This window comes from Ahaetulla prasina, chromosome 5 (assembly GCF_028640845.1).
Source record: "Ahaetulla prasina isolate Xishuangbanna chromosome 5, ASM2864084v1, whole genome shotgun sequence".
Classification (NCBI taxonomy): domain Eukaryota; kingdom Metazoa; phylum Chordata; class Lepidosauria; order Squamata; family Colubridae; genus Ahaetulla; species Ahaetulla prasina.
In genome coordinates, this window is record NC_080543.1 from 82,316,059 (window position 1) to 82,748,011 (window position 431,953).

General features: G+C 41.7%; 5 protein-coding genes across 42 annotated transcripts in view; 2 read left to right on the forward strand and 3 right to left on the reverse strand.

Annotated features, from left to right (window-relative positions):
• CDKL5 (cyclin dependent kinase like 5) overlaps window positions 1-39,910 on the reverse strand; it is a 94,245-nt gene extending 54,335 nt beyond the window's left edge. For 10 of the 16 annotated variants that reach the window (XR_009155510.1, XR_009155509.1, XM_058186565.1 and 7 more), the window contains exons 1-14: window positions 39,778-39,910; window positions 38,117-38,151; window positions 33,218-33,263; window positions 25,967-26,103; window positions 24,129-24,249; window positions 22,958-23,017; window positions 20,285-20,375; window positions 19,079-19,268; window positions 17,456-17,536; window positions 16,627-16,778; window positions 15,059-16,079; window positions 12,505-12,610; window positions 7,974-8,097; window positions 2,186-2,275 (exon numbers count right to left, since the gene is read on the reverse strand). Coding sequence is in view for 14 of the 16 variants with exons in the window: in XM_058186565.1 (XP_058042548.1) it covers window positions 2,186-2,275; window positions 7,974-8,097; window positions 12,505-12,610; window positions 15,059-16,079; window positions 16,627-16,778; window positions 17,456-17,536; window positions 19,079-19,268; window positions 20,285-20,375; window positions 22,958-23,017; window positions 24,129-24,249; window positions 25,967-26,103; window positions 33,218-33,263; window positions 38,117-38,151; window positions 39,778-39,841 (2,318 nt within the window). In the remaining 2 variants the exon portion in view is untranslated. The other 6 variants (XM_058186563.1, XM_058186560.1, XM_058186571.1 and 3 more) reach the window with 4 other exon arrangements.
• A 64,335-nt stretch (window positions 39,911-104,245) lies between these two features.
• LOC131200144 (uncharacterized) lies at window positions 104,246-106,583 on the reverse strand. The gene has a single exon (XM_058186582.1). It carries the CDS (start codon window positions 106,020-106,022, stop codon window positions 104,841-104,843), a length of 1,182 nt encoding a protein of 393 aa, XP_058042565.1. The 5' UTR covers window positions 106,023-106,583; the 3' UTR covers window positions 104,246-104,840.
• A 22,711-nt stretch (window positions 106,584-129,294) lies between these two features.
• LOC131200143 (uncharacterized) lies at window positions 129,295-139,729 on the forward strand. Of its 2 annotated transcripts, none has more exons than XM_058186579.1 (3): window positions 129,295-129,649; window positions 137,217-137,241; window positions 137,718-139,729. In XM_058186579.1, the coding sequence occupies exons 1-3, from the start codon at window positions 129,373-129,375 to the stop codon at window positions 138,643-138,645; spliced, it is 1,230 nt and encodes a 409-aa protein (XP_058042562.1). In that variant the 5' UTR covers window positions 129,295-129,372; the 3' UTR covers window positions 138,646-139,729. The 2 variants fall into 2 exon arrangements, with proteins under 2 accessions (XP_058042562.1, XP_058042563.1); XM_058186580.1 differs by having other exon boundaries at window positions 129,305-129,843.
• Window positions 132,670-366,808, reverse strand: RAI2 (retinoic acid induced 2). Of its 19 annotated transcripts, none has more exons than XR_009155516.1 (6): window positions 366,477-366,808; window positions 303,321-305,395; window positions 301,258-301,389; window positions 223,464-223,806; window positions 206,291-206,329; window positions 203,321-203,492 (listed from the first exon to the last, which is right to left on the reverse strand). XR_009155516.1 is itself a non-coding variant. In XM_058186576.1 (3 exons), exon 2 carries the CDS (start codon window positions 305,289-305,291, stop codon window positions 303,675-303,677), a length of 1,617 nt encoding a protein of 538 aa, XP_058042559.1. In that variant the 5' UTR covers window positions 305,292-305,395; window positions 366,477-366,808; the 3' UTR covers window positions 301,266-301,389; window positions 303,649-303,674. The 19 variants fall into 19 exon arrangements, 2 of the variants coding, with proteins under 2 accessions (XP_058042561.1, XP_058042559.1); XR_009155519.1 differs by lacking the exon at window positions 223,464-223,806 and adding an exon at window positions 242,104-242,176; XR_009155524.1 differs by lacking the exons at window positions 203,321-203,492; window positions 206,291-206,329; window positions 223,464-223,806 and adding exons at window positions 132,670-132,686; window positions 133,592-133,695.
• Window positions 200,070-297,859, forward strand: SCML2 (Scm polycomb group protein like 2). 4 transcript variants are annotated; one of them, XM_058186572.1, is made up of 15 exons: window positions 200,250-201,064; window positions 201,714-201,839; window positions 207,965-208,062; window positions 236,699-236,769; window positions 237,254-237,488; window positions 237,711-237,799; window positions 260,487-260,730; window positions 270,256-270,509; window positions 271,395-271,518; window positions 272,738-272,941; window positions 274,547-274,729; window positions 281,250-281,363; window positions 292,570-292,842; window positions 293,703-293,866; window positions 295,268-297,859. In XM_058186572.1, the coding sequence occupies exons 3-15, from the start codon at window positions 208,050-208,052 to the stop codon at window positions 295,391-295,393; spliced, it is 2,094 nt and encodes a 697-aa protein (XP_058042555.1). In that variant the 5' UTR covers window positions 200,250-201,064; window positions 201,714-201,839; window positions 207,965-208,049; the 3' UTR covers window positions 295,394-297,859. The 4 variants fall into 4 exon arrangements, with proteins under 4 accessions (XP_058042556.1, XP_058042558.1, XP_058042555.1 ...); XM_058186573.1 differs by lacking the exons at window positions 200,250-201,064; window positions 201,714-201,839 and adding an exon at window positions 200,070-200,207; XM_058186574.1 differs by lacking the exons at window positions 200,250-201,064; window positions 201,714-201,839 and having other exon boundaries at window positions 206,339-208,062.
• Window positions 366,809-431,953: the final 65,145 nt, after the last annotated feature.

A 431,953-nucleotide genomic window follows, 5' to 3' on the forward strand; every position in this document is an offset into this window, starting at 1 on the left:
TGCACTGGCTACCTGTGGTCTTCCGGGTGCGCTTCAAGGTTTTGGTTACCACCTTCAAAGCGCTCCATGGCTTAGGGCCCGGGTACTTACGGGACCGCCTGCTGTTTCCACATGCCTCCCACCGACCCGTGCGCTCTCACAGAGGTCTTCTCAGTGCCGTCCGCCAAGCAGTGTCGGCTGGCGGCCCCAGGAAGGTCCTTCTCTGTGGGAGCACCTACTCTCTGGAACGAACTTCCCCGGTTTCGCCAATTGCCTGACCTTGGACCTTCCGCGGGAACTGAAAACTTATTTATTTATACAAGCGGGACTGGCCTGATTTTTAAATTTAAATTTAAATTTTAAACTTTTAATGGTAATTTTATTGGGTATTTTTATGGTCAATCGTGGTTTTAATTTGGCCTTTTATTGAATAAGTTTTTTAATTGTTATTTTAATATGTATATTAATGGTTTTAAATGGAGGCTGTACACCGCCCTGAGTCCTTCGGGAGAAGGGCGGTATAGAAGTTTGATAAATAAATAAATAAAAAATAAAAAAATAAATAAGTATGTAGGTCTTGACGTATTCGGGTCTTTTACCGTGTAAGGTTGAGAGTATCTTGGCGATGTTTCGACGAGGTCTCACTCATCATCTTCAGGCTGGTGCTTTCGGGTTTGTGCTTGTGTGAGCACGAAGCCGAAAGCACCAGCCTGAAGATGACAAGTGAGATCTCTTCGAAACGTCACCAAGATACTCTCAACCTTACATGGGAAAAGACCCGAATATGCCAAGACCTACATACCTATACCTGTGAAAATCTACGAAAACATATGTGTGTGTGTGTGTGTGTGTGTATGTATATTATATGTATCCTGCTGCGCCGGTTGGAGGGGTTGGGAGTGGGAGGCACCGTTTATCGGTGGTTCTCCTCCTACCTCTCCGACCGGTCGCAGATGGTGTTGACAGGGGGGCAGAGATCGGCCGCAAGGCGCCTCACTTGTGGGGTGCCGCAGGGGTCGATTCTCTCGCCTCTCCTGTTCAACATCTACATGAAGCCGTTGGGCGAGGTCATCAGTGGCTTTGGGGTGAGTTATCATCTGTACGCTGATGATACCCAGCTGTACTTTTCCACCCCAGGCCACCCCAGCGAAGCTGTCGAAGTGCTGTCCCATTGTTTGGAGGCCGTACGGGTCTGGATGGGGAGAAACAGACTCAGACTCAATCCATCCAAGACGGAGTGGCTGCGGATGCCGGCATCCCGGTACAGTCAGCTGCAACCGCGGCTGACTGTTGGGGGCGAGTCACTGGCCCCAACGGAAGGGGTGCGCAACTTGGGCATTCTCCTGGATGAACGGCTGTCGTTTGAAGATCACTTGACGGCCATCTCCAGGAGAGCTTTTTACCAGGTCTGCCTGGTCCGCCAGTTGCGCCCCTTTCTTGACCGGGATGCCTTATGCACGGTCACTCACGCTCTTGTCACTTCTCGACTGGATTATTGCAATGCTCTCTACATGGGGCTACCCCTGAAGTGTACCCGGAGACTGCAGTTAGTCCAGAATGCAGCTGCTGGTGATTGAGGAGCACCGCGTTGCTCCCGGTAACACCACTCCTGCGCAGTCTGCACTGGCTACCTGTGGTCTTCGGGTGCGCTTCAAGGTTTTGGTTACCACCTTCAAAGCGCCCATGGCTTAGGGCCCGGTACTTACGGGACCGCCTGCTGTTCCACATGCCTCCCACCGACCCGTACGCTCTCACAGAGAGGGTCTTCTCAGGGTGCCGTCCGCCAAGCAGTGTCGGCTGGCGGCCCCCAGGGGAAGGTCCTTCTCTGTGGGAGCACCTACTCTCTGGAACGAACTTCCCCCCGGTTTACGCCAATTGCCTGACCTTCGGACCTTCCGCCGGGAACTGAAACTTATTTATTTATACAAGCGGGACTGGCCTGATTTTTAAATTTTAAATTTAAATTTTAAACTTTTAATGGTAATTTTATTGGGTATTTTTATGGTCAATCGACGGTTTTAATTTGGCCTTTTATTGAATAAGTTTTTTAATTGTTATTTTAATATGTATATTAATTGTTTTAAATGGAGGCTGTACACCGCCCTGAGTCCTTCGGGAGAAGGGCGGTATAGAAGTTTGATAAATAAATAAATAAAAATAAATAAATAAATAAATATGTAGGTCTTGACGTATTCGGGTCTTTTACCGTGTAAGGTTGAGAGCATCTTGGTGACGTTTCAATGAGATCTCACTCATCATCTTCTGGCTGGTACTTACGGCTTCATGCTTGTGCGAGCTTGTGCAAGCAAAGCAAAATATGAGATAGAGAGAGATAGATAGATAGAGAGAGAGAGAGAGAGAGAGAGATGTTGTTATTGTTAGTTGCGAAGTCATGTCTGACCCATTGCAACTCCATGGACAACATTCCTCCAGGCTTTCTTGTCCTCTACCATCCTCTGGAGTCCATTTAAGCTCACACCTACTGTTTCAGTGACTCCATCCAGCCATGTTGTGGCCCTGGGGAAAGGGCCCTGTGGTGAGGGATAGTGTTGTAGTCCGCCAGCAGCCTGCAGAGCTGGCAACTGAGTCGGACAGTGATGAGGCTGAGGTGGGGCCAGGGCCATCTGGGAGTGAGGTGCGGACTCCAGAGACTGATAGTAGTGAGGCAGAGGAACAGGAGGAGCCTGTTCCTAATGCACACATGAGAAGAGCTGCCAGAAGGCAAGAGCAGTTCAAGCAAAGAGGACAACTCGGGAGTAGGGCCAAGAGATGACTGGCCCCTCCCATAAGGCTTAAAACAGACCAGCAACGGCGTTTGGGCTTTGCCGGAAAACAACGTTGGTACTTCGTATTCTTGCATTTATTTTTGTATCGATGACTTTTGAATGTTTGCCTAATTGGACCAAGGTTTGTGATAGGACTGAGGAATTTGTGTTGGGAGGAATTTGCTTTAATTTAGTTGAACTATGCTGGGAATGAAGTAATTTTCAGCTGTTCGAATAAAGTTTGTTTTTTCACTGACTGAGTTTCCTACTACTTATTTGGGCCTGGGTTACAACAGTTTGTTTTCTGGCCCACGAGGATAATTCTCAACAAACCTCTATAACAATGGAGGAGCTCTGTGCCATGAATGCGCACCTTCAGCAGCAAGTAGCTTTGTTATCTGCACAGATGGCTCAGCTCCAGCTTCTCCCCCTCCCTGTAGATGTCATATTGCCATGCCAGACAAGTTTGATGGTACTCAAGCCATGTTTCCTGCTTTTACGGGACAATGCCAGCTTTTTATCAGTCTGAGAATGGAGGACTTCCCCACTGACCAGGATATCATCCTCGGTTCTTTCCCCTAACACAACTCGACTCCCGGGTACCGGTGGCTAATGACTTTCTGTCCGAGTTGCAGGCCGTCCATCAGTTGGTGCAATGGTATCTAGAGAAAGCCAAGGAGGACTATAAAAAAGTTGCGGACTGATCTTGGCGGGTGACGCCCCCATTGGCTGTGGGGGATTGGGTCTGGTTGTCCACCAGGCACCTTCCATTCGACTGGCCAGTCAGAAAGCTAGACCACTGGTACCTTGGTCCGTTTCCTGTTGAGGCGGTTATTAAGCTGGTTGCCTATCGCCTGACCTTGCCACGCTCAATATGTGTCCACCCAGTCTTCTTTTTTTTTTTGCCAATTTTTTTTATTTTTTATAAACATAATAATAAAAAAATCCTTTTGAACAAATTATTGGTCAGGTACATTTTTAAACATATTAAATTTCACATATTATAATCTAATACAATAAATCTTCCTTCTTCTTCCTAAATTCAATTATTCATTTGCACAAAATCTGATAGAAAAAAAGGTCAAATTCAACGCATTTAGAAGAGTATTTGAGTGAAGTCAAGTCCCCCGTGGTTAATTCCTCCTAAATTTCTTAATAAATCTTCAATTTACGTTTTTTGAAGTTTCACCAATCAACTTTATATTTACATTACTAATCAGAGATCAGACCATCTAAAATCATTTTCTTAAAACTCCCCAGAGATCACATAGACAATTTCTTTCTTCCCTTATCCTCTTCCTCTGCCTCTAAATCAATAACATATATTTAAAGTTTCTCATCTAATCTATTTTTAATATCTAAATCTTCTATTTACATTTTTTGAAGTTTCATCAATCAACTTTATGTCTACATTAGAGGTCAGACCATCTAAAATCATTTTCTTAAAACTGCCCAGAGATCACATAGACAATTTCTTTCTTCCCTCATAATCTTCCTCTGCCTCTAAATCAATAACATATATTTACCACTCTCAGCTTTATATCTACATTACTAATCAGAGGTCATCCTATCTAAAATCTCTTTCTTAAAACTGCCAAGAGATCACATAGACAATTTCATTCTTCCCTTCGTCTTCCTCTACCTCTAAATCAATAACATATATCTAAAGTTTTCCATCTAATCCATTTTGATATCAGACATAAAATTTAACATTTACAAGGATAGTCACTAATTATTTCCCCCAGTTATTCCCCCCAAATATTAACTGTTTCCTTAGAAGTTTTATCAACTCCTTTCATTACCATACTTATTTATAAAAGCAAAAAAAGAGAATTTTTTCCTCAGTATAATAACACTCATTTCCCTCTTATCCCAATTTATTCTAGTATTTTTCCCTCCATTTCACAAAATCTCAATTATTTTTATCATAATTGTCACTCAAATTTTAATGTAGATATTAACATTTTCTAAAATAAATTTCTTAACATAACTCTAAAAGCAGCCATTAGTTCCTTTCAAAAAAAATGTTGTGTGTCTACATCAGCAGCGCCTTCTCCGTGGGAATAGTCCACTATTCCATTCTTGCTTTCTTTCTTTGCCTCTGAGTTCTTCTTAAGTAAGGAATTCTCCGCTTAAATCAATAATCCAAAGACATACCATCTAGAAGTCTCTTCTAAAACGGTTGTGTGGTCCCAGCGACATCTATCCTCATGGGAATAGTCACAAGAAAGCTATTCGACTCTTGCTATTTTCCTCTTCCTCTAATTATAAAGGCAGCCATAAGTTTCTTCCAAAAGAATGGCGTGTGCCCACACCCACAGAACTTTCTCCATGGGGAATAGTCTGCTATTCCATTCTTGCATACTTTCTTTGCCTGGGTTCTTGTGTAAATAGGGAATTTAATTTCTATAGTTCAAAGACACGCCATCTGAAACTCTCTTCTAAAGCTGTTGTGTAGTCCCAGCAACACCATTCCTCTAGCTATCTTCCTCTGCCTCTAGATGTCTCCTTTTGAAACAGTTACAGCTCACAAGTAATAAGTAGCCATTCTGGTGACAAAGTTCCTTTGTTCTCAAATGCTTTGGTACTTGGAGGTCAATTTTCCAGGATTTCCCCTTTATTGTATTTATTTATCTTCCAGGTTCTTATGTCCTATTAATATCTTTAATATTCCATAAATTTAAAACAGAGGGATTTGAGATATTCGCATAAAAAACAGTTCAATAGCTTCTTTTACTTTTTTCTCCTAATTCTTTAATTTCCAATATAATCTGTTAAGGCTTCCAGGAATCTCCAAACCATTGTTTAGTTGAAAAAGATTTATTTTCCTTTTCTTTATTTAAATGGGGCTCTGCTTCCATCCCAAGCCCTATCTTCTCTCTTTCACTTCCCGAATGTGTATTCTCCAAATTGACTTTCACTTTCACTTGTTATTCAATTAGCTGCCAATCTACAAGTTCTCCCCAAGGATTGTGCCTATTTTAAATTCTTATTTTTTCTTTGTGAGATCATCATTTACCCGACTTCAACAATTTGTTTCTTGCTGCTTCTTCCTCCTGCCCGCTCTTGTGGCCACTGCGGCTTTGGTGCAGCTGCCATGATGGACTATGGCGCTGCATTCCACCCTCTGGGTCGGGGAAAAGATCCGGAGCAATGGGGAGTTTGCCATTTCCCCGTTCGCTCCGGCAGCTCCCCCACTCTTTGCTGCCCCTTCGAGACACTATGGTCCGATCCAAAGTTTGGACGGACCCCCTGGGCGGGGGGGATATTGGCGCAAACCCCAGAGACATCAGGGTTTGCGACTGTCTCACCTGCGACGCTGGCCACGCCTCCTCCACCCAGTCTTCTATAGATCCCGCCTTGTCCCAGAATGGCCAGCCTGTCCACTCTGCCAACCTGACTGTCCCCAACCAGAACCACATGATGGAGATGAACCATCTGAGTACGAGATCGCCAGCATTCAGGACTCCCGGTGGCTCAAAGGACAGTTCCAGTATCTCATTGAATGGAAGGGATATGGGCCAGAGGACTTCACCTGGGAGGATGTGACCTCCGTGCATGCACCTGCCTTGGTGAAAGCCTTCCATGACCAATTCCCATCCCAGCAGCATCCGAATTGTCAGCCTTGGGGAAAGGGCCCTGTGGTGAGGGATAGTGTTGTGGTCTGCCAGCAGCCTGCGGAGCTGCAACAGAGTTGGACAGCGATGAGGCTGAGGTGGGGCCAGGGCCATCTGGGAGTGAGGTGCGGACTCCAGAGACTGATAGTAGTGAGGCAGAGAAACAGGAGAAGCCTGTTCCTAATGCACGCATGAGAAGAGCTGCCAGAAGGCAAGAGCAATTCAAGCAAAGAGGACAACTCGGGAGTAGGGCCAAGAGATGACTGGCCCCTCCCATAAGGCTTAAAACAGACCAGCAACGGCTTTTGGGCTTTGCCGGAAAACAATGTTAGTACTTTGTGCATTTATTTTTGTATCAGTGACTTCTGAACGTTTGCCTAATTGGACCAAGGTTTGTGATAGGACTGAGGAATTTGTGTTGGGAGGAATTTGCTTTAATTTAGTTGAACTACGCTGGGAATGAAGTAATTCTCAGCTGTTTGAATAAAGTTTGTTTGTTTTTTCACTGACTGAGTTTCCTACTACCTACTTGGGCCTGGGTCACAACAAGCCACCTCAAACTCTGTCGTCCCCTTCTTCTTTTGCCCTCAATCTTTCCCAACATTAGGCTCTTCTCCAGTGAGTCCTTCCTTCTCATTAGGTGGCCAAATATATATATTCAAATCAGAGTAAGGGTATGGCTAGCTGATGAAAGCTAAAAAGCTTGAAATAGATCTATACTAGTTTCCCTTTATTTCTTTATCAGCAAATATATATTTGGTATGTGTGTGTGTGTGTTTGTGTGTGTGTGTGTGTGTGTGTGTGTGTGTGTGTGTGTGTGTGTGTGTGTACACACACATACACATACATATATACACACAACTGCCCATCTTGTGATACACAAATTCTGGAAGTCTAACAGCAATAATAAAAAGATAACAACAAAAACCATTCAACAAGAAAAAATGATTTATGGAAGATTTAAGAAGGAAAAAGAGAATAAATGTTGATCTCATCATGGTCCCAATGAATATGTAGAGCAGTGGTTCCCAACCTTTTCTTGTTTGAGGCACAACCTTTTCTTGTTTGAGGCACCCTTGGAAAGCCTTTCAAAAGTTCCCGGCACCCTTATAAGGAAATAGATATTTAAAATCTCCGTAGCTCAAAAGTTCCCGGCACCCTCAAAAGATCTCACGGCACCCCTTAGTGCCGCGGCACACTGGTTGGGAACCACTGATGTAGAGTGTACACCTCAAGTCAATCCAGTGGAATCATTAAAAAATGCAAGGTGGAGGGCTGATACATTTGGATTTGTTGATGTATAGATTCAGTGTTTACATGTGTTCTGAACTGGCCATCAATTAATTTCAATTAAGTTTGAAAGGTAGACATGTTTAAAGATACAACTGATCTGCATGAAATAGGAAACTTAATAAAATTACGAGAATCTATTAAACCTTGTTGGTAATTTCTGATTCCAGTTCAAATTTTCAGTGTGACTACTGGATGAATTAATCATCTTAAATGAAGTAATCATTTAAGAAATTAGGAAATGTTAATTTGTTTCTATATTAACTTTTCTACTTCTATATAAACTAACTGTGGTTTATCTTTTATAAAGAAACTTACTTACCAGGAATCAAAAGCAGTTTGTCTCTTTGAATGGCTTGTTACATTACTGCTTTCTGCAGGCAATGCAGGTATTCTGTTTGAGGCACTATTGTCTAGAAATGTTCCTTCTGGGCGTGGAGATGGGACTACAAGAAGAAATGTAAGGTTACACTGTATACATTCTCAATTATCTATTTTTAAAAACACAATAAGATGGCACCTATTCATGCTTCGCAGAAGATTATATAGTTTACTCAACATGTGATGCTGAAATTTGTTTCTGTTTATTTCAATGATGGATTATGAATCATAATATTCTACCAGTGTTGAGAAAAGAACAAAGGTTTAAAAGAAATTTGATTTCTGTAGTGTAGTATGTGTAGTGTAGTGTGGCGCAAAAACAAAATTGGCTATGTAGGTAACTTTAAAAGTCACTACAAAACTGTATGCCAAAAGATAAAGGCAGAATGCATCAGCTATCACAGCAAACAAGAGGAAAACCTAATACACATTAAATCCATCCAGGCCTTCTACAATTTCGTAAACAGCAAACTTAAAGACTCAAGATCCATCCCACCACTAAAAGGACCAAACGGGAAAGACTGTAATTATGAAACCATTAAGGCCAACCTCTTCAACACATTCTTCAGTTCAGCCTTTGTAAACAGCAATGGCTCATGCCCCTCATTTCCCAATTGTACCACAACTACTCACAATGATCTATGACGTCAGTTTCACAGAAGGTGCCGTTGAAAAGGCACTACGCAAGCTAAAACCATCTCTGTCGATTGGCCCTGATGGATTATGTGCCTACTTCGTAAAGAAGCTCTCAACCACCATAGTAGAACCACTTAGCGTAATCTATGAAATATCTTTCAGAACCAGCTCCTTATCTAACTTATGGTCACTAGCCATGGTCATCCCTATCTTCAAAAAGGGTGACCCCAACCTAGTTGATAATTACAGACCAATCTCATTACGTTGTGTCACCTGCAAAGTCATGGAATCAATCATAAACCAATCCATTACCCTCTACTTAGACTAACAACCTATTCTCTAACAAGCAATTTGGCTTTAGAAAAAAATTGTCCTGCAATCTGCAACTATTACACTGCAAAAATATATGGACTTCAAAATTTGACCAGGGTAAATCAATAGATGCAATTTATATAGACTTCTGTAAAGCCTTCAATTCAGTGGTACACGACAAGCTACTTCTAAAAGTACAATCTTATGGCATTTCCGGATTTCTGCATAAGTGGATAGTGTGTTCCTATCAAATAGGCAGCAAGTAGTCAAAATAGGGAACGCCTTATCTAACCCTGCACCTGTTAACAGCGGTGTCCCCCAAGGCAGCGTTTTAGGATCCACACTCTTTATACTTTATATAAATAATCTTTGTGATAATATTATACGAACTGTGTTCTCTTTGCGGATGATGTAAAACTATTCAACACCATTGACAATGCTGCTACTCTACAAAAAGACCTTGACAATATGTCAGAATGGTCAAACAATTGGCAATTCCAAATCTCGACCAACGAATATTCTTAGACATTGGCAAAAAAAATCAGAACACAAAATACAAGCTGAATGATACGACCTAACAGATGATCCCCACTCTGTCAAAGACCTTGGAGTACTCATCTCAAATGATCTAAGTACCAGAGTTCATTGTAACAGCATTGCTAAAAAAAGCATTAAGAGTTTCTTCTCTGATAATATTGAACTGCAAACTAGGGCAATACAAAACTTTTGCCAGACCAATTCTTGAATACAGCTCATCTGTCTGGAACCCACACTGCATATCAGACATTAATACAATTGAACGAGTCCAGAGATATTTCACAAGAAGAGTCCTCCACTCCTCTGCTCGCAACAAAATACCTTATGCCACCTGACTCAACTTGGGCTTAGACAACTTAGAACTTTGCCGTCTTCGGTCTGACCTAAGCATAGTACATAAAATCATCTGCTACAATGTCCTACCAGCCAATTAATACTTCAGCTTCAACCAAAACAATACAAGAGCACACAATAGATACAAACTCATGGTAAACCAATCCAAACTAGATTGCAGAAAATACGATTTCAGTAACAGAGTTGTCAACGCCTGGAATGCACTACCTGACTTTGTGGTTTCTTCCCCAAATCCCCAAAACTTTAACTTTAGCCTGTCTACTGTAGACCTCACCCCAATCCTAAGAGGTCTGTAAGGGGCATGTATAAGCGCACCAGCGTGCCTATTATCCCTGTCCTAATGTTTTCTTTTATTCTTATCCTTTACATGTATTTATAATTATGTTTACACTCGTATCTGTCATAAAATACATGCTTAATGAAATAAATAAAGTAAAATAAAAATAAATAAATAGTAGAGGAGCTCTAAATACATTAAGTTATCAGTGGCTGAAGTTGGAAGGTGATTATAGCAATTCATGTTTTGATAACTTTTGGTTTCAATCCATATATAATGTATTGTATGCATAGATATCAATGAAGATGATCTGGTTGCTGAATAGACTTTAAGTAGAGTGAAGAATTGTTTATTTTAATCTTATTCATCTTAGATTTGAACTCTTGTGATTTAACACTGCCTCCCTTTAAAACCCAAGGAAGTTTTCTAGAAAATTAATAATCATTGCTTTGCCCTGTGAAATTATTTCCAGAGAAAGGAAATGACTGTAACCATTATTTTTTAAAAATGCCTAAAAAACCTGAATTTATCCAAATACAAAAGAATCACAAATGAGAAGGTAAGAAGGTCAGTGCAAATGTACCAGATTTTTCTGCAGAAAAAAAATAAAACCAGATGCTGATTATATTTATAGAAATAGCACTTAGACTTATATACCGTTTCATAGTGCTTTCAGCTCTTCATAGTGCTTTACAGCACTCTCTAAATGCTGTAAATATTGCATCCAACAATCTGGGTTCTAAGTTTACCAACTTCAGAATGATGGAAGGCTGAGTCAACTTTGAGCCTGTCAGGACTGAATTGCTGGCTATGGGCAGTCTGCCTGCAATACTGCATTCTAACCACTGCATTCTTTGTATTTATTTTCTAGTGACCACAGTTTTTAGACCAAGATCAATAAGGCCCAATCATTATTTATATAAAGAATTTGGAATATATTATCCACAGGAAATTCTTAGATGGCATCAAAATTACATTAAACATTTGTCAATATGCAAAACTAGAAAACAAATCATTTTAACAATTCAGTCCTTCTACAATATCATGCCATAATTCAATAATAGATGCATATGTGGCTGAAAGTGAAGGTTTAGCAAAAAATAATATATACCAGTGTCCTGCAGTCTTTATGTTGTAGATCAGGGGAGTCAAACTCAAGGCCTGTGGGCCGGAACTGGCCCATGGGGTGCTTAGATCTGGCCCGTGGGGCCATCCTGGAAACAGCAAAGGATCAGCCCGTGGTGCGTCAGCCAACAAAAATGGAGCTTGCGAGGGCTGCACGCAGCCCTCTCAATCTCTGTTTTCACTGGCAGAGGATTGTAGGAAGCCGTTGCAGCAGAAAATGGATCTTGGGAGCCCGTTTTTGCTTGCAGAGTGCTTGGGCCACCATAGGTGCCCCCAACACAAGTGATGTCGAGTTGGCCTTGCCCACCCTGGGCCGAGGTCAAACGCAATCCTGATGCAGCCCTCAGAGAAATAGAGTTTGACACCTGTTGTAGATTATATCATTTATCACTTTAATCATTACAGTTTTATATTCAGAATTTCATACCCTTAAGTATAAGAATGCAGTTAGTGGAATTAAGAAATTTTAGATAGTGACCTAAATCACATAATTAAATTGAGCCTTAACTATTCTCAGTCATAGGCTGGCCAGTCCTTCTAACATAGTAGACTTTTTAATATTTATAAAGTTCAGGCAATCCTTCGAGCCATTATGATTAAGACACAATTAGCCTAATGGTCTTGTCCTTCCACATGTTAAGCCAAAATTTCTACTAATTTGCTGAAAAAGACTGCTATTTTGCTGAACCTCAATCTTTTAGTATACAGCCAAATTTATCAATTGCTGTGGGCCTGCATATTGAGAATTATTTTTGATGAAAACTAGATTACCTAGGAAGTTTGAGTTAACATTTTGCTGTAATTTGTTCTTGAAAGTCTGTTTAATTTGTTAAGTGGTACATTCTGCTAATATTTCCTTTTTCTCAATTTTCCCAAAAGATAAATGATATAAACCAAACAAAATCTGTAGTCAAAAGCATACTTATGCATAAGCCATACTAAACATAATTTTACAAACATCTGAATAATATATTTAAAATCTGCTTATAAGAATGCCTAAATTGAATCCTCCTTTATATCAGTCTAGCTGGCAAAGTAAGTTTTGGTAAAGGAAAATGAACCACCTTCTAAAAAAGGAGCCAATCATCTTTATTTTACTCAGTGTTCTAGGGATTGAAGATTCTTCCAACTTGTTAGGAATATGACTGTCTGAACATTGGCTACCTAAACTGTTCTTGCCTTTATTACAACTCTGTTTTAAAGTAGTATTAAACTGTATAAGTTAAATTACCTCTGTAAAAACTACCAACTCTTCTAGGTACAGAATCATTATACAGAAGTCTATTTTCTTTTGTGGAGGCTCCATCCTCTGGGTGTTGATCACGATATGTTCCACCCTTAATAAAACAATAGATAAATTTATTAGACCAAAGAAACTTGATTGAATCTGATCATAGCTTGTTAAAATAAAAAATAAATTTCACATTAAAAATAAAAGCTGCATGTTATAATTATAGAAGTAGCCTGCCTGATATATTCAGATTAATGACTAATTCTCATTTATCCCTCTAATAAATGGTTTTTGAATGAGGAAACAATGTAAACCTTTTAAAAAATGATGAAGTCATGTAATCTACCACAGTGGATGTTAAATATACTAAATCCACTAGATTGCCAATGGAAAATCTTATTATTTGGTAATATACTGATCCTTCAATTGACCCTTGAATTTTGTTGAAAAAATATACAATCCCAAACATTATACATAATTCAAGAGGCCATGGGTACCTGGAAAGGTTTACAAAGATGGGTGATCCTCATTCATTTAATAACTATTTATTTGTTAGTTTATTTGATTTATATAAGCTGCACATCTCACGTAAGTGATTCTGGGTAGCTTCCAATAAAATTGCTGCAAATTAGACCAATGTGCATGTATTTTAAAAATTGAAATCTAATTAAGAAAATAAGGTATTTTAGAATAAAAGCACCTGATTGGAACTAATGATCTTTTTCTGTAAAAAATGTCTTTTGACACATAAAATATAAATGATTTTAGCAAATCTTACTTAAAATATTTCAAGTGATAATTATTCAAAAAGGGTCTAGGACCCTGAGCTTGTCGATCGAAAGGTCGGCAGCTCAGCAGTTCGAATTCCTAGTGCTGCTGTGTAACGGGGTGAGCTCCCGTTACTTGTCCCAGCTTCTGCCAACCTAGCAGTTTCGAAAGCATGTAAAAATGCAAGTAGAAAAAGTAGGACCATCTTTGGTGGGAAGGTAACAGCGTTCCGTGCGCCTTTGGCATTGAGTCATGCGGCCACATGACCATGGAGACATCTTCGGACAGCACTGGCTCTTTGGCTTTGAAACGGAGATGAGCACCGCCCTCTAGAGTCGGCAACGACTAGCATGTATGTGCGAGGGGAACCTTTACCTTAATTATTCAAACATCATCTTGTACTTAAAGTACATTTTATGTGGAAACATTTTTGTAATATATCAAATAGGCTTTATATTGTGCAAGAGTTTATTCTGATCAGTACAATTTTTTAGATCTATTATTCTACACTTCTAAGGCCAACAGTATTTATACTGATTTCTAGTTTTTTTATACTTCCTATCTCCAACTAACCACATTATAATGGTATTAACAATATCCCATTCCTAGTTTATTACAGATGTTAATGTATGTATTACCATGCATTTATAGCAATAGTCTCTTTTGGAAAAGAGAATATTCAGCTTCAATGGTAGAAAACCATAAAACAAATGGTTTCCAACATATAAATAAAGGCAACTCAGAAATTCCTACTAAAGCATTCAATTCCCAGTAAAAAGAACATATATTTCTCAAATGTATTTCTCCTCTGTTATATTTATTCTAATTTAAAACTCAAAGCTCCATAAATATTACAGTATGATGAAAATGATAACATCCATGGTGACATTATAATGGAAGCCCTATTTGTGTCCTCATAGCAGGGTTTATGTTGTGATGTCAGCGTATATCCCAAAGGTGCTTTTTCAGGACGCAACTGGACTTTCTTTTTTTTTCTTTGAAGACGTTTCACTTCTCATCCAAGAAGCTTCTTCAGCTCTGGCAGGATAGTGAGGAATGGAAGGATAAAAATCCTTCCATTCCCCACTATCCTGTCAGAGCTGAAGAAGTTTCTTGGTTGGATGAGAAACGAAACATCTTCCAAGAAAACATAAGAAAGTCCAGTTGCCTCCTGAAAAAGCACCTTCGGGACAAACATGACCTGGATGACTGAGAATCTCTACAGACTGTCAGAGTCCATGTTTTATCATTTGACCCCTTTTCCTCTTCCCCTGCATACACTGTAACTGACACACTCTTTTGCCACAGGTTTAGCCAATTCACCTTCAGACAAGAGAAAAACAGCAGGCAAGACACATCAGGTAATTATATTTTCTGGCCAGAAGTTGTCTACAATGTGTATATAAATATTTTATTAAGCTTGCAAGCGAGCAAGTGCCTCCTTAATTTTAATTAATAAAATTTGAAGGGTACTTATAAACCTCCCCCAGAAAATACCCTTAAGGGAAACTACTATTCAGTTTCTGGGTAGCCTTTGTGACACTTAATATTCAACATTACAGATTCTAATTTCAACAGTAATATATCAATAGGCGTAATTTATTTTATATAATAAGGTAGAGGTTAATAGTATATTACTCTGGGGTGGAGTAATTGACGAGAAAGAAATCAGCTGAAAAAGATATGGATTCCTTAGGCAAAAATAAAAGTTATTTTAACAACAGGCAAACATACAGTACAAAACCATGAATGGTCCAGATCCCTCACAATCAAGAATTCAACTAACCCTATTGGAATCTTCTGTGCAATCTTCACGTGAAGAGCCAACAGATCTTGTAAGAGATTTATGTTGCACCTGTGGAGATAACAGTTGCAGGCTGTTTGCTCTGGCTGCCATCCCTTGCCCTACGCTTAAGCCACCCTCTGAGCCCTTTGTCCTCACTCTGTCCCGGCTCACATACATAGAATGTCTATGAGGGCGCTGCTGTGAAGAAAAAGGACTTGTGTAGCCTAAACCATAAGAAAAAGATTCATGAGGAGCAGATGCAGAATGTAACTGGCTTCCATCCATGTGATCCGGCAATTTTAACTCATCCATTGTTTTGGAATGTCTTGTAGATGGTCTTCGTGATTCCAGTGTACCATCACTTCTGTTATTTCTCCCAGAAGGACTGAGCAAAGTTCTACTGTCAGCATGACGAGCAGGTGTTGGTGTAGTAGGAGAGTTTAAATCCAAACAGCTGGATGGAAAATACCTACTGCTATTTGATTCTGAAACTTGAATTCTAGCTTCAGACAAATTACCCACAGATTTGGAATCAGTCAGAGCTCCATGACTTTTTGATTTGGTGCGATATGAGGGGCTCTTTGAAGCTTGTGGAATAGTATCAATATAACTGTGACGGCTATGCCTTTCACCCAGTTGTAGTGTGCCAGTTTTGTTCTGTGAACCTTCCATAAATGAATGACGATTATGCTGTGATCTGGAATTTGACTTCAGGTATTTAGTACCAGGAGCATCTGAAGTTTTGGCTTCTGAATTAAAATCAAATTCAGTTTTTGTCTTTACTTCCTTTGGACTGAGAAGATGTGGTATGTTGTTATTAGCTAGATCTTTACTTCCAGATGAAGGAGTATTGTTTGTCTTTTTTGACAGCATTGGACTGTGAGAGTTTACAGGGAGATTTCCATTTAAAAAGCTTTCATTTGTTGAAAGGGCATCTTCTCTTTGCAGTCCCACATTCTGTAATTCTTTGCTGTTTGATCTGTGATGAGACTGCACAGCAGTACCTTTGCCAGATTGATTTCTATATTATGAACAGACAAGAAAAGCATTTTTTAAAAAAAAAAATTAAAATACCAAATTAGTTAAAAACACCTTTACAGTCTTGATATAGAAAATAAAGATTATGTGATCATATTTCTTCACAGTATTATCTAATAACCCAGATGACTAAACTATGGCAACTGTTCTAAATTGGCTATCCCAATTTTTTGGATCTCCCAAAATTCAAGGATTTGACACACTTATGTCACACCACTGCTAAGGCAGAATTCTTTAATTAGGTGATTGTATTGATAAACAATATATTTCACTAAGTACTCAGTCCAGAAAATATATGGGCTTCGGGACCATCTCTGTTCAGTGTAGAAGTGAATCTGATACTCTGAAGTATCAAGAGAAAATCTTATCATCCAGAAAGCAAACCAAATCTAGGTTGTTCTACTTTTTTTACTGTATGGAATACACAAAAAAAGTGCTATGTTTGATAGTGGCCTAATTGTATTACTTAATTTTAGCAAGTTATATCTGAAATAATTAGAATGCTGACATTATTATTTCCAATCATTTACCTGTTAGTTAAAGTGTTGCTATCTCCATGGTAAGGCTTTCTTTTAGTTGACCGTGAAGGTGAACGATCTAACATCCTCTGAGTTTGAAATGATGGATGGTTCAGACACTGTTCTGTTAAGTATCGGTCAGCTGGATCCAGTTTCAGCAAGTTCTTTAGGTCAAATATTAAGAATTAAGAAACATAACATAGTAATAGATGTGGTTGCTGCTAGTTACAGCATAACTTTAAAAAATATGCAATTTTTTAAAGTTACAGCATAACTTTAAAAAATATGCAATATGCAATTGAAAATTATTGATCATTTCCACTCTTACATAAAAATGTTGACTCTAAAATCTGTTCTTAAAAAAAAACACAACAGCCAATGGCAATCTTCTATAGTATAAGGTATACGTTTATATGCAGATTTATATAATTCATAAAAATTGCACAGCAAGTTTCTTTTGCTATAAGGTTGTAATAAAATCTTATAAGACCTTGTTTTATCTGATTTTTCACATTTATTACATCATTAATATATTAAAATTATTTAATGGGTGCTATTAAGGAAACAAATTCCATACAAAATCTGAAAATAGTTCTACCTTGTTAAAAACATGCAGTTGTGTTGATTTCAGGGGAAATGGGGAGGGGGGGAGGAATGAAAAAAAATCCTATCTCTGTGCCTTCCCCATACCATCTCAAATGTTTGAAGTAATTATATTTTCAAATTATTCATAAATAAGATTATGCAGGACTATTAACATACATATAGCTAAATTACAGTCCCCTCCCTCTCTTTCTCTCTCTCTCTCTATTCTGTAGATTTAAACAATCAACATTCCTACCTTCATAAGATCAAGTAAAAAACCACTTAAAATTCCCAAATATCTCCTTTCCAATGATTGTGGATGGTTGACTGCAGGAAACTGTAATACAGGTTACATATAACTCACATAGAGAACTGGCATTTACCAATCATTAAAATTTTGTTAGCATTATATCCTAACAAAACAGGAAAAACTAAAATGTTAAAGGTAAATTAAATAATAGCTCAAAGATAATTTCCTTGTCAGACCAACCCCAAACTGTGCTATTGATGATGTAGGATTAGACGCCCTATGTTTCTTAAAAAGCTAACAGCAGCTTTATTGGTAAGGAAATACAAGTAGTCCTTAATTTTCAACCTCAGCTGGAACTTGAATTTCTGTCACTAAGTGATGTGGTTGTAAAGCATGACATCACAAGACTGTATCACTCATTTAGTGACTGAACTTCCAGGACTTCCCCTTGCCATTGATAAGCAAATTTGACCAGGTTTGGACTCTCCCAGCCCTGAGCCTCAATAAGGTAAGGAACTACTTCCAACCCCCGCACCTGCACATTTCCCTTCATCTCTGTTCATTTGCAGCCCCAGAACTGCAGCACACCAAGAAATCTCCAATTTGGCAAGTAGCCCCAGAGCTGCGGAGCCCAATAGTGTGCTGCAAAGTCATCATGCCTAGGAAGCTCAAACAGCTCAGCACAAAGCCACAATGTCCCAGGAAGCATTCCAAGATGCACTTGCCACCCTGTATTCCAAGGCCCATCTGACCTTTACCACATGATGTCCTTGGCCTTCACAAGGTTGCTGCTGGCCCTGTGAGGCCACTTTTCCCATTCTCACAACAACAAATGTGCTATTTGGAGGACACAGAGTGCAATTTGGAGAGCAGAATGAACAGCTTTAGGATATGGCCAGGTTGGGCACGCCAATGGTAAGAAGATGGTGAAGATCAGTTGGGCAATACAGGGCCTGTGGAATGCAGGTATGGCTTGGGGTTTTGTGCTGTGATGGCTGATCATTGTTTGAACTTGAGGAAGCATTCCTCAATGGCAGCTGTGGCACTGGAGCTGAATTAGTAACTTTGAAATGTTGTTGAGTGAATGGTTGTAAATCGAGGACTACCTATATTGAATACAAGCAATATTTATCCATTTATTTATTCTAGTGACTGTTCAGTCTATTAATTAATTGTAATGTGCAAAATTTCTCCAAACATGAATTATTAAATGCTCCAATCTGAATTTTTCAAAAATCTTGTATAAATGGAGACAAGACAAAAAACATTTCCAATCATCACAACACTATTAACATGTGTCATAAATATATTCTTTGCCATACCCGTAAAAATGAAAGTACACATTAATTGTATAGAAGCACTCCCTCTACTTTTTATCTTATCTTTTATCCTTACTTTTGTCTCTCTGTTTGTCATTCAGTTCTAATTCCATTTTAACTCTATTTTTATGTGATTTAATGATTTTTTTTTAATTTGTAAACTGCCTAGTCATTTAGATAGTGAGATGGGTAGTGTCTAAATTTGATAAATAAATAAAATAAAGAACAGTATTGGGAGAATTTTGGTAGAAAGACTTCATGCAGATTCACTACCAGAAAACATGCATGGTACATTTAAGCTAAACATTACCCGTAGGCCATGGAAACGGGGATTGCTGTAGAAAAGCTTCATTTGTTCTGCAGGAAGTGGTCCTAATACCTTCTGAATTGTAAAAAGTTGATCAATTTCACTTTCACCAGGAAACAGTGGCTGCCCATCACTAAGTTCCCCCAGAATACAGCCTACTGACCACATATCTACAGACTTGCCATAAGGGGCCCTGGAAAAAAAAAGCATATTGTACTATTGTTCCTTGATCTCATATTTCTATAACATATTTAAGTATTTTACCCTGCATTGGTTTTTTAAAAACAGAATCAGTATCAAATATCTTCAGACATAAAACACAAATTTCCTTTTAGTAGTTTGCTCTTTATTATAGCTGCAATAGTCCCAAGCTCACATTTAGCACATGAGAAAAAATATAGAAACTACATTTTTTTAAACAGATTGGACTAACTGCCCTTGACTTTTTACAATATTCACACCAAGAAATAATGGCTCTGAAGGACAAAATTAATGTTCCTATTGATTTTTCTTTCCAAGGAATTTAGAGTTAAACTGAAGAAGTAAAAATTAACATGCAGATTAAAATATATTCTTTAGATCAATCTTGTTTCCTAGTGACTTCATGGACATATCTGCATAATTTTCTTGATAATACATTAAAAGATTTGTCTTGTGTTCTTCCATTATTTTTTATTCTCCCAATCCATCCTCTGTTCTGATCTACTAATATAACAGAATGAAATTATTCAATGATTATTCCTGATTAGCTTTAGTTTATAGTTTGTATCATAAACTTCCCTAGTTACTGTGAAGACAACATTTTAGATCATTACACACAACTTGTAATTTAAAGAAAGGTTTTCAATATGCATTTGCCTTATTAAATCATAGAATACATAAATGAATCGTTGCTAATAAGAGATATTGCATCATATTTTCAATTTCCACAGGCCATCTTTGCTCTATTTGAAAATATATATTAACAATATGATATTTAAATACTATACTTCAAAAGAAAACAAATCCTCAATTCAACTCTTGCTATAAAAACTAGGCAATTGACAAGAACAGCTAAAGTAATAATGAACTGGGCTTATTAAATAGACCAATACTGAAGAGTGTAAATGTGTATTATATACGTATATTTTATATATAACACATGATACACACACAAACACACAAAATTATAATTATATCACATTATTTATAAATTCTAAGTTTACTTACCCTAGCAAGAGTTCAGGAGAACGATACCATCTTGTGGCAACATATTCTGTATAGTTCGCATTGCTACCTTCTGACAAATTCCGTGCAAAACCTTCATTAAAATAATATTAAAGTGATCTTAACATATTGGTAATTCAGTAATGTATTGTCTTTTTAATCCTGAAATTCCATGTATGGATAAGGTTTTTAAAAGATTAGAAAGAATAAAACATTATAACATATTTATTAACCAGAAAAAAACCGTGACCATTTGAAATTAAATATTAAAAGGAAATGCAAAATTCATTTGTACTTGAAGGTTACTTTATATATCACCATATACATTCAGGTACATTAATGAAATGAAATATTAAAGTTTCCAAATCCAATAATTTCAATTTAAGCAACAAAAAACATAGAAACTTTTTTGCACATTATACAAAACTATATGTGTATCAATGTCTAGTTCCATGATGGCGAACCTATGGCACACGTGCCAGAAGTGGTACGCAGCGGCCTCTCTGTGGGCATGTGAGCCATCGCTCCAGTTCAGCTTTGCCGCACGCCTCCTGCCAGACAGCTGGTCTTAGGGTCTCTGCTGCACATGGGGGGAGGGCAGGGCACATTCAGGGGGCTGCATGTGCATGCGCAGGGGGTGCATGTACACTGCATTTTGGGGTTCGGGCGTGCACGTGCACTTTGGGCACTCAATCGGAAAAGGTTAGCCGTCACTCATCTAGTTCTTTGGACAGAATAATAACTTCATTGGATATGCAACTTAAATGGCTTGTGTTTTTGGGCTCCATGCATCGTGTTTTCAGCCTCCAATCCCTCAAGGCTGCAGGGATTGCCAAAGCACATTGCCGCTGATCACTGCCCAAAAACGCAATATGTTTGGAGGCTGAAAACGTGATGCGCAGTGCCCAAAATGGCTACCCGGAACAGCTGCTGCCTTCTCTTACCCCTTCCGTACTTTGCCTGCTTTATTCACTGGAGCTCCCTCTGACAATCAGCTGTGCTTTTGAAGCTGTTTTTCAGCCCCAACGCGAGTGAAGTGATCTTCCATGTTCTACCTACTTTTCTAATTGCTGCTCCCTTTATCGATCAGCTGTGCTTTGGGAGATGTTTTTTAGCCCCAACCATCCTCAACCTCAAAACCAGCAAGCGAACTAATACTGAAGCTGACCAAGCTAAGGACGCTAGCCTGGTAGGCAGAATTTTTTTCCCCTATTTTCCTCCCCAAAAATTAAGGTGCATCTTATATTCCGGTACGTCTTATACTCTGAAAAATATGCTAAGTTTCTCTGCCATTAATTATCTCTTTTACTGAAGCATTTCACAATTTTTTGAATTTTTGACTGACCTACCCCCAATGGGATCAGCACTCTAAGACTCTAGGAAAAATACTAAGAATATAAATAGATTTCTTGTGTTCTAGTTATACAGGTAGTCCTTGACGTATTACCATTTAATAATGGCTTAAAGTTATAACAGAAAAGTGATTTGACCTGTGATCACATTTATGACCCATGGTCATGTAGTCACAATTTGGGTACTTGGCAACTGGCTTGCATTTACAATCTGTTGCAGTATCCTGCAGTAATGTGATTGCAATTTGCAAATTTCCACTGGGAAAACTGGATTTACTTAATAATTGCATGATTTGATTAATGATCATGGCGATTTGCTTAACAACCGCTGTAAATTTTTTTGTAAAATTGGATCTGACTTGCCTTATGATTGCAATGACTTACAATGGAAATTCCAGTCCCAATTGTGGTTATAAGTCAAGGAGTACCTATACAAATATTAATTTTAATATCAGTAAAATTGCATTTCCCAGTAATAACAAAAATATTGCTAACCAATAGAACACTACTGTTTAGAACACTGAATTATGATATCCAGATAGCAGTCTGAGATGACATGATGGAATGTGTTTTGGATTCCCAAGAAAGAGGGTCTGCATTCCAAAGGAACAATAGAGAACAAAGTTTAGATAATTTGGTTGGGAGATAAAGGGTCAAGACAGTTCCTCCATCAGGGGTGAAATGCTATTGGTTCGCACAGGTTCAGGCGAACCAGTAGTGATAAAAGCTACTGGTTCAGGTGAACCAGTAGTTAAAAAAAGCTACTTGTTCATCTGAACCGGTATTTCCAACGATCAGCTGTGCCGCACGATTTATATTCGCTAGAAAGCAGGAAATCCTGCTTTCTAGTGAATCTAAATCACATGGCACAGCTGTTCCCCCCCTCGCTGTTCTACTTACCTTGTTAAGCCTCCTTTTTCTGCACGAAGTGCACATTTGGTGTGCACTGCGCATGTGCATGCAGTGTACATTTGGTGCGCATTGTTCATGCATGCACATGCAGCGTGCTTTTGATGTGCAACATGCATGTGTTGGCAGTGAACCAGTGGCAATATGCAGAGGATTTCACCACTGTCCTCCATGGAAGTTCTCAGAGTATATTTTTAATGATGCAAGTAGTTTGTTTTTAGCTTTGAAGATTCTGTCTATGGGTGCAGAACAATGAAGGAAACTGCTTAGAAGAAAAACAGTGTAGTTTTCTCAGTTTTTTAGTATTTCAGTATTGTATTAAACTATAATTTAAAAGGTTATTTACTGTCATAAAATAATTCAAATTATAAAGAATTGTAATGAAAGATATCTATTTTTTTAAAAAAAGCCTTACCAAAGTCACACAATTTCAAAATATCATTGTGGCTTATTAGAAGATTTTCTGGCTTAATATCTGAAATATTCAAACGCATAGCAAAAAGTTAACAAATCACAACATATACACTGTTCTGCATTAACAGGTAACTGAAACAGTACAGCATATTAATTATGTACTGCATTTATACTCACCTTTTTTCCAAACACTCAAAATTTCGTTTTTCATTTATGACACATTTTGGACACATTTTGAAAGGGAAGGTTCCCCTCATTTTAAATTTAATTCCACAACAATAGCCTTATGAGATAATTGGGTTGACAGAGAGTGAATGCCCCGAAGTTACCCAGCTGGTTTTTATGCCTAAGAGACACTTAGAACTCATAGTCGCCTGTTTCTACGCTAGCACCTTAATCACCACAGCAAACTAGTTCTTTCAAATTCAGGAAATTTTTGTAAGGAACTTTCAGCAATAGAGACATAAGGGCCAAACTTCAAACTGAAGTTGTGGGTGCTCCAACACCAAGGGGTTTTAAGAAGAGATTGAACAACCATTTGTCTGAAATGGTATAGGGTTTCCTGCTTGAGAAGGGATTTGGACTAGAAGACCTCCAAGATCCCTTCCAACTGTTACTCTGATGAATTTTAATAGATGATGACTTCTCACTTTCCAGAAGTTACTGAAGCATGATCATAGAACAACCAATAGAAAGTATATTGGAATAATAGTTACCAAGTTTAACAAAATGTCTATACTAAAAGAAAGCTTAATATTAATCTGGGGAATATATTTAGTTTTTAAACCTGAAGTTCAGTAACATTTTAACTTCAATTATGAATACATTTTAGTGAAGTTACAATTACAAAATTTATAAAGAATTATCAGAATAAAGAAATGTATTAATAATAAAAAGACACCAGCAAAATGAAAATCACAAATTATTCATAAAAAATATCTTATTTAGATTTATTAAAATCAGTGGGATTTCTTAGCTAACTCCCATCAATTTTACTTTAGAAGTGCGTATGTTTGTGTGTTTTACTTATTATCGTAAAGAAAATTTTGCCTCATGTATTATTTAAAATTAACAAATAGATAAATTTATATTAATTGGTGAAATCAACTTCCTTACTAAAAACATATTTATGCTTTCAGGAAAAGATACTGTCTAAAGTTTAATTTACTTACCTCTATGAACAATATCATTTTTATGACACCAATGAATTGCTTTAATCAGCTGGTAGATATAACTTTTTACTTTTTCAGGAGGGACTCCATTTGGCATTTCTTCTAGCAACTCAAGCATATTCTGTGTTCAACATCATTAAAGACAGAAAGAACTAAATTACAAACTCTGCAATTTAAGATTTATCAACTACCTAGAAACAACCATTAATGGCTTGTAATAGGGTCCTCTTATACAAGAGGAACCAAAGAAGCATTCAACATGATAATGCAATTTATACAATATAAAAGGCAAATAAAAATAATTTCTAAGAGCAGCAAAGTTTTAACAATGCATAAAACAAAGCACAATAAAACCTAAAGCAGAAAATAATCTCTATTAAAATAACAATCAGCAATGGTATTATGATATAAATCTGTACACCAACTATAGAGCAATTCAACTGGTTTTAAGAAAATGCATATTCACCAATTTCCCCCTAAAAATAATGTGTTTGTTTGAACTTGGTTTAACTATTGTGATAACTTAGCCACTGTAGTTTATAAACCATACCTATAACTTATACCCATGATATGGCATGCGGAGCACTCTCCGCGGGCACATGAGCCGTCGCCCAGCTCAGCTCCATTGCCCATGCCCGTGCTTCCTGCCGGCCAGCTGATTTTCGGGTCTACCCTGCAAGCAGGAGACACACACACAAGCATGGGGGGACCTACCTTTCTCCTCAGTTTCTGCTGCCTGTGCCTTTCCAGATCTCCGGAGATTCCCCTTCCAGCGCTGTTTTGGGAGGCGAGACTTCCCCACCGCCATTTTGGGAGGTAAAGGTCCTCCCCCCAGCCATTTTGGAGGCTTTTCCCCCTCTTCCAGCCATTTTGAGAGACAAAAGCTTTTTTTTCTCCCTCCCAGCCATTCTGGAGGCTTCCCCCTCCCAGCCATTTTGAGAGGCAAAAGCTTCCCCCCCAGCTGTTTTGGAGGCTTTCTCCCCCCTCCCAGCCATTTTGGAAGGCAAAGGCTTTTCCCCGGCCTCCCAGCCGTTGTGGAGACTTTCCCCCACATTCCTGTCATTTGGGGAGACAAAGGCTCCCCCCCCACCCTAGCCGTTCTGGGATGCAAAGGCTTCCCCCCCCCCACAGTGCTGTTTTGGGATGTGAGGCCAAAATGGGCGATCACGTGTGCATGTGCAGGGGGACAGGGCACGCAAGAGGCACACTGCATTATGGGAGTGGGCACGTGTGCGTGCATGCTAGCACGCACACACACGCTTTTGGCACCTGGGGAAAAACATGATTAGCCATCACTGACTTATACATTAGCTTATTACATAAATCTAGGACTATTGCTTCATCAATTAACTATATTTACGTAAAAATCCTATCCCTTATTTAATATATAAAATAAATTATATTTATTTTCCAGTGAAAAAGATAAAATATAGTTGAAGGTTGTTTTCAGGCATAAAAAAACTATTGCCCCCAATGTCAAATTTTAAGTTGATCATAAAGAAAAATTAGTCTTAACTGATATAGAATAATATATCAGACTGATACAGTATTCATATATACTTACTATCAGATATAGTAAGACTGATATAGAATACTAATGACATTGTATAACAGGGCTGTCAAATTTGCAGCCCATGGGCCAGATGCATCACACACTGGCCATGGCCCCGCCCAGTTTAGTGAAAGGGAAAAAAGTCCCAATACGTCACGTGATGCAACCGTGACAAAGTGAGTTTGACACCCCTGTTGTATAACATTTTTATGCATAAAACAGGTTTCAAGTTTAACAATTTGTATTCAGGAACACATTAGCATTTTTTTCTAAATAAATAACTTACTTTCTCTACATATTCAAACACCAAATACAATTTTCCTCTTCTTCTAAAAGCTTCTTTTAGTTCTACAATATTTTCCTGCTTCAAAGTACGAAGCATTTTAAGTTCTCGTAAAGTTGTCTCTTTGACCTCTTCATTTTCTATAAGTTAAAAAGTGAAATGTTGTAAAATATATGCAACTCTTTTCCCAAAACCTGTAGAAAACTCTGTGATCACTAAGAGCTGACACTGACTTGATAGCACATAATAATTAATCAATCTTTAAATCGTCTCTGAGGAAACAAACTGACAGCCTAAATAGTCTTGTTCAAAATTTCACAAAAAGCAAGTTTCATACTACATTTCATACTAAGCTATAAAACAGTTTCTTTTATTTTGGCTTAGCATAATGGAGGTTATTTGGCTAAATCATTTTAACTCAGCCACCATGGATTATTCAAACAAATCACTTAAGTTTACATAAGAGCCTAGCAATAAATATTTATAATTCTTATAAACTGATTATTAAAGATATTCATCAAAATTATGAAAAACAAATTTAATTTGAAATTCTATTCTTAATAAAAATGCAAAAACATTGTGCACTATTTAATACATTTCATTAGTGAGATATGATTATACATTGATGAAAAAAAATTACATATTACATTTTATCTATAGTAAAATAGTATTTCAAGAATATTATATTTTACCTATTAACAAATGCTATTAGTAATGAAAGATATGTGAATACTACATAAGAATTTATCTATTTAGTATATTATTGTAAAATTAGCTATTATAACAAAAATGTTTTATAGCAGAGTAACAGTAAATAATAAATCCCACAATTTATCTTCCTCTTCTAAACTATTCTTCTTCAGCTGCCTTATTTTTCAATGTTTTTATATTTTTATATTTATTTTTCATATTTCTTAATTACCCATTGCCCTCAAAGAACTCTGTTGAGCTGTGTTAGATAAGTATTACTCTAAAATTCTGCCTGAGATAAAGCACCTGAAAAGAATTTTTTGCCATTTTTTAAGGAAAATACATTATCCAGAAAAAATGGTAAGTGCATGTGTATTTATAGTCCCAGGTCAATAGAGAAATGCTTATTTGTTGTGCAAAATATGATTCCAAATGGGGTACTGCACTGAAGCATAAATATTAAAACAACGGCTGTTACAGCTCTATTTACTGAGAATTAATCCTGAGTAAATATGCTAAAAGAATATTTTTACACTGAAGACAAACTCCTTTTACAAGCATTAATATACTAAAGTTTCCAAAACCAAGCCAAAGTAAAATCAAGAGAATAAAGACCAAATAGAAAGATAGAAGATATTGCATAAATGTTAATCTCATGCTTTTATAGTGAAAATAGCAATCCAGAAGAGAGATACCAACAGCTCTGGAATTAGGCCTTTGGTGCCAGTCCATACTACTTATAAGACAGAGGGAAAAATATTTTTGCTGAAATTCATTTCATTTTTTTCTTCTGTTCAATTGTGTCCGATTCTCAGAGACTGCCTAGACAAGTCCCTACAGTTCTTTTGACAAGGTTTTTCAGAAGAGGTTTGTCATTGCCTCCTTCCTAGGGCTGATTGTGGTTAAGTGATCACACACAGGTCTTTAAATGGACCAAGTCCAATCCAAATTTTACTACCAGTTCTGTGGGTGTGGCTTGGTGGGCATGGTGTGGCTTGGTGGGTGTGGCTTGGTGGGCATGGCGGGGAAGGATATTGCAAAATCTCCATTCCCACCCCTCTCCAGGGGAAGGATACTGCAAAATCTCGATTCCCTCCCCACTCTGGGGCCAGCCAGAGGTGGTATTTGCCAGGTCTCCGAACTACTCAAAATTTCCGCTACCAGTTCTCTGAACTGCTCGAAATTTCCACTACCGGTTCCCCAGAACCTGTCAGAACCTGCTGGATTTCACCCGATTGAGTCCCAGATCAGGAGCATGGGGTGCCCCTCGGGAAGGGAATGAGTATGCAGGGGTGTAGAAATGGAACACGAATCTTCACGATCTGAGCTCCATTTCTGCACCCTACCAAAGAAGCTCACTCAGCCCCCAGTAACCAGAGGAAGCCCTCTTGGAAGGCAACAGCAGCTTGCCATTGCCCTGCTGGCTTTCCCACTGACTTTCTGGGGAAGCCAGCAGAAAAGATTGCAAATGGCATTTACAAGATAATAGGGCATTTGGCCACTGGCCCTATGTGTGAACAGGCTGTCAAATACCAGATCCCAGTCACATGACTGGGGGGGGTTACATTTTATGATGGCCAGAGTGCTTTCCAGGCTGCAAAGCAGCAGTCACCAACTAATGGTCCATGGACCACTGGTGGTCCGCGAGAAAATGTTGGTGGTCCCCAGAAAAATTATTTTTTATATTGCACTAAATCAGGGGTCCTCAAACTATGGCCCCTGGACTGGATACATGCAATGAACACCTGTTGCTGAAGAGAGTCTCCCCCTTCAGGGTCTTTCTGTGTAGGTTGGGGTCTGCTTCAGCCTCCTGGTGTGGGGCTTTGGGCGAAGGCTGGAGGGAAGTGCTGCTGGTGGCGAAGAGCCGGAGGGCCTTATTCTAGTGGGACTGCATCATGGCCTGGAACTGGCTGACCATCTCAGCCCACTGAGTCTCCAGGCGCCAGTACCTGGCCTTGCATTCCTGCAGTTCTTCGCTCTGCTTGGAAAGCCTATGCTCCTAGTCCTCAGTGAAGTGCTTCTGCTGAGCCTCCTTCTCTTTCAGATCCAATATGAACTGAGCCAGTTGTTTTGCCAACTCTTTCTCATGGTGGCTGTTGTATTTGCAAAACAACGGCAAGAAGTGAGGCAACGCAGGAGAACCATTAACAGCTCTTTTATTAACTACAAACAATTAACTGAGGTGAGCAAGCAAGCAAGCTCTAAACTGACAGCCCTTTTATATTGGAGCTGTCAACAGCTCAGCCAATAGCAGCTCCTTAATTCTCCCGCCGGCTATAGCATCGGCGGTTAACCAATCGACTGCTGTACTGGTCACGTGTTCTCCAGCCGAACACAACACCCCTCCCTTCCTGGATTGCACAAGCATAATCGGCCAAGTAGGCTGGGCATGTTCTGGCTCGCTCCGACCTGCGCAGTACAACCGTACCAGGTGCTGTTGATGGGACCCGCACAGGAACTTCACAAACTTCTGGGGCTTGTTCAGCCGCGCTGGATGGAAACTCGTCGGCTTGTTCGGCCGCGCTGGATGGAAACTCGTTGGACCGGTCCTGATGTGGCCTTTGAGGCAAATCAACAGCTGGTGAAGTTGTGGGTGAACTATCAGGGTTGGGCATGTTTTCTGGACAGGACTCGTTGCTTTGTACAGGTGGTGGCTGATTCGATGCAGCCAGATCTGTGTTGCTCGGTACATTGGATGGGGGCATGTGGCGGCGGCGCAGTTGATCCACATGGCGCCGCCACATGCGACCATCTTCCAACTGAACCCGGTATGAACGGGGGCTGGTCACTTCTTCTATTTGACCTGGTAGCCACTGCGGGTCCCCCCCAAAATGCTGGGCATACACCCAATCCCCCACTTGGAATGCGCGGGCTCCACTGGTAGAATCAGGGGGTTTCTCTGGTGAGTACTCAGGGTGCAAACGATCTAACACAGTCCTCAATCGCCGGCCCATCAGCAGTTCTGCCGGGCAGCGGTTAGTCGTGGGGCATGGAGTGGTGTGTTGTGCCAATAGGTAGGTCGCTATTTTGTCTCGCCAATCTCCGGAAACTAATTTAGCTAGGATTTCTTTAGCTGAGCAGACTGTCCTTTCAGCCAGGCCATTCGAGGCAGGATGAAATGGAGCAATAGTGGCGTGGCGAATGCCCTGCTTTGCCAGGTATGCTTGGAAGACCGCTGAGGTTAGCTGCGGCCCATTATCTGACACTAAAACATCAGGCAAACCATGAGTGGCGAAAACTCTCTTAAGTACACGGATCAGTGCCTCTGAGGTGGTAGAGGTCATTGAGACAACCTCGACCCACTTAGAGTAAGTGTCAACGATAATCAACAACATATGACCTTGGATGGGGCCGGCAAAATCCATGTGGACGCGGGCCCAGGGGCTTTTTGGCATCTCCCATTCAGTGGCCACTGCCGCTGGAGGAGCTGCTCTATGGATCTGGCACCTTGGGCACCCGGCCACCCACTCAGCGATTTCCCCATCTAGTCTTGGCCACCACAGGTAACTGCGGGCTAACGCCTTCATGCGGGCGATGCCTGGGTGGCCTTCATGCAAGACATTGAGGATCCGGCCACAGAGCTCATCTGGAATTATCACTCGGGAGCCCCAGAGTAGGCAGCCTCTAATGATAGAAATTTCATTCTGCCTGACCTTGTAAGGTTGAAACTCGGAAGCCAACTGCCCAAGGGGCCACCCCCTCCTCACCCACTCGGCCACCTGGCGGAGGGTACGGTCCTTGGAAGAGAACTTCGCCACATCTGATGCTGACACTGGAATAGCCTGGTCGTCGATAAACAGGACTGATTAGGCAGGGGCAGGGTCCTCTGCAGGAATTGGAAGGGGGCAACGGCTCAATGCGTCCGCGTGCCCAATAGCCTTGCCTGGCCTGTAGACCAAGGTGTATTGGTATGCCGCTAAGAACCCAACCCCTTGTGTCATCCTTGGCGACAGGATGAGGGGGGTTTGACGATCCCCAGCCAGGATGCCCAAGAGTGGCTTGTGGTCAGTAACAAGCGTGAATGCACGGCCGTACATGTAATCATGAAAACGCTTGATCCCGGCCACGGCTGCCAAAGCCTCCTTATCTACCTGTCCATAGTTACGTTCTGCTGGAGACAAAGTCCTAGAAAAATAAGCAACAGGAGCTTCTGATCCATTTGGTAGAACGTGGCTCAAGACAGCTCCTATCTCGGGACTCCTTTCCTAAGTCCCGACCTGGCCTGACTTACTCTGGTTTCCCCCTGTTCTGTGCCCCGGTGAATAGAGAAACAATCTTCCTCAATCCATTCAGCCCTATCTCGCTGCCGTGCATCACGATTGGGTCTCACAGGGTTGAAATTAGTATGCTGTTTTGCAGGGTTGGAAATTGAGGTCAGCGTGGCCCTACAGACTCTAGCGAGGTGGCCCTTCTTGCCACATCGCTGACATTCCACGTTCTTAAATTTACACAAAGAACGGTGGTGGTTTCCTCCACAACCTAAGCATGGATTCTGTGGCTTTTTTTCCTCTGTCACCCAACCCTTTCTAGAACTCGAATTAAGACGGCTTATCTCTTCCTCCTCCTCTGAGAACTGATCAGAAACCATCTCCTGCTGATGCACTGTGGCTGGTTTAGCAGCTGCAGCAGTGCTGAAAGGCTTCCTTATTTCAAAAGCCGACTTAGCAGACAGTTCTGAGGCTTGAGCCTCATCTATTGCGGTTTGAAAAGTGATATCTGTTCTGGCCAGTAGGCGGCGCTGCAATTCGATATCTCTGATACCACAAATAAATTGATCCAGAAGGATATCCTCCAGGTCACTAAACTCACAATAAAGGGCAGCCTTCCTTAACACTGCTGTGTATTGACTTATAGACTCTCCCTCATTCTGGTACCTGTGCCTGAAGGCATGGCGCCTGGCTACTCTTGAGGGCAAGGGAGCATAATGTCCCTTCAGCTTATCTAATAACACCCCCCATGGTACATCCTGAACATTTTGAGGCGCCAACAGCGCTCGGGCTGTTTCAAACATGCCATGCCCACATATACTAAGGAATACTGCTAATTTCCTGTCATTGGGAAGTCTCTTGTAGTCATTTGCGGCCAGGAAACAATTGACTCTGTCTACAAAGCAGTCCCAGGATTCCTTCGCCTGATCGAATGGAGCGAATGTGGAAAGAGTGGCCATTGATCAAGGAGACTTGCCTGAGGCAATTTAGTCCTTCAATGTCTTGTTGCCTTGGCACTACTCTCTGGCTAGCTCTCGTGAATGGCTTTGTTCCCCTGCGATCTCAGCTAACAAAATCCTCGTCGCCAGTGTTGTATTTGCAAAACAACGGCAAGAAGTGAGGCAACGCAGGAGAACCATTAACAGCTCTTTTATTAACTACAAACAATTAACTGAGGTGAGCAAGCAAGCAAGCTCTAAACTGACAGCCCTTTTATATTGGAGCTGTCAACAGCTCAGCCAATAGCAGCTCCTTAATTCTCCCGCCGGCTATAGCATTGGCGGTTAACCAATCGACTGCTGGTTACTGGTCATGTGTTCTCCAGCCAAACACAACAGTGGCTGCTTAGCTCCAACAACTGCTTCCTGTTGGGGCCCTAAGGAGCCCAGGCAGGCAGGGGAGGAGTGGGTAGGAGGGGAGGGGTGAGTAGAGGCTATGAGGTGCCCCTCAATGTGAGTGACATCAAGTTGGTCATGGCCACCCAGTCACATGACTACCTAGCCACACCCACCCAGCCGGTCATTAAGCAGATCATATTAGTGGCCCACGGGATTTAAAATTATGAATTTAGTGGTCCCTGAGGTCTGAAAGGTTGGGGACCCCTGCTGTAAAGCACCCTTTCCAAGGCTGTCAGAACTTTGAGCGTTCATTAAATGACCAGTCATAAGTCAAGGACTACTTGTATATCAAATTGGCTCTCAATTCATTTCAGGTTCAATGCAAAATGAAAGAACATTTGTTATTAGTGCCAAAAGATCCTCTTCTAGAACCCTTAAAAGTGAAACCAGAATCAGGAGATATTATTTGCTAATTATTATTTCTTCAAGGCTCTAGAATCGTAAGACAGTTCAACTACATATTTTTCTGAATTAAATTTCTGCTGATATGTACACATAACAGACTCTGACTCAGCTATTTGGATAAGTAATAAATTGCTTATCAGGAAACATTTCAGATTATTCAGATTAATTCTGAATATACAGTAATCAAATCATAGTGAAATCTGTCTGAAACATGTTAATACCACAGTAAGAATAATTTAAAAATGCTGGCTATATTTTCTAATGAAACAGAAGCTTATTAATAAATTCAGTGTTTATTATTGCAATCTCTCTTATCTGGAGGTGCCAAGTTGAGAAAGGCATGTCTGAACCAATAAAGACATGTAGAAAGCTTGCATATTAAGGAGCATCTCCACCATCTCCAAGAAGTTTTGAAATAAAACTCTGATCTCTTCATAGTTGATATATTGACACAGAACAATACATTCTTAAACTCCTACTCCTACTTAATCTTGGATAAGAACCTATTAATTAAAAAAGTAAATGCACTATATATTCAAATAGACAAAAAGTACCTTCACTATCTTTGAATTTTTTAATGGCCACAATTTCATGTGTCTCCTAAAAAAGAAAGAAAAATACCTTCACCAAAAAGGATAGTCATATTTTTAGTTAGTAAATACCTGATACCATATCGTGCTACAGATTTCTAGTCATGCAAAGAGTTGCAAATTGAAGCAGAATTTTTTAATATAAATTTTTAAAGTTGGAGAATAGCTTTCTACCAAATTATTTTAACATTATTTAGGTTACACTTGGTGAGGTAGGCTTTTATTCTTGCTGGTAGTTTTCAAAGCAACTGAATAAAGTTATTTCTGCTATTGTTTTGTATTCATGCAAGGAAGAGAACTGTACAAAGTACAGTTAATCATTAAATGATTAATTATTAATCATTTTAATTTTAATTTTTATTGTTGAAAATCTTCTCAGTACATATTATACATTTAAAAAAATTAATAATCCAAAAAATATTTAAATCAGATTTTAAAAATACTAATTAAGCCTTTAAAAATGAGTTTAAATTTGAACACTATTCTTAAAGTAATTTGTAGTAGGCTGGCTACAAGAATCTCATAATATAAGTCTCAGAATGGGAAAGGAGGCAAAATGTGAGCAAAAATATAACTACAAATTTTAAAAAGCAGTGCTGGGGAAAAAACTATCTTGACTCAACTATCTATATTTTATCTATCAGCTTTACCTTACTGGCATCTAGTTCTCTTAACTTTTGAGGAGAGAATGTAATTTAGTCAGGAAATCTGCTCCTATTTTCTACAGGGATGACAGAAGCTTGATATTAAATTTTCTTTAAGAGCCTAGTCCTCACCCCCATCCATCTTTGCAACCGAATTACATAAATTATTTTAATACTGGTTCTTATAACAGAATGCTTAGTTAAGGTGATAATTGATCATCTAGATTGCTCTTCAGTAGTTTAACACAGACCAATAAAATTAATACTTGGCTGGAAGGAGATCAATGTTGTGAAGAGCCAAACTTGATTCAGAAGGGATTTTGTATTTATTTCTAACAGGAAATCATCTTCATTTTTTCCCCATATAATGACTTACACATTTGGAAAAATCACTATACAAAAAAAATTAAATTCACAATATCATGTTAATACTTGATGCCCATAAACATTTATAGAAATTTTCTCTTTTGTTTTTATTTACCTATTGTTCAAAGCAAATATTGCTTTCTTGGGTCTGAAACCAGATTTATACTTGTACACTTGTGAATGTTTTGCTTCTAAAATAGATACAGTAATACAATACTGTCTTGCATTTATCCCCTCAAGATGGCATGCTGAGTGGCAGGGCGAACTTTTTCTCCTGTGATGATCAGCTGATTCTTCTGCCAAAGCTAGCTCTTAGGCGGCGTTGCTCCCCAGATGTGAACGGGCACCCAGGATTGATCCAAGATGATTTTTAGACAACTGAGAAGACAAATCTTGAAGATTGCAGTTTTTGGTAGGAGAGGCCAGAAAATCAGGTTTCCATCTTTTCCTATCATCTGATCACTTTGGTTTTAACTGCACTTTTTGAAGTTTCTTTTGTACTTTCTTTTTTATTCTTAAAAGTTGATGGACTGGTTGAATGCTAATTTATTCTAAACCCTTGCCTGATTTTAACATGGATTTTTCTCTGTTCTTTCTTTGTTTCACTTTGCTGCTCTCAGTAATTTTTGCTTTCTATATGGAAATCACAGCAATTTTCTGGGTAGTGAAAGTGACTGGATTTACATTTATAGTGGATTTTCACTACGAGGACTGTCACTCTCAAAAAGTTTTGGTCTTATTTTTAGACTATTTTAACTGTGAGAAATATCATTTTAAGGTTCTCTGCAACTATCCTGTTAATTACATTTAGCTCTCCTAATGTCAGCTAGCCTGCTGTTAGCTGCCATGGGGATGGGGTCAGAGGAGAATTTTTCATTGCAGCTTTGTAACTACAGTCTGGGCTTTGCTTATCTCTCCAAGGTCATTTTTTCTAGCTTTGGTATGCAGCATCCAGAGTTGCCCAGCTACAAGTATGTTGGGCTCTATAGTTTGTTTCAATTTGCTCTTTTGCCTCAGATCTTGCCTGAAACTTGTTTCACTCAGTTCTCTCCTAGTAAAAGCACCTTTCCTTTGAATCTATGGAGCCAAGAGTTTTTCTTTCCTAGGAAATGGACAGAGGTAGCCCCAGTGGTGGGATTCAGCCAATTCGCACCATTTCGGGAGAACCGGTTGTTAACTTTCTGAGCAGTTTGGCAAACTGGTTGTTGAAAGAAATCACTAGGGCAGAGAACCGGTTGTTAAATTGCTTGAATCCCACCACTGGGTAGTCCTGACACCTGTCGTTGAAGAACTGGTTATTTTTGGTTGCTAAGCCACAGAAGGGTAAACAACGCGCCAACCTAAAGATAAAGTGATTTGAGAAGACTTGGGGGAAAATGTTTTTTAGCCTACAAGTTCAAATTGAAGACTTTAGTAAAAAGTTTGATAACGTAACAATGATTTTAAATTAACCCAAAGAGGATACCTAAATACAAGCAACTGCAGCCAAACCAGACTTATAACAGGAGCTTGGTTTGAAAGTGGTGGATGTATTTGAGAAGGCTAAAAGAGATAAAAACTTTACAGAATCGGAGTTGACAGACTCGATGAGTGATAAATTGGGTTTTCCTAAGAAAATTGATGTTAATTGGGGAACGGACATATTATATCCAATTGAAAAACAATTTCAACTGGATTTTTTGGGGGGAGGATGGATGTTATGTTTTTGTTTACAGAGAGATGTTTTGAATTACAGAAGCTGTGGAGATACTCATAGCAAAGCTTTATGACTTTGGGAAATAAGATGCAATTGTTGCGAAACTCCCTAATAAACATTTTAAGGAAAAGCTTTAGTATTAAGACAGATCAGAGATAACAGTTGTGGTTTATTTATTTACTGTATGGCAACAGTTGTGGTACTTTGTAATAGATAAGCGGTAGTAGACTTTCTACAAGTTAAATTCAATAATAGAGTGTTAATAGAGGATCCTGGACAGATCAGAGATAACAGTTGCGAATTTATTTATTTATTTATTTATTTAGTGTATGGCAACAGTTGAGGATTTTGCTTTACTGTAAACTGCTTTGTTTTTATAAACACTAGATAAAAATAATAGGTTAAATAAGTTGCAAATAGATATATAAGTTTATAAATTTGGGCCTGCTTCACAATGGGGGAAACTAACATTGTTGCATTAGATTTATAAATATTCAACTGGGGGATAGTTCATTTATATGTGCTTTTGTCTTTTGTCCTTTTTAGCGCACTTTTTTCAATGTTTTATTTATTTATTTTTCAAAAAATGTTTTACTATTATTGAGAAAGAATACTATTTTGCATTTATCCAAAGGAAGGAGGAGCTTGTATTCAGGCTTATTTCCTACCAAAATAGGAGATAAAAGAATGAATGACCACTAACAAAAATCCTATAGAATCCTCCCCATCAATCTAGAATGGCCAAATCCAATTTACAACTGTAGAGGTTCTTATGCCTGATTAATGTATCCATATGTATTCTTTAATATATGTCTGCAAGAAGCAACACCCCAAGGAAAAGAGATGAGAAGAAGAAAAAAGAAGTACTGAAGAGGACTAGGATAAAAAAGACATTAATCTAATTAATAACTGCTAACTAAAATTACGTTCTTTGACCTAGGAGCCACTTATTTACTTGCTTCATCCTGACCCAGGTCTTTGGTGAGGGAGGAGTTTCTTCACTTCTTTGTGCTTGTTGTCTTTTATCTATTTATTATGTTTTGTTAATTTTATTGTCATTTTTTAGATTGTTGTGAGCTGCCCAGAAACGGACGGCATACAAGTTTAATAAATACTATTATCTGCATGTATCAAATGATGTTTTTCTTACACATAACACACTTTTAGTCACATACATGCAGAAACTCCTTTACAGAGATACAAAAAAATATGGAAAGTAAGAGGATAAGATAAGAGTAGGAGATAAGTGCACTGGGTATATAAAAAAGAAAGGGGAAATAAGATGAAGTGATGGGAAGAATAACATGATAGGGAAAGATAGGCATTATAGAAAGAGTAAATTTGCCAGGCAAACAGCCCCCCCCCTCCCCCCAAGCAGCAGCTAATCTTCAGGTTGATCTTTAATACATTCTGTGTAATTCAGACAATATATTTTATCTAAGCAATAAAACTTGTAATACTTTTCTATAGTTTGAGAATATATATTATCTTTATTTTAAAAAAATAAAATAAAGAACACTACACATTATTCACAAAGCCTAGAATCTAGAATACCAATTTAGCCAAAGTTTTAAAGTAGAAATTCAGGTTTTTGAATCAAAAGTCTCAAAAGCATCTTTTTGGATTGGGTTTAAAAATAATTATTAGGGAAAAAAACATTTAAATACAACACTTTTGGTGTAATTATCTACAGCAGAGTTGTATCATTGAGATTAAGGGAAAATAATAATTTTCATAATGAAAATTAGCTTCTTTTTCTTTACAATTGAGCAAATTTGTCTTTTTATTTTATTTATTTTATTATTATTTTTTATTTTTCAGATTTATATACCGCCCTATCTCCCTAGGGACTCAGGGCGGTTCACAGGCAATTAAAAACAAACATATAAACATATTTTTCTGCAGAAAACAATAATTCGGCAATCTGAATTAAACTGTAACCCATGACAATAAGAAACTATGTAAAAACCATGGATAAGCATTTTAAATGAAGGACCAAACTATAGGTAGATTTAAACAAGGAAAGGGAAGAAACAGATTCTTATTCACAATGAACAGTACACAAGCCAGGGCAACTTGCAGGCATATGGAACCAAACCATGGTCTGGGAAAAACAAAACAGAGATAATAAAGCACAATGTAGATTGTTTTACTTACCTTGTGTCTGCACTTAAGCACAACACCATAGGCTCCTATAGCCCAAAATTTAAAAAAAAATCAAATTTCAACATTCATATGTACATCATAGAAAGTATTATACATATATTTAAAAAGATAATAATAATAATAATAATAATAATAATAATAATAATAATAATAATAATAATAATAATAATAATAATAATAGCAAAAAATACTGGAAACACCAACTGACAATGTTCTTGAGAATGAACAGGTCAAGACCTTGTGGGACTTTCGAATCCAAGACACTTTTATGGAAAAGTGTGGTTCACTTTTCATCAGTCTGGTTCACTGATATCACAATACTAGGTGATGCACAACTTGAAGAGAAACAACTAGAAAAAAATAACGAAATACTGCAATCTGCAAACTGAAGTTGAGTGATTGTGGAGGAAGAAATCAATGTTTGTACCAATAGTAATAGGAGCCCTTGGAGCAATACCCAAAGGGTTGCCTAGATACATGGAGTTAACTTAACAGGTCTTAGGTCCTTGGTTAGGACCTGAACTGTTAAGTTTTTACCAGTCCCAGACTGTGAGTTGAATTGAAGACTAAATCTTAACTACTACTACTACTACTACTACAATATTGAAATAATGTAATAAAACCATAAACAGAATGCTGGCAAGGAAAAACATTACATGGTCAATTTCCTCAAAAGATAGGGGGGAAAGTGATATAGATAAGACCTGGCAATGGTCTACAAATAGAATATTAAAAAAAGAAAATGAAAAGCTTGATTTCAGCTGCTCAAGAGCAAGCTATTCGAACTAATGCAAACAAAGCCAGAACTAAACAATCATCAAATGATTAAAATACAGATTCTGAACAATGCAGGTGTCTAAGCATTATCTTCCTTAATTTGGAAAAAAAATACCAATTTTGAATGATTGTAGCAAAAAGCAGGTGAAGCAACAGACTAAATTCTAGAAGTTCCATTTTAAGGGGTATTGGTGAGCAAGAACGCTTTAATTATTAGAAAATTAACTAGTTTTTACACTAAAACACTTCTAAAGGTACTCAGGAATAAACAGCAATATATCCTAAGTGGTAAGATAAACACAATAGAATTAAACATTTTCAACAGTATATCTACCACTTAGTTATCCACACGTATACAATCATGACTTACCAAAAACAGTATTTGTATTAAGAATCAACATTACTTTTTAAAAATGTGTGCTTGCAGAGGCATGAAAACGACAAAATCTTCTGTGAGAGTTTTGAAACTCAGCATTATAATACAGCTCGAAGCTCAGTTGGACAAACAATCAAGATCTCTTCTTGATTTTGAATATCTCACATATGAAGAAAGAAAGCTCTCATAAGATTAGAAAACTATAACATAAGGCCTTATGATAGAAAAATTGCTGTTCCATTCATTTTATTTTGTCCTACTATAATATCAGTCATTTAGATTTTCCATTTGGTTATGTATCAGGAATTAACAGCAGAACAGCAGAAAACATGTGTCAGAAGTTCTACCATGCCATATCAGTGATTAGAAAAACTGTATATTTCTAGCCATGGCAAAACAAAAACTGCATTCTGTAATCAATGTCTCCCCTACTTCTTTCTAGTTATGCTCACATCTCTTCTCAAACCCCAAATAAATTTATTCATGAATATATGCTTACCTTCACCTACAACCCCAAGGATCTCAAATTTATTCATCACATTACCAATATTAGGAATCTTCATGAAGACAAATTCCTCATGGATCACCAATTGTACAACATGGCCAGAAAAGACCAAAATATTTGCAGAAGTCAAGTCTGTAATGGTTGGTAGGCTTTAGCACATTTATGTTCTAAGTTTGTAAAGAGATTCCTGCAAAGAAAATAAACATATAATTGGCATGAGCTAAAGTAATTTCACAAGATTCGTACTGAATGTACAGCACTACTTACATTCAATACATTTGACTAATAGTTATATTATAATGCACAAGCCATCGAAGTCTATAATAACCACCAAGATCTGATACAGTTTACACCAGGGTTTTAAATATGTAATGCATAAACGAGAAGGACAACATTCTTTCATGTATTCCATCTTCAAAAAAAAGAAAAAACCAGACTCAGGAAACTACAAACCAATCTATTAATGCCTGGGAAGATACTGGAAAAAATAACAAAAAACAGATCAGTGAACATCTAGAAACAAATAAAGTTATAACTAGTAGCCAGCACAGGTTTGTTAAAAGCTGATCATGCCAAACCAATCTTATTTCATTCTTTGACAAAGTGACGAAATGCTGTGGACATAATATACTTAGAATTCAGTAAGGCATTCAACAAAGTAGACCACAACCTACTTCCTGGTAAACTAGGAAAATGTGGGATAAACAGCATCACCACCAGATGGATGTGTAACTGGCTGACAAACCATACTCAATGAGTAGTTCTTAATGGTACTGTATCTACAAGGAGGGAAGTAAGCAGTAGGGTACCACAAGATTCCGTCTTAGGCCCTGTACTCTTCAATATCTTCATAAATGACTTAGATGAGGGAATAGAAGTGAAACATCAAATTTATAGATGTCACTAAGCTGGCAGGAATAGTCAACACTTCAAAAGACAAAATCTGGATCCAAAATGATCTTGACAGACTTGAACAATGGGCCCTATCCAACAACATGAAATTTGATGCAGAGAAAAGCAAGGTTTTATACCTAGGCAGGAAAAACCAAAGGTACAAGTACAGGTTAGGTGAAACCTGGCTCAATAGAAGTAACTGTGAGAGGGAATGTTAAGGTCTTGCCTCTCCAAATCTTCACAAGAAAGCAGGACTCTTGAAAGTGAAGTTGTTCCAAAAGGAGTTTTTATTGAAAGGCTTGTGATAGCAAGAGGTCTAGGCAGAAACTAAATCTTCCCATTTAAAAAACAGCAATTTAAAGCAAAAATCCCTCCCAAAGCATAGCAATACAGGAAACAAAAACTTCACGTAGAGATCTCTCCAAGCAGGAAATAGAAATAGAAACAGAAACTTAATATAGATAGCTCTGCAAACCTCCCCCCTCCCACCAGAATGCTGGTGTCCCAATAGAAATATATGGGACCTGACATGCCACCCCTATAGAAAAGTGGGAAGTTCACCTGAAAGAAAACCAAAAGAGAAAGGGGAGAGAAAGAAAATATAAAATCAGTGAAGTTCGTCAAGGTACAATTGATGAAATATACATATTAATTTAGGGGCATACACATGCTTTTTTGTGAACACATTCATTGTGTGAGAAGGGGAGTATTTCCAAGCCACCAGGTACTGAGTGGCTCTGTGGAATTTCCTAGAGTCTAGAATTTCTTGAACTTCGAAATGTTGTTCACCCTCTACCATAATAGGGGGTGGAATGGGGTAGTAGCTGGACAAACGTCAAAGGTGACTTCAGGCTTCAGCAAGCTACAATGGAAAACAGGGGGGACTTGCTGTAATGACTTAGAGAGTTGCAATTTGACTGTGATAGGGTTAATAATATGAACGATGGGGAAAGGTCCAACTTTTTATCCTGCTACAAAATTTTAGAAACTTGCTGGAAAGGTAAACTTTATCCCCCACTTTGTAAGGTCTAGGTTCTATTTGTTTCTTGTCTACTTGTGCTTTATAGGCAGTCTTGGCTTCATCCAAGGCTTTGCGGACCACCGCCCAAATGGTCTGCAAATGACTGATTCACTGTTTCAATGTCAGGATATCTGGTTCATGTGAGGGTAACTCAGGCATAGCATTAAATTCTTTCCTTGTGGCCACTCTGAATGGGGTAAAACCTGTCCTAGTGTGAACTGCATTATTATAGGCCACTTCTGGAAAAGACAATAGTTCAGTCCTGCTGATAGTTAATAAAACAATGCAGGTACTGTTCCAGAACTGAGTTTGTTCATTCTGTGGCCCTATTTGTTTGTGGTTGATGACTAGAACTAAGTCCCTGTTCGGTTCCGAGTAGGTCCAAAAAGGCTTTCCAGAACTTGGATGTGAATTGGACCACTCTGTCCAAAATAATATGTTTTGGGGCCCCATGCAAGCGGTATATGTGGACCAAAAACAGCTTAGCCAAGGCTTTGGCTGTAGGCATCTTTTGGCACGGGACAAAGTGAACCTGCTTTGAGAAAAGGTCTGTGATAACCCAGATCACTGTGTTTCCAGAACTCTCAGACAATTCTATAATGAAATCCACAGACATCTCTCTCCATAGTGCTGAAGGGTCAGCCACCGGCTACAGTAGACTAGGGGTTTTCCCCTGCCTGCTTTTAGTGGCAGTGCAAATGGGGTAGCTTGCTACATAGCTTTCTATGTCTTTTTTTTAATAAGGGCCACCAGAATTACTGTTTTAGTAAATGTAACATTTTTACAAAACCAAAGTGACCAGCTAATTTGGAGTCATGACAAGTTTGCATAGTTTTCAGTCTTTCTCTAGCTGGGACATACAGCTTATTTCCCACCCAAGCTAATCCATCTTTTATTATACAAGTATGTCTATGAGCATTAAACCACTCATCTGTTTCCAAGGCATTTTTGAATTCCATTTTTGAATGGTGGTGGCATTGTCTCAGGTGGAGGGGTCGTTCTTTGTCTGAGATTGTGTGACAACTTTAGCTGCTAATTGGGAGGCTGCGAGCATGGGCTTAATTACTTCCACCTTAAAACTGTTGTATTGTGATAGTCTGGACAAGACATCTGACAAAGCTTTTTCCTCCCGATAAATACTTCAAAGTGGAATTAAAGTGTTGGAAGTAATGTGCCCATCAGATCTGCTTTGGGGACCTTTCCCGATGGGTTTTAAGTGCTTACAAGTTCTTGTGGTCGGTCCATACTTGGAAAGGTATTTTGCTTCCTTCTAAGAAATGTCTCCTAGTTAGGAGTACCCATCTGACTGCAAAAGCCTCTTTTCCCCATATTGCCCATCTCTATTCAGTTTCAGTTAATTTCCTAGAGGTGTATGCACATGGTTGCAATTTGCCTTCTTCATTCTCTTGGAGTAAAACTGCATCAAATGCCACATCACTGGCATCAGCCTGAATTACAAATGGTTTCTCTGGATCTGGGTGTTTTAACACAGGTTTGGCCAAAAACAGTCTTTTCAGTTTCTCAAATGCCGCTTGGCAGTCCATAGTCCACTTCAGTGGTTGGCTAGGTTTCGGTTTATCTCCCATTTGGTTTTTAACAGATTTGTAATCGGCAACACTATTTGGGCAAAAGAGGGGATAAAGTGCCAATAAAAGTTAGTGAAGCCCAGGAAGCTCTGCAATTAATTAGCTGCGTGAAAATGGGAGGAACCCCTTGGAGCCCAAATGACAAAACTTTGAAGTGAAAACATCCCAATGGACAATTAAATTCTGTTTTCCATTTATCCGCTTCCTGGATCCGGATCTGGTAATAAGCCTCCCTTAAGTCTAGTTTGGAAAAAATTGTCCCCTTCACCAGATGGGCCAGTATGTCCTTCATTAGGGGTAGGGGATAGAGATTTTCCTTACAAATAGCATTTAAATTTCTATAATCCACACATGAGCATAGGGCTGTCCTTCTTCTCCCGGAACAGGACTGGGGCAGCCACCTTGGGTATCGCCAGTTCAATTAATCCACACTCGAGGTTTTTGTCTATAAATTGCTGCAGTTCATCCAGTTCCCGGGGAGTCATAGTGTAGTTTCGGTTTAGGTAGTTTGGCCCTTGGTAAAATCTCGATGGCACAGCCTAAAGACTTATGGGGGGAAGTTCATCTGAGTTGCTTCGCTGAAAACATCCATCAAATCTCTGTATTCTCTGGGGACATCCAGTAGGGGTCCATTCGCCGCAGTTGCAGCTACCTCCTCACTCTGCGGTATTCCAGTCTGGTAGGGTTCCTCATTCCAGATTAATTCATTATTAGGGAATTGGAGGGTCCCCTCCATCCAGTCCACCGTTGAGTTCCATTTCTTTAACCAGGTCAGTCCTGGAACTAGGGGCCAGTCCATCCTTGGTATCACAATGAAAGCAATCGGCATTTTCAGGGAGAAGGCAGCTGATGTTGCGGCGAAGCGGTGCAAACGAGCAGTAGCTCCACCAAGTTGCGCCGAATTCTTCCAGCCTGGAGGCTCTGCAGGGCTGATAGTCACCCTGTAGGGATGACGAAGACAGAGGGGATGCTTCGGTGGTCACGAGGAGAGCACAGTCTCCTCATTTGACCTGAAGAAAGCCCCTTTAATTGACGGAAGAGAAGACGGCCATTTGGCTGAACCGAAGCCATGACAGCTGAAACGGAAGAGAAGAAAGGAAAGATCCTGTAACAGTGTGCTCAATCTGGGTAAGAACTTTCTAACTTTTGCTGTGGAATTTCCCCTAAAAAACACCCCCTTTGTAAAGTGGGACTCAATTGAGATGAATAGCGGTGACTAAGACCTGGAGCTACTGTCAGATTTGGAAAAGAAAGAAAATAAATTACAGACAGAAGCAACCTTAAAGATAAAGGATAGACTGCATTGGCTAGTTTTTAGCAATTTAAATCATTTTAAAATATTGGATTATACTTTTATTGCCACCTTGATTTGAAGGACTTTGGAAAATTATTGGAAAACATTTTTGGAAATAATTTATTCACAGCAAAAGTGGAGAAAAAGAGTAATAGTGACACCTACTATTACTATCAGCTGAAAAAAGTGGAAGTTGTTTAGTTGGAATACACTAAACAACACCTGCAAATTGATTGTACTTGGTGTTTGGAGAACCTTGAGGATTACAAATATGCTGGACAGTGTGAGAGTAGGAAACAGCTTGGATTTGTTTTGAAACTAAGGGAAGATTGCTAATGGACTATTTAAGGGAGTGATTTTGGGAACTGGTCTAATATTGGCTTTCTTGGTGTGACGAATAATTGGGACATTGGGATCTGGATAAATTACTAACTTTTTAACTCATTAAAATAAGGCAAAATGGTACAATGGGGAAAATAAATGTATTATTAAAAGAAATATTATTGTTGCTCTAAGGTACACAAGAAATGATGACAAGGAATCATAAGGAGATAAAGGAATTAATATAAGACATAGTTGTGAGACCAAAAAATTATGAGCAAATGATAATGAATAATGAATATGAAATCGAGGAAGTAGAGGAAAAAATACAAAGAACAGAGCAAAGGACAGGGGAGGAAAAACAACAAAGGATACAAAAAGAAAATATAGTAAAAGCTGATGAAATAGAAAAGGTAAATTATACTTTAAGAGATCAAAAAACAGAAGAGGATACATGTAAAGACACCAGTGAAGTGAGGAAAGGATCATTGAAAGGTCTACTGAAGGCTCAACAGAGTGAAGAAGTGATAGAGACAGATGAAATACTTAGATTAAACATGAATGATATAAGAAGATATAAGATTCCAAGGGAGGCGTATGGGAGATGTACCAAGAAGTTAATAAGAGATGAGATATGAAAACAGGCAAGACATGAGGGATAGATGTAGAATACAGTCTAATATAAGAATTGTTCTATTAAAAATTAGTATAGAGATAGAAACTAGAAATAGGGAAAATATTATTCGCTAACTTGGGAACTATTTTATTAATGGTTAGAAAATAGAAGCAGAAGTTAGAAATTTAGAATCAAGGAGGATATGTAAACAAAGATGAAGTAATTGTAATTAAATAATGAATATTGAATAATTAGGATAAGTAAACATTACGACTTGGAGGATAATGGTTATAAATGTGATGTTACATGATGTTTATAATGTCTGATAGTATAAATTGATAATAGAAAAAAATGAACAGAGTGTTTAATAAGGATAAGTGAAGACCATGGCAAATAGATTTTGAGAATAACAGTCATAATTATTGTGTGTACAAGATTTATTAGGTGTATGTAAAAGATTGTACCCAGACAGTACACTGCTATCATGAATATGGAAATTTTATATATAACAAAGAAAATTGCAATAATAATAACAACAACAACAACAACAACAACAATAATAAAAAAGTTAAAAAGAAAGCAATGATTTCGGAGGGATTTGCCATTGTTAGTTCGAGTGGTTCAGTAGCAAACACTACCAGGGCGCCCCTCACAATGGACCCATCAAGTTGACAGAATGAGACTGGAGTTTTTAGTGGCCTTCATTGAATGCCCAGTTCCCCGACCAGAGTCGGGCTTATTAGGCTTCCCATGCACCCTGAATGCAGCAATGCTTTAAGTCTCACTTTTCTCCCCGTTAATGGAATTAACAGTTCTATAGGAGTTGTAAAGGGTTCAACAACCCCACTTACCAAAGGGTCTTCGTAGTTGCTCTCTGACTGATCGGATTCTTCCACTGGAGCGGTCAGAGTTCCTCATACCATAATTAATACTGGTGGGAACTCAACAATCACATGGGTCTTTAGGGTGGTGTCTCTGGAAAGTGGTGGTGGCTTTGAGGGTTTCCCTCCAACTTGCTTCTCTCCTTTCTGGGTGGGCATCCTTGTACGGCACTCGGCTGGGCAGTGGCTTTCCTTCCCACAATTGAAGCAGGTGGCTGAGCGTAGCGGGACAGAGCAAGGTTTGGTTCCCTCCTTTTTCCCTTCCAATGGGGATCTCTTCCAGGAGTGGCTTGCATGGTACTGGTTTTGAGTTTGGTCGATTTCAGCTTCCTCATCCAAGACACACCAGCCGTGCAGGCAGACTGGGGCTCCATGGGCAATGCAGGCATTGTACAGATAATCATTTAAGCTATCTTTGAACCAACTCATGAGTATTTCCTCTGGCGAATCTACTTGGCAAATCAGGTCACGAAACTCTTTGATGTACTCGGTGACTGGACAGCACCCCTGTCTGATGTGCCTTATGCAGTCTCTAGCCTTGCAGTCGGCTAGGGAGTCCTCAAATCTCTCTCTCAGGACTGTCATGAAGTGATTAAAGTTGCAGAGCTCTGGTGCATCTGCATTATGGAGGCTTATCATCCAACATGCAGCTGATTCTCTGGAGCCAGTGTGAGAACTCTGACTTTGGATCCTTCTGTAGGGAGGTCCCTCTCATACTCCTGCATGTAGGTGCGAGGAAAAATCCCAGTTGCTGGGCATTCCTGTCGAATCTGATGCTAAGATTCTAAGAGATGGAAGCCTCCTCCCATCGAGTCACAGGCCTTGCTTTGCATCTGGGTGGATCTTCCATGGTGGCAATGGGTTCGCCAGTAGCCTCTGCGATTTCAGTAGATGCTTCTGGGGCTGGGGATTCCCTTTGTTCATCGGTAGCCTCCTTTTCTGCTCCTACCTCACCTGTAGCATTAGCCAGGGAGTCCTGGATCCTGGACCGGTCTGGGGCTTTTTCCAGTTCGTCGTCATCATAAAAGTCTCCCATCTCCTGCTTCCAGCCGGGTCAGCAGCTCCCACGGGTGAGAGTGACATCCTTGGTACTGCTGCCCCAGCCTTCCTTCTTCCCAACACCAGTGGACCACCTCGGCTTGGCAACGGTGCTTGAGGCGATGTTCTTCTTGATCCAGGCATTGAGGGCCTCCTTTGCTTGGGTCTTGGGGGGGGGGGTTCTCCCCCAGCATTTAGCCTCTTCGTGGTAACTACTTTGGGCAGACATGGTGTGCACAGCCCCACAGTAGAGCTGTTACCTCTCCAGGTTGACCAGTTTGCAAGTTCCTGCCTAATGTAAGGTCTTGCCTCTCCAAATCTTCACAAGAAAGCAGGACTCTTGAAACTGAAGTTGTTCCAAAAAGAGCTTTTATTGAAAGGCTTGAGATAGCAAGAGGTCTAGGCAGGAACTAAATCTTCCCACTTAAAAAACAGCAATTTAAAGCAGTGCAAACAAAACCTCTCCCACAGTACAGCAATGCAGGAAACAGAAACTCACAGCACAGCAATGCAGGAAACAGAAACTTCATATAGAGACCTCTCCAAGCAGGAAATAGAAACAGAAACTTCATATAGCTATCCCTCCAATCCTCCCCAGCCCCCAGAATGCCAGTGTCCCAATAGAAATATATGGGACCTAACAGGAACCTTGCAGTCCTACTGGATGATCACTTAAACGTGAGCCAGCAGTGCGTGGCAGTAGCCAAAAAAGCTAATAAAATCCTTGGTTGTATAAACAGAGGCATAGAATCAAAATTCCGTGAAGTATTAGTACCACTTTATGATTCCTTAGTAAGACCATATCTGGAATATGGCATCCAGTTTTGGTCACCATATTACAAAAAAGATGTTGAGACTTTGGAAAAAGTACAAAGAAGAGCAACTAGGATAATTATGGGTCTGGAGACAAAAACATGAAAAACGATTGTAGGAATTGGGTATAGACAGTCTAGAGAAAAGAAGGACTAGGGTGACATGATAGCAGCATTCCAGTATTTGAGGGGCTGCCACAAAGAAGAGGGGGTCAACTTATTTTCCAAAGCAGCAGAAGGCAAGACAAGAAACAATGGATGGAAAGTAATCAAGGAGAGAACGAACGTTGGACTTACCTGAACGTTCATTCTCGTTGCGCTTTGAGAGTCCATTGAATGGGTTATTCTGATCCGATTGGCCAGAGATTGAGTTGAAATTTGCTTAAACATACCTCCTCTTCCAGTGTAGCTCCAGTTTGTTAATGAAGGTCTGGATCTGAAGAATACAGAAACTTGAACGGAAAAAAAACAGTTAATAGTTATCCAGGACCCCCGCAGATATAGGGAAGGTATGGACTCTCATGCAGCACAATAAGAACAAACGTTCAGGTAAGTCCAATGTTCCTTCTCCATTGCGCTGCTTAAAGAATCCATTGAATGGGATATACCCAAGCTAAATATCCCTAGGGCGGGAAAAAAATGAGTCAGGTGCCGCTTCAGCGGGGAGAATCTGTTGGGAGAACCCTGTGAGCAAAGGCTGCTTCCGCCAATGCAAATTTGTCCAATTTGTAGTTACGTATGAAAGGTGTGGGTGAAGCCCAAGTGGCTGCCCTGCAGATCTCAATAAGAGGAGCCTGGGTGGCCCAGGCCACAGTGGTAGCTGCGCTTCGCATCGAATGGGCCATAATGCGGCTAGGTCAAGGTTTGTTCTTTTGTTCCTAGACCATGGCAATGCAAGCCTTGAGCCATCAAGCTATAGTGGCAGACGATACTCTTGTGCCCAGAAAGCTGGGCTGAAAGGAAATGAATAATGATTCCAACTTCCGGAATGAAGCCGTCCTGTCGATGTACTTGCGCAGAGCTCTGCGGACATCTAGGGAGTGCCAGCGCTGTTCGCTGGGATGCTTGGGTTTGGAGCAAAAATCAGGTAGAATAACTTCCTGTGCCCTATGGAACCAGGTGTTGATTTTAGGGCAGAAGGTGATATCCAGCCATAGAATGACCCGGTCGGAATGAAAGATGCACAAGTCATTACGAACTGAGAGTGTTGCCAGCTCTGAAATCCGACGAGCGGAAGTTATAGCGACAAGAAAGGTTACCTTGAAGGTTAGAAGCTTGAGGCTGGTGAAGACAAGTAGTTTGAAGGGAGATGCCATCAAGGTCTGAAGAACTAGACTGAGTCCCAGGAGGGATACCTATAGACTGTAGGCAGACGAAGGTTGGACGCACCTTTCAGAAAGCAATGAACTCGAGAGTGCCGAGACAATGTGGTGGCCCGTTTGCAGTTGACCACAGTCGCTAGAGCAGTGACCTGCTGGCATAGAATGTTGATGGCAAGACTCACATCTAACCCATCCTGAAGAAAGTCTAAAACCTGGGGAATGGATGCCGAAGAAGGAACAATCCCCATCTTAGCACGCCAACGGCAGAACATAGACCAAGTTGCTTCATATATGCGTGTCATAGACAAGAAGCCAGGAGTATGCCTATCACCTTGGGTGAGAATTGGTCCCTCTTTAGGATCTCCCTTTCAGGTGCCAGGTGGCCAGTTGGAACCACTGAGGGTCTGGGTGGTAGCCAGCCCCCTGGCGAAGCGAGATCTGGTCTGGAGGAATTCTCCAGGAATGCGTGAGTGACAGACTCATGAGGTGTGCAAACCAGGTCCGTCGGGGCCAGTACAGAGTGATGAGGATGACTTCCGTTCCCTCCTCCAAGATCTTCCTGATTACCCTGGGTAGCAGCAGAGTCGGCGGGAAGGCGTAAAGTAGGACCTGAGGCCACCGTCAATGGAGGGCATTGAGCATCGGTCCCCTCATCCCCTGATGTCCAAAATCTGGTGAAGAAGCGTGGAATCTGTGCATTCTTAGGGCTGGCGAAGACGTTTATCTGAGGTTGGCTGAAGATGTGCAGATGTGATGTGCAGAAAGAGATCGGGGTGTAGTTGCCACTCCACCTGATTGATAGTAATTTTCCTCAGCCAGTCTGCTTGGATGTTTGAGGCGCCGGAAATATGTTCTGCTTGAAGAGAAAGCAGATGCCTCTCCACCCATAGACCTAGTTCTGTAGCCTCGCACATCAGGGCCCTGGAACGAGTGCCCCCTTGCCTGTTCAAGTGAGCCTTTGCCATCACGTTGTCCGTCTGCAGAAGTACGTGGTGGCCCGACAATTGGTGTTTGAAATGTCGGAGTGCCAGGTGTGTGGTGCGCAACTCCAACCAGTTGATGTCTTTCCGGTCCCTGGGGGACCATAGACCCTGGGTTACATGGGTCTGAAAGTGGGCACCCCACCCGAAGAGACTGGTGGGAACAAGACACTATGGGTTCCTGAAAGGAGTAGCCTTTCTCCAGAGCCGGAGATGTCCACCAAGTTAGTGATGTGAGCACTCTCTGGGGCATCCTGATCTGGGCATTGGTATTGCTGGTACCTGCTTTCTGGCTGGGCAACAGAAACCACTGAATGCAACCTTGCCCAAGGGACGATTACCAAACAAAAAATCATTTGACCCAATAATTGGGAAAGTAACACCAGAGGAAGCTTCCTGAGGGACCTTACTTGACTGACCATGGCCCGGATGTTGGTTAGTCAGTCCTGAGAAAGGAAGACCTGGCCAGATAATGTGTTGATGTGTGCCCCCAGGTGGACGAGCTCGGTAGAGGGAGTGAGGTGACTTTTTTCCCAATTCATGGTGAATCTGTGTTCCTAGAGTATTCTGATTGTTACCTGGAGGTCAAGCTCCGCCTGTTGGAGTGAGGAAGACTGAATTAAAATATCATCCAGGTAACATTGCAATCTGATCAGTGTTGCTCGTAAGTGAGCTGCCACCATGTCCAGGAGTTTGGTGAAAGTGTGGGGGGCGGAAGAGAGTCCGAATGGCAAGGCTCTATATTGGAAATGGGACCCGTCATAGCAGAATCTAAGGAATCTCCTGTGAGCCGGTCTGATAGGAAACTGGAGATAAGCCTCTCAGAGATCTATGGATGCTAAGAAATCTCTGTGCCTGATGCCGCTCAGAATGGTATGCAGTGATTGCATCTTGAAGCATCTATACCGTATATGTACATTCAGACACTTCAGATCTAATATGGCTCTGCTGCCCCCTGATTTCTTTTCTACCAAGAAGAGAATCAAAGAAAACCCGGAACCCTGATGCTCCGGTGGTACTGGCTCAATGGCCTGAATGGCCGGAAGGTGCTGAATTTCGGTTTCGGTCTCTTGGAGGGGTCTGTGGACTCAGAACATTGAATGAACCTCCATGGAGAGTCAGAAATAAATTCAAGGGTGACCCCGAGGGAAACCGTCTGAAAAGCCCAGGCATCGGTGGTCATACAGTACCAGGCGATGGCAAAGTTGGCAAGGTGAATGTCAATGGGCTCAAGATTGGAGCAGTTACTTGTTTCTGCAATAGGGATGGAAATTGGATCCCCAAAAGGGTTGTCTCAACTGAGGGTGTCGGGTTCGCTCCCTGAAGGACTGTCTGTCCTGAGCCCTGTCTGTGGGGTGGTTGGAGGGCCTCTGGTAAGCCAGGGATTGAAACCCGGGATCCGAAGAATGAAAGGACTGCCTACGGTACGGAAAGGCTGATTGTCTGTTGGATCTTCTGGAAACATCTGCTTGTCCCTACGTTCGACTAGGACCAAATCCAAGGCTTCCCCAAAGAGAGAGGCACCCTTAAATGGTGCTGTGGCTAACCGCCATTTGGTCCTCATGTCCGCCTGCCAATGGCGCAGCCAGAGTAGGCATCGGGAAGTGATGTTGGATGCCAGGGCTTGTGAAGCAAACTTCGCTGAGTTGAGTGTTGCATCAGCGGAAAATTTGGTAGCGGCAATCAATTTATTAATGTCTTGATGCAGGCGAGAATTCTCAGGGGACACTCTGGACTGCATCTGAACAAGCCAGATCAGGGACATTCTGGTGAAGAAGGAGACCGCCGTGGCAAATCTGATAGCCCATGTGGCAGCTTGGTGTGTTCTACGGGCCAAAACTTTGGCTCTCCTGCCCTCAGTTCGGAGGCCCCCAGCAGCATCAGAGGGAAGAATGCTAGGAGAGGTCAGACTAGCCAGAGGGACATCAACCACGGGAAGTTTGAGAAGATCTTCGAGTTCCTGTTCCACTGTGTACCTATCTAGTCCGCTTGGATTTGATATGGAAGCTGGCTGGGACCATTGCCTCTGGATTATATCAACAAAGAGTTTGGGCAATGGAATGGCCTCTTTCTCTGTAACCGCTTCAGTGAAAAGAAACTTAGTGGAATCTTGAGGGTCCAAAGAGCCTTCCAGATGTCTGGTCATAGCTCCCATATTGGCAGTGGCCTTTGCTTTATGCAGTAAGGTTTTAAAAAGATCATGGCGGAAGAGACCCATGGTATGGGGTCTTTCAGGTGAAACATCTTCCTCCCCAGAAAGTTTGTAGTCAAAACTCTAATCCTTGCCCATCAGCAAAAGGTCGCTATGGTGAGACGGAGAAGGAGAATGGGCAGCTTGCAAAGAATCACTGTCCATGTGGGCTGAAGTGTGGGAAGGCCTTTGGTCTGAACAGTCACTGCCAATGGTGCCAAAGTGCCCCTTTGCGTGAGCACCGCATCTATGCCTCTGGCCACAGTTTTTGTAATAAAATCACACATTTCCTGTGGCATGGTCGAACTGTGGCTCTCCTCCAGACAGAGGCCTGCCGCAGTAGGAGTAAAGGTGGCAGATGGTTTTGTGGATCAAGGGCATCTGGGCAGTTCCGAGATGGAAACTGGCCCTGCAGAAAAAACCTCTCTGATGACAGCCTGGTTGGTCTGCCCTGAAGTAGAATCATTAGGAGACCAGGTCAATGGATCCTGGTGGATATGATGTCATATCCATGAGTAAAGATGGGACGCACCCGAGTTTCAGAAGGGGTAGGGACCTTGGCAGTCTCTGCTCTTTTCTGAGCTTTGTTAAATTGTTTGTTTAAGGCAAGATGTCTCCTTCTGGCATCTTTCTCTGCAGCAGAAGAGGAGGATGCAGTGGCAGATGAGTTGACCCTGGTGGAATGGGCGTTGGTTTTAGATCTGCCTCTCTGTCTGGGATTGGGAGGAGGAGGAGATTTAGACCCTTGTGAGGGAGAGCAACTGCAATCTGCCATCTTAGGGAAATTTCCCTTCAATTAAGTAATGAGGACTGATTGGGTGTATAAACCTATATCAGCCTCAAACTGGCGAAACAGCTTGATAAGGCAAGGCACAGCAGCGAGGGCTCTTTAAAGATGACAGGGAGCTGACGAAACAGCTCCTGAAAACATTGAAATTGGACCCAAAATGACGAAGAGTAGGCAACACAACTCCTAAGTGCCCTGAGTCGGCCAAGAGAAAATTGTGCAGAACTGACAAAACAGTTCCTGAGACACCTCAACACGCTGCTTTTAAGTGGCACGGAGCCGACAACACACCTCCTCTAATGCCTTAACTATCTGACTCAAAATGGTGTGGAGCAGACAAAACCCTCCCAAGCGCCAGCACACAGGCCCAAACAGATCCGGAGCCCACAAAACAACTCCGAAATTGATGGTAGCCAGGGAGGGGAGATTTAAGCACCAACAACATGGAACTATTATCTATCCACCAGTGCGAAGCCGACACCACGGCTTCCTCCATGCTCAATAAAAACTCACGCTTCATGAGGCGGCAGCTGTCAAAACCACATGGCAAAGAGCCGATCCTGCCGAAATGCAATCCACAAAGCCACCAACAAAGCTGCGACTCAGCTGAGAGGTTCTCATTCGAGTGTGAAGCCACGAACCTCCGCAAACTCAGCAAACTTTCCAGCAAGGCTCCAATCAACAAAAAGAATTTTAAAGTTCTTCAAAAGCTGCAGTTAGAGAATCCATGGAATGGAGCTACAGAGAAAAAGTCTCTTAAGGCTGGGACTGAGTTAATAAACTGGAACTCCATCAGAAGAGGAGGTGTATTTAAGCAAATTTCAACTTAGTCTCTGACCAATCGAATGAGGATAACCCATTCAATGGACTCTCTAAGCAGCACAATGGAGAAGTAACTTGGACTTAAGGAGAAACAGTGAGGACAATTAACCAGTGGAACCAGCTTGCCTTCAGAAGTTGTAGATGCTTCTTCACTTGAGGTTTTTAAGAAAATACTGGACAACCACCTATCTGAAATGGTATAGGGTCTCCTGCTTGAGCAGGGATTTGGACTAGAAGACCTCAAGGTCCCTTCCAGCACTATTCCAGTAATGAATGAAGTCCCCTGCCTCATTATTTCCAGGCAAGAAAATCACATTCAAGAAAATAATTACCATAAATTTATTATTTAAATCAAGGGGTCTTCAAATCACAATTCAGCATTTTTGAAATGTCAAGTAAGATTCTTAATGTCTATGTCCTTAGATAATATACTATATACATGCACCAATGTAATGTTTGCCATAGAAGGCAGTAGCATATATGTAAACAATAAATTAGACCAAAAATATTATGCTTGTATTTGAATCCTATTTATGTAACCTTTTAAAATGTTATCCAACTTGTGGGGTAGATCTTATAGTATAACAGTTAACTATTTTTTTCATTATTAGTTAGCCTCCTTTATTCATTACCATGGAATAATTATTCCATAATAAACATTTAGTACATCATTTGAGTGAGAAATAATGTTGTGAGTAGAATGGGGCGTTGGACTTACCTGACATGCCCTTTCTCACAACGGTGAAAACGGCAGTCAGAATGATGGGTTGATCTGTCCGTCAAGCTTGAAGGACCAAGTCTGCAACTATTTAAGCCCCGACTCTTCCTGTTGGGCTCCTCTTTTTGGCAAAGGGACTATCGCAGACTGGCATGTCTTTCTGAAAATATAAACAGTTAGTGATTGCCCTCCCACCCCTCCTCGGCTGGTGGCCGGCCCATTTAGTGAGGGGCTGACTGCCATTTTCACCATTGTGAGAAAGGGCGTGTCAGGTAAGTCCAAGGCCCCATTCTCCACTCCGGTGAGAAACGGCAATCAGAATGATGGGACATACCAAAGCTCATTGTCCGTTCGGGTGGGTAGATGCCGGCCGCCATTCCATCATGTATCAAGGATCCATTGTAACACCCTCCTGTCAAATGCTGCGTCTGATGAAGCGTAGGCATCCAGCTTGTAATGACGAATGAAGGGTGTAGGAGTAGTCCAAGTTGCAGCCCTGCATACCTCTTGTAGCGGAGCTTGGGTAGCCCAGGCTGCCGATGTTGCAGCGCTTCTAATTGAATGGGCGGTAACATTGGAGGGTCTAGGTAGTAGTAGAGCATCATAAGCAGCCGCAATGGTAGACTTGATCCACCTGCCTATGGTAGGACCAGAGACCTTAAGCCCCAATGATGCTGGAAGGAAGGAGACAAAGAGTGCTTCTGTCCTTCTGAAGGCTGACGTTCATTGTAGAGAAATCTTTATAGCTTGACGAACATCCAAGGTGTGCCACAGAACTTCTAAATGGTGAGATGGATTCGGACAAAAGTTTGGGAGAACCAGTTCTTGTGAACGGTGAAAAAGGGAGTTGATTTTTGGCGTGAAGGTGGGATCAAGACATAAGACAACCCTGTCAGGGTGAAATATGCAAAGGTCTTTGCGAATAGAGAGTGCCGCTAATTCTGAGATATGACGAGCCGACGTGATAGCTATCAGGAAACATACCTTTACAGTTAGGAATTTTAGGGAAACGTTCCTAAGAGGTTCAAATGGTTGTTTAGTCAGGGCAGAGAGGACCTTATTGAGGTCCCAAGATGGATATCTGTGGACCATGGGAAGACGAAGGTTAGAGGCTCCACGAAGAAATCTGCGAATGACTGGATGAATGGCCAAGGAATCAGATGTGGTACAGGTGAGAATTGATGATATTGCTGCCACCTGTCGTCGGAGGGTGTTGGATGATAACCCAGAATCTAACCCTCCTTGTAAAAACCCGATGATATGGGGAACCTCTGCCTGGGTTGGTGAAACCTTGTGTCTTCGATTCTCAGGACGATTCTCAGAGTGTCGTGACAGCGAGGGGAGGATCTTTCTCTTGTCACGGGTTTCAATCAGAGTAGGGTTTAATGAAGCACCAAATAACTTGTCTCCCGAAAAAGGAGAAGAGGCTAGCCTCCACTTATTTCTGTTATCAGCTTGCCAATTTCTGAGCCATAATAATCTACGTGAGGTGGTAAAGGACCCTACTGTCTTAGAGGCAAATCTGGCAGCATTAAGAGTGGCATCTGAAGAATATTTCAGTGCCGCTCCAATCTTATTGAGATCTTGATGAGATCGAATATCAGCCGAAGTAATTCTCGATTGCAGCTGTTTGAACCAGATGAGAGTGGCTCTGTTGAAAAAAGAAGCAGAAGCAGCTGCCTTGACTGACCAAGCTGCTGCCTGATGACCCTTGACTAATACCTTTTCAGCCCTTTTGTCCTCAGGACTGAGGGATTCCTCAGGGGGACCCCTAAGATGAGTGGAGGATGCTAGAGCTACTATAGGAGCGTCAACTGTGGGAACCTGTAAAAGGTTAGACATCTCTGGTGCCATATGATATAGACGTTTATCAATGGTATTGGGAAAAGGGCCGGATCCTGGAGCTAGCCATTGGCATTGCACCACTTCAGTGAAGAGTTTAGGTGCTGGAACCATATCATTAGAAGTGGATTGTTCTGAAAAAAGTGAACCTGAGGGGCCTTCCCCCACTTGACTACGGTTCTTGGAAGAAGAAACATCCCCTAAACCAGTGGAAACCTGTGCCTTGTAAAGGAGAGATTTGAATAGTTGAGGCTTAAACAGGCCCACAAAAGGAGGCTGGTCACTATCCAGGCCTTCATCCTCTGAAAGAGCATCATCTGGAGGGATTCCCTCCTCGAATATGGAATCATGGTCTGACTGTTCTGGGGAACGCTGACCACCTATTTCAGAGATAGACAAATCTTGCCTATGAAAGGTGTGGTGTGGTTGAATGCCAGCAGAGGGCGTAGCAGACCTTTGAGGAAGGCATTGGACTAGAGTAGATTTGATGGCTTCTGCAATAAGGACCCCAAACGTAGGTGGTAATTGCAAATTAGAAAAATCTCCTGGAATGGAAGGAATAGGCTGAGAATCTGGGTTAAGGTTAGTGCCCACACCTGGAACAGGAGAAGAAACTACTGGTTGCAGAGGCAAATCTTGAAAAAGAAGTGCTGGATCTATTGGAGGAGCTGGCACTGACTGATTTGGAGACCAACTGGAAGGACTGTCCGAAATAGAAGAATGTGATCCAGAGGGAAAAACCTCCTGAAGTAAATGGGTGAAAGGAGCAGGACTGCCAGGCAGTGTCTGGGCTAGCTGCTGAGCTTTAGAGGCCACCTTCTCCAGAGCTTTATGTCTCCTGGATTCCTCCCTGGTAGGGGCCTGAGAAGGGGGTTTGGATGCTTTGCCCTTTTTCGTGCAATGTCTGATGACCCTTCTAATGGGTCCTCCAGGTGGCACCGTTTGGAAGTAGCCTTCCTGGGTTGGGGCTGAGCCTGATCTGCCATAAGGGATAATTATTCCACCAATGTAAAGGGAGAATTCTTCCTTTGGATAGTAGAAGAATAATATTCAGAACTCACAAAATAGGCTTGTCCTCCGTGGAGTATATCAGCCGGCTAGGATTGAGAAGGAAAGCACCACTTCCGAGGGGGAGGTTCCAAAATGGCGACCGCTGTTTTCGCGCCAAAATAAACTGCTCCAAAAGCCCCAATTACTTGCAAAATGCAAAGCCTGCAGCCAGCAAGAGCCCCACACCTCCACAGCATCTTACGGGCTTCCAGCAGAGCAAATGGTCTGAAAACAAGCCGCGGAAGTCAAAGCGGCGCCGGCAATGAGATCGGGCAGATAAGAGCCCCTCAGCTGAGAAGGGAGGAGCGCACGCTTGCCCGATCTCTGTAAACTCTAATGAGGCTTCTGCTGAGTGTCTGCCTGAGAGGATAGAAACATTGCAGCACCATAACAGCCCTCCCAAGGAGAATGTGGCTGTAAGAGATCTGCAAGCCTGCAGATCTGTGCCTGTCCACGGCCTTCAGTGGATTAGGCTAAAAGCCAGCTCACGCTGGAATGAAAAAAGGGAAAATAGAAATTTGAAAAATACCTGAACGAAGCAGGGAGTGAAAAACGCTGAGAGTCAGAAAGACACGTTCATCCAGCTTGGGACCGAGTCAAAAACTGGAGCCCAACAGGAAGAGGCGGGGCTTAAACAGTTGCAGACTCGGTCCTTCAAGCTTGACGGACAGATCAACCCATCATTCTGACTGCCGTTTCTCACCGGAGTGGAGAATGGGCCAATGTTTTATACATGCTGCTAAATGCAAATTTGGGAGATGAAAACTCTATTAATGGTTTCACCCAAAAGGAAAATATTCCAGAAATCAAAGACTGAATTAATACTGTAATCTTAGTAGACATAAAAGGTCAATGAAACAGCTAGTTATATGTTAATAATTAGTTGTGAGCAATTTTAAGGGAAGTATCAGCAGTGGAAGAGAGAATCACTAGGAGACTTAATACGGATTACTGGAAGAGCAGACATAAAAGAAAGAGAAGTCTTAGGAAATAAAAGATTAAATCATTGGCAATATTAGGAGGCCATTATAAAACTGAATAGTTTAGAAAAAGATGAAGCTACTTCAGAGACCTGAAAAAACATCACATATCAATTTTTAGTAAGGCAGTTGTCCATAGGATTGTACTTGTGTCAAAAATTATTCAAAATTGTGTTTTAGAATGTTCACAAGAACAACATTTCTTTCAAACAGCTATTTTTTTTAAAGACTTCCATGAATATCTGAAAATTTCAGCAAGATTTAGTGAGCAAACCCTGGCCTGTGCTTCCAATTCTTTCTCTCTGAGGATCATAAGTATTGTTTTTAGCATTAAATAAGCACGATGCAAAACCATTATTTGATGTTATTTTTTCCCCTGTGATTTATTTTGTTCCAAATAAACAAGTAAAGTTAGTTTTTACTGACCCTTTTGAATTCTGTATCTATCTTTATGCCTACATATTAGTTTAATTACAGACTTAGAATGGGAAGATGTGAATAACTTTTGTAAAGGCAGAAGTGAATTTGAAAACATCATGCATGACCATGAAATGGCAACAAAGAATTAAACAGATCATTCTGCTGCTATCTACCATGATCCAGATTCCTGAAGTCCAGATATGGTCATCATTATCATTTTCCTAGTGTTACTCTCGCAGGTACAGAATCTGCTTTTCAGATTGATGAACGTCATATTGCTATTAAGATATATATGTCATGTTAATTGTAAGAAAAATTATAGATATATGTTTCTAAAGGAATATCTTTTCAGTTAAAAAATATAATCGCATGATTTTAATCTTTTGAAACAGAATTAACAGAAACTTAACACTTTCAACTACAGAACAAAATTTAGAAAATGTCAATGTCTACGTAAATAGTAAATTAAATAGTAAATTAAAGCAAAATCTGTAAAACATATAAAGTAATCAATTCTGGATACTATTGACATTTTTTCATAACTTGGGAACAGATTATTTCTGGGAATCCACACATAGTTCAGATACAATATAATATAATTTTAAAAGCACCTAGCTAGAAACAATGCTCTGCAGAACAGCTAGGCATTTTTGCAATGGCAATATTTTTAATACATATTTATTATGTTTTATCAGTAAGAATAAAATATAAAACAGAAAAAACCACACATCAATAGTAACAACAACAAAAAAGAAAAAACTGTGTACAAAAAAAGAAAAAATAAATAACCCAAACATCCAACATTAAACATAAAAAAGTACAACCTGATTGGATGCTGAAAAAAAACCCTGATAAATTCTCCTTCCCTTACATAATGGGTCTGCAAATAGTTATAAACTTTCTCATCCTTATTTGACAAAAACAAATATACTATATAAACAAATATTTCAGATGAGGAGGTCTCTATCTAATAATTGAATCGACCCAACATCTAATATATATATATAAAATGAAAGAAAAATAAATAAATAAAAACAACGATCAACAGATTATCCCAAATATTATCAATGATATTATAGAAAATAGTTTTTCACTAATCAGCAGGTTAAACTTCTGAAAATGCCAGGCTAGTCTATAGCAAATTGTTCTTTTGGCCAATGAAGGATGGATGTGATTGTTAACAATGATTTCTGCTTCCAAGAGAAGGAAGAGCTAATGAAATATCTTTTACTGTACCTGGGATGGAGAATTCCTATTACAACACCTGCTTCTTAAAAAAAAACAAAATAAAACCACCAAAACATTACAACATATGCAACATTTTCAAAATAGGGAACAGAAGATTGTCCTTAATACCTGGGACCTATATGCAGGTAAATTGTTTCCTTCTAAACAACAGATAGTGAAGGCCTGTATATTCCATGTCATACTAATCATAAGAATAATCTGTTTTCTGTTCTGCTACCTAATAAGCAACTACTATAAGCAGAACCTCATTACATCTTCTGGAAGACTATTTGCTCAAAACCAGGCCTGACAATGCATTAATTTTATAATGCTGCACAAATAAAGACAGTACAAAAAAATAATTGCACTATAAATATACAAATAGGACTTTTGCAGACTGAGTTTCCAAACTCACTGCTCATGGACTAACCATGCAGTAATCCCTGCAGGCATTAGACTGTTTTAAGAAACATAAAACAGAGAGATATATTCTATGACACATCAACAGGGAACATTAAAAGCTTTTTGCTCTGATCTATGTACAGTAATGGAACCTGCCCATTCCATTTGTAACCCGATGATTTGTGGGAGTGAATCTTGAACGGGATCACTACCTTCTTTCACCCATGCATTCACTAATCGAATGCAAAGCTCGTTAAGTGGACACAGGTTATCTCAGGGTGGGAAAGGCCATGGGGGGGGCTAGTGATGGAACTGACCACCTACCTAAGACCACCCAAGGCCTCCCTGACCATTGAAATATCTCATGCTCCCCATAATTGCTTCCCCATCTGCCCTCACGCAACATTAGCTCGTGAAGATCTAGCAAGCAGTCTCCTCTCCAGACTCTCGGCTACCTGCGGCCCCTCCGACACTCCACTGCTGGCTAAAATGGAGTTTCTGAGGGGTGGATCCATGCCTCAGAAGCTCCGTTCAGGCATCCAGAGGCCTTGCTCGGCATGTTGCCGGCCGAAATGAACTTTCTGGATGCCCGGACAGAGCATTGGAGGGGCGAGTTTGCCCCTCAGAAGCTCCATTTTGGCCGGCAATGTGCAGAACAAATGTTGCAGAGCCTCTGTGGTTGTTCATAAGGGCGAACAACTGTTATGGTGCTCAAGATTCATATTTTCGGGACTTATTTGTAAATGCTAGGGAGCGCTTATCACATAACTTCAAACATTCGTTAAGGGAATGCTCATAGTCCGGGGATTATCTGCATTATATAAAATATTATTTAACCTATAAGCATCTGCGATACACTTCAATAGATTCCAAGGGTGTAACTGGTTAAATATGTAAATAGAGAGTGACACCTGGAGCATAGGCTTCACTCAGGTCCGGGTTTAGCTGGACATTAGCATACCCGCCGCTCATTGGTCCATTCGAGCGGCAGGAAATTAAAAGCAATGTCAGTGGCTAGGCTGCCGGACAGCTCCTTTTAAAAGAGAGCGCTATCGGCTAGCCTAGCAGACATTTTTCCAAGCTGCAAATAAAGAGCTTGCTGGAGTCCTGTCTTTTCATTCAACTCCATACTCAACCCCACACTGGCGACGAAGGTGGGATACTGAAGAGAACAAAGGACAACGGAGCTGATCTGAACTGGGCATCCACGTGGCATCCGCCATCATCGCAGCATCTGGACATCTGCATCGGCATCCAAGATAATCATGTATGCCCAACCCGCTCCATTCAATACAGATAAGGAATCGTGAAAGAAATACTTGCTCCGATTCAACTGTTTCCTGGAAGCCAACGATCTACTGGGTCTATCAGATAATAGGAAAAGGGCACTTTTCCTAAGTTATTGTGGACCTGAAGTCTGAAGCTGAAGCAGTATCGGAACCAGCTGATCTACAGATAGTACAATGGCCGACGCTTCAAGAACTGCTCAGAGCTCATTATGCATTCATACCCTCACCGATGGTATATAAACGTGATTTGCCAGAGATGTGAAAAGAAGGGTCACATCGCAAAAGCTTGCTGGGCCACTTAGCTGGCTATGTACCGGCCACGCCAGACCACATGGCAGGTAGAAAGCCAGGCAAGACCCTGAAAAACACAAGTCCCAAAGAGCAACCTCTGGTAAAACCGAGCCGCAGACACCAAAGAAGCTCATCAAATAACCACTGGACACTCCAGTGTGCACAAGTCAAAAAAAAATCCATATCACGGTACTCGTCGAGGGATCCCCATGTGATATGGAGGTGGACAAGGTGTCATACCTGACCATTGTGTCCTGGAAGACCATCAAAAAAGCAATTCCGGAACTGAAAAAGAACAGCTGAAACCGCAGAAAATGATTTTAAGACTATCAAGGAAACCGCATCCCCGTTCTAGGGAGTGGAACCTTCCAGATAAAGTTCAAAGAATTCATCAGACAACTGCAGTTGACCGTCATGGACAATGACCTGCCAAGCCTGCTGGGACTGGAGTGGTTCAAATCCCTAGGACTAGGAGTAATCGGCATCCACATAGTCCAGGACGACAGCATCAAGGACCTAATGAAGGAGTTTGCGGACATTTTTGACAAAACTTTGGCCAAATACATGGGGAAACCCATCTCTTTTAACCTAGATCCTAATGCAGACCCCATCAGAATGAAGCGAAGGAGGGTCCCCTTTGCACTCCAGCCCAAAATAGACAATCAATTAGACAAACTAATTTGCTCAAGGGATTCTGGAGCCGGTAGATCACACTAAATGGGAGACCCTAATAGTCACCCAATTAAGCCAGATGGGTCATTCTACATCTGTGTGGACTATAAATGTATCCTGAATAAGGCTTTGCAACAAAGCACTTACTCAGTTCCGGTTGTTCTGCATCTACTTCACTCATTGGGGCAAGGCAAAATATTTGCAAAACTTGACTTAGCACAAGCTTACCAGCAATTGCTGGTGGACACCACCACGGAAGCACAGACTGTTGTGACACACTGGAGAGCATTTAAATGCCGTCAGTTACAATTTGGGGTGAGCATGGCACCAGATTTTTTCCAAAGCATAATGGAATGCCTCCTACAGGGTATCCCGGGAGTAGTGCCTTACTTTGATGATGTCCTTGGGTCCAGGGACAGTAAAGAAGAACTAATCCATTGATTAAAAGAGACACTGAGGAGGTTCCAGGAGACCGGACTTAAGGTTAAAAAAGAAAAATGCAAAATAGCCATGCCACAAGTTGAATTTTTGGGATATTTAAGTGATGGCTCAGGGATACACCCGACCGAAACCAAAGTTAAAGTCATTAAAAAAGCACCCACACCAAAAAAATCAAACAGAACTCCAGATGTTTCTTGGCCTGTTAAACTTTTACAGTATTTTTCTGCCACAGAAGGCGACAGCAATGAACTCTTAGACCAGCTGCTAGACAAGAAGGCCAGCTGGACCTGGGGACAGAAGGAAACCTCTGCCTTCTCTATAGTCACAAATTTGACTATATCCAAAAGCCTCCCTATCCAATATAATGAGACACTACCCCTTATATTAACTTGTGATGCCCTTTTGGAGTTGGTGTGGTCCTCAGCCATTGGTTCCCCAATGGGACTGGGGCTCCAATTGCCTTTTATTCTAAAACGCTGTCTTCCACAGAAAGAAAGTACAGCCAACTGGACAAGGAAGTGCTGGCCGCTGTAGCGGGGGGTCAAGCGCTTCCACAAATACCTATATGGAATGGACTTCGAACTTATCACCGATCATAAAGTGCTACTGAGCATCACTGCACAGGACCGCCCTACCCCAAACATGTTATCACCAAAAATGACTAGATGGACAATTTTCCTAGCAGCATACAACTACAAACTAATACACCGGCTGGGCAAAGACATAGGTCATGCAGATGCCCTCAGCTGGTGCCCCCACCCAGACCTGGTAGAAGATCCTGCCTCCATCGCATCCGTCCTGCTCATCGAGGACTCTGCAGTCAGCCCAGTCACAGCAACTGAGATAGCGGGACAAGCAGCAAATGACAATACTTTGTCAAAAGTTCTGAACTGGTGTGGAGGGGGTGGCCGGAGGGGCAATGGGGGAGGAATTCAAGCCATTCATAACCAAACAATGTGAATGGTCAGCCCAAAAGGGATGCCTGTTGTGGGGGGATAGGGTGGTTGTACCACACAATCTAAGGAAGCAGGTATTAGAGGTGTTACATGTGGGGCATCCTGGTATTGTCCGAATGAAGGCATTGGCCAGGAGCTATGTTTGGTGGCCAAACATGGATGGAGATATAACAGAATGGTTTGCAACTTGTATTTCATCCCAAAAATTCAGACCAGCACCACCCAGGGCACCCATAAGGGAATGGAGAAACCAAAAGGGTCATGGTCCAGAATAGACATTGATTTCATGGGACCAGTCTAGGGTCAAACATTTTTAAACATTGTAGATGCCTACTCAAAATGGCTCGAGGTAATGACCACAACGACTGAAGCCATTATCAGGGTACTGTGGAGAGTTTTTGCCACCCACAGGCTGCCCAATATTCTGGTCTCCAACAATGGGGCACAATTCACCGCAAGGCAATTTGAACTATTTTTAGCGGAGCAGGGAATCCGGCATGCCCTGGTTGCACCTTTTCATCCAGCCAGCAATGGTCAAGAGGAACAAATGGTGCGATCAACCAAAGAAACCTTAGCCAGGATGGGTCTAGGGAACTGGCAAGCCAGAATAGACTAATTCCTGCTAGTACAGCACGTAACCCCTACTGCCACCACAAACCAGAGCCCAGCAGAATTATTAATGGGTCGCAAACTAAGGTCTCAACTAGACAGGCTACATCCACATTACAGCACCAAGGCACCCATATATTCAACCAGTAAGTCCCAGTCCTTTAGCATAGGAGACCTAGTTTATGCCCACAATTATGCAGGAGACCCATCCTGGGTCCAGGCCAAAGTAATCTCCCTTACCGGTTCCTGGTCATACCAAGTGGAGCTAGAAGATGGGAAAACTTGGAGAAGGCATATAGATCAACTCCGGGGCCAAATAGGAAACTCTAGCCTAAGACGATCCGAAGATACTGGGCCCCAAACTGCTTCCAAAACACCCTTAGAATTAGACAGTACTCCATCCCAAACGGAGTCCAAAACAATCACAGAAGTTAACCTAGACTTTCATGAACCAAATATCCTACTCTCAAACCCGGACAGGGTATGCATACACACACCTGAGGAGCCACGCATCCAGCAAAGAGTTCACAAAGAGGTGGTCCGGGTGGAGTTGGCCATGCCCAGGGAGAACTTCCAGGTGGTTCCATTCACCAACTCAGGAGCGGCAGCAGGCTTGAGTGCCCAGGCCGCCGCCGCTGGTACAAATGAGCTGCACAGGTCAGGTTGCACCCCCTATCTGTGTGATTATGTGATGTGAATTTCGTGGATTGGCTAAGTGCCATTCCAGAGGGGAGGGGTGTTAAATATGTAAATAGAGAGTGAAGCCTGGAGCATAGGCTGGAGCATCGGGTTTAGCCTGACATTAGCATACCCGCTGCTCATTGGTCCAATCGCACAGCGGGAAATTAAAAGCAATGTCAGTGGCTAGGCTCCTGGACAGCTTCCTTTAAAAGACAGCACTGCCGGCTAGCCTAGCAGAAGTTTTTCCAAGCTGCAAATAAAGAGCTGAAGTCACTTGCTAGAGTCCTGCCTCTTCATCCAATCCCACACTTAACGCAATTTATGTTTGGTTTATGCCAATGCTGTTCTCATCAATGACTTGGGCAAAAATGGTGAAATTATATCTAAGTGTTCATAAGGATTAGAATGAGACAAAATATAATCCACTCAAAATGAAAGACAGATATCAAATACTAACGAAGGAAAGACTTCTCTCATTCTAGCAGAGTGAGAGCCACCAAAAATAATTTTCCACATTAATATCTGCTAAGAATCTAGTTCCAAGGTTGCATTTAATATGTAGATCAGTGGTTTTCAACCAGGAGCCTGGGATCCCTATGATATTTCAAGGGGCCACAAGGGAAACAATGTACTGAAACAGGAGGGCCAAGGAATGCAGCAAAGAAACAACAACAATCCCCGCAAGTGTGTTATATTTATTGACAGCAGAAAATATACCAGTTACTGTCCCATGTCCATACTAGTAATGGGACTTGGGCAAAGGAACCACAGGGAAAAAAGATCAGAAATGGGCCACAGGCAAAAAAGTGTAAGAAACATTGATGCAGGTAGAGGAAAGAGATATATCTCCTCTATCTCATAACCCAGAGATTTTCTTTCACTGTGTAATATGCAGCAGTCTGATATCTAGTCCTTGCTTGTCTAAAAAAGTTCTAGCTCCAGTCACATTCAACTCCAACTGACTCCATGGACACCTCCAGCTTAGATTTTTGGCAATAGTGTTGGTTGCTGCTGCCTTTAAAAAAACAAAACAAAGTATAAATCTGTAGCCCTGACATTCCTGCTGTGCTAAGTACTATCAAATCCAAATTTGCTAAGCTTTTTTTAAAGACAAGATTATAAAACCAGCATAGACAACGAATAATAATTCATCTACATCATCTTTACAAAAATGATCATGCAAGCTAATATATCTTGTTCATGGAAGAATATATAGACATCAGCACAATATTTTATTTCTTTATTAAATTTAGATGGTACCAATTTCACTATCAAGTGAGTCTGGGTGGCTGACTAGACTAACCACAATGATAGGAAATGAATAAGAAAGAAAAAAATAAAGACAATGTTCCACTTGAGCAATTGATCTCTTCCAACCCTCCATATTGACCTGAAATCCATTATTGAGATTTCAATGATGTGCTGCTTCTACAGAGTATGTCTGCCATGGTACGAAGCATTGGAACTGCACAAGTCTGAAACTAGCAACTCATCTCTTGCTATAAAATTGGGTAGGTTACTATTATTATTATGGTTCTTTGCATAGTCAGTCAAATGTCAGTCAAACTGGATCTGGCATTTCATCTACCTCATGAGCCCTTTCCAAAGACTGGGATGGGGAGATGCTGTTGCTTGATGATGTTAAAGGAATGATTGCAGAATATAAGCTATTCAAGTAAAATTGCCTCTTGCAATTGACTGGTGATTTTGTCAATGCTGATGTTGTTCAGGTGGTATGCCAGATATTTTAGGATTGCAGTCAAGCTGCCTATCACTACTGGTATTATCTTAGCTTTCTTTTGCCACAGCTATTCTTCTTCTATTTGCAGATCTTTGTATTTTGTGATTTTTCTTCAATTCTTTTTCTTCTACTCTGCTGCCTCCGGGTACAGCCATCTGCACTATCCAGAATTTTCTGTCTTTTTTATCACAATTGTTAAGTTTGGGATCTTGTGTGGCAGGTGCTTGTCTGTTTGAAATTTAAGTCCCAGAGCAGAGTAGATTACATTAGATTAACAGAGTTGGAAAGGAACCTTGTAGGTCATCTAGTCCAATCCCCCGCACAAACAGGAGACCCTACACTATTTCCGACAAAATGGCAATCCAATCTCTTCCTGAAAGCCTCCAGTGATGAAGCTCCCACAACTTCCGAAGACAAGCTGCTCTACTGAGTGATTGTTCTCACTGTCAGAAAATTACTCCTTATTTCTAGGTTGAATCTCTCCTTGATCAGTTTCCATCCATTATTCCTTTTTTTTTTTTTATTGAAAAAGTTTTTTAAAAAACAAAGACATTTTCACCCCTTTTTTCCCCCTCCCTCCCAAAAACCCCTTCCCCTCCCTCCCCCGGCTTCCCGGTCAATCACAAGGTATTGTTATACATAAACCAAACATAGAATAAAATTTTCCTTCAATCCAAATAACCTCATCCAAAGCTTTTCATCTCCCAACCCCCTCCCCATTACATAAAATAACTTTCTAATTATTCAAAGGCAATCTGATATTTCTTAATCTGATATCTGTTTTGTAGATAATCAATCCATTTTTTCCATTCAATTAAATATCTTTCCTGCGTATTGTCTTTTAAAAAAGCTGAGATTTTAGCCATCTCAGCCAAATTAATAACTTTCAGTATCCATTCTTCTATTGTAGGTACCTCTTCTTTCTTCCAATATTGTCCAATCAACAGTCTTGCTGCTGTTATTAAATTCAGAATCAGTTTAGTCTCAATCCCTGTACAATCCGTTATAATTCCCAAAAGGAAAAATTGTGGCAGGAACTTTATCTTCTTCTTCAGTACATTTTGAATAATCCACCAAATTCTTATCCAAAAGGCCTTAATTTTCTTGCAAGTCCACCAAATATGAAAATATGTAGCGTCATCACAATCACACCTCCAACATTTCGCTTGGATATTAGGATACATATGTGATAATTTTTTGGGATCTAAGTGCCATCTATAAAACATCTTATAAAAATTTTCCCTTAAATTCTGTGCTTGTGTAAATTTAACATTTCTAACCCAGATTTTCTCCCATGTTTCCAACATTATTGGTTCCTGAATATTCTGTGCCCATTTTATCATACAGTCCTTTACCAAATCCTTTTCCGAATCTATTTCAAGCAACACATTATACAATCTCTTTATATGCTCCTGGGTCTGATTTCTAATTTGCTTTATTAAATTTTCCTCCCTTTGCATTATACCAATTTTTTGATCTTCTTTCCATCTAGCACTTATTTGCCCATATTGAAACCAAGTATAATTCCTCCCTTCTTCATTTAATACCTGTAATGATTTTAATTGCAATCTACCTCCTTCAGCATACAAAAGTTCTTTATAAGTAATCATTTCCTGTTTCTGTTCTATATTTATATTCTCTATTGCATGTCTAGGGCTCGCCCATATAGGAATCTTGTAATCTAATTTATAAGAATATTTTTCCAGACCATAAAGAGCACTTCTCAACACATGATTCTTAAAAGCCCTATCCACTTTTTTTTCATAAAATAAGTATGCATGCCATCCATATAACAAGTCATAACCTTCTATATTCAAAATTCTTTCCTCCGTTAAATTAAACCAGTCACTTATTACTGAAAGGGCTACTGCTTCATAATATAGTTTAAAGTTAGGCATTTTTAAGCCACCTCTTTCCCGTGAGTCCTGTATTATTTTCATTTTATAAGTTCTTGTGTAAAAAAAAACAAATTCCTTCCTATCTCTTAACATCTTGGAAGGAATCTCTTTCAACACCTTCAGCTCCTGTTCTCCAATTTTTAAAGTTGTCTGATATGAAACTTGCAAAATCTGATTTCTCATAGTCCTTTTCACAAAATAAACCACAATGTCCCGAGGAAGCTTTCTCTGTCTTGCGATCCAGGAATTAACTCTATATATTTTATCAATTTGGTAAGCTACCTCTTGGGGTTCCACTTCAATAAATTCAGCCAATGCTTCTGATATAATTTTTCTTAAGTCTTCTCCTCGCTGTTCTTGCATACCACGAATTCTAAGAGCTCCTTCCATAAGTTTATATTGTAATATCACAATCTGATCTTCATTATGATCCACTTTTTTCTGAACACCTTGCATTTTATCTTCTAAATGCTTATTTGACTGAGAGATCTGTTGCATTTCCTCTTCCAATCCCTCAATTTTTTTACTCAGTCCTTAAACTGCCATGAGAATATCTTCTCTTATTTTTGCATTAAAATTCTCCATCATCTCTTTTTGCCTATCTTCAGAAAGTTTTAATTGTTCTTTCAATATATCCTCAAGACTTGGTTCAGATCCCCTTCTTCCAGAAGGCTTTAAAGGTTTAGCTGCCATTCTGTCTTCAAAAAGATCAGGAATTTAAACTTAACAACTTTCCTTTACTCCATTCAGTATAAGAGAACTCCGTTTGTAACAATCCACAAATAACGCTACTTTGTTGTACTAAAAAATTTTACTTTCACTTTCAGACACCATTTTAAAAGTCAATTAATCAGAGACAAAGAAAGGTTTCAGGTTTCAAAAAGGGAGTTGGTACTTGCCGTGTTGATTCTACATCAAAGATCGAACGCTTGTGAAATTCCCGTCTGCTTAGAAAATCAATCAATTTAATAAGTCCTTTTGAGCAGAAGCGACTCTCCTACTCCTTTTTCCTGAAAAAAAAACAGGAGCATGTTTGAAGTTGGAGGTAGTGGAATTCGGTGGGATCATAAATCCAGGAAAATTCGCTCTTAAGAGCAAACCCCCTGTCTATATCTACCACTTTTCCACAGCTCTGCATAACCCTCTTTTGCCCAAAGGGTATGCTAAGGTCAGTGAACAGTGATTTATACTGTTTCACTGACTTTTACAATCTTCTAACGTGGAGTGCCCTGTTAGAGCACCCAGCAGGAGCGGTGACGTCACTGGAGCCCCATTATTCCTTGTATGGCCTTCATGTGCCTTGAAAAATAGCTTGGCACCTTCCTCTCTGTGGCAGCCACTCAAATATTGGAACACTGCTATCATGTCTCCCCTGGTCCTCCTCTTCACTAGGCTAGGCATGCCCAGTTCCTGTAACTGTTCTTCATGTTTTAGTTTCCAGTTCCCTAATCATCCTGGTTGCTCTTCTCTGCACTTTTTCTAGAGTCTCAACATCTTTTTTATAGTGTGGGGCAGGGGTGAAATCTTGTAATTGGGGGCTGTTAAAAAGTGAGTTTAAAAGTCTGAGAGGGGGACTTCCGGTGGTTTCATTTTCCCCGGGAGGACGCCTGGAATGGCGTCCCGAACTGAGATTCTGTAAAAGCTGGTGAAACAGCTGTTAGCCAGCTTCAAAGCTTTTCTCTGGGTGAAAGAGATTAGCAAGAGTGGCTGGATAGCAGAAGATTGCCCCAGGGGCTCTGCTTTCTTATGCAGAGTCCCGGAGGGGTGCCTGCATAACCCAGCCCCACTCCAGACTCAGCTCGATCCTGTTAATTAAGCAGGACAAGAGGAAAACGCCCACCTCTGCTCAATTGATTCCGGTTTGAATAACTTAAAGCAGACGGGACAAATACAAGTGATCGATTACTGGGGAAGCAAGAAGAGAGCTGACTTCTACTCCTTTTTAAAAGGGGAAAACTTTTTCTCACTTGAACTTAGTGAAGGAAGAAATGGCGTCTGAGAGGAAGTGGATTGGAGGCTGCTTGTGAGAGAAAGCGAAGTTCGTCTTTGTGGATTTTAGTTGAATAGAAGCTTTCCAGAGGAGGCAAGGTGAAAGTTTTTATTTTACAACTTTAATTGGAGACTTTTGAGACTTTTGAGATTTTATAATTCTAATTAGAGACTTTACTTAAATTAAAATGGCTTCTAAGCCACCAAAAGCTCCATGATGAGAAGGGGTCTGAAACTAATTTAGAAGATATATTAAAGGAACAGAATAGAGTTTCTGAAGAGCGATTTAAAGAAATTATGAATAATATTCATGGTGTGAAGGATCAACTTAGGGAAGAAATTAAAGAGACTAATAAAAAAATTAGAGAAGATTTATTGATGGTTTTTCAAGGTTTGGCAAAAAATTTGGAAGTAATGGAGGATAAAGTGGAAGTAATTAGTCAAGCAAATCAGTATTTGGATAATAAAGTTGGAGAGCTTCAAAATAAAGTGGATAAAAATGAGGATCATGTGGTGGTATTGCAATATAGAGCGTTGGAGAAGGCTTTGAGAATTAGGGGTCTTCAAGACCGGAAGGAAGAAGATCTTTAAAAAGTTATATCAGAAGCCTTAGCTGAAATGTTAGGCATGGACCCTCGAGAAGTGGATTTTCAAATTGATAAGGCATATAGGGTTAATTCTTGGGTAGCGAGGCAGAAAAAGCTCCCAAGAGATATTGTAATTTATTTTTTAACTTCTACAATAAGAAATCAGATTTTGCAAGCTACATACCAAAAGAAATTGCAAATAGCAGAACAGGAGGTGTTGGTTTTGAAAGAGATCCCTGCTAAAATGTTAAAGGATAGAAGGATTGTAGGTTTTTTACACAAGAGCTTAAGAAGCATCAGATTCAATATAGATGGGAGGTTCCAATTGGTTTAACAGTATTTTTTCAAGGCAGGAGATATCGAATTGATACTGAATTGAAAGCAAAAGATTTTCTTTTTAATGTATTGAAAGTGGATGTAGAAACAGTGGATAAAAGTCTTCAAGAGAAACAGAGTGGGGAAGCTGAAACTGCACCTGTGATATCAGTACCTCAAGAACAATCTCAAGAACAAAGAGTGACAAGGGAGCTATTAGGCGAAGGAGATGGAGGAACGACTTCAAAGACAGGAACGGATTCTACTACTGAAGCTGTGGGAGGAGCCAAGTCAAGAGTGAGGGTCATCTGCTAATTGCTCAGAAGCTTCAAGAGGCCAGAGATGGCAAATAAATTTTTGACATGGAATGTTAATGGTTTAAATTCAGCACAGAAAAGAAGAAAAATATTCCATTATTTGAAACAATTTAAAAATGATGTGATATGTTTGCAAGAGACACATATAAAATTATCAGATCAGAAATATTTGATTAATTCAAATTAGGTAAACATTTTGTTTCTTCTGCTCGAATAAGAAAAATGGTATAGTTATATATTTGAAGAAAAATATATCAAGTAAATTAATTGAAACGGACATTCAAGGAAGATATATTGCTATTGAATTGATTTTAGAAGGAAAAAAGACACTTGTGATTGGCATATATGCACCTAATCAACAACAAGAAAAATTTTATAAACTGTTACATGAAAAATTGACTTTTGGGACTATAAAACATTTATTATATTAGGGATTGGAATGGTGTAATGGACATTAGAAGAGATAAAATAAGTCTTTCTAAGAAAATTCCTATGCATGCAAAATTGCCTAAATCTTTTTTTGATTTGATGGAAGATTTTGAGTTGAAAGATATATGGAGAAGGCAGAATTTTGATGATAGAGATTATACTTATTTTTGGATAGGCATCAATCTTTTCACGTATTGATTTTATATTAATTACCAATGACTTGCTTTCTAGGGTTAGGAAAACAAAGATATTTCCAAGGTGTTTAACTGATCATAGTCCGGTATGGATGGAGTTGCAATATGAAGGTGGAAGAAGATCATGGAGAATAAATGAAAATTTGTTTAGATATGAGGATAATGTAAATCAATGTAAAAAACAAATGAAAGAATTTTTTGATTATAATTTGGGAAAGGGAACTTGATAGAAATGGTGTGGGACGCGAGCAAGGCCTTTATGAGAGGAAATTTGATATATATTAATAGTAGACAGAGAAGAAAACTACAAAAACAGCGTAGGGATTTAGAAGATGAAATTCAGAGGAAACAACAATTATTGGTATATAATCCACATGATTTAAAAACTACTGAAGCGATAAAGATATTACAGAGTCAATTTAATATGTTAATGGCAGATCAGGTGGCAACCAATATACAATATGCTAAGCATAATACTTTTTGTAATGCCAATAAATCAGGGAGGTGGTTGGCTTATATGTTAAGGAAAAGACAGAAAGCACGTACTATTGAAGGAATTGAATACAAGGGTAAAGTGCGATTTCAACAGGATAAAATTAAAAAAGCTTTCTTGGAATATTATACAAATTTATATGCCAGAGATACAATATTGAATATGGATATTGATAAATATTTGAAAGAATATAAGGTTAAAGGTTTAACTAATGAACAAAGGGAAGAGTTGAATCGGCCTATAACTTGAGGAAATTATTTTGGTAATAAAGCAATTAAAAATAGGAAATCCCAGGCACAGATGGACTTACAGCAATATATTATAAAAGTTACAGGATGAGATAGTTGGCCCACTTTTGGAGTTATTTATTCAGATATGGATGGGAGGAGGAGTACCACCATCATGGAGGACTACTTTTATTTCATTGATACCAAAAGAGGATCAGGATTGTACTAAGCCTGGGAATTATAGACCGATTTCACTCTTGAATAATGATTATAAGATTTTTGCAAAAGTAATGGCAAATAGGTTAATGGAAATTGTACAACAAAGGATTCACACTGACCAGTCTGGTTTTATAAAAGGGAGACAAATGAGGAATAACGTTAGGCAGATAGTGAATTTATTGGAATATTTGGAAAAGAAAAATCAGATTCCGCAGCGTTTATATTCTTGGATGCAGAGAAAGCTTTTGATCGTTTGCATTGGGAATTTTATTTAAATTAACAGACAAAATGCAATTTGGAAATGGTTTTACACGAATACTTAGGGCAATTTATGGAGAGCAAACAGCTCAGATAATAATTAATGGTAGTTTGACAGATAGTTTTAAAATTGCGAAAGGAACAAGGCAGGGGTGTCCTTTATCACCTTTATTGTTTATTTTATCTTTGGAACCTTTATTGGATAAGATAAGAGAGTTAAGGGAGATAGAGGTATTAGAATTAGAAGATATCATTATAAAGTCAGAGCATTTGCAGATGATTTGGTTGTTATGTTGACTCAGCCTATAAATTCAGTGTATATTTGTTGGAAGTAATTAATCAATATGGAAGGGACTCAGGGTTTAAAGTGAATCAAAATAAAACAAAAGTGTTAACCAAAAATATGATTAAGAACCAGAAAGAAAAACTAGAGGAAATAACAGGATTTGAAATTGTAAAAAAGGTTAAATATTTAGGAGTCTTTCTTACTTCATCAAATGGAAAATTGTATAAGAATAATTATGATGTGTTATGGAAAAAAATTCAGAAGGAAATGAATACTTGGAAAAATTACAATTATCTTTGTTAGGAGAATAGCAGCTATAAAATGAATGTTTTGCCTAAATTCTTGTTCTTGTTTCAGATGATACCAATAATTAAGAAAGATAAAATTTGGATGAATGGCAGATTGGAATTAATAAATTTATATGGGAAGGGAAAAAGCGAGAGTCAAAATGAAAATAATGCAAGATACACGGAAAGAGGAGGATTAAAATGCCTAATTTAAAACTGTATTATGAAGCAGTTGTTCTTTCGGTAATAAGTGATTGGTTTAATTTGACGGAGGAAAGGATTTTGAATATAGAAGGTTATGATTTATTATATGGTTGGCATGCATATTTATTGTATGATAAGAAAGTAGATAAAGCTTTTAAGAATCATGTGTTGAGAATTTCTCTTCATGTGTCTGGAAAAATATTATTATAAGTTAAATTACAAAATTCCTATATGGGTATGTCCTCGCACGCAGTAGAGAATATAAATATAGAACAGGAACAAGAAATGATTACTTATAAAGATCTTTTATACAATGAGAGGAAATTTACAACTAAAATCTTTGGATACATTAAAAGAAGAAGGAGGAATTATACTTGGTTTCAATATGGACAGTTAAAGGCTAGATGGAAAGAAGATCAGAAAATTGGTATCATTCAAAATGAAGAAAATGTGGTTAAACAAATTAGAAATCAAACTCAGGGGCATATAAAGAGATTGTATACTGTGTTGATAGAAATAGATTCTGAAAGAGATTTAATAAAGGATTGTATGATAAAATGGGCACAGAATATTCAAGAACCAATAATGTTGGAAACATGGGAAAAATTTGGTTAGAAATGTTAAATTTACGCAAGCGCAGAATTTAAGGGAAAATTTTTATAAGATGTTTTATAGATGGCATTTAGATCCTAAGAAAATTATCATGTATGTATCCAGATATGCAAGCGAAATGTTGGAGATGTAATTGTGATGATGCTACATATTTTCATGTATGGTGGACTTGTAAGAAAATTAAGTCTTTCTGGATAAGAATCTGGTGGATTATGCAGAATGTTCTGAAGAAGAAGATAAAGTTCCTACCGCAATTTTTCCTTTTGGGAATAACAACGGACTGTACAGTGATTGAGACTAAGTTGATTTTGAACTTAATAACAGCAGCACGACTGTTGATTGGACAATATTGGAAGAAAAAAGAATTACCCACAATAGAAGAATGGATATTGAAAGTTTCCAATTTGGCTGAGATGGCTAAAATCTCAGCCTTCTTGAAAGACAGTACTCAAGAAAAATATTTAAATGAATGGAAGAACTGGATTGATTATATTCAAAATAGATATCAGATTAAGAAATTTCGGATTGCTTTTGAATGAAGGATGTTATTTTTGATTTTAATGGAAGAAGTCAGGTTATGTGAGAGAGAAAGATTATAATTGTGTTAGATTTTAAAAATTTAATGTATGACTGTTTTGTTTAAGGAACTATACCTTGTGTTTGCTCCGGGAAGTCCGGGGGGGGGGGAGGGGGGTTTAGGAGGGAGGGGGGAGGGGGAAAAATTTAATTGTTGTAAAACTTTTTCAATTTAAAAAAAAAAAAAGTCTGAGAGGCTCAGGAAACTCCTCTGGGATCGCCAGAGGAGGCTTTTAAAACCTCTTTTTCCCCCCCTTTTTTCCCCCCTTCGGCTGAAGTGGGTTTTTTTAAAAAAACTTTTAAAGGGTTTTGATGATCTCTGCTCAGCCCCGCGATCATCAGAGGATTTTTTTTTACTTTTCAAGGATGTTTCGGCTGAAGAAAAACTGCTTTAAAAAGGAAAAAAAAACTCTGCTGATGGTGTGGCTCAGCAGAGGCAGGGGGCGGGGCCAGGGATTTTTTCTACCGGTCCTCCAAACCAGCAGCCGCCATCACTACTGGATTGCACGAGCCGGTCCGAACCAGGAGCATTTCACCCCTGGTGTGGGGACCAAAACTGGATGTAGTGTTCTAGGTGTGGTCTTACTAAGGCTTTATAGAGTGGTATTAGTACTTCACTTGATCTTGATTGTATCCCTCTGTTAATGCATTTTAGGATTGCATTGGCTTTTGGGGTGCCGCTGCACACTGCTGGCTCATATTTAGCTGCCTGTCCACTAAGACTCCAAGATCCCTCTCTCTGTTACTGCTATTAAGCCTGGTTTCACCCAGTCTATATGTATACTTCTGGTTTTTCTTGCCTAAGTGTAAGACTTTACATTTCTCTACATTGAATTTCATTTTGTTAGATAGGGTTCAGTATTAAAGTCTGTCAAGATCCATCTGGATCTTGAAACTATCTTCTAGAGTGTTAGCTGTTCCTGCCAGCCTAGTATCATCTGCAAATTCAGTAAATTCCCCTTCTATTCCCTCATCTAAGTCATTTATGAAGATTGGGCTTAAGTACTGGGCCTGCGATGGAACCTTGTGGTACCCCACTGCTTACTTCCCTCCATGTAGACCTATTAAGATCTACTTGTTGGGTATGGTTTGTCAGCCAGTTACAAATCCATCTGGTGGTGATGCTATCTATCCCACTATTTTTTAGCTTACCAAGAAGTCGGTTGTGGTCTACTTTGCCGAATGCCTTGCTGAAGTCTAAGTATATTATGTCCACAGTATTTCGCTGGTCTACTAATTTAGTCACTATGTTGAAGAATGAAATAAGATTGGTTTGGCATGATCTGTTTTTAACAAACCCGTTCTGACAGCTAGTTATTACTTTACATGTTTCTAGATGTTGGAGATCTGCTTTTTAAAAATGTTTTCCAGTATCTCCTGGGTATTGATGTTAGACTGATTGGTCTGTAGTTTCCTGGGTCTATTTCCCCCCCCCCTTTTTGAAGATGGGAACCACATGAGCTCTTTTGTAGTCCTCTGGTAGTTCCCTGGTGCTCCAGGTGCTCCAATAGCAATTCAGTCAGAATGCAATTCCTTATTTGCTTATACACAATAGACAGAATCTTACCAGACTAATCCCACTCTAATGGGTATACCCTGGGAGAGTTTAGGAAGCGAGTATCCTTTCTTCTTCTGTCTCCTAACTGGGCTGGGCTGCCTCTTATCTCACCTACTTGTTTGGAATGTATTTCCTTCTTCCTGGGAAACTGCCACTTCACTGTAATCCATCACACTAGTTCCCCTTCCAAGGGCACCATCTCTCACATTATCAGGTAGGTTTTGCCAGATATTAACCAATCTTCAATTTCATTTTTTTGCAGTATGTTGTTTAACTGCTTAGCAATGAGAGGGTATAGAATGTGGTAGATGTTTCTGATACAGTTCGCCTTCACTTTGTTTTTGTTTTTTATATTAGACTTTTAACTTTTAAAAACAAAATAAAGAAAAATACAACAAAAAAACAAAAACACATTAAAAACACGTAACAGACATAACATTACATCATACGCTGATGATACTCAGCTCTATATTTCCACCCCTAACCACCCCAACGAGGCTGTTGAAATGATGTCCCAGTGCCTGGAGGCCGTACGGGTTTGGATGGGGAGGAACAAACTCAGACTAAATCCCACCAAGACCGAGTGGCTGTGGATGCCGGCGGCCCGGTACAGTCAACTAATTCCATCACTGACCATTGGGGGCGAACTATTGGCCCCCATGGAAAAGGCTCGTAATCTGGGCGTCCTCCTGGATGCACGGCTGTCTTTGGAAGATCATATGATAGCCGTCACCAGGGGAGCTTTTCATCAGGTTCGCCTGATACGCCAGTTACGTTCCTTTCTGGATCGGGCTGCCTTATGCACAGTTGCTCATGCCCTGGTTACATCCCGCCTGGACTACTGTAATGCTCTCTACATGGGGCTCCCCTTGAGGGGTACCCGGAGACTCCAACTGGTCCAGAATGCGGCTGCGCGGGTGATAGAGGGAGCACCTTTTGGCTCCCATGTGACACCCCTCCTGCATAATCTGCACTGGCTCCCAGTGGTCTTCCGGGTTCACTTCAAGGTACTTGTTATCACCTTTAAAACGCTCCATGGCCTAGGACCGGGATATTTACGGGACCGCCTACTGCCACCATTAGCCTCTCACCGACCAGTGCGCTCTCACAGAGAGGGCCTCCTCCGGATACCGTCAGCTAAACAATGTCGGCTGGCGACCTCTAGGGGGAGGGCCTTCTCTGTGGGGGCCCCTACCCTCTGGAACGAGCTTCCTCTGGGGCTTCGTCAACTCCCCGATCTCAAGTCCTTCCGCGAGCTGAAGACGCTGCTGTTTCGAAGAGCAGGACTAGCTTGAACGTAGTTTTAAATTTGGGATTATAAAACAAAACACATTAAAACACGTAACAGACATAACATTACATCATACGCTGATGATACTCAGCTCTATATTTCCACCTAACCACCCCAACGAGGCTGTTGAAATGATGTCCCAGTGCCTGGAGGCCGTGCGGGTTTGGATGGGGAGGAACAAACTCAGACTAAATCCCACCAAGACCGAGTGGCTGTGGATGCCGCGGCGGTACAGTCAACTAATTCCATCACTGACCATTGGGGCGAACTATTGGCCCCACGGAAAAGGCTCGTAATCTGGGCGTCCTCCTGGATGCACGGCTGTCTTTTGAAGATCATATGATAGCCGTCACCAGGGGAGCTTTTCATCAGGTTCGCCTGATACGCCAGTTACGTTCCTTTCTGGATCGGGCTGCCTTAAGCACAGTTGCTCATGCCTGGTTACATCCCGCCTGGACTACTGTAATGCTCTCTACATGGGGCTCCCCTTGAGGGGTACCCGGAGACTCCAACTGGTCCAGAATGCGGCTGCTGGGTGATAGAGGGAGCACCTTTGGCTCCCATGTGACACCTCCTGCATAATCTGCACTGGCCCCCAGTGGTCTTCCGGGTTCACTTCAAGGTACTTGTTATCACCTTTAAAACGCTCCATGGCCTAGGACCGGGATATTTACGGGACCGCCTACTGCCACCATTAGCCTCTCACCGACCAGTGCGCTCTCACAGAGAGGGCCTCCTCCGGATACCGTCAGCTAAACAATGTCGGCTGGCGACCTCTAGGGGGAGGGCCTTCTCTGTGGGGCCCCTACCTCTGGAACGAGCTTCCTCTGGGGCTTCGTCAACTCCCGATCTCAAGTCCTTCCGCATGAGCTGAAGACGCTGCTGTTTCAAGAGCAGGACTAGCTTGAACGTAGTTTTAAATTTGGGATTATAAAACAAAACACATTAAAACACGTAACAGACATACATTACATCATACGCTGATGATACTCAGCTCTATATTTCCACCTAACCACCCCAACGAGGCTGTTGAAATGATGTCCCAGTGCCTGGAGGCCGTGCGGGTTTGGATGGGGAGGAACAAACTCAGACTAAATCCCACCAAGACCGAGTGGCTGTGGATGCCGCGGCGGTACAGTCAACTAATTCCATCACTGACCATTGGGGCGAACTATTGGCCCCATGGAAAAGGCTCGTAATCTGGGCGTCCTCCTGGATGCACGGCTGTCTTTGGAAGATCATATGATAGCCGTCACCAGGGAGCTTTTCATCAGGTTCGCCTGATACGCCAGTTACGTTCCTTTCTGGATCGGGCTGCCTTATGCACAGTTGCTCATGCCTGGTTACATCCCGCCTGGACTACTGTAATGCTCTCTACATGGGGCTCCCCTTGAGGGGTACCCGGAGACTCCAACTGGTCCAGAATGCGGCTGCTGGGTGATAGAGGGAGCACCTTTGGCTCCCATGTGACACCCCTCCTGCATAATCTGCACTGGCTCCCAGTGGTCTTCCGGGTTCACTTCAAGGTACTTGTTATCACCTTTAAAACGCTCCATGGCCTAGGACCGGGATATTTACGGGACCGCCTACTGCCACCATTAGCCTCTCACCGACCAGTGCGCTCTCACAGAGAGGGCCTCCTCCGGATACCGTCAGCTAAACAATGTCGGCTGGCGACCTCTAGGGGGAGGGCCTTCTCTGTGGGGGCCCCTACCCTCTGGAACGAGCTTCCTCTGGGGCTTCGTCAACTCCCCGATCTCAAGTCCTTCCGCCGCGAGCTGAAGACGCTGCTGTTTCGAAGAGCAGGACTAGCTTGAACGTAGTTTTAAATTTGGGATTATAAAAACAAAACAAAAAAAAGGGTTTAAATGAGGTTTTAAATTTGTATTTAAAAGTTAGAGCATCAATTGAATTTAACTGTCTATTCTTTTAGCTTTTTATGTATTATATGTTTTTCTGTTGTTTTTGACTGTGAACCGCCCTGAGTCCTTCGGGAGATGGGCGGTATACAAATATAATAAATAATAAATAATAATAATAATATATTATTTTACAACTTGCTGTATCGCCATAGATACATGTTCTCTGTTCTTATTCAATCGTTCCTTTATGTGCTTATATTTACATTGGTATCTATTTACCGAACTGTCATTATCCAGTTAACACTATTCAGTAACTTATACTTCCTAGTTTTAACTTATTTAGATTAACACTCCGATTTATTATTTTGATTTCTTTTTTCTAACCAATCATATAATTTGTTCCACACTTTATAGTATTCTGACTCTTCCCTTTCCTTAATTTCCAGTGTCATTTTATCCATTTCTGCGCATTGTAGCATTTTTCGGATTATTATTTCCTCTCCTGGTACATTGTTTTGTTTCCATCCATATGCGACAGCAATCCTTGCTGCCGTTAATATATGAAGTATTAGGTATTGCAAAGATTTGTCTATTTTGGGGTTAATTATTCCTAATAAATAAAGTTCCGGTTTAAATTCCATTTTTAATTGGGTAATTCCCTCTAACCAATTTTTAGTTTTTTGCCAAAAATTTTTTATCTTGGGGCACATCCACCACATATGGTAGTATGTGCCTAGCTTGTAACCACATCTCCAACAATTCGGTGGTAAATTTAGGAACATTTTGGCCAATCTCGCTGGTGCTAAGGCCATCTATGGAACATTTTATAAAAATTTTCTTTATAGGCCACTGCCATTGTTAATTTATAGTTTCTATCCCACAATTTGTCCCACTTTTCCAATTCTATATTGTGCCTGAGATTTTTTGCTCAATAGATCATCGTTTCTTTTACTGTTTCATCTTCCATTTTGTATTTTAAGAAGAAATTGTAAGTTTTTGTGATCATTCCACCCCCCCCCCCCGCCCAATCCTAATAGAATTTTGTCTATATCCAATTGTTCTCTATCTATGCCATATTGCTCCTGGTCTGTTTTAAATCTGGTTTTTATTTGTAGCTACGGCCACCATTCCATGTTTAGTCCTTGTTGTTTCAAATCTTGAATTGATTTTAATTTCCCTTTTTCATCGAGTAGCTCTGCATATCTTATCATTTTACTCAAGTCTGTGGTATGTGGGTATAATATTGCTTCCATAGTTGATAGCCAAATTGGGACTTTTGTATAGTGATCCTTCTTATTTTTCTCCCAAACTTGTTAAAGGGCATTAATAAATGTCTTTGAAAATATGAATGATATTTATTTTTCCCGTCCCAGAGAAAACTCTGCCAACCAATCTGGAGATCATTGGCCTTCTATCGTTAGTACTCGTTTATTTTGTAACTGGATCCATTCTCTAAGCTATGTTACCATTGCGGTCTGATAATAGAGCTCCCAATTTGGGAGACTAAAGCCGCCACTACTTCTACTATCTTGCAATATTTTAAATTTAATGCGAGGTTTCTTCCCTGACCAAACAAATTTTGATGTGATTTAATTTAATTTAATTAGGGCCATGGCTTGACCCTGCGATGGTTCGCGGTATAGATGTTATAAGTTCGGAGGCGACGGAGGAGGCGGGAGCTCGATCTAAAGAGGGCTATTCCATCTGCTCGGTAAATGGGAGGGGCAGATATGGTGGAAGTGGGGGCCCGTGTTATGTTCAGGGAGTACGTGCTCGCTGTTTGCGAGCGATCGCGCACTCTGGTCCCCCTGACTTTTCTCATTCCCCGGGTGGCTTGAATCCTCAGAGGCTGGGCCTTTGGCTGATGTTATGTAATGCCAGGTCCATGGTGAATAAAGCCCCCCTCATTTTATATCTTATACAAGAGAGGGATGAGGACCTGATGAGCATTTCGGAGACCTGGTTGGGCACGGAAGGGGGGGTGCCCCTTGTTGAAATGTGCCCACCAGGCTTCCGAGCATTCCATCAGCTGAGGGCCCAGGGTAAGGGTGGGGGGTGGAGGTTATTATTAAAGAAGGTCTTGAGCTGAGGGAGGTCACTATTCCTCAGATAGCCGGATGTGAGTCCCTCTTTGTGAAGTGGGGCCAAGGAGTACAGATGGGCTTGCTGATTACGTACCTGGTTCCTTGCTACGTGACAGCAGCCCTGCCCGAGCTACTGGACGTGATAGCCAGGTTGGCGGTTGATACCCCCAGACTTATGGTTATGGGGGATTTCAACCTTCCATCGGTCGGTGAAACATCAGTGGTGGCTCGGGAGTTCATGGCTTCCATGACAGCCTTGGACCTGACCCAGTTAGTTAATGGTCCCACTCACATCGGGGGAAACACTCTGGATCTGATTTTTGTCTCTGGACAGTGGTTGAATGATCTAGAATTAGGGGATCTAGTCACCAAACCCGTCATGGTCAGATCATTCACTCCTTCAACTCAACTTTCGAACCGTCAACCCCCACCGCAGGGAGATGGAGCCGACTAGCTTGTTCCGTCCCAGGCACCAGATGGACCCAGAGAGGTTTCTGATGGAGCTTGGGCCATTTCCCGAGGATTTAGCTCACGGCTCAACTGAAGAACTAGTGGCTGCCTGGGAAAGTGTTGAAAAGGGAAAGGCATTGGACCGCGTCGTGCCTTTGTGACCTCTGACCCAGCACCGGTCTCAACTGGCTCCTTGGTATTCTGAGGAGCTGAGAGAGATGAAGCGCCGGAAAAGACACCTAGAGAGTGGTTGGAGGGCCAGTCGTTCCGAATCCGACTGGACACTAGAAAGGTCTCATATTCAGACCTACTTAGTGGCGATAAGAGCGGCAAAACGTGAGTATTTTTCTGCTCTTATTGCATCAGCAGAGAATCGCCCATCCGCCCTGTTTAGGGTGACCCGCTCCCTCCTCCATCTGGGAGCATGGGAGGACCCCTTGCAAGGGTGTGCTGAGGATTTTGGACAATATCTACACGATAAAATCGCTCAGATTCAGGATGGTCTGGACTCTGACTGGGTGGATTTGGATGGGATGACGGAGATAGGTCTTGACGATGTTATCTGGGAAGAGTTCGATACTGTTGTTTCTGAAGACATGGACAGGATACTGGGGAGGCTGAACGCGACTACATGTTTATTGGACCCGTGTCCCTCCTGGCTGGTATTGACCACCCGGGAGGTTACACGAGGCTGGCTTCAGGGAATTGTCAACGCTTCCTTGACAGAGGGTGTCTTCCCCGCCACCTTGAAAGAGGTGTTCTAGCAAACAGCTGTTCTAGCAAACTATCATCCTGTCTCCAACCTTCACTTTGTGGCGAAGGTTGTAGAGAGTGTGGTAGCGCGACAACTCCCACAGTACCTGGATGAAACTGCCTATCTCGACCCGTCTCAGTCTGGCTTCTGGCCTGGGTACAGTACGGAAACGGCATTGGTCGCGTTGGTGGATGATCTCTGGAGGGCTCGGGACAGGGGTTGTTCCTCTGTCCTGGTCCTATTAGATCTTTCAGCGGCTTTCAATACCATCGGCCATGGTATTTTACTTCGCCGGTTGGAGGGGTTAGGAGTGGGGGGCACCGTTCTGTGGTGGTTCTCCTCCTATCTTTCTAACCGGTCGCAGACGGTGTTGGCAGGAGGGCAGAGATCAACCGCAAGGCGCCTCATATGTGGGGTGCCACAGAGGTCGGTTCTCTCGCCTCTTCTGTTCAACATCTATGTGAAGCCACTAGGGGAGATCATCCATGGTTTTGGGGTGCGATGCCATCTGTACGCTGACGATACTCAACTGTACATTTCCACCCCAAACCATCCCAATGATGCCGTTGAAGTGATGTCCCGGTGTCTGGAGGCCGTGCAGGTCTGGATGGGGAGAAACAGGCTTCGACTCAACCCTTCCAAGACTGAGTGGCTATGGATGCCGGCGTCCCGGTATAGCCAGCTGACGCCATCGCTGGCTTTTGGGGGCGAGTCATTGGCACCCACGGAGAGGGCTCGCAATCTAGGCGGTCCTCCTGGATGCATGGCTGTCTTTAGAAGAGCATATGATGGCCGTTGCCAGGGGGGCTTTTTATCAGGTTCGCCTGATGCGCCAGTTGCATCCCTTTCTGGACCGGGATTCTTTATGCATGATCACTCACGCTCTCGTCACTTTCCGCTTGGACTACTGTAATGCTCTCTACATGGGGCTCCCCTTGAAGAGCACCCGGAGGCTCCAACTGGTTCAGAATGCAGCCGCGCGGGTAATAGTGGGAGCAACTCGAGGCTTCCATATAACACCTATCCTGCGCGAGCTGCACTGGCTTCTGGTGGTCTTCCGGGTGCAATTCAAGGTGTTGGTTATCACCTTTAAAGCGCTCCATGGCATAGGACCGGGTTATTTACGAGACCGCCTGCTGCTACCAATAGCCTCCCATCGACCAGTACGTTCCCATAGAGGGGTCTCCTCAGGGTGCCGTCGGTCAAACAATGTAGACTGGCGACCCCCAGGGGGAGAGCCTTCTCCGTGGGGGCTCCTGCCCTCTGGAATGAACTGCCTCCGAGGATACGTCAACTTCCTGATCTCCGGACCTTTCGCCACGAGCTAAAGACCTTTCTGTTCCATTGTGCAGGGCTGGCTTAATGAAGTTTTTTATTGGGGTTTTAATATAGTTTTATTATAATTCTTTCAGCCTTTAATTTAATTAGCTTTTAAATGCTTTTTTAACTTTCTGATTTGTGCTTTTTACCATGGCTGTAAACTGCCCCGAGTCCTTCGGGAGAAGGGCGGTGTATAAATTAATTAAATAAATAAATAAAATTGTTCGAAGAATTTTTTCTCTAATTTAATGGGTATAGTTTGAAACAGATATAGCAATCTGGGTAGTATGTTCATCTTTATCGTTGAAATTCTACCAATCAACTATATTTGCAATTTGGACCAAGTTTCTAAATCCTTTTGAATTTTTTGTAGCAGTGTGTCATAGTTATCATTTTTTATTGTGGTGCATTTTGCCGATATCTGTATTCCTAAATATTTAATTTTTTTGACTCTTGAAATCCCCACTTTCTCCTCTAATTTCTCAATTTTTTTATTTGTTAGGTTTTTGGTCAACATTTTAGTTTTGTCCTTGTTTATTTTGAGCCCTGCCACTTTACCAAATTGGTTTATGTCTTTGAATAATAATTGTCCAGATTTTAGGGGCTCCTCAATAATGAATACCAGATCATTGGCAAATGCCTGGGCTTTATATTCCTGTGATTTAATTTTTAATCCTTTTAATTCCGAATTCTAATTTGTGATATTAATATTTCTATGGATAGAATAAATAATAAGAGGGACAGGGGGCATCCTTGTCATACTTTTTCTATATTGAAGCTTTCCGTATAATCACCGTTTATAATTATTTTTGCTCACTGGGTAGAATAAATTGCTCTGATCATTTCTATAAAGTTTTTCCCCCAATTCATTTTTATTAATTGGTTGATCATAAAGTCCCAGTTCAAGTTATCGAAAGCTTTCTGCACGTCTGAGAATATCAGAGCTTCTTGCTTATCTGGATGGGCTTCATAATATTCAAGTACATTTATGATGGTACTCATGTTATTTTTGAGGTATCTGTTGGGCAAAAAACCATTTTGATCTGATTTAATAATTTCATTTAATATACCTTTAATCCTCTCTGCTATTATGGCCATAAATATCTTATAATCAGCATTTAACAGTGAGATTGGCCTATAGTTCTGAATCTTCTGTTTTTCGGTATTGCTTTTGGGGATAAGTGTTATTAAAGCTTCCGTCCCGGATTTTGGTATCTTTGCATTCTCTAATACTTCATTATATATGTTTGTAATAATAAATTATCTAATAATTCTTGAAATTCCTTATAAAATTCAGCCGGGATTCCGTCTGGCCCTGGAGTTTTTTTTGTTTTTTTTGTTTTTGTATTGCCCTTTTCAACTCAGCTGTCATTATTTTCCCGTTTAGTATTTCTTTAGTTAGATCTGATATAATTGGATGACTCTTCTCTTTTAAATATCTCTTAATATCATTTTCATCTATTTTTTTCTTGTCTGTACAGGGCTTCAAAGTTGTTTGTCGCTATGGTTTTTATTTTGTCTTTCTGAAAATGTATTGTCCCTTCTTCATCTTCTAGGTTTCGTATTGATTTCTTTTCCTTTTCTTTTTTCAATTTGTGAGCAAGCCATCTACCTGGTTTGTTGGCGTTTTCAAAATAGTTTTGTCTGACTGCTCTAATCTTTTGCGCCACTTCTTCCTGTGTAATTACATTTAATTTGTGTTTGGTAATTTCTTTCTGTTCTTTAATTTCCTGATTTAAGGGTTGTTCTTGTAATTTAAGTTCCAATTTTCCCAGTTTTTCCTGAAGTTTGTTGTAATTTCTATTTCTGATATTTCTTTTGCTGTTTCCGGATCCATCCACGCTATATCTATTCTGGACCACGATTGACACAGATACAGAGCAATTTTTGATGTTTCTTACCCTTTCTCTATCATTTCTGCTGTTATTAGAAGTTCTTTCATTTCAGTTTCTATTTATTCTTATCCACCTTCTTGATCCAAGTTACTTGTTGTATTTCATAACTATGCCTAGAACTACACTGTTTTTAATTTGTCAGGTGTTGATTGAGTCACGGCATATCTCCACTTACAGGTTGGTAGAAATGTTTCTAATTCGACTGAAACTGGAGGTGCTGCCTATAGTGTGCAATTCAAATGTTAGGTTCCAAGGAACACCCCCAACAAAAATAAGGCTCTGAGGCTTGAGGTTCCTCAAAGTTCCAATTTATTAGAGACGTCATGTTGGCGCAGCTGGGAAAACCTGAAACTGAAAGCTTCCAAGTTTTCCACACCCAGTTGACAGTTCACAGCCCTGCCCCACACCCACAAGTTCATCACATTGTCCAATCAACTCTTCACACTCAACTGGATACAATCTTCAGGCAGTCTCCGTCAGACACAGGATGTCCTTGAATATGGAAATTTGTTATGACTAACTTTCTACTGCTCCAACAACAATCCCCTCCCAACTTCCCCAGCTAAAATATGTGACAGTCAAGAAGCAAAAAGAAAATTTCCTTCCAAAACTGATATCAAGCTTCATATATGTGGCTCTTCTTGGCTATAGCTGTTAACTTGTTGCTTGTTGTTATTATTATTGAAAAATACTCAAGCAAATTTGCATCAACTGAACCAATAACATTTATGGGTACTTATTTTTATATAGGAACTCAAGGAAGAATACATAATGCTTCTTTCATTTTCTCCCTTATAAAAGCAGGGCTGTAAAATAGACTGGGATGAGAGACTGGCTAGCCTAAAATCACCAATTAGCTTCTCTGGCTGCAAGATAAAGCACAACTTGGCTCTCCCACTTGGAGTCAAACACCTTAGTAACTATATCAAAATAAATCTCCCCATAAAACATTCCATAATGATCTGTGTCATAGGAGATCCTGAATATGAAGCAAATATTCTCTATTTTATTAATTTTATTACTGAGCATGAGCTATTATCAGTGATACGATTAATGGGATGGGGACAGGTATATCAAGTTTGGATCAGTGGTTACCATAACTGGTAACTGATTGGCTGTGGATCTTGTCTTATTACATTTCTTCTCCTCTCTTTCACATGCACATATACAAAAACCTTTGGCCAAGTTTCCTAAAAATTGAATTGTATGGAATTTTTGAATGAAATGAAAATGAATGAAATTTTTGAATGAAGCTTGGTGCCACATTAGTACCATATGAACACAAAAAAACACCGGCAGACATATATGCACACCCACACATATATCACAGTGTGGACTAATCTAACATGGTAGTCAGCAAAATGCAATATTTGTATTAATAAAAAGTACGATTTTCTAGTATAATAGTGAGTGACTGGTAGTAAAATAATTGTATAATAAAGGTAGGAGCAAGAAGAACAAAGTCTGGCAGCTGAAAAGCAGTACCATGACAATGATCTCTGAATATGGCAGAGCTGGTATCATAGCACATAGGTGCTAAGACTTCGATCCTAAGAATGTTTACATTCAATTATGCTCTGCTTCAAAGCAAAGGGGAAAGTTACAAATGTTCTCAATCATAAACAAATTATCAAAACTGTATCAAAAAGGAATTGTCAAGAAAAAAATAGGCAGAACTTGAATAAGTTCAGCATCCAAGATGCAAAGCTTAAACAAGTTAAATGTAACTGAGAAAATATTATATAATTACAAAGAGTCTGCAAGTGGAATCAACTTAGAAAGCTAGTATCTTTTAACAGATATATGTTTACACTATGTCACAAAAATGTAACAGTCAAGCTAATCTATATTTAAACATATTAACATGTGTTTGTGTTCTGGACAAGGTTTAGACTCCAATAACTCATTAGACCAATTGCTATTATTGTAAATGTACAAGAGAACCAAAACTACTTACTGAAAAGAGTTCACCTCTGTAACTGGAATTTCTAATGAAACAATGGGAAAAATTATAAGTAAAATGTGATAAGAATTTTTCCAGGAACAAAATAAAAATAATAAAAAATTGTTGTCACATAATTCTATGATATATGAATTATTTCTTTTGGGTTGAGCATATTATATAAACTCAGCCATCAGGGTATATACATTATAATTTATGATTTAATATACAAGAAGACAATCTTCTGATGTTAACACTTTTTTAAGGACAGAAGAAATTATGCTAACTGGATGGAGCCAAATCACTTATATGAGTAATAGCAAGATTTACTACTACTATTAGTATGCTGCCTGCTTTAAAATGACAAGAAACAATTACAATGATTTAGTTGTAAGGCATCATACAAGGGTTTAGGAGAACTGTAAATCATCCTGGATCATGGTTTTTTAAATCTCACGTTAGAATATAGTATGTATCTTAGAATAGTATCTTCATTGATAATGATATTATAGGAATGCTTATTTTTATTGGACTTTATATGCTATTCAGAAATTACAAACTAAGTAGAATAGTTTGCTATAAAATTAATAAAAGAATGTTTGCTATAAAATTAAGTTTTTAAGAAAATCAGACAAAACAGCCACCATGTTATTGCACAAAGTGGTATGAAGGTTGTTCCAACCTAAAATACTTCTCTTGATCCTTTCAAGAATAAATTAATTTAGGGGTGCTTGTTGCATGAGTAACAATGGCAGCTGTGCTTTGGGAGAACTTTGCACAGATCCATCTTGGGCACTAATTGTGCCTCACAGGAAACCTTACTCATATTTATCCCTACCTTGGTTACTTCCCCTTTGAATTACTGCAATGCACTCTACATAGGGCTACCCTTGAAGCTGTTAACCTAGCAAGGTAAGCCAGACAAGGTAAGCCAGACAAACTACATTGTGGCTCTAACTTTATTATGAGGTTACATTATGAGGTTACGTTAACAGAATCATGCAAGTCTTTCACACACATCCTCACATTTACAGTCCAAGAAACTAGGGAGGGTCCTTCCTAAGATGTTTGCCATGCCCCCTCCCACAGTCCTGTGGATTCAGCTGCCTCTTATCTGATCATTATGTAGTTTGTGTCTATTCCTCCCATCTCTCAAGGTCATTCTCACATATCATTACAGCACCAGTGCGCACAGTGTTTGTGCCCCTAGTTTTTGCTCATATAATACCCTTTGTGCAAACTGCACTGGCTCCCAGTCCTCCTCTGGGTGCTAATGCAACTCCAAATCTCAACCAGCAAATGCTCTGTCTTACACATTGGAAAAAAGAATCCAAACACTAAATACAAACTCGACGAACATTACCTTACAGATGAACCCCACCCAGTCAAAGACCTTGGAGTCTTCATATCCAATGACCTAAGTGCCAAAGCCCACTGCAACTACATCGCAAAAAAGGCATTAAGAGTTGTTAACCTAATCTTACGTAGCTTCTTCTCCAGAAACATTACACTACTAACCAGAGCTTATAAAACATTTGCTAGACCAATTCTTTTATTTATTTATTTTTTTAATTAAAAAGTTTTATTTTTACAATCATATCAAACAGCTCATCCAATGTACAGTTATATTTTACTGGAAAGTAAAAGAAGGTAGAAGAGGGAAGAATGTTAAAAAGGGGGGTGGTGACTGGGCAAGCCCGACTAATTGTATATATAACTGCTAGACCAATTCTTGAATACAGCTCGTCTGTCTGGAACCCATACCACATTTCAGACATCAATACAATGGTCGTTGAGGATGGTCTTTTTAGACCGCCAGCCCTGGATCACATAAAGCCGCTAAAACAGCAAAAATCAGCTGTCTAGTGGGGCTTGGAAAACTTTCCCTTGGGTGAAGAGGGAAAGGTGAGCGATCGGGTGGAAGTAGTGCCCCCCCAACAGCACCAGGAATGATCCTGGAGGCTTGAAGGGGAGAGCTCCCTTGGGAACCCGAAGAGCTCCGGATCCAGGACGCCTCTGTCTTTTTTGGCAGAACAAAACGCCGCGACCACATCTGTGATCAATATTTAAATGGGTTTAAATGGGTTTAAATGAGTTTAAATGGATTTTTGACTTAACCAGACAGAGCAATGTCAGGAGGCAAGGTAGATGTAAGTACCAAACCTCAACCCCGTTTGTGGATTCCGTTTGAGAAGGAAATGGCGTCTGAGTATAATGGGCGTCTGAGTATAATGGGCGTGAAAGTGAAAGTCAAAGTCAAAGAGGTGTTTATTAACACTGTTACAGTTTATAACTTTGCTTAAACTTGCTGGATTTTACGTTTATATGAAGAAACTATAATGAAAGCTGGAAGAATTTTACAGCTGACTTATTTAACTTAAATACTGTGTTTACGAAAAGACTTTGATTTGTTTCAAATTATAAAATTAAAGTAAGATGGCTTCTGTACAAATACAGCCTGCTGTTTTCAAGGAAGTTGGAGCACCGTTAGTTCAACTACATAAATTACAAGAGGAGCTGAAGAAAATTTTGAAGGCTCAAATTTCTGTTCGGGATAAAAAAAATAAGGAAATTGAGGAGAAAATATTGAAAATTAAAGATTTTGTTGCAGCTGAGGATGAAGAGATAAGAGAAGAAGTGGTGGCAGCATTTAAGACTTTAGTTGAATGCACAAAACGATTGGATGAAAAAGTGGAAGAAATGGATCAAGTTAATTCAAACTTAAAAAGCAAAATAGAGGAGCTTCAGACCAAGGCAGAGAATATAAAGCGGTTGGATGATAGAGTTGAAGAAATTAATCAAGTTAATTTGGATTTAAAAAATAAAATAGAGGTGCTCCAGATCAAGGCGGAGAGAGCAGAAGAAGAGCGGGTGTTATTGCAATACAGAGTTATAGAATTTGCATTGAGAGTAAGAGGTTTGAAAGAAAATAAATGAGAGGACTTAAAAATATTTTTGCAGAGGCTTTTGCACAGCTGATTGGACAGGAACCAGTGGACTTTGAAATCCAAATTGAAAAAAAATACCATGTTAATTCATGGGTTGCAAAGCAGAGACATTTGCCAAGAGATGTAGTAATTTATTTTACATCTAGGAAGATTAGGAATGAAATTTCACAAGTTTCTTATAGAAGTAAAATTCAAATTTGAGACAAGAGGTATTTGTATTGAAAGAAATTCCTTCTAAAATGTTAGGAAATAGAAAAGAATATGCTTTTTTGGTGGATCAGCTTAGAAATCTCCAGATACAGTATAGATGGAATGTACCAGCTGGATTAACAGTAAACTATAAGGGAGGGAAATATTGTCTTAATACAGTTTTTAAAGCAAGAGATTTTTATACTAAAGTATTGAAGGTTGGAAGTTTGCCATTATTAGAAGTTAAGATGAAAGGAGAGGTGGAATGCTTAAAAAAGGGGAAAAGGAAGCAAAGCAAATACAACCTAAAATTGGGCTGTAAATTTGGGAGAAGAAACACAGAAAGCCGTAGGGAAGGATCAAAGTATGATTGTAACTATTAAACGTAAAGAGCAAGGAGTAAAGAAGTAATATTTTTAAATGAAAAGACTTTCCTTTCATGGGATAGGGTAAATTACAAGAGATATTTCTGAATATAAAAAGTAGAAAGAAGTTATGGATTGTATGATAAATGGGGTGTAAATTGTTTAGAAATTTATGGTATGGGGAATACGGGGAAGAATATTAGGTAAATGTTAAATTTATATAAGGAAAGATGATGTTTATTATTATGTATGATGGATATATAAATATGATGGATTATAAGGTATACTGAGGAATAAATTTTGGTATTACAACATTGGAAGATGGGATACTGTTTATTACAGAAGATTGGACTTTAAACTTAATGGACTTAGATGAGAAGGTAGAATATCAGCATTTTTGAAAGATATATATAATGGAGATTGAAATAACAAAATACTAAATAGCTTTTAAATGAATAGCCTTCGGCTTATGTTATGCAACGCACGGTCCGTGGTCAATAAGGCCCCCCTAATACACGATCTTATTCAGGGGGGCGCCGCAGATCTTATAGGCGTTACGGAAACCTGTTTGGGCACTGAAGGGGGCGTGCCCCTTGTTGAAATGTGCCCACCGGGTTTCCGTGCATTCCATCAGCCGAGGGCTCAGGGTAGGGGTGGGGGGGTGGCGGTTGTGATTAGAGAGAGCCTGGAGCCGAGGGAGACCACTGTACCTCAGATTGCCGGGTGTGAATCCCTCTTTGTGAGATGGGGTCATAGGTGTCAGATGGGCTTGCTGATCGCGTACCTGGCTCCTTGCTGTGTGACAGCTGCCCTGCCCGAGCTCCTGGAGGTGCTTGCTGGGGTGGCAGTAGAGACCCCCAGACTTTTAGTCATGGGGGACTTTAACTTGCCATCTTCTGGCTCGTCATCGACAGCAGCTCGGGAGTTCACAGCTTCCATGACGGCCTTGGACCTGACTCAAGTAGTTGATGGCCCTACTCACATTGGGGGTGGCACACGGGACTTGATTTTTATCTCTGGTCAGTGGTTGAAGGATCTGGACTTAAAGGAAATAGTCACTGAACCTTTGTCATGGTCAGATCACTCTCTCCTTCGCCTGGACTTTCTGACCGCCATTCAACACCGCAGGGAGACGGAGCCAATACGTTGGTTCCGTCCCAGGCGCCTGATGGACCCGGAGAGGTTCCGGACGGAGCTTGGGCCATTTCCTGAGGGTCTGGCTCACGGCACGGCTGAGGAACTTGTCGCGGCTTGAAAACGGGCCACGGCGGGGGCCTTAGACCGTGTCATGCCTTTGCGGCCTCTGACCCGGCGCAGGTCCCAACCGGCTCCTTGGTTCTCCGAGGAGCTGAGGGAGATGAAACGCCGGAGAAGACGCCTAGAGAGTTCCTGGAGGTCTAGCCGTTCAGAGGCTGATCGGACACTAGTGAGGTCCTATAATAGGACCTACCTAGTGGCACTGAGGGAAGCGAGGCGTTGCTACGCCTCCTCCCTCATTGCGTCGGCAGATAACCGCCCAGCCGCCCTGTTTCGGGTGACTCGTTCCCTCCTTCACCAGGGGGAGCGGGATGACCCGTTACAGGGACGTGCTGAGGAGTTTAACGGTTATCTATACGATAAAATCGTTCAGCTTCGGGACGGTCTGGACCAAAATTGCAGTGATTCAGGTGGGACGTCTGAGGGTGGTCTTGGTGACATTGTTTGGGATGAGTTTGACCCTGTGGCTCCCGAGGACATGGACAGGTTGTTGGGTAGGTTGAATGCCACCACGTGTTTACTGGACCCGTGCCCTCCTGGTTGGTGCTGGCCACTCAGGAGGTGACATGAGGCTGGCTCCAGGCGATTACGAGCGCTTCTTTGTTGGAGGGAGTCTTTCCGGCCGCCTTGAAAGAGGCGGTGGTGAGGCCCCTCCTCAAGAAGCCTTCCTGACCCGGCTGTTTTAGGTAATTATCGTCGGTCTCCAACCCGCCGCGGCAAGGTTGTAGAGAGTATGGTGGCATATCAGTTTCCCCTACACCTGGATGAAACTGTCTATCTAGACCCGTTCCAGTCCGGTTTCCGGCCCGGTTACAGCACTGAGACGGCTTTGGTCGCGTTGGTGGATGATCTCTGGAGGGCCAGGGATAGGGGTTGTTCCTCTGCCCTGGTCCTATTAGACCTCTCAGCGGCTTTTGATACCATCGACCATGGTATCCTGCTGCGCCGGTTGGAGGGATTGGGAGTGGGAGGCACCGTTTATCGGTGGTTCTCCTCCTATCTCTCCGATCGGTCGCAGACGGTGTTGACAGGGGGGCAGAGGTCGGCCCCAAGGCGCCTCACTTGTGGGGTGCCGCAGGGGTCGATTCTCTCGCCCCTTCTGTTCAACATCTATATGAAGCCGCTGGGTGAGATCATCAGTGGCTTCGGTGTGAGGTACCAGCTGTACGCTGATGACACCCAGCTGTACTTTTCCACACCGGGCCACCCCAACGAAGCTATCGAAGTGCTGTCCCGGTGTTTGGAAGCCGTACGGGTCTGGATGGGGAGAAACAGGCTCAAGCTCAATCCCTCCAAGACAGAGTGGCTGTGGATGCCGGCATCCAGGTACAGTCAGCTGAGTCCACGGCTGACTGTTGGGGGCGAGTCATTGGCCCCGATGGAGAGGGTGCGCAACTTGGGCGTCCTCCTGGATGAACGGCTGTCTTTTGAAGATCATTTGACGGCCGTCTCCAGGAGAGCTTTCACCAGGTTCGCCTGGTGCGCCAGTTGCGCCTTTCTAGACCGGGATGCCTTATCCACGGTCACTCACGCCTGGTGACGCCTCGCCTGGATTACTGCAATGCTCTCTACATGGGGCTCCCCTTGAGGGGCATCCGGAGGCTTCAGTTAGTTCAGAATGCGGCTGCGCGGGTGATAGAGGGAGCCCCTCGTGGCTCCCGTGTGACACCTATCCTGCGCAGACTGCACTGGCTACCTGTGGCCTTCCGGGTGCGCTTCAAGGTTTTGGTAACCATCTTTAAAGCGCTCCATGGCATAGGGCCGGGTTACTTACGGGACCGCCTACTGCTACCGAATACCTCTCACCGACCCGTGCGCTCTCACAGAGAGGGACTCCTCAGGGTGCCGTCGGCTAGGCAGTGCCGTCTGGCGACACCCAGGGGAAGGGCCTTCTCTTTGGGGGCTCCCACCCTCTGGAACGAACTCCCCCCAGGACTTCGTCAACTTCCGGACCTCCGAACCTTCCGTCGCGAGCTTAAAACACATTTATTCATCTGCGCAGGACTGGATTAGATTTTAAATTTATACTGGTTTTAAATGGGTTTTATTATTTATATTGCTTTTAATAATTCGGCCATGTAGAATAAGTTTTTTAACTGTTATTTTAGTCTGTATTTATATGTGCTTTTTATTTATTTATTTTATTTATTTATTTATTTATTTATTTATTTATTTATTTTGTCATAACAATATATACAAGCGTTACATAAAAGGTTATAAATATATGAACGTATATATGAGGAGAAATGAGGTACTAAAAACGTGTATATACATAGGGAAAGAAACAGTAGGACAGGAACGGTAGGCACGTTTGTGCTCTTATGCACGCCCCTTTAGAGTCCTCTTAGGAAAGTGGTGAGGTCAACCGTGGACAGTTTTTGAGTGAAACCTTTGGGGTTATGAGAAGAAACCACAGAGTCAGGTAATGCATTCCAAGTATATACAATTCTGTTACAGAAATCGTGTTTTCTGCAATCTAAACTGGAACGGTTGACATTGAGTTTGAATCTGTTTGTAGCTCTTGTGATATTGTTATTGAAACTAAAAAAGTCATTGACAGGAAGGACATTACAACGGATGATTTTATATGCTAAACCCAGATCCAGTCAAGGCGACGAAGTTCCAAGTTTTCTAGACCCAAGATATCAAGTCTGGTGGAATAAGGTATTTTATTAGTTTCAGAGGAATGGAGAATTCTTCTCGTAAAATACCTTTGGACACGCTCAACTGTGTTGATGTCAGATATATGGTAAGGGTTCCAGACAGGAGAGCAGTAATCAAGAATTGGCCTAACAAATGTTTTATATGCTCTGGTCAGTAGCGTGGTGTTTTTTGAAAAGAAGCTACGTAAAATTAAGTTGACAACTCTTAGAGCCTTCTTAGCTATGTAGTTGCAGTGGGCTTTGGAACTTAAATCGTTAGATGTAAAAACTCCAAGGTCTTTGACACGGTTGGGGTCATCTGCAGGCAATGTCCATCAAGCATGTACTTTGTGATTGGGTTCTTTCTTCCAATGTGCAAGACTGAGCATTTACTGGTTGAAATTTGTAGTTGCCAAATTTTAGACCAGGCAGATAGATGATCAAGGTCCTTTTGAATTGTGGATGCATTGTCAGTGGTGTTGAAAAGTTTGACATCATCAGCAAAGAGAACACAGTTACTTGAAATATCAATACAAAGATCATTTATGTATATTATAAAGAGAGTAGGTCCAAGAACGCTGCCTTGAGGAACACCACTCTTGACAGGAACAGGATTTGAAAGAGCATTACCAATTTTAACTATTTGTTGTCTGTTTGACAAAAAAGCAGATATCCAGTGGTGTAAGGGTCCTGAAATGCCATAGGATTTTAATTTTAGGAGAAGTTTATCATGTACTACTGAGTCAAAAGCTTTGCAGAAGTCTATGTATATTGCATCTATTGATTTACCTAGATCAAGATTAGTAGTCCATAGGTTTTACAGTAGAGAAGTTGTAGATTGCATGATAATTTTTCCTGAAGCCAAATTGTTTATTTGAGAGAAGGTTGTGCATTTCTAAGTGTAAGGTAATGGATTGGTTGATGATGGATTCCATAACCTTGCAGGCGACGCAACATAGGAGATAGGTCTATAATTATCAACTAAGCTGGGGTCGCCTTTTTTGAAAACTGGAATGACTGTGGCTAGCGACCAGAGACTGGGAAGGGAACTGGTTCTAAAGGCTATATTAAAGATTATACTTAGGGGTTCTGCTAGATTACTAGAGAGTTTTTTAAAAAAGTAAGCACAAAGACCATCAGGTCCAATGGATAGAGATGGCTTCAATTTACTTAGAGCTTTACCAACATTTTCTTCTGTAAAATCAACAATTGTTAAGTTGTCATGCTCATTGATTGTACAAATTTGGAATGTTGGATGAGTGCCATCACTGTTGACAAAAACTGATGCAAAGAATTTATTAAAGAGGTTTGCTCTAGATTCTTCATCATTGTATTCATTGCCATCAGGATCTTTTAGAGGTGGCATGCGTCTAGAGTTTTTAAGCTTGTTGTTGACAAAATTATAGAAGGCACGACTGGAATTTGTGCGCAGAAGATCCTCTTCTTGTTTGGTGTGGTAATTTGTGCATTCAGTTTTTATTTGGTTGCATATAGTTCTGTAGCGTTTTTTAAAATTAGCTACATAGCCCTTTTTGTTTCTTTTCCAGAGGGATCTTTTTTTAGATTGAAGCTTTTTTATTGATATGGGTAGTTTGCTTTTCCTAATCTTGATGGTAGTTAGTGGTACATATAGTTCGATGACTCTGTTGATTTCGAGTAGAAAAACTCTATAGTGGTCTTCAGCAGTTATACAGGTTGAGAACAGATTTTGCCAGTCTAGAAATGAAAGATCATTGTTTATAGAGTCATAATTGAGTCATAACTGAGTCCTTCGGGAGATAGGGCGGTATATAAATTTGAATAAATAAATGAATAAATAAATAAATAATTGGCTTTTTTGAAGTTGTAAATGGGAATGCTATTGATATGATGGTTTAAGTCACAACGTATATTAAGATGGAAGTCAATCATGCAATGATCACTGTTGGAAAAGGGTTCTCTTATTTGTAGTCCATAAATGGTATTGTTATTGTTGCAGAAGATGAGGTCAAGGCAGTTGTTTAGTCTTGTATTATTGGTTACAAGTTGTTCAAGACCTAGGTTAGTAACAGCGTTGTATATTGTTGTGTGGATTGGATCAGTTGTACTTTCGTTAGTTATCCAGTTGATGAGAGGTAAATTTAGGTCACCCAGGAAGATGAGTGGATATGGGCAAGAGGCAGCCCAAGTTAGTAATGAGGTTAAAATATTAGCATGAGTAATATCGTAGTCGGGGGCTCTGTAGCATAGAATGAATCAAGTGCGGTATTAGATGATAGATCACATACAATAGTTTCAGGAAGAGAAAGTTTGTGGGCAACTTGTATGTTTTTAGATTAAGTGACTTTTATAGAAAATAGCCACTCCACCACCTCTTTGGTTTTCACGATCTGAACGGTGAACTTGATATTCTTTGTTTAAAATGATGGAATCAGGGATGGAAGAGATTAGCCATGTTTCGCAAATAAATATAATGTCAAATGTACCACTGTTTAGCAGGAGGATAAATTCAGGTAATTTGTTAAGAATACTTCTTGCATTCATCAATTTACATTTAAAATCTGTAGAAAGAGGTGTTAAAGAGGTAAGAGGCGTGCATACCTAGTTTTGAATGTTAGTTGGTTGAGGATATGTATAACTGGTGGTTGTATTGGAGGTTGGATGGGTGGATGGAAGTTTTGGGTAGTGAGTGCTTGGATGTTGGGTACTAGACTGTTTGTTGATAAGGTTTGTTGGATGGATGGTTGAAAGGCTGGTTGGAAGGTTGGTTGGATGGATGAACGGATGGCTGGTTGAATAGTTTGTTGGATAGCTGTACGGATGGCTGGTTGAATGGTTTGTTCGATGGCTGGTTGGATGACAGTTTCGATGGATGGTTGGCTGATGGGTACTTGGTTGGGTGTTGGGATGGCTGGTTGGATGTTATGGGTGATGGGGGGTTTGGTGGTGAATTTTGATTGAAGGATTTAATTTTAATGCAATTGGCACGGTAATCAATATATAGGTTTGATTCACCATTATCTTGTCTTCGTTTAAGCTCAGTGCGGAGTTCACGAGCGTATCCGCTGCAGGAAAGATAGATCAGGCGTGATCTAAGTTTACTGTAGGCAGGATTAGATTTAGCAATAGAGTTGATGGTATATATGAACTTCGTTTGCTGTTCTCGTTTATGCAGATGACTCTGCAGAATCTTGGTGCTATTGATCCGTCACTGTTTTTATATTCAGGACCATCTCTGGAGACTGAAATAATTTCATTTGGGGAGATGGATGATGAATTATAATTTCCAATTAAGTTTTGAATTTTGGTGATATCGGATTCATTTGTGTTATCTAGACCAAATAATATTGCATTATTTATTTTTTGGCCTCTCTCTAAGGCATCTCTAATTAGTTGGTCAGTAGTAAATTGTTGTTTAGGTAGGGTTGAAGGATCAGTATTATGTAAAGGTAGATGAGTTGGGAAGAGATTTAGATCAGTCGAGAAATCATTTTTTTGTGTTGTAATTTGTTTTATCAGATTGGTGAAGCTTTGTTCTATAACTGATAGGATTTTTTTCTAAGTTTTGTTCAATGGCTAGTATTCTTTTTTCTAGGTTTTGTTCAATAGCAAGTATTCTTTTTTCCAAGTTTAGTTCAATTGTAGCTATTATTCTTGCTTCTAAGTTTTTATCAGAGTTGGATTTTTTGGCTGGCATAGTGATAGATAGATAGATATATTTAATATTATTATTTTAAATAAATTATGTGATAAGTAATGAAGAAGTATCTTTCTTATTATTTCTATTTTAATTATTGAATAATTTTATAATTATTTTAATTATTGAATAATTTTATAATTATTCGATAATTGAGGAAGTATCTTTTCTAAAACAATCTTTCTCAATTACTATTTCACTCTCTTTCACTTACACTGGAATAAATTTGGAGTAGGGATACTGGAGGTGCAGAGAAGGAAGTGATGTGAAAATGGAGTAAGCAGGGATAGCAATTGTGGATGCTGTGATCCACTATGTTTATGGTGGAGATTGGTGGAGATTTAAAAGACCTTTGGGTATGGAGGAGGAAGTAGAGTGGGCGGTGGCGGCGGCTGTTAGAATCGCTGCTTGAATAGCTGTTTGCCGGTCGTGTGTACACCGGCAGCTGAGGGGGCGGCGGCAGCAGCAGCCTCTCTAATCAGGATCTCCTGAGTCCACTGGGCCACCAGAGAAGAATCAGCGGGGCCAGGGGGTGGTCTGACGGCTGGCAGGATGCGGATGCGGGGTGGGTCAGTGGCGGCGGCAGCGGCTGTTTGAATCAGCTGTTTGGCGGTCGTGTGCCCACCGGCAGCGGAGGGGGCGGCTGCAGCAGCAGCCCCTCAAATCCAGATCTTCTGAGTTCACTGGGCCACCAGAGAAGAATCAGCGGGGCCAGGCGGTGGTCCGACGGCTGTCAGAATGCGGATGCGGCGTGGGTCAGCGGTGGGCGGCGGTTGTTTGAATCAGCTGTTTGGCGGTCGAGTGCCCACCGGCAGCGGAGGCGGCTGCAGCAGCAGCCCTCAAATCCGGATCTTCTGAGTTCACCGGGCCACCAGAGGTGAAACAGCGGGGCCGGCGGTTGACCAACGGTCGTCCGTATCCCCGCAGCAGAGAGGGATGGGGCGGCAGACGCCAAATCAGGATCTACTGAATCCACTAGGTCGTCTGAGTCCTGGTAGCGGTGAGGGGGGCGGCGGCAGTGGCAGGCCGACAGATCAGGTCTCCTGAATCCACTCGGTCAATTATTTAAGCGGTTATTTGATCACTCAGATTTAGGTTAGATTTCTGAGAGCAGCCGTTACAAGATGGAAGTGGTAACGGCAGTTGAGTGGTAGATGCCGGTGGTTTTGGAGGAGCGGTAAGCTAAAATTATCACTCTTGAAATATATCGTAGGGATCCTCAGGACCTCGTTTAATTGGGGATACCTGTTTATCCTGGTAGCGAGGGATATTTAAGCAAAAGATGTCATTTGACAATAGGTCTCAGAGGAGCTTCCCTCTTTATCAGCTGCTCTCGTGCTCACCGGAACCGGAAAAGCCCATTTACTTGCCTGTGAACCGCCCTGAGTCCCCTGGGAGATAGGGCGGTATATAAATGTGATAAAATAAATAAATAAATAAATAAATTGCATCAGTATTAATATTTTCCTTTTTCTTCTTTTTTATGGAAAAGAGGTTCAAGAAGAGGGATGGGATTTTATGTTAATTAGCCTATTTTAGTTTATGATTGTTAGATACGATACCCTGTATTTGCTCTGGGAAGTCGGGGGGGGGAGGGAGTGGGGGAAGGAGGGAGGAGGGAGGGGAAGGGTTAGGGTTGGAGGGAGGAGGGATGTATGGGGGGGAAATTTTGTAAAACTTTTTCAATAAAAAAAAAATACAATTGAACGTATCCAGAAATATTTTACAAGAAGAGTTCTCCACTCCTCTGAATATAACAAAATACCTTATGCCACCAGACTTGAAATCTTGGGTTTAAAAAACTTAGAACATTGCCGCCTTTGACAGGACCTATGTTTAACTCATAGAATCATCTATTGCAATGTCCTTCCTGTTGAGGATTACTTCAGCTTCAATCACAACAATACAAGAGCAAACAATAGATTTAAACTTAATGTTAACTGCTCCAATCTTGATTGCAGAAAATATGACTTCAGTAACAGAGTTATTAATGCTTGGAACACACTACCAGACTCTGTGGTATCTACTCAAAATCCCCAAAGCTTTAACCAAAAACTGTCCACTGTTGACCTCACCCCATTCCTAAAAGGTCTTTAAGGGGCGTGCGTAAGAGCACAAATGTGCCTACCATTCCTGTCCTACTGTTTCCTTTCATTATATCCAATTTATATAGTTATTACATACTTATACTCATATACGCTCATGTATTATATAGTTACTTCATGCTTATGCTTATATATACTGTTATGACAAAATAAATAAAATAAATAAAAATAAATATTACCCCTGATGTATGAAACAGTCTTCCCCACACCTGGGGTCCTACTTGCTCCTACCTCTTTATCTTCTGGACAGCACTCAGGACTTGGTTCTTGTCCTAAGCAATGAGACATGGTGAATTCAGAGTGAGATGAAAATGTGGGTTACATCAGGGAAATATAGTTGTGGCATCAGTATTTTTACTTTTATTATTGCTGAAAATATAGTTGTGGCATCAGTTTTTAAAGGATTTTTTTTGTTTTATTATTGCTGGTTTTATGATTGTATATATCATTTTACTGGCTATAAACCATTCAGAGAATGTTTTAAGATGGGTAGCTATATAATATTTTAAATAAATATGTACATTTGAACCAGAACTGATGCACTTCTTTAAATGAAAGGAAATAACATGAACACATTTTTATTGGGTTTAGTAACTATTCTGTGATAAGAGTAAAAAGAGATGACAAGATTAGGAGATCTCAAGGAAAAGCACATTAATTATTATTTGGTGTTGCATATGCAATTATGCACAAAAATATTTAAAACTAAAGGACAGACTTTTAATTATCTAAGTATCTGAATATATTACCTGAATTTCAAGAATGGTTGATAGTTTAAATATGACTAAATTTCATTGTCTCCATCTGTCTGCTATGCGAAATAGCCAGCTTTTGGTGCAGCCCATCAAGAAAGGTGCGCCTGCTTCTTCATGAATAATAGAATTGCCTTCGCTTTGCTCTATGTGTTCTCGGCTCAAGTGCAGAAGGCAGTTACAGTTCCTCATCGCTGACTGGCTGCAGCTGTGTGCCTTCCCTACTCGAAGTCTCAGGGTTGTCCTGCTGCAGCTATGCTTCAGCCAAATTCCTGTCAGATGGCTGTTTGAAGCCATTGGTCAATTCCCCTCCAGACATGCCTGGAACGTTGTCCATGGGGTCGTGATGGGTCGGACATGACTTCAAAACTAACAACAAGAAGTATGATAAAGAAATTGGATTTGTTGTTGTTAGTTGCAAAGTCTTGTCCGACCCATCGCGACCCCATGGACAACGTTCCTCCAGGCCTTCCTTTCCTCTACCATCCTCTGGAGTCCATCTAAACTCACGCCTACTGCTTCAGTGACTCCATCCAGCCACCTTGTTCTCTGTCGTCCCCTTCTTCTTTTGCCCTCAATCTTTCCCAGCATTAGGCTCTTCTCCAGTGAGTCCTTCCTTCTCATTAGGTGGCCAAAGTATTTCAGTTTCATCTTCAGGATCTGGCCTTCTAAAGACCAGTCAAGGTTGATCTCCTCTAGGACTGACTTGTTTGTCAGAAACTGGATATAGTACAATAATTAAAATGAGCTAAACATGAAAAAAGGAAAGGCTAAGGAAAAGAAACTATGGAAAAAATTATTTCTTACTGAGTTATTATAGTAGCAATGCATCATGCATAGTGCTATTCTTGAAGGTAGTCCAGAAACTTTAGTTTAGTAACCCAAAATACTGATTAAAACTGGGCACTGCAAATATATAAAATATCAATTTTATATAGTCTGACTTCATTTCAACTTCCAATTCAAGCTGTTGGCCTTAATCTAAAAAGACGTTTAGGGCTTGAGATCATAGAATCAGAAAGATGATTTCATCCCATACGTTCTAATCACAACCAGCGATGAAACCCTGATTGTGGACAGCTTCTTGTTTTGCAAGAATTCAGGAACAGGCATTGGTCCTGATATGCTCCTTTTCATGGCACTGGGAGACAGAATCCAGGAATGGATGTTGTTCTTCTCTTCTGCCTGGAGACTAAGTCTGGCATCTTTTTGGTGACGCCTCCCTTGTCTGGTTGCCTCCCAGTTCGGCAAAGGCGTAGCGATGATAAGGCTTGTGACCTGTGAAAACATGAGCCCCTCCCAGACTGTGAACCAGCTGTTTGTCAGGGTGGGGCTGGATTCTCTCTCCCAGCTCCATGAGAAGAAGCATATCAGGTAGGACCAATGCCTCTTCTCCACTGTGCTCGGGAGAGAGAATCCAGGAATGGGACTTACCAAAGCTGGCCTGCTCTATGAAAAGCAGTCTGGTCCCCAGTCCCGCCCCCGCCATCAATGTGAACCCTCTGGAGGACTGGCCTGCCAAAGGCCACTTCAGCCGATGCAAAGGCATCCAACTGGTAATTCTGATGAAGGGGGATTGAGAGGACCATGTCACTGCTCTATAGAGACCTGTGTCACCCACGCCGCTGTCGTGGCTGCACTTCTGGTGGAATGGGCCGTCACATTCTGAGGCACTGGAAGTCTGAATCTCATAGGACTTGGCAATGCATGCCCAAATCCACCGTCCCATGGTCGATGGAGCGACCTTGTTGCCCAGTGTAGAGTGCTGGAAGGAAACAAATAGGGACTCTGTCCACCTTAGGGGGGAAGTCCTCTTAATATAAATGCGGAAATCCCTCCTAATGTGCAAGGTGTGCCATCTCTTCTCCAGGGCACGTTTTGGCCCTGGGCAGAAGTCAGGCAGGATCAGTTCCTGAGCCCTATGGAACCAGGAATTCACCTTGGGAACATAAGAGGGGTCCAACAGCAGGACCATCCAATCAGAGTGGAATATACATAGGTCTTTCCTCACAGAAAAAGCCGCTAGTTCTGAGATCTGTCTGGCTGACATGGTGGCCACAAGGAAGGCCACAAGGAAGTGCAGGCTAGGCGATCTTAACGGCTCGAAGGGTCCCTCAGTGAGGGCATGCAAAACCTTCGTCAGGTCCCAGGTGGGGTACCTGTGAACTACAGGAGGCCTCAAGTTTGTAGCGACCCTGAGGAACCTGCACACGGTAGGATGTTTAGTGAAAGATTCCAGATTCCCACATGACCAGATCGAAGACAGTGCTGCGACCTGTCTGGGGATGGTATTAGGTGACAACCCTCTGTCTAATCCTTCCTGGAGGAACCCCAGGACTTGAGCCAGTGACACCGAAGAAGGATCAGTGTTCATCCTGGAGCACCAGGTGCAAAAGGCCTTCCAGGTAGCATCATATATCCTGTAGGTGGATGGCCTCCTAGAGGCCCATATGGTTTGGATGATCCTGGAGGAAAGATTGTCCTGATTCAGGACCCTCTGCTCAAGCGCCAGATGGTTCGTTGGAGACACTGTGGATCTGGATGGATCAGGGCCACCTGGTTGAGGGAGATTCTGTCCTGAGGTATCCTCCAGAGTCGGGCCATTGACAGGTTGAGCAGGTCGGCAAACAATGGTCTTCTGGGCCAATGGGGGAGCCAATAGTAATATCTCTGCCCTTTCCGTCAACACCCTCCTGATTATTGCTGGAATTAGCGGGAGGGGAGGAAAGGTGTATAGGAGCCCCCAGGGCCATGGACTGCAGCGAACATCAACCCCTTTCACCCCCGGTGATGCAAATCTGCTGAAGAACCTTGGCAGTTATGTGTTGCATGGTGAAGCAAATAGGTCTAGGACTGGAATGCCAATGTGATCTGTCAGCTCCTGAAATAGGGTGGGGTGCAGGCACCATTCTGAATGGTCCACTATCGCTCTGCTGAGGCAGTCCACCTGGACATTCCACACCCCTGAAATGTGTTCAGCCCTTATGGATAGGTGTCTCTCTGCCCAGAGGCCCAGATTTTTGGCCTCTTCCATGAGCGGCCTGGAATGGCTATCCCCTTGGCCATTGATATGGGCTTGGGGGGCACATTGTCAATCAAGACCAGAACGTGTTGCCACATGTACTGTGGAATTGCCTGAGGGCCAGGTGTGTCGCCCTGAGTTCCAGCCAGTTGGTATTGTGGCTCAGGTCCGTCTGAGTCCAATGGCCTTGGGCTATCAATGACTGGATATGCCCCCCCCCCCAGCCGAAGAGGCTGGCATCTGTCATGATGGTCAGACAGTCAGGCTCTCTGAACAAGCATCCCTTGTTGATGGCCTGGGACATCCACCATTGGAAGGATTGAAGTACCTTCTGTGGAACTCGGACCCTGGATGTTGAGTTGCTCCTGCCGGACCTTTGGAAAGGCAGGAGAAACCATTGTAGGATCCTGGCATGTAGACGTGCCCACGGTATGATGGAAATGCAGGACACCATTTTGACCAGGAGTTGTGACAGGAGAGCCAGAGATACTGTACCTTCATTCTGGATGCGCCTTGCTAAGGCCTGTAAACTGTCTGTCTCTCTGGTGAAAGGGAGACCATGCATAAAGAAGTGTCTATGCTCACTCCCAGGTGGAGCAATTGGGTGGTTGGAGAAAAGTGGCTTTTCTTGGTGTTGATCGAAAAACCATGGTTCTGGAGACCGAAAGTGTTGCAGTGAGACCGGCTAGAAAATATCGGGCTCCGACGAGTTCTGTGAAAATCCAGCCGGACAAACCGCTGTCGGGTGGTCTTCGGACCAGAACAGTCCTGTAGGGATGGGGAAGAAGAAGAGGTGTCTCGGCCTGTCAACCAAGAGGAACAGGCAAGTTTCTCGGTAGGTTAGACACTGCTCTTTGGACCAGCGGCGGGAGTGGTGGCCATTTCAAAATGACCACTCTGAAGCTGGGGAAACCAGACTAAGCTTTTGTGCAGGAGTGGTGTTTGAATGGAGTGCTGGAACCGGGTGAGAGATTGGCCAACTCACAGGTAAAAGAAAACTCTGAACTTGGATATTAAAAGGTGTCCCGGAGCTGAAATTAGTGGCTAATTGGCATTTGGGAAATTCCATGGAAGGAGAAGGACAAAGCGGAGGCTAAAGCATCAAAGCCCAAGAAGATTTTTGCTTTTATAACTGGATTTAGAGAAACTAAAAACAATAAAAGAACCTGAGGAAAAATATTTTTATGTGGATTTAAAGTATTTTTGACAGTTTTCACAATTAGTTGGTTTGAGTGTATTGTGGATTTGAGAGAGCCATCTGCTGGTAGAAAAAGAGTACTTTGAATTTGAAAATAAAAAGAGACTTTAAGATTTTAAGTTCTAATTAAATGTGACATAATTTAAAAGTCTTAACAATTTGTTAAATTGGCAATATGGAGTTTTGAATGTATCAGGAATTAATTGAGATGTTAAAAAATATATGTGAATCTCTAAAAGGTAATAAGAAATTCTGCTGGAATACAGAGAGCAGGAAATAGGAGAGCAGGTGGTAAAAGACAGCATAAATGAGGAACAAGAAAATGATATTGAAGGAAAAGGAATTGAAAGTAAAAAGCAGTTAGATGATCTCACTGGGATTTGCAGAGGCACAAAAAGAGTAGACAGGGAGGAACGTCCCCCAAAAAGAATCAATCAAAGGGTAAAGAGAGAAATAGTGGGAAGAGACTAGGAGAAAGCTTGGGGAGAACTACTCCAATAATATATTCAAAAGTGAGAAAAAGGATTCAGAAGAAAAGACACAATACATACAAAAAGAAAAAGAAGAAAAAGGAGACGTTAAGAGAATGGGATAAAAGGAGAAAATCAACAAGAAGTGAAATTTTTGGGAGACCAAGAGAAAATGGTTAAAGAGGGGAAGATTAGTGGAAAGGAGGAAGGATAATAAGGTACATATTAGTAGATTTAAGGGAATTGTATTAATATTATTAACCATGGATAGTCAACCAAGTTAAAGGGTTTTTAATGTAAGATTTGAATATGATGTATATTGCTCATAATAAAACAGATCAGCAGATGGAATGTGAAATGGCAATTTGGTTTAATTTTGAAGACAATTTAAATTGAGAGATGAAATTGAAATGTTAAAAAGTGGGATGGGGAATTTGAGAAATAAATCTAGCAATGGAGAAATAAGGTAATTAATTGATGTTATTGTAAGAGATTAGGAATTAAGGGCAATTAGTAATATTGTTTATGTATTAAGAAGAAAATAAGATAAGATAAAGAAAATATGGAAAGAGAATATTATGGGTGCAGTTGGAAACAGAGATATGATGTAAAATGGATTTGAAAAGAGAACAAAATGGCAGAAGCTGAAATAATAAAATATGGTGAAAAATGATTAATTTGTGATAAAGGATTATATATAAAAGAGATGAATATAGAAAAAATGGGAAGATTAGAATAGATTACAAAGATTATTATGTATAAGATGTGACCTGGTCAACACTGTTCATAAAATATGTATGATGAAAGAAAAACTCTAATAAAACTTGTTTACAAAGACAAGACAAGACAAGGCAAGACAAGACAAGACAAGACAAGAAAAGCCATGGTCCTGGAGTACTTGGATTGTTTTTTGCAGATCCTCCTCTGCCTGGGGCTCAGAGGAGGACTGGATCAGACTATTGTCCAGGTAACACTGGACTCGGATTGGCAGTGCCCATAGGTGGGCCGCCAGTGCTGCCAACAGCTTTGTGAATGCCCTTGGTGCTGATGATAGGCCGAAAGGCAAGGCCTTGTATTGGTAGTGTTTGTTTGCATAAAAGAATCGAAGGTACTGCCTGTGAGAAGGCAGGATAGGTACATGTAGGTATGCCTCCATCAAGTCTATGGAGGTGAGGAAGTCGCCCCCTTGGATGCTCTCCAGAATTGACTGGAGAGACTGCATTTTGAAACATTTGTAGGTGAGATATTTGTTCAATCTCTTCAGATCTAGAATTGCTCTCCACCCTCCCCCGAGCTCTTTGGGACCACAAACAAGATGGAATAAAATCCCTGTTGGTCCTAAGGGACCGGTTGAATGGCCTGTATATCCAGCAAATGCTGAATAGCAGTTTTCATAAGGCCTCTCTTTATTGTGTCCCTTGACATGGGGCAACATATAAGGAACTTCGGGGGTTTTGTGGAGAGAAATTTGAGTGCCAAACTGAACCTCATCATGTTGAGGATCCAATTGTCCGATGTTGTAGCCTCCCATTGATGGGCATAGAGGCTGAGTCAGCCACTGATTGGAGGGTTCGCCTTGCAGTCACTGAGAGCGGCGATAGGGATGACTTCCTCCCCCACGAAAAGGCCACTTGTTTGGAAATGGTTGATGGTCCCAAAATTCAGACTTGTCTGGATGTCTGTCTTCTCTGCCAAGGTATAGCCTCTGGGACTGATTGTAATCAAAATCCGTGTCTGGAGCCCGAAAGGGCTGCCTCTGAAAATAGGGCGAGCGACGTCGGTCACCCCACCTGCACAGGTATGGCATGGCCTTGGCCCTGTTCTTGTTGTCGACAAGGATGGGGTCCAGGGCCTCCCCGAACAACTTGCTGCCCATGAAGGGAGCAGACGCCAGCTTCCACTTATTCCTGTTGTTGGCTTGTCAATAGCAAAGCCATAGCAGGTGACGAGCTATTACAGAGGAAGCACCGCCTGGTGAGCTCTGCGGAGAGCCAATTCCGCCTTCTTGTCATCTGTCTTGAAGCTGTCAATGGCATCAGTGGGCAGGAGCACAACTGATGTCAAGGCTGCCACCAGGCTATCTACAGTTGGCATCTTCAGGGTCTCAGAAAGGTTTGCGGCTACATTATAGTTTCCTTTCAGTTCCAGTCAAGGGAGGTCCCACCCCTGAATTGGCCCTTTGCCTCTGGACTATGTCCAGGAAGAGCTTGGGTGGTGGAATTACCTCATTCTCAACAGTTGGCTCTGAAAGGAGCATATGACCAGAATCCATTGTACTTAGAGCTGTCTCAAAGACAGAGTCAGATCCCAGATTGGTTATATTTTTGGCCTTGTAAACAAGGACTTGAATAAGTCAGGTTGAAAGAGACTTGTGAAGGGTGATGGTTCAGAGGCCATCCCCTCATCCTCTGAAAGAGCCATAAGGTCATCCTCCTCTCCAGAGGAGTCTCCGCTCTGAATGGAAGGGGCTTGAGATGGAAGGCTCTGAGGTTTCATCCAAGTGCCCTGTGCCTTGGGTGGTAATTGCTGGGCCTGGTGATGAGAAATGCTTTGGGGAGGTTGACTCTTTTGCTGCAACCCTGCAGCTATTCCCTACGTTATTGCCTGGGAAATAATCATTTTTAAATGGTCAGACAATTCTGACTCATTGTCTTCCCTTTGGGGGAGTCCCGCGGCAATTGGGGTAAAGGTAGCCTCAGGTGCTGGCCTTGACCTCGAAAGAGGAATTTGGCCCTCTGTCCAGCTGCAAACAGGGTGGAAGCTGCATTAGAGAAAGCCTCAGTTCTGTCAAGTATCTCCATTTGAATTGGAGAAAGCTCTCCAGATAGCTCTCTTGCACCATCTGGTGACCAGGCGTGATAGTATATTGGCTGCAAGAGACTTGGTTCTTTGCAAGGCTCTAATGGCCTTTCCTCTGGAGGGCAGGAAATGACAGCTCCTCCCTTGGGAGGGCTTCCCAGGCCCTGGCTTTTTCCAGCCTTTTTGGCTTTGGCCATTTTTTGTTCAGTGGCCTTTTCGGCCGCCTTGGAGCCTCTGCTGCTTGCAGTGGCTTTCTTATGGCTCCAATCTGTTGCTCCTTTGACAGCAGTTCTTTGGCTGGAGGAGCCCTGTCTGCAGCTGGGGGAGGCTATAGGGAAAGCCCTATTGTCCCCTTCCTGAGGTTTTCTGCTGGTGGAAGGTTTTGGAGTTGCCATTTTCCATCATGTCATGAGGCAGAATGGGTCTGCATGGACTGCTGCTGTCGTGGCTTGGATTTGCACCGATCGTGCTAGCCGCTATCATCATGCCCAGACAAAGCTGGGCAGGGACTGTTCCCTCCGCTGTCTGTGCAGGTAATGCCAGGGACCTCGGCTCGTTGGATTGGAACCAACTCTGCATTAAGCCCCTCTTCGCTGTGTCGCATGAATGTCAGGGACCTTGACTCTTAAATAGCCAGAAAGGAAGCTAACCAGGGGACCAGTTAGCTGACCTGATCGCTGCTCAGCAATTTCAAAAAAATCTATTCCCCTTGCCTCATGGTTTGAAGAGAATCCGGGAATCGATGTCACTGTTAAGCCGTTTCGTTTTGAACATCTCTTCTGGCTGAAGACTGAGACGAACTGGGAGGCAAGTAGACAAGGGAGGCGTCAAAAAGATGACAGGCTCAGTCTCCAGGCAGAAGAGAAGAGCAACACCCATTCCTGGATTCTCTCTCCCCAGCGGAATGAATTTTATCATGGTAATTTTATATCTACAGAATTCTCTCCAGACATAACTGTTACCAAATTGTTTTATTGCATATTTTAATTATTCAATCATTTAATCATGTGATTAAGTAGTATTCTAAATTGTTCAGGAAAAATGTAGTTTTGAAGGATGGAATACAAATTTTAAAATTATACATATATAATCTTAGGCAAATACACAAGCAGAAATTTTGCCTCAATATTTCTTTTTCTTATAGATAATACCACTTTTTAATAGATCAACAAAGATTTGAAGTAAAGGTTAACACATTTTTACATTGTTTGTATAATTACAAAATAAGTAAAAAAATCTAGTGTAAGTGTAGTATAAGAACTACAAACTATCAAATGCAACTATCTTGTAAAAGTATAAACTCATGAGGAAAAGCACGTTGTAAGAACTTATTAAATGTCATAAAAATAAATATCAAAGAGCCCAATTTCAAAAGAGAAATGGAACAGGAAGAAGAATTTATGTTTAATCCTGTGAAAACAGCCATACATATATAAGTACAGAAGCATGAGACAATATATATTCAGTTATGAGAAACTATAAAACTTATATCAGTATATAGCCTTAAACAGAAACTTAATTAAATCTCGTTTCTATTTGCCATGGCTTTAATTAATACTTTTTAAAGGTACAAGAACGTATTTTTATAATCTCAGAAGCAATTATAGGAAGAACTTACTTGATACATAAACATGCATTCATTTCAATTCCTAATAATTCAAGAAATTGACCTGCAGTCTTCTGGTATAGATCCCCAAAAGTCATAACCAAATCATGATACAAAATTTTGGACCATATGAATCTGATAAAACAACTTTGTGATAAATATTCTTAGGAGGTGGTACTGTATGTATAGTGAAGAACAACAGTATTCAGAATCTGTAACAAAAGTTCTTTGTACTAACATCTCTGATTATAATGTGAAAAAGAACAGAAAACAAAGAACAAAACAGCATTATTTACCGTGTTTCTCCAAAAATAAGACCCTGTCTGATATTTTTTGAACCCTGAAATAAGCACTTGGCCTTGCCATGTGCTCAAAAGCCCGATTGGGCTTATTATCAGGGGATGTCTTATTTTGGAGGAAACAAGATAAGTTTAATCAGAATAGAGCTGGAAGGGATCTTGGAGGGCTTCTAGTTCAACCCACTGCTCAAGCAGGAGAACTTATACCACTTCAGACAGGTGGCTGTCCAGTTTTTTCTTAAAAACCTCCAGTGATGAAGCACCTATAATTTCTGAAGGCAAGTTGTTCCACTTGTTCTTGCTGTTAGGAAATTTTCCTCAATTCCAGGTTGCTTCTCTCCTTGATTAGTTTCCATCCATTGTTTCTTGTCCTGCCCTCTGATGCTTTGGAAAATAAGTTGACCTCCTCTTCTTTGTGGCAGCCCTTCAAATACTGGAATACGGCTATCATGTCACCCTAGTACTTCTTTTCTCTAGACTGGCTATAACCAATTCTGCAACCATTCTTCAAGGTAGTATTTTGTCTCCTAGCCCTTAATCATCCTAGTTGCTCTTCTTTGCACTTTTTCCAAAGTCTCAACATCTTTTTTGTAATGTGGTGACCAAAATTGAATGCAGTATTCCAGGTGTGGTCTTACCAAGAATTTATAAAGTGGTACTAATGCTTCATGTGATTTTGAGTCTATGATTCTCTTTACACAACCAAGGATTGTATTAACGTTTTGGGCTGCTGCCGCACAGTACCAGCTCATGTTTAAGTGATCATCTACTTGGACTCCCTCTCAGTTACTGTTTTTTGATCCAGGTTTCGTACTTGTATCTTTGGTTTTTGCTGCCTAAGTATAAAACCTTGCTTTTCTCCACATCTGCGCATCCATGAGCAAACCAGTAGCGACAGGTTTTGAAACCCGCCCCTGTTGTTGAGTACAGTTTGTCAGCCAATTACAAATCCATATGTTGATGATGCTATCTATCCCACATTTTTCTAGTTTACCAAGAAGTAGGTTGTGGTCTACTTTGTTGAATACCTTGCTGAAGTCTTAAGTATGTCCACAGCATTTCGCTGGTCTACTAATTTAGTTACTCTGTCAAAGAATGAAATAAGGTTGGTTTGGCATGAACTCTTAACTAACCTGTGCTGTCTACTAGTTATAACCTTGTTTCTAAATATCTATATATCTAAAGATCTATTTTTTGATTATTTTTTCCACTATCTTCCCAGGTATTGATGATAGGCTAATTGGTCTGTAATTTCCTGAGTCTGGGTTTTTTTAAATTTTATTTTGCATGTCTCTACATGGCAAAAATTCTATAGTGAGATAACATCACTAAATAAATAAGACTGAAGTAGTATGGCAAGTTTATTTTCATATTAACTTATGTGAAGCAATTTTAATAAATTGTTCTGATAGATTAAAATTAAAAGCCATTTTACAAGTCACAGGACTTCATGAATTTCTAAGAATGTGTGAAGGCTGAATGGGTAGAATGATGGGGTCATATACATTGGGTTTCATCTACACAACCTAACATTTTCCCTAGCCTACATCTCCTTATCCTTTTTGAATTAGTGCAACACTTTGTGTTATCTTGGATAAAGCAGAGTAACAAACTTCCTCAGAATCAATTCAGCCTATGTGTATCTAAATTAGTTTTAGGTAATCAATTGTTTTTTATATACTGTATATATTGATATATGTACAAAATGTGTGGAAAGGAAATGCAGTATAGCTTTTTATTTATTTCCTCAATTCTTTTTTTTATGAGCTGATAAAATCAAATAGCTGCTTGAGCAACTAGAATGGGCATTGGCTTACCTGAGACGCCCATTTTTGGTGAGGTGGGAACGGTGATAACTCGCGCCTGCTTGTTAGGACCGAGTCTGATGAAACTTTATTTAAGCCCCGCCTCTTCCTGTATCCTCCAGCTTTTCAGCAAGGGCACCGTAGCAGACTGACGTGTCTATCTGAAATGAAAAACAATTAGTAACCTCCCCTCCCCACAATCGACCAAAGCCGGAGAGGGACACCAGGGTGGAGCTGACAGGCGTTCCCACCTCACCAAGAAGGGGCATCTCAGGTAAGCCAAGACCCATTCTCCCAGTCAGTGAGAATGCCTGTCAGGATGGGACATACCAAAGCTGTTGTCCTGTTAAGGAGGGAAAGTCCTGGTTCCACGACGGCTGGTCGGGAATGATCTGCTGCAAGACTCTCCTGTCGAATGCAGCGTCAGCCGACGCATAGGCATCGAGACGATAGTGTCGTATAAATGGTGTAGGTGAAGACCAGGTTGCTGCCCTACATATTTCGTGGAGAGACGCCTGTGAACTCCAGGCAGCAGATGTAGCTGCGCTCCTTGTGGAGTGTGCTGATATGTGTCTTGGAACCGGGATGCCCTGGAGTTGGTAGGCTGTGGCTACAATAGCCCGGATCCATCGACTAAGAGACCTGGATGTCGCTTTGGTGCCTAATGAGCTAGTAAGGAAAGAAAGAAACATTGCCTCCAACTTCCTGAATGGAGCTATGCATTGCAGATAAATTTTGAGGGCCCGGCGCACATCCAAGGTGTGCCACAGATGTTCTAGCCGATGTCCTGGTGAAGGACAAAAATCCGGGAGAACTATTTCTTGCGTCCTGTGGAAAACTGAATTAACTTTGGGAATGAATGTGGGGTCCAACCTGAGTACCACCCGACTGGTATGGAAAATGCAAAGTTCTTTCCTGATGAACAGTGCTGCAAGCTCGGAAACGCGTCTTGCTGATGTAATGGCTATGAGGAAAGAAACTTTCAGTGAGAGGAACTGTAATGAGACCTCCCTGAGGGGCTCAAAGGGAGACTTTGTTAAGGCAGTGAGCACAACATTTAGTCGCCATGTTGGAAAACGATGGCTAGTTGGTAGACGGAGATTAGAAGCCCCACGGAGGAAGTGCCGAATAAGAGGGTCCTTAGTTGTGGACGATAACAATCCTCCGCCCATGATGGAAGAGAGTGCCGACACTTGTCGTTGCAGTGTGTTAGGGAAGAGACCCTTCTCTAATCCCATCTGGAGAAATTGGAGGATGTGAAAGACTGAAGTTTCTGTTGGCCTGACGGAACGAGAGACACACCATGAGGAAAGATCTGCCATGTGGCCTCATAGATTCTGGTCATAGATTCGCAGCGAGATGCCTGTACCGTGGTAATGACCCCTTCTGGCAGGTTTAAAGACCTTAGGAGGTTCCGCTCAACCTCTACGTGGTTAGATGGAACCATTGTGGATTGGGGTGTTTGAGAGGCCCCTGAGTTAGACACATTCTGTGTTGTGACTCGTCCTCCCTCCTCTCCTCAGCCGGGCCCCTCCCATCTCCAACCGGGCCTTTTATCAGACTCCGAGTCTGATAATGAAGATGAACAGCCTGTCATGACTCCAGCCCCCGGCCTTGGCCCCATGCCCAGAGAGGATTCAAGGAGTGAAAGGAGAAGCCCAATAAACTTCACTCATACAGCGTGTGTTCCTTTGGCTCAGCCTTCAGAGCAGGAAGCCAGCCAGGTGCTGGAATTACCCGGGCCTACTCCCTCTGACCCCTCCCTTTCCCAGACGCTGACAGCAGATCCAGCTGAAGACATTCAAAGTGGGTGGACCCTCGCTTCCGGAGATCTGAGAGGCGACACCAGCAGAAGGAAGGGTGGGGCAGGCCTGGATAAATGCTGAGTCATGGAGCCACACCCCACAGCCTATATAAAGGACCTGCTTTTGGCATTACAACCTTGAGTCAAGCAAAGTCTTATCTAGTTTGCTGATACCGGACCCTATCGCTGAAGTCACAACTTGGACTCCTGTCACCCTGATAAACCTTGAAGGCACTTGGCAAGCTGCAGAGGCTTCGTTGCCAAGTTTGTTACGGACTTCCTTGACTCGTTCGTCGGAGTAGGGGTGGGACACGACACCCTGTTGTCCGGAATTCGCCAGGATGGAGCGACTGAGAGTCTGAGGAGGTCCACATACCAAGGTCTCCTGGGCCACGCTGGAGCTATTAGGATGAGTTCCGCTTTGTGGAGAAGCTTGGTTATCACTCTCGGGATCAGTGATAAAGGAGGGAAGGTGTAGAGGAGGACTGGAGGCCATGGACAACAGAAAGCATCCACTGCCTCGGCCCCCAGGGTTGGATATCTGGAGTAAAACCTGGGAACCTGATGGTTGATTCTGGAGGTGAATAAGTCCACAGCTGGAATTCCGAATCTGTCTGTTATCTCCTGGAACAAGTTGGGATGAAATGACCATTCCGCTGGGTCAATGGAGTTGCGGCTGAGAGAGTCCGCCTGGACATTCAAACTCCCTGTGATGTAGTCCGCTGTGATTGAATTTAGGTGAGATTCTGCCCAAAGACCGAGGCGCAAGGACTCTTGCATTAGAGCTATTGAATGGGTCCCCCCTAGTTTGTTTATGTGCGCTTTCGTGGTGGTATTGTCCATCAGGACAAGGACATCATGCCCTGTTATCAGGTGACTGAAGCTGCGGAGGGCTAGGTAAATGGCCCTGAGTTCCAAGATGTTGATGGGTAGGTTGCTCTCCTGCTGGGACCAGCAGCCCTGCGCCAGATGATGCCGAGTGGGCCCCCCAGCCGGAAAGGCTCGTGTCTGTGGTGATGGTGGTTCTGGGCAGGTCCCAGAAGCAGCTTCCCTTGGTTATGGCATTGGAAGACCACCAGGCCAGAGAGTCCCGAACATCTGGAGGGAGTGTGACCTTCGACCAGGATGTGCTGTGCTGGCTTTTTTGATAAGGCAGGAGGTACCACTGCAGAAGGCGGCTGTGTAGGCGAGACCATGGAACAATTTCAAAAGAGGAAACCATTTTCCCTAGCAGTTGGGACAGTTGGAGTAAGGAGGACTGCGCGTGAACGCAGCAGTGATTGGCCAGGTGGGAAAGGCTTGACCTGCATTCTTCTGAAAGGAATACCATGGAGGAAGAAGAATCTATGACTGTCCCTAGGTGGAGTATTCTGGTGGATGGAGAAAGGTGGCTGTTGGCCCAATTGATGGAGAACCCATGTGTTTGAAGTATATGGATGGTTACTTCCAGATCATGTTTAGCGGACTGGGGGGAATCAGATTGGATGAGGATATCATCCAGGTACACTTGCACCCTTATGGGGAAGGAGCGTACATGTGCCATAAGGGCTGCCATGATTTTGGCGAAGACTTTTGGGGCTGATGAGAGACCAAATGGAAGAGCCCTGTATTGGAAGTGGTGGTTCGCATAAGCAAACCGGAGAAATTTGCGATGCCCTGGATGGATCGGAATGTGGAGGTAGGCTTCCGTTAAGTCGATAGACGAAAGGAAGTCTCCCGGGCGAATGCCCTCCAAAATGGAGGAAAGGGAATGCATTTTAAACCGGCGGTAGATGATATACCGGTTTAGAGATTTCAAATCAAGAATTGCCCTCCAACCCCCCCGAGGACTTTTCCACAATAAAGAGGCGGGAGTAGAATCCCAGCCCTTTTTGATCTGCTGAGACAAGCTCAATGGCATAGATGCTAAGCAGATGTTTAATAGCAGATTCAACTAATGCCCTGTTGGAAAGGTTACGGGAGACCGGGCATTGTAGAAAAAACCCCGGGGGTTTGGAGGAGAATTCAAGGGATAGACCCTCTCAGATGGTGGATTTGACCCATGAGTCAGAGGTTATTTGGTCCCAGTTGTCCGCAAATTGGGCCAGACGTGCGTCAACTGGAAGAAAGGTGTAATTATTTGTTGCGCCTAAAGGGACGCCCCCTTCCTCCCCTGCATGCCTTACAGGAAGGGAATCTAGGACCCTGTGTGACCTGGAAGTCGGAAGATTGCGGCCTCTGGATGGTGGGAACCTTTGGGAGCGATGTCCGTAGAATGACTCCGTGGCTCAAAAGGACTGGATTTGGCCGTACGGTTGAAGATGCGTTTCACTTCTTCTGGGAACCAATGGTAGAATTTTTCTTTTGTCCCTCGTTTCCACTAGAAGTGGTTCTAATGGAGCTCCAAAAAGCTTGTCCCCTGAGTAGGGAGCTGCTGCCAGACGCCATTTATTTCGGGCATTGGCCTGCCAGTTGCGGAGCCAGAGTAGGCATCTTGAAGCCACCGATGTACCTATGGCTCTGGCCGCAAAGTGGGCGGTGTTCAGGGTGGCATCGGCCGAATATTCTAATGAGGCACTGATTTTGTTAAGATCCTGATGGGACCTTACATCAGCCGCTGGGATCCGATCCTGCAGTTGTTTTAGCCACAACAAGGAGGAGCAATCAAAGAGGGAGGCTGCTGAGGCGGCTTTGACCACCCATGCTGCCGCTTGGTGACCTTTGATGAGCAGCTTTTCCGCCCGTTTATCTTCAGGACGCAACGTTTCATCAGGAGGGCCCGTAATGGGAGCCGAGGAAGCTAATGCCACTATGGGAGGGTCAACTGAAGGAACCTGTAGTAATGTTTCCAAATTGTGGGCTATGTTGTAAAGCCTCTTGTCCATACCATTTGGATTAGGGCCAAAGCCCGGAAACGCCCACTGACATTGGACTACGTCTTCAAATAACTTTGGAGCCGGGACGGTTTCGGTTTCCACCGAGGGTTCCACAAAAAGAACATTGGTTGGATCTGTCTCTGCTTGAGCTCCTGTGAGAGGGCGAACAACTCCCAATCTGGTGGTGTTCTGAGCTTTTAAAAGGAGCGAGCAAAATAACTGCGGCTTGAATAAGCCTATGAACGAAGGCTGATCAGGTTCCAAACCCTCATCATCAGATAAGGAAATCACCCTATTCAATTCCTCATCAGATAAAGAGCCATGAGCTTCCAGCTCTTATTCTTGATAATGACTGGTTTCCCCCAGCTCAGCCAAAGCTTGGCTCTGAACCATTCTGGAGGAATGGTCACCCACTACTGGAGAGGAGCTGGGATGCATACATTGGGCAAAGCCTTGCTTAATGGCTTCTGTTGTCATATGACCCACAGTAGCAGGCAATTGAAAGCCTGGTGTGGCAGGAGGTGCTAATCCTTGGGATAGGGAGGCCGCTTGAACTGTGGGAATGTCAGGAAGAGGTTGGAATAAGGGCCCCAAGCTGGCTGGAGATTGTTGACCTAAGGTAGGTAAATGGTCAGGTGACCAAGCTGTAGAACCCCCATGCATAGAAGCCCTGGCTGGGCTATGGCCTCTGGAAGGAGGAGCTGGAGGCTCAGATAGGGGTGGGGAGCTAAGGTCATGGTTTGCTGACTGGAGCTGGGCCTTGTTAATGACCCGTTCCAGAGCTTTGTGCCTGCGCTCTTCTCCCCTGGTTGCCCTGGAAGACTTCACTTTATGGGCCTTGGAATGAGAGCTAGAGTCCCTGTGGGAGGAAGAAGAACCCTGTCCTGGGTCAGAGGAATGGCTGTTGTGGTCCTTAGAGGTGGATAGAGTTGCATCCGCCATTTTGAATTCCCCGACTACAAGATGGGCGAAAAGCCCACCAAAAGTAAAGGAGGTGGGACGAAGCCGCTTTACTCACGATCCGCCGATCTGGCTGGAATGGAGGAGCTTGGAAATCCTTCACCGCTCCGAAGCGTGATCGCTTGCCATCTGGCTCTTGCGCGATCAGTAAAGAAAGGCACGGAAAATGCTTCGTGCCCAAACGGCAGAAAAAAAACCCCGGTTTGGGTTGCTGCGTAGTGGCCCTCCCTGAAGAGGTAGAAACAGGCCTTAAGGGGATCACTCCTTTCCCCTTGCAGGATCTGCCGGCTGACAGTCCTGTGCCGCTCCACGCAGCCACCGGCAGAATCGGGCAAAAGCCCTTCTCGCCAGTATCTCAACTCCTTGGTGGCACGGAGGGAAGGAAAAAGGAAAAGAAAAATCGCTTGCAATTGCCTGAGAGAAATCGCACACTCGGAGAGAGAAGAGATAGACCCATCCGGTTCCTTGCAAGATCGAGTCAAAAAGCTGGAGGATACAGGAAGAGGCGGGGCTTAAATAAAGTTTCAGCAGACTCGGTCCTAACAAGCAGGCGCGAGATATCACCCATCCTGACAGGCGTTCCCACCGACTGGGAGAATCAGAAAATTATCTCAGGCACTCTTTGGATTGGATGCACTAATAAGTATCATTGCAAATAATTCTTCGCTGGGTAGAGTACTAAAACAAGTGTTCTATATTTCCAGGCATTACTTGATTAAATTCAATTATAACTATTATCAACTTGTTTTAATTTCATGAGTAACATCTGTATCAGGAAAGGAGGAGAAGGGATCCTACTAATTGGTTTCAGTAGTTTACATCTATTATAGTATTTCTCTTTGTATTCAAGGACAATTCTTTGAATTTGGGAAGGAGTTCCCTTAAAAACATACAATTTTAAATCTTTTATTCTAGAAAGAAGATAAGCAAATGAAAAACTCCTAAAGACATAAAAATCTTGCAAGGAAAAGAAAGTAGGTTTATTTCTCACACTATAGTATTAGAACTGGCATCACCTACAGTTAAATACATAGAGGTACAGTAAAAAGAAGTATGTTTTACACACAGAATATTGCAATTAGGGTTGATGTTTTAATAAGATCTAAAATACTTATCATAACTCAGATGCTGCAAAAAATCTAGACAAATATATAGAGGAGATGGAGAAGTTTGACTACCACCCAAATTAAAAATCTAAAATGCCAGTTGCTGGGGAGAAAGAAAACTATTGCCATCATATATTGCTTAGAACACCTATATGCATCTAGCTAACGACAAAGAATGCTGGACTCACAAACCTCTGGCCTGATTTATCCCATTTCCTCTTACATTCTTATGAATAAGACCTGTTTGTATTTGAAACTGCTACTGAAAAGGCCTTATCCAAGATGGTACTGAAGAATTCCTACCCAGTCCTACAATACCAAAGCTATGGCATCTTCATGTTTCCATCTTGTCTTTTAATGTGGGGTTGTTGTTGTTTTTGCAAAAACTGGTAGTCTGAATTTCTGATTTGGATACAGCATGCCTCCCCACCCCCACGCCAAAAAACCCTGCATCTTAATAAACGGATATAATCTTAACTTCTCCCCAATACTTTTCCCCAGGTTCTGAAACACTGAAAACTAGCATCTTTTGCTCCTCTCTCAAGTCCTGCTGCGCTTTGTCGTTGGGGTAATGATTGTCCTATTCCTAGGCGAGATTAGGAAAGAATCTTGGGAGTGTGTGTCAAGAATATATAATACCATTAGAGTCACCAATAGTATGAACATCATCACAGTTGCCCAGCTAAAAGCAAGCAGACACCTATATTTGTCAATAGCAATATAGGAACATGCTGAAAAATGAAATATCACTTTTACTAACAATATAAAGATTTATATTGTTATATTTATATTATGTGGGAGAAAGCAATCGTAAATGATGATTATATTTTAACAGAAAAACTTACATAGACAAAAAATATAAAATGATAACAATATATTTTGGAAATTATACTAAGTGAAACTCAACATGCTACTGAGGGAGAACTCAAGATCTTTTGGAATATTAATGATATTTATGATGTGACTAGATGTCTTTGAGATGTTCAGTTGCTGATGCTGTCAAGCAGGGAAAGAAATTCTGAAGCCATAGTAGAAACATGAAACATAAGAAAGATGAATATGTGAAAGCTCAACATGTAAATCAACTACACATTGACATTATGGCATCACCTAATTGAAGTGGATTAGTAATGGACACTTTCAAGGATAAGCAAGGATAATTCCTGGGCACAAATCAATATAGAATTTAGACTTTATGACAATTGAATATGATAGTATTCAAGATTATCTCAGAACACTAATTCAGAAGAAGAGAAAATTGATTAGTTTTAGGGTCAGGGTAAGGGTCAGTCTGAAATTGACAAACTATCCAAGAAAGATCTGCTGCTTGTGATTGGAAACTGGGATACCAAAGTTGCTACAGGAAAAAGAAATGCAACCAGTTTCCACACATGAACCCCAAACATTTTCAAAAAGAACATCAAGAACCATGTTACAATTCTTAAACTCATTGATAGAGAATTGGAGAAATTTTGGAATGACACCAAAGCAGCAGTTAAAGATGAATATGAAAAGAGAATGCCAGAGATCAAAAATAGAAGAAAGGAAACTGGATCCCAGAAACAGTAAAAATCGGCAAGAAGCCAGGAGAAACAAAAATCTCAGGAAGGAACTTACAAAAAATTTCACATGATTGCGAGAAGAGATAAAAGACAGTATTATAACAACATCTGTAAATAGACTGAAGAGGGAAGCAATAAACAATATATAAATGAAAATGGAAGCAGACACACACATAAAACTAACGAAAATTTTCTAAGCCATCTTAGATGTTGACATTTCTATTGTACAGAATTTCACTACACTATTTGTTTGGTACTGTTTGATATTATTTGAATTAGTTATTATCGGATCTGTTTTGTCTTTTATTATAATTTGAAGTTGGAACTTTATTTTTCTTTAGAATAAAGATCTTTAAGATCTTTAGAAGGCTTTTCTTTTTTATGTGTGTGTCCGCTTCCATTGTGGTTTTTTGAGGAAAAAACCACCGGAAAACACCATTCAGGGAAGCAACGTTTCAGGAAATGGGGGAAGAAACGCAAACCCTCTTTTTCCTTGAAGCATTGCTTCCCTGCATGGTTGTTTTTTTCTCAATTCTCTGAAGCAATTTGCAGAAAAGGAGGAAGGCGTGCAGCTTTGAAAATTGCTTCAGAGAATTGAGGAAAAAAACACCGGAAAACGCCATGCAGGGAGGTGACGCTCTTTTTCCTCCCCTATTGCCCGAAGCGATTCCCACAGTAACGCAACACCCAAGCAGGCTCCTGAAGTCTGCCGTCCCTTTGCACCCTCGATTCCCGACCCATGGCAGCGACTCCCCAAGCAGTGAAGAAGGACGGCTTTCTCTTCCGCCTCGTCTCCTCAAAGCCAAGCGGCGCCTGCAACCATTTTCTGAAAAGCAAGCAAAGCAGAAATGCATCAACGATGCCAAAAGGGGAAGAAGAGTGCCCAGATTATGTCCTACAGCCGACCCACAGCACAATCCACAGCCGACCCGCTTTCCACAGAGGATTTTCGGCCGACAACCTCCGAAGGGTGGGGGGCAGTGGGTGGGCGGGGCTACATTTGGTGTATAAGACGCACCCAGATTTTCACCCTCTTTTTGGGGGTAAAAAGGTGCGTCTTATATGCCAAAAAATACGGTAACTGAAAGTTTTTCTTTAGGTTCATAATGTAGTGGGTTTTTTACATGTAAAAAATGGTAATTTTATATGACACCATGTAAATCCTCCTAAAAAATATTACTGGAAAGATACCTTTTTGCCTTCCTAGGACTCAATTTAAGCATGAATTGTTTAAGGTTTACATTTTAAAATACATCTTAGGCATTTAAGTCAGCGGTGAAATGCCCTTGCCTTTGCTACCGATTCAGGAGTATGAGCACCTTCTACATATGCGCAGGTCAAAAACGAGACATAATGATGTCCCGGCAGGTGGGCGAAGCCTCCCACCAGCAGTGCTACCAGTTCATACGAGCCGTAGAGATCCGGACAGATTTCACAGCTGATTTAAGTATAACATTGTTCAAATCCTCCAATTATACAGGTTCCTTCTTAGCTGACTGAGGTATAGTCTAGCCTGATTATTTGGGAGAAGTTTCAGCCTGTAAGTTTTGAAGTAGTGCAGCCACATGTATGTTGATCCATGTTTCTCTTAGTTTAACAAGATCTCCAGGGAAATGACAATGATTGGGCCCAGACAGTGATGAATTTATTAGTACAGACCATCTTCAGGAAATATTCACTAGAACCAACAGTACTAACTAGTTTTTGAACAACCTCCAAGAGATTATGGGAAAGATGGTTGAACTGCAGTTTCAAAGACCCCTGAAGGAAGTGAATTATCTAGCTTTTTATTTAGGCTTCAGGGCTGGTTAGAATAGAGAGAAAGCATTGATCTCACCTGGGAAGTATCTCTGACAAAACCAGGATGAGAGAAGTACATCCATTCTCACAATTTTTGCTTTATCAGCAGTTTTCAATGCCACCAATCATGGTATACCTCTGGACCAATTTCAAGAGATGGGAGTGGAAGGCAACTGTTTTGCAGTAATTGTCCTCTTTCCTCTGGGATTTCAATCAGTGTTGGTTGGGAGAGATCTAGCCCAAGGCCCCTGTTTTGTGGGGTGCTTCAGACGTTTTCCTCCCTTCTGGCTCTACTATTTGTACTGTGTATTCTATATAAGCTATCAAAAGTTATTTGGTAAATGGGTGACTTTAAAAACCAAATAAATAATTATAATGGAATATTAAATAAATAAAATAGATTTCAAACATTATAAAAGATGTCCCATATTATTAGTTAAGGGTTTTAAAGTCAAAGATGATTAATAGATCTTTCATAGTCAATTGATAGATATATTAAGAAATATTTATTTATTTATTTTAGTCAAGAATGATTTAGGTAATATATATAAGTATACGCATGAATTGAATACATAAAATGAATACAATTAAAGGGAACATTAGGACAGGGACTGTAGGCACACTGGTGCTCTTATGCACACCCTTTACAGACCTCTTAGGAATGGGGTGAGGTCAACAGTAGAGTCTTAGGTTAAAATTTTGGGGGTTTTGAAACCAGAGTCAGGTAGTGCATTCCAGGCTTTGACCACTCTGTTGCTGAAATCATATTTTCTGCAATCGAGTTTGGAGCGGTTCACTTTAAGTCTGTATCTATTGTGTGCTCATGTATTGTTGTGGTTGAAGCTGAAGTAGTCATTGACAGGTAGGACATTGTAGCAGATAATTTTATGAGCTAAATTTAGTTTTCTAAGCCCAGAATTTCAAGTCTGGTGGCATAAGCTATTTTGTTGCGAGCAGAGGAGTGGAGGACTCTTCTTGTGAAATCTTTCTGGACACGTTCAATTGTATTAATGTCCGATATGCAGTGTGGGTTCCAGACAGATAGTCAGACTTTTATTTCCAGATTGTTTTGTGTTATTAAAACTTTAAGTTTTTTGCCTTCTCATCCTGCCTATTTTTCTAGTTGTCTAGTCTTTTTTCATGCATTGATAGAAAGAATTACTGTAATGGTCACACAAAGTTTCTGCCTTCAACACCATCAACTGAGAAGTCTTAAGATATCTCAGTGCCGTAACTTTTCCCATAATGCCAGTTCATAAAAGTTAAATTATTTTCCTGGGATGACCTATATTTTCAGCCGACATTTCTAACTATTGATTGTCATCATAGACATGCTTTCTTAGAATTAATTCCATCAGATTAGAATAATGGGTGAATGTACAGTTTCATAGGATTTCACTGATTGGAACCACACCAGAGGAAAGAGGACAATCACTGCAAAACAGTTGCCTCCCACTCCCATCTCTTGAATGTACAAGATTTCGTAGGATTAGTTTGCATATAATAACTTAAATACGGTGTAACAAAGATATTTTATTTGCTAAACAATAAAAATAGCACAGATTTTAATATCCTTATATAAGAAACACAACATATCGTTAATGGTTTAAGAAAGTTTTTAATATGAGCAAAGAATTCTGCTAAATGTTTCTTAAATCTAATAATTCTTAATGTTAATTAAAAAAATTAATCTTTGATTCAAAATAAATCATTTGCATTTTAAGTGCATTAATCTGTATATAATCTCATTAAGGAGAATTCATTAAAGAGAATAAAAATGCTTTTATTCTCTTTATGCTATTTAACATAGTTAGCCATAATACGAAAACTTCAAAACTTCTATTACAACTTTGACATATGGAAGAAGATATGATTCATGTAGAGTGTCTTCATAATTATAAACATAATTCAATACAGCTTCCTGTTTTAAAGCAAGCCATACAAATGTATTTTGAAACTTAGAAATAATCAGTAATTAAATTACATGAATAACTAAAGAAAATAGTTGCACTTTTATTCTTCTATCTACAGAAAAATTATGTTTACAGATTTTAAGAATAATAAACTATGGTATCAAAAAAATTAGAACATCCTCAAAAATGAATGAGCAATAATATAAATATGAAATTCACCGCAGTCCACCCAAAATTCCACACAATTGTTTTACTGATTTCAAAGAAATTTAATTTGCAATGTTAGAGAGTAGATTGATTGCTCTAAATTATGTTAGGCAAAAAATTAAATTCCTGAAGATAGCATTCAGACTTGCTATGTTTATCTTACTAATCAAATAGCTAATTCAAGTTGCAGGTTAAGTATCTGAGATGGGAGTTCTTTTTTCAAACCTGAATACAAAACTGGAATAAAGTAGTATCTCAACTATATCATGAAGATGGAAGCAGTGATCTTCAAGTCTGTTTTAGGGATAAAACTAGTGTATATGAAAAACTTTATCCTATTTTAGAATATGCAATCCATATGCATAAATGCAAATATTAATTACAGAATAACTCTCTGTAAAATTAATACTGCATTGAAATTTATATCTTGAATAACAGGAAATTTAATTATACGATTTATCTGGGCAATTCTATACATGTTTAAATCCCATTAAGTTCAAATAGGATTGTGCTACCTCCTTAATATATGTAGACATTATGATAGTTTAGCATATATTTAGTGATTCCAAATCAAAATCCTGCCAAGAACTGTTTTACATTCAAAACCATGGGAACAAGTTTCTTTCTTATAACAATAAAACCATTTAAGAGAAGCTATGTTTAAAAATTGGCCCCATTTTCTAATTTTCTAATCAAAGAAAGCAGGAGATAGAAGGTAAGAAAAAATAAGTAGATTGCATTGACTATATTTTCTTCCATAGACCTTACATAACACACTGATTTTATTTCAACTGCCTCATTTGGTGGCAAATTTCAACATTATTCAGCTACATGTGTGTACTGCACTCAAATATTGTATACAGATTTTAAAAAAGATGACATACCCTGAGATATTTAGCATGAGGCCAAGGAAGAAATTTTGAAAATTAATATTCTATTAGGACATTTTTCTACTTCATTACCTTCAGATTTAATTTGCACTGTCTAGTAATCAAATACTTTCTTTAAAATACTTTTGTTTTTAAAAACTTAAATAATTGATTGTAATGTTAGATGTGATTGCATAGGTTGAGAATGCTGATGTGACAGAAGGGATTCTTTTAAATAAGTCAGTATAGCAAATTAGTAATATATAGTCCAACACCAGAATGTACATATACTGCACTGTAAAATTCAGCCACTTTCAGAAGAAATAGCAGTATAGGTGATGGAAAATGTAATTCTAATAGCAGAACTAATAAACAGATATTTTATTTTGAAGGTATTAATGGACTACAACGAGATAGTCATGAAGGCTGCACCTCAGAACAAAATCAAGTGACATCATAAGGGGAATCCCCGAACCTATCTTTCTAAAGAAAATCCAAACTTCACCCCAGGGTGCTTCCAGGATTTTGCCATCACATTAGCTGTATATCATTTCTTTCACCAAGAAGAGGAAGAAGAAGGTAGTAAAGGAACATTTTCTTTCATGCATGAATATTCCCAGAGATTTTTTAGTCTTATATCTTGCAAGAATCTAGAGCAAATAAAGAAAATAGAACAGAAAATAAATTTATGCTCATCTTGCAGCCCAGATTACAGCTTTAATGAACACTGTAAGCAACGAAACACAAAAAATATTTTATGTCTGCAGGATCTCTAAATCCATAAAATTACTCATTCCTAACTCATGGTAGGAGGCAGGGTTTGAAACGCACAGCATCTCAGATGGAAGACACATATGACATACTATAAGAATACAAATAAGCGACCAGCAGCTGAGAAGGAAGAAAAGCTGTCTGAGTTAGATTCTTAAACTAAAGCCAGGACAATGTCAAGCAGGCTGGCAGTCAGAAGAGATTCATTGCAACGGGAACCCAGTCATTTCCTAAAATTCTCAGGACCATTTATTCAGGGATGCAAGATTTGGTCAGCTCTGGCACTCACCTATGCTGCGAGCTCTTGCTGGGAGGGGGCAGGAAGATGGGCTGTGGGGAGGAAGATGGGGAGAAACCCCACGAAGCAAAGATTTGAGGAAAATCCTTGCGGAAAAAGTAGGCGAACCTGAGGGGTCGCCAAGCGCGTTCGAGCTACCGAGGGGAGGCACCAAGGCGAGGGGAGAGGTGGGGAGCAACAGCCGCGGCTGGCAGATGGGAGCATGCGTGTGCGAGGCGCGGGGGGAACCGCATCAAAGAAGTAGGCGGCATCTTCAAGGGCGACAGCCTTGGTAAGAGGGTGGTAGGCGGTGAGCGTGGGTGGGATTTAAAAGGGGCGGTTACGGGAAGGGGAAGGAGAAAGGATGACAGCAAAGGGGCGAGGGCTGGAGGGAGAGTGCAATGACAGAAGGGTGGCCGACAGACGGGAGCAAGTCAACGCTCCCATACCCAGATTTCAGCGACTCACCGGGCCTCGCACAGATCCACGATGCGCTTCAGTCACGGACACCTCCGCTGCCCCTCTTGCCGCCGCCGCTGATTTCGTTATGTCCGCCTGCGACAATCCCACCTGCGCCTCCCTCCCTCCCGCTCTTGCCTGCTCCGACTCTCCACTCCCGCGTCCAGTCCCAGCTCAGACTCGCGGCCGCTTGCAAAGCTTTGAGGGAGGTGTTGCTGAGTTGGGTAACTTGTTTGGTGGTTGTTTTTTGGTCATTGACACGAGCCATCGCCAATTGGAAACAAGCGCAAGGAAGAGGCCACGCCTTTGTCGAAAGAGAACCAATAGGAACATGTATTCCCCCTGCGGCATGGTGGGCCGAAGATGGGCGGGCATTAGCAGCGCCCCCGCGTCTCCATCCCGTCCTCCCGCTTGTACGTGGATTTAGGCACGCCGGATTTAGGCCCGCCTGCATAAGTGGGCTCGGGTGCTTTTGCGGCTCGCAAACGTTGAAAGGAGCCGTCGGGGAGAAGCGGCTCCTTTGGCGGCTGGGGCTGGAAGTGGAGGGGTTTGGGAAGAAGAATGGCAAAAAATCATCACTGGCAAGTTGTAGCTGGTGTTGATGGCGAAGTGTTAGCGGATCCTCAGGCGTTAGGGACTTGCACTATTAGTGATGGCTGCTGTCATGATGAAGCAACAGCTATAATAGGGGCGGAGACCAAGGATGTAGACTAATAAGATTGTAGAACCGCCTAGCCATTTATATGAGAAATAGCTGATCAGAGATACGGATATAATTTCAGTACGATTTGCAAATCACGGTATATTCTTCTTTTATGGTCGTTCGTGCTCTGAAGGATTCAGTCAAAATGAGAAAGGCTTATGTCTCTGCTTTGACTAAATATGGCAGACATAATCTGAAAACACTTTTCTGCATCATCATGAGGTGTAATTTTATCTTTAGCCACACCCAAAGTTGCATTCAGCCTCTGGTGATTTTTTTAAATGGGGTATTCTAGAAGGCCTTGTGGGAACTGAAGATGCAGTTTATATGTTGTATTAAATAATATTGTTCATTCAGTGTTAGAATTCAACTGTTGTGTCTTGTAAACTATTATGGGTATTTTGGTTTAATGTATAAAAACAACTAATGGTGGCTAACTCTGCAAAACCCAGTTAAACAAACCAGACTTTTGAGTTAGTCTTTGTCAAATGCTCTTGTTCAGCTACTTCAGTTTAAAATAAAAAAGGAACGTATTAGCAAACATTACCTTATTCTTTGGGAGCCACAAAATGATTATACTTATTTATAGATTTAGCAGAAAAGCACTTGCCCAGGTGTCATTCTGCACTATGCTACAAAATCCAAATGTCTACTTACTAGTTATATTTGTTTGTTACAATTGTATATATTTAGAAAATGGAGTTATGAAAACTTTAGCAGGAAGCTTATTTCCTTGAGATCTTTGTATAATTCACATGCAAGTTTACTTCTCTGCTTAAATGTATGCATATCACAAAGGTCAAGGCAATCGGGTTATGTTGATGCTTGTAGCATTTAGCAAATTATACAGATATTGAAAAAATTAAGCACAATTCTTAAATTATGTAACTTAAATCATACAGTTCATCCAAAAAATCAAGCCAATACATATTTTTAAAACTGATAAATGGCTAATAATCAGAACTCTGGGCAACAGAACAGTAAGATTTATTGAAGATGGAGAGACCATTACATAATTTAATTTATACAGTTTCCCAATGGACAAATTTGCTTGAATAATGATGAAGATGAAAATGTGTTGGATGCAAGCAGAAATGTTTTTACTTCAGTTTTATATGATCTAGCTGGTTTTCAGATGTTTAATGGGAAAATTTTTAGATCCAGAGTTGTGGATTTGATGTTTCAGCCCCAGATTCTTTGGATAATATTAATGAATATAATAGGAATTATATTCTAGTAAGTGAGTTTAAAACTACATTTCAAAAATTCTTAGCACAATTTACTTGGTGATAGACAGATTTACTTGGTGATAGACAGATAGACAGACATATTTAGATATGGACACATTTTATCTATTATACTTTTATATCTATAAAATTTAATGTAGTGAACATAACTAACACTCATACCTCCTATTTTTCCCACAGTAACAACTCTGTGGGGTCTGGTATAGACTGAGAGAGTGAGTGGCCCAGAATCATTCAGCCAGTTTTCATGGTTTCTAACCTAGCAACCTAACCACCTCGCCAGACTGGTTCTCTATTTTCTATAGTGTATGTTCTATGTCTATTTGAAATATACATAGTATTTTGATATCAGACCAGCAGGAAGTGTAAACAATTTCTTATCTTTTAATATAGTGTATATATACACTAGTTTCCATCTTATTTTAGGAATTGCTTCATAAAAAAATATAAATTTGTTTGTTCATTTGTTTATTCAATTTTATGCCACTCATTTCAGTCAAATACTTTGGGTGGCTTACAAAAAAATATAATGAAGACAATAAAAACATTTTAAAACAATAAAAACAATAAAAAATAAAAATATCCAAAATAAATAAATAAACATAGCAGTTGAGATGCTTGGCCACATAGCAATGCAACCAGGAAATGGGCATTCAGCACCCCAGGCTCAGGAACATAGTCAAGTTTTCTAGAGCTTTAGGAAAGGCTAACAGGGTTGGGGCCATTCTAATGTCTGAAAGGATGTTCAGTAGAGCAGGGGAAAAAAGCCCATCTTCTAGTCCCTGCCAGCCAGCACTCTGGCTGATGGGATCTGCAATATGGCCATTTCACTAGATGGATAGAGATTCTTGGGAAAAGGCAATCCCTCAGGTAACATGGTCCCAAGTCATGTAATACTTTAAAGATGATAACCAACCATCACCTTGAATTGTACTCAGAAACACACCAGTAACAAATGCAGCCACAAAGAAGTGTTATGTGTGCAGTATATCTGGCAGCATTTAAAGTTTCTGAAAATTATTCAGGGGCAACCCCATGTGGGTGCATTACAGTAGTTTAAACAAGAGGTTACAAAGGCATGGGTTACTGTGAGCAGGGCCTCACAATCCAAGAATTGGTGCAAATGACACACTATCCAAAGATATACAAAGGCTTTCTAGCCCTAATTGCCAGCTGCTCTTCAAACGAGCTGCAAGACTAAGAGGACTGCCAGATTCCACTCTGGGTCTCTCTGGGGTAGTGCAATCCCATCAGAATTAAAAATGGAGGGCTCTTGTTTTTGAGGGTCCAAATATGTTATTCTCTTCTAAATAATGAAGAGAATGTAAGTAATAAATAAAGCTATTTAATTCATAAATTAATACATTTAATTTCTGTAAAATAGTACAGTAGTAAAAACTGGGGGGAAAGTAAATGTCTAAGGCAACAATGTTTCTTTTTAAAATACAATAATTGAAATCATACATAACTGAAATCAGTTTGACCAAACTACTGAGAACAACTTTAGGATTCTGCAGATCGATGGAATTGTTCATGCAACTGGAACTGCAAAGATTGCCATTGCTAAGTGCTGTAGCACTGTAATTGCATTGCTTAGCGATGGAAATTTTAGTCACAATTACAGTTGTCTGTCAAGGACAATCTGTAATCTATTAATGGGATATAAACTGACAGTGATTGATCAGGAAAGGGATCTTAGAGTCACAGTAGATGGCTCAATGAAGATGGCAATCCTGTGTTGTCTATACAATTGCTAGTTCTATATAATAATTTTGTTATACGCATCTTGAGACTATACAACAGTATTTTTTATGTTATGGTCACCTATCTCAAAAGATAATACCAAGTTAAAAAAGACCAAATTATTTTCACTATAAGGCAGCATAGCTTATAGATAAATTGCTGAGAAACATTGAAAAGGATAGATCATCAGTCTAGACTTTGGAACATTTCTCATGTTCACTGTTGGCCACTGTGTGATACAGAAAGCTGCGTCTTTCCTTAGTCTTCTCAATGTTAGTTTTCTCTGTTTTGAGAAATATAGATTCACAAACACAAACATACTTTTCATTAAAATTTGCATTTTACACTAGGCAACAGAGAATATAGTCTATATAATATAAAATTCTACAGTATATTTCCAGTTAGATTGTGAAATGAATGCATATATTCATATTTTTGTCAACAATTAAGATTTTAAAAATGGCTCACCAATTACTGCAGACATAGCTGTTTAAATCTATCATTTCTTCTGTGATTAAAAAAAGGAAGCCAGTTTCCAAATGAAATTGAAGTACAATGATCGTTATCTCCATCTGTGATTAAGAAAAAAGCCTTCAGCTTCAGGAGATAAGGCACAGCACACTTTTGATGTTCTGTCTGAAATCAATAATGGGCTAACATCCATAACTCAGTTGTATATCAGCTCAATAACGATAAAGTGTTTTTAGCTTTCAAGGAAAAAGATTTCCAACAGTTCTAGAGTATAACATTAACATGCATCAGTCATTTTTATTCTGCTTTATTTAATTCATGGCCAAAGACTAAACTAGCATTGAAATACTAGAAAATACTCGTAGCTTGGATTTTAGATTTTGGCAGTGGTTTGGTCATTTGAGTTTGCCATTTAGTTCCTGAACATTTTGTTACTGGCTAGGTAACATTATCAGTGGGATTTCAGTAGAAGTGTCTTGTCCACAATTGTAGAAGTCAGCAAGATACTTCTACCAAAGTCCCACTGATGATGTTACCAAGTCATGGAACAAAACATTTGACAAGCTCGGAGAGCAAACCACTGCCAAAAATTAAACAAGCATTTTAGTGACTATCAATATCAATAAATATATACAACTATGGGAACACAAATGTATTATAGTATGTATGACTACAAAATACAGATTTGCATCCAATTACAATACCTTTATTGAAGGAAAAAAAACCCAATTAGGAACAATTATCCTGATCAGGCCTTCAATTTCTACTGTAGTTTAGTCTTTCTTAATCCAAGCATATTGATTGTTACCAAAGCATCTGGTGGAAACAGACTTCTAATAAATGCATTGTAGTAAATGTTTCCAGGGTTCTTCATGTTGAAAGAAAGAGAAAGAAAGGGAATGTGTGTGTCTATCAGAGATGTAAAACACTAAAGGTAGACCTTATTATTTGTAGCATACAGTTGTGGAACCATAACGAACAAGACACTGAACCTATGTAGGCTAAGATCTGGAGCCCTGAAAGATAATCCCCCAAATCACAAAAAAGCAGAAATAAGATTATTTTATAAAGAACACAATAAAGAAGCAGTGGAGGCCCAATCCTCACTGCCTCTGCAGTGATGGATGTATGGAAAGGGATAATGCTTTGCCTTGTCTTACTTTACAAAGCCCAATATGTGTTTTTACAGGATTGCAAGGCAGCCTGTGTCTGCCTTTTGAACTTGATGCTATGTTCCATCAGGGAATCAAGTTCAAACTTTATCCACCAAGGTGTTCCTAAATAAAGGCTGTCAGAAAAGCTCTTGCTTAGGGTTCCTACTGTGGAAATCACGGCACACTTGTTCACAGTGTAGAGGAAATTACATGCAGGAAAAAGATGCTCATACAAGGTCAGTTTAGTGGGACATTGCAGGGGTGGAGGCTAGATGTGTAATTGTACACATGCACAAAATGACAAATCAGAATGATGCACTAGAAACTCCTGTGGTGCAAAAAAATTTTTTATCAACTGCATATTTTTGAAACCACAGACAAGATCCACTACAGCGAATACTAGTAAAGGTATCTCCGTGGTCATGTGGCCAGCATGACTAAATACTGAAGGGACACAGAGCACTGTTACCTTCCCACCAAAGTGGTCCTATTTTTCTATTTGCATTTTTATGTGCTTTCGAACTGGTAGGTTGGCAGAAGCTGGGACAAGTAACGGGAGCTCACTCTGTTATGCGGCACTAGGAATTCGAACTGCTGAACTGCCGACCTGATCGACAAGCTCATTGTCTTAGCCACTGAGCGAAAGCAACAAATTCTATAGTCTGTTTGACTTACCTGTTTTCTTTAGCTAAACACACCAGGCCACAGCACAGCCACAAGAATGTGTTTTTGGCAGTATTCTTCCCTGAAGCATAAGGCAAAAGGGTAGTGAAAACAGGTTTTTTACAGCTTAATGCCTGTAGCTGCTTTAAATACAAAATAAAGTATTTTGCATGGTACCTTATCAAAGTATAGATGAAGATTTGGCAGATATTTTATTACAGTTGCTGTTCTGTTTTAAATTGAATTCTATTTCAATCTAATCTATGGAATTTTGGTTACATTAGTTATATAATCAATCTCAAATTGTATTTTGGATTTTAATTTTGCATACTGAGAATAGCACACACATACATAAACTTAAGTTGAGACCAGAATAATAATGTGAAATCATTTTAATCAAATAACATCATTTAGGCATCTTATTTTGCATGGGTGTGAAAGACACAATGTTTTAAGGAAAATAGCTATTGTGTCTTGTAAGATTATTCTTTAATGTATGAAATCTGTGGAAGCATCTGAATTAAAATAGCAGGACTTTGCATAGAATATTTCTAAACTATTCATTATTCATTCTTAATATGCATATTAAATATGCATATTAAAAGGATTTCAGTTTCTTAACATAAAAGAAAAAAGTGCTGCTTTTATATTCTGTGGAGAAGAGTACCTAGCTTACCGAGAGTATAGCTTTCAATTAAAAGTGAATATTGTTAAAGATAATAGCAATAATGATAATACAGTAGTGTTCTGACCTAGGCTCCCTTAAAAAGCAGGCCACAGGAATTGGTCCCGCCAAAACCTCTTTTATTTGCATGACTGTGAATTACTTTCATTCACCGTCAGCAAGGTTTGTCCAAATACTTTTTCAAAGGAATATTTCTCAACATACCTTATCTTGATTGGCAAGCTGCCACATAACTTGTTTCCAAATGAGGCAAAAGGCAAAACTTGGCACAGAGTTTCTCAGAGTCACGGAATGAACGAATTGTTTCCTGCAAAAGCCTGTTCACTCCTCTTTTGTTTCCTATGGGAGGGGTCAATCACCTCCAACGTATGGCTTTACTCCCAAGTTGACCCTGCTTTCGGAGTTGTTCTTGTCTTCTGGCAGCTCTGGGCATGCACACACTGGGAACGGGCTCCAGCTGTTCCTCTGCCTTGCTGTCTATCTCCCCCTCTGCCTCCGATGCAGAGCCCTCGTCCGAGCTTTCCCCAGCCCCCAGGACTGCCCTGTGTTCCTCCCCAACCTCCTCACTGTCTGACTCTGCTGCCAGCAGGCCACAACAAGTAATCTTTGATTTATGACCATTCGTTTAGTGACTTATGAGGATGCTGAAAAAAGTGACTTCCAACCAGTCCTTGCACTTATGATCATTACAGCATTGCCATGGTGATATGAACATGTTGCATATGTTATGTCTTTATCTGAATGCACAAATGTCTGGTCATTTTAAAACTCTTTTAATATCCTTCTTGTGTTAATTTTTTGGTTGTAGAAAGTTTTCATAAGTGATTCAATCAAAAAAGTACTTTAGTTCTCTAGCGTTTTTAAATGGTAAACCTGGCCACTAACAATATGAATTCAGTTAATTTTTTCTTACCATAATCCCAAGGCGAGATTGGTAGCAAATAAATGTAACAAATAAATAAATAAAATAAATGAATGCCTTACGGATTTATTTAAATCCCAAAGCAAATAAATGTAACAATGTAACAAATAAATAAATAAATGCCTTACGGATTTATTTAAAAACCCAAAGCAGGATTGTGAAATGTTGTTGGGTGACTTTTTTCCATTTCCATTTCAGGGCCTTCAATCAATAGAATGGACAGGTGAGTCATTCTTTGGGCAATGATAAATAATTCTGTCTTGCTCTTTATAATACCAACATTTTGTAAAGTACTAATTGAAGATTTACCTTCATATTGAAAATTTATAGTTTTACTTTGTTGTGAAAACAACCATTTGTTATTACAGTGGCTAAAAAGAACAATCAAAATTTCAGTCAGTAGCTAAATAGAAATGAAAATGTCTGATTATAGATCTAGGCATTACAAACTTTAGCTGACCAAATCATGGAGGCTGAAGTCAAATTCCCTGATTCACTGGCCATTATTTTGGGAGATCTGAACAAAGCAAATTTAAGGAAAGAGCTACCAAAATACTTTCAGCATGTCAATTGTCCCACTAGAGACAATAATACGTTAGACCATTGCTACACAACACTAAAAGATGCTTATCGTTCTTTACCACGTGCAGCTGTAGGACATTCTGATCATTGCATGATTCACCTTGTATCTGCTTACAGGCAAAGACTTAAAACCACAAAACCAACAATTAAATCAGTTAAGACCTGGACGGAGGAGTCAAAATTAAAGCTGCAGGCCTGCTTTGACTGCACTGATTGGAATATTTTTGAAGATACCTCTGCAGGTACTGTAACATCATATGTCAGCTTCTGTGAAGACCTGTATATACCGACAAAGACCTTGCGAATATACAGTAACAACAAACTTTGGTTCACACCTAAACTTAAGCAGCTACGACATTCCAAAGAGGAAGCCTACAGAAAAGGTGATAAAATGCTGTACAATCAGGCCAGAAATGTACTAACAAGGGAGATCAGAGCAGCAAAAAGAAGCTATTCTGAAAAGCTAAAGAATCAGTTTTCAGCAAATGAACCAGCAAACATGTGGAAAACTCTTAAAAATATCACCGGCTATGGCAAACCTCCCTCCCAGGCTGAAGGAAATCAACAACTGGCAGATGACCTGAACGTGTTTTACTGCAGGTTTGAAAGGAAACTACAGCCACCTATCTCCATAACCCCCATCTCACCAACAACAGCCAAGCCTCCTACAACTGACCTCATCCCATTGGATTCACAACCCCTAGTGATCACAGAAAAGGAAGTGCAGGACCTATTTCACAGACAAAAGCCAGGAAAAGCTCCAGGCCCAGACAAGATAACTCCTTCTTGCTTAAAAGTCTGTGCTGACCAATTGGCCCCCATCTTCACCCATATCTTCAATAAATCACTAGAGATGTGCTATGTTCCTTCTTGCTTCGAACACTCTACCATCATCCCAGTGCCGAAGAAGCCCACTATCAAGGAACTGAATGACTACAGACCAGTTGCTTTAACATCTGTAGTCATGAAAGCTAGTGCTTTCCTACTTGAAAACCATCACGGATCCGCTGTTAGACCCCTTGCAATTTGCATACCGAGCAAATAGATCAACAGATGATGCTGTTAATATGGCTCCCAGGGGTGAAATCTAAAAACTTTCCCTACTGGTTCTGTGGGCGTGGCTTAATTGGTGGGCGTGGCTTGGTGGTCTGATGGCTGGGAGGGTGTGTCCAATAACAATAAATAATAAAAATAATAAACAAAGTATAAAAACAATAAGAGGTACCAAAAACCAGCTTTCACACTTTACACACACACAACACAACACAACGGGACTCACATACAGTGTAAAAGCAGCTGCACTTCATACTTCACACAGCCACAAAAAGCTCAAAAGCCAACTTTCACACTTTACACACACACAACACAACTGACACACACACACACACACACAAAATACCACATACAGCTTTCTGAGATTTTGTATGTTTGTGTAGTTAGAGTGAAACACTACAGAAACACACCAAATCTTAGAAAGCTGCACAAATATTTTATTATTTTATTTTATTTTATTGTGGACTTCAATTCCCATAGTTCCTCAGCAAGGAAATCCAGACAGCATTAATCACTCAGTGATGAAATAGATTAGCTAAGTTTAGATTAGTTCTGTCTGGTGCTAAAAACAAAACTGGGGCTTTCCGGCTGGGAAAAAAGCCATGAGGTTGATCAGTAATCAGGTAAGTGCCTTAGAATCTCTTAAAAGGAGGTTTTCTATATGTTTCTACAGAAAACATGTTTTTTAAGGTTCTGTTGATGAGGAACTCAGGTGAGATCCCCAGAGTAGCCTTTAAATTTTTTTTGTTTAAGTTTAAAGGCTCTGCCGATCTCAGCTGAGGGGTGGGATCCTCAAAGGCTTTTTTTTACTTTTAAAGGCATGTTTCGGCTGAAGCAAAACCTTCTTTTAAAAGTAAAAAAAATACCCTCTGCTGATGGTGGGGCTCAGCAGAGGCATAGGGGGTGGGGCCAGGGATTTTTGCTACCGGTCCTCCGAACCAGCCGCCGCCATTGCTACTGGATCGCGTGAGCCAGTCCGATCCAGGAGCATTTCACCCCTGTCTGCACTACATCTTACAACATCTTTTTTTTTTAATTGAAAAAGTTTTTACAAAAAATTTTCACCCTCCTTTTTTCCCCTCCTCCCCCCCACTCCATCCCCTCCCCCATCCCTCCAAAACCACCCTCCTCCCCCCCCCGACTTCCCAGAACAAACACAAGGTATAGTTCAAAAAACAATCATTCACTAAATTTTCCCTTTCCCAGAACACCCATAAAGTATAGTTCAAAAACAAACATAAGCTAAATTATTCCAAAACAATTATACAAATTTTTTCTCTCTGGCTCTGACTTCCCCCTTACATAACCAAAATCCTTCAAGAAATAACAATTAACATTGATAAAATATATAAATCAATACAGCAGATTAATCCTAAAGTATTTAAAACTTTATAAAAATCCAATCCAATTCAGAGAATATCTCCCCTGTAACTTCTATAAACCATATAATCAACCCATTTTCCCCCCAAATCTTTCTTACATAAAGTCTTTCGAGAGTATTCTATTTACAATTCAGTATAATACATTAAATAATTTTGATACAGCAAATTACAATCTCTATTCAACTTTACTCCTTCCTCCTCTAACCATCACCATTTTTCTTAGTACACACGCTTAAGAGAAAAGAAAAAAAAATACACTATGATTCCAAATATCTAGTCTTTTGTGATATATATCAAACATATAATCAACCCATTTCTTCCAGATCTTTCTTGCATATAGTCTTTCAGGAACGCTAATATTTTTATCTGTTAATATTTCAGAAAAAAACTTCTGTCAAGAATAATACTTTTGTCTCTTGCCGTTTTTTTTTTAATGCATTAGTTTCTGTCTTTCCTTCGTTACTCCTTTTGAAAAGTCAATCACAATATCTCCTAATTGTTCCTTTTGTCCAGCAATCCACAGGTTACTACCATATATTCCATCATTCTGGAAAGAAAACTCTTGTAAAGCATTAGCCCTGTGTATTTTATCGGTTCGGGAAACAACCTCTTGTAACACAGATTCAGATGTTTCATCCAAATCTTTTAAAGAAAGCCTCTTTACATCATCTTGTTTATTCACGATCATATCTTCATTTTTATCCACTTTTGCTTGTATCTTCTCCACTCCATTTTCCAAGTACTGATTGGACTGGTTAGTTTCCTCCAAACTCTCATCCAAAACAACCCAATTTTTTATCAATTCATATTTTTGGATAATTACATACATTTTCTCTATATATTCCTGTATAAAGTCATGAATCCATTCTTCTGAAAGAACCTTCATGGCCAAATTTTTACTGAGAATCCCCTTCTCAAATACCTAAGCAAACTGAAGTAATCCAGCAGTCCGCTTAAATCCAGATAAAAAAAGAAATTAAAAATAAGCAAAAATCCAGTCTGCTCTGCTTACAGTCCAGCACAATACGATAGAGTCTCCATTCACTTTTACTTTCTCAGAAACTAACGAGCGCCATTTTGTTTCATTATGTTGATTGTAAGCGGAAAAAAGTTTTTAAAAAATAGAAGTCAGATTTAATACTTGCAGTTTAAATGACTGATCTCTTGTGTTTATTCCGTCTGCTTATTAAAATCCATAGCAATCATTTGAAGCAGAGATGGTCACTTTCTTCTCTTTCTGCTGAAGCAGAGACATGCTGGGTCTGGAGCTGCTGCAGAGGGATTTCAAGGGAACTTTCCCCTTCGAGTTCCCCGCTTTCAGATCAAGAAAGCGGGGCCTCTAGGGAGTTCTTCCTATACCTCCTCTGCTCTTTCCTTTCCTCTTTACCTGGGGAAAGTACTTTCAGCTGGCGAACAGCTGATATTCGCCGGCTTTTTACAGAATCCCATGGTGGGCACATTTCAGGCGTCCGTCAAAGATAGCGGAGCCACCAGAAGCCACCGTCCATCTTACAACATCTTGAATCTCCAAAGACCTATGTAAGGGTCCTCTTTGTAGACTTTAGTTCAGCACTCAATACCATCATTCCAGACACTCTTCTAACTAAGCTAAACCAGCTACAAGTACCTGAACAGACTTGTCAGTGGATCACAGGCTTCCTAACAAACAGGAAGTAGCAGGTGAAGCTAAGCAGAATCACTTCAGATACCTGTAAAATTAGCACAGGGCCCCCCCAACGCTGTGTGCTCTCCCCACTTCTCTCTGTATATCAATGACTGCATCTCCAACGATCCATCTGTTATGCTACTGAAGTTCGCAGATGACACAACAGTAATCAGTCTCATTCGAGACAATGACGAATCTGCATATAGACGTGAAGTCGAACGACTAGCCTCATAGTGCGACCGTAACAATCTGGAACTGAACACACTCTAAACCATAGAAATGGTGGTAGACTTTAGGAGAAACCCTTCCATACTTCCACCTCTCACAATACTAGACAACACAGTATCAGCAGTAGAAACTTTCAAATTTCTAGCTTCTATCATATCACGAGATCTAAAATGGACAGTTATCATCAAAAACATCATCAAAAGAGGACAACAAAGACTGTTCTTTCTGCGTCAACTCAGAAAGCTCAAACTACCCAAGGAGCTACTGATCCAGTTCTACAGAGGAATTATTGAGTCTGTCATTTGCACCTCTATAACTGTCTGGTTTGGTTCTGCAACCCAACAAGAAAGACACAGACTTCAGAGGATAATTAGAACTGCAGAAAAAATAATTGCTACCAACCTGCCTTCCATTGAAGGCCTGTATACTGCACGAATCAAGAAGAGGGCTGTGAAAATATTTACAGATCCCTCACATCCTGGACATAAACTGTTTCAACTCCTACCATCAAAACGACGCTATAGAGCATTGCACACCAGAACAACTCGACATAAGAACAGTTTTTTCCTGAAGGCCATCACTCTGCTAAACAAATAATTCACTCAACAATGTCAAACTATTTACTAAATCTACACTACTGTTAATCTTCTCATCGTTTTCATCACCAATCTCTTTCCACTTACGACTGTATGACTATAACTTTTCGTTGCTATCACTAAGGGTTAAATTGCAACCTATGACCATCATTTGTGTTGTAAATGTTGTACCTTTGATGAAGGTATTTTTTTTCTTTCTGTTTCTTTTTCTTTTCTTTTATGTACACTGAGAGCATATGCACCAAAACAAATTCCTTGTGTGTCCAATCACACTTGGCCAATAAAATTCTGTTCTGTTCTGTTCTGTTCTGATCTATTCTATTCTATTCTATTCTATTCTATTCTATTCTATTCTATTCTATTCTATTCTATTCTATTCTATTCTATTCTATTCTAGAGAAACTCAGACATTTTCCAATTGTGAGGCTCCCAATCAAAGTTAAAAATAATGATATAGTGAAACAAAATAAGGTACCAAGAAAGGAGTGAAATCAAATTACAATTTTAAAAAATTAAATTTAAATTTGATGCTATTTGCGGTAAAGCCTAATGAAAAGTGGATATCTTATTCTCTGCTCATTCTACCCCATTCCACTCTATCCTCTACTTGGAGGAAATTTGATACCAGTATTTGCTAATTTTCTCAAATTTACAGAACATAGAAGTCACTACAATTTTCATGAGTTTTTAATGTTGGAATTCTTAAGCTTAAAATTTTTCCTAAAATTTTACAATTATGCATCATTTTAAAATAATGATTTAGATTATATTAACCTTTATTTGTTTCACTTACTGGTAAGTCTTATTTATAAAATGTAGCAGATGAATTACAACCAGGTTCCATTAAAATAGGCAAACTTATTTTATATTGTAAAATAGCAAGAAAGATTTGACTATAAAAACAGACCTGTTTACACTATTTTTCTTTAACTTGACTTTAACTTTAACTTTAACTATTACAACCTAGCTTGTGTTACACTGACACCTGCTGAATGAAAGAAAATATAGTTCTAATGACAATTTAAGTGCTACTTATCTTTTCATTAAAATAATACTATATGTGCACTTTTGTGACTTAAGAATTATATTTGTAACTTTATACAAAGAAATTGTTACATAATAAAGCTACAATAAATGTTTGATAGCATTGTTTTAACCTATATTTCAGCTTCTGCATGTCCTGACTTTCTTAAAAAGTTTTAGCCACATTGGTATTATTCACACTAGTTATTAATAATTTTCTAAAAATATGATTAGTGTAAATAGTGTACATTTAAATAATTTAGATTTTAGTCCCATGTATATTTTCCAAGGTAAGTATCATTGATTTTAATGCTATTGCTGGGCTGAGCAGTCAGCCCAGCCAACAGCATTTATAGCAACTTTGCTTAGTTTTATTATTTTATTATATAAGTAATTTTTTAGTACTTTTATTGGACTTATTTTTACTTAACTAATTTTGTTTGGATGAGATGATAGTGAAGTCAAATACACAGTTAATGGATTTTGCCTGGAATTGATAGTTACAGAGAAAAGAAAGAAACGCCATAGTGTTTCTCTCTCCTTTAAACTTTGCAAAACAGCAAAGAACTGAGGAGCACTTTGCATAAAAGAGAACTATAAGTAAAACAAATTCTCTCCCTCACCTCTAACAAATTTGAAGCACTAGAATGGAACCTCCAAAAAGAGCTGGCAAAACAACAATTAGACCTTTCCTCATTTCTTGGGGAAGAGCAAAATGATAGCCAGTCATCATTACAAGTAACCAACCCGGGTATCTGTTGCAAGAGAGTCAAACGAAAGCCCAAAAATAATAAGAAAGATTAGAACATAGAGAGGATACCATGGTAAAAATTCAACTGAGTTTATGGCAAAACAATGCCTCCTCGCAGCTCAGATTGTTATGTCAATATTTTTTTTTAATTTAAATTTATATCCCGCCCTTCTCCGAAGACTCAGGGCGGCTTACATTGTGTAAGGCAATAGTCTCATCCTATTTGTATATTTATATACAAGGTCAACTTATTACCCCCCCAACAATCTGGGTCCTCATTTTACCTACCTTATGGATGGAAGGCTGAGTCAACCTTGGGCCTGGTGGGACTCGAGCCTGCAGTAATTGTAATTGCAGGCAGCTGTGTGTTAATAACAGACTGCATTAGCCTGGTGAGCCACTTCCCAGCCCTTGAGTAGTTTACAGCCATAAACAATGAATAGAATAGAATAGAATTGAATTGAATTGAATTGAATTTTTATTGGCCAAGTCTGATTGGATACACAAGGAATTTGTCTTGGTGCATATGCTCTCAGTGTACATAAAAGAAAAGATACCTTCATCAAGGTACAACACTTACAACACTTAATGATGATCATAGGGTACAAATTTAACACTTAATGATACAACACTTAATGATAATCATGGGGTACAAATAAGCAATCAGGAAACAATATCAATATAAATCATAAGGATTACCAGCAACAAAGTTACAGTCATACAGTCATTAGTGGAAGGAGATAGGTGATGGGAACGATGAGAAGATTAATAGTGCAGATTTAGTAAATAGTTGGACAGTGTTGAGGGAATTATTTGTTTATCAGAGTGATGGCGTTTGGGAAAAAACTGTTCTTGTGTCGAGTTGTTCTGGTGTGCAGTGGTCTATAGCGTCGTTTTTAGGGTAGGAGTTGAAACAGTTTTATGTTCAGGATGTAAATATTTTCATGGCCCTCTTCTTGATTCATGCAGTATACAGGTCCTCAATGGAGCAATTGGTTGGTAGCAATTATTTTTTCTGCAGTTCTAATTATCCTCTGAAGTCTGTATCTGTCTTGTTGGGTTGCAGAACCAAACCAGACAGTTAAAGAGGTGCAAATGACAGACTCAATAATTCCTCTGTAGAACTGGATCAGCAGTTCCTTGGGCAGTTTGAGCTTTCTGAGTTGGTGCAGAAAGAACATTCTTTGCTGTCCTTTTTTGATGATGTTTTTAATGTTAGCTGTTCATTTTAGATCTTGCGATATGGTAGAGCCTAGAAATTTGAAGATTTCTACTGTTGATACTGCGTTGTCTAGTATTGTGAGAGGTGGAAGTATGGAAGGGTTTCTCCTAAAGTCTACCACCATTTCTATGGTTTAGAGTGTGTTCAGTTCCAGTATGTTATGGTCGCACCACGAGGCTAGTCGTTCGACCTCCCATCTGTATGTGGATGCATCATTGTCTCGAATGAGACCGATCACTGTTGTGTCATCTGCAAACTTCAGTAGTTTAACAGATGGATCATTGGAGATGCAGTCATTGGTATACTTTATACCCCAACGAAGCTATCGAAGTGCTGTCCCGGTGTTTGGAAGCCGTACGGGCCTGGATGGGGAGAAACAGGCTCAAGCTCAATCCCTCCAAGACAGAGTGGCTGTGGATGCCGGCATCCCGGTACAGTCAGCTGAGTCCACGGCTGACTGTTGGGGGCGAGTCATTGGCCCCGATGGAGAGGGTGCGCAACTTGGGCGTCCTCCTGGATGAACGGCTGTCTTTTGAAGATCATTTGACGGCCGTCTCCAGGAGAGCTTTCTACCAGGTTCGCCTGGTGCGCCAGTTGCGCCCCTTTCTAGACCGGGATGCCCTATGCACGGTCACTCACGCCCTCGTGACGTCTCGTCTGGATTACTGCAATGCTCTCTACATGGGGCTCCCCTTGAAGGGCATCCGGAGGCTTCAGTTAGTCCAGAATGCGGCTGCACGGGTGATAGAGGGAGCCCCTCGTGGCTCCCGTGTGACACCTATCCTGCGCAGACTGCACTGGCTACCTGTGGCCTTCCGGGTGCGCTTCAAGGTTTTGGTAACCACCTTTAAAGCGCTCCATGGCATAGGGCCGGGTTACTTACGGGACCGCCTACTGCTACCGAATACCTCTCACCGACCCGTGCGCTCTCACAGAGAGGGACTCCTCAGGGTGCCGTCAGCTAGGCAGTGTCGTCTGGCGACACCCAGGGGAAGGACCTTCTCTGTGGGGGCTCCCACCCTCTGGAACGAACTCCCCCCAGGACTCCGTCAACTTCCGGACCTCCGAACCTTCCTTAAAACACATTTATTCATCCGCGCAGGACTGGATTAGATTTTAAATTTATGTTGGTTTTTAATGGGTTTTATTATTTATACTGCTTTTTAATAATTCGGCCTTTTAGAATAAGTTTTTTAATTGTTATTTTAATTTGTATTTATATGTTTTTACTTGCCTGTGAACCGCCCTGAGTCCTTCAGGAGATAGGGCGGTATATAAATGTGATTAATAAAATAAATAAATAAATAAATAAATAAATAAATAAATACAGAGAGAAGAGAAGTGGGGAGAGCACACAGCCTTGGGGGCCTCCTGTGCTAATTGTACAGATATCTGAAGTGATCCTGTTTAGCTTCACCTGCTGCTTCCTGTTTGTTAGGAAGCTTGTGATCCACTTACAAGTCTGTTCAAGTACCTGTAGCTGGTTTAGCTTAGTTAGAAGAGTGCCTGGGATGATGGTTTTGAATGCTGAACTAAAGTCTACAAAGAGGACTGCCTGCTCATGCTTGGGAAGCCAATGCCAAATGGCATCTTTGTCCAGAAGGCGTCTCAATGGCTGACACACCTCCGATAGGTGCGGCAGAAATTTTGCTAAATAGGTAACAAATCTGTGCAGATAAATTTCTGCACTGATTTAACATCAGCAGGCGGTGGCATCTTCACAATGGCTCTAATCTTATCTGGATCAGCTTTTAAACCTTGTGAGGACAAAATATGCCCATGGAAGCGGACTTCGTGCACCTTAAATTGCAACTTCTTTACATTGAGCCTTAACCTCACCTGCCTACACAGATCTAATAGTGCTGTTAGCTTCTCATCATGATCATGCTCAGCTTCTTTGTCTGTTTCACCACAGCCAACTATAAGAATGTCAACAGCTATTGGCTCAATTCCATTGAGCCCACTCAATAGTTTGTGCTGCTTTCGTTGATACACCTCTGGTGCTACCGAAACTCCAAAGGGTAATTTAAGCCATCTTTTTCTACCCCATGGGGTCCAGAACATAGTCATGTAGCTACTCATTTCATCCAGTGTACACTGTAAGAAGGCATGTCTAGTGTCAACAAGCATAAAAACCCATGCTTTGGGTAGCTTGTGCAAAACGTCATCGAGCGTTGGCATTAAATAATGTGACCGTTTCAGGACCATATTCAGAAATTTGGGATTAATGCAAATTCTAATCTTCTCCGGCCTCCGAATAACAACCATGTTGTTTATCCAGTCAGTGGGCTCAGTGATGTAATATGTCCTTCCGCCTCATACTTATCCAGTTGTGCTTTAACCTGCTGCTTAATAGCTATAGGCACATTGCATGGTGCACTTTGTACTGGGGAAATAGTAGGGTCAAGTTCAAAATGAAACTCTCCTGGAACAGATACTATGGGGCCCTCAAACACTTCCTGGTATAGCTGGAGGATTTGCTGTTTTGTCAATGGCCCCACCAGAGATTTAGGGGAGTAACTCACAACATTGTGTAGTTCAGCCGGTAAAGTAAACTGCATCAACCCCAAGTGCTCACATGTTGATCCTGACAATAATGGTTTCTGATCAGCTTCCACAATCTCCAAGTTTATAAATATCCCCACGTAAGCTGCATTCTGTTTGAAATAGGCCCATAACTCATAACATCACAGGTTGCACCTGAGTCCACCTGGCAGGGTTGAATTATGTTATTAAACCTGAGATTCACAAACCATTTTTTGCCCTTGGAGTGTATTGTGCCAATACATTCTTTCCTATAAACCAAATCAGTGATGAACAAGGATGTATTCTCCTGAGATGCATTCTCCGGGTCTAACGTTTGCTCAATTGTATGCAGCTTCCTCACTTCCCTTTTCCGTGCCTGACACACTCCTGCAAAGTGATTTAGCCTCCCACACACTCTGCAGATTTTGCCATATGTAGGGCACCTTGTATATGCATACTGCCACAATATTTGCATGCTACTTGATTGTTTACAGATGAATTATAAAACTGCCTTTTATGCTGATATTTGTATTGATAATTCATCATACTTGGCTGTTGTTTAGAGACTATATTAACACAATCCTTACCCTGCTCTCAGACTCTCAGCTGTTTGACAGTAAGTTCTATAGTCCGGTACATCTCAATTGCTGCTTGTAGGCTTAAATTATGCTCCCTCAAGAGACGGTGGAGTGTGCTTTCACTAGTAATGCCCAAAACTATTTTGTCCCAAATGAGCTCATCCCGTAAGGGGCCATAGCAGGGTGAAATCTAAAAATTTCCCCTATCGGTTCTGTGGGCGTGGCTTAATTGATGGGCATGGCTTGGTGGTCAGATGACTGGCTGGGCCTGGCCAATAACAATAAATAATAAAAATAATAAACAAAGTATACAAAACAATAAGAGGTACCAAAAACCAGTGTTCAAACTTTACACACACACAACACAACACAACAGACTCACACACAATGTAAAAGCAGCTGCACTTCACCCAAAATGGCCCTTGCAACATGCAGGAACCTCACACAACCAAAAAAAGCTCAAAAACCAACTTTCACACTTTACACACACACAACACAACTGACTCACACACATACACACACACAAAATGCCACATACAGCTTTGTGAGATTTTGGGTGTTTGTGTAGTTAGAGTGAAACACTACAGAAACACACCAAATCTCAGCTGCACAAATATTTTATTTTATTATTATTTTATTATTTTATTTTATTTATATTTTTTAGATCAGGGGTCTCCAACCTTAGTAACTTTAAGGTTTGTGGACTTCAATTCCCAGAGTTCCTCAGCCAGCAAAGCAGGAAGATTGAGTTGCTCACTGAGGAAATGGATTGCAGGCAGGCAGATTCAGTTGCTAGCTGATGCAACTGATGTAAAGCATGGCTTTGGGAGCCCAAAAGGAGCAGCAATAAGGCATGTGGGGACAGAGCATTGGGTGGGCATGGGTGGGGACTGTTGTAAGAGATTGTTTAAAATGATTTTAAAAGCCTGTGATGATGAGGCAACTCATCTGGGATCGCCATAGGAAAAAAAGATTTTAAAAGCTCCTCTGACGATCCCAGCTGAAGTTGCCTCATAGCAGCCCAGAACCTCTTAAAATAATTGTTTTAACAAGCTCTTTGGCTGAAGAGCTTGTAGAAAACATGTTTTTTAAGATTCTGGTAATGAGGAACTCAGCTGGGATTGCCAGAGGAGCCTTTTAAAACCTTTTTTTTTTTTTTTGCAATCTCTTTGGCTGAAGAGGTTGTTAAAAAAAAAGAGTTTAAAGGGTTCTGATAATCCCAGCCTAGCCGCGGGATCATCAAAGGCTTTTTTCCCCACTTTTAAAGGTATGTTTTCAGCTGAAGAAAAACTGCTTTTAAAAGTAAAAAAACCCCCAACCTCTGAGGATGGCGTGGCTCAGCAGAGGCACGGGGCAAGGGCTAGGGATTTTTGGTACCAGTTCTCCGAACCACCAGCCACCATCGCTACCGGATCAGGCGAGCCGGTCCAATCCGGGAGCATTTCACCCCTGGGCCATAGGCACAACTGGCAGCTTTTTCCTTTAAGCGTGTGACAAAATTATCTATCATTTCACCTTCTTCTTGCTTGCAGCTGCCAAATATATATCTTTCAAAAATCACATTTTTGAGAGGTCTGAAATAAGTCTCTAAAGCATCTAGAATAACTTTGGTATCTCTTTCTTGCTCCACAGAAAGGGTTAAGTTATGTCTGTAGATATGGAGGCATTCACTCCTCATCAATCTCCTTAATGCGGCAGGTTGAACTGCTGCTGATTTCTCATCCAAGCCTGTAGCTAAGGCATGATCTTCTAACTCTGCTCTGAACTTATTCCAATTGCTGTCGCAGTCTCCACTCACCCTCATAGCCTCAGGCAGAGGTATACTGTTAGCAGTTGCCATACTTCCATTGCTTAGCTTTGGGGAGTATGCTTGAAATGTATCCAGAGACATGGATTCAGACTTCTGACACCATGTTTCAAGTAGTTTTAATGATAAATAAAAGAATCCCGAACAAGCCATCATTACAGGTATATATCTACATATGACAGAAAGTGGAAATATCTCACAGGAGCAGCTGAAGGCAGCTCCTCGAGAGTCAGGGAATACATCTCAAACTAATCCTGCCAAGACTGCAGACATAACTGTTGTGTCCCACTCCTCCGCTGACGGCCAGGTCAGGGAAATCCGAATCAGGCGTGCCTCTGCAGCTCTGCCAAAGTCCTAGCAAAGTTCTCAAGGCAGGCAGGAGACCAGAAAGTGACTTCAGCAAGATAAGGTAGTCTTTGACTCAGAGAATGCCAGAAAGCAGATCCTTTATATAGGCCATGGGATGTGGCTCCATGACTCAGCACTTATCCAGGCCTGCCACTCCCTTCCTTCTGTTGCCACTGCCTACCAATTCTCCTGAAGCGAGGGTCACTCCAGTCTGCAGCTGTTGGTAATTGACCTTACTCAGGCTCACATGCTGTGGGGGAGGGGGAGAGGTCTAGTTGCTCCGTTTGCCTGGGCATGGAGCCAGGGCTGGGGGCTGGAGGCACTTCTTCTTCTTCGGCCTGTCTGGGCATGGAGCCAGGGCTGGGGCCGGGAGGCATGCTAGGACATTCCTCAGCATTCGGAAGCAGATAAGACGGGCCCGGCTGCGGGGAAAGCAGACAAGGCACAACAATAACCCTTGTAACAGTATCCTCCACCAAATTAAATTATTCATTGTAAACAACAGATCGCTCTCAGAATTTGCATGAACATACTTCACTTTGGATGTTGGAATACCAGGAGAGCAATCCTAGCTTCCTTAGGTCACCTCACTGTCAAGAGGAGCAGATTGATCTGTGTGCTGTCGAATGGCTTCCAGATGCTCCAAATTGGAAGCTGATACTCCTGTCCTTTAAGCAGTCTACTATCCCTTTGATGCTATTCAAGATGAGAGCATATCTAGCTTCCTTTCAAATTTTTCCTGCTAAGGATCTCTATCTAACTTCAGGCCCTGTAGTAAGGCACCTCGCTGGCACTAGCCCTGTGAGGTCCCTGCATCGGATCACCTTTCCAGATGCTGGGGTTGTGGGGGCTGTTGCTGCTGCAGAACTATCTCCCTGTTGGCTGCTGCAGTCGGTACATCTGCCCCATCAGTCACTGAGGCTGGACATGGTTGATCATCTGTCTGGGAGGTTCAGGCGATGGCTTTGCATGCCTTGGGGTTTTTGAAAGACCCCTGCATAAACTTGATGGCTTGCTCCATCATCCAGTTGGTCTGGTCATGCTCTCTGCCCATCTCCTCCTCCTCCTCTGTTCTTCCATCTCCATCTTCTGCTTTTGATGGCAGCTTCCACAAGTAAATGTCATCCCCGCAGAAGAGGTTGTATTCAGCAGATTCGCACCGGTTCGCTGAGTTTTGGCCAAGGTTGCCGAACCGGTAGCGATGGCCATCTGGCTATGCCCCTGAACCGTTCCCCTGATTGCTGCTCACTCACCCTTCCCACCATCTTTGTCACCACCATGTTCTTCACGCACATGCATCCCATAGCCTTGCAAGTCCAATAAGATGCGCGAAGAACATAGCGATAGCAGCAGCTTTTTCCACGACCTCCGGTACTTTTCAGCGGCCGGTGGCCAGCCTTCACAGCTGCAAAGTGGCTCTCAAAGAGGGTTCTTTGAGGATTCTGGGAGGCTTCTTTGCCAGCCGCTTTCCAGCAGCAGTGGCTGGCTGGGGCCGCCTAAAACTCTAGTCAGGTTGCCTTCCGGACTCTGACCAGTCGCCGCAGAAGGTAAGCAGCTTGAACAAAGAGGCGGTGGTAGTGGAGGAAGTGGGGCTAGGGGCAACTGGCGAAGGGAGGGTGGGGGTAGATAGGTGGAAATTCCCAAAATTTTCCTACCTTTTCCTGTGGGCATGGCTGGGGGGGGTGTCATGTAACTGAGTGGGCGTGGCCATGCCCACTCAGTCATGCCCCCCCCATCTTGCCACACCCACTGAACCAGTAGCAAAAAATTTTGAAACCGACCACTGCCCCACAGGTTTCTCTTCCCAGTCCTCCTTCCTTTTGATGCCCAGGAACTACCTGGATGTCATGCCACCATTGGAGTATGAATCTGTGGCGGAAGATGAGCTGGAACAAGAACTGATAGTGAGTGAGAGGGCAGCTCCATTGGCCTTGGAGGAAACTGGGGAAGGGCAGAGTCAGTCCAGGCAAGGCTGTCCGGAATTGCCATATTTTTTTGGACTATAAGACGCACCAGTATTAAATTTAAAATCAATTTACTCTCTATTATCGTACAATACAAGATTATACCCAATAAAAACAATTGTGGAATAAACTTTATCTTCTTTTTCAGAATATTTTGCATGACCCACCAAATTCTTATCCAAAATGGTTTGATTTTTTTACTAGTCCACCATATATGATAATAAGTAGCATTGTCAAAGTCACATCTCCAACATTTAGCTTGCAAATTCGGATACATACAGGCTAATTTTTTAGGGTCTAAATGCCATCTATAAAACATTTTGTAAAAATTTTCTCTTAAATTTTGTGCTTGTGTAAATTTAACATTTCTAACCCAAATTTTCTCGCAAGTTTCCATCATTATAGGTTCCTGTATATTTTGTGCCCATTTTATCATACAGTCCTTGACTAATTCCGTTTCTGAATCTCTTTCTAATAATGCATTATACAACCTTTTAATATGCGATTGACTTTGATCTCTAATCTGTTTTACCAAATTTTCCTTGTTTTGCATAATACCAATTTTCTGATCCTCTTTCCATCTAGCTTGCAGCTGTCCATACTGAAACCAAGTATGAATTATCCTTTCTTCTTTCATTATGTTTAAAGATTTCAATTGTAATTTACCCTTCTCCATAGAAAGAAGCTCTTTGTAAGTAATCACCTCCTGTTTTTGTTCTGTACTTATGTTCACTATTGCATGTCTGGGACTTGCCCATATAGGTATTTTGTAGTTTAACTTATATTGATACTTTTTCCAAACCCTCAACCAAGCATTTCTAAGTATATGAGCTTTAAAAACTTTATCCACATTTTTGTCATACAATAAGTAAGCATGCCATCCGTATAACAAATCATAACCCTCTATATTCAATATTCTTTCTTCTGTTAAATTAAACCAATCACTAATTAATGATAGGGCAGCTGCTTCATAATATAATCTTAAATTAGGCATTTTAAGACCCCCTCTTTCACGTGTATCCTGTATTATTTTCAATTTTATTCTCGGTCTTTTACCAACCCATATAAATTTATTAATTCCATTCTGCCATTCCTTCAAGTTTGCATCTTTTTTAAGTATTGGTATCATTTGAAACAAAAATAAAAACCTAGACAAAACATTCATTTTAATTACTGCTATTCTTCCCAATAAAGATAACTGCAACTTTTTCCAATTCTCCATTTCCTTCTACACTTTTTGTCATAAAACTTCATAATTATTTTTATATAATTTCACATTTGAAGCTGCAATATACACTCATAAGTATTTAACCTTTTTTACTATTTCAAATCCCATTATTCTCTCTAATTCTTTTTTTTGCTGTATAGTCATATTTTTACTTATTATTTTTGTCTTTCGTTGATTTACTTTAAATCCAGATACCTTTCCATATTGACTAATTATATCCATCAAGTGTACAACCGATTGTATTGGTTGGAATAAAATAACAACCAGGTCATCTGCAAATGCCCTTAATCTATAATCTTGATGTCTAATTTTAATTCCCTTTATTTTATTTGATCCACGTATTTTATTCAGTAAAGGTTCTAACGTTAGAATAAACAGTAGTGGCGACAAGGGACATCCCTGCCTTGTCCCTTTTTCAATTCTAAAAACTTCTGTTAAACTACCATTAACTATTAATTGTGCTATTTGTCCCTGATATATTGCCCTAATTGTTTGTGCAAAACATTCCCCAAACATTCATCTTTTCTATTAATTTAAATAAAAAATTCCAATTCAATCTATCAAATGCCTTCTCGGCATCCAAGAAGAGCGCTGCAGGGACCTGGTTGTTTATCTCCAGATATTCCAATAAGTTCACAATTTGTCTAACATTATTTCTCATTTGTCTCCCTTTTATAAAACCTGATTGATCATTATGAATCTTCTGTTGTATAACTAACATTAATCTATTTGCTAGTATTTTAGCAAAAATCTTGTAATCAGTATTCAAAAGTGATATTGGCCTATAATTTTCTGGTTTAGTGCAGTCTTGATCTTCCTTTGGTATCAGTGAAATAAAAGCGGATCTCCAGGATAGAGGTACATCTCCTCCAAGTTGAATTTTATTATTTCAAGCTGTAGATTTTTATAATAAACAGCAGTTAGTCCATCTGTTCCTGGAGCTTTACCTGTTTTTAACTGCTTAATAGCTAAAATAATTTCTTCAGATGTTATAGATTGATTGAATCCTTCCCTTTGTTCTGGCGTAAGTTCAGAGATATTCTCTTCCTGTAAATATTTATCTATATCTATATCTTGAATTGGGTCGCTAGCATTTAATTTTGTATAAAATTCTAAAAAAGCTTTTTTAATCATATTCTGTTGACATACTTCTTTACCTTTATATTCTATCTTTCCAATAATCCGTGATTTCTGTTTTTTCCTTATTGCATATGCTAGCCACCTACCTCGTTTGTTGGCATTACAAAATGTATTATACTTGACATATTGTAGATTAATTGCTACCTGATCTGCTATCAGCATATTAAACTGCCCTCGTAATATATTTCTTGTCTGTTTATCTTTTTTTCTTCTGGAATAATAATAATAATAATAATAATAATAATAATAATAATAATAATAATATTTTAATTTATAGACCACCCTTCTCCTGAAGGACTCAGGGCGATGAACAGCCAGTTAAAATACAAAAAACAAACCCATACAATATTAAAAACTACCCATAAAAAACTTATTCAATTGGCCAAGCTAAAATACAATTACACCCTATAAAATCACTAAAATTTAAAAACCCCAATAAATCAATTTAAAAGTTTAAAAATTAAGCCAGTCCAGCAAGACGAAACAAATAGGTTTTAAGTTCGCGGCGAAAGGTCCTAAGGTCGGGCAGTTGTCGGAGTCCAGGAGGAAGCTCGTTCCACAGGATAGGAGCCCCCACAGAGAAGGCCCTCCTCCTGGGGGCCGCCAGCTGACATTGTTTGGCTGACGGCACCCTAAGGAGTCCCTCTCTGTGAGAACGCACCGGTCATTGGGAGATTGAAGCCGGCAGAAGACGGTCCCGTAAATATCCCGGTCCTAAGCCATGGAGTGCTTTAAAGGTCGTCACCAATACCTTGAAGCGCACCCGGAAGACCACAGGTAGCCAGTGCAGTCTGCGCAGGATAGGTGTCACACGGGAGCCACGAGGGGCTCCCTCTATCACCCGTGCAGCCGCATTCTGGACTAACTGAAGCCTCCGGATGCCCTTCAAGGGGAGCCCCATGTAGAGAGCATTGCAATAGTCCAGGCGAGAAGTAACGAGAGCATGAGTGACCGTGCATAGGGCATCCCGGTCCAGGAAGGGGCGCAACTGGTGAATCAGGCGAACCTGATAAAAAGCTCTCCTGGAGACGGTCGTCAAATGATCTTCAAAAGACAACCGCCCATCCAGGAGCACGCCCAAGTTGCGCACCTTCTCCATCGGGGCCAATGACTCGCCCCCGACAGACAGCCGCAACTGCAGCTGACTGTACCGGGGTGCCGGCATCCACAGCCACTCCATCTTGGAGGGATTAAGTTTGAGCCTGTTCCTCCCCATCCAGACCTGTACGGCTTCCAGATGCCGGGACAGTACTTCGATAGCTTCATTGGGGTGGCCTGGGGTGGAAAAGTACAGCTGAGTGTCATCAGCGTACAGCTGGTATCTCACCCCAAAACCACTGATGATCTCACCCAGCGGCTTCATATAGATGTTGAACAGGAGGGGTGAGAGAATTGACCCCTGCGGCACCCCACACAGGAGGCATTTCGGAGTCGATCTCTGCCCCCCTGTCAACACCGTCTGCGTCCGGTCAGAGAGGTAGGAGGAGAACCACCGATAAACGGTGCCTCCCACTCCCAACCCCTCTAACCGGCGCAGCAGGCTACCATGGTCGATGGTATCAAAAGCCGCTGAGAGGTCTAATAGGACCAGGGCAGAGGAGTAACCCTTATCCCTGGCCCTCCAGAGATCATCCACCAACACGACCAAAGCCGTCTCAGTACTGTATCCAGGTCGGAAGCCGGACTGGAACGGGTCTAGATAGACAGTTTCATCCAGGTACTAGGGTAGCTGACATGCCACCGCACTCTCTACAACCTTCGCCGTAAAGCGAAGATTGGAGACTGGATGGTAATTACCTAAAACAGCTGGGTCCAGGGAAGGCTTCTTGAGGAGAGGTCTCACCACCACCTCTTTCAAGGCAGCGGGAAAGACCCCCTCCCACAAAGAAGCATTTGTAATCCCCTGGAGCCAGCCTCGTGTCACCTCCTGCGTGGCCAGCACCAGCCAGGAGGGGCACGGGTCCAGTAAACATGTGGTGGCATTCAACCTTCCCAGCAACCTGTCCATGTCCTCGAGAGTCACAGGATCAAAACTATCCCAAACAACCTCAACAAGACGGGCCTCGGAACTCTCGCCTGGATCTACCCAATTTTGATCCAATCCGTCCCGAAGCTGAACGATTTTATCGTATAGATAACCGTTAAACTCCTCCGAATGTCCTGATAATGGGTCCCCCCGCCCCTCCTGTTGAAGGAGAGAGCGGGTCACCCAAAACAGGGCGGCCGGGCAATTATCTGCCGATGCAATGAGGGAGGAAATGTAAGAACGCTTCGCATCCCTCAATGCCACTAGGTAGGTCCTACTATAGGACCTAACTAGTGTCCGGTCAGCTTCGGAGCGGCTGGATCTCCAGACACTCTCTAGGCGTCTTCTCCGGTGTTTCATCTCCCTCAGCTCCTTGGAGAACCAAGGAGCTGGTTGAGATCGGCGCCGGGTCAGAGGCCGCAAAGGCACGACACGGTCCAAAGCTCCAGCCGCGGCCTGTTCCCAGGCCACGACTAGTTCTTCAGTCGTGCCGTGGGCCAGATTCTCGGGAAATGGCCCAAGCTCCATCAGGAACCTCTCTGGGTCCATCAGGCACCTGGGACGGAACCAACTCATTGGTTCCGTCTCCCTGCAGTGATGGGTAGCGGTCAGAAAGTCTAGACGAAGGAGAAAATGATCTGACCATGACAAAGGTTCGACCACTAAATCACTTAAAATCAGATCATTCAACCACTGGCCAGAGATAAAAATCAAATCTAGGGTGCCACCCCCGACGTGGGTAGGGCGGTCCACTAATTGCGTCAGGTCCATGGCCGTCATGGAGGCCATGAACTCCCGAGCCGCCGAAGACGCCACGCCAGTTGATGGCAGATTGAAATCCCCCATGACCAACAGTCTAGGGGTTTCAACTGCCAACCCCGTCAGCAGCTCCAACAGCTCGGGCAGGGCTGTTGTCACGCAGCAAGGAGCCAGATACGTGATCAACAAGCTCACCTGAGTCCTACAACCCCACTTCATGAAGAGGGATTCACACCCAGATATCTGAGGCACAGTGGTCTCCCTCGATTCCAGACTCTCCTTAATAATAACCGCCACCCCGCCTCCCCTACCCTGGCTGATGGAATGTTCGGAAACCTGGTGGGCACATCTCCACTAGGGGAACCCCCCCCCTTCGGTGCCCAACCAGGTTTTTGTAACGCCCATAACGTCCGTGGTCCCCTCCCGGATTAGATCTGAGATCAGGGGGGCTTTGTTAACCACGGATCTAGCGTTACATAACATCAGCCGAAGGCCCAGGTCCTGAGTACTCTGGCCACTCGGGGAATGGGAAAATCCTGGGGGGCCGGAGTACGCGATCACTCTTAAATAGCGAGGGCGTACCCCCTGAACCTGATGTGCCCCCCCCTTCCGTCATATCTGCCTCTCCCACTTACCGTATTGATGACCCGACCCTGATAAACTGGAACTAAACCCTCCCCTGTCACCTTAGGACCCGTTAACAATAAGTAATTGTTCTTTCTTTTTTATTTTCTCTTCTAAATCCCTGCGGTGCTTCTGCTGTTTAAATCTATATTTATTATTCATATATATTAAAATTCCCCTCATATATGCTTTACTTGCATTCCAAACAATTTCTATCGGTGTACCCTTATTCCTATTCATAACAAAAAACTCTTTCATTTGTCTTTTACATTCCTTTACATTTACATTGTATTTATATTTCTTTGTATGTAAAAGGAGAGTTAAGGTCCTAGGGGAGGATGAGAGTTTATGGATAGTTAGCATATGTTTAGCTTATGATTGTTAGATGTTTGTTATACCCTGTATTTTGCTCTGGGAAGTCTGGGGGTGGGGTGGGGAAAAGGGGAGGGAGGTTGGGGAAGGGGGGAGGGGGAAGGAGGGGAGATATTTGTTAAAATTTTATAGAACTTTTTCAAAAAAAAAAAAAGAAGCACCAGTATAAAACACACCAAGATTTTGAAGAGGTAAGCAAGGGAAAAAAGTTTTTGCACTCTCCGGTCCCCAGGAGCACTCCGCAGGCCTCCCAAACCCTCTGTGCATCCCGTTTTTGTGAAAAACAGGCCCGTTTTTTGCAAAAAATGGATGCATGGGGCAGGGCTTCTGGAGGCCAAAAATGGCTGTATTCGGTGTATAAGATACACCAACATTTTTACCCTCTTTGGGGTGGGGGGAAGTGTGTTATACTCTGAAAAGTATGGTAATAAAGTCTGCAAGCAGGGAGGAGAGAGAGAGCTCAGACAAGGAGCAAGAACACCCCCTCCTGATGCAAGGGCTCGGAGAGTGCAGAGAAGGCATGATCAGTGCAGACGGAGCAGGCCACACATGAGGAGAGTGCCCCACCCAGCTTCACAAGGCACACCTGGGAGATAAGACTTAAGGAGACGCTGAAATGTTGTGTGCCGACATTTGAACTTGCCAAGAGTCCTTGCATTCCTTGTTGGCGTTCTGGACTAATTATCCAAATATTTTGCTCTCTGAACTTCTTGCTTGACTCTTGTTTTGCCAAAGACATTTGGGATTTATTGCCGTGCAGCCTTGGTGCAGCCAGCATTGGGCTGGACTAATTTCTTGAAGTTTTTGTGTGGGTTTGTTCTCACTCTGCTCTGGGACTTGCCAGAAACGTGGGAGCATTTGGGGAGCTTTGGAGCTATAAAGGAGCGGTTTGAACTGCCAGCTATTTGTGTTATCTCTGTCCATGCTCTGGGTCATCACACTGGGTCTTGGCAGGTCACTGCAGCTCTCCGTGTCTCTTTTCCATTCAGAGAGATGTAGCCCAGGACGAAGGCTCCCACCAGCATTTAATTTCCTCCTGATTGCTCCCTTGAGACAGCATTGTATGTATGATTCCCATGGTAGAGGTAATGTCCTCTCCAGATTGATCACAATTGCAGATTCCGCTTAATGTCAGACATGCCCCAATGTGATCTTGTTCTAACTTAGGCTTCCCTAGAAAGTATAAAGCACAATCTTAGTCCCGCAAAACCTCTTTTATTTATATGACTGTAAATTACTTTCATCTGCAAGGCTTGATAAACAGTCTTTCAGAGGAAGGTTATCAACACCCACCTATCTTATGTGGAACGCTGCCAGAGAGCTAATTTCCAGATATAGGGCAAGGCCAAACGTGGCACAGAGTCACAAACAGAATTTTCAAATCTTAAATCAGCCAGATGAACTAATTGCTTCCTGCAAAAGCTCACGTCCTGTTCACTTCTCTTTTATGACTTATGGGAGGGGCCAATCATCTCCAAGCCTTACTCCCAAGTCGACCCTGTTTTCTTCATTGTTCCTGTCTCCTGGCAGCTAAGGGCATGCACACACTGGGTACAGGCTCACACTGTTCTTCTGCCTTGCTGATGTCAGACTCCAGAGATTCTGGAGGCAAAAAAGAACTACCAGATGGCCTTGGCCCCCTCTCTGCCTCCAATTCAGAGCCATCGTCCGAGCCTTCCCCAGACTCCAGGACTGGCCCACGTTCCTCCCCAACCTCCTCACGGTCCAAATCTGTTGCCAGCTCTGCTGCCCGCTGGTGGGCCACAACAGTTCTCTTAGAGAAGTAAGACTCTCAACTCCATTTAGTTGAAATGAAAAGGCACTTTTACTAAGAGATGCTGATTGCAGTAGGGTCAAGTGGAATCTAAAGTTCCTGTGCACTAATATAGAACTAAATCTGGGTCCCCCTAGCTTTCCCCCGTGATCTGTCCACGTGTAGCCAATCTGGCACTGCCGAGATGTTATGGGAAATACTGAGGTGTTTGGGTTGGTGAAATTCCACTCTCAGGGCAAACGGCCTTGAAGATGCCAATACACCAACATGAACCACATTCCAATCCTCTCTGGTTTTTCCTCAACTGTCACTTCCCCCTCCCAATTTCCCACCATAAAGGTATACAGATTTATTTCCTATGTGTTCCCCACTCCCTTCCCCAATTGATTGCAGAACGCCAGCAAGGCACCAAGCCAAACTGGTAGATCTGACTGTGAATCTAAATCACATTTTTCAGTTATGTCGTAACTTTGAATGGTGGTTAAACAAATGGTTGTAAGTCAAGGATTGCCTTTACCATGTCATACTATGGTAAATATATGAGATATATGGAATTTGTTGCCCTCCAATTGTTGTTATATCTTTTTTTAAAAAAATTCCAGGCCAGGGATTATGTCAGAGATTGTGTTTTCCTGAAATATATGGAGGTTATGGATTCCCATTGCTGAAATATACAGACTTGAAATTTACATGAATTGTATAAAGTATAAAAACAAATTTGGCTTTCTGCTCTCATGAATTTTACTTCTTCAAAATTCTTTAGTTATACATTTGAAATGATGTGTCTACCATTTCTGTTATTTATAATTTATATGTATGTAGTGAGTTTCAAAATAATTTTACAGCTGGCGGCTGATAAAATACATAAAAGTTAGTCACAATACGTTTGCTCAGAAGTATAAGATTTTATATATTTTATTTAGAAATAGTTTCTTTTGAGTCACGTAGGTCCCTTTTCCTTTTTCTGGGTTATAAAATTGTTAATAGATAAAAATGGCTACCACAAGAAAAGCATCACAAAAAGGAAAGATCATTTACCGAAGTTCAGCAAATAGCAGAAGAAGGGATTAATCAAAACACTTTACAAAAAATGCTTAAGGAATTAGGGAATAGTGTTATTGCATCAGTTAAAGTGGTTGAAGAAAAGTTGACCACTTTAGAAAAAAGGTTGGAAGAGAAGTAACTATGGAAAATAAGACTGGTGAATTCTGTAGAAAAAATACCTGGAGAACCTAAACAGAATAAAGAAAAAATAGAAATTCTGGAAGCTAAAGCAGAAATAACCAATGAGGAGATGGAAAGGACTTTGGGTCATTCAGATAGCTTACCATTGTCAACGTTCCAGAAAACCCCCTCCCCAAATAAAAACTCCGAAGCAGGCATCTTTCAAAGTTCTTTTACTAGGATAGGTAAACTGGCACATCTGGGAAAATCCAAATCTGAAGAGATCCGGGTTTTCCCTCAGTAATCAAAACTTCAAATCCGGCTTCTGGGTGGCGCCACCTTTCTCGCTGGGTGCTAATTTATGGCACTCCGCATTGAATATGGTAAAAGCCGGATTTAACAACTGATCCCGGCTTCATTTCTCTCTCTGGTTGAAAGAGAGAAACAGAGCAAGGGGGAGGAATTGGGTAGATTCCCCTAGGGGCTTTGTTTTTGTAATACAAAGTCCTGAACGGTCGAATCCCCTTATTTACCCCTCCCCCACCTCCAGTATTCTCTGCGCTCCTGAAAAAGCAGGAAAAGAGGAAGGTGTCCACTTCTGCTAGCAATTGATTTCATTTTGTGGATACGAAAAGCAGGCGGAACAGTGTGAGGAACAATTATTGGTTTGCAAGTATTTTTGATTTTCTGACTTCCCCCCCTTCAGTTTCGTTTAGAGAAACTGAAAGCAGAGCGATACATCAAAGGGAGCTTTGCTGTTGAATCGAAACTGAATGGAGATTTTATCTTATTGTGTTTGACTGTGGACTGTTGGATTATATTACGCTGTTTAAGTACTTTATAAGGGATTCTCAGCAGGAATTTTGTTATGGAGGTTCTTTCAGAAGAATGGATTCGACTTTATACAGGACTACACAGAAAGTATGTATTTAATTATTCAAAAATACGAACTGATAAAAAATGGGGACGTTTTGGATGAGAGTTTGGAGCAAATTAACCAGTGCAATTATTCGGAAAATGGAATGGAGGACATACAAATAAAAGTGGATAAATATGAAGATTTGATCGTGAAGAAACAAGGTGATCTAAAGAAGTTTTCTTTAAATAGTTTGGATGAGCTGCCTGAATTTGTGCTACAGGAGATTGTCCCTCAAATGGAAAAGACTCACAAGCTTAATGTTTCCCAAGAGTTCTCTTTTTGGACTGATGGAATATACGGCAGTAATTTTTGGATTTCTGGACATAAGGAATTACTAGGAAATATTGTGATTGACTTTTTAAAAGGAGCAATGAAGGAAAGACAGAGATTAATGCACCAAAAAAAATGGCAAGAGACAAAAGTATTATTCTTGAAACAAGGTTTTTTTAAAATATTAATAGACAAAAATATTAGTGTCCCCGAAAGACAATTTGTGATTATAAGAGACTAGATATTTGGATATACTGGATTTTGATGAGGAAGGACTAAAGTTGAATAGATATTGTAATTAATTAAATAATATTGTAATTTTCTATTGAATTTTAAAAATTTTATAATCTGTTGTATTGAATTTTAAATAGAATATTCTTGAAAGATCTTATGTAAGAAAGACTTGGGGGGGAAATTATATGGTTATATGGTTATAGAAGCTATAAGGGAGATATTCTCTGAACTGGATTGGATTTTTATGCTTTAGCTGGTTTTAAATATTTTAGGATTAATTTGTTCTACTGATTTATATATTTTATTACTGTTTATTGTTAATTTTTTGAAGGATTTGGTTATGTAAGGAGGAAGTCAGAGCTAGAGAGGGAGAATTGGTATAATAGTTTGGGGAATTTTTTTTTTAGCATATGTTTGTTTTATTTTTAACTATACCTTGTGTTTGTTCCGGGAAGCCAGGGGGGGAGGGGGGAGGGGGTTTGTGAAGGGAGAGGGGTTGGGGGGAAAGGGGAAAAAAAATTTTTTTGTAAAACTTTTTGAATAAAAAAAAACAAACCTTCAAATCCAACCCCTAATTCCTCTGCTGGTCACATGCTCTAATCGCCAACTGCCCCATCTCGATACATCACGCCGACCACTCCTCCACCAGCTGCAGGACCGGCCTGACCTTTTTTTTTTTTTTTTTTTTTTATTAAAAAAGTTTTACAACAATTAAATTTTTCCCCCTCCCCCCCTCCCTCCTAAACCCCCCTCCCCCCCCCCCGGACTTCCCGGAGCAAACACAAGGTATAGTTCCTTAAACAAAACAGTCATACATTAAATTTTTAAAATCTAACACAATTATAATCTTTCTCTCTCACATAACCTGACTTCTTCCATTAAAATCAAAAATAACATCCTTCATTCAAAAGCAATCCGAAATTTCTTAATCCGATATCTATTTTGAATATAATCAATCCAGTTCTTCCATTCATTTAAATATTTTTCTTGAGTACTGTCTTTCAAGAAGGCTGAGATTTTAGCCATCTCAGCCAAATTGGAAACTTTCAATATCCATTCTTCTATTGTGGGTAATTCTTTTTTCTTCCAATATTGTCCAATCAACAGTCGTGCTGCTGTTATTAAGTTCAAAATCAACTTAGTCTCAATCACTGTACAGTCCGTTGTTATTCCCAAAAGGAAAAATTATGTAGGAACTTTATCTTCTTCTTCAGAACATTCTGCATAATCCACCAGATTCTTATCCAGAAAGACTTAATTTTCTTACAAGTCCACCATACATGAAAATATGTAGCATCATCACAATTACATCTCCAACATTTCGCTTGCATATCTGGATACATACATGATAATTTCTTAGGATCTAAATGCCATCTATAAAACATCTTATAAAAATTTTCCTTAAATTCTGCGCTATGCGTAAATTTAACATTTCTAACCCAAATTTTTTCCCATGTTTCCAACATTATTGGTTCTTGAATATTCTGTGCCCATTTTATCATACAATCCTTTATTAAATCTCTTTCAGAATCTATTTCTATCAACACAGTATACAATCTCTTTATATGCCCCTGAGTTTGATTTCTAATTTGTTTAACCAGATTTTCTTCATTTTGAATGATACCAATTTTCTGATCTTCTTTCCATCTAGCCTTTAACTGTCCATATTGAAACCAAGTATAATTCCTCCCTTCTTCTTTTAATGTATCCAAAGATTTTAGTTGTAAATTTCCTCTCATTGTATAAAAGATCTTTATAAGTAATCATTTCTTGTTCCTGTTCTATATTTATATTCTCTACTATGCCGAGGACTTGCCCATATAGGAATTTTATAATTTAACTTATAATAATATTTTTTCCAGACACGCAGAAGAGAAATTCTCAACACATGATTCTTAAAAGCTTTATCTACTTTCTTATCATACAATAAATATGCATGCCAACCATATAATAAATCATAACCTTCTATATTCAAAATCCTTTCCTCCGTCAAATTAAACCAATCACTTATTAAAGAACAACTGCTTCATAATACAGTTTTAAATTAGGCATTTTAATCCTCCTCTTTCCGTGTATCTTGCATTATTTTCATTTTGACTCTCGCTTTTTCCTTCCCATATAAATTTATTAATTCCAATCTGCCATTCATCCAAATTTTATCTTTCTTAATTATTGGTATCATCTGAAACAAGAACAAGAATTTAGGCAGAACATTCATTTTATAGCTGCTATTCTCCTAACAAAGATAATTGTAATTTTTCCAAGTATTCATTTCCTTCTGAATTTTTTCCATAACACATCATAATTATTCTTATACAATTTTCCATTTGATGAAGTAAGAAAGACTCCTAAATATTTAACCTTTTTACAATTTCAAATCCTGTTATTTCCTCTAGTTTTTCTTTCTGGTTCTTAATCATATTTTTGGTTAACACTTTTGTTTTATTTTGATTCACTTTAAACCCTGAGACCCTTCCATATTGATTAATTACTTCCAACAAATATACACTGAATTTATAGGCTGAGTCAACATAACAACCAAATCATCTGCAAATGCTCTAACTTTTATATTCATATCTTCTAATTCTAATACCCTCTATCTCCTTAACTCTCTTATCTTATCCAATAAAGGTTCCAAAGATAAAATAAACAATAAAGGTGATAAAGGACACCCTGCCTTGTTCCTTTCGCAATTTTAAAACTATCTGTCAAACTACCATTAATTATTATCTGAGCTGTTTGCTCTCCATAAATTGCCCTAAGTATTCGTAAAACCATTTCCAAATTGCATTTTGTCTGATAATTTAAATAAAATTCCCAATGCAAACGATCAAAAGCTTTCTCTGCATCCAAGAATATAAACGCTGCGGAATCTGATTTTTCTTTTCCAAATATTCCAATAAATTCACTATCTGCCTAACATTATTCCTCATTTGTCTCCTTTTATGAAACCAGACTGGTCAGTGTGAATCCTTTGTTGTACAATTTTCCATTAACCTATTTGCCATTATTTTTGCAAAATCTTATAATCATTATTCAAGAGTGAAATCGGTCTATAATTCCCAGGCTTAGTACAATCCTGATCCTCTTTTGGTATCAATGAAATAAAAGTAGTCCTCCATGATGGTGGTACTCCTCCCATCAATATCTGATTAAATAACTCCATAAGTGGACCAACTATCTCATCCTGTAACTTTTATAATATATTGCTGTAAGTCCATCTGTGCCTGGGGATTTCCTATTTTTAATTGCTTTATTACCAAAATAATTTCCTCAAAGTTATAGGCCGATTCAACTCTTCCCTTTGTTCATTAGTTAAACCTTTAACTTATATTCTTTCAAATATTTATCAATATTCATATTCAATATTGTATCTCTGGCATATAAATTTGTATAATATTCCAAGAAAGCTTTTTTAATTTTATCCTGTTGAAATCGCACTTTACCCTTGTATTCAATTCCTTCAATAGTACATGCTGCTTTCTGTCTTTTCCTTAACATATAAGCCAACCACCTCCTGATTTATTGGCATTACAAAAGTATTATGTTTAGCATATTGTATATTGGTTGCCACCTGATCTGCCATTAACATATTAAATTGACTCTGTAATATCTTTATCGCCTCAGTAGTTTTTAAATCATGTGGATTATATACCAATAATTGTTGTTTCCTCTGAATTTCCTCTTCTAAATCCCTCGCTGTTTTTGTAGTTTTCTCTGTCTACTATTAATATATATCAAATTTCCTCTCATAAAGGCCTTCGCGTCCCACACCATTTCTATCAGTTCCTTTCCAAATTATAATCAAAATTCTTTCATTTGTTTTTTACATTGATTTACATTATCCTCATATCTAAACAAATTTTCATTTATTCTCCATGATCTTCTTCCACCTTCATATTGCAACTCCATCCATACCGGACTATGATCAGTTAAACACCTTGGAAATATCTTTGTTTTCCTAACCCTAGAAAGCAAGTCATTGGTAATTAATATAAAATCAATACGTGAAAAAGATTGATGCCTGTCCGAAAAATAAGTATAATCTCTATCATCAAAATTCTGCCTTCTCCATATATCTTTCAACTCAAAATCTTCCATCAAATCAAAAAAAGATTTAGGCAATTTTGCATGCATAGGAATTTTCTTAGAAAGAGTTCTTTTATCTCTTCTAGTGTCCATTACACCATTCCAATCCCCTAATATAATAAATGTTTTATAGTCCCAAAAAGTCAATTTTTCATGTAACAGTTTATAAAATTTTTCTTGTTGTTGATTAGGTGCATATATGCCAATCACAAGTGTCTTTTTTCCTTCTAAAATCAATTCAATAGCAATATATCTTCCTTGAATATCCGTTTCAATTAATTTACTTGATATATTTTTCTTCAAATATATAACTATACCATTTATCTTATTCGAGCAGAAGAAACAAAATGTTTACCTAATTTGAATTAATCAAATATTTCTGATCTGATAATTTTATATGTGTCTCTTGCAAACATATCACATCATTTTTAAATTGTTTCAAATAATGGAATATTTTCTTCTTTTCTGTGCTGAATTTAAACCATTAACATTCCATGTCAAAATTTATTTGCCATCTCTGGCCTCTTGAAGCTTCTGAGCAATTAGCTGAAGACCCTCACTCTTCTTGGCTCCTCCCACAGCTTCAGTAGTAGAATCCGTTCCTGTCTTTGAAGTCGTTCCTCCATCTCCTTCGCCTAATAGCTCCCTTGTCACTCTTTGTTCTTGAGATTGTTCTTGAGGTACTGATATCACAGGTGCAGTTTCAGCTTCCCACTCTGTTTCTCTTGAAGACTTTTATCCACTGTTTCTACATCCACTTTCAATACATTAAAAGAAAATCTTTGCTTTCAATTCAGTATCAATTCGATATCTCCTGCCTTGAAAAATACTGTTAAACCAATTGGAACCTCCCATCTATATTGAATCTGATGCTTCTAAGCTCTTGTGTAAAAACCTAAAATCCTTCTATCCTTTAACATTTTAGCAGGATCTCTTTCAAAACCAACACCTCCTGTTCTGCTATTTGCAATTTCTTTTGGTATGTAGCTTGCAAAATCTGATTTCTTATTGTAGAAGTTAAAAATAAATTACAATATCTCTTGGGAGCTTTTTCTGCCTCGCTACCCAAGAATTAACCCTATATGCCTTATCAATTTGAAAATCAACTTCGAGGGTCCATGCCTAACATTTCAGCTAAGGCTTCTGATATAACTTTTTAAGATCTTCTTCCTTCCGGTCTTGAAGACCTAATTCTCAAAGCCTTCTCCAACGCTCTATATTGCAATACCACCACATGATCCTCATTTTATCCACTTTATTTTGAAGCTCCAACTTTATTATCCAAATACTGATTTGCTTGACTAATTACTTCCACTTTATCCTCCATTACTTCCAAATTTTTGCCAAACCTTGAAAACCATCAATAAATCTTCTAATTTTTTATTAGTCTCTTTAATTTCTTCCCTGTTGATCCTTCACACCATGAATATTATTCATAATTTCTTTAAATCGCTCTTCAGAAACTCTATTCTGTTCCTTTAATATATCTTCTAAATTAGTTTCAGACCCCCTTCTCGTCATGGGAACTTTTGGTGGCTTAAAAGCCATTTTAATTTAAGTAAAGTCTCTAATTAGAATTATAAAATCTCAAAGTCTCAAAAAGTCTCCAATTAAAGTTGTAAAATAAAAACTTTCACCTTGCCTCCTCTGGAAAGCTTCTATTCAGCTAAAATCACAAAAGACGAACTTCACTTTCTCTCACAAGCAGCCTCCAATCCACTTCCTCTCAGACGCCATTTCTTCCTTCACTAAGTTCAAGTGAGAAAAAGTTTTCCCCTTTTAAAAAGGAGTAGAAGTCAGCTCTCTTCTTGCTTCCCCAGTAATCGATCACTTGTATTTGTCCCGTCTGCTTTAAGTTATTCAAAACGGAATCAATTGAGCAGAGGTGGGCGTTTTCCTCTTGTCCTGCTTAATTAACAGGATCGAGCCGAGTCTGGAGTGAGGCTGGGTTATGCAGGCAGCCCTCCGAGACTCTGCATAAGAAAGCAGAGCCCCTGGGGCAATCTTCTGCTCTCCAGCCGCTCTGACTAATCTCTTTCACCCAGAGAAAAGCTTTGAAGCTGGCTAACAGCCGTTCTCCCGCTGTTTCACCAGCTTTTACAGAATCTCAGTTCGGGACGCCATTCCAGGCGTCCTCCTCGGGGAAAACGAAACCACCGGAAGTCGACCGGCCTGACCTTGACTGGCAGGAAGAATGTTATTCTGTCTAATGGGCCCTCTCTACTAAATCCCCCCTCCTTCTTTCCACGCATGAGAAAGTTGCAGCAGGGAAGCTTCCAGCCTAGTATGGCTTCCAAAGCTGACAGGCGTGCCCCCCCCCCGCAGAATAGAATAGAATAGAATAGAATTTTTTATTGGCCAAGTCTGATTGGACACACAAGGAATTTGTCTTGGTGCATATGCTCTCAGTGTACATAAAAGAAAAGATACGTTCATCAAGGTACAACATTTACAACACAATTGATGATCAATATATCAATATAAATCATAAGGATTGCCAGCAACAAGTTATAGTCATACAGTCATAAGTGGAAAGAGATTGTATGGGGAACTATGAAACGATTAATAGTAGTGCAGATTCAGTAAATAGTCTGACAGTGTTGAGGAATTATTTGTTTAGCAGAGTGATGGCCTTCGAAAAACTGTTCTTGTGTCTAGTTGTTCTGGTGTGCAGTGCTCTATAGCTGCTTTGAGGGTAGGAGTTGAAACAGTTTATGTCCAGGATGCGAGGATCTGCAAATATTTTCACGGCCCTTCTTGATTCGTGCAGTATACAGGTCCTCAATGGAAGGCAAGTTGGTAGTACTATTTTTTCTGCAGTTCTAATTATCCTCTGAAGTCTGTGTTTTTCTTGTTGGGTTGCAGAACCGAACCAGACAGTTATAGAGGTGCAAATGACAGACTCAATAATTCCTCTGTAGAATTGGATCAGCAGCTCCTTGGGCAGTTTGAGCTACTGAGTTGGCGAGAAAGAACATTCTTTGTTGTCCTTTTTAATGATGTTTTGATGTTAGCTGTCCATTTGAGATCTTATGATATGATAGAACCCAGAAATTTAAAGGTTTCTACTGTTGATACTGTGTTGTCTAGTATTGTGAGAGGTGGAAGTATGGAAGGGTTTCTCCTAAAGTCTACCACCATTTCTATGGTTTTGAGTGTGTTCAGTTCCAGATTGTTTTGGTCGCACCACAAGGCTAGTCATTCAACCTCTCGTCTATATGCGGATTCGTCATCGTCTCAAATGAGACCAATCATTGTTGTGTCATCTGCGAACTTCAGTAGCTTAACAGATGGATCATTGGAGATGCAGTCATTGGTATTTAAGAGAGAAGAGAGTGGGGAGATCATACAGCCTGGGGGGGGGGCTGTGCTAATTGTACAGGTATTTGATATGATCTTGCTTAGCTTCACCTGCTGCTTCCTGTTTGTTAGGTAGCTTGTGATCCCCTTACAAGTCTGTTCCGGTACCTGTAGCTGGTTTAGCTTAGTTAGAAGAGTGTCTGGAATGATGGTATTGAATGCTGAACTAAAGTCTACAAAAAGGACCCTTGCATAGGTCTTTGGAGACTCAAGATGTTGTAGGATGTAGTGCAGAGCCATATTAACAGCATCATCTGTTGATCTATTTGCTCGGTATGCAAATTGCAAGGGGTCTAACAGCGGATCCGTGATGGTTTTCAGATAGGAAAGCACTAGCCTTTCAAAGGTTTTCATGACTACAGATGTTAAAGCAACTGGTCTGTAGTCATTCAGTTCCTTGATGGTGGGCTTCTTCGGCACTGGAATGATGGTAGAGCGTTTGAAGCAAGAAGGAACATAGCACATCTCTAGTGATTTATTGAAAATATGGGTGAAGATGGGGGCCAATTGGTCAGCACAGACTTTTAAGCAAGAAGGAGTTATCTTGTCTGGGCCTGGAGCTTTTCCTGGCTTTTGTCTGTGAAATAGGTCCTGCACTTCCTTTTCTGTGATCACTAGGAGTTGTGAACCCAATGAAATGGGGTCAGTTGTAGGAGGCTTGGCTGTTGTTGGTGTGTCTGAGATGGGGGTTGTGGAGATAGGTGGCTGTAGTTTTCTTTCAAACCTGCAGTAAAACTCATTCAGGTCATCTGCCAGTTGTTGATTACCTTCAGCCTGGGAAAGAGGTTTGCCATAGCCAGTGATATTTTTAAGAGTTTTCCACATGTTTGCTGGTTCATTTGCTGAAAACTGATTCTTTAGCTTTTCAGAGTAGCTTCTTTTTGCTGCTCTGATCTCCCTTGTTAGTACATTTCTGGCCTGATTGTACAGCATTTTATCACCTTTTCTGTAGGCTTCCTCTTTGGAATGTCGTAGCTGCTTAAGTTTAGGTGTAAACCAAGGTTTGTTGTTACTGTGTATTCGCAAGTTCCTTGTAGGTACACATAGGTCTTCACAGAAGCTGACATATGATGTTACAGTATCTGTGAGTTCATCCAGGTCTGCAGAGGTATCTTTAAAAATATTCCAATCAGTGCAGTCAAAACATGCCTGTAGCTTTAATTCTGATTCCTCCGTCCAGGTTTTCACTGATTTAATTATTGGTTTTATGGCTTTAAGTCTTTGCCTGTAAGCAGGTACAAGGTGAATCATGCAATGATCAGAGTGTCCTACAGCTGCACGTGGTAAAGACCGATAGGCATCTTTTAGTGTTGTGTAGCAGTGGTCTAGAGTATTCTTGCCTCTGGTGGGACAATTGACATGCTGAAAGTATTTTGCTAGTTCTTTCCTTAAGTTTGCCTTGTTTAGATCTCCCAAAACAATGGCCAGTGAGTCAGGGTGTTTGGCTTCAGCCTCCATGATTTGGTCAGCTAGAGTTCGTAATGCCTTGTTTACACAGGCTTGTGGTGGGACATAAACAGCAATTAGAAGAAATGAGGAAAATTCACGAGGCGAATAGTAAGGTTTGCAGTTGATAATTAGAGTCTCTAAATTGTTGTCACAGAATTTGTAAATTATGTTAAAATCTTGACACCAGGTTGAATTAATATATAGGCATAAGCCTCCTCCTTTCTTTTTACCAGATGTTTCTGGAATCCTGTCTGATCGTTCAATTTGAAATCCTGGAATGTTCAGGCTGCTATTTTCAATTGTTTCATCTAACCAGGTTTCAGAGAAGCATAGGACTGCTGAATTGCGAAAATCAGAATAGTATTTGTTTAAGAGGAGTATTTCATCCATCCTATTTGCAAGTGAGCGATATTTGTTAGGAAAATTGAAGGCAGAGGAGTTTTAATGCGACTTCTTAATCTGTTTAAGATCCCAGATCGTTTACCTCTTTTCCTTCGTTTCCGCTGCTTGGTTTTTAGTAATCCATGGCTCGTGGGAGTTGCCTCCTCCTGTGTTAGAATCTCCTCCGTGTTTGTAAAGACAGGCGGGGGTGAGATTAAAGAAAGCTGCTCCTTAAAGAAATGTTCCTTAATTTTTAGCAGATGGACTCGTGAGTAGGAAATCCGTAGTGAGTCACAGAGAACAATTAGAAATAAAGAAGATCTTCTTAACTTTATAATGAGTCTCTCCTTGGACTAGGGGAGCAGCTGGTAAGGGCCTTAAACCTTGCTGATTTCAATAAGCTACTATGAAACACTGGGTGAACTTTCCCTAATATTCGAGGGAGGCTAAGTTGGACAGTCACTGAGTTAATCACCTTCACTATAGGAAAGGGACCTATGAACTTGGGTCCAAACTTCCTGCTAGGTAATATCAATCTTAAGAATTTGGTTGACAAATATACTCTATCTCCTACTTGGAAAGATGTGTTGTGTCTTGCCCGCCCTCAGAGCAGCCGGGGCCTTCTTACCTGCTCCCGCACACTGAGGAATGTATGCCTCCCGGTCCCAGTCCTGGCTCCATGCCCACACAAACTGCAGAAGGAGAATCTCCCTGCCCCAGCCCTGACTCCATGCCCAGGCAAACGGAGCAGCTAGACCCCTCCCCCTCCTCCACAGCAGGTGAGCCTGAGGAGGGTTTACTCCCAAGAACAGCTGATTGGTGTGACCCTCGCATCAGAAGATTGGAGAGGCGGAGGCTACAGAGGGAAGGGAGGGGCAGGCCTTAATGAGTGCATGGCCTATATAAAGGAGCTACTTTCTGGCAGTCTCTGAGTCAGGCAAAAGTCAAACTTATCTTGCTGAAGTCACTTACTGGTCTCCTGCCTGCTCTGAGGACTTTGCTAGACTTTGGGCAGAGCTGCAGAGGCAAGCCTGATTCTGATTTCGACCCAGCCAGCGGAGGAGTGGACACACATCTTGCCTGACTCCTCACACATCTACAAGATGGATCAGCAACAGCTGGCGCTGATTGTGCAGCAGCTACAAACAGACAACCAGCAACTGCAACAGCAAGTCGCCCAGCTGACTGCTCAACTGGCTGCTGGGAATGCCCCAGCAGTCCAACCTCCTCCTCCTCCTCCTCAGCGCCACAGCCCGGTACCGTGCCGGAGAAGTTCTCAGGACGGATGGAGATGGGCCTTCATGGCCCAGTGCCAGACCTACATGGCAATGCGGCCGGGGACTTTCCAGATGACCGGGCCAGGGTGGCTTCGTGATGAACCTGTTGTCTGGCCAGGCTGCGAGTGGGCCACGCCCTTGGTGCTCAGGGACAGCCCCTTGCTGGCGGACTACCAGGGGTTCTGGGGCACCACGCCTGATGTATGAAGACCCTGTGCGGGCCCAGACGGCTGCCTGGCGCGGAGAGATCCAACAAGGGCCCCGCCCGGGCGAATTCCGTTGCTGTGCCATGATTCGGACTGGAACGACACGGCACCAGCGGACGCTGCTCAAGAGGGGCCTTCGGAAGAGCTCCAGGACGAGCTGGCTCGGGTGGAGGCGCCACGGACCCTCGCTGACCTGGTGCCCTCTGCCTGCGCCTCGACACCCGCCTCCAGCAACGCCTCCTGTCGCCGCCGCAACCGTCAAAGACCGCGCCTCCTCGACCCGTGCCGACCCGTCCCGGGCCACCCGCCGTGGCCGCCGAGGAGCCCATGGAGTTAGGAGCGGCAGGCCTCGCCTGACGGCCCAGGAGCGGAGCCGAGGCGCCAAGGGGCTGTGCTTGTACTGTGGGAGCCCGGCCATTTCGCCGCATGCCCCAGGAAGCGCGGCGGAGCACGACGCCCGTCCCGAATCCCGGCCTGGCCAGTCGGAACGGGGCAGGCCCGCCCAGGGAAACCCTAGGCCGGGCACGGATAATCCCGCCAGACATGGCGGCGTGGACCCCGGGCCCCTCGGCACCTGATTTTGGACACCCGGTGTGGTGGGTGACCGCCGGAAGGGATCCCGCACACGCGCTGGTAGATTCGGGGCCACCACGAACTTTATGGACCGGGCTCGTGGACCATTTTGGTGTCCCTTGGTTCCGTAGACCTCCGATGAGCGCCGAGACCATCGACGGGAGGGAGCTGGTGGTCGGACCCATTAACTTCGCCACGCAGCCCTTGCGCCGCCATCGGGGACCACGAGGAGGCGATTCGCTTCACGTGACGGCGGACCTCCACTTCCCAGTGATCCTCGGACTGGCCTGGCTGCGGACGCACGACCCTCAGGTGGCCTGGTCGCGAACGCCATCTCGCTTCCCAGCCTGCAGTGTGTCGACCACATCCGCCACACCCGCGCCGCCAGGACGTCTTCACCCGGCCGCCGCCCCCGAGTTGCAGGACTTCGCTGACGCCTTCAGCGAAAGGAGGCGGACCGCTTACCCCGCACCGCCCCACGACTGCCCGTGGACCAGAACCCGGCGCCCGCTGCCCACGGGCGCCTGTATTCCATGTCCGAGCCCGAGTTACGCCTCAGGGACTTTCTGGACAAAAATCTGGCCCGAGGGTTCATCCGCCTTCCAAGTCCCTCTGTCGGCCCCGGTCCTCTTCGTAAAAGAAGACGGGGATTTGCGCCTGTGTTGCGACTACCGCTGAACGCCATCACGGTGCGGAATTGCTACCCCTGCCGCTCATCCCGGAGCTGATGGACCGCTGCGGGAGGCCTCCATCTTTACCAAGCTCGACCTCCGGGGCCTACAACCTGGTGCGGATGCGTGAAGGGACGAGTGGAAGACGCGCTCGCACCGGTATGGACACTACGAGTACACGGTCATGCCGCTCGGCTGACTAACGCCCCGCCGTCTTCCAACATTTTATGAACGATGTGCTCTCTTGCTTCCCCAGTAATCGATCACTTGTATTTGTCCCGTCTGCTTTAAGTTATTCAAAACGGAATCAATTGAGCAGAGGTGGGCGTTTTCCTCTTGTCCTGCTTAATTAACAGGATCGAGCCGAGTCTGGAGTGAGGCTGGGTTATGCAGGCAGCCCTCGAGACTCTGCATAAAAGCAGAGCCCTGGGGCAATCTTCTGCTCTCCAGCCGCTCTGACTAATCTCTTTCACCCAGAGAAAAGCTTTGAAGCTGGCTAACAGCCCGTTCTCCGCTGTTTCACCAGCTTTTACAGAATCTCAGTTCGGACGCCATTCCAGGCGTCCTCCTCGGGAAAGCGAAACCACGAGTCGAGCCTGACCTTGACTGGCAGGAAGAATGTTATTCTGTCTAATGGGTCTCTACTAAATAGCAGAATAGAATAGAATTTTTATTGGCCAAGTGTGATTGGACACACAAGGAATTTGTCTTGGTGCATATGCTCTCAGTGTACATAAAAAGAAAATCGTTCATCAAGGTACAACATTTACAACACAATTGATGATCAATATATCAATATAAATCATAAGGATTGCCAGCAACAAGTTATAGTCATACAGTCATAAGTGGAAAGAGATTGGTGATGGGAACTATGAACGATTAATAGTAGTGCAGATTCAGTAAATAGTCTGACAGTGTTGAGGGAATTATTTGTTTAGCAGAGTGATGGCCTTGGAAAAACTGTTCTTGTGTCTAGTTGTTCTGGTGTGCAGTGCTCTATAAGCGTCGTTTTGAGGGTAGGAGTTGAAACAGTTTATGTCCAGGATGCGAGGATCTGCAAATATTTTCACGGCCTCTTCTTGATTCGGTACAGTATACAGGTCCTCAATGGAAGGCAAGTTGGTAGCAATTATTTTTCTGCAGTTCTAATTATCCTCTGAAGTCTGTGTTTTCTTGTTGGGTTGCAGAACCGAACCAGACAGTTATAGAGGTGCAAATGACAGACTCAATAATTCCTCTGTAGAATTGGATCAGCAGCTCCTTGGGCAGTTTGAGCTTACTGAGTTGGCAGAAAGAACATTCTTTGTTGTCCTTTTAATGATGTTTTGATGTTAGCTGTCCATTTGAGATCTTGCGATATGATAGAACCCAGAAATTTGAAGGTTTCTACTGTTGATACTGTGTTGTCAAGTATTGTGAGAGGTGGAAGTATGGAAGGGTTTTCCTAAAGTCTACCACCATTTCTACGGTTTTGAGTGTGTTCAGTTCCAGATTGTTTTGGTTGCACCACAAGGCTAGTCGTTCGACCTCTCGTCTATATCGGATTCGTCATTGTCTCGAATGAGACCAATCACTGTTGTGTCATCTGCGAACTTCAGTAGCTTAACTGATGGATCATTGGAGATGCAGTCATTGGTATACAGAGAGAAGAGAAGGGGGGGGAGCACACAGCCTTGGGGGCCTGTGCTAGTGTACAGGTATTTGATGTGATCTTAGCTTCACCTGCTGCTTCCTGTTTGTTAGGAAGCTTGTGTTCCACTAACAAGTCTGTACCTGTACTTGTAGTTGGTTTAGCTTAGTTAGAAGATGGTCTGGAATGATGGTATGGAATGCTGAACTAAAGTCTCCAAAAAGGACCCTTGCTTAGGTCTTTGGAGACTCAAGAAGTTGTAGGATGTAGTGCAGAGCCATATTAACAGCATCATCTGTTGATCTATTTGCTCGGTATGCAAATTGCAAGGGGTCTAACAGCGGATCCGTGATGGTTTTCAGGTAGGAAGCACTAGCCTTTCAAAGGTTTTCATGACTACAGATGTTAAAGCAACTGGTCTGTAGTCATTCAGTTCCTTGATGGGATGATGGTAGTGATTTATTGAAAATATGGGTGAAGATGGGGCCAATTGGTCAGCACAGACTTTTAAGCAAGAAGGAGTTATCTTGTCTGGGCCTGGAGCTTTTCCTGGCTTTTGTCTGTGAAATAGGTCCTGCACTTCCTTTTCTGTGATCACTAGGGTTGTGAACCCAATGAAATGGGGTCAGTTGTAGGAGGCTTGGCTGTTGTTGGTGTGTCTGAGATGGGGTTGTGGAGATAGGTGGCTGTAGTTTCCTTTCAAACCTGCAGTAAAACTCATTCAGGTCATCTGCCAGTTGTTGATTACCTTCAGCCTGGGAAGGAGGTTTGCCATAGCGGTGATATTTTTAAGAGTTTTCCACATGTTTGCTGGTTCATTTGCTGAAAATTGATTCTTTAGCTTTTCAGAGTAGCTTCTTTTGCTGCTCTTATCTCCTTGTTAGCATTTCTGGCCTGATTGTACAGCATTTTATCACCTTTTCTGTAGGCTTCCTCTTTGGAATGTCAGCTGCTTAAGTTTAGGTGTAAACCAAGGTTTGTTATTACTGTGTATTCGCAAGTTCCTTGTAGGTACAGGTACATAGGTCTTCACAGAAGCTGACATATGATGTTACAGTATCTGTGAGTTCATCCAGGTCTGCAGAGGTATCTTTAAAATATTCCAATCAGTGCAGTCAAAACATGCCTGTAGCTTTAATTCTGATTCCTCCGTCCAGGTTTTCACTGATTTAATTATTGGTTTTATGGCTTTAAGTCTTTGCCTGTAAGCAGGTACAAGGTGAATCATGCAATGATCAGAGTGTCCTACAGCTGCACGTGGTAAAGACCGATAGGCATCTTTTAGTGTTGTGTAGCAGTGGTCTAGAGTATTCTTGCCTCTGGTGGGACAATTGACATGCTGAAAGTATTTTGGTAGTTCTTTCCTTAAGTTTGCCTTGTTTAGATCTCCCAAAACAATGGCCAGTGAATCAGGGTGTTTGGCTTCAGCCTCCATGATTTGGTCAGCTAGAGTTCGTAATGCCTCGTTTACACAGGCTTGTGGTGGGACATAAACAGCAATTAGAAGAAATGAGGAAAATTCACGAGGCGAATAGTAAGGTTTGCAGTTGATAATTAGAGTCTCTAAATTGTTGTCACAGAATTTGTAAATTATGTTAAAATCTTGACACCAGGTTGAATTTATAGGCATAAGCCTCCTCCTTTCTTTTTACCAGATGTTTCTGGAATCCTGTCTGACCGTTCAATTTGAAATCCTGGAATGTTCAGGCTGCTATTTTCAATTGATTCATTTAACCAGGTTTCAGAGAAGCATAGGACTGTTGAATTGCTAAAAATCAGAATAGTATTTGTTTAAGAGGAGTATTTCATCCATCTTATTTGCAAGTGAGCGATATTTGTTAGGAAAATTGAAGGCAGAGGAGTTTTAATGCGACTTCTTAATCTGTTTAAGATCCCAGATCGCTTTACCTCTTTTCCTTCGCTTCCGTTTTGGTTTTAGTAATCCATGGCTCCGTGGGAATTGCCTCCTCCTGTGTTAGAATCTCCTCCGTGTTTGTAAAGACAGGCGGGGGTGAGATTAAAGAAAGCTGCTCCTTAAAGAAATGTTCCTTAATTTTTAGCAGATGGACTCGTGAGTAGGAAATCCGTAGTGAGTCACAGAGAACAATTAGAAATAAAGAAACAATTAGACAGCATTTCACCGAGGCAGCCTTCGTCGGCGCCATCTTAGGTAGAAAACACACCTTGAAAAAGAAGATAGACAAAATGCAAAAGATGGGGTTAACTCCCAGTACACCCTCTCCTAACCCCCTCTTCCCCCCTTCAGGAGGACCCTTAGGTTTGTCAGGGAATTTATTATGAAATTCTTTTACTAACGTATCAGCATCCACATTCCAACTTTTCACCCACATAGCATCAGACAACGGGTACCCCTTCCAGTGGACCAAATATTGTAAATGACCCCTGTATAGCCTAGAGTCAAGGATCTTCTTAACTTTATAATGAGTCTCTCCTTGGACTAGGGGAGCAGCTGGTAAGGGCCTTAAACCTTGCTGATTTCAATAAGCTACTATGAAACACTGGGTGAACTTTCCCTAATATTCGAGGGAGGCTAAGTTGGACAGTCACTGAGTTAATCACCTTCACTATAGGAAAGGGACCTATGAACTTGGGTCCAAACTTCCTGCTAGGTAATATCAATCTTAAGAATTTGGTTGACAAATATACTCTATCTCCTACTTGGAAAGATGATTGGAGAGACCGGTGCTTGTCGGCCTGGGATCTATATTTCTCCGCCGACTTAGCCAAAGCCTTCTTAGTTTTCTCCCGATCCTTTTTTAATGAGTTCATCCATTTTGTAAGGGATATGGAACTGGGTGGCTCTCTAGGCAGCTCACACATCAGTACAAAATCCATGTCCGTAGTTATTTGAAAGGGAGTCAACCCAGTGCTACTGTGTACTGCATTATTATAAGCCACTTCTGCAAATGGTAACTCCGCTCCCGACGGGCAACACCCCACTGGTGGTCGGAGACCGCGGTGGCTCTCCACAGCATCTCCCGTCCGACCGCCGCGAAGAAACTGGACCACCGTTCATCGGTCCGTCTCGCCGAGGCGGTCATCAATCCGTGGCCTACCGATTGACCCTGCCGCTGCTCCATGCGGATCCATCCCGCCTTCCATCGGTCCTTGCTGGTCCCTGAGGCCCGCCTGCCTCTTCGGGCGCCCGGGCGCCACCCGTCGCTGTCGACGAGGACGGGCGGAGGAGTACGAGGTGCACAGCATACGCGACTCCCGCTGGCTGAAGGCGCGCCCAATACCTGGTTGCGTGGCAAGGGTACGGGACCGAGTTCACCTGGGTCAACGCCTGACGCCCACGCCCGGACCTGGAGCGGGCCTTCCACGAGCAGAACCCAGCCCGACCGCATCCCGATCGTCAGCCCTGCGGGAAGGGCCCTGCGGTGCGGGATAGTGTTGTGTCTTGCCCGCCTCAGAGCAGCCGGGCCTTCTTACCTGCTCCCCGCACACTGAGGAATGTATGCCTCCCGGTCCCAGTCCTGGCTCCATGCCCACACAAACTGCAGAAGGAGAATCTCCTGCCCCAGCCCTGACTCCATGCCCAGGCAAACGGAGCAGCTAGACCCTCCCTCCTCCACAGCAGGTGAGCCTGAGGAGGGTTTACTCCCAAGAACAGCTGATTGGTGTGACCTCGCATCAGAAGATTGGAGAGGCGGAGGCTACAGAGGAAGGGAGGCAGGCCTTAATGAGTGCTGAGTCATGGTGCCACACCCCATGGCCTATATAAAGGAGCTACTTTCTGGCAGTCTCTGAGTCAGGCAAAAAGTCAAACTTATCTTGCTGAAGTCACTTACTGGTCTCCTGCCTGCTCTGAGGACTTTGCTAGGACTTTGGGCAGAGCTGCAGAGGCAAGCCTGATTCGGATTTCCCGGACCCAGCCGTCAGCGGAGGAGTGGGACACGACAAGATGATTGGAGAGACCGGTGCTTGTCGGCCTGGGATCTATATTTCTCCGCCGACTTAGCCAAAGCCTTCTTAGTTTTCTCCCGATCCTTTTTTAATGAGTTCATCCATTTTGTAAGGGATATGGAACTGGGTGGCTCTCTAGGCAGCTCACACATCAGTACAAAATCCATGTCCGTAGTTATTTGAAAGGGAGTCAACCCAGTGCTACTGTGTACTGCATTATTATAAGCCACTTCTGCAAATGGTAACTCCGCTCAGTTTTCTTGTTGGCAATTTACATAACATCTAATGCAGTGGTAGTCAACCTGGTCCCTACCGCCCACTAGTGGGCATTCCAGCTTTCATGGTGGGTGGTAGGGGTTTTGTCCGATACTGAAGCACTTTCCTTTTTTTTTAATTTAATTGACTTTTTAAAAAAAAAATTCATAGCATTATTTAAAAACATTTTCATTAGGTTTTCATAAAATTCCCCATGACAATTTATATTTCTGAAAATATACTATTTGTATCGTCTGCGCATAAGTTTAGTTCATGTTACGTAAGTGAAACTAAATGGTGCTATAATGCGACCGCAAACAAAAGAGCCTTGTCCCAGAATAGCTTGCGCATCTCCCCCCACACCACCCAGCTGTAACAGACAAGCAGAGCTGGTAGCCACCACTCCCAAATCCAATCCATGATACGCGAGAGACATGCGGAGACGATGATACACGGCGCATTACTGTGGAACCGGTGGGCGGTTAGAAAATTTTACTACTAACAGAGATACAAATGTGGGCAGTTGGTATAAAAAGGTTGACTACCCCTGATCTAATGTATTGTTCCACCGTGGCATTCAATTTTTCAGTGGCTCCGTTAGTTGACGGACGGAAAGTTGAGTTAAGCCCATGGGATGACCCAATGGACCGCAGGAACTCCTTCCAGAACTTAGCAGTAAACTGGACCCCGCAATCTGATATTTTCTCTGTGGAGCATATAAGTAGATATGCTTCACAAACTGTTTTGCCAGCTTCTTGACCGAGGGTAGCCCGCTGCAGGCAGTGAAATGTGCTTGTTTGGAAAATTAATCAACGACTGTCCAAATCACCCTGTTCCCTCCACTGTCAGGGAGCTCAACTATGAAGTCCATAGCAATCCCAGGGCTTTGTGGGTTCAGCCACAGTCTGGAGAAGCCCCAGGGGCTTCCCTGGTCTGGACTTCATGGTGGCGCAGGTGGCACAGCTTTTAACATAGTCCTCTATATCGGCTTTCATTCTTGACCATCAGAATTGTCTTCTAGCTAAATGGAGGGTTTTTAAAAACCCAAAGTGGTCCCCTAGTCAGCAATCATGACTCCGCTGTAGCACTGTGAGTTGCATACTGCTGGGCACATAAATCTTACTCCCCTTCCAAGCTAATCCCTCTCTTAGGGTCAGGTTTGTTAGGTTCTCCTTGAACCAGACATCAGCTGAGAGTGCTGACTTTAGCTCTGCTGTCAACTTGTCTCCAGGGAGATCAGAACCACAGCGGGGTTGCATTCGAGTGCGAGCCTGGGCCGCTGGTTGGGTTTCAGAGATCATGGCGTGAACTACCTCTTCCCATTGGCTGTCAAACTGGGGCTTTCTTGATAAGGCGTCAGCTAGTAGGTTTTTCCCCCCTGGGATGTACTTGAGGTTGAAGTTAAAACGTTTGAAATACTGAGCCCATCGAACTTGCTTGGGGGAAAGCTTCCGAGGGGTCTTTGGCCTCGAGGTTTTTTTGGTCCATCTACATTTCGAAAGGTTCCTTCACCCCCTCTAGGAAGTGTCTCCAGGATAGGACAGCCCACCACACCACAAAAGCCTCTTTTTCCCATACCACCAATTTGTGCTCTGTGTCCGTTAATTTTTTCAATACATAAGCACACGACATTAGTTTGTTTTGGGCATTCTTTTGCATTAGAACAGCTGCCACCGCCACATCACTAGCATCAGCCTGGACCACAAATGGTTTGTTTGGGTCTGGGTGCTGGAGGATCTGTTCCATTGTGAATAGGCACTTTAGTTGCTCAAAGGATTTTTGACAGTCCATTGTCCAAGCTAAGGGTTGGCTAGGTTTTGGCTTGCTGGGTGATGGACTGGTTTTTAGCAATTCCGTCAAGGGGAGAGCAACCTCAGTGAAGGAAGGGATGAATTGCCTGTAAAAATTTGCAAACCCCAGGATGTGGCGGTCTCTCATGAAGCAAGAGTCAAACACATGGTTTTCCTCGGGATGAGAGTGCTCAGAACAGAGCTTGAGCCCACTTTTATTGGGATTCTTATCAGAAGGCATTTACATCAAAGACAAAGACTTGCTTACATTAAAGACAAAGACTTGTACAGCAATCACGTAGCAAACGTAGCAATACATCCTGTGACATCCTGACCCTACACGCTAATTGATCTCACATAATTGTGTGTGGGAGGAACTTCTAAGAACTTTGTGAGAGGAATCTTATCAGAGGAAGGAAGAGGGATGTCCTGTGGTTAATCACAAAACTGTTGATGCATTTCACACCATCGTTAGAGGTAAACATCCTGCAGCCTTGATGTGATTTACACCGAACAAGTTTCTGCCTACTTCTTTTGTACATGATTCAATCAGCCGAGGTTACCCATGCTGATCTGCATGTAAGCAATCTCTCAAACAGAGTCCATATGGCTAAATTGCAACACCAGGAAACTTTGAAGCTGCTTACGTGTTCGTGGGGGTTGCCAGTCTAGCACCACCTTCACCTTCCCTGAGTCCATTTCAATTCCTTAGTTCAACACCCTGTAGCCCAGGTAGTCCAAGGACTCCTTATGGAACTCGCATTTTGACAGCTTTGCGTAAAGATTGGCTGCTAGAAGTTTTTTCAGCACTTGCCTGACTAACTTGATATGGTCTTCCATATTTTTGCTGAATATAAGAATATCGTTCAAGTAGACAAGAACCCTCTTATATAGGTGGTTATGCAGAATTTCATTGATCAGCTGCATGAAGACTGCTGGGGCCCCTTGGAGTCCAAACGGCATGACCCAGAATTGGAAACTGCCCAGGGGGCAGTTAAAAGCAGTTTTCCATTTGTCTCCCTCCCGTATGCAGACCCTCCCGTATGCAGGTAGTAGGCTTCCCTTAGATCTAGCTTAGTGAAAATCTTGCCTTTTGCCAGGGGGTTCAGCAAATCCTTCATTAGTGGTAGGCAGTCGGTGTTTTGTATGGAAACGCCATTAATGTTCTGAAAATCAACACATAATCTTAGAGTCCCATCTTTCTTCTCTTTAAACAATGTGGAGGCGCGTCCCCTGGATTTCACAGGCTCGATGAACCCTCTGGCTAGTTTGGTGTCGATGTACCTCCTCAATTCAGTCATTTCAGCAGACGTCATGGAATACATCCTGGGTTTTGGTAACTTGGCTCCCGGCTGTAACTCGATGGCACAGTCTGTGGGCCATGAGGGGGGAGGATGTTACATTCCTCCTCACTAAATGCTTCTGCCAAGTCTGTATATGCTTTAGGAATTTGGAGTTCGCCTGGAGTTCTGTCTGATCCAGTGGCTGCTGTTTCTGCCTGCTGACCTTCATGGGTGGGCTGTTCTTCAGGAGGAGAGACTGGGGGCAAGGGGTCGATATCCAATATGATTTTCTGGTACCTATTTTCCACTTAATGGTGGGGGCCCATTTGTCCAGTCAAGCCAGACTTAGTATGATAGATTCTGATATCTTTGGAATTACTATAAATCGTATAAATTCATGATGTCTCCCAATTTCTAGCCCAAACGGTTCTGTAATCTGGGTGGCTGGGACCCCCTCAATTAACGTCTCATCCACCTGGTGAAATTTAATTGGGTGCTTTAAGGCTCTTGTTTGATCCCAATTGTTTCACAATTGGAATCCCAATTAGACATCTGGTACAGCCTGTATCTATTATGGCTGGTAATTCTTTTTGCTCCCCCATCTCTGGCACCACTAGCTTCACTTTGATAGAAAAGGGGGGAATGGGTCACCTTCTCTGTTAGGCTTGTCGGGAGGGGTCTCATCAGATGGAGGATCCTCGTTCTCTTCAGTGGGGAGGGGAACCTCTATGACTTGTCTGGCAAATCGACTGGTGTCTGGGCCCTTCCTTGGAGCCTTTTTCCCTCGGGTAGCCGTGGCTGGATGCTGTTGTGGAACTGGAGCAAGGGCCAGACACTCAGAAGCTTGATGTCCCAATTGCCCACATCTATAGCATTTAATCCTGCTGGTTGAGGGGGGGAGACTTCCGCAGGCCTTGAGAGGAGCCGTCTGGCTAAAACTTTCCGAGGAGGCTTTTCAGCTGGGGTTTGGCGGTGGGGGTGAATTTCTCTGTCCAGAGCTATGAACATGGTGTACCAGTCATGTAGCCGTCAGGCACCCCCCAGATTCCACAGGCTTTTCTGACTTCTAGATTAATGGCTTCTTTGAAATAGTGCAGGAGTATGCAGTCTGGCCAATGCCCCAGGTTCCTTCCAACCCACCTAAAGTCCCACACAAAGTCTTTTAAGGGTCGATTACCTTGCTTCATAACTTTAATGGTGGCTTCACTGTCGTTGATACGGTCCGGGTCTTCAAATCTCGCCCGGAGCAGTGCAACAACCCCCACTCCGGTGTCATTCAACTCTGCAACGCCTTCATTGTGCAGCTGGGCTATTCATTCAGAAGCCTCTCCTTCATTCATCCCATCAGAAATCGCTGATATCAAGTCCCACTCCGATTCATATTGATCTCCATACTGATCTATATGAGCCCACACCCTGCTGAGGGAAGTAAGCCAGTTTGGCAGGTGTGCCATCAAATGTTGCTCTGAAGCAGGGTGGGGCTGGTTGCGCAGGGGGACGGAGCTTGGTGGCAGGCAGTTGAGGTGGAACTTGTGGCAAAGCTGCTGTGGATTGCTGGGAGGCCCCCTGCTGAGGGGGAGGGGCCAGTGATGACGGAACGGCTCGCTGGGCTGGAAAGGGGGGTGGAACTCCAGCTGGCTGCTGGATTAGGCCACCCTGCATTGCTGGGATCATTGGGCCATACTGAGGCCAGGGGGATCCCTAGAAAATTGGAGCAGATGAGGCTGGATACCACTGGCACTCGACCCACCCCTGGCTGGGGTAGAATTCCCAGCCTGGGGGGATGGATGCTGCAGGAGATAGCACAAAGGCCGGCAGGTGAGGGGGCTCCGCAGGGGCATGTTACATTCCCCATGCCAGCTGCGTTTGATGTCTCCCAGTTGCGTAACCTCCCTGTTGTGCCTGGAAGCTGATCGGTTTGCCCCTGGCCATGTTGGAACAGGCCTGAGCCCCGCTAATCCCCCCCCCTCCTGCAGGGGGGAAAGTGAACATAGGCTGTGCTAAGCTCCATCTCAGCTTAGGAGGCTGGGAGGGGTATGCATAGCTTCCCACTTTCATGTGTTCAAAACTCTCAGGGAGCCCAGTCAAAGATCGACTTCACGATGGAAGCGGCAGGCTCCATTCCTGGGAATCTCTGGATCCCATAGCTGTCCCCACTCTGGCTGAAAAGCGGGAGGGGGTGACTTCGTTGGGCTGGGACCAGCATGATATCCCAGCGATCTCACCTCTGGTCCCCTTTCAGGAGTTGGATCAGACTGGCAACTTTTCCAGGAATCCGATTCCTTGGGCCGAGTGCCCAGCCTTTGGGCTGCCTCTGCAGTCTCAATGGCATACACCACTTCCTCCGAGGGAGAGAACCGGGTGTCGATAAATCCTTGAGTATCCGTCCCCACTGACTCCTCTGTGATGTCTTCTCTCTCCTCCATCTGAGTCTTTGCACCACCCAAGAGGTTTGGTGGACGCTGGGGCCCAGCACCTCTGACGGCCCCCTTTTGGGGGGGGGTGCCACTACGTTTTAAGGGAGATTTGGATTAATGTCAACATTCCAGAAAAACCCCTCCCCAAGTAAAAACTCCAAAGCAGGCATCTTTCGAAGTTCTTTTACTAGGATAGATAAACTGGCACATCTGGGAAAATCCGAATCTGAAGAGATCCGGGTTTTCCCTCAATAAACAAAACTTCAAACCCAATCCCTAATTCCTCTGCCAATCACATGCTCCAGTCGCCAACCATCCCATCTCGATACATCACTCCGACCACTCCTACTCCAGCTGCAGGACCGGCCTGACCTTGACCCGCAGGAAGAATGTTATTGTGTCTAATGGGCCCCCTCTACTAAATCCCCCCTCCTACTTTCCACACATAAGAAAGTGGCAGCAGGGAAGCTTCCGGCCTAGTATGGCTTCCAAAGCTGACAACCATTCATTCAGCAATCATTCCAAACTTTCTGAAGGCTTTCCAAAGCATCACAAGAATGGCACATGCTGTTTGGAGAATGGTGTCAAGAAGAAGGCCTGGTGTGGCTAGCAACTGCTTGCATAGAGTTAGGTCAGCTTCACCTCATAGGTAATAGTAGAAAGACAATGAAGGTCAGCTGGTGATGGCAGGGCTGCAGAACATAGGATGGTGGTGTAAGTAGGACTTTGCACAGTGATGCTGGGGTGTCTACATTATTACATTCACAATGATGGAAGAACAATGGTATCCCCACAGTGGAGGAGAGTTCCAGGAGTTGTAGTGTACAGATAGTCTTTGACTTATAACAGGTCATTTGCGGTTACAACAGCACTGAAAAAGATAACATCATACTTATGACTGCTGCAGCATCCCCATGGTCATGTGATAAAAATTCAGATACTTGGCAACTGGTTGATATTTAGTGTCCCGGGTCATGTGATCAGTTTTTGCAACATTTGACAAGCAAAGTCAGTGGGGAAGCCATTCACTTAACTGTTACTAACTTAACAACTATGGCAAGAAAGTGTTGTGACCCAGGTTCCTGGACCCAGACTCCTGGACTCGGATGATTCAGAAAATGAGGGAGAAGACCTGGCAAGCCCTGCTTCTCTTGAGCCCTCTCCCTCCCTGGCACCCACTCAGAGGGAGGGGCCGGCGGGGCCTGATTCTCCCGGGCTTTCTTCTGATTTGGCAACGCCCCAAGAACAGTTTTGGAGGGACGCAAGGTTACGAAGGCTTGATCGCGCGCAGCAGCGGAAGAGTTGGGACAAAGCCAAGTCATAATTGTCATGCAGTGACATCTGCAGAGACTATAAATAGGAGGCGGGACTTCCTGGTTTTTTGTCTCGGACAAAACAATGAATTTGGCGCAAGCTAATTCATGGAGGGAAGAATATATTCGTGAGTAATTCTGGCCTTATCTATAATTTCCTCGTTATCTCCAGAAACTTGGCAGGCCCGTGGGTAGACGTGGCCAGGACATGTATCTATGTAAATAAAAGGAAAAAAGGAAGGCCTCTGACGGACTCTTTGCTGGGAGTATTGGGGGAAGGGAAACAGAACATTTTGTCCGAGACCTGACTAAAACATCTTCCACCAAAGATGGATCAGCAGCAGGTACAGCAGCAGTTAGAGCAGCTACACGCCTAATCAACAGCTCCAGCAGCAAGTGGCTCACTTGGCAGGCCAACTTGCTGCCAGGAATGTGCCTGCAGCCCCCATCCTCCCACCTCCTCCTCGCCGCAAGTGCCCGATAACCGTGCGGATAAGTTTTCTGGGCAGCCTGAGATGTTCCCGACCTTCTTGGGACAGTGCCAGCTCTACATGGCTATGAGGCCAGAGGATTTCCCAGACGACCGGGCTAAGGTGGCCTTCGTGATTAACCTTCTTCCGCTCGGCTGCTCGATGGGCCACGCCTCTTGCTCCAGGACAGCCCCTGCTGGCGGACCAACAGCGTTTTTGGCAGCACCTACGCACCATGTATGAGGACCCCGTTCGAATGCTGACGGCAACCAGGTGCCTTAAGGAACTCCGTCAAGGGAAACGCCCCCTGCAGGAGTACATCACCGAATTTCGTCTTTTGTGCCAGGACTCTGACTGGAATGATGCAGCTGGTGGACGTTGCCCAGGAGGGACTCTCAGAGGAATTGCAAGACGAGCTGGCCCGGCGTGGGCGCGCGGACCTCGACAACTTGGTGCCCCTTTGTCTCCGCCTCGATGCCCGCCTGCAACGGGCGACCGTCCCGTCGCACCCCGGGACCCTCCGTCGACATCTGCACCCCACTTCCTGCACCACCAGCACCCAGGGTCGCCCCACGTTTTGTAACCGCTGCGGAAGAGCCCATGGAGTTGGGAGCGGCCAGACCTCGCCTAACAGCCCAGGAGCGGAACCGAGGCGCCAAGGGGATTGTGCCTGTACTGTGGGGAGCCCGCCACTTCGCCGCTTGCCCCAGAAAGCGAAGTGGGGCACGACGCCGTCCCCGAATCACAGCGTGACCAATCGAACGGAGCAGGCCCGACCTGGGAAACCCTAGGTCGGGCACGCATTAAGCCCCACTGGACGTTGCGGAAGTAGACTCTGGGCCCCTCGGCATCTGATTCTGGACACACGGATATGGTTGGGGAACCAGTCGGACGGGCTCCAGGCGCATGCGCTGGTGGACTCAGGGCCACAACAAACTTTATGGACCAGGCCTTTGTGACCCAGTTTGCGGTCCCGTGGTTCCGTGGACCTCCGATGCGGGTAGAGACAATTGATGGACGAGAACTGGTGTCCGCCCCATTAAATTCGCCACCCAGCCTTTGCGCCTGGCTATTGGGGACCATGAGGAGGCGATCCAGTTTTATGTCACGGCGGACCTTCATTTTCCTTGGTCCTTGGTTGGCCTGGCTTCGACCCACGATCCTCAGGTGGCCTGGTCGCGAACACCATCTCTTTCCCGAGTCTGCAGTGCGTCGACCACATCCGCCACACCTGTGCCGGCCAGAACGTCCCCACCGCTGCCATCACCTTGCCTCCTGAGCTGACGGACTTCACCGACGTGTTCAGCGAGAAGGAGGCGGACCGACTACCCCCGCATCGGCCCTACAATTGCCCCGTGGACCTTCTGCCCAACGCACCACTGCCTGTGGGACGCCTGTATTCCATGTCGGAGCCCGAGTTGGCCGCCTCAGGGACTTCCTGGACAAAAACCTGGCCCGAGGGTTCATCCGCCTTCAAAGTCCCTCTCTCGGCCCCGGTCCTCTTGTGAAGAAGAAGACAGGGACTTGCGCTATGCTGTGATTACCGCCACAAACGCCATTACGGTGCGGAATCGCTACCCCCGCCGCCATCCCGGAGCTACTGGAAAGGTTGCGGAGGCCACGATCTTCACCAAGCTCGATCTCCGGGGCCTACAACCTGGTGCGGATACGAAGGAGAAATGGAAGACGGCATTCGCACCGATACGGACACTACGAATACACTGTCATGCCATTTGGGTTGACCAATGCTCCGCCGCTTTTCAGCACTTCATGAACGACGTGTTCCGAGACATGTTGGATCGGTTCGTGGTTATCTACCTGACGACATCCTGATTTACTCCCGGTCCAGGGAAAGCCACCTTCGACACGCCAGTCTGGTTCTGCAACGCTATGGAGCAACAACTCAATGCGAAACTGAGAAATGCGCCTTCTTCCGACTTCCATAGAATTCCTCGGCATATCATCTCGCCCGAGGGCATAGCCATGGACCCATGTAAAGTAGAAGCTTTGTGTAGCTGGGAAGCCCCTCGTCGGGTGAAGGATGTTCAGCGCCTACTGGGCTTCGCCAACTACTACCGGACCTTCATCCCGGGCTTCGCCACACTGACAGCTCCACTTACCCAGCTCCTCAGGAAGAAGGTTGCATTCCGGTGGGGCCCCCCGCAGCAAGAAGCATTCACAGCCCTCAAGAAAGCCTTCGCCACGGAACCCGTCCTGAGGCATCCCGACCCGCTCCGGCCTTTTGTGGTGGAAACGGACGCGTCCAATGTGGCTCTGGGAGCGGTGCTGCTACAGGCTCCGGCAATGGCGGCACACTTTTTCCTGCGCTTACTACTCCCGAAACTCAATCCTTCCGAGCGCAACTACACCATCTGGGAAAAGGAGTTGCTGGCTATCAAGGCTGCATTCAAGGCTTGGTGACACCATCTGGAGGGGGCCCGACATCAGGTGGAGATCCAAACGGACCATCGGAATCTTGAGCACCTCACCACAGCTCGGAAGTTGAACCAGCGGCAGATCCGGTTGTTGTTTTTTGCCTGGTTCAACTTCCACGTGACCTACATACCCAGCGGTCACAAATGGAGGGCGGATGCCCTGTCCCATAAGCCGGAGTACCTCTGTGCCAAGGACCCCCTTCCTCCATGGATGGTGCTGCCGGCAGAAGCCTTGGCCGCAGCACGGAGCCAGTGGACTTGCGGGCCCAGGTGCGAGGCGCAGCGCCAGGACGCCTGGTCGCAGCAAAGGAGAGCGGAGGTGGGCCCCACGCCTCCTTGGACCTTGGAGGAGGACTTACTCAAGTTTCGGGCGATTATATGTGCCCACAGGACCACTCCGAGCCCTCGTCATGACCCAGTGCCACGACAACCCTGCAGCAGGACATTTTGGGTTCTTCAAGACCTCCACCTGGTGACACGGACCTTTGGTGGCCCAGTGCGGCATGATATACATGCCTACGTGACATCCTGCGTACCGTGCCGGCAAGCCAAGACCGCCACGGGGCCCCTCCCGGCTCCTCCAGCCCTTGCCGACACCCGACAGACCCTGGGGGCGATCTCTATGGATTTCCTGACAGACCTGCCGCCCCTCTGGGTTCACCACGGTGCTGGTGGTGGTGGACATGCTCACCAAGATGGCACACTTCATCCCATGCCGCTGACTGCCCACAGCCGCAAAACGCCCGCCTCTTTCTGCAGCACATCTTCCGCCTCCATGGTCTACCGGACAGGGTGGTTTCGGACCGCTGGAGTTCAGTTCACAGCCCGCTTCTGGAAGAGCCTGATGGCCGCGTTGAGGTGCAGGTATGTCTGTCGTCATCGCACCATCCGGAGACCGACGGGGTACAGAGAAGGTCATCGGTATACTGGAACAGTATCTCCGTTGCTTCATCAACCAGCAACAGGACAACTGGGCCGACTACCTGTCCCTGGCGGAGTTTGCTTTTAACAACTCTCAGCACACCTCTACTCAGATGACCCCGCTTTGCCAATGTGGGTACCATCCGCGCTCTTCCTCTGGCACCACCGGACTCTCCTGTTCCCGAACGCAGACCTTCCTGACGGAATTGCATGCGGTCCAACAGTTGGTACGCCAGCAGCTGAATCGGGCAAAGGAGGACTACAACGGTCCGCCGACCGCTCCCGACGGCAACGCCCGCTGGCAGTTGGAGACCGGTGTGGCTCTCCACCAAACACCTCCCGTCCGACCGCCCGGTAAAGAAGTTGGACCACCGATTCATCGGCCCGTTCCTGTCGAGGCAGTCATCAACCCGTAGCCTACCGACTGACCCTGCCACGATCCATGCGGATCCACCCGTTTTCACCGGTCCCTTCTGGTTCCTGAGGCCACACCGAGTCCCCTTCGGTGCCCAACAGCACCCGTCACTGTCGCTGAGGACGGATCTGAGGAATACGAAGTCCACAGCGCACGAGACTCGCTGGCTAAAGGGTCGCTTCCAATATTTGATCGCGTGGAAGGGATACGGGACTGATTTCTCCTGGGTAGATGCCTCCGACGCTCATGCCCCTGACCTGGTGCAGGCCTTCCATGAGCAGAACCCAGCCCGACCGCATCCCGATCGTCAGCCCGGGGAAGGGCCCTGCGGTGAGGATAGTGTTGTGACCCAGGTTCCTGGACCCAGACTCCTGGACTCGGATGATTCAGAAAATGAGGAGAAGACCTGGCAAGCCCTGCTTCTCTTGAGCCCTCTCCTCCTGGCACCCACTCAGAGGGAGGGTGAGGGCCTGATTCTCCCGGCTTCTTCTGATTTGGCAACGCCCCAAGAACAGTTTTGGAGGGACGCAAGGTTACGAAGGCTTGATCGGCGTGCGCAGCAGCGGAAGAGTTGGGACAAAGCCAAGTCATAATTGTCATGCAGTGACATCTGCAGAGACTATAAATAGGAGGCGGGACTTCCTGGTTTTTTGTCTCGGACAAAACAATGAATTTGGCGCAAGCTAATTCATGGAGGGAAGAATATATTCGTGAGTAATTCTGGCCTTATCTATAATTTCCTCGTTATCTCCAGAAACTTGGCAGGCCCGTGGGTAGACGTGGCCAGGACATGTATCTATGTAAATAAAAGGAAAAAAAAAGGAAGGCCTCTGACGGACTCTTTGCTGGGAGTATTGGGGGAAGGGAAACAGAACAGAAAGGTCATAAGATGGGGCAAATTAACTTAATAATGTCTTTCTTAGCAACAGAAATTTTGGGTTCAATTGTGGTTATAAATACTTGTATTGAAGGAAGAGAAAGTGGAGCTGCCAACTATGACACAGACCAAGGAACTAATGAACCTTAGTAGCGCAGCGATGAAAATGCAGTATTGCAGGACAACTTTGCCCACAGACTGGAGGTCAATCCCATCAGGACTCACTTTTGACTCAGCCTTCTATCCTTCAAAGGTCAGTAAAATGAGGACCCAGATTGTGGGGGACAATATGCTGATATTGTAAACTGCTCAGAGAGTGCTGTAAAGCACAATGGGGTAATATATCTAAGTGCTATTCCTATTGCCAATGACTTATTTATTTATTTTTATTTTATTTTATTTATTTGTCAAGAATGTATTCGGTAATATATATAAGTAGAAGCATGAATTGAATACATAAAATAGATACAAATAGAGGAAACATTAGGATAGGGATGGTAGGCATGCTAGTGCTCTTATGCACACCCCTTACAGACCTCTTAGGAATGGGGTGAGGTCAACAGTAGACAGTCTTAGGTTAAAATTTTGGGGGTTTGGGGAGGAAACTACAGAGTCAGGTAGTGCATTCCAGGCTTTGACCACTTTGACCACTCTGTTGTATGACAGAAAAGTCATATTTTCTGATTCCTTGAAACATCTCTGAATAAGGAGAAGGTGGGAGATCACCTACATGTGCTCCAGACAGCTGTTCCTCATGAGATTGCGGGACAGTAGTTTTCTGTGAGTTTGAGAATCAAAAGATGACAGGATTAGCCATTGTCCTCATAACCATAGCAGATACTTTTAAAAGATACTAGGTTTGCAAATATCACTTTCTAATCACTTTGGAAATTGATCATAACTATTTCTAAGCCACTAAAGACCTTCAGACCAATCAGTCTGAAAATGCTAGGTGACTCTGCCTTCAATTCTAAATGAAAAAACAAATGTTAATCATGAGCTTAAGAATTTAAAGTATCTAAAAATAAACAGCAAAATACTAAATAAAAATTTAATCTTAGAAAGCTATAAATAGGCTAAGGGAATGGGAATATTTAAAGTTGTACAGTAATTTTGAATTAATTTAAAAAAGTAAACAACTTCTCATGGGAAATAGATTCTATTTTGGGTTTTGCTGGACAAAACAAAGAAATTTGATGATTTAAAAAAAAGATTTTAGAGACAAAGATTTTAGGTAGAGGAAAGATTTAGAACCTTGCTAAATGTTGCAAACAATGAAAATACTGAGAAGATTTTTGAAGAATTGAATCAGAAAATTGTAGCCACTATATAAAAAATATCAGTAACGATGTTTGAATAGAACAGAGCTGGAAAGGACTTAGAGGTCTTCTAATCCAACCTTCCTATACCATTTCAAACAAGTGGCTGTCCAATCTCTTCTTTAAAATCTCCAGTGATGTCTGCTTCCAAGGACAGACTATGTACAAAAGATGTTATTGAAGAAATGTAAGGTGTAGAACAAATTTTAGCTAACAACATAAAAGGGAAATCCTTTGGTGTAGTGGACCTCAAATCTGGTAAAATCGCTAGTCAATGCCATTGTTCTGGAAGACTCAGAACTCTGACATTTGCTAGCCCTTTTCCCTCTGGAGGGATGAAAACAATGGTGTTCACTAAAATTCTAATAAACCCCCCATTCGGAATAGTGTTAGCTAGAGTTTTCACTGGATTTGTGGTCTGTTCCTCCAGGTTGTGGGAGGATTCTCCGCCCTGACAAAGGGGAGGAGAAATTTCTTTGGTGTACTGGGGAAAAAATCTCAAACCCAGTATGTCCTCTGCTTGTAACTTTACCTGCCAGTGACATTTGGGGAAAACTGGCAGAGAAGATTGAAAAAGGAGATCACATGATTGCAAAGCACTTGACAAGAAGTTGTAAATTTTTCTATCATTACAATTAAGAGGTATGCATAAGTGCACAAAAGTGCCTACTGTTCCTGTCCTATTGTTTCCTTTCAATATATGTGCTTGTATATAATGTTGTGACAAAATAAATAAATAAAAAAAATTACATTTAACATTTCATATATTCAGTGATTATATATTCAGATTCAGCCAGTTCGCACCACTTCGGGAGAACCGGTTGTTAACTTTCTGAGCAGTTTGGCAAACTGGTTGTTGGAATAAATCATTAGGGCAGAGAACCGGTTGTTAAATTACTTGAATCCCACCACTGCATATATTCCCTGAACTTTCTTGATTCTTTTAATACAGTGAGAGCATAGCAACATCTGTTACTATTTATATACTAATAAAAGTCTCATAGCCTTCAATTGGATGAAACATTGCATATAGGGCAAAACTTCGTCAAGAAAGGTACCTTAAATGAGCTAACTTGTAGAATGCCAGATCCATTACTCCTGAGGGAATGAAATTTGAGGGTTTCGGGGTTTTTTTTTGTTGCTTCAGCACCACCAGTGCATTGCTGCAGTCAGCCACAGTGATGTGATTTTCATTTTTAAGGTTCTCTGACAGCTTCCCATAAATTGATGGGGAACCCAGAAGGTCCTGATGTGAATGCCGATGCACCAATGCCCCTTGCCATCTTCTCACAAGCAAATTCCTTGCTTGTGGGAAGTTTGCAGGGAGAACAACAATGAAGAAATGGTTCACCCCTTCTGTGCTCACATTCCATTTCTCGTCACCCACATGGCAACAGCCACACCTGCATGCTGGGAAGAGGAGGAAGGAGGAAAAGGAGGAAGGAACATGGAGGGAATGAAGGAATGAATAGGGAGAAATGAGAGAAGGAGGAAAGAAGTGAGGAAGGAAGGGGAGGAAAAAAGGAAGGGAAAAAGAGAGAAGGAAAGGAAGCAGGAGGAAGAGAAGAGTAAGAGAAAGAAAGCCACTGCCTTGTCTATTGGGAAGGAAAAGCAAGGGAGAGAGGAAGACAGGAAGGAGGGGGACAGGAATGAAGGAAGAGGGAGCAAAGGAGGGAAAGAGTGAGGGAGGAAGAGTGAAGATGGATAGAAAGACAATGCAACTACCCTTCAAAAAGACCTTGACTATGTGTCAGATTGGTTTAACAAGTGGCAACTTCAAATCTCAACAAACAAATGCTCTGTCTTGCACATTAGCAAAAAAAATCAAAACATAAAATACAAATTAGATGACCCTCACTCTGTCAGGGACCTTGGAGTACTCATATCTAATGATCTAAGTGTCAAAGCCCACAGTATCAACATCGCCAAAAAGGCATTAAGAGTTATAAACCTAATTTTGCATAGCTTCTTCTCCGGTAATATTACATTACTAACTAGAGCATACAAAACATTTGTTAGACCAATTCTCGAATACAGCTCAACTGTCTGGAACCCACACTGCCTATCGGATGTAAATACAATCGAAAGAGTCCAGAGATATTTCACAGGAAGAATCCTCCACTCCTCTGCTCGCAATAAAATACCTTATGCCACCAGACTCCAAATTTTGGGCTTAGACAACTTTGAACTACACAGACTTCAATCTGACCTAAGCATAGTACATAAAATTATCTACCACAATGTCCTACCTGTCAATGACTACTTCAGCTTCAACCACAACAATACACAAGCAAATAATAGATACAAACTCAAGGTAAACTACTCCAAATTTGATTGCAAAAAATATGACTTCAGTAACAGAGTGGTCAATGCCTGGAATGCACTACCTGACTCTGTAGTTTCCTCCCCAAACCCCCAAAACTTTAAGCTTAAACTGTCTACTGTTGACCTCAACCCATTCCTAAGAGGTCTGTAAGAGGTGCGCATAAGTGCACCCGCGTGCCTACCATCCCTGTCCTAATATTCATCTTTTAACTTACTCTTTTCATGTATCCAAATTATGTTTATACTTTTACCTGTTATATATGATTGACAAATAAATAAATAAAAATAAAAAAGAGATGGAGGGGAGGGGAGGGAGACAGGAAGCGAGAGAAGGAAGCAAGGAACAGGGGAGGGAGGAATAGAAGGAAGGAATGGAGGAAGAAAGAGGGAAGGAAGGAAGAGGGAGAGGAAGGGGGAAGGCAGGAAAGAGGAAGAAAGAAGGAACAGAAGGGAAGAGAAAGGGAGGGAAGGAGGGAAGAAAAAGGGGAGAGGAGGTGGGAAGGAAGGAAGGTTCCTAATGCTCATTGCCAGCTTCCCACAAGGAAACAATGTAAAACTCATCAGAAAGTTCAAGGTCGCTCCCATTCCCAATGGTTTTTTTGGCTGCTTCTGGTCTGTGTTTCTCTGTTTGGGTAAGGAAATATCTCTGAAATGATGAGCCAACAGGTCATGGATTATCTTGTTACTTTATACATTTGAAAATGTTTCTCAGGATTGTGAATCCCCCAGATTAACTCTATGAGGAAGATAGGCAAGCAAAAAATAAAAAATAAAATTTGTTGGAATTCCTTGGTTTTTACCCACCCCTTGTCTTTTGCAACAACTTGTCCAAGAGAAACCTTTCCAATGTCAATGAAATATATTTCAATAATATTTAATACGATCTACTTTTAGTGCACATTTTAATACACAATTTTAATACATAATTTTTTAACATCAAACATTAAAATGCAAATTAAAATAAAGGAAAAAGGGAAGGAGAATAACAAAAGTGACAAAAATTATACAAATATAGCTGTAACAATAATGTCCTTGGACTTCAACAGAGATAATATAAAGACCTCTCTAATTTTAAACAAATAACTCTAATTTATAAAATATCTTAAAATACTATCAACATACTAAAATCCCCAATATACTAAAAATGTTTTTCTCTTAATTTTATCTAAAACATAGGAACATAGGAAATTAACGAGTGTAAATATTTTAAAAAACAATATTTCTTTAGTCAAACCTAATCTAACCTCCAAATCCCAAAGTCAAAGTAAAGATTCTTCTCTTTATCTTGTAAGAAATATAACAACAGTCTCCAGGCCACATGAAATGTAGACAAATTATCCTTGGTGTCAGTTTTGCTATTTCAGCTCTTCACAATCCAGTCTTACATTGTGGGTATATGTTCTCTTTTCCATCTTTGGGCAAATAACAACCTTGCTGCCATTATCATATATAAAAACAAAGTCTCATATTTTTTCACCATTTATCTGCTTTCGTAAAGAAAAACCAGTTTTCAAGATTGGTTCGTTTTCAAAAAATTCTGAACCAACATTAGTGTTTCTTTCCAAAATTTCTTAGCCTTACATGTCCACCAAAGGTGGAAAAAAGTACTGTTACATAATATTAGAATAGAATAGAATTTTTTATTGGCCAAGTGTGATTGGACACACAAGGAATTTGTCTTGGTGCATATGCTCTCAGTGTACATAAAAGAAAAGATACGTTCATCAAGGTATAATATAATCAATATTTTAGCTTATTTGACAATACAATCTTTTACAAATTCATCTTCAAATTAAACTTCAACGTTTTATAAACTTTTGCAATAAAATGGTCATCATTACTACATAATTGTTCTTCAAATTCCATTTTAGTCTGCAATTTTTTAAATCTTTATGACAATTGCAAATATGTAAACTAATGAGTTATGTTCCCTTATCATTTTTTCTCAAATTTTAAGCCTAAAATCTACAACACAAACCAACAAATTAACATATATCATTCATAGTTGTTTAACAATCATTTACTTTCTAACAAAAAAAGGCTTGAGAGACACCTATAAAGGCAATTTATGAAATAACCTTACTTTATGTCTGTTCCAAACTCAATATGGCATATCTTACAAAATGATGCTTAAATGCTACATTCCCTTTTAATTTCTCAAGCCATAAGCAATTGTTCCACCCAAATCTGAGCTCAAGATCTTCCAGTTCCAGTAGCCTTTTATTTTTTTAAGTTCAAATCAAACCAAACATCATGCCTCAAAATATAATTCTGCTCAGGTAAAGCCAATTCTCCTCTCTCTCTCTAATATCCTAAATCAACTTACCGGTTTATTTAATTTTTGGTTTTTTGCTTGTAACACAGTTAGAAATATCCTTTTGCCATTGTTTAAAAGATATGTCTGTTGTCATGATTCCTATAGTTTGAAAAAAGAAACATTCTTGGTAAACCATGTGCCTCATTTTACAATATTTTTGCCATAGTTGTTAAGTGAATCACTGCAGTTGTTAAGTGAATCTTGCAGATTCTTGGTTTCCCAGATTTGCTTAATGTCAGAAACTGACTGGGAAGGTTATAAATGGTGATCACATGACAGTGCAACTGTCATAAACATGCTATTTGCCAAGCACCTTAATTTTGATCATATGATCATGGGGATACTGCAGTGGTTGTAAGTGTGAAAACCGATGTCACTTTTTTCACTTTTTGAACAGTCGCTAAACAAATGTTTATGAGTCAAGGACTATCTGTTCTTTATTGTTGTTCATCATATCAGTCTGAAGTTAGAAACTCTTATCTCAGACCTCTTGGAAAATTTCTTATTTTTCTCTGTCTTTTTATTTTTAATCTCATTGCAGGTGTTGTAATACTCTTTTTTCTAAAAGTTCTTTAATATTCTTTGTTGAACCTCTTCCTGAGAACTTTGTCTTTCTTTGGCTTTGGTTTCTCTTCCTGGCAATTCCCAGTTTATTCTGACATCCAGTTTTTTTCCTCCTGTTTCTGGATCTTTGACAATCTCTTTTCGCATGCTTAACAGCTTATTTATTTCAGACAGGTTAAAAATGCGATTTGCACATTGTTTCATTTTTGCACCGTTCATTTTTCTAACTTGCAAAACACAATACTACAGAAATACCCAATATTATCTGTCAATTCAAGATTTTATTCAGAGAAAGCCTATGTTTATATTGTTTCGGGACAACTACAGTGGGGCATCGGCAGCAGCCACCTGAAGGATATTGCAGCGGTATAAACAGCAAGTGCACGACGAGTGGTGTGGCGTGCTCGAGGACAGTCCCCAACTCGCTTTCGCGAGCCACTAGCATAGCAGCAACTGCGGCAGCAATGACTTGTCACCAGTCCCCTCCGCCCCCTCGTCAGGGGGCCGCGAAGACAAGACACGAAGGCGCAGGAAGCCCCCAGGGCCATTGTCGGGCATGCGCGACACCCCAGGAACATGGCGGAGGCGGCAGTAACAGCTTGAATCTTGGCGGCGGCGGCACCGCGCAGCTGACAGAAGGGCGAGTCGAGCCCCCGGCGTGCTACGAGTCCGGATCTTCCTCGTGTCCGGTGAGAGTCTCTGGTTCCTGAGTTCCGATCATTTTTACCTTCAGAGGGAGAAGCAGGCGCAGCTGGAGCCGCCTCCCCTCTTCGACACCGCTTTCTCTTCTCTGTGCTGCGGGATCTCCCGGGTTCCGCATTCTAAAACGCGAACTGAGAAGGGAAAACGCTGATGTCAGATCAGCAGTCATCTGCCACCTCTCGCCTAGTTGGGGTGACTTGTTCCGGATACTCGTCCTCCACCTCCCCCAACCAGTCTCCTAGGCGACTGTCTCTTCTTCAGGTTTTCCCGAGCTGCCTTTTCTTCTCGGCCTCTTGCACCCTCCCTTTGGGTCTTGGGGCAGTTGGGGGGGGGGCGCTACCTTCCCCAGTCCTTGGTTGTTTACTTTAACGAGGGGATCTATAATCCCGCTCTCCCTCCCTCAGCTAAATCTTCAGTTCCACCTTTCTGGTGGTTCAAAAGGTGAAGGGAGGAAAGAAAGAGAGGAAATTGCAATCCTCTTTGAGAAGGGGAAGGAGGAGGTGCGAGAGGGGAACTCACCCCTGCATTTAGGCAGGGGGCATGGCAGGTCTCATTCCCTCCCGCTTTCGCGCTCTCTCTGGAAAGCCCTACTACCGGTAGGTGGAGGTCGACCGGAGAGCCGGTTCTGGACGGGCGCTTTAAATGCTGCGCGGTTTTATTTGAAAGCGGAGGAGAGAGGAGCGACTGACGCCTCCTGACCAGAGCTGAGCCAGCACAGCTGTCGCATTTAGCCCTAGCTAAATTTGGTAACGATGCTGGCTTTTCTGTAGGGCATGCTGCTTAACAAGAATTTCACTTTAGTAGGGCGGGAATAACCGTGGGCAGTGAAGAAGAGGAGGCAAAGGTGAGTCCCCCACCCCAAGCTTTTCGGGTAAACGCTCAAGGACTAAAGCTGTTCGCGGCAGTTCTGCACTATTTTGACCCCCGAGCGCGCATTTTGAATTGACTCTTATTTTTTGGCTTGCTTGAATGTGCCTTGACAATAGCATAGACGTGGACACGAGATATAGCTTTCCTCTGGCTGAGGACTCTCCTCCTGTTCCCCTTCTTTGACATGAAGTACAGCACTGTATGCGAGTAATACCTAAAACTCACTTGTTCGTGGACTGGCTGTTGTTGCGGCAGCTACTTTATCTTGCTGGGCCGGGCAAAGGCACCCAAAGAATAGATGCACTTTCTTTGCTTCTGGTAACCGATAAGTGCGGTGTTTGCTTCTAGTCTTGTAAATGAAGGCCAATCTTTCTCCGAAGTCAATAAGGCTTGGCCTTGGCCTAAAGAGCCTTGGGGTAGAGTGGAAGGTATATTAACAGAGAAACACAATGCTTCTCTAGTGCAAAATTGAGCCTAGAAATACTCTTCCATGTAGGAACTAGAAGTTTCAGGAAATTTATTACTTTGTATTTGGGTGTATGTTGGCTATAATAGACTTCTGATCCCATTCATTTCTTCCAAGAAACAACCTCTGTCTATTTTCTTTATGAATTTTGACCTAGGGTGCAATCAGTACAATTTAGGATAGCTTACTTTTGAGTAAGCATACAAAACATTATACTGTATGGTTTTAATACTGAAGATACCTACAGAGGAGCAAGTCCCATTGAGCACAGGGAGAAATATTTGTAAGTAATAATACATAGAATCATTTTTTGTGTCTGCAAATTACAGTAGCTAGTCTCCATCAAAATATTTTTATTTTCCTTGCACAAAATCTTGAGTACGTTTCTGAGCATGTAAGATTGCACAGATAATTACTTTAAATAAAAATCTAATATTCTAATCTAAATCTAATAAAAAAACAAATATTTTTAATGTAAAAGTTCAGTAAGATTAATACATGTTTCAGCGAAATTGTAATTTAGATGAAAATCCATGTTATTTTGCCAGTAAGTACACAGTGATTGAGTTCGATCAGTTGATCCTTATAATTTCTCTTGAGCTGCTAAAAATAGTTTAGGGAAAACTTAAAAACATTGTAATCAAAGTACTGATACAGCTTTTCTAAATCTTAGTCCTATAAGAACATGGTCTCTCCAAGTTTGGGTCCTAACCACTTTTATTTAATTTGTAAAGTTTGAATAACTTTTGAGGCTTATACCCATTAAAGTATACATTAAAATGGCATTAAGGTAAAAGCAATATGTTTGGGATGAAAGCATAAAAATAGCTTTTTAATGTTTTTTAAAGGATAGGAAATAATATGGCTATGGAACTTAACTAATTCACTGTTGATATTTCAATTTTCCCTCCAGCTCTATAATGGTTGAATTACATTAGTAATTAGAATTAGTAATTAATTCTGCTATTGCAGCAATTTCTATGTTAAAGAAAGCATATTTCACTTTATTCTTATCTATGCAGTTTGCTGCTGTAATATTCCAATAGTAATGTGTTTAGAAGAAAGCAAATCAATGCAAAGAAATGAACTCTTTGATCTACAATTTAGCTGTGAAAAAAGAGTAAAAATCACACAAGATGCTTTTTGTGGACCTGCAAGTATGACTTGCCCAAGTCCGTTAAGTTTTCTGATATATGTTTGCATACACTATACATGGCTGATTGAGGGAAGATAAGTTATATGGAGTTAATTACTGTATTTTCCCCCTTTACTTGTTTATCCATTTGCAGGTGGTACAAAAGAGAATCTTCATTCAGACAAAGTTTGAAAGTATATTTTAAAACTCAGTACTTAACATAGTGATCAAACTATGATGGAACAAAGCATGTTTATGTCATTGGGATAATGACTTTTACTATTAAAATTTTATTTTTATTTATTTATTTTTGTCACAACATCATATAAAAAGGATTATATAGTATATAAACATATATATGAGTAAATATTAGGAGTTATAAGCATCAATATATATATAGGAAGAAGAAAAGAAAAAAAAGAAAGAAAAAGAAACAATATGACAGGAACGGTAGGCACATTTGTGCGCTTATGCACGCCCCTTATGGTCCTCTTAGGAATGGGGTGAGGTCAATAGTAGAAAGTTTTTGGTTGAAGCTTTTAGGATTATGGGAAGAGACCACAGAGTCAGGTAAAGTATTCCAAGCACTGATGATTCTGTTACAGAAGTCATATTTTCTGCAATCTAGATTAAAGCGGTTAACATTTAAGTTTAAATCTGTTGGTTGCTCTTGTGTTGTTGCAATTAAAGCTGAAGTAGTCTTTAACAGGAAGGACATTACAATAGATGATTCTATGAGTTAAACTTAGGTCTTGTCGAAGGCGACGGAGTTCCAAGTTTTCTAGTCTGCAATTGGAGTGTCTGCAATTGGAGTGCAAGAATTTTAAATATTTAGGGGTGAGTTAGTACTAAATTTATTCCATTCTTGTAAGAGTTATTTGTGGTATATTCAAGTTACTTATCTGCTTAGGTACATCAATTGCAGTATCTGCTTGTAATAAAGTAAACCTGACTTTATTTTAGGTTTGTGAAAAACCTTTTAAAGAAAAAAACAAAGACGAGGAGTTGTATTACAAGAGGAAACAACATCCTAAAGATTTAGGATATACAAATTATAATTTGGCCTGCAATAATTGATACATTAATTTTTTTTCTCTATTGTAGCCTTTCTTTAAAAATTGTTTCATTTTAACACATCTAGGAATGTTTAGTTCAGTACTTATATTTTTCTACAATAAAAATATTTTATACACAGTTTATAAATATTTCTTTGCTTATATAAAATGCATGTAAGAGAAAATTAGTTTCGAAGGACTGCAGCTTTAATTTTAACTAAATTGATAAGATTGGATGGTGCTCTTTATGTAGAAAATTATTGTTTAAAAAGTTTACAATTTATTTATGATATGAAGTACTATCAATGAATTGTTAAATTGAAAGGTCTTAAATGAAAGACCTAGAGCTTTTTGAAAAAAAAACCCAGATGTAAATGTATTTGGGTTTGTCCTTCAGAAAAATAATTCTAGTCTCAGAGCAATATAAAAACTTCTGCCTCACTTCTAGTTTAAATAGTGCATGACGATTCAAACTTACATGATTCAAGCTATTACAGAGCATGTGGGAAAAAATAAGAAATGTTCTTGATCCTTGCAATTAAGGGCTTTTTTCCTAGAGTGTTTTATTAGTAAAGCAATTTCTGTTTACTGAATTGGAATTTCAACAAACAATTTTGAGATTTTAATTTGATTTGATTTGCTAAGGACAGCAAACTCCAAAAAGACTCTTAAAGTACACATGTAAAATTCTAGTCACTGTAAACGTATTTACAAAATTATCCCTCTCTAAAGTAACTTTTTGGAAGGCATAAGTAAAGTGATTTTATCACTACAAATCAGTGAGTACCATGGCAAAAAAGCAATTTGAACAGGTATGGTTTGTTCAAATTCTGCGCATTGTACCATTCACAAAGCAGTTATAATCTGAATAAACGTTACTTCTTTTCTTGGTCTGAAGAATGTTCCTTCTAATCATGTTCTTTAAGATCACTGTAATTTAGAATACTAAATTACATGAATGGAAAAGGATTATGGGTACACATATTTTCAACTTTTTAAAAAAATACATATCAATAAATAAAATAATAGCAGTGTCATTAATTTTTCTAATTACCAAAATCATTTTGCTTGAGATGAATTTTTCTGTAAATTGTCGCAGTTGAATTTATAGTTAACTGTATAAATAACCACTTCACCTTCTAGTGTGACATATGACATTTGATAATTAAAGTAGTAATCCAGCACATTTTAAAAATGATACTTAAGGCCTATTTTTCTACAATTAAAATTTCTTGCCTGCATTCCTTCCCCCATGTACTGAGATATATGTTAATAGGCTAATTTAAAATATTACAAATTTAAAATTAATAGTTTAGCTAGCATTTTGCTTTTTATTCCTCAGTCAAAACAAGTTTTAAATCATTTATCAACCTGGAATAAGGCAAAATAAATCCTACCTTATAAAACTATGAGGCTGGCTCAATTACTTAACTCATATAAAGGCACATAGCTCTTTAAAATATAGCAGTGGTCAAATTTCCTCTTTGTTAATTTTGAAATCTTGAATTTAGACTTAGAAAAGTTCATACAGTTATTCTATGTTATTCTACATTATTAGAGATAGTTTCATTTGATTAAAATTGTACTTTCATGTTGACATTTTATGATTGTTCTCTCTTCTGGCAATTAAGGGTAAAAATACTCTTGGCAATACATGGTCCCAGTATGTGACGTTGTGGCAATTTGTAAACAAAGCCCAAGAGATGTATTTAATAATATGTTAAATTTTTAATGAATGAGAAGGGGAGGGAAATAGCAACATGAATAATTAATGCTGTGTTGTAGATGCACTGACATGTAATTATGATTTATAGTAACAGTATAAATCAGAGTAGTGCTTTTTCTATGTTGAATCTGAAATGGAAAATTCTGTTTGGAAGAGAAATTAATCCCCATCTTTGAAAAATTTGTATCTCCAATATATGATGAGGCAAGTACATTTTTGCCCATTGTACTTTATTTTAGAAAGTTGCTACATAAATTATTTCCTAATCTTCAGCATTAGAACTAGAATTATGGATGAATTTGTGGGCTGAATTTTATAGGCTATGAAATAGGTTATTGTCAATGTTTATTGCCAACCTTTGCCTTTGGATGGGGCTTCTCTGTTAGCTGACAGTCTTGTCTCTGTCTAGATGCTCACTTGTCTGAAATGCTGGAATTCTTTTTATGTTTTTCCAGCAAGCACTTCAGTGGCTTAGAGAGATGTAATCACTATTGAACTGGAATCTTTATTACAGGAGCAAGTGTAATCTGCTGCTGGCTAGAAAAACAACAATAGAAAGATAAACACAAGTGGTTTAAAGTTGACTGCTCATAAAGAGGATGATGACTTGGATCACCTTTCAGTTTGTAAGATAGCTTTGAAATCTGTTTGAGTTCAACAGCTTTTTGTAGTAGCTCCTATTTCCTTTTATTGAAATGGATTTTCATTTGTTAAATTAATTTTATAGAAAAGTATGCTTTATTATTTGTATATTTTTACAAATATTCTCATATTAGCATTTTTGCACATGAACTTTTGAAACTAAAATACATACATACCTTAATGTTTACTCCGGTATTTGCTCACACATAATCGTCCTAAGGAATTTCATTTTTTGAGAAGAAATAATGATTTTTATTACAATCTATATACAATGCATTTTAATTTTAAAGGTTGTCAAAATAATATTTAAAATTTAGATTTTCCCCTAAAATCCATAAGTGTGAGACTTGAAAGTTAGTGTCATCATGAAGAGTAAATAGTCTTACTCATTTTATTATGCCAGTATGCGGAATAATCAAATTAAACATTTCAAATTTCATATTTTAACTATTTTAGCTGATTCTCAAATATTTTATAAGGATTAATCTGGTCAGATTTTAGTTTTCTAAATTTAATATGCAATTTTGTAAGACTGGGAACAAGAATTTGTTCATGTATTCATATATATGCAATTCTTGAAAAATTAGTACATAACTTATACCACAATTAAATAATATAGAAAATTTATATTTGTATCTGAATCTTTGAACTCTGTAAAACTTGTTATTTGTGAATGAATGAATGTTAGTGTTTCAGCAAGTTAGGTCATTTTAGGGTATATCCCTGTTTACCCTGCAATAAGTTATATATAATTTAGCAGCAATAATCTCTAAGTAACATACAGAATTACTTAACATTATTAGTTCAAGGTATAAACACCACAAAAGATGTTGTGGATTATTGCATTCATATTTCTATTTCAGCAAATTTCATACAGATAAATGGCAAATGGGGTTTAATTTTGTTCCTTAGTCATCATCAGCTTTTGACCTAACTGATTATTGCTAAAAGGTATAAATATGTACCTTCAAGCATCTATCAAGATTGCACTTTTCAGAAAGGTTGGAGCAATAAATGGCATTATTTAAGTGGAACACCAGAAATAAGAGATCTAACTGACTTAAGACCAATTATCTTGGATGTACTTGTGCAATAAATAAAATTATAGATTTACAATTTTATCACTGCAACTGTTTTATGATGTAAATCAGGGGTAGTTAACCTTTTTATACCTACCGCCCACTTTTGTATCTCTGTTAGTAGTAAAATTTTCTAACCACCCACCAGTTCCACAGTAATGGGATTTATAAAGTAGGTTTGCGGGGAGGGGCACCGGCTACCAGCTCTGCTTGTCTGTTACAGCTGGGTGGTATAGGGGGAGATGTGCAATCTATTCTGGGATCAGACTTTTTTGTTTGTGGTCGCACTATAGCGCCATTTAGTTTTACTTATGTAACGCGAACTAAACTTATGCGTGGGCTATACAAAAAGTATATTTTCAGAAATTTAAAGTGTCACAGGGAATTTTATGAAAACCTAATGAAAATGTTTTTAAATAATGCTATGAAATTTTTTTAAAAAGTCAATTAAATTAAAAAAAGGGAAGTGCTTCAGTATCGGACAAAACCCCTAGCGCCCACCATGAAAGCTGGAACGCCCACTAGTGGGCGGTAGGGACCAAGTTGACTACCACTGATGTAAATCAACTAAAGCAAATAATGTCAATTTCTATGTAATGTTAAATGGAGCAAGCATTGAATTTATAATTACCAGTACTGTAATATCCTAATATAAATGCAATTCTACTTGTATGTGTGTATGTGTTGTGTGTATGGTTAGAAATAATATGATTCCTTCAATAAATCTGTGTGTGTGCTTTCTTCCTAATCTATTGTATTACTGCTTTACAGGAAACAATTCTACTGAAACAGAAGAGTGAACTTTTCAGGCAACATTTGTATTTTTATTGTGACAGGGAGGACCAGACCTTTAACCATGGGGAAAACAGGTAAAGTTGAAACAATAGGATAGTAAAAGGAAACATTAACACCAGAAGTCACAATTTCCAGACATTTAAATTGTGACTTTATTTTCAAGAGTTTAATAAATTCTCAGGGTACTCCTAATTCCTAAACTGGGAATTTTTTTGACAATTAGTAATATAATTTCATGAAAAAGAGATATAGATGTTTGCAGAATAGCTACAGTATTGATATAAACAACTTTTTTCCTGAACTCAAATTTTGATTTCTTTTCTAGATCATGGGAAAAACTAAATCTGGTTGGGTAAATATTTAATGGCATATGCTAGATTCAATTTAATTTGTGAAAGAAAATACTTTGTCATAAAATTGCAAATTTAATGTGCAAAAGTCTTTAAATATGTTCTATTAAATTATTTTGTAATCAAATAGTAGGCAAACTAGATTTAAAACTAGAAAGTTTATTTGGAAAGTTTATTTGGAATGATTTCATTTAACAGCTATTGGCAGCTACTTAGAAATTTGTACCTTTTCCTGGGATTGTATAGCTATTGCTGATAAGTGAAAAAGATACGTTTGGTTTAAGGAAAAAGCTAGAAAGTTTTTGGAATGATTTCATTTAACAGCTGTTGGCAGCTGCTTAAACAAGTTGTACCTTTTTCTGGGATTGTATGGCTATTGCTGATAAGTGAAAAATCATTTGGTTTAAGGAAATGTCAACATGAGCTACTGGACATGCTTTAAATTGCCTTTTCTGAAGTTCTGCACTGGTCTAATAACTTGGTAGAATTTTTTCCCATAAAGTAGGCATTTTAATATATCTGATAAGCCTTCTAAGTTGTTTTTGATATTAATGTCATGTCTTATATTCAAGAATATCAATAAAAACTCACAAAGCTCACCATATGCCTATAATTCTGTTCAAATATTTCATTATTTAACAAAATCAAGCTACTCAAGTAAAATGTACTATGAGCTCACATTCTCTCTGTCGGGGGAAACGGTCATCAGGTGTGGGTTTATCTCCTTGATTCCAATTGGACCGGGTCTGCTGAATTCTTTTCTTGTTGTCCCCACCTCCTTTATGTTCTCCAGCTTTTTGACTCGGTCCTGTAAGGACCGGACGTGTCGGATTATTTCTCTTTTAATTTGCTATTGCAGGAGCGATTTCAATTTCTATTTTTGTATGCCAGCGTGAAGGGACTTGATCCTGATACCGCTGAAGGCCCTTGGAGGCTTAATTCTGCTGCTGAGCAGAATCCACCTGGCTGCGATCATGGGCTTGCCCTGAAGCGCGCCAGAAGAACCGCTAATGCAAATTAGCATTGCTGGAGGCTGAAGATGTCAGCTTGCCTCGCTGGGCTCAGGAAGTGAAAGTGTGAATTTTTTTGTGTATCGCGCTTGAAGCTAACTTCGGCTAGCGATCTCAGAGCCCAAGGCTAATTATCGGAGCGAAGGCTCCTGCCTTGCTGCAGGAAATCATTTGTTTCTACGATCGTGTTTGTAGCCCAGCGGGTGAGCGATCTGGCAGTCCTCAACAGAGGAGTAACCTTGAGGTTGGAAGCAGTTTCGGGAGCAGAGCCAGTTGTGGATTGGCCTTCTTAGAGGCAGCATTTAAAATACGATCGCGTTTGCAGCCCAGTGGGCGAGCGATCATTAAAAATTCGGCGCGCTGAGGAGCGGACAGCTGCAGAGGCTTGCTTTTGCCTCACGGAGGATTTTAAATTGCCGCCCTCTTTTTTATTGCCTGCCAGACTCCCTTGGCCATCCAAAAGACTTATAATTGCGATCTGAAGACAGACGTTGCAGGCAAGGCAGCCCTGCATTATTACGCCTCTTGGCTACACCACGGGATCACTTCACTCACAGTGAGTTAATTTGCGCCGGCCATTTTCCCTGTCAGGCCTGGGACAGTTGTCTTTTTTTGGCGGGAAGCCTTTTAAAATGGCTGACAGAGCCGGTAATGTCCCTGATGAAACAACCATGGCTGGGTTTTTTTCAGGCATTTCATAGACCCTGGAGAGGGTCCATCTAATACTCAAGCCCTTAATAAGGCAAGGGGTCATTCTACCACACGTACCAAGCCAAAAAAGGGCTCACGTGTGGAAGAAAGGCGGTACAAGGCTCTAGAGAGGATATTCCATAAAGCCTCTGAGAGGGCCAATGAATCTGCATCTCCAAACCACCGCTCTCCCAGTGGCATCTATGAGCCCACCTAGGGCTTCAGTTGTCCAAGAACAGGGGTCCTGGTCTCCTGTATCATTTCCTCATCTTCCGGATATAGGTCCTTTATTCCGGACCCTATCTCAGACTGACTTATCATCAGGGCTAGGCTTGGGCCCGGTCAGGCCCAATAATCAAGCACCAAACCTGACAACTCATCCCCCTTTGCCTCAACAACCAATTCTTCAACTCCCTGATTCCTTTGGTCTCATGATCTCAGAGGCCATTCGTCAGGGAGTGGCTCAATGTCTTCAGTCGGAGGATCCCCCTCACCGTCGTGACCGCATAGGTGGGCAGTCCGCCACTACAGCCACTAGAGCTCTCTCCCGTAGGGATGAACCTCCGGAGGTTGACGACCAGGAGTCATTTTCTGGAGAAGAGGATGTCGCAGAGGCAGCCTTGTCAGATGACGAAGGTCTGGCTCCAGACCAACCAGCCTTTGTGGGCCTATTCAAACCTCATCTTTTCCGATCACTTCTCTTCAAGGCACAGGCCACGACAGGATTAGGTCTCCCCACTATGGGTGAAGGGAAACCTCAGTCATTACCGGATTCATCGGGCAATCTCTTTGTAGAACCAATGGTGCCGGTGGAGGCTATTCTGGCCCCAAAGCTATTCGTTGACACTGGTTCAATGCCAATGGCTAAGTCCTGGATCTGGTTCCAATCCTAACAACAATGACAAGCATTTCTACAATTGTGCGCAGGATTTAGACAAGATCTTACAAGTTCCCAAGGTGGATGCCCCGGTGGTAGCACTTACTTCCACATCACACGTTACGGGGCCAGAAGATGAGGCCCTCTGACCAGAAGATAAGCGGGCGGATCGCTCCATGGTGAAGTCACATTAAGCATTCGCTTGGGTCATTAGGGCATTGACAGCCTCATCTTTTTTCAATCGTGCAGCCCTTATGTGGATCAAACAACTTCAGGGTAGGATTCCACAAACAGATGTAAGGGCGCACCAAGATATTAATAAAATTGTTGCAGCAAAATGGAATTTTTGGCGGACGCCAGTCTAAACGCCTCAAGATTTTCAGCGGAGTCAATTGGCTCAATGGTAACCTCTCGCCGCCTTTTGTGGCTCAAGAATTGACGTGTGGATGCCAGGAACAAATGGCACTTGGCTTCATCGGCATACGAGGGGTCCCAGTTATTCGGATCCTCGCTGGACCCCATTTTGATTGAGACTCGTGATAAGAAGAAGGTTATGCCTTCTCTGTCTAGGAGAGGTGAAGTCAGGCACCAGCCTTATTTTTGTCCCTCATACGCACCTTCCTTTCGTGGCCCAGAATTCAGGAACTTCAATCAGTGATTGCAGCACTTCTCATCTCCAGAGGGGGTTACCAACGAAGTAGTCAGGTCAGATCGGGGCCCAAATTCTTCAACCGTAGATCTTTCTGGGGGGGGGGAAGCAATACAACCGCAGCAGATAATAATCCCGCCAACCTCCCCATTGGGGGCTGGCTGGCCTTCTTCCATACCCAATGGGATTTCTCCACCACTGATGTTTGGGTTCGAGATACTATATGCAGAGGTCTTTCTCTGGAGTTTCTCTCCAACCCCCCTACGGTTTTCTTACGGTGCCCTTTGTCTTCTTACGGTTGTAACCGGAAGCTGATGGATGAGGCAGTTCTCCATCTTCTCCAAATATGGGCCATCGAATATGTCCCTCCAAACCAGGAAAAGCAGGGATTTTACTCCCGCCTTTTTGTTGTGAGAAAACCGTCGGGAGGTTGGAGAGCCATTATCGACCTCAAGGCCCTCAATAGGTACATAGCCAATCGTCGCTTCAAGATGCACTCTCTGCGTACCATTCTGGAGTGCATCCGCCCGGGAGATTTCCTCTCTTCCATCGATCTGACGGAAGCTTATTTACACGTGCCTATCAGGTGAGAGCATCGTCAATTTCTCCGTTTCCACTACAATGGGTCTCATTACCAATATAGGGCCTTACCCTTCGGGCTGTCTTCGGCCCCTAGGGTTTTCACCAAAATTATGTCTGTATTGATGGCTCATATTCGCAAGGTCCCCATAAAGCTTCAAGCCTATCTTGACGATATCCTGATAATGTCCACCTCTAAAGAAGGTGCAGAGAGAGATATATCTCTCACTATACAGATTCTGCAGTCACATGGGTTCTCAATTAATTGGGACAAGAGTCACCTTATCCCGTCCACATCTATAGTACACCTGGGAGCGAGAACAGACTCCTGTGAACCCATGGTTTTCTTGTCAGAAGATCGGCAGAGTAACCTGTCCGATTTGGCCGCCAATTGTAGTAGGGCGAGGTCAATTCCCTTAGTGAAGTTATCTCAGTTGTTAGGGAAGATGGTCTCATCATATGACATCATTCCATGGTCTCGCCTACACAGTCGGCCATTACAGTGGTTCCTTTTGCCCCACCAGAGGAATCTCATCAGTACGTCCAATCATCGTGTCTCTTTACTGAGGGAAGTAACAGAATCCTTGGAGTGGTGGACAACGGCCGCAGTAACCAGAGGCTCGTTTTTCAGGGAACCAGTACGGAGAGTTATCACGACCAACTCCAGTCTGTCGGGGTGGGGTGCTCATCTAGACCGTCATCTGGCCCAAGGCAAGTGGTTGCCTGCTGAGACCCAACAGGGAATCAACTTTTTGGAACTACGGGCGATCTTTCTGGCTCTTCAAGACTTCAAATCTCTAATTCTGAACACGGATGTGTTGGTACTTACCGACAACATGACAGCAAAGGCTCATGTGAACAAGTTGGGGGGCACTCACTCTTGGGCTCTCATGACCGAGGCTCTACTTCTAGGTCATTGGGCCGAGTCACACCACTGATCCTTGAAAGCGGAACACATATCTGGAATGGACAACACGAGAGCGGATTCCCTCAGTCATCAAACCGTAGATCAGGCAGAGTGGTCTTTGGCCCCGCAGATTTTCCAAGATTTATCATCCCGCTTTGGGTGCCCTCTAGTGGATCTATTTTTATCCAGAACCAACAACCAAGTACCAAGGTTCTTATTTTTATTTATTATTATTATTTATTATTTGCATTTATATCCCGCCCTTCTTCGAAGACTCAAGGCGGCTTACACTATGTTAAGCAATAGTCTTCATCCATTTGTATATTATATACAAAGTCAACTTATTGCCCCCAACAGTCTGGGTCCTCATTTTACCTACCTTATAAAGGATGGAAGGCTGAGTCAACCTTGGGCCTGGTGAGACTTGAACCTGCAGTAATTGCAAGCAGCTGTGTTAATAACAGACTGTCTTAGCAGTCTGAGCCACCAGAGGCCCTTCTCCAGATTCCCCTCATTTGGAATGGAAGCGGTGGATGCCCTCCGCAGCAAGTGGCCTCAGGGCCTACTATATGCCTTTCCATCTCTCCCGCTCACACCCAGGGTGATAGGCAAACTGCTGACAGAATGGGCAGAGCTCCTTTTGGTCGCCCCGTATTGGCCCAGGAGGCCTTGGTTTGCAGATCTGATAGCGCTCTCGACACGCAAGCCGTGGAAGATTCCAGACAATCAGGTGGAGTTGTGCAGGGCCCGCTCAAGCACCCGGACCCACAATGGCTAAAGCTAATCATCTGGAGACTGAGCGGCGCATTTTAGCGGCGGCCAGGGTCCAGGAATGAGCCATTCCTACTATGCTGGCGGTTCGCCGAGATTTCACCAAACGGATCTATGACACCACATGGCGTGCGTTTGTTCCCTGGTGTGACAATCACGAAAGGGAGGCTAATTCTGCATCTATCTTGGACATTTTAGCATTTCTACAACAGGGTCTAGACATAGGGCTTGCCCCTAATATGCTCAGGAGATAGGTGGCGGCACTCTTTTCAGTCCTGAGGTGTGGTTCGTCGTCCTCTCTTTCCAGGGAGCCTCTCATTCAGCAGTTTCTGCGCAGTGCGACTTAATATCAAGCCACCGGCGGTTCACCGTTTTCCTACTTGGCGTCTCAATGCGGTCCTAACAGGGCTGACTAAGGCTCCATTCGAACCTCTCAGAGAAGCGTCACTTCGTTTCCTGTCTTTAAAAGTGTCGTTCCTAATAGCCATCACTTCGGCCCATCGGATCTCAGAGCTATCGCCGCTTTTGGTTCGTCAGGATCTTTGCGTCTTTTAGGCTGATAGAGTGGTGCTCCGGATGGATCCGGTTTTCATTCCAAAAGTCAACACTAGGTTCTATAGGTCTCAAGAGGTCGTACTCCCAGATTTCTGTCCGAATCCTTCCCATCCCCTGGAGAGAGTGTGGCACACATTGGACGTGCGGAGAGCATTGAAGATCTATTTCAACTGGACGTCATCCTTCAGACGAACGGAAGCTCTTTTCGTCTCGTTCCAACCAGTGTCACTGGGGTCGAAGGTATCCAAGTCTGTCTTAGCCCGATGGATTAGAGCTGCTATTGCTACAACGTACGAGAAGCAGGCTCTACCGATTCCATGGAATATCACGGCCCATTCCACTAGGAGTGCCACTTTATCGGCGGCATGGAGTACTCAAGCGTCCATCGATGAAATCTGTAGGGCCGCAACATGGTCCAATCCGTCATCATTTATTCGTCACTATCGAGTGGATGCTTTTGCATCGGCTGATGCCGCATTCAGGAGATGAGTTCTACAGGCAGTTCATCTGGATCAGCGATGACTAGTCGCCAGTATCCCACCCATGAGGACATCTAGCTTTGGTATGTCCCACACCTGATGGCCATTTCCCCCTCTCCAAGAAGGGGCGTTCAGGTAAGCCAATGCCCCGTTCTGGGAATATAGTTAGCGCTGATGTCTGTACTGTTGATGGCAGAATGCCAATTACAGTAATAGGATAATTCAGCCTTTACATATATTAAAATACTGTTTGTTATGATTAAAGCAGTTAAACATAACAAAATGATAACAAAAAATAAGTGGAACAACTTGCCTGCAGAAGTTGTGAATGCCCCAACACAGGAAATTTTAAAGAAAATGTTGGATAGCCATTTGTCTGAAATGGTGTAGGGTTTCCTGCCTCGGCAGGGGTTGGACTAGAAAACCTCCAAGGTCCCTTCCAACTCTGTTATTATGTTATGTTATGTTATGTTAAGCACTGGCTTGTAAGAGATCCAAAAATCTGTCATCATCTGCCTCTTATGTCTGAATTAACTACTTATTCTATTTACATTATTTCCATACTGTTAAAAACATACTACTGGAATATGTAATCATCCTTGTTTTTTCTACAATACATACAGATGTCAAAAAGCTTTTTCTCATTTATCTTCCTGGGTTGAAATAAAAAATGCTCAATAATATCAAGTGAAAAAATGTTCTAGATGAAATTTCCAGGGAGGGAAATAGCTACCCTTTTTCATCCTGCCAGTGCCAGAATATCTATCCATGCTAGAGGTATCATCTATTCAGCAACTATGTCTTTGAATGGAACTGGTAATCTTACTGCCATTGCTTCTTTTTTCCTCTAACCATGTAGATTTCATCTGATAATCCATTGTACATTAAATGAATGGTCTACAATGAGTTTTTCAATAACTCTTTTAAGTATTTGTTCTATTTTGTGTTAGCATCTTCTAATCTTCTTTGCCTGGTTAATAAGCCAAAGGACATATTAGGTAATTTTGCCTGCATATTCTTTAGCAAGTGTCCCTGGTGTCTATATAACACTGGATAAAAAAGATTATGTAGAATAGTATTTAGTACTTTGCACAATGTACTTAAGCTAAAATCACTATTATAATTATAGAGAACATATTGCAATTATAATTTATCACATAATACTCATTGAAAGTATTTGCCTTTGTTTTGTCAAAGTGCTTGCTTTTTTGAATTACCCTTTGAGCTTTAAACGTCAATGCATTATGATAGATTTACTGCCAGATTTCATTTTAGAAATAAACCAACTGAATGTTGATTCAATTGAGAATCAATTTAGATTTCAAATATTTTGAAATATTCTTTATGTTGCCAATTTAAACCCAAATCCTATATCTATTTACCCAGAAATGAATCCTATTGAGAATAATAAAATTCTGTAATGATATATTAATAGAATTCTATAAATGTATAGAATGATATTGGTAGAAGTATATGGCAACGTGTACAATTATATTTATTTTAGATTTCAAGTCTATTAAAAAAGAAAGACATGGCAACAGCAATCTGTCAAGGAACCAATTGTTGGATAATGTGTTGTAAATGTTAAAAGAACTGATTTTTGTGTATGCAGACTTTTTAAAAGCAAACTTTATCATTTCCTTCAGTCTTCTGCTGTCCCTGAAAAATCTCTCTAGAAGGTGCCTCTTCCCAGTTTTGAATCAATCATTTTCTTCCATTCCAACTTTTTTGAAGATATGCTAAACAGTCTCTGGTCTCAAAGAGATCTTTTAAAGGAGAACAGACAACTACAAGAGCGGAGGAGAGAAAAATATTCTTAGTCAAATTTTCACAGAGTTTCAAACAACAGACTTAATTAAATTTGAAAGTATTTCAGTTTTGGTTAATTGTTATATAAAGTTATCATTTACTCACAACTTACCGTACTTTGTTTATGGATTATAAGATTTAACATTAGGTCTTTTAGTATTGCTTTTGTCTGAATATTACTAATGCCTATAAATCATTTTCTCCAGTATATTTCATGTTAAGGTTTAATGTAATATTTTTAAGATTATACTTTGAATCATTCTGTAAGTACAGGTCGGTCAGCTTCAAGCATTTCCATAGTTGTGATTCCTTATGTCAGGCCACAGGACCTTTATTGTTGTAGTACTTTGTGTGGAGCTTCAGCAAAAGTTACTAGAACGCTTCTTATCAGAACTACATCTTGCCTCAGTCTTTTCTTTCCTTCTTAGCTGGATTTGTCAGTTATTGCAATAGTGGGGAAGACCTGCCATTTCCCCAAAATAAGACATCCCCTGATAATAAGCCCAATTGCTTATTATCGAAGGTTATCGAAGGTTATCGAAGGTTGTAGAGAGTGTGGTGAAGGTTGTAGAGAGTGTGGTGGTTGTAGAGAGTGGTGGCACGTCAATTACCCCAAAACTGTCTATCTAGACCCGTTCCAGTCCGGCTTCCGACCTGGATACAGTACTGAGACGGCTTTGGTCGTGTTGGTGGATGATCTCTGGAGGGCCAGGGATAAGGGTTACTCCTCTGCCCTGGTCCTATTAGACCTCTCAGCGGCTTTCGATACCATCGACCATGGTATCCTGCTGCACCGGCTGAGGAGTTTGGGAGTGGGAGGCACCGTTTATCGGTGTTTCTCCTCCTATCTCTCTGACCGGTCGCAGACGGTGTTGGCAGGGGGGCAGAGATCGACCCCGAGGCGCCTCACTTGTGGGGTGCCGCAGGGGTCGATTCTCTCGCCTCTCCTGTTCAACATCTATATGAAGCCGCTGGGTGAGATCATCAGTGGTTTTGGGGTGAGGTACCAACTGTACGCTGATGACACGCAGCTGTACTTTTCCACCCCAGGCCACCCCAACGAAGCTATCGAAGTACTGTCCCGGTGTCTGGAAGCCGTACGGGTCTGGATGGGGAGAAACAGGCTCAAGCTCAATCCCTCCAAGACGGAGTGGCTGTGGATGCCGGCACCCCGGTACAGTCAGCTACAACTGCGGCTGACTATTGGGGGCAAGTCATTGGCCCTGATGGAAAGGGTGCGCAACTTGGGCGTTCTTCTGGACGGGTGGTTGTCTTTTGAAGATCACCTGATGATCGTCTCCAGGAGAGCTTTTTATCAGGTCCGCCTGATTCGCCAGTTGCGCCCCTTCCTTGACCGGGATGCCCTATGCACGGTCACTAATGCTCTTGTTACCTCTCGCTTGGATTACTGCAATGCTCTCTACATGGGGCTCCCCTTGAAGAGCATCCGGAGGCTCCAGTTGGTTCAGAATGCAGCTGCGCGGGTGATAGAGGGAGCCGCTCATGGCTCCCATGTGACACCACTCCTGCGCAAGATGCACTGGCTACCTGTGGTCTTTTGGGTGCACTTCAAGGTGCCTGTTACTACCTTTAAAGCGCTCCATGGCTTAGGGCCAGGTTATTTACGGGACCGCCTACTGCTACCGATTGCCTCCCACTGACCCGTGCGCTCTCACAGAGAGGGACTCCTCAGTGCCGTCCGCCAAGCAATGTCGGCTGGCGACCCCCCCGGGGAAGGGCCTTCTCTGTGGGGGCTCCCACCCTCTGGAATGAACTTCCCACAGGACTCCGCCAACTTCCTGACCTTTGAACCTTTCGCCGCGAGCTGAAGACATATTTATTTATTCGCGCAGGACTGGCATAGTATTTTAGATTTTATATGGTTTTTAATTTTTAGTGGGTTTTATTGTTTTAAATATATTTTAATCTGGGCCAAATTGAATAAGTTTTTGTTGTGACCCAGGTTCCTGGACCCAGACTCCTGGACTCGGATGATTCAGAAAATGAGGGAGAAGACCTGGCAAGCCCTGCTTCTCTTGAGCCCTCTCCCTCCCTGGCACCCACTCAAAGGGAGGGGCCGGCAAGGCCTGATTCTCCCGGGCCTTCTTCTGATTGTAGCGCCCAAGAACAGTTTTGGAGGACGCAAGATTACGAAGGCTTGATCGGCGTGCGCAGCAGCGGAAGAGTTGGGACAAAGCCAAGTCATAATTGTCATGCAGTGACATCTGCAGAGACTATAAATAGGAGGCGGGACTTCCTGGTTTTTTGTCTTGGACAAAGCAATGAATTTGGCGCGAGCTAATTCATGGAGGGAAGAATATATTCGTGAGTAATTCTGGCCTTATCTATAATTTCCTCGTTATCTCCAGAAACTTGGCAGGCCCGTGGGTAGACGTGGCCAGGACATGTATCTATGTAAATAAAAGGAAAAAAGGAAGGCCTCTGACGGACTCTTTGCTGGGAGTATTGGGGAAGGAAACAGAACATTTTGTCCGAGACCTGACTAAAACATCTTCCACCAAAGATGGATCAGCAGCAGGTACAGCAGCAGTTAGAGCAGCTACACGCGGCTAATCAACAGCTCCAGCAGCAAGTGGCTCACTTGGCAGGCCAACTTGCTGCCAGGAATGTGCCTGCAGCCCCCCACCATCCTCCCACTCCTCCTCCTCGTCGCAAGTGCCCGATAACTGTGCCGGATAAGTTTTCTGGGCAGCCTGAGATGTTCCCGACCTTCTTGGGACAGTGCCAGCTCTACATGGCTATGAGGCCAGAGGATTTCCCAGACGACCGGGCTAAGGTGGCCTTCGTGATTAACCTTCTTTCCGGCTCGGCTGCTCGATGGGCCACGCCTCTTGCTCCAGGACAGCCCCTGCTGGCGGACCAACAGCGTTTTGGCAGCACCTCGCACCATGTATGAGGACCCGTTCGAATGCTGACGGCAACCAGGCGCCTTAAGGAACTCCGTCAAGGGAAACGCCCCCTGCAGGAGTACATCGCCGAATTTCGTCTTTTGTGCCAGGACTCTGACTGGAATGATGCAGCGCTGGTGGGCCAGCGTTCAGGAGGGACTCTCAGAGGAATTGCAAGACGAGCTGGCCCGCGTGGGCGCCGCGGACCCTCGACAACTTGGTGCCCTTTGTCTCCGCCTCGATGCCCGTCTGCAACGGCGACCGTCCCGTCGCACCCCGGGACCCTCCGTCGACATCTGCACCCCACTTCCTGCACCACCAGCACCCAGGGTCGCCCCACGTTTTGTAACCGCTGCGGAAGAGCCCATGGAGTTGGGAGCGCCAGACCTCGCCTAACAGCCCAGGAGGCGGAACCGGGCGCCAAGGGGATTGTGCCTGTACTGTGGGAGCCCGCCACGCCGCTTCTTGCCCCAGAAAGCGAAGTGGGGCACGCACGCCGGTCCCGAATCACAGCGTGACCAATCGGAAGCGAGCAGGCCCGACCTCGGGAAACCCTAGGTCGGGCACGTACTAAGCCCCACTGGACGCGTTGCGGAAGTAGACTCTGGGCCCCTCGGCATCTGATTCTGGACACACGGATATGGTTGGGGAACCAGTCGGACGGGCTCCAGGCGCATGCGCTGGTGGACTCAGGGCCACAACAAACTTTATGGACCAGGCCTTTGTGACCCAGTTTGCGGTCCCGTGGTTCCGTGGACCCTCCGATGCGGGTAGAGACAATTGATGGACGAGAACTGGTGTCCGCCCCATTAAATTCGCCACCCAGCCTTTGCGCCTGGCTATTGGGGACCATGAGGAGGCGATCCAGTTTTATGTCACGGCGGACCTTCATTTTCCCTTGGTCCTTGGTTGGCCTGGCGGACCCACGATCCTCAGGTGGCCTGGTCGCGAACGCCATCTCTTTCCCGAGTCTGCAGTGCGTCGATCACATCCGCCACACCTGTGCCGGCCAGAACGTCCCCACCGCTGCCATCACCTTGCCTCCTGAGCTGACGGACTTCGCCCGGCGTGTTCAGCGAGAAGGAGGCGGACCGACTACCCCGCATCGGCCCTACGATTGCCCGTGGACCTTCTGCCCAACGCACCACTGCCTGTGGGACGCCTGTATTCGATGTCGGTGTCGGAGTTGGCCAGCCTCAGGGTCTTCATGTACAAAAACCTGGCCCGAGGGTTCATCCGCCTTCAAAGTCCCTCTCGGCCCCGGTCCTCTTTGTGAAGAAGAAGACAGGGACTTGCGCCTATGCTGTGATTACCGCCGGCTAAACGCCATTACGGTGCGGAATCGCTACCCCCTGCCGCTCATCCCGGAGCTACTGGAAAGGTTGCGGGAGGCCACGATCTTCACCAAGCTCGATCTCCGGGGGGCCTACAACCTGGTGCGGATACGAGAAGGAGACGAATGGAAGACGGCATTCGGCACCCGATACGGACACTACGAATACACTGTCATGCCATTTGGGTTGACCAATGCTCCGCCGTTTTTCAGCACTTCATGAACGACGTGTTCCGAGACATGTTGGATCGGTTCGTGGTTATCTACCTCGACGACATCCTGATTTACTCCCGGTCCAGGGAAAGCCACCTTCGACACGTCAGTCTGGTTCTGCAACGCTTGCGGGAGCAACAACTCAATGCGAAGCTGGAGAAAGCGTCTTCTTCCGGACTTCCATAGAATTCCTCGGGCATATCATCTCGCCCGCGGGCATAGCCATGGACCCATGTAAAGTAGAAGCTTTGTGTAGCTGGGAAGCCCCTCGTCGGGTGAAGGATGTTCAACGCCTACTGGGCTTCGCCAACTACTACCGGACCTTCATCCCGGGCTTCGCCACACTGACAGCTCCACTTACCCAGCTCCTCAGGAAGAAGGTTGCATTCCGGTGGGGTCCCCCGCAGCAAGAAGCATTCACAGCCCTCAAGAAAGCCTTCGTCACGGAACCCGTCCTGAGGCATCCCGACCCACTCCAACGGGCAACGCCCCCGCTGGCAGTTGGAGACTGGGTGTGGCTCTCCACCAAACACCTCCCGTCCGACCGGCCGGTAAAGAAGTTGGACCACCGATTCATCGGCCCATTCCCTGTCGAGGCAGTCATCAACCCGGTAGCCTACCGACTGACCCTGCCACGATCCATGCGGATCCACCCCGTTTTTCACCGGTCCCTTCTGGTTCCTGAGGCCACACCGAGTCCCCTTCGGTGCCCAACAGCACCCGTCACTGTCGCCGAGGACGGGTCGGAGGAATACGAAGTCCACAGCGTACGAGACTCTCGCTGGCTAAAGGGTCGTTTCCAATATTTGATCGCGTGGAAGGGATACGGGACTGATTTCTCCTGGGTAGATGCCTCCGACGTTCATGCCCCTGACCTGGTGCAGGCCTTCCATGAGCAGAACCCAGCCCGACCGCATCCCGATCGTCAGCCCCGGGGGAAGGGCCCTGCGGTGAGGGATAGTGTTGTGACCCAGGTTCCTGGACCCAGACTCCTGGACTCGGATGATTCAGAAAATGAGGGAGAAGACCTGGCAAGCCCTGCTTCTCTTGAGCCCTCTCCCTCCCTGGCACCCACTCAAAGGGAGGGGCCGGCAAGGCCTGATTCTCCCGGGCCTTCTTCTGATTTGGCAACGCCCCAAGAACAGTTTTGGAGGGACGCAAGATTACGAAGGCTTGATCGGCGTGCGCAGCAGCGGAAGAGTTGGGACAAAGCCAAGTCATAATTGTCATGCAGTGACATCTGCAGAGACTATAAATAGGAGGCGGGACTTCCTGGTTTTTTGTCTTGGACAAAGCAATGAATTTGGCGCGAGCTAATTCATGGAGGGAAGAATATATTCGTGAGTAATTCTGGCCTTATCTATAATTTCCTCGTTATCTCCAGAAACTTGGCAGGCCCGTGGGTAGACGTGGCCAGGACATGTATCTATGTAAATAAAAGGAAAAAAAAGGAAGGCCTCTGACGGACTCTTTGCTGGGAGTATTGGGGGAAGGGAAACAGAACAGTTTTTAAAATATTATTTTATCTTGTATTTATTCTGTTGTTCTGTTTTATCTGGCTGTAAACCGCCCTGAGTCCTTCGGGAGAAGGGCAGTATAAAAATATAATTAAATAAATTAAATAAAATAAATAAATTTTGAGCACATGGCAGTAAGGTCAAGCGCTTATTTCAAAAAAATATATCAAAAAAATATAAGACAGGGTCTTATTTTCGGAAAACACGGCATTGAAACAAAGCAATATAAATGATACTTTGATTTAAATCTATGTAGCAACTCCAATAATGGACATAATGTTCTCTTAGTCAATCACAAAACTAATTTCTCAAGGGACTTTGAATATCTTCTGCCAGTAAAGCTTCTGGTGCCTTCAGCTGTCTTCTCTATAATGGTGTGTTTGAACTTCTTCCTACCATGAATACTAAGTTTCTAACCTGCAAGAATTTTGTAGTTGATGCTTATCTATGGGTTGACAAATTGTATGCTACAAGTACCGTGTTTCCCCGAAGATATGACCTACCCTGAAAACAAGCCCTAGCCTGATTTTTTGGGATGGGCCTAATATAACCCCTACCCCCAAAATAAGCCCTAATGAAGAGGGGTGTGTGGCCAGTACACAAGGCAGCCCTTCCTTTCCCCGGTCACCTCATGGAGGCTCAGTCCCTTAATCGCGTCCCCGCAGATCAGCTGAGCCAGCAAGGGCCAGGAGCTGCTTCTCATTCTGTCTCTCTGGGCACCTGGGCACCTCTCTGGGAGGTGCTTCTGGTGCACTCTTGTCAGCCCCAGCTCTGCCCACAACACCAGGAAACCTCGCAGCTGAAGGCCCCTCTCTTCCGCAGCTCACCTTGTGGGTCTGGAGCACGCGGTGACCACAGTTTGGATCCGCCAGGCCTGGAACTCGGGTCTTGCTCAGGCTGCTGCTACAATGAGGCAGAAAGCCGTGCGGCACATTGGAATTGGCTCCCCACTTCTGTCCGGCTGCTGGGCATGCTGCACCTGGTGCTTCTGCTGGAATGGTGGGGGCTCTTCGCCATCCTGCCTGTGCTGCTCTCAGAAGCCCTACGGGACTGCTGCTGCCTGGCGTGTGGCAACTTTGCCCAGATCTCCGGAGCACCTTCCCTGTCACCAGCCTGCCAGGGCCCCCTTTGCCAGCAGTTGTGCTGTCCTGCGCAAGGTCTATGGCGGCCCTGCAGCGAGAGGGAGAGGGAGATCGGCCGTTCCTCGTTTGCACCCCAAAATCCCATCTTCCCTGGCCGTTGAGTCCTTGGTTTGCACTCCTCTCACTGGAGCAAGACATACAACTCAATGTTACCAGTGGAGACCTACTAGTGCAATGCTCTGCCGCAGCTTTGGAGCAAACCTCCCCCTTTCCTGTGCAGGATTGCAAGGCTGGAAGCTTCGGAGGGAGCATTTTTGGGATGTGTGTCTGTGCAGGGCTCCTCAAAGAAAGGAAAGTGGGAAAGGAGATTTGCTATTCCTCTATATTGGAGGCAGAGAGACTGCAAACAAAATCTTATTTTTTCATGTAACTATACCTCTTTACCAGGGACACGGTGGCTCAGGGGCTAGGACGTTGAGCTTGTCGATCGAAAGGTCGGTAGCTCAGCGGTTCGAATCCCTAGTGCTGCCGTGTAACGGGGTGAGCTCCTGTTACTTTTCCCAGCTTCTGCCAACCTAGCAGTTTCGAAAGCACATAAAAATGCAAGTAGAAAAAATAGGGACCACCTTTGGTGGGAAGGTAACAGTGTTCCGTGCGCCTTTGGCGTTGAGTCATGCCGGCCACATGACCACGGAGATGTCTTCGGACAGTGCTGGCTCTTCGGCTTTGAAACAGAGATGAGCACCGCCCCCTAGAGTCAGCAATGACTAGCACGTATGTGCGAGGGGAACCTTTCCCTTTCCCTTTCCCTTATACCTCTTTGGGCATCTGCATTCAAAAGATCCTCTTACTTTTTCTCACTTCAGGCATCCAGTTTAATAGCAATTTAAACATTTCTTCTTCGCTTGGGTAGAAATTAAAAAGAAAAGTAGGCATCGTCCCCAGGATCATGCACACATTGGACAAAAGCATTTCCTGCTTAAAAATATGCCATAGCTATATCAAATAAGGATTGTACAGAAAAGCAGAGCTCATAGATTGTATTCAGAAGTGAACACTTGAACTACAATTATATTTAAAGCAGTTTGATGAGGATGCTTTTTAATCCCAGATGTTTTATAAATTAGTTTTTAAATGTATAAGCCTTGCAGTTATACAAAGTATGGTCATATCTATTTCTCGATGCTTTGATTATAATCCTGGTAGTAGTCTTCATTAAAGGTTGCTATTATACAGAATAATACTGTAGCATTTAGGCAGATGGAAATTGAACTTTCTTGATAGGTATTTATTTTTGTGAAATAACTGCTTTAAAATATGAATGTTGATAAAATTTCAGGTAATAAAGCTTATTAGGGAAGATACCATTCTGTCAGATAAAATAGGAAATTTGTTCTAGGAATATGTTTAGGTACTATATAGAGCAGTTCATTTAGTTCAAAGTTACAACAGCAGTGAAAAAAGTTGACTCAGGTTGACTCAGCCTTCCATCTTCATAAGGTAGGTAAAATGAGGACCCAGATTGTTGAGGGCAATAAGTTGACTTTGTATATAATATACAAATGGATGAAGGCTATTGCTTAACATAGTGTAAGCTGCCCTGAGTCTTCGGAGAAGGGCGGGATATAAATGCAAATAAAATAAAATAAAAAGTGACTTATGACTGTTTTTCACACTTACAACCCTTGCAGTATCTCCATGGTCACATGGTTAAAAGTCACATGCTTGACGACTGGTTCATATTTATGACAGTTGTAGAGTCCTGGGGTCATGTGATCAGCTTTTGGGACCTTCTGACAAGCAAATTCAATGGGGAAGTCAGATTCACGTAACAAGCATGTTACTAACATAACAAACGCAACTATTCACTTAACAGCTGTGGCAAGAAAATTTGTAAAATGGGGCAAACTCACTTAAGAAATGTTTCACTTCGCAACATAAATTTTGGGCTTAATTGTGATAACTCGAGGACTACCTGTATGTATGCATTACACACACATACATATACTTTACAATATTAAAACTGGTACTGTTAATATACAGGTAACCCTTGAGTTATGACAGCAAATAGGACCAGAATTTCCATCAGTAAGTGACACTGTTGTAAATATAACTGCATCTCTTAGGAGAGCAATTCCTGGTGGGCCATCATTAAGTGAGAGAAGCATGGCACAAGCACAACAAAGGTTGAGGACGGTGTATGAGGGTGCTGCTGCTACCTGGTGGAAAAGGGTGCCTCAGTGACCAAGGAGGTGTGCGAGTTACCAAGGAGCACATTGAAGCTCAGGAACAGTGTTGTGTGAGTGCAGCAGGACTTGGGATGGCTGTTGCCAAATGGGAGAAAGTAAATGAGTGGCTGGGGAGGTGTGGCATAAGTGTTGTGTGGCTTGGAGTGGGCACAATTGATGTGGAAGGTGTGGCTTCAGTGCAGCAAGATTTGAGGAGAATGTGCAAGGGTGTGGCTGCCAGGTGGGAGAGAGAGTGCAACTATCCAGGGAGATACAGTGCTGAATGCAAAGCGGCTTGCGAGGGTGTATAGGTGGCTGATGTAGGGCAAGTGCAGAGGGGCTAGGGGAGGTGCATAGGTGGAGGAGACTTATCAGAGCAATTTGTGATCTTCCCTGCTGGTTTCTCATCGACTTTACTAGTGGGAAGCTTGTGGGGAAGTCAAAAATTGCGATCATGTGACCACAGGACAGTGCAACAGTTATAAATATGAGTTGATTGTCAAGCGCCTAGATTGCAATCATGTGACCACATGGGTGCTGTGACTGCTGGAATTTTGAGGATCAGTCATAACTACTGAACTACTCGTTCACTGTCACCGTAACTTTGAACGGTTGGTTGTAATCCAGGGACTACCTGTATTGCAGAATGAGATTTGTTTCTTTTCCTGATTCTCAAAATGTGAAATTATAAAACATAATGTTCATTTTCACACAATTTGCTTACCCATGTAAATCCATGAGGTGGATTTGCACAGTATATAGTTGTTATCATTTGTGGTTCATTGCATGCTTAGAAACAATACAAACATCAATGCTCTATTGTTGAATAAACCTTAAATCACTCTGGAAGAACTTCAGCTTCTTGCTAAGAAACTTCTTAGTTATTCTGTGGACAGTTTGAAGGAGACCTACCAAAGTCAGTTTGAAGGAGAACTACCAATCAGAAACAATAGGTGGCAGCATAGTACTATTATTATTTGTTTTGTTTTTTTGTGTAGCAGTTAATGGAGTGAAACACATAGAACAGGGGTGTCCAAAGTTTTTTGAGTGAGGGCCAAATACAGAAAAATAAGCAAGGGGGGAGGGGGGGGGCTGAAATTTTTTCGTACCAGTTCTTTGGGCGTGGCTTATTTTGGGGTGTGGCTTGGTGGTCATGTGACTGGTGGGCATGGCTAACTGCTCATGTGACTGAGTGGATGTGGCTATGGGCATAGAAACTACTCAGAGGGCTAAAAAAAGTAATTTTTGACCAGTCCTCACACTTATGACCATCCTCACATTTATGCCCATTGCAGCATTTTTAACAACCATATCACTCATTTCACAACTGCTTCTCTTCACCACGGTTACAAGATAGGGTGCAAAATGTAAAGATAGTTGTAGGTGTGAGGACCAGTCAAAAGTGTGAGAACCTGTCAGAAATCACTTTTTTCAGCCGTCTGGGTAGTCCCTATGCACAGTTTAGGCTTAAGTATACTATATGTGTGTGAGTTATATATATGTGCATGTGTATCTCTATGTTTGTGTACGTGTGTGTTTGTGTTATGTTGATTTTTAATGTAATATTTTTAAATATAATTATTCAGAAAGGCATGCGGCTGGACAACAAACAGTATATAAGCCTAGTAAATTCATGTGTGGCCTGGGCCACACACAAGAGGTGACATATTGACACATGATTACTGTGTGTATTTCTAACTCGCCTATAATGTGAAGAACATTGCTCTCAGTGGGAGCAGTGATGCTGTCCTTTGGATTGAAGGATGGCTGGGATGTCAGGAGAAAGTTTGGTGGTTGAGACACGAAGGACTTCACAGAGATGGCTATCAGTCATTCTGGATCTCAGTCTGCTTTTGTTCTGATTTAACAGAGAAAATGTTTGTTCACATATGTATGTTGAGCCGAACAGGCTCATCATTCTTTTTGCGTGGCATCTCATCAGAGGAAACTTGGCATGATCCAAACTCTGATAGAAGTCAGGGAGGGAGAGAAGCTGATGTTGACTCTTCAGAGAATCATCACATTGCATTTCAATCAGTTCTAACTGCAGACTCTCCTCCACTTCTTCTGCATCCACCAGGAAGGGGGTCGAGAACAGCTTGATTTGTTTTTCAATGACAGAAAAATCTTGAAAATGCTGGTTGAATTCTGTCACAAGAGATGTAATTACAGAAACATATTTCTCCTTTTTAGCAGAAAGGTCTGCCTTTGGAAAAGCAGACTTGATTTCAGACAGCGCAGGGAAGTGTGCAGTTTACAATATGTGGATATCATCTTCATTTAAGGGGGGAAAATGTTTCATATTCATTCATCTTGGCCAGGGGTGTCCAAACTTGGTCTCTTTAAGACTTGTGGACTTCAACTCCCAGAGTCTCTGGGAACTCTGGGAATTGAAGTCCACAAGTCTTAAAGAGACCAGGTTTGGACACCCCTGATCTTGGCTTTTGTTTTGTATTTGGTATGAACTTGAAACTCCCTTCGTTATTCCCTGCCCAAGGGGTGGAGGCGCGAGGAGCCTCGCCAGGCGGCCCGAGGAAGGCGAGGGTAGAACTGCTGGGGTCGGGCACGGCCAGCAGCCTCTTTCTCGCTCGCCGCTGCCTCCTCCGCCCCCTCCCTTCGTTATTCCATGCCCAAGGGGTGGAGGCGCGAGGAGCCTCACCAGGAGGCCCGAGGAAGGCGAGGCTAGAACTGCTGGGGTCGGGCACGGCCAGCAGCCACTTTCCCGCTTGCCGCCGCCTCCTCCGCCCCCTCCCTTCGTTATTCCATGCCCAAGGGGTGGAGGCGCGAGGAGCCTCACCAGGCGGCCCGAGGAAGGCGAGGCTAGAACTGCTGGGGTCGGGCACGGCCAGCAGCCACTTTCCCGCTTGCCGCCGCCTCCTCCGCCCCCTCCCTTCGTTATTCCATGCCCAAGGGGTGGAGGCGCGAGGAGCCTCACCAGGCGGCCTGAGGAAGGCGAGGATAGAACTGCTGGGGTCGGGCACGGCCAGCAGCCACTTTCCCGCTTGCCGCCTCCTCACCTGTTTCTCGATGGCTGTCACTGCCGCCACGCGTGTCCGACATGGGGAGGCGCGAGGAGCCTCGCCAGGCGGCCCGAGGAAGGCGAGGGTAGAACTGCTGGGGTCAGGCACGGCCAGCAGCCTCTTTCCCGCTCACCGCCTCCTCCGCCCCCTCCCTTCATTATTCCCCGCCCATGAGGAGGAGCCGCGAGCCTCGCAGCGCGAAAAGGGCCATATTAAATTATACTTTCAGAATTTGCTGCGGGCCAATAAAAACTGACCCGCGGGCCGCAGTTGGCCCGCGGGCCGTAGTTTGGACACCCCTGACATAGAAGTTGGCCATTTTGCACATCTACACATTAACTAACACATAGACTCAGTGGTGGGATTCAGCCAGTTCGCACCACTTCGGGAGAACCGGTTGTTAACTGTCTGAGCAGTTTGGCAAACTGGTTGTTGGAAGAAATCATTAGGGCAGAGAACCAGTTGTTAAATTACTTGAATCCCACCACTGCATAGACTACTAGCATAAATAAAAATTTTATTATTGGGCAATATATAAAATAATTTGATTTGCATTCATGATGAGTATTTAACATCTTTTCCTATTTAGCTGCCCTGCTACTGTTAGAAGAGTAGGTGCAAAGGAATAAAGCAAGTCCCTGTAAGGATTATATTCATTGAGAGGTGTCTGTACCTTGAAAAAAAAATAGCATATTACTAACTCTCATGCTGTATCTTTTACTTAGAATATACAATTAATCAGATGGATGGTCTGTACTGCCATGTGTATATATTGCTATTGTTTGCAGCTGGGAAACAGTACAGTTTTATGGTTATCACCAGTGCAAACTGCAGGCATTTGCAAAAATTTAGCTCTAATGTGTTGGCTGAAGATTTATCAACCAAGAATTTTAAGTGTGAATATATATATTTTACATATAATTTCATCTATATTGATTCTGTCTATATCGGTAGCATAATGTCAGGCACGTCTCAAATCCCTGTGATAGAGACTATGGACTAGCCCCGTGATGGTGAACCTATGGCACACGTGCCAGAGGTGGCACACAGAACCCTTTGTGGGCACACGCGCACCATTGCCAGCGGCTCTTCTGGTTTCCGTCACACCGGCCAGCTGTTCTTTGTGGGTGCCAGAGTGCTGAAAAATGGCCTGAAAATGGCCCAAAAAATGGCTAAAAACAGGCCTTTTCTCCAGGCCGTTTCCAGGCCATTTTCTGGGCTGTTTTTCAGGCCACTTTTGAAAAACAGCTTGGAAACAGCCCAGATGACCAAAACCCAGGCTGTTTTCCAGCTCATTTTCTGGGTAAAAAATGGCCCCAAAAATGGCCTCAGAACTGCCTGAAAAACAGCCAAAAACAGCCAAAAAATAGGCATGCATGCACTGGCCAGCTGGTCTGGGTTTCCAGCACTCTGGCTCGCGCACATGCACATGTACTATGCCATTCCGGTTTGGGCACTCGGTGCCAAAAGAGTTTGCCATCACTGGACTAGCCTCTGCTTGCTTTAGAACTAAATGTTAAATGAGTTGAGATGAAAGATTTGTGAAGGAATTCCTCTAACATTTTATGTGAGTTCTTTATTGTTCGATTGTTTAAGCAGGTTTTAATAGCCTTAGCAACCTTGTTCTTGAATTAATATAGATAGCAGAGGAATATTACATACTGTATATGTAATACCTTCACCGAATACCTCCAATACCTTCACCGAATTGTAAATTGGTTTGTGGGGTATAACTGCATTGGATGTCCTCAACTGATTTGTCTTTTTCTGCAGAATGCTCTCACCCCACATTTTATTATTTTATAATATCTGAGCTGTTGCACTAGGTTAACTCATTGCTGTGTAAAGTGTTCCTTTTTATTTCTGTACAAATATTCCTCCAATATATGAAGTATCAAAACATCATATATTAAATAATTAGTGCTAAAAAGACAAATGTAAATTTAGACTAGATCTATTCATGTACAGGTAGTCCTCAACTCAGCCATAATTGAGCCTGGAATTATGGTTGTAAATTATGCTGGTTGTTAAGTGGGTAACCATGTGACTGTAATGTATCTTTAAAAGTTGTGGAGGGAAAACTGAGCGGGAAAAAGCACGTTGCTGATTGGAGGAAGCCTCCGGCTAAACTGTATATAAAGAGAGGGTTTTCCCAGCCCGGGCTGCTGGGTTCACCATATAGTAAAGAGCTGTTGTCACTATCCTGGTCTCCTGCCTCGTTATTGCCCGAATCTAACACTGGCGACGAAGGTGGGATCTCGAGGCTAAGAGCGCCAGGAAAAAAGCTGAAGTCACCAGGAAGACGCGAACCCAGCAAACAAGGGGCGGAAAGCAGCGATGTCCAGCTACACACCGCCAGCGCCATTCGACCCAGCTAAGGAAAAATGGGGGTCATACATGGCTCGTTTCGAGTGTTTCCTCGAGGCGAACGAACTTCAAGGAGTCTCAGACAACAGGAAGCGAGCGTATTTCCTGAGCCACTGCGGTCCAGAGGTTTTCGACACCGCAGAATCATTGGCGGAGCCAACGCCGGTACAATCGGTACCGTGGCAGACTCTACAGACCATATTGAAAGCCCATTATGCACCAACGCCGTCCAAGTATGTGCAACGGTACGAATTCAGGGAGCGTAGGCAGCAAGAGGGCGAATCCATCAGCGTATACATGGCAGCCCTGAGGAAAGCCACGAACCATTGCGAGTTCCGAGATTTGGAAGAGGCATTGCTGGAGCAACTCATTCGTGGGGTCAGGGACATCCGTTTGCGACGGCGGCTGCTGTCCAAAAGCAACTTGACGCTGGCAAACGCCTTGGATGAAGCCAGGGCTAATGAGATGTCTACCCAAGCGGCGGAAACCCTACAAAAGCAGGTCGCACCAACGGCTGGTGCGAAATCAACACCGGTCCACAATGGAGAGGTCCAGGCCGAATCGGACGGTGAGGAGGAGGAAGGAGTCTTCCACACCGGGAGGCCGGAGAAAGAAGACCGGGGTGACTGCGCGAGTTGTGGAGGGCAACACCAACGACAACAATGCAAATTTAAGGATGCGACTTGTCGGCGGTGCGGAAGGAAGGGGCACATAGCACAGGTCTGTCGAGCACCCCAACCTTCCCGCCAAAAATTCAAACTGACCAACCAGAGCGCGGGAACGGCGAAGCAGCCCGTGATTGGTCAATTCAAAAAAGGCGCGAAGTTGAATCAGACTGTCGTGAGAGTGGGTCACGCAACAACACGCCTAGAAAAAAAAATCTTTACGAAAGCAAAGATTGAGGGGGTGCCGTGCCGATTGGAGGTGGACACCGGCTCAGCGATCACGATCATGTCCTGGGACACTCTCGTGAAAGCCTTACCCGCCATCGCAAAGCGCAAGCTGAAAACACAGAAATTAAAGGTACAAGACTACCAAGGGAATCGCATCCCTGTTCGAGGGGTAACGTCCGTCCACGTCGAGTATGGACAATACAAGAAAACTCTGCCCATCACCATAGTCGATGGGACCCTGCCAAGCTTATTGGGACTGGACTGGTTCCGAGCATTGGGCATGGGAGTGACTGGAATCTTCAGAAACGAAGTCAACCTCAAAGACGCACTCATGAAGGAATTTGGGGACGTTTTCAAAGACTGCCTGGGCAAGTACACGGGGACCCCTATTTCGTTTAACTTAGACCCACAAGTTGCCCCTATTCGTTTAAAGGCTAGGAGGGTCCCGTTCGCCCTAAAGCCCAGGATTGACCGGGAACTGGATAAACTAGTAAACCAGGGAATTCTAGTGCCAGTTGACCATGCTAAGTGGGAGACCCCTATAGTCACCCCAGTCAAACCGGACGGGTCGGTCCGGATTTGCGCTGACTATAAGGCAACGCTTAACAAAGCGTTGCAAAAGAGTGCTTACCCCGTCCCGGTGGTACAGCACTTACTGCATTCAATGGGGCAAGGGCAGGTTTTTGCCAAGCTAGACTTGACCCAAGCCTATCAACAGCTACCTGTAGATAACAGCACAGCCGAAGCGCAGACAATTGTGACTCACAGAGGGGCTTTTAAGTGTACCCGGTTACAGTTTGGGGTTAGTGTGGCTCCAGGGTTATTTCAGAACCTAATGGAGCGTCTATTGCAGGGACTACCAGGGGTGGTACCATACTTTGACGATGTACTGGTATCCGCTGAGAATCTAGAGGAATTAGGGGTAAGGCTGCGAAAAGTTTTGGGCATTTTCCGGTCTGCCGGTCTCAAAGTTAAACTGAACAAATGCCAGATCGGGGTTGAATCTGTGGAATGCGTGGGCTACCGGATAGACAGAAAAGGGATTCACCCCACTGAAAGCAAGGTACGGGCCATCAGGAAGGCCCCGGTTCCAAAGAACAAAACGGAGTTGCAGGCATTCTTAGGTCTGGTCAATTTCTACGCGGTATTCTTAAGAAATAAGGCAACAGTAGCCGAGCTGCTTCATAAACTACTAGCAAAGACGGCTGCATGGTCTTGGGGAAAGGCGGAAGCTAGGGCATTCGAAGGGGTAAAGAATCTCCTATCGAGTGATAGCCTCCTTATCCAATACAATGGCATGCTGCCATTAGTGTTAAGCTGCGATGCATCTCCCTATGGGGTGGGGCTGTGCTCAGCCACAGGTTGCCAAATGGCACAGAAGCCCCTATTGCATATTACTCCCAACCATGTCATCAGCTGAAAGGAATTATAGCCAGCTTGATAAGGAAGCCTTGGCTATAGTCTCCGGAGTAAAGAAATTCCATGAATATGTATTTGGTCGTGATTTGAAATCATCACGGACCATAGACCTTGCTAGGCCTGTTGGCAGGCGATCGCCCAACGCCTGTGGCACTTTCGCCCAGACTGACCAGATGGACTATCTTTCTAGCGCGTATTCTTACAAACTACTACACCGGCCAGGGAAGGAATTAGGCATGCAGGCGCCCTGAGCAGATGCCCGTTACCAGAGACTATCAAGACCTCACTCCGGGACACCAGTTCTGCTAATTGACTCTTTGGACTCTGGCCCAGTCACATCCAAAGAGGTGGCTCGGGTTTCGTACAAGGACATCACAATAAGGACTGTAATTGGTTGGGTACAAAGAGGTTGGCCGCTGCGGGCGGCGTTTTAAAGAATTTGTAAAAACGTGGGAACTCTCAGCTCAAGGGGTGCCTACTATGGGGGATCAGTGGTGATCCCGGAGAAATTGAGGAAAAGGTATTGGAGCTCCTTCACGAAGGCCACCCAGGGATCGTGAGAATGAAGGGTCTAGCGAGAAGCTATGTGTGGTGGCCCTTAATGGACACGGAAATTGCTGAAAGGGTAGGGAAATGCCAGGCCTGCCAGGAGTCCAGACCGCTACCCCAACGGCCCCGATTCGGGAATGGGAAAGACCCCAGGGCCCTTGGTCTAGGATCCATATCGATTTTGCCGGCCCTTCCACGGCCAAACCTTTCTGGTAGTAGTCGATGCCTACTCCAAATGGCTGGAAATCATTCTCATGAGATCCATGACAGCCGAGGCCGTGATTTCAGTCCTACGGCACCTATTTGTAACCCACGGGTTGCCCGACACTTTAGTCTCCGATAACGGCCCGCAATTCACGGCAACCCAGTTTGAGGGGTACTTGGCAGAGGAGGGCATCCGACATGTCCTCTCGGCGCCTTTCCACCCTGCGACGAACGGCCTTGCAGAACGTTTCGTTCGGAGCGCAAAGGAAGCATTGTCCAGAATCAGGCCAGGCGATTGGCAAACAAAAATCGATACATTCCTAGCAGTCCAGCACAGAACCCCCTGTGTAACAACTGGCCGCAGCCTGGCAGAGCTATTAATGGGTCGGAAGCTTAGGTGCCCACTAGACCGTTTAAACCCAAACTACACACCAGACGGTTACAAAGGGGCACACGGAAAAACAAGAGGGATGACAGTAGGCGACCTAGTGTGGGCACACAACTACAGCGAGGGCCCGACCTGGTTATCGGGAAAAATCCTAGAGATAACAGGACCAAAATCATATCTAGTAGAGATAGAGGATGGCCGGGTATGGAAGCGCCACATAGACCAAATAAGGAAACGCATAACCGGTAAATCAGAATCAGACGAAACAGGCCCTGACTATCCCATGTTTGAATCCACTACTGACTCAAACCCGGGGCAAACGCGGGACTTATCTGAGTTCCAGGGAGTCCAGCGACGCCAACCAGTTCCTCCTGAAAACAGCAGGGACGACTCTGCAAATAATCCAGGGCCGGATGGCCTAGAGGAGGAGCTGAGAGGAACAAACAGTCCCTCCGGTCAGCTCGACTCACTCCCAGAAAATGAATTGCGCAGGTCCGAAAGAGTCAGGAGACGCCCAGTCTACTTGCGTGATTACGTTGAAAAATAAGATGTTAATTCTATGTAAATATTGGTAAAGTGTTCTCTGGGAGGGAAGGAGTGTAATGTATCTTTAAAAGTTGTGGAGGGAAAACTGAGCGGGAAAAAGCACGTTGCTGATTGGAGGAAGCCTCCGGCTAAACTGTATATAAAGAGAGGGTTTTCCCAGCCCGGGCTGCTGGGTTCACCATATAGTAAAGAGCTGTTGTCACTATCCTGGTCTCCTGCCTCGTTATTGCCCGAATCTAACAGTGACTATGCCTGATTTCACAACCATTGTTGTGGTCATGATTAAGCGAATGTGGCCGTAGTTAAGACAATACACTGTCTCCAGTGGGCATTTTTTTGCTGGAACCAGAAGTAAACACCAGTTTTACATGACTGCAAACAGCTGTAAATGTGGGCCTATTGTTGAATGCCCAGAATGCAGTCATGTGACTGTGGGAAGGAGAGGGGAGCCAACAGAACTTCAAATCTGGGTCATACGTAGTCCTGAGGAGGTCCATTGTAACTTCAAACTGTTGCTAAGTAAATGGTCATAAAGTGAGGACTACTTGTACAATTTCCAAATAATCAGAAAGTACTAATTCTACTACATGCTGGTCAGAGCACATCTTGATTATTTTATGTTCAATTCTAGGCATCTTCTTTTAAGAAGTGTTCAGAGAATGGCAGTGAGGAGGATCCATTGAACTAAAAAAAATTAAATCTGTTGAGGACAGATTAAAGTGTTTTGGAAGGTTTAGTGTTTAGAAGAGAAGACTGGGAATATACATACACTTCTCAAATACTTGAATGTCCTATAGTTCAGGATAAAGAATAACATTACATGCAGTTTGTACTGCAATTGGATATTTGGAAACCTTCCAAACATTAAGAGTAGTGATAGCGGAACCAATTACCAGGGCAATGGTGAGCTCGCTTTTGCGGGATTTATTAAGCAGAAAATCTTATAATAATAATAACAACAGAGTTGGAAGGGACCTTGGAGGCCTTCTTGCATGCTTCAATTTGAATTCCCACTTTTAGAACTTTCCTATATTTAAAAGGTCACATTCAGTGCATTGTTTCTTTGAGATAGAATCTTCTGGGAAAAAGCTGACTACAATAATATTCAAGTACTGTAATTTCAATTAATTAACTTGATAATTTATATGCCACTACATAGAAAGGAAATTCAGTGCAAGTTAAAAAAATAATTTAAAAATTGCATTTTTTTATAATTATTATAATTATTTTTAACATGTTAGGAAAAAATATTTTTACATTTTTGTAAATTCCTTAAGATTTTATTTACATTCCTATAGCTTGAAGTATATTTATGTAGTATTTATATTGCTGTTTTAATATTTTAATATTTCCATTTTTTTCATAGAATATTTTAACTGGGACAACTACTTGAAAGAAACTGGGTCTGTAGCTGCCCCTTCACAGTGTTTCAGACAGGTGATAGTTTAAAATATTAAGAACCACTCCTAAAATTAATGTGTTTGTAAACTGTTGAACTGCCTTACTTACAAGTAGCATTCAATGTAGTATGCACTTAATGTGGTACATGATATATTCATGTTAGTAAGAATTACTAATATAAGAAGCATTACTGTTAGACTTACAGCCTCTTTTCATGTGGTAGGAAATAACAATCGCCTTGTTTGATGTATCAAAATACAGAGTAGTATTAAACGCTTGTTGCACAGAGAGATGAATATCATGAAGTAAATTTGGATTGCATGTGTTAAAAATGTAAAATGATGCATTTGTATAATTATCAAACCAGTGTGATGTCATCTAGCTCATTTTTAGATGTTCATTCAATGCTCATTCATTAAATTCCCCATACTGATCTATCTATATATTTTACTATCTAGAAAATTAAACTACTATATTGTTAAACTATATTGTAAACCTTTTGTTATCTTTCCTTTTGTAGTCTAAGTTTCCCCCTAGCAATGATTTCAAAGTGGGTATGAAGTTGGAAGCTCATGACCCCCGGAATGTTACCTCTGTGTGTATAGCTACAGTTATTGGAATCTCAGGTACTAGATTAAGGCTGCGTCTTGATGGAAGTGACAATAAAAATGATTTCTGGAGGCTAGTGGATTCCTCTGATATACAGCAAATTGGAACATGTGAAAAGAAAGGAGGAATGCTTCAGCCTCCTTTGGGTAAGGAAACATAATTCAACAGTGTGATTTACAGGGATCATTTTTTGAAATATCCAACAATGAAATAGTCATAAATCAAGGGAGAAAGAATGGATATAATATTATAGATTGTATTAGGAGTGCTTTGCACTGGTGTTGGGTTACCGTACTTTGCTTCTAACCCTATCTTCACTCTACCTTTTGTCTTAAATCATATCCATTATATATTTATTGTCAAATTAGGATTCCAGATGAATGCATCCTCTTGGCCAATGTTCCTCCTAAGAACCCTAAATGGAGCTGAAATGGCACCTGCTATATTCTTTAAGAAGGTAAGAAGCTTGGTTGCTGAAAAGTCGCTTGTGTTCTGTTGTCTACTGTAGCATAGGAAGCCGAAACTGTGATTACAATAGACAGCAATCTGCCAACAACTGGCAAGTGCCATATAAACTATAAAAGAAATTACCGTATATACTCGAGTATAAGCCGATCCGAATATAAGCCGAGGCACCTAATTTTACCACAAAAACTGGGAAAAACTATTGACTCGAGTATAAGCCGAGGGTGGGAAATGAGGCAGCTACTGGTCAATGTAAAAAATAAAGATAGAGCCAAGTAAAATAACATGAATATTTATTTGAACGAAAAACAATAAAAGTGCAAAAGGGGGAAGGAGGATTCCCAGCTTTAGAAAATTTAGAACTACGCCGCCTTTGGTATGACCTGAGCATAGCTCATAAAATTATCTGCTACAATGTACTTCCTATCAATGACTACTTCAGCTTCAACCACAACAATACACGAGAACACAATAGATTCAAACTTAAAAGTGAACCTCTCCAATCTAGATTGCAGAAAATGTGACTTCAGTAACAGAGTTGTTAATGCCTGGAATGTGCTACCTGACTCTGGTCTCTTCCCAAAATCCCCAAAGCCTTAACCAAAGACTATCTAGTATTGACCTCACCCCATCCCTAAGAGGTCTGTAAGGGGCGTGCATAAGAGCACCAGCGTGCCTACCGTCCCTGTCCTAATGTTCCCTTTAGTTGTATTCCTTTTATGTATTCAATTCATGCTTATATTTATATAATTATTTAATATGTATTTGACAAAATAAAATGAATGAATGAATGAATAGAATAGAATAGAATAGAATTTTTATTGGCTAAGTGTGATTGGACACACAACATTGTCTCACAGAAATTGACAATACAACTGCAAGCATGAAAATGAGTCCTCCTTTAGCTTCCAAGGGACCAGGGTGCCTCTGAAGGTCAGTGCTCTAAGCACTAAGAACCCAGCACAAATCTAAGCCTGTATGCACACCAATAGTGAAAATACCCTGCACAGTGTCTCTTGGCAGAGAAGGTTAATTTTCATAGATGTTGGGGTGGCTCTTTTTTTTTTTTTTTTGGCAGGGCAATAAGGATCTCTAATATCATTAAACCCAAGTGTGAGGAAAAAGACAGCAGCTAAAATGTTAAGGCCAGTTGTGTGACCTTCTCCAATACAGTTGGCCTGGCTGTTTGCCAAAACTTAAAACACCCTCCATCCCCCTCCTGCTAAAGCTTCTTTCTTAAAACAATTGTGGTCTTTGCCTTTCATGTCGCTCAACCTTTCACCTGCCAGGTTCCTAGCCCTTCACCCTTGACCCACTGCTGTGTTTGCTTAGCATTGTGCCAATCGACTTTAGAAGTCTGTGTGTGTGTGTGTGTGTGTGTGAGAGAGAGAGAGAGAGAGAGGGAGGGAGGGAGTGCAAAAGGGGGAAGGAGGATTCCCAGCTCTAAACAAAGGGAAATCCCAGAATGCCAGCGAAGGTGCTCGCGTTCCTCCTCCCTTGCTCAAAAGCCCCAATAACCTTCACCAGCAAGGCAGACCCCCACGGGAAGGAAGGGGACGGGCTGACTCACCGAGCATCTGGCTGAAGAGCAGCTGCTCCAGGTCGCCCAGCACGGTGAAGCACGGAGGGAGAAGAAAGAATGAAAGAAGGGGAGGAACGGCCCCTCCTTTCTCTCTCTCTCTCTCTTCCAGCGCCGCGGAAGAGACTAGAGCACACAGGACTAGAGCACACAGGCGCGCACACACACGCCCAGCTTCTGAAGCACGGAGGGAGAAGAAAGAATGAAAGAAGGGGAGGAACGGCCCCTCCTTTCTCTCTCTCTCTCTCTCTCTTCCAACGGGAAAACGCTCTTTCGCTTGCGGGGGAGAGGAGGGAGGGAGGGAGGTTGGCTTGCTTATTCAACCCTTCCCGGCTAGCCATCCAGCCCTTCCCAGGAGAAGGCGAGGAGTTTTGGGCGAGCGACCTTTTTGCTAGAAAGCGGAGCGGCTGCCCCAACACCACCAGTTGGGGCGGGAGCCGGGTGAGCTGCAGTAACTCCCGCCAGGCTATGCATTGGCGCGGGGAAGCCCTGGCGGTGCAGTCCTTCTCGGCTGAGGGAGGGAGGGTTTCGATCAGCTGAACTGCCGTCGCGAGCCACCCCAAAGGCCAGAAGAAAAGGTCATTCCATCGGAGTAATGGAGCGAAGGCTCCTTCCTCTCCCGCCTTACCCATGCTGTGCGAGCCCGGCTGGGCTGCAACCCTGCCGCCGCCGCTCCTTCCTCAGCCTCCCGGGGCTCACGCTCTAGCAGCCGCCAAGCTCAGGCGGACTCGGCAGCTCCCCATCAGCACGACGGCGCGATTCGGGCAGGAGGTCGGTCTCGCTCCGTGGCGTGGCGGCGGCGGCGGCGGCGGCGGAGGCGCCACCGCCACAGAGCGAGCCCGACTCCTCCTGCCCGATCGCGCCGTGCGAGTGCTGATGGGGAGCTGCCTTACCCATGCTGTGCGAGCCCGGCTGGGCTGCAACCCCGCCGCCGCTCCTTCCTCAGCCTCCCGGGGCTCACGCTCTAGCAGCCGCCAAGCTCAGGCGGACTCGGCAGCTCCCCATCAGCACAGACGGCGCGCGATTCGGGCAGGAGGTCGGTCTCGCTCCGTGGCGGCGGCGGCGGCGGCGGCGGCGGCGGAGGCGCCACCGCCACAGAGCGAGCCCGACTCCTCCTGCCCGATCGCGCCGTGCGAGTGCTGATGGGGAGCTGCCTTACCCATGCTGTGTGAGCCCGGCTGGGCTGCAACCCTGCCGCCGCCGCTCCTTCCTCAGCCTCCCGGGGCTCACGCTCTAGCAGCCGCCAAGCTCAGGCCGGACTCGGCAGCTCCCCATCAGCACTCGCACGGCGCGATTCGGGCAGGAAGTCGGTCTCGCTCCGTGGCGGTGGCGGCGGCGGCGGCGGCGGAGGCGCCACCGCCACAGAGCGAGCCCGACTCCTCCTGCCCGATCGCGCCGCGCAGTGCTGATGGGGAGCTGCCTTACCCATGCTGTGCGAGCCCGGCTGGGCTGCAACCCCGCCGCCGCTCCTTCCTCAGCCTCCCGGGGCTCGCGCTTAGCAGCCGCCAGCTCAGGCGGACTCGGCAGCTCCCCATCAGCACTCGCACGGCGCGATTCGGGCAGGAGGTCGGGCTCGCTCCGTGGCGTGGCGGCGGCGGCGGCGGCGGCGGAGGCGCCACCGCCACAGAGCGAGCCCGACTCCTCCTGCCCGATCGCGCCGTGCGAGTGCTGATGGGGAGCTGCCGAGTCCGCCTGAGCTTGACGGCTGCCAGAGCGAGCCCCGGGAGGCTGAGGAAGGAGCGGCGGCGGCGGGGTTGCAGCCCAGCCGGCTCGCACAGCATGGGTAAGGCGGAGAGGAAGGAGCCGCCCATTACTCCGATGGAATGACCTTTTCTTCTGGCCTTTGGGGTGGCTCTCGGGCGGCGAGCTCGCGGTCGGGAAACCTCCTCCCTCAGCCGAGAAGGCTGGCGCCCTGCCCAGCCCTCTCACTGCACCACCAGGGCTTCCCGCGCCAATGCACAGTCCGCCAAGTTTGCGCGTCCGCCCACCAGACACGGAATGGGGGCCGCCTGGGGCGACAAATCCCACGAGACCTCGGCGGCCCGCCTCCCGCCCCTCCCATGGAGTCCGTTCGGTACCCCCTCCTGTGCGGGGTCCCCGAAGACGTAGACTCGAGTATAAGCCGAGGGGACGTTTTTCAGCACAAAAAACGTGCTGAAAAACTCGGCTTATACTCGAGTATATACGGTAGATTTACTTTACTGTAACGAATTCAAGTCAAAATCTCATTTATGGTGCTGAGCTTATATATGTCATTTGAGAAGCATTTTACAAATCAGAAGCATTTTACAAATCTGAACGTATTAAATATATGGGAAATATGCCTGATAATTTCTCTTTATGTTTCAACTAGAGGAATTTGAAAGTTCCTATATAAATCCAGTTTAATAAATATAGAGTGAGAGTGAAAAAAACATTGCTTTGAGCATGTATATAATCTATAGATACTTTAATTGCTCTTTAAAATATTAAATACATGTTCATTGTACATATAGTTCTGTGTAGGAATATTTTCCGTACATAATAAATTCACTGTAAATAAATAAATGGTTTCCAAGTCATTTATTAATTTTAAAAATATAATTTATTTCTTATATAGTCAATATGTATCTTTTTCCAAAGTCAAGAATAGTCAGTTATCCTTTTTGTACTCTGAATAAAATATTGCTGTATTAATTAGAATTTTTTTTATCTTTTATATAACAAGCAAAACAAACCTTGTAAGTGGAAGGAGTGTTCTGGGCCAAGGAATGGCAAATGGAACAGTAGATTCTGTAAGCTTTCAGATTTCTGGGAATTAAGATATTGGGACTGCTCAGTATTCTCACATTATCTAGAGTAAACAATGCACCAAAGGTACTGAGTATAACTAGGATAGAGAGTAGTAGAGATAGTAGAGATCATTCTCCTGGATGATCGGCTGTCCTTAGAGGAACATTTGACAGCCGTCGCCAGGGGAGCTTTTTATCAGGTCCACCTGATCCGCCAGTTGCGCCCCTTCCTTGACCAGGATGCCTTACGCACGGTCACTCACGCCCTCGACACTTCCCGCCTGGACTATTGCAATGCTCTCTACATGGGGCTCCCCTTGAAGAGCACCGGAGGCTCCAGTTAGTCCAGAACGTGGCCGCGCGGGTGATAGAGGGAGCACCGTGTTGCTCCCATATAACACCTATCCTGCGCGGCCTACACTGGCTACCGGTAGTCTTCCGGGTGCAATTCAAGGTTTTGGTTACCATCTTTAAAGCGCTCCATGGCTTAGGACCGGGATACCTTCGAGACCGCCTTCTGCCGCTGATTGCCTCCCAACGACCTGTGCGCTCCCACAGAGTGGGCCTCCTCAGGGTGCCGTCGACCAAACAATGCAGGTTGGCGACCCCCAGGGGGAGGGCCTTCTCTGTGGCGGCACCAGCCCTGTGGAACGAGCTTCCTCCGGGATTACGACAACTCCCCGACCTCCGGACCTTCAGACGGGAACTGAAGACTTTATTATTCCAGCATGCGGGACTAGCCTAAGAATAAAATGTTTTAGTTAAATTTTAATGGGGGTTTTACTGGTTTTTATTGTTTTAGTGATCAGGCCAGGATAATATTTAGTTTTAACTGGGTTTTAATGCTTATTTATTATATTGCTTTTAATATGCCTGTGAACCGCCCTGAGTCCTACGGGAAATGGTGCGGTATATAAGTTTGATAAATAAATAAATAAATAAATAAATAAAAATGTCAAATGGGTAGTTAACAAAAAATACATGAATTACGGTAGAAATTGGTACCACATCCATATTATCAAATAATGCTTCAAAATCATCAATGGTAAAACTAATGATATCAGAATTGTTAATGTTATACTGTATATCACAGAAGTGAGTACACTCCCTCATATTTTGTAAATATTTAAGTATATCTTTTCATGTGACAACACTGAAGAATGACACTGTCAGGGTTCCAAGTAACACCCCCAACGAAAGAAGACTCCAAGGCTTGAGTTTCCTCAAAGTTCCTTTCTATTGAAGATGTCATATTGGTACATCTGGGAAAACCCAAATCTGAAAGTTTCCAGGTTTTCCCCACCCAAGTGAAAGTTCAATGTCCATCACATGGTCCAATTATCCACCGTCCAAACTGGAGACATCTCCCAATCATCCGACTCCAGGTGCCAGGGCAATGTGTCCTTGACTCTCTGAGAAAGGAATGTTATTTTGACACCCATACTTTATGCAATCCCCCCTCCCATTTACCCACAGAAGAATATGTGGCAGGCCTGAAGGGCCAAATGTAAAAAATGGCTTCCAGGTTTGACAGTCCACCCCGCCCCTCATCAGAAAAGCATGTCCTGGAACGAGAATAACACAAGAGGTTAAAATCATTCACTTAACACCCTCCCCCCCGGGGGACCCTTTGGCTTATCAGGATATCCATCATGGAATTGCTTAATCAATCTATTTGCCTTCACATTCCAACTCTTAACCCAAGTAGCTTCAGACAAAGGGTATCTTTTCCAATGAACTAAATACTGTAATTGACCTCTGTATAATCTAGAATCTAATTTTTTTCCCACCTCATAATGTGTTTCCCCTTGTACCACTATAGTAGGAGGTGGTGGTTGAGTCCGAGGTCTTAATCTAAACCAAAAGGCTGATTTCAGTAAGCTACAATGAAACACACGTTGAATTTTCCCTAGAATGCGGGGAGGCTAAGATGGATTGTCACTGGGTTAATTATTTTCACTATTGGAAAGGGGCCTAGAAACTTGAGTCCCAACTTCTTGCTAGGCAGTCTCAACCATATGTATTTGGTGGATAGAAACCAGGGGTGAAATGCTGCCTGTTTGGACCAGATCAAGCGATCCGGTAGCGATGGGGGCGGGTGGTTCGGAGAACCAGTAACAAAAATCCCTGCCCCACGCCCCCATGCATGCCCACGCAATTGCCCGGTCCCAACTTGCCTATTTGGCAGCTTGCTGCTTCTTTCGGGCTTGCTTGCTTTTCCTGCCTTGCTTTGGCTGCTACAATCAATTGCATCAGCTAGCAACTCAATCTGCCTACCTGCAATCCATCTCATTGGTGAGCAACTCAATCTGCCTGCCTTGTCCCTTCAATTGGGTAAGTAACTGGGTTTTTTTGTGGGGGGGAAGCTTTAAAAAAATAGTTAATTGGGGATTTTTAGGAGTTTTACTTTTTTTTAAGACAGAAATTTAAAGTTAAGGAAGTTTTAAATTTAGCTGCTTTTATCTAAAAATATAAATAAAATAAAATAAAATAAAATAATAAAATAAAATATTTGTGCAGCTTTCTGAGATTTGGTGTGTTTTTGTAGTGTTTCACTCTAACTACACAAACACACAAAATCTCACAAAGCTGTAGATGGCATTTTGTGTGGAAAAAGTGTGAAAGTTGGTTTTTGAGCTTTTTGTGCCTCTGTGAGGTTCCTGCTTGTTGCAAGGGCCATTTTGGGTGAAGTGCAGCTGCTTTTACATTGTGTTTGAGTCAGTTGTGTTGTATTGTGTGTGTGTAAAGTGTGAAAGTTGGTTTTTGGTACCTCTTATTGTTTTGTGTACTTTGTTTATTATTTTTATTATTTATTATTATTGGCCATGCCCACCCAGTCACCTGACCACCAAGCCACGTCAACCGGGTCACCTGACCACCAAGCCACGCCCACCAATTAAGCCACGCCCACAGAACCGGTAGGGAAAATTTTTACATTTCACCCCTGATAGAAATACTTTATCTCCCACATGGAAGGGGGGTTCTAGGGAATGGTGTTTGTCTGCCTATTTTTTGTATTCGTTTGCCGCCTCTGCCAGTGCTTTTTTAGTATTCTCCCACCCCTTTTTCAGAGACTTCATCCATTCTGTCAAAGACACACAAGAGGGAGGTTCTCTGAGCAGTTCGGGCATGGGGACAAATTCCATGCCATTGGTAACTTGAAAAGGGGTCAGTTTGGTACTGTCTGGTACTGCTATGCACAGTGTTGTTGTACGCCACATCAGTAAAGCCACTTCTATTACAAACAGTAATAGATCCGCTCAGTTCTCTTATTGGTAATCCACATAACATTTTATATACTGTTCCATCATTGCGTTCGCTCATTCCGCCATGCTATTTGTACTTGTATGGAAAGCCGAGCTAAGCCCCTGTGTTGACACGATGGATCTCAAGAACTCCCTCTGGAACTTGGCTGTAAACTGTATGCCTCGATCTGAGATGATTCAGCGGGGTATTCCATGTAGGCGGTAGATGTGTTTGATGAACAGCTTTGACAGTTTGTTCAGGGAAGGCAATCCAGAGCAAGCAGTAGAATGGGCTTGCTTGGAAAATATGTCAATGACTGTCCAGATTATTGTGTTTCCCCCACTCTCTGGGAGTTCAACTATAAAATCCATTGTGATTTCCTCCCAAGGTTTGCTGGGGCTTGCCACTTGCTGAAGGAGTCCACGGGGCTTTACTAGCTTCATTTTCATGGCTGCATAGGTGGCACAGCTCTTTATGTAATCTTCCACATCTGCTTTCATTTTTGGCCACCAGAATTGCCTTCTAGCAAGGTGCAATGTTTTCAAAAATCCAAAGTGACCAACTAGCTTCAAGTCATGACTGCGCTGTAATACTTCCAGTCTTAACCTCGCAGGGATGTATAGCTTAGAGTCTTTCCATGCTAGTTCATCCCTCATAGGTAAAACATCTTCATTGTCAGTGAGCCAGGGCTCTGCTGGTAACATAGCCTTCAGCATGGCTGTCAGTTTGTCCCGGCTGGGGTCGGGTGGCCCCCTGGTCTGGCTTCTGATAGTGATTTGTGCTGCCGGTTTCACGGGAGGAATGATGGCGTGGACTACTTCCTCTTGGTGGCTGTCAAACTGTGGTTTTCTTGACAAGGCATTTGATAACAGGTTTTTTCCTGCTGGTATGTACTTTAGCTCGAATTTGAATCATCTAAAGTACTATGCCCAGCGGATTTGTTTGGGAGATAGTTTCCTGGGGGTCTTCAAGGTTTTGAGGTTTTTTTGATCAATCCAGACCTCGAAAGGCACTTTCCCCCCTTCTAGGAAATGTCTCCATGAGAGTAGGGCCCAGCGGACTGCGTAGGATTCTTTTTCCCAAATGGCCCATCGTCTTTCAGTGTCAGTGAGTTTTTTTTGACACGTAGGCACAAGGCAGGAGTTGTCCTTTGCTGTCCATTTGCAGGAGCACCGCTGCCATGGCTATGTTGCTGGCATCAGCTTATATTATAAATTGCTGCTCCGGGTCTGGATGTTGAAGAATAGGTTCCTGGGTGAAAAGACTTTTTAACTTTTCAAAGGCTTTTTGGCAGTCCATTGTCCAAGCAAGTAGTTGGTTGGGCTTTTGGTTCATTGGGGTAAATCCCATTTTCAGCAGTTCAGTTACGGGTAGGGTGACCTCTGCAAAAGCTGGGATGAATTGCCTGTAAAAGTTGGCGAATCCCAGGAAGCTTTGACGTTGTCTACGAGTGCGTGGGGGCTGCCAGTTGAGCACTGCTTTCACTTTTCCTGGATCCATTTCTACCCCCTCGCTAGAGATTGGATAGCCTAGATAATCTAGGGAAATTTTATGGAATTCACACTTGAACAGCTTTGTGTAGAGCTTGGGGGCAAGGAGTTTTTTCAATACTTGCCATACCAGCTTTACGTGTTCCTCAAGGGTCTCAATAAATATGAGACTGTCAGACAGGTAAACGAGGATCCCTTGGTACAGGTGCTCATGCAGCACTTCATTGATTAACTGCCTGAAGATTGCCGGGCCCATTGCAATCCGAACGGCATGACTTTGAATTGGAAGCTACCGAGGGGACATGTTGTGACCCAGGTTCCTGGACCCGGACTCCTGGACTCGGATGATTCAGAAAGTGAGGGAGAAGACCTGGCAAGGCCTGCTTCTCTTGGGCCCTCTCCCTCCCTGGCACCCACCCAAAGGGAGGAGGAGGGGCCGGCAAGGCCTGATTCTCCCAAGCCTTCTTCTGATTTGGCAACGCCCCAAGAACAGTTTTGGAGTGATGCAAGACTGCTCAGACGTGACCGGCGCGTGCAGCAGAGGAAGTGTTGGGACAAAGCCAAAGAATGATGGTCATGCAGTGACATCTGCAGAGACTATAAAAAGGAGGCGGGACTTCCTGGTTTTTTGTCTTGGACAAAGCAGTGAATTTGTGCGGGCAAACTGTATCAATGGAGGGAAGAATATATTCGTGAGTAATTCTGGCCTTATCTATAATTTCCTCATTATCTCCAGAGACTTAGCAGGCCCGTGGGTAGACGTGGCCAGGACATTTATCTATGTAAATAAATTAGAAGAGAAGGCCTTTGACTGACTCTTTGTTGGGAGTATTGGGGGAGGGAAACAGAACAGGACAGTTGAATGCAGTCTTCTACTCATCTCCCTCTCTGATCCTTATGCGGTAGTATTCTTCCCTTAAATCCAATTTTGTGATCATCTTGCCTTTCGATAAGTGATTTAGCATGTCCTTCATGAGGGGTGAGGAACGCGGTATCTCAGGGGCTAAGATTCTGAGCTTGTCAATCGAAAGGTCGGTAGTTCAGCGGTTCGAATCCCTAATGCTGCCGTGTAATGGGTGAGCTCCCGTTACTTGTCCCAGCTTCTGCCAACCTAGCAGCATGTAAAAAATGCAAATAGAAAAAATAGGGACCACCTTTGGTGGAAAAGTAACAGCGTTCCATGTGCCTTTGGTGTTGAGTCATGCCGGCCACATGACCACGGAGACATCTTCGGACAGCGCTGGCTCTTTGGCTTTGAAACAGAGATGAGCACCGCCCCCTAGAGTCGGGAACGACTAGCACGTATGTGCGAGGGGAACCTTTATCTTTACCTTCATGAGGGGTAGGGGGTAGGTGTTCTCCATGCAAACGGCATTAATTCCACAAAAATCAACACAAAGCCTCCCCCCCATCTTCTTTCTCTTTGAAGAGCACTGGGGCTGCTACTTTGGCTTTAGCAGGCTGAATGAAACCCCTCGCTAAATTGGCATCAATGTATTTTCTCATTTCCTCCATCTGTTTAGCAGTCATGGAGTACATCTTAGATTTGGGTAGTTTAGCCCCTGGCACAAACTCTATTGCACAATCAGTTGGGCGATGAGGGGAGGGGAAATTGCAGTCTTCCTCGCTGAAAACCCCCACTAAGTCTTTGTATTCCTTTGGCATTTTTTGGTTGCCGTGTAGATCGTCATTGGCAGGGGCTGTTGTTTCAGGCTCTTTTGAATTGTTAGGGAGTGGAGTTCCTTGGTGAGGGTCCAGCTGTACGTGTGGCAGCGGCCCAATGCCGATGTTTAGCTTTCTATAGCTATCTTCCCAGGTCATAGTTGGACCCCACTTGTCTAGCCATGCAAGGCCTAGTATGATCAACTCAGTAATTTTGGGGGCTACAATAAACTGGATGAGCTTTCGATGGTGGCCCATTTCTAGTCTGACAAACTTGGTGACTAGCATGGCAGGGGTCCCACCAATTAATCCACTTCCTCAAAGCGGCTGGGGCATGCTAGGGGTCTCATGCATATGCCTAACTGTTCAACTATGGAAAGGCTGATTAAGCATCGAGTGCAGCCCTTGTCTATGATGGCTCCTACTTCCCCCTGGACCCCTATCTCTGGTACAGTTATCTTGGTTTTGATGGTAAACGGACGGATGGCTGCACTTACCATCGGGTCATCGTCACCGCTGCTTTCCCTATGGGGCCCGGAGGAGATTCATTGGCTGGAGTTTTCTTGGCTTCATTTGGGAGGAGTGGAACTTCCACAGCCTATCTGGCAAACTCTCATTTGTTGGGCGGCTTCTGCAGGGTCCTCTTCGCCACAGCAGTGGCTGGAGGTCGAACTGAGGGAACCGGGGCCGGGGCCAAGCATTCTGCAGCCTGGCGCCTCAGCTTTTTTCACCTGGGCTTGGCATCCCAAAGGTCTCCTGGCTGGTTTATCTGCAGTTGGTTTCCTGTGGGGGTGAATCTCCAGGTCCAAAACTGATATGGGGCGACACCTACCTTTTCCAGTGAAGGAGAAAATACCACAAAGGATTAGAGAAACAGGAAGTATTTATTTAATTATTTGTGCAAATAGGCACAAACCTCCACTTGCGTGGAAAAACAAAGTCTGAACACCTGGCACCACCCAAGCCTATACTTTTATAGCTTCAGATACAGAAAGTAGAAAGCAGGAAAATACGAAATAGTACATAATCGGTTTACAGTTAACATGTCTATATATGGCAGTTATCTTACTCCTTATGTCACCTTTCATGACACGAGACATCCTCTGACATGTGTCATTAGTCACCTCCAGTATCCTATTCTTGTTCAGTACATTTCAGGGTTAAAAAGTTAAGAAGTAAGCAGTTACAATATGTAGAAATAGACCCCTAAGTTTGCAACTCCGCCAAGCAAGATAACTTCTGCTTTCACATAGAAGTAATTTTTCCATCAGCATTACAAAATCCTTAGAGAATCATATGAGCAGTAAAGGTACATACAGAACTTATTGGTATTTTAGGGTTGCATATATGTTGGGGTCCCTTATCAAAACGACAGCCATGTTGTACCATGCTTGTATTTGTTCCGGTACTCTCCTGACGCCACAGGCTTGTCTAAGGTCTGGATCCAGAGCCTCCCTGAAGGTGTGCACCAGTAGGCTCTCTGGCCAGTCTCGTAGCTTCCTAGCCAACCTGTGAAACTCCCAGATTAGCTCTTTTGGGGGCCTGCCAGCTTGCTTTAGGGCTTTAATCTGTCTGCTTCCACTTGCTTGGTGATGTTGCTGAATCTGGTCAGCTGGATGAACTCAGCGGTATCTTCTAGATCATGGGCTTCTTCATCATGAAGCTCAGCTATCCATTCCGATGCCTCTCCCTCATTCATGCTGTCAGCGATGGCAGAAATCAATCCCTGGTCGGATGGTTATTGATTTCCATATTGGTCAATATGGGCCCAGTCTTGGTTGAGGGAGTAGGCTAGCTTCTCGGAGGTCCCGCCAAACATCACTTGGAACTGTGGGGGAAGAGCAGCAGGTTGGGCTGGGCTTGTGCTGGGCTTGTGCAGGTGGTTGACCAGGCACCTGCTGCTGGACCATAACCTGTTGTGGGATCACCGGCATTTGCTGCTGGACTTGAGCCTGTTGCGGGACAATGACCTGGGGCTGCAGTTATGGGTGCGGCTGGACAAGTGCCTGTTGTGGAGCCACGGCCGGCTGCTGGAAGGGACCAAGTGGTTGGAAATATCAGCTGCTGGGCCGGGGCTGGCGTCCACTGGTACTGCACCCATCCCTGGCGTGGGTAAAATGCCCATACGGGGGGGGATATGATTTGCTGATGGAAGCCCTAAAGCCGGTTGCTGCAGTGGAATAGGTAAGCTTTAGAACCCCTGTTGTGGACCCGGTATCCCATAGCTAGGCTGGTTCAGCAAGGTTGGCTGCTGGATTGCTGCTGGTCCAGTCTGAGGCGCGAGGCTGTGGGCTGAGTTGCTTTGCGCTGAGTGGAATGAAGCTGATGCTCCGCTCCATTGCGCTGCCATCTCCTGGCCCGGGAAGGTGAACTTGGGTTGTGCCAAAGTCCATCTGAACTGCCCAGTACCGAGTGGTTGAGCCACCCACTGATGCTGAGTTGGCTCACCTGCTCCGGGAGACTGGCCAGGAACTGGTTGTGCAATGGTGGCAGGAATCCCCATTCCTCAGAGTGCCTGCAGGTGCATCTGCTTTGGCATTCTCCAGTGGTGGGCCAAGGCTTGTCCCGTGCCCATCTGTGGTTCCAACAGCAATTCCTGATTTGGGGATATTTTTGCAGCTTCATTTTGCAGGGACTGGTCCGGTTGCAAGGTCCATTCAGGCATCAGCTCTTTGTGTTGGCCCCCAGCTGGCGTTCAACTTCTGAGGCTTTTATGGCTTCCACCATGGCATGGGAAGGGATGTAGATGTTCTCGATCTGGGTCACTGAACCATCATCTGCCGCTTCCTCCATGGTCTTCTTGTCTTCCTCCATCTTCCCTGAGTCTTCGTGCCGCCCGGTTTGGATTGACGCTGGGTCTCGGGACCCTGGACAGCGCCCCGAAGTACAGGGGAGCTGCTTTAGTTAAAAAGGGGATTCGGGTTAATTTCAGTGTTCCAAGTAACACCCCCACGAAAGAACACTTCAAGGCTTGAGTTTCCTCAAAGTTCCTTTTTATTAAAGATGTCATATTGGCACATCTGGGGAAACCCAAATCTGAAAGTTTCCAGGTTTTCCCCACCCAAGTGAAAGTTCAAGTCTCTGCCCAGCACCCTTATGTCCATCACATGGTCCAATCATCCACCATCCAAACTGAAGACACTTCTCAGTCATCCAACTCCAGGTGCCAGGACAATGCGTCCTTGTCTCTCTGAGAAAGTACTGTTATTTTGACACCCATACTCTATGCAATCCCCCCTCCCATTTTCCCTCAGAAGAATATGTGGCAGGCCTGAAGGCCTAAATGTAAAAGATGGCTTCCAGGTCTGACAGACACTTGGCTACAATGTAAAGTAGTGAGTATACAGCTTGTAAAACAGTGTAAATATGCTGTCCCCTCAAAATAACGCAACACACAGCCATTAATGTCTAAACTGGTGGCAACAAAAGTGAGTACAGCCCTAAATGATAATGTCCAAATGGGGCCCAAGTAGCCATTTTCCCTCCCTGGTTTTTGTTTTGTTTTTGTTTTGTTTACATTTATACCCCGCCCTTCTCCGAAGACTCAGGGCGGCTTACAGTGGCAATAGTCTCATTCTATTTGTATATTTTTACAAAGTCAACTTATTGCCCCCCCCAACAATCTGGGTCCTCATTTTACCTACCTTATAAAGGATGGAAGGCTGAGTCAACCTTGGGCCGGGCTCGAACCTGCAGTAATTGCAGGCTTTGTGTTCTTAACAACAGGCTTTACCAGCCTGCGCTATTCACCGGCCCCTGGTATCATGTGACTCATTAGTGGTACAAGGTGTTAGGTGTGACGGGGGAGTAGGTGTGTTAAATTTGGTGTTATCACTCTCACTTATACTGGTCACTGAAAGTTCAACATAGCACCTCATGGCAATGAATTCTTTGAGAATCTGAAAAGATGAATTATTGCTCTACATAAAGGCTATAAGAAAATTGCCAAGACCCTGAAACTGAGTTGCAGCATGGTGGCCAAGACCATACAGCGGTTTAACAGGACAGGTTCCACTCAGAGCAGGCCTCACGATGGTTAACCAAAGAAGTTGAGTGCCTGTGCTCAGCATCATATCCAGAGGTTGGCTTTTGGAAATTCACGTATGAGTGCTACCAACATTGCTGCAGAGGTTGAAGGGGTGGGGGGCCAGCCTGTCAGTACTCAGATCATACGATGCATGCTGCATCAAATTGGTCTGTAGGGCTGCTGTCCCAGAAGGAAGCCACTTTTAAAGATGATGCACAAGAAGGCCCACAAACGGTTTGCTGCAGACAAGCAGACTTAAGACATGGATTCCTGGAACCATGTCCTGTGGTCCAATGAGACCAAGATAAACTTATTTGGTTCAATGGTGTCGAGTGTGTGTGGCGGCAACTAGGTGAGGAGTACAAAGACAAGTGTGTCTTACCTACAGTCAAGCGTGGTGGGAGTGTCATGGTCTGGGGCTGAATGAGTGCTGCTGGCTGCTGGGGAGCTACAATTCATTGATGGAACCATGAATCCAAACATGTACTGTGACATACTGAAGCAGAGCATGATCCCTTCTCTTCAGAGACTGGGCTGCAGGGCAGTATTCCAACATGATAACAACCCCTGCCTTGCTAAAGAAACTGAGGGTAAAGGTGATGGACTGGTCAAGCATGTTTCCAGACCTAAACCCTATTGAGCATCTGTGGGGCATCCTGAAATGAAAGGTGGAGGTGTGCAAGGTCTTTTAACATCCACCAGCTCCATGACGTTGTCATGGAGGAGTGGAAGAGGACTACAGTGGCAACCTGTGAAGCTCTGGTGAACTCTATGCCTAAGAGGGTTATGGCAGTGCTGGAAAATAATGGTGGCCACACAAAATATTGACACTTTGGGCCCCATTTGGTCATTATCACTTAGGGGTGTACTCACTTTTGTTACCACCATTAATGGCCATGGGTTGTGTTATTTTGACGGGACAGCACATTTACACTGTTATACAAGCTGTACACTCACTACTTTACATTGTAGCCAAGTGTTATTTCTTTAGTGTTGTCAAATGAAACAATATACTTAAATATTTATAAAATGTGAGCAGGTGTACTCACTTCTGTGATATATTGTATAAATTAGGCATCTTATAGAATGCCTAGGAAATCTATAGAATGCTAAAAATGAAATGTCAAAGTATGAAATGCTTTGTCAGGGTTCCAAGTAACATACCCATCGCAAACAAAACTGAGGCAGGTAAATTCCTCAAAAAATAATAAGTTTATTTGGATTATGATTGTTAGTTTTGATACCCTGCATTTTGTTCTGGGAAGTCGGGGGTGGGTGGGAGGTAATGGGGAGGGGAATTGGGGGGGGTTGAGGGTAGAGGATGGAGTGATGGTTAATGTACAGGGATTATTGAAGATGTATAAATATAATTAATGTAGGGTCGGGTCTGCCCAGCAACCATTTTAGAATGGTGGGGAGGGAGAAAAGAGGAGAGAGTAGGAGGTAGGAGAGAAAAGGGGGAGAAGAGGGAGAAGAGGAAGGAAGAGGGGTAGAAGAGGGAGAAGGAAGGTATAGAGTGGGGGGAGGAGAGGATGTAGATAAGAGAAGGGGAGGAAGGTCTGGAAAGTAGAAGAAGGTAAAAGAGGGAAGAGAGTTAAAAGGAGGGGGTGGTGACTGGGCAAGCCCGACTAATTGTATATGACTGTACATTGGATGAGTTGTTGGATATGAATGTAAAAATAAAACTTTTTTATAAAAAAAAAAGTTTATTGGATATGTCATATTAGCACAGGCTGGTGAAAACTGACTGACTATTCCCGCAGTTTTCACCTCATTGAAAGTAAAAGTTTTTCATTTTCTCAAAACAGTCAGTCACATGGTCCAATCAGGATACTGTCCAGTTACTAGGTGATTCCAGTCCCCTCCTGAGCACCTGCAGGAATGTCCTTAGTTCCCAACAGAAAGGATTTTGTTTTGACTAAAAAGCCCAACTATCTCTATTCCCTCCTCCCTGTCCCTTTTCTCCAGTGTGTCAGTGCTGAAGTCTCAAAATGGCCTCAGTCAGGCCAGCTTCAGGGCTGACATGCTTAATTTTCACACATTTCCTAGGCATTTCATGCAATGCCAAAAGGAAAACTGGCAAAGTATAAAATACTCCTGCTAAAATGCCATTCTAGCCTTCCTTGTTGCAATATCTCATTTAATATTCATCTTTTTCTCTTGTTTTTTTTTGTAACAAAGTGCTGTACTTTATTTTGCAGTTCTTTCATTTTCATTTACATCTTTTCAATAAAAAAGGTTTAGTCAAGGGTTTGTTAACTCTTAACTGTAACTGTTTTTCATGACTCTTTTTTCATACTTTTCCCAAATAATTCTTGTCGGTCTGTATAATGCCTAGGGAAACTACAGTGCATTCAGAAAGTATTCAGATCCCCTTCACTTTTGTTATGCTGCAGCCTGTTTCTACAGTTGTTGAAATTCATTTTTTTCTCATTAATTTACACTCAGTACTTCATAATGACAAAGAGAAAACAGAAATTTAGAAGGTCTGTAAATTTATTAAAAAGAAAAAACTGAAATATCACATTGGCGTAAGTATTCAGACTCTTTGCAAAAACACTTGAAATTTAGCTCTGGTGTCTCTCATTTTTCTTGATCGTTGCTGATATGTTTCTACACCTTGAATGGAGTCAACCTGTGATAAATTAAATTGATTGTACATGATTTGGAAACGCACACAGCTCTCTATAGACGGCCTCACAGCTGACAATGTATACTATAGCAGAGCAAAAGTCACGAGGTCAAAGGAACTGGCTGTAGACCTTAGGGACAGGAGTATTTCAAGGCACAGATCTTGGGAAGGCTATAATAAAATTTCTGCTACAATCAAGGTTCCTAAGAGCACAGTGGACTCCATAATTCTCAAATGGAAGAAGTTTGGTAGGAAAGCTGAATGGAGCAAAGTACAGGGATATCCTCAGTGAAAACCTGTTCCATAGTGCTCAGGATCTCAGACCTGACAGACCGATAGTCATTTCTACTTTATTAAGAGCTGGTTGTAGAAACGTTTTCCATAGGTTTACCATGGAGACTGCTGGCCTGTCTGTTCCTGCTTTATCACCTTTATCTGGTTCCAGCTCCATCTGTCCTCCTTGTCAACTGGACATCCGTCGGAAGATCCACCGTTTTTACCATCTGGGACTTTACCATCTTAGCATCCTTCGCCGATTCGCACTTTTCTATGCGCTACACTGTACACGAACTCTTGCGCCTGCGAGGTGCCCCCGCCTCGCAGGAATGGCCCGCTTCGCTACCAAGCGCCGGCCTCAATGACGGGTCTTGGGACCCACAGAGGTGGCATGCGAAAAGAAAGAGCCTTTGGGGTTTTTTAGATAGGGCATTTTTAAGGGGTGGGAGGGTTAGGGCGGGTGATGGGGGTAGCCCGTTGGGAGGGAAAACAGCCCCAGCGCGTGCTCGTGGCGACTATCTAATGGGTTCGGAGGTTATGGGGGGGGAATGTGTTCCTTTGTGTGAGGGTGAGTCCATCTGCACGGTAAGTGGGAGGGGCAGATATGGCGGTGGGGGGGATCGTATCGGTTCAGGGGGTCACGCGTTCGATGTATGCAGGCGATCGCGTGCCCCGATCCCTCTGACTTCTCCCGTTCCCCGGATGGTCAAGACCCTCAGAGCCTGGGCCTTCGTCTTATGTTATGCAACGTACGGTCCGTGGCCAATAAGGCCCCCCTAATACATGATCTTATCCAGGGGGGTGCCGCGGATCTTATAGGCGTTACGGAAACCTGGTTGGGCACTGAAGGGGGCGTGCCCCTGGTTGAGATGTGCCCACCGGGTTTCCGTGCATTCCATCAGCCGAGGGCCCAGGGTAGGGGTGGGGGGGTGGCGGTTGTTATTAAAGAGAGTCTAGAGCCGAGGGAGACCACTGTACCTCAGATTGCCGGATGTGAATCCCTCTTTGTGAGGTGGGGTCATAGTTGTCAGATGGGCTTGCTGGTCACGTACCTGGCTCCTTGCTGCGTGACAGCCGCCCTGCCCGAGCTCCTGGAAGTGCTTGCCGGGGTGGCAGTGGAGACCCCCAGACTTTTAGTCATGGGGGACTTTAACTTGCCATCTACCGGCTCGTCATCGACAGTGGCTCGGGAGTTCATGGCTTCCATGACGGCCCTGGACCTGACTCAAGTAGTGGATGGCCCCACTCACATCGGGGGAGGCACACTGGACCTTATTTTTATCTCTGGTCAGTGGTTGAAGGATCTGGATTTGAGAGATGTAGTCACAGAGCCTTTGTCATGGTCAGATCACTCTCTCCTTCGCCTGGACTTTCTGACCGCTACTCAACACCGCAGGGAGACGGAACCGTTACGTTGGTTCCGTCCCAGGCGCCTGATGGACCCGGAGAGGTTCCGGACAGAGCTTGGGCCACTTCCTGAGGGTCTGGCTCACGGCACGGCAGAGGAACTAGCCGCAGCCTGGGAACGGGCTGCGGCTGGGGCCTTAGACCGTGTCGTGCCTCTGCGGCCTCTGACCCGGCGCAGATCCCAACCGGCTCCCTGGTTCTCCGAGGAGCTGAGGGGGATGAAACGCCGGAGAAGACGCCTAGAGAGCTCTTGGAGGTCTAGCCGTTCAGAGGCTGATCGGACACTAGTTAGGTCCTATACTAGAACCTACCTAGTGGCACTGAGGGATGCGAGGCGTTGCTACGCCTCCTCCCTCATTGCGTCGGCAGATAACCACCCGGCCGCCCTGTTTCGGGTGGCCCGCTCCCTCCTTCACCAGGGGGAGCGGGATGACCCGTTGCAGGGACGTGCCGAGGAGTTTAACGGTTATCTATACGATAAAATCGTTCAGCTTCGAGACGGCCTGGACCAAAATTGCGGTGATTCAGACGGGGCGTCTGAGGGTGGTCTTGGTGATATTGTCTGGGATGAGTTTGACCCTGTGGCTCCCGAGGACATGGACAGGTTGTTGGGCAGGTTGAATGCCACCACGTGTTTACTGGACCCGTGCCCCTCCTGGTTGGTGCTGGCCACTCGGGAGGTGACACGAGGCTGCCTCCAGGCGATTACGAGTGCCTCTTTGTTGGAGGGAGTCTTTCCAGCCGCCTTGAAAGAGGCGGTGGTGAGGCCCCTCCTCAAGAAGCCCTCCCTGGACCCGGCTGTTTTAGGTAATTATCGTCCGGTCTCCAACCTTCGCTTTGTGGCGAAGGTTGTAGAGAGTATGGTGGCATATCAGTTTCCCCAGCACCTGGATGAAACTGTCTATCTAGACCCATTCCAGTCCGGTTTCCGGCCCGGTTACAGCACTGAGACGGCTTTGGTCGCATTGGTGGATGATCTCTGGAGGGCCAGGGATAGGGGTTGTTCCTCTGCCCTGGTCCTATTAGACCTCTCAGCGGCTTTTGATACCATCGACCATGGTATCCTGCTGCGCCGGTTGGAGGGATTGGGAGTGGGAGGCACCGTTTATCGGTGGTTCTCCTCCTATCTCTCCGACCGGTCGCAGACGGTGTTGACAGGAGGGCAGAGGTCGGCTCCGAGGCGCCTCACGTGTGGGGTGCCGCAGGGGTCGATTCTCTCACCTCTTCTGTTCAACATCTATATGAAGCCGCTGGGTGAGATCATCAGTGGTTTCGGTGTGAGGTACCAGCTGTATGCTGATGACACCCAGCTGTACTTTTCCACACCGGACCACCCCAATGAAGCTATCGAAGTGCTGTCCCGGTGTTTGGAAGCCGTACGGGTCTGGATGGGGAGAAACAGGCTCAAGCTCAATCCCTCCAAGACTGAGTGGCTGTGGATGCCGGCGTCCCGGTACAGTCAGCTGAGTCCACGGCTGACTGTTGGGGGCGAGTCATTGGCCCCGATGGAGAGGGTGCGCAACTTGGGCGTTCTCCTGGATGAACGGCTGTCTCTTGAAGATCACCTGACGGCCGTCTCCAGGAGAGCTTTCCACCAGGTTCGCCTGGTGCGCCAGTTGCGCCCCTTTCTAGACCGGGATGCCTTATGCACGGTCACTCACGCCCTCGTGACGTCTCGTCTGGATTACTGCAATGCTCTCTACATGGGGCTCCCCTTGAGGGGCATCCGGAGGCTCCAGTTAGTCCAGAATGCGGCTGCGCGGGTGATAGAGGGAGCCCCTCGTGGCTCCCGCGTGACACCTATCCTGCGCAGACTGCACTGGCTACCTGTGGCCTTCCGGGTGCGCTTCAAGGTTTTGGTGACAATCTTTAAAGCGCTCCATGGCATAGGGCCGGGTTACTTACGGGACCGCCTGCTGCTACCGAATACCTCTCACCGACCCGTCCGCTCCCACAGAGAGGGACTCCTCAGGGTGCCGTCGGCTAGGCAGTGCCGTCTGGCGACGCCCAGGGGAAGGGCCTTCTCTGTGGGGGCTCCCACCCTCTGGAACGAACTCCCTCCAGGACTTCGTCAACTTCCGGACCTCCGAACCTTTCGTCGCGAGCTCAAAACACACCTATTTATTTGCGCGGGGCTGGGTTAGTTTTTTAAATTTATTGGTTTTAATGGGGTTTTTAGTATTTATATTGTTTTAATAATTTGGCTATTTAATAAGTTTTTTATGTGTTATTTTAAATTGTATTTATATGTTTGCTTTTAATTGCCTGTGAACCGCCCTGAGTCCTTAGGGAGATAGGGCGGTATATAAATTTAAATAATAAAATAATAAATAAATAAAAGTTCACTTTCCAACATGACAATGATCCTAAACACACAGGCTAGACAACACAGGAGTGGCTTAGGGACAACTCTGTGAATGTCCTAGAGTGGCCCAGACAGAGCCCTGACTTGAACCTTATTGAACATCTCTGGAGGGACCTGAAAATTGCTGTCCACCAACAGCCGCCATCCAACCTGACTGAACTTGAGAGGATTTGCAAGGAAGAATGGCAGAAAATCCCCCAATCTAGGTGTGCAAAGCTTTTATCATTTGGATACAAAAAGACTCAAGGCTGTAATTGCTACCAAAGGTACTGAGAAGGGTCTGAACATCCTTGTGATATTTCATTTTTTTCTTTTTAATAAATTTAGAGATAATTCTAAAATTCTGTTTTCACTTTGTCATATGGGATACTGAGTGTAAATTAATGGGGAAAAAAAGAATTCCAATAACTGTAGAATCAGGCTGCAGCATAACAAAATTGACAAAAGTGAAGGGGGGGTCTGAATACTTTTTGAATGACAGTATATATAGCATATTAAAATAACAGACATTTCATACTTTGCCTAAAAATGTCACACATTCTATAGATTTCCTAGGCATTCTATACAATGTCAGCTTTTCACACATTGCCAGTATCATATATACTTACCTTTATATAAAAAATAAACTGTTGATTTAGAAATTAGGCAAATATAATTTAATAACTTAAGTTAATAGAAAATATTACTTTCTGTTCACTGAACTTAACCAAAAAGATTAAGAAAGAACAAAACTCCTAGTAGTAATTTGTCACTTCAACAACTATTAAACTCAAATTATTCAGGTATCAATGGCTGTCTTACAGTCTCCTATTAGTTTACAAACACACTATTTTGTATCATGTTAGAGATTGTTAATGACCTATTCATATTTCTGACATTGAAAGACAGGTATTACATTTGAAACGTTTGCTTTTCTAATAACTTTTTCATTAATAAATTAAAAGAACCTTATATTGTTTGACAGTTAGGTCCCTTTAATAATAGCTTTAATATAATCTTTACTGTATTCTCAAAAATGTAAAAATATTCATGGGGATTTTTTTATGTTCATGTAAAAAACTTCAATACATATAATTTTCTGATATTTTAAGAAAAGAATACTTGAGAAATTGATATGGGTGGAAAAATTGTAATACTTTGGAGCATAAATAAGAAATGTGTAACAATTTGGTTAAGTAAAAGCTTCAAATGCATATATTTGCTTGTTTTCTCTTATTTTGATAGGAACCTCCAAAGCCTTCTCAAAACCTTTTAAAGGTTGGAATGAAGCTAGAAGCAATAGACAGAAAAAATCCTTATTTAATATGTCCTGCAACCATTGGGGATGTGAGAGGAGATGAAGTTTTTATAACCTTTGATGGTTGGCGTGGAGCATTTGACTATTGGTGTAAATATGATTCTCGAGATATTTTTCCAGTTGGATGGTGTGATTTAACAGGGGATGCACTACAGCCACCAGGAAAAAGTGGTAAGAATCTTTATGCGTTAAAATTGTATGGTTTGTGTTTAACAAGATTGATTAAGCTTTTAAGGTTCTATCTTTATGGTACATATTCTGAAATTCTAAATATCATAAAATGCAACATAAAGGTATTTCTCTGGTTTGATTTTAAAAATCACTTAACCTTCACTTTTGGTGCAGCTTACTATATAAAATCCAACTTTATATTGTAAGAATTTCTATATTGGTTTAGGTATGCCAGGGATCCATATAGATTAAAGGTAAAGGTAAAGGTTCCCCTCGCACATATGTGCTAGTCGTTGCCGACTCTAGGGGGCGGTTTCTCCGTTTCAAAGCCGAAGAGCCAGCGCTGTCCGAAGACATCTCCATGGTCATGTGGCCGGCATAACTCAATGCCAAAGGTGCATGGAACGCTGTTCCCTTCCCACCAAAGGTGGTCCCTATTTTTTCTACTTGCATTTTTACGTGCTTTCGAAACTGCTAGGTTGGCAGAAGCTGGGACAAGTAACGGGAGCTCACCCCGTTACACGGCAGCACTAGGGATTCGAACCGCCGAGCTGCCAACCTTTCGATCAACAAGCTCAACGTCCACCCCCTGAGCCACTGCGTCCCTTTTAGATTAATAAACATTAATAAACATACATTATAATGAGTACATTATACAAGCACTTTTAAAAGTAAGGGCAGTCAAATCAATTGAAATCAGGCACACATTCTTAAACAAATATTGAAGACTGTTTAGCAACCAATATTACAGGTAGTCCTCGAGTTACAAATGCGAGGCTCGTTAAGGGCAAATGTATTTCAGGATGGGGAAGACCATGGGGGGGCACTACTGATGGAACAGGCCACCTGCCTAAGACTATCCAAGGCCTCCTCGACCCACTGAAATATCTCATGTTCCTCACAATTGCTTCCCCCCCCCAACCTGATGCGCCAGGTCACTTACCTTGTGAAGATCTAGTAAGCAGTCTCCTCTCCTGCCTCTCAGCTGTGTGTGCCCCTCTGCAGCTCCGTTTGGACCTCCGCAGGCCTCGCCTGACAAGTTGCTGGCCAAAATGGAGCTTCTGAGGGGCGAATTCAGCTCTCCGATGCTCTGTTCGGCCCTCTGCGGGTCTCTCCCGGTCCCTGGAAGCTCCATTTTGGCCTGCAACAGGCCAGGGGAGGCCTCTGGATGCTCGAACTGAGCTTCTGAAGGGCGGATCCGTCCCTCAGAAGTTCCATTTCAGCCAGCAACATGCTGGGCACGGCTTCTGGATGCCTGAATGGAGCTTCTGAGGGGCAGATCCATCCCTCAGAAGCTCCATTTTGACTGGCAACATGCAGGACGAATGTTGCAGAGCTTCTGTGGTTGTTTGTAAGGGTGAACAACTACTGTGGTGCTGCAAGATTCGTACTTTCGGGCCTTGTTCGCAAATGCTAGGGGGCACTTATTGTGTAACTTCAAACATTCACTAAGGGAGCGCTTGTGACCCGGGTATTACCTGTATTAAAAGTTCAAGAAATGGATTAAATGGAGCTATTTGTAAGGTAGACTCAATCGGGTCTCTTTTCCTATCTTCTGTACCTAGATAGAATGTTAACTGACAAAAGAAGTAGATAGCTTATGCTGGTTGTATTGAATGATCTTAATATGGATCTTAAAGTAATACATAAAAATAACATTCCAATATCTATAAAAAAATTTTTGGTGTGGACTCATATAAATAGCTTGTGATCATGTGAGATATGGGTATGATATTCTTCAAGATATAAGGCTAGCTAGTTGAATTAACAAAGAACAGTTTAAAAAGTCACATCAGAACATTAAAATACAGAACAACTAAAAGTCATTTAAAAGGCAATTGTGCAAATATAGCTTATCTCCTTAGTGGAAAGCCATGGGATTGATACATTCTGCTTGATATTATATATTAATTTAAAGACTTATTATTGTGCTATTGAAAATCTGCACTCTTGTGTACCAGTTTAGTGTTTTCTGGAGGCTGCATTAATAGCCTTAGTAATAATTTCAATTTAAAACTTTTTAATTTAAGTTGTTACTTAGGACTGATGATAATACATAAACAGAGACTGCTATATATCTAGACCAGGGGTAGACCTTTTTATACCTACTGCCCACTTTTGTATCTCTGTTAGTAGTAAAATTTTCTAACTGCCCACCAGTTCCACAGTAATGTGCCGTGTATCGTTGTCTGCGCATGCCTCTCGCGCATCATGGATTGGGTTTGGGAAGGGGGCACCGGCTACCAGCTCTGCTTGTCTGTTACGGCTGGGTGGTGTGGGGGGAGATGCACAAGCTATTCTGGGACGAGGCTCTTTTGTTTGCAGTCGCACTATAGCGCCATTCAGTTTCACTTACGTAACGTGAACTAAACTTATGCGCGGGCAATACAAATAGTATATTTTCAGAAATTTAAATTGTCATGGGGAATTTTATGAAAACCTAATGAAAATATTTTTAAATAATGCTATGAATTTTTAAAAAAACCTCAATTAAATTTAAAAAAAAGGAAAGTGCTTCAGTATCGGACAAAACCCCTACTGCCAACAATGAAAGCTGGAACATCCATTAGTGGGCGATAAGGACCAGGTTGACTACCACTGATCTAGACAGTGCACAAATGACCTGATTAAATGATGTCTTAATTGTTTGATAGCACAGCAAGCAACTAATGTTTTGTTTGCATTGTGGAATTAAAAGAGCTGTTGTGATGTAAAGAAATGCCCTGAAAAGAACAAAAATGCACCAAGACAAATTCCTTGTGTGTCCAGTCACACTTGGCCAATAAAGAATTCTATTCTATTCTAAAATGTTTTCTAGCCTTCCCCTTCTGTACACACTATTAATTTCAAAGAAACATGTCATTTTCTCTTTGTAATACATTGGCTTTTAAAAACATATTCTTTTAAAGTAATGCTGTTGTTTTAGGATTTTTAGTTCCTGTTCTTCCCTTGAGGAAAATTTGTCTGCAGATGAATACTGATTGATAGCTGAATTTTTTTGCATGTCTTTTCAGTGCTTTTTAAATTTCTGACCCTCTAACATTTGCTCTTATCCTAGAGGCAGAGTGAAGGAAGTAGAACTAGGGGACTCATGGTCACTATTAATAGAGCCATAGACCAAGGGTGTCAAACTTGATTTCATTGAGGGCCACATCAGGGTTGTTGACCACCGGAGGGGGGGGAGAAATGGGCATGGCTGGGGGGGCGTGGCCAGGGTCTATGTTGTTCATGTCGGGGGATGCCTGTAGTGGCCTGGGCGGAGCTGGGGGGGATCCATTGTCTCTAGTGGAGGAAAGTGAGAGCATGGTGAGCACCAAACCCTTGTTCACCAGAGGAGCCTCGCCGTCCCTTTCAGGGCAGCGGAGGGTAAGTGCCCAGTCAGTCTTCAAACTGACTGAGGGCACTGGGACCCCGCAGCCCAGCCCAGCCATGCTTCCCCAAGGTGGCACCTGGTTGCGCTTACCTCCTCCTCAAGACTACTGCTGCTGTGCTCACTCTCCTTGGCCAGATTGCTCATTGTGTGTGCGGGAGGGCAAAGTATCTGGGTCAGAGGGAGGCCTACTCCCTCTCCTTGTGAAGAGACCCAGTTTTGTAACCAAAACTTCCTCAACGATAGGCTGGGAGACCAACAGGAGAGGTCAGGAGGAGGGGACAAGGGGATGGCAAAAGGGCAGCAGGGCTGTTGATGTCCAAGTGCTAAGGCAGAACTTCCCTCAGACCCTCTCCCTCTCATTTTAATCTCCCTCCCTCCCGCCCACCCTCCTTCCTTTTTCCCTTTTCTTTTCCCTTTCCTCTTCATTCTCCTTCTTTCTTCTTCTTTCCTTCTTTTTTCTTCCTTGCTCTCTTCCCCTCTTCCCCTCTTCCTTTCTTTTTCTTGTCTTTCTTCTTTCCCTTTCTCCTTTCCTTCTTGGATGCGCAAATGCAAAAGGGGAAACATTTCTCAATGCCTCCTTGCCTTGTGATCAAATACCACTTTTGCTAGTAGTTTATGGCTACTTAAAACACTGAGAACAAACCAGGCTCAGTTTATCCTGTGCCTGCATTTAGTGTGGGCATCTACAGGCAACAGTACAGCAGAACTGTCAAAATGGTGGCTCTGATAGTTGATCAGAGCTTCTCTGTTTTTTATGTGCAACAGCTTTAGCATTTAGGAACACAGGTACATTAGTTGCTTTTCTATTAATATATAATCCTGTAGGAACGCTGCCATGGTCTAATTAAGACTGAAATATAGCAAAGGAAAATATTTTTCCCCATTCTGCTTTGTCCTGTTTCTCCACACTGGAAATGGCTGTTTGCAACACACAAGGAGGGGATACTTTCCTACTGTAAGAGCTCACAATTCAAGAATACCAATGCCGATTCTTCTCCCCCAGCTGCATATTCCAATTTCCTCCCCAAATATATTGGTATACAGCCACTCCCTTCTACGAGAGATTTCCTTCTTCTTCCCCAATTTCAATTTCCTTCCCCAGCCTCCCCCCAAATGAATGAACTTGGAACGAAGGACATAAAAAGTTGCCAAGAGATCCAGAAGCAGCTGTGGCAAATTAAAAAACAGAAGAAGAAACAGAAACAAAAACTCCCTGTTTGTTTGCTCGCCCCTCCCATCTACGAGCCACAAATGAATGGGAACTGGCCCGTTCTCTCTACATATTTCCAGTCTGCCCCCCACTCCTGCCTGCCTTGAGAGGCCTGAATGGCTTTCTTCCCTGACCTTCTAGAAAAATAAAATAAAACCACATTCAGGTACCCCCCTTCTCTCCGCCAAATTCCAGTAGCAATCAACCTGCTCGTTGCCAGCAGTGAATCTCTAGCACCGACTATTCAAAGATCTGGGAATTAAAAACTTACATGCACTCACATGCCAGAACTTGGAAATAACTTGGAGAAGGAAAGAAGGAGGAAAAGCAAACATCTGGGCTGGCACATGGTCAGCCTTAGATCCAACCCCTGTGTCCCCCTACAGCCGGTGAGAGACCACCCTGCTGCCTCTGCCTCAACCCCTGAGCATGTGCACAGGAGGCGGCGAGCATACACATCCTGGGTGAAAGGGAAGGACTCAGAACACAGTTAGCCTGTAGGACAAGATGGTCCCCAGGAATGCCAGGCCCTGCGTGCGCTTGTTGCCTCTGACATGCCCCAGGGGGCAGGGGCAGCCTCACGGATCTAAGGCTGACCATGTTCCAGCTCAGATGGCCACCACAGGTTGTAGATCAGCGCCTGGTCAACCTGGGCTGGGCCAAGGCGCTGCGAACCTGTCCACTGTTTCTCGGGTGGCTCCGCACGCCAGATATAACCACATTGTGGGCTGGATGTGGCCTGTGAGCCTTGAATTTGACACTTATGCTATAAACAATATGTAAATTGCTTTAACAGTTTAAATTCCACTTTGTTCCCCTCCTTTTCTCCCCTCTTAAGTCAACAAATGCAAATAACTTTCCCCTGATTTGCCAGAGCAACATTTCAGACCTTTGTGTCTTTTCCTCCCTCAGGTTTTATTAAAAAAAGTTCCTGTTAGTTTACTTCTGAATCTGTTTAGTGGCTAAAATATATATAGGTATTTAAAAAGAGAGAATAATTATCTTTTTTTGAATACATACATACATATTAGCAAAAAGAAATTATATAGCATTTTAGGAGACTTAATTTATTATATCTGTACGTTAGGAACAGATATACACAAATATGCTGTACGCACCAACCCCTGAAGGGAAATCAGATGCAAATATTTATGTGTAAAAGTTTGAAACATGTCTTTCTATACTGTCATGCCCCCGTTGGAGCCTGAATCTGTGGGGGAAGATGAGCTGGAACCTGAGCGACAGAGATTGAGGGGGTGGCTTCATTGTCTTCGGAAGAAAATGGGGAAGGCCAGGGACTTTCAGGATTAGGACAGATTGTAGGCAGGGAGGAACAGAGGCAGAATGAACATGAGAACTAGAGCTCAGGTGAGGAGCAAGGACCACCCCCTCCTGATCCAAGGGTTTGGAGAATGAAGAGAATGTGTGAATAGCACAGATTGAACAGGCTACTCGGCAGAAGAGTGCCCCACCCATCTTCACAAGGCACACCTGGAGACTGAGGAGATGCTGGAGGAGGGGCATTTGTCAGGAACCATTGCTGAGTTCGGGAAGTGTTGCATGTTAACCTTTGAAGTTTCCAAGAGTCCTTGCATTCCTTCTGGCTTTCTGGACTAATTACCTGGATCTTTTGCTTCCTGAACTCCTTGATTTGCCCTTGATTTGCCAAATAAATTTGGATTTGTTGCTGTGCAGCCTTGGTGAAGACAGCCCTGGGCTGGACTAATTGCAGCCAGAGGCTACTTGAGGCTTGTGGTGGTGGTGGGGTTGTTATCACTCTACTCTGGGACTTGCCAGAAACATGGGAGCATTTGGGGAAATTTGGAGCAATAAAGTGTCGGTTTTAACTGCCAGCTGTTTGTGTTATCTCTGTGTTGTGCCCTGGTCCATCACATATACTTTTGACACTGAAAATTGTTTCCTTTGTGTTTTGAAATTTGTTGGTCTAACAGCTTTTGACATTTTAGAATAATCTGGTTAGCAATAATACAACAGTAACCCATATATCTTCATACTATAAAACTTTTAACAATTGGTATTTATTTACCAGATATGTTAAAAAGAAATCAGTCTTACAGTATTTTAAACAGATTTATTGCTTTGTTCTTGAGATGTATTAATGTGCATCTACCTAGTGTAATAATTTCTTGTATATTTGCTGTATAGATTTTTCCTGTATGATAACCACTTTTAAAACTGATAGAACTAATAAGGGTTATGTTTATTCATTTTGCTTATTCTGTACTTCTTGTCCCTACATGTTTTGTGTACTTATCTGTACTTATCTTATAAATATTGCAGACTATCAAGCAAAGTGGGCTATTATCATTTATTGTTAATCATTTTTTAATTTGCCAAAACTAACGTCAAATTATACAAGGTGATTATATAGGGTTAAGTTCTGCTTGAGTGAACTTTATAGATCCCATCTAAATGCTACATACCAATATGAAGTATTTCTTTTGTATTATTTTTAAATAAAAAGACAAAACATTAAACAGCAACTTAAGTGTAAAATGCATTCTGGTAATTAATTAGTAGTGTGGGAATAAAAGAAATGTATTTAGAAATGCATAATCTTATCATTGTTTATTATTTATATGTATTTAATTCTTAAAGTGCCTGCTAACTTCATTGCATCACTTTTTGACAAAATAAATGTGCAAAGCAGATAGTAAAGCCTCCTTCCTAATGTGAGGCTTTCTTCCAGACAGGAAATATGGATGTAGAAAAGCTAAAACTGTCCTCCTTCCTCCACAGTTTCTCTTATTTATTTATTTATTTATTTATTTATTTATTTATTTATTTATTTATTTATTTATTCATTCATTCATTCATTCATTCATTCATTCATTCATTCATTCATTCATTCATTCATTCATTCATTCATTTTATTCGATTTTTATACCGCCCTTCTCCCGAAGGACTCAGGGCGGTGTACAGCCAAATAAAAATCCACAATATACACTTTAAAACAAGACTAAAACAAAACATATTACAAAGTGGCCAAAATTTAAAACAATTTAAAACCCTAAAATATAAATAACCTCAGTTAAAATTTAGTAAAACTTCTAAGCCAGTCCCGCTTGAATAAATAGGTGCGTTTTCAGCTCACGGCGAAAAGTCCGAAGATCAGGCACTTGACGTAAACCAGGGGGAAGTTCGTTCCAAAGCGTAGGAGCTCCAACAGAGAAGGCCCTACCCCTGGGGGCCGCCAGCCGACATTGTTTGGCGGACGGCACCCTAAGAAGGCCCTCTCTGTGTGAGCGTACGGGTCGGTGGGAGGCATAGGTTAACAGCAGGCGGTCCCGTAAGTACCCGGGCCCTAAGCCATGGAGCGCTTTAAAGGTGGTAACCAAAATCTTAAAGCGCACCCGAAAAACCACAGGAAGCCAATGCAAACTGCGCAGGAGTGGTGTTACATGGGAGCAACGAGTTGCTCCCACTATTACCCGCGCAGCTGCATTCTGGACTAGCTGCAGCCTCCGGGTGCACTTCAAGGGCAGCCCCATGTAGAGAGCATTGCAATAATCCAAACGGGAAGTGACAAGAGCATGAGTGACCGTGCATAAGGCCTCCCGGTCAAGGAAGGGGCGCAACTGGCGAACCAAGCGTACTTGGTGAAAAGCCCTCTTGGAGACGGCCACCAAATGATCGTCAAATGACAGCCGCCCATCCAAGAGGACACCCAAGTTGCGCACCCTTTCCATTGGGGCCAATAACTCGCCCCCCACAGTCAGCTGCGGCTGCAGCTGACTGTACCGGGGTGCCGGCATCCACAGCCACTCCGTCTTGGAGGGATTGAGCTTGAGTCTGTTTCTCCCCATCCAGACCCGTACAGCTTCCAGACATCGGGATAGCACTTCGACAGCTTTGTTGGGGTGGTTCGGGGTGGAGAAGTACAGCTGCGTATCGTCAGCGTACAGATGGTAACTCACCCCAAAACCACTAATGACCTCACCCAGCGGCTTCATGTAGATGTTGAACAGGAGGGGCGAGAGAATCGACCCCTGAGGCACCCCACAAGTAAGGCGCCTCGCGGTCGACCTCTGCCCCCCTGTCAACACCGTCTGCGACCGGTCGGAGAGATAGGAGGAGAACCACCGATAAACGGTGCCTCCCACTCCCAAGCTCTCCAACCGATGCAGCAAGATACCGTGGTCGATGGTATCGAAAGCCGCTGAGAAATCTAATAGGACCAGGGCAGAGGAACAACCCCTATCCCTGGCCCTTCAGAGGTCATCTACCAACGCGACCAAAGCTGTCTCCGTACTATGTCCGGACCGGAAGCCGGACTGGAACGGGTCTAGATAGACAGCTTCATCCAGGTACTGGATCCAGTCAGGTTCATTTCATGTAGTTTAAATAAAATAACTCAATCTTAGCCACTGGTTACATCTTTAATTTTCATCACCAATCTCTTTCCACTTATGACTGTATGACTGTAACTGTTTGTTGCTATCATTAAGGGTTAAAATGTTGTACCTTTGATGTATTTTTTTTTCTTTCCCTTTTTTTTATGTACACTGAGAGCATATGCACCAAAACAAATTCCTTGTGTGTCCAATCACACTTGGCCAATAAATTCTATTCTATTCTAAAGTAATGTGTAGCTTGACCTTAAATTCTATAATCCAGTTATATCCCAGCCGGAGTTCCCAGGGCTGGGAGGTGGGAAAAGAGCCAGGCCTGTAGTTGTGCCTCCAGGAAGTTTTATGTACAAAAACAAGATTTTCTTAGCATAGAAACAAAGTTGCACTGCAGATTTCTGGATAAGAAAGCAGACCTTCCTTATCTTGCAGAAAAGTTAGTCAAAAATTAATTCATGATTGATTGAAAACATCTTTTAAAATATTATTGAATTTTAAAAAGTATTTGAGGATCCTGTTGATTGGATATTACTTTAACAATCCATAAAGATGGCCCATGTGTCTTTCCACAGGTTCTAGCACAAAGAATAATATCAAAACACAGACCTCTCCTTCCAAAGGAACTCGGAGCTCAATGCAATCTCCACCGAAATCAGCTTCACCTGTTCCAACTGCCAGAGGCAGGAAACTCACTCGGGCAAAACCACTGGCTCCATCCACCATCCTTAGGAAAGTCCAGTCTCCTAAAAATATTCCAGTAGTCAAAAACATGTCTCTCAAAGAAATCCTCAAAAAAAGGAAAAAGGACTTAAAACCAGGAAGAAAAGTTAGTATAATTTTTTTTATCGTAGATGTGATTAGTCTGTTTTGTTGATTAATAACTTACACTCTCCTACCCCATGTGTAAAAGTTTCTTTACCGAATCTACTTTTCCTAGATTTATTATTTTTGAAAGCTGTATCCAAAGTGTTCTATTGCTGTCCAAATGCAGAACATGATTTGTAAATTACAAGTTTTATTATTTTAATGTGTTAACAGCATTGGCATATTTACTTGGTCTTAAATTGCCAGGGTTTAAAATCTGTCTTCCTGAGCTACTAATTTTTCTTAATCTGAAAGTGACTGCCCCCCTAAAAAAGGTCTTCATATGTTATTTGTCTCCTTGTTTCTTTAATGCAGGTAAGTTAAACTTGATCAATTTTATACTACAATTTTATACAAAACACACACACACACACACACACACACACAATCTTTTAACTTAGTGGAACTTCCTTTCAGTGGGAGATATTTAAAGAAAATGGGAATAGAATAGTGGTCCCATAGATGAGCATGTTTCTATAAATGGTCAAAAGGACATTTACTATATTTATACACTTTAGTTTTAAAAATTTGCTGAGGCAGCTATTTATAACAGTAAACTAAATCTGCCAAAGATTCTTTCAATATAGGACTGGTTGTCGTTTTATGTGATGGCCTGACTCCTGAAAGCTCTCGTCTAGTTACTAGTTCTAGCTGAGATCATGTTTCTGCCTCTTCTGGAGAATCTCAAATCAGGAATAAACTCTAAATCTACAGCAACATATTTTATGCTCATTTGATAGCATTCAATAATACACTATCAGAATTTTGTGTCAACTGATATTGACCTAAATATTTGACTATTTGCAAAAATATGTTTAATATAATAAAATATATTATTTTTCAACAGAAAAAAAACATAGCAATGCAACACCTCACCTTTTCTCCTATTTCTGCAAAAGTTGACAATAGCAGCCTCCCAATATACAGAGAGGCACCTGCTATCACTGGTATATCAGCTGTTATTTCCACAGGTAAATTTACCTATTTAAAAAAAATCTCATGGGGTCAAATTCTGATGATTCTCGATTTACTCTAAGGTACTACAGTGTTTTAGAGGCACAAAAACAAGTCTGAAAGTAGCTGTGAGGCTTTGCACTGGATACGCATTCCCATTTTACATCAATTTGAAAAATATAGAATATGTATTATCAATTTTTAAAGCAATACTTTATGCAAGCACCGGTATAATTAAACATTATACTGTATATGGTGTTAAACGGAACTCAGGTTGTGCATCTTTGGAAATCTGCTAGTTTCTTCTGTGGCATTATTTTCTGTTTCACTAAGGATCAGCAGATAGTACCTTAGATGAATAATGTTATTTTCCCCCTAAACTTTCTTTAGTGTACCTGTGTATTTTCTGTATGTCTGATCTCCTGATAATAATTTATTTTTTCACAGTTATTTTCTTGTTCTATAAATTTCTGTGCAACTACTAAGTGACTTTTCCACATTTTTCTTTTACTCTCTTACATATTTAAATGTTCCTTCCAGCTTCTATAATCTTGCTTTCAAAGTTCCCTTTTCTTTTTTATTCCCATTGATTGTGTTTCCTGGCTATGTGTACCTTTATTATCCTTGTCCCTATATCATTTTTTCTAAACATTTTTATCTTTCTATTTTAGTCTACCCAGAGCAGAAAGAAATAATTTCTTTACTATTGCTAATCATTGTTTGGCATCTTTGGTTCTTTTTTAGTCCAACTGTTTAGTTGTTTTGCTTTAAATTGTAGACAATTTATTTCAAGAGTCTATGCTGTGAATGCATTCAATGTAATTTTAACAAAATATTTGCATACTCCCTGTAAGGTTTTGGAAGTCAAATCTCTGGTGAGGGATGACGGGAGCAGATGTTTGATAAAGGAGAACAAAATGAAGACTGATAGTTTAGATTGAAGGGATTCTATTTTCTCTTTAATTCTGGAAAATGTAGCAAATTGGAAGTGCAATAAATGTGAACATGTACTCAAGATGGACATTATGGTTTATCTGAATGTACCCTGTAAGTGAAATTTTGAGATTCCAGTTCCTTTTGGTGTTAAAAAGCAAAGCAAGAATTTCTCGGGTAAGAAAAATGGTAAAGATGAATTTTATTTGTTCATTTGTCAGAACCTAAATTTTATGTCACTGGGATGCCTTTAAGAAGGTAGATGAAGATGAATTCTACATTGTGTTTTGTTCTATTTTTCAGTTTGTGTCTATGTTAACAAGCATGGAAATTCCGGGCCTCATCTTGATAAAAAGAAAATTCAGCAGCTTCCTGATCACTTTGGACCAGGTCCTGTGAATGTAGTACTTCAGCAGGCTGTCCAAGCTTGTGTAGATTGTGCCTATCAATCAAAAATTGTCTTTGGATTCCTCAGGGCTGGGCATCATGCTGGAGAGATTATTACTGGTATATTATTTTATCTGATTTATATTTAGACTTCAACTTTGTGCATAGATTGCATTTGTGAACAACAAATCAGCAACTCTGGCTTATCTTCTGCTAAGAATGTCTATGGAATGTCTCACTCATCCAGGTCATGGCTGTCCCAAAGGTGCTTTTTTAAAGGCAACTTTCTTCGTTTTTCCTTGAAGATGTTTTGCTTCTCATCCAGGGAGCTTCTTAGGTGAGAACTGAAGAAGCTTCTTGGATGAGAACTGAAAGGAAAAACAAAGAAAGTCTAGTTGCCTTCTGAAAAAGCTCCTTTGGGATTCTGCTAAGAATGAATATTTTCATTTCAGTGATCCCTTTAGGTTTGTGAGTCTTGGTTATTTCGCTAATTGGACCAATTTAATATTATATGAAGCTTTTTATTTCCAGTTGGCTTTATCCTTTTGTACAAAGAGGTGAAAAAAACCTCATTTGTAATGTTGACATGCAGAATAAGCCAGACTTCTGACTTGTTGTTAACTGTATATACAATAAAATTAGTCAGTGATTCTTGTAAACTAACCACAATAAATCAGTATTTTAAAAAAACAGCAGACAGCAGAATCAATATTTTGAAAGCCAATAAAAACTCTATATGCTTGGTAATAACAAAACCTCTAACTTTCTTTATTCTTAAATAGGTTATATTTAAATTGACTTACATTTGTCATATCTCCCAAAATAATAACCAGAAAAAATATTTTCTGTTATAATTTAAAAGCAAAAGCACCTTTATTCCTTTTGCTTTATATGAAAATATTTGATCCAAAACTGTGAATGTGTTTTGTTTCCTACAGTGAGTTTATATCTTAGCTGAATGCTGTTTTGGAAAAGTCAGATTTCTACATAAGTATAATTGCTGTCTGCTATATGGTGTCAATATTTCTCTAGTTTTAAATTAGAATTGCTCCTTGTCACTTTGTTTCTAGCAAAAGCAGTCTTCAGGATACGCATTTGGATGCCTGTTTATAATTCTGGGATTTAAAAAAAGGCTGCTTTACTTTATTACATTATATTAATGCCGGATGAGACAGTTTTCTGTGATTAATTAAGCTCTCACATCTTATATCTAGCGTTACTAAATTGAATCTTCTAAAAGACAGATTTATTCCAAATTAATGTTTAATATTATGACTGTGGAAAAAGAGTTCTCAGTCTTGGTCATTGTGCTTTTCCAGGCTGGGAACCAATTGCCCATCCATCCCCAAATACGAAACAAATAGTTTCAGATTTGCAGTACTGGCCCTAGGGCAGTAGAAATGAGTTGGTGCTCCTAATCATTCCCAATAGCCCAAAGGAATGTATATTTTCAGAGAGATAGGGAGGAGCCCTATAAACTCTTTGCATTCTTTGAAAATTAATAGTTTTTGAAACTGTGCTTTTCAAACTAGGCAAAACAAATGCACATTGATTAGCATAGAGTTACTGCAAATGGTCCAAAACCTCTTGTAGAGAAAAAGTACAAACTGCCGCCACCTTTTTATTCCTAGGATTCATTAAAAGGGAGATAGTTTCTGTTAAGCACTGATGATATTTCATTGTATGTAATAATATTGGTATTTTAAAAAATCTTTTTACTGACAGCCACTTTTGATGAGGAGAGACATGCCATCAATCTTCCTTCAGTGAATAGTGCATCTTTTGTTCTGCGCTTCTTGGAGAAACTCTGCCACAGCCTACAGTGTGATAATCTTTTCAGTAGCCAGCCTTTTAGTCCTTACATGGGAAATGCACATAGTCCCATTGAACATGATAGAAACAAGTCAGGTAATGTTCTGATTATTTTAGTTCCTTTCCTTGTCTTATCTCTCATGTATTTTAGCACTGATGGTTTATATTTAGAAATAAAACAAGCAAGAAACAAAACAGTAGAATAATCATTTTGAATTATATTGCACAGTGATTTAGTAAGAATTTTAAAAAGTAGGTAGTTTTTCTTTTTTCCACACATGTGTAATTACAAGTTCTAAAGTTTCAAACTATATTTTGACTTACAGGGCATGCTTACATAATTTTTTGGCAACAATTCAGAAGCTTTTTTTCAGGGATTTCTATTTCCCAGTGTATTCTGCAGACATGGTATTTAGTAGTCTGATGCCAAATACCAAACAGGATTGACCCTACTTAGCTTCTGAGCCCAAAAAGGTCAGCCATTGTTGCCATTAATTGTAGAATTAAAAGTAAGGTATACTGAAAACCACTGTATTAGAACTAAAAATGAGTTTTACATACAGAAATACTTTTTCTACATTGAGCCCAGATTGCTGGATAGCATTAATATGGATATGCAACTGCTATGATAAGAAAATAATATGATAAATTCTTTAGTTTACAATTGCCTGTTGAAATCTGTAAATCTGAAATAAGTACCGCCTTTTTCAGTGTATAAGATGCACCGGAGTATAAGACGCACCTTAATTTTGGGAGAGGAAAACAAGAAAAAAAGAATTCTGCCTAGCAGAGTCTTTTTTTGGAACACACCGGTCTACCTTATTTAAAAATAGAGGCACCAGTCTACTCATTGCCTTTTTTTGGGAGCGCATCGGTCTACCTTCTTTGAAAATAGAGGCACCGGTCTACTCATTGCCTTTTTTTGGACTGCACCGGTCTACCTTCTTTAAAAATAGAGGCACCGGTCTACTCATTGCCTTTTTTTGGGAGCGCACTGGTCTACCTTCTTTGAAAATAGAGGCACCGGTCTACTCACTGCCTTTTTTTGGGAGCGCACCGGTCTACCTTTGTTGAAAATAGAGGCACCGGTCTGATCAGTGCTGATCAGCGGCAGATGCAAGACCTCATGGAAACGGTCTTGCATTTGCCACGGTGCTTCAAAGGGCTACCTACAGAGCTGATCAGCTGTAGCCCTTTGAAGCGCCGCGGCAGATGCAAGACCATTTTCATGAGGACGCGTGGCTGTGCAACGCACAGAGGATGACAACCTCTGAAGGTGGGGAGCAGCAGGTGGGTGGGGCTACATTTGGTGTATAAGACGCACCCAGATTTTCATCCTCTTTTTGGAGGTAAAAAGGTGCGTCTTATACACCGAAAAATACGATATCTATAGATCTTTATGTGTTTAAGTGCTCAGCTTACATAGTCCTGATTTCACATTGTTTAATGGCTTATAGTCAGTTGCGTCAAGGTGTAATGCTGGTTTCTACCTTTACTGTATGTGCTATAATGACCAAACAGCCACTAGCATTATGGCCATCAACCAAGGATTTAGTCTATTTCAATGAAGATAATCAAAATTTGGACAGTTAAAGACTTACCACCTGCTTTGTAGCAAAATCTAACAGCTTGGAAGCTGACTTGTCTTGTCCAATGGAAAGAGGCTTATTTTGTTTCTTTTCAAAATTAATGGTGAATTTAAAAAACAAACTTCCATTATCTAACATGAAGTGAAAAAAACCCTAAAGGTGGTTTTAACATTAAATAACATTTGCAAAGAATTTAGTGGTAGAAATTAGTGCATCTATTTCCAACTTATGCTTTAGAAATTTTGATTATTAGAGTCCATAATCTTTTTATTCTTCACCAAAATGGAACAAAACATATAGGAAAGATAAACTACTGTGATGGGATGATATACTGCACAGAAATCAGTGCAGAGGGTTTTTTTGTTTTTTGAGCATAACACATGCTTCTTCACAGCTTTTCCACCACATTCCCAGCAATCCTTTGCCAGTTCAAGTTGCCTGAGTGCCAACCTTGTGTGAAAATAGGAGAAATTCAGAAAGAAATCTGTTCACAGTAATGGGTCACTGAGCATATCACAGTCCTTTGCATAAAGAAAAAGACTGTTATGTCCCTATTATTCATCAGCCACCCAAGTCATAATGATTAGGATGACGATTGCAAGGATCATTCATTGAGGACCGGACAGTTACTGTTTACTAAAATATGAGCACGTGCCCAAAATGATTATTTTGTACTTGAATTATATATGGGATTCCAAAACTCAGATCTCATAGACACTTGATTGTATAAACTGTATAACATAAATAACATATTTACTTCTAAATACATTCTTACTTGTTTCATGCCTGACTTTTAAACATTCCTAAGCACAGAAATATTCTCTGAAAAAATACCATTAATATTGTGATTGCCCTATGGGGCCTGACTTTTGGGATCCCCGTATATTAGAATTCTGATTTAGAAGCTGGATGAATTAGTTATGTCCTGTTTCAGGTGAATTAAAAACCACCTAATGTACTGCATTCGGATCAGGATTCATACTCAGCTGGACTACAGCCTTAAGTATCTTGTTAAATGCTTGGCTCTCAGATAAACTACAGTTATGTGAACTTTAAATATATTAGGATTTCTATTAGAATTGAAAGGAAACAAGATTAATATATGCTAGGTGTAATTAAACCTATCTTAATTCCACATACGCTATACAAAAAGCAGAAAGACATTCTTTCAAAGCAATATTTGGGATCTTCACATTTTGGCCAATGAAATACTATCTTGTATATGTTTGAGATTGATTGAATCCTGTCATGAACCGGAGGCTTTATTATAACTGTATTTTGCCTTTAAATTATGGAGAGGAATTTTCATTACAATCATCAAATAGCCTTACAGTATTTTTATATGTACTTTATTTTACCTAGATTTTCTATAAAAAAAGAAATTTGAAAGTGCATATGTTTTTTCTCAGAAATAATTTCATTAAAAACGTAGTCACAATTTGGCAACTACTGTTATTTATTTATTTAAAAGATTTATATGGCCATCCATCTTGCCCAATTCTGGGCAACTTACAACACTAAAACTAGTAACTATAAAACAACCATAAAACAATAAAACAGTAAAACGATCAAACAAAAACCTTGTGCCTTAATCATCCCCTTAGGATGCCCACAGCAAGCTACAATTAACCACATTCCATTCTTTCCATCCCATCCCATCCCATCCCATTGTCTCAGTAAAAGGTCAGGCCTTCTTGATGGCCTTCTGAAAAGCTACAAGGGTCGGGGCTTGCCAAATCGCTGGAGGGGAGGGTGTTCTATAAGGTAGGGAAAGCCACAGAAAAGGCATATTTCCATGAGATGACAGAATTTCAAGAATAGGGTCTGGAGTGTGCTTATACTATCTGATCTAATGGGACAGGCAGTCACATACACAACCAGGTCCAATGCCATGTGGAGCTTTAAAGGTGATTACCAGCACCTTGAATTACATGTAGAAGGCAACTGGAAGCCAGTAAAGCTTACCCAATGGAAAGGTAACATGGATGAACCTATGAATATCCAATACTATATATGCTGCTGCTTCCTGGATCAATTGTAACTTCAGAGTGATCTTAAAGAGCAGACACATGTAAAGTACATTGCAGTAATCCAAACAGGAAGTGACTAAGGAATGAATCACTATATAGAAGACCTCTCAATCCAGGAAAGGGTACAATTGGTATACGACATTGATCAGTCCAAAGCTGTCATCTGCAAGAGCCATGAATCCAGGAAGATCACCAAATTGTGTACCAGCTTAATTGTGGGAATGCAAGCCTGTCCAGTCAAAGATGACATGTCATCAGATCTGGTGGCCAAAAACCCAAAGCGACCCCATCTTGCCAGGATTGAGTTGTTCATCCCTATCCAGACAGTTACAACCTCCAGGCACTTGGGCAGCACTGCAACAGCACCATCTGTTGGCCAGGAGTAGAAATGTAAAGCGTACTGATAATACCATAACCCTTGCTGTTGGATGAACTTACCCAGTGGTTTTGTATACATGTTAAAGAGGATAGGGGAGAAACCAAAACCTTGAGGCACACACACACACACACACACACACACACACACACACACTTCAGTGGCTCAGAGTTTAGCTCTCCTTCCCAGCAACACTGACTGGAACTCACCACAGAGAAAGGAGGAGAATCACCACAAAATGGTACCTCCTACTCTTGGATCCAATGCAGAAGGATGCCATGGTCGATGGTATCAAAATCTGCTGAGAGATCCAGGAGAACAGGTCAACTGCACTACCCCAATTCCAAGCTCTCCAAAGGTAATCAGCAAGCCTAACAATGCTGTCTCAGTGTTGTATCTGGTTTTAACCCAGACTAAAAGAGAGTCCAGATTGTTTTGTTCAGTGGTCTCTGAAGGTGAGTCCCAATCACCCTTTCAACAACTTTTTATAGAAGTAATAAGTTGAAGGCTTAACATTGCTGGATCAAAGGATGGCCTCTTGAGAAGAAGGCACATCACTGCCTCCTTCAGTGCAGATAGAAACACCCTTCCTAGCATTAGCTACTTTGAGCCAGCCACATGTTACCTCCTGGGATGCCTTAACTAATCAGGAGAGACATGGGTCCAGATGGCCAAGCTTACAACTATGAGGACCCTGTCCACTTCCTCAGGATCAACCAGATCAAACTCCTCCCAGATAACAGGGATCAGACATGTCTCTTACTGAATGTTAATGTTATGATGTATTGTGTACATTGTATAACAATAATTTAGAGCTATACTTTCCTACTTATATTTTTCACCACTACTTTTTTTCTATAACCGTAATAGAATGGACAAAACTGTTCTCCTTCAATGGAAGGGATGCAAAAGCATGTTCACTCTGAGGACTGCAAGGATTCAAGCTATTAGGTCATGTCAAGACAGAAATATAGTGTGTTCCTACTTATTTTATAATAATTGAAAATGGCAATTGAATGGTATCACGTTGTTGTGTCTGCACCCCCTGAGCCGGGGCCCCTGCCAGAAAGTTACTCGGAAAGTGAGGGGGAAGGGCCATCGGGACTTACCTCTGGAGCACCGGCTTCCCTGGCTCAGCTCCAGGAGCCACAGCCAGGCCAGGTGGAGGAGATAATGAGGCCTCCATCCCCTGACTCTTTCCCCCCCCAGGCCATGCCTCCAGACCCGGCTGATGGCAATCAGGCCTGGCTGGACCCAAGGTTCCATAGGCAGGAGAGGCAGGAACAACAGAAGCAGGGGTGGGGCAGGCCTAGGAAGTGCTGAGTCACGGAGCCACACCCCACAGAGTATAAAAGCAGCAAGGGCTGCTATACCACTTCGCGGTGAGCAAATCAACTGCTTAGAGGGAGAGAACTTGAGCTGAAGTACTGTTTGTTCCTGGTTTTCTGGTTGACTCATCGGCATCAAGAGAGATAACAGAGAGACTTGGCAGACGCTCGCTAGTTTGCTGCCAGAGCTTATAGTTGCCGTGGACTGATTTGCTGGCTAATTAAGTCATCATTTGTGTCTCCCGGACTGAGGAGGGGGACAGAACACACATAGAGAGTTAGGGAGTTTACAAAAAACTTTCACGGATTTTACATTGTCCTGTAATTATATGCTTTGCTATTTAATATACAAATAATGGGCTTGGCAAAATTGTAGCTTGCAAAAGTTGGGGAATAAAGAAATAGAGAAAAAGTTAATATGCCCAGAATTATTTATTTATTTCCCCATTCTTGAAAGTTGACATATATTTAACATCATCATGTTCATGAAAAAGGAGCAAGGTGGTTAAGTATGGATGTTTTAATTCTTGCCTATTTTGTCATTGACCAGAGACCAAATCTTGTATATTAAATATACAAAATAGGCAATAATAAAAGCATCCTTATTTAACTACCTTTCCCACCCCCCTTTACAGACTAAGATGAAAACAATTTCAGTTCATTAATTTGTTGTGTGCTTCTGATTCAATTCTCATTTATGGAAAAAAATGCCCACTTTTTGTATAAGTGGTATATTTATTTCTCATCTCAGGGTATCTATGATTTATCACTTTTTGTATAATAAGATTAATGACTGTAACTATGAGCTATGATATATGACCTATCATTTTGTTGTTTGTATGTACACTGAGAGCTTATGCACTGGAGACAAATTTCTTGTGCGTCCAATCACACTTGGCCAATAAAGAATTTTGATTTCTAATTTTCTAATTTCATAATTAAATTACTCATTGGGAATGCTTTAAAGTAAATATTATAGAAAAATACATGGACAGAAGGAATTGTATCACAATTAAATATGCATTTTCCATGGAAAGTTTTATGAGGCAGGTACTGTTAACTAAGGTGGTCCTTCACCCATCCATCTTGTATTCCAAATCTGTCTCTAGAGAAGCTTTCCCGAACCTGTTGTGACTGCTACACTGGCAAATATTGTTGTGTCTAGTGATTCTAAACTATTTCTAAATTTGCTACCATAGAAATTTGAAATCTTTGTAAAGTGGAGCTTTAAGTGTATGTACATTTGAATTATTGCATGCATTTGTAACTCCTTAATCCCTTTTGATTATATAGCAAAAGAACAAATATCAGACAGTAGAAGTGCAAAGCGGTATTCTCAGGATTCAACCCCCTATCCTGTCCCCATGTCTTCTAAGCTTCTAAGAATTGAAGCTCACCCATCTGAAGGTAATTGAATTTTAATTATCTTCACTTACAGTAAGGATAAAAAACCTTTTTTCATTCTAGGGCCTGGATGTTCTGCATCTTCTTGCTAAGAGTCATTGCTATGCTGTCAATGGGTGTTGTGTCTTGCCCGCTCTCACCGCAGCCGGGGTCTGCTTATCTGCTTCCGAACGCTGAAGAATGTCCTCCCAGCCCCAGCCCTGGCTCCATGCCCAGACAGGCTGAGGAGGGGGCATCTCCCAGCCCCAGCCCTGGCTCCATGCCCAAGCAGGCTGCAGAGGAGGGAGCACCCCCCGGCCCCAGCCCTGGCTCCATGCCCAGGCAAACGGAGCAGCTAGACCCCTCCCCCTCCTCCACAGCATGTGAGCCTGAGGAAAATTTATTTCCAACAGCTGCTGATTGGAGTGACCCTCGCATCAGAAGACTGGATAGGCGGAGGCAACAGAAGGAAGGGAGGGGCAGGCCTTAATGAGTGCTGAGTCATGGAGCCACACCCCATGGCCTATATAAAGGATCTGCTTTCTGGCAGTCTCTGAGTCAGGCAAAGTCAAACTTATCTTGCTAAAGTCACTTTCTGGTCTCCTGCCTGCTCTGAGGACTTTGCTAGGACTTTGGGCAGAGCTGCAGAGGCAAGCCTGATTCGGATTTCCCTGACCCGGCTGTCAGCGGAGGAGTGGGACACGACAATGGGCATAGTGGAATTGAAATGTTTGGATCAGTTTCTGCAGTGGCAGGGGCTGAAAGTTGTCCATCAAGTCTTGCAGATATTTAGGTTAAATGTTTTGTCCCATAATGCCTTTCCACTTATTTGGTTTTCTTTTAAAGAGATGCTAAAATTTTGCAAGACTTAACGTATCCAAAGAACCTAAATATGATCCTGCCACAAATGTTATAATGTACAACATAAATAAAGAGTCAATCACACTTAACTACAGTTCTGGGCATCCCGTCCAGAATCACACACTCAAAATTTTAAAAGCGGTCAAGGCTTCTATACACTCAGAAGAATTTAGTCTCATAGAATTTACTCTTATTTTTTTCATGGAAATTTCAGATCTGTCAGTCAGATTAGAATTAAATATTTCTAAATTCAGGAATGCATAAATATCAAAATGAATTCAATCCTTCCAGACAAAAACAACAAGGGATGAGAGAAGGAAGCTCTTTTGAGGTATCAAATTGGAAATTGATGATCTGAAGATTACTGAGAGATTTAATCCAGACAGTATGTGAAAGGAAATTAGCAGCCTTCCCTTATTAGGAGGAAGGGTATGTCTCAACAAGCCATAATAATTGGTATGTGCTTGTTTCAGGCTGTGCAAATTCCCTCCCTTTAGACCAGTGGTAGTCAACCTGGTCCCTACCGCCCACTAGTGGGTGTTCCAGCTTTCATGGTGGGCGGTAAGGGTTTTGTGTGATACTGAAGCACTTTCCTTTTTTAAAATTTAATTGACTTTTTAAAAAATGTTCATAGCATTATTTAAAAACATTTTCATTAAGTTTTCATAAAATTCCCTGTGACAATTTAAATTTCTGAAAATATACTATTTGTATCGCCCGTGCATAAGTTTAGTTCACGTTATGTAAGTGAAACTAAATGCCGCTATAGTGCGATCGCAAATAAAAGAGCCTTCTCCCAGAATAGCTTGCGCATCTCCCCCCACACCACCCAGCTGTAACAGACAAGCAGAGCTGGTAGCTGGTGCCCACCCACCCCCAAACCCAATCCACGATGCGCAAGAGGCATGCACAGACGACGATATACTTTATAAATCATCATTACTGTAGAACCGATGGGCGGTTAGAAAATTTTACTACTAACAGAGATACAAAAGTGGGCGGTAGGTATAAAAAGGTTGACTACCCCTGCTGTAGACCATAACATGTGTCTGAATAATGGAAATGGATAAGTCAGAATAAAGCATCTCATGGAAGCATAGAGAGAAACATTATGCTTTAATGAATATCAGAAAGATACCTGAGATCTAAAGCACACTTTCCAAATCGTTTTTGAAGTTGGCAAACTATTTGTCTTTCCATATGTAGAGAGCTACCACAGACTCCCAATTTACAATCATTTTAAACAGTTCAGAAGATAATCTTCACCTGCTCCAGTGTTCTTCCAATTTTCAATTTTTTATTTAATTTGTACATTTCTGAAGAAGTAACTGGCATCAATTTAGATAACAAATTACTATTTTAGGAGTTAACACATGTCATGGTTGACTCGCTACTCAGTCCTGCTCACAACCAGACAACAGTAATAGGAAGGGAAAGGGAAAGCATTGGAATGTAAGGGAGGCTTAGGAGGGAAATTTGGAATGTGCTAACTGGAAGACTGAGACAGTCCCAAGATCACTAGTTGGGAATGTCCAAGGCAAACAGGCTGTTCCCAAAACAAAGCAAATGTGAATGAATGGTGGATAAAGGACAATGGGAAATCCAGTGGGAAAAGGGAAATGTTTCCTATGCTATTTGTGTGCGAAATCATTAGATCTGGCTTTTCTACTTCTGTACCCATATGGAATCTTCAGTAAAGTTATATTCTTGGTAAAAAATATCCCAGGAGTTTTTTTTGCTGTCTAACCCTGTGGGACAGTTGACATTAAGCCAGTTCTCATAGAAATAGCCTACCTGGATCCCACCACGAGGTTAACCCCAAAATGTCAGCTATGGGCAAAAACTTGAAAGAGAAGAAGCCGGACAAGGTCTTGGCTTGGGAAGACCGGCACCACCTCAGGCTGGAGCAGGAGCACAACCAGCCAGCATGTGCCCGAAACCAAAGAGAAGTCCAAGCAACTGCAGCTGCCATTAAGGAACAAGTGAGGAATATTCCATACCAGGGGATGAAGACAACAAACGTGAGCAAAGACTGGACAATAAATGTGGGTAAGGCAGTGGAGGCCGAAGAGACTCTTCTCCTTTTGGAATCAACATGGTCCGAGGTGGCAAGTGGATAATGAAGCGACTAGCCAAATAGAATGACCCCACTGAGTAGAAGCTCCTGACTACTGGCCACAGCCCATCCATGGAACAGCTGAGGGAGATGTTCGGAGGGAGAGAGCTATAGCAATGCCATGAACCAGGATCACTGCCAGTGGGCCAGGACTTGTGAAAACCTAGGCAGTCTACTGGCTACTCCTCCTATTCTTTAGCTGGTGGCACCGGCAGTTGTGGCTGTGGCTAGAGCCCCGGCACAGGTGGTGGCAGCAGTGAGGCTTGCCACTCCTGTTGCAGCCAGCAGTGCCAATGGCTCTGACTGTGGTCAGGGCCCCAGCAAAAGCAGTCATGACTAAAATCCCAGAACTGGTGGCAACAGATGGTATTCTGGTCCAGGGACTCGTCCTGGTACAAGATGATTGCCAGGCACTCCCCATGGTGACTCATTTCGATGGGTGCCCAAACTGCCTAGCCCATTTCCTGGCTTAATGTTGTGGCGCGATATACCCAGACAATATGGCCCAGATCCATGTCATTGCAGTCAATCTGGAAGAGAGTGCTTCAGAGTGGTTGGTGGTGCTGCATGATGAAAATGCCCCAGAGCTGGATGACCTCAATGCCTTCATGCAAGCTCTGCAAGAGCAGTTCAAAGACTCCATGGAAGCCTGGCATGGAAGCCCACATCCATGCCCTGAAGCAGGGGACACGACTGGTAATGGAGTACATTCAAGATTTACACTGCCTGGCCAGCCACTTAGGAGACTGGCCTGAACGCTTACTGGTCTACCATTTCTGACAGAGACTGAACAAACAACAGTACCAGAATTCCCTACTCTGGGGAGGTGCTGTGCAACCTGCGGATGTGATACCGTGTGGCCACCAAGGTAGAGATCAACCTGATGGAGTTCCATGAGCATACTGGGCTGGAGAGTCAGTCCCACCACCCTGTGGAGAAGTGAGGGGAAAAAGGGGTGTGCCTCCAGTCAGAAGAGAGAGACTCTGCCAGAACCTTGATGGCTGCTTTTGCTGTGGAAAGGAGGGGCAACAAACAAATATCTCACTGATGACCGCTCCACTGCCTCCGAACCAACCAAAGAAAAAATTTCACTGAAACCAAGGGAAAAGGGCAACAAGTCATAGAGTTCTTCCCTCTGTCCAGTGAGGAGGCGGGAACTCAGACTCCTGCCAAGATGGGGCCAGTCTTCTATGAGATCGACAGTGAGGGAGAAGGTGACCCGATGGTAAGTGGCCCCATCGTCCCTATGTCTTCTAGGGTGGAGTTTTCAGTGTCCTCCTTGGGAGTAAATGGGGCCTTTAAAGCCCTGTTGGACTCAGGGTGCACCAGATGCCTGGTCAACCTCAAAGTGGTAGAGAAGCTAGGAATAAGGCTAAGGAAGCTAAAGAAGCCTATAGCATTTTCCAAGCTAGATGGTTTGATAACGGGTGGAGTGCCAGCCACCCGCCTAATTGAGTCTGTGAAACTGAAAGCTGGGACCCACACAGAAGTTATTTGATTTATTGTGGCCCCTGGGATGAGGATGCCATGGTCCTAGGCCTGGCGTGGTAGATTAAATGGAGCCCATCTGTTGATTGGGATAGAAACAAGGGACAGATGCAAAGGAAAGTATCCAGCCTGCAAGAGTTGGATAAGAGAAGTTGAAAGTGCTAAGAAGCCACCACGCACCTGAGGTTAAGAAAGCAAAAACTGAAACCGCCAATAAATTAGAGGGAGGAGAGCCAAGGATTCCAAGAGTATTGCAATCTAGCCGAAGTCTTTAGCGAGGAGTCTGACACACTTTCACCCCACCACCCCACAGACTATGCAATTGAGTTTCTGCCTAGGACCAAGTTACCAAAACCAAAGCTATATTCAGTGACACCCAGGGAGATGGAGGAGCTTCGTAACTTCGTAGACAAAAATTTAGCCAGGGGCTTCATTCAGCTGGCCAAGTTGAGGATGGCAGCCCCTGTGTTTTTTAAATAAAAGAAAAATGGGTCCCATAGGCTGTGCATTGAATATAGAGGGCTAAACTATATTTGTGGAAAATATGTACCCCCTCCTATTGATGAAGGACATGCTGGGGCACTTCGCAAAGGGAAGGATCTTCATGAAGCTGGACTTGAGAGAGGCGTACTTTCAAGTGAGACTTAAGGAAGGGGATGAATGGAAAATGATGTTTAACTGCCCCCAGGGCTGCTACTGGTTCTGAGTGATGCCATTTGGACTGCAGATGCTCCAGCAATGTTCATGCAGCTGATAAATGATGTCCTGCATGAGGACCTGGTGTAAAGGAGTCCTGGTGTACTGGAATAATATATTAATCTATACTCAAAACAAGGAGGAGAATGTGAAATTGGCCAGAGCAGTGGTTGAGAAACTGAGGAGGGCGCAACTATACAAAGTTGTCCAAGTGTGATTTCCATAAGACCAGTCTAGATTACCTAGGGTACTAGATTTTGAAAGATAGCATAGAGATGAATCCCGGGAAGGTCCGGACGATATTAGAGTAAGAGCCCCTACGAATGAGACAATTGCAGAGTTTTCTCGGCTTTGCGAACTTCTATTGCCAATTCATCCCCACGTTTAATCAGATAGCCCTACTGATCACAAATTTATTGAAGATGAAAGGGGAAGAAAATGACTCCTGAACTGGTAATTTGAGTGCCAAGCCGCATTGGAGAAACTAAAGCGTCTTTTCACCACTGAACTGATCCTAAAGCACCATGACCCAGACGAGCCTTTTGTGATACAAGCAGATTCCAATGATATGGTCATGGGGGCTGTGCTGCTCTAGAAGAACATCAAAGAAGAGTTGCAGCCATGTGCCTACACGTCCTGTAAGCTTTTGGAGACTTGAGAGATGATAGGCCTGTGATGGCGAACCTATGGCACACTTGCCACAGGTGGCATGCAGCGCTGTCTCTGTGGGCATGCGAGCCATTGCCCCAGTTCAGCTCTGCTGCATATGTGTGTGTATCTTCCGCTGGCCAGCTGGTTGTTGGCTCTCAGCCATGCATGCGCAGGGGGCAGGGAGCATGCAGGGGAGCGCGCACGCATGCACGGGGGTGGGATGTGCACAGGGGGCATGCACGCATGTACAGGGCGCACATGTGGGGGCCAACGTGCACATGTGGGGGAGTAGGGTGCATGTGGGGGCCACACACACATTTCATTTGAGCGTTCAGGTGCGCGCATACACATTCACATGTATGCATGCGCTTTGGACACTTGGTCTGGAAAAGGCTAGCATCACTGTGATAGGCTTTCTAGGAAAAGGAAGCCTATATGGTCCTCTGGTCTCTCCTAACCCTGGAGGCAATTATTGGAAGGCAGTAGGATTCCTTTCGAGGTGTGGACAAACTTAGAAGCATTGAAGACTCCCCAAAAGCTGCCTCCCAAACAGGTCCGATGGGCCCAATATTTCAACCGCTTCAACTTCACTCTCTGCTATCTATCAGTAGGGCAAAATTTCTTGGCAGACACTCTCCCACAAATGCCACAGTGCACAGGAGGAGGTTGTCAATTCCATCATTCCTTCCAAACAAGTAGCAGCCCCAGTCCTCATGAGACAGCAGGAAGCATCGCAATCATCACTGACCAAAGACCTAATGCGACCTCTAAAAGAAGCCTTGCCAGGGATGAGTGGTTCCAACCACACAAAGGCGAGCTGTCCTTAAGGGACAAACTGGCATGGATGGGGAGCAAACTTTACATCCCATTGAGCCAGAGAACCTTAGTACTGCTACGGAGCCATGATGCAGAGGTGGCGGGGCATTTTGGATTTGTAAAAACCTTTCATCTCATAAACAAACAGTTTTGGTGGCCACGGATGAAGAAAAATGTAGAAGCCTACGTAGCCAGCTACCCTGTGTATGCTTCAATGAAGAAGGTGCCCAGTAAGCCTCCAGGACTGTTACAGGCAGTGACCAACCCCATGGCCTCCTGGGGAGAGATACCTATGGACTTTATTAGGGAGCTGCAGGAGAGTGTTGGTTATGATCTGGGTTATTATGGACTTATTCTCTAAGCCCACTTTGCGGTGTGCCTGAGTATCCCTTCTGCTTGATCCCTAGCTAGACTCTTTGTACAGCACATTATACTGACTACATGGCATTGTGAAATGCATAATCTCAGATCAAGTTTTGGCATGAATTCCTGAGCTTGTTAGGCTCCTCCCAGGGTCTTAGCTTCACCCATCACCTTCAAATGAATGGAGCCTGTGAACACAGGAAAGCAGTCTTGGAGCAGTACCTTCAATGCTATGTGAACTACCAACAAGACAGGTTTTTTTTTTTTTTGAATTTATATCCCGCCCTTCTCCGAAGACTCAGGGCAGCTTACAATGTGTTAAGCAATAGTCTTCATCCATTTGTATATTATATACAAAGTCAACTTAATTGCCCCCAACAATCTGGGTCCTCATTTTACCTATCTTATAAAGGATGGAAGGCTGAGTCAACCTTGGGCCTGGTGGGACTTGAACTTGCAGTAATTGCAAGCAGCTGTTAGTAACAGACAAACTTAGTCCGTTGAGCCACCAGAGGCCACCAGTTGGGGTGAACTTCTGCCCTTCGGTGAGGTGGCATACAATAACTCTGTACATAGCAGTACAGGTTAACCCCCTTTCGAATGGCTATCAGTGTGGAATTTGTGCCTATGCTAGAGTTCCCTCAGGAGACTCCCTATGTCGACTTTATTGGCTGAGTGGATAAGTACTTTGAAAGCCGTCTGGCCCATAGTGTGCAAAGCATTAAAAGCAGCAACAGAAGCACAGAAGAGATAGGTTGACAAGAAAAGAAGAAAGCACCTCAGAAGGAGTTTAGAATAGGGGATGAGTTGTACCTTTCCACAAAGTTCTTGCAGTTGGGGCAGCCCTGCAAGAAGTTGGGGACTAAGGTACATACTGTATTTTTCAGAGTATAAGACATACATACTGTATTTTTCAGAGTATAAGACATATAGTCTTATATAGTCCCTTAGTTTTCAGGGAGGAAAATAGGGGGTGGGAATCTGCCTACCAGATATTCATCTGGCTAGTGTCCTTAGTCTGGTCAGCTTCAGCACATTAGTTTGCTGGTTTTTAGCGTTGGGGATAAAAAACAACTTCTAAAGCACAGCTGATCTTCGGAGAGAGAAGCAATGAGAAAAGCAGGCTAAGCACGGAAGAGCGCTTCGCTTGTTAATGCCTCGTTAGGGCTGAAAAAAAAACTTCAAAAAAGCTACATTCGGAATATAAGACGCACCCAAATTTTTAGTTTCTTTTGGGGGGCTGAGGTGTCGTGTCCCACTCCTCCGCTGACGGCTGGGTCCGGGAAATCCGAATCAGGCGTGCCTCTGCAGCTCTGCCCAAAGTCCTAGCAAAGTCCTCAGAGCAGGCAGGAGACCAGTAAGTGACTTCAGCAAGATAAGTTTGACTTTTGCCTGACTCAGAGACTGCCAGAAAGTAGATCCTTTATATAGGCCATGGGGTGTGGCTCCATGACTCAGCACTCATTAAGGCCTGCCCCTCCCTTCCCTCTGTAGCCTCCGCCTCTCCAATCTTCTGATGCGAGGGTCACACCAATCAGCTGTTGGTAATAAACCCTCCTCAGGCTCACCTGCTGTGGAGGAGGGGGAGGGGTCTAGCTGCTCCGTTTGCCTGGGCATGGAGTCAGGGCTGGGGCAGGGAGATTCTCCTTCTGCAGTTTGTGTGGGCATGGAGCCAGGACTGGGACCGGGAGGCATACATTCCTCAGTGTGCGGGAGCAGGTAAGAAGGCCCCGGCTGCTCTGAGGGCGGGCAAGACACAACACTATCCCTCACCGCAGGGCCCTTCCCCCGGGGCTGACGATCGGGATGCGGTCGGGCTGGGTTCTGCTCGTGGAAGGCCCGCACCAGGTCCGGGGCGTGGACGTCGGAGGCATTGACCCAGGTGAACTCGGTCCCGTACCCTTGCCACGCCACCAGGTATTGGAAGCGCCCCTTCAGCCAGCGGGAGTCGCGTATGCTGTGCACCTCGTACTCCTCCGCCCCGTCCTCGTCGACAGCGACGGGTGGCGCCGGGCGCCGGAGGGGAGACGGCGGGGCCTCAGGGACCAGCAAGGACCGATGGAAGGCGGGGTGGGTCCGCATGGGACGCGGCAGGGTCAATCGGTAGGCCACGGATTGATGACCGCCTCGGCGAGGCGGACCGATGAACGGTGGTCAGTTTCTTCGCCGGCCGGTCGGACGGGAGATGCTTTGTGGAGAGCCACACGTGGTCTCCGACCACCAGCGGGGGTGTTGCCCGTCGGGAACGATCGGCGACCCGCTTGTAGTCCTCCTTCGCCCGATTCAGCTGCCGACGCACCATCTGCTGGACCGCGTGCAACTCGGAGAGAAAGGACTGTGTCTCGGGAACCGGGGAGTCCGGGGGCGCCAGAGGGAAGAGCCGCGGATGGTACCCCAAGTTGGCCAGGAACGGGGTGGTCTGGGTGGAGGTGTGTTGGGAGTTGTCTGTTTGTAGCTGCTGCACAATCAGCGCCAGCTGTTGCTGATCCATCTTGTAGATGTGTGAGGAGTCAGGCAAGATGTCGTGTCCCACTCCTCCGCTGACGGCTGGGTCCGGGAAATCTGAATCAGGCGTGCCTCTGCAGCTCTGCCCAAAGTCCTAGCAAAGTCCTCAGAGCAGGCAGGAGACCAGTAAGTGACTTCAGCAAGATAAGTTTGACTTTTGCCTGACTCAGAGACTGCCAGAAAGTAGATCCTTTATATAGGCCATGGGGTGTGGCTCCATGACTCAGCACTCATTAAGGCCTGCCCCTCCCTTCCCTCTGTAGCCTCCGCCTCTCCAATCTTCTGATGCGAGGGTCACACCAATCAGCTGTTGGTAATAAACCCTCCTCAGGCTCACCTGCTGTGGAGGAGGGGGAGGGGTCTAGCTGCTCCGTTTGCCTGGGCATGGAGTCAGGGCTGGGGCAGGGAGATTCTCCTTCTGCAGTTTGTGTGGGCATGGAGCCAGGACTGGGACCGGGAGGCATACATTCCTCAGTGTGCGGGAGCAGGTAAGAAGGCCCCGGCTGCTCTGAGGGCGGGCAAGACACAACATGAGGAAAGTGTATCTTATACTCTGAAAAATACGGTAGGTCATTTCTCTATCATCCAGATTGTGAATCCGGTAATGGTGGAATTGAAATTGCCAAAAAATCACAGGCACATTCACCTTGTGTTTCATTGTAGTTTGTTAAAGCCCTTCTGTAGCTTACCATTGAGCCTCCTTCAATCATGGATAGAAGGAGAAAGACATTTTGAGGTTAAGGGGATACTTGGGGAAGTTGCAATATTTAGTCTGATGGGTTTTCCTTGGCAGAAGCAGAATGGGAGATGGCAACAAATGTCCATGCCCTCATGCAGAGGTTCCATGTTAGGTATCCGGACTGACCCCAGTAGGTTAATTAGTTGCAAAGAGATCATGGTATAATAAAACATATTGTTTTGTAGGATTAATCAACTTTTTGGAGGGTCGGTGTGTCATGGTTGACTCGTTACATAGTCCTGCTCACAACCAGGCAACAGTAATCAGAGGGGGAGGGAAGGCATTGGAATGTAAGGCAGGCTTGAGAGGGGGAAATTTAGAATGCAAATGTGCCAACTGGAAGCCTGATATAGACCAAAGGTGACCGGCTGAGAATGTCTGAGGCAGACAGACCATTCCCAAAACAAAGTGAGTGCAAATGATTGGTGACAATGGGAGATCCAAGGCGAAAAGGGAAAGTTTTCCTATGCTGTTTGGCATGACATCATTAGAACTGGCTTTTCTACTTCTGTACCCATATGGAATCTTCAGTAAAGTTATATTCTTGGTAAAAAAAATATCCCAGAAGTTTCTTTTGCTGTCTAAACCAGTGGGACAGTTGACACACAGGATGATTATTTGTTGCATACAGCATGCAAAAATGCCTTTTCTAAACTTTGGCTTCAGCATGACAATCCATACTTATTTCTTCATCTTTTAGACAGCTTACTATCAATGTCAAGAAATTTGATAACTTGGATCAGTTTCTTTTGTGTTTCTTTTTTCAGTATTTTCCTTTTTCCCCAAAATTACCATAATCTTTCTGATTCAAATGACAGAGTGGCCAGTAAAGTTAGATAATTAATAATATCATATTCCTTGCAGAGTTGTTAACCTATTCATCTTGGTAAAGTTTTCTTAAATAGGGAATGTTTATATTAAAGCAAATTTTTCAATAAAATCTTTATAATACATATCACTTTACTAATAATCTGGTTGTGTTAAATTCTGTATAGCAGAAACCATGCCAAATGAAGAAACGTCCAAAGAACACAGCTTTGTCAAGAATTCAATGGATTCTGCACTTAATTCAGTCACCCTGTCAAGTTCTAACAATCAGAATTCCACTGAATATTGTACTTCAGGGAACACAGCCTATTTTAAGCATTCTCTTCCTTCAGTATCTGCTACCTCAAGCACAGTACCAAATCTACAGAAATTATCAAGTGCTACTGGGAATAAAAGTTATTGTGAATTTGCCAGAAAGAGACTGCAACAGAGGATTGAAGGTATTCTTGAACTTTTCTAAAAGTTCATGGTTTGTTTGTGTGCACATCTATATGTATATTCATAAAACTGGCTCTAAAAGCACTTTATTATTCTAAGTTTATAAAAGGAGTCAGCAAATTTAGCAGACATATCAAACCAGAATCTTCACTTTGCTCTATTGACATCCTTATTTGGCAAAGGCTGTGGGCAATTAATTTAGCATTATGGAAGGAAGGAAGGAAGGAAGGAAGGAAGGAAGGAAGGAAGGAAGGAAGGAAGGAAGGAAGGAAGGAAGGAAGGAGAGAAATTACATAGATATTATACTTGTCTGTTTTCTGCTTCTGGATTTCTCTTTGAGGTAATCCCTATGTTTTAATTGAATCACAACATACTCTTATTATTTTTGCCAAAATGAACACTTTTGCTTTGTTTTATAAATGCTATTATACATGTTGTTCTTTGAAGGAAATCCAATACAGAGGAGTTTTAAAAATAAACATGTATGATTAATTACTAACAGAAACAAGCTACTATCATGGCCTTTCTAACTAAGTATTCTCCAGATGTGCTAAAATAATTTACAATACGTTCAACTGATATTCTTGGAAGTGGTCATAATAGGAATTTGGGGAGCCAACATTTGGAAGCCACCAGATTGGGAAATATGCCTTCCCATATTTGTCTGTGTGTCTGTAGCTCATAACTGCATTAACAGTAGCAAGATATTTTCAGATTACGCTTATAAAATGAGAAAATAATGGGGGACGGTTGTTTTCTATTCACCAATAACTATAAAAGCTATTTGAATGTGTGCATGTATCCTTAAAATGCCTTGGTTATTTCTCCAGCTTCTTCAGTTTCATCCTTTTGTGTGTTTAAGCTGCAAGTTCTAAAACAGGACCTGAACTCAGTGCACTAAAACAGGAATCTTCGCATCTCTTCAGCAAAGACCCTTCAACATGGTCAATTGATGAAGTAATGCGATTTGTAGAAGAAGCAGATCCTCAGGCATTAGCACCCTATGCCGAACTCTTCAGGAGACATGTAAGTAAAGTACAACTTATTTTTAATAGTGCCTAGAATCACATGAAATAAAAAAAAATCCAATATATTCCTGAAATCTAATAGCTTTTTTCCTCCAAAAGAGTATTGAAAGCAGAAAACCACTATTGTAGTTTGCATTAGAAAAGAGTTTTGTGTCAATGTAAGTTCTACTTGATACAGAATTATCTTTAAACAAAAAATTAGTCCTGATGTTCCATGAATTCTTGCCGTGTTTGGGGGAAACTATTATTAATTACACAAAAATATACAGAGAAAAATCTTAGAACAGGGAAACATAACTTGATATGTGTGAAATGTTCTTCGTGTTCTGTTGAAGAATTTGGTAGGATTAAAATGGATTCCAATTAGTTTACCTATTTGTTAGTTTCTGTTTTCTAAACTGGTATCATATGTGAGTAAGGTCATTGGGATAATGTTATGGTGACAAATAATTTATTAGAACTTCTCTTGATCAGAGACAGGATTGAAAAAAAGAAAACCAGATTGTCAAATTCCAGATGCTGCTTCCCCCATCAGACTCAGAAATCAGGTGTTTTTCACTTTAGACAGGTCAAAGAGGGATATGATGGATGTGGGTTCGGAAGACCTGAGGGTCTGGAGATGTTTCAGGCCACTAATATTTTGACCTTGAAAAAAGTGTTAAATGTTTATCCATCACCAGCATGGAAATGGATTCAGTGCTGTTCTGACAGCTAGTAAAATGAATTGTTTAAACAAAAATGAGAATTGAAAGAGCACAGATTCAAGCTTCTGCAGATTCAAAACAGACAAATTTGCTTTTCATCTGGTATGTAACGTTTGCTGTTCCTACTTAAAGGTGTTGCAGCATTTATTTATTTAACTTGTATGTCACCTGATTCCCAATGAACCTGGGCAACTCAACCACAAACAAAGAAATTATAATTAAACAGTTTAAAGATAAAAGATGGCAAGTTGAGAAACCAGATGGAATAACATGAGGGGTCTTACTCTCTCTCCTCAAAGGCTTGGGTAAACCTTTTCCTTAGGTCATAAGATCTGGACAAGGTCCTAAAGCTCCATGTTCTGCGTTAAGGAAATGGACGGTGTAACCATACCAGATCCAAAGCTGCTTTGCCTAGTTCGAGTCATAATACTACAGCTCTATATGTATAGCTGATTCTGTAAATAAATTTGAAATTGTAATATACATATTATATAATTGTTATTTGTAATTTTTATAATATAAATTCTGAAGATTTGTCAATGAAAATTTCCAAGATGTTTAGATTTGAATTTCTGTTTTTCTCTTGGAAAGGTGATAATGTGGGAGAAAGAGTTATGTTGTGTCAGTCAGAATATTGTGTCAATATTCTTGTTCTGAAATTGATCATTAATTATTGTCATCTTGTTTCCTCACAGGAAATTGATGGGAAGGCTCTTCTATTACTGAGGAGTGATATGATAATGAAGTATATGGGTCTAAAACTGGGCCCAGCATTAAAACTATGTTATCATATAGAAAGACTTAAGGAAGGAAAGTTCTAGGAAAGTGAATGCACAGTGATAGTATTGCATTTTAAGTCAACAACCAGTCAGGTTCAAAAGAGAACAATAGGGCTGAAACTGCCTGATCGAATGGATCAAAAAATCTCACTCAGCTCACAAAGAAATTTTCAGCATATTGTTTCTACTAATCTAATCAGAAAGAAATATCGTAAATCAGCATTGTTTTATAGATACTTCTTAAATATGGGATTTAATGTTAAAAGTTTCACATTATATTTAATAACTTTTTAAAATATGCAGGGAGGAAGTAGTGCTAAGAGTATTTATATGAGAAGCTGCAAAATACATTCTCACCTCTTCAGCTTCAGCTGATGCATTTTCATTCAGAACCAAAACAGCTAAATTCCAAAGGATCTTTATGTTTTTAAAAAAATCAAAAGTAGAGGGTTTTTTTTTTTGGTTTTTTTGCAAAAATGGCTGAATTTCTATGCTGGGATGAGGAAATATTATTTTTAATTAAGTAATTCTTTAATTAATACAATCACATACATGTGAAGCAAATTTCCATTAAAAAAATAGCCATATACTTGTAAGTTTACGTTGTGTGCAAAAAACAGATAAGCTCTTTTTTTTACAAACTTAAATTATTAAAATACATTTTTGCAGCATGTTGACAATTTAAGGAGAAAATTACTTTTTTAAGAAGGAATTTCTTATGGCTGATTTGAACAGCCAACTCCGAAGTGAGCAAATAACTTTCAGTTTTCTTACAATGATATAAGAAACACTGTATTGAAACATTCCATCTAGCATAAACATATGTTCATGCACTTGTATATTTATGTGTGTGGGTTCGTGTGTGTGTGTGTATAAATATATATTTTGTACATAGTATTCAAGGTTTTTTAAAGAGTGAGTTTTAAAGGTATTTTTGCACTGTGGCAGATGATGAACTGCAGGTTTTTTGTTCATTTTAAAGCATAAACAAAATATGCATTATACATTTTATCCTTAGTTTATAGATGTTGATATATCATCAAGCTGTATCCTAAGACCAATCGCATTTGTTCCAGTAGAACATAGGGTTGAGATTCCCTGGTGGGGACGTAGTGAATTATGGAAGATAATTGCCTAATCAGGTTTCCTTTTGCATTCTAAAATATGATTTTATGCCACCAGGAAGGAACACAATGACACCCACCATCTTGTGTAGGATCCTGAAGGATTTCAGCATGTATAGAGTTTCTAATTAATTGCAAAACTTTACCTTCAGTCACCTTTCACTGCATGTGAATAGTGTTTGCTGGATGTATGTGTCCTCATACTGTTCATTAATGCCTGTCTGGTTTGTTTCTCATTTCATGGAGGGAGAGGGAGAGAAGTAGAAGGGAAAAGAAGAAATAATTGATGGACAGATTCATACAGGGCAACTTGGGGTACTATGCAATATTCCTGAATTCTCATGTTGCGCTGAGCCATTTTATCCCCGGAAAATATCTGGAAATGAATGGGATGATGGGAGAGATATTGAATGTCTTTTTTTATTTTGCGTCTCTTAACATCTTTCAGATATAAAAAAAGCCAGTAACTTCTTTTAACAAAGGAATTGAATTACACTTGGATATATAATTCATCCGAATCTTGGTGTTCTATCTGTAAGTTACAAAAAGTGCTGATAATAAAATACCTTGCCGTCACTGCCAATATAATATCAGGGACAATTTATGTACTTTTGTTGAATAGAGGATCAGGCGTTCCATTTGTCAAAGTGTCACTAGAAAAGATATAGTCCTGAAAGGAATGTAGTTTTTATATTTCTTACTGCCTTTTTATATGGAAAAAAATTCTAGTTAAAATACACATTTGTTGTTTAAAAATGCCTTGTTTATTGTGTATTAGTGTATTTATTAATACACTAATTACTCAGGTTTAGCTAAAATGGCAAACTTGCAAACCATTTTTGAAGCAATGTATTCCTTTAAATGACTGAAACTGAATTTAAATGAAATCACTTTGGTGATGTCCTATTTTCTGATGAACTTCTGGAATTCATATTATATCAGCAAACTTTGCTTGTCATAAGAGGGTACAACAGCTCCAATATATAACTTTCTTTAACCATTGCAGTTATTTATATATGCTCAGGTATTTAAAAATAAGCTATAATGACTGTGATATCTTTCATATTTTTTGATGCCTATTTCTCTCAGACAAAGTTACATAAACACACCTATTCATCTCATTCTGAAACATGATTGCTTATATTTGGCATATAATAGTGTTTGTGATTTTTAAGGGTGACATATATTATGCCAATGAACTTTTCACTGGTACCATGGGAATTTTTTTTCTCCAACTTGCATCTATATACTTCATAAATTTCTTCTAGAGCAGGGGTGTCAAACTCATGTTGTCATGGCGGCGTCACGTGACATATCATGACTTTTTTCCCCTTTGCTAAACTGGGTGTGGGCATGGCCATGGCCAGCACGTGATGCATCCGGCCCACAGGCCGCAAGTTTGACAGCCCTGTTCTAGAGAGTTGAAGGGTGTGTTGGACGTGGGAGAAAACAGTCAAATTTGATACTAAATAGGACATTTAATATAACTTATTTTAGACACTGTTAAAAGATATTTTAAAATTGTATTAAAATACCAATCGTTCAAGAATCTAGTTGTTTTCTGTACTGGATTGCAGACAAAATGTCACAAATGTCACTCAAGGAATTTTATATGTTAAAAGTGGTTATAAAACATAAACACAATATTTTTGACCATGAGGTTTTTCTTATTCATTTTGCTAATATGTCTTTGAATAGTGCAGATAATGTATACTACATTTATACAAACCTTTATATAAAACAAATTGTTTCTGAAATTTTAACTTTGCATATGACATGATATAAATTTAGATATATTTTTCATTATTTTCAATTGGATGTCCTCATCTAAAGAGAAAATAAAAGTTTCTTGATGTTTACTTGTCAATTATTTTTATTATGTAATGTCTTAAATCTGTAACTGACTCATTACCGTGTTTGGTAGTTACTAATTCCTCAATTAAAATATATTGTGGTTAATATAATATACATGGTTTGAAAGGATCTAATATTTACAGAGATAATCTGAGTAAAATTTTAAACACTGATGTTAACATACTGTAGATTATCACCTTCCTTCAAAAATAGAATCATCTAGGTTGGATGTGGATATTTGAAATAGAAATAAAAAATCAATACAACTGATGGCTGTAATAGTTATCAAATTAAATAATTCAAGTGCTTAAAAAAATTCTGAATGTTCTTTTTGCATAATCCACAGAATTTAGAAGAATCCACAGAAGAGGCAAGAATAAAATCTAGAGGGCAGTCTATTTGTCAATTGCTTATTCCAGAATTAAAAATAAAGATCCTCTAAAGACCCCACACAAGTTTAGTATGGTAATAAACTTTTCATGAAGTATCTGAATTTTTAACATGCTTGTAAGTGTAGGGTTCAGGTGATGCAGTGTGGTGGTAAAGGTGTTGATTGGGACCAGAGAGGTTTAGTCACTGTTTAATCAGGATTGTTGTGATAATCATTAGAGGAGAGAATGCTGTCCATACTGCTTAGAGCCCCTGAAGGAAGGCAGAATATAAATCTAAATAAATTGGAACATTCTAACTGTCCTTTTATTTGCACACATGAAATGACAGGAAGAGCAGGTAGTTCAAGTGCAAATTATTTGCATACAGAAAGTACTAAATTCAGTCATAATGCTTCCAATATAGTGCTTTTCCAAGCACTATAAATAGCACTAAACCTGTAAGTCAACAGTTTGTTGTCTGCCCACAGAATACTTGGCCCAAAACAAAGGCATCTGATTCCCCCAGAGTTTGCTGCATTTTGTATGACCTACAGTACAGAGTGGAATGCCAAACAGCCATCCCAATAAAGCAGTGCACAAAACAATACAATGTTTTTGCTGAAGCAGTTTTAATGATCTTTACTACTCTTAAGCCTAAAACTAGATTTCCTTTTGAGAATAAGAACAATTGCAGCAATCTGAAATGATGTTCAAACAGTAAGACTTAGGCCTCTTGCAAATGTGGATAGTGCTTTTCGGTGGATAGCAGTAGTGTTTCTAAATTCCCCTGTTATGCTGATGAACCATATGATTAGCAAAGATGTAATCAGTTGATAATGAAATGAAAACAAAATGGTGTCAAAATAGTATCTGCTGCTTCCTTGTAGGAACATACTGCATTAGATGTAATCAAGACAATAGTACAGCTAGCAGAATTCTTTTGCAAATGAAGGCAAATATATGTGTCCAAAAGTGGTGGGTTGCCCCCCGGTTCAGTCTGATTCTTGCGAAGCGGTAGTAAAATCAGCTGGAGGCTCCGCCCACCCGCCCAGATATCATTATGGTCGATCTGTGCATGCACAGAAGCTTTGTGCGCATGATCCCATTGTGAACCGGTAGTAAAGGTAAGTAGAACCTACCCCTGGTGTCCCAAGATAATTTTGTAGGATACAATCTGAGTCGGTCACTGGGACCAGAAGTGTCACCAACACCTCTGGTCCCATTTATCAACTCAGATTGGATTCTGTAGAACTCTTTAGCTACAAATCAATGAAAAGATAAAAGACAACAGACTATTGGTATAACACTAGGAGCAATGAGTTGGGTATAGATTAGAACAATTAGAATGTTCAGCAAGGATTTTGGATTGCTAAGCACAGAATGAAGATGTTCTTTAGATGTCTCATTAGATGTCAAAACTAGATAAACTGCTGTAGGTTTCAAATGTTAGAAACAACTTCTAGTGCTATTGTTATAATTCAAACCATTACTAATTTTTCAGATTATAACATCAAAAAAAATGCTCAGTTAGTTTTTGAAAGGTTCTTTATAAGAGAGATTCTATTGGCCAGATGTAAAATGTCCATATGTGCAAAAATGTGCAATTTTTATCTTCTTCAGTTATGTTTATATCTTAGATTTATCATAGAAATTGAGCCATTTGCCCCATACCAAATTATGAACAGTTAGTACATGGAAAAAAAATACTGTGTTCTACTGTGACATTATTTCAAACAAAATAAATCACACAGTAGCTTTTATATCATGGGAAAACAATTAAATGTCTGAATTCAAAATCTGTAGATCAATCTTACAGCAGTATTAGGAAAATTGCAGTATCAGTTTTTGCTAAAAACATGCACATGTACATATAGCAAATACATATGTGCAAGTTGGTTATAAGCAAATCTGAGTTCCTATTACTTGATTCCTCCCCTTCCTGTCCAATAAATAAGTGTGAATTCTGTATTTCATATTGAGAAGGAATTCAAGACTTCCCAGTTCAATGGCTGCAATAAAAAAAAAGTAATAGCTTCTTTTAATGTGAAACAAGATTGGAGTGGCACCATCCCAACAAAAATAATGTAAATTGATAAATCCTGACTACATTTTATTATATGAGTATCTTAATGAATGCAGTCATCTATAAACAGCACTGTAATTTGATATGATTTATAGTTTCATTATGTTGGCAGTTGAGTACTTTAGCCTGCACTTACTGTGATAGATAAAAGAAGCAACATAACTTTTATTATCATTTATGTTTTTGCTTCTTCAACACATTAAAAGGAGCTAAAATTAATTTTATTTGACTGCAAAATTTTGGTTTTTGTGCATACAAAATAATAAAATCAAAACCCAGGAAACCAAAGTTAAAATAAACATTTCATAGAAAGAAGAATTGCACTAGTTAAAAAAAGATTTCCACCAGAATTTCAAACAATATTGCATCAATGCTGTTTCACCAATATTTCAAGTCTTACATCATCTTCAAATTAAGATAAGGAAAATGTACAGAACCACATGTTATCTGCATAGTAATGAAAATTCACTTAACCTCTTGGATGAAATTTCCAATTATGTCATGTTCCTCTTTAATGCACAACGAATTCAATCCTCCAGGTGTCAGAAGTTAACATACCATGAGTTATGTTCATAATCTCCCAAATTCCTATCCCACCAAGAAGACCTAAAAAGATAGCATAATCAATAGTACTATAAGTCATACAGAAGTCCAACAGAAATATAGTATAAGACCATATCTTTTCTCTAAGTGGATTTAGATAGAAAATCAATTGTGACTACTATTTTCATGTTCAAACCAAGGCAAAAGCCAAGCATAGTGAGCCAGCCATAGTTTATCTGCTGATTAGTTTTATTACAATCACATGCACTAATATTTTACAAAGCAGATTTTTTTTTATATTATTGATTTTCTAATTATAGTTTAAGAAAGACTTCAAGTTAAAGTGAATGATACCTCTTTTAAGAGTCCTATAATAAAGACTTGGCTCTGACCATTCATTTTCTAGTTAACTTGCTTAAATTAAGAGAAAAATATGCTAATATTTTCATTGATCCAGGACCATAATCATACCCTCAAAGCCATAATCAGAATGAACAATTGCAGAAAGTTCATCAATAAGTTCCCTGAATGTAGAACCAAACTGAAAATAAGCACAAGGGATTTGTATCTATGAAGCATTATGAATATTGTATGAATAATGTAGTGTTAGACTGTCGCAAGTCTAACAATATTCATAATACTTCATAGATGCAAGATTTAGATAGATACAATATTTCTTCCAACTTTCCTGTGACTCCAGTATAAAAGAATTATTGTAAAAAGCTCCATTGATTAACTCCTTCCAAATACAAAGAATACAAGAAGTATTTTTTGTCTTCCCGTTCTAGAATAGTTTCAAAACTGGATCAGAGTCTTCATAACAAGTAGGATCCATTAGAGGTCATTAACCACTGACTCAGTCATTTACCCATTCATTTCACTACCAAAATTCAAGGTCCTATCTTCAGTCTACCTATGTATGCTCAAAAATGTGCCTCATTTTAAAAACGAGGTACATAACTAGAAATATCTCTCCAAATTACTAGGAATCCATAAGGATTTGTAAGCCTCTAGGATGCCATGCTTGTATGAGTTAGAGATTAAGTGGTTAAACCCAGTGTCAGACTTACATTTCAAGTTCCACTGTATTACATATTTTGTTATCTTTCAAAAATATCAAAGCTATTATCAATATAGTGGCTCAGGATGCAGTGTACAGTAGAATAAAGTAGCGTCCCTGTGCTCTGTCATAAGGGTGAATGATCGAGAGGCCACTGTAGCTGTCATAACTTTGAAACAGTTGTATGTAGTTTTGTGGTGTCAATCATAACTTTGAACCATCATTAAGTGACCTGTCATTTCTCCAGGTCTACCTCTACATCGTTTTAAACATTTTTTTTAGACTTTTTTTTGCTAGAGAAATCATTACTATAAGATTAATATAGGTAGTCCATGACTTATAACAGTTCATTTAGTGACTGTTCAAAATTACAGTGGCACTGAAAAAAGTGACTTATGACCATTTTTCACATTTATGTTGCAGCATACCCATGGTCACATGATTTACATTTGGATGTTTGACAACTGGTTCATATTTATGATAGCTGCAGTGTCCCAAGATCATATGGTCATCTGATAAGTAAAGTCAATTGGTGAAGCCAGATTCACTTAACAATCATGTTATTAACTTAATAACTGCAGTGATTCACTTAACAAATATGGCTAGAAAAGTTGTAAAATGGGACAACATTTAACAAATTTCTCACTTAGTAACATAAATTTTGGGCTCAGTTGTGATCATAAGTCGAGGACTGCCTGTACTGGTAATAGAATTTTGTCTCAATAAAGATGGTTTAAAGTATATAATTACTATACATGGGGGAAGCGCACCAAGGTTTTAAAATGGGTAAATAACCCAACAATCTGAAAAATGAAACAAATAAATATGAATACACTAGCTATAATACAGTTTCAGGTTATGCATTTTATAAAAATATGAAATGCAACAACCATGCTAACACAAACATTTATTCTGAAAGTTCCATTCTACTTACTGTTCAGAATTACATCATCAAAGCACTTTATGGCAGTGAAAAAAGCTCTTACTCCTCTGACTTGCTCATTCATTATATTCCATTAAAGCTGAAAATGTGTGATCCACTTGAAAAATATGCTGCTTTTTATTTACTTTAAAGAAAAGTTGGAACAAAACATGCTGATGATGGAAGCATTGCATTGGAAAGATATATCAAGATATATTCTTCTGTCTTCTCTACCCCACCCACTCTTTAAACCTCCATCTTGAAATAACTTAAATATAGTTTAAAGTTTGAATGTAATTTAAAATGAAGTGCAGTCTCTTTACAGTACTCATAATTATACCTTAAAACATTCTAAAACTTCATAAATTATTTTCTTGGAAAAAAGGCTGCAAGTCGCTGCTTTTTAATAGGAAGAATGTGTATTTCTTGCGAGTTCATTTTCTTTAACTTGACACTCCTGTTTTTGATAGGTTTTCTAAGAGCTTCTGCATTATCCTGGACTTCAGGCTGATTCTTCACATCATAACATTGCAGCCCTGAGTCCTGAGGCATGTCCCTTTTGAAGGAAAAGTTTTTAGTGGAAACCCCTGAGAGACCTTTAATTTTGCCACAGAAAATAGTTGGCACTGCATCTTTGACAGAAACTATCACTTTGGCTGTCTGTGAAGTACTCACAATTTCTATATTATTGCCAGTTGTGGGTTCAGAAGTTGCAATACTATTCTGATCCACCAGCCATTTGGACTGTTGTCTTAGGAGTTCAGACGAGCTGGAACTAATCACTCTGTTTTCAGCCTTGGTTGGGATCTTATGAGGTTTATCTGCCACTGAATGAGAAGTTCCATCCATTGTGGTCCCAGAACAATTCAAGTTTGTTGTCTCAATACTGTTCAACTTCTGAAAAGAAGTAATTGACAAATCCAAAGCACTATCATTGGGGGCATTCTGGCAACTAACATAGGCTTCCTTAAGGAAAGGCGCTGTTTTCATAGAAAGATCAAGGACTTCATTTTCATTACCCATCTTAATGACAGTGTGCCGATTCAACTGAGATAGTCCTCTGGGGTGGGTAAAATCACACAGTTTAGTTTCTTCCTTCTCCAAAGGAGTCTGGGTACCTTTGCATGAATGCAAAACAAAGGAAGCAGCTGGTTTGGAGTAATCTAAGTTAACCTTAGATTCAACGCCATGAGGAACTGGGATGGGAATGGGAATAGGGACAGGGACTGGCAAAGGCACAATCACAGGATATGGCACCAATAAGGTTGCTGGGGGAACCAATGGAGACAAAGGAGAACTGAAGGGCTGAGATGGGAGAGGACATTCTGGAGATGGCTGATAAGGTAAATAGCTCAAAGCTCCTTGAGTAGGAAAGAGGTCTTGTAACACAGCAGCAAATCCTGGTGTTTGAAATACAGGGGGCAGGACAGAATCTTGAGTTGGATTGGAAGGTTTTTGATCCAACAATTCGGGTTGTCCAATAGGAGTAGCAGAATTTTGAAACAGATTGCTGTGAATGGAACTGGGAGCACATGGTGAATTCTGAGGTAATACTAATGGAGAATTTAAATGCTGAAATACATGCTGTTCTAAAAGAACAGGCAATGGGACTGGGCCTTGGGTGGTCATAACATATGGAGTATTACTATTGGGAGCAATCTGAGGAGTGGTGCTTCCTGCTACTTGCAAATGTATTGGGAGAACCACAGGACTGTCTCCTAAACAAATTGGCTGAAGCACTGTGGCAGCTACTTTGAGAGCAACTCCACTCTGGGATTCTGCTGGTGGTGTTAATATTGATGGAGCAGGCACAGTTACAAGTGGTGAAAGTGCTTTCTTCATCAGATCTGACGAATTGATATTCCAGGCTTCGGCTGTTATCAGCTGGGCTACACCACTTTCTAATTTGTTGTTAGCAATAGCAGAAGGTGAAGTGGTAACATCCATGGGTAGGTTTTGTGTATCCTTATATATTTCCTCCATTATATAGGATTTCTGAAGCTTTGCAGAACTGTAGCTTACATAGCTGTATTGACATCCACTTTATCTCCAGGCTGCCCAAAGTATCCACATCAACACTATCTGGTCTGCAAAACAGAGACATGTTTTAAGCAATGCATAAATCCTTTGCTTAAAGTAACATTTGCAATGTTTTAAAAGGGTGCCTATCACCAAAATAGAACACTATTTTATTAGCTTTGGGGGACAGAGCTTTTAATCACACAACGTCCTAGGCATATACAGTATACAGTATATATGCTTACACAGAGAACATACATCTCTGGAGTGTTACATGAACACTCCTGGGGAACTTAAACTAAGCCATAAACAAAGATAATTTAAAGACTGAAGCAGCTACACAAAATGCTAGCGTGCAGAGCAAGAATTCAGGCTGTTGTTTTATACTTTTAAACAAAGCTTCATATAATGGTATTATGTGACTTATGGAAGTAGCTGCACTATTTACACTCAACAACACCCCTAAAATAACTCATGATAAAATTATTCATTCTGGTTTGGAAACTTTATTTACAGTAAAAGAATCACATCATGCATGCCTGTCAATATCCTTAATCCTGTTTTGGAATATGCTCAGATAGCATTAAGTGATAACCCTCACAGTAGACAAAACACTCAACAATTTACAAATGCTGATGCTCCGCTGCACAGCATCTCTTCCATTTAGAGCTATTCAACTACATACAAATACAAAGTCTTGATTTATAAAATCTTCAAGACTTAATATCAAAGCAGCTACCACATTTTTCGTAGTATAAAACGCTGTAGAGCACGTCTTATAAGATGCACATTAGTTTTGGGGAGGAAAAAAAAAATTCTGCCTCTGCCTACCAGCATCCATCGGTATTCATCTGGCTAGCGTCCTTGCAGCGAACAGCCTGGTCAACTTCAGCATGTTATCACAGCCTGATTTAGCATGAAGAGCTGATTGGTGGTTGGATCAGTCTACTGGAATACCACCAATCAGCTGTTCTAGGCTGCGGGATAGCCACAGCCCATTGCTGCCTCTGCACATCACATTTCTGGCCTCCGCACATTGCATTTTCAGCCTCTGCACGCTCTATTTTACACCCGTTCCAGGCTGCTGGGATCACCACAGCACATCGCCGCCTCTGCGCATCGTGTTTTCAGCCTCCATGCATCACATTTTTGGCCTCTGCAGGCCCCGTTTTTGGCCTCTGCGCATCGCATTTTTGGCCAGTTCCAGGTGGGTAGGGGTTGCCGCTGCCAATCCCCATCATCTGGAACCAGCCAAAAATGTGACATGCGGAGGCCGAAAACGGGGTGTGCAGAGGCCAAAAACGCACCCATGGAGCAGTGGTGGATTTCAATTTTTTTTACTACCGGTTCTGTGGGTATGGCTTGGTGGGTGTGGCAGGGGAAGGATACTGTAAAATCTCCATTCCCAACCCACTCCAGGGGAAGGTTACTGCAAAAATCCCCATTTCCTCCCAATCAGCTGTAGGAATTGGGAGGCAGAGAACAGATGGGGGTGGGGCCAGTCAGAATTTTTACTACCGGTTCTCCGAACTACTCAACATTTCTGCTACCGGTTCTCCAGAGCTAGTCAGAACCTGCTGAAACCCATCTCTGCCACGGAGGTGGCAATCGGCGATGTCCTGTGGCGATCCTGCAGCCTGGAACGGGTCTAAAACGGGGCATGTGGCGGCTGAAAACACGATATGTGGAGGCTGAAAACAGCCAAAGGGTGGAGGCCGGCGGGTGAGCAGGGCTTCTGCAATATTTGGTGTATAAGATGCACCACAATTTTCACCCACTTTTTTTGGGGGGGGGAGTGCATCTTATACTCCGAAAAGCACGGTATGTACTCTGATGTAACTTATCTTAATTACAAGTTGTCAGAAATAAGCCTTTTTCTATTGTAAATCATGAACATTTTTTATATCTCATAGCAGTCTGCTCACACTTAAAGCCCTATGCACAAATTATTCTCATCATAAAATATATCATGATAATACTGCTACTAATATCTGATATCTTTTCTTTAAAAGTAATGTTACCTTCTTAATTTCAGTAAAGGATGTTTCTTAACTGTCTTAGCCAAGCAACAATATAAGATAGTCATACAATTTCTTCTTACATTTTGTATCCATCTGCTCATTAGATTTTATAGCCTTTAAGAACAAAATTTTCTACAAATCCAACATTATATCAATATACTGTTAATATGATTCAAGCTCTTAGAAAGCAAAAAAGTCAAATTCCACAATAAACCAACGATAGAAGGAGACAAAGAAAACAAAAACAAAGAGAAAACAAGTGAGCCAGAGCAATATATCATTAAAAGAAATCTCACAGTTTGTATGTGTGTGGGTGTAGAGAGAGAGAGGGAGAGAGTGCAAAATGATGAAAAACACAACAAATATCATTATAATTAGGATTAATGTAAGTTGATATTTTATTGGAAAAAGTTTAGTGACATACCTTCTGCCCTTCCTTCTATCTGTATTTTATAATTAATTAAGTACCACATATACACACACATATATACAACATATTCATCAAATTACATTCTTAATGAGAAGAGAAACACTGTGGCTACATAAACATATCAATAGGTTTTATAAACAACTATCTACCTAGCATAATATAAATCTATCATGAACTGTCCAGGCCATTACTGAACTTGCGTATATGAAGATGCAGAATAAATGTGTCTTTTTGGATTGACATATTATTCTTTTTAATGACAGTTATATTATCATTAATGAAAATTGTCATTATAAATTTGTAACATGTAGGAAAAAGCAGTTGTCCAAAAAAGGCTGTAATGTAATAAAGATGATTAGTACCCATTATTCATAAATGAAATGACAGAGTAACAATAGAATTTATAAGTAAGTTCTCAGACAGAAAATTTAAAGTCATAGTCTAAGGCTGGGTACAAGTACAGTTGGGACCAGAATCCCTATTGTTGAGCAAAGTGGTCATAAAGCAAGATGCCCACATGACCATTCTGCTTAATGATTGCAATCCCAACTCTCCCAGCTGTGATCATTAAGCGATTGCATGGGTTGTTAAGCATAGTGCTGCGGAGAAGATCTTTCCACCCTATTATTCCTAGGTCTCCTTACCATTGCCTTTTTCTGCAGCTGCAGGTACACCCAGCTGATGCAAGATATGGTTTTCCTACAAAGCCATGCTGTGTCATCCAGCAGATGGATTTCATTCTTATGATCATTGAATGGCTCCTTCTCCAAATTACGTGATTTGGAGAAGTGGCCTTCCAAACTATTGTATGAATGATCAAGTTTACTAGGTGCAAAGCTAGCAAACATAATCATTCTGAAGATTAGACATCTTTCTAGCCTTCAGAACAGAAGAGTGCAGGAAAGGTAGTGAACGCCATCATTCTAAAACCTATAAATCTTCCTAGCCTTCAGAACAATGCTGTTCACTAACTTTCCAGCTGACAGAAGGCAGCTTGCAACCTTCCCTGCTGGTTTCCCCACTGACTTTCTGGGGAAGCCAGCAAAGAAGATTGTAAATAGCAATCACATGACCAAAAGATACTTCCCAATCATAAAAACAAACAACCTGAAATGTTGTCATGTGATTGTGGGGAGGAAGGATAAGTGTGATATTTCACTATGGTCGGAAATGCTTTAATGGACTGTAAAGCATCCTTTCTCAAGTGTGGCGATGGGAGGCGCCATTTGGGTTATTCCAGTCTCTAGCTCTATGGTCTCTGAGTTGAAAAAAAAACTTCTGAGATCCGCCTCCCTGATGACATTTCCCAGCTTTTTTCAACTCAGCTATGGTCAATTAATTTTTATCTCCAGAGCTTTAGAGCTGAACTATATTATTCCCTGGATATCCTTTTCTTATTTTGGATTTTGGTTTTCTTTCTTTTCCTTTCAGGTAAATTTGTTTTCTTTTATCTTGATTTTTCTTGGATCTATGATTGTTGCTTTCAGCTAGGGAGGGCTCTCCGTTGATATGGATTGGAGCTGGGGGGGGGTCGCCCTTTCCGAAGCCTCCCACCCTCCCCTTTCCCTCTCAGGTACCAGGCTGGTAGCTTTGGTGGGTGCTGCGGGGGTTTGCTTTCACCCCAAAGGTTGCAGCTGGTCTCCGTTGTCTCGGAGCGCCCTGATAAAAGCCATTGGAGCCACACTAGCCTCTAAGAGCCTTGGCGCGGCTGCATTTTACTCCCGAGTTTTTTTCTGCGCCGATCAGCTGTGCAGCAGGTTTGTCGCTTGCATCTGGGGGCTGTTTTCAAGTTTGTCAGCCACGCCAGCCTCTTGTAGCCTGGGCTTGGGCCGTTTTATTGCTTCCTGGATTTTTGGCCCCAGGAAGGAACTGTGGCAGAACCGCTGGGCTGCCATAGCCTTTCTTAGCCTAGCGCAGCCCTGGGAAGGAAGGAGTTAATTGAGCGCCCCTTTTTCCCGTGCTTTACAATTGCGGCTTCTGGTCTGGGCGGCTTTGTTCCCCTGGCATTGTTTTGTGGCCACAGGGCTGGCAGGGCTATCTGCATTGGGGGATGGGAGCCCTGGTCATTTTCCAGCCATTTTTGTGCCTGTGGGCTAGCTTTGCAGCCTGATCGGGGGAATCTGGAGGACCAGAGCCTGATATCTACAGTGATCTGCAAAATTCCAGTTTGACTGCATCGTGGGATCAGGCTTGTATATTTTCCTTTCTATCCTGTCTGTTTTACAAAAAGAAAGAGAAACTGGACTTGGGACCTTACTTCCTTGAGGGGCGTTGGTCATTTGGCAAATAGTTTGTCCTGCCTTTGTGGATTACAGAGGCTTCTGGCCTAATATCTAACTTACCATGGGAGACTCTGCTAGGCAGGATGCATTTTCTGCAGAGGGTTCTTGGTCACCTTAGCCAGATAGAGGGGGCAGGGCACCAGTCAAGCCTAGAACAGCCAGCCTTGCTGCAACGGCTAAGATTTGTACCAGGACCAATGTCCGTGCTGGCACATCCAAGGCTGAAGAAAAGACTGACCGGGCACGACAGAAAGCCATGAATAGAGAGTTTGCCAAGGCTTCAGCAGAGTTTTTACCTCAGGCCCTTTCAGACTCTGCCATTTCTGAGCGTCAGATGGCTTCTCCAACCCCAGATTTGCCTCCTCAGCAGGATCTGAACATACCATTTCAACCTGCAGCTACCAGGTCCTGGTTACCTGATACCCTCACTGATCCTCTCCCTCAGCCTGGGCCTTCTGGGGCACCACTTAGGGCCCCTGAGGCAACGTGGACTCCCACCACTGCGGGACTCCGCCAAGGGGATGTGGGAGAACAAGACATGCCACAGTTTATGAAAAGGTGGCTTGAGCAGATCATTAAGCGAGGCATTGTGGAGGAAATGTGCCAGCAGTCTCAACCAAGTGCCCACTTGTATTCTTTGGGGCAGGGAGGGGCCTCTCGGAGACTTTTGCCCCCAGTGATAGAGTACCAGGAACCTATGTCTCCTGCTCCCTCTGAACTTAGTTATTACGACGGGGAGTGGCAAGGTGAGGAGGATTTTTCTGTACCAGAGCAAGATGTCCAACCAAAACCTCCCTTCAAGGGTCTATTCAATCCTGCCCTCCTGAAACCTTTGTTAGCAAAGGCTCGGGCTACAGCACATATGGATCAGGCACCTGCAGCTTCTGGGTCCACTTTAGATAGCAGGGAACAGGATGATTTCCTGTTCACCGAGCAGGCGGTGGAGGCAGATACCATTCCTATCCCTAAGATGTTTTTGGACTTAATACAAAGGCAGTGGACCTCACCGGCTACAGCTTTCAGGCCCACTGGGTTGGAGAATCAACTTTTTGGAATGGATGCAGCCTTACTTAAGTTATTGGACATTCCCAAGGTGGATGCTCCGGTGACTGCTCTGACCTCTTCTTCTGTTTTGCCACCTGATGCTGAGGACGCCTTGAGGGCAGAGGAAAAGAGAGAGGAGATGGCCCTGCACAGAACTCACCTGGCAGATTCCTGGGCTATTAGAGCCTCTACAATGGCTTCCTTCCTTACTAGAGTGTCAGTTTGATGGTTGTGACAACTTCAGTCTCACTTAGCGCCGGATGATATACGTGCTCATCAGGATCTCTCCAAGATTTTAGCTGCTGCAAAATACATCGCGGACACAACCTTGGCCTCTGCCAAGTTTTCTGCCAGGGCCATGGCGGCATCTGTCACTGCTAGATGTCTGCTTTGGCTATGACACTGGCGCATGGATGCTAAACATAAATGGAAACTGGCTTCTGCCCCCTTTGAAGGGAACATTTATTTGGGTCTCTGGATCCTTTACTAATCGAAACCAGAGACAAGAGGAAGGTGCTTCCATCTCAGAACAGGCGGGCCGATTTCCGTCAGTCACCCTACTATAGGCAGCCCTCCTTCCGTCGGGGGGGGGGGAGGCTGGGCTGAGCTTTCTCCAACAACAACGGCCCTTCCAGTCACGGTCAGGTTACCAGACCAATAGAACTTCCTTTGCCAGAGGTAGACAACTGCCATCGAATCAGTCCTTCAGGGGCAACAGTGGGAGAGGAGCTCATCAAGTGACGACTGGCCCCAGGCACCTATTGGGGGCAGGCTCGGTCTGTTTGCGGACCAATGGGACAACCTAACAACAGATACCTGGGTCAGTGAGACAGTGCGAGCAGGGCTCTCCCTCGAATTTCTCTCCCCTCCTCCGAGGCTTTTCCTCCATTGCCCACTTTCTCAAGACCCAGGCAAACAGGGACTCATGGAGTCAGCTATTCAACATTTACTGAATATTCAGGCCATTCAGCCGGTTCCGCTGGAGCAACGGGGGTGGGGGTTTTATTCGATATTGTTCATCGTTCCAAAGGCCTCAGGGGGTGGTGGTGGAGACCAATTCTCAATTTGAAGGGACTAAACTATTACATCAGGTACAGGAGGTTCAAAATGTACTCCCTGCATTCTATCTTAGTGGGGATCAGGGAGGGGGACTTCTTAGCTTCCATAGATCTCACAGAAGCGTACTCCGTGTATCTATCAGTCCAGACCATCGTCAGTACCTGAGGTTTTGTTATGCCGACTGGCATTTCCAATACAGGGCCCTTCCGTTTGGATTGGCTTCGCCCCTCCGAACATTTACCAAGATTTTATCCGTCCTGGCGGCATACCTCAGGTCCATCCCTATCAGGATCCAGTGTTACCTGGACGACCTTCTCATCCAGGCATTGTCCCAGCAGCTAGCGGAACAAGACTTAGCTACAACCTTAGGTGCTCTGAGGGATCATGGATTTTCTGTGAATTTGAAAAAATGTCAAGTCATACCTTCTACGAGGTTAGTGCACCTGGGGGCCCTGATAGACACTCGGGTGGGTCAGGTGTTCCTATCCCAGGAGCGGCAGGAGAGCATACAGGCCTTAATTCAGCTGATTCGGCAGGACCAGACGGTACCAGTGGCCCGATTGTCACAACTGTTAGGGAAAATGATCTCTTGCTTGGCCATAGTTCCTTGGGCAAGGTTCCATGCTCGATGACTCCAGTGATTCTTGCTTCCCTTTCAGAAGGCGGGCACCAGTTCCTTGAAGGCTCGGGTCAGGGTGCCGCCACGAGTGCTGCTCTCTCTCGGTGGGAGTCGGAAGCCATCAGGAAGGGATGTTTTTTCAGGGAGCCTTGCAGAGTGATGGTGATGTCGGACGCCAGCCTCTTCGGCTGGGGAGGACATTGCGGGTCCCAGGTGGCCCAGGGACGCTGGACTCAGCTGGAGTTCAATCAGTGGATCAACTGGCTGGAACTGCAGGCCGCACGTCAGTCTCTTCAGGCCTTTCTGCCACTGGTGAGGGGGAGACATGTTCTTCTTCTCACAGACAATACAACAACGAAGGCCCATGTCAACAGACAAGGTGGGACTTGATTGCGTTCACTGATGCTGGAAGCGGAAGCACTTTGCCAATGGGCAGAGACTCATCTGTTGTCCCTGACAGCGGACTATATTGCCGGGATGGACAACATCAAGGCAGACTGGCTGAGTCAGGCCACAGTGGATCCATCAGAGTGGAGGCTCCATCCCAGCCTATTTGCAGCCAGCCGGTAATCGATCTTTTCACATCCCCAACGAAAACTCACCTTCCCCAGTTCCTGTCATGATTCCCAGCCCCGGGAGCAGAAGGGGTGGATGCTCTGAGGACCTCATGGCCCAGGGGCCTCTTATATGCTTTCCCTCCTCTACCATTGATCCCGGCTGTCATCAGAAAGGTGCTGTTGGAGAGGGCAGAGATACTATTGGTAGCTCTTCATTAGCCCAGGAGGCCGTGGTTCGCCGACCTGGTCGGCCTGTCGGTGGCCAAGCCCTGGAGGATTTCCCCGGACATTGTCTCCCTCAGCTAAGGACCAGTGCTTCATCCCGAGCCCCAGCGGCTCCAGTTCACTGTTTGGCAATTGAGTGGAGGCTCTTGAAACAGGAGGGGTTCTTCCAGGGCCATCCCTACGATGCAGGCGGCCAGGTGGCCTTCGACCACACGCATTTACAACGCCACATGGATCACCTTTACAGAGTGGTGTAGTTCAAGAAATTGGGACCCTACTTCGGTCTCAGTAGCGGAGGGATTGAGTTTTTACAGGATGGCCTTGAGCGGGGGCTCTCTCCTAATACCTTGAGGAGGCAGGTGGCTGCACTGGGTTCCGTTTTGCCATTTGGGGACTGGGGCTCCCTCGCTCACCATCCAAGGGTGCGTACCTTTCTGCGTGGGGCTTCTAATCTTCGCCCGCCTACACTGCACCGTTATCCAACTTGGGACCTTGCTAAGGTTTTGCAGACATTGACCAAGGCCCCTTTTGAACCATTGAGGGAAGCCAGTCTTCGGCTCCTATCATGTAAGGTTGTTTTCCTTGTGGCCATCACGTCTCTCTGACGGATATCGGAGTTGGTGGCTTTATCGGTGAGGAAGGACCTGTGTATCTTTCACTCCAACAGGGTGGTCCTGCAGCTGGACCCTGCCTTTCTACCAAAAGTCAACTCCTCGTTTCACCGAGCACAGGAGTTGGTCCTGCCGGACTTCTGTCCAAGGCCTTGCCATGCCTTGGAGCAGATCTGGCATATGTTGGATGTTAGGCGGGCCCTCTGTATTTATATCTCAAGGACCTCTTCCTTTTGGAAGACTGAATCCCTGTTTGTTTCCTATCAACCGTCAACTCTTGGCCACAGGGTGACATCTTCCACAGTGGGACGTTGGCTTAGGTCATGTATAGCATGTGCTTACGAGCTTCAAGCTCTTCCGGTGCCTCAGGGGATAACAGCCCATTCTACTCGCAGTGCAGCTACAACGGCAGCATGGGTTACCCAGGCTTCGGTTGAGGAGATTTGTAGGGCAGCTACATGGACTTCTCCATCTCCCTTCATACGTCACTATAGACTGGATGCGTATGCCTCGGCAGAGGCTGCCTTTGGGCAGAGGGTTTTGCAGAAAGTCCACGAAGAGTCAGCATCATCGGCCCAGACCAGTTCCCACCCGTAGTGCTCATCAGTCTTTGGTATATCCCCAAATGGCGCCTCCCATCACCACACTATGGAGAAGGGACGTTGGTCTTACTGTGATATGTCCTTTCTCATAGGGGCGATGGGAGGCACCAGTCCCACCCTGTTTCGGTCAGGTCAGACTCCCGTGGGGGGGGGGTTTCCTGTTTTTCTAATTTTCAGCTGGATCACTTCGGCTTTGTTGTCAAAGCTGGGGAACGTCACCAGAGAGGCGGATCCTCAGAAGTTTTTTTTTTTCAACTCAGAGACCATAGAGCTAGAGACTGGAATAACCCAAATGGCGCCTCCCATCGCCCCTATGAGAAAGGATGTATCATGGTAAGACCAATGTCCCTTCTGAGGCCATTGTAACTTTGGTCATTAAAGAACAAGTTGTAAGCCAAGGACTATCTCTATGGGCATTCAACCAACCTGTGTTGGATTGATACTTTGTTTCTGTCTATCCTGAATCACTCTGTGTTTTTTCCCAGCTGAATGAAGTAGCTGTGTATGCATAGGCTTCTAGAGCTAGCTAAAACAGCTGCTAAGCTGGAAAATATGGCTGTTTTACCAATGCAAATGATGTAGTATACAAGTTCCTCTAGTTTCCAAATAACCTCTTTCGAAAAAATTGCAAAGCCGCTTTGGACAAGTACTAATAAATGGACACATCTGTACTAGTACAACATATCTGAAGCATTCAAGCATCTAAAGCACTGCTTTAGCCCAAAAAGTCACTGTACCATTAGGATTTTATGTATCTTGCAGCTTAATTAATCATACTCTGTGTGACACCATGACCATGTATAACTCGAGCTTTTTTATCCTTCCAGCCAACCAATTTAAATAATAGAGGATTGAGAAAACAGGATTTTATAAGCAAAACATATCAGATATACTATGACATTGCCGTACTCTGTAACGAACACAATAACTCAATAATTTCGGAGACGACTTCCGGTATCCGGTGGCAACGGACGTCTGGAAGGCTTCTCCTGCCTCCAGTGTCCGAATCCGGCCGCCGCCGAGGCCCTTAGGGGCCAGGTGTTCCGAAAAGGACACCTGCCGCACGGACGGCTCGCCAGGGGTCTCCCAGCCGATATACAGGACTGGGGGGACCGATGCTGGCGCGTCCTAGGCTCGGCGGGGTTCGGAGGCCACAGGCCGCGGCCATTATTTTGGTCGTCGCCTGGGCCGCTGTGCTCGGTGACACCGGGGCTTTGGATTTATAATTGCAGCAGCCTGGTGGTGAACAGGGAACGGAGAAGAATTGAGGAATGAAGAAGGGAAGGGGATATCGGCAAATGTGAGTGGAGTACTCCGGAGTGCGGGGGGGTTTTTTCTCCCCTGCGACTGGAAGGAGTACGAATCACTTTGGAGAGAGGAGAACTTAAAATAACAAGATTACCGGTTTTGTGGAGCTCTGGAGAAAGAGGTGATGGAGAAATTTAGGAGGGAGGGTTTGAGGCCCCCCCTCCCTCTGGGGAACAATGGTGGCGTCCAGCTTCCGCCTTCACTATGAGAATCTTGATGACATCACTTCCCTTGACTTCCTGGTTGACTAACTGTCCTCTGGACACGTTGCTCCGGTGAGGGCCCCCTGGTGGATCCGGAGGAAATTATAAGGATACTGTGCTTGCCTGAGGATTTTAAAAATTTTTTTTTTTAAATGGCAAAAGGTCAGAGACCAACTGCTGGAGAAATGGAGAATTCTGGAAAAATTATCTAATATGGACAAGAAACTGGATGAAATAAGAGCAGAAATTGTGACTATCCAAAAGGATTTAAAGGATACTCAACAAGTCTCAGCAGAAAATAAGCAGAAAGTGGAAGGTCTGGAGGGTGAGAAGCGGGCAGTGCAGAAAAGAGGGAGCGACAAGCAATGCTGTGCTTGGACTACAGATGGATAAAATGTCTTATTTCCTTAGGTTTCAAAATTTGGAAGAAGTGGACCAAGAAGACTTGAGAGATGTTGTGACTAAACTGTTGGGAGAATTTCTTGGGAGAGGTGTTGATTTTATGAATTGGGATGTGGATCGAGTTTATAGAGTTAATTCACAATATGCACGCATGCAGTTCCTAGAGAGGTTCATGTCAAATTTGTGAAAAGAGGCGAGATGAAATTCTTAGAAAACATAGGAGTGGGGCACTGACTTATAGGGGCAGGAGATAGCCATTCTGAGGCAGATTCCCAGACAGGTACGTGAAATGAGAAAGAAATATTATTTTTATCAAGCAAATTGTACCAGAAGGAGTGGGCTTCAGATGGCTGATGCCAGAGGATTGATGATTTTCCGGGAGGGCATTACGAAAAAATTAGTACAATTGCGGAGGCTGCGGCCTCGTGGAGGAACACAAAGCCCTCCTGGATTTAGATGACCCAGGAATTGAAGAAGGGAGGTTATAGACCATGGGCGGAGGCGGCTGCCGCTGTTGCGGCCCTGGAGTTGGGTCAGGCTGAACCCAGAGTTCTGAGATCCAAAACTAGGAAGTGACAAAGATATTTGGTATTGTGTTGGTTTTCCTTATTCTCTTTTATGATATTCTGATTATTCTTGACCCTTCCTTATTGTGTAAGATTGAAACTTAGCTACTTCGTATCACCTGCTTGCCATATGGCTGTTGTATGTGTTTAAAATTTTGAGTAAAATTCTTATCATGTATAAGAAAAATGAAAATTTACCATACCTGATATGTATTTGCATAAATTTTTTTTTGACCAATAAAAACTTTTTATAACAAAATAACTCAATAATTTCATATAACCTCTGTTCCGGTTAACGTCGCTGTGCCTTCAGACACAATGAACAGGTCTCTGTGTTCACTGTGCTGACTTCTCCCTGTTTGTGGGCTCCAAGAGGAGCCAAAGCCGCCCTGTAGGGGCAGTGAAGCAAAGAGGGACAGGCTGTGAGGTCGAGGAGACTCGCAGCTCTCTTTTCTGACCCGGGTTTTTTTCCCCCCTCTCAGCCACAGCAAGAAGAGGCAGCTAAAGATGGCTGCCACAAAGCTGGGAGAACCGATGAACATCTAAGACTGGTGCTGGAGCGAAGTAGTGAACTGGAACTGGGGTTAAGAGGATTTCCTTTTGCTTTAAATTCAACCCCAAGGAACAATTTAGAACTATTTGCTTAGAATTATCTGTAAAAGCGGCGTCTGAGCTTTCTGAGAAATTACCAGACTGGAAGTGAGGGAGAGAAAAATAATAAACTTTGAAATATTCAGAAAATTGGATTCTCAAATTGGGAAGAAGTGGACCAAGAAGACTTGAGAGATGTTGTGACTAAACTGTTGGGAGAATTTCTTGGGAGAGGTGTTGATTTTATGAATTGGGATGTGGATCGAGTTTATAGAGTTAATTCACAATATGCACGCATGCAGTTCCTAGAGAGGTTCATGTCAAATTTGTGAAAAGAGAGACGAGAGATGAAATTCTTAGAAAACATAGGAGTGGGGCACTGACTTATAGGGGCAGGGAGATAGCCATTCTGAGGCAGATTCCCAGACAGGTACGTGAAATGAGAAAGAAATATTATTTTTTATCAAGTAAATTGTACCAGAAGGGAGTGGGCTTCAGATGGCTGATGCCAGAGGGATTGATGATTTTCCGGGAGGGCATTACGAAAAAATTAGTACAATTGGAGGCTGCGGCCTACGTGGAGGAACACAAAGCCCTCCTGGATTTAGATGACCCAGGAATTGAAGAAGGGGAGGTTATAGACCATGGGGCGGAGGCGGCTGCCGCTGTTGCGGCCCTGGAGTTGGGTCAGGCTGAACCCAGAGTTCTGAGATCCAAAACTAGGAAGTGATAAAGATATTTGGGATTGTGTTGGTTTTCCTTATTCTCTTTCGTATGATATTCTGATTATTCTTGACCCTTCCTTATTGTGTAAGATTGAAACTTAGCTACTTCGTATCACCTGCTTGCCATATGGCTGTTGTATGTGTTTAAAATTTTGAGTAAAATTCTTATCATGTATAAGAAAAATGAAAATTTACCATACCTGATATGTATTTGCATAAATTTTTTTTTGACCAATAAAAACTTTTTATAACAAAATAACTCAATAATTTCATATAACCTCTGTTCCGGTTAACGTCGCTGTGCCTTCAGACACAATGAACAGGTCTCTGTGTTCACTGTGCTGACTTCTCCCTGTTTGTGGGCTCCAAGAGGAGCCAAAGCCGCCCTGTAGGGGCAGTGAAGCAAAGAGGGACAGGCTGTGAGGTCGAGGAGACTCGCAGCTCTCTTTTCTGACCCGGGTTTTTTTCCCCCCTCTCAGCCACAGCAAGAAGAGGCAGCTAAAGATGGCTGCCACAAAGCTGGGAGAACCGATGAACATCTAAGACTGGTGCTGGAGCGAAGTAGTGAACTGGAACTGGGGGAAGAGGATTTCCTTTTGCTTTAAATTCAACCCCAAGGAACAATTTAGAACTATTTGCTTAGAATTATCTGTAAAAGCGGCGTCTGAGCTTTCTGAGAAATTACCAGACTGGAAGTGAGGGAGAGAAAAATAATAAACTTTGAAATATTCAGAAAATTGGATTCTCAAATTGGGAAGACATGGTACTGGGAAGGCATTTTAAAATGCTCTAATCATTTATTTACAAAACTTATTCTGCTTTTATAATTGTTCTATGACTAAAAGAATACTTGATTAGTGGCAATGCTGAAATTTAACCTGAGAGTGCCACTTGCTGACAAAAGTAAAAATTACAAGCCTGGGAATAACTACATAAAGGATTTTGGAAGCCATACTAGGCCAGAGGCTTCCACACTGCCACTTTCCCCTGTGTGGGAAAGTAGGAGGGGGAATTTGGTAGAAGGAGCCATTAGACATAATAACATTCTTCCTGCCGGTCAAGGTCAGGCCAAGCCTACATCTGGAGAAGGAGTGGTCAGAGTGATGTCTCAAGATGGGACGGTTGGCGATTGGAGCATGTGATCGGCAGAGGGGTCAAGGGGTGGTGGTTTTCGAGTTTGTCTTACTGAGGAAAAACCTGGATCCCCAGATTCGGAGTTTTCCCAGTTGTGCCAGTTTACCTATGCTAGTAAAAGAACTTTGAAAAATGTTTGCTTCGGAGTCTCTTCTGCAGGAGGGGTTTTTCTGGAATGCTGACATTACTCCGAATCTCCTTTAGGACACAGCAGCACCCCCAAGAGAGGGCCATCAGGGATGCTGGGGCCCAGCATCCACTGAACCCCGTGGGTGGTGCGAAGACTCAGCAAAGAGAAAGAAGAGATTTCAGAGGGGGCAGTGGGGACGGATACTCAATAATTTATTGAAACCAGGTTCTCTCTGTCGGAAGAAGTAGTGCCCCGTCCTCCCACTCCTCCTTCTCATCGCAAGTGCCCGATAACTGTGCCAGATAAGTTTTCTGAGCAGCCTGAGATTTTCCCGACCTTCTTGGGACAACTACCCAAGGGACAACTACCGCCAACTACTCCTGACCTTCTTGGGACAGTGCCAGCTCTACATGGCTATGTGGCCAGAGGATTTCCCAGACAACCGGGCTAAGGTGGCCTTCGTGATTAACCCGTCTTTCCAACTCGGCTGCCCGATGGGCCACACCTCTCTTGCTCCAGGACATCCCCCTGCTGGCGAACCACCAGCGTTTTGGCAGCATCTGCACATCATGTACGAGGACCCCATTCAAACGCTGAAGGCAACCAGGCGCCTTAAGAAACTCCATAAAGGGAAGCGCCCCCTGCAGGAGTACATTGCCAAATTTCGTCTTTTGTGCCAGGACTCTGACTGGAATGATGCAGCGCTGGTGGACATGTTCCAGGAGGGACTCTCAGAGGAGCTGCAAGACGAGCTGGCCCAGGTGCAGGCGCCACAGACCCTTGACAACTTGGTGCCCCTTTGTCTCCGCCTCGACGCCCGTCTGCAACCGCAAACATCCTGTCATGCCCCCGGGACCCGCCGTCGACGTCTGCACCCCTGCTTCCTGCACCCCGGGTCACCCCATGTTTTGTAACCGCTGCGGAGGAGCCCAGGGAGCTGGGAGCAGCCAGATCTCACCTGACGGCCCAGGAGTGGAATCGGAGGCGCCAAGGGGGATTGTGCCTGTACTGCGGGGAGCCCGGCCACTTCGCCGCTTCTTGTCCCAGAAAGCGAAGTGGGGCATGCACGCCGGTCCCCGAATCACAGCGTGACCAATCGGGAAACAGAGCAGGCCCGACCTCGGGGAAACCCTAGGTCGGGCACGTACTAAGCCCCCTGTTCCGTTTCCCTTCTCCAATACTCCCAACAAAGAGTCAGTCAAAGGCCTTCTCTTCTAATCTATGTACATAGATAAATGTCCTGGCCACGTCTACCCACGGGCCTGCCAAGTCTCTGGAGATAACGAGGAAATTATAGATAAGGCCAGAATTACTCACGAATATATTCTTCCCTCCATTGATACAGTTTGCCCACGCAAATTCATTGCTTTGTCCAAGACAAAAAACCAGGAAGTCCCGCCTCCTATTTATAGTCTCTGCAGATGTCACTGCATGACCATCATTCCTTGGCTTTGTCCCAACGCTTCCTCTGCTGCGCGCGCCGGTCACGTCTGTGCAGTCTTGCATCACTCCAAAACTGTTCTTGGGGCGTTGCCAAATCAGAAGAAGGCTCAGGAGAATCAGGCCTTGCCGGCCCCTCCTCCTCCCTTTGGGTGGGTGCCAGGGAGGGAGAGGACCCAAGAGAAGGGGGCCTTGCCAGGTCTTTTCCCTCACTTTCTGAATCATCCGAGTCCAGGAGTCTGGGTCCAGGAACCTGGGTCACAACAGTCCCACTGGACGTTGCAGAAGTAGACTCTGGGCCCCTTCGGCATCTGATTCTGGACACACGGGTATGGTTGGGGAACCAGTCGGACAGGCTCCAGGCGCATGCGCTGGTGGACTCAGGGGCCATCACAAACTTTATGGACCAGGCCTTTGTGACCCAGTTTGCGGTCCCCGTGATTCCAGTGGACCCTCCGATGCAGGTAGAGACAATTGATGGACGAGAACTGGTGTCCGGCCCCATTAAATTTGCCACCTAGCCTTTGCGCCTGGCTATTGGGGACCATGAGGAGGCGATCCAGTTTTATTTCACGGCAGACCTTCATTTTCCCTTGGTCCTTGGGTTGGCTTGGCTTCAGACCCACAATCCTCAGGTGGCCTGGTCGCGGAACGCCATCTCTTTCCCGAGTCTGCAGTGCGTCGACCACATCCGCCACACCTGTGCCAGCCAGAACGTCCCCACCCCTGGCATCTCCTTGCCTCCTGAGTTGACGGACTTCGCCAACGTGTTCAACGAGAAGGAGGCGGACTGATTACCCCTGCATCGGCCCTACGATTGCCCCGTGGACCTTCTGCCCAACTCACCGCTGCCTGTGGGATGCCTGTATTCCATATCGGATCCCGAGTTGGCCGCCCTCAGGGACTTCCTGGACAAAAATCTGGCCCGAGGGTTCATCCGGCCTTCGAAGTCCCCTCTCTCGGCCCCGGTCCTCTTCGTGAAGAAGAAGACGGGGGACTTGCGCCTCTGCTGTAATTACCGCCGGCTAAACACCATTACGGTGCGGAATTGCTACTGGAGAGGCCACGATCTTCACCAAGCTCGATCTCTGGGGGGCCTACAACCTGGTGCGGATGCAAGAGGGAAACAAATGGAAGACGGCATTCAGCACCCGATATGGACACTATGAATACACTGTCATGCCGTTCGGGTTGACCAACGCCCCCGCCGTCTTCCAGCACTTCATGAACGACGTGTTCCGAGACATGTTGAATCGGTTTGTTGTGATCTACCTGAAAGACATCCGGATTTACTCCCGGTCCAGGGAAAGCCACCTTTGGCACGTCGATCTGGTTCTGCAACGCTTGCGGGAGCAACAACTCAATGAGAAGCTGGAGAAATGAGTCTTCTTCCGGACTTCCATAGAATTTCTTGGGCATATCATCTCACCCGAGGGCATAGCCATGGACCCATGCAAAGTAGAGGCTTTCACCACAGCTCGGAAGTTGAACTAGCGGCAGATCCGGTGGTCATTGTTTTTTGCCCGGTTCAACTTCCGCGTGACCTACATTCTCAGCGGTCACAACCAGACGGCGGACACCCTGTCCCGCAAGCCGGAGTACCTCTGCGCAAAGGACCCCCTTCCTCCATGGACGGTGCTGCCGGCAGAAGCCTTGGCCGCAGCACGGGAACTGGTAGACTTTTTTTTTTATTTGCATTTATATCCTGCCCTTCTCCGAAGACTCTGGGCGACTTACACTATGTTAGCAATAGTCCTCATTCTATTTGTATATTTATATACAAAGTCAACTTATTGCCCCCAACAATCTGGGTTCTCATTTTACCTACCTTATAAAGGATGGAAGGCTGAGTCAACCTTGGGCCTGGTGGGACTAGAACCTGCAGTAATTGCAGGCAGCTGCTGTTAATAACAGACTGCATTAGCAGTCTGAGCCACAGAGGCCCATGCCCAACAGGACTTGCAGGCCCAAGTGCGAGAGACGCAGCGCCAGGATGCCTGGTCGCAGCAAAGAAGAGCGGAGGTGGGCCCCGCGTCTCCTTGGACCTTGGAGGAGGACTTACTCAAGTTTCGGGGGTGATTATACGTGCCCACAGGACCACTCCGAGCCCTCGTCATGACCCAGTGCCACGACAACCCTGCAGCAGGACATTTTGGGTTCTTCAAGACCCTCCACCTGGTGACATGGACCTTTTGGTGGCCTCGAGTGCGGCATGATGTACATGCATATGTGACATCCTGTGTACCATGCCGGCAAGCCAAGGCCACCATGGGGGCCGCTCCCGGGCTCCTCCAGCCCTTGCCGACACCCGACAGACCCTGGGGGGCAATCTCCATGGACTTCCTGATGGACCTGCCGCCATCCTCTGGGTTCACCATGGTGCTGGTGGACATGCTCACCAAGATGGCACACTTCATCCCATGCTGCAGGCTGTCCACAGCCACCAAAACGGCCCATCTCTTTCTGCAGCACATCTTCCACCTCCACGGTCTGCCGGACAGGGTGGTTTCGGACCGTGGAGTTCAGTTCACAGCTCGCTTCTGGAAGAGCCTGATGGCCGCGTTGGAGGTGCAGGTGTGTCTGTCGTCATTGCACCATCTGGAGACTGACGGGGGTACAGAGAAGGTCATCGGTATCCTGGAACGGTATCTCTGGGCCGATTACCTGTCCCTGGCGGAGTTTGCTTTTAACAACTCCCAGCACACTTCTACCCAGATGATCCCGTTCTTTGCCAACATGGGGTACCATCCACGGCTCTTCCCTCTGGTACCACCGGACTCTCCTGTTCCCGAAACGCAGACTTTCTTGACTGAATTGCATGCGGTCCAACAGTTGGTACGTCGGCAGCTGGATTGGGCAAAGGAGGACTACAAACGGTCCACTGACTGCTCTCGATGGGCGACGCCCCTGCTGGCGGTCGGAGACCGGGTGTGGCTCTCCACCAAACACCTCCCATCCGCCCGCCCGGTAAAGAAGTTGGACCACCGATTCATCGGCCCGTTCCCTGTCAACCCAGTAGCCTACCAACTGACCCTGCCACGATCCATGCAGATCCACCCCATCTATCACCGGTCCCTTCTGGTCCCTGAGGCCACACTAAGTCCCCTTCAGTGCCCAACAGCGCCCGTCACCATCGCCGAGGACGGGTCGGAGGAATACGAAGTCCACAGTGTACGAGACTCCCGCTGGCTGAAGGGTTGTTTCCAATAATTGATCGCGTGGAAGGGATACGGGACTGATTTCTCCTGGGTAGATGCCTCCGATGTTCATGCCCCTGACTTGGTGCAGGCCTTCCATGAGCAGAACCCAGCCCGACCGCATCCCGATTGTCAGCCCCGGGGAAAGGGCCCTGCGGTGAGGGATAGTTTTGTGACTCAGGTTCCCGGACTCGGACTCCTGGAGGAAGATGATTCAGAAAGTGAGGAAGAGGAACTGGCAAGTCCTGCTTCCCCTAGGCCCTCTCCCTCCTTGGCACCCACCCAGGAGGAGGAGGAGGGGCTGGCAAGGCCTGATTCCCCTGGGCCTTCTTCTGATTTGGCAACGCCTCAAGAACAGTCTTGGCTTGATGCAAGACTGTGCAGACGTGACCGGCACGTGCAGCAGAGGAAGCGGGACAAAGTCAAAGAATGATGAGTCATGGAGTTACACTCACAGGGGCTATAAAGCAGGAGGCGGAACTTCCTAGCTTTTTGTCTTGGACAAAGCAATGAATTTGCACGGGCAAACTGTGTCATGGATAGAAGAATCTGTTTGTGAGTGAATCGTGCTTTATCTATAATTTTCTGGTTATCTCCAGAGATTTTGGCAGGTGTGTGGGGAGACATCTCTGTGCCAGAAAGAATTCAGCCAAATGTAAATAAATTGGGAAAAGGCCTTTGACTGACTTTTTGTGGGGAGTGGTGGGAGGGGGAAACAAAACACTCCCCCCTCATTGGCCCACAGACTGTGCCATCAAGATACAGCCAGGAGCGGAGGGTGGAGCTGACGTCGCTGCAACATGTCTGGTTTCCTGGTTGCTCTGGGATAACCGGCAAAATTCTCTTCATCCAGACGGTCCATTTCGGGCCTCAATGTCCAATCGGGACAGTGATAGTTTAGGGCACCTCCTGCGGACCCCAGGGATACCGCAAACCCTCCGGTAGACCCAGGAAAATACCTTTTTCCGGGGAAGAAGAATCCAGCTCAAGAAGCTGCTGAAGTTGGGACAGTTCCCTGAAAGAAAGATGGAAGTAATGCGCCTGTGCGATGAGAAACTTTTTTATTAATGTTTTTCTTTTTGAAACATCCTGAGAATTAAAGAGGAGATAAAATAGAGGAAAAAGAAAGTGAGTGGCGAAATTAAGACTTTGAAAGGGAGAATTTAGTATCCTGCCATTTTAAAAAGTTTTGTGTTGGAGAGAATGCCCATACTGGAGAAAATATTGAATCTGAACTGAAGTCTGTTAGAACTGTAATTTATACCTCTAAGGATTAATAACACTTAAGGCTCTTCTTGGAACAATTGTTATATTTTATTCCTATTTTTTCTACTTTTTTTCTTGCCTTATTATGCTAGTAATAAATTTTTAAGGGAGGGGAACAACGAAGAATGAACCAACATTGCCATCTACTGGCTTGAAAAATTATTTTTTTCTTTTTTTTATTATCTCTCTGCTATTTTGAACCTTGAAGGGCTTGATACATTGTTATATTTAGATAGCGGATGAGAGCTTCAAAGAAATTGGAAACATTGTTTATACAGGTGCTCTACCGAATACTATCAGCGGTAAGAGCCTGGAAAAAAGGACTTATTTCTAAAGAATACAGTGACTCATGAAGAGAGCTGTTTGATAAATATTGGTGAACAGTTAAAAGAGAGCTTTTATTTTATTTTATGTTATTTTCTCTTGCCTTCCCCTCCCTTTGTTGGTTTTTTTTTACGTTTTTATTTTTTTTCTCTTGCCTTCTTTTTTGGAAGAAAAGAGAGATAGAGAGCATTTTGATTGATAATTTTCTTCTTTTCCATTTTTTATTTTATTTTTATTATTGGCTTGTGGTTTAGGGTTTTCTTCCCCTTTCTGTGATGGGGCTGACTATTGGATTAAGACACACAAGAGTCTGAACAACCTTTATTGGAATTTTTGTATTTTTCCTTTTTTTTTTTTCCCTCTTCTTCATCCTATCTCACCTCTTCTTTCTTTCTTTTTGGGCCTGCCTTTGTTTTTTTCCTTTTTTGGCTCTATCTTGGAATTTTCTATATTACAATGAGCATTCAGTACAAACAATGCTTCAGGAGAAAGAAAAAAAAATCACTTCAAACTATTTGGCAGGGAATTCAAAAGTTGCAGACAGATGTGGGAAACATTGAATTGAAATCAGAGAAAATTGAACAAAAAATAGAAAATATTGAGCAAAGAACACAAACAATTGAACAAAGAACGGAGAAAACAGATGAAAAAGTTGAGAGCATGATGAAAAAATATGAAGACAGACTTCAGGGGATTGAAGAAAGAGAGGAACAAAGAGACAAAAAAGTTTGAGATATTGATAGTAGGTTGGAAGAGGTCAAAAGGGATAAAAGTGGAGCCTTAGGATGGGAGATGGATAGAGTGGAATTTTATCTTAGATTTCAAAATATAGAAGAAGAGAAGGGAGAAAACTTGGCAGAGAAAATGATAGAAATCTTGTCTGAGGCCCTGGAAATTGACAAGGAAAAGATGATGGACAATACAGATGAGATTTTTAGAGTTTACACAAGATATGCAACAAGACACAATCTTCCAAGAGAGGTTCATATCAGATTTACTAAAAAGTCTATTAAAGTGCAAATATTACAGGTGGTGAGAGACAAGCCAATGAAATAAAAAGGAAAAGAAATTGTTCTGAAACAAGTTCCAAGGAGAGTGAGAGATGCGTAAAGAATATTCTTTCTTGACCAAAATTTTACTACAGAAAGGCGTGAATTATAGATGGCTGGCTCTAGAAGGACTGATGTTTACATGGCAACAGCAAAATTAAAGAATTGACTCATTAGACAAAGCCAGAGAATTCCATGCAGAACACCTTTAAAAGACAGAAAAGGATACAAGCGGAGAAGTCTCTTTGATTGAATTACAGGAAACAGAACTGTTGGCGTTGCTTGGAAAAGAACAAGGAGCAGTGGGTGGTAAGACGGAAGCTAGATCACAACGTGAACTAAGATCAACTAGAGCTATAAATCCTAACTACAAAGTGTAATATGGAAGAGAGAAAATGGATAACAGTAAATATAAATGGACTTAATTCGACAACTAAAAGAAGTAAAATATTTCACAAATTAGAGAAATTAAAGGTAGATATAATCTGTCTACAAGAAGTACATATTAAAAGACAACATGAACATTTATTGATACATTCAAAATTGGGGAAAGTATTTACCTCACTGCCACAATGCAAGAAAAGGGGAATAGTCTTATATATAAAAGATACGTTTGGGGTGAAGAAAATATACTCTGACGAAAATGGTAGAATTTTGATAGTGGAAATAATAGAAAACAATATGAAAATACTTATAGTAGCAGTATATGCTCCAAATAACAACCAAGAAGACTTCTACAGAAAACTTCACATGAAAATTATAGTATTGGATTATGAAACTATCTGCATGTTGGGAGATCTTAATGGGGTAGTTGATGGAAATGTTGATTATAGAGCACAAAAGACAATGAAAAAAAAGCAGGAAAACCCTTCTGAAATCCTTTTTCAGGATGGTGGAGGAAATAAACTTAAAAGATGTTTGGAGAGAAAGAAATCCAACAAATAGACAATATACTTTCTACTCGAATAGACATTTTTCATGGTCAAGGATAGATATGATATCGATGACAATGGAATTGACTCTCAATATTCAAGGAGTTGATATAGAAATCAGCACTTGGTCAGATCATAACCCTATAACAATGAAATGGAAAAGCCAAAGAAAAAGAACTAGATGGACCTTAAATACTACAATACTAAAAGATAAGGAATTTGTACAGAAAATGGAGAAGGACTTGGCCTATTTTTTTAAGGAAAATAAAAAAGAGGATACAACAGTACAGAACCGATGGGGTACCAAAAGGTTTAATGATAACTTATATAAGGAAAAGAAATTCAAGAAAAGACAAACTTATAAAACATTAGAAGCTAACCACAAAAAACTAGAGAAGATCTTCAAAACCTTCTGGATAAAAAAGATACGAAAATGAAAATGGATTTAAACATAAAATGACTTTAATTGAAAAAGAAGAACTCGTACAAAAAATTAGAGGCACGAAGCAGAATTATTTTGAAAATGCCAATAAGCCGGGTAGGTGGTTAGCTTATAAACTGAAAAAAGAGAAAGAATCCCGGAAAATTTTACAACTAGTGGATGATCAAGGCCAATTCAGATATGGGAATGATGAGAAGAAAAAAATTGTTCAAGAATTTTATAGGAAGCTATATGAACAAGAAAACATAGAAGAAGAAAAAGTAAAACAATATCTACAGAAAGCGAATCTACCACAGATTCCCAAAGATACTCAAACAATGCTGAAAGGGAATATAACAATGATGGAATTGACAGAAGCACTTAAAAAATCAAAAATGGGGAAAGCACTGGGTCCTGATGGATTGCCAGGAGTCATTGGGGCTCACATTACTAGAAGTTATGAATGAAGTAATGTTAAAGAAGAAGTTACCGGAGACATGGACTGAGGCTTATATAACACTTATTCCGAAAGAGGAGACGGACTTGTAGCAAATTAAGAATTATAGACCTATATCTCTGTTAAACTCAGACTATAAAATTTTCGCTTTAATACTGGTGGAAAGACTTAAAAGATACTTAAATAATTTTATACATTCTGATCAAAATGGCTTTCTGCCCAAGAGACACATTAAAGACAATATGAGGATAGTTTTAAATACATTAGAATACTATGAGGCCCACCCGGAAAAACAGATGGCTTTGATCTTTCTTGATGCACAGAAAGCGTTTGACAATGTGAATTGGCGTTTTATGCTTTTGCAATTGGAACAGATGGGCTTTGGTGGAAAGTTTATCAAGGCTATAGAAGCCATATACCAGAAACAATCAGCTAAAATAATGATTAATGGGGAATTGACAGACTCGATTCAAATTAAAAAAGGCACAAGACAAGGCTGTCCGCTGTCACCTTTACTGTTTGTTTTAACACTGGAAGTTTTAAATAGAAATATAAGAGAGGATGAAGAAATAAAAGGCATGAAAATTCAAAAAGAAGAATATAAACTACAAGCTTTTGCTGATGACTTAGTCTTTATTATGGAGGACCCATTAGAATCTATAATTAGATTGATAGATAAGATAGGAGAATATGGTAAAGTGGCAGGACTGAAAATAAATAAAGAAAAAATGAAGATTTTAACAAAAAATGTTAACAAAACAAAAAATTGAACTGGCAGAATGCTCGGAGATGCAGATTATAAACAAAGTTAAATACTTCGGAATATATTTGACAGCAAGATGTAGTACACTTAAAGAGAATAACTATAATAAATTAAAACAATAAATTATATCTGATTTGGCAAGATGGGAAAAATTGCAATTATCATTGATTGGAAGAATTTCAACAATTAAGATGAACATATTGCCTAGAGTTTTATATTTGTTTCAGACTATTCCAATTAAGTTGGATAAAGGTTATTTTGAAGAATTGAATAAGATAATATTGAAATACATCTGGAAGGGCAGGAAAGCAAGGATGAAACTAAAATTGTTACAAGATGTAAGGTTAAGAGGTGGTTTTGATCTGCCAAACTGGGAGTTATACTATCAAGCTGCATGTTTAATGTGGATAAAAGAATGGAAAACATAGGAAATACCAGAATTCTTACATTGGAAGGTCATGATTTATTATTGGGTTGGCATACATTTTTGTGGTATGGAGAAGCGAAAATACAAGGGTACTTCAGAAGACACTTTATAAGAGAGGCTTTATTATTAAATTAGGAAAGAATCAAGAAAGACCATTATTTAAAAATTCCACTTTGGATATCAATGTTTGCAGCATTCTCATATTCATTAATATTTAGAAAGGAATAAATTGTTAGATATAATGAACTGTTAAATGAAAAGGGTGAATTAAAAACAATTCAGGATCTAGAAACACAAGGAATAAAATTGAATTGGTTTTCATATTTGCAAATACATTCTAGACATGATAAAGATGCTAAAACAGAAGGTTTCTATAATAACTTGACCAACCTAGATAAAATTTTAACAGGTACTGATGCTAATTTAATTAGAATAGAATAGAATTTTATTGGCCAAGTGTGATTGGACACACAAGGAATTTGTCTTGGTGCATATGCTCTCAGTGTACATAAAAGAAAAGATACGTTCATCAAGGTACAACATTTACAACACAATTGATGATCAATATATCAATATAAATCATAAGGATTGCGAGCAACAAGTTATAGTCATACAGTCATAAGTGGAAAGAGATTGGTGATTAGAAAGCTATATAGTTATTTATTAGAGATTAAGTTAGAAGAACAACATGTGAAAGAGACTATGATTGCTTGGGGGAAAAACCTTGGGCATGGTATTGACTTAGAAATATGGCAGAAATTGTGGACACAAAATTATAAGATGACAATGTCTACTGCATATAAAGAAAATTTAGAATAAGATATCTTACAGGTGGCACCTACCCCCGGCAAGAATAGCCAGGATGTTCAAGAATAAATCCGGAAAATGTTGGAAATGTCAACAGATACCTGGAACCTACTATCAAATATGGTGGACTTGCATGGAAACTAAAAGATATTGGACTAAAGACATACATGGTTGGAGAAAATGATAAAGAAACATATAGATTTTAAACCAGAAGTCTTTTTATTGGGAGTTATACCTGAAACTCTATAGTAGAGAACTGAGGTATCTGATTGTGAATGTAATAACAGCAGCTAGAATTGTATTTGCAAGGAATTGGAAAAATGAGAAATTGCCATTGCAGGATGAAATTATAAAGAAAATTATGGACTGTGCAGAAATAAGTAAATTGACGTTTGAAATTAGAGAACAGGAAGACAAGCAATTTTATAAAGTATGGGATTTATTTTACCAATGGTTAGAAGGGAAATTATGATAAAGAAAGATGGAGTTTTTAATAGGTTAAAAATTATTGAATGATATAATTGTCTCAAAATGATGGACAAAATAGGGTAATAAGATAAAATATTGTTCCAGAAGGAACATTAGAGATTGATTAACCAAAATATTTGATTATAATTGGATGATAAAATGGATGATTAAACAAATTAATGATACGTAATTGTATGCACAAAAATGTAATACACACACCGGCACATTGTATTTGAAATTTGAATGGAAGATGCTTTTATGTTTGTATGTTTTTTTTAAAAAATAAAAAACTTTCTATAAAAAGAAAAGAGATAGAGCCGGGAGCTAAATTACCAAAACCCAGGATGTACTCCATGACACCTGCTGAAATGACGGAGTTGAGGAGGTACATCGACACCAACCTAGCCAGAGGGTTCATGGAGCCTGCAAAATCCAGAGTGGCCGCCCCCATTTTGTTTAAAAAGAAAAAAGATGGCACTTTGAGATTATGCGTTGATTTTCGGAACATCAATTGCATTTGCATACAAAACACCTACCCCTTACCACTAATGAAGGACTTGCTGAACCACATTGCGAGAGGCAAGATTTTCACCAAGTTAGATCTAAGGGAAGCCTACTACTGGGTCCCCATACGAGAAGGAAACGAATGGAAAACTGCTTTCAACTGCCCCCTGGGCAGTTTCCCATTCCGCTTCATGCCGTTTGGACTCCAAGGGGCCCCAGCAGTTTTCATGGAACTGATCAATGAAACTCTGCCTGACCAACTATATAAGGGGGTTCTTATCTATTTGGACAATAGTCGTGGTGGCTCAGGCTTTAAGATAGCCTGTTATTAAAACACAGCAGCCTGCAATTACTGCAGGCTCGAATCCCACCAGGCCCAAGGTTGACTCAGCCTTCCATCCTTTATAAGGTAGGTAAAATGCCTGACATAGTGTAAGCCGCCCTGAGTCTTCAGAGAAGGGCGGGATATAAATGTAAATTTAAAAAAAAAATTCTTATATTCAGCGAAAATATGGAAGACCATATCAAATTAGTTAGACAAGTGCTGAAAAAACTCCTAGCCGCCAAACTTTATATGAAGCTGTCAAAATATGAGTTCCATAAAGAGTCCTTAGACTACCTGGGCTACCGGGTATCGAATCAAGGGATCAAAATGGATCAAGAGAAGGTGAAGGCAGTGCTAGACTGGCAACCCCCACGAACCCTTAAACAACTTCAGAGCTTCCTGGGATTTGCAAATTTTTACAGGCAATTCATCCCTTCCTTCACTGAGGTTGCTCTCGCATTAACAGAATTGCTAAAAACCGGTCCATCTCCCAGCAAGCCAAAACCTAGCCAACCCCTAGCTTGGACGATGGACTGTCAGAAATTCTTTCAGCAACTAAAATGCCTATTGTTCTGTTTCCCTCCCCCAATACTCCCAACAAAGAGTCAGTCAAAGGCCTTCTCTTCTACTTTATTTACATAGATAAATGTCCTGGCCACTTCTACCCACGGGCCTGCCAAGTCACTGGAGATAACGAGGAAATTATAGATAAGGCCAGAATTACTCACGAATATATTCTTCCCTCCATTGATACAGTTTGCCCGCGCAAATTCATTGTCTTGGACAAATTCATTGTCCAAGACAAAAAACCAGGAAGTCCCGCCTCCTATTTATAGTCTCTGCAGATGTCACTGCATGACCATCATTCCTTGGCTTTGTCCCAACGCTTCCTCTGCTGCGCGCGCCGGTCACATCTGCGCAGTCTTGCATCACTCCAAAACTGTTCTTGGGGCGTTGCCAAATCAGAAGAAGGCTCGGGAGAATCAGGCCTTGCCGGCCCCTCCTCCTCCCTTTGAGTGGGTGCCAGGGAGGGAGAGGGCACAAGAGAAGCAGGCCTTGCCAGGTCTTCTCCCTCACTTTCTGAATCATCCGAGTCCAGGAGTCCGGGTCCAGGAACCTGGGTCACAACACCTATTCACAATGGAACCAATTCTCTAGTACCCAAACCCAGATAAACCATTTGTGGTCCAGGCAGATGCCAGTGATGTGGCAGTGGCAGCTGTTCTAATGCAAAGAAATGCCCAGAACGGACTGATGCCATGTGCTTACGTCTCGAAAAAATTAATGGACACAGAGCACAGATGGGCGGTATGGGAGAAGGAGGCTTTTACGGTATGGTGGGCTCTCCTATCCTGGAGACACTTCCTGGAGGGGGTGAAGGAACCTTTCAAAGTGTGGATGGACCATAAAAACTTCGAGGCCCTGAAGACCCCTCGGAAGCTTTCCCCCAAGCAGGTTCGATGGGCTCAGTGTTTCAAACATTTAAACTTCAACCTGAAATACATCCCAGGGGGGAAAAACCTACTAGCTGATGCCTTATCGAGAAAGCCCCAGTTTGACAGCTGACGAGAAGAGATAGTTCACGCTATGATCTCTGAAACCCAACCAGCAGGCCAAGCTTGTACTCAGACACAACTGCGCCGTGGTCCTGATCTCCCCGAGGGCAAGCTGACAGCAGAACTAAAATCAGCACTCTCAGCTAATGCCTGGTTCAAAGAGAACCTAATGGACCTGACCCTAAAGGAGGGATTGGCTTGGAAGGGCAGTAAGATTTATGTGCCCAGCAGTATACAACTCACAGTGCTATAGCGGAGTCATGATTCTCGACTAGGAGGCCACTTTGGGTTTTTGAAAACCCTCCATTTAGCTAGGAGACAATTCTGGTGGCCAAGGATGAAAGCAGATATAGAAGACTATGTTAAAAGCTGTGCCACCTGAGCCACCATGAAATCCAGACCAGGGAAGGCCCCTGGGCTTCTCAAGACTGTGGCCGAACTCACGAGGCCCTGGGAGGAGATTGCTATGGATTTCATCTTGAGCTCCCTGTCAGTGGAAGGAATAGAATGATTTGGACGGTCGTTGATTTATTTTCCAAACAAGCCCACTTTACTACCTGCAGCAGGTTACCTTTGGCCAAAAAGCTGGCAAAACTGTTCGTGAGGCATATTTACAGGCTACATGGAGTTCCAAGGAGAATAATATTGGATCGCGGAGTCCACTTTACTGCTATGTTCTTGAGGGAGTTCTTGCGGTCCATTGGGTCATCCTAAGGACTTAGCTCTGCCTTCCATCTGGCCACTAAGGGAGCTGCTGAAAAACTGAATGTGATGGTGGAAAGTACATTAGATGTTATGTAATTTACCAACAAGAAAACTGGGCAGAGTTGTTACCGTTTGCAGAAGTAGCATATAATAATGCAGTACACAGTAGCACTGGGTTGACTCCTTTTCAGATAACTACGGGCATGAATTTTATGCCGATGCCTGAGCTGCCTATAGAACTTCCCACTTCCATGTCCCTGATGGAATGGATGAACTCATTAAAAAAAGGTTGGGAAGACACTAAGAAAGCTTTGGCTGAGTCGGCTGAAAAATATAAAGCCCAAGCCGACAAATGCCGATCTCTTCAACCATCTTTCTGGTTGGGAGATAGAGTGTATTTGTCAACCAAATACCTAAGATTGAGGTTGCCTAGCAAGAAGTTTGGTCCCAAATTTATAGGTCTTTTCCCTATAGTAAAGGTTATTAACCTGGTGACTGTCCAACCTAGCCTCCCTCGAATATTAGGGAAAGTGCACCCAGTGTTTCACAGTAGCTTATTGAAACCAGCTAGGGGATCTAACCTAAGGCCCTTATCAGCTGCTCCCCTCCTCCTTTGGTAATCCAGGGGGAGACCCATTATGAAATTAAGAAGATCCTTGACTCTAGACTGTACAGGGGTCATTTACAATATTTGGTCCACTGGAAGGGATACCCATGAAGCTACATGGATGAAAAGTTGGGATGTAAATGCTGATGCTCTAGTTAAGCAATTTCATGATAAATTCCCTGAGAAACCTAAAGGTCCTCCTGGAGGGGTGAGAGGGGGTTAGGATAGTGTGTACCTGGCATTATCCCCATCTTTTGCATTTTTTCTGTTTTGTTTTCTAGGGTGTGTTTTCTTCTGCGGGGGGGATGCCTGTCAGCTTTGGAAGCCATACTAAGCCAGAGGCTTCTGCGCTGCCACTTTCCCCTGTGTGGGAAAGTAGGAGGGGGGATTTGGTAGAAGGGGGCATTAGACATAATAATATTCTTCCTGCCACTCAAGGTCAGGCTGAGCCTACATCTGGAGAAGGAGTGGTCGGAGTGATGTCTCAAGATTGGACGGTTGGCGATTGGAGCGTATTTGATCAGCAGAGGGGTCAAGGGGAGGTGGTTTTCGAGTTTGTCTTACTGAGGAAAAACCCGGATCCCCAGATTCGGAATTTCCCCAGTTGTGCCGGTTGGCGATTGGAGCGTATTTGATCAGCAGAGGGGTCAAGGGGAGGTGGTTTTCGAGTTTGTCTTACTGAGGAAAAACCCGGATCCCCAGATTCGGAATTTCCCCAGTTGTGCCAGTTTACCTATGCTAGTAAAAGAACTTTGAAAGATTTATTTATTTAATTTATTTATTTATTAGTCAAACACAACACTATATATAAGTATAAGCATGAAATAACCATACGAATTGGATACAATCAAAGGGAACATTAGGACAGGAACGGTAGGCACGTTTGCGCTCTTATGGACGCCCCTTACAGACCTCTTAGGAATGGGGTGAAGTCAATAGTAGATAGTCTTTGGTTAAAGCTTTGGGGATTTTGGGAGGAAATCACAGAGTCAGGAATTCCAGGCATTAACAACTCTGTTACTGAAGTCATATTTTCTACAATCAAGATTGGAGCGGTTCACATTAAGTTTAAAACTATTGTGTGCTCATGTATTCTTGCGATTGAAGCTGAAGTAGTCTTCGACAGGAAGGACATTGTTGCAGATGATTTTATGAGTTATACTCAGGTCATGCCGAAGGTGGCGGAGTTCTAAATTTTCTAAACCCAGGATTTCAAGTCTGGTGGCATAAGGTATTTTGTTGTGATCAGAGGAGTGGAGAACTCTTATTGTAAAATATTTCTGGACACGCTCAATTGTATTAATGTCTGAGATGTTTGCTTTGGAGAGTCTTCTTCAGGAAGGGGTTTTCTGGAACGCTGACAGGACTGTTAAAATATCTATTGGATTACTTTTAATTACCCTATGACTCCTGGAGACCCAAATATGAAAATAAGGAAGTTTTCTTAACTAAAGGGACCCCTGAATGTTATGCTAGAAGATTGAACCTGTAAAGGGGATATAAAGAGTAACTTTTGGGATTATCAAAACGGAACTGTTTATTTATGGCAGTGATGGCTAACTTTTTTGCCATCGTATGCCAGGAGGCAGGGGGTGGGTGGGGTCACGCCTGCGTGTGCCCATACCTATAATTCTATGCACCCTGCCCCTGCACATGTGCATGTGATCCCTCTCCCCACTGCTCCTGGCACGCATTAGCCCAGTATGCCCGTTTTTCTCTCTCACCAGGCTCCAGAGCCTTTCTAGGAGTCTGGGGAGGGGAAAACGGCTTCCCCACGCCCCCGGAGACCCTCTGGACATCAGAAACGGCTTGTTTTTTTGCTGTCCCGAGCCTCTAGAGTGTCTCTAGGAGTCTGGGGAGGGTGAAAACAGCCTTCTCCACCCACTCCGGAGGCCCTCCGAAGGCCAAAAACAGCCCATTTGCCAACTTCCAGTCCAGAAGAGCCCATCAAACCTAGAGAGGCTCTGGAGGCTGAGGACAGCAAAAAACATTACTTCCTGTCCAACCAGAAGTTGGCGAAGAGGCAGTTTCTGGCTTCCAGAGGGCCTCCAGGGGGTTGGGGAAGGCCGTTTTCATCTCCCCAGACTCATAAAGCTCTGGAGCCAGGTGAGAGAGAAAAATGGGCCTTTCCCACCCCCCAGGCCCTCCGGAGGCAGGAAACAGCCTGTTCCCTACTTCTAGTGGGCCCAGAAGGCTCAAAAATCAGCTGCCTGGTACGCACATGCGCGCCAGACCTGAGCTCGTATGCCCATGATATGACTACACATGCCACCTGTGGCACGCATGCTATAGGTTCGCCATCACGGATCTATGGGATATAAAGAACTGAGACTAGTGCATTTTTAAGGACTGAATAAATAGTTCTTGGATTGTTGGACAAAAATATATATTTTTTAAAAATAAAGCAAGATGCTTTATGAGGCAGAAATTGGTGGAATTTTGAAGGAGATAGTGTTACATTTCCAAAACACAAAAGACACCATGGAGAAAGGATTTAAGGAGATTATGGAAAAAATGGAAAATACCATACGAGGGATGATGAGTAAAGAACAAGACACCCAGGAAAGGGAGGAGTCAGCAGAAGAAATAAAGGAAGAAGACGACAAAGAGGAGACAATGGAAATAACAGTCATTGATGAATTAAACCAGGGAGGGAATGTATTAAGAGAGTTGAAAGAGACATTTAAAAGGAAGATAGGGGCCTGGGCAGAAATTTTGGGAACTAAGCAGTGGAAGACGGTAGAGGTGTGAGAAATACCTAGACTGAATAGCTAAGAAGCAGATTCTGACAGAGATAGAGCTCCAGGAGAGGAATTTGGGAGGCAAGTTAAAAAAAAAAAAGCATTGCAATTAAAGTATTGAAGCGGGCAAGGGATGATGGATAGATGATTTTTCTTCTCTGTTGTTTTGATTTGCTTTTCCTTTTCTCTCTTTATTTTCTTTTTTTTTTTAAGTAGGTGACATGATTAAAAGTTAGGTAGGATAGAAAGAAAATGTTTTTTAATAAAAGGTGATATGATTAAACATTAGAATAAGTGATAGAAATAAGAGAAAGGGGAATGTTAGTGTATGCTTCTTTATATAATATATATATGTATGTATGAATGTATGTATGTATTTGTTTTCTGAAGTTTTTGCGGGTGTTTGTATGTAGGTCTTTGGTTATTCAGGTTTTTTCCCATGTAAAATTAGAAGTGTCTTGGTGACGTTTCGACAAAGTCTCATTTGTCATCTTCAGGCTTCAGCTTCGTGCTTCTAGGAGCAATGTGTGATCGCAGCTGTTTCTTCCTTTTAACTGTTAGTGGGGGCTTGAACTGATTGGATGGTGGGGTTGGCTGTGCTCTGATTGGTTGGGGGTGTGTTCTGTTTGGGGGGGCTTTATTGTGTTCAGGCTAGTCTGAGTTGCAGGGGGATTTGAGTTGGTGAGCTGCATTGCTGTTGTTTGGCTTCGCATTCATGGTCATGCTACATCTTCATGGTGGGTGTCAGTCTGCTGCATGTATGGATTGGAGGGGTTTGGAATGGCTAATGATGCAGCTGCAGTCTGGCTTCTGGTCCGTGGTCATGCTTCATCATCGGTGAATCATCATCAGAAAACATATATATATGTTTATTATATACAAACATATATATGTTGATTATATATAAACATATATAATCAAAGAAAAGTAACAAAGAAAACATGGAATAATTGAATGATGACAGATTGCAACTTATTATAATTGTGTATCATTGTTAGAAATATATAAGTTAATTGAGTCTAATAATTATGTTAATTTTACTAGTTTTATTTGTATTAGAATGCTTGACACGCAGGTGCCACACTGTTTACACATTGATTTGATATGTTTGTAAAAAATAAATAAATAAAAAACTTAATTAAAAAAATATAATTTCATAAAACTCCTAGGGCCATGCAGCCCAAGATGTTAATTCCCCTAATCTTCTGGACATTCTATGTTGCTGCTCATTTAATGAGGTAATATTTAAGTTGATCTGCTACACGTTCCTAAATGACATTGGATCAGTGCTGATTTTATAATTACATTCCATATAATTGTATATAATATACCCTCTGATATCATGATATTGTGCATGTTGAAAAATTATCATCATGATATTGTGATATTAGAGAGGACCACTTCTTTTGCTCTGAAGTCTTTTAAATATGCTCCAAACCTGTGATGGTATTCAAAAATTTTTACTACTGGTTCTGCGGGCTTGGCTTGGTGGTCACATGACTGGGTGGGCGTGGCTTGGTAATCATGAATCTGGGAGGAGTTCGATACTGTGGCTCCTGAGAACATGGACAGGATACTGGGGAGGCTGAATGCGACCACATGTTTATTGGACCCGTGTCCCTCCTGGCTGGTACTGGCCACCTGGGAGGTTACACAAGGCTGGCTTCAGGGAATTGTCAACGCTTCTCTGATGGAGGGTGTCTTCCCTACCGCTTTGAAAGAAGCGGTGGTGAGGCCCCTCCTCAAGAAGCCCACCCTGGATCCAGCTGTTTTAGCAAATTATCATCCTGTCTCCAACCTTCGTTTTGTGGTGAAGGTTGTTGAGAGTGTGGTGGCACGGCAGTTCCCCCAGTACCTGGATGACTGTCTATCTGGACCCGTTCCAGTCCGGCTTCCAGCCTGGTTAAAGCACAGAGACGGCCTTGGTCACGTTGGTAGATGATCTCTGGAGGGCTCGGGACAGAGGCTGCTCCTCTGTCCTAGTCCTATTAGATCTCTCAGCGGCTTTTGATACCATCGACCATGGTATCTTGCTGCGGCGGCTCGGGGGGCTTGGAATGGGGGGCACCATTTACCGGTGGTTCTCCTACCTCTCTGACCGGTCGCAGACGGTGTTGGCAGGAAGGCAGAGATCGGCCCTGAGGCGCCTCTTGTGTCACAGGGGTCGGTTCTCTCGCCTCTTCTGTTCAACATCTATATGAAGCCGCTGGATGAGATCATCCGTGGTTTTGGGGTGAGATGTCACCTGATGACACCCAGCTGTACATTTCCACCCCTAACCATCCGACGAGGCCGTCGAAGTGATGTCCCGGTGTCTGGAGGCTGTATGGGTCTGGATGGGGAGAAACAGGCTCCAACTCAACCCTTCCAAGACCGAGCGGCTGTGGATGCCGGCATCCCATCGCTGACTGTTGGGGATGGGTCGTTGGCCCCCTCGGAGAGGGTTCTCAATCTAGGCATCCTCCTGGATGCACGGCTGTCTTTAGAAGAGCATATGACGGCTGTCGCCAGGGGAGCTTTTTTTTTTTTTCATAAAAAAGTTTTATTTTTACAATCATATCAAACAGCTCATCCAATGTACAGTTATATACAATTAGTCGCGCTTGCCCAGTCACCATCCCCCTTTTTAACACTCTTCCCTCTTCTACCTTTTTCTACTTTCCAGACCTTCGTCTCCTTCTCTTATCTACATCCTCTCCTCCCTCCACCCTCCACCTTCCTTCTCCCTCTTCTACCCCTCTTCCTTCCTCTTCTCCTCTTTCCTACCTCCTACTCTCTCCTCTTTTCTCCCTCCCCATCGTTCTAAAATGGTAACTGGGCAGACCCGACCCTACATTAATTATATTTATACATCTTCAATAATCCCTGTACATTAACCATCACTCCATCCTCTACCCTCAACCCCCCAATTCCCCTCCCCCTTACCCCCCACCCCGACTTCCCAGAACAAAATGCAGGGTATCAAAACTAACAATCATAATCTAAAATAATTCCTAAATTATAATCTCTAGTCACTCCACACTTAATCACACTCTCAATTCCCCTCTCCTTCAGAAATATATCTAATACAAAATATTTCCTAAATTTACTCATATGCTATTCGATATTTTTTTATCTGATACTTATTTTGAATATAATCAATCCACATTTTCCATTCTAAAATATATTTTTCTTGTGTATAGTCTTTCAAGTAAGCAGAGATTTTTGCCATTTCTGCCAGATTTGATACTTTGAGTGTCCATTCTTCAATTGTAGGTAATTCTTCTTTCTTCCAATATTGAGCAATCAAAAGTCTTGCGGCTGTTATTAAGTTCAAAATCAATTTAGTCTCTATAGCTGTACAATCCATAATTATTCCTAGTAGAAAGAACTGCGGAGTAAACTTAATCTTCTTTTTCAAAATATTCTGCATGATCCACCATACTTTAATCCAAAATGCTCTAACTTTTTTACAAGTCCACCATATATGGTAATAAGTGGCATCTTCACAATCTCCAACATTTAGCCTGTACATTAGGATACATACATGACAACTTTTTGGGGTCTAAATGCCATCTATAAAACATCTTATCAAAATTTTCTCTCATATTTTGCGCTTGTGTAAATTTAACATTCCTCACCCAAATTCTTTCCCAAGTTTCCAACATTATTGGTTGCTGAAAATTTTGTGCCCACTTAATCATACAATCCTTAACCAATTCAGTCTCTGAGTCTATTTCTACTAATACATTATACAACCTCTTAATATGCTGTTGGCCTTGATCTCTCATTTGTTTTAACAAATTATCCTCAGTTTGCTTAACACCTATTTTTTGATCTAATTTCCATCTAGCTTGTAATTGTCCATATTGGAACCATGTATAATTTTTCCTTCTTCCCCATCTTTTCTCTGGATTTTAATTGTAATTCCCCCTTTCCATACAAAGAAGTTCTTTATAGGTAACTACCTCCATCTTTTGATATATATTTATATTTTCTATCATGTGTCTCGGGATTGCCCATATTGGAATCTTTCCATCTAATTTATATTGATATTTCCTCCAGACCCTCAATAATGCATTTCTAATTATATTATTTTTAAATATTTTATCTACTTTCTTATCATATAATAAATAGGCATGCCAGCCATATAACAAACAATAACCTTCTATATTCAAAACTCTTTCCTCAGTTAAATTAATCCAATCAGTAATTAATGATAAGACAACTGCTTCATAATACAATTTTAAATTAGGTATTTTAAGACCCCCCCTTTCCCTTGTGTCCTGCATTATTTTTAATTTGATTCTTGGTTTTTTGCCCATCCATACAAAGTTATTAACCCCCTTTTGCCATTCCTGTAATTTGATATCATTCTTAAGTACCGGTATCATTTGAAACAAAAATAGAAACCTGGGCAAAACATCCATTTTTATAGCCGCTATTCTTCCCAGCAAGGATAGTTGTAACTTCTTCCAATTCTCCATTTCTTTCCATACCTTCTGCCACAATACCTCATAATTATTTTTGTATAATTTGACATTTGAAGCTGTAATATATATTCCTAAATATTTAACCTTTTTAACGATTTCAAAACCCGTAGTTCTTTCTAACTCTTCTTTTTGTTGTATATTCATATTTTTAGTTATCATCTTTGTCTTTTGCTGATTCACCTTAAATCCAGATACTTTACCATACTGACCAATTATATCTTTTAAACCAGTAGCTGAGTATATTGGTTGGGATACAGTAACAACCAAGTCATCTGCAAAAGCTCTTAATCTATAATCTTGATGTTTAACTCTAATTCCCTTTATTCGATCGGAACCACGTATTTTATTCAGAAGAATTTCTAAAGTTAAAATAAAGAGTAATGGGGACAGGGGACATCCCTGTCTCGTCCCTTTCCCAATTTTAAAAGTTTCTGTTAACCCACCATTTACTATTATTTGTGCTGTTTGCTTCTGATATATTGCTTTAATTGCATGGATAAAATAATCCCCAAATTGCATTTTTTCTATTACTTTAAACAAAAACTGCCAATCCAATCTGTCAAAGGCTTTTTCAGCATCCAAAAAAAAGAGTGCCGCTGATACTTGGTTGTTTCGTTCCAAATATTCAAGTAAATTTACAATTTGCCTCACATTATATCTCATCTGCCTACCCTTAATAAATCCTGACTGATCATTATGAATTATTTGATTCATCACTGGCATTAATCTATTAGCAAGTATCTTGGCAAATATCTTGTAATCAGTATTTAAAAGTGATATAGGCCTATAATTCTCTGCTTTAATACCATCTCGATCTTCCTTCGGTATTAACGAAATAAAGGCTGTCCTCCATGAAGGGGGAACATCCCCTCCCATTTGAATTTTATTAAATAACTCTTTAAGTGGTTCAACCATCTCATTTTGTAAATTTTTATAATAAACAGCTGTTAAACCATCTGTACCTGGTGCTTTACCGATTTTAAGTTGCTTAATTGCTAACAAAATTTCCTCTGAAGTAATTAATTGATTCAGTTCTTCTCTTTGATTTTCTGTAAGCTCACAAATATTTTGTTGTTGTAAATATCTTTCTATCTCTGTATCATCAATCATATCCCTAGTATATAACTTACTATAATACTCTAAAAACGCTTTTTTAATCAAGTTCTTTTGATAAACTTCCTTACCCCTATATTCTATTTTATCAATCGTTCGTGATTTCTGTTTTTTCCTTATTAAATAGGCAAGCCATCTTCCTGGCTTATTGGCATTATTAAACGTATTATGTTTGACATATTGTAAATTAGTTGCTACTTGATCTGCCATCAACATGTTAAACTGACCTCTTAATATATTTATTGATTCTTTTATTTTACTATTTCCTGGGCTATTTATCAATAACTGTTCTTTCTTTTTAATTTCCTCTTCCAATTCCTTTTTCTTTTTCTGCAATTTATTTTTGTATTTAATATTCATTTGTATAAGATTTCCTCTCATATAGGCCTTGCTAGCGTCCCAAATCATCTCTATAGATGTCTCTTTTTTTCATATTCATAATAATAAATTCTTTCATTTACATTTTGTTCATATTTAAACAAATTCTCATTCAACCTCCATGATCTCCTAGCCTCCTTTTCCCGATCAAATTCAATCCAAACCGGACTATGATCAGATAGAGTTCTTGAACAAATCTTCGTCTTCTTCACTCTGGAGTACAAATCATTAGAAATCAAAATAAAATCAATCCTCGACAATGATTGATGCCTGTCAGAAAAGAAGGTAAAATCCCTCTCTTCTGTATTATGTTCTTTCCAAATATCTCTTAATTCCAAGTCCTCCATCATTTCAAAAAAAGTCTTTGGTAATTTCGTCTGGCTTGAAATCTTCCTTAAACTCTTTTTGTCTTTTTGAGTATCCAACACACCATTCCAATCACCCATTAATATATATGATTTATAATCCCAAAATACTATTCTTTTATGTAAAAACTTGTAAAAATGTTCTTGTTATTGATTCGGAGCATAAACTCCTATTAATAATGTCTTCTTTCCCTCCAACAAAAGTTCAATAGCAATATATCTTCCTTGCTTATCCACCTCAATTAATTTTGCTGATATATCCTTCTTTATATATATAACTAAACCATTTTTCTTTTCCAAAGAGGAGGCAACAAAATGTACTCCCAGTTTTGAGTTTATCAAATATTTCTGGTCTAAAGATCTAATATGTGTTTCTTGTAAACAGGTAATATCATTTTTAAATTGTTTCAAATAATGAAATACTTTCCTTCTCTTCTGTGGTGAATTCAAACCATTAACATTCCAAGATAATAGTTTAATTGCCATTATCGGCCAAAGGAAACTTTTGGAACACCAGCCGCAGATCACATTTTGCTTTAGGCCTTGCTCCTCCCACTGTTTCCGTTGTAGTAATTGCCAGTTGTTGTTGTGCCTTCATCTCTTGTTCCTTGCGTTTAGCAGCAGCTCTTGCCAGCCTTTGTTCCTTTGAATCTGAACCCGTTGTAGGTATTTCCAACACTTGTAATAAATCTTCTTCCATCACAATCTGTTCTTGTAGCTGCTTCACTTCTCTTTCCTTCACTTCAGCCTCCCTTCTTCTAACTTCCAATGGGGGAAGACTTCCAACTTTTAATGCCTCAACATAAAATTCTCTTGCTTTTCCAACTGTATTGAGACGATGTACTTTCCCTGCATAATATACTATTATACCAGTTGGAATATCCCATCTATATTCAATCTGACGTTTTTTAAGTTCATTCATCAGGAAGGCAAATTCCTTCCTAGCCCTTAACATTTTTGGTGGAATTTCCTTTAATATTAAAATATCTTGACCAACAACCTGTATCTTCTCCCCCTTATATGAGGCTTGCAGAATCTGATTTCTCACTGTTCTATTTGTAAAGTAAATAACAACATCCCTTGGCAACTTTTTTTGCCTTGCTATCCAAGAGTTCACACGATATATTTTATCAATTTGATAAGCCACATCTAGTGGACGGACTGCTAATATCTCAGCAAATGCTTCAGAAAAAATTTCCCTTAAATTCTCTTCTTTATTTTCTTTCAAGCCTCGGATTCTTAAAGCAAATTCCATATTTCTATATTGTATCAAAACTATTTCATCATCTGTTTTTTCCATTTTACTTTGAAATTCATCCATTTTATTTTTTAATTTTGAGTTAAATTGCTTGATTTCTTCAACTTCCTCTTCTAATAAAAATCACATTTGTTGCCAAACTTTGTACTGCAATTACAAATCCTTCTTTAACTTCTTTATTTCCCACTTGAATTTCTAATATCTGCTCTTTCATTTCAGACATCTCATCAGTTATTACTTTAAATTTTTCTTGTATAAAGTCCTTCAAATTCTCTTGTAATGCCTCTAAATTCAATGTTCTAGTCTCTGCTGTATGAGCTGGAGAGGCACCAGCTGATGAGAATCCAGAACCCTTTGTTACAGTAGACTTTAATTGTTTGGCTGCCATTTTCTATAAAATTATTTATTTATTTATTTATTTCCAACTTAATATTCAGTTTAAATCTTCTTAACCTCTGAAAAACACAGTCTTTTAAAGCAATATTTAAAAATCTCCCCTAAATTCTATCAGCAGGCAGCAAGGAGTTAAAATAGCAAATAACATGCAATTTACCAGCGGCAGACGGCAAGCAATAAAAGTATCACTTTCGCTTTCCACTCGTTAGCTTGTTAACAATTCGCCTCCATTTTCTTGCTATTTTCAAGCTTGTTACAAAGTAACGGGGAATTGGCTTGGCTACTTGCATAAAGTTCTCCCACTTTCGTTCTGTCCGGTATAATCCTTTATTGTCCAAAATAAATCTCGGCGTTTGGTCGTGGTGATTGGTTCTGCCAAAGCAGAAAAATCCTCGGATCTGGAGCACTTCGGGTTGCTGGAGGGAACTTAACCCTTCAAACCCCTTTTTTCTCAGGGGCTTTAGGGAAGTTCTACCTCTACCCTGCAGCTCACCTCCTCTTCTTCTCCCGAAGAGGGGTTTTTTCGAACCGCTGGATGGCAGATTTAAGCTGTCCTAGCGATTCCACATAATCCAGAGGTTGGTGATCATAAAGATCACCGCCATCACCTACGGTGCCAAACAGGAAGTCTCGCCAGGGGAGCTTTTATCAGGTTCGCCTGATACGCCAGTTGCGTCCCTTTCTAGGCCGGGTTTCCCTCTGCACAGTCACTCATGCCCTCGGCACATCCCATCTAGACTACTGCAATGCTCTCTACATGGGGCTCCCCTTGAAGGGCACCCGGAAGCTCCAACTGGTCCAGAATGCGGCTGCGCGGGTGATAGAGGGAGCACCTTGTGGCTTCCATTTGACACCTCTCCTGCGCAGTCTTCACTGGCTTCCAGTGGTCTTTCGGGTGCAATTCAAGGTGCTGGTTACCACCTTTAAAGCACTCCATGGCATAGGACCGGGTTACTTATGGGATCGCCTACTGCCACCAGTAGCCACCCTTGACCTGTGCGCTCCCACAGGTAGGGCCTCCCCAGGGTGCCGTCGGCCAAACAATGTCGGCTGGCGACCCCCAGGGGGAGGGCCTTCTCTGTGGGGGCTCCTGCCCTCTGGAATGAGCTGTCTCCGGGGTTTCGTCAACTCCCTGACCTCCGGACCTTTCGCCGTGAGCTGAAGACTCTTTTGTTCCATCGTGCAGGGCTAGTTTAAATGCAGTCTTTAAAACAGGGTTTTATTCTTGTTTTAGTTTTTATGCCATAAATTGAATCAGTTTTTGATATTGTTCTTAACTTGTATTATATATATTTTTTTACTGGCTGTGAACCGCCCTGAGTCCTCTGGAGAAGGGTGGTATACAAATCAAATTAATAAATAAAATAAATAAATAAATAAATGTGACTGGATGGTGTGGCTAGGTGGTCATGTGACTGGGTGGGCATGACTAGGTGGTCACGATAGGATTCCTGTATCTGGACCTTTTGCAATCCCCCAAAGGGTTAAAGGAAAGCAGATTCCATACAGCTCTGAACCCTTAAGGCAAACCAAATACAAGTGGTCCTCGCTTAATGGCCGGTTGCTTAGCAAATTTACTACTTTAAATTTACGACAGACCTCCCCAGAGCTATTTGACCTGTTTTTGGAGTTTTTACACACACACACACACACACACACACACACACACACACACATTTATGACCAGTTACAACATCCCACACAGTCATGTGACTGAGGTTTTCTAAGCCTTTTGACAGTTTCAAACAATTCCTTCTGATTTCTGTTTAAAAATGCCCATTGGGGAAAATTGACTTGTTTAACAACCACAGTGTTCACTTAATGACCACAAGGTTCACTTAAAGACCATGGTGTTTATCTAACTCACGGTCTGCAACCTTAAACACTCAAAGAGCCATTTTCTATTTTCTTTTAAACAGATTTCTCTCTCTCTCTCTCTTCTCCCTCTTTCCCTCTCCCTTTCATCTCTCTCCCTCTCTGTCATCTCCTCTCTTTTCTCTCTTTTCTCTCTCATCTCTTTCTCTCTCTCTCTCTCTGTCTTGTCTCTCTCTTCCCCCTCTCTCTGTGTCTCGTCTCTCTCTCTTTTCCTTCCCCCTCTCTTCTCTCTCTCTTCCCTCCCTCCCTCTTTCTCTCTCTGTCCATGGGGAGGGAAGGAGGAAGGAACCTCTGAACTGGTGCTGGGTGGTAGGTGCTGGGTGGTGGGAATCTGTAATCTGGAGGCCGATGAACCAGGTACTGAAGACCAGATGGGGGCAATCCCGCAGTCTCCCCAAAAATAACAGATGTCTTGTTGCTTGCGAGCACTTCTGGTGGGGAGGAAGAGAAGCACAGTGGGAGGAGGCTTGGCGAGTGTCAGACGGGTGGCAAGTGCTTCATGGCTCCTAAGGGGGGGGTTGAGCTTCCCTGCTCATATCTTCACCTGAGGGCATCGCTAGCAGCCACATCCTGCATCAGGAGGTCCATGCTCTTCCCACTGCTGCTCGGCCTCCTCAATGCACGGAGGCAGGAGGCGGTGGTTTCTTTCGCTGCCTGTGAGCTGCGGGCAGCAAGCAGCAGAGCGAGTAAACCAGCGATCTGCCGGCTGCCTCTAATCTGCAGTTTACTTCTGAGCACCATGCTGATGACTAAATGTGCTCATAAGTAAACTGTAGATTAGAGGCAGCCGGAAGATCGCTGGCTTACTTGCTTTGCTGCTCACTGCCTGCAGCTCCCAGGTAGCGAAAGAAATTGCCACCTCCTGCCTCCGTGCATCGAGAGGCCGAGCAGCAGCGGGAAGAGCACGGACCTCCTGATGCAGCAAGTGGCTGCCTGCGATTCCCTCACATGAAGATGTTGTGAGCCGGGAGGCTCGACCGCCCTTAGGGGCCTGAGCACCATTGGCCTTTCTCCCTGCCTCTCCTGGCCAATGTTGCTCACAAGTAAACTGCAGTTAGGATCTCCCTCGTGCTTCTCTTGCAGGCCAGGCTGGCTGGGGGAAACACATGGAAAGGCCTCCAGTGTCACGATCTGCCATGTGCTTCCCTCGCAGGCCAGGCGGCTTGACACATGGAAAGAGTTCTGGTGCCCTGATCTCCCATGTGCTCCCCTTCCTCCCCACGTGCATCGATCCACCCACCGCTGGTATCACCCCTCCACTAGCTCTCCCTCTCCCACCCACATGCCAGTCCGTGCCCTTTGGCCTTACCTTTGTCAGCAGTGATGAGCAGAAGTACGTGGCTAGATTCTGCAAATAGTGGATGGATGGGGCGGGCAGGCAGGTGGGATGAGTATTGAGAGGGTAGGCAGGGCGAACAAGCATTGGGCGGTCGGGTGACCGGTTCAGGGGCGTGGCCAGCCAGAGGTCGTGTTGTGTCTGTGCCCCCCGAGCCGGGGCCCCTGCCAGAAAGTGACTTGGAAAGTGAGGGGGAAGGGCTATCGGGACTTACCTCGGGAGCACTGGCTTCCCTGGCTCAGCTCCAGGGACCAGAGGCAGGCCAGGTGGAGGAGATAATGAGGCCTCCATCCCCTGACTCTTCCCCGCCCCCCAAGCCACTGCTCCAGACCCAGCTGATGGCAATCAGGCCTGGCTGGACCCCAGGTTTAGTAGGCAGGAGAGGTGGGAACAACAGAAGCAGGGGTGGGGCAGGGCTAGGAAGTGCTGAGTCATGGAGCCACACCCCACAGGATATAAAAGCAGCTAGGGCTGCTATGCCTCTTCGTAGCAGGCAAATCAACTGCTTGATTAGAGCTGAAGCAGGGGTGAAATGCTCCCGGATTGGACCGGCTCGTGCGATCCGGTAGCGATGGCGGCTGCTGGTTTGGAGGACCGGTAGCAAAAATCCCTGGCCCCGCCCCCTGCCTCTGCTGAGCCACACCATCTGCAGAGGTTTTTGTTTTTTTTACTTTTAAAAGCCGGTTTTGCTTCAGCCGAAACAGGTCTTTAAAAGTAAAAAAAAAAAAAGCCTTTGAGGATCCCGCCCCTCAGCTGAGATCTGCAGAGACTTTAAACTTTAAAAAAAAATTTTTAAGTCTCCTCTGGCGATCTCACCTGAGTTCCTCATCAGCAGAACTTACTTGTACTCTTACTTGTAGAAAACATGTTTTCTACAAGTAAGAGTAGAGATTCTAAGGCACATACCTGATTACTGATGAACGCATGGCTCTTTTTTCAGCCTGAAAGCAGTTTCAGTTTCAGCCAGACAGAATCAATCGCTCAGCTAATCTATTTCCTCAGTGATCAACTGGCTGGCTTTGCTGGCTGAAGAACTCTGGGATTTGAAGTCCACAATAAAATAAAATAAAATAAATAAAATAAAATATTTGTGCAGCTTTCTGAGATTTGGTGTATTTCTGTAGTGTTTCACTCTAACTACACAAACACACAAAATCTCAGAAAGCTGTATGTGGCATATTGTGTGTGTGTGTGTGTGTTGTGTGTGTGTAAAGTGTGAAAGTTGGTTTTTGAGCTTTTTGTGGCTATGTGAAATGTGAAGTGCAGCTGCTTTTACACTGTGTGTGAGTCAGTTGTGTTGTGTTGTGTTGTGTGTGTGTAAAGTGTGAAAGTTGGTTTTTGAGCTTTTTGTGGCTATGTGAAGTGTGAAATGCAGCTGCTTTTACATTGTGCGTGAGTCAATTGTGTTGTGTTGTGTGTGTGTAAAGTGTGAAAGTTGGTTTTTGGTACCTCTTATTGTTTTTTTATACTTTATTATTTTTATTTATTGTTATTGGTCACGCCCACCAAGCCATCTGACCACCAAGCCATGCCCACCAATTAAGCCATGCCCACAGAACCGGTAGGGAAAATTTTTAGATTTCACCCCTGAGCTGAAGTACTGTTTGTTGACTCATCGGCATCAAGGGAGATAACAGAGACACTTGGCAGACGCTCGGTAGTTTGCTGCCAGAGCTGATAGTGCCAGCTAATTAAATCATTGCTTGGACTGAGGCGAGGGGGACAGAACTAGTCGCTACTAGTTTGGTGAACCACGCCAAATTTCCGCTAATGGTTTGCCCGAACATCTGAATAACAGCTCTGCTCCAAACCTGTGGAGAGATTGAGGAAATATCTAGGTTGGGGGTTACAGGAAGCTTTTAAAAAGACATTTGGATATCTGATCATATCCATTGTACTGGATTTGTTGAGAGAATAGCTTATTTAATTTTCTATTTTACTACAGAATTACATTTCATAAAAATTGTTGAAAAAAGTATAGGTGAAAGAGGGTACCCATCATGTCAATGATAAACTATTTTCCTTTATGTAATAGATATCTTTAGCTTATAAAAGTTACTGTAAAATATAGTTTTGTTGTAAATGTTGTACCTTGATGAACGTATCTTTTCTTTTATGTACACTGAGAGCATATGCACCAAGACAAATTCCTTGTGTGTCCAATCACACTTGGCCAATAAAAATTCTATTCTATTCTATTCTATTCTATTCTATTCTATTCTATTCTGTTCTGTTCTGTTCTGTTCTGTTCTGTTCTATTCTATTCTAGTTATGCAGTGCTTTGGATATAATTTTAAAGAAATGCTCCATCTGGTATATTACAATTATTATAGTGAAAATGCCAATGATTGTCAGAAGAAAAGCAGAACATAAATATAACGTAAAAAAACATGAATGGGTTATGTCCACATTATTGTTAAACATTAAACAAACAATCATGCCAGAACTGTTCATGATTATGTGAAAATAAATGTGGGAACAATGCTATACTTTCTGTATGTCTATCATAGGATTTTTCCATGATGAATATACTTTCACAGGAAACCTAAGGAATATCATACTTACCTGCCACATTTTTTTAATCACAGATATGCTCTTAATATTTTATATGCTCACAGACACATCAAATCACTCATTTATTTTCATTGCTATTCCTATAAGTATACTTTCATTTTAAAAATATGATTTGTTTGCATTCCTGTACATGCATCCACCACAATTTAAGGGTCTTCTTTTGTGATCCTAGATATATAATGTGCACATTTTCATACAATCCTGAAAGCATTATTGTTGCAACTGGAGCACATTATAAGCTTTAAAAAAATCATATTAATGTAGTAATATAAAAGTATAACTTGATTACATTTAAGGTATAACAAAAGACAGCAACCATGTTAACAAAAACTTAAATTTCTAATAAGTTGATGGGACATCTCTGAAGAACTGCATGAACACAGCTTAGCAAACTGGACCTGACTGGTAACTGAAATATTCCAATAATATTTCATGGATTTCATGGGAAAAAAAAGATAGGTCTTGAGATCTAACTGCTGGTTATGCTCTGCAGTTGTTCCAGTTTAATAAGATATATAGTTTGTAGCTTAATACTGTTATTTTATACTGTCATTTTGGAGAGGATATCGAATGAAAATACCAATAGTTGATGTACATCATTATGAAGGAATTAAGAAAAAAAGAGAAACTGCTTAATTTAAGACTAATTTTTTATAGATGAAGCTGATGCATAAATATAACTCATATTTGGGAAAAACAATTTGTCATTTTTGAGAAAATAATTATGGAACAGTGCATAAAATCATATACTGTATTATCCTGAAAAACACATTTTTGTCTTTCTGAACACTGAAAAAACAAACCTGATTAATTCATGATTTTTTAAAACAAATGCTTATAATTTATGTTGAGCAATTACTACATACCATATAAAAATAAATGTTATCTAATAACACAGTCAATGATTCAATGAACCGACAGTGGCGGTAGGCAGGAGGTTCCGCCCACCCACCCGGATGTAATCATGGATGCTCTGCGCATGCATAGAAGATTCAGCTCATGCACAGAAGCACTGTGAGTAAGCAAAGCGAGCGCACTCACAGTTCCGAACCGGTAGCGAAGGTAAGTGCACTATACATTAAGCACAGAAAAATGATACAATAGAAAAAACAGAGCATATTCTACTGCCCCCTTTCCTTAGGGAGTGGTTTACAATTAAAAAAACACAAGTTATAAATAAATTGAACAGAAGAAAATACAGTGCTAAATTTTAAGGTTGCAGCAATGCATCGAAATGATAATTTCAAGAAACAATGTTCCTTAAGATATTAGCAGAAAATAAAACTGCAAACCAAACTGCCAAAAAAAAGTCATTTTTCTTTTCTACTATGAAGTTTGTTCCTTCAAGTTTCTCCATCAATAATTATGACCTGCTAAGAAGAAAAAGTAGGCCAAATCAAATATTTTTCCACTGTTTTCAGGGAACCCTAGAATAAAGCAATATTTTAAAAAGTAGATTATTATCAAATAAAAGAGCTTCTCCTTGCAAAATTTAGGCTTAAATTGAAGAAAGTAGGGAAAAGCCCCAGGCTACTCAGGTATGAACTAAATCATATCCCTGATGAATATACAGTAGAGGTGACAGATTTAAGGAATTAGATCTGATAGACAGAGTGCCTGAAGAACTATGGACTGAGGTTCGCAACATTGTACAAGAAGTAGCAACTAAAACCATCCAAAGAAAAAGAAATGCAAGAAAGCAAAATGGCTGTCTGAGGAAGCTTTCCAAATAGCTGAGGAAAGAAGGGAAGCAAAGGCAAGGGAGAAAGAGAAAGATACACCCAGTTGAATGCAGAATTCCAGAGAATAGCTATAAGAGATAAGAATACATTCTTAAATGAACAGTGCAAAGAAATAGAGGAAAGCAATAGAATAGGGAGGACCAGAGATCTCTTCAAAAAAATTGGAGATATGAAGGGAACGTTTTATGCAAAGATCGGCATAATAAAGGACCAAAATGGCAGGGACCTAACAGAGGCAGAAGAGATTAAGAAGAAGTGGCAAAATTATACAGAAGAACTATAGAAGAATGAGCTTAACATCCCTGATAACCACGATGGGGTGGTCACCGACCTTGAACCAGACATCCTAGAATGTGAAGTCAAATGGGCCTTAGGAAATCTGAGCAACAACAAAGCTAGTGGAGGAGACAGTATTCCATCTGAGCTATTCAAAATCTTAAAAGATGATGCTGTAAAAATACTACATTCAATTTGTCAGCAAATTTGGAAAACTCAACAGTGGCCACAGAATTGGAAAAGGTCAGTTTACATTCCAATTCCAAAGAAAGGCAATGCCAAAGAATGTTCAAACTATTGCACCATTGCACTCATTTCACATGCTAGTAAGGTTATGCTTAAAATCCTACAAGCTAGGCTCCACCAGTATGTGGATTGAGAACTACCAGAAGTACAGGCAGGATTTCGTAGAGGCAGAGGTACTAGAGATCAAATTGCCAACATACGCTGGATCATGGAGAAAGCTAGGGAGTTCCAGAAAAGCATCTACTTCTGCTTCATTGACTATGCTAATGGTAAAGCCTTTGATTGTGTGGATCACAACAAATTGTGGCAAGTTCTTAAAGAGATGGGAGTACCAGACCATCTTATTTGTCTCTTGAGAAACCTGTATGCGGGTCAAGAAGCAACAGTGAGAACTGGACACGGAACCACTGATTGCTTCAAAATTGGGAAAGGAGTCTGGCAAGGCTGTATACCATCGCCCTGCCTATTTAACTTGTATGCAGAGCACATCATGAGAAAGGCAGGGCTAGATGAATCAAAATTTGGAATTAAGATTTCCGGGAGAAATATCAACAACCTCAGATATGCAGATGATACCACTCTAATGGCAGAAAGCGAAGAGGAACTAAAAAGCCTCTTGATGCGGGTGAAGGAGGAGAGTGCAAAAGTTGACTTGAAACTCAACATTAAGAAAACTAAGATCATGGCATCCAGCCCTCTCAATCCCTGGCAGATAGATGGGGAAGAAATGGAAGTAGTGACAGATTTTATTTTCCTGGGCTCCAAGATCACCGCAGATGGGGACTGCAGCCAAGAAATTAAAAGTCGCTTGCTCCTGGGGAGGAAAGCTATGGCAAATCTAGACAGTGTACTAAAAAGCAGAGACATTACCCTGCCAACAAAAGTGCATATAGTCAAGTCTATGGTTTTCCCAGTTGTAATGTATGGCTGTGAAATTTGGACCATAAAAAAGGCTGAGTGCCAAAGAATTGAGGCCTTTGAACTCTGGTGCTAGAGAAGACTCCTGGGAATCCCTTGGACTGCAAGGCGAACAAACAAATCAGTCCTTGAGGAGATCAACCCTGACTGCTCTTTAAAAGGCCAGATCCTGAAGATGAAACTGAAATACTTTGGCCACCTAATGAGAAAGAAGGACTCACTCGAGAAGTGCCTAATGCTGGGAAAGATTGAGGGCAAAAGAAGAATGGGATGAAAGAGAATGAGATGGATGGATGGAGTCACTGAAGCAGTAGGCGTGAGCTTGAATGGACTCCAGAAAATGGTAGATAATAGGAAGGCCTGGAGGAACGTTGTCCATGGGGTCACAATGGGTCAGACACGACTTTGCAACTAACAACAGAACTTTGAATTAAAGCATATTATACATAATTTATTATTAATTATTAATTTATAACTATGAATACTATTCTTAACAAACATTTTGTGTTTGCTTCAGAATCTGGGTGCAATTATACATTTAAATTTGTATATTTTCCCCATTTATAATCTTCAACTAAAACAGTGGTGGTTATGATGGTGGTGGTGGTGATAATTTGACTTTAATTTAGTCTTACTTGAAAAAGACAAAACAGATTATGCAGTAACATAATTTCTCAAACCAATCTGAAATAAAAGAAGAAAATGAAAGTAAACTACAATACATATTAATGGTTTTGCTTCTATAATAGGAGAAACCTTCCTTTTTCATCACTGATGTAATTATTGGCTTTTATGGAACTCACCCTATTAATAATTAATAGTACATATTATTAGCTCTCAGGGTACAAGTACTGCAAGAGTTAATGATGTTTAATGCAGCCCTGAGAATAAATATATGCCCATAATCAAGTAAAGTGTTATGGTATTGGACTAAAACACCAGTGAATTCTGTTAGAATGTCTATGAAAAAAGAAAACAAAACTAGTGAGCTTTTTTGCCCAAGGGAGGTGAGAAAAGCCAGATTTGTGTCCATACTAATAGCAGCATGTCAGAATCTACTATTGCCATCAAGTGTAGGCTGCCATACATTCTATCAAGATGTTCTATCCCTCTTTTCTTAGCAGGAGAAAAGAAATAGCAGTGATTTTCTATCGGCAAACTATACAATTACTTCAGAACTTTTTAAAAGGCATGAAATGAAATGAAATTACATGAAATGAATCCTGTTCATCTATTCTTTTTCTTCTTTACTAATATTGTACTTTTATACAAGATAATTATTTTGGAAAGCCTTGCTGTAACAGGTTTATTATTAGCGTACAGCAGGCATTGAGGCTTTGTGTATACAGTGTATAGCCAGTTGTAGGATTCAACCAGTTCGCATTACTTTGGGAGAATCGGTTGTTAACTTTCTGAACAGTTTGGCAAACTGGTTGTTGGAAGAAATCATTAGGGCAGAGAACCGGTTGTTAAATTATTTGAATCCCACCACTGTGTATAGCAGGTTATTACTGCATATCCTGCAAAATGTCAAGATATGTAGCTTAATTTGACCTGTACAGCAACCTATTGCCAGCAACAAGATACCTACTGAATGTATGCCACATTGAAACAAGTAAAAAAATTGAGAATCATTCTCATATAAAGTACTTCCCATATCAAAAATTCATGCAGTATATTATATAAGCAATTGAACTGGATGTGATACAAACAATGTCAGTGAAAATGTTGGGACACAAAATAATTATTTTATTCTATGATAAATCAAAAGTTTCTCAATATCCTATACTTTAGTCAATAATTCCAGCAGCTGACGTTATGTGAAAATATACATTAATTTTCCAATACTGAAGATGTTCAATATTTCCAAAATCTGCATCTATACGTAGAATTCTAACCATATGGTACAACCGTAAATTGTAAATTTGTTTCAGTAATTGCTGATGGCCTATTTAAACATACTTAAACTCCAAATGAATGCCCACAATCTGTTTTCATCTGGCGTTTTAGTATGACATTTAATTAAATACCTGCCTACTTCTAAGCTTTGCCTCCCACCGACCCGTGTGCTCTCACAGAGGGGGACTCCTCAGGGTGCCGTCAGCCAAGCAATGTCGGCTAGCGGCCCCCAGGGGAAGGACCTTCTCTGTGGGGGCTCCCACTCTCTGGAACGAACTTCCCCCAGGGCTTCGTCAACTTCCTGACCTTCGGACCTTCTGCCGCAAGCTGAAGATGTATCTATTTTTCCGCGCAGGACTGGCATAGAATTTTTAGAATTTTTATTATTGGGTTTTAAATTTTAATTGAGTTTTATCATTTTTAAATGTATTTTAAATTGGGGCCATATTGAATAAGTTTTTTAATTATTGATTTTATCTGTATTGTATTTACTCATTGTTGTTTTTACTTGGCTGTGAACCGCCCTGAGTCCTTCGGGAGAAGGGCGGTATAAAAATTAAATGATGATGATGATGATGATGACAAAATTGCGAGGCAGTATAATAAAAATAGTTTATTATACCCAAGTTCAAATCTATGCCATGAAAACGCACTAGGTGACTTTGGGCCAGACATTGAAGAATTTGTTACATCTTACATTAAAATCAAAATGTCTGTTGTACAGTATAGATCAGAGTTCCCCAACCTTTTTTGGCTTTGCAGCCTGGTGGGGTGGGAGGAGAGGGATAACTCCAGGCCTGCTGCTTGCGTGAGTGGGGAGGCTCACTTCCAGGCTGTGTGAATGGTTCCCTCCACCAGGCCACAAAACTGAAAAAGTTGGGGAACTCTGGTATAGACTATATAATAACAAATGGCAGATGCCATTTATTTTTTGTTAGTTTCAACTTATTTCACAGCAAATTGGGATTGCATCTTCAAATTGCATCTTCAATGGACAAGAATGATATGATTAAAAAAACCACTAACACATATACACACATTATCTTCCCTAGTTGAATACTGATAAATATATTACAATGATATGAATTTTCTATCCCTTGAAAAACAGGCTCCCAACATTTTTAAACTATTAATTCTATTTACAGATATTACCGTGTCATATCTCTACTATATTAATGATAAAATAATTAACAGGTAGAATGATAATTAAAAAAAAGCAAGATTAAATTTTCAAAACTTTCTGTTATCAAACTATTATTGCAATTAACTCATAGAAACCTTACCACAAGCTTCTTATCTATCCCAGATCTTCCCAACAGTTAACACTGATCTGTCCTTGATTAAATATCCATATATGTTTCTTAATACCATTTCTTATGTCAATTGCTGTCCAATTAAATGTAATAAGACTGTTCTTCAAAGTGGATATATTTTCCCAAAAGAATCCAAATGAAGTTGTCTTCCAATATGATAGGTTTAATACACGACACAATATTTGACACAATATATAAATCCATTACCCAAACTCCTCCAGTCCTCTTAGGGAAAACTAATTTATTACTTCTCTACTCAGTCACTTTTCTGGCATTGTAAAATAATGCAAGCTTGCACTTCAGGATGCATGTACAATCCACTCAGTTAGTACTAAGTCTGCACCATCTATATATCTTTGAATCGCGATAAATTTTTTTACTTTGGATCAAATCCTTTTGTGGAGCTGATTTTTCTACATCTGAATATTTTTGCAATCATTATCATTTCATCAATTTTTTTTAAAAAAATCAACTAGGGATTGTATGGTCTTTTTTCAAATACCAGCCACATTTGCTTGTCTGTAAACTGGGCAGTTTTCTCATTGAATTTTCTGACCAGCCTGTGTGCTCTCACGTTCTGACTCTTCACCCAGGTAGCTTCTGAAAGAGGGTAGCATTTCCACTACACTAAATACTGTAATCTCCCATTGTACAATCTAGAGTCTAGGATTCTTTTTACTTCATAATGAGTCTCTCCCTGCACTGCGATGGGGCCTGGGACTTGCCAAGCTACTAGCCTTAGCTCTAAGTCTATTACCAGCTTCAATAGACTACTATGGAAAACTGAGTGTATTTTCCCCAACAGGCGTGGGAGTTTCAGCTCTACCATGACTAGATTAATGATTTTTACGATGGGAAAAGATCTTATAAACTTAGGACCCCGTTTTCTACTTGGCAGCTTTAGTCTCGGGTATTTGGTAGAGAGGTAAACTTTTTCTATGTGAAATGGCTTCTGGGGGACTCACCTTTTGTCTGCCTGCTCTTTCTGCATCTCGGTGGCTTTGGGAAGTGCCTGCTTCACATTCCCCTAAGCCTCCTGCAGGGAGTCTACCCATTCAGTCAGGCTTACTGAGGAAGAGGGCTCCTGTGGGAACTGAGGCATTGGGATAAAGTCTACCCCTATGGCACCTGAAAAGGCGTGAAGCCTGTGCTACTATGTATGGTGTTGTTGTATACCACCACAGCGAAAGGTAGCAGATCAGCCCAATTGGTTTGTTAGTAGTTTACATAGCATCTTAGGTACTGCTCTATCATTGCATTCATATGTTCTGCCATTCCATTAGTACACAGATGGAAAGCTAAGCTAAGCCCCTGGGAGGACCCCATTGACTTTATGAACTCCCTCCAGAATTTGGCCATAAACTGGACCCCCCCCTCCGATCTGATATATGATCATCTTTGGGACTCCATGAAGTCAGTAAATGTGCTTCAGGGACAGCTTAGCCAGTTTATGGACTGAAGGGAGGCCGGAGCAGGTGATGAAATGAGCCTGTTTTGAAAAAAGATCAATCACTGTCCAAATTACGCTATTTCCTTCACTTTCTGAGAGTTCCACAATAAAGTCCATTGCTATCTCCTTCCAGGGTTGTGAAGGTTTGACCACTTGTTGTAACAATCCTGGGGGTTTCCCAGATCTTTTTTTCATCGCTGCGCATGTCATGCAGTTTTTTTACATAGCTTTCAATGTTCTTTTTCATTGCTGGCCATCAAAATTGCCTTTGCAGCAGATGCCACGTCTTCAGGAATCCAAAGTGGCTGGCTTACTTGAAGTCATGGCTTTTTTTCAGGACTTGAACCCAGAGGGTGCTGGGGATGTACAATTTTGGACGTTTCCATGCCAAACTGTCTCAGGAGGTCAGGAGCTGTTGGTTGTCCCTGAACCAGGGGTTGGTTTGCAGCTCAGCTCTGAGCTTTTGAGTTAGTTCTTCCCCCGGTTCACTCAATCACCTCTGAGGCTGTTGCCTCGTGGTGACTTGTGCTGTCTTTTAGGGGATGGGAATGATTGCGTTGACCACCTCTTCACACTTACTAGTATACTGAGGCATTGGGACAGGGCAACTGCTAGGAAGTTTTTCCCTCCTGGGATTTATTTCAGTGTAAAGTCAAATCGGTTAAAGTACTGCGCCCACTGAACCTGTTTGCAAGAGAGCTTCCGTGGAGCCCTAAGGGCCTCCAGATTTTTGTGATCAGTCCATACTTCAAATAGCACTTGGCTCCCTTCTATGAAATGCCACCAGGTTAATAGTATCCAACGGACTACGAAAGCCTCTTTCTCCCACACTGCCCACCTTCATTTGATGTTGGCGAGTTTTCTGAAAGTGTAGGCACATGGTTGGAGGTTCCTCTCCTTGTTCTTCTGGGGGAGGACTGCCCCTACGGCTACATCGCTGGCATCTGCTGAATGACGAATGGCTCCTCAGGGTTTTAGGACTTGCTTTAGGACCAGTTCTTCCGTGAATAGCCGTTTGAGTAACTCAAATGCTCCTTGGCACTCCACAGCCCACTCCAGCAGCTGGCTAGGTCATGGTCTGGGGGGCCCCTTTCCCCATTTTTAGCAGTTTGGCGATGGGCCGGGCTGTTTTGGCAAAAGAAGGGATACCAATAGCAATAGTACTTAGACTTATATACCGCTTTACAGTGCTTTACAGCCCTCTCTAAGCAGTTTACAGAGTCAGCATATTGCCCCCAGCAATCTGGGTCCTCATTTTACCAATCTCAGAAGGATGGAATGCTGAATCAACCTTAAGCTTGGTGAGATTTGAACTGCCAAATTGCAATCAGCAGGCAGTCAGCAAAAGTAGCCTGCAGTATGGCATTCTAAACGCTGCTTCACCTCAGATGAACTGCCAGCAGACGTTTGCCAACCCCAAAAAGCTCTGCAGTTGCTTGCAAGTTTGAGTGGGTTGCCACTCCAGGATGGCTTTGACTTTCCTTGAGTCCATTTCTACCCCCCTCGCTCTGTACTCAATAGCCTAGGTAGTCAAGGTGGGTCTTATGGAACTCGCATTTGGACAGCTTGGCGTATAGGTTTGCAGCCAGGAGTTTCTTTAGTACCTGGCGAACCAGTTTGATGTGCTCCTCCATCATCTCAGTGAAGATGAGAATGTGACCTCAGTACACAAGGACCCTCTTGTATAGGTGCTCATGCAGCACTTCCATTTATGAGTAATAAAATTGTACCTGGAATAAATTTTTCAATTGCCACAATATGGCAGCCTAATGTTGATCATGAAAATAGAATCCATTTACAGAACTTGATTTGAGATTACTTATGATCTCCTTTACAAATATCAATTCAATGCAATACAATCAAATGTTCCATTGTCAATTGCATGAAAATGAAATACCTTTACTTTGCCCCAAACTCCCTCAAATTAAAGTAATCAATGTTTAACCAAAGATTTACAAAACATAGTAAATTATTATACTGTTTAAAAACATTAATTGTACGTCACTAGATTGAGCTTTTGTCGACCCAATATGCTTTTATCCCTTCCAGTATTCCAGTATTAATCTACATTCCTGCTCAACCTTCTGATCTGATCCTTAAAAAACTGAAGTCTTTTTCAGATGGCAACTGTGGAATTTTTCCACAGAAAGCATATCGCAATATTGTACCCTCCTTCAAGAGCCAAATTTGGCCCTTACATGAAATATATAGCCAATGCAATGTACTTTTAAAAACTACTAAGTATACAGAGTCTTCAAATAATGTCTTTAAATCAGAACAAAACTTTTCAGTACCAAGTAACAATCTGGTATAGGTATAGGAAAAGAAGGTAGCTTTTTAAAACCAAACTGTAACAGTTACAACACATGCAATCTAATCTAAAAACAAAACTATTCAAAGTAATTTCATTTTTTATTTCTGTTCAGCATAGGAAACACACACACAACAGTGCCTTTATAAGACGATTTGCTTAGGACCTACATGGTGTGTTTTTTTTAATCAACTGATTTTTGGAAAACCTTTTAGTCATGTAAACAAAGGCAATCCTAAATTTTAGGGTTTGTATTCTTCCAAATCAAATTTACAAGTATGGTCAGAAGGAATCCCAGCTGAGTTCCATAGAACATAATTTTTAGTTATTTATACATGTCACTAACATATTTTAATTTTATGCTTGAAATTGAGTAATTAATATTACCCAATTTCTTACTTACTTGTTTGAAATTTCCCATTTTTACACACATTCCTTAATTATGCAAAGACATTTTAACTCTGCTAAAAGAAGCTCTTTTTATACATCCTGTTTCATTTACAGAATTTTTGTAATTTGTCCAACCAATGACATTACTGTATCCATCTTTACAGTACATTTCATATGTTTTATCACTGCTTCTTTTTCCTACAAAAAATTGTATTAAAAAAGGGGAAATGAAATAGGTATAGAAATGAATCTTGACTGGTAATATTTGGAATCCAGGTGAAAGTTGGTGATTTGGAATCAAAAATGTTCCTTTTGCTAGGGAAAAGACCTGTTACAAATAATTCTCATGCATAAAAACAGAAATTATTTCTGCATTAAAATGCTTTAATTATTATTAAAAAGAGAATGTGGGAGAAATTTAATAAAGTGCATGATCTGCTGAAGTCATATGGCATGGAACTCAAGCATTCATATGAAATTGATAAAGGAGAATATTTATAACTCCCAGTTGAAATGACGAGCCCTTGGTGTTCTCTAAGCTTGGTTGTTTTCTTGCAGACATTTCATTATTCAACATGTTGATGTTACCTAGTTTAGGTAATGAAACATCTGCAAGAAAACAACCAAGCTCAGAGAATACCAAGGACCACTTATATGAAACCATCAGTCATGAGGGTCAAGTCTCTACATAGGAGACACCTCAAAAATTGCACATATGGCTTATGTACAATAATTACTGTAGCATATATTTTTGCTGCACAGAATTCCTCAAATCTATTTATAATTTTGCAAGTAGAAACATCTTAAATAAATGTGTATCAATAAAGTCTAGCTGGTTTTTAACTGAGTTTAGGTCTAACTGGGGTCAGTTTTATTTATTTAAAGAAAGAATCAATCACTATCCTTATGTTATTTTGAAAATCCAGTTGTTCACTATAAACTTCATTAGAGTTGGGTAACAAATAAATTCAAATAAATAATTAATAAAATATCACCAACTCGCATAGCCTATGGGCATTTTTGGTATTAAAGACCTCAGATAAGCTAGATTTCTGCATTTTGGATGCTGAATACTTGATTACATTAATTACATTCCGTATATTAGTTACATTCCTCAGAAACTTTGACTCAAAGTTTTAATGTTGTCAGCTTCTTCTTCTGAGAAGTAGTAGTTCCAGCTGATAAAAAGTTAATGACATTAGGAACACAATGTTTTGATTGTTCATTTCTTATCTCCATGCATTAAGAAGATCATTGATGCCTTCTAATTATAACCGAATAGGGACTTCCCAAAATAGCATTTTATCATGTGTAACTGATTCAGAGCAGCCACACTGTTAATAAACAGACATAAAAACCTTAGATTGGCCGATCCAGAGCTATGAAGTAGAAAATCTGAAAAGTTATCACCTTTCTAACAGTGTATATGGTGGCAGGACAGCCATAAGAATAATAGTAGCCTTTTTTGCACTGACTAGGGCTGTGTTTCTATGTAACGGTCAAGTCAGGGGCGGGTTTCAAAACCTATCACTACCTATTTGCTTGTGGGTGCGTGCACGCTTTTGTGTGTGACACTTCTGCGCATGATGCTTCTGCACATGATGTTTCTGTGCATGCACAGAAGCATCCAGGAGCCTCCCACTGCTGCTACCGGTTCATCCGATCCAGGGCGAACCGGTAGCAACCCACTACAAGGTCAAGATAACAATCAAGCAGTTGCTCATAATTCAGGGCATGCCTCTTGTTTTTTTTTTATTCCAATATTTCTTGGGCATAGCCTTGATTCACAGAGAAACCTGAAGTCATTTTCCAATACTGTATGGCTATCCTTGAAACCAAACATTAATTGTCCAGTTCCAAGTATATTCTTTATTGTGGTAATTCTTATCTAGTCTTGGGTACTTGTTGCATGCTTAGAAGTGGAAGCACTTTGATTTCACTCAAGACAAACCAAATTCCTGGTCATCCACATCTAATATAATTTGGCATTGTAAGAATTTTAACATAATTGGTTTTTACCTTGATAATAGAATATGCTATTGCATGTAAGTTGCAACTATTTTCAAGATTCACCTGTAATGAAATCCTTTGCATTTCTCCTTCTCTGGAAGAGACAATGATATGTATTCTTACTTTGTTTCTATTGGCCTCTCTATTCTTCAATTAGCAATTTTTTGCAATGGAAATGCCCCAGATTTTTTGATAAATTTTCATTGTTATGAAGGGTTGAAGGCCACAACTTCACCTTCTGATTCTCTTATATTTACATTTTTTAATTTGGTTTTAAGGGGCCAATTCAGTGAGATCCTTGACTGTAGATCTCTAGTACAGATATTAAAGACTAAGTTTGCTGTTTCCTCCAGACTATCACAAATCTGATAAAACATATTTTTATTATATAAACACTTTCCAGACACTATTGGATCTGGTAGATCTTCCTGTGCTCATCTCTAATATTCCATTTCACAGACAAAGAACTCTTATCTCCATACCTGAATATATAATATGGAAAACCAAACAAACCAAATATACTTTTGTGAACAAAAATAGCAAGCAAGATGTGCTAAAAATGGGAACATATGGGTCCTATTATGTTCTCTTTTTGCAAGATTTTAAAATAAGTCTATCTAGTGCTAAGTACTATTCTAATTTTAAAATATTAAAAAAAATACAGCAGGAAAAAGTAGAAGTTTAGTACAAGATATTCCTAAAATATTTTTCTTGAAAGCAATTGATTTTTTAAAAAAGCAAATATATACCATTAGAAATAAAAGAACACAATACAGTTAAAAAAAGACTTTAACTAAAATGCAATGTTTATTTTTCTGCAATATTTATTACGCAAAGTAGTATATTATAAAAAATATTTTCTTGTGTTTACATATGCTTCAATAATCAAAATAAAGAACATTAAATCCATGAATATAAGAAAACAAAAATGTACAATTACTTTATCCAAAACAAACAAATGAACCAGAGGTGAAATTAAAGTAAATTTTATTCTTAAAAACTATGAATGCAAATTCAAATGAAATGTTACTGGTGGTAAAATGTTAGATGTTAAAAACACATTTTGGTGGTATTCTACTATTTTTTCAGATGATTATTTTACAAAAATTAGCAGAAGGAGATCTATGGACCCATAAATCTACACTTGACCCTTGTCTCCCTGACTTCATTGTTTACAAACCATGTCACTCCCTGTCCAAAACCCACTCCTGGGACCTCAGCAGTTGAAACACAAAGCAGCAGCTGTTTAGCAACATTTCTAATCCTAAACAGCAAATGCAATCAGATTTCATTTCACTAAATATCCAGGCCTCTTTCAGTGCAAAGAGAGAAACAATAGCCATTATTTTATTAGAGAAATTCATTGGGGGGGGGGGGCAAACACAAGTAGATCCAAATTCACTGGTTCAACTTTTTATCATAAAAACATAACCATGGAAACATACAATATAATTATGTACCATAAAGTAGTTTATTATACATTGTTTCAGTAAAAGCTATGTAATTGTCATATTTTAAAGTTACACCTTAGATTTCTTTTCTTTCTTCATTCTATGCTGTTTGTCAGCATAGAAGAACCATTCTTGGAAAACATATGTAGATACTTCAAATCAAATTTGGGACTACTATTATCAAAAGTCAGATGCTTTGGAAGACAACTAGGTTTATCCCCTTTCTTTCTCCAAATAATTTGGCAAAAATACAACTTCACAGCAATGTCTGCCAAAGGAAGAATCTTTAGAGAACAGGCAGTTCAGAGCATCCCTCTGAAAATTACCTAGCTTGCCCTCCTTCAGGGCACCCAGACCCATCATATGCAAAATGGATGCTTCACAACAATCTTAGCCTCCTCCTCCCAGACCAGTCAGAGGAAGATGAATTTAAATTACAGTGGGCAAGGCCTTCCTCCACCATGGTTTCATCCAACCCCACACAAATACAAAACAGTTTTGCCTTCTCATCTCCCGGGTCTCTAGTGAGCATCCTCTGAAGAGGAGACGGGCATTTCTGGGCCGGAGCTGGAATGTTCATTCCGCCCTGAGCTTCAGCAACCTGTCACCCACAAGCAGCCCGCCGCTCCGCCTGCAGGGTCTGCCCAGTTCAGCACTCCCTGGCCTCGCAGCAGGCAAACCAGCGTCTCCTCCGCCTGACAACCTTCAGTCCTCCTCCCTTCCCGGCGCATAGCGTCGGCAGGGGGAAGCGTTGGGAAGGGAAGGGAAGGGAAGGGAAGGAAAACAGCGTCGGCAGCAGAGGCAGCGACATATCTCCCAGTTCTCTTTTCTAGCTCCGGAGTTTGTCCCCATTTGTTTCCGATCTCAAAGCTCCTTACCTCCGCTTTTTCGCCTGGGGTTTTAGCTGTTTCAGTGGACCGGGCAGCCTCGCTAGCACAGCAGCATCAGTAGTTGCTGCCTTTTCTCCCCTCTTGCAGCTGGAGCAGATGATAGACCCCCTCCCTTCCGACCCTGTCTTTGCAGCGTATGTATCTGTCAGGCTCTGCCACGGTTCCGGGTTGGCAAGGAGGAACCAATATACGTCCGCTATCAGGCGTCCTTCCCTATCCTGCTTTGCCCACCCCTGCCGTCTTCCTCTCCTCGGCTTCCTCCTCTCTCTGTTGTCGCCGCCGCTGCGGTCCGACGTCTGAGCAGCCCTGATTTCCGTCAGTCTTTCTCTCCTCTGGGGCGGGAAGAGAGGCGGGGCAGGGCAGTAAGAACCTCAGCGCCTGTACCCGCCTCCAAATTTGTTGTGGGTGGCTACGGCGCATGCCTGCCACCGGCGGGAGAGGCGAAGGCTAGAGCGGGCGCTGGCACGCGCCACCGACCTCTCCGCGGCGCGCGCAGGCACTAGGCGCGCAGGCGCCCTTTCCTCTCCTCGCCCAGGCAAATACATGTTCGAGAGGCGGTTGGAGGGCGAAGAGTGGCGTTGTTCCAGGGAGGAAGAGGAAGGCGGGATTGTGTGTTTTTGCTGGTGTTTTGAGAAGGGACCGAGAGGACGAAAAAGAAGCCGGAAAAAAGGGGGGAACGACCGCGGGGCAGAATAAAGAGAAATGGCTATAAAGTTGGAGATGGTCACCGTAGGGGTACCCAGAGGTTGTATATTTTATTAGGAATGGCCCGTATATGTGAGCGAAGGATTTGTTCCCGTAAAAATCACTAGGATAAATTGCCAGGGTTATCTAATTTCCTCAACCTCTAATCATTCCATAATATGTTGTAGTACCATAACAATGTCAATCCATCTCAGCGGTGCGATGTTTGCTACTTTCCTTAATGTCTTGAAAATATAACCCAAGATAATAACCCCATTCCTAAGAGGTCCGTAAGAATAGAATAGAATAGAATAGAATTTTTTTTTAATTGGCCAAGTGTGATTGGACACACAAGGAATTTGTTGTGGTGCATATGCTCTCAGTGTACATAAAAGAAAAGATACGTTCATCAAGGTACAACATTTACAATTGATGGTCAATATATCAATATAAATCATAAGGATTGCCAGCAGCAAAGTTACAGTCATACAGTCATAAGTGGAAAGAGATTGGTGATGGGAACTATGACAAGATTAATAGTAGTGCAGATTTAGTAAATAGTTTGACAGTGTTGAGGGAATTGTTTAGCAGAGTGATGGCCTTCGGGAAAAAACTGTTCTTGTATCTAGTTGTTCTGTTGTGCAGTGCTCTATAGCGTCGTTGTGAGGGTAGGAGTTGAAACAGTTTATGTCCTGGATGTGAGGGATCTGTAAATATTTTCATGGCCCTCTTCTTGATTCGTCAGTATACAGGTCCTCAATGGAAGGCAGGTTGGGAGCAATTATTTTTTCTGCAGTTCTAATTATCCTCTGAAGTCTGTGTCTTTCTTTTTGGGTTGCAGAACCGAACCAGACAGTTATAGAGGTGCAAATGACAGACTCTGTAGAACTGGATCAGCAGCTCCTTGGGCAGTTTGAGCTTACTGAGTTGGCGCAGAAAGAACATTCTTTGTTGTCCTTTTTTGATGATGTTTTTGATGGTAGCTATCCATTTTAGATCTTGCGATATGATAGAACCTAGAAATTTAAAGGTTTCTACTGTTGATACTGTGTTGTCTAGTATTGTGAGAGGTGGAAGTATGGAAGGGTTTCTCCTAAAGTCTACCACCATTTCTACGGTTTTGAGTGTGTTCAGTTCCAGATTGTTATGGTCGCACCACAAGGCTAGTCGTTCGACCTCCCATCTGTATGCGGATGCATCATTGTCTCGAATGAGACCGATCACTGTTGTGTCATCTGTGAACTTCAGTAGCTTAACAGATGAATCGTTGGAGATGCAGTCATTGGTATACAGAGAGAAGAGAAGTGGGGAGAGCACACAGCCTTGGGGGGACCCTGTGCTAATTGTACAGGTATTTGATGTGATTTTGCTTAGCTTCACCTGCTGCTTCCTGTTTGTTAGGAAGCTTGTGATCCACTTACAAGTCTGTTCCGGTACCTGTAGCTGGTTTAGCTTAGTTAGAAGAATGTTTGTAATGATGGTATTGAATGCTGAACTAAAGTCTACAAAAAGGACCCTTGCATAGGTCTTTGGAGACTCACGATGTTGTAGGATGTAGTGCAGAGCCATATTAACAGCATCATCTGTTGATCTATTTGCTCGGTATGCAAATTGCAAGGGGTCTAACTGCGGATCTGTGATGGTTTTCAAGTAGGAAAGCACTAGCCTTTCAAAGGTTTTCATGACTACAGATGTTAAAGCAACTGGTCTGTAGTCATTCAGTTCCTTGATGGTGGGCTTCTTCGGCACTGGGATGATGGTAGAGCGTTTGAAGCAAGAAGGAACATAGCACATCTCTAGTGATTTATTGAAAATATAGGTGAAGATGGGGGCCAATTGGTCAGCACAGACTTTTAAGCAAGAAGGAGTTATCTTGTCTGGGCCTGGAGCTTTTCCTGGCTTTTGTCTGTGAAATAGGTCCTGCACTTCCTTTTCTGTGATCACTAGGAGTTGTGAACCCAATGAAATGGGGTCAGTTGTAGGAGGCTTGGCTGTTGTTGGTGTGTCTGAGATGGGTGTTGTGGAGATAGGTGGCTGTAGTTTCCTTTCAAACCTGCAGTAAAACTCATTCAGGTCATCTGCCAGTTGTTGATTACCTTCAGCCTGGGAGGGAGGTTTGCCACAGCCGGTGATAAGTAAGGGGCGTGCATAAGAGCACAAACGTGCCTACCGTTCCTGTCCTATTGTTTTCGTTCATTATATCCAATTAATATAGTTATTGCATGCTTATATTTATATATATATGCTTATATATTATATAGTTACTTTCATGCTTATGCTTATATATACTGTTGTGACAAAATAAATAAATAAATAATTTATAAACTAAAGGTAGTGTAAATTCTTTTTCAGTTGGATGAATCATTGTAGTTACACTTACTGACTTATTTTTAGGACTCTAGACCTTATATACATTGCAGAAGATACTATTGCAGATAGCAGCTTTTCTGTTTAAAGATACTATTAGCATAATAAGAAAGAATTAGATGAACATGTTACCAAAAACCTGTGGGTTTGCACAGTAAGAGGACATTGCATTGAGTTCCTCTGGGAACCTTCTGCATAATGTCCTATAGCAGCGGTCACCAACTGGTGGTCCGTGGACCACTGGTGGTCCATGAGAAAATTTTGGTGGTCTACAGAAAAATTATTTGCATTTTTAATATTGCACTAAATCAGGGGTTTTCAAACTACGGCCCCTGGGCCTCCTGGTGTGGGGCTTTGGGCAAAGGCTGGAGGGAAGTGCCGCTGGTGGCAAAGAGCCGGAGGGCCTTGTTCCAATGGGACTGCCTCATGGCCTGGAACCCGCTGAGCCTCCAGGTGCTGGTACCTGGCCTTGCACTCCTGCAAGTCTTCCCTCTGCTTGGAAAGCCTATGCTCCTAGTCCTCAGCGAGGTGCTTCTGCTGAGCCTTCTCATTCAGATGCAGTTTGAACTGAGCCAGCTATTTTGTCAACTCTTTCTCATGGTGAATGCTAAGCTCCAACAACTGCTTCCTGCTGGGACACTAAGGAGCCTGGGCAGGCAGGCAAGGAGGGGCTGGGAGATGAGGGGCGAATAGAGTACGGCAAGGCACCCCTTATGAGTGACATCGAGTTGACCACCATGGCGCCCACCCAGTCACATGACCACTTAGCCACACCCACCCAACCGGTCATTAGGCAGATCATATTAGTGGTCCCTGAGATTTAAAATTATGAATTTAGTGGTCCCTGAGGTCCAAAAGGTTGGTGACCCCTGTCCTATAGAATATTATCCATAGTAATTCCAGCCTACTGTAAGTACGAGTAAACCACTCAGTGGGGCTTCCGTGAAAGATTAAGACAGATCATGTTAAAGGAAAGTGGATGATGGCAGTGCTTCCACAATGTCCTTGTCATGCACTGTCATGCTCTGCAAAAGGGATTCTTTTCCTACAGAATATTCTTGGATAATCTCTCAGTCTTGCTTGCTCTCTCATCCTGTCCAACCGCACTCAACGTGTAGTCCTCAACGGAACTACATCCACATGGAGGGAAATATGCAGTGGAGTACCCCAAGGCTCTGTTTTAGGGCCAGTACTCTTCAACATCTTCATCAATGACTTGGACGAGGGGATAGATGGGGAACTCATCAAATTTGCAGATGACACCAAGCTGGCAGGAATAGCCAACACTCCAGAAGATAGGCTCAAGTTACAGAAAGATCTTGACACACCTGAACATTGGGCGCTATCTAACAAAATAAAATTCAACAGTGAAAAAAGTAAGGTTCTACATTTAGGCCAAAAAAACAAAATGCACCAGTACCGTATATGTGGTACCTTGCTCAATAGTAGTACCTGTGAGAGGGATCTTGGAGTCCTAGTGGATAACCATTTAGATATGAGCCAGCAGTGTGCAGCAGCTGTTAAAAAAGCCAACACAGTTCTGGGCTGCATAAACAGAGGGATAGAATCAAGATCACGTGAAGTGTTAGTACCACTTTATAATGCCTTGGTAAGGCCACACTTGGAATATTGCATCCAGTTTTGGTCGCCACGATGTAAAAAAGATGTTGAGACTAGAAAGAGTGCAGAGAAGAGCAATAAAGATGATTAGGGGACTGGAGGATAAAACATATGAAGAACAGTTGCAGGAACTGGGTATGTCTAGTTTAACAAAAAGAAGGACTAGGGGAGACATGATAGCTGTGTTCCAATATCTCAGGGGCTGCCACAAAGAAGAGGGAGTCGGGCTGTTCTCCAAAGCACCTGAGGGTAGAACAAGAAGCAATGGGTGGAAACTGATCAAAAAAAGAAGCAACTTAGAACTAAGGAGAAATTTCCTGACAGTTAGAACAATTAATAAGTGGAACGACTTGCCTGCAGAAGTTGTGAATGCTCCAACACTGGAAATTTTTAAGAAAATGTTGGATAACCATCTGACTGAGATGGTGTAGGGTTTCCTGCCTGGGCAGGGGGTTGGACTAGAAGACCTCCAAGGTCCCTTCCAACTCTGATGTTATGTTATGTTATGCTTGTTAAGGTTTTTGTCCCTTATTCCTCTGTCTGGTTCTACGTTTCACTTGCTCTGATTAGTTTGTCTTTCTTGCTCTTTAGTTTCTCAAACTTGATTTTCTGACGGATCCCTCATGTTTTCTCTTGTCTCACTATTGCTCTTGCTCACTTACTTCTCCCTCTTCTGTTTCTTGCACTTACTCTATAGTTTCTGATGCTCTCTCTTATTTTCTTCTCTTTCTCACTTGCTTGTCTGTCTCATGCTTTTGTTCACTCTGTTGCACTAATCTGTCTTGCTCATTCTTTCATTTGTTCATCTGTTGAATTTACTTGTTTGTGTAGTGCACGCTTTCATTCCCTCACTTGCTCACCCTCTTACTATACTCATTATCTGTAAAAACAAGCTGGCAACAAAGCAATGCTTTGTTACGTGAACAACATAGCAGTTAGATCACTTTTTGTTTACACGCAATGTTACAAAGATAACAATATCTGATCAGAGCTTTGTGAGGCACTGGACAAGCATATGAGAGCAAATGTATGTTACTTGTTCACTCCTATCTAAACCAAAATATCTATGAAGGGAAGTCATCGATGACGAGGAGAAGGACTACGCCTGTAGTACTTGGCAGTTTCTAGCCCTTGCCATGTTACAGCCATGAATGCCACTGAACCATCACATATTGTGTATATAGCAAGGCTTGTATTTGAAGAAAATGGATTACTCCACTTTAATACTGGATCAGAAAATATGAAACAAGGCAGCCTGGGGCTAAGTTATAATGAATGAAAGGGAACAATAGGACAGGAACGGTAGGCACTTTTGTGCTCTTGTGCTCTTAGGAATGTGGTGAGGTCAATAGTAGACAGTTTTTGGTTAAAGATTTTGGGATTTTGAGAAGAGACCACAGAGTCAGGTAGTGAGTTCCAAGCATTAACAACTCTGTTACAGAAGTCATATTTTCTGCAATCAAGATTGAAGCGGTTGACATTAAGTTTGAATCTATTGTTTGCTCTTGTATTATTGCGATTGAAGCTGAAGTAGTCTTTAACAGGAAGGACATTGCAACAGATGATTTTGTGTGTTAAACACAGGTCTTGTCGGAGTTGGCGGAGTTCTAAGTTTTCTAATCCCAGGATTTCATGTCTGGTGGTATAAGGTATTTTGTTGTTTTCAGAGGAGCGGAGAACTCTTCTTGTAAAATATTTCTGGATGCGTTCAATTGTATTAATGTCTGAGATGTGGTATGGGTTCCAGACAGGTGAGCTGTATTCAAGAATAGGTCTAGCAAATGTTTTGTATGCTCTAGTTAGTAGTGTAGAGTTTTTGGAAAAGAAGCTGCGTAAAATTAGGTTTACAACTCTTAGAGCTTTTTTTTGTTATGTAGTTGCAGTGGGCTTTGGCACTTAGGTCATTTGATATGAAAACTCCAAGGTCTTTAACAGGGTGGGGGTCATCTGTAAGGTAATGTCCATCAAGCTTGTACTTAGTGTTAGGGTTCTTTTTCCCAATATGTAAGACTGAGCATTTGCTGGTTGAGGTTTGGAGTTGCCACGTTTTAGACCAATTGGATACAAAGTCAAGGTCTTTTTGAAGGTATTGTTGGTAGTGTTAAATTTTGACATTGTCAGCAAAGAGAACACAATAACTTGAGATAAGGTCACAGAGATCATTTATGTATAGTATGAAGAGAGTTGGTCCAAGAACGCTGCCTTGGGGAATGCCATTTTGACAGGAACAGGATAGAGCGTTGCCAATTTTGACCACTTGTTGTCTGTTTGACAGGAAGGCATTTATCCAATTGTGAAGAGGTCCTGAAATGCTGTAGGATTTTAGTTTTAGGAGAAGTTTATCATGTACTACGGAGTCAAAAGCTTTGCAGAAGTCTATGTAAATTGCATCTATTGCTTTGCCTTGATCAAGGTTTGTAGTCCATATGTTTTTGAAGTGGAGAAGTTGTAAGTTGCATGATAATTTTTTTCTGAAACCAAATTGTTTATTAGAGAGTAGGTTGTTTGTTTCTTGGTGGAGGGTAATGGATTGGTTGATGATAGATTCCATTACTTTGCAGGTGACGCAGCATAGAGAGATTGGTCTGTAATTTTCAACTAGGTTGGTATATCCTTTTTTGAAGATAGGGATGACTGTGGCTAGAGACCAAAGTTTGGGAAGGGAACTAGTCGTGAAAGCTTTATCAAAGATTATGCTTAGGGGTTCTGCTATATTAATTGAAAGTTTTTTTAAGAAGTATGCACATAATCCATCAGGCCCAATATATAAAGATGGTTTCAGGTTGCAAAGAGCTTTTTCAACATTATCTTCTGTGAAGTCTATATGTGTTAAGTCGTTGTATTCATTGTTAGTATGATTGGGGAATGTCGGATATGAGCCATCACTGTTAAGAAAGACTGAGCCAAAGAATGTGTTAAAGAGGTTTGCTTTAATTGTTTCATCAGTACATTCTTTGCCATTAGATTCTTTTAGTGGTAGGATGGATCTTGTTTCTTTAAGTTTATTGTTGACAAAATTATAAAAAGCACTATTGGAATTTGTGCCTAGAAGGTCTTCTTGCTTGATGTGGTAAATGGTGCATTCAGTTTTTATTTGGTTGCAAATATTTCTGTAGCGGTTTTTGAAATTAGCTATATAGCCCTTTTTGTTTCTTCTCCAGAGGAATTTTTTTTTTGGGATTGAAGCTTTTTTATTGATATGGATAATTTGTTTTTGTTTTTGTTTTTTTGTTTTTTGGTGGTGATTTGTGGTACGTATAGTTTGATGATTCTATTGATTTCAAGTAGGAATACTTTATAGTGGTCTTCGGCAGTGATGCAGGTTGAGAATAGATTTTGCCAGTCAAGAGATGATAGAACGTTGTTTATATGGTCATAGTTGGCTTTTTTAAAACTGTAGTTAGGAGTACTATTATTTTGACGATTTATGTGAGGGCGTATATTGAGACAAAAGTCTATCATGCAGTGGTCACTGTTGGAGAAGGATTCTTTTATTTGTATTCCATAAATTGAGTTTGTGTTGTTGCAAAAGATGAGGTCGAGGCAGTTGTTGAGTCTTGTATTGTTAATTACTAGTTGTTCAAGACCTAGGTTTGTAACAGCATTGTATAGTGTAGTATGGATTGGTTCAGTTGTACATTCATTTGTTATCCAGTTTATAGAAGGTAGATTTAGGTCACCCAGGAAGATGAGAGGATATGGACAAGAGGTAGCCCATGTTAGCAGTGAGGTTAACATATTTGCACGATCGATGTCGTAGTCATGGGCTCTGTAGCATAGTAAGAATCTAAGTATGGTGTTAATGGATAGGTCACATACAATAGTTTCAGGAAGAGAAAGTTTATGACCAACTTGAATATTTTTTTAAGTTCAATGATTTTTTTTAAAAGATAGCTACTCCACCACCTCTGCAGTGTTCACGATCTGATCGAAAAACTTGATACTCTTTGTTTGAAATAATGGAGTCAGGGAGGGATGAGTTCAGCCATGTTTCACAAACAAATATAATATCAAATGTACCATTGCTTAATAAGAGGATAAATTCGGGTAATTTGTTTACAATACTTCTTGCATTTATTAATTTACATTTGAGACATGTAGTATTCGGTGTAGGAGAGGTAAGGGGCGTGCATACCTAGTTTTGATTGGTAGTTGATTAAGGGTTATGTACAACAGGATGTTGAAGGAAGGTTGGTTGAGCAGTGAGTGGTTGATCATTTGATGGATGGAGGTTTTGTACAGGTGGTTTGAGGTTAGTAGGTTGATTGACAGTTGATTGTACGGGTGGATGGATGCCTTGGTTGATGGATGGTTGGATGTTTTGATTGAAGTGTGGTTGAGTGATGGAGATTTGATTGAAGGATTTTCTTTTTATGCAGTCAGCACGGTAATCAATGTAAAGGTTGGTTTCTCCTTCTTGTCGTCATTTGAGCTGTGAACGAAGTTCACGGGATCTAATATGTTGAAGGAATGATAAGTCTGGTCTAGTTCTAAGTTTGTTGAAGCTGAGGTTGTTTCTGGTAATTTTGTTTATAGTACAGATGAAATTTCTTTTACTGGTTTCATTTTTGCATATGACTCTACAGAATTTAGGCGCTACTGAACAATCACTGTATTTGAATTCGGGTCCATCTCTGGAGACTTCGGTTATTTCACTACAGTTGAAGGTTGATAGCAATGTCGGCTGGCGGCCCCCAGGGGAAGGTCCTTCTCTGTGGGGGCTCCCACACTCTGGAACGAACTTCCCCCGGGTTTACGCCAAATACCTGACCTTCGGATCTTTCGCCGCGAACTGAAGACACATCTTTTTATTCGCGCGGAGCTGGCTTAAATTTTATGGATTTTATAGTTTTTATTATTAATTTTAAACGGGGTTTTAATTTCTATATATTTTAAATTTTTAGGCAAATTATAATAAGTTTTTTAATCTTGCATTTTATAGAATATTGTCTTGTCTGTTTTTTATTTGCCTGTACACCGCCCTGAGTCCTTCGGGAGAAGGGCGGTATAAAAATCAAATAAATGAATGAAATGAATGAATGAATGATAATTTATAATTTGAAATGATGTTATGTATTTTATCAATATCTAGTTCATTTGTCATATCTAGACCAAATAATATAGCATTTTGACGCTTTTTTCCTCTCTCAATTGTATCTTTTACTAGAATTGCTACGTTGTTTGGTTGAATGGTTGTTTGGTTGGTTGATTAGATGTTTGTGGTTTAGTTTGAGTACAAGGCAATGTTTGTTGGATTGGGAAATGTTTTTGATCATTTGTGTTTCCATTTATTTGTGCTATAATTTTATTTTGGAAATAAATGTATTGTGAGGACATGTATTTCAAGAATGGTTACGTAGGAAGTTAGCACCCACCCCCCTCCTAGAAGAATGAAATATCTTAGGAAATATCAAAAATGGCAGAATATTATATTTCCCTGGATAAGAAATGGAGAAACATGTTTTAAAGACAAAGCAGCTTTCTGCCTCCCCCCACCTTTGTCAATGGGCCATCATCTGCAACACAATAGGACCCATCTAGCAACAGAAACTCACCACATGGCACCTGGGAAGATGACATCAGCCAGCAAGGCTAGCTAAGACCCCCACCCCCTGGGAGTCTAACAACCAATCAAGACTCTTCTTATGCCCCAGGAAATTCAAAGCTCAAAAAAAAAAGCATAAAGCCAGGGAGCACACTGCATCTCATCCCTTTTCTGTTCAGGAACTCAAGCCATGTGATCCTGACCACCATTAAACCATCTTTCCAAGCAGTCTCCATGTTTCCAGTGTCTTTTTCCCCACTTGGAACTGAACCCAGATGGACATTTCTTCCATTAGTCATATTTGAGCCTATGTTATTGAGATATATAGATGTGCCCATTGTTGGAAGAAATGTCCATCTGGGTTCAGTTCCAAGTGGGGAAAAAGACACTGGAAACATGGAGACTGCTTGGAAAGATGGTTTAATGGTGATCAGGATCACATGGTTTGAGTTCCTGAACAGAAAAGGGATGAGATGCTGAGTGTGCCTTGGCTTTATGCTTTCTCTGAGCTTTGAACTTCCTGGGGCACAGGAAGAGTATCCTGATTGGTTGTCAGATTCCCAGAGGTGGGAATTTTAGCTAGCCTTGCTGGCTGATGTAATCTTCCCAGGTGCCATGTGGTGAGTTTCTGTTGCTAGATGGGTCCTATTGTGTTGCAGATGATGGTTCTATTGACAAAGGTGGGGAGAATGAGTTTCTGCCTCTGGCCCATTGACAAAGGTGGGTGGGGGGAGGCAGGAAGCTGCAGGGAGCTGCTTTGTCCTTAAAATCTGTTTCTCCATTTCTCTCATCCAGGGAAATCTAATATTCTGCCTTTTTTTAATATTTTCTTAAAATATTTCATTCTTCTAGGAGAGGGATGGGTGCTAACTTCCTACACCAAAGAATGATGTTGCAAATACAACCCCCCTTCACCGTTATATATAGCAACAGCACTTAGACTTATATATCACTTCACAGTGTTTTACAGCCTTCTCTAAGCGGTTTACAGAGTCAGCATATTGCCCCCAATAATCTGGGTTCTCATTTTACCAATCTTGGAAGGATGGAAGGCTGAGTCAACCTTGAGCCGGTGAGAATGGAACTGCTGAACTGCAGGCAGCTGGCAGTCATCAGAAGTAGCCTGTAGTACTGCATTCTAACCTCTGAGCCACCACATTGTGTGTGTGTGTGTGTGCATGCATGCGTGCAAAAACTCTATCTGGTAATTTCTTCCCGTCTTGCAAGAGAATACTATGTTAGATTTTTTTGAATGTGGTATGTTACAGTGTTCTTGCTACATTGGCTGTGTTAAACTGCTGCCCAAAAAGAACAACAACCTAACACATACTTGAAATATGTCAGAAATAATCAAATCTAGTTCTGGGTAAGGCAGTGTTCTTAATTTAAAATAAATCAAAAAGCTTCTGTTGTTGGCAACTGGTTGCCTTGTTTACATATCTGATGCTGATGTTCTCACAAGCTTGCCATGATCAGTGTCACTGAAAAGTTGAGGGTGAAAACTGATGTGTCACTTAACTATACTTTCAATAGAAATCAGGATATTAAATCTCAGGCCTTAACAATATGGGAGACAGAGGCTTCATTGTTGCTGTTCCAATTTCCATGTAATGCCTGGGTGATACCCTTTTTAAAAAAGTTTTGAATATTTTTTATCTCATATTTATTATTTTTATAAATAACTCAAGGTGGCGAATATATTTAATGCTTTTTCCTCCTATTTTCTCCACAACAAACATTCCTGTGAGGTGAGTTAAACTTGAGAGAGTGACTGACCACAAATCACCTAGCCTCCTTTCATGCCTAAGGTGGGACAAGTATTCACAGTCTTGTAGTTTCTATTCTGGTGAACTGATGGTGCCCCGTACAGATAGAGAGATAGTGAGATAGAGATTAGATTAGATTAGATTAGATTAGATTAGATTAGATTGATAGAAGATAGATAGAAAGAAAAAGAAAAAGAAAGAAAGAAAGAAAGAAAGAAATGGCTTCTTAATTCTCATTCCATCCAGCCTATTGCCCATTCCTCCTCCAACTTGCTTTGTAAAAATGGAGTTCTAGAATAGATCTTTGTGCACAGGTAGTTTCACTGAAACAATTCCCCCCTGTAAGTTTAGAATGTTCTCTGTACATATGTGTACTGAGCTCTTTAGATATTGTTAAATATGCAATTTATTTTGGAAAGATAAGCTGTGCTGAAGTATTTATTATTACCCCTGGAATTCTAAATCTCAAGTTGTAATATCCTTGAGTGAAACAAAATCACAGTGAAGTATATTCTAATTCACCAGTCCTTTATGACTGAGGTAAATTATAGAAGCCAAACAATGTTATGATTTGTACCTCTCATGAAGCTTGAAATGTAGTTATTTAAAATATCTGTGAAAAATGCTTGCAGAAGCTGCAGATCTACTTGTTGCAGAAATTCTGACTGTCATTTTTACTTCTTTTAGTTAATACGCGCACACGCACACTCACACTTATTTTGCCACATGCACATGTCCATACTTGAAGTTAGTATCCTGAGGATAAATATTGCATGAGATCAAGGAGTTCATAGGGAGACTGAGTAGTTTTTTAGAAAATTTAAACTTTTTTATTTATTTGAAAAGAGAATGGCATGAGGTATTGAAGATGAATTTATCTTTTTCCCAAACTGATGAATTTTGTTGAAAAAACTTTATATATGCAATTTTAACTGCTAGTTTGAAGATGAGAATAATTGAGAAAATTGTATGATTACATTTTACAAAAACATTTCCCTCCAGAAAGATTATCAAATAGTCCTGACAAGGGGAAACAAATTATCTTTTCCGAAACACTTTATTAGTCTTTCCTGTGTATCCCAGCACCAAATATTTTATAAATTAATAAACTACATCTATTAATTTAGCTTTGAGCACTTTTAGTGTTTCATAATGTGCCTTGTCTACTCCATAGCTCAAGATTACCGGTAGTCCTTGACTTATTATCACAATTGAGGCCTAATTTTCTGTTGTTACATGTGACATTTGTTAAGTGTAGTTTGCTCTATTTTATGACTTTTCTTGCCTCAGTTGTTAAGTGAATCACTGCAGTTGATAAGTTGGTAACCAAGTTAAGTGAATCTGATTTCCCCGTTTACTTTGTTTGTCAGAAGGTCACAAAAAGTGATTACATGACATCGTGACATAGCAATGGTCATAAATATGAATCAGTTGTAAAGCATCTGAATTTTGATCAAATGATCATGGGGATGCTGGAAAGGTCATATCTAAAAAACAGTCATAAATCATTTTTTTCAGTGCCATAACTTTCAACAGTCACTAAAAAAACTGTTGTAAGTCGAGGACTACCTTACTTGAAAGATGTTTAAAATGCATTGAAAAATGCATTGAAAAAAGTTCACATTGTATCGAGACTGAATTTATAAGATTAGATTGAAACACAATCTAATTTATAAACATATTCTTATATTTATTTCAGTAATAAACAAATGACATCTATAAATCAGTTCTTAGCTGTCTTGGTTTCAGTAACCCTGGCAGCATTTCCTGCTTATTATATTCTTCACTCATCAAGCTTCCTGATATCTATCATTCAGTTGATTTGATTTGATTTGGGTTCTGTTGATTTAATCATTCGGAGAGATAATTTCCAGAAACACCTACACAGAGGCATATTTCTATGTGCTATTCATATCTGAATGTCAGCATTTAGATATAAGCATTTATAGGTGATCAGCATTTTCCATATAAGAAACTATGTAGATTCTAAGTTGTGTAAGAAAACAAAATGTATGATAGTACTGTAGAAAGTTAGCACCCACACCTCTCCTATAAGAATGAAATATTTTGAGAAATATTTAAAAAGGCAGAGTGTTATATTTCCCTGGATGAGAAATGGAGAAACATGTTTTTTTGAAAGCAGCCTCCATCTTCCTTAATAGCCCACAGCAGATGTCAGCGCTTAAAAGATAAAGAGATAGGTAGCTTTATTCATAGGCAAAAATTTTCTGCAGCAAGGTCTGAGCAAAGGTAGGATTATCCCTCAGCCATAATAGGAATTGCCCAACATCCTGTCAGAACACAAGCTATTTCATTGCATCATCACAGTTGTACCACCTCCAGAAAACTTCAACCAAACTTAGCTCAGACAACCTACAGAGCCAGCTATGACCCCTACAACAGCCAACAGAATACATGTTCTTGCACAGAAACAGGAAGTTTTGCAAGTTCCTATGCAAAGCCCAAGAGAAGGTATAAAAGTCACCCACTCTCAATTCCATCTGGTCAGCTACCCAGAACCATGTGCTTGGTGGTTCTGTTCATCATTAAACCATCTTTCCAATCAGCCTCCATGTTTCCATTGTCTTTCTCCCAGCTTGGAACTGAACCAAATGGATCAATTCCAAGCCGGGATCTTCCAATAGTACCTAATAATTTGTAAAGATAATTAGGAATGTAAACATACACAATATGTTTAACAACTCCAAAAATATTGAAGTATACTGATTTTATCACATAAAAATTATTAAAATGTGGATGGTCTGTAGCACAGACCATAAATGGTAATTTCACATGACTTAAGCTGTAAGTTTAAGTTGTATGTTCAATGTAAGTTGAACATACATTGTTTACAACGATATGCAATAATATTTCTTTTGCTTTTATTAATAAAGTGGAAAGTTATAAATCTAAACTCATATAAGGAATTTAAGGAACAGGAAAGACATCTTAGGAAGTCTGAAAATAGTCAAGCTAAAGAACTTAGGCTGCAATGCAGTCCAGAAGATAAATGAATGGTTGATGGCCATCATTCAGCACATAGAAAAGCCAGCTGTAGGAAGTTTTTTTGTTTTAATGAACGGAAGATGAAAATGCTTTTCCTAATATTTATAGCACAATACAATGTTTTGGGAAACACTTGAATAGCAGACTGCATCATCAACAAAGAAGTAATCAAAGGTATAATAATGGGAATTTAATTCCAAGGCATGTGGCACTGTTCTGTCTATGACAATTGGAAAAAATCTAGCATGAAAAGAATATTGCTCTAGATGACTTCATAAATTCCTATGCTGTGGCTAAGTTTGCTTATTTATTTAAAGTGTTTACTAAACAGTAAGAAAAAGTTAATTTAACTGACTCTAGAAGGAAGCAAACTTTGTTAATAAAATGATTTATGGAATTGATCCATTTTGTTCAGGTAATGTTGGGATGGATAATCAGCATTCTGATTCTTCTGGTTTACTTCTCTTTCCGTTTCTAAAACACATGGAATATTTTCAGCAATGATATTAAAGTGACAAAATGTATGTCTTGATACAAATAATATAATTATGTCACAACATCTGGTACAAACAAACTTCTCCTAAAACTAAAATCCTACAGCATCTCCGGACCCCTCCATAACTGGATAACAACGTTCCTGTCAAACAGACAACAAGTTGTCAAAATAGGCAGTGCCTTATCAAATCCCGCTCCTGTCAATAGCGGCATCCGCCAAGGTAACATTCTGGAACCTACACTCTTCATATTTTACATTAATGACCTCTGTGACCATATTATAAATAATTGTGTTCTCTTTGTTGCTGATGTTAAACTATTTAACACTACCAACAATACAGCTACCCTCCAAAAAGACCTTGACTTTGTGTCGGAATGGTCAAAAATTTGGCAACTCCAAATCTCGACCAGAAAATGTTCTGTCTTACACATTGGAAAAAAGAATCAGAACACTAAATACAAACTCGATGGACATTACCGTGTAGATGACCCCCACCCCGTTAAAGACCTTGGAGTTTTCATATCAAATGATCTAGGTGCCAAAGCCCACTGCAACTACATCACAAAAAAGGCTTTAAGAGTTGTAAACTTAATCTTGCGTAGTTTCTTCTCCAGAAACATTACATTACTAACCAAAGCATATAAAACATTTGCTAGACCAATTCTTGAATACAGCTCGCCTGTCTGGAACCCATACCTCATTTTGGACATTAATACAATTGAGCGAGTCCAAAAATATTTTACAAGAAGAGTTCTCCGCTCCTCTGAATAGAATAAAATACCTTATACCACCAGACTAGAAATACTGGGTTTAGAAAATTTAGAACTCCGCCGCCTTCGATATGACCTGAGTTTAACTCGGAGAATAATCTGTTACAATATCCTTCCTGTTGAAGACTACATCAGCTTCAATCGCAACATCACACGAGCACACAATAGATTTAAACTTAATGTGAACCGCTCCAGTCTTGACTGCAGAAAATATGACTTCAGTAATAGAGTTGTTAATGCCTGGAATTCACTACCTGACTCTGTGGACTCTTCCCAAAATCCCCAAAGCTTTAACCAAAGACTATCTACTATTGACCTCACCCCATTCCTAAGAGGTCTGTAAGGGGCGTGCATAAGAGCGCAAACGTGCCTACCGTTCCTGTCCTAATGTTCCCTTTGATTGTATCCAATTCGTATAGTTTTTCTTTTTTTATAGTTATGCTTATATATATGCTTATATATCATATAGTTATTTCATACTTACGCTTACATATACTATTGTGACAAATAAATAAATAAATAAATAAATGAAATAAAATAAAAAACAGCATTTATTTCTGTGCTCATATTGTGGGTACACATGTTATTTGCTCCAGGGATAATTTCAATATAACTTTCTAATAATTTTTCTTGTCTCACCTTTTTTAAAAGATACTGTTATAAAATGTTTGGAAAATTAATAGAAAACTATTCTTTTTCATAGGTGGATACCCGTGCCTGTAAGTAACCAGGCACTTCTAGCAGTCCTTGGCTTAGGTAATAATTAGTATAGAATTTATGATAATAATTAGTGCTATAAGTAAAATGTACCAAATAGGAAAACATATTTTAAGTATAATATTGTAAATATTGTAAATTTCTGTCATAAGCAGTGATGCAGCAACAGAATTTGGATGTAATCTAATTTTATATCCAAAAGTCAATGTATAATTGATTGGTTTCAAGAATCTGAAGGAACATAAAAAGTAAAGATTTATGAAAGTAGTTTCAATATAACTGGCTAAAGGTAAAGGTTTATTTGTGGACCACCCTTATAGAAACTTTATAGACCAGTGTAACCTTTAACACTATTCCTTTTGTTGACGCTATTGATATGGCTGGTAGAATTTCTGGAGATCAAACATTTCTCATTTCTATTTTAAATTGCATCCCATCCTTCATTGCTGAAAGTAATAATATTTTTTCCTTAAATTATTTAACAATTGTATCATTCCTGTTAATTATGTCTTTATTAGATAATCCTAGAGAGAAGCTTTTTCTTTTATCCAAACACCCTTTATTCATTGTTCAGTTTTGTAGATCTCTTCCAAAGCTTTCAGATAAATGGGACAGTTTTGTGATCTACATTAATAATCGAGGTGCATTTTATAACATTTTTTTGAAATATTTTTGGAACTACTATCAACTGAAAACTGAGTAGCAACAAAAATTATACAATTCATTATAGATCATGTTAGAAAGCCATGTGAAAAGAAAGACACATGGCTTCATGAGTGGATTCATCAATGGTGATGTCGCATGTTTGTCTAAGGTATAGTCCTATGCATTTTTTAAAGAGTACTATAAGTCTAATGTTTATTTATTTTTTTTTATTTTTTTATTTTGTCACAATTTATATAAGTATCATACAGAAAGATTATATAGTATATAAACATATATATGAGTAAATATTAGGAAGTATAAGCATATATATATATAAGCAGAAGAAAAGGAAAAATAATAGGACAAAAACGGTAGGCATGTTTGTGCGCTTATGCACGCCCCCTTATGGTCCTCTTAGGAATGGGGTGAGGTCAATATTAGAAAGTTTTTGGTTAAAACTTTTGGGATTATGGGAAGAGACCATAGAGTCAGGTAAAGTGTTCCAAGCACTGATGATTCTGTTACAGAAGTCATATTTTCTGCAATCTAGATTAAAGCGGTTAATATTAAGTTTAAATCTATTGGTTGCTCTTGTATTATTGCAATTAAAGCTGAAGTAGTCTTTAACAGGAAGGACATTACAATAGATGATTCTATGAGTTAAACTTAGATCTTGTCGAAGGCGCCGGAGTTCCAAGTTTTCTAAGCCTAGGATTTCAAGTCTGGTGGGATAAGGTATTTTGTTGTTTTCATAGGAATGGAGAACTCTTCTTGTAAAATATTTCTGGACACGTTCAATTGTATTGATGTCAGAAATGTGGTGAGGGTTCCAGACAGGCCAGCTATATTCTAGAATTGGTCTAGCAAATGTTTTATATGCCCTGGTTAGTAGTGTTTTTGGAAAAGAAGCTACGCAAGATTAGGTTTAAAACTCTTAGAGCTTTTTTTGCTATGTAGTTGCAGTGGGCTTTGGCACTTAGATCATTTGATATGAAAACTCCAAGGTCTTTAACAGGGTGGGGGTCATCTGTAAGGTAATGTCCATCAAGTATGTACTTAGTGTTTGGGTTCTTTTTTCCAATGTGTAAGACAGAGCATTTTCTGGTTGAGATTTGGAGTTGCCAAGTTTTAGACCAAGTGGTTAGATGATCAAGGTCTTTTTGAATGGTAGATGTATTGTCTGTGGTGTTAAATAGTTTGACATTGTCGGCAAAGAGAACACAATTACTTGAGATATGGTCACAAAGATCATTCATGTATAGTATGAAGAGTGTTGGTCCAAGAACGCTGACACAAAATCATCTATTGCAATATCCTTCCTATAAAAGACTACTTCAGCTTCAATCACAATATTACCAGAGCAAAAAATAGATTCAAGCTAAATGTCAACCGCTTCAAACTTGATTGCAGAAAATATGACTTCTGTAACAGAGTTGTTAATGCTTGGAACTCATTACCTGACTCCATAGTCTCTACTCAAAATCCCAAAATCTTCAACCAAAAACTGTCTACTATTGACCTCACCCCAGTTCTAAGAGCACAAAAGTGCCTACTGTTCCTGTCCTATTGTTCCCTTCATCATATCAAATTAATATAGTTGATGCATATTTTTATACATATTTGTATATTTTCTTCAAAATATGTTGTTTTATCTATGACAATTGTTTGTGTATTCTGTTGTGACAAAAGAAATAAAAAAACAACAGGATTTGATAGAGCATTGCCAATTTTGACCACTTGTTGTCTGTTAGACAGAAAAGCAGATATCCATTTGTGAAGGGGTCCTGAAATGCCATAGGATTTTAGTTTTAAGAGAAGTTTATCGTGTACTACTGACTCAAAAGCTTTGCAGAAGTCTATGTAGATTGCATCTATTGTTTTGCCTTGACCAAGATTTGTAGTCCATATGTTTTTACAGTGGAAAAGTTGTAAGTTGCATGATAATTTTTTCCTGAAACCAAATTGTTTATTAGAGAGTAGGTTGTTTGTTTCTAAGTGTGAGGTAATGGATTGGCTGATGATTGATTCCATGACTTTGCAGGTGACGCAGCACAGAGGGATTGGTCTGTAATTTTCGACTAAGCTGGGGTCTCCTTTTTTGAAGATTGGAATAACTGTGGCTAGTGACCAAAGTTTGGGAAGGGAACTGGTAGTGAAAGCTTTATCAAAGATTATGCTTAGGGGTTCTGCTATATTAGTGGAAAGTTTTTTTAAGAAGTATGCACATAGTCCATCGGGTCCAATAGATAGCGATGGTTTCAAGTTATGAAGAGCTTTTCAACATTATCTTCTGAGAAATCTATATGTGTTAAGTCATCATACTCGTTGCTGGTACGTTTTGAGAATGTCGGATATGTGTCATTGCTGTTAACAAAAACTGAGCCAAAGAAAATGTTGAAGAGGTTTGCTTTAACTGTTTCGTCATTGCATTCTTTGCTGTTAGAATCTTTTAGTGGTGGGATGGATCTTGAGTCTTTAAGTTTATTGTTAACAAAATTATAAAAGACACGATTGGAATTTGTGCGCAGAAGGTCCTCTTCTTGTTTGTTGTGGTAATTTGTGCATTCAGTTTTTATTTGGTTGCATATATTTCTGTAGTGGTTTTTGAAATTAGCTACATAGCCTTTATTGTTTCTTTTCCAGAGGGTTTTTTTTTTGATTGAAGCTTTTTTATTGATATGGGTAGTTTGCTTTTCCTGATCATGGCGGTCGTTTGTGGTACATATAGTTTAATGACTCTATTGATTTCAAGTAGGAAAACTCTATAGTGGTCTTCAGCAGTTATACAGGTTGTGAACAGATTTTGCCAGTTCAGAAATGAAAGATCGTTGTTTATAAGATCATAGTTGGCTTTTTTGAAGTTGTAGTTAGGAATATTATTGTTATGACGATTTAAGTAAGGACGTATATTGAGGCGAAAGTCAATCATGCAGTGGTCACTGTTGGAAAAAGGTACATTTGATATCATATTTGTTTGTGAAACATGGCTGAACTCATCCCTTCCTGACACCATTGTCTCAAACAAAGAATATCAAGTTTATCGATCAGATCGTGAAAACCAAAGAGGTGATAGAGTGGCTATCTTTTACAAAAAGTCACTGAATCTAAAAAACATTCAAGTTGCACATAAACTTTCTCTTCCTGAAACTATTGTATGTGACCTATCCCTTAACACCACTCTTCGATTCTTACTATGCTACAGAGCCCCTGACTATGACATCACTCATGCAAATATGTTAACCTCACTGCTAACATGGGCTACCTCTTGCCCATATCCTCTCATCTTCCTGGATGACCTAAATCTACTTCTCATTAACTGGATAACTAATGAATGTACAACTGATCCAATCCATACTACACTATACAACACTGTTACAAACCTAGGTCTTGAACAACTTGTAACTAACAATACAAGACTCAACAACTGCCTCGACCTCATCTTTTGCAACAACTCAAACTCAATTTATGGACTACAAATTAAAGAACCTTTTTCCAACAGTGACCACTGCATGATTGATTTTCGTCTCAATATACGTCCATACTTAAATCATCATAAGAATAGTATTCCCAACTACAACTTCAAAAAAGCCAACTATGATCTTATAAACAATGATCTTTCATTTCTGAACTGGCAAAACCAATCATCAACCAATCCATTACCTCACACTTAGAAACTAACACCCTACTCTCCAATAAACAATTTGGTTTCAGGAAAAAATTAACATGTAACCGCTTTAATCTAGATTGCAGAAAATATGACTTCTGTAACAGAATCATCAGTGTTTGGAATACTTTTCCTGACTCTGTGGTCTCTTCCCATAATCCTAAAAGCTTTAACCAAAAACTTTCTACTATTGACCTCACCCCATTCCTAAGAGGACCATAAGGGGGCGTGCATAAGCGCACAAACATGCCTACCGTTCCTGTCCTATTGTTTTTCTTTTCTTCTTCCTATATATATATATATATATGTTTTCTGAGGTTTTCACGGGTGTTTGTATGTAGGTCTTTGGTTGTTTGGGTTTTCTCCAGTGTAAAATTGGAAGTGTCTTGGCGACGTTTCGACAAAGTCTCATTCGTCATCTTCAGGCTTCAGCTTCATCTTCAGGCTTGCTCCCAGAAGCACGAAGCTGAAGCCTGAAGATGACGAATGAGACTTCGTCGAAACGTCGCCAAGACACTTCCAATTTTACACGGGAGAAAACCCGAACAACCAAAGACCTACATATATATATATATGCTTATACCTCCTTATATTTACTCATATATGTGTTTATATACTATATAATCTTTTTGTATGATACTTACATATATTGTTGTGACAAAATAAATAAATAAATAAATACCACTGTTTAAAAGAGGATAAATTCAGGTAATTTGTTAACAATGCTTCTTGCATTTATCAATTTGCATTTGAGATCTGTAGTGATTGGTGTTGAAGAGGTAAGGGGCGTGCATACCTAGTTTTGGATGTTAGTTGGTTGGGGGTTGTGTACAACAGGTGGTTGTATAGGTGGGTGAATGGATGTTTTGGGAGGTGAGTGTTTGAATGTTGGGTACTTGACTGTTTGTTGAGCTGTTTGGTTGGATGATTGGTTGGGTGGCTGGTTGGATGGAAGTTTGGCTGGTTGGTTGGATGGCTGGTTGGATGGAATGTTGGATGGCTGTTTGGATGGCTGTTTGGATAGCTGTTTGGGTGGCTGGTTGGGTGGCTGTTTGGATGGCTGTTTGGATGGCTGGTTGGATGGCTGGTTGGATGTTTGGTTGGATGGATGGTAGGATGATGGGTACTTGATTGAATATTGGGATGGCTGGTTGATTGTTTTGGGTGATGGGGGGTTTGGAGGTGATTTTTTTGATTGTAGGTTTTATTTTTTATGCAATCAGCACTGTAGTCAATGTATAGGTTGGATTCACCATTGTCTTGTCTTCGTTTAAGTTCTGTACAAAGTTCACGAGAACGTATCCGTTGTAGAAAAGATAGATCAGGATGTGATCTAAGTTTACTGTAGGCAGGGTTGGTTTTAGCAATTGAGTTTATAGTATAAATGAACTTACGTTTGCTGACCTTGTTTATGCATGTGACTCTACAAAATCTTGGTGCTGTTGATCCATCACTGTTTTTATATTCTGGTCCATCTCTGGAGACAGTAATTATTTCATTTGGGGAGATGGTTGATGAGTTATAATTTCCAATGATGTTGTGAATCTTATTGATATCAGGTTCGTTAGTGTTTTCTAGTCCAAATAATATTGCATTATTTATTTTTTGTCCTCTCTCCAATGCATCTCTGATTAGTTGGTTAGTAGTTATTTGTGGTTTAGGTTGTGTTGTAGTTATTTGTTATCTAGGTTGTGTTGTAGGTTGTGTATTATGTAATGGTAGATGAGTTGGGAAGAGATTTAGATCATTTGAGTTTTCATTTTTTAGTGTTGAAATTTGTTTTATCAAGTTTGTGAAACTTTGTTCAATAACTGTTAGAATTTTTTTTCTAAGTTTTGTTCAATAGCTAGTAGTCTTTTATGTGTGACTTCTGAATCAATGTATATAGAAGAAAGATACTATTTTAAATCTGTATTGCTTTGTATTAAAGCATGTCTGAATGTCTGGTTCCATGTGCAAATCATATCTATAAATTAATGAGTCTCATTTAACAGTCCAGATATGGATTAGTTCATCAGTTTATTATTTTTCCAGCTGTGTATGTAAAAATCCTCCTAAACTGTTGTTTGAAATTTCAGAATATGCTGGCACAGTCTGTGACAGCTCCTACAATCAGTATCAGCTTCAGAAGAGTTATATTTATTGTGCTTAGCAGCTAATGTCTTGGTGATGGCACATGACATTATATTATGAAGCAAGAGTGATCCAAATAGCATATATAAGACTATATAATGATTCCAGTAGTACATGGTATTTTATTATAAACAAAATTATATACAGTTGAAATGTCATGTCTGTTCCTGAGAAACTGAGGCTAGAAGATGGGCAACCTTTTGTCTGATGCCCTGATCATCCCTAGACACATTGCATCTTTATGAATCTTATTACCTTACTGCGCTGCTGAACATAGCACAAGAAAAAGAAGCAAGATGCTCAGAATTGTCCTTTTGTTTTTAATATTTTTAAAAATATATTAAAAGAACATTATTATTATAATCCATGCAATTTATCTTCAAATTGTATTAAATTCTGCATGATTACTCTGGAAAATTGAATTTCAGGCTTTAACACTATAAATATCATTTATTATAATCAAATGGGTCAGCAAAAAAAGATGAAAACAGTCTTCATTTAAAGACCCATATACTCCATGTATATTTTATGCACTTAATACGTCTATTATGTCAGATACGAAGATACAGCAGAAAAACACAAAGCCTGCAAATTACAACAATGACATTTAGAAAATGTCACATAATGGGCCATGGTGATATTAACGTCATATAGTTTTTTCAGGTGGAATTTTTAAAAAAATTATAGTATATCCCTGTGATGGTGAACCTATGGCCATGCATAGCCCTCTCTGTGGGCATGTGCACTGTTGCCAGCTGCTCTTCTGGGTTCTGGCCACATGCTCTTCGCAGGCACCGGCGTGCTGGAAAAAGAAGTAATTAATGGAAAGGAGGAAGGGTAATATGATATATATCTATAGTAATAAGTGAATTCTATTATTATTAATATTTGTGATTGTAATATGAAATAAATTGTGTAATACAAATGGTAGAATGGAGAAAAACAAGGGAAAGGAATAGAAGGAAATATGCTATATACCTATAGAATTAAATGAATTGTGTTAATATCAGTATTGTAAAAAACTGAATTATGATATAAATTGTGAAATACAAAAAGAATGGTAGAAGGGTTAATATGACCTAATATTTAGAAGGGGATAAGATATGGAACTTCAAATGAAATTAAAATTGAATAAGATATTAATAGAAATTTTTTAAAAAGATGATTAAGAGATTAAGATAATGTTTGTATCTGAAAAAGGTGGTGTGAAAAATAAATCTGAAGAAATATATTGTTTTTGGTAAAATGGTAAAATGATTAATAGGGAAATAAGAAATAATAAATTGGTCCACCTTAGAAAATAATTGACATTATTTATTTATTTATTTAATCAAACTTAAGAGATAAATGTGAAATGTCAAGCTATAATAAAAAAATAGAAACTAAGGATGGAAATGACTATGTTTAAATTAACCTGTTTCAGTAGAAAAAAGGAAATAAGAGAAAACAAATTGATGATAATTTACAAATGTGGTGATTTTGAGAAATATATGTGATAAAGCTCAAATTGCCCAAGGAACTGCTGATACAGTTCTACAGAGGAATTATTGAGTCTGTCATCTGAACCTCTGTAACTGTCTGGTTTGGTTCTGCAACCCAACAAGATAGATACAGACTTCAGAGGACTTCAGAGGATAATTAGAACTGCAGAAAAAACAACTGCTACCAAGTTGCCTTCCATCAAGGACCTGTATACTTGCACGAGTCAAAAAGAGGGCTGTGAAAATATTTACAGACCCATCACATCCTGGATATAAACTGTTTCAACTCCTACCCTCAAAATTACACTATAGAGCACTGCACATCAGAACAACTAGACACAAGAACAGTTTTTTTCCGAACACCATCACTCTGCTAAACAAATATTTCCCTCAACACTGTCAAACTATTTAATAAGTCTGCACTACTATTAATTTTCTCATCGTTCCCACCACCCATCTCCTTCCACTGACTGTAACTTTGTTGCTTCTATCCTTATGATTTATATTGATATTGTTTCCTGATTGCTTATTTGTACCCAGGGGTGAAATGCTACTGGATCAGACCGGATCAGGTGAGTAGGTAGCGGAGATTGGGGCTGGTTCGGAGAACTGGTAGCAATCTATGGCTGGCCATGCCCCCGAACCAAACTGCGGCCCACAGCCATGTGTGAAGGCAGGCAAGCAGAAGGCTACATGGAAGGCAGAAACTGAGGAAAACATGGCAGGGCTGCAGGGAGAGGATCTAGAAGGTAAACCAATGCTGGCAGTAGGGGGGGAGGGAGACCCACTGTGCTCCACCTCGGGGGATCTGGCAAGGCTCGCTTGCCTTTTGGGCGTGGCATGCTTGGCTTTTGCGCTTGGCTTCCGCAGGGCCTTTGGCTGACTGCCGCCCACTTGCCTTCCCCGCCGCATCCAGCCCATGATGGAGAACGCGCTGCTTCTGGGCCGGGCCATCCACCTTCGGGTCCCTGAAGGGCAGGGTGTGCTCTGCTTCTTCTGCTGCCATTGACACAGTGGCTGCACAGGAAAACTCTCCTGCGCAGCACAGTTCTAGGATGGCAGGAGAGCCCAGGCAAGCTCTGCTGTCACCACTGCTGCTGCCAGGATCGTCCACATGGGAAAACTCCCCAGCGCAATGCAGTTTTGGGACGGCGGGGGAGCCCAGGCAAGCTCTGCCATTGCTGCTGCCGGGATCGTCCATGTGGGAAAACTCACCGGTGCAGCACAGTTCGGGATGGCGGAGGAGCCCAGGCAAGTTCTGCTGCCGCCACCGCTGCCACTGTTACTGCTGCCAGGAGCATCCCAGCAAGAAAACTCCCCGGGAAGGGATCTGTTTATGTGCCCAGACTAGGTTGTGTGTATGTTTGCGTGTGTGTGAGAGAGTGAGAGACAGAGAGAAAGAGAAAGAAAGAAAAAGGGAGAGAGAGAGATAAGAAAGAAAGAAAGAGAAAGAAAGAAAGAAAGAAAGAAAGAAAGAAAGAAAGAAAGAAAGCTTATGACCACAATTGTGCCCCAAATTTTGGTTGCTAAGCAAGTTTCACCACATTTTACAAGTTGGCCACACCCACCCTGTCACATGACCACCAAGCCACGCCCACAGAACTGGTAGCAAAAAATTTTAGATTTCAACCCTGTTTGTACCCTATGACTATCATTAAGTGTTGTATCTTATGATACTTGATGAATATATCTTTTTTTTATGTACGCCAGTGGTAGTCAACCTGGTCCCTACTGCCCATTAGTGGGTGTTCCAGCTTTCATGGTGGGCGGTAGGGTTTTTTTCCGATACTGAAGCACTTTTTTTTACAAATATACTATTTGTATCGCCGGCACATAAGTTTAGTTCATGTTATGTAAGTAAAACTAAATAGTTTTACGACCGCAAACAAAATAATCTCGTCCCAGAATAGCTCGCGCATCCACTCCACACCACCCCGCTGTAACAGACAAGCAGAGCTGGTAACTGGCGCCCCCCCCAACCCAATCCACGATGCACAAGAGACATGCATAGATGACCGTACATGGCGCATTACTGTGGAACCGGTGGGCGGTTAGAAAATTTTACTACTAACAGAGATACAAAAGTGGGCGGTAGGTATAAAAAGATTGACTACCCCGACGTATGCTGAGAGCATATGCACCAAGATAAATTCCTTGTGTGTCCAATCACACTTGGCCAATAAAAAATTCAATTCAATTCAATTCAATTCAATTCTATTCTATTCTATTCTATTCTGTCCAGTCTTGTTCAGAAACTATTTTCTTTCGTGTTTCTTTTTCTTATAATAATTTTAATATCTCCAAATCCAAATATCAATCTCCGTTCTGGGCTTTAGTGCTTTAACTTCCTTTTTTTTAAAATCAAGTTTTCTTAAAAAAATTTTCTTTCACACCCACTCACATATTTTATAAACAGAGTATTGACCATATCATATCTTATACAACTTGTCATATCCAATTACATTTTACATAGTTACAATTTCTGCCAAAATATTCTTTTTTCATATTTTTTAATTTTATCTTAATTCTTCTATGCTTATTATATAAACAACATCTTCTTCCACCCTCAAATTTTATTTTTTTCATTTTTAATCATATATATTCTCTTTTAACTTTCATAGTAATTCATTCTTCATCCTGATAAGTTTAAACATGTTTGGGGTTGCCTTTCTTTCATTTCATCTTTTTTGTTTTACAGCAATCCTCCTCCCTCTCTTCTCTTTCCCCTTCTTCCCTTCTTTTATCCTTCCTCCTTTCTTCATTCCTCCTCTCCTACTCCTTCTTTACTTCCCCTTCCTTTCTCCCCATCCTCCTTTCTTCCTCCCTATCTTAACCTTCTCTCCTACTCATATTTCCACTCCCTTTCTTCCTCTCCTTATTCCTTTCTTCTATTCCTCTCTCTCCTTCCTCTCTTCTCCCTTCCTTCCATCTCCCTATTCCTTCCTTTCTCTCTCTATTGCTGTATTCATTTTCAGTTCAGTATTTTCCGCTATGGTGTCCAGGCAACCCCAAGTTTTTCTCCATTTATTGAATATATTTCTCAGAATCCCCATCATATTTTAAAATTATTAACAGTGTATTTCAACTTACTCCATTTTTACCTTAAAAACTAATAACTAAATTAATCTTCCACCTCTTATTTTCTTTCCTAATTTCTTATTACCACATCAATTAATTGTTTTTCTCATTTAATAGCATTTCAATTTTATATCTCTGTTTCAATTATTTTCATATTTAAACCATTCTATCTTTCACATTGCATCTGCTGATCTATTTTACAATAAACAATATAATTCTTTTTGCTTCTTACATACGTTACATTTCATTCTTACATCATTTACTAGCCTTTCAATTTTGTATTTTAATTATTCCATTTTACAGTAATCTGTATAATTCTTCTAATTTACTTCTTACATACATTTTAAACTACTAATACCATTCCCTTAAATCAACAAATTAATGCTTTGATTCCCTTTCTACTATCCACTATTCTTCCCCTTTTAACCATTTTCTTTTGGTCTCTCCATAATTCCATTTCTTGATATTTTTCTCTTTTTCTCCCATTCTCTATTTCCTTCTTTTTCTTTTTCTTTATATATTTATTGTATCTTTCCTCCTGAATCCTTTCTCTAGTTTTTAAGATTGTTACCCTTTCGATTCTCCCCCTCAATCTTTTCCCATTTCCTTATCTTTCCTTCTTTTTTGAGGAATATTCCCCCTCTATCCATTTTTATTTTGTCACTGTCAATCCCAATATAATTATCCATTTCTTTATCTTCAGTTATTTTCTTTTCAACATTATGTTCTTGCTTCTCATTTGAATTTCCTTTTTCCTTTTTTTTGTATTCTAACCAGTTCTCCGCTTCTTTATTTCCTTTAAATGCTTCTCGCACTTTCTTAAGCATCTCCCTTAGTTCCTCATACTCGTACTCCCAATTTTATATGTTGTCAATTCAAAGAGAAAAAATCTTTAAGTTTATTGTTATTTTAGTTTATGTATTGTCCAAATTCAAGTCCATATAATGTCTTTTTTTCTTTTTTTCTTTCCAAATAGTTGGAAATAAATTTGAATATTTGAAAAATTCAAATATTCATTTAGACCATTCCAGCTTAAGCCTTTCTTTTTCCACTTCTTTTGAAGTCATGCTTCAGCTGTTCAAACAAATATGCCTCAAAATTTCCCAAAATAATTGTTGCAATGCTTTTTTTCCACCAGCAGATGTCCCTCTCTGATCCACAAATCCCCAGGCAACAAAGTATCAGTGTTAAATCCACATAGAAAATACTTTCTCTTCCATTAATTCCTTTGTTTTGTTAAAGAATGCTTTCCCTCAGTTTTCTTTTTCTTGAATTATTTTTAATCTCCTTCAAATCCAAACTTAAATCCAGGTAGAAAGTTCTCCCTTTTGGGCTTTAATCTTCTAAGTTCCTCTTTGTTTTGGTTTTTTTCCCCTTCACTTTGAATTCTCAAGTGCCAATTAGCCACTTATTTCACACTGGGACTTCTTTTAAGCTTTCAGAAGATTTTTCTTCTTACCTGTGAGTTGGCCAATCGCTCACCCGGTAATAATACTCCATTCCAGACTCCATTCCAGACTCCATTCCAGACTCCAGACTTTGTCAACTTCCTGATCTCCGGACCTTCCGCCGTGAGCTGAAGACGTATCTATTCTTCCGCACTGGACTGGCATAGAATTAGTTTATTATTTGTATTTTAATTGGGGTTTTATGGTTTTATTTTAATTATGGGCCAAATTTAATAAGTTTTTTAATCATTGTTTTTATTGTATTGTACCTATTTATTGTCGATTTTACCTGGCTGTGAACCGCCCTGAGTCCTTCGGGAGAAGGGCGGTATACAAATTAAATAATTATTATTATTATTATTATTATTATTATTATTATTATTATTATTATTATTATTATTATTATTATTATTATTATTATTATTATTATTATATCACCACTCCAGCACAAATCTTAGTCTGGTTGCCCCAGCTTGTAGCAGTTGTTTCAATGGTTGCTGCCCCTGCCGCCGGATCAAAGAGCTGCCTCTGATCCTTCGAGGAACTTGCCTGTTCCTCTTGGTCTTCCAAGGCACCTCTCTTTCTTCACCGTCCCTCCAAGACAATTCCAGTCTGAAGATCCCCTGACAGCAGTTTGTCTGGCTGGATTTTCGCAAAGCTTGTCAGAGCTTGCTATTTCCAGCCAGTATCACCATGATGCTTCCAGATCCTCCTTTAACTTCCATTTTGTTGTCCTCCCTCCATTAACATTCCCCAAAGCCAATTAGCTGCTATTTCCTCGCCGGGACTTCTTTTGAAAATTTTAAAATACTTCTTTTTTACCTGTGAGTTGGCCAAACTCTCACCCGGTACCAATATTTCATCCAAAACACAGCTCCTGCACAAATCTTATTCTGGTTGCCCTAGCTTCATGATGGTCATAAAGGCTGCCGCCCCTGTTGCTGGATCGAAGAGTTTCCTCTGACCTCTGAGGAACCTGCCTGTTCCTCTTAGTCATCTAAGGTGCCTCTCCTTCTTCACCATCCCTACAAGGATCCAGTCCTAAGACCACCAACAGTGGTTTGTCTGGCTGGATTTTATCAAGTCTTGTCGGAGCCTTCTATTTTCCAGCCAGTCTCACTGTGAGTGGTACTTTTCGTGAAAAGGTGAGATTCAGACAGCACGACAGCCATCCTCCTGTCGCATTTCCATGCTCAAGTATAATGATGGTTGCACCCTTTATTTGACAGTGGAAATGCTAGAGGTGATTTCCTATAAAAACTATTTCAGGATTTGTTTCCGGTTTTCACCTCCTGTTCTCCACAAGCACAGCTCTTTAGTCAGATCTCTCCCCCCTACAAGTGTGGCCCTTTTAAATGGGGAAAGAAGATGGGCGAGAGAATGAACACATTTAGCAGGAAGCTTTGGAGTTGCCCGATCATCAGCCAAGCCAATTCTGGCTCTAGAGCCACCCCAAACCCCACAGCCTGCGAGTGGGATGGAAGAAGGGAAAAGCCCCTCTCTTTTCAGTTCCCCATTGGGCTGGCTCTGCCAAAGACCACTTCCTGGTCTCGCAGCCAGTTCTGTCCTGAAGGTTCAAGTGCCACCACATGATTTCCATGAACTTGAGGTGAGCAGATATGCGGTGCTGGGCAAGGCAAAAGCGGCAGCTCCTGGTTTTCCCAGCCACCATGTGCTCACTTAGAGAAGAACAGCTGGGGAAGCAGGCAACGCATGGTGGCGGTGGCGGCAGGCAGGTGTTGGGGAAATGCCAAGGGCAGCATGCACATCTTGGATGCCCCTCTTTGGGCTTTCTGCTTAGGCAGTGGCAGGCGCAGCCAGTCCTGTCCCTACCTCTTTGGCTTGCAGCTCCCAGTGGGAAGGAGCCCAGGCAAGCCGTGCATTTGAAGCTTCCCTGGTGAGGCCAAGAGCACAGCCATCAGCCATGGAACTGTGGTTCCCAGTGTGGAGGAGCCTTGGCAAGCTATGTGTTCAGAGCTCACTGACTGCTGGTCCGCCAAAGCCCCGCCAGCCACACCTGCTCGGCCTGTGGCTCCCAGCAGAGAGGAGGCCAGGGAAGTTGCTTGTTCGGAGCTTCCCTGGTGGGTGCATGGCAGGACCAACAGCACTGCCCCCAGCCAGGGAACAGCAGCACCCTGCAGGGAGGAGACCAGGCCATGTGGTCATCTGTGCAGGCAGCCCACCACCACATCCTCACTGACTGCTGGTCCAGACCACCTGGAGTGAAGCCTGTGCGGGCAGAAAGGGAGGTAAGCCCCAGCTTACCTTTCTCTGCTCTCTTAGGAGTGACTGCCAGTATCCCTTCTCTGCTTCTTTCAGCACACACGCCTGTTGCTGGTCTTCATGTGCGCATGCGCACCAGAAACCAGACCAGCTGGCCAATGCGCATGCACATTCTGGAAACAGGAAGATCATCTTGGTGGTGCACACATGCACAATGGACGGCTTCTCTTCCAGTTTCCGGCCTGCCAGTGCACAGGAAACCCAGCTGGCTGGCACAGCGGAACCCAGAAGAGTAACGGGCAACGGCTCGATGTGCTTGGAGAAATGGCTCTGTGTGCCACTTCTGGCACGCATGCCATAGGTTCACCATCATGGCCCTATAGAGTTAAAGATACTGTAGCAGTAATATTTCTAGTCCAAAATGCTAGGCATTTGGAGCACAGATAATTGTCCTCAGGGATTATGAAATGATGTTTAAATTCTATGTAAATATGAACATTTGTTTTCTTAATTATTGGTGAAAATCCAGTTATCAGTTTCAGAAGGTGGTTGGGTGGAACAATATTTTGTAAGTCTACATGAGTACGGTAACTGCATTATAACACAGAAAAATACTGTTAATATGGCTATTAAAGGAATTAATAAATAGGGTAACAGAAGTCTGATCAGCTGCCACTGAGCATATTGCAGCAACTAGCTGGATTTTAAGGTGGCTTCACTTAATCCATCAAGAAGCAGAAGCAAACTTTTTGAACAAAGCAGGTGTACAAATATGATGAAAACAGGAAAGGCAGATGACTTGAGGCCAAGAAAAAGAAAACCTGCCAGGATTCCCATTATTACCTGTTCTTGCTTGCTTTTTCCTTCCTTTTATGAAGAAACAAAAGCAAGAAATTAGGCTGATCATATCTGGATTGAAACCCAACTAGTAGAAGGCAGAAAAAATGATAGAAAAATTTGTTTTCTGCCATTTAGTTAGGTTATTGCAGCCTAGATGTGGTGAGTCTAAATGAGAATGACCCAAGTTTGTTTGGGTGTTCTCAAGGGAGCTCAACATTACTTATGATACCAATAATAAGGCAGTAGTGAACTCACAATAGTCATGGCCCTCCAGGGGGAGGGCCTTCTCTGTGGGGGCTCCTACCCTGTGGAACGAACTTCCCCCTGGACTTTGACAATTACCTGACCTTAGGATCTTTCGCCGCGAACTTAAAACCTATTTATTCTGCCTTGCTGGACTGGCTTGATTTTTTAAAATTTTAATTTGATTATATGGGTTTTAAATTTTTGTAAATTTTATAGGGTGTTATTGTATTTTAAATTTGGCCAATTGAATAAGTTTTTTAAGGGTTGTTCTTAGTATTGTATGTGTTGTTCTTTTTGTATTTTATTCTGGCTGTGCACCGCCCTGAGTCCTTCGGGAGAAGGGCGGTATACAAATTAAAATATTATTATTATTATTATGTGACCATCCTTTTCCCTTTTTCCCACCCACTTCCAATTGTTGCAGTTTTTGATGGAATGGGCTGAACTCTGTTACCATTGGGGTCTGTATCTGAAAAAATTATCTTGGGGTTCATATTTATTTATTTATTTATTTATTTTGTCACATAGTATATATAAGCATAAGCATACATAACTATACAATATATGAGCTCTATTCCTTCCTCTGGACCAATGATTTCAGTTGTAGCATCATCATCAATACTTCGATTTCTTCCAGTTTTTCAAGTGATTCGCCTTGTAAGGAATTCAAGAATACATCGTTATATGTATTCATCATTAAATCATTAAATCAGAAAGCTGTAAATGTAGCAAATATACTCTGGATCACCATAGGTATGAAGAACAGTTTCACTTCTAACAAAATTGTGTATAGGGTTGTCCATATTTATATATTGTATTGTATAGAAAAGCCTATAAGCATATTGGGCAATAATAAGTTGGAAAATCAATATAGATCTTTTAAAAGGAATATTCAAATTTATTTTTATTTATTTATTTATTTTGTCACACAGTATATATAAGCATAAGTGTGAAATAATTATACAATATATAAGCATATATATGAGTATGAGTATGTAATAACTATATTAATTGAATATAACAAAAGGAAACAATAGGACAGGAACAGTAGGCATGTTTGTGCTCTTATGCACACCCCTTACAGACCTCTTAGGAATGGGGTGAGGTCAATGGTAGATAGTTTTTGGTTGAAGCTTTGGGGATTTTGGGAAGAGACCACAGAGTCAGGTAGTGTATTCCAAGCATTAACAACTCTGTTACTGAAGTCATATTTTCTGCAATCAAGATTGGAGCGGTTAACATTAAGCTTAAATCTATTGTGTGCTCTTGTATTGTTGCAATTTGAAGCTGAAATAGTCTTCGACAGGAAGGACATTGTAATAGATCATTCTGTGAGTTAAACTCAGGTCATGCCGAAGGCGGCGGAGTTCTAAATTTTCTAAACCCAGGATTTCAGGTCTGGTGGCATAAGGTATTTTGTTGTATTCAGAGGAGTGGAGAACTCTTCTTGTAAAATATTTTTGGACACGTTCAATTGTATTGATGTCAGAAATGTGGTATGGGTTCCAAACAGTCGAGCTGCATTCAAGAATTGGTCTAGCAAATGTTTTATATGCTCTGGTTAGTAGTGTAGTGTTTTTGGAGAAGAAGCTACGCAAGATTAGGTTTACAACTTTTAAGGCCTTTTTCGTGATGTAGTTACAGTGGGCTTTGGCACTTAGATCATTTGATATGAAAACTCCAAGATCTTTAACAGGGTGTTTACTACATTACACAATTCTTTTTCCCCCTCTTCCCTTGCCTGCAAGTGCACTCAAGCCACACATGTAGATCAGGGGTGAAATGGTCCCGGATCGGACCGGCTCGCGCGATCCGGTAGCGATGGCGGCTGCTGGTTCAGAGGACTGGTAGCAAAAATTCCTGGTCCCGCCCCCTGCCTCTGCTGAGCCGCACCATCTGCAGAGGTTGTTTTTGTTTACTTTTAAAAGCTGGTTTTGCTTCAACCGAAACATGCCTTTAAAAGTAAAAAAAAAGCCTTTGAGGATCCCGCCCCTTAGCTGAGATCGGCAGAGACTTTAAACTTTTTTTAAAAAATGTAATGTCTCCTCTGGCAATCTCACTTGAGTTCCTCATCAGTAGAACCTTATTTGTACTCTTACTTGTAGAAAACATGTTTTCTACAAGTAAGAGTAGAGATTCTAAGGCACTTACCTGATTATTGATGAACGCATGGCTCTTTTTCCAGCCTGAAAGCAGTTTCACTTTCAGCCAGACAAAATCAATTGCTTAGCTAATCTATTTCCTCGGTGATCAACTGGCTGGCTTTGCTGGCTGAGGAACTCTGGGATTTGAAGTCCACAATAAAATAAAATAATAAAATAAAATAAAATAATAAAATAAAATAATAAAATATTTGTGCAGCTTTCTGAGATTTGGTGTGTTTCTGTAGTGTTTCACTCTAACTACACAAACACACAAAATCTCAGAAAGATGTGTATGTCAGTTGTGTGTGTGTAAAGTGTGAAAGTTGGTTTTTGAGCTTTTTGTGGCTGTGTGAAGTATGAAGTGCAGCTGCTTTTACATTGTGTGTGAGTCAGTTGTGTTGTGTTGTGTGTGTAAAGTGTGAAAGTTGGTTTTTGGTACCTCTTATTGTTTTTTATACTTTGTTAATTATTTTTATTATGTATTATTGGCCACACCCACCCAGTCATCTGACCACCAAGCCACACCCACCAATTAAGCCACGCCCACAAAACCGATAGGGAAATTTTTTAGATTTCACCCCTGCATACAGTATAGATATGAGTCTGCCTAACTAAATGAACATCCTTTGGCTTATACCCAAGCAGACCCTCTCCCTGTTCTCCTATGGATGTAGCATCTTCCTTGTTAAAAAAAAAAGACTTTTAACATTTCACAGGGAAACGTGAATGCAATAGTGGGGGGCCAGTTGTGTGCATACTGTCTTCCAGTAGGAAGCAGCATGGTTCTTTTATTCAATTAACTTGCATCTGCTGCCTTATTTCCTGGAATTGTGCTTTTATGAACCATAAGCTAATCAAAAGAAAATAAGATCAAATTGCAGTAGCAAGGTCCTATCAAAGAAGATCTGCACAACTGGTTGTTTTAGGGCTTGCTGCAAGGTTTATTAAATGTGGGAACACACATACACTTTTTGAGGGAAAAGAAATGCGATATGTGCAATTCCTTAATGCAGCTATTAGATTATAGATTCTTTATATTAATATTTATATAGATATTGTCAGTCTCCACTTTAATTAAGAGTATTTCTCCTACTAGACTGTTTTACTCTTTTAATACCTCGTTATAGGTTTGCTCTTACTGAGTATCTTACATGATTAATGGAGGAGGGTGGAGGTTTTTACTGTTCCCAGCATTCGGCTTGACATTGCATGTGTGGGGGAGGGAGATAGCCTTTTTAAACAGAAGTTGGAACTGTTTTGGTGCGTGAAAGTAACGGCAGCTGCCTGCTTCACATTCCATCCAGAAGATTGACAGAGGGAGAATATCGGAAGTGAAACTACACGTGGCCAAGGAGGAAGATGACATTGGATTACAACTGTATGACATCTAGTGGGGGGGAGGGTTCAGGAGAGGATATGACTCTGCGGTTTTAATATACTTTCAGTTCTGGCTTTGCTTCCATAGCTTTCAGACTTGTTTAGTAAAAATTACCAGTTTCTTCAAAATGATGGAGTTGGGTCTTTATTTTCTTAAACATTGATCTGAGGCATGTTGACATTAAGCCAGAACTCAAAGTAATTAGTCATCCAGGATCACAACCGAGGGGACTGAAAACTTTTTTCTTAATGATGTCGGAACATGAATGCGGAGCTGATAATGAGCAGCTGGCAGACATCTCATCCCAGGAATTTTCTGAGGGAGCTGACAAAAAATCTTTTCTGGGAAGAAGGCCAACCCCAGAAAAAGAACTGGAGGAGCAGGGAGGAGGCTTGGCTGCCGTATCACACCCTCCTCAGCATGAAGAGGAAAATTCTGCAGAGTGGAAGAAGAAGTTGGAAGCAGTGCTGAGGCGGCTGAAGGACAGTTTGACCCAGCAGATTGAAAACTTCCCAGGACCGGAGGAATGGCCATCACTAAACACTCAACACGTTACAACACGTAAACAGGGGAAGAAAAGGCTCTCCGAAAGGCACCATGAACAGCAAATTGAGGATCAATTGCAGATCGCTCAGGCAGTCAGACTGTATCGAGAAGTGATGGAGCGACAAGCAGATCATGAAAGGTATGAGGCCCATACCCAAATTCCCTGGAGGGAGGGGGAAGAAGAGGAAAGAAAATTATTAAGTGCCACCGGGGGAGTGTCAGACAGTGGAGAATTTCTGGAGGAACGAGAGCCTGACCTGCGCAGTCCAGGGGCTGCAGTTTTTGATAGAGGCCGGGGGACCCCTGCTGGACAAATGTTGCCTTGCAGAAGGAAAAAACCTAAAATTCCCTCAATTCCCAGAAAGTTTGATGGGGACCCTAAGGAATTAGGTATATTCCAGGCAATGGTGGACAGCCACATGCAGGAATGGGGTGAAGATTATCTGTCAGAAGCCTCTAAAGTGAGAAGCGTGACCCAACTCTTGAGTGGAAGGGTGGCTTCCTGGTACGTGTCCTTGTACCAAGAGAATTCCCCTCTCTTGAGGAACTACCACCACTTTATGGCGGCCCTGAAAATGAGATTTGAAGACCCCCTGGCAGAGCAGAAGGCCAAGGTTTGCATGAGGTCCATCAGACAAGGGAGGAGACCAGTGGCTGACTACAACCAAGAGTTCAGCGATCTGGTGCCTCTCATGAGAGGGTGGTCAGAAGTGGCTCGTTTGGACATATACAAAGATGGCCTAAACGGGGATTTATATAAGTTGTGCAGAGCCCGAGCGTTCCCGACTACCCTGCATGGCTAGTACACCCTGGCAGCAGAAATGGAGATCGACCTAGCCAAGGACCGCCTGTGAAGTGATCGCGTTTGGAGGCAAACCCCAACTCAGTTCCAGAGAGAACCAGCAAAAGATTCTGCTGCAGCGGAAGGTGGGAAGAAGAAACCCACCTTCCGCTGGGCTGTTTCAGATGTGGAAAGGAAGGCCACCAAGCGGCTGATTGTCGCGCAAAGTTGGCACAAAAGACGATCCCTAGTGGCAAAAAAGCAACACCACAGGCGGAACCTAAAATGCGAGAGGTTGCAAAGAGGGGAGCGGATGTTGCCAAGAACGCTCCTCCCATTAAGGAGGAACTTGGGACTCCTTCCGGGTCAGATGACAGCGAGCCATCTTCGGAATCAGACAGAGATCTCCTGGTGAGTTGGAAAGGGCCCCTCCTTACTGTTCCAGTAAAACTGTGCGTCCCATCCTCGGGAATGGAGGGGGAAATGCTAGCCTTCTTAGACTCTGGGTGTACCCGATATATCATCAGCCCCGAGGTGGTGGAGAAAATGGAACTAAAGCTAAAAACGTTGAGCAGGCCCATAGCCTTTAGCCAGTTAGATGGGTCGGTGGTGGGGGGAGGCCCAGCCCACTTTGTGACAGAACCCTTAGAGATGACCATAGAAGACCACCGAGAAATCATAAACTTCATAGTGGCCCCAGGGATGGACCAGCCTCTTGTATTGGGTCTCTCGTGGCTCCGAAAATGGAACCCGAAAATAAACTGGAGAACAGGGGTGTTGCAACTCTGCAAAAGAATGAGAAGAGAACTTTAAAACCCCCTTCCAAAATACCTTCTTCAAAAACTTTGGCAAAGCTGTTTGTGCAATACATCTACAGACTCCATGGAGTTCCGGAATGGATAATCTCAGATCAGGGGGTGCAATTCACTTCTCAATTTTGGAAAGAGTTTTTGCGGCTGATAGGCTCCACCCAAGGGTTGAGCTCCTCCCATCATCCTCAAACTAATGGGTATTGTGAACGCTCGAATTCGATACTAGAACAATATCTACGATGTTACATTAATTATCAACAAGATAATTGGGTGGACCTACTACCTTTTGAGGAAGTAGCTTACAATAATTCTGCTCATAGAAGCACTGGGTTCACCCCGTTCAAAGTGGCTTCAGGTCAAGAATTTGTCCCCATTCCTGAACTCCCTGAACCAAAACCATCGATTCCATCATTGGCTGAATGGATAGAGCAATTGCAAAGTGCATGGAAAATTACACGCAAAGCAATTGCTAGCCTAAGTGTATTTTAAGTGTATTTTAAGTGTAATTTTAAAGGGGTTTTATGTTGGTCTATGACCGTTTTAGTTAATTTGGCCTACTAAATATTTGTTTTTAATTCTTTTTAAATTTGTTATTTATATTCTGTGTTTTAATATGGCTGTAAACTGCCCTGAGTCCTTCGGGAGAAGGGCGGTATAGAAATTAAATTATAAAAAAAAAAATTGATGATGCTCATCACACACACAAAAAACAAGCAGATAAAAAGAGAGCTCCTGAGAAAAAATTCCAAGTAGGAGATAAGTTTTCTTGTCCACTAAATATTTGCAAACTACTCAGAAATCGAAAAAACTTGGACCCAAATATGTTGGGCCATTCCCCATCGTGAAAATCATTAATCCAGTGACTGTCCAACTAGAACTACCAAAATCTCTCAGAAGAATTCATCCAGTTTTCCACGTTAGCTTGGTCAAACCTGAACACACATCCCCCCTTAGGGCTAATCCTACTAAGCCCCCTGTACCAATCCTCAGAAATGGGGAAGAACATTTTGAAATTAAGGAAATCCTAGACTCTAGAAAATATAGAAATAAAATCCAATATTTTGTAGCTTGGAAACACTTTTCTCTATCACAAGCTGAATGGGTTAACAGAGAAGATATTCGTGCTCCCAAAAAGCTAGCACAATTTTATGACAAATATCCTCATAAACCCTAACATTTCTCTTTTCTTTTCCAGGGCCTCTTTTTTTCAAAGGAGGGCCGAATTACCAATTTCTTCAAAATGATGGAGTTGGGTCTTTATTTTCTTAAACATTGATCTGAGGCATATTGACAGATATGCTTATAATGAAACACCTCTCTGAATGCTTGGTTAACTATGTATCCCTAGGTTGCCCCAAAGCTGCTTTTTCAGGAGGCAACTGGACTTTCTTGTTTTTCCTTTTGAAGATGTTTCACTTCTCATCCAAGAAGCTTTTTCAGCTCTGACAGGATAGTGGGGAATGGAAGGATTTATATTCCTTGCAGGCAGCTGGTAATTTGCATCCTTTTAGAGGGTCGTTGAAGCACTTGGAAGTTTTTCTGTGTTGTCAGGGTAATCTGAGTAGTGTTCCAGGTTCCTGTAATCTGCATTTTATTTTTTTTATTTTTTTTATTTTTTTATTTTGTCGAGTACATATTAGATAATATATATAAGTATAGGCATGAATTGAATACATAAAATGAATACAATTAAAGGGAACATTAGGACAGGGACAGTAGGCATGCTGGTGCTCTTATGCATCCCCCTTACAGACCTCTTAGGAATGGGGTGAGGTCAACAGTAGACAGTCTTAGGTTAAAGTTTTGGGGGTTTTGGGATGAGACCACAGAGTCTGGTAGTGCATTCCAGGCATTAACAACTCTGTTACTGAAGTCATATTTTCTGCAATCGAGTTTGGAGTGGTTCACTTTAAGTTTGTATCTATTGTGTGCTCGTGTATTGTTGTGGTTGAAGCTGAAGTAGTCATTGACATGTAGGACATTGTAGCAGATGATTTTATAAGCTATGCTCAGGTCATACCGAAGGCGGCGTAATTCTAAATTTTCTAAACCCAGAATTTCAAGTCTGCTGGCATAAAGTATTTTGTTGCGAGCAGACGAGTGGAGGACTCTTCTTTGTTCCCCCCCACACACACATACATGATTTATGAACATAGTATTGGCCATATCATATCTTATACAGTTCAATATATTCAAATATATTTTACTTAGTTGCAATTTTTGCCAGAATATTCTTTTTTCATAATTTTTATTCATTTCCTAATATTTCCTTGCTCATTTCATTAAGTCACTTCTTCTTTCACCCTCAAGTGAATTTCACCCTAATTTCTCCATTTTTATTAGTATTCATTCTTTTTTTTTAACTATTTCAATTTTTATCCTAATATATTCAAATATATTCGGGGTTGCCTTTCTTCCATTTCATCTTTTCCTTTTCACAGCAATCCTTTCTTCTCCTTCTCACTCCTTTTCCTCCCTCCTTTCATCCTACCTACTTTCTTCTCTCCTCTCCTACTCCTTCTCTACTTCCCCTTCCTTTGTCCCCCTCCTCCCTCCTTCCTCCCTATCTAACCTTCTCTCCTCCTCTTTCCTTTCTTCTTTCTCTCTCCCTCCTTCTCCCTTTCCATCTTTCTCCTTCTTCTTATCTCTCTCCATTGCTGTATTTATTTTCATTTCAATATTTCTGGTGTCCAGACAACCCCGATTTCCTCATTTATTATGCATATTTCTCAAACCTCCCCTCCTATATTTTAGTTATTGATATTGTCTTCATCTTATTCCATTTTTTTTATTTTGTCACAACAGTATACACAAGCATCAACATAAAATAACTACATATCATATAAGCATATATATGAGCAAAAGTATGCAATAACTATATTAATTTGATATAATGTTGAAACAATAGGACAGGCTGGCACTTTTGTGGTATATTGCTAATTTATAGTCCTCTTAAGAATGGGGTGAAGTCAATAGTAGACAGTTTTTGGACTTCTGGTATGGCTCCGCTTCGTGGAGAGCAGCTATGATTTAGCTGCTAACTCCCTAGTCAGTAGAGCTGTCAGGACATCGTAAATCTGGGTCCGACAGCTTGGAATTCTCTCCTTCGGGCAAAGAAGGAAAGATGAGCATTCAGGTTTGAAGTTGAGAAACCCTAATAAGGGAGTTCTCCTTCTATAGCCTGATAAGCTCCTGGCTGGGCGAGGCTTCTGCCTTTATGGCGGACAAACGAAGCGTCCAATTTCCATGGCTGGAGTTGATTTATGATGGACTGTAACGTGGACGGAGCAGAAACTGGAGTTTTAACACTTGTTTGTAAGAAGACTGCAAGCCCCTGAGGGTATATTTGCTGTGAAGATAGGAGAGAAGAAAGCAAATGGCGGTTTTGTGGAATGTGTGTACTGAAAACAATATTGAAAACGAAAGTTAAAGCTAACAGCTAGTGTCGAAATAGAAGATATATAGGAATGATTAAATGGAAGAAACGAGAATCTTATGATTTATATTTTTTCTTCTTCTTTGGGATTATAGTGATTTAGAAGAAAAGTTTTTTGAATTTTTCTTTTTGAATTTTTTTTTCTTCTTCTTCTTGGTCCATTATCAAGCTATATATATATATATATTTAAAAATGGCTTTTAAGCAAATAGTGCCAAAAGTCATTAAAAACTTTGAAATTTCTTCAGCTCAGATTCAAAAATTAAAAGAAGAAATTAAAAAGGAATTAAGAAATTCTTTACAGGAGTTTTTGGAGAGTCATTTTTTAGAAATAGATCAAAAATTTGATGAAATAGAGAAAGAGATGTTGGATTTTAAGGAAGTGGTGGAAGAGCAGAAGAGGGAAATGAAAATGGTAAAGGATGCAATTGCGCAAATATTGAGCTCTTGTATTCAGATGGAGGATGATCTTGCAGAAATTAATAAAGCTAATTTAGAGTTGCAAAGGAAAATAGAAGCTCAAAAATCAAAACAATTGGAACTTAGATAATAAGATGGAAGATATACAGGCAAAGGTAGATAGGGCAGATGAAGAAAGAGTAATATTACAATATAGATTAATGGAATATGCTATAAGGGTGAGGGGTTGAAACAAAATAGGAAGGAAAATTTAAAGAGATTTTACGCAAGCCTTTGCTCAGATAAAGGTGTGGAGCCAGAAGATTTTGAGATTAATATTGAAAGAATTTATCGTGTTAATTCTTGGTGGCAAGACAAAATAGAGTACCGAGGATGTGGTTATTTATTTTACAACTAAAAAGGTTAGGTATGAAATTTTGCAAGCCTTTTATAAAAATAAATTCAAATATTGGGACAAGATATAAAATGATGAAGGAAATTCCTCCTAAAATGTTAAGAAAGAGAAGAGAATTTGCTTTTTAGTGGATGAGTTTAAGAAACATCAGATATATTTTAGATGGGAAGTCCCAATGGGTTTGTCAGTGAATTTTAGAGGCAGAAAGTATTTTCTTAATTCAGTTATGAAAGCAAGACATTTTTTTAAAATGGCTTTTAAGCAAATAGTGCCAAAAGTCATTAAAAACTTTGAAATTTCTTCAGCTCAGATTCAAAAATTAAAAGAAGAAATTAAAAGGAATTAAGAAATTCTTTACAGGAGTTTTGGAGAGTCATTTTTAGAAATAGATCAAAATTTGATGAAATAGAGAAAGAGATGTTGGATTTTAAGGAAGTGGTGGAAGAGCAGAAGAGGGAAATGAAAATGGTAAAGGATGCAATTGTGCAAATATTGAGCTCTTGTATTCAGATGGAGGATGATCTTGCAGAAATTAATAAAGCTAATTTAGAGTTGCAAAGGAAAATAGAAGAAATTCAAAAAAATCAAAACAATTGGAACTTAGATAATAAGATGGAAGATATACAGGCAAAGGTAGATAGGGCAGATGAAAAAAGAGTAATATTACAATATAGATTAATGGAATATGCTATAAGGGTGAGAGGGTTGAAACAAAATAGGAAGGAAAATTTAAAGGAGATTTTTACACAAGCCTTTGCTCAGATAAAGGGTGTGGAGCCGGAAGATTTTGAGATTAATATTGAAAGAATTTATCGTGTTAATTCTTGGTGGGCAAGACAAAATAGAGTACCGAGGATGTGGTTATTTATTTTACAACTAAAAAGGTTAGGTATGAAATTTTGCAAGCCTTTTATAAAAATAAATTCAAATATTGGGACAAGATATAAAATGATGAAGGAAATTCCTCCTAAAATGTTAAGAAAGAGAAGAGAATTTGCTTTTTAGTGGATGAGTTTAAGAAACATCAGATATATTTTAGATGGGAAGTCCAATGGGTTTGTCAGTGAATTTTAGAGGCAGAAAGTATTTTCTTAATTCAGTTATGAAAGCAAGACATTTTATATTAATGTTTTAAAGAGGGGAATCCTTTGTTGTTAGATGCTAAGTTAACTGGTTTGGAAATGATGGAAAATAGAATGGGAGAGGAGGAATGTTTAAGATGTGAATATGATGATTATGGTTAATTTTGGAATTGATTTGTTTAGGATATAAATTATAGGATTTTGTTATTTGCTATTGTATGGTATAAATCTATGGGATGATATTATTTAATTGTGAAGGATGGAAAGTGAAATTTATGAATTTAGATAATGTGGATGTAATGATTTTAATGTTTACTGTTATATTGTGGATGTAGTTTAAATGATTATTTGTTTTAAATGATATTTATAGATAGTAAAAGTTATGAAGTTAAGTTGGAAATACTATATTTGAGATTTTATTAAATGATATTTGATTGATGGAGTAGTATTGGAAGATTGATATTAAATCTTATGACAATTGAAGAAATATATAAGTGATGAAAATTTGAATTTGAGAAGCTGGATTGTAATTAAGAAATGGACTTATGAAATTTGAAGGAATATACAAGTGGTGAAAAAATTGAACTTTAGAAGATGGACTAATTTTAAAATGGACTGTAAGAAGAACGGACATTAAATGTTAAATTGAAGAAATATATAAGTGATAAAAATTTGAGTTCGAGAAGATGGACTGTAATTTGAGAAATGGACTTATGAAATTTGAAGGAATATACAAGTGGAAAAAAATTGAATTTGAGAAGATGGATTAATTTTAAAATGGACTGTAAGAAGAAGTAATATGTGAAGTTGGTATTGCTTCTTCTTTTTTTTATTATTCTTTCCTATCTTTTTATTTTTATTGTGAGGGGATCTAAAGTTTTAAATTTGTAAAGGTGGAGGTTATGTATATTTTGTATACGTTAGTTTGTGATTGTTGGTCATAATACCGGTATTTGCTCTGGGAAGTCTGGGGGAGGGGGAGGAGGGGAAATGATATGGATTGATTATTAATGTACAGTAATTTTTGAAGATATGAAATTAAAATTTTTTAAATGATATTGGGGATGCTCGACTGCCATTTCAGGAAGAAAAGAAGAGAGGAGTAGAAGGAGGGAAGAAAGCAGGTAGGAATGAGTAAAGAAGGAGGAGGGGAATAAGAAGGTTAGATAGGGTGGAAGAAGGGAGGAGTGGAGAAGGAGGAGAGGAAGTAGTAAAGTGAAGGAGATGAGGATGGATGGGAAAGTAGTAGAGGGTAGAGAGGGAGGTTGTGAAGAAAGGAAGTGGCAATCGGGCAGGCCTGAATCAGTAATAAATAAAAATTTAATGATTAATGATGGATAATAGTTTGTACATAAATATGATGTTGGAAAATGGAAATAAAAATTATTTATATAAAAAAATAGTAGACAGTTTTTGGTTAAAGCTTTTGGGATTTTGAGAAGAGACCACAGAGTCAGGTAGTGTGTTCCAAGCATTAACAACTGTGTTACAGAAGTCATATTTTCTGCAATCAAGATTGAAGCGGTTAACATTCAGTTTAAAACGATTGTTTGCTCTTGTATTATTGCAATTGAAGCTGAAGTAGTCTTCAACAGGAAGGACATTGCAATAGGTGATTCTATGTGTTAAACACAGGTCTTGTCGGAATCGGTGGAGTTCTAAGTTTTCTAATCCCAGGATTTCAAGTCTGGTAGCATAAGGTATTTTGTTGTTTTCAGAGGAGCGGAGAACTCTTCTTGTAAAATATTTCTGGATACGTTCAATTGTATTAATGTCTGAGATGTGGTATGGCTTCCAGACAGGTGAGCTGTATTCAAGAATAGGTCTAGCAAATGTTTTGTATGCTCTGGTTAGTAGTGTAGAGTTTTTGGAAAAGAAGCTATGCAAAATTAAGTTTACAACTCTTAGAGCCTTTTTTGCTATGTAGTTGCAGTGGGCTTTGGCACTTAGATCATTTGATATGAAAACTCCAAGATCTTTAACAGGGTGGGGGTCATCTGTAAGGTAATGTCCATCAAGCTTGTACTTAGTGTTTAGGTTCTTTTTTCCAATATGTAAGATTGAGCATTTTCTGGTTGAGATTTGGAGTTGCCAAGTTTTGACCAATCGGATACAAAGTCAAAGTCTTTTTGAAGGGTAGAAGTATTGTTGGCAGTGTTAAATAGTTTGACATCATCAGCAAAGAGAACACAATAACTTGAGATATGGTCACAGAGATCATTTATGTATAAAATGAAGAGCGTTGGTCCAAGAACGCTGCCTTGAGGAACGCCACTTTTGACAGGAACAAGATTTGATAGAGCATTGCCAATTTTGACCACTTGATGTCTGTTTGACAGGAAAGCAGTTATCCAATTGTGACAGGTCCTGAAATGCCACAGGATTTTAGTTTTAGGAGAAGTTTATCATGTACTACTGAGTCAAAAGCTTTGCAAAAGTCTATGTAGATTGCATCTATTGCTTTGCCTTGATCAAGATTAGTAGTCCATATGTTTTTGCAGTGGAGAAGTTGTAAGTTACATGATAATTTTTTTCTGAAGCCAAATTGTTTACTAGAGAGTAGGTTGTTTATTTCTAGGTGGAGGGTAATGGATTGGTTGATGATATCTTATCTTATATTTATATCTTACAATCAATTAATGCAACCTTCCACCTCTTATTTTCTTAGAGTTTTTGTTCACAATTCAATACTTATTATTTTCTTCCAATAGTGTACATCATTTACTGACATTTCAATTTTATTTCCTTTTACATCTTAATTTCAATCATTTTCACTTATAAACCATACCATCCGTCAGCGTTCCAGAAAATCCTTCTGCAGAAAAGTCTCCGAAGCAAGATATCTTTCAAAGTTCTTTTACTAGCATAGGTAATCTGGCACAGTTGGTTGAAATCCAAATCTGGGGATCCGGGTTCCTCCCTCAGTAATACAAACCCCCAAACCCCCACCCCCATAACCCCTCTGCTGATCACATGCTCCAATCTTCAACCGTCCCATCTCGAGACATCACTCTGGCCACTCCTTCTCCAGATGCGAGCCCAGCCTGATCTTGACCGCCAGGAAGAATGTTGTTATGTCTAATAATCCCTTGTACCACCACCCCTCCCCTACTTTCCCACACAGGAGAAAGTGGCAGCGTGTGGAAGCCTTTGGCCCAGGGGTGGGTTCTAAATTTTTTCACTACCGGTTCTGTGGGCGTGGCTTATTTTGTGGGTGTGGCTTAATGGTCATGTGACAGTGGGTGTGGCTTAATGGTCATATGACTGGGTAGGCATGGCCAACTCAATGTCTTTCATGTCAAGGAGTACCTCGCCTGGCCCCTCCCCCCCAGCCATTCCTTGTCACACCCAGCCTCAACATATCTATAGTTCTGCAAAAATGTTGTTCACCTTTTTTCAACTTTATTATCTACATACTATAGATCAGGGGTCTCCAAACTTGGCCACTTTAAGACTTATGGACTTCAACTCCCAGAATTCCTCAGCCAGCTTTGCTGTCTTAAAGTTTTAAAGTGGCCAAGGTTAGGGACCTCCGCTATAAATGCACTTTCATGGACCACTGAAAGGAGGAAATGGCTCACATGCTTTGCCCAAGAATGTGATAGGCAACAGTCTTTTAAGGGGCTGCTAGAAAGTGGGGGGGGGTAGTATTTTCCAAAGCACCAGAAGGCAAAACAAGAAGCAATGGATGGAAACTCAACAAAGAGAGAAGCAACCTAAAAGTAAGGACAAACTTCCTGACAGTGTGAACCTATATAGGTTTCAGTCATAATTTCACATATAAATAGCCATTCATGTAATACAACCTGCATATTGTTCAAAACAATCATTAGTATTATGGCTGATGTTTGACAGCAAGCCTAAAATCCCCATTCTCTTTCCACTCCAGGGGAAGGTTACTTCAAAATCCCCATTTCCTCCCCACCCCACTAATCTGTTCTGGGAAGGAATCACCCCCCCTTCATTTCCCAAATAAAATATCCCAGATAATTAAGGAATAATCAAGCTGCTAGCAAGAAACCTGCCTGGAATTCCACATTCCTGCCAGCTGCATAAAGAAAACTTTGTAAGCAGAGATCATAGAAAGTGGAAGCCGGAAGTTCGGCTCCATTTACAAACAGGCAAAAAACTCATTTAAGACAGGATATGTTACAATGGAAATCACCCAAACTTTTTTAGACACACAAAGTCCATGTTGCACAAACCTCAAAACTTTAAAAACATTGAACCATATAAGAATTCCTCCACTTATTCAATTTGTTGTTCAGCTGACAGAGAAAGGAGCTTCTAGCCACTCTGTCAATTTAAAACGACAGTGTTTTCCCCCCTCTTCTTCTTTGCCAAGCGATCTCCTGGCTGAGAAGCGAGCTGATCAGTTGGGAGGCTTCTTGGCTTCTCAATTTAAAGGGACGGTGTCTTGTTTTTTTTTCCTCTTCTTCGACAATTGAATCTTGATTTTTTCCTTCTAGCTGATCAGCTGGGAGTCAGGAGGCATCAATAGATTGGGGGCGGGGCCAGGCAGAATTTTTACTACTGGTTCTCCGAACTACTCAAAATGTTTACTACCGGTTCTTGCGAACTGGGGAGAACTGGTAGCAACCCACTTCTGCTTCGGCCTAGTATGGCTTCCAAAGGTGACAGGCGTCCCCCCTGCAGAAAAAAACATACCCTGGAAAACAAAACAGACAAAAATGCAAAATAAGTTGCTAACATCCAGCACATACTCTCCTAGTCCCCTCTCCACCCTCCTGGAGGACCCTTAGGTTTCTCAGGGAATTTATCATGAAATTGCTTGACTAGAGCATCAGCTTGACTAGAGCATCAGCATTTACAGGTTTCTGAGCATGCCCAAGATGGCGCCGTAGCTCTGGGCTCCGAGAGTTGGGGGCGTCCTTTCCCAGCTGGGCCGGACTAGAATGGACCATTTTTTCAACTTCGGTCCAGGGCCCAGCTAGGGCAACATATCCCCACCCTGGGGGAGTGTGGTGGGCCTTGGACGAGGCCGTGGGTGATTGGAGGCGACCAGCGGAGGCGGCCGGTGGCTGGCGGCCTGGCCGGATGGAGGACAGCCTGGCCGAATGGAGGCCGACAGTCTGCAGCTGTCACTGGTGAACAGCGTTGAGAAAGCTAATCCTCACCGCTGCTCTTGTTGTGGCCTTGTTCTCACTGTGGCGGCCTCGGTGGTGCTGCTGTTAGTGGCGGCAGCGGCGCCGGTGAGATTATCCCTCAGGAGGACCGGTCGGATGGAAGGCGTTGGCGGCCTGGTCAGCCTGGTCTGGCCTGGTCGGTCTGGTCTGGCGGAGGGCGGCACCATGATGTTTAGCGAGGAGAGCCGGCAGAGGTGGCGGCGGCAGCTGCGGGGCAATGTTCCCGATGGTTAGCAGCGCTGTTTTCCGGCTGCGAAGGTGGTGGCTGGCGGCGGCGGTGAGGATGCCCTCCGTGGGCCTGGCTGGCCTAGTCAGCCTGGCACTGGTGACAGTAGTGGCATCTGCGATGACGAGGAATGGTGGCGGCAGTGGCAGCGATGGCGGTCGGGGGAGGATGTTTCCCAATGACGGCAGTGTTGCTCGCTCCCGCGACCAGTCCTTGGTGATGGTGATGATGGTGGCGTCGATGATATTGCTACTGTGGAGCTCATGGACTTTCTGGCTCCCCTCCATGCCCCCCCCCCAGGATTTTAGCCCCCCCCATGGACCATCTATATAATTTCTACAGAGCCTCATGAGATTCTATTGACGGTGTTGTTCAAAAAGTTTTATTTTGACATTCTTATCCAATAACATATCCAATAACATATTTAATGTACCATCATATACAATTAATCGGATCTGCCCGGTCACCACCCCCTTCCTTTTCCTTTTACTCTCCTTCTACCTTCTTCTACTTTCCATAACCATCCTCCCCTCTCTTATCTACATCCTCCTCTTCCTCCCTACTCCTTTCTTCTCCTCTTCCCTCTTCCTTCCTTTCCTCCTCCTCCTCTTCTTTCCTCCTTCTCTCTCCTACTTCCTTCTTTCCCATCATTCTAAAGTAGTAGCCAGGCAGGTCCGATCTTACATTAATTATACATCTTCAATCATCTTTGTACATTAACTATCAATCCATTTTCTGCCCCTCCCTCCCTTCCTTCCTCCCCCACCCCCAGGACTTCCGAGAACCGAATACAGGGTATAAAACTAACAACAAAATTAAAATCTAGCACAAATCATAATCCATAGTCATTCCTTAAAACCTCCACTCTTCCAAAGACAAAGAAGATACTTTTCTTCCAATCCATTATATATCAGACCATTCCACTCCTAGAGTTCTCAGAAGTTTCATTGAGTTAGTGTTTATTCTTGAATAAAGTACATAGTTTTAATATCCAACCTTCATCAATCAATATCAAAACAACGTTCCATCTTCCAATATTCACCAAGGGTTCTTCTAAAATGTCTTTCTTCCCAAGCAGTCTCTCAAAATAGTTCATATTTCCAACTTAGTTTCTTTTTTCTGTCCAACCTTCAAGGGTAAGCAATAGTCCATCTTTTCACATCTTTAACATTTATATATACACAATATTACAAATATCCAAAGTATCAATTGTAATAATTAAAATCTTCACTTTACCTTACTTATATCAAATAACATTATTAAAATTACACCTATAACTTATCCAAAATATATCTATTATAACAATTACATTCTAATTAACATTACATCCATCTCTTAAATATAATATTTAATCCAAATTCCTAAATTTTACTATCTATCCTCCAAAATTAAACAATATTCCATCTTCCTATTCCTTTATACCTTAAATATATCAAATAGTACCCCTAAAATTACACATTTATATCCACAATAAATCATTTACAAAAATTAACCATAATCATATATAATAAAGTTAAACATTCTCCCTCCCCTTCTTCTGTCTTACACATTTTCAACCATCTATTCACCATTCAACTTAACATCTGTTAACAAAGAATTCCCAATCTTTAATACATTAGTATAAAAATCTGTGCTTTACAAATTGTGTTGAGAAAATACTTTTCTTCCTTTATAATTCAGTGTTAAACCAGCTGGAACCTCCCATCTAAAATATATCTGATGTTTCTTAAGCTCATCCACCAGAAAGGCAAATTCTTTCTTTCTTAACATTTTAGGAGGAATTTCCTTCATCATTATTATATCTTGTCCTAATATTTGAAATTTATTTTATAAAATGCTCAAAAATTCCATACCTAATCCTCTTATTTGTAAAATAAATAACCACATCTCTCGTAAGCACTTCTGCCTTGCCCAAGAATTAACACGATAAATTTTTCAATATTAACTTCAAAATCTTCTGATTCCACTCCTCTATCTGAGCAAAGGCCTGAATAAAAATCTCTTTCAAATTTTCTTCTTACACTCTTTATTCCTTCACCCTTATAGCATATTCCATTAATTTATATTGTAATATAACCCTTTCTTTCTGCCTTATCAGCCTTAACCTGAATATCATCTATTTTATTTTCTAAATTCAAATTAATTTGAACTTCATCTATTTTCCTTTGCAAATCTAATTAATTTGGTTAAATTCATTCAGTCTTTCTTCTGTCTGTGTACTAGATAACAATAATGGGGTAATTGATTCCTTTAATTTTTCTGTCCAACCTTCAAGGGTAAGCAATAGTCCATCTTTTCACATCTTTAACATTTATATATCGACAAATAATATTACAAATATCCAAAATATCAATTGTAATAATTAAAATCTTCACTTTACCTTACTTATATCAAATAACATTATTAAAATTACACCTATAACTTATCCAAAATATATCTATTATAACAATTACATTCTAATTAACATTACATCCATCTCTTAAATATAATATTTAATCCAAATTCCTAAATTTTACTATCTATCCTCCAAAATTAAACAATATTCCATCTTCCTATTCCTTTATACCTTAAATATATCAAATAGTACCCTAAAATTACACATTTATATCCACAATAAATCATTTACAAAATTAACCATAATCATATATAATAAAGTTAAACATTCTCCTCCTTCTTCTGTCTTACACATTTTCGACCATCTATTCACCATTCAACTTAACATCTGTTAACAAAGAATTCCCAATCTTTAATACATTAGTATAAAATCTCGTGCTTTACAAATTGTGTTGAGAAAATACTTTCTTCCTTTATAATTCAGTGTTAAACCAGCTGGAACCTCCCATCTAAAATATATCTGATGTTTCTTAAGCTCATCCACCAGAAAGGCAAATTCTTTTCTCTTTCTTAACATTTTAGGAGGAATTTCCTTCATCATTATTATATCTTGTCCTAATATTTGAAATTTATTTTTATAAAATGCTTGCAAAATTCCATACCTAATCCTCTTATTTGTAAAATAAATAACCACATCTCTCGGTAACACTTCTGCCTTGCCCACCAAGAATTAACACGATAAATTTTTCAATATTAACTTCAAAATCTTCTGATTCCACTCCTCTATCTGAGCAAAGGCCTGAATAAAAATCTCTTTCAAATTTTCTTCCTTATATCTCTTAATCCTCTCACCCTTATAGCATATTCCATTAATTTATATTGTAATATAACCCTTTCTTCCTCTGCCTTATCAGCCTTAACCTGAATATCATCTATTTTATTTTCTAAATTCAAATTAATTTGAACTTCATCTATTTTCCTTTGCAAATCTAAATTAATTTGGTTAAATTCATTCAGTCTTTCTTCTGTCTGTGTACTAGATAACAATAATGGGGTAATTGATTCCTTTAATTTTTCATCTCCTACTCTGCTCTTCCACCAAATCTTTAAAATCCAGTATTTCTTTCTCCATTTCATTAAATTTTGATCTATTTCTGAAAGATGAGCCTCCATAAGCTCCTGTAAAAAATTCCTTAGACTTTCTTTAATATCCTCTCTCAATTTCCGTACCTGAAGTGAAGAAATTTCCAATATTTTAGAAGTGGTTAAATCTCTTTGCTTAAAAGCCATTTTAAACTAAGTAATATCAAGAAGAAGAAAAAAAAGGGGAATAAAAGAAAAAAAAACCAATAAATTTTCTTCTTAAACACTGTAAGAAAAGATAATCAAGCAACGAATCACCGAACACCTAGAAGCAAACAAAGTAATAACCAAAAGCCAACATGGGTTTGTCAAAAACAGATCATGCCAGACTAATCTTATTGCATTCTTTGACAAAGTGACAAAATTAGTGGACCACAGGAATGCTGTCGATATAATTTACTTGTACTTCAGTGAAGCATTTGATAAACTAGACCAAAACCTACTATTAGATAAAGTAGACAAATGTGGGTTAGACAGCATCACCACCAGATGGATTCGTAACTGGCTGACCAACCTCACTCAATGTGTAGTCCTCAATGGAACAACATCCACATGGAGGGAAGTATGCAGTGGAGTACTCCAAGGCTCTGTTTTAGGCCCAGTACTCTTCAACATCTTCATCAATGACTTGGACAAGGGGATAGATGGGGAACTCATCAAATTTGCAGATGACACCAAGCTGGCAGGATTAGCCAACACTCCAGAAGATAGGCTCAAGATACAGAAGGATCTTGACAGACTTGAACATTGGGCGCTATCTAACAAAATGTGCTCAGTTACATGAGGGCTTTGCTATCAGCACTGTAGGTGGGAGGGGCAGATATGGCAGAAGTGGGGGACCATATCATGTTCGGGGAGTGCGGGAGCATTATCTGTGAATGATCCCGCATTCCGATCCCTCTGACTTCACCCGTTCCCCGAGTGGCTGGGATCCTCAGAGTCTGGACTTTCGGCTGATGTTGTGCAATGCCAGGTCCATTGTGAATAAAGCCCCCCTCATTTTCAACCTTATCCAAGAGGGGGGTACGGACCTGATGGGCATTTCGGAGACCTGGTTGGGCACTGAAGGGGGGGCACCCCTTGTCGAAATGTGCCCACCAGGCTTCCGTGCATTTCATCAGCCGAGGGCCCAGGGTAGGGGTGGAGGGGTGGCGGTTGTTATTAACGAGGTTCTGAGACCAGGGAGGTCACTGTACCACAGATAGCTGGCTGTGAATCCCTCTGGGTGAAGTGGAGTCATGGGATACAGGTGGGTTTGCTGCTCATGTACCTGGCTTCTTGCAGCGTGACAGCTGCCCTGCCCGAGCTGTTGGAGGTGATAGCCGGGGTGGCGGTTGATACCCCCAGACTTATGGTCATGGGGGATTTCAACCTGCCATCGACCGGTGAAGCATCTGTTGCAGCCTGGGAGTTCATGGCTTCCATGATGGCCTTGGACCTGACCCAAGTAGTTGATGGTCCCACACACATAGGGGGAAACACGCTGGACTTGATTTTTGTCTCTGGACAGAGGCTAAATGATCTTGAATTAGGGGATTTAGTGATTCAACCCTTGTCATGGTCGGATCATTTTCTCCTTCGGCTGGACTTTTGAACCGCCAACCCACACCTCAGGGAGATGGAACTGACTTGTTGGTTCCATCCCAGGTGCCTGATGGACCCAGAGAGGTTTCTGATGGAGTTTGGGCCATTTCCTGAGGACTTAGCTCACGGCTCGGCTGAGGAACTTGTCGCCGCCTGGGAACAGGTGGCGGCAGGGGCCTTAGACCGTGTCATGCCTTTGCGGTCTCTGACCCAGTGTCAACCTCGACCAGCTCCTTGGTATTCCGAGGGGCTGAGAGAGATGAAACCCCGGAAAAGATGCCTAGAGAGCACCTGGAGGACCAGCCGCTCTGAATCTGATCGAACACTAGTTAGGTCCTATATTCAGACCTGTCTAGTGGTGATAAGAATGGCGAAACATGAGTATTTTGCCACTCTTATTGCATCGGCAGATAATTGCCCAGCTGCTCTGTTCAGGGTGACCCTCTCCCTTCTTGTTCAGGGAGCTAGGGAGGATCCCTTGCAGGGACGGGCTGAGGACTTTGGAAAATATCTGCACGATAAAGTCGCTCAGATCCGGGACGGGCTGGATGTTGTTTGGGTGGATCCAGACAGGATGATGGAGTTAGATCTTGGAGATGTTGTCTGGGATGGGTTTTACACTGTGGTTGCTGAGGACATGGACAGGATACTGAGAAGGCTGAATGCAACCAGATGTTTATTGGACCCGTGTCCCTCCTGGTTGGTGCTGGCCACACAGGAGGTTACACAAGATTGGCTCCAGAGAATTCTGAATGCTTGTTTGCTGGAGGGTGTCTTCCCTACCATCCTGAAAGAGGCGGTGGTGAGACCCCTCCTCAAGAAGCCTTCCCCGGACCCAACTGTTTTAGCAAATTATCGTCCAGTCTCCAACCTTCGCTTTGTGGTGAAGGTTGTTGAGAGTGTGGTGGCGGATCAGCTCCCTCGGTACCTGGATGAAACTGTCTATCTAGACGCGTGCCAGTCCAGTTTCCGGCCTGGGTACAGCACGGAGACGGCATTGGTCATGCTGGTTGATGATCTCTGGAGGGCCCAGGACAGTGGTTGTTCCTCTGCCCTGGTCCTGTTAGAACTCTCAGCAGCTTTTAATATCATCGACCATGGTATCCTGCTGCAACGGCTGGAGGGGTTAGGAGTGGGGGGCACCATTTTTCGGTGGTTCTCCTCCTTCCTCTCCGACCGATCACAGATGGTGTTGGCAGGGGGACAGAGATTGGCCATGAGGCATCTCTTATGTGGGGTGCTGCAGGGGTCGGTTCTCTCACTCCTTTTGTTCAACATCTATATGAAGCCATTGGGTGAGATGATCCTTGGTTTTGGGGTGAGGTGTCATCTGTATGCTGATGATACGCAGCTGTACATTTCCACCCCAAACCACCCCAGTGAAGCCGTCGAAGTGATGTCCCGGTGCCTGGAGGCCGTGTGGGTCTGAATGGGGAAAAACAGGCTCCAGCTCATTTCAATCAAAACCGAGTGGCTGTGGATGCCGGCATCCTGGTATAATCAGCTGAGGCCATCGCTGACTGTGGGGGGCGAATCTTTGGCCCCCACGGAGAAGGTTCGTAATCTAGGTGTCCTTCTGGATGCACGGCTGTCATTAGAAGAACATATGACAGCCGTCGCCAGAGGAGCTTTTTATCAGGTACACCTGATACGCCAGTTACATCCCTTCTTGGACCGGGATTCCCTATGCAGAGTCACTCACACCCTCGTCACTTCCTGCCTGGATTACTGCAACGCTCTCTACATGGGGCTCCCCTTGAAGAGTACCCGGAGGCTCCAGATGGTCCAGAATGCAGCCATGCAGGTGATTGAGGGAGCGACTCGAAGCTCCCAAATAACACCTATCCTGCGCAGGCTGCACTAGCTTCCGGTTGCCTTCCAGGTGCAATTCAAGGTGTTGGTTCTCACCTTTAAAGCGTTTCATGACTTAGGATGGGTTACTTACGGGACAGCCTTTTGCTACCAGTGGCCTCCCATAGACCAGTGCACTCCCACAGAGAGGATCTCCTCAGGGTGCTGTCGGCCAGACAATGTCGACTGGCGACCCCCAGGGGGAGGGTCTTCTCTGTGGGCTCTCTGGACCGAGCAACCCCCAGGGATACGCCAACTCCCTGACCTCCAGGTCTTCCGGCATGAGTTGAAAACTCTTTTATTCCATTGTGCAGGACTGGCCTAATAGTTTTTAATGGGGATTTTAATAGTATATTCAGCCCATTTAAATTTATTCTTTTAAATCTGTTTTAATTTTTGTATTTGCTGTTCTTACTTGGCTGTAAACCACCCTGAGTCCTTTGGGAGAAGGGCGGTATAGAAATTGAATAAACATAAACATAAACAAAATGAAATTCAACAGTGAAAAAAGTAAGGTTCTACATTTAGAAAAAAAAAAACCAAAACAAAATGCACAGGTACCATATATGTGGTATCTTGCTCAATAGTAGTAACTGTGAGAGGGATCTTGGAGTCCTAGTGGACAACCATTTAGATATGAGCCAGCAGTGTGCAGCAGCTGCCAAAAAAGCCAACACAGTTCTGGGCTGCATAAACAGAGGGATAGAATCAAGATCACGTGAAGTGTTAATACCACTTTATAATGCCTTGGTAAGGCCACACTTGGAATATTGTATTCAGTTTTGGTCATACAATGTAAAAGATGCTGAGACTCTAGAAAGAGTGCAGAGAAGAGCAACAAAGATGATTAGGGACTGGAGGCTAAAACATATGAAGAACGGTTGCAGGAACTCAGTATGCCTAGTTTAATGAAAAGAAGGACTAGGGAGACATGATAGCAGTGTTCCAATATCTGAGGAGTTTGACAGTCACTCAATTACCTCATAGAAAGGACCTATAAATGAAAAGGCAACCTCAATCAGAATTAGTTGACATATACACTCTATTACCAGAAATGGGCTGAAGAGAACTGTTTGTCAGTTTGGGCTTTATATTTTCTGCAATTCAGCCAAAGCTTTTATGTCTTACCCTTTTTTAGAATTCATCCATCCATGGGACATGGAAATTCTGAGCTCATCAGCAAAATCATTTTATGGTGATCAAAATTAACAGTGACTGTGTACTGAATATATATGCCACTAAACGTAACAAGTCCCCAGTTCTTTTGTTGGTAGTTTACAAACACCTAATGTACTGTTCACCATTGCATTCAATTTCTCAGCAGCTCATGGATGGAAGGTGGAGCTATCCCTGCCCAATGGACTAGGAATTCCTTCCAGAACTTAGCAGTAAACTGACCCACGATCTGATATTATTCTCTTGAACTGTAGTGTAAATGTGTCTCACGAACATTTCGCCAATTTTTTTAAATCAATTCAGGAAGAAAGAGCCTGTTAAAAATAAATCAACAATCCAAATCACCATTCCTTCACTGTAGTACAACGATGAAATATAGCAATTCCTCCCATCTGGGTTTGGCCACTTTGAGAAGCAGGGCCCTTCTGGTCTGGATCATGGTGGCATGGCTTCAATTTATATCTTCATCTTTGGCCACCAGAATTGTCTCCTTGATTTTAAAACCCAAAGTGGCCTCCAAGCCATTTGTCATGACTTTCCACATATCAGTCACATACTGGCTGGTACATAAAATCTTATTCCAAGCCAGTCCTTCTTTAAGGTCAAGTTGTATTGTCTTGAGCCAGACATGGAGGGCTGATTTAGCTCTGTTAACAATGCTTTATTGGAATCTGGGTCAGCATGAGCACCTGCTTTTGATCAGATCATAGTGAACTATTTGCCAGTCAAACTCTTTTTGATAAGACATCCACCAGTATTTTTTTCCCTGGGATGTATTGAGGTGAAGATAAAATGAAGTACTGAGCCCATCAATTAGAAAGTATTTTAATTTATTCTTTTAAATCTGTTTTAATTTTTGTATTTGCTGTTCTTACTTGGCTGTAAACCACCCTGAGTCCTTTGGGAGAAGGGCGGTATAGAAATTGAATAAACATAAACATAAACAAAATGAAATTCAACAGTGAAAAAAGTAAGGTTCTACATTTAGAAAAAAAAAAACCAAAACAAAATGCACAGGTACCATATATGTGGTATCTTGCTCAATAGTAGTAACTGTGAGAGGGATCTTGGAGTCCTAGTGGACAACCATTTAGATATGAGCCAGCAGTGTGCAGCAGCTGCCAAAAAAGCCAACACAGTTCTGGGCTGCATAAACAGAGGGATAGAATCAAGATCACGTGAAGTGTTAATACCACTTTATAATGCCTTGGTAAGGCCACACTTGGAATATTGTATTCAGTTTTGGTCGCCACAATGTAAAAAAGATGCTGAGACTCTAGAAAGAGTGCAGAGAAGAGCAACAAAGATGATTAGGGGACTGGAGGCTAAAACATATGAAGAACGGTTGCAGGAACTCAGTATGCCTAGTTTAATGAAAAGAAGGACTAGGGGAGACATGATAGCAGTGTTCCAATATCTCAGGGGTTGCCACAAAGAAGAGGGAATCAAACTATTTTCCAAAGCACCTGAGGGTAGAACAAGAAGCAATGGGTGGAAACTGATCAAGGAGAGAAGCAACTTAGAACTAAGGAGAAATTTCCTGATAGAACAATTAATAAGTGGAATAACTTGCCTACAGAAGTTGTGAATGCTCCAACACTGGAAATTTTTAAGAAAATGTTGGATAACCATCTGTCTGAGATGGTGTAGGGTTTCCTGCCTGGGCAGGGGATTGGACTAGAAGGCCTCCAAGGTCCCTTCCAACTATATTGTTGTTATTATTATTATCAAAGCTGTGCTCACAGTTCAGGACACAAGATTCTTTCTGTCCCGCTTAATCAGTAAAGATCAATCATCTTTCTATTGGCAGATGTTGTTCTTTTCTTATTTTATGCTCTGTACAGATTGTTAAAACAGATACAATGTATCAAGCCACAAAAACATTATAGGAACATGATGAATATCTTTGTTTTATTTTATTTTCAGTAATCCAACATGCAATTACGCTTTATGTCTATACACACACTATAACTTACCTAGTGCCCCAATTTTTAATATGGCTACTGGGCACAAATATTCATTTTTCCTAAATCTATAAGAAAAAAATCAAATAAAGCATATTACAGTTTTCATTCTATAGAAGCCTTTTTTGCCTATGATCTCTCCATAACAGAAAATTGTCCTCTTTTCTGTTGCAAACTTATAGTTATTCTCTTTATCAGTTGGCCTGTCATGACGGCAGCTGGGAGTTCCAGTCCATGACGGCCCTGGACCTGATTGAGAAATATACGCACAGGGGAGGCATGTTAGATCTTTATATCTCGGACAGTGGTTAAATGATCTGGTATTAGAAGATTTAGTAAATAAACCAATGTCATGGTCGGATCATTTTCTCCTTCGAGACTTCTGAACCGCTATTCTCACGCAGGAGACGGAACTATGGTTCCGTCCCAGGGATGGACCCTAGAGGTTCAGACGGAGCTTGTTTGAGGATCTGGCCATGCACGACTGAGAACTGGTGTCCTGAGCAGGCCGCCGGGGTCTGGATCGCCTTTTGAGGACCAAGGATCTTGTCTGCCTTGGTTCTCTGAGGCTGAGGGAGAAAGGAGAAGACGCCAGAGAGCACCTGGAGGTCCAGTCTTGATGGTTAGTTAAATACTAGACTCTAAGTCGAGGGAAATAGCTCCACCTCATTGCATCGGCAGATAATGCTGTTTGTGACCCGTTTACATCAGGAGGTGCGGATGACCTTGCAGGTCAATTTAGTGGTTATCTATACGATAAAATCACTCAGCTGAGACTCTGACCAATGATGATCCAAGGAGGAGAGGAGGCTTTTTTATTGAAGAGTTTTCAAAAACATTTTTTCTTTTTTTCCCAAAACAAATAAAATTATGGCTGGTCAATCACAAGGTAAAGTTCATCCCATAGAATAAAATTTTCCTAATCAAATAACCACATCCAAAGTTTTTGTAATATTACATAAATAACTTCTAATTATTCAAAGGCAATGATATTTCAATCTGATATCTATTTTGTAGATAATCAACCATTTTTTCCATTCAATTAAATATCTTTCTGACAGTCTTTAAAACGCTGAGATTTTAGCCATCTCAGCCAAATTAATAACTTTCCTCTTCCTTGTCTTCATTCAAACTCTAATTTCAGAGCTCCTTCCATCATTCTATACTGCATCACCACCACTTGATCTTCATTTTTATCCAATTTGATTTGTATTATTCTATTTTATTTGTGATTTGACTCTTATCCTCCTCCACCACCTCAGTCTTTTTGCAAACCTTGAAAAGAAAGATATCTTCATTTTTTTTATTATTCTCTTTTATTTCTTCATTTTCATTATTATCCATAATTCCTTACTTTCTTTGAAATTTTCCTTGCTCTTAATCAGATCTCAGCTGTTCAGAATGAGTCTTAGGTGGAGAAATATTTCAGTTTTAAAATTCACAAAAATATAAGAGAAATTTTTTGGTATAGGAGAGCTCAGTTCACTTCATTAAAAAAATAATTTCTTATCTTTTGAAAAAACTTTTAAAAGCCATGCTACTAGACGCCATTTTAGAGTCAATTGAACAAAGTTCTCTTTTAGAAAGTGGAAGTCAGGAAATCAAAAATAGAAATAATATGAGATAGAAGAGATATAAAGATAAAAAATAGAGAGATATCTTCTTTCCTGCTTTTGCAAAAAGACTGAGTGGAGGAGGCAGAAAATGTCATTCAAGTGCAATTAAAACAAAGTCTGGGGAGAAATTAATCAAATGAAGATCAAGTGGTGGTGATGATGATATAGCTCAAATGATGAGATGAGAAGAGATTTAAAAAAATTTATCAGAAGCTCTGGCTGAATTTATTGAACTTGATCCACAAGAGGTTGCTTATCAAATTGACAAAATTTATAGAGTTAATTCTGGATTGCTAGGCAAAAGAAACTTCCTAGAGACATTGTGGTTTATTTTTGAAAAGAACAGTGAGGAATCAAATTTTGCAAGTTGCATTTCAGAAAAACTTGAAAATAGAACAGGAGTTGAAGGTTTTGAAAGAGATCCTCCCAAGATGTTAAGGGATAGAAAGACTTTACATTTTTACACAAGAACTTAAGAAATACCAGATTCAATTTAGATGGGAGGTTCCAGTTGGTTGACAGTGTATTATCAGGAAGAGATATCATTGACACAGTGCTTAAGGCCAAAGATTTTCTTTCTACAGTGCTGAAATTTGAAATAGAAATAGAAAAAGAAAGAATTCAAGAGACTCAAATGGTGTGGAAGCTGAGGTGATTCCAGTGATGTTACCATCAGAGGAACAACCACAAGAACAAAGACTGACGAGGGAGCCAAGCGTAAAGAAAAGGAGCAACAAACTCAAAGTAAAGTTCAGGATTCTGCTACAGAAGCGGAGGAGCACGTCAAGATGGGATACGATCTTCAGTTGATTGCTCAAAGCTTCAGCCCAGTAATGGCAAATAAAATCTTGACTTGGAATGTCAATGGTTTGAATTCAGCTCAGAAGAGAAGAAAATATTTCATTATTTGAAACAATTTAAAATGATGTTATTTGCTTACAAGAAACATATTAAATTATCAGATCAAAAGTACTAATAAACCCAAAGTTAGGTAAACATTTTGTTGCTTCAGCTTTGGAGAAAAAACATGGCATAGTGGTTTATTTGAGAAAAGATATACCAGCCAAGTTAATAGAGGCAGATATTTATGGAAGATATATTGCTATTGAACTTACAATAGAAACAAAAAGGACTCTCTTGTTGGTATATATGCACCCAATCAGCAACAAGAAAATTTTATAGAATGTTATATGATAAGTTGATTCTATGGGATTATAAATCGTATTATATTGGGAGATTGGAATGGAGTAATAGATACGAAAGGACAAGAGAATTTTCCAAGAAGATACCTGCACATGCAAAGCTGCCTAACTTTTTGATATGATAGAAGATTTTGAGTTAAGAGATGGGACTGGAATTTGGAGGAAAGAGACTATACTTTTTTCTGATAGGCATCAATCCTTCTCACGTATTGATTTTATTTTAATTTCTAATGATTTGCTTTTTAGGTGAAGAAAACTAAGATATTTCCAAGATGTTTGTCTGATCATAGTCCTGTTTGGATGGAATTGCAATATGGAAAAGAGGTAGAAGAACTTGGAGATTAAATGAAAATTTGTTTAGATATCAGGATAATGTAAATCAATGTAAAAAGCAGATGAAAGAATTTTTGATTATAATTTGAATAATGAAACATCGATAGAAATGGTTTGGGAGTAAAGCTTTTATGAGAGGTGTATTAATATATCTTAATAATAGACAAGCAACAAAGACAGCGTATTTAGAAGAGGAAATTTATAAGAAACAACAATTATTAATACATAACCCACATGATCAAAAACTTAAAGATGCAATAAAGTTACTACAGAATCAATTTAATATGATAATGGCTGATCAGGTGGCAACAAATATACAATATGCCAAACATAATACTTTTGTAATCAAATAGACCTGGTAGGTGGTTAGCACACTTTAAGGAAAAGACAAAAACACTATAGAAAAATAGAATACAAAGGTAAAGAGAGATATCAACAGGATAAAATTAAAAAGCTTTTTAGAATATTATACAAATTTATATCTTAAAGATAATATATGAATAGGATATTGATAATTATTTGAAGGAATATAAGGTTAAAAATTTAACTTTAGAACAAACGGATGAATTGAATCTATAACCTCGGAAGAAATTATTTTGGTAATTAAACAATTAAAATGGGAAAACTCCTGGTACGGATGGGCTTACAGTTAGTTATTATAGGAATTTACAGGATGAGATGTTAGGTCCACTTAAGGAATTATTTAATCAGATACAACTAGGAGGGGAATTCTCATGGAGAACCTCTTTATTTCATTGATACCAAAAGAGGAACAGGATTGTTCTAAACCTGGGAATTATAGGCCAATCTCACTTTTAAATAATGATTATAAGATTTTGTTAAAATAATAGCTAATAGATTAATGTTGATTTTGCAGCAAGAATTCATAATGATCAATCTGGATTTATAAAAGGGAGACAGATGAGGAATAATGTTAGGCAGATTGTTAATTTACTGGAGTATTAGAAAAGAAAATTTTATTCCAGCAGCATTTATTTTTCTCGATGCAGAGAAAGCTTTTGATCGATTGCATTGGGATTTTTATTTAAATTAATAGAAAGATGCAATTTGGAGATGGTTTTTAAGAATAATTAGGGCAATTTATGGAGAGCAACAGCACAGATTATAATCAATGGTAGCTTAACAGAACCTTTTAAGATTGCGAAAGGAACAAGACAGGGATGTCCTTTATCACCATTATTGTTTATTTTAACTCTAGAACCATTATTGGATAAAATACGAGAAGTAAAGGAGATAGAGGAATTAGAGCACATGAATATAAGTTAAGAGCTTTTGCAGATGATTTGGTGATTACTTTAACAAACCCTATAAATTCTAGTAAATCTTTGTTGGAAATAATTGATCAATATGGGAATGTCTCAGGGTTTAAGGTAAATCAGAAAAGACAAAAGTGATAAAAATATGGCCAGACAACAGAAAGAAAAACTAGAGGAAGTAACAGGATTTGAAATTGTAAAGAAGGTTAAGTACTTAGGGTTTATATTACATCAAATGTGAAATTGTATAAGAATAACTATGAGGTTTTATGGCAAAAGTTCAGAAGGAGTTGATTGTTTGGAAAAATTGCAATTATCTTTGCTGGGAGAATTGCTGCTATTAAAATGAATGTTTTACCTAGATTTTTATTCCTCTTTCAGATGATACCAATAATTAAGAAAGATAAGAATCTTGAGGAATGGCAGAAGGAATTAACAAATTTATATGGGAAGGTAAAAAGCTAGGGTTAAAATGAAAATAATTCAAGATTCTCGGAAAGGGAGGTTTAAAATGCCTAATTTTAAATTATATTATGAAGCAGCTGCTCTCTGCAATAAGTGATTGGTTTAATTTAACAGAGGACAGAATTTTGAATATAGAAGGTTATGATTTGTTATATGGATGGCATGCATATTTAATTTATGACAAAAAGTGGATAAGGCCTTTAAAATCATGTGCTAAGAAATGCCCTTGTGTTTGGAAAAATACTCTTATAAACTAAATTATAAGGTTCCTATATGGGCAAGTCCTAGACATACAGTAGAAAATATAAACATAGAACAGAATCAGGAAATGATTACATATAAAGATCTTTTGTATACTGAAAGAGGTAATTTGCAGTTAAAATCTCTGCAAGTATTAAGAAGGAAGGAAAAATTATACTTGGTTTCAATATGAGCAATTACATGCTAGATGGAAGGAGATCAGAAAATTGGTATAGAGCAGAACGAGGGAAATTTGGTAAAGCAAATTAGAAATCAGTCTCAGGAGCATATAAAGAGATTGTATAATGTGTTACTTGAAATAGATTCTGAAAGGGACTTGGTAAAGGACTGTATGATAAAGTGGGCACAAAATTTTCAGGAGCCAATATTATTGGAAACGTGGGAAAAATTTGGGTTAGAAATGTTAAATTCAAGGCACAGAATCTGAGGGAAAATTTTATAAAATGTTTTATAGATGGCATCTAGATCCTAAAAATTATCGTATGTATCCAGAATGCAAGCAAAATGTTGGAGATGTAATTGTGATGACGCTACATATTTTCATATTTGGACTTGTAAGGACATAAAGGCCTTTTGGATAAAAATTTGGTGGATTTTACAAAATGTTCTGAAAAGAAGATAAAGTTCCTGCAATTTTTCTTGTTGGGAATTATTACGGATTGTACAGTAATTGAGACTAAATTGATTTTAAATCTAATAACTGCAGCAAGATTACTAATAGGACAATATTGGAAGAAAAAGAAGTACCAACACAAAGAATGGATATTGAAAGTTGCCAATTTGGCTGAGATTAAAGATATCAGCCTTATCATAGTTGACTCAAAGGTATTTTTATTTTTTTCTTTAAAAGGCAACAGGACTGTTGTTTTTTCTTTGAGGAAACAGAATAAAACATTTTGCGGCGGGGTGGGGGGGCGGAATGGAAGTTTTCTTCTCCCACCATCAGAATTGATGAAGCTTCTTGGATGAGAAGCAAAACGTTTTCTTCTTCTTTCTAAGAAAAGAACAGTCCAGCTGCATTTTGAAGAAGAAAAAATCACTTTTGAGAAGCAAGCTAAGATTATTTAGATCAGGGGGCTCCAACCTTGGCAACTTTAAGACTTGTGGACTTCAACTCCCAGCTCTGCTGGTTCAGGAGCTCTGGGAGTTGAAGTCCACAATTCT

Excerpts from the sequence above, each read along its gene's own strand:
- SCML2 (XM_058186573.1), top strand. Across the intron at positions 237,489-237,710 it reads AATGCTTCAGCCTCCTTTGG|GATTCCAGATGAATGCATCC; the intron begins GTAAGGAAACAT and ends TTGTCAAATTAG. Across the intron at positions 260,731-270,255 it reads ACAGCCACCAGGAAAAAGTG|GTTCTAGCACAAAGAATAAT; the intron begins GTAAGAATCTTT and ends GTCTTTCCACAG.
- LOC131200144 (XM_058186582.1), bottom strand. The coding sequence starts at position 106,022 with ATGAACACTGATCCTTCTTCGGTGTCACTGGCTCAAGTCCTGGGGTTC.
- RAI2 (XM_058186576.1), bottom strand. The coding sequence starts at position 305,291 with ATGGAGGAAATATATAAGGATACACAAAACCTACCCATGGATGTTACC.
- LOC131200143 (XM_058186579.1), top strand. The coding sequence starts at position 129,373 with ATGACAGAAGGGTGGCCGACAGACGGGAGCAAGTCAACGCTCCCATAC. Across the intron at positions 129,650-137,216 it reads TTTGAGGGAGGTGTTGCTGA|GGCCTTCAATCAATAGAATG; the intron begins GTTGGGTAACTT and ends TTTCCATTTCAG. Across the intron at positions 137,242-137,717 it reads TCAATCAATAGAATGGACAG|GCAAAGACTTAAAACCACAA; the intron begins GTGAGTCATTCT and ends ATCTGCTTACAG.